Raw genomic sequence first — 451,968 nt, forward strand, 5'->3', positions numbered from 1 at the left:
AAAATTTTTGTGTATGGCTCTCCAGCTTCCTGAAAGACCATTCCATCGGTGGATATCGAATAATTTTACCTACCATCAACGCTGGTATGCTTCCCAGAGATCTATATTGTCGCCAACCCTCTTTTAATTGTATATCAACGACTTATTGATATACATCAGTAATTCAGTATATTGCTTTGCTGACGACAGAACACTTATCTCGTCATTCCATTTGGATTCCGGGACATCGGTTGGGGTTGCACATCTTCATCGGCATTATGGATTTTGCCAAAGAATGATACATTGGAAATAAGTGTTTTATCAGAGAATATCACTGAGATTATAAACTATTCGCGTGAGTTGTGTTGAATATGATGCTTGTTTGTCCCATGTATGTTGGTCAGTAACAATATCCAAATATTTTTTTATAATGGTTCATTTAATTGAAACTTCTTGTGTAATTCATTTGATATGCGGCTGTTCATCTAAATCGAGTAAAATGTTAATAAGTGTGTGTGTGTGTGTGTGTGTGTGAGGATTGGCATTGGAGTTATGCTTTTGCCATGACTTCGAAGTGTGCCAGAACCCGCCTTGTTCATCTACTGGTTTGAATTTTCAGCTGTATGCGCGGTAGCTTTTGATTAATCGACTAGATAATGACGAAAAGTGGAGGAGTGGGTGCTGAAGGCTAAGACTCAGTTCACACATGATGAACGTCTGGCAGAGACGAGGCGCTGACTTTTGTCCCTTCCGTGTTAACTGGGCCTGGACGCCAGAATGAAGCTCCATAAGAAAATACATGAAATTTTGGCTCAGAACTCCTTTAGATGTATTACTTTATTGTGACGGTATAACACCTTGGTACTATATATAATTCAATATGTGGATTTGTCTTGGGAAGAATGGGGTATATCCAAGAGTATAAGGATTATTAGATTTGATAGCATAGTTATCCCAATTATCTCGCCATTTTTCTTTATGAATTTTTTCAAGTTAGCTATCAAGTCTAGATAGGTATATATATTTTCTTTTTCACTTAAGTGGGTAGCTTCTTCAGCTGCGCGATCGACCAACTCATTGCCCATTATTCCAGCATGACTTTTCACTCAAACGAATCTAACTCTACCTGAAGAAGAAATGATAGAATGTATGTGTCTTCTGATGTTACAAAGCAATACATTGTCATATTTTTTCATGATAGATAGAATCTGATAGAATCTAGTGCCGATTTGGTATCTTACAAGATAATTAATTCGCTCACCCTGTTGCTCGTTATCCACAGTAATGCCCTCTCTATCGCGTAAATCTCAGCTGAATAAATAGGTGCATCATTAGATATTCGGACTTTGTGAGCCATTTTGGTGGATGGAACGTAATAAGCACATCCAGTACCTAACTCAGTTTTGGAGCCATCAGTGTACATAATTTCTACATAAGGTTTATAGTCACTCAGCAAGGTTTTGATGAGGTTATTATTTACGCTAGGAGTTTTCGAATATTGGGAAATTAGGAGAATGGGCTAGAGCACTATTTCTTGTGAGTTAAGATGATAAAGAGGGAACTTATCGGTTGTTGACAAGGCTCCTATAGACTTCATCTTAATAAAAGCATGTGCAAGAGGTGGACTATTTTTTTATTCTCCAGTAGTTATTTATCAAATTCTCTACAGATAGACTAGAGATCTTGTCTGTGAAGCCATCTGATGAAAACCTAATTTTTTCCACTAAATGTTAATACATTTAGAAGAAGTTTTGTAGATATCATCCCACGTTTCACCAGTGAATATCATGGCTGTATCATCAGCATGATGCATCATTATGACTGGCCAACTACTGTTCCCTGTGGTATACCCACATTGATTACCTACCTGATGAAGTTACAATTGGTGTTTCTGTTTTTGTGAATTCTTGAGAAGCAATGGTTTATACGCTTCGAGAACGGATTGAAATGGTGAGTTTGTACTACCAAAATGGAAATAGTGCTAGAGCTGCTGCCCGTATGATCAATGATAATCATCCAGAGAGAAATGTACGACACAAATACGTTTCGGAATTATGGAACAAATTTATGGAAACTGGATCTGTTAACAATAAAAACCATAATCGTTCAGGAATTGTCAACGATGAAGCTATTTGTACTGCAGTTTTAGGGCACGTTGGACTAATGGAGAATTCGCAATATCTTACTAAATTATCTCGAGAATCAGAAATCAGTCGTACAAATGTTTTCAGGGTCCATCATGAGTAGAAATTTCATCCATATGAAATTAGACTAGTTCATGAATTGAACGAAGACGATTCCGATAGACGAATCGAGTTTTGTGAAAGTCTCACTGAACGGATCAACTTGCATCATAATTTCTTTTATAAAATTTGTTTTTCGGATGAATGTACTTTAGTACGAATGGAGAGGTGAATTGGCAAAATTGTCAATATTGGGGTGATACGAATCCTCATTTATGCCATCAAGTTCATACCCAGCGACCTCAAAAACTGATTGTTTGGGCAGGAATTTTAGATGACCACCTTATAGGACCTTTCTTCATCGATGGTAATTTGACTTGTGATAAATATTTGGATATGTTGGAGGATCGAATAATACCACGCATCAATATGGCAATTGAGAAGGATATAAATTTATTCGAAAACGAAATAGTTTTCAGCAGGATGTTGCACCTCGTCATTATGCAGCTCCAGTGCGACCATTTTTGGATGATCATTTTCCTGGTCGCTGAATTGGCAGAAGAGGTCCTACAGAATGGCCACGAAGATCTCCGGACCTCACTCCTGTAAATTTATAATTATGGAGTCATTTGAAGTCTGAAGTGTTTGAGATAGAATCATCAGCATTAGAGGAATCGAGAGAGAATATCATGAGGAATTGCAGAGAAATTACTCCCGAGATTCTCAACCATGTGTGGGCGGCAATGGAAACTCGTTTGTACCATTGCATGGAAGTTGGTTAAAATGTTTTTGAACATTTACTATAGAAATGTTTTTTCTTCTGAGTGTCCAGTCATCAGCTTTTGATTCAAGAGTTAATAAAAACATTTTTTTTCTTATTTATTACTTTCATATTTGTCTCTAGAACAGATATTTCAAAATGTGGTCTGCTGTATAATTGCTGACCTTTTTTTTTATTTTTCCTGCAAATCATTGTTTCAAAAGTTATACAGGGTGTCTCGTTTTCAACTCAAATAATTTGTAGCTCCCGAACCATATGCTTCAGACTATATGGCAGAAAACAAAGAGTAAGAATCAATGGTACAATTTCAAATGGAATATTAAACGATAAAGGAGTACCCCAGGAAAGTATTTTGGGCCCTTTACTATTCATTATATATTCAAATGATATTAATATACATGTCGATTGTGAATTCATCAACCTGTTTGCAGATGCTACTCTTTTAGTTTGTAGTAATATACGCCTGGATGCTGCTGTGTAGAAAATGAATGTGATATTGCAAGAAGTTGACAAATATATAAAAATTATTAAATTGAAATCGAATTTGAGTAAAACTACTGCCATGATCCTCACAAATATAAAAAATCAATATAAACCAGATAAATATTTCTATCAATGACGAAAATATAAGAGTGAGTAATACTGTAAAATACTTAGGGTTTCAACTGGACTCTATTCTCACATTTGGAGAACATTTTCAATACATACATAAGAAAATCTCTAAAAAACTATATTTTTACTCTAGAATTTCAAAACATCTGTCTTCAAACACAAATATATTAGTCTATAAAACAATTATACAACCATGCTCCGATTTTATACTCTTTCAATTTGAACAAACAGGCACAACTACAAAAACTACAAAATAGAGGAATGATAATTATATTGAGAGGAAACCGATATACTCCCATAATTCCAATGTTAACAACCCTAAATTGGCTTTCGATATCCCATTTTTATAACAGATTTTCATAACAGACAATGATATTTGTGTATAAAATTGTTGATGATTTAACTGGAACATATCTTGAAAAATCTATTTGTTTTAATTATGATATTCACAAATATTACAGTAGGCATAATCTTGATATACATATACATAGAACTAATACCAAAATCAGTATGAACTTGTTACGATACAATTTTGCTTTGTTATAAATTGAAAAATTTATTTATACTTTTAATAATCGGTTAGTTTATTCATTTCCACATGCGAATTTATGTATATTTAAAACCTTTCTAACCCGCCTATGACACCGACTAGGTCGGTAAATAGGTTGTGTTCCTTTTTTTCTCACACCCAAGGACATAAGGATAAGGACGGAAATTTTGGCGAAAAGATATTTTTCGATCGTGAATTACTGAATGAACTGATTTGCCTCGTTAAATTATTTCGCTCGTTAACTACCTAGAAGGGATTTTCGAATTTTCAGCCAACTGTGGTTCCTTTTTGATATTGTGAAGTTTGGAGTATTTTGGGACAGTATTGGAATCAGCATCAGCATCAGCATGAGCATCAGCTTGAATTTGGGAAATTGAAATCGATTGCCAGATCAGTCTCTTGAAGAAGTTTCCTAATCGTTACCTTTACTAATAATTACCACTGGGAATATTAACAGATTCCTACTACATCCGTATCCACCGATACTGCCGGATCAGCATTCATTCCCCGGCAGCTTACGAAAAAGGAGCACTCGAAAAGCAGCTAAGTTTAGACTAAGTTATTTGAATAAAGAACCCGGTGTTTATTTATTTCCTATAATAAAATGTACAAGTTACCTCATTGAGAGGAGTGGTGTAGGCTTTTACGTGACGTCACATATTAGCACATATTAGAGAATGTATTATGATAGTGGTAATCTAGCAATTGAAGTGAGGAATCGGCAAACAGAGGGGTCACTGTATTCCTTTTTTTTATTGTAATAAACTTCCTTAGTCATTGCAAATAGAATTATTACTTTTATGAGAAGTTGAATATTTCAATAGTGGGCTTCCCCAATAACTGGGCAGTTTTCAGGTTTTTAACTGGCCAACAAAAATTGGTGGCGCTTCCCCATTTAGTTAAAAATCATTGTTTTTCTTTTAATTAGTTGCACCCACGACTTCGTGCAAACCACTGACCTAGTCGGGCATGTTAGTGGTGTTTTTGATTTTCGGCAACCCTATTGCAAATTCAATTATCTTTTTCAAAAACATCGCGTAGCAAACTCAGTATATGTCAAAGGTTTTGATACGTACTACAAATTGCCTCGTTCAATTAAATCAGCTTCAACTTTTTAATGGTTCAAAACCGATCTACTGCATCATATTTATAACAAATGTAACTGAAGGTATTACTAATAAGATGATAAGTCATGATTTTTGGAATATTAATCAATTATTTGTTAGCTATAATTTTGTTATTGTATATTAGGAATGTATCCTATTTACCAAATAAGTTGTTTTATACTTTGTTGAAATCTGCTCAGCATGGAGCATCTGATAGGGTGAGTTACATCAAATGTGAATTCGTCAAAATGTGTCCCCTTATACACTTTTGTTGACGAGTTTTTGCATTTTTTCTGAAAATCGTTGCAGCGAAAGTTATTCAAGGTGGCTCATTTCAAATGGAATGCACTGTATATCCTGAGATAATATATCCGATGAGAGTCATCGGATATATTTATGAACCCTTATTGTTGTGTTTTTGTATGATATTCACCAAATAAACCTATTATACTTTTTTTTTTTTTCAGTAATTCAATAATTTTCATATATTAGATGATAATAATTATATGGAAATATAAACATTACTAACTATTTTGTAACACAACTAGAAATACAAATCAATTCAAAGAACTATGATTATTAAGAGAAAAGGAAAGAAGAAAAAAAAAGGAAAGAAGAAAAAAAAAAAAAACACACATCAAAGGTGCTGCTTCGTTCCCTCCTGTTCATAAAAGAGGACATATGCCTCATTGCATATGTACATATTATACTGTACTTACTTTCCACTGAGACGGTATATTGTTCTTTCTGTAACACAAATTTATCAAAATGAACTAGTGGTTTCAATCAATATTTATGCATAGGTTTCATGTTGCATCAACTTCCAAATTCAAATTTCTCTTCATTTCAAATCACCACTCAGTCGCATCACTCTGTATATCTATTCCGATGCGCATCAGATGCGTCTCTCATTGGTTCCAAGAAATTTCCTTGGCCAATGACGCGGCAGATCCAGCTTTCAGCTCACGTCGAGGCGGCTGTGAAAATTGGAAAATCAGTTTCAGTTCGCGGTTGGCGTCGAAGAGGAGAACACTTCATCGAACGTTTCGCTGATATCTCGACCACGTGACGGATTCGTAGTTAGTTTGAGACAGTTTTTTTCAAAATGAGAGGGGTGACGTGCAATGTGTGGTTGGTGACGCTGTTTTTGTACGGTGAGTCGATTGATTCAAGTTTTATTAACTGAGAATTATGATTAGTAAAAATAATGATGATAGTAATGATGATAATAATAATAGTAGTGGTGAACTCGGTTTAGTTTTAGACACTGAACGAGTTGATCACAATTCTCTCAGCGAGTTGGAACCCGTTCAGAAAAAGCCCCATATAAATCCGCAGATATCACCTCACTCTTGCGGTAACACAATGCAAGGGGTCTTCTTCAATAACACTGAAGACCTTGGCTTATTCAAGCGCCTGATCTTCGTTTTCCTCAGGTTGGGTGGGCTGTAGTTGGAAATAGTTTAATAGAGAAACACATTTCAACGTAAAGTCAACATGGAATTCGTGCGAAAAGATCCACAAATACGGCTGTCATATCATATTATGAAAAATTAATCGAAATGACTGAGGCAGGGGTGTGCCCTGTTGGGATTTTTTGTGCAACTAGGATAAAGTTAACGTTTTGGTTATTTCTGACAGATATTCCCTTTATTTTAAAAAACAAGTTCGGTTAATTGTCATAACATAACAAACTCATCATGAAGTTTAACTTTTCTGATATATTTTCACTTATACTGACATTTTTAGAGAGACATTAAAAATTTGCTATAAAAATTTTAACATGACTGGTGCAAAGTTTCAATCACTTGGCTATTTTCTTAAACAAACCTTTGATTTCGAAAAAGCAGGCAACTAAAAAAAATGCAAATAATTTCGATAGAACTATTATTATTATTATAAATTTTAAACAACAATTATATTATAGAAAATACAAATGGGTACAAAAATTACTTATTGATCTAAATGAGGTTGTCAAACACTTATAGCCTACATTTCAGTATGTCGTCCTCCACGTTCAATACAAATTATGTTCCTTCTATTGACATCTGTAACTGAATTTTTAATACATCGGGGATTTATATTTGCACAGCAGTCGCGAATGGTATTTTTCAGATATTGTATGTCAGTAACTGGTCTACTTCGGTACAGGTAACCCCACAAAAAAGTCTGAAGGCGTCAAGTCGGGTGATCTAGGTGGCCAATAATGTTCCCAGTTACGTCCAATAACTTTGCCTGTGAAAATTTGTTGGAGGGACTGTTTTACAGTAACCGTGTGATGTATTGGTGCGCCATCAAGCTGATACTATAGTATTAAATATGATGATAAATTTTCCCTGAAGAAAACTGGCCCAATTATTTGGTCGTTAAGTATCCCACACCATACATCAGTTTTAAAGGAATACTGATCACCACATTCAACTGTGAAATTGGGATTTTTCTTGGGCCCACCATCGGCAATTTTGAGAACTTACCGTTCCATTTGAAGAGAACGTTGCCTCATTCGTCCATAAAATTTTATACGGAAACTTTACATTTTCTTCTCTCCTTGAAACCAGAATGAAAACCCCAAACGGAAATCAAAATCTAGTTCTTTTAATGTGTTAATGAATTTTGGCTTGTAAGGCAAACTTTATTCTTCAGCTTGTAATCGGTATTTCTTATAATATCGGTTATGCTCGTTTGCCCTTGCTCAATAACTTCTCATCATATTTACTTGTAGTGTGCTTTTTTTTAAATTGATTTGCTACGGATCCCGTTTCTATGAATTTCGACATTATCCCTGACACAGTAGTATGTTGATTAATTTTTCCTGGATGCCGTTCATTAAAAATGTTAGCTACTTGCCGGTATGGTGTATTCTCACCACATTTCAAAACTATTTCTATTCTTTCCCGAAGAGACAACATTATTGCAACAATAACTGTTAAAAATTTGACAAGTAAATCAACAACTTGACACTACCATAGCATGCTCTTTGTTTGTCAAGACCTACTTAAAATTTTTATTCAACGTGATTAAGCATCCTTATCGCCCTAGTTAGTGTTTATAAATAATCTGTAAATAATGAATATTGAAATTCTAATGTAATTTCAAGTCTAGTAATTTCATTATTACTTATTGCAGTTTTTGAGTTGTGTCTGCTGTTTCAAAATTGAAGGTACTGACGTTTGTTTAAGAAAGTAGCCGAGTGATTGGAACTTTGCACCAGTCATGTTGAAATTTTTATAGCACATTTTTAATTTATCTCTAAAAATGTCCGTATAAGTAAAAATTCATCAAAAAAGTCAAACTCCATGATGAGTTTGTTATGTATACATGAATTGATGACAATTAACCTAACTTGTTTTTTAAACTAAAGGGGATATCTGTCAAAAATAAGCAAAACGTTAACTTTATCCTAGTTGCATAAAATTTGGCATATGGATATAAAATTGCCGTAGACACAACTTTTTCAATAAACTTTTTGTTAAATTCGATCTACTTATTTCCACTTATTGGAAAAAAGTATCAAATATATTGCTTTGCTGACGACAGTACACTATTGATCCACTTTTTTTTCCAGTTACTTTTAAATTACGACATGCAAGCCAACGTTTTAATGTTACAACAGTTACAACATTGTTATCCTTTACGGTTGCAAATTTTAGTTTTGATCCAGGAACATTTTCTTTTGTTAAAAACATTCTTTTTCAATTGTACTTTACCATATGTTTATATGACTATACAATGTTTGTCCCTACCGAACTACTAGCGCTGCTAGTGAGTGATTTTTCGTACTTCAGGAAAAAGGTTCATCGAATATCTCTCATGTCATCCGGTAGATATATATTCAGGAAGTTACTTCGGCAACATCTGCTGAGTTTGAATCGATACATTATAAAGTGATTGCAGTTTCCAGAACCAATTATGATGGTTTACTTTGGAATATATAAGATACTCATGTTTGGTTTTGAATGTTTCAAAAAATGTTTTACAATTATAGGTAAATGCAAGATGAAAGCGATACTTATTTTTTGAGAAATAACAACTGTCTCTGAGTACCTCACGGCTTATTATTTTCATAACCTTTTTCTGCAGAATAGTAAATTTCGTGAACTCTAACGGAAGCTGGTGCGGATTTGTAATTTTTTTAAAGACGAAACACAAGCACCACAGAAAAATCTTTAGGGCGCTCTAAGATCGGTGCCTGTGTGTTTTTGCGCCAGACTAATAGACAAATAGACAACAGTTTGTTATTTATTGACAGAAATATCCCTGGAGAAAGCAGAGGTTGGTGGATTTTGTTGGTGGTTGAAGTTGGAATTCTCAAAAAACTACTTAAGACTAGAGTTGGCCGTAAAAACACCAGTTGAATCAAAAATGACGAAATTGAATGTTGAGTAGACCATAAAGTGAACATTACTGTGATAATTACACCTATGTACTAAAAAGTTGGATGTGGACAATTTCTTACTCATATTTTTCAGTGGCCAATACAAAATTAATGGAAATCAGTGCTCTAAGGACCTTGTCAAAAAATAATGGTATACCATGTGAGTTTGACGAACAGATAACAGTGCTTTTACCGGCGCTCCTACAATCGATGAAAATTGTAAGAATTGCGAACGTTTCGAATGAACTCAGCTTCATATAGATGTCCAATTGGACAAGGAAGACACATTGAAAGCTGTGTTGTAGCTCTTGAAACTCTGGAAGATATCATGAAAGATGGAGAGCGGCTCCACTACAGGTAGACTAACCATCAATGTATCAGCACCCAAAGGCTAGGCTTTACTACAAATTATTTTTGTATATGGTAAAGCGTATACCGCCCTTTGAATTAAACCCCATAGAATCAAAAACTAACTTCTATCCACCCTGGTTATACCTCTCCAAAAGCCGAGTGAGAAAAATAAGAGGTCTTAGTGTGACAGGTCTTCTATATTTTTATTTGCCTGTTTTCATTTCAAACCAAGCTTTTTCCTATTTTTTATCACTATGTTTGTTTAATTATGAACCTCCTTTCCTGATTCCGGATAGATTACCATCATTGAAATTGCAAGTAACATCTTAATTCGCCTCGTAATCTTTCATTACAGGTTTCAGCATGTTTTTTCCAAATGGAATATTTCTCGCTGATAACCATGATTACAAAATTTGTCAAGCTCTACTCCTTTAGTATTAGGTCTAGAAACACCGTGTCATATTTTCTTTAGGGTATATTTTTTTATTGAAAATGTTCTTGGTCCAGGGTCAAATTTATATTGGGATTATAACCCAAATCCAAATGTTCATCAATATTGGTGCTGTTTGGCCAAATTATGCGGGAAAATAGTCATTGACTGGATTATTAGGCATGTTTTTTAATTTTTTTACAAAAGGTTTCAGGAGAACGACCAATTACTGGAACAGAATCTAAATCATTCTTTTATCGAGATTCATTTGGCGTTTCGTGTTTGTCGAGAGTTAATGTGTGTATTATCAGTACAATACGAGGCTCGAACGCGATATAGTCTTCGAAGGCAAATGTACCGGAAGACGGATATCTTTGTGCATGCTTAATTGCTGTTCCTAGCCCGCTGTTGTGGGGTAAATGTAGATTTTCAGATAAGGCTGAGTGAATAATGATTGTTACAAGAAACTTTGGTCAATTTACAATGGAATCACTAGGTGGTACAGTAGTTCACCACTTTGCACTGTTATCACTTGGAATTAATGACTCAACCTCTATTGAGGAAGGCGCTAGAGGATTGAATAATGGCTTTTTTATGTATGGATTATCGATAATGCTTCTTGTTGTTGTTCAGAATGACAATTCGTCATTATTTTCAGTTTCAGTATTTGTCCGGTTTGAAGGCCGTGGATTTTTGGAATTTATTCCTAATGTTTCGCTAGCTTCCTCAGAGGTTCATACATCCTGAGTTAACATCTCCAATGGCTGGATATTATGGCTAACGCCTATTTATGTTGAATCTTCAGGTAATTCAGTGTGTTATTACCTGCATCTAGCTTAGGTAAACTACATGAAACGTGTTTATATTGATTCAGGCAGTCTGCTGTGATAATACCTGTATCTGGATTTAGTGAATTGTCAATAACGTTCGCTGACCCATTTACACCTGCCGTCATGCTGTTTGCTATTCTTCAACTTCTCAGAATGGATTTGTGGATCTTTATTGCCTCTCTTACCAGTCGGCTATGGTATCCTTGGTCGGGAACGATGAGTTCCGTAATTTCAAACTGAATCCTGCAGTGTCCTTCACTGAGTGCATTTTTTGCCACAGCTGACTAGTCTGTTTGCCCCAGTCTGCAGTTTTTTTTTCATGCTCCTTCAGTCTTGTTACCATGAATCTTTTGCTGGTTCCGTGTATACCTTTCCACAAGTGCACGGTATGCGATAAACCCCTGCTGCTGGTAGCGACCCCTTTTTGTCTTTAGCCGACCTGGGGCTTTGTTGAGTTTGGAAACCGGTTTCATGTTGTGTTTCCCTAAGAGTTTTCCAATTCTGTCTGTGACCCTAGGGTTATGAAGTAGATACGCGCGTGCAATAATCCGAGCCTCCTCCTCGTTTTGAGCCGTAAAACTCTCCAGTGTTATGGCTTTGTTGACCTCGGGTACACTGTATCCATACGATCTCAAGGTCACTTGAAGAAGTTCCAGTTCTTCATCTAGATGCTCTGGTCCACATATTCTTTGGACCCGTTCCGTTAGAGTGGAGACGACTTCTTTCTTTTGACTAGAATGTTAGTTCGACAGTGCGTGCAGGTATCTTTCCATGTGCGTGGGTTTTCGGTACACTTTGTAGGTTAGTCTAGCACCACATCATTCTATTATTACATTTGTGAATGCTATCCGCTGGTCCTGTTCAGTCTTCATGGTGAACTTGATGCTTGGGTGTTGATCGTTCAAGTGGTCTAGAAGCATGAGCAACGAGATGGCGTGGCAATGGAGTCCAGTGATAGTTAATTACTTCATGGACCGTTGTGGAGAGGAAGAAATTAACACCAAAATCGACCTTGAGGCTACGGGTTACTTGAACAAGGATCTAAGCTTCATAAAGCATCAAAAGTGGCTGGGGTGTGTACAGTTTTCTGGTTCGGAACAGTGTACCCAGCTCTTGAAAAGCCTTTGCAGTTCCAGGATTGTGCCAAGACATATCGGTATGCGTTTCAACTTCGAACGAACTTATCAAAGCAGAGAGCTGAATTGTCTGTCCCGACATTATTATATCCGCTTTGGAGAAAATCGATATACCTGGGTTTTCGTGACACTGAGTTGAACCTGGTTACTTCCACTCCAATGCGATGTCTTGAAATCCAAATGGATTGACGAGACAAGTGTGCTGTCGTCAGCAAAGCTCTATATTGGATTTTTGGTTTTTTCATATGGAATTCTAATCTGTTAAAGAAACTGACTAGAGCGCATCGAATTGTGAAATGGTGGAAAAGAAGTGGAAAGAAGAAAGCAGTCCGAGACGATTTTATATACTAACAATCGAAACATTGTAACTTGGGTTGATTTTTTTAACATTTATCATCATATACTTTCATTTTTGTGTGCTGTGTATTATTTGTTCGCGCCCGCGTAACGAACTTTTGGTTGTAGAACTTTCCATATCCATTGTAAAGTGGATCGTTTTGGAATCCATTACTTTCTTTTTTCATTCCCAACTTTTTCATTTTTGTTTCTTTTGTTACTATATTTCAAATTTCTTAGACAATGGAAGTAAAATTCTTTAATAAACACTGAAAAATCTAATGGATCACATTGAAATCAACCGTTTCGGCAGTTAAAACTTTTCGTATCCCCCCGGTATTCTCGTCCGAGCTGAAAATTGCAACCTAATCATTTTCCTAACGTTGGTCACCACTGTCCATCCATGTGTGAATATGATCTGAACTGGGGTAGATAAGACCTATTAACATCACTCATTATGGCTATTTTATGAGTCGGATATGCCTTGTTTAAATGGCGGCTAACTTCCCAACTCCCAACTTCGAAAAGGGATGTTCCGTCTCCGTGCACCCTCGTTAGTTGAGCGTATCACATCGGTGAAGCGGGTCGGCGATAATCTGGTAAAATACAGGTGTAATTTTGTTTGTAAAGTACCTAATTCCGGATATATTTATGACTTCGATGTAATTTTTATCATTTGGTCCTTTGTATCAACTGGACATGAGATAGCAGCGGAAAATGAACAATATCATTCAGGAACGGTTTGTTTTGATTTATATATTTGATGTGTAGTTATCCAACGTCGGCAGTTTCTTTGTGGGACATGGGCGGCGTTGTATAATGTTTTTCGAAATAATTTTTTTGTCATAAACCTACACAGTTTTTTTATTAGTAGTAAAGAGTAACGCCAACATTAGCTGTTCGGATTCACGTCGTGTAGACCAGAGTTTCCCAAACTTTTTTTTTATATAGACCACTTTCTAAATTTTGCTGATTCTGGTGGACCCCCTGCAGCAACATTTTTACCATATTCCCAAAATACGACGAAAAATATGAATATTACATTCAACTATGGTAATTGGCAGCTGCATTTCAATCTGCTAAAATTTTTCAAATGAAAAGTGAGAATTGATTGTTCTGTGAGCAGATGTCGAAAAAGTGAAAATGGTCAATCGAAGAAGTGCTTTCTTTTTTGATATTTACTCACCGCACAAGAAATCAATAAAATCTCATTTTGTTTAAAAAATCCCCCATTGGGTGTGGTGAAAATAAAAAAACATAGAATATTTTCTCGTGTTATTAATTCAAATATGTAATTATTACACCATTACTCAGTCGTAGTGTGATTAAAATTAAACATCACTGCAATGACAATCATATAATAGTCATACTTTTAATTGGAAGGAAGTACTTGTTGATGGACTGACAGTAAATTACAAAATTTGACTTCAGCTCTGTTGAGAATAATCGCAAATCTACCGATTTTTGATATTCAATCTGCAAGTTTTTACAAGTAACGGTCGCTGCCTACATGGATGGGTGAAGTCAAACCAATATTTCAGTCCTTCACTGTCGAAAGCAGATACATTTTCGTGGACCCCCGCTTACGAATTGTGTATCCCCATTTTTTGGTCACGCCAACGTCCACGAGTCTCTCGTGGACTCCTGGGGGTCTATCTGGATCACTTTGGAAAACATGGTATAGACTATATACTGCTGCCTATATATATATATATATATATATATATATATATATATATATATATATATATATATATATATATATATATATATATATATATATATTTTGCCTTATACCCAAATTGAATTCTTTGGCATCAAAGCTACAAGATGTGTCTGTTTATGGGGTTGTTCAAAAAACGTAGGCGAAGTTTTTCTGGCTCAAGAAAAGCATCTTCAGACGTATCACTGGTATATGTTACATAGAGTCATGTTAAACTTTCCTAGAAACTGGAAATACTGACTTCACCCTGCTTCTACATTATAGAAATGTATGACTTCGTTTTGAAAAATGAAAGTCGATTTCTTCTGATAGGCTTTACTCATACAGTTAACACTAGATAAACAAATAATATCAAGTTCTGATGGGCTTTCATAGTTCCTAATGTCGCAGATCCTTGTTTTCTCACAATTTTACCATCTGAAATAAAGAGGAAGCAAAACATCAGAGATCTTTGATAAAATTGTTGAGGCTTTCGCGGATGTTAATATTGTGTATATCTTTTGTGGACATTGTTTCCTCATGAAGATAAGTTGAGCTCTGTATCTGTAGGGAGGGTGAGTGTAGGTTCACATCACTTAGGCCACATGTGCCGCTAAGACTCGCGGAACACACACTCTCTTATTGACGATAACTCCAGAAACTCGCATAGGACATGTCTGACAGTTTCATCTTCGTATTCACACATCCTGCATAGAGGTGTGTCCACTAGCCCCATAATATGGAGATGTCATATATGATTCTGATACAGGAGTTCTGCACGCGTTGTACTCTACTGAAAGTATCTTGATCAATACAAAAACTGTAGGTAGAGGAATAATAGTTGAATTGTGACAAAACCAAAGTTTCACATTGAACTTTTTTGTAGCTATGGCTTAATAACATCTATGAGGATATAAAAGTCTCAGAGCTCCATATGCTTTTCAAAGAGTCATCTAAGATCAAGCCTAGATTTTTTGTATTATCAGAATTCCTAACAACTTCATTGTTGATAATTATCTGGTGACGTATTCCAAAAACACTTTATTGTGAGATTTTCACTAAATTGTTTTACAAAAACGCAACACGTGTTTCGCCATACAATGGCTTCATCTGGCGTGTCTTTCAACTATTATCTGGTGGTTACTATTTGCGACTGTCTGATTCGATTTGTTACCGAATACCAAGGCTACAGATTTTTTTCACATTTGAGAATATGGAATGTTGACTTCAGTACTCACTTCATGAACTTCTATTTCCAATTCTGCTATTTTATTTGATTGATTTTTTCACTCATCTTCAATTTGCTTGATATATGCTTGTATTTTGTCATTACATTGTTTATTATCCTTCAATAACGTGAGTAGTCCAGCATTTTCCATAACTCCTGAGGTACGCCAATGGTTGGTCAATAATTCGATTTGAATGTTAATTGTACAGCTACACAAAAACACCAATCGAGCTTGAAATGTGAAATTCAACATACCCACTGAGTACCTTGTTTACTAATTTCTCCAAGATTTTTGTAAATTTCTGTTGATTGTGTTCGCTTTTAATAGCATTTATATTTGAGCACAGCGGAACACTCTACCACCGAGATGATTTTTGTAGCAATCTAAATCTATGGATAATGACAATACAATAAAATACAATACAAAAATTGAACTATAAACACGAAATGAAAATTGAAAACAAGAAATGAAAATTAAAAGTTTTTAGTATCCACAATCGCCTTTGAGTGATAACTGGACTCATTCCTCTGAGGTTTTATTATTTATTGGTCATTCGAGTGCTTTCACCTATCCCCTCTTTCCTCTATTCGCTTCCCGTATGGTGCGAATAGGTGTGTTCCGCTTGATTATAGGTTTACATATGTTGCGTATCTATACGCTAGTTCCATATATGCGGCTTCAACAACGCATTTAGCCAAGCTAGAGATACGCAACATATGGAAACCAATAATCAAGCGGAACACGACCAACTCCCACCAAACAGTCAGCTCCCGCTAAAACCGATGAAGCGAAGAGAGGGAAGAGGGGATAATTGAAAGCAATCGTATGACCTATAAATCGTGAGATTTTCGAGGAATAAGGAATACTAACAATCAAAACGTCGTGAAGTATATATATATATATATATATATATATATATATATATATATATATATATATATATATTATATATATATTTCAATATATATATATATATATATATATATATATATATATATATATATATATATATATATATATATATATATATATATATATATATATATATATTTATTGAAAATATAAAATTAGATGAGTATTTATAATTTAATTAATTTGATTCTTGATTGTTATCCTGATAGTTCAAATAATTTGAAAATTTTCTGTGATATCAAAATTCTTAGTGCTCCGGCAGATACCTGTCTTTACCTCTAAATCTTACCTCTATTCTTTAAGGTTGCTCAGCTCAATCGAAGCTCATGCAGCTCTCTTTCTCAAAGTAGAATTCTTGGAAAGGTGTTATGAATAAAATTTTGTATGTCTGTGTTTTTGAAAATAAAATTTTGTCTCAAAGTTAAAAAAATATAATGAATGTAAAATTTTGTAAATGTTTTGTCAAACCAAACTTAAATTACCCTAAAACTGCGCCAAAATATCTTATGCTAAGAAATGTTCCAGTAAATGTTAAATTTGAAACAAAAATATTCTTAGAATTGTGTTGCGTACAGTTAAATTTACTTGTAACGGCAAATTAGTTACTTGAAAACTTAAGATGTCTGTGGTTCGTGCGTAGGAAACGATTCTAAAAATATCTGTGCTAAATGTCAGTGAATTTTTCAAATTTTCCTAATATCAAATCCAATAATAGTTCTTGTAAATAAAATGATGAAGTTCGTTGATAAATAAAAGTTCAGAAGTTGTGATTTTCACACTGGAAGTTCCTTGTGACTGGAAAACTTTTGATTCGATTTGGAGGTTATGAATTGTTCAAGATTTTCAAAAATGTATTCTTCTTATGGATTGGGAATTATAAATGATATTGTAATACCTCAAAACTGGTACAGCTTCCCTGGATTGGATTTTCCCTGATTGGAATTTTGAATTCTTCCAGACACTCTAAAATCTCCAGTAAGTATCCTTTCTCGTTATTATTATTTATACTCTGGCTCCTATTGATGGTTTTATATTGATAAGAACATGCAAAACGGCCTTTTCTCTTTCTTTTCCCTTTTTATTTCAAACAGCTCTTCAAAAAAATTCGCGTCTGGACAATTCAAAATCTTCTCTCCCCTTTTTTTTATTGATTCACTCCTGACAACCAGACAAAATTTTCCTGCCTGCTACTCTTCATGACAATAATTTTGAAATTTCTTCAATTTTGACACTTTTCACTGTTCACACATATTATATCTATGATTTCTGTTACCCAATATTCACTAATACTAATAATGATTAATTTTGATTACATTTCATCACATTTAGTTTTGAATTTTTCTAATTTTGAATCCAAAATTCATCATTTTTCAGAAGTTAACACTTCCTTTTCAATTTATCAATCTGATTGGCTACTCTTTAGTTGCATTCAAATCATGTACAGAGTGTTCTTACCATTTTTCAGATAAAATTCCTAATGTCAGTGTTAATTGAATTTTTGTTATTAATTTGTAGTGTAAATCTGTTTTATTGTATGTTATTATGTTGTATTAATGTCTTTACTGTTTTCAGTGTATTTATCCCGATGATTGATGGTTTCTGGTTAGTTGTGCTGTTTGGAAATGATCTGAAATACTTTAATACTGATAAGTCACAACATTGCCTGATCTGGGCATGAACATTACTCCAAATTATACAGATAAGAATTTGAATAAAGGTAAAGTATCTGGCTTTCTAATAAAATTAAACATCTAAGAATAACTTTGATTTTCACAAACTTTCAACACTGAACTAACAAAATATGTGAACTTTTAACATCAAATTAATAATAATATGAAAAACTCTTGTCATCGAACTATCAAAATAAATACAAACTTTCAACTTTTAACTATTAAAATAAATGCAAACTTTTAACATTTAACTGATTGAAATATGAAAATCTTTAACTTTAAAAACAGAATTATCTTATAAAAAACTTATCATAACAATATATATATATATATATATATATATATATATATATATATATATATATATATATATATATATATATATATATATATATTGTTTCTCTCGTGGACTCCTGGGGGTCTATCTGGATCACTGGTTTTTCTTCCTCTTGAAGATGATTACTTGTGATCGAAACACGTGTCGAGGTGTAAAATAACGATTTGGTGTTGGGAGAAAAACTCCAGTAATATTCATTACTACACCAAAGGTTCCAAACAGTATATCACAAATAATAATAATAATAATCGTTTATTAACCGCTTGTTGGTACATTAGGTACATATGGTAAGTCAATATTATATTATAATTCGTTACACTAAAAAATAAAAAAATAAACATAAACAGATAAGTAAATAAAATCTTTCAATTCGTACATATGAATTGGAGCGTCAGTATATATAAAAACAAACAATCAATATCGTTTACCATTTAAAAACTTAACAGTCATGTAAAATCTGTGTCTATCAAATTATCATTTATAAACTCTTGGTATGTTGAAATACCATCGAATGCCTTCGATAGTTCAAAAAATAGTGATAAGACGTGGTTACTTTTATCAATCTGAGTGTAAATGTAATCGAGAAGATGGTAGGAAGCTGTTTCAATGGATCTCTTTTTAACAAAACCGTGCTGAGAAGTTGAAAGTATGTTGTTGCTTTCCAAGTAATCGGTTATTCTATTTACTCTTATCTTTTCTAATAATTATCCATTAACTATTAATACATAAAGTAAATTTATCTTTACTAGGACGAAAGAAATGCAGTGAAAGCAATACTAATGATAACAGAGTATCCCGTTCTAAGAATTCTTACATGCTATAATATCCCTTATAAGTTAACAGCTCCTTTATTTGTTTTTTAAATGGTATAATATACAAATCTTTAATATCTTGAAGCAACGTATTGAATAATATTATAATATTTATATCATATTAAACAATGGAAGTCGGAACTAATGAAATGCACCACGAAACATTGTTAACCACCTTCAACCAAACATGGACGAAAATTGCAAAAAAATTCAAAGATCCATGGAGCATACATTTCAGTATTTGTTTTAGATACAGTGGAAGGAAACTCAAGATTTATCAAAAGATTCAGTAAAGTACATTCGTCTCATTCCGTAATTACACTATGAATTCAAATTTTCGTGTATTTATTTTATTCCAGCACTAATTGCAAAAAGCATGGACGGGTAACTTCCTAATTACAGACTCTTTCCTGATGCTCTGTTGTATTCCATTCATAGACCGGACAAAAGAATTTTCGAACTCGAAGAAACAGAAACACAATAGAAATAAATGTTTATCTTTCGAAGTTGAAATTTCGCTCTAACCCACTTGAAAAGAGGACTGAAGACAAAATGATTGGCTGGCTTAGCGTTCAAGATTTATATTAGGAAGGATTTAGTGCTCTTTTTCTATTTTTAGAAAATATAATGCCCGGTTAGGGAAGTAAAACTGTCATATTAACTCAAGCCGTTTGATATCTCTCTCCGAATTAAACGTCTTTCGCACTTGTGTTGGGATACTTATATAATGTTTTTAGAGAACCGGTGAAATGTTCTGAAACCTTGACAGCGGGAGAGTCGTGAAAGCTATTGCTGATCTTGAGCCATTTCAGATTTTTTTTATCGACCCGTCTCGTAAACACATGTTCCAATATATTATATTTCATAAAAGTAAATAAGAACCACCCACCAACAGAAATTTCCCGAAAAACCTGTATGAGAGCATATAAGATCATTACATTGATGAATCCCAAATAAATAAACATTATGCTTATGAAGGTGGTTGACAACTGAAGTGAATCAAACAAAATACAATCAATATAAAAACAAACTTTAAAAAGTAATGGATGAATCTAACATCAACTATTATAAAATAAAAATCTGATGATGAGTTGTGGAAAACAATAAACGAAATTATAAACAAAAGAAATAATATAGAAGGAATAAGAGAAATCTATTTAGATGATGGTGAAAAAATTCATGATCCCCAACAAATCGCCAATGAATTCGTCGGATACTTCAAAAGTTGATCAAAATATAGAAAATGACATTCTTAAAAGACCAAATTACAGGAAAATCTAATTGAAAAATAGAAATGTGAATTATTTTTTCCTAGAAGAAACCAATGAATCAGAAACCGAGCGAACCATACTGAACCTAAAAAATAAAAAATGTCCCGGAATCTCCGAGCAGAAACTATCAAATTAATAGCTAAAGAACTAGCAAAACCATTAACTTACCTGATGAACTGGTCCTTCAGAATTGCTATTATAACACCAATATTCAAATCTGGAAATAGAACCAAATTGGAGAACAACCGTCCAATATCTGTTATTACAAATTTCGCAAACATTTTTGAGATTATCCTGAAATCCCGAATCATCAGCGCATACCTAAATAAAAATAATATTTTATCTAAAAATCAGTATGGTTATTACCAGGGCAAATCAACTGTAGACGCCATATCATTTCTCACGAATCACATTAGTGAATACGTAGATAAAAATGTACCATCCCTATGTATATTCGTAGTTTTGAAAAAAGCTTTTAACACTGTCAGTCACAATCAACTGTTAGAAGTACTGGACAACTGTGCAGTTATCTGAATCAAAGAAAACAATGAGTGAAAATTAAAGACGCGAAGAGTGACCTTCACACTGTTGAGTACGGCGTACCTCAGGGAACCGTTTTGGGTCCGCTGCTTTTTAACATCTACCTGAACGATATTTTCTCACTCAATGTGAAAGGTAATATAATCAGTTTCGCTGACGACACTGCTATTATTTATCAATCGGAATCATGGAATTCTCTGAAACAAAAAGCAGAAAAAAATTTCAAAACGATAATCAAATGGTTCGAAAGTAAATTATTGAGTATAAATATATCCAAAACATTTTACATTTCCTTCACTTTGTATGCCAAGAATCTCCCAGATTTCAAATCACTTTCAATAAAATACGATGATGTAGAATTTTCCGTTTCATCAGTGGATAAATTGAAATACCTTGGTATATATATTGACGCTCATCTAAAATGGGATGCACATATTGATTACTTAGTCAAAAAACTACGATTCGTTACATACAGATTGAAATACGTGAGACCATACCTACAAACAGCCCAGATGCGAATGCTATACTATGCATTGTTCGAAACTCACCTCATATACGGAATAATTGCTTGGGGAGCAGCAAACACAACTTTTCTGAAACACCTCAAAAAAGAATTTACCCGACCGACTCATTATATAAAGAAACATCAATTTTAGATATCAGACAACTCTACTTTCTCAAAACTATAATAAGACAACATAATAATAGACATGAATTGAGAAAACTTCAATATGAAACTCGATACAAAAATCATTCATATGTCCCGAATTCAAGGAAAAACATCCTTCAAAGGTCTTACTCATTCCTAGCTCCTCGATTATATAATCTCGTGACACATCATATAAAAAATATCAGGAGTAACAATTCATTCAAGAATAAACTCAAAACCTGGGTCTTAGGCTTGCCAAGGCTTCAGATACACCAGTACGTTGATATGAAAAATGTTTACTATAACAGTGACATGTACTGAAACTGATTCACATCTTCATATAGAAAGTTTGAAGATATAATTAAAATAATATGTCTGATATTGTTAAAACTTCTTACCTTTTATTTATTTACTTTTCTGCAATTTCTGCAGAACCCACGCACAGGTATATCCTTCTGTGGGAATTTTATATTTATTCGGAAACTGCCTCGTACAACTTGTGACATTGAACAATGTATAATTGCCAATAAATATTATTATCATTATTTTTATTTCATTGGTTCGAACTTCTATTGTCTAATATGATTTAAATTGATTTGGTGGGAGTTGGTCGTGTTCCGCTTGTTTATAGGTTTTCATATGTTGCGTACCTTTACGTTAGCTTTCAGGTTGAGACCACTTGCTGTTATGTTGATAAGTCGAAACATGCTCTGCTATTCCTGATTTGCTGGTTCCTCCTCGCTGTGTGTGTTTCTTGTGCTCGGCAATGCGAACTTTCAATGGTCCTTAGTTTCACCGATGTATGATTCTCCGCACTCGCAGGGTATCCGGTAAATGCAATTCTTGGAATCGCAGTCCACGTTTGGTGGCCTGGTTTTTGTGAGGCTGCTACGGATAGTGTTTCCAGATCTGAAGCAGGTTCTGATGTTATACTTGGACCAAATTTTTCTTATCCTTTTCGACAATCCTCTGATGTAGGGAAGAAGAAGTACTGGTTGTGGTGGCTTCTCTTCCTTGTGAGGCTCTTGCTGTCTTCAATCCAAACTCTGTTCCAATATCACTTTGGAGTAACCATTACGTTCGAAGATCATTTTTGATATTGCTTAGTTCCTTTTCGAGATTTTCCTTTGTACTAAGGAGCCCGAAAGCACGGTCTACTAGAGTCTTGATGATTCCTCTTTTAGTCGATTGATGGTGGTTGGATTCCTGGTTCAGATACTGTCCCGTGTGAGTGAGTTTTCGGTATACAGTAGTTTCCCGCAGATACTAAATGGGTGGCTTAAACAAATTGGTGGGTTCACTACGGCTCTTTTCAACGACGGGAATATTTTACTCACAATAATAGTGAACCAGCTAACTCATGTCATCTTTGTTCATGAAGAAAAACTTCGACAATTCCAATGCTCGAGTTTCATGTGCTTGTTGAGTCCTGCAAATTCTTCTCAGTTCAGAATAATATAGGCTTTACAGCCGGAGTCATTATCAATGAATATAACAAAATGGGGTCTGGTGGTCTGTCGTCGAATGGAACCTGGAGGAATGAACGTTTCGTCTGCTATTGCGGCATACATCATCAGTGGTATGTGAGTCGACTGGAAGGAAAAATGTTGAATTTTGAAGTCAACACTCGAATCTATGAAAGTAGCCGTGAACAATGATTTCACCAGCTCGTATACCAATTTAGAGAAGAAATCGCTTCGCAGACAACGAAATTTCTGACTTTGTTCGAAATATAGACGCGTACCTTTCATATTATTGCAGAACTAGAAAGCGAATAATAAAAGTCGACAAAATATATACACTTTGTAAAAGCCAAATGGAATAAATTCATTATTTCGGTTACGGCACATATTTTAACAAAAACCCGAAACACGTCAAATTTGAATTATAATTTGACATACTTCAACGAAAAAATAATACCCTTACCTTCAACCCCCATCGAATGACAGGTACCTACAACCCCCAATTTTTCAAATAGAAAGTATAGGCTTGTGATATATCGTTTGAAAGGGTTCTTCATCCTCTTTTCAAAAATTTTATCGCTCTCAAGTTTATTGCAACAATTAAGATAAAGTAAATTAAAATCATGTGGTTACCGAAATTCGATAAAATACATTCTAAACTTATTGCAATATACTCAAAACTCAATTCATGTTGAGGTATTGATAGTAAGAAAGTGAGCAGAAACCAAAACAATGTTCTTTCTAGATGGTATCCTTTAAAAAACTGTAAATAATTTCTGTGGCAACTTTAGTTTAAAACGCATAGTCAACTTGTTTTGTATGTTACATCAGGTGTCAATATTTCAATTCAAGTTTAAAGTTCGTTAACTTCAAGTCTGGCAAATGGTTAGATTAACGGAAATTCATAAAATAACAGTTTTACAAATCATTGGTTACGGAGATAAAACCCGAACATAACAGGAAGTAGCTCACCTATTTTACGATATGGTTTCAGCAGAATGGAGCACCACCACATTACCAAGTTAATGTCCGGCAATACCTCGATACAACATTTCCCAATTGGTGGAGAGGGAGGCAAGGATCGATTGAATGGCCAGCGCGATCACCTGATCTTTCATCATCAGATTTCTTTTTATGGGAGTATGTAAAGAGCAATCTGTACAAAACTAAACCTTCAGATTTGAATGACTCAAAAGAATGAATAACGGTTGCAATTAGGACGGTCACGCCAGATATGTTAAATAATGTTAGAAGACAGTTTTATTTGAGACTAGGATGTTACCAAGATGCTCGCGGTGAACATTTTGAACATCTACTTCGTTCATAGTTCTTTTCCCACTTACATGGGTTAAACTTTTCACAAGAAAATTTGTTGGAATGAAAAAATCATTTTCAATTTCTCTAATATCAAACTGAAACTATTAGAGATACCTTCAGTCTGTACTACCCAAGTAACTATTTCTGAGTCGTGAAAAATACAAGAATGTAAATGTCCACTGAACATACATCGTTTCTTTATCGCTTGCTTTATTTTATGCAGAGAAATAAAGCCTTTATTGCAACTGAGATGTATTAAATTGCTTGGCTATTTCACCGTTTTCTTTTTAATTCACAGTAGCCGAACGAACGGTAATATATTTTTAACTGTCTCGTATACATAGTTGTTTTGTATCTATCGGAAAAAGGAATAAGGGTTTTTCATTCGAGGGAAATTGAAGGAATGTTTTAATTTGGAAATATCGATCTGTTTCGAATTTATAAATCCTAGTTTGTTCAGCATAAATTCGCATAAATTTATAAATACAACTTTTGAATGGGCTATTTATACCAATTCGTGAATTTTTCAAAGTTATCCACAGAAAAGGTTTTTACAGTCGAAACAGTTTTTCTATACACCTAAATAGCATTTCGCTTACCAAATATCATCATCAAATGACTAATACTCACTATACGTTATCTTTGTTTTTTTCATTGTGTTTTGCATTGGGATCAACAAAAACTACCTGAATCAACATAAATACTTCTGAAAAAGCTAGACAGTCGCGTCAGCGAAATGTCAGAAAAAAATTTCAAAAATCGACGGCCTTCAAAGCCAAAAAATAGTGACACTGGAAACCTCTGCTGGGAAAACCTCAATCATTTTGTTATAACCATGAATTATTTTCAGTTATGGAATCTGATGAAAATCCGCTCTTCAATATTTATCTGTTGTTTGTTAATGAACACGGTTATCATTATATGGAATTTTGATTGGCTCACCACAATCGATCAACTATCTCTTGAAAATATGTTTTTCAATCAGCACGAATAAAATTTAGTATTTCAAAATCCAAAGGAATACCCAGAATCGATTTTCAAGTAGCAGCCAATATTAAAACATCCTCTTTCCGGCAAAATGTAACCTCTGACATCAATTAGGTCGGCAGTTAACCTCTAACAACTCAAACCATCCCAAATTCTCAAATCACATCGTTATTCCGTTCTGTTCGAACGTTCTTTGGTAAACATACAAGTTAATTTAGGAACTAAATTTATTCAAAATACGATTCTCCAATGTAATGAACTGATTTCATTCAAACAATCGAAGCCTAACGAGATTTATTTTTGGATTATATCGATCGAAGATTTAATCTTTTTTGGATTGAGCCCATTCTAATTGGCCCTTAGTACGAAATGGGTCGTGCTGAGTGAGAAAATCTTAGTCCATTCTATTAGATTTGATTCACTTTTCCAGGATTGTGGTGAAATATTGGAAAATTTAATAAAAGCTGACGGTAATACTTAACAAAGGAGAAATGCAATGGTGCTGATATTGTAATGTATAAATATTTCTGTAGTTTTTTCCCAACACCAAACCGTTATTTCAACACCACAACACGTGTTTCGATCACCAAGTGATCAACTTCAAGAGGAAGAAGAAGACTATCACATGTTTTCAAAAACTACACCTCTCGATTTGATCTTGTTGAACATGTGGTGATATATTTTTCAATAAAAGTTTGTGAAAATAAAATCGTGAGGTGTAGTTTTTGAAATTACTATGGATCTTCATCAAGTAACGGCCGGATCAATAAGAAAACTACCACATGTGATAGTATGTTCGATACAAACTGAGGAAACTGCAGAAGTAGCAAGAAATTTGTATCTCGTGAGGTATCCAGAGAGAAGACAACATTTCAGAGATATTTTGCAGGATTGCGACACAAGCTAATTGATGGTGGTCTATTTGAAAAAAAAGGCCAAATTCATATGAATCAAAAGGGATAAGGGGTTGAAAGAAATAGTCTTTTCCAGGAGCTGTTGAAAATAATCCAGAAACGATGATATAAGTATATCGATATGCGGTTTTCATCATTGAGTTTGCCATAAAATTTGATTCTCAGACACAACCATCATTTTTCAACTATCTAGTTTTAAAACAGGAGTTTCATAATTGAATAGAACTGGCCGATACTTGATGAAAATCCATATTCAAAAAACTAATAAATAGAGTTTATTCTATGATTTTCACTATAAGGGTTTTACAAAAACCGCGACACGTGTTTCGCTATACAATAGCTTCTTCAAGCATTCATTCATTCATAATTCGTCCACCCACCCATATCAGCATAAAGTAGCAGCTTTCAACAGTATGATCCACATACTGATAAATGTTCCCTTGTCAGAAGCGAATTTCAATAAAGAACTGAATTTAATAAAGCAAATAGCCGTCAACAATGATTATGATAATGGCCTGATACATTCTTTATTATCAAAGAAGTTATACAGTCAAGCTTTGAAAGAAGAAAGGTTTGAAACTTAACCTGTTGGAGAGTATGGAAATAAACAAATTCAAAAACTCTCACCATATTATGAACGATCAAACTGAATTGAATAATTCGCCTTTATTGAATTTGTTTACACGTAGGTAATAATAGTAAGGTATATTTCCAGGTAAACTTTGGAAAAATGTATTGATAACTGACTTTTTCAGGTATATTTTTTCAGGTAGATTTATTACTTAGGTAGACGAATAGTTACTAGGTTATAGTATATAAGGTGTATTTTAGAAGTAACTTTAGTTATGCTTGAAGAAGCTATTGTATAGCGAAACACGTGTCGCGGTTTTTGTAAAATCCTTATAGTGAAAATCATAGAATAAACTCTTTTTATTAGTTTACAGGAGTTTCACTTTGAATGTGTCCGATTTGGTCCACTCTGTGCAATACATATATGAACGGATTCATCATCACTCCAAACATTGCATGCAAAAATGTCAAATCAGAGAGTTACTGAAAAACATGCAGAACAAAAAATAGTCTTGTCCATATTCAGCGGCAAGCTTCAAGATTTTTTCAATAATTGATTGATGCGCGGATCTCTAGAGCATTTCCGTCGGAATCCATTCGCAATCCCCTGATGCAATTCAATTAATTTGCTGCCTTGTTTGCCTTGGAAATACCAGTCCAATTCCAAAATTAGATGAATGAATATTGTGTATGCATGACCTGTATTGTGTTGGATTACCAAACACACGCTTCAATTGTCAGCTGTGACTATCGCTACTGGATCCAGAATATTCATGAAGCCACATAAATATGCTCCAAGGTATATTTTGATGATGTTATCCTAACTGCCACGTTCACATGCAACTGTTTACGGATTTGCCTCTGAACCATTGGTGTAAGTACGCTGAGTAGTGGAAATGAATACCATACATCAATAAAAAAATAAAGATAGCCTTATTTTAGTATCGCATTTCTATCATACAAGAGCAAACGTAAACAAAAACTCATCTATAACTATATCCTATAAAGCTATTGGGCACAGATACCACTCTTACCTTGGACCAAGACTTTTCAACACCTTGACTTCAGAACTCAGAAAATCTCCTTTTTTTTATATTCAAAAAAAGTCTAAAGAAATACATCACGGGCCGATGAAAATACACGATCTTATTGATATGAGAAATTCACACCAATCATAATAGAAAATATAGATGTGTATATGTGTATTATGTATATGTGTATACAGGGTGTTCCTTAAACACATGCTAATATTTAAGGAGGTAATTCTTAGACCCATTTTAAGAAAAAAACTTCCTATGGACGTATGTCCTAAACGCCTTAACTTTTGAGATATAGGGTGGCAAAGTTTTCAAAAATAATCAGTTTTTTAATAATTACTGAGATAATTTTGTAGACTTCTTTGGCATATTTGGTACATATGTTCCATGCCTCAAGACGCATTTTCTCATGTACACAAATTTGTATTTTTTCAAACAGTGACATCCCTACGGGTTTCGCATTGAATATTTTTGAAATCCTCATTTATTTTTGAGAAAATTTGATCTCCTGGTATTTCTTTGTCCGACGCATGATTTTCACTCAAAAAAATAAAAATCGACAGAAAGCAAATTAAGAAATTAGATCAATTCTAAAATGAATGAGAATCTGAAAATTGCTTCATAACGCATTACCAATTCCCTAATAATATTTGAAAACATAATCTGCAAAAAAATAAATGTTTCACAAAAACGGGTTTTATTTTATTTTGTGACAGTAAGTCTAAACGAATAGCACAAATTTGTTAATTAGTAATAATACCAAAACTGATTATAAAAATTGTTGGAAGTGGCCACCTGTACTTAGTATGCATGCTTCCGCCCTTCTACGCATGGAATTATGCACCCGTTCAAATATTCCCGGCGTATTTCGTATAGTTTCACACGAGGCAACTATTCGCTCTCTTAAATCTTCTAAAGTATTAACGGGAGTTTTATACACAAGAGTTTTAAGGTGACCCCATAAAAAAAATCTAAACTGTTGAGATCGGGGGATCTTGCTGGCCATTGCTGAGGTCCTCCGCGACCTATCCAACGATTAGGATAAACTGTATTTAAATGGTTTCGGACAATTACACTGAAATGAGCAGAGGTGCCATCGTGCATTTACCATATTCGATTCCTTAACGCAAGTGGAACATCTTCCAATAACCCAGGTAAGTCTTCTTCGAGAAAGTGTGAATAAGAACGACCATCAAGGCGTCCTGGTAGAAGAAATGGGCCTATTAGATGATCACCTATAATTCCTACCCATACATTAACCGAAAATTGGTGTTGGAAATGGGTTTCGGTTATTGCATGGGGATTTTCTTCAGCCCACACATGATTGTTATGGAAATTTTGAATGGCATTCCGAGAAAAATTTGCTTCGTCTGTGAACAAAATTTGTGTCTCAAACTGCGGATTTAGTGCAATACTTTGTAGATACCACTGACTGAAGTTCACACGCTGTGGAAAATCTCTGGGGAGTAATGCCTGCACTCTTGAAATATGGTATGGGTATAATAAAAAATCAACCAAAATACGAAGTTCTAGCGATCTTCCTCGTACTCGTCTCAGGATGTTCCTCAATTTCTTGCAGCACCGCTTCCTCAATTTCAGGAGTTCTTACTACACAAGGTCTACCTTCCGGAGTCCCTTTCTTGGAACTACCAGTTTCCCCAAGTCGACGATGAATATTTGAAAAGGTTCGGCTATCTGGTAAGGCACGATTAGGATATCTTTCCTGATAAATGCGCCTGGCTTCTTTTGCATTACCATCGGCAAGGCCATATACGTAATGCATTTGCGCCATTTCCGCATTCGTATAATTTACCATATTTACTGATATTCAGAAAAACAGCGGACTACCAAAATAACTTCAATAACACTTCAAAATCAATCAAAACGCGCTGTGACAGTTTTTAACACCAACACCTTACTTTAAACCAACATCAATATCAGCTACTGACGTTTGTACATACAGAGAATTCGTTTTTTATTGCTATGGTGGGTACCATAGCAATAAAAAACTGCTTTTATTCTTTAAAAGAAATCACATATCGACAAACTCCATATTTCCAAGAGGTGCAGTAAATAAATTCTGCTACACGTCATTTATTCCAGGATAACTAAATTTATGTTTTCAAAAATTATTAAGCGGTGCTGCGTTATGACGTAATTTTAATTGAGAACAGTGCATCTGACAACAAACAAATACCTATTAGATCCTCAATTAATTTGCAACAAATCTGATCTCTTAGTTTGCTTTCAGCCGATGCACGATGCCGCATCAGATTTTTAAGGAATTTATCCTTAAGTAAAGCGATTTTTAATTTTTTGAGCGAAAACCATGCGTCGGACAAAGAAAACCCAGCAAATCAAATGTGCTCAAAAATGTATGGAGATTTAAAAAATAATTTTTAACTCAAGATGAAGCAGTGGCGTAGTATTTTTTTCGCCAAAAATATACATTTCAAAACTCGTACGTACGCCACTGGCAGAGAAAATTAAGAAAATTGTACATCAGAAAATGTGCCTTGAGGCATGGAACATATGTACCGATTATGCCAAAGATGTCTACAAAATTATCTCAGTTATTATTAAAAAACTGATTATTTTTGAAAACTTTGCCACCCTGTATCTCAAAAGTTAAGGCGTTTAGGACATACGTCCATAGGACGTTTTTTCCTTGAAATGGGTCTAATAATTACCTTCTCAAATATTAGCATGTGTTTAAGGAACACCCTGTATATGTATTCACATGTTTCATAGTTCAGGGGTCTCCAAACTTTGAAGCCTTCGGGCCATAATGATTTTTTCACTTTGTTCCAAGGGCCGATTTCTGCCCTTAACTATATTTCTAGACTAGGATAGTCGCAAAGTGCGTGACTTGAGCAAACTTACGCTTTTTTGCATTTCAATTATTATTGTGTATTATGACACTTAATGACTTCTAGTGGCGAGTAGTGGTACTATGTACTATCTTTTTCAGCTACCCGCTAAGTGGCATTAGGCGTAATTAAATATTTGGAATTACCGCGTTGGTTCGAGAAAGTTCTAGTTCTAGCTAGTGTAATCCGATCACCTATAGATGGCAGTAATAATTGCATATAAAAAGGCTAGCGGCGCAACTGCGAGTTAGTCTGCGTAGGAAAGGCGAAGGAAGCGAAACTGTCTATTGTGAAATAAAGTAACACCCGCCAATAAAAGTATTTTGATTTGACTTATTGTTTTTATGTGTGATTTGTTAGTATGGAAAAGAAGCGAAAAATCGACAGTGAAAGTAGAACGTTCCAAGAAAAATGGAACTTTCAGTATTTTGTAATTTCAAATTTCAAGGATGTTTTTCTTATATAGCCCCTTCTTAACTGAATGAAATTTTACCCCTTTTAAATAATAATATTCATCAATTTAAGAAAGAAATGAAATCACAGATGCTTATGGCTCAGTGGTAATTTGAAAAATTTAAAATACAAAGTATGGTAGTGCAAAGAAATTGTTGAATTGACCAAAATAATGTTAAGAATATTAAGAGTTATTAGCAACTATATGATCATTTTTTTCTCTTCCCTTGTTACACTCACTGTATAATTTTTGGGGGGGTTGAAGATAGCCTTTGGCTAACTCATTTCCTTTTATGCATACATGTATTTTTTATGTATAATGAACGATATTATTATTATTATCAAAAAGGTAAAATTGAACTTTTGGCAAGTCAATTGAATAATTATTATTTGCGATCGACTTTTTCTTTCCAGCACGCCCTGCAGCTTTGATACATTCCCTGCAGCATACAAGTAATAAAAACTGATACGTCCATAAACAGTCTATCAACGAGTTTGAAACGATATGACGACTCAAACTCACAAATGAACAATTCAAAAGCAATTAATATTTCCATGTAGCAACAACTCGAATGAATAGTCGTAATAAATCAGCATTGCACATAAATTTTGATACCCCCATAATAATAAACCGATAATAAACCAAAAACATAATCCAAATGAAATTCGGAACTGAAAACTTTTTCCTGGAAACCTCCAAATCAAATGGTACAATTAATTACGATCGACGAAGTGTTAACAGTAGCATGAAATGAATGCATGGAGTTTATTGATAATATGTCGGCAGTTCGTAGTGATGTTTAAACGGTGCAATCAAAACTGTGTATTCAGCAATTGGAATCGAAATTTCCACATGGCGGATTGAACAAACACGTGATATTTTCGTTCGAGTTTTGACTGCGGTATCTATTCAGAAAAGGATTAGTGTTAAGTGCTCGGTCCGGATAATCAATTCATGGATTCGAAAAAACGGAAACGATGCACTAGCTCAACCAACTGAGAAACTAGAGTTGCATCGAAAGGTTCATCATGCAATAATTTAAGTGCAGATGGAAGACCTGAATAATGAAATAGAGATTTGTTGGATTTCATTAGTTTGGACTTTGTTTTTCCAAGAAAAATCATCGTCTTCTGTGAAGAATTCCATGCATTTTGTCGAACTACTAGGGGTAATTGAAGTCACACAGGAAGATCTACTGATTAGTTTCGACATGGAAAGCCTTTACACTAACGTTCCGGTCGAAGAAGCACTCCAAATAATACAGAGGAAGCTATCCGAAGGCGGGGATCTGGAAGATAGAACGAATTTGCCTGTAGAAGTAATTATGGAATTACAAGGATGCTGTGTACAAAACTGTTATCTCCAACTGAAGGACGAATTCTTTACACAAGATGAGGGCCTGCCAATGGGATCGCCACTTTCACCAGTCATGGCCCACAAGAAACCTTGTGTCTGGTTGAGATACGTTGACGACACCCTCATAATATGGAACCATGGGAATACTGAACTAGACGGCTTCCTGAAACACATTAACAGCGCAAGACCTTTCATTATTTTCACAATGGAGGAGGAAATACACAACGAATGGCCATTCTTAGACGAGAAGAGAAGCACCGACACTGAGTGGGAAACATCTGTATACCGAAAACCCACTCACACGAGACAGTATCTGAACCACGAATCCAACCACAATCAATCAACTAAAAGAGGAATCATCAAGACTCTATTAGACCGTGCTTTCGGGCTCTGCAATACGAAGGAAGGTCCCGAGAAGGAACTAGACATCATCAAAAATGATCTTCAAAGGAATTGCTACTCGATGGTAGAACAGACTTTGGCTAAAAGTCAGCAGGAGCCTTGCATGGAAGAGAAGCCGTCACAACCAGTGCTTGTACTTCTCTACATCAGAGGATTATCGGAATGGATAAGAAGGATTGGGTCCAAGTATAACATCAAAACCTCTTTCAGACCTGGGAACACTATCCGTAGCAGCCTCACGAAAACCAGGCCTTCAGGCCTGGATACCCTGTGAGTGCGAAAAATTATTTATTGGTGAAACTAAGAGGCTATTGAATGTTCGCATTGCCAAGCACAAGAAACACACCAGCGAGGGAAAATCAGCAAATAGCAGAGTATGTTTGGACCAATCAATATAAAATCGAGAAGTCCCAAGCTAAGATCATACACAGAGGGGAATATTGGCTTAGGAAGAAATTCAAAGAAGCCGCACACATGTTGTCCAACAACGTTTTCAGCCAAGCTAGCGTAGAGATACGCAACATATGGAAACCCATCATCAAGCGGAAAATGGCCAACTCCCTCCAAACGGTCATCTCCCACTGAACTGGTGAAGCGGAGATAAGTGAAAGTACTCGAATCACCCATCCTCTCGGAGGAATTAGTCCAGTCATCACCCGAAGACGATTGTACCAACAACTGAAACGTCGTGAAGTAACTTGGCTTGGAGTCTCTCAACTTTTCATTTCAATTTTTATTTTTTGTTCAGTTGCTCTTTTTCAAAAACTTTTATTTAACTTGACTTGTATGTATGTTAACAAATCTTGCAAGTTCAATTTGTCCCACTTTCCGGTATCCGATTGACCTGAAATTTTACATGCTGGTCCAGAACCGATGACAATGCATGTTAATCATAAACGTGACCTGATGCTGCTGCCAGGATCGGCTCCATACGAGAGATTTCCTCAGAGGTAAATAGCAGGGATACGAAATTTTTTATTCGCATTCGTTTATGATAGCCAGTTGGTAGACCCAGCATGAAATAGATGCCACATCCAGGGTTGGCTTCAATAAAAAATATATTTCTAGAAAAAAATTAAATCAAGCTTCTTCCTTTAAACACCTACTTCCCGACTCTAAAAATAAGACAATAAATGGTGTAGTAGGTTGTAAGAACCCATATTGATTTGCATTGTAATAGAATAATTGCACAAGATAGTCTGATAGATTGTACGAGATTTACGATATAGATTTGAATAATATTATACCATCTGATATAAACAAGACTGGGGAGTTGCCTAAAGAGTTGGAAATATTTGTGGGGGCCGAAGTGATGTTGCGATACAATGTTGATGTGTCTAAGGGTCTAGTGAATGGTGTCATCGGTCATATAATAGAAATCGTATGGCCCTGTTTCCGGAGAGCACAACTGTATGCCACAGACATTCCATCAGTCCGTATCGACTTCAGCAAAAATGGAATGCACGTTGTTCAACCGAAATCTGTTCAATTTCCAGCTGAATTCAGCCATGGTACAGCTGAACGTAGGGTGTTGTCAATTGTTTTATGCTGGGCTTGTACAGTTCACAAAATGCAGGGTAGTACGGTTGATCGCGCTGTTGTGTATACTTGGGTTCAAACTTGTTCGATGCCGGCCAAGCGTACGTGGCTTCAAGTAGGCTCACATCAATAGAATGCCTCCTGATAGAAGAATTAGACTCGGCCATGTAATAATAACGCCATCAATGAAATGAATAGACTAAGAAATATAACAAGCTAAGGTACCCACCTACTTCTATAGAATATAGTTTATCCCAATAGTAGTTTTCCCCGTTCCTAAAGTTTTTCTGTTGAAGGACTCTCCGTTTTGAAGATGGACTTTCGTATTAATCGATAACTATCAATTGTAACTGAAAAATATTAAATAAAATAATGATAATGATAAAAAACTTTCAAAACAAGCTTCCATTTGAGTGCCCTAAAATGATCAAAATAAAATTTTGAATCACATTAGCTACATTCATTTATGACTTTACAGAATTGAAATTATAATAAAAGATTGTCGCGATACCTAGAAGAAATCTCTACATATTCAATCGGATGAAATTTAAATAAAATTTTAAATTTCAAACCCGATAAATCCTGTGTGTGCAAAAAAGTTATTCAAGGTTAAAGTTCCACATTTTAAGCATTCACGGCACTTTTATTTGATTACAAATATCATGAATTGCTAACAAGTTTAGTAGGTGCCTACCTAATTACAAAATGTCAATCACAAATTGCAATTATCGCGACAAGCTTCTATTATAATTCCAATTCTGTAAAGTCATAAATGAATGTGGTTGATGTGATTTAAAATTTCATTTTGATCTTTCTAGGGCAGTTAAATAAAAGCTTGCTTTGAGAGTTTTTTTATCATTATTTTTTTTACTTGTATTATTTTTTGATTCTTTTCTTTCATTAGTTCTTCTAGGGATTTTATATCATTTTATACAATATCAGACAATGGAAGAACTAATGGAATTCATCATGAAACATTGTCAATCACCTTCAAACAAATAGGTTTGTTGGGTTATTCGAATTCTGGTGGCACCCCAACTGACAATTTCAGTGGAATTGACGTTTAGTTGATCTTTAATTTGGTCGTTAATCTTTGTAGGAGAAGACAAGTTTTGGTTTCATCCACTTTGCATTTACCAATGTTGTTTGAACAAAAAAAAGGCAACATTAGAATATTTTAATTAATATATCCACGGCATCATTCTTTTTCTACTTGAATGCCGATTGTTGTGGAATTGGCCGCGGTGGTAGTGCGCCCAACTCACGATCGGAAGACCGTGGGTTCGATTCCTGCCTCAACCAGATATTTTTCTCGAGAGACTTCATCTGGTTGAAGCTGGGATGATTCTGCAACCGTGTTAGGAATCACACGTTGAAGGGTAAGACCTCGGTAGTCCTTGACTCGCACAAGTTTCTCAACTTCTGAGAGTTGTCGTTAGTATGGGGGCGACAGCTCATTAATGGCTGTCAAATCAGTAGTTATTCATTCATTCAGTCTATTTTACCAAACTACCATGGATGGATATAGCATTCAACAACACGTGCAAATAATGAAATCGTTTTAACAAAATCGTTATGTTCAGGCAACGTACCGCGCGCTTCGCCCATTTCACAGTCGTCATAGTCGTCCTACCGAAAGGATTTTTCACAATATGACATGTCGACGAAACGCATGTTCTGCCAGAAACATCACCGTTGTCTGTGAGAGCGTGCAGGATAATCCAAAGTATCGATTTCGCGTTGCTCACAAGAACTCGACCTTTCGCAGACCATAACTTGGCAAATTCTGCATCGTGATTTGGCCTGAACCCACACAAAATTCAACTGACCAAGTAACTGAAGGTAAATGATCATAGACAACGACGTGGGTTCGCTGAATGGGCTCTGGAGCAGTTGGCAACTGAACCTAATTTTCAAAGAAAAATCATCTTCAGCGATTAGGCCCATTTTTGGATGAATGAAGACGTGAACAAACGAAATTGTCGAATTCCACTTATGTGGATTGGTATCACTTCTAGATCTTCTAGATATCCATTAAGATATGCAAGTTCCTGCTGTCGATGAAGATGTGCAACGGCAGCCAATGTTCTGGACTCCAAATGGAATGACGAGACAAGTTTACTGTTGTTAGTACACTTGTTTGTTCTCCAAAACATTTGTTTTAGAATAGAATGAGATATCATTCACAGAATTGCTAAGCAATAAAGTATATGGAGGAGGTGAAACTTACATAGAGCACTGTTATCCTCACTGGTTGACATCTGATGTTTCGGAATAAGACACTTGCTCCATTGCCTCTTCAGCACAAATCTGGCAGCATTAAAATATATTTTGAATTGACATTGATTGTATATAGGTATCTGTTATACAGCATTTACGGTCAAGTGTCCCCAGTAAATAGGGTCAGAATAACACGTTACAACTGAAGTGGGGCTGATAAACGATAATTTCTTAAGCAAAAACTGGTTGCAAATTCAAATTTCAATTACATCTTATGATAAAAAATAACCATATGTCACGGAATTTTGAGATGTCATCTCATGATTGAAATATTGAATTTTCTGATTGATTCGGCCGTTACTTGATGAAGATCCATAGTAATTTCTATCCCTCACGATTTGATCTCCAAAAACTTTGTGAATATCAAATCATGAGGTGTAGTTGTTGAAAAAAAACTGAAATATTGAACATCACACAAATCACACAAAACAAAGAAAAATCAACAAGGGATGAAACGACTTGCTGTAAAAATGCAATAGGTCCTACGAAATAAGGAGCGTAAATAAAAAAGCACGATTCCCACACAAATCTTCCACAAAAAAGAACGAACTAATTTTCCGTCGTCAGTCTTTGCGCGGCTCACTCGAGTTTTATTTTTCTTTTATATAGACATGAGGGCACCTGTTCATCAATGTTGAATGCAAGAGTTTGGTCTTCCTTCCGCTCTTCTCCAAATAAGAGATTGGAGTATGAATCAGTAAGAATGTGAGCGAGAAATTGCGGAAAGCAGGTTTGACAAAAAAGGCATTTCTGTACAATCAATACCAGTATAGTATCATTTAAATACAATTATGCTATTGTTATCACTTGATTCATTGACTCAATTATATCGATAATAATAATAATAATACGTTTATTGAACAACCTTTGCCCAGTCACAGTGGGCAAAGGTCACTATATAAAGGATTAGTCCTTGAGAATGGCACATTTAAGTAATTTCGATGTGTTGTATTAATAGGGTCAATTCACTTATTAGTTTCAAGATACTTTAAATTACAAAATACAAAAGCATACACTCGAAATATATACAACCACAACAAAGTAAAAGTTTAAAAAATAGCAGAGCTTGCCGGAAGACAAAGGATACTCGGTTTTACATCCGATCCAGAAATAAGTTAAAAATTTCTCTTTCATTTGGTGAGGTTCTCGAAGGATTTCTGATCCAGTCCATTTTTGAATAATCTGCAGAGAAATACTTCTTAAAGCTTATATGAAGGTCTTCTACAACCACATCTGGTATTGGAGATATTTCATCAAAAAATGATGATAGAGTGGGGAATGCAGATAAATTCTCCTCCTGTATTTGTGAACAAAACAGGACCAACTTTCTATTGAAGGAGTCTATTTTGTCACAGCTGTGTTTGGTCCCTGAAGTCCCAAGTTCAGTGTGTTGAGTTTGTCAAAAATGTCAGCTAGGTGAGCCAATCTTGACAACCATTCTTCATCAGCAAACAATTTTTTCATGTCATGATTTTAAAACATGAAAACTTCTGATCCCAGTTCTAAAAGACGGTTCAAAATTTTCCCGCGAGGTAACCAACTCACTTCTGCAGGAGTGAAGTTTTGAACTTGCCACCCATTTCTTCACACATCAAGGAGAATAATGTTGTGTTTATTGTGTTTAGAGCCCTAGCATTTATGAAGTTAATACCTTTCACAGCATTTGATAGAACGCCGTTAAGATTTTCCGGCATACTCTTAGCAGCTAATGCTTCTCGATGGATGATGACACAATGCGCAATTTTGCATTCGGGAGCAGCTCCCTTCAATTTCGCTGCTAGCCCTGTCAATTTTCCTGACATACCCCCATCTGCCCCATATGTACACAAGCCAATACACTTGGACCAGGGAATGCCTACTTTGAGTTCCGCTGTGGTATTTAATTCATGGGGTTTGCTGAAAAAACACTCTTCTATCACCTCTTCATTTTAATCAAATCGCATGAGAACAAGTAGCTGCGCCATGTTTGTAACATCAGTGCTTTCGTCAACTTGAACTGCAAAATAAGTGCATTCTTGGAGTTTCAAAACCAGTTGGTCTCCTGTATTATTAGTCATATCGTCAATTCGTCTTTTTACTGTGTTTTTTGACAGTGGTATTTTTTCAATTTCTTTGGCTGCTTTTTCTCCTAACACGGCTTGAACCATATCCACAGCGGCCGGCAGTAAAAGCGTCTCACCTCTTGTATGAGGCTTTCCATCTGTCACAATTCTTAAACTAGCAAGGTATGACGCCTTTATCAAGTTAGTATCAGTATTGACAAACTTCATTAACATTGGGTTTCTTTCTATAGTGCTATAGTGCTCGCCTCAAACAAATATGAACCAATGACGTCGCCAGCCCGAAATCTATAACACGGGATCCATTGGACACTCTTGGGTCTCATGTGGATTGGTATCCAGAAATTCAGAAATGGGCCTTATCGTTGATGATGATTTTTTTATGAATATCAGGGTCAGTTGCCAGCTGCTCCAGAGCCCATTCAGCAAACACACGTCATTGTTAATGGTCGTTTACCTTCAGTGCCTGGGTCAGTTGAACTTCATACGGGTGCAGGCCCAGTCACCAAATTGTGGTCTGCGACAGGCAGAATTTTTGTGAGAGACGCGAAATCGACTGCTTTGGATTCTTTTGCACACTGTCGCAGACAGCGGCGATGTTTCTAGCAGATCTTACGTTTTATCGACGTACGAGTGTTGGTTGATTGTTTACCGAACCAGTGGACTGAAATTCTTTCACCACATTGCGAATAGTCCTCTAGGTAGGAAATGAGTGAAGCGTGCGGTACGTTGCCCGAACAGAACACCGATTTTGATAAAACAGTTCTATCATTTGGAGGTATTGTTGAATGCTATTTCCGTCCTTGGTGATTCAGAATAACAGAATAACAGCTGATTTGACAGATGTAGCTTCATCACGATGGTCGTTATCAACTGCATGAGTGCTGTACCCATCTGTAGGTTCTCAAACCTTTCATACCGGGGAAACTTATCTGCCTCCTAAGCAATAAAGTTAAGAATAAATATTCATCTGGATATGATGAAGTCCCATCAATTCTACTCAAGAAATGCCTTCCTGCAATTATAGAACCATTCACATTTTTAGTGAACCCAAGGAACGGTACTGGGACCGATATTATTCACAGTATACCTCAACGACCTACTATGTGTGGAAAAAAGTGGAAAAATCACAAGCTTTGCTGATGATACTGTCCTTTTTTATACAGACAACAAGTGGTATGACCTGAAAAATCAAATTCGAACAGACCTCAAAAAATTGAGAATGTGGTTCGACTATAACCTCTTATCAATACATTTCGAAAAGACACACTACCTACCATTTAACTGTCAAGATGCATGTTTTCCTACGTTTGATATTACTCTAACAAAATGTACAATAAAACCAAAAAGAAAAATTAAATATTTAGGAATCATCATAGATTCACATCTTCGGTGGGATCAGCGATAATTTTGTACAAAAGTCTTGTCGAACCGCACTTGAAATACGCCATTCTCGGATGGGGCGGGGTGTCAAGAACACACCTTGATGCATTGAAAGTATCCCAAAGAAGATTCTTGAAAATCATCCTGAATAAAAATAGTGATCAAGTATATAAAGAGACAAAACGTTCGATCTGAGACAAATATACTTTGCACAGCTGAATATTGCAGTATTCCAAAAAAAATTGACCTTCTCAATCTGGATCATACGTATCTTACCAGAGGAAAAAACAACTTTGTCCAACCGATAATGAGCAAGTCAGTAGGCCAGATAAGTCATAAATTTTTGGGTCCAAGGGCTTTCAACACTCTTCCTGATGAAATAAAAATTCAACAATCGATATCGATACTCAAAAGAGAGTTGAAAACATATGTATCTCAGAGGAACCGGAGAGCGATCCACCAAATAATTGAAAAAATTGAAAAATAACATCTTACAGCAAAATTAGTACACAAATATATAGAATATTTTCTAGGTACCCCGGTTTCATTCGTTCTGTTCGACTGTTGATTCTTTTGTGAAAGTCTTAGTTTGGATCTAATTACACTTTCTCCATCAAATTTGATTATTAAAAGCCGATTAATAGATATTTTAACACTTTTTACTTCATGATTGAGATATTTCAACATGTCATTGTGGAAATGTAATATTTTAATTGTTATTATTATTTATGTGTTATTTATATTGTTATTATCTGTCATATTTATGTTATCACGCACAAGTCACTTCTGTGACTTTTGTGATATTGTCTGTTTGTTCAACTAAATTCTTTATCAAATGTATATAATGATATATCTGTGAATGAACATTATTATTATTATCATTTCTTACTGGGTCATTTCCGAAGTCTCTCATTATTGGAAGGGTAATTCCCATTCATAAGAAAATGGACAGATATAAATTAGAAAATTATAGACCAGTTACCATCACATCGGGTTCTCTGAACACGCATATCTTGATAGACTTTTGGATTTCTTAAATAGGTTCAAACTCTTGACAGATTATCAACAGGTTTTTCGAGTTATTAGATCTACCAATACTGCAGTAATTTCTTTTTTCGATACACTGTTTGAATATTTGGAGGCGGGCGAGTGTCCTGTTGGAATTTTTTGTGATCTCAGCAGAGCATTCGACTGCGTCAATCATAATGCTTTGTTGTCAAAGTTACACTCATACGGCATTCGTGGCGTAGCACATTCCTGGATTTTATCATTTTTAGAAAATAGGCATCAATATGTTACAATTAGTAATCACAGTACGAGTCCTTATGATGAATGTAATTTAAGTTTGTTAAATATTTCAATGGGTGTTCCGCAAGGATCGGTATTAGGGCCTATATTGTTTCTTTTATATACAAATGATTCAGAATCACATATCAGGAATACTTCTTTAACAATGTATGCCAAAGATACGTCTTTAATAGTATCTGACATGGATGAAAACTCACTCACCTCCTTAGGATGATGTTATTACCTACCAAGTCTTTGGCTGAATCTTGGTGATACTCTAGCATTAGCCCTGAGGTTACACGTTGTCTGTTCAAGGCTAATAGAGCTTGTCTGCTGCCAGTGCAGATTGTTATGTTTTTGCCAGAAATTCCTTTCCTGGTTATTTCTTTTGTGTCGATTGAGATGCCAGCCAGTTCTATTTGAACCGGTATTTTTCCCATTCCCCACTCAATCCTTAGACTTAGTGATCTGGAGTACACTCCACATCCTGAGCCTACTTTGGTTTTTGAGCCGTCTGTATATATGCGTATTGCATTTGTAGCATCTGACTCTGTGTTCTGTTTCATTTGTGTTTTGTAGGGTTCATTAGTGATGTACCCATATTATAATTAATCTTCTGGGGCAAAATAACACAGTCATCTTCACCACGGTAAAACTTGAGGCCAAACTCTGCAACAGATCCGACGGAATAAAAACGTCACTAATAAAAATCCGCTCTCACAAAAATAAGGAATTTATTTTCTCTGCTCAACATCCTGGCGATCTCACCAGGTTTTATTTTCCTTTCCGGCAAACATGAGGGCACCTCCTCATCAATGTTGTATGCAAGTATACCATTCGGTCCCCTCTTCCTTCGCCGGGACAAAGATTGAGGGCATACGGTCAGTCTCGAGTGGGGCTGCGATAACCCACGCTCAAACTTTTAATTGGATTAGAATCTAATTTGGCCGAAGTGACCGCAAGACTGCGAGGTCTTCCAGAACAAATCAATTTACCGCGTGATAAATTATACATTTACGTTGGCCGAGCGCTTCTCGTTGGCACAGATTTATCGATATTAATTTTATTGAGTGGTCTTTTTATATCCGATCGGAGTTTAATCCGTCCCGCGACCGGAATGAACTGGAAAATTGAGAGCAACTCTTTCGAGGATTTCGTTTTTTTCCCGAACCAGTGACTATTCAGCAGTTTCCATTTCTTTCCTCGATTGGAAATTAGACAGGTTACTCAATTTTTCTTGTTGGAAATGGAAGGCGAAACTTGTAGAGAGTATTTGAAATAAATATAGTTTGAAAAACTGAAAAAACACGCTTTTAAAGAACATCGTATCAATCAGCCGTATATTGTTTAGAAAAATGACCATTGATATTTTCCGATTCCGGAGAAGGAGCCTGAAAATCAGCTACCAAGCCCAAGGCAGCAGGTGCGCAAAGGAGGGCTACAACTAAGGCAGCAAGCGCGCGTGTTGATGAAAAAAGTATCCTTTTTTCAAATGAAGAAATAAGTATGAAGTGATTTCGAATTATATCAAAGAGGTTACGTATAGCGCCATCCGCCAGCGAATTGATGAAGCAATAATGTCGATAATTCTGTCTAATACAGATCCCGAGCTTGAGAGTTACAAACAAACTGACAAACAAACAAACCTACAAACATACCCACAGGTGAAACTAATATAAAGCTTGTAAAAATTGCTAGTGGAAATCTATGTTGAAGCATTGTAAAGAAACATCAATAAAAGAAATAATGAGGCGTTTCTTACTTATCTCAGTCAGATAGACTGGAACTCTTTTTATGCACGGATGTTGATAGTTCAACTAATCTTCTAATTACTTCATTGGAGATTCTTGGTAATCCTCACTGAAGTCAGTCCGTCAAATAACACGCAATTTAAATGGTTCAACGATAATTTCAGAGACATGCGAGCGCGACTGGATACTATTCCTACGGTTGCTGCCCTTTCCAGAAACCCTGCTGTTGAAGAATTATGTAATAATTACCGAAATCAGTACAGAGCTATGATTACAGTGACATAAAATCGGGTCTATAATGATGTCATCAGAAATTAGTCAAATATGCTCGGGATAGTTGGAAAATAATCAATTATCAGGGGAACCGTTGAACTGTTACGGATAACGAAGACATTATACTTCCAGATTACTCAAGTGATCATTTCGTAACTGTTACTAATGACCTCATAAACCAGTTCCAAGCAACCAATTTTTCTGGAACCTGTGACGAGGGTTCTGACGGGGGGTGTATTTTCCACTGCTTTTACAATCACGACAAATCCTTCTCAGCCGAAGATCACATTCTTGATCACACCAGTCAAGGCCTCATCCGAAAAACCATCCACGATACTAGACGTAACCTTCATTTCAATAATGAATCTTTATATCAATGCTACGGCAAGCTATCACTCGTGAAAATCCATTCACTCATCTGGGATACACCCCTCAGAATTTCTCAAGAGATAGCAGATCATATCAGCACACACAAAATAGCGACCCACAAGGGAAAACTATCATTTCTCCTGATAACCAATACCCACCCCAACGCCATTCACATCTGATGCCCCAGTTCTAGTTCACAATTTTTCCGACACCCCACTGAACAGTAATGCCCACAACATTTCATCATAGGGTTTCAGTTTCTCCATTATTCCCACTTCAATTCCATGCGGAACCCTCATTACTCATCTGCTTTCACTCACCTTCTTTGAATGATAACCGAAGAAACCCGACAAGATAACGCCACTAGGCTTGCTATGCAACACTTCCCAAATTCAACATCACACCGGCTCAGAGATATCCTCTCAAAAGTCTCAACAACAATCCAGACCTGATCATTCTCCCAGCAGATGAAGGCAACACCATTGTTATTTTCAACACTTCTGACAATGTTGATAAAATGAGCACACTACTTGATTTCCTGGTATATCAAACATTTACAAATATTTTCGTATCAGATACATTGAACATTTTCGAACACCAAATTTCTAAGGGCACCCCCAACCTCATCAGTCACTGTAGCTATGTTCAGCACATACTTTCTCTTCCAAGGTACCTTTCACAAAGAAATAATGGGCTCCTTCATGGGTTCTCCTCTTACACTAGTCCTTGCTAACATTTTCATGGAAGACTTCGAAACCAAGGCTATTGACACGTTCGACCACAAACCCTCTTGCTGGTTCAGATACGTAGATGAAATTTTCGTCACGGTTTCGTCACGGTTCCGAAATTCTCCACAATTGCTTTGATCCCCTCAACGACCTCCACTCCAAAATACAAAGATCATAATGGAAATTAAAACCAATAACTCCCTTCCATTCCTAGGTGTCCTCTTCACAAAATCCAATGACGTCTTCACCCACACGGTCTACAGAAAACCAACACACACAAACAGATGCCAATGCAAACTCCCACCATCATCCAACACAAACCAACTCCGTTTTGAATTATCTCATTCACAGATCTATCAACCTCTCACAACCTCCACAACAAACCACAAGAGCTAGCTCAACTCAAATGAACCCTTCTTCAAAATGGATTGACAGATCCATCAGTCGTCAACAAACTTCTCCATCCAGTCCCAGAGATCCAAAATACAACAATGGTCCCCAAAAGCTCCCCTTCCCTACATTGAAGGTGTTACTGACAAAATTGGCCGAATCCAGATTGAAGCCTCGGCTTGAATTCTCGACAATGGCTCCAAAATCGAAGACGAAACTTAACTAATGTTGATGTGAGGCATAAACTAATTTGTATTTCAATATTTCTTCAAAAAGTTTTCACAATATCGATTCGAAAAACTTTCAGGATATCCGCTTTCCATTAACAACGTTTAAATCCAAACTCATTTTATCGATCACTTCAGAGGTTGTGTTATTCAATTTCCGCAACGGAAACTTTATTACATGGGCATTTCGGTACATAATTGATAAATTAATTTTGAATCGATTTTACATCACATAGATTCAATAACGAAAGTGCCTTTCAATGTTCGGGTGTAAAAACAAAAATATTTCAGGGATGTCCTTGATATCTGGAAATTGTAGTGGAGGACATTTCATAAATATTGTCATCGATTTTCGTTCAGTTCAGATTTTCGAAAACCATTTCATCCTGAATGTTTCAAATATTATAAGATTATTTAACTGATAGATAGATAGATAGTCAGTTCCTTAGTACTAGGTTACAATAAAAGATTCAAAAATATAAATACTAATCTAACATTCAGATTAGAAAAACAAGTATACTTCTGGCATAAATTCAGCTATTTGCATAACATTACAACACACAAAATTTACACATATACATTATATATAAATAAATGAGAGGGTTTGACCTTAATGTCTAGACTAGCTGGCTATATAGAGTAATCATTAATCAAATATTCATTAACACAGTAAAGACCGTATTGTAAAAGAGATTTTTTTATTGCAGATTTAAATTTTATCCTGTCAAGATTTCTTGTCTTCTCAGTCAACTTATTATAAAGTTTAATATTGGGAGAATTCCTAGCCGATTTATCTAGACGATATCGAGGCTCAAGTAAAATGTCTTTTGTTCTTGTATTGTAAGTATGGAAATCCGAACTGGTTGTGAATATGTCTTTATGTTTATGAATATGAAGAAGAGTATGATAGATATATAATGAAGGCACTGTCATGATACCATACCTGACAAATAGCAGACGGCAATGATCTCTGTATTCAGCATTAGCCATAATTCTCAGCGCTCTTTTCTGTATAATAAACACTTTACTGGCGTGCGTTGAATTTTCCCACGACATGACACCGTAATTCAGATGTGATTGAATGAGGGCGTGAAAAGTACTGAGTAGAGTTTCTCGATTTGCAAATGTTTTTAGTTTGCGGAGAACAAAGATATAGGTGGAGATTTTCTTACACAGAATGTCAATATGTGGACCCCATGCTAGATTGTCATCCAGTGTTATTCCCAGAAGGTTAACGGTAACTATTTTATTAGGCAAAAATTGATGGAAAAAATCATTTATATAGATGATAAAAAGAAGGGGCCCTAAAACCGACCCCTGCGGAACGCCATGATAACTTTTTTCCACTTGGGAACGTCTCGTGCCATCTGAAACGCATATATATCTGTCCATTAGGTAAGATTTCAATAGTTTCAGTTGTAGCCCTCTTATACCATAGTGCTCCAGCTTTTTCATCAGTAGATCATGGAAAACGCAGTCAAAGGCCTTGGTGATTGAAGTATAAGTACCTTCTTCAAAACTCTGGACTACATTTTTTACCACAGTGTAAACTGCATGAAGTGTGCTCCGATTTTTTCTGAACCCGAACTGGAATTTGTGTATTTTTCAAAGGAAACTATCAAGCGATTTTCAATCAAGATTTCAAAAACTTTTCCAATAATCGGAATTGATGATATTGGTCGATAATTGCCCTGGATCGAGGGGTTTCCTTTTTTTTTGAAATGGCAATTACCCTGGCGATGATTCCGGAAATACTCCAGTACTGAAACACAATTTTAAGAGGGATGTGAGTGGAACCACAATAAACTTAGCAATTTCTTTCAAAACACGAGAATTCAAATCATAGATATCGACACTTGATGAATTTTTAACTGAACGAATAGCCTCAATTACTTCAGATACGGAAACGGGTTCTAAAAAGAAGGTCGCCTCTGGGAATGGTACAGACCTCAAGAAGCAAGGATGAATCCTGTCACAGGGAGAAATTTGTTTAAGAGTCTCTGTTGACATGTAGACCACAGAAATCTCTGCGATAATTTCGAAATGAATTGCTATAGGAGCATGATGTAACATTATTATTTCCTCAGTACTGGGACCTTTATTTTCTGTGAAAATTGTTAATGATCTCTCAGAACATACTGACAATTGTTACATAATTGTGTTAGCAGATGATATCACAATGACAATCACTAGGTCTACACTGGAAGATGAACTAACAAGAGTCAAAGAGGTTACTGATGGATTCACTTCATGGTGTGAATTCGATATTGAACACCTTTAAATCTGTTTCAATGAAATGAAAAACAAAAAAAATAAAATTCCAGGTAGAGTTGATCTCACTGATGGAAATTTGATTGAGTATATCTATACCTTTACTATGTCACAATATAGTGGTGTTGTCCGCGAAAAGAGTGAATGTTCCAGATTTACTTACGTTCATCAAATCGTTAATTTACAACAGGAACAATATGGGACCAAGAACCGATCACTGTGGTACACCAGTATTTATTTCAATACTGTTTGAACATTTAATCGTTTTCACAAACTGACTGCGACCATTGAGATACGACTCAAACCACCGTAGTGTTATCCCTCTACATCCATAGATATTCAGCTTTCGTTGCAGTATTTCGTTGCAGCAGCATCTCCATCATTCTTATTGGAATACACCTCAAACGGGAAAGAGAATATTGCATCATGTGTGCTCTTGTTGCTCTGGAATCCAAATTGATTTTTCCTTATAATGTTAAGGCGAAGGAGAAATTCATTGAATCTTTTGTTAACTAGTTTTTCAATTATTTTTGCAATAATAGGAATGAGAGATATTGGTCGATAATTTGAAGGATCATCTACAGAGTTACCTTAATATAAAGGAATCACTATCGACAATTTTAAAAAGGATGGAAACCTGCCCTTTATGAATGAAAGATTGATTAGTGATACAAGAGTTCTGAGCGCTTCTATCGGAAGATTTTCAATAATTTTGATTGAAGTTTCATCATAATCAAATGTGGATTTATTTCTTATTTCACCAAAAACTTCAAACAGTTGATCAATATTCGTATCATCCAATTGAAGAGATTCATTGATTGCAACATTTTCTGAATTATTCAGTGGGTCACATGGTACTACAATATTCTGACTGAGCTTCTGTCCAATCGAACAGTAGAATTCATTTATATTGTTCACACTGATTGGTATTCCAATTTCTCTGCTCTTTTTGGTACTATTTCTCTTGAGAGCTTGAGCTCTGCATATGATGATTTAAATGACAGTGACCTGTAAGAAGGCCTGTTAGACATCGTAGTTCATCTCTACTGTAGTCCACCAACTGTTTGGTATCAGGCTTCGAAGGCTGAATCCCTGAAGTGAGCCAATCCTGAATCTTCTTGTCATCCAGGGGTTCAATCTTTGTTTGGCAAAGCCTAAAGTGATGAAAATGATAGGTCCGATGAAGGTGCTTGAGCAACCTTCTTTGCAAAGGAGTCAAAATATTAACTAGGAGTTGAAGATATATCACTTCCTTAAGTTGAATTCGCATTCGTATACAAATGAGATTGGTTTTCATCCAATTTGTCCAAATATGCTCTGCTCATTTGAATTTTCAGATCTCTTTCTCATGTAGTCCAATTCAAAATTTTTATTTTATGACAAAATATCATTCATTTCTCTTATCTAGGGCTAAACCATTCCGTTCTTTTCTTTTGGTTCTGTACTCTTTTATTTATTGTTTGACTCATTTTGCACCGTGTCACAAATCAATGGAAACGATGGCAAAATTCCGTGAATTGGGCTTCGAATTGCTAACGCATCCACCGTAATTTCTAGATTTGGCCCCCAGCGACCCCAGCGCCGACGAAGAGGTAATCGTCAAAACTGTTATCTGCTTCTTCTCTGGTTGTTTTTTTCTATTAAATTTTCATAACAAGAGTGAGCTAGCATCGTTTTCCTCATCAATTATATTCGATTTGGAAATATCATGTGAACATAATTTCATCCACTTAAACCGAGCCGTGCACGTCCACTACATTCACTGAATATTTCATTTCGGTGATGGATTCCGGATCTGGTATTTGGTTATTGATCAGGAACATTATACTAGATGGACCATTCCTGTGTATAATACTGACATGAATCTTTAAAAAGGTGTCTGACGTCACAACATGGATCAATTAATTCAATCCTTGCTCAAATATGAATGTACTTATTGTGAATCGACAGCATTATAAATGGAGATGATTCGATTCTTCGCATTCTGTGTATATAAATTCAGTGCATTTGTGAAGCTTTCACATAGTGCATTTCAAAAAAAATTTGCCATTCTGAAAAAGTCACTTGATAATGAGAATGTGAAGAAATCATGACACACATCTCCATTTCTAACGAGAATGTCTACAGAAATAGAATTTCAAATTTTCAAATTTAGTTCAAGCATGTTTTTTCATCATCACATAGATGACAGATGTTTTAAAAATAATGATGAAAACTAGAAATTCAGCACTGGCAAAATTCAAAAAATCTAGAAATGATAACGATTGGAATCATTACAAACAACTTTGTAATATGGTCACACCAGCAGTGAGGAACGGAAAACGGGGATACTTGAGCTTTATTCAAAGACAGTATGAATAAAAACAATTATGGGATACCTTACGTTTACTTGATATAGTTGTGACAAAACGGAAATCAGTAATACCGGATACCTTGAATAACCCCGAAGATTCAAATAATTATTTCATCCCATCAGTGAATCAGATAGCAAATTACCCTCCAAATGACCCTCCAATAATACTGCGACTTTAAGTCTTGATAACGTCAATGATCAACAAGTGGAAAATATTCTACCAAATTTGAAATCAAATGCGATAGTAAGCGACGACATATCCCTCAAAATGTTACTATATCACACCCATTATAACCTTCATTGTTAACATATGTATAGAAAATGGAACTTATCCCAATATTTGGAAAAAATCGCTAGTACTTCCTATCAATAAAATATCCAAACCGGAAACATTCAATGACTTGACACCTGTTAATATTTTACCGTCACTCTCAAAAGTAATCAAAAAAGCAAAGCAGTTTATGAACAAACGTATGCCTTTGTCAATAATGACCGTATTCTCTCCATCACGCAGTCTGGCTTTAGACAAAATTATGGTACCACAAGTGCTGTTTCTAATATTACCGATGGTATTATATATTCATATGATAAAAATGGAGTAACTCTGTTAGTTTCACTCGATTATAAGAAAGCATTTGATACAATGAACCATGCTTCACTATGTGCACAACTTTGTTATTACGGATTCGATGAGAACAGTCAATCTTTTTTCAAATCTTTCCTCAGTACTAGAAAACAGCGTGTTTTCATCAATAATAACTCATCATCAGAATTGAACGTAATACATGGGGCACCTCAGGGCTCTATACTTGCACCTCTCCTATTTATTATTTACACTTCTGATTTTTCCAAAATACTGAAGAATTTTCAAATGCATACCTATGCTGATGACACCAATCTGATTTTTTCCGCGAAAATTGATGAATTTTTATCCATTGAACACTTTTTGAATAATGATATAGATGACCTTTTGAAAATATCAAGAAATCACTGCTTGAACATCAATCAAATGAATCATCAGCCATAATTTTTGGTAATAAGAGGGACAGGAGTAGGGCCATAGATAATTCCTCAATTTTTATCAATAATCACAAGTTGGAATATGGCGATAAAATAAAATGCTTGGGGTTGACATTAAATTGCAATTTGAGATTCACTAGCCATATTAACTCTCTGATTCCGAGAGCATATGGTTTACTAAAACATCTATACCCACACAGACACTACTTGACTGAACATTTGAAAATTCAACTATATGATACACTTATTTTATCAATTTTCAACTACGGTGATATTGTCTATGGCCCGTGCCTTGATCAAGAAACTTCTTCCAGGATCCAAAAAGTTCAGAATGCCTGTGTCCGATCAATATTTTCGCTGAATCGATCATGTAACAACATTTTTCAACAATCTTGGGTGGCTGAAAATGTTAAAATAGAAAGAAACATCACCTTGTATGCTATGTTCATAAGTTATCGTCATATTACCTCTACTCCAAAATTACTCCACGTCACGTCACCAGTATCACTTTAGAATCCTTCGTAACATCAATATGCTTACCCTCCCGCGTCACTCTCTATCTTTTTTTAACGTTTTTTCTCTTATAGCGCAATAACCGAGTACAACTCATATCCTGACGAACTGAAATCACTATCTTTTTCTGCGTTTAAAAATAAAACGAAAGCCATCCTTTTCGGTAAACAATTAATCTGCATGAATTGAGTTAAATTGAATTAAATTAAACCTAAATTAATTATCTAATGCATTTTACATCATGTTTTTTTTTCAAATTAATTTACCTTTATATACTTTTGTCATATGATGTTGAAACCTAGATTAGGTCCTAGTTTTAAGTTATGCTACTGTATCACTATTAATACACTCATGCATAAAAATATTCTTGGTTGAGTGGTAGAATAGCATAAGCTCAACTCCGCCAAGATAAAAATAAAGACCATTTATTATTATTATTTGTACTATTTTCAATAAAAGACGTTCAATTAAATCTGCTTCAACAACAAAAATACGAGTTTTTTCAAAATTCTCACGTTGTTCGTTATCTATCACACGTTCTGTAATGGCACGAGATTCTATATTCCACCTATTTCAAATTCAAATTCAAATTTATTGCATATTACCAAGAAATAGATCGGATTAGTCCAAGTTCACAAATAAAATTGTGTCTGATGATTATGTAAAATAATAATTTTTTTATTTTTTGAATAATTTTATTAAAACAACGATAAAAATAAAATAAAAACAACAATAAAAATTAATTGGCGATCCGGGGCGACTTCATTGATTCCAGTGGCGCATTTGCTTTTTCAGCTGCAGGAAAACCCGGAAAAACCTGCAGCACCACATCATCTGAAGTGTGCTGTGTCATAATCTGACGATTATCTAGAGGGATTCGCTCAATCTGACAAAAACAATATTTTTAAATTTTTTTTATCTCATTGAACTTGATTAATTAAAAATCTCAGGAAATAACATGCAAATGAATAAGTGCAAGATTTTTAAGTAGAATATTTGTATTTATAAGAAAGCAATTGAAAAAAAATGCTAAAAAAATATATTTTTTCATAATCGATTGATTACGTTACTGCAGTTTCGTTCTATAGGGACATTTTCAAACTTATATATTGTATAAGTTTGAAAATTTCCTTATATATTGTAAAGTTAGTTACAAATAAAAGTGGTAAAAAACATAGAGAGTTCAATTTCTCTTTTCTTCATTATGATTTCCTACCACGTAGTAACGGTTACATCCATCAATTCATTGATTAATTAATCATCTTCATCTTCATCACGAACGAGTCTATGTGATCAGCTGTGATTGTGTCATGGCAACAGAATTCAGAGTGGGGACGGAGTGAGAGAGTGATAGATAGAGAAAAAGTGAATGGAGAATAGAGGAATAGAAACTCGGAAAGGGAAATATAGGTATCACACAGCTGCACGCATTGAACTTTATCGACGAATTTTTGTAATTTCGGCTTGCGGAAATCGTCAGATTATATATTTTTCGTTATCCTTGAATTATTTCCTCCACAATAAAAAAAAGCTACGCTCGAGAATGTCGAACTGACGTTATTTTTTTACAAATTTGTCACCCCCCCCTTTCTTTACGCCACTCTCAAATTGTCAGATTACTCGAATATACACTTTTCAGCAGGTAATTAACTCACCCTACCTTAATCTGACGCGCTCGAGAATTTCTGATGATCAATTTTTTTTTACTAATCTGATTCTTTATCCCTCACAGGCGGCCTTATATATGGGGCTCATATTTGGTGGAGGTACTAAACCGGGTACAAGGTATCCCTGTGTATATCAATCTGCTGCGCTTTAGTAAATCCCGAAATCCCCGCTTGGCTCCCCTATTATTTGGAGTGAGCCAATCCTGGAAGATTCTGCCAGAAGTTCATACATCTTCTTGCCATCCAGGTGTTCAGTGTTTGTTTGGCAAAGCCCAAAACGATGCCAATGACAGGTTCTGGTCCGTTGAAGCCGCCTGTGATTGTAAGAGAAATATGAAATCTTGTGTTTCAGCACGAGCGATTTTTTAACAATTGAAACATTTAAAAAAAAAATGGTGAATAGTTTCGATTTCAGAGGAAAAAAAACAGAAATAAACGAAAACATACCGAAAATTTGAATTTCACTCGCTATTCCAGATATAGTTCATTGATTTCGAAAATAAAATATTCAAATATGTGAGCATGTCACTATAAATATATAACTGATAGAAATATGTGAAAGTTGTTTTGTCATTCGGTGAAATCCTGAATTTGATATTAATTATTCGTTAGATATTGGCTCATGTTTGTATAGGCTGTTTCAAAAATATTTGCCATGCGTTTTTGTAGCATCATATCTCAATGAATATTTATTCTACTGTGTCGTGGTTTATGCTGTTCATTTTTCCTAAATTTTTATTGTTTTCCTTTTTTTTTTCAGTTTGTTACAATATGATGTAGTTGAACGATTTTTCGACCAATTTTTTTCTGCGAATTCAAATTGAACCAATGAGCTGTCGAAACAGCCCGAAAAATTAATCAGATTTGGCAACAATGAGTTAATTAACGTTCGACGTTGTTTTGCGAAATTCTGTTCTGGAGATTTTGGCCTCGAAGATGAGTCCCAAAATGGTCGACCTACAATAATGAAAGGACGAGGAATTGAGGACCCCGGTGGAGATTGAAACACCACATATGGTGCATGGGATGGCAGAAGAACTGGGCGTCAGGTCCCATGCAGTTTTCGATTGTTTAAAATGTAATGGAGAAGTCAAAAAGCTCCAAAAGTGGGTGCCCCACGATTTTAACGATGAACACAAACTGTCACGTATCGAGGTCTGTTCTTCTTTGCTTTTGCGCAACCAAAATGATCCTTTTCGGATTATATCACCATGTGTGATCAAAAGTGGACAACATGAGACGTTCAGGACAGTGGTTGGGCCAACCAACCACCTTCCAGAGGCAAAAACTCACCCTGAGAAGACCATGATTACTGTATAGTAGTCAGCGGCAGTTGTGATTCACTATAACTTTCTGAAACCCAGCCAAATAATCATAGCAGAAGTGACGTTAGCAGCAGCCGGCACTGATTAACATGCTCTACGGCAACACCCGTCAGCACGTTTCACAAAAACCCGTCCGGAAATTGAACGAATTGAGCGTTGAAGCTCTGCTTCACCCACTATACTCCCCCAGACCTCTCGCTAACCGACTACCACCTTTTCAAGCATTTCGATAACTTTCTTACCGGTAGAATCACCTATGAGGGCAGAAGCCCTTTTGCCCTCGACTTAATCGAATATCGAGCACATAATTTTCATGCTGACGAAATCAATCCACTCGTGTTACGTTGGCAGAAGTGAATTGATTCTGTAATAATATGGTTCTCTTCTCAGGACAAGAGAAAACGAAAGAAACTGAAGGTTTCAAAGTTTCGAGTATAGGAGCTTTCTAGCTCGTTTCTCCTTCATTTATTTTCTGAAATGAATTTTAGCAGCGCTGTCACCAGATGCAGATTTCTCCGCATCAAATTTTGAATATTAAGGCAGGTCCGAAAAAGCTGCAGAGTTCGTGCCGATCGCACGAAGGCCGGTCTTTTTTAAATCTGATCATTTGGTATACTTACTTATATTCTCTCTCATTGTGTGGTTCCAGAACAGAATCTTAATTGAAATGCTTTTCACTCACTATTCTCTTCTCGATAGATGGACAAAAGGTCTCTTATTTGTTTGTGTTTTCTTAACTTCATATTACTCTACTAGGATGGTATTTCAGTCCAAGAGAAAATGAAAGTCCAAAGTTTCAAATATAAAGTATAATAAGTAGAATACGACTCTATGGACAAAATAATAAAAAAACAACGTGTAAAATCTTATATAAAAAATGTTGAATTGCAATAAAACAAGAGAAAATAGAACAGATAATTCGCCGCAAATGTTTACTGTGCTATTCACTATTTAATTCAAACTCTTAAATAACTATAAACATACCAACTCGGTACAAAATACGTTTAGTTTTACTTTTACTTCAGGGAGAGTGGTGTATAACTTCAAATTTTCACTATTTTTTTTGTAATTGTACTCTAGCTTAAGTATCAGCACTAGAAACCCCACAATATGTAACCTCTTTGTAAATAGGAAGTGGACTCAGATAAAATATTATGTGAACTCTCTAAATATCAACTGGTTAGTAGAAAAAAATAACAAACACTTACATAACGCCTCTTTGTGTGGTTCGTGGTCAACCATAGGTTTCGTTGTACCCCATACCGGCTTAAGATTTCACTATCGTTTTTACTTAAATTTCGCCCCACGCGCTTACAAACAAAATATCTCCCCTATTTAGGCCACCTCCCTCAGCCTCAAAGGCTGAGGGATGAGACCCCCGATCTCGTTTCGATGAGATCCGGTGACCGACCTTTTCTGTCTGTCTCGTAAGAAAACTCCCAAGCCCTCGCGTCAGCTACGCTATCCACAAAAACCTCATATCAGCGTTTCTTCAACCTTCCCAAGTGTATGATCATCGGCAGGATGCAATACATTTATTTGTTTAGTCTAAGTAAATTTTAACATGACCACAACGATGTTCGAAGGTCCGACAGTCAGCGCTTTTTCAGCTTGAAAAATATCGACACCGAAGAACGGGTGATCGACCTCGATCTCAATGAATAAAATGGTATTTCATGGTACTATCGCAATGGCAGTTATTACAATTCTAATGGCGCTCATTTTGATCGAACTGCATAAATATTCACTGAGATGTTACAGTTTTGAAAACTAACCTAATATTCAACATTGATGAACATTGACCACTTGAAAAAGCTAATATCTCAGCGAAACATGTTGTGATATATTTTTCAAATGAAGTTTGTGGAGATCAAATCGTGAGGTGTAGTTTTTGAAATTAAACATTGATGTGTTTTGGAAATGGAGACACATTATTATCCACAATAGTTGTACAAGATTTTTTCCATGCAGATTTTTGGATAAAAATGAAATTCAATAGTAACCCTCATCAACAAGCACTGACTGTCAACACTATTCATTGTGCTAACGTCGTTCAGTCAATGCTTTGCCATAGGATAGCAAACATTGGGAACTGGTTTGTATATACGATACCCGCGTATGAAATACGAAGTAATGCAAGACCCTTCGAATAATTGTAGACACACTTAACAAAGGCAATAAGCAAAAGCAAGCGGATATCTGTAATCTGCACCCTTGTTTCCTCCGCTATTTGCGGTCGACCGCGCCATTTTCAGTCCCTCCTTATCAAACCTCTTGTGGTGTCCTCCTCCATTCCGTCTTTATCCCGTTCTTCTGCCAACACTTCATGCGAAATTTCCATGTAGTGAAAAGCTTAGATGTGTTCTTAACCTTCGAACAGCCTAAACCGCCCGCCAATTTGCTGCAGGTGGGTTGGGATATGGGACCGAATGATTTGGAAATGTTGCCACACTGGGAGATATTTTCAGGCTTTTTAATTAACACGCTTTTATTAGCTTCACCTGTATGTATGTATGTTTGTTTGTTCGTTTGTTACTCTGAAGCTCGGGATCTGTATTTGACAGAATTATCGACATTATTGCTTGATCTATTCGCGGGCAGATGGCGTTGTACGTAATCTCTTTGATATGATTCGAACTCTACGTGTATTTTTTCATTTGAAAAATGTATTTTTTTTATTACCACGCGCGCCTGCTGCCTTATTTGTAACCTTCCTTTGCGTGCCTGCTGCCTTGGGCTTGGTAGCTGATTTTTAAACTTCCACTTCGGTATCGGAAAATATTACTGGTCATTTTTCCAAACAATTCACGGCTGATTGATCTCAAAGTTTAGATGAAATAAATATAGTTAAGAAAGACTAAAAAACACGCTTTTATAGCATACAAAACTAAAAAATGAAAAATAAAAACAGGGCTATTCAAATTCTTTTCTGTACATGGGGATCTTGTAAACGATAAGAGATAGAGTGCCAGTTGAATTGTGGCAAAGTTGTGTATTTCATAGACCTATTCAATGATGTGAAAAAATCAAATATAGCTCTTTTGGTTCTGGAGATAAACAGGAAAAACCAAAAAATTTCAAATTATTTTTTGCCTATATCTTCTATATTCGCAATTATTATTTTTATGTTATGACAATAAATGACAAGTACTTGTCATTTATTGATTCATGTCAAAATAATTTTCAAAATATTTTTCGTTTCGATTTGCTGCAAATTTTTTATATTAATCTCATGTTGAGTAAGTTATATCTGTAACGTTTCATACATATATTTTTACCATCATCTTTTCAGTTGTCCTGAAGAAGAAAATAAACATTTCTGAAAGCTTGACAAACTAGCAAAGAGTTTTCATCATTGACCTTGACTGCAACCTCAAGATACCATCTGATTCATTCATAGATTCAGTCATTAAATATCCTACTTTTACATATATATATATATATATATATATATATATATATATATATATATATATATATATATATATATATATGCTCGATGCTCGATGTGATTCAGGTCCGGTGATTGTGCTGGCCATGGCAATACATCAACTCCTTCGTTGGTGAGCCAGTCAGTCACTAGACGCGCGACACGTGGACGAGCATTATCGTGCATTAGGTGGAAGTTTTCACCAACAACACCAGCAAACGGACGAATGATAGGTAGAAGAATGGTGTCGAGGTACTGTCGAGCTGTGAGGGAGCGATTTGGAAAAACGAGATCGGTTCTGCCGCCGATCATGATTCCGCCCCATAGCATTACTGTACCACCTCTGTATGTATGGACTTCCTGGACGTGTCTCAAACGTTCATTATTTCCAGGTCGTCTCCACAGTCTTACTCGACGAGAATCTGGATGAAATCCAAATCTGGATTCGTCTGTAAACAAAACTGTGGCCCAATCATTTGCATCCCAGTTTTGATGTTCTTGACACCACTCTAATCTTCTACCGCGATTGCCTCTCGACAAAGGTGGACATCTAAGTGGCCTTCTGTTGTGGAGATCTGCTTCATGCAGTCGATTTCTGACAGTATCACGACCAATGGTTACCTGGTGCGTCTGCTGCAACACGTTAACCAACTCAGGTGTTGTGATTGTCGGTTGTCTTCTTGCGGTTAAGACCAAAACTCGGTCTTGAACTGCAGTTGTAGCGCGTCCTCGCCCTGGATGTTGTTCGGCTGGACTGCCAGTTTTACAGAAACGCCGCCACAATCGACTGATAACACTTTGGGAGACCCCCAAAAAAAGAGCTACATCATTTTGTCGCATGCCAACTTGAAGAAGCCCTACAGTTCTATTCATCTCAGCCAATGGTAATTGATGGCGTTCCATGTTAAAGCACAATATTTCAAGTTTAATTACTGAGCAAGAACTGCATAGAATGTACAAACTCGACACTTTCATTCATTTATTTATTCATTTTAGCCGAAAACCTACAGTTTGTAAAAAACTTGATAAAAGATTATTTACCGTTTTTGCAGGCTTTGTTCAACCCATAGAAATCTACAGGGTGGTCGAGTGTACCAATTTAATCGAAATTAAACGACCTCATGCATTTATTTTTATGATATTTAGTATGTTATAAAAATATCCCTAGACTTTTCCGATGTGTGTATATAGATGTATATAGATGTATTTTTGGGGTATCGACATATGAGTGACAGCTCGAACCCTTTTCGTGGTGAACATTTTTTGCTGTCATCATCAATTCAAGAAACAGTCACGTCGGACGTTCCTTCAATAGTGACATTTTTATTGCCCACTGTGAAGAAAATAGTTCCTTCTTTCCAATTAGCCCACTACTTCTGCATTAGTGTCACCGTAGACGGCTCATCGCAAAGGGCCAGAATAGGGACAACACCTCGTAGACCGTCAAATTTTATACGAATCACTCTCAGAAGAATCATAGTAAAAGGTTTGTTGACAGAGCATACTCTTCCTCGATTATCATCATAAGTATCTCTTCCCATCGCTACCTAATTGCTATCGACTTCCAATCCTTGCTATCGACTTCCAATCCTTCATATAACAGGGAATTATTATGAAGTTCACACCTTTCTTTTTTTCACATTGAAGCCACTCTGTCTGCTGTAAACAGAATGTATGGATTTATTGCACGAATCTCCAAGAGATTTCACGGATCCATCTACATCGACAACATTATACTATGCTTTCGTCAGATCAACATTAGAATATGCATCCATAATCTGGTATCCATTTCATCAGTTGTATACAAAGAAAGTTGAATCAGTACAACGTCGTTTCCTAAAACTTCTCTCCTTTAGATCAGACACTATCTATTCACTAATTGGATTTCCCCATGATACATTGTTAGGCAGACATGCTATGAATAGCTTGAGTTGCCGCGTGATTGTCACTCCACAATCTTTCTTTTTGAACTGATTGATATTTCAATTATTGACCCACATATTCTGCAAAAACTGAATTTCAATGTACCTACACCAACCTCTAGAGTGGTTGATCCTTTTTATCTGCCAACACCACGTACACATATTCTGAAACGTTCACCTCTACATAACATATGAGTCTGACCCCTCTGGATCTGTACGTTAAGGAGGTTGCGTTAATGGTCATGATACGATTGAGCACGGCTGGTGTAAACCTTAAAGTAGAAATGGGTCAATTTAGTCTGGGACTATGGCGAGAAGCGCTTACTGCGTAACCTCTGCTGCAGGTAACAAGTGATGCAATTGAACCCAGGTTTGTGTTTAATAAACCCTACAAAATACAAATTAAGCAGAACACGGAGTCAGAAGCTACAAATGCAATACGGAGTTATACAGACGGCTCAAAACCCAAAGAAGGCTCAGGATGTGGAGTGTACTCCAGATCACTAAGCCTAAGAATTGAGTGGGGAATGGGAAGAAATACCAGCGTGGTCCAAACAGAACTGGCTGGTATCTCAATCGCCACAAAAAAAATAACCAAGAAAGAAATTTTTGACACATTTCTGCACTGACAGCGGACAAGCCCTATTAGCCTTGAACAGACAACGTATGATCTCAGGGCTAGTACTAGAGTGTCACCAAGATTCAGCCAAAGCCTCGGTAGATAATAACATTATCCTGAGGTGGGTTAAAGGGCACGACAGGAGTAAAGGTAATCGCATTGCCGACTCTTTAGCCAAGGAAGCGGCTGGACTAAGAATTTTGAAACCTAGTAGTACCTACGGCCTGATGACTTCGACAATTGCGGAACCAGTCAAATGTTACACCCATGCTCAATCCTTAAAAAGATGGGATGGAATCAAAAAATGTAATCTTGCCAGGATCACCTTGGGCGACCCTGGGAAGCTGGCGCCGAAGAAATATCTGGCGATGACTAGGAAAAATCTACGCCTAACAGTAGGATTTATAACTGGCCACTGTCAACTAAGGAAACATCTCCATAATGAAGGGCTAGTGAACACACCTCTATGCAGGCGAGTCTTGGCCTACAGCTGCCGATATAAAGGATATGTCTCCCAGTAACCTGTCCACCTTCCTGGAAAGGACAGGATGGACAATGACCTAGGAGGACAACTCCTCGGGAGGATGTACAAGGGGTTACATGTGGCCTAAGTGCTGTGGGCCCACACTCTCCCTCCCTACTTTACAGATACAGAATATGTGTGTCAAATGCAATTCAGCTCGACATTTTTTACTGTTTCATCTCTTAGAATACGTCTCCTTACTTCAGCTAATTCTATATTTATTGTTTTTACCTTATAACTTATTGTAATTGTATTGTATTGTGATTTGACTCATATCCATGTTTTGTATTTGGTTGTAACCTGTAGAACAGTGAATAAATAAATGAATAAAATAAACAAACCTTCCTCTTCTTACATCTGAATATTCGAAGGCAACTGAAGGCAACTAAAGCATATGGCAACTAAAGCATATGGAGTAGTTCACTTCCTAGACTCTTCATGATCGAAACCATGTTGTTTTTGACTCCGTACAGCGCTACGACATAATTTTCTACAAAAAGCCTAATTTCATGGTAGTACAAAACCACTTGTCAATTTACTAGGTGTGGATTTCGGTTGGAGTTGGGTAGATTGTTGCTCAGAGATTCACAGGTAAGTGATAGCAGGATTTCGCTCGATCATCTTGGGACCCTCTTTGTTTGCTTCACGTTGTTAGTGGACTAATGTAAGGGTAGATAGGGCTCAAGTAGGCCAATGGAATTTATCATCGTTTGTTTCACCTGATCATTTGGTGAATTGCGAAACGGTTCACTGAATTGATTAATAATGACGCTGTGATGAGGTCTGGTTGAGCTAATATGCAAATGAGGGATGTTTGATGATGAATTTATGTGACACACTCTCACTAATTTGATTCAATTGAAGTTTAAGAATGTAACTTTTGATACTTATTAGAGGTTTTCAGAATTTAAAATATATTTTCGGTTTCTCAAAAGATGTTACACAAAAAAATTACAAATTACAAATAAGTAGTGCATCAGACCCAAATTCTATGAAGAACCAGATTTTGAGGAATGTAAAATGCCTTAATTTCTCATAGGATCGGCTATCTCAAAAAATCAGCAAGAAGTCAGACCACAAAAAATTATGTCCAGTTGTATCAAAATTTTCAAATGAAGAACTGAAAATCAACTCGTGTCTGATAATATAATGGCAGATATTCACATCATCTTCCGATGATGTGGTGCTGCAGGTTTTTCCGGGTTTTTCAGCAGGTGAAAAAGCAAATGCGCCACTGGAATCAATGAAGTCGCCCTGGAGCGCCAATTAATTTTTGTTGTTTCATAATTTGTATTACTTTCTTTGAATAATAGTTTTTAAAATAAGTGCTGGTGCTCGTTTATCTGAAGGAGATCGATTGATAATAATAATAATAATGTTAATTCACCATTTTTAATACATTTGGGTATATAAGGTGAGTTATATTACAAGCTATTAAAGATAAAAAAAAGAGATTGAGCACAGATCTACATCTGAATATATGTATATACAGAAATAAAGATGTTATTGAGTGTGTATGATATGAATCAAAAGGGAAAATTTGTGGACAGAACACTCAAGAAATGGAGGCAAACCGCGGACACGTGATTCTGGCTATTGGCCTCATCAGCGCGGTGCAGCCAATTGCCAAGGTGAACAACAACTGGTTACCAAAAATAAAAAACTTCACATATGCACGATGTCACTAACAGGAGCTAACTGCACATTTGTGGTTTGAATTAGAAGACCTAGCATTCCCAGGCATCATCTAACATCACCACGTAGGCAGCTGTAGCTACCTGCGTGACTTCCGGGTCCTGTTAGTGACATCGTGCATATGTGAAGTTTTTCATTTTTGGTAACCAGTTGTTGTCCATCTTTGCAATTGGCTGCACCGCGCTGATGAGGCCAATAGCCAGAAACACGTGTGCGCGGTTTGCCTCCATTTCTTGAGTGTTCTGTCCACAAATTTTCCCTCCTGATTCATATGTATATACATATATTCACATATACACATATATACACATACACATATACAAATTAGTATGTATACCCACAAATTTAGTGAACGTTTTACACCATTCACACAATTTAATCTAAGTAAAATTACGTTAACTTTAAATTTGGTTGTTTGAGAGATTGTCAATTGAAAATCTTAGCAACTGAAATAACATCTCTCTAAAAGCATAGCTTTAACACAATCATGAAATACTTTGTCACTTGTGATTTTTTCAACTATATTTGGTTGCTTATTGAAGCACGTAATAGCATTATACTGAGGAGATTTTTTATAGCTTGTCATGAGATGCTGTTGGATTTTTAGAAAATAACAATTTTTTGTATTATAACTGTGTTCTGAAGCAGCCTAATCTTATGAGAATTGTAAATTTTCACGAGCAAGGGTGGACCTAATGGCATATAACGACAGAACTAGGTTTTATTCAGAGCACGGTTTCTAGGGTAATCTCAAGGTTCATAGAACGTGACCGTGAAATGCACCGAAGCGGCCGGAGAACAAAACATCAGGATGGTTACCTGTTGCAGTATGTACACAGGAACCACTTTGAAACAGTACAAGGCTATGGAAGACATTTCCAAAAAAACGTATGGCATCAATTTGTTAAGCCGCACGATTCATAGGCGTCTTCGTGGTGGTTTATTCCGGCATTGAATATCAATCCAAATCAACGTGGAGACATTATGGTGGGGGTGGTATCATCTATGGAATACGAACACCACTGATAACTGTACCTAGGACACTAACGGGATTATTCTACCTTCAAAATGTCATTTTGGATGTGGTTCGACTGTTCCGATGTGGCATAGGTGATGATTTTGTGTTCATGGATGATAATGCCTCAACACATGGAACACTGGTTGTACAAAACGCTCTGGAGGAAGAAGGAATTGCAAGAATAGATTGGCCACCGAACTAACCAGACATGAATTCGATAGAGCATGTTTGGAGTTACAGTTCGAGGAGGTTGTATACCAGAAATGATCCACCTGGCAGCTTAGGTTAGGTTAGGTCAAAAGTGAGTGGGTTGAGCCTGAGGAAAATGACAAGCGACATGAGAAATATGCTTCCGTGAACAAGTTAGTACTTTTGTGAGTTTTCTTGGATATTGTAGCGTAGTCCTCAATTATCCAGGTGAAGACTAGAGGGATAGAAAATACTAGCCGCAGCCAAATAGGCTCAAAGGTGTGAAAGTATACATAATCTATCTTCCTTTATAATATACAGGGTGTAACTGAATGAGTGTGAAACATTCAAGAAGGTGATTCCTCATCCAAAAAAAGTTAGGATCTTTCATATAAAGAAACTTCATTGGAGCATCCCTTGTCAAGATACAGCCCCTTAAAGGGGGTACATAAAATTTGTATAACAATTTTTTTCACAAGCACTGAGAAAGTTACAATATTGAAATCAACTTGACGTTTTGTACTACCAAAAAGACACTTACCCAGTAATTTATTTGGTTTACCCCATGGTTGTAAGGGGTGGAAAACGCAATCCCTAAAATTTATTTCCAATGTAACTTTTTGTCTTATTATTTGTTTACCATTTAAAAATCTATTTCCGATAGCCTGTTTCATTCTAAACAAAATATGTCTTCTGAGTTTTTTGTTCAAAATGAACCAGTTTGCAGCAAAAAATTATTTTACGAACAACTACAGAGATACATCGTCATAAATGCGAACTGGATTTATTGTTATTTTGTAGTCAGTATCTGCATTTAACGATTAAAGGGTAATAAACAAAACTAATTTATTAATAACAAAACACACAACATGTAGAAATCACAGTAAATGTTCAATATGTCTACCTTCAGACATTACGTATGCGTCTAGACGTCGGCGCATTGAGCCACGTATTCGCTCAAATATTCCTGGAGTCTCTGTGATTACCCTGCACGCATCGATGGTGCGCTTTCTTGAGTCCTCTACATCGCTAACAGGAGCACGATAAACCAAATACTGTAAATGGCCTCAAATAGAGAAATCGAGAGGATTGAGATTCGGAGATCGATCGAGCCAGTTCTGTGGTCCTCCTGAACCTATCCACAGATTTGCAGATATTTCAGTTAAATGCTGCCGTGCTACTTGACTAAAATGGGCGGGAGCCACATCATGCATAAAAAAGATATCCCTTCTGACGCCCAAAGGAACTTCCTCCAGCAGTACTGGATGTACGCACTTTTCCTAAAAATTGAACGCATGCCTCATCATTTAATCGAGGAGGTAGAAAATGAGGCCCAATTAAATCATCCCCAATTTCTTCGAGCCACACGTTAAGAAACTAACAATGGTTACTTTGACAATAGCGTGAGGGTTTTCATCAGCCCATATGTGGTAATTATGAAAATTAATAATCTTGTCCCGAGAAAAACTATATTCGTCTGTGAATTCTATCGTCTTCAGAAAGTCCCAATTTCTTCTAATCATTTCCAGCATTCAATTGCAAAATTCAAGACGGTTCGGAAAGTCTCGCGGTAACAGTGCCTGTACTCGTTGCAGATGGTAAGGGTATAAGAGTTGTTCCTTCAAAATTCGAAATACCGTCATATGATCAACCTTCAGCTGGAAAGCAATCTTTCTAGTACTGGTAGTAGGTTGTTCTTTAATAAAATTAGGTACTGCTTCCTCAATCATCATGCGTTCTTTTGTCGAATGACAATTATCAAAGTGAATTATTAAAGTAACAAATTGAGAACAGAACAACAACACACAATTAGTATTAATTCAATTTCGAAAATTCACTGACAGCTTCATACCAATTCAATTATCACTATCGCCAATAGCGACCTACTAGATAGATTAGTTTCGTATTTTCGCATTTATGACGATGTATCTCTGTAGTTGTTCGTAAAATATTTTTTTTGCTGCGAACTGGTTTATTCTGGGCAAAAAACCCCAGAAACATTTTTGCAGACTACAATGTTAGAGTCTCAAATCGTGACTTAATTATTCTAAAAATATTTTCAGTGAAAACATTCAGTACTCAGGCGGTTTAAAAACTGGACATAGTCCAAGGGCTGGTATATATTATAGTTACCCACTCCATCAATAGACATCTGTAATTTAGGATCCCGTGAGATTATTTCAACTGGAAATTCCGGATGCCAAAAACCTCGAGCGCAAGTTGGTGGTAATTATAAACAGACTCTTTGATGAAATGCAAATCCGAGTCCGGGGGTCGACACGCAATTCACCATTTAGTCATATTAGTAATCATAGTGGACCGTATTAATTAGCAGGGGCTTACATATCACTGACAAGGTACGAGACTGCGGAGTGTATGCCCTGGAGGTTTGCAGTGTGATACATTTTATTTTGCATATTCAAGAGGTGGAATATATTCCTGCGTCGAGTTTATTTTCCCTTGTTTTTGAATTTCTCGAGTCTCTTTCTGACACAAAAAGCCAATAGGCGTTAGTGACACTATGACGTACTCTTGTTATTTTCCTATTTCAGTGAGAAAATAGTTGTACTGCCCAGGTGGAAATGACTAGGTCCCGATTTTTATAGGAATTCAATGGAAAGAATTGAAAGGGCCTTCGAATGCACTTATCTCGTTTAGACACCATAAATGATGGAATACAAAACTATTGTACTCCTTTTTACATGCTTTATATCAGCTTCACCTGTATGTATGTATGTATGTTTGTTTGTTTGTAACTCTCAAGCTCGGGATTTGTATTGACAGGATAACCGACATTATTGCTTGATCTATTCGCAGGCAGATGGCGGTGTAGGTAACCTCATTGATATTTCTTGATCTCTTCGCGGGCAGATGGCGCTGTACGTAACCCCTTGATAGGTTGTTCAAAAGAAAATCAAATTAAAAAATGGATTTTAAGAATTATTAGTGTTAGCGGAATTTCGTGCTACAAATGGAATATTTAGATATTCAATTATTTTCAATCACCTGTGATTTAGTATAGAAAAAAGTTTTGAGCGAAACTAATTAATATTTTGAACCAAACTTCAAATCAAAACATCAAGACTGAATTGTTTTTTGAAATTATTACTGCAAATTCTCTCTTTACTTCGAAACAAATTTTACATCTGCGCCCTCTGTTGCAGACATACTATACTACCTGCATCTCAGTATTACTATAGAATTCAAGACCTCAAACTTTATTATGATACTAGTGACTGGAACTTGAAATAAATATTATTTTTGGCAATAAATCGGACTAAAAAGTGAAAAATAAATATAGTTTTGAAAAACTGAAAAACACGCTTCAGGTAAACTTTCAGAAAATATTCAAAATTATATCTCTGAATACAAAATTTCAACAGTTTTTACAAGTGATAATAATTTACTTATTAGTCAGTGGGCTATGCTTGACGTTCGAAGTTTGACGTTTGACGTTAACGTTTGAAGTTCATTTCTTTAGAATTGATAATAATTAAGATAGAACCCTGTTTAATGCAGAATCCAAACGGGATAGAAGGAAAAATCTGGTATATAAAGAATAGAGAGTGTGGCGAATACTCTGCAGTATATACAGGTCAAACCGGTGGAAATTGTGAAATAAGACTGCGTGAACACATCTGTTTGGACAAAAAATTTGCAATGTACGAACATCTTCAAGAATAAAACCACAAGATAAATGAAGATAACCTCAAAATCCTACATAAATGTAATAAAGGGAGAAAAATTAATCTGTTGGAGGCCATGGAAATTAATAAATCAATTAAAAACCAGAAACACATACCCCTAAACTAGCAACTTGATTTATGTAGGTCGCCTCTCTTTAATTTATGAATTTAACAATCCCTAGAATTTTCAGGGTGATATTTTAAGTTGGCATCCTGTCTCTCAAATACCTGTCCTTGCAGCTTACCTGAAAATTCTAATAAAATCGATATTTCAAAATTCAGATTTTAGTTTTAGTCATGATAATGGGGTCGAACGCGAAACCGGTCGTATAAATAAAATTTACTAGTGGTATTTAGACAAAAGTGTTTTTATTCATTTCATTTATTGGAACTATACTGTTCCGAAGTATTTTGTGTATAGAGAAAACATTACCAAAATGTTACAGTAGGTAGATAAATAGCAAATATTTTCTGCGAATTTTTCCAGAAATACCCAGAATATCTTTATACTATTTACCGCGAATATTATGAACCAAATTCAACCGCGTCATATGGTTTTAGGCACAAAATAATTATAAGCAGAATTTTGAATTCCACTAGTCCGGACTTTCATTGTCTACTATATAAAATCCCTGAAACAACTAAAAAAAAGAAGAATTAAAAATGAATAGCTTAAAATAACAATTATATTAAGCAAAATAAACCTGAAACGAAATAATAGAGGAATAAAATACCAGTAAAATAGAATAATTGAACAAAAATAAAGAAATGAAAAAAGAAAATAAAAATGAAAAGTTGAGAGATTCCAAGTCACGTTAGTTCACGATGTTTCGATTGTCATACAGAACCCGAAAGCACGGTCTAATAGAGTCTTGATGATTCTTCTTCATCTTCTTCATCAAGACTCTATTAGACCGTGCTTTCGGGCTCTGTAACACGAAGGAAGGTCTCGGGAAGGAACTAGACATTATCAAAAATGATCTTCAACGGAATGGCTACTCCAAAGCGATGGTAGAAAAGACCTTGGCTGAAAGACAGCAGGAGACTCGCAAGGAAGACAAGCCGTCACAACCAGTGCTTGCACTTCCCTACATCAGAGGATTATCGGAGAGGATAAGAAGAATTGGTTCCAAGTACAACATCAGTACCTGCTTCAGATCCGGTAACACTATCCGTAGCAGCCTCACCAAAAACGGTCACCAAACGCGAACTGCGATTCCAAGCATTGCATTTATTGGATACCCTGTGAGTGCGGAAAATCCTATATTGGTGAAACTAAGAGGCCATTGAATGTTCGCATTGCCGAGCACAAGAAATACACACAGCGAGAGGAAACCAGCAAATCAGGGATAGCAGATCATGTTTGGACCCATCAACACAATATCGAGTGGTCCTAAGCTGATATCTTGCACAGAGAGGAACATTGGTTTAGGAGAAAATTCAAGGAAGCCGCTTACATGTTGTCCAACAACGTATTCATCCAAGCCAGCGTAGAAATACGCAACATATGGAAACCCATCATCAAGCGAAAAATGGCCAACTCCCGCCAAACGGTCATCTCCCACGGAACCAGTGGAGCGGAAAATGGAAAGCGGGGATAAGTGAAAGTACTCGAACGACTCATGAATAGTCATCTCTCGGAGGAATCAGTCCAGTTATCACTCGAAGATGATTGTAGATACTAACAATCGAAACGTCGTGAACTAACGTGACTTGGAATCTCTCAACTTTTTATTTTTATTTTCTTTTTTCATTTCTTTATTTTTGTTCAATTGTTCTATTTTATTGTTATTTTATTTCACTATTATTTCGTTTCAGGTTTATTTTGCTTAAAATAATTGTTATTTTCAGCTATTTATTTTGAATTCTTCTTTTTTAGTTGTTTCAGGGATTTCAAATCATTTTATATAGTAGACAAGTCCGAACTAGTGAAATTTATCATGGAACATTGTCAATCACCCTCAAACAAAGCAGAATTTTACTACAAAAAAACGCGAATATCTTTGGTATTTATCAGTTGGCAACATATCTTCGTTGATAGTCAGAATCATCTTCATCATCGAACATTATTCAAACTTGTGTCCTTTTTTATCCTGAGTACGCCCCATCGCATGATCTGATCTCAGTGCTGTCAGAGCTCGAAAAGTTGTGAAAGCAACATCTCGCCCTAATTCATTTTCACTTTTGCGAGTTTCTTTCGCCCGCATTGTATTTACATGAAATATTCACTCGACCCTCCGAGTTTCTTGCGAATCTTTGACCATTTCTCTTGTAAGTTGATAGTTCTGGGTTCGTCCTGCATTGTGTGACGCATTCGCGTGTAATCCGATCATCAATCTTAGAAGCTGTGCCATTAGTAAAGGAAGCGCTTCTATTCCCTTAATGGTAACTCTTACAGTAAGTCAATGCGGAAAATTGATAATTGAAGAAAATCATTAATTTGCCCCTCTGTCACGTTTGTAAGCCACACTTCGGAAATTTGTCCTGGGTAGGGCGATATTTCGGTGAATATACCGGGCATGTCTATTTGTGACTTGAAGATGTGTAGATCATGCACAGAAGTTATTTTCAGAAGCGAACTGGAAAAAACCCCTCCCGAAACAACTACTTTTGAATGAACTTTGAATTACACGAAAATAAATACTTTTGAAGGAACATACAAGAAAATAAATATTTTGAAACAGCAATCTCGAAACACTCATTTCTGTCCCTATGGACATGTCGTAGGATTTGTGGTAAAACTTGGGGTTCAGGTCCCAAAAAAATCCATTGGATTTATATGATGATTGTTAAACCAATGATCACTCATGGTGCAATTACCTGGTGGTCGATGGCTTCACAGAAAACTGGCCAAGCGAAGCTCTCTGGCTTAAAGAGGCAGGCTTGTCTGGCGATCAGTGGTGCCATCAGTATCACACCGTCAGTGGCCTTGGTATCCTTCTAGATCTACCTCCTTCTAGATGGACTGCATACAGACTTGTGCACATTGCAAATTGCACAAATCAATTCAATGCAGAGTGCAACAGACTGTTGGTTGACACTGGAAGTCACAGCATACTGGAAATGACCTCCGGCTTCATACTTCCAACTATGAACTGCCGTATAAAGTACTGTTCCCGAATAGAGAGGACTGGATCCTCCGGGAGAAGGAAATATTAAGAGCAGATAGTTGTTGATTCACAGACGGATCAAAATCACCTTCCGGTTCTGGTGCAGGTGTTTTCAGCAGGGCAGAGATATCTACCTGCTTTGAAGTCTATGCTACTGTATTTCAAGCGAAAATTTACGCTATTGAATTATGTGCAGAGGGATTGGAAGAATCCAACCTCATACCAAGTCAAGCGGCGTTGGAAGCTCTTGGCTCCTACCGAAAAATGTCTTAATCAGTAGCAAATTGCCAAAAACGACTGTCCTCGATAGTAAGACTCAACAGATTGTCTCTGGTCTGGATTCCTGGCCATACTGGCCTGGAAAGCAATGAAGGTGCTGACTCTCTTGCAAAGGAGGGTGCTGCAAGCAGCTTCATCTAACCAGAACCTGTCATTTGCATCACTTCAGGCTTTACCAAACAAACAATGAACACCTGGATGGCAAGAAGATTTATGGATTACTGGCAGAATCTTCCAGGATTGGCTACCTACATGGCGTTTACTCAACCTTCGAAACTTGATACCAAACAGTATTCACCCTTCGAAACTGAATACCAAACAGTTGTTGGACTGCAGTAGGGATGAACTACGATGTCTAACAGACCTTCTTACAGGTCACTGTCATTTGAATCATTATATGCAGAGACTTGGACTGTCGGAAGACAGTGTGTGTCGCCTCTGTTTGGAAAATGATGAAACAACAGAGCATATACTTTGTGCCTGCCCCACTGGGGATCGAATCAGGATTTTAGAGTTCGGCAGAGCAGTACTTCTACCATCTGAAAGACCTGAAAGACCACTCACCATACAAACTAATACAAACTAATCAAATTTGTTAAGAAGCTGGGTTTATTTGGTCGAATGTGAATAGGTGTGAGCAACAATAAACCCTTGCGGGTTGGGGTGGAGGGTTGAATAGACCCACTCACTCTGGACCTAACCTAACCTAACACTCATTTCTCCCAAAGTATAAATGCAGTTCTGGTGAATATGTGCCGAAAAAGAACTACTTTTCCAGCTAATACCTCGCCGGTTATTGAATTATATCTGACAGATTACATATCTGCGACTAGCCTCACAGAGGCTAGTCGCAGATGTTTCTTGTTCATCTAGCAGCAGGACCATGCTGCAATCAATAGAGTAGAACAAACCGGGTTTGGAAAATGATGAAACAACAGAGCATATACTTTGTGCCTGCCCCACTGGGGACCGAATCAGGATTTTAGAGTTCGGCAGAGCCGTACTTTTACCATCTGAAAGACCTGGAAGACCACTCACCATACAAACTAATACAAACTAATCAAATTCGTTAAGAAGCTGGGTTTATTTAGTCGAATATGAATGGGTGTGAGTCACAATGAACCCTTGCTGGTTGCGGTGGAGGGTTGAATAGACCCACTCACTCTGGACCTAACCTAACCTAACACTCATTTCTCCGAAAGTATCGATGCAGTTCTGGTGAATATCTGCCAAAAAAAGAACTACTTTTCCGGCTGATACCTCGCCGGTTATTGAATTATATCTGACAGATATTTATGCAAGATTCCTCACAGAGGCTGGTCGCAGATGTTTCTCGTTCATCTGGCAGTAGGACCATGCTGAAATCAATCGAGTAGAACAAACCGAGTTCGAGGTATTACCTCTCGACAGTGCAGGAGAGATCCGAAATTGATTTCTAGCTTTCTTATCTTTGGAAGATTCCCGCATTTTTCATATCAAGATGGAGAAGTAGATAGCCGAAACCTTCCTTTCACAATTGTATTGAGCATTCATGAAAATACACATATTAGACAGTATTGATGTGGTTGAAAATCAGTATAAAATACAGCTTTCGGCCTGTCGCAACAGTGCTGAATAATTATAACTCTTGTTTGTACTGTAGAAACTGATATTCATCTCTTTTTTATTCAGGATTATTGCGAATATTGTTATTATTTTTTTTACCGTCGTATGCGCTGGACGACCACTCCCCAGACCATAGCGTAGGGCAACAACGGTATCTCGACAATACCGTAAGAGTGCCGTAGATGGTAATAGAACACTCTCAGGGTTGCTTTATGTCTACGGATATTGGCCGAGACCGCATATGCTGGACATGCTGCAAGTGCATTAGGGTCTCGGACGTCTCGCGGCAGGTCCTGCACCTTATGTCAGGAACCTCTATAACCATCACGCGACTGCGTTAGATTGAGGTATTGAAGACACCATCCTGGTAAGCCATGATGAACCCCTCAGCTTCCGACTTCAGCCCACTCGACCTGAGGTAAGCTAAAGTCAGGCGCTTTGATAAGCCGAAGTCTTCAATGTTATTGAAGAAGACCCCATGCATTGGCTTATCCCTCTGTTACCTAAGAAGTGAGGTGATCTCTGTGGCTTTTATATGAGCTTTTTGCTAAACGGGTTCCAACTCGGTGGCAGAGTTGTGATCACCTCGTTCAGATTTGAAAACTAAACCGAGTTTATAAACTGCTCGGGCAGCTACCCTAGAGAGAAATGCTCCAATACCTGATCTCTCATTGTCGCAAACCATGCAGATAAGGGGATCCGAACTCCTGACGACTTAACAGGCTGTATCCAGTACAATTCTGTCATGTAGACACTCTAAACTCAAAAGTCCACAGCCTCCCTGTTGTCGGGGGAAGTACCACCGTGGAACGGATGATTCAGGATGCAAACTCCTATAGAGATGAATCATTTTTCGGGTCTTTACGTCGAGTTGATACAGCTCCTCCCGAGTCCACTTCACTACTCCAAACGAATAGAGTAAAAATGAAACAGCAAGCATATTTGTCGCATCAACTTTGTTCTTCCCCGACAGTTCCGGTGACCAAATCTGTCGAAGTTTGTGCTGATACTTGCCGTGGAGAGATTTCTTCACTGTTGTTACCTCTTGTGAGTGGCGTTGTTCCACTCCGAGGTAAATATACGTCTCTTCGGCATCCAGATGGTGTAGGATGCTTCCATCTACGAGCTGCACATCCTCTCCTAGTCCCCGCATCGTCCTCTTTTGAGATGGACCATTGCACATTCATCTATCCCGAATTTCATACCGATAGCATGTGTGTACTCTTCCACCTCCCTCACCCAGTCACTTTGGACCTAACCTTACCTAATCCACATTCGAAAAGTGAGGTTATTTGATGATCAATCAATTTATTATACAAACAAAATCCGAAACTCCAACACGTATTCGATACATTTCCTACAACACTATTCGAATTCTCTGAACAACTTCATCTTATAAACCGGAGAAATGAACTTTCTAACTAATTTGACTTTGATTAGACAAACAGGTGTATTATATCCTTTCCATGCTCCACACGTGGCTGAATTGCTGTCATTTGTTCTCCGTCTACGAGTTTAGTTTAGCTTCCGTCGAACTTTTCCTGAGCTGTAGTTAATAGTTCTTTTTTATTTTGTTGGGTTTTATAGGAGTTCGACTTTGAAAGGATTGATCTGTTATAAAGTTTTAACTGCAGGGATCCGTGGTTTCAGTTAACGTGCCGACGAATACCTTGCTTGTTTTTCCTAGGGGAAGATTTAAAATGCTGTTTGCTGTTTATTAAAACTCGGAAGATGGAGAAGTTCTCAATTTGATTCCGAGTTTATGCAGGTACTTCTCTAGTAAGGTGCGGTAAACTTGGAAGTATTCCTTCCCATTCCGTAACTTTGTTTCAAATTCAATTCAAACAGAAGTAAATTGTTGTATATATACGGAAGTTTAAATATATACCGGCTGTAATTTGTTTTACTACCCGTCTGCCTTCTTGTATAATCTGTTCATGACAATGGAAACAAAAGGGGAGTTAGATCATTTTCCACGGACTTGAACATGATGAGTAGGTGATTCATTTGTCATTTTTGACACAAACAGGAATGGGATGGAGGATTTGTGGACAAATTTACCGAAAAAACGTAGAGATCAAATGATCATCACACGTCTACGTCTTGGTCATACACGATTAACCCATGATTATCTTTTCAAAAACACCAACCAACCGATGTGTGAAACCTGCAATGAACAACTCACTGTTAAACATATCCTGACAGAATGCCTAAACTTCGCCCCTCAAAGGAATCTGCACAGGCTGATAGGAACGCTAGAAACTATTTTAGGAACAAATTGTAATACAGATAATGTACTTTCGTTCATAGAAGCTATTCATATCAAAAACAAATTGTAAATATGCTTGTAAAATACTGTTCGCTAATAACCAAAATGGTTGATGCGATAAAAAAAAAAAAAAAAATCTGATTCATTCTCAGCAGCAGATCCCCGAATATGGTGTTCTCGTACGAATATCAATATTTCTAGAAATGTTCCTTTTTTCTGTCATATGGCAATTCCAATAACCCGATAAGGTTTGTTAAGTTATTTTTTGTTTGTAAAAACGTCAAAAAATGTCAGTACGACAATGTACATAATTGTTCAGTTAGAATATTCTCATTCAGTTTTTGGTTGTACTAGTAGAAAGGTACCACGTCAACAATCCCTAAAATGGTCAATTCTCGTCCATTGGAAGAAAAAATTGAAGCGATTTTTATTTACGGTGCGACGCGTAACTTTCACTAGACCGAAAAGAGTTTTAATTAACGTTTTCCGAATCGTCCAATCTGTAAAAATATTTAAGGGAGCTTGTATCCAAATTCACAATGGTAATGAAAATGAGATTCGTCAGGAAAAAATCAATCATTTTATGAAAAAAGTCAATGAATCCAGCAACAAAAGTAAAACACTTTGGCATATCATTGACAGCCCTCTGAAATAGATGAAACCAAAAGTATTTCTATTAATCATGATAATAATTTAATTCCTAATGAACTAAAAGTCGCAGAAACATTCGGAGAACATTTCTCGAATATTATAGATGAAAAAATCAAAATCCATTTCAAAGAAGGTCATCTAGGGATGGGAACTACAATGCGATATAATTGCGGAGAAAAAGCCTTCCACTCTCGTCTTTTCAACGTGCGATTGCGATATATATTCTTTCACTTTTTTTAAACAAACTTTTTATGCCAGTTGCCTTTTTTTTTGATTCAAAGGGTAAAGCCTGGTCTACACAACATTAAAGCCTGCGTTTCCAAAATACACGATTCAATCAATGAGAAAAAAGTCGTGGTACTTTTTTTGACTCAAGTAGAGCTTTCGATACTCTGAGTATTGAAATAATTTCTGAAAAACTCTTCAACATTGGTGTCAGAGACAATATCAATAGGCTCATCGTGTCCTTCTCAACTAATCGATATTTCAAAGTGAAACAGAATAATATATTATCTGACGAGTATTCTGTTACAACAGGAACACCACAGGGTAGTATTCTTGGCCCACTGATATTTTTACTGTATGTCAATGATCTTCCTGATAACATATGAAGGTTGGTTCGGTAACAGAATCAATTCTTTTTAAAAAAGCAATTGTTTCCTTACCGACGTTTCGAATTGAATTAAATTCCTCTTCAGGGCTGGGAAATTAATTTCTTCATGTTGATGGTATTTATATTTTAAAAACCGTCAGATATATCAGATACCTACATATTAGAAAAAAACATTGCAACATTTTGCAATTTCCGAGATAGCACCAACACAAAACGACCATTTGAAACGTCGGCTGGAAAACAATTTTCCAAGAAAAAGTTGATCCTATCCAACCTTTCTTTGGAAAAATTATTCGATCACTAAACTAGTAAACGTTAAATTATTTCTCTTCATTCAACCGATTGTTAAGTTCCTCAGAGCTATTTTGCAATTACAAATCTCTGGAGGAGCTTCACGGCCCCTCCAGAAACCGCCGTTTCTAATCGCCCTTGTTTTCGGACTAATTATTGTTCAAATCCACTACCATTATTAGCAGAGGATTCATGAATAATACTCCGTAATTAGCACTCCCACGTTTGATTAATTCTTATAGCTTTGCTCACCTGAGAATTTATAGTAGTTTGGGGTTGTTTCGATATTGTTTTCACGTAAAGTTTGAGGTTTATTTCAGTCCGGATTGATAGAATGATAATATCGAAGAAATTGATATTTCCATTCTAACAAGACTGGTTCAATGATAACAGAGAAAATATTCATTCATTTACATCGAATGGAAATCCACAATTTTGTTTTGATTACATTTTATAATATTAAATTGTAATTGAATGATATATTTCAATCATACTTCATGATTTTTTTTGTTTTTTCTGCTTATATATTGTCGCTTTCAAACACATAATGATAATAATGACAATACGTTTTTATGCACCATAAAAAGTACAATTCAAACAGACAAAAAGAAGAAGAATAGACGAACAGCTTTCCTGAAATTATTTTCAAGATCACGAAATTCAAAACATAGTTTTGGCAACATAGTTTTTTATGTCCGCCTAAACAAGCTCTATTGTGCTGAGCTCGCAGTGTTACGCTAGTTGCACACACACCGATTTTGGACGGCCAGTATAAAATCGGCCGATATTTTATTGGTAGCGGGTGCTTGCACACTCACCGAATTTTTATCGGTCAAACAATCAGTTGCTTTGTTGTCGTAATTAGCACGCACTACCAAAACGAGTTTGATGAAGGTTAATAATGAAACTTTTATAAAATATGTTCGACATGTCTTTCAATTTCTTGAATGCAGAGCTGAAGTCTATGTTTGAAAGACTGTTCTATCCTGCGCAAGACACCTGGTGTATGCTGCCAAAAGCATTCGTTATCCTAAGTCGCATATTTTCGGAAGAAGCTGGTGTCTTGGTGGCTCGACGTAAACCATATTTTGTATGTATCCCCATAAGAAAAAATCCAGTTTTGTTAAATCTGGTGATCTAGCGGGCCACCGTACATGCCTGTTTCGTCCTATATATTTATTGGGAAATATTTCATTTAGATGATCTCTCACTTCTGCTGATCAGTGAGCAGGTGCACATACATTGTTCCATTCATATGTCCCTGAAAAAAGTATGGACCAATTACATATTCTCCAATGAGACATTCTCCAGACATTTATCGACCACCTATATTGATAGTCCACCTGTCTCAATAAGTGGGCATTTTCTGTCGAATAATAATGGTAATCCGACCATGGAATGTTATTGAAAAAATATTCGTTTCTCACTCTTTTCCCAAAATCGGCATACAGTAGTATGAGATGGATGAAAGCGATGTTTCTCCAAAACTCGTTGCACTGATCTCTCACTTATATCCACTATTTCACCAATTTGTCGTTGACTCCTACTAGGATCTTCTTCAACAGCAAGAAGAACTTGCAATCCATTATCTTCATTAGTAGCTGGCTTGATGCGCTCATGTTTAGAATAATTGATACATCCATTTTCAACAAATCTTTTAATTTTATTTTATTCGCTGAAGGTTGTTTTAGACCGAAAAAATATGGCACAAATTTCAAGATTATTGAAATTATTGTAATTATTCAAGAACCTACATTTTGCGGTGTAATTCAAAACTTGTTTATCTAGCAACAGGTAATTTTAGGCATGGGGCGATATTTAAAGAGAAGGCTTGGACAAAAACTATGCATCAAATGAAGAAATTGCACGGTGTTTAGAGAATAAATGTGTTATAAACATTACATATATGTCGATCATGCCGTCACATATGGATTCCACAGTAAAAAAGTCATTGATATTATGGCGATACAATAGAGAGTTGTCATTTTCGGAAAAAATAAAAAAAAATAAGAAAAACTATAGGACACGCTATAATGTACAAAATTGAAACAAGATATCTTTCGTACATTCTTATCAGTCGTCGAATGGATTTCGCTTTGAATAAAGACTTTCATCGAGTTTATGGCGTAGAAATAGGAAGAACGTCCATTTTTCGAAAAAGATGATTTTTTAAGAAAAACTATTGAACCTAGCCATTGGGAATTCTCAATGAAATTTGTAGAAGTTTCGTTGGCGCTCCTTAGGGATCAATAATATACAGGGTGTTCCATTTGAAATAAGGAAGATTCTGCAAATTTTTATTTACAATATGTGGCAAGTGGATTTTCATACCCTGTATATCATAGGTAGATTTTAGTTATATCGTTTGAGAGAGTTACCAATGTAGAATATTTGACCAAAAAAAAATTCAATTGGACTTTGCACAACTTTGTAATTTCAAATAATCTGAGTGACGAATATTGGAAAAATTACCTGTCATGCTAGATATCTCCAAAACCGTCAATATTTTCAAGTGAAGATGTGCATAAATTATCTTTTATTTTCTATGTAGAAACCGAAAAAACGATAAAAAATATATAGATTTGAAAAAACACATTTGAAAAAACACAGTTGGGATCCGCCCAGAAAAAATTGAACACCCTGTGTGACCGCCAATATTTTTATTTTGTCTAGCTCGAGTAATAAGGTAATATTATGGAAATTCAGATTCCTATCTGTTTCCTAAATAGAGATATGGAACACCGCGCCACTGTTGCAGGACCCTGTATACTTTGTTTTTTCTTCCTGCAACTGGGTACTCCTGTTGAAAATAAATTCCTTTTTTTTTACTTCACTCAAACATCTGCTGTTAGTGTCTCGAATGAATGAAAGGAAGTCAATTATCGAAAACAAGTGAACAGAAAGCATAATAAACACCGAGTTACCGAAACAATTTACCAATCAGTTGGAATTCCGGTCAGTCCCATTCCATGATCTCCGTAGTGCAGAGTTCTCTTATAATCTCGTTTCCTGAGGTCGACCCTGTACTGCAAGAATCGGAGATCAGAGGATCATTCCCAATCCCCTCGGGGTGTTAACTTGACTTCGTTTCCGCCATTCAACCTAAATAAGAATAAACTAATTTCAGCGGGTCTGCTAACTCGTACGATGAACTGGACTCGAATTAGAGCGACCCGAAGCAATTCGTTCGAGATAAGAGAGTTTTATTTGCCAAGAAAATGCGAATGTGTGTTCAAGATTTCCGTGCGGCATTTTCTGAAAAGCAAACAAGAATTTTTATTTGAGAGTCGTAAAGCTCCAGATATACGGCGCGAGATACAGCTGGGATGTGTTTGTCGTGCATATCTGCGTGAAAGAACGAGATCTGTTTAAAAAATTAGTTGAATGGTCAAATCTCGCGAGCTACGTGTAATTTTTTAGTATCCTACTGAAACTGGTTTTTATGACCGAAACCGAAACCGATTTTCGGCAACGGTCTTAGTTTCTTCCGAAAACGAAACTGAAATTTCCTCACAAGGATTATGTTTTGAGGGAAAAATTAAGAAAACGTTATTATAATCAGTCAGTTTTTCTGTATCTGTATCCATAGACCCACAACACTTAGGCCACATGTAACCCATTGTACATCCTCTCGAGGAGTTGTCCTCCTAGGTCATCGTACATCCTGTTCTTTCCAGGAAGGTGCTATGAAGGAGACATCTCCTTTATAGCAGGGGAGCCCACGATGCAAAATGGGGATTTACTCTAGCGTCATAGAGACCTATTAGGTTGCAAAGCTTAGATGATAAAAAGAAAAAATGTTATATAATATATACATTTTCATCGGTGGAGAAAGCTGCTATAGTTTATTGAATATGTAAAAAAACTGTTGCATGGACATACTCGAGCGCGTCAGATATTGATATCATCAATGTCCTACGTATTTTTGATAATGTTGATATGTTAATCTGATCGTTTGCATGATGTGAGTGGTTGTACGTAAGGGTTAAAAATGAAAAAAAAATCAATCGAGCGCGTCAGATTTTCTAAGGGGGTGTTAAGTGCACCAAAAAAAGCTCTCATTCCATAATCTGCCGATTTCGATCTGACGCAAACTCGCTGCCATTATTATAATGTGCAAAAAAAATTGTCATTTTGAAATACTCAAGCGCGTCAGATTAAGATATATATGGTTCATCTTTATGTTTTAGACGTGCTATCTCATAATCTGACAATTATCTAGAGGGATTCGCCTAATCATTGAGCTTAATTATTTGGAAAGCTCAGGGAATAGCTTGCAAATAAATGTTTTATATGATTTTCAAGTGAAATACTTGTATTTATGAGAAAATAATTTGAAAAAAATGCTCAAAAAATTTTTTTCAATCAATTGAATAATTAATGAATAAAAGAGAAATGAAACTTTCTATGTTTTTTACCACTTTTACGTTACTGCAGTTACTTATACAATATATAAGTTTGAAAATGTCCTTATAAGACGAAACTGCAGTAACGTTAGTTACAAATAAAACTGGTAAAAAACATAGAAAGTTTCATTTCTCTTTCCTTCATTATGATTTCCTACCACGTAGTGAATGCTACATCCATCAATTAATTGAATAATTAACATCTTCTTCATCTTCATCACGAACGAGTCTCTGTGATCAGCTGTGATGGCGTCATGGCAACATAATTCAGAGTGGGGACGGAGTGAGAGAGTAATAGACAGAGAAAAAGTGAAAAAGGAATTGAAACGCGGAGAGGGAAATATAGGCATCACGCAGCTGCACGCATTAAATTTTTCTGATAAATTTTTGTTTTTTCGGCTTGCGGAAATCGTCAGAGTTTATATTTCTCAATATCCTTGAATTATTTCCTTCAAAATAAAAAAAGCTACGCTCGAGAAAGTCGAGATGACGTTTTTTTACAACTTTGCTGCCCTTCCCTTCCTTTACGTCACTCCCAAATTGTCAGATTACTGAAATATACACTTTTTAGCATGTAATTAACTCATCCTACCTTAATCTGACGCGCTCGATAATTTCTGATGATCAATTTTTTTTACTAATCTGATCCTTTATCCTTCAGGGCGACCTTATATATGGGGCTCATATTTGGTGGAGGTACTTAACCAGGTACATAGTATCACCCTGTATATTAATCTGCCGCGCTTCAGTAGATCCCGAAACCTCCGCTTGGGCTCCCCTATTATTATATTGGCAGGTGTAGGCCAAGACTCGCAGAACACACACTCTCTTTGGCAACCTTGATGTGTCTCACGGTGGCCTCCGCGAAGGTTTTGGAAGGTGCAGCGATTTTACTGTCGTTGCACAGCTTCTTCAACCTTCTTGGGGTTCCATCCGTAGAGGTGCACAAGTGAGGGAGCTTGCCGGTTCTTCGCCGTTTATCAAGGCAGAGTTCTTGGCACCAGCCGCAGGAAGTGCGCTTGCTATTGGAGGTGGAGTGAGGGTGGAGGAGGGTGCACGTATAGTTGCTGCCACTCCTGCCTCCTCCGCTCTCTTTCTCCTTTTGGCTTCGGCGCCGCAAATGCACTTACGCCTTGGCCTTTGTATTACATCACAAGGTGATATGATATGTCCAGCCTCATTCAAAACGGTAGATTGGGGTGGACATTTCTGTTCACCTCCAGCCACCGCCTTAGATTGGAGTGAGCACTTCTGTCCAGCCTCGGGATTATTTTTTGTTTTTGTTGTTTCTTTTTCCACGAGTAGCAAGGGAAGAGTTGGTCACTTTTAGCAGTACCCCGCAGAGGTAGGCTGATTACAATGAGGCTTCGCCCAGTTCCCCAAGGGGATCGTTCGTGAATGCATATCACCCTGCAGCCATTCAGCTGTCGGCACGATTCCTTACACAATAGCTTGGGTAGGCTGGTCCACGGTGGCATATTTTGCAAATGTTTCTGGGGAGTTTTACTTCTCCTCAGCCTACTTATTTCTGCCACTGACCAAGAGTCCAACGACCCCGTCCATAAGGTCACATCGACTTCCCGGACAAGGCTTCCAGTCCCCTGGCCGCTTCTCTTTACGCCACCCGGAGACTCGCCCGCTGGTAGACCAACCCACAGGTCAGTCAGTCTTTATTTTTTCATCTTTAAATCACAACGTTATGCAGTCTTCGACATTTTCACTTATTGATAATCAACAAATCAACATTTCATCCCCTCATTTGAGAAAAAATATCAATTGCACCTTAAAAATAGGTGGGGTGTTTATTTGAGTAGGTGTAGATTCTTCTACAGTTTAGGTACTTAATATTTATGTAATAAATAAAGTAAATCACAAAGTAAGTCACTAGTCAAGACATGTCTTCGTCGCATCGTTTGTATGAAATTCAATGCGCCGAACATGACCGATCACAGCGCGAGAACTCACGAATGCAGTTTCGGTTTCGGTCGTAGCAGACAGGTTTGCCGCCGAAACCGAAACCCGTTTTTTTGTCGAAACTCCACCGAAACCGAAACTGAACTTTCGGTCGGACACTGAATTTTTTTATTTCTTCGTGTCACTACATTCGTTCTGAACATATGTTGATAGTTTCAGCTATGTAGCATGTTCATTTTGTTGGTGAGAGGCGATTATCTGCTATCGAAAGAAATGGTGCTGATAATTTGCTTGAAGTTTAGTATAAAAATGGAATTGTGCTCAAAAATACTTGAATGTTGACAGTGGCATGTGATGACTGTACTCTGAGTCAGAAAAATGTTGACAAGTGGTTCAGGCTCTTCACAGAAAATCGAGAAGATGTGAATGGTGACGCTCGCCCTGGAAGCTCCAGCATATCGACAACCGTTGAAAATATTAAGGAAGTGAAGGAAATTGTTATGAGAAATCGACGAATCACTATACATCACATACATTTCTCAAAAGTATCATAAACATACTTAACTATTTTTGGAAATGAACAGATTCAATAATGGCGAATTATTCAATTCAGATATTGAGATTTTTTTAATTTGTGTGTTTCCATACTCTCCAGCAGGTTAAGTTTCAAATCTTTCTTCTGGAAATGGAGGTGCTTGAATTCACGGTTGAACTCATGTCCCTCTGTGATTAATGAGTGGCATATATGGAATTCATTTTTCCATTCTGAAAACTATTTGTGTTCCTTTATGCAGGCTTTGAATAATGAGATTATGTGTTGGGCCTATCAACACTGATACGTACCAATTCAATGGGGTTAGCATCTTCTTGAAAACTCATTCAAGCAACACCAATTTACAATGTTGCTGTCTTTGATTTTTGAAAGAAGCGGATCTTGATTATTTCCAAAAATTATGCTGTAGTAAGCACATGTTGAACATTAGAAAATCATTGGTGAAGTAACTGGTGGTTGTCATGAAGTGTTATTCATTTTTCTTGAGGAAAATGTCAACTGCTTATTCAAGATCGAAAGTTTCAGCGGAAGCTTTGTCAATGTACAGTTCCGAAATTTACTTTTTCGTTAATGAAAAGCGCTAAAATGTCAGTGAATGAACTAATTTTCAGTATCACTTCAGCTGAAAGTATTCATGACTACTTAATATTCACAGTGAGTAACACAACAAAAAAACCGTACCACTTTACATTTCAGGTTAAAAGTTTTCCAGTAGAAATTTCATGAATTTCGTTCAACATGAAACCCGCCACTCTTGTTTTGTGTGAGACCCTTGAGAATTCGCGGCACGAAGCTAATCAGATATAAAATACAGTCACAGTTAAATTAACCGTGTTCAAGCTGAAGAAGTAGATAATAGCGGTAACATTATAGAAATGACGCACACTAACTCCGGAATTACGTTCTTTAATTTATGGTGCGAAAGTAATGATTAGGTAGAAGGCTTCATCTGATTGGGTGAATTGCATTTTACAATGTCTTTTCAAAAAATGAGGTGAATTCTAATTTTTCTCAAAAAGAGAAACATTTATTCGCGATCTGGGAGTTAAATTTGATAGCCAAATTAATTTTAATCTCCAAGTATCAGAAATTGTGGCAGAAAGTCTCAAAATGACAGGTTTTGTGTTGAGAATTACTACTGATTTTTCAATTAAAACAAAAAAGGTTTCATATTGTGCTTTCGTAAGATCCGTTTTTGAATATTGCTGGGCTATATGGGACCCATACTATAATGTGAATATCAATTTGAATGAGAATGTTCAAAAGAAATTTTTGAAATTGGTGCTTTTCATTTTGGTATTCAATGAAAATTATTTTGTGAAGCAAGCATTTGTCTATAAAATTCATATCAGTATTGACGGCATACAAGTAACCTTCATTTACAGACCAAAAAACATGGTATGAACAAAAGGTTTTCATATTCCTCAATAATAAACAAAACGAGTATATAGAGTTCGAAGAGTTGAGGTGGTTTCTCAGGGCAAATAATATTTGTGAATACATTTTTTGTAGAGTTTGTATTTTTGCGGTTTCAAACGAATTGATTTTCAGTTACTAAAATATAATCCGGTAACAGGACAACCAGTGGAGATATCGAAACAAGTCTTTCAAAACATTTCCAAATAGTAATTAGTATCTGTTTGATTTCTCAGCTCTTTTCTTGATGAACAAATCATCCAATATGACAAGTTACTGATGTATAAAACATTTTTTTTGAAAATGCTTTGAATTTACGGAGTAATTTATCGGAGAGAATCAAAAATTTTGCCCTTTTTCATTAAAATTTTTATTTTACTCCAGATTGTGGAAGAAAAAAAGAACAAAAAAAGTTGATTGAAACAGACGCACAATGGTCCATCAACTGTTCAATAAATGGGATTCTGTGGAGGTTCCATCAAATCCAGGAAAAAATTTCACATTGACAGGCATCATTTCAATAGAATCGCGTCCTTTTTTTGACTCCCTATGGTTTCAATTATGTATATTATTTCGATCGCTATCATTGACATAGTACCTCTTTATCTATCTGTGTGGAAGGAAACTAACAAATATATTAACAAAGATGATTACTTGCAAATTATTTGATAGTTTCATTCAAGACCCTAACTAAACAATTAGAATTCATATTTCTTAAGAAAAGGTTATAAGGATTATATAAATTTCAATCAGATATTTTTTCGAATAAATTCCAATTCAATAATTGATTATTTCTAATAATTGCATCTCGATATTTTTACATCAAAATTTTTATTGGCCAGATCCAATAATAGTCACCTTCTTCACTCTGCTATAAAACTTTTTATTTCGATTTGTATCTCTGTTTCAACATTTTTGTCATGGTTTGATTTCAACACACAGTATATATATATATATATATATATATATATATATATATATATATATATATATATATATATATATATATATATATATATACATATATATATGATATATTATCCGTGTATACCATACTATATCTACAATATCATTGATGGGTAAACTCAAACTTATTATCTAGATCATTGGTTCCCAAACTATGGGTCACGACCCACAAGTGGGTCGAGGGAGCGATATGGGTGGGTTGCGAAAACAGATTAAAAATACTGAATACGTTCAACTTGTTTTTCCCATTTTGGATAAAGGCTAGGGGAGAGTATCCAGTTCTTTTGAACACAGCCTTAAAAGAGCGGATGGGGTTTTCAACCACATATTTGTGTGATAAGGCATTCTCCACTTTGGTATATTTAAAAAATAAATATAGAACTAGGCTTTGTGTGGAAAGTGACCTGCGTTTAAAGCTTTCAACTTTCAACCCAGATATAGAGTCTCTTCTAAATCGTGAGCACAAGGCATATTGATTACATAAATCTCATTTTTTCATTTTTTGTATTAGCTTAGTTTTGAGATTCTGAAGTGAAAGTCTTTTTTCGTACTGTATTTTTCCTTCAATTATATTATATTTTTTTCAGAGGTGTATTCCTCAATAGTAAATTTTCACGATAATAATAATAATAATAATATTTAAAATATTATTATTATTATTATTATTCTCAACATTATTTTATATGTGGGTCGCAAAAAAATCCACAATGGAGGTGGGTCTCCACGCAAAAAAGTTTGGGAAGCGCTGATCCAGATTATATTAAGGTAAGTATTTTTCAAATGATACAATCAAACAGTGGACTTCAGGCAAAAACTTTTTTTTTCAATAGGAAATATCATCTCAGGAGCATATTACGCATTATTACTTGACAAGCTGAACGCAGAACATGCTAAATTACGGCCAAATTGGCAGAAATTTGCAGCAGTTGCTATGACGAAAAAAAAAACTAGCGATTTATTTACAACAGGAGTACCCAGTTACAGGAAATGTTATTATTACAGAGTATATATGAAATAAATATTGAATAAAATGGGACATGTGTATAGAGTTGAAGGAAGACTATATCGGAAACTTTCAAACCACCCTCGTAAATATTATATATTGTTTGAACAATATTAATAATTCTGCCCCCATTTCAGAAGGGATTGGTTTCAAACAATATATAAAAGCAAAAACTCCAAGAAAACCATCACAACCATAGCCGTTTCTGAGTTCTCATATCAACCATCGCAAAAATCACTGAAAAACTAGTTGAAAAACGACTACTTGGATTCGTAAATAAGCATAACATCATCAGTGGAAATCAATTCAGCTTCCAGAATAATAAAAATACGCACGATGTTATTTTCTCATTTCTGAATAAAGTTTATTCTGAGATAAATGTCGATGAAAAGACTGCCGCAGTATTTTGTGACCTGTCGAAGGCATTCGACTGCGTTGATCACAAAATACTGCTGAGAATGCTCCAACGTTATGGATGCAGAGAAGTAACTCACAAATGGTTCGATTCCTACTTAATGGGACGGACGCAAATGGTCAAAACAACTCAACTTTAAAAAAAAAGGGAAATTAATTCTGGAGGTCCACAAGGTTCTGTGTTAGGTCCCATTCTTCCCTTATTATATATTAATGACCTCACCAAGACTAATATTTCTGGAAAGTTCACCTCATTTGCATATGACACTACCATGCTTTGGAATAATGAAAACACTTGTGAGTTGCTAAAAATAATCTCTACTGACTTGAAAAAAGTTGAAGATTGGTGTGATTCAAACATTTCATCTTTTAACTCAACTAAAACAAATTTATTATCATTTAGATGTTCAATCAACGAACTTTTTTTGAAGACAGATCACTAGAATCTAAAAATAACACTAAATTTCTAGGAGTCTTCATTGACCAGAATTTAAAATTTGTGGATCATGTTAAACAACTCACTAGAAAAGTCTCCTCTGGCTGTTATTCGGTTAGAGTGATTTATAAAGAATTGGGGTTCAGCGCTGCAAAGATGGCGTACTATGCACTCATAGATTCTCACTTACGCTACGGAATATCGTTTTGGGGAGCATGCAGTCCAACTTCATTCAATAGTCTACTAATTTTACAGAAAAGGGCAATAAAGTATAAAGGAAACGTTAAACCAAGAGACTCCTGAAGAACCTTTTTCAAAAAACATAGTATTCTAAAGGTAACTGCATTATTTATACTGGAATCTGTGTGTTTATTAAATGAGCATATATTAAAATCTGCTGCATCCTCTTCCCTATGAACATATGATCTGCCAATATAAATGACTTCCAATTCAGGAAGTTAGTCAAACAATTTCTATCTGATAGACCCTATTATACTTTGGATGAATATTTCAACGATAGCTTTTAACTGACTTACGCATATTTTTCATCTTTACTTATTGAGGAGCTCTTAAGTTGTTACTTTTTATGTCTACTCTTTTATAAACTTGATTTTTACTTTTTTATATATACATATCTTCCATATCTTCCATTTTAACATAGTTTGTACCCATGCACCATTTATATTTTTATTTTTATTTCAGTTGGTATGTATTGCTTTTTTTTTATGTATGTACTACTCAAGATTTGTCTACAAGATTATGTCTTATGATAATAAAGCATATCATTATTATTATTATTAAAAAACTCAGTTGATTCTACTGAATACTTCAGTTGAAATTCAGGTTCAGGCAATAACGGAAAAAAACCATTAATAGCAGCGTTGCCTCAATGAAAATGGGGAATGGAGATGTACTTTTCGCCTGTTCCCATACCGAAATGAGACAGCGAAAGCCGGAGAGAAGATTAGTTACAGATCGATGACAGCCGTCTCTGGCATGCTAATATCCACAGTATGCAATTCAAATTAGGGCCAGAGTTAACGAGGGCTTGATTAGCACATCTACTACACATTGCGGAGGGCCGATGAGCCCCACTTCACCCCTTAATAAGATGTCAGATCGTGAAGGACCATTTAGAAAATATGTGAAACTGTTAGTGCTGAAGTGATAGAAAGTCGACTTGAATGACTAATCATTTTGAATAATAAGTTACATAAATAAATGGATAATGAATAAATGATGAGTTATACTTTTTTTGGCGCGTTGGGGAGAAAAGATGAGAGTAAATTTTCATGATGTGCGCGCACACCGTCACAAAATACCGACACCCAGAAGTTAGCTTCTTCTTCTTCCTATTTTATTTATATCGCCGTTGCTTGTTAGTCGAGCGCATTTATTATTCAGTTTTTAATATGGATTTTCATCACGTATCGGCCAGTTCTATTCGATTGTTATCATCAAACTGACGACCTCGTCGATTCCATCGACATCCAGCATGGTCACTGGCGTGAGGAGCTGCTATTCCTCTCAAAATGTCTTTCACTTCAATATTCATTCAAATTTGGCTTCATTTTTTGAAAAACACTTTTGGACTCCACTCCGACCACAACATCCATGTGCCATCTTTGAGGACGATCGTTATTGGCACAACCATCCTCCATCGCGATCGGTCCTTGAAGTTAGCTAGTCAACATTTTAGTTTTTCAAAAGAGTCACCAACAGAGTGAAAGTAAAGACATCTATGTATATATGTGGCAACTGTACTCACGATATTTATTCCACTGTTTTTCAATAATGTAGAAATATTTTGTATGATAATAAAATAAACTATGAATTGATGGATGTAGCCGTTACTACGTGACAGGAAACCATTATGAAGAAGAGAGAATTGGAACTTTCTGAGATTTTTACCACTTTTATTTCTAACTAACGTTACTGCAGTTTCGTTCTGAAGGAAATTTTCAAACCTATACATTAAAATTCAATACAAATCTTTAGATTTCATGTTATTATCCATTCCATTATACATTTATTTAGTAGTTCTCAATAATCTCTCTCTGTAATAACCATAATTCTGGGCTCATTCATTCCAATATCAAAAATGACAGTATAAAATATTTTGCTATACAAGAACAGTTGAATAGTTTTGAAACAGCGTTTCCTATCATACACGATTGGGTGAATCTGATCCAGTCTAGTTACAGTGGATGCCAAATCTGTCAGTTTTCCTCAAATTTGCTAAATAATCATTGATGCACAATAATGCCCGTCCGGTCCTGGAGAAAATAAAAGGATAACCGCCGCGGCACGCCAACCTTGCTAAAATATTCATCGTTTGCGTTAATTTGGGTAAACGTTGTGTATACAAAATTTGTTAGGAAATGTTTCAGGTATAAAAGTCGATGCTGTTGAAAAGTTTTGATGAAATAATATCTGGAATATCTGCGCCCTGTCTTGAATTTCAGATGAAATTAAACCTTTTTTTCTTGGCAAGTAAATTTCCCAACGAAGAAAACGGTTTCATCCTGATTTATTAAGATGGACATTTTGAACTAGATGGTTTGGCAAATATTCTATTACAGGATATCCATTGAAAACGTTGAAAATGGGGCACTAATGGAAGCATCGCTGAAAAAAGTATTAACAGTTGAAAGGAGGCTATGGTGAAGTATAAAAAAATCTGAAAAAATTTCTTGTTGTATCAGAAACCTGCAGAGTTGAAACCTAATAAAACCAGGCTCTCGCATAGCATCGATTCAATTTTACGAGATAAATATTATCTGTCACCATGACTTAGTATGAGTACAACAAGACAATGCAATACCTAAATCTATAGGATTGTCTCTGGCTAGGAAGGGTATAGAATCGACCATAACTGGCTGGATCTATGCCATGCTAATAAACAGAACTGCAACTACGACTCTTCAAGGCGAGGCTATCAGGTTCAGGGTCACTAGGGGCTGCCCTCAAGGTGGGGTACTATCTGCCCTTCTGTGGTCGCTCCTGGTGGATAGTATGCTTGATGCCCTCGACAGAAGAAAAGTTGATCTGCAAACTCATGCAGATGACCTTGTCATCCTGGCAAGGCCTACGTCGGGAAGGTAGCTTGTAATATCCTCCAAAGCGCGTTGGACGTTATTCACAGTCAGTTGGTGCCTGAGGGAGCAGATGTCTGTCAACCCCAGCAAAACTCTGTTGATTTCCTTCACCAAGAGAAGAGAACAGGACGATCTAACGCCACTTTTCCTCAATGGTGTGTTCATACCATTTGGAACGGAGGTGGAATATCTTGGCATTGTCGTTGATAAGAGCCTCACCTGGAACGCTCACTTAGAAAAAGTTTTACACAAAGTCAGACTGTCTCTATGCACATGTCGATGGATCTGTGGTGAAACTTGGGGTTTAGGTCCCAAACAAATCCATTGGATGGTGTAGGATGTTTCCATCTACCAGCTGCACATCCTCTCCGTAGTCCCCGCATCGTCCTCTTTTGAGATGGATGTATCATTGCACATTTGTCTATCCCGTCTTTCATACCGATAGCATACGTGTACTCTTCCACCACCCTCAAGGACTGATGGAGATTCTTCTCTCCAGAGGTATAAAATTTAAGATCATCTATATAAAACAAATGGGTGACCTTGTACCTCCGGTTTCCGGGGCTGTCACAGTTATACCCTCGAGTGTTTCTGAGCGCAACGGATAATGGCAATAGTAAGATGCAGAAGAGAAGGGGACCAAGGGAATCACTCTGAAATACACCCCTTCTGAAAGTGACCCACCCTGTTTGAACTCTTGCTTGACCAGATGTTATGGTGAAGCGAGTTCGCCAAAGTGGTATCAGTTGTTCAATGCATATCACTATGTTGTCGAGTACCGCAAGGTATCTGAGCAAATACAAGATGAGCTCATGCGAAATTGTATCAAATGCCATACGGTAATCGATCCAGGCCATAGAGAGGTTACGCTTGTATTGTATCAAGTTCTACGTTACACATCTATCGATCCAGCGACATCCAGCGACTCCTCTCTTCGACCCTCTTTGCTCATATATCCGTTTGAACACTCGGTTAACTGCGGTGAGTATTCGTGTGTATAAGATGTTTGTGAACTTATAAAACGCATTCAAGCATGTTATCGGTCTGTAATTCTTAGAAATCGACAAATCTCCACTTTTGGGGATAAGAACGGCCCGCCCCTCGACACACCAATCCGGAATCAGCTGCTCTCCGTCCAGCCATGAGTTGAAAATTCTGGCCAGATGGCGGTGGGGACTTGGTAGTATTTTCCAATAATAAGTGTTCAGTTCATCTGGGCCTGGAGCAGCAAAGTTCTTGGAACCCACAAGGGCTTTTCGAACGTCATCCAGGGTTATCGGGTTGCGCAGTTCATTGAGCTCAGTCTGTCGAAGCTCTCTGTTGAAAGCTTCGAACTGCGCTAGGGCTGGAGTGTCTTTGAGTGGCAGCGAGTGTTCATAGATATCCTTCCAGAAGGATTCCACCTGATCAGCGGTCGGCGGATTATCGTGGAGGCTCTTGGAATAAGCGAGAAGGCTTCTCGCGGAACCTAAGGTTTTCCGCGATACTTCTCGCTCGCCTCACTAGTGACTTCTTAGCAGCCACTAGCATTCGTATCCTATCAAGGCAATGCTGTTTAGTGGTCAGCAGCACACCTTGACTTGAAGTGTGATGGATACGTCGTAGATTGACGGCGTGAAAGTCCTATTGGCCGCCCTGTAATCCATCACACATTGGATACGAGACGCGTGTTGTCTCGCCGACAATTATTATTATCATATCCACGGAAACGTAGAAACCCAGAGAAATTCAAATTATTGATTGTGAAAAATATATCAGCATAACAAATGCTCCATCCATTACTCTGTGTGGAGCTCCACTTCTATTTTCCAAAGAACCAGCTGTTCAAACCGGAAAAACTAATTTTGTTTGGGATACGTCCAGTCGCGTGCTACAACGGGTAACAACATGGGAAAGGAGTCAGGGGGATGTTATTCATCGCATCGTTCGCGTCACTATTGTTCCACCTGTCCACACCAAGCCATGCTCAATTAATCACTGCCCGCTTGATGGATGACAATTATCCCACCCTCCTCATCGAATTTGACATATTACGAAACAACTGAAGTCTAGCCAGGTTAATCTCGAACCCAAGACCCACAGAACTGGTTTAGAATTTGAATACAGCTCGATAGCGAATTAAACTGAATATTTTCATTGTCCCTTGTCATTTGAAATCCAGAAGCGTTTGAGGAGTCCATATAACAGGCTCTGAGGATTGATACGATAATTTAGTATGGCACGTGTTTACTATTGACGTTATTGAATCACGTGGCATGTTGTTTTCTCTGAACATATTAGTTAGTTTCGTTGCTAAAAAAAATCCCGGGTTTTTGGTTGAATGTTATGGCCAGCACTCAGAGCCAACGTGTGGTGCAGTATAGTACCTGGACTGAACAGTGTCAAGCCTAACACACGAATGAAGCTAGTCTCATTGCATACACCGTTTTTTCACTAAGTATTAACCGTCAAAAGGAAGCTGTTTCATGATATTCTACTGATGAGTTTGCGAGTAATTGTAGAGTGACACCACTTTTGATATTTTCAAAACAATGTATCATAAACAGTTGCGTGTTTTGATATAACACTGCTTCTTGATGGGAAAAAATACCGTACAAGCGGAGCAATGGCTTGAAAATTGTTATAAGAGGTCCATTCCATAAAAACAACGATCAAACGTTTGTTTGCTGACTTCAAACGTAGTCGTAGAGACACCAATGATGCAGAACGCAGTGGACGTCCAAATGAGGCAGTAACACCAGAAAACATTTGAAAAATCCACGAAATCGTTATAAATGATCGAAAAGTGAAGTTGTGTGAGTTAGCTGACATTGTAAAAATAGCAAAAGAACGTGTTGGGTTTATATTGCATGAGCATTTGACTATGAGGAAGTTGTGTTCAAAGTGGGTGCCGTTCGAGCTCACTATTGAGCAAAAAAAAGAACGTCTTGATGAATCTGAGCAGTATTGGCCATGTTTGAACAAAATAATCCGGATTTTTCGCGTCTATATGTGACAATGGATGAAACATGGATTCATAATTTTTTTATGGTGCACTGTTTGGAACCTTTGGTGTGGTAATAAATATTACTGGAGTTTTTTTCCCAACACCAAATCGTTATTTTCAACACCTTAACACGTGTTTCGATCACCAAGTGATCAACTTCAAAGAGGAAGATTAAAACTAGAAACTAACGCGAAGCTAACCCTATTTATGCTATACAGATATCCCATGCACGTATACCAACCTATATTAATTTTACAATTTTTCCTTATCTATTATATTACAATATATGTTTCAACTGTTATAGCTGTAGATGAAACAATTTTCAGCTATATAAAAATTAATTTCACAATATTGCCTATCTAGATTTATTTTTGCATGTGTCCCTATGTAGTAATCAGTAAACCCAACAACATTATTTTAACAAGCTATATAGTATGCTCTTTGGTGTAGGTCCGTCATCGTTATTCATAATATTATTGTGTTTCCTTATTTCTACACTCTCATAGGCATCTAGTTGCCTGTTGTTGTTAACTTGTCTAACTAATCTTGATGAACTGAAGTCTATGGAATGGTGTTGTTGCAAAATATGATGGGCGACTGCTAATTTTTCAGGTCTTCCATATTTTAAGTGTGCTATGTGTTCCTTATATCTTACTTTAATAGATCTTTTTGTCTGTCCATAATATTTTGCATCGCAGTCCTTATATTCAATTTCGTAAATTCCAGACTTTTCCTTCCGAACCCTCGACTTTGTCTTTTGGACTTCCCAAAAGGCTCTGTAGTGTATGACTTGTTTCAAAAACCACCTTAATACCTAATTACTTGAAAATCTTTAAAAAGTTCCTCGTATATAAATTTAGATTAGATATTGGAAATTAATTTTTATATAGTTGAAAATTGTTTTATATACAGCTATAACAGTTAAACATATTGTAAAATAATAGGTAGGGAAAAATTGTAAAATTAATTTAGGTTGGTATACCTGTATGGGTGGTACAACTGGATGGTTTAACTCAATGGGTTATCTATATAGCATAAATAGGGCTAGCTCGCTTTAGTTTCTAGTTTTAATCTTCCTCTTTGAAGATGATCACTTAGTGATCGAAACACGAGGTATTAAAAATAACGATTTGGTGTTGGGAAAAAACTCCAGTAATATGGATTCATCACTTCACTCCGGAATCGAAACGATCGTTATCTGAGTGGAGAGCAACTCGTGAACCTCGTCCAAATTACAACAATCGGCTGGAAAGGCTATCATCTCGGTATTTTGAGATGTGCGTGGTGTAATATCGATTATCTTGAAAAGGAAAATACCATCAACAGTGAATATTATACAGTGCAATGTCCCCTTTAATTTTTTGAACGGGTCAACTCAAAAAATTGAAATTTGGGATAATAAAATTAATGCATGAATACTTCATTTTGAAGTGAAATTGATAGATGAAACTTCCAAGATGGCGATTGGGTGCCATCTGGAAAAAACATTAAATGGAATGGAAGGTCTTGTAACACATCATTTAGAATCTCCTGACAAATGCTTCACAATCCTAGAATATAATGTCAATATCTTCAACTACTACAAAATGGCGAAACATTCAATAATTTCCTGAAGACAAACAAATTAATACCGATATTTCTAGAAATATTCCTTTTTATCTGCCATTTGGCAATTCCAACAACCCGATAAGGTTTGTTAAGTTATTTTGTTTACGAAAACCTCAAATGAACATTATTGTTCAGCTGGAATATTCTCATTTAGTTTTCGGTTTTACTAAAACGTTAACAATCTCTGAAATGGTCAATTCTCGTCCATTGAAAGAAAAAATTTAAGCAATTTTTATTTACGGTGCAACGCGTAACTTCCACGAGACCGGAAGGATTTTCAATGAACGTTTTCCGAAACGTTCTATCTGTAGAAAATATGTGAGGAAACTTGTATCCAAATTCACAACTACCAGTAGTGTATATAAAAAAAAGTGGTTCATTACCAAACATTAAATTTTCATTTCTTTTTTTTATCATTTTTGTTTCACACTCGTGAATATGGTTTAGGTTGCATTTACAATTTATGCGGGCAAATAATTCAAATTGTTATTTTCAAGAACCTCACTTTGATGAAATCCTACTACTTATTCCTACTATTCAAATCTACTCATGCCGATCCTGTCCTTTTTTTGTTTTCTCGAATTGGTCGTTCCGAAATATACTCAAGGAGAGGAGCAGAGAGACAAAAAACCTTCTTCGTCGTGATCGGATGTAAAAACTGCAATACAATTACGTCGTGGTGCGGAACCCACAAAGTTACATGTGCGATTTTTCCTTGTCTAATAAGGAACTTCCACTCCTACAATACACCCTTTTGCCATATTACATCAAACAAGGTGAGTTAACTCATTCACCTTGTAATGATTTTTTATTCGTACTTTTACGCAAAGTTTGAGATCAAAACAAATCTCAGTGGTGAATCTGCGTCCCTATTTTATACACCGCTTCAAAAGCGTTCAAAAAGCCTCCAGGTCATCCGTCCATTACGGAAGAACAGCAAGTGCAAATTATTGGTGAGATTGTAATAAATCCTGAACAGTCTACTTATTCCGTCGCGAATGTTTGTGAGGTGTCTCCTTCCACTGTGTGGAGACTTTTGAAGAGGAATAGGTAGCATCCATACAGAATTAAAATGGTACACCAATTAACTGAAGATGATCCTGATCGGAGAACAAAATTCTGCGAAATCATGACGGAAACCATTGCAAGGCATCCTACCTGTCTCCACAATATTTGTTTTAGTGACGAATGTACATTTTTTCAAACGGAAATGTTCACAGACAAAATTGTCGTTATTGGAGTGACACCAACCCTCACGTTTTCCGGGGAGCACATACCCAATATCCGGAAAAAAGTAACGTTTGGGCAGGAATATTGGGAAACCATTCTGTAGGACCTCTATTTATTGATCAAAATTCAACAGTGGAACTGTATTTGAATATGCTGGAAACTACTGTTGACCCTCTCATCACTGAAATCGTCGAAGCGAAACCTAATGAATTCCATATGGATATTGTATTCCAACTATTTGGATACTACTTTTCCCGGTCGTTGGATTGGCCGTCGAGGTCCTACAGAATGGCCAGCCCGCTCGTCAGTTTTGACACCTTTGGACTTTTTTTCATGGGGCTGTTTTCAGCAAAAGGTGTACGAAACTGAATCTGCTTCAATATTGGATATACGGCAGAGAATATTGAATATTTGTAGAGATATTGACGTTACTGTGTTCGAAAATGTTCGGCATGAAATATCAGATAGTCTGTTCATATGTCAAGAAGTTCAAGACAATCATTTCGAGCTTCTTCTGAATTGAACTCTAACTTATTACCTCATATTGTGTCATGCATTCAGGCAATTATTAAAAGTTCCGCCATTTTGTAGTAGTTGAAGATATTGACATTATATTCTAGGATTGTGAAGCATTCGTCAGGAACTCGAAACGAAGTGTCACGAGACCCCCCTTTCCATTTAATTTTTTTACCAGATGGTCGCCATCTTGAAAGTTTCATCTGTCAATTTCACTTGAAAATAAATTCATGCATTAATTTCATTATCCTAGATTTCAATTTTTTCAGTTGACCTGTCCAAAAAATAAAAGGGAGGGGGCATCAAAGAAATGAACTGTATAGCTTTATTGGGGCGTTTGAATGCCGAAATTGTGAAATATTCGCTGAAACTTAGGATTGTTGGATTCTGTTTCTTGGCTCTATCGCCTCCATTTCGAATACTTCATAAAAAGGCAGAGGAACTTTTAATACTGTTTCATATTTGTCATAATCTGATATAAACCAATTTGCAATGCAACGTTTGGTTCGTAGGATTTCATCATCAACTTTATCTTTCAAATAGTGGCCTCTAGTTTTTTCAACCAATTTTTGTAGGCACTGTTATAATAAATTCAGCAATGTATTTAGTGGGAAAGCCCAATTTCCTGCAAGAGTGCTGATAAAAAAATCCAATTTCTACTAATGGTGTTATTGTGTGTCATAAGACCTCGTATATTTTTTCAATTATAAAAATGGAAAATCCCTGACGAGTTTCGATAATTCGAATTTCCCAATGTGCGATAAACTAATCAAATGAAATCTTGTCCGCAAAATGCAGGCTTTTATTTGGGTCAGCAGCTGGACCACATCGAATCAATTCAGTGGATATCGGAAAATGTTTTAACAGAAAATGTCAACGGGACATGTACCCCCGCTGCATATTTGATTTCAATTTTCAATTCAAACACGTAGAACTACTTACAAAACGGTCAGATGGACGTATTTGAAAGGAAAAGCGACAAAATGACAGTTTGATGGAAATACTGTAAAAGATTATGGAATGAAATGGTTTTTCATGTCGGCATATCATAACAAATGAAAAAAGTGAAGTGTCAAGCTTCAGTTAGGGATTTTATTTCCGGTGACTAGTTTTGTATCAAATTTTTATTGTGACCAATGGAAAAATAATACAGTTTGAAAAATAATACCGTATTGATGGATCTTTGTTGAATCAGACAGAAAAAATAATTCAGATTCTAACGGATTTGATTCCTGGATGAAGTTCTGTTTGTTTCACTATAGTTTCTCATGAAACGTATTTACAATAACTGAATGTATTATGAAAGAATCATTTGAGTTGCTTTATCGAAAGGCTTTGACATTGTCAATAACGGGGTACTGCTCCAAAAGCTTCAGTGTCATGGATTTAGGGATGTAAGCTACAATTGGTTCGAGTCATACCTCTCTGACAGGAAGCAACTTGTGAGAATGAAAGAGAACACCTCCAACTACAAATTACGAAATATCGGGAGTGGCGTTCCACAAGGTTCAGTCCTTGGGCCGACATTATTTCTATTATATATAAATGACTCAGCCGGTATTGATATACAGGGTAACCGAATGCTGTAAATGGCCCCAAATAGAGAAATCGAGATGATTGAGATCCGGGTATCGAACGGGCCAGTTTTGTGGTCCTCTTCGACCTATCCACTGATTTGCATATGTTTCAGTTAAATGCTGACGTGCTACTTGACTAAAATGGGCGGGAGCCCCATCATGCATAAAAATTATATCCTTTCTGACGCCCAAAGGAACTTCCTGCAGCAGTACTGGATGCACTTTCCTCAGAAATTGAACGTATGCCTCACCATTTCATCGAGGAGGTAGAAGATGAGGGTGTTTGATGTAGGTGCTACAGACCAAAATTCCATTTTTTAAAATAGAACGCCCTGTATATCATTACATATTCAGATGCTACGTTGAATTCTAATATCATTTCATATTTGGTTTTTGAAATTCGGTTACGGCGTTGTTGAGTTATTGCACTTTTCCTTAAATATAAAGTTTCAAAAAAACTTATTCACATTTTCTAGAAAATGATTTGATCCAGTTGATGGAAGATATTCCCATAGCCGAACGACAAGGAATTTGGTGGCAACAAGATGGTGCTCCTCCTCACAATTCACAGGTTGTCACTGAATATCTGGATAGAACGTACCCAAATAGATGGATTGGTAAAAAGGGTCCAATTCGGTGGCCGGCTCGTTCCCCAGATTCATCACCGCTTGATTTTTTCCTATGGGGTTATTTAAAAGATATTGTTTTCACTACTCCCCCTTTGAATGTGGATGATCTGAAAATGAAAATTCGACTAGCGTGCAGTGATATTACGCCTGATATTATAAGAGCGACTTGTAAGAGAGAAGTGATTCGACGTTTCGAAGCCTGTATAATATCTAATGGGCATCACTTTGAACAATTTTTATGACTTATTTCTAGGTACCTACCATTCTTATGAAATGATTCATCATCAAGTTATATTATTTACATTGTTATTAATTCAAGATTTGTTTTCGAATACACCTCTTTCAATTTCGCAATTGTTTCATATTCAAAATGATTCCTGACTGAATTCCACAACTCAAAATTGAAGCCATTACTTTGAACACCCAAAATTTTGACAAATTTTCATGTGATCTGATGCAGAGAGAATAATTGTATGAGATATTTAAAAAAATAATAGTCGTTCTCAAGACTTTACATTTTAAGCAATAACTCAACAACGCCGTAACCGAATTTCAAAAACCAAATATGAAATGATATCAGAATTTAACGTAGCATCTGATTTTGTAATGATATACAGGGCGTTCTATTTTAAAAAATGAAATTTTCGTCTGTAGCACCTGCACCAAACACCCTGTATATTTAAAAATTATATCAAAATATAGCTCTCATGAACTGCTAAAACTTTTGTATGAAACATTTTTGTGTATCTCCTTCAACAAACCAGATATTGCCTGTCACATAAAATGTGGGACACCCGGTATATAAAAAATTCTTAGGTGAAACTAAGGAAGAAATACATATCAATCCCAACAGATGTTCTTCATTTATGAATAATAAACGAGGTAGCTCCAAAATATCACAAGTACCGAATTTCAAAGGTCAATTGCTGGAGGGGCCCTCTAAAATCGTAAACAGTTTTGCCAATCTTTTCAAACAATCGTATACCTCTTCTCTTATATTGCATGTTAGTTGCAATATAAGTATAAACCAATACGGTTTTATAAAAAATCGTTCAACGGTCACCAATCTTCAGTTAACCCAACATATTGCTGAATCTATTGACAATAGGGCCCAAACTGATGTTATTTACACAGACTTTTCTAAGGCCTTCGACAGGCTTGACCATGGCATTCTACTGAACAAACTAGTAGCCTTTGGATTATCTCCATCCTTTATCGCAATCTTTCAGTCCCATCTACGGGATCTAAAACAATATGTTCAGCTCAATGGTTTCAAATCTACCGAACATAGTGCTTCTTTCGGTGTTCCACAAGGTACAAATCTGTGACCGTTGCTCTGAAATATATTCATTAATGATATTGCAGATGTTATAGATGTGTATTTCCTTTTAAATGCCGATGATCTAAAACTATACTGCCTCGTTGAGAACATAGATGATTGTGTGAACCTCTCAGCAAACGTAGGACGGATTGTAGAATGGTGTTATCGAAATAACTTGTCACTGAACCCGGATAAATGTAAGGTCATGTTCTACAGTTTGGCAGCGAATATCTTGATCTTTGATTATTCAATAGAAAACGTTTCCCTGGTGAGACCAGAAACATTTACTGATCTTGGCGTCACATTTGACACTGCACTATCATTTAATAGGCATATCGATAATGTTGTGACTTCCTCCTGTCGTTTGAACGGATTAATTGCACGTAACAGTAGTGATGTCAAAGAAACTTCGACCTTGAAACCTTTATTCTATGCTTTCATAAGATCAAAGTTAGAATACGCGTCAGTTGTGTGGAGCCCCTTTTATCAATATCACATTGATAGAATAGAAGCATTTCAACGATGATTTTTAAAACTGCCAAGCCCAAAAACCGATGCATTTATCCTCCAATAGGAACAACCCACTCTGAATTGCTACAAAAGCATAACTTTTGCAGTCTCGATAAAAGGCGTGAATATTATAGTGTTGCACTAACCTAAAAAATTATCAAAGGCATAGTTGACTGCCCAACATTACTGGAAAAGTTTAATATTTGCATTCCTAGAATCTGTTCCAGACACCCGAGTACTTTCTATATGAAAAGATCTCGCACAAATGTTCTGGAGAATTCTCCGATCCACACCATGTGTAAAGTGACAAATTCTGTTAGCGATAATTTGGATATATTAAGTTGTAAATTGTCAAATAAAAAATCCCACTTCCTAAAATGATTGATTTGTCACCTATAATGAATATAATAAAATGTGTAGTCTTTATAGTTTGTATGTATTTATTATACTCTGTTATTTCCTGCTCTGTTATTGGGCTATATCCTGTAGAGTATTGTATTTCAAATAAATAAATGAATAAATGATCTGCTCCTCGCCATTTTGAACTATATGGGATTATCGGGTAGTGCTATCAGACTTCTTGAATGTTACATCAAAAACAGGGAACAAAAAGTGTGCCAGGGTGGAATCTATTCAAACTATATAAAACTTAAGTCAAGTGTGCCACAGGGTTCAATAATGGGTCCACTATTGTTTACAATTTATTCATCAAACATGTTGCGTAGTCTATAATACTGTAAATTTCACCTTCATGCTGATGACATTCAACTCTATCACAGCTGTCTCCCTCAAGGTGTAGAAAACGCATGTACGCTTATTAACAATGATCTCGAGTCATTTGTTGAGTTGGCAAGAGATCACTGTCTGCCACTAAATACCACTAAATCGAATATCATCCTTTTCGGATCAAAAAAGAGTCGCCAGAAAACAAGTGAATCTCTTACAATCACGTTTGATAATGTTCCATCACAACCCACAAATGAATGCAACAATCTTGGAGTTATAATCGACTCTGACCTGCGGTTTGAAAAACATATCAACAAACAAATACAACTGGCATATTCTTCGTTGAAATTTATTTATGGACACAGATACATACTCACGAAGCAAACGAAAACAACTCTCTGTGATGCACTGGTTTTATCGCGGTTCAACTACTCGGATACTTTATATGGGCCATGTTTAACCAAACAGTATGCTCAGAAAATACAGAAAGTACAAAACTCGTGTCTACGGCTCATTCACAGAATTATCAAATATCAAAGAATATCCCATAAGTTACGGGATACGGGGTGGATCACAATGGAAAATAGGCGGATACTGAATGCTGATCACTTACTTCACACCGTCGGGTGAGTGATCATTGGGTCCGCGAATCATGTGCCCTGAGCAAACGCAGTGAGTCAAGAATGACAGCCTTCTGCATCTGTGCGGCTAAGAGTTCTGCCTTAGTGCGGCAAGCCGGTATGATTTTAAGATTCGAGAGATTCGAACCTGCGGAGTTCGAAGAGATAATCTCGATAATTTATCCGTTTTTCCTCCTCTTTTCTGACGATATTCATCTCGTCAGGAGCTGAAAACTCCACGACAAATATCGTCTTGGTCTGGTGGTCGAGAAGGACTACATCAGGCTTATTAGCTTGTATGAGCCTGAGGGTGGGGAACGAATAGTTCCAATAAATTCGGCACTTCTCGTTCCCCACAACAGATTCAATATCCCCCGGAGCGTAGGGCAACACCGGTGTCTAGTCAATACCGTAAGAGTGCCGTAGATGGTAGTATAGCACTATTAGGGCCGCGTTATGTCGATGGATATAGGCCGAGACCGTATATGCTGAACATGCTGATAGCAAGTGCATTAGGGTCTCGGGTGCCTCGCGGCAGGCCCTGCACCTTGTGTCAGGAACCTCTATACCCATCACGCGACTGCGGTAGACTAAGGTGTTGAAGACACCATCTTGGCTAGCCATGATGAATCTCTCAGTTTCCGACTTCAGCCCACTCAACCTGAGAAAAGCTAACGTCAGGTGCTTTGATAAGCCAAGGTCTCCAATGTTATTGAAGAAGACCCCATGCAGTGGCTTATCCTTGTGTTTCCGCAGAAGTAAGGTGATCTCTGCGGTTTTTATCTGAGCTTTTCGCTGAACGGGTTCCAACTCGGTGACAGAGTTGTGGTCACCTCGTTCAGAGTCGAAAACTATACCGAGTTCATCAGCTGCTCGGGCAGCTGCCCTAAGGAGAAATGCTCCGATTCCTGTTCTCTCATGGTCACAAACCATGCAGAGAAGGGGATCCGAACTCCTGACGAATTTACAGGCTGTATTCAGTACCATTATGTCATGTAGACACTCCAAACTCAAAATTCCACGGCCTCCCTGTTGTCGGGACTTTATTATTATTGTTGTATAATTTGATATGATGAACCTCAAAAGAGTTTTCATATCTGTTCGTATACGGAGAGTACCAAAAATATGAATCACTCTCATCAGTAATCAATGGCGTTTTTCACTCAAAATCCAAAATTATTTTCACTTTTGTATTTCGTTTGGAATTCTCAATGACGAGCACGTTTTGATGTATCCTATATCTGCCCAGCTTGAGCGGTGCCTATGCAAAAGTACCGATTCACATTGTATTTGAATCGCTGGATATTAAATCCATTAAAAAACATTCTCAGGAAGTTTATTCCACATAAACGCAGTTATCCAGATGAAAGAGTTCTTAAACAGTGAAGTTTGAGGTGTACTGCGTTGAACCTCGAAACGATGAGCAGCCACAGTCCATCGCGTATTTCTGATACACAAACATACCCTGAAGTTACTGGATTGAATCCAGTAACTTCAGGGTATGTTTGTGGGCAGAGCTCCATACATGAGAACAATACTCCAAAGAAGGTCTGATCTGAGCTTTATGAAGCATCAAAATTTGCTGAGGTGTGTACAGTTTTCTGGTTCGAAACAGTGTTCCAAGCTTGAAGCTGTCAGTCAGCGTTTCGCGTTCCTAATGGGCATCTATTACTTGTAAGCCTAAGGAAACATAGTGTAGGTAAGACACTATGATCCAATGAACTAGATTAAGTAAGGCCTTTCTTGGTATTTTGATATAGTCTTGAAATTAATTATCTGATAGGACCGTAAGTAGTAATTAATGTTTCTAGCTTATGAAATAGTCTCACATCCCAAGTGATCCATCATTTCTGCTAGTGGACTGTATTTTATAGCGTCATCGTTATTATAATGATTTCATTGTAAAAATCCTCCAGGGAACAGTTCGAGCGAGTTTCACTATCTATTCGAGTTTGTGTATGAGGAATTATAGTTTCACCCTGAATTCCTCCCGCTCCCGTTCTTTCGAGACAAAGTGCAACTTAAAACTCCCTTCCTCAGAACATCGCTGATAAACATATAAAGATTCGCAGGAGGAAATATCGGGACCGTCAGCCTGGCGCCGGTCGTTACAGTCAAACCTAGTTGTTGATAGTTTTTGTGAGTCTGCAGAAATGCGGCGCCATCGAATTCGCTACCGACAAAATTACTGCTACTGATTCACGCTGAGAGATGGAGAATACTCGCTGATTTTGTTGGTTATGGTCAGAAAATTGGAATCTTTTGAAGATGTGAAATGCTGTCTCTTACTGCTGCCATTGAAATAGATCAATATTCAACTAAAATTCTCCAGAATTCTATCCAGAACCTTCCGCAAACTTGCAACTTGAAAACTGGAACAACTTAAAGTGTGGTTAGAAATCACGGAGGCTGAATTTCTCGAGAAGGTTATTCAAAAGAGATTGAATATGTTTCTTGAAAAACACCAGTTGTTGTCAGAATCACAACACAGCTTCAGAGAGAATATGTCCACCCATATATATATATATATATATATATATATATATATATATATATATATATATATATATATATATTACAATGTAGTATATATATATATATATATATATATATATATATATATATATATTACAATGTAGATTTTCACGGATGGTAGAATATGGTGTGTTGTTTTTCCGGGTGTTCATCCGTTGTGTACTATTCGATAGTCGACGTTTCGCCATCATCCCAGATGGCATTATCAAGACGAGTTACTGCTTCGCTTCGAGAGGTGTAACTGATGTCAGGTTCTTCTTGTGGTGTTTTTATATGGTTTCGCTTGCGTAAGTTGTATGGATTTGTTACCTGTTTTCCTACCTGACGGTTGTTGATGGCTTTTGGTAGTTCTCCTACCTGTTTTTCTACCTGAGGGTTGTTAATGGCTTCTGGCGGTTCTCCTACCTGCGATGGTTCATTATCAATTTGTGGTTGTCGTTGGTGGTTGTTTTTAATTATTGTTTTCCAAATCCTTGGGATGTTTAGTGAGTCATCCCTTTTGTTGATGAGGCCTTGCTTTTCGATTTCGATAGCTTCCCTGATTTGTCGAATTCTTGGGTTTTGCACCTGTGCTATCTGTTTTGTGGACTCAAAATTAATCTTGTGGTTTGTTTTGTTCTTATCGAGTTTTTGTGCTCCTGGGTTCTGGCAGATATACGTCTGTTGGTCTGACCGATATATTGTTGTCCACAGTCCTCGCATGTGATGCTATATACTCCTTGGTTTTCTAGGGAAATTCTCTCTTTCGGTCTGGGCAGCCAACTGGATATCGTTTTGTGCGGTTTGTAGGTTGTCCGAATGTTTTATGAATGAAATAGAGGAAGCCTGTGCATTAAAAAAAATTAAACTGAACAAGATCAACACGGATGATGAAAAAAAAAGCAATAAAAAGGAAAGTGTTGCAAAGTAGTAGCAGTGAAAGTAGCAACGAAGATGATGTTGTCTATGCCGAAAGTGACAATTCATTGGATTGGGAGGTTGAGGAAGAAACGAGGTTCGCCGAAAATGATTCTTTCAGCGTGGATGATTTTATCGTCGTTATATTTGCGAAAAAGAAAATAATAAGACATTTTATTGGGCAAATAAATGAAGTCATGAAAGATGGCGAAGTCAGTGTTAAAGTTTTTGAAAAAAGTTAATGACAGTTCCTACCACTTTGTTTTTCTTAAGATTGATGACGTGGCTGATGTCAAAAAAAGAATATAGTACTCAAACTACCTCCACCTCTTGATAATCCCGGGACTGCAAGAGTGAAAGCTTTTATTTTCATTTAATATTGATTTATCACACCTACTTTAAATGTTTTTGTATGTGTCCCTTTCAGCCCCACATGTGCCCCTTTCAATCCAGTGAGATGTGTTGAAAGGGACAAATACAGTGGTTCATTTTTTTCTAATTTTTTAATAACAACTAATTTTTTTATGTTTTTCATACTGAAAATCCTTTTCCAAATGTTGTACCAATTATAATATCAGGTTCAATAAATGTAAAATTCATTGATATTGCTTATATATATATATTTACCCTAAAAATGTCCCTTTCATGCCACCTCTCCCGTATTTTAGTTTTGAGGTGATGTTTTCTACTTGTATGTTTCTTATACCCTGTCTTTATTTTTACCTTTTCTTTTATTGACTATTCCTATACAATGTATATTGTCTACATGGAAAATATTCAAACGAAAAAAAATTTGACCTGTAAGACCAGTCACGATATAGAGTGATCCGTTTAAAAAAAATTGGTGACATGCTCTAGGGGTGCGATAGGGGAAGTAAGTAACATCAAATGTTAATATGTCAAAATGTGTCCCCCTGTATACTATGGAGGACATGTTTTTTTTTATTTTTCCTGAAAATCATTGTACTGAAAGCTATTCCGGATGGCTCGTTTTGAATGGCATGCACTGTATATTAATAATGATATATTGGATGAGGAATCCCTCCACCAAACGCAATCTTTCTGATTACCATTCCCGCGGTCCTGCCCAAACATACAAACATCCAGGGACTGCCGTTAATTCATTTTATCAGCGCGTGTTTCCATTTTTGCAAAGTTTATCGTCGAATATCTCGAAACGGTTCTGATATTTGGATTGGAACCGAGCCCTGAGCGTTGGAGATTCAGTTATAGCTTCTCCTGAATTGAATTGCGTTCCTTCTACAAGGGTAGACGACGTTAACATCGGACCAGTTAGGGGATTCGACACAGTGGGGTAGAACTACTGTTCGTTGAGATGTGTGATAGAGTTGACCGAAACTTGATGAAAATCCATGGATTTTTTTGGGTAAGCCGTAAATGCACACAGAGAAAACCGTATCCTATTTTCAAGTATAGCGCTATTCTTAAAATTATTCAGATTCAGTTGTTTTATCGCTGCTGAGGGAGATTGGAGATTAAAACGGCTGGCACATTTTAATCATTTTGTGGATATTAGCTCTAATGAATATGATATAATTACATTAAATGAAACTTGGCTCAATGCCAATTGTATTAATTTTGATATCTACATTCCTGATTATAATCTAGTTAGGCGAGACAGGGGAGTGTGGACATTAGGGGGGGAGGGTTGGCAATCTACCTAAAGCAGTCTCTTAAATTTTCTAAATTGCATAACATTGAAGATTTGTGGATTAGTGTGAAGCTGAAAAATCTTAATATTGCCGTTGGATGTATTTAAAAACCGCCCCGTTTAAACTTGAACAATTTTATGATTGAATTTGAAAACAGTTTAATTTCGGTTTTACCTCAATTTGATAATGTTATACAGGGTGTTCCTTAAACACATGCTAATATTTAAGAAGGTAATTCTTAGACTCATTTGAAGGAAAAAACGTCCTATAGACGTATGTCCTAAACGCCTTAACATTTGAGATACAGGGTGGCGAAGTTTTCAAAAATAATCAGTTTTTCAATAATAACTGAGATGATTTCGTAGACATCTTTGGCATATTTGGTACGTATGTTCCATGCCTCAAGGCGCATTTTCTGATATACAATTTTCTTAATTTTCTCTGCCAGTGGCGTACGTACGAGTTTTGAAAAGTATATTTTTGGCGAAAAAAATACTACGCCACTGCTTTATCTTGAATTAAACATTATTTTTAAAATCTCCATACATTTTTGAGCACATTTGATTTGCTGGGTTTTTTTTGTCCGACGCATGGTTTTCGCTCAAAAAATTAAAAATCGCTTTACTTAAGGATAAATTCCTTAAAAATCTGATGCAGTATCGTGCATCGACTGAAAGCAAACTAAGAGATCAGATTTGTTGCCAAATAATTGAGGATCTAAAAGGTATTTGTTTGTTGTCAGATGCACTGTTCTCAATTAAAATTACGTCATAACGCAGCACCGCTTAATAATTTTTGAAAACATAAATTTAGTTATCCTGGAATAAATGACGTGTAGCAGAATTTATTTACTGCACCTCTTGGAAATATGGAGTTTGTCGATATGTGATTTCTTTTAAAGATTAAAAGCAGAAAAAACAGCGTACCCACCATAACAATAAAAACGAATTCTCTGTATGTACAAACGTCAGTAGCTAATATTGATGTTGGTTTAAAGTAAGGTGTTGGTGTTAAAAACTGTCACAGCGCGTTTTGATTGATTTTGAAATGTTATTGAAGTTATTTTGGTCCGCTGTTTTTCTGAATATCAGTTAATATGGTAAATTATACGAATGCGGAAATGGCGCAAATGCATTACGTATATGGCCTTGCCGATGGTAATGCAACAGAAGCCAGGCGCATTTATCAGGAAAGATATCCTAATCGTGCCTTACCAGATAGCCAAACCTTTTCAAATATTCATTGTCGACTTGGGGAAACTGGTAGTTTCAAGAAAGGGACTCCGGAAGGTAGACCTCGTGTAATAAGAACTCCTGAAATTGAGGAAGCGGTGCTGCAAGAAATTGAGGAACATCCTGAGACGAGTACGAGGAAGATCGCTAGAACTCTGGATATTTGTCATCAAATTGTTTGGCGTATTTTGGTTGATTTTTTATTATACCCATACCATATTTCAAGAGTGCAGGCATTACTCCCCATAGATTTTCCACAGCGTGTGAACTTCAGTCAGTGGTATCTACAAAGTATTGCACTAAATCCGCAGTTTGAGACACAAATTTTGTTCACAGACGAATGTGTGGGCTGAAGAAAATCCCCATGCAATAACCGAAACCCATTTCCAACACCAATTTTTAGTTAATGTATGAGCAGGAATTATAGGTGATCATCTAATAGGCCCATTTTTTCTACCAGGACGCCTTGATGGTCGTTCTTATTTACACTTTCTCGAAGAAGACTTACCTGGGTTATTGGAAGATGTGCCACTTGCGTTAAGGAATCGAATATGGTACATGCACGATGGCGCCCCTGCTCATTTCAGTGTAATTGTCCGAAACCATTTAAATACAGTTTATCCTAATCGTTGGATAGGTCGCGGAGGACCTCAGCAATAGCCAGCAAGATCCCCCGATCTCAACAGTTTTGATTTTTTTTATGGGGTCACCTTAAAACTCTTGTGTATAAAACTCCCGTTAATACTTTAGAAGATTTAAGAGAGCGAATAGTTGCCTCGTGTGAAACTATACGAAATACGCCGGGAATATTTGAACGGGTGCGTTATTCCATGCGTAGAAGGGCGGAAGCATGCATACTAAGTGCAGGTGGCCACTTCCAACAATTTTTATAATCAGTTTTGGTATTATTACTAGTTAACAAATTTGTGCTATTTGTTTAGACTTACTGTCACAAAATAAAATAAAACTCGATTTTGTGAAAAATTTATTTTTTTGCAGCTTATGTTTTCAAATATTATTAGGGAATTGGTAATGCGTTATGAAGCAATTTTCAGATTCTCATTCATTTTAGAATTGATCTAATTTCGTAATTTGCTTTTGGTCGATTTTTTTTTTGAGTGAAAACCATGCGTCGGACAAAGAAATACCAGGAGATTAAATTTTCTCAAAAATGAATGAGGATTTCAAAAATGATTTTATTTTGAGAAGAAAGCATTGGCGTAGTACTTTTTCCCCAAAAATATTCAATGCGAAACCCGTAGGGATGCCACTGTTTGAAAAAATACAAATTCGTGTACATTAAAAAATGCGCCTTGAGGCATGGAATATATGTACCAAATATGCCAAAGATGTCTACAAAATTATGTCAGTTATTATTAAAAAACTGATTATTTCTGAAAACTTTGCCACCCTGTATCTCAAAAGTTAAGGCGTTTAGGACATACGTCCATAGGAAGTTTTTTTCTTAAAATGGGTCTAAGAATTACCTCCTCAAATATTAGCATGTGTTTAAGGAACACCCTGTATGTATGGGCGATTTTGATGTTGGCTTGTTGAAATGCAATAGCAGTGCAACCAATTCTTTAAATGAATTGATATCCAGCACCGGCTTAAAACAGTTAGTAAATTCCTCACAAGGGTTAATCTTAATACCTCATCCCTTCTTGATCTCATCATTGTCTCAGATCAAATTCAAGTGACTAACTGTGGTTCAATACATGTTCCACACATTCCAGATCACGATTTGGTGTATGCAGCTTTAAAGTTAGGCAATGATAGTGACAGTATTGAATATGCTAAATACAGAGATTATAAAAATATCAACCTCAACCAACTCAATAATGATTTGAGATCAATACCATGGTGCACTATCTATAATCTCGAATTAATCGATGAGAAAGTTGCTTTTTTTAATGAAAATTTGAATATGCTACTTGATTTGCATGCTCCATATAAAACTTCTCGGTCAAGAAAGAAAAAGCACAAACCGTGGATTACTGACATTGTTAAGTTAATGATGAGAGAAAGAGACAACAAACTGAAAAAATTCAAAAGAACAGGAAATCTCGGTGACTTCGAAGAGTATAAAAACTTGAGAAACTTCACTAATAAATCGATAGATAGGGAAAAAAAGGCGTATTTACAGTTTCATATCTCTAGAAATGAAAATAATACTTGGGACATTCTCAGAAAACTCAACATATATAGTAAAAAGAAAGCATCATATATCCCAGAACATCTTGATAATGTAAATGATATTAATGATTTTTTCTTTGATTCTATTCCTCAACCCTGCTCAGCTCCTGATTTTGAACAGTACTATAATGATCGTCGACCCGGTGTAAATGAAAATTCGAATTTTGAGCGGATGAATGATAATGATATTTATATGCACCTGAGCACAATTAAAACGAAAGCTGTTGGTGCTGATGGCCTCTCTGTAGATTTCATATTGTGGTGTTGCCCTTTCATACTTGAGTTCATTTCACATATTCTGAATTTCTGTATTGAACATTCAGTATATCCTAGTCAATGGAAAATAGCACATGTCGTGCCTTTAGCGAAGACGGATGTGGTGATTGAGTTGAACAATTTGAGGTCGATTAGTATCTTGCCAGTCATCTCCAAATTATCAGGAAGGGGTATTAAAAACCAATTGGTAGAGTACCTACATGATAAGGATATTCTACCGGACATGCAGTCTGGATTTAGGAAGGGACATAGCTGTGCTACTGCACTTTTGAATGTGACCGATCGTATATTAAGTGATAATGATTCTGGTATAATTACAGTTCTGGTATTATTAGACTATTCGAAAGCTTTTGACTCTCTCAACCATAATGCCCTGAAATATATTCTAGGCTATATCGGACTATCTAAAAAATCTGTAATTTTTTTTGATAATTATAATTATCTAAGTAATAGAGGACAAAGGGTTATTCTGAAGTATAAAATCTCTACAGTGAAACATATTAGTTGTGAAGTCCCACAGGAGTATATTCTGAGACCAATCCTTTATACAATATATACTGTCTTCTTTAGCAGTCTTATACTCCATGGGCACTTGCAAATGTATGCAGATGATACCCAGTTAATTTATTCCTTTCACCCCACTGATATTAGAAATGGCTGCCGGAAAATTAATGAGGATCTCAATAGAATCCACAAAGTTTCCAAAGATCATTGTCTTTTGCTGAACCCTAGTAAATGTAAAGCAATGGTTTTCGGTAGGAAAAACGGTAGACTTTTCTTTCAGGAAAGTAAAATTACCATCAAAATCAATGATATTCCTATCGAATATTGCGATGTTGTGAAGAATTTAGGTCTCTGGATGGACTACTCACTGCAATTCGATAAACATATCTCAGAATGCATAAGGAAAAGCATCTGGAAGCTCAAAATACTATACGGGAATCGTGCCTCGCTGAACAAAAATATCAAAAAAATGCTCTGCGAGTCTCAACGTTCTCGCATTGCGATACTGTATATGGTTCTTGTCTCACTGCAGCTAATGCACAGAGGATACAGAAGATACAAAACTACTGCCTTCGATTCATTTATGGTGTTCGTAGGCGTCTGCCTATCACCCATAGATTAAAAGAAGTTAGATGGTTGAGTATGAAATTACGTAGAGAACTACACTGTTGCATTCTATATCATAAAATTATTCAGACCAAGGCACCATCTTACTTGTATAGGAAAATCATATTTCATACTGATGTTCATAATTTGAACATCCGTTCCAAAGGAATTATAACTCCACCCGCCCATAAAACTTCTATGTTTGAGCGTAACTTTTCTTATAATATTTCAAAAGTATATAATGTCATACCGAAGGAACTGAAAAATATGAAGATTATGACATTTCGAAAACATATTAGAGAAGCCTTAAAATCCCCTACTAGTTGAAACCCCTGTCTCTCTCTGTCTCTCTCTCTCTCTCCCCCATTGGATTGAAATATATGATTTTTTTTTATATCATTTTTTTTCTCTGTTATTTTGAACATGCATGGTTTTTGTTCTAGATAATACTTACAGTTACTGATTAGAATATGGAACTCTCGTAAATGGTTGAGACTTTTTAGTGCTCTAGTTATATATGTGTATATGGGTGTATATGTGTTAGAATATTGTTTAGAATACCTACAGGTTAAGTGGAAGACCATCTGTGAGCATATCTATGCTCACGATGAACTTCGCCTTTTCAGCGCGAATCTCATATGTATATACTTATATGTATTTATATATGTATATATATATTTTATATATTTCATTTTTGTTCTCTCTTTTCACTGATGTATCTGCTGCTGAATGAAGATTATTATTATCATTATTAAATGAATTACCTCTATTGTTGAACGGATATCTTTAGTCATTTTATGGATATGTATTTCCAAGAAAGTCACTCATATCAACCATATTAAATATGATAATAATTGTAACTGAAATTTAATTCCAATATTGATATTGCGAATTTTTCAGAGACAAGCATATGCTTTTATGGATTCAATCTGTATTCATCACATTCATATTCATTGATGAAATCTGTACTCTTGTTTATTTATAAATGAATGAATTATTACTATTATTATTGATTACATTTCTCAAATTCTTTCAATTGCATTCTGTTAATTCAGTATTGAATCATTTCAAAAGAGCATGTATTCCAGCAGAGTACTATTTTTCATTTAGCCAGTTATTGATGTATAATTAGCGGTCATCAATTACATAACTATTCACGGGAATTGAACATTTTGGCTTTTCATTTCTCCATCTTTATAGGGCGTTTCATCAAAAAATTGACCACACTTAATTCAGAAACAGACGTGTAAACGAAACTTTCAAAGAACACGTAAATTTTCATTTCTAGTGGGACTATTTCTAATATAGAAATCATAACCAAAACTTCACCTCCCTGCGGTCAGGAACTACTCCCCTATTTTTTTCAATGGCATGGGGAGTCGAGTGATACATCATTTGAAAGGTCTTTTGTCCCTCTATTACTTACGTAATTTTTTTTCAAAATTGATTCATTCGTTATTGGGAAATGTTGAACGTTTTATTTACGAAAAAACATTCTTATTAGTCAGTGGGCTATTTTTGAAGACCGGCAGCAAACAAATCTGAAGAAATTACCTTCAAACGTTCCAGCCAGTTTCGAATATACCTATACAATAGGTTGAATGGACTGACGCCTATCAGAAAACAACTTTTTCCCTGGCTAATACCATGAATGCTTTGGATTATATCCGACAGGCGTCAGTGCAGGAATCTTCACAGAAAATTTCCTGCATATGCAATTGGCAATACAACTGAAAGAATCGATCCTCAATTTTGGAACGGGCACACTTGCAGACCGGTTTCGGGCTCATTAGCCGCTCATCAGTGCAAGCTAGTGGCCATCATCGACCTAAAGTCAATGATATTCCATAATTGAAAATCGGAATTCTTTCAAAGTATTTCATTCCTCTTCCTAAGTTGGAGCGAACAACAAAATGTCACTCTATCTAGTGACCGAAGTACTAACGAACTGCATATCCCAAATTTGCCCGATTCCTCTGAATAAGGAAGAAAAACTTTCTTATTAGTCAGTGGGCTATGCTCATTTTTTTAGATTTGTTCACTGCCAGTCTTCAAGCATAGCTCACTGACTAATAAGAAAGTTTTTCTTTCTTATTCAGAGGAATCGGGCAAATTTCGGATATGCAGTTTGTTAGTACCTTGTCCACTAGATGAAGTGACATTTTGTTGTTCGCTTCAACTCAGGAAGAGGAATGAAATACTCTGAAAGAATTCCGATTTTCAATTATGGAATATCATTGACTTTAGGTCGACTATGTTGCACTGACGAGGGGCTAATGAGCCCGAAACCGGTTGTATTGCCAATCACATATGAAGGAAATTTTCTGTGAAGATTGCTCTTCGTGGTATTAGCCAGGGAAGTAGTTGTTTTCTGATGGGTGTCAGTCCATTCAACCTACTGTGTAGGTATATTCGAGACTGGCTTGAACGTTCAAAGTTCATTTTTTCAGATTTAGGAAAAAACAGAAAATTCGCTGCCGCTCATTTTATTGAGGAAATCAACTAAAGTAATATCAATGGCAACAAAATGAACGGATAAACTGTTCAAAATGACATCCATCTAGTTCCATACAATAAATAAGATAGTTTACTTTCGAAAGCGTGATTTACATCGTTGAAGATGACCGGAGTCAGAAATCGCCATTCCCCGAACAATAATCTGTAACAGGTCTTCTGTATAACGTATTGATGGCTCACGTCGTGGTCTGGATGATTCGTATTATGAATTCTTGCGGCAGCTTTAGCACATTCATTATTTCGATAATGGGTTGCAACAATTTCTATTTTTTCATCAGTAGAATAAACCATGTTGGAACACAGTGAATAAGGATGACTGAATAATAAATAACTCGTAAAGAAATGACAGTGGCCAACTATCCACTTTTTGTTCTGCAACAACTAGATTCAACAAAAACTACCAATGATATTTTTTGTCGATGTCAATGCATTCTTCAAGAGATATTGTACCATTATGTTTTTAATGAGTGAATAAACTCCTGTTGGAGTTTTTTGCACCATTAACAGTATCTGATTGTCTAATTCCATTTGAAGTCTCAGATGTCCGACTCCAGGTTTGAATTGTTAGTCTGAGATAAAAAAATTTGATTTCGATTCAACATAGCAACAAGCAAAAAAGTATTCGTGTGTCAACATCAAACAGCGCCGTTTCGACCCGCCATAGTGCTCATCTGTGGACTTGGGCTGAATCATAAATACATTTTTGAGTTCAACTTCAGTGGAAGAACAAGCCTGACAGGCGGAAGCGGCGACATCTCCCTTTTTCCTCCTTGATAATATTGCATGGCATGAGCCATGTATATCAAATTAGTGAAATTATTTTTTTTCAATCAGTACGAGTTGTTTACGAAACTCTGAATAAATCGTTGTTCATCCATCTTTCGCGTAATAATGTGAGGAATCTTTGACATAAATTTTCCTTTCAGTAGGAATTCAGTTTTGAGTATGTGATACTGCCAATCACATTGCTATCAAAGCCGAACGGAAGATCCTTAATGAAATTCGTAGTTTCACAACAGCATAGTAACTATATAAATTTAATTAACATCAACGGCAATATTGAAATTCACAAGAACTCCGTAATAATCCAAAATCATTGTCCTACCACGGTGTATTATGGATGCCTGTGTTGACATCAGGTTAATGATGAGTAGGAAAATGGCTGAAAGTGCTTTTAGAAATTAAGGATAGGTAATTTTTTAGTGAAATCTTGGGCATATACATTTTTTTGTGAAATAAAGGGTGTAACGGAATAAGTGTAAAACATTTAAGGAAGTCATTCCTCATCGAAGAAAGATAGGATCTTCCATATAAAGAAACTAAGGAAAATAAGCATTCAGGATCATTACAAGGTGCCCGAATAAGTGTAAAACATTCGATGAGATGAAAGATAGGATCTTTCATACGAAGAAACTTAATTGGAGCTGAGGCTGAGAGGCTGTATCGAACCAGAAAACTGTTCACACATCAGCAAATTTTCATGTTTGATAAAGCTCAGAACAGACCTCCTTCAGATTATTGTTCTATGCATGCAGCTCCTCCCCTGACCATATACTGAAGCTGCTGGATTCCATCCAGAAAAGAGCCATCCATCCGCCTGATTGAAGACCCAAACATCACGTCTAACCTTGATAGCCTGGGATCTCAAAAAAAAGGTTGGAGATTTATCTCTCTTCTATATATACTTTCATGGGAAGTTTTCAAGTGACTGTTTAAACACTCTTCCATATGAAGAATGACGTTTCTGTGGTTCTTGTGTTTCGCCTTGAAAAAAAAAACATACGAGTGCAAGAACATTTTTATATTTTACCAAATAAAACCCATCCTGATTGTCCCACAATTACAAAATCAACGGAATGTCGAATTAGATGAAGGTTATGAAATCTACCATCCACAGATGCAATCTGTGATATTGGCAAATGGCTTATTGCACGAATATCAAAAATAAACAAGATAATCAGGATTAGATGTCTTCAAAAATGATCTCGTCTCTTTCACCTGTCAGGCTTGTTCTTCTAGTAAAGTTGAACTCAACAATGTAGGCATGGTTCAGCCTAACACTGATGAGCCTAATGTGGGTCGAAACGGCGCTGTCTGATGTTAACACACGAATGCTTTATTGCTTGTTGCTATGTTGAATTGAAATCAAATTTCGTCATCACAAACATACAAATTAAGCCTAGAGTCGGACATCTGAGATTTCAAATGAAATTAGACAATCAGATATTGTTGATGGTGCAAAAAACTCCGAATTCAATCGAAAATACAGGATTTCATTCACTCACTTAAAAAATACTTGTACAATAACTTTTGAAGAATGCATTGGGAAGCGATGATGACGACAAAAAATATCAAATATTACTGAGGGTCCAAACACCGCGGTAGTTTATTACTACACCAAGAATTGGCTACAGAATGTAAAATCGCTTTTTTGTTTCCCCCTATCTCGCAGAACATCGACGAATTTGACAGAATGATGATAATTGGGAGAAAATAAAAGGAAAATAATGAATTGAGGTCTCATAGAATAATATCAAGTGAAACCGACAGAAATTTCGAATTAGCGAAACAATTTTCTTGACTGAAAGAATGTGCATTAGGGGATGTGAAGCTATTCACAGGAAAGGACAAGTGCCTAGGTGAGTATTGGACAGTCACAAAAAATTTGAAAATTCGAATATTGAAAGGAACATTTTGTGAAAAATAGAACAAACTTGGGAGGTTCTGGAAGATTCCCATATACAGTAAACAAGGCAGTTTGTTAGATCGAATACTGTTGACTGAAGAGGCCAAATGGCGAAACAAAAAATAATGAGCTACCTACAAAGGAACAAAACCAGCGGATTCGCCAAAATTTCGAATTTTGTTGTACAACAAAAGGAACAGGAAAATATGAAAGACTTCTCAATCATGAAAAATAAACAGATCACAAAGAATAAATAACAAATGATTTAGAAAGACTGAACACTAAGAATACTTGTGAAATCGAAAAAGTTGGAACGTAGGTTATTTCGATAAATCTTCATTTTTTGAACAATTTTGTAGAAACAGGGAAAATAAACAGGTCATGATGTTTCGCTTTAGCATCAAAAATAATCCGTACTTTTCATTAATTTTTATAATTTTTCACATTGCTACATTTCAGTTCAGTTGATTTTAAGAGATTTAACAAATTCTTGATTCAATGCTATTATCATACACCTTGTACAGATATTGAAAAATATTACGTCTGAAATATTTTTCAATATACAGGGTAACCAGTAGAAGCGTGGCGTATCAAAATAGTTTTTTCTCAATAGAATGAGATCTATTTTTTCCACATTTGGATTTCATCACAAATATAGTTCAGAGAAATTGGGTATTGGGTATGTTGTTTATTGACAACTGAAACATTCGATGTAATACAAGGTACTCTCCGATATCAGTTTGTTGCCATTTCGCCACTATCCAAAGTTTTCTTCAAGATGGGTAGCCAAGTACGGTCTATTTCTAAGGAGCTATTCGAGATACAATTCTCTCCAGACATGAGAACATACGCTGATTCTTTTAGCTTACGTCTCTTAGAATGAGGCTCATTGGTAATCTTTCTTGTCCTATTCCATTCCACCCGATGTTCACCGTCTGATTTTAAAATGTGTTCTGGTAATTTTGATCCTGTCAATTGTCTATTTTTTATATAATCTCGATGTTCATTCTCACGCACTTTCAATGGTCTTGAGGTTTCACCAATGTAACTTTTACCACAAGAACAAGGTATTTTATAAATACAATTTTTTGTTTTTTCTTCAGTTTTGTTGGGTTTTGTATGTGTGAGTATAGATCTCAGTGTATTTTTTGTTTCGAAAGTAGTTCTAACATCATATCTATTTCCAATTCGTCTTATTTTTTCAGATAGTCTTGGAATGTAAGGTATAACGTTAGTTGTAAAAGGTGTCGTTGGATGTTGAGTCGGTAATTGTTTAGTTGGGTGTTGTTGAATTTGTGAAGCTGTTTGTATGCTCGTTTGGTTTTTAATTGACTCTTTATTTTCTATTGAATTTATCGTTGAATTTATGAAAGAATCTGGATAAGCGTTATCTTTCAAAACAGATTTAATTAATGATATTTCTTTATTGAGATTTTCAGTTGAATTGCATATCATTTTAGCTCTTTTGTAAAGGCAATTTATTATACCTTTTTTAACACTCGCATGATGATTTGATGTATAGTGGAGATATCTATTTGTATGTGTTTTCTTCCGACATTTGTATCGAATTGATCTGATGACTTCTCCAACATTACATCAAGGAAAGGGAGTCGACCATCTTGTTCAATCTCTATTGTGAATTTAATTGTCGACTCCCGCTCGTTGATATAACTCAAAAAAATATTCAGATCATCATTGTTTCTATACCAAACAGCAAAAATATCGTCAACGTATCTCCACCAAACTTTGGGACCATTCTGATAAGTTTCAACAAAAGATTCTTCGAAATACTCCATATATATGTTACTTAAGATGGGAGATAAAGGGGAACCCTTTATCTGGAAGAAAAACAAACACGTTTTTTCAGTAATAAAGAAAATAACCAACAATTTACAGAAAAAAACTGTAGTTAACTTGTCATCCAAAATTCTCAATACTCATGAAAAATCACTAATGGGCAAAGGACTGAATTTCTCAGTAAGTCCAAAAATAGTACCAACATTTGAATTAGTTACTGGTCGATAAAAAACTGATTTTTTCCTCCACAAAAAAATGACTTTCGTTGAATATATTATTTTCGTTATTAAACTTTTTCAGTGAAAACAAAATTTCAGACTGAAAAGGATTCATGATGAATTTGAATTTTCCAGGTGAGGAAATATGAAAAAAGGTATTTATAATGACATTTTATTCAGGAGACTCAATTTCGACAACGTGAAGACTGTCCTAATAAGTACTCTTCTCTATCACCAGAAATGCAGTACTATTTCTGGTGCATTCACCAACTAAACTCTTTTCTCCATCTCCTGAAGACGTCAACTTGGTTGGTGAAACGAGCGTTGGTTACTTTTGTAGCATGCGACATTATTGAAAATGAATTAATTTTGCCACATTATCAGATTCAAGAACTACCATACAATTGTGACAAATTAGGAAAATCATCAATTCAATTTTTGAAATTATCTTCTATGAACTCCATGTGTCTATCAATTGAAACCATAACAGCACCATTTTATAATATTTTCTCTCAAACTAGAATGTCTGAAGTGACTCTCCAGTATTCATGGAGTCAGAACATTGACAGAATGAAAAACAACGGGAAATGTAATATAAGAATCCACCAAGTTTTCAGATCTCTCCCACGGCAAATGTTACTCACATCAGTAAAAACGATGTTTTTTATTGGATATCTCGGTTTAACATCGGGGTTTCGTCGTTCGCACCCTTTTCCTTGAGATATTCCGGATGGGCGCGAAGTTAATGAAATTCGGGCTGGAATTGTAATCATATTTTTTGTTGCAGTGGGGTGTGACAACTGGCAGGAGTGGTGGACTTACGACGGAATTTCAGGTAAGAATTCATTATTGAAACGTTATTAAAAAGTATGGCACAGATGTGGAAAATTGTGAATCAATTGGGAAATCATGAAGAGTTGAAGAGAGCAGTTCATTGTTTGAATGAAGTTTTCTCGAGAAGTAATTCTTTTGTATTTTGCCAAAGCTGTCACACTACTCACTAGAAACAAGTTCTATTTTTTTTCATAACATTATAATTTCAATAGGATAATCAAAGAAGCAACGAAAAACTTTCACAGCCGAAAGTATTTATTTATTTCTGATAACATCGTATAATAATAATAATGATAAGATCCTAACAATTCATTCACACAATAAAATGACATTGAAAAATTCAAAAGATTCGAATTTGAAAGATATACTCCGTAAGTATAAGTTGAAACTTGTTCTGAGACCGATAAGCAATATAAAATATAAATTATAGATGCTCTCATGAACACCACCAGAGAAATCTTTATATACAGGGTGTTCATTGAACATGCGGCATCAAGAAACTATTCCTAGGACTATTTTGGAAATATTTTGTCCTTTGATGATTTTTGATAGGGCGACAAATAACTTCGAGTTAAGTATCAGAAATAAAAATATAGCGTGCTACCACTACCAACTAACAAAAAATCTATCAATTCCGTTGGTACCTACCAAGAACATTCCGATTACTACAAACGGCTGCAGACATTCAATTTGAAAGGTATGTCTCGTAAGTGATCATTTGTATATGTCAAATAGGTTGAAAATGATTCACTTTGTCATTTTCTGTGTTTGATATTCAAAGCCTTGATAGTGAGGTTCTCTATCATGAATGGCTATAGTAACTCAGAGATGACTGACATGCATTTCATTTAGGGACTTGCTGATGGCATTTCATTGGAAGCTAGAAGGTTGTAGAGTGAACGATTTCCTAATCGTAATTTGCCTTATAGAAAAACATTCCAAAGTGTACGACTTTGTCAAACAGGAGCATTGAAGCAGCGAAATGGAGGACCAGGAAGGCCAATGACAGTAAGAACGGTAGAAGTAGAAGAGAATGTGCTGACAATGATAGGAGAAGATCCACAATGTAAATGTGAGTACCGGGACGATTTGGAACATTCTTAGAGACTATTTGTTGTACTCATACTACATACAATGAATTCAGGTACCTCTTCCTGCAGATTTTCTTCCACGTATTGTATTCTGTCAATGGCTTTTGCGCACATTGATTCATAACCCTCAACTCTGACGCTTATTCTCTTTATCGATGAAGCCAGTTTCTCAAGAAATGTCACAATAACCATGTTGGGGCTGAAATAAATCCACATGAGATGCTTGAAGATCGCTTTCAACATGAGTTCTCGTTAAACGTTTGCGTGGGAATTGTAGGTGACTTCCTGATTGGACCGGTATTTCTGCCAAAAAGACTTACCGGTGAGGTATACCGCAACTTTTTGAAACAAACGATACCTCGGTTTCTGGAGGATGTACCATTGGTTACAAGAAAAGCAATGTGGTTTATCCACGATGGTGTACCAGTGTATTTTAGCATATTGGCTTGGGAGTTTTTAACAGTAACATACAGATGTCGCTGTATTGGTCAAGGTGGGCCTCACTTGTGGCCTGCTCGATCACTGGACTCAAACCCCTTGGATTATATCATATTGGGCCACCTATAGTCATTAGTTCATACTACTCTAGTGGAAGATGTAGAAGATTTAAGAAATCGGGTAATTGCTGGGTGTACCGCAGTCAGAAACGATTCTGGTGTTTTTGAAAGAGTTCGGGAGTAGATAAGGAGAAGATTGGATTCTTGCATCCGAGCGGTCGGTAGTCATTCTCAACAGTTCTTGTAGATTAAGAAACATCGCATGTAATTTTTGCTAATAAAGTGTTATTGTCGAAATTTTTCTTCGCTCCGTATCTTCGAAACAAAGCAGCCAATCGAAAATCACCATAGGACAAAATATCCTTAGAATAGTCCAAGGAATAGCCCCCCTAATTTTTTCTACATGTTTGATGAACATCCTGTATATGAGGTACTGATTCTCCAGCAGAGAACATTTCCCATATATATGAGACACGGTACAAGAAATAACACATCACCAAAATATATCGAGCACAGAAAAGATTGGGACGGAGGTCCTTCAATTATACTGCCCTACAAATTCCCAAAATAGTAACACTATCATTAATTCACCATCAGACACAACTTAAGTTGATCGATGAATTTGCCGTCTCCAAAAATGTACGTTTATATTGTATAAAATAGAAATAATGAAATAATTCGAAAATTATATAGTTATTAACCAACTTTTTGTTTGAAAGTGATTGACAATGTTTCATGATGAATTTCACTAGTTCTGACTTCCATTGTCTACTATATAAAATGATTTGAAATCTCTGAAACAGCTAAAAAAGAAGAATTGAAAATGAAAAGCTGAAATTAATAATTCTATTTACCATAATAAACCTGAAATGAAATAATAATGAAATAAACTACAAGTAAAAATAAAACAATTGAATAAATAAAAATAAATAAATGTAAAAAATAAAATAAAAATAAAAAATGGAGAGATTCCAAGTCACGTTAGTTCACGACGTTTCGATTGCTAGTATCTACAAACGTCTTCGGGTGATGACTGGACTGCATCCTCCGAGAGGTGACTATTTATAGGTCGTTCGAGTACTTTCACTTATCCCCGCTTTCCATTTTCCGCTTCACTGGTTCCGTGGGAGATGACCGTTTTGGCGAAAGTTGGCCATTTTTCGCTTGATGGTGGGATTCCATATGTTGCGTATTTCTATGCTGGCTTGGCTGAATACGTTGTTCGACAACATGTATGTGGCTTCCTTGAATTTTCTCCTAAACCAATGTTCCTCTCTGTGCAAGATCTCAGCTTGGGATCACTCGATGTTGTGTTGATGGGTCCAAACATGGTCTGCTATTCCTGATTTGCTAGTTTCCCCTCGTTGTGTGTGTTTCTTGTGCTCGGCAATGCGAACATTCAATGTCCTCTTAGTTTCACCAATATAGGATTTTCCACACTCACAGGGTATCTGATAAATGCAATTCTTGGAATCGCAGTCCGCGTTTGGTGGCCTCACGAAAACCAGACGATTCCAAGAATTGCATTTATCGGATACCCTGTGAGTGCGGAAAATCCTATATTGGTGAAACTAAGAGGCCATAGAATGGTCAATATAGGATACAATATAGGATACCATTTATCGGATATTTCATTGAGCTCAAAATCTCCTACTAATCTCTAACGAATATTATCCATTACCCATTTTACATTTGAAATTCCTCTGTTGCCATGAATTCCTCGGATCTAATGATATCTCACCTCCAAAATGTGGTGAAGGGAATGCCTCGTAAACCCGTTTAGTTGAAAAAGAAAGCTGGTCATTCTTGAACGATGTCGGTGCCATCTCATACCTGGAAAAAAACCTCAGGTGGAATGTTGTGATATAGAGCTCATTACTTCTAGTCACGATAGAGGCTAATTATCCTTCATCCTGTGGGTGTAGATGGTCCTTGAGGTTGGGATACAGTGAGGTTATTTTTGAGTAGGTTTATGAAAATTCCAGAAGAGGCTATGTTTAGAACTATCTTGATATGTATAACCATTGAGGAGCTGTTTTGATTCATCATAAACGTCGCATCATCAAACAATGAACTCTCAAAGAAAAACAATCATGAAGATTTCTAGATCAAGCGAAGTTTTTTCCAGATATGATTCAAAAAATGAAACACATTTCCAAACAACTGATTTCACATGAATATTGAATTTAACGAAACGAAAAAGAGGATGGCATTGAAACCTACTGCTAGGATATGAATTTTCCAATTTCATCTCATAGCATAAAAGCATTGCCACCTTCTTTTGGAATATTATCAAAGTACTGTGACATATTCACGTCACTTCAAAGATAATTTATTATCTGAGAGATAAAAATTGGATGCGTCAGCCATAAGGTGCCAGTCGTATAAAATTTTATGTTGGAAAATTTGTATGTGTATCGCGAAGAAGATATCGGCAATGAAATTGAATCCAAGATGCAGTGTGCAAGCTCTTTACGATGCACTTGCAAATCGTAAACGATATTAGACGTGTTCTGCATATGCTTCCATCTTTTTCGTTGTTGAGATTCGATTTGAGATCAGTGTAGTACGAGTTATAATGTGTTAATAAACAAGCGATTCATTATTTTCATTGTCTCCCTAGCGATCCGCTGGGACAAGGTTAGGTCGAAAGTGAGTGGTTCTATTCGACCCTCCACCGCAAACCGCAAGGGTTGATTGTGACTCACACCTATTGAAACTCGACCAAATAGACACAGCTTCTTAACGAAGCCGATTAGTTTACACAGGTCAGATAGTAAAAGTATGGCTCTGCCACACTCTGATAATCTGATTTGGTCCGCAGCAGGGCAGGCATAATGCATATTGCCTTCTGTTTCAATATTTTCCAAACAGAGGCAACTTTCGGCAGTCCGGGTCTCTGCCGGACTCGAGGTTGGATTTTTCCAATGATACCTAATTTACAGGTTAGTTACATCAAGCCATAGAACTCAGTTTGTGTTGCTATCTAAGCGTGTTTTTTCAATTTTTGAATATATCATTCATTCTTTATATCTTTCGATAAAGTTCTTCGATCAGAGATTACATAATTTTTCGAGTTATCGATACCAACATCTGTGCCAAACGTGCAATGGATATTAAACCAACAAAATTGAATCGATAACCGTAAATAATGTTTCAATTCAGTCGGTGCGGATTGAAGTACACTATTTACATATGTAACACCGAATTCACACTAAACAAAACATGTTATTGATAATTATCAAATATGATGGTGCATATACATAGCCAGTTCACTATTAGTGACAGGACTGCGTGTTATTTATTCTGATGTTTTGAAATGTTATTAGTTTTCAGTTAGTTCAGCATCGCACTAATGGATTTTCTATACAGTGAAGTGTATGATTGTGAAATAATTCAATAATTTTGGATGACCGCATTTTGCATTGTTTTTGTATGACCATAAACGGGTTTTGCGTGTTATTTTTTCAAATTATGACGCTGAGATGTAGCAGAAATCAGAAACGTGAAGGGGCGTATCCTTATATAACAGATATTCCATAACATAACATCGACCATGTTAAGTTTTGACAAGTCAAGACGGAGTTTTCTGATAGGTGTCAGTCCATTAACCTACAGTGTAGGGTGTTGAGACTGGCCTGAACGAATTGTTCTCATACCCACTGACCATACGTGAAAGATTTCTTTCCTTATACGAGGAGTTGGGCAAATTTCGGATTTGCAGTTGGTTACCTCGTTCACAGGCAGATGGGGCGACGACAAACCTGTTGTTTGTTGTAGTCTTCAACTTAGTTCGAGGAATGATACTCTGACGGAATTCGATTTTCAACTACCGGTAATCATCGACTTTATGTTGATGATAGTTGAGTATTTTAACTGCATATGCATCATTTGTTCTTTTAACATTTTCAATGTTCTCTTCAAATACCTAAAAAATCGCCCACGACACACATTCATTTACTCTTCTTTACATTAGTTGATTGAAAAACAAACACAAAGGTCCAGAAGTCGGGAGTTCAAGAAAAACAAACAAGAAATCAATAAAGAACTCCTGAGACAAACTGAAGTTAGGCTCGGTGCTAAATAGTTATAAAAAACTTTCAGAACTTGTTACTCCGCAGCTCAGTAATTAATTAATTAACGTCAACATTATATAGTGTACAAAGGTTTCTGTGGATAATGCCCCATAGAAAATTGCCGGTTCCTATTTTGGTGTGAACAATAGATACACGTTTTACGAAATTACGAAATTTTTTTGCATGTCATCGTTGACTAATGTGAATGATCCATTGAAGAATAAGATAAAAAAAATGTTTTATAGCATCAGACAAAGGTGAAAATTGATAATTTTACATGTCAACCTCAAAGCGCTCGATTGTCATTTAGTTTATTTATATATTATTATCTCAATTCGGGTTGGAAGCGGTGGTAGTTTGGAACTGCATCCTGACGTTTTGCCACCACGGGTGGCTGCCTTTTTCAGAGGTTTATTTATCTTGTTGATTCACCGATGACTGGTGATTTCTAGTCCCTAAGTTGTTTTCATTTCAACTCAGGTAGTGCGCCTCTCGTGTTGATGTGTTGTTATGGACGAAGTGTTATTACCTGTTAATCACGTGTATATTCCCGCTGTACCTGTTATTTGGTACGGTATTACTACTTGACTTACTAACGAGTGAACTGTCGTCTCTGATATTCGCAACAGTGCATTACGCTGTTGCCACTTTAGCATCTTTGTGTATGGGATTCCAAATCCGGTTAATCCTTACCTCCTTCTCTTTTCTGTTCTAGTTCTCCGTATGTTTATGGATTTCTATGGCTTCCGTACAAGCCGACTATGGTATCCATGATCGGAGGCAAGTAGTTTCACATCTCCAAACAGTATCGTACAATCTCCTTCACTAAACAGGTGTTCTGCTACTGTCAATTTTTCTATTTGACCCAATCTACAGTGTCTTCGATGTTCATTCAGTCTTGTATCGCATCCTTGTATGTTTTGGTGGTACCAATATAAACTGTTACGCAGTGGCATGGTAACCAATTTAATGTTTACTTATCCTCAGTTCGTTTGGGCAAAATATCGGAGCAAGGTGCAAAGTGAGTGAATATATCCTACTGCACAGTGCAACCTGTGAGGGTGTATTGTGATTGATACCTACTTGGAGTCTGAGTTTTTACGAAATCGATTTCATAATTTCCTAAGTGGTCCTCCATCAATCAGCTGGCAAGAGTAATACTCTGCCAAACAACAAAAAGTTGATCTAGTTCGTAATCGGCGTACAGAGTGTGTGATCCACTACTGAGGCCTGACTGTGGAGAATGATCTTGTAATAACCTGATCAATGATTTCCAAGTCACACTCTTGTGTGGCTTGTATTAGACCTCCTGTGATGAATTCCAGGGAGAAATTTTCTCATGGCTGGAAGTGCTAACTTCACACACCAAACAGAAGATGCTTTTCTGATGCTTCTAGATGATCTGTAGCCATTCACGCCGGAATGGTCATCTCTAAAAATGAACCTGTGGACCATCTTCTAAACTAACATACCTGTAATGGTGTAGATAACGGCATAATATACGTCAGTTATACATGATGACATATTCGATTCAGTGGTGAAGTGCTTCTGTTTCTCTGGTTTGGGAAAAAGCCTTCTTTGACCTACTACTCTGATGCAGATATTTCGTCTGGTGCTCAAAAATTTAGTATAAGGAAGATTCATCAGATATTCTGGTGTTGAAGAGATGATGAGTCCCTTTTCTACTGCACCACCTAGCCTCTTAGGTTTGTTAACAGGATCAAAGGTAAGAGAACTGAAAAACTCTGTTTCTTGATCCTGGTTCATAGAGAGGACAGTTGGGGTATTTCATTCTCTTCATCTCCTCTGAAAATTGAGGTTTGGATTTTTTGGTTTCTACATGGTGCAAAATGAAACCACGAGTAGCTAGGAAAGGAAAGATCATCACGACAGAGCCCCGCTTCAACACTACAAGGTTTTCCATGAGAAAAAGGCGCTCGACATCTTGAAGACTTCGTTGATGATGATGAGCATTTTCACGCACTTCAGAATGAGGAGGGGTTCCACCTCATTCAGTAAGGGTTTTTAAAAAGGGTAAATGAAAAGGTAGAATACATCTAAAAAGTTGAAGTGAATGGGAGAATCCTCCATTTCGAACAAATACATATGGAACTCCAACCTACTAAACTCCTACCGTCATTGAGATTTTTCATCATTAATTTCCAGATTTCATTTGCCTTCCCTGCTCCATCACTACGTATTTTTTGTTTGCAAGAACTCCCCCAATATCTTCCCCCGATCAAATAACAGAATCCATCCGAATGATTCTCTTGTCGAGAAGGGAGACCCTCAAATGGCGATATTTCATTGTCCGCTTGTGAAAACACTTCTATTAGTTCCAAGAAATCGAGTACACATCAGTGGCCATCGAAAAGACACAATGGCGATTGTGAGAAATCGACAACATGCGATGAAATTTTGCGGGACATTTGCCGGATGAAGGAAATTGATTTTTCTCATAAATAGATACTGCCATGGCTGAAGCCACAGTTAGTGTTACGTCCATTACTCATTTTTTTTCACAAAAGAAAAATATATTTCGAATGTGTGTCGTTGGGGAAGTTTGTTGTAAATACCACGAATTGCTTACAAACATGAATTTCTAGCGAACGACGAGTTGAAATATATTTTGATGGAATATATTTCATATGAGCAGGGCCGTTTTCTAATAGAGTATACCTTTTCTCGTCATGAATAATACCTTACATGTTCTCAACTTTGTGAATAGAATTGGAATTGAAGTTTTTTGTTGAATATGCAGAAGGACTTGATTGAAATTGTGGTATTGCGTTGAACTTGAATCTCTGTAGGAATGGAAAAATTCTCTCAAGTTGTAGTTTGAGTGTGTTGAGTTCAACTTCGAAGTCGTGGAAAATTCAGCAGAAGTAGCAAGTACTCTTTGATTTCCTGGATTTGAGCGACACTAGCTCAATGTCAAATACCTCAGTATTTGATCAGAATATATCCCTGGTATTCCTGGAAGACATGATCCTAAATAGGAGTTTAATAAAACTGTCATATAAGTAATGTTGTATTTCAGATAGTTGTTTTTTTTAATTATTGGGATAAATTCACATAAAATCACACTCGATCCCAAACACCCCTTCAGCGACGACGGCATTGTCATTCTCATCAAAAAGTACTCAAAATTATACTTCAATACGTGAACTTTGTCCGACCTTGATATCGATAGACAAACTCTCTAAGAAGAGCCCACTGGCTAACCTGATATGATACCTCTAGATGTGGAGTGTACGATACATATTTGCATTTTATTTCAGGACTCATGTTTGTAGAAAGAGTTGCTTGCAAAATAATACTCCAGGAACATTTCATTATGTAAAGAATAAATATGTTAACAGGCATTCTCATTATCAGGAAATGAACATTACCAACATTAATTGCAATCAACTAGATAGTTTGAATACTTTTTCATTATTGTATTTATCGTTCGTTGACAGATTCACAGAAAGAAATAAAACTGCTTATTGTCCGAAAATTACTGATCTGATTTATGAAAATGGAAACATGTTGAATAGAGCATGGAAATATCTATTGAACGAAGTATCTTAAGAGCCTCCAATCTATTTGAAAAAAAAGTAGGTAGCTATCTCTCGGCGAAAAGTGATGCAACTTCATCCAACCTTGATATTTTGTCGCATTCGAGAGTGAAGAAATGGAACCATCCACGTTCGCATAGTGTGTCCATCCGAACTTACAATATTCACATGACTTTTCGAGAAGTACCGTCACATAGGAGGCATAGGCCTAATATGACATTTTATTTGAATAAAAATGATTGTAATATATTACGCTGCAATTTCAGTAAAGGAAAAATTCAGATATACGTTTTTTTTAGAAAAGTACACTCCTTCACCTCAAAGTTCTAATGGGAAAACAATATGTTGTACACTACATGTACGTCTTCCACAAATGTCATAGCTGAATTCAAATATCTATCCTTTTTTCAATAAATATATCTCTCCATTCAATCTAATTATTGATATTTCTTCCATTCTGTATCCCTATTGTTATTTATAATTTTTTACTTCTCATAAACGTTTTTCAAATAACCCTCAACTTTATTGAACACCCTATACATCAAAATATAAGTTTTTTCTATAATATGAATTCCAATTGGTGCATTGTATATTAAATCCAGTGAATTTAGTGAATATTTTTATTCTGAAGATATAACTTTTTGTATTATTGATATTCTAGCACAAAAACTCCATGTCATATATTTTAGCAACTATCACACTCTCATTGTTTTTCATTTTCCACTTTGGCGATAAAATACAATTAAGAAGCATCATTTCTAATTTGAAACGTTGATGGAGCATTTTCAAGGCCAAAAGTCATCCTAAAGAATTCATAATGACAGTTTTCTACTGGAAATATCGTTTTGGGGATGTTTTTATCATGTATTTTGATTTGTTTTTTCTTGTTCTTGCGGTGCTCCTATTTTCTTTGATACAACCCATACTGGGGATGACCAGAGAGGAACAGAAGACGTATGATCTTCTAGCTTCATGTTTATTAATCTATTCAATTCCTCCTCATGAATTTGGGGGTAGAAAGACGATTTGATGAAGACTTACGGTGTGATTCAATGTACGATTCTGTTTGTGGGAGAGGGTTCATCACACTCTGAAAATATATCTAAATATTCTAGAATGTTTTTATCACCAACCTGGACTCTTTCTTATTCAAATGTACGTACAACAGCTTTCAGCGGTTAGCTGCTTCACCGTTGAGACTAGTAGTTGGTGATTGTTGAATCCAGTTACTGGATGAAAGTTAACCAATCCAGAAGGCACTATTAGCGCAACGCTAGACTCACCCAGTATCTTGAACGTCGTTGTTTTTAATTTCAAATTCCCTATCATAAAAATTTTATTTTCATGACTATTATATTCCTAAAAATCTTTTTTTCTTAATATACCTCTTTCAATTTTAACAGGATTCCTATGGCTGAGGTTAAATCACATTTGCGAACGAATATTTTTACATACTGTCATGTATATGATCGTGATATAAAATCATAATTTATTGAATGAATTGAGTGCATCATTTCGTGACGTTACCTAAAACATCGTATATTGGCCATTGAAGATGACATGTGAATGAAATTTCACTCCTTCCTACACTAAATTATGTAGCAATCATGTGGATGTTATCTGATTCAATTCCATGATAAATGTTTGGAGTACAAAGTGAATAGGAAAGAGTGTTTTTTGTATAATTCAATGTTTATATAGGAGTAGATGTTTCGAAATGGCTTTATCTTCCAGGTTGTGTTTGAAAGTTAATTCTTTGCATGATCTACACATTCTAGTTTGGATTTCATTTTGGAAACAATATCTTCCTCTCTTTCATTGGAAAATTCCCTCATTATTCTGTTGTATGAAGATAGATGAGTAAAGAGCCCAAACTTTTTTTCTCAAACGCTCAATCATGTATGTTACAACTCCTGATGTATTGTTGATCAACTACATTTTCCTGTAGGTCCAACCTTTCCTATAAATACTTGATAACCACCAATTAGGACGACTCTTCCAATCATCCCCAATCATGAGATCTTCAAACTAAACATACAAATATCGATACTGTGTATGAATTAGTCATTGCAGCTCCATAGCAATTAACGAAAACTCATTTGCATCTAGCATGCTGAACAGTATGATATCCACATTGAAGTTTGCAGGTTATTACACATCCAAACGTGAAATTAATAATTACACCGTACATCAAAACATTCCTGAGAGAAGAACATCAACCAATCTCATCCTTAGAGCGATTCCCATCTCGCTTGCGGAGAAATTATTCAGGAACAATACATCAACCACATTTCAAATTTGGTTGTTGGGGTCCGAAACTTGTTTTTGAATTCTGAATTCAAGTTTGAAGTGGATTCCGTGGCAGTATGGATTATGCGGAAGCCATACAAATACAGAAACTGAATTAAGCTGCAATCAGCTAATTTACATGACAGAGAATAGGAACGCAGATGTCGGCCGAGGTCTGTTCCTACCGGAATAATGCATGAGAAAATAGCGGACAACGGTCCTTCTCTGTTTATGCATACCATATAAGGTGAACGCGTGCTTTTGACGGGCTGTAGACGAGCTCTTTATTTGATTTGTTTCCCAAAGTTGGTGGAACTTCTGGAGGAACCGCGCACATCCATTGTAACCTTCTTCTTTGTTTTGTTCGACTAAATAATAACAGAGTGCTTTTGTTTCGCACGGAATTGCGGGAGTTGATGTGGGAGGCTGTCAGAAATCTTTCAGTACAGTGCTGGAAACAACTTTCACTTCGAAAAGATTTGAAAATGTTTTCCTGTTTCTATACACCAGCCCTCGCCTCCCTGTTAAATTCAAATGCAGTGCTAGAACCGGTCTCAACACGAATTCAGCAGCACTCGTAAATGGAAGCTATTGAAATTCGTTGTTCATCTGTTGATAGTTACTCACTGTAGTTTATGAAAATGAAAAAAATCGGATATCGACCTGTGATTGAATTTTTTTTTGAAAGGCCATACGCCTACGAAAATTAGAGATGAGTTGGATTCTGTATATGGGGACTATGCACCATCATTTACCATGGCGAAATTTTGGGCAGCTAACTTTAAATTTGGCTGCAAGAGTTTGGGAGACGAAAAACGATCCGAACGTCCAAAATCTGCAACTACCAAGGCAAACATCGCGAAAGTTCACCAAATGGTGCTGGAAGACCGGCGAATTGAAATGAGAGAGATATCAGACCTCATGAACAGGTCGAAAAAACCTAGTTATCACATATTAAATCAACATTTGAGCATGTGTAAGCTGTTAGCCCGTTGTGTGCCGCGTTTGCTCACGTTAGACCGAACACGTGTAAGAATGAACATTTCCAATGCTGTGTTGGCGCAGTGTAGGCGCAGTAAATTCGAGTTCTGGCGCCAAATAATCACAGTAGATGAATCATGGATACAACATTATACGCCCGAAATAAAAATGCAGTCCAAGCATTGGACTTCACAGGGGCAACCGGCTCCAAAATGAACAAAAGGTTTTTTTTCGGCTGAAAAAGTGATAGCGACTGTTTTTTTGGATAGTCATGGGGTTATTTCAGTCAATTATTTTCAATAATTGAATAGAACTAGCCGTTACTTGATGAGAATCCATATTAAAAAACTAATTTATACAGTTTATTGTATGATTTTCACTATAAAGGGTTTTACAAAAACCGCGACACGTGTTTCGGTATACAATAGCTTCCTCAAGCATAAACTTCATGCTTGAGGAAGCTATTGTTTAGCGAAACACGTGCCACGGTTTTTCTAAAACCCTTTATGGTGAACATCATACAATGAACTGAAGGCAGAACTTACCGAAAAATTATCACATTTGCAGTGGTTGCCATGACAAAAATCCACGAATTACGGTTTGTTAGGTCGGGAACTTTTTGTATCACCCTCATATAATGAGCCTGATGATTTAAAAATTCAAATTTGCCAGGCATACTAAGCAGACTATGGTACTCTCGAAAAAATTATGAATTTCACCTATCAAGTAAGTCTTGATTTGTGAAATTTCGCATATACTTTCTATTTATTTATAATTTTTTTCCATACTGAGGAGTATTGAGAACTCAAAAAAACATCAAATCGTTCACAGAAATATTTCCCATCGAGTCCACTTATTTTTGAGATACTTCTGAATAGGTAGCAAAATAGTATCAGAAATAGAATCGAAAATATTTTTTATCTGAAATTTGTATCTTCATATCTCCAAAACTGAAGAAGATAGGAAATATTACACTCTATTTCTCAATAGTCAATAGTCATGAATGCTCATTATGAATGCAGAACGCTAAGAGAGTGCTTCAGTCGGGTTTACAATACTTTACCAGGTTCAACCTATCTTTGTTTCGCAAACGGGTCACGAAATTCACTTTGGAAATTGGAAAAAATATTATTCCAACTTTTTAGACATCAAATTTCACAGAACTGATGAATGAATGTTGAAAGCTGATTGGTACCACAATACTTCAGGTCAGATGGTGGAAGTGCAGCTCTGCCAAACTCTGACTGTCTTCCGACAGTCCAAGTCTCTTCATAGAATGTTTCAGACAACAGTTACCTGTAAGAAGGCCTATTAGACAAAATAGTTCGTCCCTACTATAGTCAACAACTGTTTCGTTTCAAGCTTCGAAGGGTAAATGAACGCCTTGGATTGAGCCAATCCAAGCCAAGCCAAGTCAGAAGGACTCCAATCTTCTTGCCATCCAGGTGTTCAATATTTGTTTGGCAAACCGTTAAGCGATACTAATGACAGGTTCTGGTTTGATGAAGCTACTTGCAGCTCTCTCCTTTGCAAGGGAGTCAGCAGCCTTATTGTCTTATTGACTGTCTTCCTACAGTCCACGTCCAAGAAGGCAAATCCAAGAAGGCATATTAGACAAAGTAGTTCGTTCCTACTATAGTCCAACAACTGGTTGGTTTCAAACTTCTAAGGGTGAATAAACGCCATGGATTGAGCCAATCCTGGAAGATTGTGTCAGAAGTCCTATAATCTTATTGTCATCAAGGTGTTCATTATTTGTATGGCAAAGCGTAAAGCGATGCCAATGACAGGTTCTGGTCCGATGAAGCTGCTAGCAGCACCCTCCTTTGCAAGGGAGTCAGCAGCCTCATTGCCTTCCAAGACAGTATGGTCAGGAATCAAGACCATAAAATAATGATTGGTAATTTGAAATCTTCCAAATCAAGTGGATTTGATGAAATATCAAATAACCTAATGAAAAAATCGTATGCAGGTTTATGTGAACCATTGGCTTTTCCCATCAACCTTTGTTATTCTGAAGGAATTTTCCCAGAATGCTTGAAGTTAGCTGTGGTGCTTCCATTACACAAAAAAGGTGATCCTGATGACTTTTCCAATTATAGAGTCATCAGTTTATTGTCAAGTCTCTCTGAACTCATTGAAATGAACATCACTAATCAACTCTCATCATTCTTGTGGAGTCAGAGACTGTTATCCAGAAATCAACATGGATTCTGTAAAAATATGAGCACAGAATCTGCTCTGTGTGATTTTCAAATATGTCTTGTAGACAATCTTGATAAGGGAAAATATGCTCTGGGTCTTTTCATTCACTTTTCAAGAGCTGTCGACTTAGTCAATTATAGGCTTTTATGTGGTAAGTTAGGAGTATGAAGTTAGGGGGATACCGCTGAAATCATTTGAATCATATTTAAATGGCAGAAGTCACGTTGTTAGACTGGATGGAGTTCTGAGTAGTTACCGTGAAATAAATCGAAGTGTACTTCAAGGATCTGTATTGGGACCTTTATTGTTAAATATATTTGTAAATTATATAATGCGTCTAATGGAAAGAAACCACGATATAAAAAAAGTGTGTTATGTAGATGATACCAATTTACTAATTGAGAAGATTTATGAAGATATCATTCGTTGGTCTGAAAAGAATTGTCTATTACTGAATAATAACAAAACAGTCACAGTAATTTTTGGGCGCTCCAAACAAAGATCATCTGTGTTATTCAAAAATACAGAAAAACAAGTGATGAGGTGAAACTTTTGGGAGTAATTTTCGACAAACATATGCAATGGGCAAGTCATATAGAACTATTGTCTAATAAACTGAGGAGTAGTTGCTATGGCATAAAGTATATGAAAGACCACTGCAGCAAAAATGTCTTGCTTACGCTGTACTTTGCTATACATTTTCACTCACACATGAAGTATGTTATACTGAATTGGGGAAACGGTGCCGGTATGAATCGGATCTTCATTCTTCAAAAATACGCTATGGAAAGTATTGATATGAGAACTGGTTGTCCTAAATACTTTATAACTCTTGATGTACCAACAGTTTACAGTTTTTTATACTGGAAGCTTTGCACTTATATCTATAAGAATAAAAATAAGTTTGCAAAAGATAACAATCATTGCTATAACACCCGTCATAGAAATCTCTTGCAGCCTGATTTTCATGGCACATCTCTGAATCAAAGAATTTTTTATTGTATCGGTTGTAAGCTCTAGATATCCTTGATGATCATATAAATGCATCCTCCAATGTTCACATTTTTAAATTAAGACTAAGAAAGATCCTACTTAGTAATTGTTGTTATTCCATAGACGATTTCTTTCTATGATAATAATTTTTTATTTTTGAACTAAATAATTGTTTTTTTTTTATACATACATGTTTAGGAATCACACGTGTAACGAAACGAATTTTGGTCAGTTTCGTTGGAAGTACGGGGTTCGGATTACTGCTATTTTTGTTCAATAAACTAGGCCAAATTTCAGTAGATTCAGTTTAATTGGTCAATGTTCAAGATAACTGTGCCAGACGAGAAACCCAGTCGAAATTGGTACAGAATTTTGTAAGTTTCTAAAATCACGAGGTCACACCTATCATCGAACAACCAAATGAAATGGTCAAATACAGAATGATTTAAAGATAACACCCAGCGTTTTTACGGAAGGAAACAAAAACGCTCGCGCTGGAACTGATTGAACAGGAAAGGTATATTGTCGCAACTCAGTTCTCGCTTGGCTATTAACGAGAGGATTTTATTCGCTGTTTCACCCATTCATTCATTCATTCAAATAATAAAAGAACTCATTTAAAACTTAATTGAATGTTTATTGTAAAAGAAACGGAAAAAAATACTTTAAATAAACTCACACTCAAATGTTAATAAGAAAAAATACATTAAAATAATCAAAAAACTTACATAATACTGCCACCCAGCAGGATTGAAGAAAAGGAGATGTGCTGCATTTTCTGAAGACCCAATCGATACGTAAATGAATGCTGTCTGTTGACTGTTAACTGTTAACTCTGATCCATGATCTTGACCTCCCTCAATATTTATAAAGAATTATACGCTGACATTGCGACTTTGATCCGGTCACTGTACTGAGGTAAAATGCACAGCATGCAATCTGTGCCAAGTTTGCATATTTGGAGATTGTTTTATATTCCATATCCTGTGATCGGATCAATTTCGATGTCTATGAACTTGAAATATCAAAAGATGGAATTCTGAATACTGAGTGTTTTTGTGTTAAAATATTGAAGTGAGGTTGGAACATCTTTCAATTCATGTATTTACTTAAATGAATCTGAATCATTTCATGATTATTTTCTATATTTGACACAATATTGAAATAATTAGGCCTGGAAGTAGACAACCGTCATTTCATCGTACCGCTTTATCTGCCCCCAAGAATCCAACCTAACAGGATTTGGATGGAAACTCCGTATCAAGATTGGAATCTTCAATATACCGCTTCATATGGCTAGCATGGAAAGTACCACGTTCCACTTCTGAGTACGGGCAGGATAAGATGTAAGTTGCATAGCTAACCCTTCTTTTAACCCTATAAGGGCCTTCAAAGTGTATTAGGCATTTCTTAGTTTCCTGTTTTAATACCGATGAGGTGTAGTTAGCCTTCAGGAGAAGTAATTCGCCGGGCCCAAATCAATTCACGGACTGATACAGGAGCCCTGCTCCACGGAATTCATGAGCTCAGACATACGTCCTATTTCCCAAGCCCACCTATTATGATTTTCCGAGCAAAATGTACGGAATAAACGGCCGTGCTCCCTCATCACCCTTTCTGAAGGGTTACTTTGAGGATGCCTCACCGAACTATGGATAATCTTCATACCTATCTTACGAAAGGCCCGGTCCACGCGGCCGCGGTAAACTGGGTACCATGATCGTTAGTACCGCCCTAGGTACCTTTAGTAAAATAATCCGAACATAGTCGGTTCAAGATTACCTTAGTAGTAGCCTTCTTGAGAGGGTATAAAGTTACTAGTTTGGTGAAAATATCGAGAACCACACAGAGGTGTACTACGCCATTCCTGGATCGGGGCAAAGGGCCATATAAATCACGGCCAATACAATCGTTAGGGCCAACGGGTATTAGAGTGTAATTCGGGATGAGGCAAAATTGAAACTTTGGTTTTCTGACAAACATCACAAGAGGCTATAACTCGTTTGATGTCTTGGTGCATATTTAGCCACCAAGTATCACGCCGTAGTGCAGACCAAACTTTGAATACCCCATAATGACCAAGCAAACCATGGTATTCCTTGATAAACTGAGTAACAAGGACTTTAGGAATACATAACAAGTGGACCTCATCAAAAACTTGGCGTAGGTATAAAACCCCTTTATGTAGAATGAATTTTTCGTTGATTATGATATTGAATCATGCCGAGGAGATTGGTTTTGATTTTCGGACAAGTAATTAGAATTAGGCCCCTTTGATGAACTACCAAAGTTCAAAGACCTTCTTCTTTGTTGTGGTCTTTCAGCACTAGTCGACAAAAATGAAACGTTCCTACCTTGATCATCTCCCTTTTTTGGGGTGGCTACTCCACTAAAGGCTGGTGGTGGTTCCTGATCAGCAGACTGCTGTAACATACCAGACATAGCCCCCGTATTTGACTGTGGCTGTTGAGCCACTGCTCCTTCTTGATTGTTGTTTTCTAGAGTTTGTCGGTATTGCCGTGTTACCGGCCGCTCTGACATAATCGACTTTTGGTCAGTTTCGTTGGAAGTACGGGGTTCGGACTACTGGTATTTTTGTTCAATAAACTAGGCCGAATTTCAGTAGATTCAGTTCAATTGGTCAATGTTCAAGATACCTGTAATAAATAAATAAATTCGAATTGGTGTGTGTACAATTTAAAGGGTGATGCACCATTAGCTGTGCCAGACGAGAAACCTAGTCGAAATTGGTACAGAATTTCGTAAGTTTCTAAAATCACGAGGTCACACCTATCATCGAACAACCAAATGAAATGGTCGAAGTTTCGACTTCTGAGGGTTGTCGTTCGTAGGGGTGCGACAGCTGGTTAACGGAAAAACAGATTTTAAACAGATTTAAACAGAACGATTTAAAGATAACACCCAGCGTTTTTACGGAAGGAAACAAAAACGCTCGCGCTGGAACCGATTGAACAGGTAAGGTATATATCGAAATAATTAGGCCTGGAAGTAGACAACCATCATTTCATCGTACCGCTTCACACGTTAAAAGGTAAGACCTCGTTAGTTCTTAGCTCGCACAAGTTTCTCAACTCCTGAGAGTTGTCGTTCTTATGGGGGCGACAGCTGATTAACGGAAAAACATAATTTTTCAAACAAACAGATATGTAAATTTGTATTGTTGACATGTTCTTGCTGAATATAATGATGTAACTGAAATATTGACGTTTTTGATCATTTATGTAACATTTGTGCATTCAAATGATAAAATGAAGGAATATTATTATTATTATAAACAATCTGTTAAGTCTTCCTATTGAAGAGAATCGTTTTTGGCAATTTGCTACCATTTTAGACAGCCAAGAGCTCATAACGCCGTTTGACTGTCCGAAAATATTATTATTGACTTTCAATTCAATAGCATAGATTTCCTTTTGAATTACAGTCGCATGGAACCTATTAATATTTCTCAATTTACATCAAAATTCAAACGGACAATGTTTATTCCAGCTAACTTTTCCAATCACCACTAGGGGACCAGCGAGCCATCACCGTGGCAATAAAATCGTGAGTGATTCAAGGCATTACAGCAATCTTTTTGTTTGGGATAGAACAACGGAAAGTCTGGATAAGTTCCGCAAACAGTGTTGGAAATGCATACGGAGCTGTGTAACGGTTTAGATTGAATCGGAAAACGGCTCTAGTGCGAATTGCACATAAGATATTTACAAGAGCAATCTTGCAGTTGGCGAACTGCGGCCTTATAGGTGCTTCCACTTCGAGCCTGCGGCAACTTGGATTATGCATGAAGTCTACAAATACGGAATCCGCGTTTGGAGGCAATCGGATAATTTACTCGACTTGTTGGGCATGTGGCATCTGCGATACAGAAAATTGGTTAGTACTGGATAGGGCGTAGGGTGGAAATCAACAATTCTACCAGTGGAATGATTCTGAAACACTGTGTTGAGAATAGTACGGAAGCGATTGGTATACAGATAATTCGACTTCAGTCTTCCATATTATCCATTAAACTTTGTTGTTTTTTTTTTGATGTTTTCCATCATTACTTACGAAAAATAATTGAAAACAGCTATTCAAATAACTCTTGCAAAAACCTTCGTCGCAATGACAATTCGTAAAAAAAACCTATGGAACTAGTTGATATAATTCGATTGGAAATGGAATGTTTTTGAAGAGAAGTTTTCAAAAAAAAATCTGGCTTCATTATGGAACTCAGTACACAATTATTAGGGATTTCCGAAATGAACTTATCAACTTGGAATTTCAAACTGTTTTGTAATTTGCTTTTTGTTCAGCCGGGTTGAACCGCGTCTTGTTTGACGTTTCGGCTTCGATTTCGGAGCCATTTTCAAGAAGCTCTCACTACAAGAGCCCCCAAAACTAGTTTAGGACGAAATTGAATAATAATAATATTTATTTACATTACATTAAAAGAAAAGTTACAATAAAAGAAGACATTCAATGGTAAATAAATACCCAACAAGGCAAGCCTTGGTAGCGGGAGTAAAACTTTACAAAAGTAATATCTATACATTTAATTAGCCTGATAGGGGATCTAGTCAAAGTAGACAAAATACCAAAAGGCGGGCCTTGACTACAGTGAAATTGTCTACACGTAGATCCAGAATCTCGAAATCATATCAGGAAAATTAAAAGAAAATATGAAATTGAAATATGAATTATAAAGTGTTCAAAATGAAATGAAATTCAAAATAGTGTTGTGAATATAAAATTTTAAATAGTGCTGTAAATATAAAATTAAGGATAATGTTGTATATATAAAATATCATGGAAAGAGTAGTAAATAGTGATGTTGATATAAAATTCAAATATGAAGTCTAAAGTATATAAAATATGGAAAAAATAGTGTTTTATATATAAAATGTAAAAATAGTGTTGCAAATATAAAATTAAAAGTAATGTATATATAAAATATCATGGAAGAAGTTTTGAATGAAGGGAGAATAATGTTTTATATATTAAATATGAATACCAAAGAAACAGTAACGAAAGAATACTTATAATGAAAGAATACTTATATTATAGAGCAATAATTTCTATGTGATTTTTTTATAACAAATTGTAATATATGTTTTTTATATCAATATTTTGATGGATTGAAAGGTGTGACTGGGCGCTTATCCATTCCTTATTTTTTGCTTTAAATAATAAATTATAATAATATAAATTAAATAATATAATAAATTATATTATTTAATTTCATGAGGGATCAAGCTATATAATTTGGGTCCCAAGTAGACATAACTTCTTTGTAGGGTGTTTTTTCTGGTATTGATATAACAAAAGAATTGATTTTGTGACGTGTACTGTAGTTATGGTTTATGGCTCTCAGTGTATTTCTGTGAGTATGCTGTCGCATTACTGCTGATAGAAAATATAGTTGTCGAAGATCAAATAACTTCGTTTCGCGGTATAAATCATTAGTGGGGTAAGTGTATGGTTTCTTAAATATCATTTTGATGATCCACTTTTGTATTTTTTCCAGTTGTTTGGTATAATTATTTGTTGCCGCTCCCCAGGCTAATATTCCATAATTTAAGTGTGGTTCAACTAGGGCATAATATAATATCCGAAGCTGATCAATTTTCGAAATATTCGATAGATATTTTGAACTCTGACAATGTACTTCGTAGTTTTTTCAAGACGAAGGCGATATTGACGTCCCATTTGAAATTACAGTATATGAATACTCCCAAATATGTTGGACCATCGATATTGTTTGGTTGCCATCTATTTGAAGGGTGTCATATTCTGGTAAGTTCTTCACGTATGAGGTGAAAGGTATGAAATGTGTTTTCCCGATGTTCATTGTTAAAAGCCGATTTTTAAACCACTCTTGGATTATTTTTATGTCACTTTCAGCTTTTTTTTTAAAGATTGCCAATCCTCGTCTACAAATATAATTGCTGTGTCGTCAGCATAACTCACCACATCATCTCCTAAATAATAATCCGTAACACGCACAATAGCCAAACAACATACACTTATATTATTTCTGTTTGGGAAGCAGCAAGCAGGTAGGTAGGTAGGTCTGAAGTGAGTGGGTCTATTCGATCCTCCACCGCAACCCGCAAGGGTTTATTGTGGCTCACACTTTTTCACATTCGGACAAATAAACCCAGCTTCAATTTTTAATTAAATAGTTATTTTCAATTTATATTATATTAGACAATGGAAGTCCCAACTGATGAAATACACCACGAAACATTGTCAACCACCTTCAAACAAAAGGCCTACTGGTGAAACCACTTTTAAAAAACGCGCTAAGTAAACTACCTCATAGGTGGCGTGGAAACGTGTGCATATAATGACGATTACAACTTTAACAACTTTTTGACTCGTCGTATCTCAGAAACGGTGGCTCTAAGAAAAAAATGTATTGATACACTTTTTGTAGAAAATTCTATCATCTACAATTTTTATTTGAAGTTATTCTGTGATAAATCTCACTGTTTTCCTGAAAATCGCGAAAAACCAATTTTTTTCGAGATTTTCGACCTTTGACCTCGAATAATTTTTTTCCAGGCATCGCAATCATTCGGAATTTCAAAATCTCATTTTTAACTATGTTTTGAACAATTACAGGCTTTGCAGTTTGTTGTAAATTTACGTACCTTCCAATGTCTAGATTGACCGGATTATATTGTGAAACACCAAGAATCAAATATATTGCTCTGCTGATGACAGCACACTTGACTCGTCATTCTATTTGGATTCCAGGACATCGGCTATGGAGGCACATCTTCACCGGCAGCAGGATGTTGCATATCTTAATGATGATCTAGAAGATATTTCAAGTTGGGGTGAAAGTAAACAGGTTCATTTAAATGCCTCAAAAACCTAGGAATCGGTTTTCTCCAAGAAAATGAATGTCTCCGAACCGGATATAATAATATCGGGTCAGACAATTCCACTTTCTGCTTCGATAAGTTCGTTGGGGATTCAAATGGACACAATCATGTCGCTGGAATCGCAAAGGTCGTTTCTAAAAAGTTTGGAACACTGGTTCAAACCAGAAAACTCTACACAGTTCAGCAACTTGTGATGCTTTATTAAGGTTAGATCATACTTTTTTTGGGGTATTGTTATCATGTAGGGAGCTCTGTCCCCAAACATACCAAGAGATACGCGACGGACTGTGGCTGCTCATCTTTTTAGGTTCAACTCAGTACACCTCGAACTTCACTATTTAAAAAATCTTTCATCTAGAGAACTGCGTTTATCTAGAATAAACTACCAGCGGTTGAAATTCAATGTGAATCGGTTCTTTGCATAGGCACCGGTCTGAGAGCGTCTTGAGTATTTTTCTGTAGTGCTTATGTTTTGTCCTTTGAAAAAGTATATCTGTTATATTGTTTACCAATAACCAATTTAGCCATGAATATTACTGGAGTTTTTTCCCAACACCAAATCGTTTTTTTAACACCTCAACACGTGTTTCGATTGAAGAAGATGAAACTGGAAATGCGAAACTAAAGCTATTTATGCTATACAGATATATCATACAGGTAAACCATACAGGTATACCACTCACACAGGTATACCATCTTAAATTAATTTTACAATTAGCCTTATTATTTTACAATATGTCCCTATGTAATGTTCAAATGTTATAGCTATATATAAAACAATTTTCAGTCATATAAAAATCAATTTCACAATATTGCCTATCTAAATATATTTACAATGTGTCCTTATGTAGTAATCAGTAAACCCAACAATATTATTTTAACAAGCTATATAGTATGCTATTTGGTATTAGTCCATCATCGATATTCATAATATCATTATGTTTACTTATTTCTACACTCTCATAGGCATCTAGTTGCCTGTTATTGTTAACTTGTCTAACTAATCTTAATGAACTGAAGTCTATGGAATGGTTTTGTTGCAAAATATGATGGGCGACTGCTGATTTTTCAGGTATTCCATATTTCAAATGTGCTATGTGTTCCTTCCTTATATCTCACTTCAATAGATCTTTTTGTCTGTCCATAATATTCTGCATCGCAGTCCTTACATTCAATTCCGTAAATTCCAGACTTTTCCGAATTCTCGACTTTGTCTTTTGGACTTCCCAAAAGGTCTGTAGTGTATGACTTGTTTTATAAACCACCTTCATACCTAGTTCCTTGAAAATCTTTCCAAAGTTCTTCGTATATTGGTGGTATGGGACTGAGATACATTTATCTTGGTTTTTGTCCTTTCTGAAAGTAGAGATTTCGTTCATTCTCAACCTAAACTTCTTCTTCCTTATTATATCATCTACAATACCCCTCGAGAAACCGTTAGTGGCTGCTTTTTCCTGTATTGTACGTTTTTCTTCTGTGAACCTATCATGTGTTAGAGGGAAAGTCAAAAGACGATGCACCAAAAAATTCAACCCAGCACGTTTGTTCTATCCACAGTGATGGGAACTGTCAGGAATACATGTACGTGCTTGTTTTTTTTTTTAAATATATCGTATTGTAACTCTCCATATTGGCTCCTCATTACCAAAACGTCAAGAAATGGTAGTTGTCTCTTATTTTCTAACTCATACGTGAATTTTATTGATGGACATCTATTATTTAAAAAGGAAACAAAGTCCTCAATATTCGATTTTTTGGTATCGAATATCGCGAAAATATCATCCACATAACTTAGCCAAATCCTAGGAAAATACTTGTATGAAAATACTGTATAATATATCTGTATTGCATACATTTCATTTGTAAAAATTCGTCACCATGAACAGTCTTCATGGTAAGTTATAAATTTCAAACAGCAAGGTATTCAACCTCATGATTTCGAAAAGAAAAACCCAACATGGAGAAAACCCAGCACGTTTGTTCTATCCACAGTGATGGGAACTGTCAGGAATACATGTACGTGCTTGTTTTTTTTTTTTAATATATCGTATTGTAACTCTCCATATTGGCTCATTACCAAAACGTCAAGAAATGGTAGTTGTCTCTTATTTTCTAACTCATACGTGAATTTTATTGATGGACATCTATTATTTAAAAAGGAAACAAAGTCCTCAATATTCGATTTTTTGGTATCGAATATCGCGAAAATATCATCCACATAACTTAGCCAAATCCTAGGAAAATACTTGTATGAAAATACTGTATAATATATCTGTATTGCATACATTTCATTTGTAAAAATTCGTCACCATGAACAGTCTTCATGGTAAGTTATAAATTTCAAACAGCAAGGTATTCAACCTCATGATTTCGAAAAGAAAAACCCAACATGGAGAAATAATATGTTGAATACATTTTCAAAAATTAATTTTGAATTCAAATTTCTCTAGTATTAGAAGAGAGGTATAACCAACATCATTTTTGGAATAACTTTACAATAAAAAAGCTTTTCAAGAAGAAATATGGATTTCAATAACTAATTTGAACCAATCAGTATACACACTCTTCTATCTTCTATTTTTCAAAAAACGAAACATTTTTTTATAAATACGCCTTCTATTAAAACATGATGTGAATTTTAATTTTCTCAGAAAATATATATATATATATATATTCATCAATTTCTATTGTGTTTCCTTCAAAGAAGTCCCTCTCAGTAATTTTGGAACGCACTTTTTGGTAAGTCATTGATGGATGCGACGGTTCTTCATAACAATTCATTTACTTCCTCAACATTAACAGGTAATAACACTTTGGCTGATAGCAACGCATCAACAAGAGAGGTGGACTACCTGAGTCAACATAAATACAACTTTTGAACTAGAAATCACGAGTCATCGGTGAATCATTAAGATGAATGCAATTCCAAACTACGACGGCCTTCAAACCCGAATGGAGATAGTAACACAGAAAGAACGTAGACTGCGAAATTTAACATTCACCTTATTTTTTCAACAATCCACGTACACTGCTTCATCCCAAACTTCTAATGGAAACTGAATGTGAGAAAATCTACATTCTACTTCGTTTACTCCATCAACAGCGACTGCTCATATCCAAAATTGATATATAGCAATTTCAAAACCAGTCCGTACTACTGAAATTACTTTGTATACATTATTATTTCCGAATCAGGACCATTGTGATCAGAATCCATTCATTTTTGGACAAAAGAAATGATTATAAATGTCAATCTGGTCTGTCAATATTTGAGTAGGATAATAATCGAACCTATCAATGGTTATGATCGATCATACAGTGTTGTGGTTGGAATATTCTACAGCACGATGAAAAGAAAAAATTTGGGGTTGGAATACTCAGACAATTGCCACAGGTAATTAATCTTGATTCAAAAGCAATCAAAATGATTTATTTCTATTTAATTGAATCGAATTAACCACCTTTCTGATGTAAACGAATGGTGGGAGAGCGATTAACGAAAAACGACAACAAAATTGATAGTGAGCAGGTTTATAAAAGTTGCGCAAGATTATTCAGTGAACGATGCACAAAGAAAAACACAAACGGAAAAGTTCTGGCAGCGGTGAAACAATATAAAATTTAGTGCATTGTAAGCCAGTCTCCGCGAAGCGCACTGTTGCCTGATACAAAGCTTTCCCCGGGGGAATACCTTGGAAACTTCAAGCTGTCAACTAACCGCGCACGTAAACTTTCAAAATCTATTATTTCAATATTTTAAGCCCGATTTTGACACACGAGGGTCGTAAATTCTGGGGGAAATTTGGTGCGTATACTTATTTCATTCGAATCGTTTTAGTTGGAAATAGCGTGCGAATTCCAGCTCGACAATATGTTTTTCCTTGGCTCGTGTGCCATAAACCAAATATACCAGGCGAAAAAAGGGCGTTGTTTCTGGATATCCCACACATTGGTATCGATATAATCTGAAACGTTCAGAGTTGTGACGGATTTTATCCCGTAAATCGATGTTACTGGTGCTCTTGCCTAACACCATAGTATCCTGCTCAACAGGCTTTCGACTTTTGGGTTATCCAATGACTTAATTACTCTTTTCAAATCGTATTTTTACAACCGTAAACGGTATGTCCAACTCAATTTCCTCAAATTTATCGAATATGTAGCTACATCTGATGAACCACAAGGGTCAAACCTAGGACCCCTACTGTCCAATATGTTCATCAATGATATGGGAGCTGAGATTAAAGTCAATTTCCTTTTATACGCAGATGACTTGAAACTCTATCACAATACAGGGTGTAACTGAATAAGTGTGAAACATTCAAGGAGGTGATTCCTCATCGATTAAAAAAAGATCTTTCATACAAAGAAACTTCATGGGAGCATCCCTTGTTAAGATACAGCCCCTTAAAGGGGGTACATGAAATTTGTATAACAATTTTTTTCACAAGCACTGAAAGAGTTACAATATTGAAATTAACCTGACGTTTTGTAATACCAAAAAGACACTTAGCCAGTAATTTATTTGGTTTACCCCATGGTTGTAAGGGGTGGAAAACGCAACCCTTAAAATTTATTTCTAATGTAACTTTTTGTCTTATTATTTGTTTACCATTTGAAAATTTATTTCCGATAGCATGTTTCATTCTGAACAAAAAATGTCTCTTGAGTGTTTTGCCCAAAACAAACACATCGTCATAAATGCGAACCGGATTTATTCTTATTTTGTAGTAAGTACCTTCATTAAACGATTAAAGGGTAATACACAAAATTAATTCAATAATAACAAAATACACAACATAGAAATCATAGTAAATGTTCAAAATGTCTACCTTCAGACATTACGCATGCGTCTAGACGTCGGCGGATTGAGCCACGTATTCGCTCAAATATTTCTGGAGACTCTCTGATTACCCTGCACGCATCGATGATGCGGTTTCTTGAGTCCTCTACGACGTGGACAGGAGTACGATAAACCAAATGCTGTAAATGTCCCCAAATAGAGAAATTGAGAGGATTGAAAGCCAGGGATCGAGCGGGCCAGTTCTGTGGTCCTCCTCGACCTATCCGCTGATTTGCATATGCTTCAGTTAAATGCTGACGTGCTACTTAACTAAAATGGGCGGGAGCCCCATCATGCATATCCCTCCTGATGCCCAAAGAAACTTCCTCCAGCAGTACTGGGTACACTTCTCTTAAAAATTGAACGTTTGCCTCACCATTTAATTGAGAAGGTTAAGAGAAAACTGTTCTTAATGGTTAGTTTCGACAATAGCGTGAGGGTTTTCATCAGCTCATATGTGGTAATTGTGAAAATTAATAATCTTGTCCCGTGAATTCTATCGTCTTCGGAAAGTCACAATTTCTTCTGATCATTTCCAACATCCAATTGTATAATTCAAGACGGTACGGAAAGTCTCACGGTAACAGTGCCTGTACTCGTTGCAGATGGTAATGGAATATAACAGAATTTAACAGAATGAACAAACAATCTAGATCATATAGAATGCTCACCATGGCGGGTGTCGATTCACAAAATTCATTCAATATAGAAAATAACATAAACCAGGCTAACATTCAAACCACGTTTAGTTCCGCAACAGATACACGGTCTTCGGAAAAAATATCATTTATCAAACCGACAACATCTACTTGCACTAATATAATGAATTTGGATTCTTTACCTCCTGAATTAACTACTGAAAATGTAGTATTCTTTGAGGCATACGACATTCAAGTAAATAAAATGGTTGAATATAATGATCTTGATGCAATATTTACATCTGGAGCTTCAATTTCTGATGATTTAATATTGTGAGCAGCTGATGAAAAAATAAATCTACTGAATTGTATTTATAAACAAGAAATCACTTTTCGAGGTCTGAATGGTATTCAAGAACCTGATACTCATCAAGAACTTGCCATTGAAGAAGTTAATACTCGAGAACCTGCTACTCATGAACCTGTTACCCAAAAACCTGCTACTTTAGGACCTGCTAATATTCAAGTACCTGACACGTTACTTCCTGACCTTTAGTACCTGATACTCTGGAAATTGAGACTCACGAATATTATGAGCACAATAATCAAGAGCATGAAAATGATAACCAAGAGCCTAATTCTAATTCTTATTCTAACGACCAGACATATGAACAAAGGGAGAGTGACTTGGAAACTGATTCCAGTGGCAAAGAAGATCGAGAAGAAATGCCAAGAAATGAAGGAGCAGCTGAAATTTCTCTGAGAAAGCGCAGAAAAAGAAGACATATAAATCGAGAAACCTGGAAAAAAACAAGAATAAATTGAATAGACAATCTGGAAAAGAATGTTTTGGAAAAAAAGCAGGAGAAGGAATGGGATTTTAATGTACTGAAATGAGCCAAAGTGATGGGAGCAAGGTGCAACTGAGGGGAAAAATCAGCCTTGAAATGTAAAGGAATATCAGATCAACAGAGGATACAAATATTCGAAACATTTTGGAAACTTTCGTGGAGTGAGAAGAGAATGTTTCTCTTAGTACCAGTTGAAAAACTGCCAATCAAGAGAGCTAGAGATCGAAAAGTTGAGAACGAATCAAGAAGAGAATTTTCATACATGTATCATCTAGAAACAACTACTAGAATCAGGGTATGCAAAACCATGTTCTACACAGTAAAATACCTGGATCACACTTTTTTCAAAAATTTCCAACATGTTCATATTATCAAGTCTATTCGACCAGAAAGAGCAACAGGCGATCCCACTGTGACTAATATAACAGCACATCAGTATAACGAAAATGGATTCATGTATAAAATCTGTTATTCTGAGACCTGGAAACAATTACCATGCAGAAAGATAAGAAAATTTGGAATGATAATGATTTGCCACTGATGTATCCCAATCCTATACCCATAAAAAATTAGAAATTTCAGGATCTCATGAGCCTCAAAGTATCCCTAAAGAAGGACTATCATGCTTTCTATGATAGTTTACCACATTTGTAGAAGTTCACTATTCCTCAATTTCAGTTCCAGAGTTGTATGAATAAAGATAACATCCTTATATATAATTTTCCATTATTATTTCCTTCACAGATATTAACTCCACAATAGTGCCTACATAGCTCTTGAATATGGCCTCCTGTATTTAATGGAAAACATTCACTTCATGAGAAAATTCATAACTCTAATAATATCATAGTATTAATCATCACTTGACAGAAAAAAAATCAAGTTTCAATTCATTTGGGAAATGAGAAGTTTTTTGTCTCTCCTGTAAAATTTGTATTTTACCTAAGATGCAAATGTCCTAACATTTGCATCTCAGGGCGACGATATCTGGAATACGCGTCGGACTGTTGCTGTTCATCGTTTTGAGGTGCAACTCAGTACACCTCAAACTTCTCTCTTCAAGAACTCTTTCATCTGGAGAACTTCGTTTGTGTGGAATAAACTTCCTGAGAACGTTTTTTAAAATGGATTTGATCTCCAGCGATTCAAATCCAATGTGAATCGCTACTTTCGCACAAGCACCGCACTGAGAGCCCTTGAGGATTTTCCTGTAGTGCTTGCGTTTTGTCCTGAAAAAAAACCAAAGTAGTGAGAAATTGAATCGGGAGTATTTGCCTAAACAAAGAGACATAAGGAATAGGTTATTACTCAGTAAAACAGAAACCAGTTATGAAAGATGTTGACTTTTTCTACATCAATAAACAGAAAAGGAGGTGAGAAGTATACCATGGAGGATGATTGTGTTCCGTGTAGGTGACGTTATATATCAATACATGATGATGTTGGTCCCTTGGGAGCTGTCTGACTTCTCCATTTAGTCCAAGTCTCCAGAAAACACTGCAGTATCTTAGGCTTATTGCGTTTATTTTTCCATCTTCTCATGACACCCATTCCATCAGTCTCGTTTCCTGTACTAGTTTGTACAGGTTCCGCATTGGATGTTCGTCATATTCTTCTGGTCATAATTTTGTACGTCCATATATTGCCTGCCTACTGTGATTCAGTGCCTCACATTGCATAATCTGCAGCTGAGCTCTCCGTTGTACAGCTCCATTTTATTCAGGTGTCCTCTTAGCGGACAATGACCGGTTAGTAACCCTGTAATTATTCTGAGCCGATCCCTACTATATTGAAATAGTTCTTCGGTTCTTTTCTTGGACGGTTTCCTGATGAAGGTTCCGCTGTGTTTGTTGCCAGGTACTTTTGTCCAGTACTCTGTGTGCTTCTTATTGGTCCATGTCCTGATCTGGTTTCGTACCAGAGCTGGTCCAGGACCTATATATGAAGTTGCTGATCCGTGTCTAGCGCATTCATCAGCTTTATCATCACCTGTGATTCCTGAATGCCCTGGCACCCAGTACAAAGTTAATTTGTTCCTGTTCGCAAGTTCATTCAGTTCTTGATGGCATTCCCAGACCAGTTTTGATGTCACCTTCGGGTTTGTCAGAGCTCCTAGTGCGCTCTTGCTGTCTGTTAAAATATTGATCCGCTCATTTCTTTGAGGTCTCAATTTAATAAGCCTTGCACACTGCAAGGCCTGAAAGGCGTATGTGTAGAGGTGTTGAAAATAATGGTTTGGTGTTTTCATAGAACTCCAGTAATATTCAGAGTTCGTAATATTTTTTGTAGTGTGTATGGTTCTGTTCTATTGTTCAGTTTATATTTTTCTGAATTGGAACCTAAGTATGAAAAACACGAATCTGGCTGTTGCATGAGAAACAATCATATCTCTCGTATACTAAGGGGTTTGTTTAAAGCGGTATCAGTTAATCAGAACGTGTTATTGTGGAAATGATGCAGATCATTCAGTCGTGATACTATCAGCCCTATCGCAACATAACCGACCGAGACCGTAATCAGGTTTGCCATCGCACCACTTACCTCAACACTTTTAATTACAATCCATATCGTTTTCAACATCGTTTTGCTGCTACAGGGTGGAAAGATTCATTCACTGTTTCCGGTCGGAAAATTTATAGGGGCTTTTCCACTCGGGTACGGGTGGTGAAGATTTCGGAGTGGAACGAGTATAGTTTGGGAGTTGTTTCGAAACAAACTTGTCAGTTCTCATTCAGCCATATGCCTTCTGCTGATGTTGTGGAGTGTGTGCGATTCGCATTGTTGATTATTTCTTCTGGAATCACAGGGTTTCATGAAGCGAATCTGTTTCTGTTCAAACCTTGCGGGCTACATTCGATTAGCGAATTTTTAATTTTAAAATTGCGGTACACTCGTCTCTAACAAACGTTCATACTTCAAGCTGTTTAGCATGTTTATTTTGTTGGTGAGAGGCATATAAGTTAGAAGTGTTCTGCGTGTTAGCCGATTTTCTGCTATTGAAAAAAGGATTAGAGAATTTGCATAAAATTTTGTATAAACTAGATTTGAATTCTGAAAAACTTTTTGAGATGTTGACAATGACATACTGTGACTGAATTCTGAGTAAAAAAAATATCTACAAGTGGTACAAGCTCTTTATAGAAGATCGAGAAGATGTGGAAGACGACGATCGTCTTGGATGCCCAGCACATTTACAATTGACAAAAATGTTGGGAAAGTGAAGAATATTGTTATGTAGAATCGTCAAATCACTATTAGGTAAATTTCTCTGAGGATGTCGGCATTTCGATTGACTCATGTCATGCAATTTTTTTGTAAATTTTGGGCATTGAGCTTGTAGAAGCGAAGATCTTTCCAAAATTGATGAATTATGACCAAAAAAAACCGCCAAAAAAAGATAGGATCTTTCATATGAAGGAACTTCATTGGAGCATCCCTTGTTAAGATACAGCCCCTTGAAGGGGGTACATAAAATTTGTATAACAATTTTTTTCACAAGCACTGAAGAAGTTACAATATTGAAATTGACCTGATGTTCTCTACTACCAAATAGACACTTAGCCAGTAATTTATTTCGTTCACCCCATGGTTGTAAGGGGTGGGAAACACAACCTCTAAAATTTATATCCAATGTAACTTTTTGTCTTATCATTTATTCACTTTCTAAAGATTTATTTCCGATAGCCTGTTTCATTCTAAACAAAAAATGTCTCCTGAGTTTTTTGCCCAAAATGAACCAGTTCGCAGCAAACAATTATTTTACGAACAACTACAGAGATACATCGTCATGAATGCGAACTGGATATTGTTATTTTGTAGTAACTACCTGCATTAAACGATTAAAGGGTAATACACAAAACTAATTTATTAATAACAAAACACACAACATGTAGAAATCATAGTAAATGTTCAATATGTCTACCTTCAGACATTACGGATGCGTCTAGACGTCGGCGCATTGAGCCACTTATTCGCTCAAATATTCCTGGAGTCTCTCTGACTACCCTGCACGCATCGATGATGCGGTTTCTTGAGTCCTCTACATCGCGAACAGGAGTACGATAAACCAAATGCTGTAAATGGCTCCGAATAGAGCAATCGAGAGGATTGAGATTCGGGGATCGAGCGGGCCAGTTCTGTGGTACTCCTCGACCTATCCACTGACACCCAAAGGAACTTCCTCCAGCAGTATTGGATGCACTTCTCTTAAAAATTGAGCCATTTAATTTAATCGAGGAGGTAGATAATGAGGCCCAATTAAATCATCCCCAATAACTCCGAGCCACACGTTAAGAGAAAACTGTTCTTGATGGTTAGTTTCAGCAATAGCGTGAGGGTTTTCATCAACCAATTTGTGGTAATTATGAAAATTAATAATCTTGTCCCGAGAAAAACTACATTCGTCTTTGAATTATATCGTCTTCAGAAAGTCACAATTTCTTCTAATAATTTCCAGCATCCAATTGCAAAATTCAAGACGGTTCGGAAAGTCTTGCGGTAACAGTGCCTGTACTCGTTGCAGATGGTAAAATTCGAAATACCATCATATGATCAACATTTAGCTGAGAAGCAATCTTTCTAGTACTGGTAGTAGGTTGTTCTTCAATCAAATTAAGTACTGCTTCCTCAAGCTGTGGTGTTCGTACTTCTCGATGGCGACCACAATCCTGCGTTCTTTTGTTGAATGAACCATATTCTCGTAATCGTTGATGAAGTCGAGCAAATATTTCATGTGAAGAATGTTGCCGTTGAGGATACATTTCAGCATATCTTTAGAAGCTTCTAACCCATTCCCCTGCGACATACCGTAAACGTAATGCATATCAGCCATTTCCTTATTTGTGTATGCTATTTTATCAACAAGTGAATTATTAAAGTAACAAATTAAGACCAGAATAACAACACACAATTATTATTAATTCAATTTCGAAAATTCACAAACTGACAGCGTCATACCAATTTAATTGTCACTTTCGCTAATAGCAACCTACTAGATAGATTAGTTTCGTATTTTCGCATTTATAACGATGTATCTCTGAAGTTGTTCCTAAAATAATTTTTTGCTGCGAACTGGTTTATTTTGATCAAAAAACAGACATTTTTTGTTTAGAATGAAACATGCTATCGGAAATGAATTTTTAAATGGTAAACAAATAATAAGACAAAAAGTTACATTGGAAATAAATTTTAGGGGTTCCGTTTTCCACCTCTTACAACCATGAGGTAAACCAAATGAATTACTGGCTGGGTGTCTTTTTGGTAGTACAAAATATCAGGTTAATCTCAATATTATGAATTCTTCAGTGCTTGTGAGGCAGCCGGTTCCTTGTCTTCATTCAAGGCGGAGCTCTTGGCGCCCAACACAGGAAGTGCCCTTGCTGTTGGAGGTGGAGTGGGAGAAGAGGGTGCACTTATAGTTGCTGCCACTCCTGATTCCTTCGCTCTCTTTCTCCTTTTGGCCTCGGCACCACAATTGCGCTTACGCCTTGGCCTTTGTATTACATCACGAGGTGATCTGCTATGTCCAGCCTCATTCCAAGCGGTAGATTGGGGTGGACATTTCTGTTGATCCCCAGCCACCGCCTCAGATTGAGGTGAGCACTTCTGTCCAGCCTCGGGATTGGTTTTTGGTTTTTTTTCTGTTTTGTGTGTGTTTCATTCATGTGTGTTCCTAAGAGTAGCAAGGGAAGAGTTGGTCACCTCTGGCAGAGCCCCGCATTACCTGAGGTAGGCTGATTACAATGAGGTTTTGCCCAGTTCTCCAAAGGGATCGTTCGTAATCGCATATCACCCTGCGGCCATTCAGCTGTCGGCTTGATTCCTCACACCTCACCTTGGGTAGGCTGGTCCACGGTGGCTTGTTTTGCAAAGACTTCATGGGGGTTTCAGTTCCCATCACCCTACTTATTTCTGCTACTGACCAGGAGTCCGACGACCCCGTCTGTTAGGCCACATTGGCTTTCCAGACAGGGCCTCCAGTCCCCTGGCCGTTCCCCTATCCACCACCTGGGGACGCGCCCGATAGGTAGCCCAACCCACGGGTCAGAACTAATAAACTATGAGCACTTCATTTTTGACAGTTCTTGTGAAATTTCATCCTCAAATTGGAAATGGATGTCTAGTGTTACGCGTTAATTATGCCAGATATGGGAGTACTTCGAAATATACTCAGAAAATACTTATTTTGAATGCAGAAAATGATGACGTTAGTGTAAAAATCCATTGATCGCTCTATAGTTTGATTTTTCGTTTGTATTTTAGGTTTTGACTCTTTGGATTTTTCCCCTCAGATAAAATGATTCGGGTTGCGCCTATGCTCTAATTTTATTTCCCAATGATCATCGTCTCTCACTAAGCTTTTTTTTCTCCGAGTTCTTCATGCCATTCTTCGGAATGCAATCACAAGTTCCCGGATCTAAACGACGGGGAAATTTTGCACTATGCAAGCAAAGGTTGGAAACTCAAATATTTGGGTTCCTTGGAAATTCATAAGCATAAGCAATGCAGATGTAACCCATTTAATGATCAAATCGATCTAGTTTACTCAACGGTTTTCAAATTATCGTACCCATTGATACGCTCATTTCGTTGAAACCTCAAGTAGGCAAGGAAGCCCATCACTAAATTCCAGCTCAATCTTTTGTAACTACATTTTGCTTTCTCTCTGATCCAACATGAAGTCTTTCCTTTTTATATAGCCGCCATGTAGACCTTGTATTCAATACAAACTGAACTCTGCATTCTATATACATTACTAATTCTAGTTGAATAATGGCTGTGTGACAAAATTGAATAATTCTTATACATTTTGAACATACAATAATATGAATTGGAGGAAGATCATTTCACAGTATACGCATAAACCAGAATGCAGCATAAACACACACAGGCTATATATGCGGCAATATCAGGTCATAGTTTCGCAGGGAATTCGGATAGGAATTTGAAATATGGGTAAAGCTTGCAGGTTCCACTTTTCCGTGGCATGATAGTCACTTTACGGTAACATACTTGCACAACTGTTCGAGATTTTATTTATAAATAGTTTGAGTTGCGATGCGCAGATGTATTGAATTTTCATGGTTGTGAAGGGAAAATCCATGATAATATCAGTCTAACCTGTGTTTTGTCAGTAGACATTGTAGCAGGGGAGCCCACGATGCAAAATGGGGATTTACTCGAGCGTCATTGAGAGGCTCATATTAGGTTGCAAAGCTTAGATGATAAGAAGAAAAAAATGTTATATAATATATACCTTTTCATCAGTGGGGAAGGGGCTGTAGATTTTCAAATATGTAAAAAAATACTGTTGCATGGACATACTCGAGCGCGTCATATATTGATAGTATCAATGTTCTACGAATTTTTAATGATGTTGGTATGTTAATCTGATCATTTGCATGATGTAGGTGGTTGTTCGTAAGGGTTAAAAGTGAAAAGAAAAAAATTTTATCGAGCGCGTCAGATTTTCTAAGGTGGTGTTTAGTGCAACAAAAAAAAGTTCTCATTCAATAATCTGACGATTTCGATCTGACGCAAACTCGCGGCCATTATTATAATGGGTAAAAAAAATTCACCATTTTGAAATACTCAAGCGCATCAGATTAAGATATATATGGTTCATCTTTATGTTTTAGACGTGCTGTCTCATAATCTGACGATTATCTAGGGGGATTCGCTTAATCTGACAAAAACAATTTTTTTATCATTGGACTTAATTGATTGAAAAGTTCAGGAAATAGCATGCAAATAAAAGAGTGTATGTTTTTTAAGTAGGATACTTGTATATATAAGAAAATAATTTAAAAAAAAATGCTCAAAAAAATTTAATTTTCTATAATCAATTGATTATTTAATTAAGGAAAAAGAAATGAAACTTTCTATGTTTTTCACCATTTTTATTTGTAACTAACGTTACTGCAGTTTCGTCCTATGAGGACATTTTCAAACTTATATATTGTATAAGTTCGAAAATGTCCTTATAATTTGTATAAGTTTAGAAATGTCCTTATAGGACGAAACTGCAGTAACGTTAGTTACAAATAAAAGTGGTAAAAAACATAGAAAGTTCTCCTTTCTCATTTCTTCAATATGATTTCCTACCATGTAGTAACGTCTACATCCATCAATTAATTGATTAATTATTCATCATCTTCATCACGAACGAGTCTCTGTGATCAGCTGTGATGGCAACAGAATTCAGAGTGGGGACGGAGTGAGAGAGTAATAGATAGAGAAAAAGTGAATAGAGAATAGAGGAATAGAAACTCGGAGAGGGAAATATAGGTATCATACAGCTGCACGCATTGAACTTTATCGACGAATTTTTGTTATTTCGGCTTGCGGAAATCGTCAGATTATATATTTTTCATTATCCTTGAATTATTTCCTTCAAAATAAAAAAATTAGCTAGGTTCGAGAATGTCGAAATGACGTTATTTTTTTACAACCTTGCTACCCTTCCCTTCCTTTACGTCACTCTCAAATTGTCAGATTACTGGAATATACACTTTTCAGCGGATAACTAACTCACCCTACCTTAATCTGACGCGCTCGAGAATTTCTGATGATCATTTCTTTTACTAATCTGATCCTTTATCTCTCACAGTCGGCCTTATATATGGGGCTCATATTTGGTGGAGGTACTTAACAGGGTACAAGGTATCCCCCTGTATATTAATCTGCCGCGCTTCAGTAAATCCCGAAATCCTCGCTTGGGTTCCCCTATTACAACTAATATTGACAATTATGTTGGGTTCGAATCCACCTTTGACTATACATCACTCTAGCGATAATTCATCTTGATTAGATTCCATCTTTCGATATTCCAAGTTCATAGACATCAAAATTAATACGATTACAGGATATGGAAATATAAAACAATCCCCAAGTACGGAAACTTTGCACAGATTGCATACTGAACATTTTACCTTAGTATAGTGACCGGATCAAGTTGCAATGTGAGCATATAAATCTTCATGAATATTGAGGAAGGTCAAGGTCAATAGGAGACAGTATTGAAAAATTCATTTGAGAAATACATATTCTTTCCTGACCAATTCAGAAATGTTTTCTCCTCAGATATTCCAAAACGTGGACAAATTAGTAGAGTCTCAATTCAATTACCCAAGATAGAGGGGCTATATAAGATATCTTTGCGGCTTAGCAGGTGGCAGCTGGAAAGGACCGAAAAAGACGTCGACGATGAAACTGCTGCCAACAATGGGGATTCACTCCTGTAATTGATTTTTTCAAAGTAATGGTTTGTAGATTGCATTTTATCGTGATCTCTTTATTTATGGATTTCACTGAAGAGTGGAAGAGAGAAATTATTTCAGTAGATTTTTCAGGAAACTTATAAGAATTTGGACAATCAAATTACAGCGTTGTTGTTTGAAGAATACTCTGTCGTTTGGTCGAGCTTTCGAGAATGTTCATTTCCTTTATCAAGACATCTACAAAAATGTTTATCACTGCAACGAAATTTGTAAAACATGCAATGGTGGAATTTCCACGGAGGAAAGCAAACCATCCTTAGGTGTTTTCGTGGACCTTTCCAAGGCCTTCGATACGGTGAGTCATCAATTACTGTTTGAAATCCTACAAGATATATTTGAGTCAGAAGTAATACTTTGAAATTATTCAAATCTCATCCCCAACATAGACACCAATTCGTGAAGATAGACGACAACTGCAGCAATCCCAGCACTATTCAGTATGGAGTACCTCAGGGAATAATTTTGGGACCACTTATCTTCAATATTTACGTGAACGGAACGTTTTTGCTGAAGTCTAGGAGAGATATACTAGGTTTCGCTGATGATACAGCCATTTTAACAAAGATAATTCGTGGGATTAACTTAGGGACATAGTGAACTTTCATATTATCTGGAAATGACTATATCATAAATTACTCACAATTAACGTTGATAAGACACACTTCCTACCATTTTGCTGCAATAGGACAACTTTCCCTAACTTCGATAAAATTCAAGTTAATATTCCAACAGAACAGTTCGTTATCAAATCAGCAACATCTTCAAAATATTTGAAACTACACATAGATACGCATCTCAAGTGGAACATTCATATTCAATCTCTATGCCAAAGTCCTGGCATCCTCACTACCACTAAAACAAGTAAAAACACTGTATTATACCCTAGTTGAGAGCCATCTTCGATACGGCTCATTAGTATATGGTAGTGCACTAAAAACTCATTTATATCATATAGAGGTCCTCCAAAGACGGTTTTTGAAAATCAATTTAAAAAAAAGAACCCACTTTTCCATCTGATGCTCTCTATACGGAATCTCATGTATTTGATGTCTACCAACTCTTTTTCCTGGAAATAAATATGTATTACCACCAAAAACAAAAATTTTAATCACTCACACATAAATATGATACACGTCAACGAACTCAACAAACAAATGCAAAAACTAATATCCCAACACTCATATAAATACCTTGCTCCAAAATTATACAACACTCTTCCACATGAAATCAAATTGATTATGAATCCACATCGCTTTACAAAAAGAACTGAAATCTTTCATACATTAAGAACCCCGGAAAAAATTTCGTGAAGTCATTGTTGGTCGACTTGAATGATTGATACTTTTTATTCTCTTTCATCTCTCCTTTCATTCACTACTCGCTTGTATATAACGTAATGTATTACCAAATTAAATTATAGGTAATAGGTATAAGTTTATATTTCTCCATTGTAATTTTATCGATATTGTCTTTGTCTTTTGTCTTCTATTATATATATTTTCTTTTTTATTATTTTATCACTAACAAGCATGTTTAGAGCTTCTGTGATTTCTTGTTTATTCATACATAAATCTTATATAATTCATGTAAATTGGCAGGATGAATGAACTTTATTGTTATTATTATATTATCAACCATTCTATTCAGTTATAAACTGAATTACAATGTCATCTCACTTGGTCTCACTTTCTTAGGAAAAATTAGTGATTCAACTTAACGCAAAATAATTTGGGATACTTTTTTTCGCCCAGACTATGAAACTTCATTATCGGTACTGTCTTATTCTTGGTTGTCAGCTAGCCGTCAAGACTTCAATGAAGTCTATATACCGTGAGGAACTTGTTCCACATATTCACCGGAAACGTTTGCTATTGATGGCTGCCAAACAAATACTGAACAACGCAGCGTTTTCAAACTTGAAACATATACTGTCAGATAACATAAACACGAAGTCTTGGTATACAATATTTATTCTAATCCCATACCGAACATTAATAAACAACACGTGTGGAATCCAAGATTGCTTAGCTGTGGCTATTCTCATTCAACCGATCCAGGGTTACTCGTCATCTCCTACATTCGGCCATCCTGCAAAAGGTCTGTCCTCAGACCTCATTCTGACCTGAGAACAAAAAAAATATTAGAAAAATTCAAAAGTGCAACGTTTTTTCAATGGTGACGTTAACTAAAGGTAACGTTTACCTTCTTTACTAACAGAGCAACGTTTACTTAGTGGTAACGTTCACCAAAGGTAACGTTTACCTTTTCTACTTACAGAGCAACGTTTGCTCAATGGTGACGTTCATCAAAGGTAACGTTTCTACTTACAGAGCAACGTTTGCTCAATGGTGACGTTCACCAACGGTAACGTTTGCCTTTTCTACTCATAGCGCAACGTTTGCTCGATGGTGACGTTCACCAAAGGTAATGTTTACCTTTTCTACCTACAAAGCAACGTTTGCTCAACTTACTTTTGGTCTTGTATACTTATCCATTTCTTAAGATGATCTAGAGACATAACTGTTCTTGAGCGTCTATAACCTTCTCTGAGATCTTCCACTTCGTGACAAGTGTGACCTACATGTCCTAAACGTTTACAATTAGAACACACAACACGAGGTTTTCTACAATTTTCAGCTATAAGTCCTGAAATACCACAATTGAAACAAGTTAATTCTCCTTTGGAATTTTTCCTATTTTGATCTTGATGAACAGGACTATTGAATGAAGGAGTTCGGAAACTAGCACTAGGGACTGTGATTTGAGATGGCATGTCTCCCATGGTATTCAAATAAGCATATAACAAATTAGCATCAGTATACTGGGCTGATCTAACAGTACGAACTAAATTTTCATCTGTTATACCATCTATTACAGCATCGACTAAATATTCATCAGGAATTGCCAAACTGAGTGCTTTTAAGTTTGACAACTTTTGAAAATAATAGTCGCCTAAGTTTTGACCAGGTTTTGTTTCATAATTAGCGGCACTCTTTAGCAAATTAGAAAATGGAACAGACTTACGGAATTGAAGTTTCATTAAACGTTTTACTTCTTTCCAACTTGCGTCATATTTGACATTTTCCAAACAACTACCGCCATCTCTAGGTCAGCTCGGGTACTTCTGGCACCACTCTCGTATTCTTTTTTGGGAATCCATATGAAAATTTTGATGGAGAAGTTTGCACAGGTCGATAGAAACACTGATTCTCTCCACGAAAAATGACTGAATGGGTTTCAACATTTTGATAAGTTATACTTTCTTCACCATTAGCATTTAAATGACTTTCAGTGACAATTACATATTCTATGTCCGAAGAATATTCAGATAAAAATAATAAACTGCCCAACCTCCGTACGTGACAACTCAGGTAGGGCACTCCGAATCAACCTGGCATAATCACGTTTTTCAGCACAGTTCGCAGAACAATGAGAGAGTGATTTATTATAATGATGTTGGAGAATAGTGTGTGTGCCACACACATATGTAGAAACGTGTTTGGGTAGATTTGATGAGGTTGCACAGCCGGGTCGCCATATGGCGCACAGAATATCCCACTGTAATGGACGCGACCGTAGAATTGAGTGTGTGCAGAACAATGCAGTGCATAAAGCGGCTTGTTGTCCTGCGAAGCAATGCGCCAATTATTCATTAATGAATGGGTCAGCATGAAAAGACTCGGGAATAGATGACGTGAAAGAAGTACGGGCTCGTTGTGGGTGGTTAATGGAGGGTGGGTGGTTGTTACGTGCGTTTGGGCGATGCACGTTTCTTGTTTACAGGGTCAGCAATGATGAGTTCATTTTGAAATTGTGAACAATGTACAGCGATTGGAAAGAACGGAATCCGGGCTGGCAGGCCGTGGTCGAATAAAACCTGAGGTTCCGAACGTTTCGTGTACTATTGCGACAAAAATCATCAGTAGACGGAGTGTCCATGCATATGCTCCCTCCTGATTGGTCTGCACATTTTCTAGGTCGTTCTGTGACTTAATTTACTTCGGAACTACCAAACGTAGAATCGTATCTGCCGCCTAATACACCCAGAGAAATCCGCAATTCCGAAATATATTATAGTAGAAACAGACAACGCAGTAAAATCTGTGAGCATCTCAAAAATTTCAACAGTAAATGAGAAGAAGGCCGGAAATGGACTAGAACACAACTCCGATCGACCATCCACGAGTAGCATACTTGTCAACAACGAGAAACAATTTGAACGAACTGATAACAGTGTCAACCACTCATAGTAACCCAGCAGAAATGCGGACCAATCAAGAGTGAGTGTTTACATGACCATGCCTCTATCGCCCCCACCATCACCCCCACTACCCTCTGAAATCATAAATACAAGTGAACACGTAGCTCTTCAGTCAGTTGCCGCTGAGACTTCAAGATATAATCATCATCCTCGCAGTCAATGCACATACTACTGATGTCCTTTGCCGCAGTAGCAGGAGAAAAGTTTGGTACGGTTCCAATCGGCCTATCAATCCGGATTTTTTCTTCAATCTCACCCACCCTAGGTGGACATCATTGTTACAATCTAGGATGGCCACAACCATATTATATTATAAGGAAAACAGTTCCATACCGGTTGAAGAAATGAAATGACGGACACTATGATGAGTATATCGCAGTGCCATACCAGTTGAAGAAATGAAACGACGAAAACTAAGATGAGTATATCGCAGTTCCAGACGCAGTTTGAGACAACTCGAGGACGAGGTCGTAATCTCCCTTCTTCCTAAGTATATGCCCCAGCTCTATGCTTGCTGTGTTCCACTCTAAGTTGGCACTGGTCGCTCTGTTGTTCGGGGCCCATATTTATATTATTGTGGCAGGTATCCGGTCTGCGTGACAACAATGTCCTTCATGTTTGTGGTAGTCTCTGCGAATCATCTCGCTTTTGAAGGCAGTTGGGACGTTTTTCAATTCCAATTGCTTCCCAAATTATCCTGGCCTGAAAATTCTTCTCCGTAGCAATGGTCTTGGTATTTTTGAAGCTTATTGTGTGACCTGTTTCCTGGTGGTATTTGAAGAAAGATGATGCTGGATCTGATTTGCGAACAGCTAATTCATGTTCATAGGCTCTGTTGGAAATTCTTTTATTGGTCTGGCCGATGTAAGTTCTGAGGCAGTTAGAACATGGTATTTCGTATATGCCCTGTGTTTCATGTATCGTATCTTCGGGGGTTCTTAACATAGTGAAGATTTGATTGTTGGCTGTGTATACTGTCTTTACGTCATGTTTCTTCAGAATTTCGCTCACTTTGTCAGTAACTTCATGGATGTATGGGAGAAAAGCTTTTGTCTGGTTGGTCTATTCCTCAGATACAATAGATCCAGGGAACTATACAGCCGCCCTTCACCAAAACGACTATCCCGTCTCCCAAATAAAAAGATCCATCCAACGACAACAAACACAAATCCCACTTTACGAGTTACCTGAGTGACAGCATGTTTTTAAAGAATGTGCATTTTCGAAAAGTTCATGTAACTTTTTTCCTATCAAAAATGTTGACGCTTTGGGACGATTATTTCTTTCAACTCCTTATCCTTATTTGATTCATCTAATTTTTGCCTTTTCTTTTCTAATTGACCACCATCAATTAGGTTGTATCGCAATCTTGCGAAAATGTCTCTAAAATGTTGTCTTCTCTCTGGATATCTCTCGTGATACAAATTGCTTGCTGCTTCTGCATTTTCCCCGGTATGTACAAAAAGAAGATTATATCCCATTTTTCATAATTCTCATACTTCATTGCGAATGCGTCAGTGAAATCTGAGGTGCATCTTTTTAGGAAGCCTGGCATTTTGGGAAACTTATTAACAGGGGCTGACATGTGGGACGAAAATGAAAGTGAGCTGTCCAGGAGTGAACCAAAGACTTTCATTTCTGTAACCAGTACTAGATCTGAAATGTTCAAACTGATAATTGGAGAACAAAAAACCTTTTCCACCCCATCGTGCTTCGGCGATTCACAATGATCTCTTATTATTTCAACTCAGAATTATTCACTATCAGATTTTCAGGATTGTGTAGAGTAATAGCATTTGTTTCTATATTATACGTAGAAATGTATGATAGATGGCAAAACTGAATGATACTATCGTTTTCCAAATTCATAACTACGGTACTCCTGTAACCTTCATATTCAGTTTCAATTTTGTTGCGATGTCTGCGTCAGCCTGATGAAAAAGACAAAAACTAGTATCATTATGAAATATTCAAAAATTCCATAGTACACGTAGAAAATTCCTGAAAACCAGCTGTGTACTTCATCATGGACTCCTTTAATCGCTCTCATTTTCTTGTGACTTATTATCAAATTATAAAAACACGTGTTGAAAATTAGCCACTTACATCCACAACGGTGACGACAACACCTTGAAAATTTACATAAAATTGCAATGTACTGTGAAAGATGTTTCGAAATTCGTATAAAAAAATGAAGGTACGTTAGGAATGTAAGAATCTTACAACGCACATTTGATGATAAATGCAACCCTCATTCACGATATAAAATCATTACATCGTAACACCTCTCTTCATCCTAGAAAATCGGGTTGATCTTCCCTAATAAAACCTGAATCTCTGCGAAGCATTTCAAGTTGGCAGGAAGGGGGAATGTCTGTGAGCAAGTATGAAACAGAGCCGGAATGGGGTTTTTCAATGGAATTGGTAAGGCAATTGAATTTATGAGGACTATAGAATGTACTATGATAGATACTATGATGGAAAATGAAATCAGACTGGAGGTATATTGTTTCTTTCTTGAAACATAGTGTTATATAATATTGAATAAATCTGAATGATCAGAGGGAATGAACTGGGAAGCCTTTCATGAATCTTTCACTTATAAAATTATTATATTCACGGAAAAATCTATACTATATCTATTGTGTATCTGCGTTTTTAGAGAGGAAGAATGTATTGGAAGAATGTCTTGAATATTAAACCTCAAAGTATTAACTAACTTATTAGCGATGAAAATTAGGACAATTATTGCCAATAACTTTCCTTCAAATTCTATAATCTTTTGTAGGAAAAAAAGCAGGTCAAAAATCAGTTACACTCTACTGCAATGCCTTGACAACCTTAAGGATCGAGATGATCTGAATTCATGTATATAATATTGGGTACTCTTGACTAGAAAAAGGTTATCAAAAGCCAATTATTCATATAATATTACTTCAAGGGTAGATATTTACCTATATTTGACAATGTGATTGATGATTGAAACACGTTTCGAGGTGTCAAAAATAATGGTTTGGTGTTGGGATTAATATCCGGTAATACTTATCACTACACCAAAGGTTCCAAACAGTGCATTACAAGTACAAAATGTCATCGTCCCTACTCAAAGAATAATTTTGTCAGAGAGAGGTCAAAAATTCCATTGGAGCTGTTGAAGCCTTTGACATCAGGTGATTTCTGTGTTTGCAATATATATCTTCCGAAAACTTCCATGTTCATGGATCTGTATCAGTCTCTCAATCAAATTAACAATCTTCTGCTTCAGTTCATTCAATGATATTGCATAGTCCATAGGATGATTTTCACTAACAACTGGATATTTGACCATCCTGTCTTTCAATACGCTATTGATGAGTTGGACCTCATCGGCGATGGCATTATCAGGCCAACAAGACTGTGCCTGACGACGACTCTCCCCGAGTGAAACTTCTGTCACACCCACTACAATAATATATACTGATCCTCTTTATAGACTGAAAATTCGGAACTGAATTTATAGCTGGTGATTCCTCCCTTATATGAGATGAGTATGGTGTGGGAACAGTAGCGATGAACAATTGAGAGTGATATCCAAGGTCGAGTCAAGAATTTGACCTTGAGTGATCCTGATGATAATCACAGTGTGAACTTGAACGACCTACAACGTGGCTTATCAAGGTCATATGACGCAGTTCAGTCATTCGAAGTCAAAGTCGTCTGGAGGTTACTTCGTTGAGGTCGTATAACGTGGTCCAAGGTCGTTTCGAGGTCAAGTAGTGGGAGTAGGATTTCGTATCGGTATAAATCAACTACTGAACTTGTCCAAAAAGAACAAGATGCCGTCGTCTTCACTTAAAGAATAATTTTGTTCATGTCATTATTCCATATATCTAATGATAGCTATTGTTATCTCCCTATATCATCTCTGTGTTCATGTTGAACAAATCATAAGAGGTTAAGTTAGTTGTATAGTATTGATATAATTTTTGGTCTTCTCTCTTGTGAGTGACCATTATTGTTATTCAACAGTAAAAAATTACCTAATTTTCGCTAATTTCAGACCAATATCAAGACAATTATCCTAATTCATACCCTCTCCTTCTGAGACCTAATTGAAGCTCAAAGTAACGTAATTCATACTAAAAATGTTAGTTCTATGAGGCTGTCAAGGCATCGTTGCCGTAAAAATTAGCTACTTTATGACATCTTTTTTTTCACACAAGTTTCTAGAATTTGTAGGAAAGTCATCAGTGACGATCGTCTCAATTTTTGCCAATGTTGCCACTTATGAATCAGTTGATACTTTGAGGTTCACTATTTGTAATATAATGTGTTAAAACAGTTGTCACTGTTAGGCAACTTGTAATACATATGAGATACTACAAGTTGGCAACACGGGACAATCGTGGTTAACGCGGGTTATGTTGACAGGGCATGACTACAAAACAGCCGTGCTAGATACACACGATATATCTAATATATGTTATACAATAAACTACTAACGTTGCACGCTGGTTGTGTTATTTATAATATTTGGGCCAGATTATACACTATTCAAGACAAATACGACCACATTCTTTTTCTTTGGAAGCGTTTCTCCTCTGTACTTGGAATGAAGGTCCAAGTTGTCAGTTGGACTTTTCTTCACAATTTTTCAATTTGAACAATATGTTCCTGGGGCAATCGGAAATAATCGAACATTTCGAAGGTACGTACACGTTTCCTTCATAACTTCAACAATGTAAAAGTTTTCATTTTTTCAATGTTGAATAATTGTTCAATGTAGGATAATTGAAAAAATTTAGGTGAAACACAACAAAACTGTGGAAGACTTATCGAAGTGTTTCGACAAATGGGGGATATTATGACAGTTGGAGTTGCGTCTATAATGATGATTATTATCATTCATATATTTCTTCGAAGATGTAAGTTAAATATCGTTACAAAACATCATTGGATGCAATATTATTAGATTATACATTGAATGAATGTTTTGCTTGCTGTTGACTAGTTCTGTATGTATCCGACATCTTTGTTGAAATGAATGAATCATTATTTCTATCCTTGCTTGTATTAGATAAGATATGTGTTGTTTTCCATTCATCAAGAGGACTACTCCTACTCTTACGAATATTTAATTATAGCAACAATCGTAGCTAGGTCAGATGACGTCAGCTATGCTAAAATTGAATGATATATTCATTAATACATCGACGAATTCTCATAAAACTTTCGCTAATTCAACCGTGATAATCTGGCATTAACAATATCGTGAAATGTCTTCCTTCGTTGAAATATCTTCCTCCTGAATACGTCTCTGGTGGAGAAAAGTACATAGTAAATTTACAACCGGCAGTTGACAGCGGGGTGGCTAAATAGCTCGTTAAGACACGCGGGAGACTAGTCGCTTCTCTTGAGTAACACTAGAGCTTTTTCATATCCTTTCATCTCGCGCTACTCATTCTATTCTTGCTCTGATATCCAATATCCGACTCAATTCCAGGAATTATGTGACAAAGGTCGTTCTTTATGACATCAAATTGACTTGTCTGAGTGCGTATTATGTCTGGTGAATATTATCCGGAGGTGTTATTCAATGCGAAGGTGATATATTATTCATCCACTGGATTATTTGATGGTTCACTCCATTTAGGAATGGAGAACATTACTGGTTCCAAGTATGGGCATTTGGTGAACGTTGGATTTTGGGAACGAGTCTGAAGTAGCATTTTATTTTTTTGTGACATTGTTGGCAGAGTTGTCGATGAATCCCATTATTGCTAGCGTCAATCAAGATTCAGTCCTTAGTGCTTCGCCCCAGTTCAAGTCATCGTAATAATTTCACTTTCAGCAGTGTCATCTATAATTTGTAGTGGATTCAATCTATTGGGATATATTGAAGAAGGAAGTAAAATAAATCATGACATCATGAAACAACAAAAATTAATTGGCGCTCCAGAGCGACTTCATTGATTTTAGTGGCGCATTTGCTTTTTCAGCTGCAGGAAAACCAGGAAAACCTGGTCACCAACATCGTTTTCTGAACTCTAGATCCACCATCAGTAAATTTGCTGTTTATGTGAATCGTTAGACCGTAGAGGGCAAGTAGATGTGGTGTACACGGACTTCTCTAAAGCATTCGATAGGGTCAGCCATAAGTTACTAATTTGTAAACTTTCTTGCATGTGTTTCAATGAAATTTATTGTCAACTTTTGGAAGCATGCCTAAGCGGACGTAATCAATACGTATATTATCGCGGCATTTCTTCAGATGTGTATTTAGCAACCAGCGGAGTTCCGCAAGGATCCAATATTGGTCCCTTATTGTTTTAACTATTTATTAATGATCTGTGCAGCTCAATAACTTGCAATATATTAATGCTTGCTGATGATTTGAAACTGTATACATCTATAAACAGTTTAGATGATTGTAACAGTATGCAAAAGGAGATTGATCTTTTACAAAATTGGTGTCTCAAGAATCGCCTCCATTTGAATATATCTTTTTTTTTAGTTTATTTAAATATATATATTGTGACACAACTAGAAATACAAATCAATTCAAAGGACTAAGATTATTAAGAAAAAAGGAAAGAAGAAAAAAAAAAGGAAAGAAAAAAAAACACACATCAAAGGTGCTGCTTCGTTCCCTCCTGTTCATAAAAGAGGACATATGCCTCATTGCTCACAATTGATTTTGGCGAAATTGGGAACACCTGTGAATCGTTGTATTCATGCCATGTGCCACTATATGGGTGTCTGCAATATGCTGTGTAATGTCCGTTGTAAGTAGTCCCACTGTGATTTTAAAGTGCATATAGATTATAATGACAAGGAGCCACATTGTCTGCTGTATAACTGCTCATATCTAATCCATCTGAAGAAAAGTCAATGGAAACATTCAATTTGCCACTGAACCTTTCCGTCGGAGAGAATCTTTTCAAATGAATTACTAAAATACGGGAAAACTTATAGATTGATAAGGACTTTGTACATTTTCTCCTTTGCTTGCACCTCGAACACATTGGTTTTTCATCTCCATCCAGAGTTTCCTCTCTTGTGAAAGAATCCAAGCAATGTGACAAACTCACTTGGCCAGATCTTTGTGGTATGGGAAGGGACAAATCCCAGAAAGGATCAAAGATTACTGATGAGTGTCCACAGTGTGTGCACTTCATAGTGGATTTTAATTGACCAACGAAATAGTCTACAATCTTCGAGTTGTTCATATTCAAATATCTCTGCCAGGACTCTTGTGCTTTTCCGTTATCGCTCAATTTTTTGTCAATCTCAGTTAAGATTGGTTCAGGTTTCTCAGTAATTTTGTTGAGGTCCTCATGTAAACCTTCTAAAAGATATCGAAGGAATTCGTGGGCGTCTTGATGGGCAGAACCCATGTATCGAGGGGCCAATCTTTGAATCTCATTTTTGAAGTAGACTGTGTTAATTATTCTATCAGATGAATCTTCTGACCATAATTCCTTGATAACTTCCGCGTACGATTTGATTAACACACCTTTCATACTAGAAATACTAGTATTGATATCTTCCATGTATGCATCCTTTTTTAGGTATTCCAGCAACCATCCCGCGTTTGATAAACATTGGATTATACTGTTCATGAAACAGGTGTTTCCAAGATTTTTTAAACCATTGAACCCAAAAGTTTTGATTGAAGAATGTATCACCGATCTATTGTTGCAACTACTATCTTTTTCTGAGTAAACACGGATAGGATGATTCACCCCTTCATTGGACTGGTAGGATAAAGAATTCGAAGCAAAACTGCTCAAAACTGAATTAGATATTAGTTCGTTTGAGGGCTCAGCCAGAGGACCAAACTCAGCCTCTTCTAGAGTTCTCACTTCCTTTTCTGTCAAAGCTAGACGGTTTTGCTGCGAGTCTTCCACCAAACTGCACAACTCCAGTTCTTGAATATATCTAAATGTGAAATTGTTACGTTCAGTAGAAAATTCAATACACTGGAATTTTATTACCACATCGACAACATTATATTGGAAAGAGCTGAGAATATTAGGAATCTAGGAATCTATTTTGATCATTAACTAACTTTCAACTACCATATTGATCATATTATAAATTCAGCTTACCGCGCATACGGTTTTATAATAAGAAACTGCAAAACTTTTCATAATTTGCTAACCTTGACCTCTCTGTATTTCAGTCTGGCGAGGCCAAAACTAGAATATGCGTCCATTATATGGAATCCCATATACCATCAAAACACATCAGCAATTGATAGAGTCCAAAAGGAGTTTTTAAAATTCCTTACTTTTAGAATGACCGGACCTTATCCTCCAAGAAACTGTGATTACCCTGATCTGCTATGCAGATTTGACTTTGTAGCCTTAGAAAAAAGAAGAAATCAGGCATCTGTTTTATTTTTATATGAGCTATCGAATAGCAAATTGGATTGTCCTGTACTATTATCAGAAATTGATATCTTTGTTCCAAGAATATCTTCTAGGCACATCAATACTTTTTTATGCAAAAGGGCACAAACTAACTCAATGTTGGAATCACCAATCAATATGATGTGTCGTAATTCGAACAAGCTCTCTACTAACATCGATAATTTTTGTTGCAGTATTTGTGAAATCAAAAATAAGTCTCATGCGTACCTATAAGTCATTTATGTTTTTTATATCAAATAGTATTAATCTTTTAAGTATGTTAGTTCTGCTCTGTAAATGGGAATCTGTTGGGCAATAAACGCTATTATCATTATTATTATTTCAATTTCCCTATCTAGGCAAGAAAATCGTCTACATATCTGTACCTAAAACGAATATGTTTTGTATCCAGGACTACTGTATCACTAAAGTGGTCACCAAGCTGTTCATAAATGTCTACTAATTGTGGGTTTGAGGGGTGGAACAATTGGTGAACCTGAATCCTGTTTATAAAGTTCGTTGTTGAACTGTAAGTAACTCTCATTTAGGCATATGAGACCTGTCGAAATTTCAAAAGAAGTGATATGGTCCACTTTGGTTCAGTATGATGTATCGAAAATGAGAGTGATATTATCAATTGTTTTCAGTTTATTGTATCAGTTTGAAAACGACTAGCAATTTCGTATAGTTGCGGAAACGTTTCGGAGAAACAAATTATAAAACTACATTTCTCCCAGAAATGTTTTCAATGTGTTTATAAAACTGCTATAAATAGGAAATTGGCACCGTTTTATAAAACATTATAGTTATTATCAATATTTTGTAAGGCCTTTTACAAACACTACAAAACAGTTTTATGAACATTTTGGCAGTTACTATAAATATTGTCCAACACTCTTCAAAAGTAGTTTTGTGAAGACTTCACTAACTGCACTTATACAACATATTTAAGCGATACCTATAAAATAATCAAAAGACAGTTTTATAAGGGTTTTTTAGTAGTTCCAAGTAGGCGTTATAAAATATAATATAGCCGAAAACGATAATAATGAAATAAAAAAAGTTTTTAAAATGTTCTCTTGAAGTCGCAAGAAGTAATTTTGTATTGGACACTAAGAAAATATAATTGATATGTCACCAACTGAAAACTAAGAAATAGAAAGGTTGTAACCATTTTAAAATTTCATTTCTGCACTCATAAAACTGTTAAAAACATTGTTTGTGTTTGGAAGATTGACATTTTCACTGCAAATGAAATTTTATTGACAAATATATAGCCTGTTATTAGCAAACTTTAAGCGCGCCACTCATTTATAAATGTTTTCGGTAAAATTATTAATTATACAAAAATTCACTCTGTCGACGTATTAATTTTCTAATCACAAACTTAACTCACTTTATTCTAAATAATATAATGTTATTTATGTACTTTTCAGCTGTAAATATCACTATATGTCCGGTATTTCATATTTTCAACTCATCTAATTTCAGTATCCCGGATCGCTATAATTTAAAATGGTGTCGTTCTGTAAAATAAACTGGTATCAATAGCAAGTATTTTAACGTGTTTTAGCTTCTATGTTACCCCTATAAAACTGTTAAGAAACACTTAGTTCTGGGAGTGATGGTATTGCGGCAGAGTCGGACTATTTTTAAAGCTGTAGGTTTCTACAAAAGTGCTTGTATGAATAAAGAATTTCTCACATACAGTGTTTTGGCTAAAAAGTTTCTTTCATCGATTATAAAGGCTAAACGACGGGTTTTAACCATTAAAATAACCTTTTTCGGTTTTTCGCAAAAAAAATGAAGCACTAGGTTACGTGGGATAGTTTTGGGTGTTTTTTTAGTATTTCCAATATACAGGGCGACTCAAAGCTTCCAGAAAGTTTTTTTTATGGAACACAAAGTCATTTCTTCGTCTATTTGAAGCACCTCAAAATGAATCTAAAACTATTATATACCCTCCAACAAATGTTCAAAATGGCCGCCATTGAGTTATTATTTATATATTCGGGATACAAACAGAAAAATCCAGTACAGTATCCACACAACGGAATTATTATCAAATTGAAAGTATAACATATATATACACATATACACATATATATACACATATATATGCATATCATAGTGTCTAAAATTATTGATGAATTGAAAATATTGAATTTACTTATGGGGTACCTATACTCAATTAAAATCAAATATTTAGAAGTTGCTGAAGAACTAATTTCCAACACGATATCGATGGTGTCCCACTTGAATAACTAAACAGAAATATTCTTACTAAACATAATTGAAATTCTGAAGATATTTTCAAAGCTGTGATTGGGAATCGATGTCAGCTGGTTGTTCCTAAATGCTGCATTTTATTCTTGGTGGCAGCAAATATATATTGGCAAAAGCAATTTGATTTTATAACAGTTATATAAGTGTTTTTGAATTGTAGTTGATATACCGTACTATAAAATGGTTGGAAAATTATCACTGAAGTGACAATATGGTAATGAAAATAAAATAGTATCTGAAAGCATTCCGATAAAATAATTTCATTAAAGCTACAGGAAACAGTTATAAAATAGGCTTGAAATAGTTTTATAACTATCATAAAAATCTCGCAGGAAAGTATTATGAAACTGCTACATAACAATTTACATTTATAGGAAAATAAGTTTAATAAGTTAGTTGCAAAAACGTTTCTGTGAAAATTTTTTGCCAAAAAAATTATCCTATCAAATTTGTCTATTTCTAGTCATGTGTGTCGAAATAACCAATGAAACCATCATTACACTGATAACTACCCATGGATAGTTTTCACGGGTAGTTATCACTTATGTCATGACATTGCTAAGCAACCAACACAATAAAGTTGTTTGACATTTCAGTAATTCAATTTATTTCGAAAATGTCACTTCCTCGCTTTGGTGTTCAAAATGATGCGGTAATTGACAAAATCATTGAAGAAAATACACCAAAAAATACTGTCAATAGTAAAAAATACACTTGGAAAATATTTATGGAGTTTTGTGACGCCAGAAAATATGAATTGGATGGAAATCGTACTCTCGAAGAGCTTGCATTAATACTCAAGGATTGGGCGATTAATTTGAGAAAAAAGAATAGCACAGAGTTTAAGGAGGCTACTGTTAAAACCGTATGGAATATAACAAGCAAATTATTAGAGGAAAAGTATTACAAGGAGTATAATATCATGCTAGATCCCTTTAAAAGTGTTGCATTCAAACAAGCGCGGAATGCACGCGACGCAGCACGAAGAAATTTACAAACAGATCCCACTAAACGCAAAACAAGCTCAGTACCATTAACTTCAAATGAAATGAGTAAAATTATAAACTTTTGGGATGAAAATACCCCCATAGGAATCCTACGCAAATTTTATCACATAGCAGCGGTGGAATTGGCTTGGAGAGGTGGTGAAGGTGCTGCTTGCTTAGTTGATTATTTTCATATCGAAAAGGACAACAATGGATCTCCAACTAATAGGATAGAATATAATCCAATTTTCAGTAAAACCTGCCAAGGGGGTTCAAAGAACTGCGCCTCTAGCAAATGGTTAGTTCAAAGTTGTGATAACAATGCTTGTCCTCTCAGATTATTCATTGAATTATTATCAAAACGAGGCACAAATATCAAGACAAATAGACTATTTTTAAGGCCAAACCGTCACTGGAAGACAGGAAGCGATAACTGGTATGACAATATGCCTCTGGGTAGAAATATAATCAACGGATGGACGAAATCTTCTGCTGAAGCAATTGGCTTGGATACGAAACAGAGGAAAATAACCAATCACTCTAATAGAGCAACTGCAGTCAGTCAACTAGCTAAGAGTGGAGTTCAAGAACAGCAATTGTTGAAAATCACTGGGCACAATAATGGAAATTCCATAAAACCTTATTTGAATATTGATATCATTATACGAATTGTTCTTTTAATAACTGTGTGTTCAATAAATAATTTTGTTCGAATTGCAAAAAATTTTCTCACCGAATATCCCTCGAACATTGATAAATAACTCATAATTTTATCACAACTTCCTCAAGCACGTTATTTTGGGTAACATCCCTCCGCCTTCGGCGTCGGGATGTTACCAAATAACGTGCTTTCGAAAACTGTGATAAAATTATTTCGTTAGTTATCAATGTTCTTGGGATATTATAGCTGATAATTTCCTGACTATTTTATAATGTTTTTTTTATTTCATTTCATAAGCGTTTCTATGACAAATTTATAAAACACTTTTATTGCCTACAACTGTATTGTATTCACCGATCATCTAATACAATCAATTAGCATTTTGGAAGTAATTATAAAATACTAATAAAATAAAACTGTTGCAACGCTGTGGAATTATAAAACAACTTTGCTGGTTGAGCGTCCTTACAGGACGAAACTGCTGTAACGTTAGTTACAAATTAAAGTGGTGAAAAACAGAAAGATTCATTTCCCATCTTTCATAATGTTGATTAGAACTAGAACAATGAAAACTGATGAAATGCGACATAAAATAGACCCTTCCACATTGCAATTCAGTTGACTGGCTTGAATTTGTGGCTCAGACTATTTAGTATTCGCAAAACAGATGACTTACGATCCTGCCGTACTAATTAGCACAGAAACCATACCAGGTACCGTACCCCTATCGTGCATGTTATTTGACTCCTCGAACATATAATCGAAGCCTGGGCCTTTGATGTCTTGATTCGGAACACGTAAAACAATAGTTGAGTGACTTCCTTAGTTACTCGCATCAACACCCCTCACTTCATGATTGCATTTGCGGCAACTTCATTCAATTAATTTGCGTGTCAGCAGTAAATCTCCAACAACTATATCCTGCAATAAAAGCTGGAAATCCTAACAGGTAAATACCCTGTTCGTATTGTGGTTGAAACATGAAATGCGTTCATTTTGAGGAAAGTGACTCCTACTAGCAGTTCAGATTTCATTCCGAATTGCACAAACTTAACTGAGAGAACTGAACACATAAATTCAGCACAAAAAATGTAAAATATGTTTTCAGAAATGATTCAAGTTCAGCATAATTGGAGTTATTTGACGACACTCATCCACAATTCTTTGGCGTAGTTCGTCCAAATCTTTAGGGTGAGTCACAAAAATCTTGTACTTGAGATGTCCCCACAAGAAAAAGTCCAGAGGGTTCAGGTTAGGAGATCGTGCAAGCCACTCCATAGGACCTCTTCCAATCCAACGACTGGGGTATTGCAAATTGAGGTATTGGCGAACTGGTGCGACGTATTGCGGAGGAGCTTCGTTTTGTTGGGAATGCAATTGCTGTTTAAGTAGTAGAGGATCCAGCATTTCAAGATAACTTTCGCCAGTTAAATTACCAGGAATAAACAGAGGTCCAATTAGGTGGTTTCCCAAAATTCCTACCCAAACGTTTAGCTTTTCTGGATGTTGAGTGTGAGCTTTTCGAAATACAAGAGAATTTGTTTTAGTCTAAGATCCGAACCTAAATCGACCTTCACCGAGCTGATAATAGAATGAAATATATTTTATAATGAATTTAGTATATTGGAAAATATGTTAAAAATGGGTTCGCTAAAAAAATCCTGGACAGACTATTTTTAATTATTTTCTGAAAAATTATAACCAGACTACCTGAATCAACAGAAACACGCTTTACGAAATTTACCTGAGTCAGGTACAGGTATTAGCACACCAAACTACCTGAGGAGTCAGCATAAATATGCGTTACATAGCTATAATATCCAGACATCGGAAATAAACTCAGGATGCATAAACGTTTGAGGAAGATAGCTACTCGCGTTAACGAAACGTCAGGAAGAAATTTCAAAAATCCGAAAAATATTCACACTCATCACCAAGTGTTGATAAATTTCTTGGGGTGAGTTTTATTCGGAAATTTCTGTGTTCATAACAGTGTGTTGTTTGCGGAAAAAAAATACAGTTTGAGGAAAATTGATAGTTTTGAGCAGAAACAAATTGAAGTAACAAACAAAAAAATTTAATGATTTCGAAACAAGGTGCCATTCTTTGAGTTTGGAGTCGTGGAAAAATGGTTTTGGTATTCTACTTCCCCATCTTTGTACAAAAAATGTGGGAATTTTCCACTTCGTGTTTAAAAGTTACTCCTTTACATGATCTACAAATCTTTGTTTAGAGTCTATTTTGAAATGAATTCGAGATATTTCGAAATGTCAAATGGAATCATTCGAATGATTCAGATCATTCGAATGTTGAATGTATCGAATAAAATTAGTATACTGAAACCAATAATGATTGAGAGTAGAAGTAAGCCCAGTTGACAGCAAATCGAGGACGTGCTTATTAATTTTTGAGAGGGTTAGGAATGAAAGAAAAATTCTTAGTACAATCAGTTAAAATATTCATACACAGTTTTTATTTATTTCATTAAAACATTGCAATATCGTTATTTACCTAATCGTTGTAGTCATTAGGTGGGCCTTATGAAAACGGAGTAATAATCGTGGTAATTATAGTAGGTACCAAATAAATTAACAATAATAATAAAAAACACTATATATATATATATATATATATATATATATATATATATATATATATATATATATATATATATATATATATATTTATAACTATTCTAAAGCTTTCGAGTAACTTAAACTCATCGTCAGGGGTACTAGAAATTACAAATTACAAATTTTTGATAATAGAATATAATATAAATGTAAATGTACAAATTTTCGTCTAATCTTCAACCTCAGATTCGTCACTGTTGCTACCGCTATCATCGAAGTGAATTATGATTGGTTCAATATTGTGTTCAATACGGTTGTCTACGTCCCACATTTTTTACTCCTCTTTTAAAACATGCTGCATGCATTTCATCCAGTCTTCTGCAGAAACAGTTCGAATAGCTTCTTGTAGGTGATGTTCCACGTCCACTGATTTGAATGTTCTGTTTTCTCGTGCCACATATCCTTTTACTTGCGCCCAGATTAGTTCTATTGGGTTTGATTCGCAGTGGTATGGTGGTAACCTTAAAACTGTAATTCCACGACTTAACGCCATTTCATCCACTGCAAATTTTTTATATTTCTCTGTGTGTAATTTTGTTAGCTGAAGTAGTTCTGCCTTTAAACTATCTTTGTTATATTGGATGTTCTTATTGATTACCCATTCTTGAATTGCTGCTTTTTTCCATGATTGTTTCGGTAATGGTTCTAAATGTCGACTATGGTATGGGGCATTGTCCATGACGATGACAGACCCAGGTTCCACAAGTTGAATGATGCCTTCAAACCATTTTTCAAACACCTCCGCATTCATCTCTTCATGATAGTCGCCTGTTTTATTAGATTTAAATATTAATTCACCATTTGGTAAAAATCCACTGTCGCTTCCTATATGCGTGACTATCAGACGACTACCTTTTCCAGATGGCTGTTTTAACCCAACTGACAAACCTTCAATAAAGGCTTGTCGTGCACTTGTCATATTACCATCCTGCCATACTTTTTTGACCGTATGTCCTTGGTTAACCCATGTCTCGTCCATGAAGTACAATTTTTTTTGAGCTTCCGAAATTCGTCAATTTTTCTTAGATAGTTTCTTCTCCATGCTATTATTTCCTGACGTTCAATGAGAATGCTTTTCCTGTCAACTTTTTCGTACGTAAATTTCATTTCGTGTACAAGTTTCCTAAAAGTTTCTTTACCCATTTTTGGGACCAATTCATGATCGCTAAGTGCCTCCAGAACTGTTTGCAGTGTGGGCAGCTCATTTCTGAAAAAGAAACTGTGAATGGTTCTGCGTATACTGGTTTTGGCTTCTTCATCATCTGTGATTTTTTTTCGTCCGCTACTAGTTTTTGGCGTTTGTACGTCCCCATGAATTTCTGCTTCTCTTAGTATTTTGTAAATCGATGATTTTGGTACACCGGTATAATCAGAGCACATATCATTTAATTTATCTTTTGTAATTGTGTAACTTAATGATGTAGAAATGCCCGGTTGGTTATTCGAAGGTACACACGTAGAATTACAGCACATATGCACAAAGTCATCTTTTGGTGGCTGATGATCTCTTTCAAGACAGTGAAATACTCGCAGTACAATTTGTTTTTCTCTTACTGACCGAGACTCCGACCGTTTTACCTTTTTCGACGTGGAAGGCCCGACCATGTCTCCCATTTTTTGAGTAGTTTGAGAACGGTGTAGAAATATAATTATGTAACGCTCAAACACTTATTAGCACTATTATTTTCACCAATTGTTATCACAACACGTCGATTGCTGACTAACTTAACTGTAAAACGTACAATTCACGCTGTATAATTCACAAACCAATGATACGTTCATGGCTGCAAGTACATTAGTGAGGACTGCAACGATGAGATGGAAGTTACGGTAAAGTGACAAAGACAGAAATATCGTTGCGTACAGCGTTGCCACTAGTTGTAATGAATATCTAACACTATACAGAAAATACTGAATTTTAACTCTCAGTAATCAGGAAATGTATAAGTATTACTCATTACTAGCTCATTACTGATTTTTGTCATAAATAATAGCTTTTAATCGTACTAGTATTGTGTATTATCTATAATTTGCCACAACCTACAACTCTACTGCTTACTATATTTTGATTCTGCTATAAACTGGTAACGTAAAATTTGGATATGACTACGCGCTTTACTCTCAGTCATTATTGGTTTTACAATAGTGAGTGAATTAGTCGAAAACGGTATAAAAGTCTTGCGCCACTACGCACCAGTGCAGTGCCGGCCTATATACCGACACTTGTTTGTAGAATGTGATGAAATACAGGTTTAGGCTGAGAATGTTCAGAAATTTGTTGACGATAACATTTATTGAAATTTAATGGTGGCTTGTTAAAATATATTGAAAACATAACAAAAAATGAAAGTCCCCACAAAAATGAAAATCAATTATATGTTGGTTTAAATTGATAGTGTAAATTGTTCCCAAACAATAGATTTCTTAGCTCCAAGCCGCATTGTTCAATATCAAAACAGTAATAATAACGGAATGAAGGTATCAACTACACAATAAGTAAGAGTAGAAAAAATAATGGAATTCATGAGTATTAACAGAAATTTCGTTACAACGGCTTCGAATCCTCCAAACTGAAAAATTATTGTCACTCTTTCAATTTCAAAGCTCTCTGTTCGTATTCTTAGTGCGACAAATTCAAACAATCCTAACTCATAAAATAATCCAGTTCATTCCGAGTTTCGCCATTATTGTGAGCGTTTCACATGGCACATGACCTCATGAGTATCGAGTGATTGCGTGCTTATTGCTCGCATCGCTGAATCTAGAATTAAATCGGTGAGTGACGAGTGACGTAGTATCCGAGTGATTTCATTCGAATGATATTTCGATTTTTGGGATCACTCGAGTACTCATCATTCGATTCTCGGGATCATTCCATTATGCCCATCACTACTCTCTTCCTTCATTTGGAAAATTTGCACATTTTCTGTATGACGATGGAAAAGTAGAAAACCAAACCTTTTTCTTCCAAAAATCAATTGCTCTTGAAAATATGCCCCTTCCATTTTGAATGGTTGTACAGGCGGTCGAAAATGCGAACCCGTGAAATTAAATTCCACTCTTATTATACTTGTAGAATGTAAATTCACACATTACGCATCGTTGTTGTGGACAAAATCGTCGTTTATTCCTAACTTCATCAATAACGTCATACCTGTAGAGAAAATCATGATTTTGAAGTATTCGGGAGGGGTGAAATTCATCTCGAAAGTTCCTTCAAGTGATCCAATATTCTCTAGTCGAACCTAATCAACTTGCTCATGCTGAAAGTTTCTGGAATTCTGCAATGCACCTAATGATGTATATATCGCAGATCCCGTCCTGAACTTTCTTCGTACAAGCACCAATTCAATTTAACCGGCCTAATAATTTAAGAAGTGGAAAGTGAAGCGACGGGGCTCACGGATGCCGCTCGCAATGTCTTACTTTGCGGCTTTGAAACGCTCAATCTCAGCCGGCTCTTCCGCGATCTCGTATACCCGCTCATCTTCCCTTTATCTTAGCGCAAATCACACGATCCGCGCCTCGGAATAGCTTTATTTACTTACCGGAATAACTCCATTGCCACCAGGAGATTTTTTATCTCGCTTTTTTACACACTCGCAAATTGCATGTAACATCGGGAGGTTCGGTTTGGCGGCTGCTGCCACACATGAATAAATTGGAGAGGAGGAACGAGCAAATATCACTTCCGATGGCGCGACTACATTTCCGAGTTGCTTTTGTTTTATGGTCGGAATGAACGCACGATGAACATTCACCGGTATTTTATTAATGAGTTGAAAAATACTGAATTTCAGTGAGTGTCGCCATAGATTGGACTCTCTCCACTTGCTGTCGTTTTTATCAAAACATCAATTCACACTACGGACGTAAAGCGCCGTCGTCTTCCTCTCAAGCAATGCCCACATTGCGACAGGACGGTACAGGATGGAAACATGCAGGAACAGGAACATGACATGATGTTTTTTCCTCTTTCTATAATACCAAGACAGTAACAGGACGCTCCCCTCCATAAGAAACACAGGACGGAAACATGCCGCTCCGACATGTTTCCGTCCTGTGCCGTTCCATGTGTGTCCTGTGTGTTCCATGCACACTGTGACAGGACGGCACAGGACAGAAACATGACGTGAAGTTTCATTCCTCTTTCAATAGTGTATTAGTGGGGCGTGCCCTCAAGTAATGGACAGGCACATGCCGAGACGCGATTTTACAATCTCTATACCAATACAGTCACGATGGTGACTGTATTGGTATAATACAGTCACGATGGTGACTGTATTGGTAGGTATAGAGAGCCATTTCTGTTTGCAAAATATTAGATATAAAACGTAATCTATTACAATGCAAAAATGCACCATACTGGCGTGGAATTTGTAAGACGAATGTAAATTGAGTAATGAATAAATACCTGCATTGTATTCTATCAATAGTTGCGTTATAGTCTTGAATGAGTGTTTCGGCTATTGATAAATCAAAGGAGCTGTTAATAGTTTCAGATTGATGTGACTGAACAGTAATTCTATTTTCTGTGCCACACGTTTCAGTGTTTTCCTCAGATTCAAAATTTCTGTTGGAGATTATGTCATCATAGAAAGCGGGTAAATATGTTTCACCTAAGGTAATTTTAGCAAAATCTTGCCGATCACTTTTAGTCAAAAACACGGAATTTTTTTAAGAAAGTCCGTACTTTTGTTCGACCGCACATTAATGCTTGCAATATCTTCCTTCTTGACCAAAATAACAATTACAATACTCAGTTTCAATATTTACATCAAAGTAGTTACTTTTGTGTTCAACACGGTAATTTAAATGGCTGATATGTGTTATTTCTTCAATATCTCTTATATTTCGAACAAACCTGTTATAAGGTTGAATTTCGTCCTCTTGTATTTGCAAATTTTAGGAGTCTATTTTTGTGATAATTTTCGAAAATTCCGGTGATGAAATCATTAAGAGCACAAATGTTAAATGCTTTACATCGTTGCAATATAATGTCCTTGAAAATTCTGATAGAAGCTTCACAGTAATTATTAGTATTGTATTCTTCTCGACGACCCCAAATATGTTCTAAATGTGCCTTGGCGTTATTATACTTGTTTAATGTTTCGGAAATACTTCAAAACCTCATTCACTCACAGATTCAAGGAACTGTTGGCAACAATCCAGATGAATTCGAAAATCCAGTTGTATATCAAGGAGATGGTGCCCTGCCACACTTTTTCAAGAACTGTAAGGGATTGGTTGGGTCGGACAAACCCAGGCATATGGATGTGTAGGCGCGGTTCATCGAGTTGCCTGCTCGTTCACCAGATTTCTCCCTTTGTGAGTTCATGTTACAGAACTTAGGATAATACGGCAACCAAGAGACAGAATTATCGAAACTTGTGCTAGCATTACTCTAGAAATATTCCAAAATGGGTACGAAAATAAGACTGCCAGGAGTTCCAGAGAGAACATTTATTTGCTGATATGATTTTTTTCATCTATGGAATGAATGACAACGAGGTTGAAATAAAACTCTATTCTTGAATGACTTTGAAATGAACACTTATTAGTTGCAAAAGACATTACACATACATTTTCCTTTCCAATGAGGATTGACTCCGAAAAAGCTAAGTTATTAGGGCATTATTGAATTCCTAGTCCCTAACTTCAATGTCAATAACTCCATAACAGGGTATCAAAATTCAAAGAGTGAAGATCAATGTTTGAAGAACTGAACAATTTCTCACACGAAATGTGACAAGACCCACTATTTCATTTGGAAAAAAATGGATAGCTTCATTTTTGTGGAAAGTCCCACTGTTGAATTTGCCCCTCGTTCGACTTGGAGATTACTTCAACTGATACTCATGACGATCAAAGATTCACGAACTTGTCGGTATTCAAAGTTCCACACTCAATGGATCGCACTGTTTATATCAGTTTGAAGAAAAATAATATTCCTCTTCACCGATTCAAATAACTGGTGGAATGATTATTCAGCAAAATTCATTACTCCATTACCACTTTCCAAAAGACATACAAAATTCAACCTTCCTCTCCTAATTTACATTCAAATGTCACATTTTTCTCCGAACCCAGTCCCCATTCGAAGGTCCACGGTCTGTGGAATAAGCAACCAGTCAGTCTTTCCCACTCTATAAATTATGGAGGGATCATCTTTTCCAAAGGGCCGCTTTCCAAGTAATCTGCCTGAAAGCAGCTTAAATCACAGTGAATGGTATAGGTTCCGACGCCTCTATAACATCACTCCTTTGAGGGATAAAACAACTTCTCATTTTTATTCGACCACAAACCAAGCCAAGATGATTTCGAGTTTGTTAGGTACGAGTAGATGAACTGTCTGTTGGAATCATTGCGATTTCAAGAGAATGTATGAGCCCTGCCGAAATACATGCGATTCGATAATATTTTTTTCAGATTACTTTCAATTCTATTATTTTTTTCACTTCTCATCGTAAAAATATCGTGAAAATGAGGCGATAATATCAATAATAATAATAATAGCTGAAATAATAGTTTTTTATTTGAAATCTATAAAAAAATAGGTTAGAGGTTCCATTTGAGAAAGACGAACCACGATGGTACCTTGATGAGAACCATCATTGTTTCGGTTAATTAGTGAAGTATTTCCAGCAGCTATAACCGTCCTCTTCGCTCATTGTTCCAGTGGGATGGTGTTTTCTACGAACGAACGAACCAAAGTATGGTACCACAATGGGCAGTCCATTAGGATCGGCAGTGGCAAACCATTACATGGAAATTTTGAACAGCGGGAGAGCAAGAGGCTGTGAAACCATATCGTTGGCTGCTTAATGCTGATAATACGTTAGTGATATGGCAAGATGATAAGGAGACACTAAACGAATTCCTATTATACATATCTCAATTCTCTCGAACCAAAAATCCGATTCACAATGGAAAAAAACCCAAATGTCTGTATTCTAGTGAATAGATATGAAAATGGTACATTGGGCCACACAGTGTACAAGAAACTAACACAGACAGACAAGTACCACCAGCGACAATAAAAGAGACGGGTAATTGAAACGTTGCTTGATAGAGCTCGATTTATCTGTGAACTTGAGAATTATCCTGAGGAGCTCGATCACCTAAAAATGCCTTCAAAGGAAATGGGTACAGCAAAGGAAAATTCGAGCAGGTCATACGACCCAGGAGAGAAAACGACAAAGTAACCTAGCTAGGCTGGTCAAGGGAAAAGCTTTCCATTCCTCTGATAGAAATGTTACAGAGCAGAGCTTTTCCGGAGTTCCCTCCATCGAAACTAGCTGATATACTGTAGCATAGGAAAGTATCCTGTGCTATTTATCGCCAGGTGGTAGTAGTTGACCGTCTGCGAAATGATTATTCGCAATTCAACATTGGCGACGAATAAGGTTTTTGTTGTTTCCTTTTTATTTGACCTTTTGTTTTTCATTTCAAACCTTATTCTGCGAGTTTCGATGCCGGCACACCAAGCTGACAGCCTTTTGGAATAAAATTTATTTGTTAAATATTGCTAAGCAAATTCTTCTTCCAGGTGTTAGTTTTTTTGGAGTCGTTACCGACAATCATAAATAAACTGAGGCATCCTGATAAACCTTTACTATTACCCAGAAACCACACACAAATTATCCCTTTTGCAATACATTGCAGTTTTTTGGGAAGTGGAATGAAAAAGTCAAAATGGAACTCGCAACAACACAAAATAAACTACTACAAAAACATCAGTAAATTTCCTAACTACTGCAAAATATATACTGATGGATCAAAGACCGAGTATGGGGTGGGCTGTGCATTTCTTGTAGATGACACCCTTATAGCTGGTCGATGCTCTGAAAGACCAGCGTGCCTATACACAACAGAATCATACGCTATACAGGGTGTTCCTTAAACACATGCTAATATTTAAGGAGGTAATTCTTAGACCCATTTTAAGAAAAAAACTTCCAATGGACGTATGTCCTAAACACCTCAACTTTTGAGATACAGGGTGGCAAAGTTTTCAAAAATAATCAGTTTTTTAATAATAACTGAGATAATTTTGTAGACATCTTTGGCATATTTGGTACATATGTTCCATGCCTCAAGGCGCATTTTCTGATGTACACAAATTTGTATTTTTTCAAACAGTGGCATCCCTACGGGTTTCGCATTGAATATTTTTGGGGAAAAAGTACTACGCCAATGCTTTCTTTTCAAAATAAAATCATTTTTAAAATCCTCATTTATTTTTGAGAAAATTTGATCTCCTGGTATTTCTTCGTCCGACGCATGATTTTCACTCAAAAAAATAAAAATCGACAGAAAGCAAATTAAAAAATTAGATCAATTCTAAAATGAATGAGAATCTGAAAATTGCTTCGTAACGCATTACCAATTCCCTAATAATATTTGAAAACATTATCTGCAAAAAAATTAATTTTTCACAAAAACGAGTTTTATTTTATTTTGTGACAGTAAGTCTAAACGAATAGCACAAATTTGTTAATTAGTAATAATACCAAAACTAATTATAAAAATTGTTGGAAGTGGCCACCTGCACTTAGTATGCATGCTTCCGCTCTTCTACGCATGGAATTACGCACCCGTTCAAATATTCCCGGCGTATTTCGTATAGTTTCACACGAGGCAACTATTCGCTCTCTTAAATCTTCTAAAGTATTAACGGGAGTTTCATACACAAGAGTTTGAAGGTGACCCCATGAAAAAAAATCTAAACTGTTGAGATCGGGGGATCTTGCTGAGGTCCTCCGCGACCTATCCAACGATTAGGATAAACTGTATTTGAATGGTTTCGGACAATTACACAGAAATGAGCAGGGGCGCCATCGCCATGTACCATATTCGATTCCTTAACGCAAGTGGCACATCTTCCAATAACCCAGGTAAGTCTTCTTCGAGAAAGTGTAAATAAGAACGACCATCAAGGCGTCCTGGTAGAAAAAATGGGCCTATTAGATGATCACATATAATTCCAACACACAATTCCGAAAATTGGTGTTGGAAATGGTTTTCGGTTATTGCATGGGGATTTTCTTCAGCCCACACATGATTGTTATGGAAATTTTGAATGGCATTCCGAGAAAAATTTGCTTCGTCAGTGAACAAAAATTGTGTCTCAAACTGCGGATTTAGTGTAATACTTTGTAGATACCACTATCTGACGTTCACACGATGTGGAAAATCTCTGGGGAGTAATGCCTGCACTCTTGAAATATGGTATGGGTATAACAAAAAATTAACCAAAATACGCCAAACAATTTGATGACAAATATTCAGAGTTCTAGCGATCTTCCTCGTACTCGTCTCAGGATGTTCCTCAATTTCTTGCAGCACCGCTTCCTCAATTTCAGGAGTTCTTACTACACGAGGTCTACCTTCCGGAGTCCCTTTCTTGAAACTACCAGTTTCCAGACGATGAATATTTGAAAAGGTTCGGCTATCTGGTAAGGCACGATTAGGATATCTTTCCTGATAAATGCGCCTGGCTTCTATTGCATTACCATCGGCAAGGCCATATACGTAATGCATTTGCGCCATTTCCGCATTCGTATAATTTACCATATTTACTGATATTCAGAAAAACAGCGGACTACCAAAATAACTTCAATAACACTTCAAAATCAATCAAAACGCGCTGTGACAGTTTTTAACACCAACACCTTACTTTAAACCAACATCAATGTTAGCTACTGACGTTTGTACATACAGAAAATTCGTTTTTTATTGCTATGGTGGGTACGCTGTTTTTTCTGCTTTTAATCTTTGAAAGAAATCACATATCGACAAACTCCATATTTCCAAGAGGTGCAGTAAATAAATTCTGCTACACGTCATTTATTCCAGGATAACTAAATTTATGTTTTCAAAAATTATCAAGCGGTGCTGCGTTATGACGTAATTTTAACTGAGAACAGTGCATCTGACAACAAACAAAAACCTTTTAGATCCTCAATTATTTTGCAACAAATCTGATCTCTTAGTTTGCTTTCAGTCGATGCACGATACCGCATCAGATTTTTAAGGAATTTATCCTTAAGTAAACCGATTTTTAATTTTTAGAGCGAAAACCATGCGTCGGACAAAGAAAACCCAGCAGATCAAATGTGCTTAAAAATGTATGGAGATTTTAAAAATAATTTTTAATTCAATATAAAGCAGTGGCGTAGTATTTTTTTCGCCAAAAATATACATTTCAAAACTCGTACGTACGCCACTGACAGAGAAAATTAAGAAAATTGTACATCAGAAAATGCGCCTTAAGGCATGGAACATATGTACCAAATATGCCAAAGATGTCTACAAAATTATCTCAGTTATTATTAAAAAACTGATTATTTTTGAAAACTTTGCCACCCTGTATCTCAAAAGTTAAGGCATCCATAGGACGTTTTTTCCTTGAAATGGGTCTAAGAATTACCTCCTCAAATATTAGCATGTGTTTAAGGAACACCCTGTATAGCAATCTTCACTATTCTGTGAAATTGCACGAAACGAAACTCATTTTCTAATTCGTACCGACTCGTTGAGTTCCATAAGATCGTTTCAAAATAAATTTACTCTTGAGACCCTTGCAAGGATTATTCTTGCCAGAATTCATATTATGAAGGAAAGCAGTCATTGTGGCATAAAGAACAACAAGGAACATGAAGATGTACTACTCCATCTAGAAAACCTGAAGAATTGTAATAAAACCAAAGAAGAATCTGGCTGGCAGACTCTTTGGAATAAAGTTGACGCAAAACTTGAGTGCTCAAAACCAAGTGTGAATAAGCGAATTCCACCATTGAAATTGACCAAAAAAGAACAAGTTGTTCTCACAAAAATGGCACAGCTTTACTTGCTTCCAGGAGAATAACAACCTCTATGTATTACATGCCAAACAGTGCTAACAGTACTACATATACTTGTGGAATGTTCAGAATATAAGGAAACCAGGAGACAACATAATATAACTGGGGCAATGAAAGAAATTCTATGTGATGATAGACGAACGTTGAGTAACCTGATGGCATTTTCGAAAGCCGCGGATATAAAAGATGAAACTTGAAGAACAAAAATAGCAAGTACGCGGCTAATGATCTAGCAGTTGATGTCGCCAAAGTACTCAAAATTTATACTCAGGAGTATTATAGAGAGGCAATAGAAAGGCAAAAACACATGGATGATTTCAATAGAAAAAAGAGGCAATGAACATTGATAAAATCTGAACAACCTATACAACCAAGGTCAGTTAATCCAAAAAACCAAGCCATGCCACTAATAACGATATTGAACCAGAATGAAAAACCAGCAGCGTAATAACTGCGTTCGAAGCAACGAAAACAACAACTCGGAAACCAAGTCAGGCACTGCCACGTAGTCTTTGATGTCTACCGCAATGATAGATGAAACGTAGACATAAAAACCTGCAGACCACGGACAAAACACCAAAAAATATCTTTTACACAGTTATCTCAGGCTGAAAAAAATACATTTCTCTCTTCTTTGGAACTACATACACGTGAAAATGGCAGTCCACAATCTTCCGTTTTTCACGCCATTTTTTTCCTGGAGATGATGAGTGTTTCGTAGACCTTTGCAAGCTTACCATTTTGCTGATGGTTTATCAATTTATAGAAGAATATTTACATACAACATAGGACAATCATGTGGTGACAAACTGGTTCAGTCAAACTATCTCAATATTCTCATTTACATAAAAAGTATCACAGAAATCATCGACTTTTTTGGTCACATCGTCTGCTATAATGATGACATAGCTATTGTTCACACAGGAGAATCATGCGAAGATGTCTATAAACTTGCTGAAGACGGGCTTCAAAGGATTAGGAAATGGCTTGATTATAATCTACTGACCTTGAATATTAGTTACACGAAATTTATGACATTTTCTCTGCAAAACACTGATCACCCACCCAGAACAAAACTAAAAATAAAAAGTTTGAGATGCGACTCACACCAACTATGTACATGTGATATAATAGAAAACACTTCAACTATCAAACACTTGGGTGTTATGGTGGACCAGCGAACACGTAAGTCGAGTCACAAAAAGACTGAGAAAGCTTATTGACGAGACCCTTCATAACTCACGATATATTCTAAATGGGAAGAATTTGAGAATGTGTTTTACATCTCAACTGAGTCGGTCATATGGTATAGTATAATAGCTTGGGGTGGAACTTTTCATAGTAGAATGACTTGTATGCAAACAGTGCAAAACATTTAATTAAAAATAATATTCAAGAAACACAGATTGCTTGCAAGTGATTCTCTATATAGTGATACCGAAATACTAAACATCAGATCCTCATATACCTTCCAAAGAATGATGTGGATTTATTCAAACATTAAAAAATATGACCAATGTAAATCCAAAGTGAGGAGATTCACTAAAAAAATACAACTACCATTGTTTCACGAGACTCACACTCAGAGATTTGTTTTCTTTTTTGGTCCAAAACTCCACAATATGCTCCCAGCACCTCTGAAGAATATCAACACTCTTCCCAAATGCAAAAAAAAATCATACCTCGCTGAAAATGCTTAACAATGTTTAACAATATCTTTTGAATCCCTTAATACAAAACTGACACGAATTCATTATATCATACGAAAATTCCAAGGAGTATTCATTCATGAAATACTCGCTCTCACTTCTTTCTTTAATCCATTGCATTTACCTTCTCTCTCCAATACATTATATAATCTATAATATGAAAACTTTTTGTTTTGTTTTCTATAGTCATAAGGATTCATTCGAATTGAGAGAATAGGCTTAATACAAGCCCATTCTATGCTTAGGTGTAATTCTCAGCTTTTTGATGAATTCAAAATAGCACATAAAATAGTTATTCATGTTCATGTAATGGTTTCATTTAACTGAATTATTATGACTGATTATTCAACTGAATGTTGATTGAGTTTGTTAATAAACTAAACTATTGATTTATAAACTGAAGTATTCAAAAAAAAGAAATATCTACTCTTCTTGAAAAAACAAGAACCCCTACTATCTTTCACAAATACAGTTACAAATTCAGCTATACTAACGTCTTCCCCAGACTGATTTTATTCCTTCAGTGAAAGAAAAATAGCAATTCCAATGTCGCAACTCCCAACAGTTTTGCTAAGTATTATTTAAGTGCATTTCTCACATTTCAAAATGGTTATGTCACTTTGCACTTCGGACGTGTCATATTAAATTCACCGTTATCAGCAAAACACGTTGCAGAAATACCCGTTACAGTAAAAAAGGATCATTTACATTCTTCTCCGAAGGAAAATAACGAACTGGAAGTTGACAAAACTTCCGAAGAAGAAATGGAGCGTCGAGAAATTCTGAATTAGACCAGCCAAATTTGTGAAAAACTGGTAGCCATTATTTTATGTTAGAATTTATTAACTTTTTTCCAGTGGCTGAGTCGATTGACTTTTAGGGATGAGCCGAAAAGATTATTTTAAGTCAGAATTGAAAAATGAAAGGAAAACAGTGAAAACGTCCTCAAATAAATCTCACACAACCACAGATTATACTTGAATCACAGGCATATGTACGTTAGAAAAAACTACTGTAGAATTTCGAGAAAGAGGCAGATTCTTCAGAGCCTCAGCTATCTCGATCAACTTCGCTTTTCGGTCATACAACACTTCTCAACGGTTCATTTTTCTGGTGCAAAGTTCGACAAATATTCATCAAACCAAGCCTCAGCTTCAATAGTATTTTTTTCCCAAAAAACAATGCTTTATCAACACACAAAATTCCTTTCTAGTCATTTCTTCAAACCAACGAAGTTGCTTCGCTCAAAATGTTCTATGCCACAAAATAATAGTCCGATAGCTGTGAAATTTGTATACATACCATTTGTAGGTTGGAATTGACTGAAAATCATATTGATTCAATACTAGTAGCGCCATCTGTGTAGCAGCCTATGAATTTTTAGCCGACAGGTTGAGAGCGAAAATGTGAACCTTAACTGAATTCTCAAAAAATATCCCGTATTTATAATCATGTAGACAAGAATAAGACGTTCCGTTTGATTGACATGTATCAAATGAAATATATCTGTTAACAATTGTCAACTTTATTTGTCAAAAGTCAACTTTATTTGTGTTGAAAACGGGAATGCTGTATCTTTTGAAACGTCAACCATTTAAGGAAGGCTGAGTATAGATTTTTTCATGGATTTTATTCAATTTGTACGCGTATTTATAAATACGACTAGTTACTTACAAATTTGACTCTTCAGTGGTTTTTTTCACGCAGCAACTTTTTAGGGAAAAATTTTTCAGTTCATTACACTCCAGCAAATTCTCTATTGATTCAACTTTGTCTATTTACCAGATTGTGGAAATCTATACACTCAAAAAACAGTAAGAAGTCTACTGTTATGTTTGAACTTCATATAAGACTAATTATCAAAGAGTCATTACTCGTTCTATGTCCATTTCGGTTGTTTTGTTTGGAAAACAATGAGTCAATTACTGAAATGGTTTGGTTTGTAAACTCCACTTCCACTTCGAAATGAAATCGTTGCTTTGGTGCAAGTGATGAGGAAAAGGCGAATCATCTTGGAAGAGAGGAAGAAAAGAGCGGTTTTCAAGGTCGCACGACACTGTTCTCTTTCATCTTTTCCCCAGCTTTCCGAAAGTCGTTCTTCTATGGGGCGGTTAATTGAAAGTGCAAACGGGAATGAGTTGAATCGAAATTAAAATAAACCGTTTATTACATATTCATGAAACAAATATTGACAAACGAATAGTAGATGAAGCGGAATTGAAGATAATTATTCTCTGTTTAACAGAAGTAATATGACAATTTGGTGGTCCGTGGATATATGAATTGAAGTGAAAATGTTTTATTTCTGATAGTTATTCCACAAATTCAAATGAAACTGTCAATCAGCGCCTACAAACCTCACTTTGAGTTGATATACCAAAAATCTAAACAGCTTTTTTCGGTAACATGTGGGATCTCACTTTTTGAGATATCGGAATCGTGTTGGTATTTTGGACTTATCTAATACACAAGAGTGTAAAATATCTGAGATTTGATAACAAGTATATCTATTATAGAGATCTCAACCAAGTACACCCTACAGTCTGGTAATAATAATAATAATAATCGCCTTTATTATTTCCACATTATAAAAATAAAAGACTGGTGTGATGCTAATCTCTTGTCATTTAATATCTCAAAAACTAACATCATCACCTCCAAGTGCTCCACACTAGATATCTACATGGTACTCAAGTAATAGAAAACAAAATGCCAGCAAAATTTCTGGGATTACAAGTTGATAAAAATTTGGATTTTGAAGGTCACATAAATAACCTATTTAAAAAAATTTAATCAGGATGCTTTGCAGTCAGCAAATGAATTGGGCACTAATATGGTAAAAAATGTGTACTTTGCTCTCATCGATTCCCATCTGAGATAAGATATCTGTTTTTGGGGAACGTGTTGCCAATACATGTTTGATAGGGTGTTTTTACTACAGAAAAAAAAGGAATTAGAAATATGTGTAGAGTTGGATTCAGGGATTCCTGTCTACCATCATTCAGAAAATCTTGACCTTGCCTTCCATACTTATATTGGAAATGTATGTCTGGTGCAAAAAAAATACAGAACGTAAATTTTAATTTCACCACGACGGAATACCAGAAACAAGCTCAATATAGGTTCACCAATTCCAATATCGTCAAAAATTGAGAGGTCTTTTATATATAATGGAAAAAAAAATGTAACCATTTGCCAATTGAGATCAAAGGCATAACATGTACCACTAAATTTAGAAAGTATGTGAAAAAGCTTCTGATTTCAAAGGCTTTTTATTCTTTATTAGACGAATTCTATTCAGAGAGGAGTTTAAATTATATAAACAATTAATTTGAATTATTGTGTTTCAGTACCTACTGGTATTTAAACTATATGACTTTTTTAACTTTTTGTTTAATGCTCACATTTAGCTCTGAACTGTATAGTTGAAAATGTTTACGGAGTTGATACTTACTGTTATTTTTTATGCATTCACTTTTATATTTTTATGCTTTCATATTCTCATACTTACATTTATGTGTTGCATGAGAATATTCATTATTATTATTACTTTGAATTGAAGGGGTTATATTTTTAGGAGTGATTAAATTTTTGGGAAAGAAAGTTTTTGGCTTTCTACTACTCCATCTGATACAAAAAAAAAGGGGGTGAGAGAATCTTCCAAAGAAAGGAAGGAAGTAATCAATTTGAAACTCTATACATGAATGTGTAGATCATGCAAAGAAGTAACTTTCAGATACAAACTGAAAGAAAGTTCTCCTGAAACAGCTACTTTCATATAGACATTGAATTACACGAAAGAAAATAATTCTTTCGAAACAAATACTTCTATATGAACACTGAATTATACAGAAGATACTTTTCTTTACTCAGTTTGTATTTCAAACATTTGTTGTAGAATAAGAATCAGATATCATTCACATGAGTTCTACTTTGAATGATTGGTAATAAATTATACTCACATAGAACACTGTCACCCTAACTGGTATACACGTGTTTCGCCTTAAAACACTTGCCCTAAGGCTCTTCAGTACCAAATTGGATAACATTATAGAAAATACACACAATTGATTCATGAATAACGATTTTTAATGTCATGGAATAAGCTTGACCTGCTTATGTCATCGATGACATCGTAATGACATTCATTCATCTATTTGATTCAATCCCAGCCAAGAGGAATCTTATTTGAATTGAAGGGGTTATATTTTTAGGAGTGATTAATTTTTTTGGGAAAGAAAGTTTTTGGCTTTCTACTACTCCGTCTGATACAAAAAAAAGAGAGATTATTACTTATTTCAATATGTAGCATAAATATTATTACTTTCTGTCTACTTTCTCACCCCAAAATGCTAAAATCACCAAATGTTCAAATATTACTTTCAATTTGTATAAGTTATATTCTTTAAAATAATAAATTTTGACAATAATATTTCATCTTCGACAATATCTTTTAAGTTGAGTATCTTATATTTCTTAGAATAGTAGCACTTTGTCAATGAGATTCCATCTTCGACAATAGAGTACATTTTAATTTGATTTTGATTCGATTCGGGAGAATACAATAAATATAAGATTTTAGGTTTATATATCGCCCATGCCCCCACCCGGGATCAAGTGCCCTAAGATAGAATCTTCCCCACACGGTTACTGTGTGCAGAAGCTATAATCTCGTTCATCCACCTCCACTCATCCCCGAGTGTACCTCAACCTGCTGGTGGACACTTCAGAAAGATTGACATCTGACCTCCTGCGGTCGATAACCAGCCTTCAGGTGCTCTCACTCTCGTGTAGGTTTCTATATGGAAATAAAGGGCACAGACGGAACGATTTCGCAGAATATCGCTCTTTTTCAGTATTTGACTTGCATATCTTAAGCATTGATCGTGTTTGAATCTGTGTTTTTCCATTCATCTACTTCTGTATCTGTAGAGTAGGGAGGGTGAGTGTAGGCCCACAGCACTTAGGCCATATGTGACCCATTGCACATCCTCCCAAGGAGTTGTCCTCCTAGGTCATCGTCCATTCTGTCATTTCCAGTGAGGTGGACAGGTTACTAGAAGACATCTCCCTTATATCGGCAGGTGTAGGCCAAGAATCGCCGAACAAACACTCTCATTGACGATAACTCCGGATACTCGCATAGGACATGCCTAACAGTTTCATCTTCCTATTCAAACATTCTGCATTAGATGTGTGTTCACTAGCAGGTGTTTCCTCAGTTGACAGTGGCCAGTCAGAAATCCTACTGTTAAGCGAAGATTTTTCCTGGTCATTACCAGATATTTCTTCGGCGCCAGCTTTCCAGAGTCGCCCAGGGTGATTCTGCACTTTGATTTCATCCAATTTCTTTAGGGATTGAGCATGGGTGTGAGGTTTGGTTAGTTCCGCAATTGTCAAAGTCATCAGGTCTAAGGTGTCACTGGGTCTTCAAATTCTACGTCCAGCTGCTTCCTTGGCTAAAGAGTCGGCAATGCAATTACCTTCACTTCTGTCGTGCACTTTAATCCACTTCAAGATAATGTTATTATCTATCGAGGCTTTGGCTAAATCTTGGTGGCACTCTAGTACTAGCCCTGAGTTAACACGTTGTCTGTTCAAAGCTAATATGACTTGTCTACTATCAGTGCAGATTGTTATGTTTTTGCCAGAAATTCCTTTTGTATTTTGTAGGGTTTATTAAACACAAACCAGGGCTCAATTGCATCACTGGCTGCCTGCAACAGGCGTTGCGCAGTAAGCGCTTCTCGCCATAGGCTCAGCCTCAATTGACCCATTTCCACTTCGAGGTTTACACCAGCCGTGCGCAAACGTAACATGGCTATTAATGCAGCCTCCCTAATGGGAGGCTGCGTCAGACCATTCATCTACTTATGCCACCCACTGCGACATTGTTAATGTAGCTCGTCCAATTATTACTCGGCGTTTTTCTCTACAGAATGATTGCCTCTTCATTTGACGAAAATATCTGTCATTCGAGTGCAATTTTCAGATGAGAGAACGAAAATAGGTCGCTTGGGGCTAGATTTGGTAAGTAAGACGGATGGTCAAGCAGTTCAAACCGTTATTCGTGGATTTTCGCCATGGCAAACGTTCAGGTGTGAGACGATGCTTTGTCTTGATGGAACAGGACTTTCTTCTGATGTGAATTTGGCAGTTTTTCCGCAATATCTGCCATCAGCTTGTCAAATAATGATGCGTAGTATGCCCCTGTGATGGTTTCTTCTTTTGAAGATAATCGATCAAAATAAAGCCACGACTATTCTAAAAAAAATCGTCATGGCTTTTGCAATCGAAAAAACTGTTTTTACTGTCTTGGAGCTGATTCCCTCTTCGCTGTCCACTGTTTTTTTTTTCGGGCGTATGATAGTGTATCCAAGTTTCATCTACAGTAATTTGGATTTGGATTTATTGCACCTAAACTGCGTCAACACAGTGTTGAAAATGTTCATTCGAACACGTTGTTGGTATTACGTGGGCAAACGCGGAACCCAACGTACGGACAACTTTCTTATATCTATATGTCGATTCAATATGTGACAAACACGTTCTTTCAACATGTTCATAACCTCTGCTTTCTGTATCACTTTAATTTGGAGGTCGTCTAGCACCATTTGGTGAACTTTAGCGATGTTTTTCTTGGTAGTTGCAGTTTTTGCACGTCCTGGATATTCAACATCATCCAAGGTCTTACAGCCACGTTCAAATTCAGCTGCCCAAAATTTCACTCCGGTAAATGATGATTTTGTCCATTTTCATAAAAACCCTCACGTCAACTCACTCAAACGACCGTTACATTACAACTGCGCGTCCAAAACGTTTGAAACTTTGAAACGAGTGCTGCCATCTACATGTTGATGTCGGAAACTTTTCAGTTCACCTTCGTAGTTGATATCAGTCTCAGTTTTCTGGCTCTGACTGAATTATAAAAGGTTTTTTTTTAAATCAAGCAAATAATTAAATATGTCATGCACCCGGGTTTATAAACCACTAAGATTACTGAACTTGCAGCCACTTTCATTCGAATGAAACATGCAATTTCGACAATTCCTGCAAAATCTCCGCAGTATCGAATTTAGGAATGTTTTGTTGAATTACTTCCGTATACAAACATGCGGAAGTTTTCAAAATAATAAGCAACGCTGGAGTTCCGATACCGCTCCATTGAAAGTTTTCCTTTCTAACTGAGATTAAATATAAAAACTTTCCGTTGGTGAATTTTCATCGAAGTATGAGGAGGCAAAAATATCTTTATGGCCCGTATGAATATATCATGCTTTTTTAATTCGAAAAGTTGATAGAGGGGACCTGGTCTGAAACAAGAATCCAGGTTGATATTTCAGGAAAATGCATTCCATTGGGAGATGTAGCCAGTGGCGGGGAAAAGATTCACAACTTCATGAATTGTGAAGAGAGTTGCATAAAGTTCTTGAAGTTGATGACAAACATACAGTTTACTACTGTTGAGTTCAAGAAAACATTTTTTTTTGAAAAAAAAGGAGTTGCATCGATCCCTTGGGTTATTAGTAACGGAACATTAACATTTCATGAAATGGAACTGGAGCAAATTTGAAATACTGGTTTGTTTTTTGGGAATAAGAAGAGAAGAAAATGGCTCAGCCCAATAAAAAATACATCAAATGGTTAGAAAATCATTAAACTTTAATAATAGAAAGAATGAAACAAAACGAAAATCAAGAACATTATCAAAATTTTAATCCTAAAAAACTCCAAAAGCTTCATTTGACTTATGGTGCAGATAATTTGGGATATATTATTCCAAATGATGATCACCTTTTTTCTTTGACTTTGCTTACACTTTTCCTTACTATCTAATGAATTTCTTATTTTTATAACAGTTTTATAGTTTTCAGTTCTCTTGGTAATAATGTTTATAACAAAATAGCTTACACTAACATAATTATTAAGTAATAATCAGTCACAATAATCACAGATCAGTGTTAAATATGAACTTAAATTACTGTTTTTATCACTCAAAATTTTTTCTGAAAATTTTACCTCTCACATTTCCTTACCTGTTCTATCGATCTAAAATATGTTTACCATTGCGGCGTTGCCACTTCTATCAAAAAGTCCTAGCAAATATATTTTTTTAAATGGAACACCCCGTATATTAATACATTTTTGGAATTGCTCTAGTATTTTAATACTTTTTTGTTGATAATATCCTATACCTATCTCTATCTGTTTTCGAGATAAAAAATTAATTGTGCTAAATATGGTCCAAAACATAGCCTTAATTGAAATTAAGTACATCAGTACTCTCAATTCATGAAAAGTTGATAATTTCATGATAGTTTCGACAAACTCAGAATATTCAAATAACACCAAGAAATCGACTCCATATCATACAGGGCGTGCTAAAATTACTATTATTTCCATTGTGCAGAAAAGTAGTCGAAAGTTCATTTTTTCAAATGAAACCCCCTGTATATTACTCGATAACTTGAAAGATGGTAAAAAATGCTTCAAGATGATATACATGTCCATTGGGTAAATAAAATAGTTTGAATCCATCCAGATGGATGAACTCTTCGTATGAAACAAACTCGTCAACAAAGCCTCGGTCCCTCTTTCTGCTGATGTCATTGCTCCAATTTGTTTTTTTTTTTGCGCGCAATAATCTTTGGAATTTTACTCTGAACTATAGAGAGACCACTCTCATCAACGTTGAATATGCGCGCAGCAGAAAAAGGCTTATCAGCCTGGATTTTAGCAAGATTGTGGTAGAACTCGTCCACTCTTTCTTTAGTAAATCCATTGGCCCTTGCTTGAGAAGTTCCAGTTGGCTGTCTCATGGACAAAATTTCCTTATGTCGTTTCAAAAATCCCTTCCGCCAGTATCTTCCAGCAAATCCATCCTTGAAAGCATCCTGAATATTATTTTTTATAGCTAACGGATATGCCAACCAACGCAAATCCATTCTGGTCAGCCCATAAAATTTATTCTCCACTGTTAATATGTACTCAACTAGCATGTTTTCAATATCTGTACCCAAAACTTCGGCCTTCGACCAATACTTTTATTCATTACAGATTCAGTCGAGGAGTCATTATCATTAACAAATCGAAAGAGGGTAGACCTGGGAATGTTAAAGTGTTTAGCTGCCTTCAAATATCCCATTCCCTTTTCTCGAACAGCAACAGTCGCAGCGGACATATCCTCCTTCTCCCACTTCTTTCTTTTGCTGTATTTATGGGATGCAGACATTTCTAAACAAAAAAACAAGAATTGATATATTCTTTCAATGTGCATAAAATTTAGAATATCCCAAATTATATTCACTTTCGGTATTCCCAATCAACAGCATGACATCCTAACCTAAAATTTAATAATAATAATAATAATAATAAGAGGACGATGCGGGGACTACGGAGAGGATGTGCAGCTCGTAGATGGAAGCATCCTACACCATCTGGATGCCGGAGAGACGTATACTTACCTCGGGGTGGAACAACGTCACTCACAAGTGGTAACTGCAGTGAAAAACTCTCTCCGCGGCAAGTATCAGCACAAACTTCGACAGATCTGGTCATCGAAACTGTCGGGGAAGAACAAAGTTGCTGCAACAAATATGCTTGCCGTTCCAATCTTACTCTACTCGTTTGGAGTAGTGAAGTGGACTCGGGAGGATATGTATCAACTCGACGTAAGGACCCGAAAAATGATGCATCTCTATAGGAGTTTGCATCCCAAATCGTCCGTTCCACGGTTGTACTTCCCCCGACAACAGAGAGGTCGTGGACTTTTGAGTTTGGAGTGTCTACATAACAGAATGGTACTGGATACAGCCTGTAAAGTCGTCAGGAGTTCGGATCCCCTTCTCTGCATGGTCCGTGACCATGAGAGAGTAGGAATTGGAGCATTTCTCCTTAGGGCAGCTGCTCGAGCAGCTGATGAACTCGGTATAGTTTTCGACTCTGAACGAGGTGACTATAACTCTGTCACCGAGTTGGAACCCGTTCAGCAAAAAGCTCAGATAAAAGCCGCAGAGATCACCTTACTTCTGCGGAGACACAGAGATAAGCCAATGCATGGGGTCTTCTTCAATAACATTGAAGACCTTGGCTTATCAAAGCGCCTGACGTTCGCTTTTCTCAGGTCGAGTGGGCTGAAGTCGGAAACTGAGGGGTTCATCATGGCTTGCCAGGATGGTGTCTTCAACACCTTAGTCCACCGCAGTCGCGTGATGGGTATAAAGGTTCCTGACACAAGGTGCAGGGCCTGCCGCGAGGCGCCCGAGACCCTAATGCACTTGCTATCAGCATGTCCAGCATATGCGGTCTCGGCCTATATCCATCGACATAACGCGGCCCTAAGAGTGCTATATTACCATCTACGGCACTCTTACGGTATTGACGAGACACCGGTGTTGCCCTACGCTCCGGGGGATATTGAATCCGTTGTGGGGAATGAGAAGTGCCGAATTTATTGGAACTATTCGTTCCCCACCCTCAGGCTCATACAAGCTAATAAGCCTGATATAGTCCTTCTCGACCACCAGACCAAAACGATATTTGTCGTGGAGTTTTCAGCTCCTGGCGAGACGAATATCGTCAGAAAAGAGGAGGAAAAACGGATAAAATATCGAGATTTTCTCTTCGAACTCCGCAGACTCTATCCACATCACTCTGTCAAGATGGTCGTTCTGATTATTGGAGTCCTTGGTGGAATGATGTCTTCTCTACTCTCGAATCTCAAAATCATACCGGCCTGCCGCACTAAGGCAGAAATCTTAGCCGCACAGATGCAGAAGGCTGTCATTCTTGACTCACTGCGTTTGCTCAGGGCACATGATTCTCGGACCCAATGATCACTTACCCCACGGTGTGGGGAGTGGTCATTGGTTGATTATGCTGGCGATTATGCTCCCGAATGTATCGGGGCTTCGGGGGATAGGGCCTGAGCAGCGCACACTACGGTGAAAAAAATAATAATAATAATAATAATAATAATCGTCTTTATTCATCGACATAATATAAAAAATGAAATACAAAAATTCAGAACAATAATTATGGGTCAATGAAAAGGTGAAGTATCAGCCTAGCTTTTCAACTTAACCTAGCGAAAAAAAAAAAAGGAAAACATAGGTGAATCATAGAAGACTATAAAAATATAGGTGAATCATAGAAAAATATATAAGTAAAATTTTAGTATTATCGTTTATAAAATCCAAAATACTTATTTCCAGAACAATTTATACTCGTGTGAGTATAAAATATGAAAGTACAAAGCAAATAAAAATTAAATTTTTAAATAATAATTCAAATATATAAAAAAAAGTAATAATTCAATTCTAAATATAAATATTTGCCTAAATTCTTGTAAAATATTTTCACCTAAGTAAACACTTATTAACATTTATTTATAACCCTAGCGTAAACAATAATCATATACAGGTCCGTCTTAAAAGCAACTCTATAGTGTCTAAAGTAAGATTTTCAATTTCTTGTTGAAATTGTATAAAGAGAAGTTCCAAAACTCCTTGGGAAGAGTGTTATAGAATTTAGGTGCAGAATATGAAAAAGAACGTTGGTACAGTGCAGTGGAGTGTTTGGGAATAACTAGCATATTATTTTTCCTTGTGTTCACCCTATTGAGGTTTTTGAACATAGTAAGTTTATTGAGGAGATACGTAGGTTTGCCAGACGTTATAACTTTGTGTGTCAAGGTAAGTAAATGGAGTTTTCGACAGTTATCTAATTTGAGCCATCCTGTTCCTTTAAATTTCATACTAATATGTTCAAATTTACGTATTCCATGGAAAAAACGTAAACAGGAATTTTGAATTTTTTGTAGTGTAGCTGCATCAGCCTGTAGAAGTGCTGGACCATAAATACTGTCGCAATATGATAATTTAGATATCACCAGCGATTCGCACAACTCATATTTTATTTTAGTAGATAGCAAATCACGACTAGGATACAGCTGTCTCAGAATATTGAACGAGCTCTGGCAGAGATAGCTGACGTGCTTGGTAAATCATAGGTCAACATCAAACCAAATATCTAGGTTTTTGATTTCACTCACAAAGATTAACGGCATACCTGCTAACCTGATTTGAAAATTTTGTGTTAGCTGTTCACGTTTTGATTTCGTTCCGAGAAGCATAGCTACTGATTTCGAAGGGTTAAGTGTGAGATTATGTGCGGTTGAGATATTGTATAAAGATGTTAAGTCTTATTCAATTTGAGAAGTTGCTGAAAGGATTGAATTGCTCGTAAAGTCTAGGTATAATTGAGTATCATCGGCATAGTGGTGGATAGTACAAAACTTCAGACATTCATGAAAATCCGAGATATAGATGGAAAAAAGAATAGGTCCCAAGATTGATCCTTGAGGCACTCCGTAATTCACTATTTGGGCATCTGACTTTAATGAACCTACTACTACCGACTGACATCGTTCCGATAAATAGTTACGAATAAGCCCACAAGCTTCCTGAGAAAAACCGTAGTATAGAAGTTTATCACACAAAACATTACGATCAATAGTATCGAACGCCTTACTATAGTCTAGTAGATGGCGGTCGGTTTTTAGAGCTCATCAGCTCCGTATGGCGTCTGATGATAAGTTTACAGGAAGAAAACACAGATGGCACTTATAATAATCAGTTATCCAAGATATTCCAACTTACCTGCAGTATTCCAAATTTGCTGCAGTTCCTCTACTATTCACAAAATTGAGACTAGAAACTCTGTCACATTTAAAAATACTATATACTATGTAGAATGACTATTCCTGCTAAGAACTATATGACACCTCCAAAGTTGCTTTGCTCTTCAAGAACTGTCTTCAATTCTGAACTGGTGCTGACTTTTTTCGTTGTGTCGCAAAACCAGGCTGGAGAAAAAAATACAGTGCTTTTCAGATAGAAGTATCCACCTTTAATAACTTTTGTAATACTGGTATTTAGGAAAATTCCAAAAACACGTCAATTTATGTTGGAAGGGGCAAGCATTATGGCTTATTTAAACTTTCTGGAAAAGCCACCCCCTCACCCGCAGCATCATCCCATTTTTTTTTAAATTACTTCTCATATTTTTTATGTAAAATTTGGATACTCCTCTTTGAGCTGATTTCAAAAATGTATAATACTTGTAGGTTAAAATGGTTAGTTTATGAGATGAACAATTTTTCTTTTAATAGCACGAATTTTACTTATTTTTAACTTTTACCTTATTTGCCTGTAATAAAATGAGTTGTACAGCAGTTCAAACTCTTTAATTTTTTAACTGTGCTATTTATTATGAAGTGACAATAAGTGTTCAAAATGAGTACCATTCACTTCCATACAATGGTATATTCTATTTTGAAATGTCTCTCTGACATTGCTTAATACGGCTGGATTTAATTGACATTCATTTTCTATCCTCTCTCGTAAATCATCCAGAGATTCTGGTTGGGTAACATAAACTTTTGTTTTTAAATACCCCCAGAAAAAGAAGTCTAGGGGTGTTAAATCCGGTGACCTAGGTGGCCACTCCATCATCTGCCCTCTTCTACCTATCCAACGAGCGGGGAATGTTTCGTTTATAAATTGTCGTACAGGCATAGCATAGTGTGGGGGAGCTCCGTCTTGTTGAAAGTAAATCTTCGGAAAGGTTATCATCATTTTCTATTATTGTTGTAATACGTGGGTCAACCCCTTCCCTGAGTAACTCAAGATATGATTCACCATTTAAATTTCCGTTGATGAAGAAAGGTCCGACAATGTGGTCAACTAGGATACCACACCAACCGTTCAACTTTTGGGGATGTTGTGTATGGAATTCACGCATAATATGTGGATCACTTTCAGCCCAATATCTACAATTATGCCTATTTACTAAGCCATTTAATGAAAATGAGCATTCATCAGAAAATCAAATATTGTTTAATAATTGTGGATTGTTATTGATAAATTGCGTCATTGATTCGCAAAACTCTAGACGACGATCAAAATCATCTTCATTCAACTCGTGCACCAACTTAACTTTGTATGGGTGGTACTTGAATTTATGTAGAACTCGTAAAACTGTAGGTGATGAAACACCGATCGCTCTACTTATTGTTGACAACGATTGGGGTTGTTGAGCCTCTAAGCTGACTTGACCTAAAATTGCCACTTGAAGAGTTTGAACTGTTGTACAACCCATTTTAGTACAGGCAAATAAGGTGAAAGTAAAAAATACGTAAAATTTGTGCTATTAAAAGAAAAATTGTTCATCTCATAAACTAACCACTTTAACCTACAAGTATTATACATTTTTGAAATCAGCTCAAAGAGGAGTATCCAAATGTTACATAAAAAATATGAGAAGTAATTTAAAAAAAAAGGGATGATGCTAGGGGTGAGGGGGTGGCTTTTCCAGTAAGTTTAAATAAGCCATAATGCTTGCTCCTTCCAACATAAATTGACGTGTTTTTGGATTTTTCCTAAATACCAGTATTACAAAAGTTATTAAAGGTGGATACTTTTATCTGAAAAGCACTGTATATTGGAGTTCCTGTGAAAAGGAGTCGCTCTCTGTATCTATAAAGGATACCTCTTTGGCTAGTACTTGTTTCATAATCTTTTTTTTTTCGAGCTCCGTGCATCTAGTTTTAATAGATCTTTTGTTTGAATACGGATAGATGCTGCCTATCATATGCAATGAGCCTTGCCAGATTTTTGATTGAGAGTGAGAAATGAACTTCAACTTGTAATGATTTCATTTTCCCATCCAGGATATTTTAGACACAAACTCTCGAGCGCCCTTCGAAAGACTTTAAAACTTTTATACATATCCATCAATAATTCCCAACACACGTCATAACGCACCCCTCATAAGTTTTTCATGACTTGGAACTTTCCATCAAACTTCCAAGCCTATTCCTCGCGAAAATGCGGTTTCAACAAAAAAAATAACCGCACGTAGGTGGACGCATTGATCTGCTTGATGAAATTTTCGTTTTCCCTTTGAGTAGCGAGAATCTCAATTCGAGTCAACAGCCCTTTTATCAAGTTGTCGCCGTTTCCACTTCATTTTTCACGATCCACGTCATTTGTCAAGGAGTTGGCGAACGCCGAAATGAATTCGAAAACAAAAGAAGGACGTGAGGGATGGCGGATGAACAACTGCCTTTCAGAATGAAAATATATAATAATATTGCTGGTTTTTGGAAAATACTTTATGGATCATTTGTTCAAATGTGGTTGACAATGTTCCTCTTTAGATGTTGAAGCCTGTGATATTTGTTTCATGAAATAATTGAAAATTTAAAATATATGATAGGACATCAAAAAGGAAGAATGGCACCAAAACGAAAAGGCACAGAACGAAACGAATCGGATTGTAATAAAACGGAATAGAATGTTACGGAACGAAACGGAAGGGAACGGAACGAAACCCAACGACATGGAACGGAACGAAACGTAACGGAATGACACGAAACGTTATGAAGCGAAAGAGAACGAAACGGAACCGAAAGACATGGAACGGAATGGAATAGCATGGAATGGAAAAGTACAAAATCGAACGAAATGAAATGGAACGAAAAGAAATGGCATGGAACGGAACGGTAAGGAACGAAACAAATCGTTTCGGAACGAAAGGGAACGGAACGTACCCCAACGACATGGAATGGAACGGAACGGTACTAAACGAAACGGAACGGAACGGAACGGAATGACACGAAACGTTATGAGACGCAAGAGAACGAAACGAAACCGAAAGACATGGAACGGAACGGAAAAGCATGGAACAGAAAAAAGCAAAACCGAACGATATGGAATGGAACGAAAGGAAACGGCATGGAACGAAATGATAAGGAACGAATCACAATGGAACGAAACAAATCGTTACGAAACCAAAGGGAACGGAATGAAACAAAACGACATGTAACGTTACGGAACGGAACTAAATCGGAAGGCATGCATGAGAAAAGGAGCGGTTGAATTGGAACGGAACGGACGGAACGGAACAGAACGGAACGGAACACGGAACAGAACAAATCGAAACGGAATAGACAGGATAGAATTAATTTGTAAATGTTTTTCATTTCAATGAATATAAAAACATCCTGAAAATATACAAAGATGGTAATGATCAAATTTTCGATAGATCAAAAAATATTTTTACAGCTCTTTGTACAGAACACATTAGCAATGCAGTATTCAATCTCTATTTCAAACATATCAGAAAAATCTCATCGAAAACTGGAATGGAATGGAATGGAATGGAATGGAATGGAATGGAATGGAATGGAATGGAATGGAATGGAATGGAATGGAATGGAATGGAATGGAATGGAATGGAATGGAATGGAATGGAATGGAATGAATAAAAACGGAACTTCCGAAATAGAAAAGAAGGAAACGAAAAGTACACGGAACTGAAAGTTGATGATGCCAACTACGGTATTAACTTGCCACATGGCAGGCCAGGCAATTGGTTTCAGATACCTCTGTAGATTACGGTGGACTGAGATGTTTGAGACACCATCCTGGCAGGCCATGATGAATGTTATAGAATTCTTCGTACAAACGCTCATCTTTGTATGGGAATGTAGACTTTCACTTTCTATCGTTCAACCCGTGTTAGAAATCACACGTTGAAAGATAAGATCTCGTCAGTCCTTATCTCGTACAATTCTCGACTTTTGAGAGGTGTCATTCGTAGGGTGCTGGTTAACGAAAAAAACAGATTTCAAACATATTCTCCAACAGATCATATACTATTTTCTATATAATTACTGCCACGTGAACTATTTATGTGAACTGAGATGTCTGTTTGAGTAAAGATTATTACTATTACCCGCTGAATCTTCATTAATAGAACGATACTATTGTTCGAATTGATACTCTGGTTCTTTATCAGCAAAATATGTCTATCAATTTCCAGACTGTTCAATTCTCCAGTCTAATTCAAATACCTCAAAGCTACCTCCTCTGAAACGATCCTTATTCAGCTCAGATTTTGGGAATAACCCGAATGCTAATCAACATCAGCACCGGCGATACGGATGAAGGCAAGCAAAAGCAGAAACGGGCGGCAATAGTGGGCCGTGCCGGTTCAAAGGGTCGGACATCATAACAGGGGTGCCAGTCCATGTTTGAGTCGTGCTTTCACAGCTTTGTCGAGAGGTAATGTACTGCGAAACGCCTGTAAGTCCAGAGATATGACCATAAAGTATCATAAAATATCTCGGAGCAGAATGTTCCCGCTCTTTCCTGAAAAGGGCTCGTAGCTGGATTTATTTATGACGGGTTTTTTAAGACTTCAGGAGGTGTCGCTCATTCCAGGAAATGAAAAAGTGTTATGAAGTTTAGGCGATCGTCGAGAAGTGTTTTATGCCGTGGTGGATTGGTTCGGAAAAAAAGGGAGGAAAGAACGATTTGGCTGTGACATCTTTATTACTCACGGGAATGTTGAACTGAGTAACATACAACGATGTTCATTTTCAATTTTTCAACAGTTATAAAAGTAAAGTGGGATTTGTTATTGATTCATAGTTATTATTATTAATGAAATAAAAATTATGATTTAGATATACTTTTATATTTATTATTGGTTTTATTGTTGTTTTTTCTTCAATGAAATAATAATTTTGATTCGGCTAGACTCTTATGTTGAGTTGAAATTCCTATAACTCAATTTATAGAGATTTTTGTCAACACCTCAGGTGGATTCAGGCTCAAATACAAATATTACTTTCTCAAAAATAATCTGAATATCAGCTGTACCTGTAAATAAATTTGGGAAATACGCAACTGATTATAGGATGAGCAACGCAAATAACTCTGAAATGTTCAATGCTATGCCAAACTGAATAACGTGAGTTACGGAACGCACTAACAGTTTATGAAATGTCAATTAATCTCCTGGTCACTCTGCAGTTTTATACTCAATGTAAATTCTTGTCCAGTCTTTGTTTTTAGACAAATTATTTTATTCATATATATGCATATATTTTATACTCGATATTGAAAGAGGTGAATACCTTATTTTCCCTAAGTGTTTTTGGTTTGTGCAATTAAATGTTCATATTCACCGGTTCCTTCTTTGCTGTGCTGTAAATCATCCACGAACTGAATTTTTTGATTAAATTCGGCTTAGTTTTGTCATAACTTATTTCGATTATTATTATTATTATTCTATATAATTATGTAATTTTCACTAACTTTTTTATCAAATTGACTTTAATTCTAGTGGCGTGGCGTGGCGTGGCGTCCACCTTCGTCGCCTTGAGAAGAATGTTTTGTTGATAAAGAAGTTGAAAATCTTCCACTTTCCTTAGTTACCATCTGTTAATTTTTGTAACTTCAAATTTCCAACTTTGATATCTCAAAAACTGTTTTATCTACCAGTTTGCTACTTACTTCAAAATGTATACATAATTCCTTAACATTCATGTAAATAGATGTCTAACCTCACTTATGTCTAAATATATAAATTTTTCGTAAGCATCATTCCATGCCCGTAACTAGGGAAACGGTTTACAACAATAAATTTCAAACTTTTCATAATTTCCAACTATTTACAATACGTGTCTCTTTCAATTTCATTCAACAGATACCATTTTGTTTTCATTTGACATTAATTCACAACCTCTGCCGGTTGTCTCTTTTATGAGAATCAATAAATTTTGGTACACAAATATCGAATTTTGTATTTCCCGCTCTTTCATTCTTGTTTCATGTCAAGTCTATGTATTTCTAGAAATGTAAAGGGTGAAGTAGCTGCACTTCTTTATAAGAATTTCCCTGAGATGTTGTGAATATCTCCATCCATATATATGTTTCTGAGTTTCTTGAAGCACGTTTCAGTTAAAAGAGAATTGAATGAAATTGCAATAAGTATTAAACTTTTCACGTCTTTCACGTGTTTGTCTTGACCTATCATTCATTTTGCCACCATCCTCATTTATATTGTGAGTACTGACATTTTCTAATATTTTTACAAAAATATTGGAAATACGATGTTATAGGAATGAACTTGGGCTTTCGCTGCTTTCCCAAATAATTTCTAGGCTTTGTTCTCAACTAGCCAGCAAAGACAAACCTCTTCTCTGTCCCTCTACCTCTTTCCCCATCATTTATATACTGTAAAAAATTGAATCAAAAGTACAGAAAATTCATGGACGAAGCACTCAGAACATATCCATAATAAAATTTTACACAAAGAAAATGGAGGTTTGAAGCTGAATCATTTGAAAGTAATGGAAATCATTAAACTTAGAAATTCTGACACTTTACTGAATGACCAACTGGATTTGAATAGATCACCATTACTGAAGTTGTTTTCTTAAAAAAACCAATCTGATCCCAGTCATTGTAGACATATCATTGATGTAGAATTGATATATGATCTAGGTGATCATAATTGAAGATGATATAATATATCGCTCTTGGTGGAATCAAATATGACAAGTCACTTGAACACTTCCCGTGAAAGTATCTATAGAGGAGATACAAATCTCCAACCTTCTTTCGATATTCCAGACTCTCAATGTTGCAAGTAATATCGTGTCTCCAATCAGGCGGATAGCACTTCTCTGGATGAAATCCAGCAGCTTCAGGGTATGCTCAGGGGCAGAGCTCCATACATGAGAACAATAATCGAAACAAGATCTGATCTGAGCTTTATGAAGCATGAAAAGTTGCTCAGGTGTGTGGAGTTTTCTGGTTCCAAGCTTTTGAGAAGCGGCTTTCGCAATTCCAGTGACATGATTGTACCAAGATATATTGGTATCCGTTTCAACCCCCAACAAACTTATTGGAGCAGAAAGTGGAATTGTCTGACTAGACATAATTATATCCGGTCCAGACACATTTTTTTTTTGGAGCGCAAACCGATGCCTGGGTTTTTGAACCATCGAACCTGGTTACTGCCACCCCAATTCGAAATTACTTCTAGAACCTCATTGAGATATGCCATCTACTGCTGCCGGTGAAGATATGCATCCGCCGCCGATGTCCAGGAATCCAGGACGAAACTAGTGTGCAGTCATCAGCAAAGCAATATATTGGATTCTTGGTGTTTCCCAATAAGTCGTTGACAGCAGAAAAGCCCTATTAGCCTTGAACAGACAACGTGTAACCTCAGGGCTAGTATTAGAGTGGCACCAAAATTTAGCCAAAGCCTCGGTAGATAATAACATTATCCTAAGGTGGGTTAAAGGGCACGACAGGAGTGAAGGTAATCGAATTGCCGATTCTTTAGCCAAGGAAGCGGCTTGACTGAGAACTTTAGGACCCAGTGGCACCTACAGCCTGATTACTTCGACAATTGCTCAACTAGCCAAATGTTACACCCATGCTCAATCCCTTAAAAGATGGAATGGAATCAAAGGATGCAATCTTGCCAGGATCACCCTGGACGACCCTTGGAAGCTGGCGCCGAAGAAATATCTGACGATAACCAGGAAAAATCTAAGCTTAACAGTAGTATCTGACTGGCCACTGTCAACTAAGAAAACACCTCCTCAATATGGGGCTAGTGGACAAACCTCTATACAGAATGTGTGAATAGGAAGATGAGACTGTCAGGCATATCCTACGCGAGTGCCCGGAATTATCATCAATAAGAGAGTGTGTGTTCAGCGAGTCTTGCCCTACACCTGCCGATATGAAGGAGATGTCTCCCAGTGACCTGTCCACCTTCCTGGAAAGGACAGGATGGACGATGACCTAGGAGGACAACTCCTCGGGAGAATGCACAATGGGTCATATGTGGCCTATGTGCTGTGGGCTCACACTCACCCTACCTACTCTACAGATACAGAAGTCATTGATATACAATAGACGGAGGGTTGGAGACAATATAGACCCCTGCAGGGATTTCTTTCAGGAAGCTGAAGAGCCATACACAAAAATGATCCGACAAGCCATAGCTTTGAAGTTTGACCATCAAACCCTCATGCCATACACGGTTAAAGGCCTTAGAAAATTATGATCGAGTTAGTACCTGAGTAGGTGATTACGTGAGGTGAATAAAGATTAGAGTGAAGAATTACCTTATAGTATGTTATTTACCATAAAAAATCTACTGTGATAGCGAAAATGAAGTTTGTGAAGATCAAATCGGTAGGTGTAGTTTGTTAAATTACTATGGATCTTCATCAAGTTACGGTCGAGTCAGTCAGAAAAAAAAAGAATGAATTTCACTAGTTCGGACTTCCATTGTCTACTATATGGAAGATCAACTGATTAGTTTCAACGTGGAAAGCCTTTACACCAACGTTCCGGTCGAAGAAGCACCCCAAATCATACAGAGAAAGCTATCCGAAGACGGGAACCTGAAAGAAAGAACATCGACTGGTCCCAAGCTGAGATCTTGTACAGAGAGGAGCATTGGTTTAGGAGAAAATTCAAGGAAGCCGCATACATGTTGAACAACAACGTATTCAGCCAATCCAGCGTAGAAATATGCAACATATGGAAACCCATCATCAAGGGAAAAATGGTCAACTCCAGCCAAAACGGTCATCTCCCACGGAACCAGTGAAGCGGAAATTAGAAAGCGGGGATAAGTGAGAGTACTCGAACGACCTATGAATAGTCATCTCTCGGAGGACTCAGTCCAGTCATCACCCGAAGACGATTGTACTAACACTAACAATCGAAACGTCGTGAACTAACGTGACTTGGAATCTCTCCACTTTTTATTTTTATTTTCTTGTTTCTTTCCTTTATTTTCATTTATTCAATTGTTCTATTTTTACTTGTATTTTACTTCACAATTATTTCATTTCATGTTTATTTTGCTTAATATAATTGTTATTTTCAGCTATTCATTTTTAATTCTTCTTTTTTAGTTGTTTCAGGGATTTCAAATCATTTTATATAGTAGACAATGGAAGTCCGAACTAGTGAAATTCATTGTTCAGCTTCACAAGAATTCGTTGCTTTTCAAAAGTAACAAATCAATTCCATTGAATTGTTGCAAAAAAATATCAAGAAAATGCTCAGATAGGTGAATTATGATAATAATTCTATAAATAAATGAATCTTCATTTACCGTTGACAGTTACATGTATGGGAATTGTCAAGCCTAATTCTAAGGTTATTAAAAGAATTTGAAAATATTAAATATAAATTCAAGATAAGGTAGTCACATACTTTAATTTTCAATTAAAAATTCGCAAAGCGAATAAAAACATTTCTCCAATAAAAAAATTTTTCAAGTCTTTTTTGAAATGTCTCACATTTTTATGCTGTTGTCAATTGTCAATCACCTTCAAACAAAAAAAAAAGAATAGTCTATGAAATTTTGACCAATGTGTTGCCACCCTGAAAAAAAAAACAATTCATAAGTACTTAAATGTATGGCTCGGACAAATATTACTAAGTTTCCATGACGTACAGTTTTCAACAAGAAATTTGCAAAATGATACGTTCCCATTATTAACTTGTTGCAATTTTTTCCTGTCACTCCATACTGAATCTCATAAACTTTCCGAAGAGTTCCTGAAAGGAAGTAGAAACTGCAGGAGTAACGTAATCGTAACGAGATCGACTGCAAAAACTTCAAAGGAAACTACGTTTGATGAGAGGAAATAGACTTTTTCAATCAATATTGAATTCTCGTCAGAGTCTGCTTTTTTCACAGAATTCAGTGCGCTACTAAAAATTTGACACGATTTGTGAGGAGAGAAGTCTCATAATAATTCTGAATAACTGAAGAGATCATGTAGTTGAACATCCTTCGATCCCAGTCACGGAGAAAATATATTAAAATCATAACCACTAAAATCATTTTCAAGCCCACACTTAGCATACACTCATAAGGGTAGACAAAACTAAGCGATAATTGAAATGATATTTTTTGTAATCTTTCATTTTTTGTGGAAAAGTAAATTTTTCTTGCTGTTTCAATAAACTGGAAGGCAAACTGAAAAGATCACGCTGAAAGATAATATGGCAAATATTATTCAAATTCAAGTAAGTGAGTAAATTTATTAAATTCCGTTATAAGGATAAAAAATAAAATAAAAATAAAATAAAATAAAATAAATGAATAAAGATACATGAAATGTAAAGATTATACAATTCTAATGAAAGTTACGGCTACCTAAGCAAGCTTGTATTCTAGTCAGCAAACTGAATAGTATATCTTTTCCTGTATAACCAAACATAGTGAACAGAGTGAAGAAAGAAAGAGATGGTAGAAAAAAGATAGAGGATGAGAAAGAGGAAGAGAGAGAAAGATCTGTCTGTGATGGGCTCTGAAAGACACCTCTAATAGTAGATATTTCTTATTCAAGTATCAGAATTATTGTCAACAAATTTTGTCAACCCTGTTTTGAATTTGAGTTTGTGTCTCATGCCTTTCGAAAATTCAGGTACAGTGTTGTAAAGTTTAGGTCCCAGATGAGTTATACATTTTTGATTATGCGTGAGTCTGCATCGTGGAACATTCATGGTCTTAACTGAACTGTTATGAGTATTGAAAGCATGCTGTACAAATTTGATTGAAGAATCAGCAGTCCATAATAAACTCTTAAAAATGTAAGTTTTTCTAACACCGAATATCCCAATTTCATCATACAACGACTGGGTACAATACCTCCAATCTTTTTTCATCATGATGCTCATTAATTAATTTTGAATCACTTTCAAGTTAATTAGCGATGTCTTGAAGGTACCACACCATACTATTATACAGTAACGTATTATGGAGTTAGCCAAGGCATCATACACCATCAGTATCATTTCCCTGTTTATAATATTCCTGAGCTGATAAAATTTATATATTTATTTACGTAGTCTAGTTACTGTATAATCAATGTGTGCACTCCACCAAAGAGATTGGTCCACTAATATCCGTAGGTATTTTATTGTATCCGTTTTCTGTATAGACGTATAGCTACAATTGGTAACATTTGCACAAGATATTTTATGTATTTTTATGATGTTTGTAGCTGGTTGATCTCTTTGTTGGAGCAAATGCAATAAATTTGTTTTTTTTTACATTGACATTCAATAAATTAGAACTCAACCAGTTGAAAATCGTTTTGATGCCTATTTCAGACTGAGTGTATACTTCTTCCCACGTTTTTCCAACAAAAGTGACAGCTGTGTCATCAGCAAATGAAGTTATTTCACTATTGAAATCAGAAAGTTTGAAGATGTTGTTCATATATATTAGAAGTAAGATGGGTCCTAATACAGTTCCTTGGGGTACGCCCCGGGTAATTTTTAGTGGGTCGCTGAGACAGTCGTTTGTCTTGACAATTTGTGTTCTATTTGTCAAGTAGTCTTTAAATATTTTCAAAGCAACACCCCTCACACCAATGTTAGCTAAACGTTGAAGGAGTATAATCCAAAAAGAAAGTTATGCATTCTTGTTGTTCATGAAAACAGTTGTTGATTTGGTTAACAATCTCAAAAACTGTGTTTTCTCTTGATCTGTTTTCTAGAAAACCATATTGTGATTCAGAAAAAGTTTTGTTATTAATGCAAAATAGTATAAATCAATTTGACACATTTTTTAAATATTTTGGAGAAGTAATCAATAATAGTTATGGGACGGAAGTTTGTTAGGTACTGATTTTTTGTCACCAGACTTAAAAATCGGTATTGTGATTGAGTCTTTCAAAGATTTAGGTACATTTCCTACAGTAAATATTAAATTTAAAATGTGACCTATGAGTTCTAAAAAGTACTTGTGGAACTTTCTGATAAGGAACAATAATATTTTATCGGGACCAAGAAAAGTTTTATTTTTTAATCCGGAAATGATATCGATCAACTCGTTTCTCGTGACTGGATGTAGAAATATTGAATTGGTGATATCATTGCTACTGACATAAGGAGGTACTTTTGACTTTCGATTCAAGACGTTTCTCAACCACCTTTTTTTTTCAGAATTTTAGAACTAGGAAATCACTTTCTGGTACGAAAACTAACCCAAAGGAATCTGAGATTATCAATATATCAATTATTCCAGTTACTGACTGAGAATTATCAAGTTGTTTCAAAAAGTTTCGTCCGTTTCACGAGACAACTTTAAACTATAATATCTTAGTGGATACTCATCCAATTCAATCGAAATCAGCGCCATTTGAATGAATGCACTTTTGCCAACATCACACAAGTCGAATTATCGCGATCAGATGAAGTCGACGAAGGCCGCTTCTGCCTGGTCCTGATTGGCCAATGTTCCAGCGGTGAGAAAGTTATCGAAGTGCTCGCAAAAATGGTAGTCGACTCTTCAAACCGTTTCTATGTTCTTTCAAGCGTGCTCTAGATGTTCTTTCAGTCCGACCTATGTAAGTATGTCAATATCTGATAGATGAATTGACTTTCATTAACGTTCATCAATCAATTCAACTGAATTCAATTTTCTATCAGATACTTATTGATTTCCATACATTCGAGAAGGTCGAGTTTCATACCTCTTTTCTGGAAACGAGAAGTTTTGACTTCATGATTGAACTCATTTTCCTCTGTAAGGGGTGAGTAGACTACGTTGAATTCATTTTTTCATTCTTCAAACTGTTTCTATGTTCTTTCAAGCATGATCTGGATGTTCTTTCAGTCCGACCTATGTAAGTAGATCAACATCTAATATCGTGACTTTTATTAACGTACATCGATAATTGAATTGTAATTAGATAAAGAATAGTTTATGAAACAAATCAATAGTTAGAAAGAGATGAGATCTTTTGCAAAAAAATGCTTGGACTGTTTAATAACACTTTTACGTCCGATCTCGTTTGGAATATGGCTCCCTAATCTGGTCACCTATATACAATGTGCATATACATCACCTCGAATCTTGTCGAAGAATTTTTATGAAATCCGTGGCTACCAACTGGCTGTAGCTTACCCATCCCATGGAATTAGAGTTTTGCTTTATAGATTTGACCTCTTATTCTTATAAAACAGAAGAACATACTATGCTTGTATCTTCATATATAAATTGATTCATAATCTGGTAAACTGCCCAGATTTGTTATCTCAATAACTAGATTTTCACGTACCGAGACGAAGTGGTAGAACCGAAATCTTCCTCTATTTGCCTATACCAAGAATCAATGTCTTAATGAAATCCCCAGTGTCCAACATCTGTAAAATTTATAATAGTTTCTATTCAGAATGCGATTTTTTTATTGTTCCATGCTTCAAGTATATAATTTGTAGTTCTTATGCACTGTTTGGAAGCTTTACTGTGGTAATGTGGTGTTTTTTCTCAACACCAACACCTCGACACGTGTATCGATCACCAAATGATCATCTTCAATCACTTGGTGATCGAAACATGTGTCGGGGTATTGAAATAACGGTTTGGTGTTGAGAAAACTCCAGTAATATTCATTATACAATTTGTAGCAAGTTAATTCATATGCAAGTCTACTTACAGTCTAATTACAACCAATAAACGTGAAATAACGTGTTTCAACCATCTGCACACTGCCAATTCAATTAGAATTCTACAGTATATTTTTTGGATTATCATATGTATGTATCAATGTTCGTATAATATACTATTCTATCAGACTAGAGATTTCATATGCTATCTTTGTAATCTATTTTACTTATACTCATCCATAGCTGTAAACTTCATTATATTCATCTTGTGATTGGGATCACTCATGTTAGTCAATAGACCATTGGGAAAAAAATGAACTTTCCAACACGTGTTTTTCTAGATTTCTGAGAGACCACTCTTTACAAGTTCCTTCATCTTTTATCAGGAATGTAATATACTGCTTTGCTTTTGAGTATCCATTTCACGAATCGAATGGTCATATGTCCATTAGGACTTTGTAATTTTACATGAGCATTATTCAATCATGATTATACTCCCTTTGACCAATATAATTCTGTATTCCAATTAGCACTCAATTAATGCAGGACTGATATTCACAACCCGAAATAGTTCATCCCCAATATCAAAGTTCACTGCATTCATCTGCAAATCATAAACTCGTGAACTCCGCCGAACCCAGAGTAAACAAATAAATAGTTTATTCTGTTGTTGTAGGGAGAGCCAACATTTCATTAGAAAAGTTCAGGTAAATTCAGCATCTCGAGATAGTTTAGTATTCATGCCGCACATTGACTAACCCCAGTTTGTCTATCTGGTGCTCTAACTTCTTTGCTCGGGTTATCGCTCAAAATTCTCCGCTCGAACGTAGCTAATTCAAGTTTGAGACTATTGTTTCGCGCTTTCTCTCTCCTGCTCCTCCAACGGAACTCCGCTATAACTTCTTGAAAGAACTTGTTGAACAGGTCTGTAACTACGGATATTGTAGTTGTGGTGTCTAATGGCAACTTTTGAGTTTATTGTGTTAACTCAAATCAATATCTGCGATGATTGAGATCTTCTGCTCGCATCAAACACTCGAAAGATAATATATCTAGTACGTACATATACATGCATACCTACCTACATAAAGATGTGTAGGTCACGCATGAGAGTTACTTTCAGATAATAGAGATTCAGGATGAAGTCGTAATTTTATGAATGAAGTGATTGATAGTCAGTAACATAATCCAGAGAAGTCTGCCATTGATGATAATTCCATGTAAATGGAATATAATTATCCTCAACAACTTATTTTCAGTGGAATAGAGTTTTTCACTAACAAACGGATGATATCGCGATGGACAGTCCATTAAGTCCGGCGGTGGCAAACTTTTCCATGGAAAACCATATTGTTGGCTGCGTTTATCTATCATATCTGAACTCTCTCTGCTGAGAAATCCAATTCACAATGGAACGATAAACCTGGGAGACTCTAATAATAATAGAAATAATAATAAAAGGGTAGCTCAAGAGGAGATTTCGGGATTCACTAAAGCGCGGCAGATTAATATACAGGCGGATACCCTATTGAGTACATCCACCAAATATGAGCCCCATATATAAGGCCGCCCGTAAAGGATAAAGGATCAGATTAGTAAAAAGAAATTGATCATGAGAAATTCTCGAGCGCGTCAGATTAAGGTAGGGTGAGTTTATTATATGCTAAAAAGTGTATATTCCAGTAATCTGACAATTTGAGAGTAACGAAAAGAAAGGGTAGGGCAGCAAAGTTGTGAAAAAATAACGTCATTTCGACATTCTCGAGCGTAGCTATTACTTTTTATTTTGAAGGAAATGATTCAAGGATAACGGAAAATATATAATCTGACGATTTCCGCAAGCCGAAATAACAAAAATTCGTCGATAAAGTTTAATGCGTGCAGCTACCTATATTCCTCTTTCACTTTCTCTCTATCTATTACTCTCACTCCGTCCCCACTCTGAATTATGTTGCCATGACGTCTCACAGCTCATCACAAAGACTCGTTCGTGATGAAGATGAAGATGATGATTGATTAATCAATTGATTATGAAAAATTAAATTTTTTTGAGCATTTTGAAAAAAATATTTTCTTATAAATACAAGTATACTACTTAAAAAACATACACTTATTTATTTGTATGCTATTTCCTGAGCTTTCCAATTGAATAAGTTCAATTATTTGAAAAAAATTTAAAAAATATAATTTTTTTGTCAGATTAGGCGAATCCCTCTAGATAATCGTCAGATTATGAGACAGCAAGTCTAGAATATAAAGATGAAAGATATATATCTCAATCTGATTCGTTTGAATATTTCAAAATGGCGAATTTTTTTTGCACATTATAATAATGGCCACGAGTTTGCGTCAACAGTATTTTTCAGATTTTCAAAAATCTATAGACGCTTGCCCCACCGATGAAAAGGTATATATTATATTAAAAATTTTTCTTCTTATCATCTAAGCTTTGCAACCTAATATGTCTCTATGACGCTGAAGTAAATCCCCATTTTGCATTGTGGGCTCCCCTATCACTAGTCTTCGTGGATGTTCATGTGAACAGACGAGAAGATTGTTCATTGAGATATAAAGTGTACAGGAAACGAACACAAACAGACAGGTTTAAAAAAAATCGGTTTTTCCGTTAATCAGCTGTCGCCCCCATACGAACGACAACTCTCAGGAGTTGAGAAACTTGTGCGAGCTGAGGACTAACGAGGTCTTACATTTCAACGTGTGATTCCTAACACGGTTGCAGAATCATCCCAGCTTCAACTAGATAAATTATCCTCGAGGAAAATATCTGGTCAAGGCAGGAATCGAACCCACGGTCTTCCGATCGTGAGTCGGGCGCACTACCACCGCGGCCAATTCCACAACAGGTACCCGAACAAAAACTCCAACCAACAGCCACAACACAAAAGAGAATTGATTGAAACATTGGTTGAGAGAGCGAGCATATATTTGAACCTGAGAGTCAATTTGAGGAGCCCAAATCACTTGGAAAATGGCTTCAAAGGAAATGGGTACAGCGAAAGAAAATTCGAGCGGGCCATACGGCTCAGGATACAGAACGCCGCGCCGAAGTAACCCCAGCTAAGCTAGTCAAGGAAAAAGCTTGACTTGAAACCAATATTTAGGCTAACAAAAACCATCAGAGAAAGTCTAAGGTCAGCTTAGGACATCAGAAAACCTTCAGCGTATCCGGATACCTTGTAGATGCAGTTGGGCCAACATTGCAACCACAACCGCATAGGTACCCGTTTTTCTGAATACAAAAGAAATTGTCGACTCGGACAAACCGATAAATCAGCTGTACATTAACTCATTCGAAAATACAATATAACAATGTTTTTCACGAGCACTGAAAAAGTTACAATATTGAAATTAACCTGACGTTTTGTACTACCAAAAAGACACTTAGCCAGTGATTTATTTCGTTGACCCCATGATTGTAAGGGGTGGAAAACGCAACCCCTGAAATTCATTTCCAATGGAACTTTTTATCTTATTATTTGTTCATCATTCAAAAATTATTTCCGATAGCCTGTTTCATTTTAAACAAAACATGTCTTTTGGGTTTTTTGCCCAAAATGAACCAGTTTGCAGCAAAAAATTAGTTTACGAACAACTGCAGAGATACATCGTCATAAATGCGAACTAGATTTATTGCTATTTTGTAGTTAGTACCTGCATTAAACGATTAAAGGGTAGTAAACAAAACTAATTTATTAATAACAAAACACACAACATAAAAATCATAGTAAATGTTCAATATGTCTTACTTCAGACATTACGCATGCGTCCAGACGTCGGCGCATTGAGCCACGTATTCGCTCAAATATTTCTGGAGTCTCTCTGATTACCCTGCACGCATCGATGATGCGGTTTCTTAAGTCCTCTACATCGCGAACAGGAGTACGATCAACCAAATGCTGTAAATGGCCCCAAATAGAGAAATCGAGAGGATTGAGATCCGGGGATCGAGCGGGCCAGTTCTGTGGTTCTCTTCGACCTATCCAGCATGCATAAAAAACATATCCCTTCTGACGCCCAAAGGAACTTCCTCCAACAGTACTGCATGCACTTCTCTTAAAAATTGAACGTTTGCCTCACCATTTACTCGAGGAGGTAGAAAATGAGGCCCAAGTAAATCATTCCCAATAACTCTGAGCCATACATTGAGAGAAAACTGTTCTTGATTGTTAGTTTCGACAATAGCGTGAGGGTTTTCATCAGCCCATATGTGGTAATTATGAAAATTGATAATCTTGTCCCGAGAAAAACTACATTCTTTTGTGAATTATATTGTCTTCAGAAAGTCACAATTTCTTCTAATCATTTCCAGCATCCAATTGCAAAATTCAAGACGGTTCGGAAAGTCTCGCGGTAACAGTACCTGTACTCGTTGCAGATGGTAAGGATATAAGAGTTGTTCCTTTAAAATTTGAAATACCGTCATATGATCAACATTTATCTGTAAAGCAATCTTTCTAGTACTGGTAGTAGGTTGTTCTTCAATCAAATTAGGTACTCCTTCCTCAAGCTGTGATGTTCGTACTTCTCGATAGCGACCATAATCCTGCGTTCTTTTGTTGAATGAACCATATTCTCGTAATCGTTGATGAAGTCGAGCAAATATTATATGTGAAGGATGCTGCCGTTGAGGATATATTTCAGCATATCTTCTAGAAGCTTCTAACCCATTTCCCTGCGACAGACCGTAAACGTAATGCATATCAGCCATATCCTCATTTGTGTATGCCATTTTAATAACAAGTGAATTAATAAAGTTACAAATTAAGAACAGAACAACGACACACAATTAGTATTAATTCATTTTCGAAAATTGACAAACTGACAGCGTCATACCAATTTAATTGTCACTATCGCTAATAGCGACCTACTAGATAGATTAGTTTCGTATTTTCGCATTTATGACGAAGTATCTCTGTAGTTGTTCGTGAAATAAGTTTTTGCTGAGAACTGGTTCATTTTGGGCAAAAAACCAAAGAGTTATTTTTTGTTTAGGATGAAACAGGCTATCGGAAATAAATTTTTAAATGGTAAACAAATGATAAGACAAAAAGTTACATTGGAAATACATTTTAGAGGTTGCGTTTTCCACCCCTTACAACCATGGGGTAAACCAAATAAATTTCTGGCCGAGTGTCTTTTTGGTAGTAAAAAACGTCAGGTTAGTTCCAATATTGTAACTTTTCTAGTGCTTGTGAAAAAAATTGTTATACAAATTTTATGTACACCCTTCAAGGGGCTGTATCTTAACAAGGGATGCTCCAATGAAATTTCTTTATATGAAAGATCCTATCTTTTTTTCGATGAGGAATCACCTCCTTGAATGTTTCACACTTATTCAGTTACATCCTGTATAATCAGAAATAATTATTGAATAACGAAACTAGTAAGCTCCCTAACTATATTATTAAAGGGGAGCTGTTGGAAGGTAGGTTTTACTATGTCATTCACTTAACCAGGTAGTCCAATCAGGAGAAATCAAGCCACACCCACTAACGATGATATAAAACCAGAGTCGAATACCAGCATCTCAGTATTGGCGTTGGAAACAACGGAAATAACAACCCGAGCACCAACTTGGGCACCGCGACTGTTACCACATCGCCTTTGATAATGTCTACCGCAGTAGTAGACGAAACGTCAGGCATTAAAATCTGCATATCACGGTTGAACAACCCGGACAATAGCTTCCACACACTTACCTTCGCTCTGGAAGTCTACATTCTTCGACAATAAATACAAAACTTCAGTGTCGTATTGATCAGAGGTGTATGAGTTGACTCGTGATTTTTGCCCGAAACTTTATATTGGGCAAATTCTAGGTTGAATAAATATGATCCTTTTTCTTGTTCGTCTTTTCACAACAGTAACCCCTACGTAACGGTACAGCGACGGTGTCTTAGAAGAGCCTGGCCAGCACATTGTTTATCGTCGGAATCGATAACGTGCAAACTGTCATCGCTCACCATCTCCACCAAATTTACTTCCTGGGGATACAATCTTTCAGCATTACATTAAACTAGAGCTCCCCAGAGGACGGTTCAAGTTGAATGCTCACTTAAGGCACAGAGTCGTCTGGAGAATAAAAAATGTTGAATTAATGTCATCCAGATTGGATGGTATAGGGAAATGCACGGATGTGAGTGGAGAATGAAGGGGTATCGAAGTTTATTTTTATCCATCTTCAATCGTTTCGAGAGAATTCTGAAGGCTTGGAATTTCCTTTGTTTCTTCCACAATGAGCGTCGCAAACCTTCTGTTAGGGATTTATAAAAATTGAAGGTGAAGACTGTCAAATGCAGTTTGGAGTTATTTCTCTGTTGACCTATTTGAGATTTGTTGGAAAGTGAGCGAGTTGAATACAAACGTCTGCTTCTTTTCAATTCTGATCATTTTGTTCAAACCGATAAAATAATTGTATAGAACTGACCGATACTTGAAAATCTATATTGAAACTCATCAATACAATTTACTGTATGATTTTTACTATAAAGGGTGTTACAAAAACCGCGACATGAGTGTTGCTATCCAATAACTTCTTCAAGCGTTCTTGTGATGCACTGTTTGGAACCTTTGGAAAATTACTGGACTTTTTTCTCGCACCAAACCGTTATTTTAACACTTGGCATGTCTTTCGATCTGCAAATTCTCATCTCCAAGAGGAAGATTGAACTGTTTCAAGTTTAATTTTATTTGGACAGACAAAGCTTATGTGAGCAGTGCCGGCATTTCCAATTGCTACAATTCTTATACTTGGGCACGAAAAATCCACATTCTATTGTGGAGCAGAAAACTCAAGGAAAATTTGGATTCAGTGTGTGGGCAGGTGTTTTCAGCGGTAGAGTTATCGGCCCGTTCATTCATAATATCACTCTCACGTCTCCGAGATATGTGAAAATTTTCAGACAAAATATTGAACCCCTTGTTGATGAACTGCCAATAATGGAGCTCGTAAAAAATTTCCAACGGGACAAGGCTTCGCCTCACAACACTGCAATTATCATCAATATTTTGTTGATATTTTGCAAAATATTGAAATTTTGCAAAATTTGGTAATAATTCGATAGCCAACCAAGAACCCAACCATTGGCCGGCCAGGTCATTGAACGCCTATACATGTTTACCTCTGGAGACCAATTTTAGACACGAATTGGAAGCGGCAGTGATGACTGTTAATGATACTTTCCAATTTTTTAATTTTCAGCGCCAAACTAACTGACTGTTATGAGGAAACAAGTATAGCTGAGGCACCAGTCAATCTAATAATAACACTGATGATTTTCAAACAAGACTCAATCTCTAACGGAAGCAAGAAACTCTTTGGAAGGTTCGAAATAGATGAACATTTCAACCTAGCAGACCACTATTATAATATTCATGCAGTCATTGTTCACTGTAGTTCTGGCGTTGAATTTGGTCATTATTACGCCTTGGTTTAAGTTTGACGATAGTCGTGTCACGAAGTGTCCTGGTGATGCATTGGATTTATTGGAGCCTCTGGAGACACCCTACATTTTGTTTTAAAGAGAGAGGACATTGTTAGATCAAGATCTTCAGATGATGTGGTGCTGCAGGTTTTTCCGGGTTTTCCTGCAGCTGAAAAAGCAAATGCGCCACTGAAATCAATGAAGTCGCCCCGGAGCGCCAATTAATTTTTATTGTTGTTTTCATTTTATTTTTATCGTTGTTTTAATAAAATCTGAATGATTTTCGAGAATATTTTCAGCTTTTATTAATATTTCAATCTTTTATTTTCTGGTTGTAGCTTGTATGTTATTTCCTTATAATCTCAGTTTTTTGTTTTAATAAAATTGTTATGTTCGGTTGATCTGTTATGTTTTTCAGGTATTTCAAATAAATTTATATTATAATATTTTTTATCACTCAAGAAAGACCTGAACCAGTCATTACGCACTCCCCCTAAAAGCTCTGTATTTCAAAGATGACTCTAGCGAAACATTAAGGGTGCTACATTTTTCTGGAGGTGATTTTAAGCAGGAATAAACAGTGTTTCATTGAAAAAACAAGTTTTCCATCAGTAACCATTGATATCTCATTTGAAAAAATGAGCTTTTTACACCATTGAATTAAAGTAAAATAATTATTCAAGAATGTTTTCATCTAAACAAGACATTTTTGGCAAGAAGAAGAGAGTTGCCGCAACTTTTCGAAAATGCACATTTTTCAAAAACATGCTATACCTCAGAAGCGATGACAGATATCGATATGCGGTTTTCACCATTGAGTTTGTCATAAAATTCGACCCTCAGACACAGGTATCAGTTTTCATCTATCCAGGAGTTTCCAATTTGGCTACTCTGTACTTTCATATATTGGAAATTATGTACTTATTGCTGTACACGTTTATGTTTGACTTTGTCTAAACACCAAGGTATATTTTCAATGAATGAAGGTACCGTTTCTATTTTCTATTTCAAATTGAATATGTTATTATCTCATGACTCTCAGCGACGGAAAAAAGACAATCAAACGATGCGACATTTCTCCCACATGCCCCAGGCGAATCTCTCTGTTCCCGCTCTGTGCTCGTTCCGCTGATAAAAATCAGAACCGTCTCACGCTCTTCCAGACGATCGTCACCCAGTCCATTTTGCATCCCGCGCGTTTATCTTAACGAGCTCTCTCTCGCATGAAGAAAAACATTCCGGAGGGGTTGTGGAGCCTAAGTAAATCGACCTTATCGCAGGAATTCACAAATAAACACCCCGCAAGAGGACTGCGTATACTGGTGTTACCGAATATGAAGTGATGATGGCTAATGGTGCGGTTTGTTGGGAATTGGGAAGTGAGATCAACCAATATAGATCCAACATCAATTGAAGTGTAAACTTTTTCAGGCATGGCCTAATCGGTCTATTCAAAATATTTTTCCGTTAACCAGCTGTGGTCTTCCAACAAACGACAACCCTCAGAAGTCGAAACGTGCGATTCCAAGCACGGAATGTATGAATATGATGATTTCTCTTGATCTGTATCTGTATCTGTAGAGTAGGGAGGGTGAGTGTAAGCCCACGCACTTAGGCCACATGTGACACATTGTACATCCTCCCGAGGAGTTGTCCTCCTAGGTCGTCGTCCATCCTGTCCTTTCCAGGAAGGTGGACAGGTCGCTGGGAGACATCTCCTTTATATCGGCAGGTGTAGGCCAAGACTCGCCGAACACACACTCTCTTATTGACGATAACTCCGGGCACTCGCACAAGACATGCCTGACAGTCTCATCTTCCTGTTCACACATCCTGCATAGAGGTGTGTCCACTAGCCCCATATTATGTAAGTGTTTCCTTAGCTGACAGTGGCCAGTCAGAAATCCTACTGTAAGGTGTAGATTTTTCCTGGTCATAGCCAGATATTTCTTCGGCGCCAGCTTCCCAGGGTCGCCCAAGGTGATCCTGGCAAGATTACATCCTTTGATTTCATCCCATCTCTTTAAAGATTGAGCATGGGTGTAACATTTGACTAGTTCCGCAATTGTCGAAGTCATCAGGCCGTGGGTGCCACTTGGTCCTAAAATTCTCAGTCCAGCCGCTTCCCCAAGGAAGCCAACTAAAGAGTCGGCAATGCGATTACCTTTACTCTTGTCGTGCCCTTTAACCCACCTCAGGATAATGTTATTATCTACCGAGGCTTTGGCTAAATCTTGGTGGCACTCTAGTGCTAGCCCTGAAGTAACACGGTGTCTGTTCAAGGCTAATAGTGCAGATTGTTATGTTCTTGCCAGAAATTCTTTTCTTGGTTATTTCTCTTGTGGCGATTGAGATACCAGCCAGTTCTGTTTGGACCACGCTGGTATTTCTTCCCATTCCCCACTTAATCCTTGGGCTTAGTGATCTGGAGTACACTCCACATCCTGAGCCTTCTTTGGTTTTTGAGCCATCTGGATTTCTCTTGATATTGTCTACGATATTGAAATGAAAATGGTATATTGTACCAAGATTGAAGCAGTGCGGTCGAGATATAATGGATACATTCATTTCTATCGTCAAGTACTGGAAATTTTTGATAACATTTCGGATATATGTCAGTTTTTACTCGTAAAAATGTCATCCGACCCTAAAATCATCAGATAATAGTATACCATATTTGAAAGTTCGATGTTACTTTCAGAATCAACTGTCGGTAGAATTGAACTGATTTAAGGTGCTTGTAGAGGTGAATTTTTAGAAAAGAATGTTTATTTGGGGAAGAGAAGTTTTGGCTTCTTCCTCCTCTCCATCTTCATGCAAAAAATGTGGGAATCTCCAAAGAAAAGAGGATGGCCTGGCCAATGTCGTTCGCAAATTAATATGGACCGATTACGCCGCCAGCCCAAAATATATACCAAACAGTGACCTATTCGGGATGTATAGGACGCTCTTGGATTTCATGTGGATTGGTATCATCCCAAATTCATCACTGATTTTTTTATGGAATTTATAGTCAGTCCTCAATTCCTCCAGAAACCATTCAGCGTCGTTGTCTATTATCATTTACCTTCAGTTCCTGGGTCAGTTGAACTTTGTGAAGGTACAGGCTCCAGTCACGAAGCAAAATTAGCCAAGTTGTAGTCTACGAAAGGTCATGGTCTTGTGAGCGACGCGAAATCGACTGCCTTGGATCATTCTGCATACTTCTACATACAGCGGCCAGGTTTTCGCCAGATTGTTGGTTGGATCTTCACAGAACCAGTGGATCTACAACATTATGGATAGTCCTCTCGATAGAACGATTCAAGCGACCATAAAATGGGCCAAGCCCGCGATTCGTTGCCCGATTCGAACACCCATTTTGATATCTGCACGTTTTGTTAGATGCTATATTCGTCAATGGTGATTTGACAGAACAGACTGAATAAATGACAACTAATTTGATAGCTGCCGATGACCACTAGGACCATGTTCCTGGTGCGCGACAACGGGGCTCAGGGGTGAAACCCTTAGAAGGCCTGAGGTGTGAGGCGGTGTCCCAAGGGGACCCACGCTCTTTGAATCTCTTCGATACTCATTCCATCCTTCTCTGCATCGATGACGTCACACGTTTCTCTCTTCCACTCACTAAGGTATCTTTCTGAAACACTTACCAACGACGCGCGACCTTGAAGTGAGCCAGAACCCACCTTGTTCATCTACTATGGTTTTTTGGCAAAATGAGCTGATTGAATGTCAACTAATTTGACAGACGTAGCTTTATAATCAATTTTCGTTCAAAAGTCCCTATACAAAAAATGTAGGAATCTTACAAAGACAATAGGAAACATTTAATTTTGAGAAATCAACTCTTTACGAAGATGTGTATGAGGATCATGCAAAGAAGTAACTTTCAGACAAAAAATGAAAGAAAAGCTTTCTCTCAAAACACATTTTTTGTATGAAGATGGAGAGAAGTGAAATTTCGAAATGGAAGTGGAAACTGAAGACAAATCCATCTGAATTTCTATCCATGTGATCATTTAGCATTCTCGAAAACTTCAAGTTATATTTTGAGTTGGTTCCATGAAATTTTTAACATTATCTCACATCACTGAATGAAGATATAAATTAAAAGAGATTGCTGACATTCGATCCACCAATTACTGATTCAATCGTCGAACTTCACACAGATTTTTATGCGTTAATTTATGATCTCCAGATCGTTTAAATTCACGATAAAAGCAATAGTTCGATTTTTCATAGCAAATCAATTCGTATTACAAGCGTTAAATTTTATCGCCACTCGTTACACAACGTCGTAAAGAATAACATTTGCTGTAATCAGTTTCCTGATGACTAACGCAGAAGTCGGAGTTAACTCAAAAATACATCGGATGATCGATAGAATTTCCCGGAGTTTTCCTACCATTTCCAGCAGAAAGAAGCAATTTGAGTTGTATCCAGTAATGATAACCTTTAATTATATTTCAAGAAGGTTACAGGCATCTTATTTACTAAAAAATATACCGAGTGACGTGTGACACAGACGCTTAGCACATTCCCTCTTTTTTCTGATTTCGAACTATTTTTATAAAATTCTGAATATTGAATATGCTCACAAAGATATTTTTTTGAATTCAATAGTACCCTTTAGTTGACATTTGAATTATGGATTGGAACAAATGGCTGTCAGTTGACCTGCAAGATCACCCTACTCAACCACTTTAGACCTCTTTAAGGTCTTCGTGGATTATCGGGGAAGTTGCTACGAAACAATATGGTGAACTGCCCAAGTTAACGTGTTGATTTTTCATGTTGTCATGTTTTTTCATGCCATGTTAATAAACATGGCATCACCCCGAATGGAATATGGCGAGTCCAAGAAAGTAGACAAGTTTTCATGCACCCTCATGATACAGTTATCAAATGAAGAGTTTCAAGGCGAGCAATATCAAAATGGCGGAAAACAAGATAGTCGCTATACTAATTTCGGCTGTAGTCAGGAAATATTTGGTGGTTCTCGAACAATTGTAGGAATCGAGTATGAAATAATGACGCATTGAAGAAAACGAACAATAAAATTTATGACTGAAAAAATGAAAAAAAAATATATTTAAAAATATTTTCTGCACGAACTTTTAATCACCACATTGTCACTGTAATATGAGACATGACTAGAAAATGCAGATATGCTATTTTATGAAGTGCTTCTGGATAACTGAATAACTAATAAAATTTATAAGATATAGTGATTGTCAGATTATTCCTGTCCCTTAGTCCTTTGAATCTTAAGAATCATTAGAAGAGCTATTTCTCCTGGACAGTTCACTAGTATCAGGAATACAGTGACAAATTTATTCAAGGAGACAGAAAAACTTCAGCTCCATGACAACAAGTCCGATGTATGGTATTTCACCCAATAATATTGAGTGATTTCGAAGGTTTTGTCCGTTTCAATGTTATTTGTTTTTGTAGCTCCATATCCTAATGGATATTCATTCTAGTATGTCTTAGTATATAGGTAAGGTTAGGTCCAAAGTGAGTGGGTCTATTCGACTCTCCACCGCAACCCGCAAGGTTTTATTGTGGCCACACCTATTCACACTCGACCAAATGAACCCTCGCTCCTGAAATAAATTCACAGGGACGTCAGTTGGAGTCGTAAACTCGACCTCCATCTCCTCTGTAGACTCGCTCCTGAACTAAATTCACAGGGAGAACAGTTGGAGTCGTAAACTCGACATCCATCTTCTCTGTAGACTCGCTCCTGAACTAAATTCACAGAGAGGTCACTTGGAGTCGTAAAATCGACATCCATCTCCTCTGTAGACTCGCTCCTAAACTAAATTCACAGGGAGAACAGTTGGAGTCGTAAACTCGATATCCATCTCCTCTGTAGACTCGCTCCTGAACTAAATTTACAGGGAGGTCACTTAGAGTCGTGAACTCTACATCCATCTCCTCTGTAGACTCGCTCCTGAACTAAATTTACAGGGAGGTTAGTTGGAGTCGTAAACTCGACATCCATCTCCTCTGTAGACTCTGTAGCCGGATACAGACACCTCAGGATTGAGTCTTCGTTGGAATAACAAAATCACAAGTGATTCTGTCCTTCGCGTATCCAGCGGGGCTACGTGGAAGCAGGCATCCGATGGTCGGTTTGCTCAACGCTCACATCCCAAGCCAATACAATCGCCAAAAACAGCATGCACAGTGGTTCGGACAGTGAAAGATGACGAAAGACATCCAACCCGCCCCATGGTATATATTGATCGATAAAGAATTTTGTTCTCTGTATATTGGTGCTGTTTGTATTTTCCAAATTTCGATTTTTTGTTTATTTTCAGCTCATTATTATATATATAATGTCGTTTTTGATGTTTCAAAACAGGATGGCCAACTCCTTTTCCCCAAAGGACCACTTCAATACTAAAAGCGTGGGCCGCTCAAAAAATTTAAGGCAAATTGAGGCTATACAAATATATAACAAGTACACCCTTTGATTTTAATATAGCTTTTTATAAAAAAGTTTAGCAGAACAAAATCAAAATGACATAAGTTATATGGAATAGGTACTCAGTTCTAGTTGAAATGAACGTAGTATTGCGCCAAACATTTTTGAACGTCTTGAATAGATTATGAATTTCTTCAAGGTTTTCTACAATTCAACTGAAAAAACTCATTATTGAGAACACTGAGGGCGGGCACAATCGTTCACTAGTTCATGATAATCAATTCGTATTGAGGTGGTGGCCACCTTTATCAGATCTTCAAGATGGTTGTCTGTGAGTCTGTTTCGGTGAGTTGACTTTATAAATTTCATTGTGGAAAAAGTGCTCCCACAAATATATGTGCTTCCAAACATTGAAACATTTTTTTTACTGGAATCACGTAGTTTGTGATACTTTTCCTCAGGCAACCTACTTCAGAATTCAACACCAGTTTCCGGTCTTTTCTGGAAAAGTGGGCCACTTTGCAAATCACAGAGCTCCAACTGTATGTCGTCATCTTGCTGAGGAATGTCACATGTCATAATATGAATGATATGTTTACTTGAAACATTATTTAAATGTCTCCGTATGAGAAATTAGTTGTTTTCCTTTGGAGAGAGGCATTTTTTATTGAAATGCTTCTATTTGTATAAATCAAATAAACTCACTTACTTCATTAAAGATGAACTTATGCTTCTGTTTATAAACTGTCCCTCTCATTTGGATGTATTCAGTTTCTTGAATCCAAAGTATCTCATCTGTAATATGAACAGCTATAAGTGGTAAGGAAATAAACTAAATAATACATTACATATTATAATTGGTTTATTTGAAGCAATTGCAAATCATAAATATTATCCTAAAAAAGCATGTGATGAAAAACAAAACGTAATAGAGAACTAAATTTTCTTTGCTAATCTTTGCTTAAATATCATATTCCAACCGCACACTTTATAGTTATAAAATGGAATCGAAGCCTATAAACAACATTACAACTCAGACAAGAAAATGAATTGATTTATTAGTAATTTTACACAAATGAAGTCTTTAGAACTAGATGTCATTCTGGTAAATAACATTAAAAAATCACTATCGTCGATCAAGTTCTGCATTCTGTTTTTGTTTATCCACAATTGCCAGAACATCACTTGGATTCTGAAACGAAAGGAGAAATCAGCACATCATCCTTAGACACTATTTCAATTATATAGAAAGGTAAAAATATGAAAACAGCAGCCACTCAATAAAAAAAATGTTTTTTAAATAAAACATTGTTGTTCGGAAGCGAATAACAACCCTCAAAATCTCAAAGTTGTCTGAGGTCTTATTATTTAACATACGATTCCTAGCAAGTTGAAAGGTGCTTAAACATTATTTGATTAGAAATAAATAATCAAATCAAAAGACGTACCTCAAATCCCTTCGAAGTGGACAGAAATCTATACAGAAAAATTGCCTTTCAAAATAATAATTTTGGAACCGTTATAGAAATTCAAAGTGTCGTTTGAGTATTATCGGAGGATCGATGGAAAATATAAAATGTTTCATTGAAAAAATATAACTCATGATCATACAAACAAACTTAAAGGTATATGATTCTCTATTTAAATAACAGCATTCATTGTTTTCACGTTTTTGGAAATTCATATTTCATCTCTAGTGAGTTTGGTGATATTTCTACCTATTTCTTACAGTCCTAAAGGAAATCTATCAAATAATTTCAAGCTGCTGAGTAGGTTATATTCAATTTGTTCCCAATGAATAACATAAAAACATTTCTGAAGTGATTACAAAAAGCAAAGACGTTTCGGAATTCAACAAATATTTACATGATGAAATCAGAAAGTGGCTGTCACATATAGACGCTTTTTATAAATACTGGTGCCTATTTTGGTATTTTTTGTATTATAATTCATTGTCGAAACTATAAGTACCTCTACCTTTCAATAAAAAATGAATTCGGTCGAAGAGAAAATCAAATTTTATTTAGAGAAAATGCTCTTATTTGAAACAAGATAAAATATATGTTCAAAACAAGAGATTGGCAAATTTGAATTAACGTGGAGGATTTTTCAGTTTAAAATAATATACTTTGCTTGCAGAGCTCGGCAAATGTAATAATGCATGTGTGAAAAATTACGGAGCATTGGTATAATTTTCACAAAATGAAGGCAAAATTAAGAGTTGCCGTTAAAGTTTACCACTTTCTTTTCGGTACTACGTATACCACGCGGTACTCACTGATATAGCGGAGTTTTATTCAATTATAATACTTACCCATGAAAATATCTTTCAACTGTGCAAGACCCCAGTCTTGTAAAATCTGTTCCATTATGGAAAGAAATTGCACTGCCTACAGACACATAAAACACTTCCTCCTCAAAATCGCATTCACCAACATAACTTTCCAACACATACTGGCGCGTACGCGATGCTTAAGAGGGTCATAGAAAAACCAGAGCACCACAGGTTTTTTCAAACTGAAATGAATGAAATACTTCTTCAAAAGAAACCCTGTTCATTCTATACAAAATTCCTGTTATTTTCAGTCGATCATAATATAGTTATTTGAAGGGATATAGTATTAAATTCAAACAAACAATATGTGTTCAGATCAAGTTGATATTGCTCTCCATTTGAAACAGTTTATTTTTCCCTTCAAATAGGTGGTGGATTTTGAGGTGATATTATATTTTCTTGATTCACAATAGTTCATCTTCGCAATGATATAATCAAACGAATGATGGCGTTGAAAGGCCAAGAATTTGATTTCTTTGTTGGAAAAAGTGTGATTTTCTGGTGGAACATGGCGATGTTGGCATAAAGTAATATTTTTTCCAATAGAGATAAAAATTTCAAAGCAACCTATGATCTTCTATTAAAGAAATACGCTTTACTGTGTATCACAGTAGAGTGAGGAAATCAACGAAATGTACCGGGTCTTCTCTGTCAACAGAGAAGACCCGATCCTGCTCTACGACAAACATCTGCACGTGACACAAATCACCGTCAGAAAATCAAACGAATTCAGCGTCGAATTTGTGCGTCATCCACTACACTCTCCAGACCTCTCGCCAACCAAACTACTATCTTTTCAAGAACTTTGATAACTTCCTCATCGGTAGAACCTCCGCCAATCAGGACCAGGCAAAAACCGACTTCATCAAATCCCGGGTACCCAATTTACATGCTGTAGTAATTGATAGCATAATGTTACGTTGGCAAAAGTTAATTGATTCAACTGACGCTTATTTCGATTGAATTAGATGAATATTCTCTGAAATATAACAGTTTGAAGTACATTCAAAAACAAACAAACTTTTTGAAATAACCTCATCAAATTCTGAATGTAATCTAGCATATAATATTAGAATCAAATGTGTCAATGACGATTTTGGATATTTCATCAGTTCATTCACTTTCAGGTCCAGGCTATTGGGGACTCATGAATCCTCAGTGGAATATGTGTTCAAAGGGCCGTAGACAATCTCCAATCAATGTGGAACCTGATAAGTTGCTTTTTGATCCCTACCTCAGGCATATTCACCTAGATAAACACAAAGTGAGTACTTTTTTCAAAAAATTCTACAATTTTACATATTTGTTATTGTAATGGAGAATTTTTTACAATGTGGCAGTCGTACAGTTGGGGAAAAATCGATGATATCTCTTCTAACGAAGACATCATATATGGAATCCGTATCAAAATCGATCCTTGAATATCAAGTATATATCAAATCCTTCAATGTGAGCTTTGGTGAAGCCAAGCGTCAACATAGACCAGCAAACGAAATTTGTCCTTTGTCTTCCAAAGCAATTTACACTACAAGGATTCAGGATGAAATCATTGTCCAAAAACGAAGTATTCTCGATGCAACACCACACAGGCTATTTTGGACGGTGATGCTGAGCAGAAATACAAATGTTTTGACGGACTCAACTGTTCTTGAAAGACAAATCTGTGAAAGTTGAGCCAATGACTCCTCCTCTCACGAAGGTGACATCTATAGAATCGACAAAGTTAATCATACATCGGATATTGAAGAATATTTTCAAGGCGGTCCGTTGCACCACTGGTGACAACTTGGCAGGTCGAGATGGCGCTGTTTGATGCTGGATTGTGAATACTTTGTCTTTTTTGATCTTCTTAAAACTTTCCTGAAGAGTGGGACATTTCAGGTCATAAAAAAAACATCTTCGTCTTACAACAAAACCTTGTTGGTCAGCTCAAAGAGCTGTGTTGTCATCAAAAAATTGGAAAAGATTCACCATCGATGGATGTTGATGTTAAAATTGTCACCCTGTATAAACAGGAGCTGTAAGAGGGAGTACTAATTTTTCTTAAGGACAAAGTACAAGCCCTACAAAAAAATTCCCGAGGATCAAATACAGCGACTAGCTTGTTTAAACATCACAGGAGCCATGAGAACAACACCAACCGCGGCAATGGAATTAATCACAGGTCTGACCCCTCTGGATCGGTACGTTAAGGAGGTTGCGTTAATGGCCATGGTACGATTGCGCACGGCTGGTGTAAACCTCGAATTAGGAATGGGTCAATTGAGGCTGGGCCTATGGCTGGACACAGAGTCAGATGCTACAAATGCAATACGGAGTTATACAGACGGCTCAAAAACCAAAGAAGGCTCAGGATGTGTAGTGTACTCCAGATCACTAAGCCTAAGGGGGAATGAGAAGAAATACCAGCGTGGTCCAAACAGAACTGGCTGGTATCTCAATCGCCACAAAAGAAATAACCAAGAAAAAAATTTCTGGCAAAAACATAACAATCTGCACTGATAGCAGACAAGCACTATTAGCCTTGAACAGACAGCGTGTTACCTCACAGCTAGTACTAGAGTGCCACCAAGATTTAGCCAAAGCTTCGGTAGATAATAACATTATCCTGAGGTGGGTTGAAGGGCACGACAGAAGTAAAGGTAATCGCATTGCCGACTCTTTAGCCAAAGAAGCGGCTGAACTAAGAATTTTAGGACCCAGTGGCACCCACGGCCTGATGACTTCGACAATTGCGGAAATAGTCAAATGTTACCCCCATGCTCAATCCTTGAAGAGATGGGATGAAATCAAAGGATGTAATCTTGCCAGGATCACCTTGGGCGACCCTGGGAAGCTGGCGCCCAAGAAATATCTGGTGATGACCAGGAAAAATCTACGCCTTACAGTAGGATTTTTGACTGGCCACTGTCAGCTAAGGAAACACATCCATAATATGGGGCTAGTGGACACACCTCTATGCAGGATATGTGAACAGGAAGATGAGACTGTCAGGCATGTCCTGTGCGAGTGCCCGGAGTTATCGTCAATAAGAGAGTGTGTGTAGGGCGAGTCTTGGCCTACACCTGCCGATATAAAGGAGATGTCTCCCAGCGACCTGTCCACCTTCCTGGAAAGGACAGGATGGACGATGACCTAGGAGGACAACTCCTCGGGAGGATGTACAATGGGTCACATGTGGCCTAAGTGCGTGAGCTCACACTCACCCTCCCTATTCTACAGCACAGAAGCTCTTAGCTCTTCATGTTTCTCGATAGCGTTATTCTAAATATGGGTGACATACTATAGAATAATCGCTCAATATGTTCAAGCCTTCCAAATATTCAAGAATATGGTGGTTTACGGCAATATCACTGATAGCAAATCGACCGGTCTATAGTTATTTGAAAGATTTTTCTTGCCCTCTTTAGAGATAGGCCTGAACAAGAGCAATCTTCCAACAAGAAGAAAAAACCCCTTCCTTATAAGACAGGTTAAAAAGCCTGCAAAATACTGGTGCGAGTTCCTTGGCACACTTTTCGAATACGATGTCAGGAACTTCATCAGTACCAGACGCCTTGTTGATATTTACGCTTGACCAGACGTTGTCGAAAAGTAATGAAAATTGGAAAAAGTAGAATCATGTAATTGATTAGATTTCAATTAGTATTCTATAATGTCATGTGCAATTCAATTCGAACACAAACCCAATAGCAGCCAATGGTGCGTCCATTTGACGTACTGAAACCCCTAAATCATTTACCACCTGAAGCCTTGAATCGTTTCGAACGCCAGCAAACATTGAATATTTGATATATGAGGAATGATGATGGCAGCGCCGAAAGGAACTCGCCAAACCCCGCGCCATCTATCATTCAATCAGAGTGCAAGCGGTTTGCGGCGGACCACTAATGACCCCAGCCATTATACACAGGCTACACTGGAAATTCCTCCGGCATTTCAAACATTGTTATTCAAAAGTTCGGTAAAAAATTCAATTATCTTAAAAACAGCTAATGTTACCGTTAAATCCTTGGACGGGATTCTGGCGGAGCTATTTTACAAGCAGATTGAGTTCATTAAGAGTTGTTCTTTCAGCGGATTCTCGTTCCGGTTTTTGTTTATACTGGCTTTGCTGCAGATCCGATTTTTTTTATGCGATTTTTTCTCGAAAAGTCGGTATACTGTTTAGTGAGGGGAGATCTGCCATGAATGTGAATGAGGTTGATGAATATGATATATATATATATATATATATATATATATATATATATATATATATATATATATATATATATATATATATATATATATATATATATATTTCAATATTGAATTTTACAAAAAGGATTTGAAGCCTTATATCTTTCTATTAATTATTTGCGAGCGCTTTCGACAGTTGGTATTACTGTCATCTTCTGTCATCTTCTTCAATTTCACCAAAGCATCTTCATACAAAATTTAAAAAATCATAGCCGACGAACTGAAAAACAAAATCAACAGGAACAACGACCACAGCATAAAAAATTCAATGGAACTCACAAACAGAATCTCTACGACAAATGTCAGCCCGAACACTAAACTGTTCTCGTTCGACATAATAAACATGTACTCCAACATACCAGTCAACGAAAGTATAAACATCATATCTGAGAAAGTAAAACACCAAAACATAGACAAAACCTACATTAACCAAATGGAACACAGTCTAAATACAATACTTAATCAAAATTATTTCGAATCTGAAGGGAAAATTTATGAGCAAACGGATGGACTAGCGATGGGTTCCCCACTATCTAGCATTAAGTATATCCGAAATATACCTGCAAACCATAGATCAGAAAATCTTAACAATAATAAAAACACATGATGAAAAAGGAGAATGGTACAGATACGTTGACGATGGACACAAAACAATGGAATAAGAATAGAACAAATAAAAAAAGAAATTAACGAAATAAATCAAAAACTATGTTTCAGCATTGAGGAAGAACACAACTCAAAACTTAACTACTTGGACATAACCATAGGATATAACCACAACAAAACACAATTTCAAATGGCAATATACAGGAAACCTACACAAACAAGTTCCACCATACCCACAAGTTAAAACCACCCACCATCACACAAAATGGCTGCCTATAACGCATTCATATATAGAATGTTGAGGATACCGCTCAGCAATGAAGCCCGAAACAAAGAACGGGAAGTCGAACGAAAACGGATACACCCAAAAGACAATAGATAAACTAAAAAACAGAATCAAACAAAAAATAGAAACCAAGGATCAATCCACCCCAACAGACAAAACAACACAACGATGGACAGCATTTACGTACGTAGGACACCAAACCAAAAAACTAACAAACATCTTCAAATCACTGAACATCAACATCACATACAAGCCGAACACGAAGATAACACAAAAAATAAACAACTATGAAAAAGAAGATGACAAAGACCTAAACGGGATATACAGTATACAATGCTTGGACTGCAACAAATTCTATATCGGCCAAACCAAGAAAAAACTAATTCAAAGATACAATGAGCACAAAAAGGCATACATAAATCCAATAGTATATAAATCAAACCTCGCAAGACACGCCATACAAAACAAACATAATTTCCCCCCACCAGAGAACATAAAACTCATAAAACAAGTCAACAAGGGAAACCGCATGGACATTTGGGAAAACTTGAACATTCATAAATCACTTATCGAGGAACAAGTACAAATCAAAATACAACAAGACCTCACATTTAATATATTAAACAAAACCATACACATTCCTAGAGAAGATCTAACACGAAGAAGAGTACCTGATGCAGAACAAATACAGGCAAATTTACCTAAAGTACCTGAAATACCTGAGTTAAGACGCTATATATATATATATATATATAGATATATATATATATATATATATATATATATATATATATATATATATATATATATATATATATATTTTTACACATCACAGTAAACTTATATTTCCATGTATCACAAATATTATTTTGTAAATACTTATTTTAGAATCCTTTTTCCATTTTAGTGTTCCAATAAGAAAGAAGTGTTGAATCCAAATTTTGTTTCGCCACGTACAAACAGCTTTTGCTATATCTGTGGTTTTTTAATGTTTATTTGCTGAATGTATACTCTTGTTTCTTGTAATTGTTTATTATACAGTGTGGGCCACTAAGTGTGCAACAAATGGGAAACTTTTTTGTCGATTTCTCAGAAAATTTTATTTTCGACAGAAGTTGGTGCATGTTCCAAAACTATACCAAGTGTACCTGAAATGGCTTTATGACAAACACAATACAGGATAGGCCAAAAAATATAAAGTTCGTTCAAGAGTAAAGTACCCTTATTTCAAAAAATATAGAAATATGTTGGAGAGAAAAGTTACTTGAAAATTAAAGTTATGTTCAGATACGAAGTCATGGCCTGCTATTCGTTTTTTTTTCTTTTGGAAAATTTTGAATTACCCCCGTATGATACATATTTTTACTCATTTCTCTTTTCTTCATTATGATTATCATTTTATGAAAATCATTTTCTATTTTCAGGTAAGCGGTATGTTGCACAATACAGGACAATCATTGGTCTTTCGCGTAGACAAAGACACAAAGCAGCACGTCAACATATCGGGAGGCCCATTAGCGTATCGATATCAATTCGAGGAAATATACATACACTACGGAATGGAGAATCAGCTGGGATCTGAACACTATATCCACGGATATTCCTTCCCATCCGAGGTAAATATTTCCAATATATTTTACAGCAGTTTCGCATGAGGACATCAATCTCACTCAGTTTCTAGTTCTTATCTAAGGTATCCTTTATTATTCATAGCGGAAAATGTTTCCCACGAGGAGGTGTATACGGAGGGTTCTGGTTACGAGCAGATATTGTCGATTCCTGAAAAAACAATGGAACATAAATACACTGTATACGAAAATGTTGTGAATACTGTAAAATAAAACCTGAAATTTGGAGTTATTCACATTCACAAATAAAAATCTTACAAAAAGTCATACAAAATATAATATAAAAGTGTGTACCCATGAAAAAATGCTGCTTCCGCAAGTACCCTACCTGGTATTCAAAAGATCTGATTCGTAAACTGAAAGTAAAAAATCACTACCTGTAAATGTATAGGCATCATAAACTACTTTTTTATCGTGAAAATTTCAGAGAGATGAGGCATTTAGTTAAACGCGATATAGATACTTCATATAAACGTTTCATTGCGAACTCCGAACAAAACCTGAAAAAAAATCCCTCAAGTGTTTGGAGCTATGTGAACTCAAAGAATGATAAATCTCGGATTCCAGGACATATGTATTTTAATGATCAAATATTGTCATCACCTAACGCTATAGTTAATTCATTTGCAACGAACTTTCAAAGCGTGTATATTTCTAATGATAATCTAAAGAATTCAAACTGGAGTAATGGAGAATGTCTCAACACCAGTAATTACTTACATCTTAGTGAAATTTCGGAAAATGACGTCATCTCGGCTTCCAATAAGTTGAAAAATAAATTGACAGTTGGACCAGATGACATTTTTGTGAAGCCTCTTTGTATCATTTACAACCTCGTGCTGAAAACTTGTTACTTTCCGAATATATGGAAGCTGTCGAGGATATGCCCTATCTTTAAAACCGGCAAGAATTTGGAAATAGTAAATTATAGACCGATTACTATAATATCAGTGTACTCGAAATTAGTTGAAATAATTTTATCGGACATCATTTATAAGCACGTAAAAAACACAATTTCCGAATTTCAACATGGTTTTGTGAAGTGTCGTGGCACTGCATCAAATCTTTGTATTTTTACACAATATGTTTCTGACAAACTGGACCAACATAAACAACTTGATGTGGTGTATACGGACTTCAGCAAAGCATTTGATCGGGTTTCACATCATCAGTTGCTCATGAAGTTATCAAGCTTTAGCATTTCGAGGAGCCTTCAATATCTGCTGAAATCATATCTTAGTGATAGACAATTATTTGTGGAATACGGAGGAATTGAATCGTTTATATTTAATGCAACTTCCAGGGTTCCTCAAGGTTCAACCTTGGGTCCACTATTATTTCTTCTGTTTGTTAATGACATTTCTGATAATTTCAACTCTGAAAAACTACTTGTTGCTGATGATATGAAGATTTTCAGGGATATTGAAGACTACTCTGATTGTATATCATTACAAAACGATATTACTGAGTTACACGGTTGGTGTCAGAAAAATGAACTATCATAAACATAGGCAAATGTAAAATTATGACTTTTGCAAGAAAATCCTCGGTACAAATATATAAATACAAATTGGATAATATAACATTGGCAAGAATTACCGAATCGAGATATCTGGGTATTATCTTTGATGAAAAACTAACGTTCTCGTCACATATCGAAGAAATAACATCCCGTGCAATGAAAATGTTAGGATTTGTTATGCGTAATAGCAAAGAATTCTCATCATTGGAGGCAATTAGCTCTATATATTATTCACTGGTCAGAAGCAAACTGGAAAATTGTAGCTCCATATGAAATCCATGTCAAGACAAATATATATATATATATATATATATATATATATATATATATATATATATATATATATATATATATATATATATATTGTATCGAAGCTGTACATAAAAAGTTTCTGAAATTTCTTCATTGAAAAAAACATGGTTCTTACCCCATAAGAGAGTATAGCTATGATTTATTCTTGAAAGAGTTCAACTATACATCACTTAAAAAACACCGCCAAATTAACGACTTGATTTTTATATACAAAATCATATACAGAGTGATCCAACGAAAAGTATGCACCTTGCTTTTCTCCTTTTTTTGTAACTTAACGCAAAAATGCTCGGACAGGTCAATTTTGCTGTTGAAGGGGACACATTTTAGATGTATTTTTCTACCTGTGCCTTCAACCCCTTAGCGAGGATGAGTAATAACCCTGAAATTTCAAATGGAAAGTGGGGTCGAGTGATATATCATTTGAAAGGGCACAAAATTATCTTTCCAATGATACCTAATTTATTGTATTTCACTCAAACATGTAGGTATTATGAAGAAAAACAACTATAACCCAGTACTTTAAAATGTGTAATTGACTTAGTAGAATTCTACTTCGGTAAGTGCTGAAAATGTGACCCATTTGCTTCCATACAATAATACAGATTTTGTTCAAATCAATTCCTAACATTTTGTATCATATCAGGTGTTATACTTCTGCACTCTGCTGTAATTCGTTGGCGAAGATCTTCTATGGACTCGAGCTTCGTAGCAAAATATTTATTTTTCAAGTGTCCCCAAAGAAAAAACTCTGAAGGCGATAAATCAGGTGACCTGGCAGGCCATTCGATGGTGCCTCTCCTTCCAATCCACCGTCCAGGAAACCGGTCATCTAAAAACTCTCTTACCGGAGCAACATATTGAGGAGGTGCTCCATCTTGCTGGAAATGAAGCCGATCATCATTATGATTTTGGTCATTTTCAATTATTTCTGTTATGAGAGGATCAATTGTATCTTCAAGTATGTTCAGGTAGACCTCACCAGTTAAATTCCCAGGAATAAAAAGTGGTCCTACGATATGACTACCTAATATGCCACACCAGACATTGATTTTTTGAGGGAACTGGGTATGGACCTCTCGGAATAAGTGTATGTTACTGTCATCCCAGTAACGGCAATTATGCCTATTCACAGTTCCATAAAAAAAATGTACTCTCATCAGGATCATCTTCATTGAGTTTCTGTACTAATTTAATTTTGTACGGATGAAATTTATAGGCTTTTAATATCCGTATTATAGACGAACGGGAGACATCTGAGCCTGCAGCAAGCTGACGGGAACTTTGAGTATGATCCAATTCAACATGTCCCAAAACAGTGACTTCCACTGTTTCATTTCTGATCGGTTTCCGTGGCTGGTGTTTCACATTACAGACAGATCCGGTATCAACAAACTTTTGGACTAACTTGGCAACGTACGAATCATTCACATTTTTCCCGGGATGACTGTTATTTAAGAGGCGAGCAGTAAGTCTAGCACAACTATTATGTTGATAATAAAGTTTAACAATTTCCACTCGTTCAGGAATGGAATAAACCAATTTTACAGTAGAGTTGAAATAATTTCAAAAGCAACTGAACTAAATCAATGAACGTTTGCCTAAATTCTTTTTGTACACTTATCTGCTGTTGTTATTTGAATCAAAAAACGCACGAGAGAAATTGAGGAATGCAGTAGTGATAAAAATGCCGTTTTTTTCCGCATTTTCATCAATACCAAAAATATCCAGTAAATGTTCTTGCTTTTTTTATAACTATTCAAGTAAATACAACAAATCAGGTATAATTGGAAAGAGAATTTTGTGTCCTTTCAATTGATATATCACTGGACCCCACTTTCCATTCAAAATTTTAGGGATGTTACTCACCCTCGCTAGAGGGTTGAAGGCACAGGTAGAAAAATACATCTAAAATGTGTTTTCCTCAAAAGCAAAATTGACCTGTCCGAGCATTTTTGCGTCAAGTTACAAAAAAAGGAGGAAAGCAAGGGGCATACTATTCGTTGGACCACTCGATATAATCAAATCGACTCTTCTACTTTACTTTCATCATTGAATTTTAACGTTCCTCGTATAACTTCCAGGTCACATATAACTTTTTACATCGACCTACCTAACTCACAACACCACTTTCACTCTCCTTTGACATCTATGTGTAGAAGCTACAATAGTCTACAAAACATATATAGTATATTCTTCTTACCATTATCTCAGTTTGGGAAACCAATATATAATGCACTACAGAACTGATATGTTACGTAGTATGTAATGCTAATATAGATTACGTTTTATGTTTAATTTTTGTTTTTCAGGACTAATATAAGCTTTTCATTTTGTTTTATGTACTCCTGTAATTGGCTATCATGACTTGTTGGATGTATTTTCTGAATAAATAAAATAAAAATAAAATAAATGAAGTAAAAAATTGTTCATCGTGAAACCATTTGAGAAAAGTGGTGTGCAGGAGAGAATACATAAGATAAATTACTCAAGAAGAATTAGGAGTTGCTCATCCCAAAATGTGGTGACTCGTATGTCGAAGCGGAAAACTCCATAACGAAATCACAACACGTAGCAGCCAAAGTGTATATACGTAAATTGGTTTATGTTAGAATTCAATACGCTCTACTCTACGAAATGAAATTTGCGAAATGCGTTTTTTGTCACAAAGAAATGAATACTTATCTCCCCGATTGACTATTTCTGAGGGACATGAGAGTTGATGCTGAGCTTTCAGCAGAAGCCAATCCCTACTAATATTATAAATGCGGATGGAAGTTTGTCTGTTACGGTTTCACGCGATCATCATGAAATTTTGTACACATATGTTCTTGGAGATATTAGAAGTAACATAGGATATTTTTCATTAAAACAAATTATTTTTTATGTAAGATAAAAAAATTGTTTGTCAAAAAATCTCAAGATCTAGCTACTTTAACGTCATCTAGTATTCCAGATTGATTCATTTCAATTGTACTGACACTAATTGATTGGCATAAATGCGAGCGAAGTCGCGAATAAGCTAGTTGAATTATATCCACAGTTCATAATGAAAGAGGCTTATGAAGTTGCCTTAATTCAAGAAATAAAAACTGGAGGGTCTAGTGAGAACTGAATTCAGTTCACTGGATTTCTCAATGAATTGGGTACTACTGTATAACAAAATTTAAGGAATTTACATTTTTCTCGAAAAATATTCATGGATGCATCTTTTTTTTTTTCATAAAATTGAGTTTGATTATGTTCGTAATGAAACAATATAAATTCAACTTATCAGGTACACAAATACCTACAAATACATATTTGAATATAAATATCAAATCATTAGATGAAAGTAAACCAACACTTTGCGTGTTTTTAGATTCAGCAAAGGCTTTCGATACAGTGGATCATACACACATTCTGGAGGTCTTTGAAAATGCAAGAATACGTGGGAAATCACTCGATCTTCTCCAAGATCACTTGAACGAAAGAGAACAAATGTTGCGTATCGATAATAATAGTGCGTATAGAAATATCGGTTATGGTATACCTCAAGGTACTATACTTGGTCCCCTACTATTCTCTTTGTATATCAACGACATATTCTCATTAGAGACAAAAGAAAATAATAAGCTTTGCTGACGATACATCCATTTTATATACTGGTGAAACGTGGGATAGTCTAAAGAAGGTAACAGAAAAAGATCTTATTCACATAATTGATTAGTTTCAACACAAAAAACTCACAGTCAACTTCCAGAAGACCAAAAACAAACTACCAAATTACCAAACACACTATGTGATCAAAAACACTCAAAAAATCGAAATAAACACTAGGTATAACATCAAATACCTTGGAGTTACAATTAACTCACATTTGCGATGGAACCCACATGAAAGAAGTTGCAAGTTGGGGCTCAGTAGCAAGAGTACATTTGGAAAAATTAGATGTCCTACAAAAAAGTATTCTTAAAATAATTTATAATGAAGTATATACATATTCTTCCAATGACTTGTTCGAAGAAACAAAGGTATTCGACATAAGACAGATATACATATACAATGTGATAATCTATACTTATAAAAACAAACAAATACTTCAGCAGAACGAACATACATACAATACTCGCATCAAATCAAGGGAAATTGTGAAAACAAATCTCGCCAGAAAACAAATAGGACAAAGATCATATACTTACCTTGGCGTTAGAATATACAATGCATTCCAGAAATATACAAATTCTACATCCATCACATAAACTCCCTCGAACTAATGAAAGAGATAATAAAAGAATACTTACATGTGCCAGATAGACATAAAATACATCCACTTGTCGAAAATGAATACTGCTGTCTATTTCTTTCTATTTTCTCTCTGTATATATACAGTGTCACACATAAAGTCCGCATCAAATGGGATTTTTTTTTGTTCATCTCTTCAAGAAACTTTTGATTCCTCCATTAGGTTGTGCTTTAAAAATGATGCCAAATGACATGCATATGACCGATCAAGTGATTTTTCTTCCCTGTCCAATTTGACATTTTTTCCAAAAAATGTTCAGAAAAGCAGTTATTGCTCGAAATTTCGAAAATCGGTGAAGAGAAAAGATGATTGTTTTTTCATTTTTTACCCATATACCAATTTTTAGCTCTCTAGTACAAATTTAGTTTTTTTACAGTTTTTCGAAAATTTGACATTTGCCGATTTCTCAAATTCAGCCAAACCTCAACAAAGTTAGTGCTTTATGCCTAACTCATCTTTCCAACGCATTTTTATTACCAATTGCAATTCTAAATACAACTTATTTCGCAAAAATTTAAAACACCAGAAAAAATTATGCCAAAAATGATGCAAAGTTGATACAGTTTTCAAAAAAAGATGAATATTTCACTTTATTTCTACTTTTTGCGAAATAGCTTGATACATAATCATAATTAAAAAACAATATCAATGAAAAGTCAATAATTTATTCTTTACTGCACTTTTCAAACAGTTAAACTTTGATGTACTAATTACGAAAAAATTACAACGCAATTAAACTAAGGGAAGGAATTATACGAAAGTAATTTCACATTTACTAAATATCTTTCATGAGGTATGAGTGAACAAAATTACTTCAAAGTTTAACTGTTTCAAAAGTGCAGTAAAGAAACAATTATTGACTTTTCATTGATATTGTTTTTTAATTATGCTTATGTATCAAGCTATTTCGCAAAACATAGAAACGAAGTGAAATATTTATCTGTTTTTAAAAACTGTATCAACTTTTCATCATTTTTGGCATAATTTTTTCTGGTGTTTTAAATTTTTGCGAAATAAGTTGTATTTAGAATTGCAATTGGTAATAAAAATGCGTTGGAAAAATAAGTTAGGCATAAAGCACTAACTTTTGTTGAGGTTTGGCTAAATTTGAGAAATCGGCAAATGTCAAATTTTCGAAAAACTGTAAAAAAACTAAATTTGTACTAGAGAGCTAAAATTTGGTATATGGGTAAAAAATGAAAAAACAATCACCTTTTTTCTTCACCGATTTTCGAAATTTCTAGCAATAACTGCTTTTCTGAAAATTTTTTGGAAAAAATGTCAAATTGGACAGGGAAGAAAAATCACTTGATAAATCCCATTTGATGCGGAATTTATGTGTGACACTGTATATATATATATATATATATATATATATATATATATATATATATATATATATAGAAAGTGGAGCAGAGTTTGATTTTTTGATGATTTTAAAATTTTATAATTATTTTAAATCTTCAAATTACTGTTTCACTTAAATGACAAATGTAATTAATTATTTCTTTGGGAAACATTCTGTACAACAGAGGAGAAATAATGACCCATGCACAATCATTTGGTGAGTTTTTTTGTGCGTTTATTGTAAACATTCTAATGTGAATAAATATATTGGTACAGGAACATAGAGAAACACTTCCTCAGTTATCTCGAAGGTGCGATTTTGTTTCATGCTTTTCATAAAAGTGGACGTATGCTTCTCCACCCACAAGCGATTTTGGTGAAATTGGTGACACGTGTGAATCGTTGTATTTGTGTCACGTGCCATTATACCTACGGGTGTCTGCAGTATGCTGTATAATGCCCTCTGTAAGTAGTCCCACCGTGATTTGAAAGTACATATGAATTATAACAAATAGCCACATTTTCTGTTGCAAAATTGTCCATATCCAAACCTTCTAGAGGAAATTGGATGACTACATTCAGTTTGCCTTTGAATCTTTTCGTTGGAGAGGATATTTTTAAATGAATTACTAAAATATGGGGAAACTTGTGGATTGATAGGGACTTTGTGAATTTTTGCCTATTCTTGCATTTCGAATACGTCGTTTTTTCATTTCCATCCAAAGTTTCTTCTCTTGTGGAAAAATTCAAGCATTGCCATATACCCAATTGGTCGATTCCCTGTGTTATGGAGACATACAAATCCTAGAAAGGATCAAAAGTAACTGATTAGTATCCACTGTGTGTACATTTCATCGTGCATTTCAATTGACCAACGAAATTATCTGCAATTTTAGAGTTAAATAAATTGATGGATGTAGCCGTTACTACGTAGTAGGAAATCATAATGAAGAAACGAGAATTGAAAATTTCTATGTTTTTCACCACTTTTATTTGTCACTAACGTTACTGCTGCCACCAAAGAATCTCACTTCAATATTTCATCAATACTTTCCATTGCCTTTTCAATTATTAAATCGTTGCAACCATCTGAAATATGCATCCTTGACATACGGAATATATTCTTCCATGCTCACTATGAATGTGTTTGAGATTTTGACAGTGTCATCTGGAATTCAATACGTTATTCTCGTGCGATAAAACTAAAAAAGATAAATGGCTCGCATTCCAACACGGAAAATATTGTGCAGGATGACCTGTTTGAATATTTCATGGCGAAGCGAGAAATACCAGGAGATCTCGATATGAGAAAATAGACCAACAACTGGTGTAAAACGGATCTATGAAAACACTTATCCTATACCAGGACAAAAATACTATATCACGACGTAAAATATAAAAGAGAAATATATTTTTTACAGTATTGCTTATCTTTTGAGGAAATTCAAACGAGGGAGCTTGAGTTTTTCTTTCTCTCATTTCTTACCTATTCTACAATAGGAAGAGAAGGTCCCACTGTTTTTTCCATTTGTGATCACCAGTACAAAATTTATGGATATTCCGTATATCATTAATTAGTTGTTGCCCGCGGCTTCGTCTGCGTAGAATTTAGTTTGTCACATTAAGTTTCGTGACAGACCATTTCAAACAAATAGTTACAATATTTTTTCATTAACCCAAAACATCAGGTTTCCATCTTTATGGGACGGGACGGGACGGGACGGGACGGGACGGGACGGGACGGGACGGGACAGGACAGGCCAGGACAGGACAGGATAGGATAGGATAGGATAGGATAGGATGGGATGGGATAGGATGGGATGGGATGGGATGGAATGTGATAGGATAGGATAGGATAGGATAGGATAGGATAGGATAGGATAGGATAGGATAGGATAGGATAGGATAGGATAGGATAGGATAGGATAGGATAGGATAGGATAGGATAGGATAGGATAGGATAGGATAGGAGAGGAGAGGAGAGGATAGGATAGGATAGGATAGGATAGGATAGGATAGGATAGGATAGGATAGGATAGGATAGGATAGGATAGGATAGGATAGGATAGGATAGGATAGGATAGGATAGGATAGGATAGGATAGGATAGGATAGGTTAGGATAGGATAGGATAGGATAGGATAGGATAGGATAGGATAGGATAGGATAGGATAGGATAGGATAGGATAGGATAGGATAGGATAGGATAGGATAGGATAGGATAGGATAGGATAGGATAGGATAGGATAGGATAGGATAGGATAGGATAGGATAGGATAGGATAGGATAGGATAGGATAGGATAGGATAGGATAGGATAGGATAGGATAGGATAGGATAGGATAGGATAGGATAGGATAGGATAGGATAGGATAGGATAGGATAGGATAGGATAGGATAGGATAGGATAGGATAGGATAGGATAGGATAGGATAGGATAGGATAGGATAGGATAGGATAGGATAGGATAGGATAGGATAGGATAGGATAGGATAGGATAGGATAGGATAGGATAGGATAGGATAGGATAGGATAGGATAGGATAGGATAGGATAGGATAGAACAGAATAGAATAGAATGGAATAGTTCATTAAATACGTTACATTTCCATGTTTGTAGCAAGTCAAGTGTATAGGCGTTCTTAAATAAACATAAATTGTAAAATTGTGAAAATATTAAATAACGCAGGTGTTGCCTATGTACAGATATGAACAAATAAATATACACCTATAATAATAGGGGTATTTACAGACTACCACAGTACAATCGATACCGGTGAGTATGTTTCATCTCGAGAAGACATAGCTGATATGAACTGTCCTAAAATGATCGTAGTATTTCGAGACTGAGTAAAAGCATTGGTTGAGTAGCATTTTCTTGATGGCTCTTTTGAATTGGGTGATACTAAGCTTTTGAAAGTTATTTGGCAGAGAGTTGAAAAGATTTTAATCAACAGAATTCATTTTTGATCTGGTCAAACGATAACGGCATGTTCGTGTTGGTGTATGTCAGACTGTTTCTCTAGCAATTGAGCATTTTTTTTGATTTCCAGTAGCGTCTGATAAATATATAATGTTGGCAACGGTATACACCGTAGCTGATGTGTGAGTAGAATAATGCAAAGTAAGTCATTTTTAGAATTCCACCGCTTGTGATGTTTTGCAATTGACGAAGGATATATATTGCACTAGATAGTTTATTTGCGAGAAGATCTGTATGTTGATGCCAAGATAAAGTACCGGCAAGAGTAATGCCAAGTAATTTTACACTTTTGTTAGATGTACCTACAGTGGTGAACTCAGGATTTTGAGTTTGGTCACTATTCAACTCCAATTTATTTGCTAGAAACCAAGTGTTGGCTTGATTTTCAACTCCTTTCATTACTTATGGACTGTTAAATGATGATTGATCGCTATATATTAAAGTTGTGTCATCTCCATAGAGAATGGGGGACATGAATGGGGACATGAAATTACTTATGTCATTAACATAACTAACAAAGAAGAGGTGCCCAAGTATTGAACCTTGTGGAACACCATGCTCAACAGGTCAAAATTTGATGTAACACCATTACACGAAACCGCCTGATACCTATTTGAAAGGTATGATTCTATGAGTGACAAAGATACCCCTCTAACTTCATGATAATACAATTTTTAAGAAGTATACTGTGTGATACACAATCAAAAGCCTTAAAGAACTCAAAAAGCATTATGGCAGTGTGCACACCCTTCTCGAGTCCTTCAACAATAGATCCAACAACATTAAAGACAGCTAGAGAAGTCGAACGATTTTTGCGAAACCCATATTAACCCTGAGAAAGAAACTTTCGAAGTAATCATACAGATGCTTTTTCATTATTTCGTCGACTTTGGAAAAAATAGGGACGATAGATATAGGCCTGTAATTATCCAGGAAATATGGGTCTCCCTTCTTGAAAACTGGAAATACTTTCGCATATCTGAAAGCGTTAGGAAAAACACCTGTGTCAAATATGAGGTTGGCTAGTCCTGTGAAACGTGGAATTATAATATGTAGGTAGGGTTTTCCTGATGATACGAGTGTTTAAATTTTGGGCATCTAAACAGTTTGAAGATTTCAAACAATCAATCGCGCTAATAATATCCTGTTCGGTGATGGGATCGAGAAAAAAGGAGCTACAAGGTACTGGAAATTTTTCGAAATCAATTAAATCATCCATGTCCATCTGAGGTGAAGATTTAATGATGGTATCCGCAATATAAACAAAAAAATTGTTTGAAATCCTCGGGAGGGAAACACCCCTGGGGTGTTTTTGAAACAGCCTTTGTTTTGCCTACACACCATGATCAAATTGATTACTGTTTCGCTAATTTGGATTTTTTTCTGATATTTCCGGATCTTATCAGAATTTTGCGGATTCAAAAAATTATTTTTATCAGTTATTGGGTACTCAATTCCAGAAAGAGAGCAAGGATTGTAATCAGTTTTGATAAATATGGATATGAAAGACGTTCATCAGCAACGTTATCAGAAACATCATTAAGAGATGATTGATATTACTGACATAAATTGGGAAGCTCTTTATTTAATACGACAATGAAATGGATATCATTTTTCTTATCACGCGAATTTTCAATTCAAAAGGTACAGTTTCCAGACGAATTCATCACTTGTACCTGAATATAAATGAAAAGAGCGGGTCATCCGTATAAGCCGAGAGATGACCTCTCTGAAATCCCTTCCTAACGAATTTGAATGGGTTATTATAATAAGCCATTCGTATGTCGTTTACGAAATGTAATGTGAGACGATACTCGAGCAACATATTTCCATTATAAAGGAAAGCTTTTCCAACGAGACAGCCATAAAAGACTTTTAAGTATGTGGATCAGCGTGATTATGTGCTATACGGAGAGTTTGACCCGGAACATCTTGTGTAAAGTTATTACGCTCTAGGAAAATAAAAATATATAAGGGAGCATATTTCCTGACTCTTGGAATTCCTAAAGGAATGGAAAATTCATAATTCGACTATGGTGAATTCAGAAGAGCACTTTGGATGGGATTTTAGTATTTCGCCATCGATTCTTTTCATGGGTGAAGGGAATTTTTTCGGTATGTTGAAATAAAATGAATTCTTATCACAACAAATGTGCTTGTGCATCAAAATTCTTGGATATGCAAAAAACAATCAGTTGTGTATCATAAATAATCGAAGAATTCGAAGTTAATGATGATAGTGATAGAGATGCATCAACTGGATGAATTTTTCTCGAAGTTAAACGTACTGAACCACTATGAATTTCTTCGAAATAAATGTGTGAATTTACTGAAACTCAAAGGAAAAGAATACTATTATGATAAAATTGATCAAAATAGGTCAAATCCGAGGATTATGTGGAAAACACTCAAACAGCTTGTAAGTCCAAAAACTAATAGCAATACGTTTACTGATGGTATTTATTTCAAAATAAATGGTCAGTCAGTCATTCATAAAAATAATCTAAATACTGCAGAACCATTTAACAATTATTTTATCGATAGCGTACAAAAAATTGTGAACACTATTGATCAATCTGATTCACTTCCTGAGAGCAATGTTATATCGATTAACAACTCCTTCGAGAAATTCAAAGTGTTGGAGTTAGCAGATCTGTCTAAATTGATCAACGGAGTGAAAATGAAATACAGCAGTGAAATACTCAATTACAAACTTATCAAAAAAACGTTTGGTGTTATAGGACACGCATTGTTGCATTTTATAAATACGTCTGTAAGCACTGACAGATTTCCGAAGGAGCTCAAGACCAGTGTCTTTCTGCCAATTCAGAAAGTCCCTAACACAAATAAATCCTGGGAATTTAGACCAATCAACACTGTACCTTGTATTGAAAAAAATATTAGAACTCGCAGTTTTTAACCAACTCATTTAATATCTAGAAAATAAAGATATTTTATTAAAATATCAGTCAGGTTTCAGAAAACATCATTCATGTGAGTCTGCATTACAAGTCACAATATCAAAATGGAAAGAATCAATAAATAAGAGACATTATATCATAGCCGTATTTTTAGTTCTTAAAAGCGCTTTTGAGACAATTGATCGCCACATATTACTGAATAAACTGCAAAGTATTGGTATCAGGGAAACTGTTTTGTTATGGCTGACTGATTATTTATCACAACGCAAACAGGTTACCAAAATAAAGGCTGAAAATCGCACTAAAAAACTTTCTCTAGCAATTTTTTTCGACATTTCGGAAATAAACCCCACTTTTCGAATTCTTCAGATGGAAATTAAAATTGATGATTTGGATTAAACTACTACTTTGTAGTTCTCTGTCCTGTCCTCTGGTGACAAATTATGGGTATATGGTTATGACATCGAAAACAGAGTGCATTCATCCCAATGGAAAAGCCCAGGAGAGACAAAACCAAAAACACACCAAGTTCAAAGAAACGTCAAGGTTCTGCACCTGCTCACTCGTCATTTCTTGTTCATAATGTTTTGGCCAAAAACAACACCGTACTCATGCCTCTGCCACCGTATCCACCAGATTTGGCCCCCTGCGATTTTTTGCTGTTCCCAAGATTGAAGAGGCCTATGAAAGGACGGCGTTTCGCAAACATTGAGGAGATGAAAAGCGAATTGCTGAGAGCTCAAGGACATATGAAAAAAATCATATTAGACCTGCTTAGAAGATTGGAAAAAACTCTGGCACCAGTGTATTATATCTGAGAAAGATTACTTCGAAGGGGACAAAATAGAAATTGACGGATATATAAATATTTTTTGAGAAAAATTATAGTTTACTTTATTATTCCAACAGAGTTGTATTTCGACTTCAAAGTAGCAATTTAGTGAATTTTATTTATTGGAAAATATGTGTTCCTCTTCCGACATCGTACAGAGACATAATTCATCTCATTAGTTCTGCAATATTGAATCCATAGATCTGAAAAACTGTTACCAAACTCTATTCAGCAAACTCTGAACGAAAAACTCTCGTAGGCAACGACACGTAATCGTGCTTTTTATTATTCATAACACCCTGCGCAATCAGATTGTGAGCGAATCAAAACATCTAGCTGTCACCGAAGGAAACAAGACTCTGGAAATTGTTTCGAGAAGTTCGTGCAACTTTAATGTGTCTGCAAGTGCAAAGTGTCTCGAATTTAGTACGGGGACAAGCTGACAATACGCAGAAGATGAAGTGTCGATGTACTTCGTGTACTAGATATGGGGGGTCAGCATGGAAAAATCGGAAACCATGAGAGATACAGAGTCAATTGAATTCGAAAATTTGCTCAATTTGAGAGGTTGAGAAATGATTTTTGCTCTCTATATTATAGGTTGCCTTTTATGTTTCGGGATTTGGCAACCCTAGTAATGCAACTGACAGCTCTGTCGTGAAGTTGAACATTTTTTAGCTTTTAAGTACTCAGAACGTTTTGTGTTGTTTACAGTAACTTAAAAGATTCATCTCGGCCCAAAAAATTGAATTAAATCGTGAACATTTTCGTGCGATAATTTTTTACAACTTTCAACGTGGATTAACTCAGCAACAATGCATGGATGAACTTAATTCAATTTTTGGCGATGAAGATCCATCAAGGATCAGTGTTTAACGATGGTATGGTGAATTCAATCGTGGTCGTAGTTCACTCCAAAACGAATCTCGTGAAGGTCGTCCAAAATCAGTTGTTGTTCCAAAAACCATTGATGCTGTGCGCGAACTGATATTGCAAGATTGTCATGTGACCTATCGTGAGATTGAGACAACCTTAGGCATTAGTGGGACCGGCCTACATGCAATATTGCATAAACATTTGACTGTCAAAAAAATTTGTTCGCGTTGGATCCCACACAATTTGTCAATCGCTCAAAAAAAGGCTCGTGTCGATTTGTCGCAGGAAATGCTCAAAAAATACGATCGCGGTGCTTCGAAACACGTCTATGACATCGTGACAGGTGATGCATCGTGGATTTACGCGTATGAACCCGAAAGTAAACAGCAGTCATGGGTGTTTCGAGAAGAGCCACGCGCACGAAGCACTTTCAAGCATGTCGCAACTGTACCACTAGAACACCGCAGAACAGTCAATTCTGAGTGATAAACAACCATTTGTTTGCCAGTTGTCTTCCAAAAAATCAGGAAAGTCAACCGCCGAATACGGACCAGGACAATGCGAGCTCTCACACATCGGCTCAAACAACTGCATTTTTGAGCACCCAAAACATTGATTTGATGAGTCATCCGCCGTATAGTACTGATTTGGCACCGAATGACTTCGTTTCATTCCCGCACGTAAAGAACAAACTGAGAGGTCAACGTTTTTCGACACCTGAAGAAGCGATTGCTGCTTTCAGAATGTATGTTTTGGAGATACCTCAATCAGAGTGGCAAGATCTTTTGTCTTCTAACCATGCAGGTTAGTCTCTTCCTCTCATTTCTGTGGTTGCTCCAAATGGATAGTTTGCTTGATGCTCTCGTCGTTCTCTCCACATTGAGGGACGACACAACTTCTCTGTGGGTTGGTTTTCGATACAAAACTTTTCCCCTTTCAAACAACAAATTTAAGGTGTTTTGAATTTGTCAGTTCCTCTTTGCGATACGTTTCAGATAAAAACCAATAAATTGACATCCCCAACATTTTTCCTCGCTCAACTATTCCTTTGAATATTTTGAACACCCACGAAAATAGTGGAGGATACATCAAAGATACGACTACACGCTTACTGCTTGGCTTGATCTCTACCCTAACAAATGTTATGATTCCCAAAATGAAATTCTGTCGGTGAATATCGCATACAGTTCACGGATCATATTCAGTCCGTATTGTGAACCCTATAACATTATACCAACGTCAAACCTTTTTGGGAAATAAATAAATTCAAGGCATATGAGAAAGCGCTTCACCTGAAAGTACTACATCAAACTGTCTGAAAACTCCGATGTCTTGCTTAACATTCCCCTCACATACAAAAATAAAGTTTCGGTTCTACATCCCGAGCACTAATATACGAATTCCGGGATAACTTTAAACAAACTACCTTGAATAAATCCATTTGATCCGCATATGTTATCGAGATGAGGGTGTGTGGTATACATGAAACTAACGTGATTCAATTTTGTTAAACTATTCAATAATAAAAATTTAACTGAAGAAAATGAGAAAAAAAATTTGAAATTTTTTAAACGGAAACAATTATGTGGTTACTTATTCATATATTTATTTATTTATTTTACGGGATCACCCTCATTTGATAATAAAATTTACAATTATATAATAAAGTAATATACTACATTACATTAAATTAAGTTATTATAAAATACATTTCATTAATAAGTGTACGATCAACAGGGTTATGTTTGCCATAATTTGTAGAATGAAACCGTGAGTGAAACAAATCGCTGGACCTTAGAATTCTGTTTGGGACATTGAAATTATTATTTTCTAGAATTTCAGGAGCAACAATTAAGCCATTCAGTAACTTATATATGAAAATTAGATCAAAGTTTTCCCTCCTTTTTATCAACAGATTGAGATTGAGGATTTCTAAAATGTTGCTATAATCATGGTCAATAACAGGTATACTCATTCTATGAGCACAAAATCTTAGGAATTTGTTTTGAACTCTTTCAAGAGTAAGATTGTGATTGTCATAAAATGGAGACCATATCATTGAGCCATAATCTAATATTGATACTACCAGAGACAAGTGAACTATCCTTAAGACTTGAAGGGACAGATGTTTACCATGTCGTAGAATAAATCCAAAACATTTTACAGCCTTGACCACAATATAGTTCGAGTGGTCTAAAAATTGAAGTTGTTCATCAAAAAAAAACACCCAGATCCTTCACAGACGAAACATAAGATAACCCATGGCCATTACATAAGAAGTATCAAATTTTTTATTTCTTCTGTAAAAACTTATAAAACAGCATTTTGCGATATTCAACTGTAAATTATTCTCAGAGCACCATATAACCAATATATCTAGGTCATCTTGCATTAGTGTTGAATCATATAGTGATCTTATTGGCATGAAAACTTTGAGATCATCTGCGAACATCAAAAAATCAGTATGATGGAAACATTCAACAATGTCGTTAATAAATATATTGAATAACATAGGAGCGCAGTGAGAACCCTGAGGTACCACTGATGGCACCTGAATTATAACCGATGTAACGCCTCCAATTTTAACTTGTTGGGTTCGATTACATAAGAAACTTCTGAGCCATGTTACAGCTGAGTCAGAAAATCCAAATATCTTTAATTTTTTCAATAAGATATTGTGGTCTACTCGATCAAAAGCTTTTGAAAAATCCGTATACACTGTATCCATTTGCCCTTCACTTTACAAAACATCCAATATTTTGTGTTCAAAAATCATCAAGTTGGTAATAGTAGATTTATATTGTGAGAATCCATGTTGATTATTCATTAAACGTTCCTTACAATAAAATTTTAACTGATCACTAATTATTGAATAAAAAATTTTTGCAAGTGAAGATGGACTACAGATACTTCGATAATTTTCCACATTTTGTTTATCACCAGATTTAAAAATAGGCCGGATAAAGCTATGTTTCCCCAGGTCAGGAAATGAACTAGAATCTAATGAGCACTTGAAAATAAGAAATATGGGATATGTTGAGGTACAGATACATTTTTTGAAAAAATACTCGGGAAAGCCATCAGATCCACAATTCAGTTTGTCTTTGAGATCGAAAATTTTGTTGAAAATGTCTTCCACTGACACGGAGAAATCTGGTATATCATACTCAACTAATTCTGAAAAATTATTAACATCTATGTCAGTAGAAGAAGAATACACAGTAGAAAAAAAAATTGCAAAACAGTCTAGAGGATGTTATCACATGTTTTGATCTTAGCTGTTGTTTTCGACAGATGTTCTTTAAAACTCAACGTTCTGCCCAGTGTAACCCCTAGATATTTAGGTTGTTTATTGTGTTTTAGTAGCATGCCTTAAAAGTAGATTTGCAGTTATCTATTGGCTAATTTGTTGGAAACTAAAACCATGTGCTGTCTTAGCAGCACATGGTTTTAGTTTCCACTTGCGAAACTGTATAAGGTCTCACTTTTTTTGTAAGAGAGACAAAACACAAGCACTATTGGAAAATCCTTGAGGCACTCTCAGAGCGGTGCCTGTAGCGATTCACATTGGATTTGAACTGCTGGAGATTGAATTCATTTGGAAAAACATTCTTGGGAAGTTCATTCAACATGAACACAGTTCTTCGAATGGAAGAGTTCTCAAACAGTGAAGTTCGAGGTGTACCGAGTTCAACCTCAAAACAATGAGCAGTCACAGTCCGTCGCGTATTTCTAATATGTACCGCTCTTGGTGGAATCAAATGTGCCAAATCAATTGAACAACTTCCGTGGAAGTTATTCCGTCGATGTTTGGGGTTGCATGTAATGTTTGTGTCCCCAATCAGGCGGATGGCTCTTTTCTGGATGGAAACCAGAAGCTCCAGGATATACTTGGGGGTGGAGCTCCGTACATGTGAACAATACTTCAAAGAAGCATCAGAAGTTGATGGGATGTGTACAGTTTTCTGGTTTGGAACAGTGTTCCAAACTTTTGAGAAGCAGCCTTCCAGCGATATTTTTGTGCCAAGACAAATTGATGTCAATTTTTACCTCCAATAAAGTTATCGAAGCAGAGAGTAGAATTGTTTGTCCTAACATTATTATATCCGGTTCGGAGACATTTATCTTTTTGGAGAAAACCGATGCCTGAGAATTGAACCTGGTTATTTCCAACCATCTTGAAATCACTCCTAGATCCTCATTAAGATATGCAACCTCCTGTTGCCAAGGGAGATGTGGAATTGAAATGACGAGACAAGTGTGCTTACATCAGCAAAGCAATATATGGATCCCTAGGGAACTTCAGCGTTGATGGTAAAAGAATTCAAGAAATATCCATCGATGGCCACTTTTATGAAACGTTCTTTCAGGAAGCTGCTGAGCCATACACAAAAATGATCTGACAAGTCATAGTTTCGAATTTCGGCCAGCAAACCCTTATGCCACACACGATCAAAGGATTTAGAAATATCAAGCGCAACAGCTCTTGATTCTCCATGTTTCTCGATTGCGTTATTTCAAATATGGGTGACATAAGATAGAAGGTCGCCTGTTGATCTTTGTTTCCGAAAGCATTATTGATGATCGCTCAAGATGTTAAAGCCCTCCTAATATCCAAGGATATTGTGGTTTACGGCTGCTTCAATTATTTTTTATATCACTGATAGCAAAGAAACTGGTTATTTTTAACATTCCTGCCGTTTCTGGAAATAGTCTGAACGCAAGCAATCTTTCAACAAGGAGGAAAGCACCCCTTTCTTGTGTATATTTTCCTTGTTCATTCTTGTAGATATTTTTTTATCCTTTTGAGTAGAATGAATATTTCTTATTTTTCATTTCGTCATTTCGAAGAAATTAATATTTCGAATTTGAATTGAATTTGAAGACCAGTGACGAGACCTGGAGAGAGGGCAGACTGACACCCTGGCGTCAAGTCACAGAACCTGAAAGTATGTCCGTATCTGATGAACTGGTAGATTGAGACCTTAGTGTGACCAAACTTTCCTCCGAAAATGGCTTCAAAACCATACACGAAACATCTAATAATGCAAAACTCAAGACGTGGTTCAACCGCGGCTTCAGAAACTCATACTGATGGCTATTGAAACCCTTCCAAACTCCTCTACGGGGAAAACACTCAAGGATAAATTTCACTAGTTCGGACTTCCATTGTCTACTATATAGAATTATTTGAAATCCCTGAAACAACTAAAAATGAATAGCTGAAAATAACAAGTATATTAACCAAAATAAACCTGAAATGAAATAATAGTGAAATAAAATACAAGTGAAATTAGAACAATTGAATAAATAAAGATAAAGAAAAGAAAAAAGAAAGAAAATAAAAATAAAAAGTGGAGAGACCGATCATAAGCTCCATAGATTCGGCTACTCAAAACTTGTCTAGATTTTTACTTCCCTTAATACAACCATTACAAGGAAAAACATCGTCTTTTGTGAAGAATTCAAAGCATTTTGTCGAACTACTAGGGTCAATTGAGGTCAAACAGGAAGATCATCTGATTAGTTTCGACGTGGAAAGCCTTTACACCACCGTTCCGGTCGAAGAAGCACTCCAAATCATACAGAGAAAGCTATCCGAAGATGGGAACCTGAAAGAGAGAACGAATCTACCTATAAAAGTAATCATGGAATTACTAGGATGCTGTGTACGAAACTGTTATTTCCAATTGAAGGACGAATTCTTTACACAAGATGAGGGTTTGCCAATGGGATCGCCACTTTCACCTGTCATAGCCAACATATATATGGAGTGATTTGAAACTCTGGCCATTGAAGAAGCCCACAAGACACCTCGAGTCTGGTTGAGATATGTTGACGACACCTTCATAATATGGAACCATGGGAATACTGAACTAGACGCCTTCCTGAAACACATCAACAGCGTGAGGCCTTCCATCAATTTCACCATGAAGAAGGAAATCCGAAACGAATTGCCATTCTTAGATTTTTTGGTGAAGAGGACCGACACTAAGTGGGAAACATCTGTATACCGAAAACCCACTCATACGGGACAGTATCTGAACCACGAATCCAACCATCATCAATCGACTAAAGAAGGAATCAGCAAGACTCTATTACACCGTGCTTTTGAACTTTGTTATACGAAGGAAGGTCTTGAGAAGGAACTAGACATCATCAAAAATGATCTTCAACGAAATGGCTACTCCAAAACGATGGTAGAAAAGACTTTGGCTAGAAGACAGAAGGAGCCGCGCAAGGAACCTGTCACAACCCGTCACAACCTGTGCTTGCACTTCCATACATCAGAGGATTATCGGAGAGGATAAGAAGAATTGGTTCCAAGTACAACATCAGAACCTGCTTCAGATCCGGTAACACTATCCGTAGCAGCCTCACGAAAACCAGGCCACCAAACGCAGACTGCGATTCCAAGAATTACATTTACCGGATACCCTGTGAGTGCGGAAAATCCTATATTGGTGAAACTAAGAGGCCATTGAATATTCGCATTGCCGAGCACAAGGAACACACACAGCGATGGGAAACCAGCAAACAGAAATAGCAGACCATGTTTGGACCCATCAACACAACATCGAGTGGTCCCAAGCTGAGATCTTGCACAGAGAGAAACATTGGTTTGGGAGAAAATTCAAGAAAGCCGCATACATGTTGTCCAACAACGTATTCAGCCAAGCTAGCGTAGAAATACGCAACATATGGAAACCCATCATCGAGCGGAAAATGGCCAACTCCCGCCAAAACGGTCATCTCCCACGGAACCAGTGAAGCGGAAAATGGAAAGCGGGGATAAGTGAAAGTACTCGAACGACCTATAAATAGTCATCTCTCGGAGGAATCAGTCCAGTCATCACCCGAAGACGATTGTAGATACTAACAATCGAAACGTCGTGAACTAACGTGACTTGGAATCTCTCCACTTTTTATTTTTATTTTCTTTCTTCTTTCTTTTCTTTATTTTCATTTATTCAATTGTTCTAATTTTACTTGTATTTTATTTCACTATTAATTCATTTCAGGTTCATTTCGGTTAATATGATTCTTATTTTCAGCTATTCATTTTTAATTCTTTATTTTTAGTTGTTTCAGGGATTTCAAATCATTGTATATAGTATACAATGGAAGTTCGAACTAGTGAAATTCATCATGAAACATTGTCAATCACCTTCAAACACTTAAGGATACCCTCACTCTCCCCTCAACTTACAAAAGACAATATTCGCAATAATCAAAGGTGGAATTGAAACATCATCTCCTGAAGGTGCCAACTTGGTTGGTGAAATGCTCGTCTAGCAATAACTAGCTCGATTAGCAATGTTCACTACTTTTTAAAACCTAACAAGCAAACCTGCCCAATCGCAATGAAAGCTGTGAAGAAACAATCGTTTGAATAGTAGAGAAATCATTTTTCCATAATAAAAGTGGATATCATCTATATTCAACAATATTCACTCAACAATATCGCTTCAAATCTTATATAACTACCCACTGAAAACGGAATTCTCTAGGAAAATTTCTTTCCTCGTCCTCATAACATGCAAGGATATATCCGCTGTATATGCAATACAAAAGGAAGAGCTAAATCGATAGAAATAAAGTAATAACACAGAATGGATACATATCCCAGTCCATCACGCTGACTTTTCAAGAAATTCAATAAGAGCCATTCGAATCCGCGAAGACGAATGTGAGCTTAGGGCCCCTGGAAGCTTTCTCCCGCTCAATATATTGCTCCTCAAAAGACTTCGCTACAGTGTGCCCCAATTTTGCTACTCAGCTTTCCTAAATTGTATTGGATGGTACATAAACGCTGCTTTCAGCCAATATGTCGCTGATTGTGTGTGCTATGCGAAATATGGAATGCGCTGAAAGAAAATTCTATTTCCACTGTTCCGTTTTTTATTCACTGCATACCCGATTCAGAATCCTGTTTTCCGAATTATCGACCGAGCACTTTCGTTTTTTTATGAAATCAACAAATTAGGATGATTCCAGTATGAAGTTCCACTATGAAAGAAAAATCATCCGGAATTTGTTCCTGTAGTGGTGATACGGCGATATTTTCGAAGCTGCTGATTAAGGTAACACGACTGCTTTTGATACAAATTGTTATCCAATTTCATTTGCACTTTTGAACTTTATCGGGTTCTATGAACCTGCTTTGAATTACATTAAAAGCTATTTTTAAGATCGTTCACAGTTTGTGGAAACTTCGAAGGGAAAATCAAGCGGTGAATTCATTGAATTTGGAGTGCCTCAGGGATCTATACTTGGACCCCTATTATTTTGCGTATACACTTGTGATCTAGATTCTGTTTTGAGAAATTGTAATTCACATAAGTATTTGGATGACACACAACTATATATATATATATATATATATATATATATATATATATATATATAAATATATATATATATTTCATTATCAAATTCTACAAAAAGGATTTGAAGCTTTATATCGAAGAAAGGAGTCGCTGGATGTAAAGAGAACCTGCTCATCGATAGATGTGTAACGCAGGACTCGATACAATATAAGCGTAACCTCTCTATGGCCTGGATCGATTACCGTAAGGCATTTGATACAATTTCGCATGAGCTCATCTTGCATTTGCTCAGATGCCTTGCGGTACCCGATAACATAGTGAGATGCATTGAACAACTGATACCACTTTGGCAAACTCGCTTCACTATAACATCTGGTCAAGCAAGAGTCCAAACAGGGTGAGTCACTTTCAGAAAGGGTGTATTTCAGGGTGATTCCCTCAGTCCCCTTCTCTTCTGCATCTCACTATTGCCATTATCCGTTGCGCTCAGAAATACTCGAGGGTATAACTGTGGCACCCCCGGAAATCGGAGGCACAAGGTCACCCATCTGTTTTATATGGATGATCTTAAACTTTATGCCTCTGGAGAGAAGGATCTCCATCAGTCCTTGAGGGTGGTGGAAGAGTACACGCATGCTATCGGTATGAAATTCAGGATAGACAAATGTGCAATGGTTCATCCCAAAAGAGGACGATGCGGGGACTACGGAGAGGATGTGCAGCTCGTAGATGGAAGCATCCTACATCATCTGGATGCCGGAGAGACGTATACTTACCTCGGGGTGGAACAACGCCACTCACAAGAGGTAACTGCAGTGAAAAACTCTCTCCCGGCAAGTATCAGCACAAACTTCGACAGATCTGGTCATCGGAACTGTCGGGAAAGAACAAAGTAGCTACAACAAATATGCTTGCCGTTCCAATCTTACTCTACTCGTTTGGAGTAGTGAAGTGGACTCGGGAGGAGCTGTATCAACTCGACGTAAGGACCCGAAAAATGATGCATCTCTATAGGAGTTTGCATCCCAAATCGTCCGTTCCACGGTTGTACTTCCCCCGACAACAGGGAGGTCGTGGACTTCTGAGTTTGGAGTGTCTACATGACAGAATGGTACTGGATACAGCCTGTAAAGTCGTCAGGAGTTTGGATCCCCTTCTCTGCATGGTCCGTGACCATGAGAGAGCAGGAATTGGAGCATTTCTCCTTAGGGCAGCTGCTCGAGCAGCTGATGAACTCGGTATAGTATTCGACTCTGAACGAGGTGACTGCAACTCTGTCACCGAGTTGGAACCCGTTCAGCAAAAAGCTCAGATAAAAGCCGCAGAGATCACCTTACTTCTGCGGAGACACAGGGATAAGCCGATGCATGGGGTCTTCTTCAATAACATTGAAGACCTTGGCTTATCAAAGCGCCTGACGTTCGCTTCTCTCAGGTCGAGTGGGCTGAAGTCGGAAACTGAGGGGTTCATCATGGCTTGCCAGGATGGTGTCTTCAACACCTTAGTCTACCGCAGTCGCGTGATGGGTATAGAGGTTCCTGCCTCGCGGCAGACCCTGCACCTTGTGTCATTATTATTATTATGTCATTATTATTTTATTTATTTTTTTCACCGTAGTGTGCGCTGGTCAGGCCCTATCCCCCGAAGCCCCGATACATTCGGGAGGGCGCGCCAGCATAATCAACCAATGACCACTCCCCACACCGTGGGGTAAGTGATCATTGGGTCCGAGAATCATGTGCCCTGAGCAAACGCAGTGAGCCAAGAATGACAGCCTTCTGCATCTGTGCGGCTAAGATTTCTACCTTAGTGCGGCAAGCCGGTATGACTTTGAGATTCGAGATTCCACCAAGGACTCCAATAATCAGAACGACCATCTTGACAGAGTGATCTGGATAGAGTCTGCGGATTTCGAAGAGAAAATCTCGATATTTTATCCGTTTTTCCTCCTCTTTTCTGACGATATTCGTCTCACCCGGAGCTGAAAACTCCACGACAAATATCGTTTTGGTCTGGTGGTCGAGAAGGACTACATCAGGTTTATTAGCTTGTATGAGCCTGAGGGTGGGGAACGAATAGTTCCAATAAATTCGGCACTTCTCGTTCCCCACAACTTATTCAATATCCCTCGGAGCGTAGGGCAACACCGGTGTCTCGTCAATACCGTAAGAGTGCCGCACTCTTAGGGCCGCGTTATGTCGATGGATATAGGCCGAGACCGCATATGCTGGACATGCTGATAGCAAGTGCATTAGGGTCTCGGGCGCCTCGCGGCAGGCCCTGCACCTTGTGTCAGGAACCTCTATACCCATCACGCGACTGCGGTAGACTAAGGTGTTGAAGACACCATCCTGGCAAGCCATTATTATTATTATTATAATCATCATTATTATTACATCCTCACGAAATTCTTGTATTCCTCACGAAATTCTTGTATTGTCATTGGTTCTTGACATGTGTGCTAAATTTTATGTTCTTCAGACGATTGGAAGTGGGTGAAAATTAACTTCCAAGATTTTATTACATTATTATTTAGTTACAGGTGAACCAAATGAAAGCGTGTTAAAAAAAGAAATAATTTTTTGCCACCTAGCATGGGTTGAAAATGAGTAGCACATCGTCGACTAGAAGAGTGTTGTTCAACAGGAAAATAATAGCGTAAACTTTTATGAAATCAACAAAATGTGATTATATTACTGCAGTCATAATTAAACTTTTTCTGGAATGTTAGAAATCCTTATTTAGACACATTTCATATTATTGCTCGCGTTCTCTTGTAAAAGTAGAGTAGAAAGGTTAAGTCTTTTAGTCGATGATGAAATGGTAATAATTCTCTAGACTGTAACGAAGTAATAATATCCTTGGTGAAAAGAAATAACACAATTATAGAAACTATCTATTTCCTTATTTGTTTCCACTTGTAATTCCATCAACTTCACTATAAAATGCCAAATTCAACAATGGCTGCGCACTACCATTATACTGCTACTAAGTATAAATATACTTCAGAATTTACTCATCTTGTAAGGAAAACGTATATGAAAACGTGTTTCAGGATTATTTCTTAAAATGACCTGTTTAGCTAAAAATATATAAGTATATATATATATATATATATATATATATATATATATATATATATATATATATATATATATATATATATATATATATATAAATAAATAAATAAATATATATATATATATATATATATGTTTTTTTTTGTAATTGGTTCTATTTACATGAAAGTTTGAACTTCCTCTGGTCTGGCAATTGTGAATTTGATTATTGAATGTAATATATTGATTAAAATATGAAGGTAACTGTCCTTTCAATATTTTATAAATAAAAATCATTGAAAGATGATATAATCGGGTTCTCAATGGATTCCAGTTCAGTACAACTAACATTCTATCAATAATATTGGACTCCTTGCATTTGAGAATGATTCGCATTGCTCTTTTTTGCAATTTTTGTAATGCAGCGATACTGTTAGAATCTATTACCGACAGTTAACTTGGACAATATTAAAAGTGAGGTTGGATTATAGTTTTATAGACCGTTATAGTAGTTTCTTCTGATTTCTGATAAAAACAAAATTAGTGGCGCCCAGATATATAATTGTCGAAGAAAAAACTAAGGGGGAACTGGCCAACAAAAACAAACAAACAAACAGCTACTGGGGATTGTCATTTTGAGTTGATCAGAATCAAATAGATGAAGAGGGTTACAACGCTTGAAAGTAGATGTTTCAAGTGAAGTTTTCATTTCAGTGTATATCTGAAAGAAATTTTTGTGCATGATCTTCGTATAGAGTTCAATTTGAATGTAATTGCTGCTTTTCTTTTGGAAGTTTTTCCAACACTTCTGCAAAACATCTATTTTCATATTCATTTTTCTGAAATCCATTCCTGGCGTTATTGCAGTTCACGTACCGTGGCATAAACTATTCAATTTCCTCAACACAAAATGAGAATATCGAAGAATCTCCTGACTGGGCTATCAGATCTCCTCTGGAGCATACATATACAGACTATATGCATGCATATTCTATCCGTTCGCCTAGAGACATCCAAACAACGCTCATAAATATTAAATTCGACCGTTCGACAATTTTTCGCGTTCTTTTATTGCCAAAGTGAATTCAAAACGTTAATATGTCATGCAGCTTTTACCAAGTGGGCTACTGAAAACTTTCATACGGTTTTTTGCAGATTGAGTTCCTTGGCATTCAAATCAACAAATTGATTTCATGCAATGTACAGAGTGAGCCAAATTGGACACTTTTAAGTAGAAACTCCTGTTTTCAGACTACATAGATGAAAAATAATGGATGTGACTGAGGATCAAATTTCATGACAAACTCGATGGGGAAACCGCGTATTGACATCTATCATCGTTTCTGAGTTACAGCATATTTTTCGAAAATGTGCATTCTCACAAAGTTGCTGAAAGTTTTTTGTCAATCACTTTTAGACAAAAAGTTTATTTTATGTTTTTCACTAGTTCGGACTTCCATTGTCTACTATATAAAATGATTTGAAATCCCCTGAAACAACTAAAAAAGAAGAATTGAAAATGAATAGCTGAAAATAACAATTATATCAACCAAAATAAACCTGAAATGAAATAATAGTGAAATAAAATACAAGTGAAAATAGAACAATTGAAAAAATAAAAATAGAGGAATGAAAAATGAAATAAAAATAAAAAGTGGAGAGATTCCTGGTCACGTTAGTTCACGACGTTTCGATTGTCAGTATCTACAATCGTCTTCGGGTGATGACTGGACTGATTCCTCGGAGAAATAACTATTTACAGGTCGTTCGAGTACTTTCACTTATCCCCGCTTTCCATTTTCCGCTTCACTGGTTCCGTGGGAGATGACCGTTTTGGCGGGAAATGGCCATTTTTCGCTTGATGATGGGTTTCCATATGTTGCGTATTTCTACGCTGGCTTGGCTGAATACGTTGTTAGACAACATGTATGCGGCTTCCTTGAATTTTCTTCTAAACCAATGTTCCTCTCTAGACCGATCATCAGCTCCAGAGATTCGGCTACTCAAAACTTGTCTAGATTTTTACTTCCCTTAATACAACCATTACAAGGAAAAACATCGTCTTTTGTGAAGAATTCAAGGCATTTTGTCGAACTACTAGGGTCAATTGAGGTCACACAGGAAGATCAACTAATTAGTTTCGACGTGGAAAGCCTTTACACCAACGTTTCGGTCGAAGAAGCACTCCAAATCATACAGAGGAAGCTATCCGAAGACGAGAACCTGAAAGAGAGAATGAATATACCTATAGGAGTAATCATGGAATTACAAGGATGCTGTGTACGAAACTGTTATTTCCAACTGAAGGACGAATTGTTTACACAAGATGAGGGACTGCCAATGGGATCGCCACTTTCACCAGTCATAGCCAACATATATAGGGAGTGGTTTGAAACTCTGGCCATTGAAGAAGCCCACAAGAAACCTCGAGTCTGGTTGAGATATGTTGACGACACCTTCATAATATGGAACCATGGGAATACTGAACTAGACGCCTTCCTGAAACACATCAACAGCGTGAGACCTTCCATCAATTTCACAATGGAGAAGGAAATCCACAACGAATTGCCATTCTTAGACGTTTTGGTGAAAAGGACCGACACTAAGTGGGAAACATCTGTATACCGAAAACCCACTCATACGGGACAGTATCTGAACCACGAATCCAAACACCATCAATCGACTAAAAGAGAAATCATCAAGGCTCTATTAGACCGTGCTTTTGGGCTCTGTAATACGAAGGAAGATCTCGAGAAGGAACTAGACATCATCAAAAATGATCTTCAACGGAGTGGCTACTCCAAAGCGATGGTAGAAAAGACTTTGGCTAGAAGACAACAGGAGCCTCGCAAGGAAAAGAAGCCGTCACAACCAGTGCTTGCACTTCCCTACATCAGTGGATTATCGGAGAGGATAAGAAGAATTGGTTCCAAGTACAATATCAGAACCTGCTTCAGATCCGGTAACACTATCCGTAGTAGCCTCACGAAAACCAGGCCACCAAACGCGGACTGCGATTCCAAGAATTGCATTTATCGGATACCCTGTGAGTGCGGAAAATCCTATATTGGTGAAACTAAGAGGCCATTGAATGTTCGCATTGCCGAGCACAAAAAACACACACAGCGAGGGAAAACCAGCAAATCAGGAATAGCAGACTATGTTTGGACTCATCAACACAACATGGAGTGGTCCCAGGCTGAGATCTTGCACAGAGAGGAACATTGGTTAAGGAGAAAATTCAAGGAAGCCGCATACATGTTGTCCAACAACGTATTCAGCCAAGCCAGCGTAGAAATACGCAACATATGGAAACCCATCATCAAGCGAAAAATGGCCATTTCCCGCCAAAACGGTCATCTCCCACAGAACCAGTGAAGCGGAAAATGGAAAGCGGGGATACTAGATAGATTGGTTTCGTATTTTTGCATTTATGACGATGTATCTCTGTAGTTGTTCGAAATATAATTTTTTGCCGCGAACTGGTTTATTTTGGGTAAAATACCCAAGATACATTTTTGGTTTAGAATGAAACAGGCTATCGGAAATAAATTTTTAAATGGTAAACAAATGATAAGACAAAGTTACATTGGAAATAAATTCTATGGGTTGCGTTTTCCACCCCTCACAACCATGGGGTAAACAAATAAATTTCTGGCGGAGTGTCTTTTTGATAGTACAAAACGACAGGTTGATTTCAATATTGTAAATTTTTTAGTGCTTGTGAAAAAAAATGTCATACAAATTTTATGTACCCCCTTCAAAGGGCTGTATCTTAACAAAAGATTCTCCAATGAAATTTCTTTGTATGAAGAATCCTATCTTTTGTCGATGTTTTACACTTATTCAGTTACACCCTATATAGATTCACAAATTATATTATGTAAGAACATATCCCACTGTTACTCCCTATTCTGTAATTGGGTTCATCCTGTGGAAGAAATGAATGAAACAACCAATTTTCAATTTAAAAATGAATTGAATATCTAATAGATCATGTGGCATATATAAATTTCACCTAGGTTGAAAATATGGTAATTTGAATATACATTTAATCATTTTATTTCACAGTATCCTAAAAGGATTCATCATTGATGTTTCCAAATTGAAATTAGAAATTGTAGAATCGAATCGAACAGAGATGTATACCCTTACCCTGAATAATATTCCTGAAATTGGTTCGAAATTTTTCTCCATCTCCAACAGAAACTTTCATCAATGAACTGTCCTAATTAACTTTGATTTTGACATTATTCATTAATTTTGTTGTTGGAATCCAAATTCCCTCAGTCCATGATTTCCTTCTTGGTTATCCACATTAATAAATATATTTTGAGAAACTAAAAAACACGCTTTTGAAGGACGTCGAACTAAAAAGTTGAGAATATTTTTTTAAATAAGCGTGAAACAATTACGGACGATAAATACTAGTGTTATTGTGATATATCAAGGAAGTTACGTACAGCGCCATCTGCCCGCGAATAGATCAAGTAATAATGTAGATATATCAAGGAGGTTATATACAGCGCCATCTGCCGGCGAGTAGATCAAGCAAGGAGAGTTACAAACAAACATGCATACATACATACAAGTGAAGCTAATAAAAGCGTGTTAAAAAAAGACTTTTAATTATTTAAACTCAATTTATGATAATATAACTTTAGTAGTATCATACTGATGCTTGGGACATCTAATCTCAACCCAACTCCGTGTCCCCATTCACACTTTCTGCCGCCATTGTCAAATAATTGTTGATGGAACATCTCCCGCGGGACATTTTGCTAGCGAATTACATTCTGGGACTACCCCCAATCCACTAAAGCCGAGACGTGAAAGTAATCCTCTCATAAGATTTCGTTTTCGTGAAAGATTCGGTATTCTCCCGGATCCTTTGGATGTAAATCTGCAGGGAATTAGAGGTGTTCAAACATGCTATTGGATTAGGAGCTTTCTGTTTGTGCGTGAATATTAGCAGTGCCAGACATCATAACAAAGCTGAAACTTTGTTGGGTCATGGTCGGTATAAATGGCGTTGGATTCATGGAAATGGTATAAAGCAGTGATCAAATGTTGTTATCTTAATGGAGCCGTTTCGGTTTGAGTGTTTGTAGTCTGGGAATCAAGTGATGAAACAAGTGATGAAACTAAATAGTTCATTTTGGAAATGATCTGTTAATTGTTGGATAGCTATAAAGGGATATCCAACAATTTTTGAACTTTGTTTCATATGATTACCGTTGGATAAATATTTCAGTTGTGGTTTCTACGAAAACATAGTTTGAAAACAATTCATAATTGAATAAGATTATTGGAATTTTCATCAAGTTGTTAGGTTTGGTTAGGTTACGTCCAAAGTGAGTGGGTCTAATCGACCCTCCACCGCAACCCGCAAGGGTTTATTGTGGCTCACACCTATTCACACTCGACCAAATAAACCCAGCTTCTTAACGAAGCCGATTGGTTTGTATGGTGTGTGATCTTTCACGTCGGATGGTGAGAGTATGGCTCTACCGAACTCTAAAGACCTGATTCGGTTCCCAGCGGGGCAGGCACAAAGTATATGCTCTGTTAATGAGGTAGTCGGATAGTCAAGTTGCACCTTGATACCCACGACAACTTTCCCATATGAGGGTTTTTGCACGTCAGCTACACCTCTATAGACTCAGCGTCAGAAATAATTTTTAAGTATACCCTGTCTATAAAAGTCCCACGAGTAGTTAGGAAAAGAAGGTCAGTCACGGCAGAGCTCCGCATTACCGTGACAAGGCGATGCTACGACGAGAGGGCGCCTGGTAACTCGAAGGTTCCGTAGAAACAGCTGATAGGCTCAGTGTCATCCATCCTCTCGGCACGGATACACACACCTTAAGATTAAGCCATCGTTTTGATGCCATTCAGTTAGGGAGTAACAGAACCACAAGTGAATTTGTCATTCCCGTATCCAGCAGGGCTACGTGGAAGCAGGCATCCGTTGGCCGGTTTGCTCAACCCCCACAATCCATGCCAATGCACTCGCCGAAAACAGCATGCACAGTGGTTCAGGCAGTGAAAGATAAACAAGGACAGCCAACCCGCCATCAATTTGTTAAGTTGGATAGATACATAGATGAACTTTATTAGAGCTCACAATTCGCACAGTTGCGAAGATCAGGTCAAAGAAAAATACAATTCCACAAACAACAACAAAATAGAATATGGAAAATTTCACAGTCATATTCAATTATCATGAATATAGGATACAGAAAAAACTTTTGTCTAATTTCAACTAAGATTTTTGAACATCGATAATGAATATTTGACTCAGCAGTTAGTTTGTGCTTGGAAAATGCGTGGAACACAGCCTCTTCACTTCCATCACGTGCTACTCTAAACCTGTCAAATTAGACCCTTTTTTCGAAAATCCTCAAAAAATATTTTTTTTTGTAAATTTCGAAAAAAGACAAAAAAAACTTGCTTGGTTTCCACTGTTACTTTGACTTTTTTCCAATTTTTTGAATTTTTCGAATCTGTTGCTCTATCGATTCGAACTAAACATGTTTCAAATTTCATAATTTTGATGGAAACGAGACTTCAATTTCATATCTGGCCCAGAAAATACCTGTATTGGACTGTTAATAAAAAAAAAAATAAACGCACCCTCCAGAAATTCGTCTATGTTGTTGCAAAGTTCATCTAGTTTTTTCATTTCATTGTTGAACTGATTTGAATTTTCAATGTATGGACGTTAATACGTCAGTAATCATTTTTCAAGCACAAGCTAACTGCGAAGTCAAATTCTCCTCATAATTCCATGTGGCAAACTTTATGTCTGAAACTGTCAATTTTTATTTATAGTTTGTTTGAAGGTGATTGACAATGTTTCATGAGGAATTTCATCAGTTCGGACTTCCATTCTCTAATATTTATATTGAATGATTTGAAATTCCTGGTTCTTTCAGGTATTTCAAATCATCTTATATAATATTTGATAATGGAAGTCCGAACTGATGAAATTTTCAATTTATAGTGTTCTTTCATTTCGTGAGAGAACTTGCTCGATAGTTCTATGACTTAAGAAGTGATTGCACATATTTTTGTTTCAGATTCAGTTGTATGGTTTCAATAAAGAATTATATCACAATATGTCAGAGGCACAGCACAAATCGCAGGGAGTTGTTGCAATCTCGTTGATGGTCCAGGTGAGTGAACTTAACGTTATGAAAAGGGGTTGAGAAAATGAAACAATTGGATGTTGATTTGAATGTTGAAGAATGACGAATGTATGGAATGAATTCAAAGAAAAAAATACTAAAAATACAATCTTATCCGTCAAACGTGAAATTACGGTGTTCACCATTGAGTTTGTCTTGAAATTTGACCCTCAAACAGAGCCATCAGTTTTCAATTATCTAGTTCCTAAAGAGAAGTTTCCAAATGAAAGTGTCCAATTTGGCCCACTCTGTACCAAGCATGGTATATATTGAATCCTTGCATTGTTTATTCAAATCAGCACCACTGATGAGTCCTATGGCGTGTCGAAACCGTGCTGTCTGCTGTTCAGTCATAAATGCGTTGTGTTTGGGCTCTTATTTTCAATCTCTCATTCATCGAGAATCGTGAAATGTCGCAGTGACCCTTGCCACAACTCCTATAATCCATATTCTGAAACTTTGTTATGAATTCACAACTATATCCCAGCGCCTGATTGAATTCCTCATTAAATTCTAAATATATCACCTCGTCTGTTCGTGATTACGCCGGGTATTTTGAAAACATAGTATACATTTTAGTGGTTGTCAACGCCATTCCATTCCTGCGGAGCGACAGGAGTATTAACTAATAATTTCAGCAGAGTGGTGCGCCAAAGTGTTTATTTCAGAACAGTTACTTTTTATGAATCGCTGTGGGGACAGTTTAGCCTTCATTTGACCCTTCTCGTATTTTATGTAGCGACCACGATGTTCCGGCCGTCACACCGGGGGAAGAAGTGGGGACAGGGATATAATGAATTGTGATGATTCTAAAGGGAATTCAAATACCCTTTTCGGAAAATATTGTGCAGGGTATTTGAAAAAGAATGTGAATCTTCCTTATTGATTTCACAACACAACAAAGTTCTTGTTTCGGGGTTGAAATTAGATGATTTTAATGTATTTCCACGTGTTAAAACCGAAAGTGACCATAAAAATTATATATTAGCTCTTGTTTTCAAGATATAGTATCATTATATTATATATATGTATATTGAGTTTTCAACAAATGAAATATTTCATCACCAACAGTTGGTACACATGTTTGTTTACATAACACCCCTCTCATCAGCTGTTCTTAAGTAGTAAACATAACCTATGTGAGTTTGTCAATTGTACGCACGTGGTTGCTATTGAAATTATCGTGTGAAGTTGATTTTAAAATTAATTTAAGTGCTGATCTGAAATGCCTCGAAAGTGTGTGAATTCTGTCGATAGCTTTTGCTATATATGTGGTGAAATAACATTTGAGGCTCAGAAACGTAAAATGACACCTATCGTTAAGACAGCCTGTGAACATTATTATCCTCATATATGTTGTAATTCTTGTTCCGTCATATTGCGAGAGTGGCTGAAAAATAAAAACCGGGCAATAGCTTTTGCAGTACGTATGGTTTGGCGTGAGCCTACCAATCATACAGACGACTGTTATTTCTGCTCAACTCCTCCCATTAAGCAAGGTTTATCTATGAAGAAAAGAGGAACGGTTAAATACCCTAATCTCCCATCTGCTCTTCGGCCTGTACCACACTCAGACAATTTGCCAGTCCCTTCTCAACCCCGAAACTATGGAATTTTAGAGGAAGGTGATGAAGACTGTTTAGAAGGAGCAACCCATCCTTCTACATCCTATGACCCTGATTTTGAGGTAAGCGATAGGTCTAGTGATCCGCACAGAATTAGTCAAGCAGAGTTGAGTGACCTTATAAGAGATCTTCGCTTGTCTAAGGAAAAGGCTGAGCTGTTAGGGTCAAGACTACAACAGTGGAATCTTCTAAAACATGATGTGAAAATATCTCAGTACAGACAGCGTCAAAAAGATTTGCTTCCTTTTTTTGAGAAAAAAGAAAACCTCGTAATTTGTTCTGATGTTAATGGTTTGATGGACTGCTTGAATTTGGATCACACTCCATCTGAATGGAGACTGTTTATAGACTCTTCAAAACTAAGCTTAAAAGCTGTACTTCTGCATAATGGAAATCAGCTACCCTCTATTCCTATAGGTCATGCAGTTCACATGAAGGAAACGTATATAAATATGGAAACACTTCTCCAATCAATCAAATATGAACAACACAAGTGGCACATCTGTGGTGATCTGAAAGTCATTGCTATACTCCTAGGAATGCAATTAGGGTTCACCAAGTACTGTTGTTTTTTGTGTCTGTGGGACAGTCGGGATAGAAAATCTCACTATAAAAAAATGAACTGGCCTACACGAGACCTAAACCCTAATGAGAAAAATGTAGTTTACGAGCCTCTTGTAGATCCTAAGGATGTTCTCCTTCCCCCATTACATATTAAGTTGGGACTAATGAAAAACTTTGTGAAGGCCATGGACCAGGAAGGACAAGCTTTTAAGTACTTGAGAGCAAAGTTTCCCAGGTTGAGTGATGCTAAAGTCAAGGAAGGCATCTTTATTGGGCCTCAAATCCGTGAAATCGTAAATGATCCTGCTTTTGACATGATTTTAACAGGAAATGAAAAAAGAGCCTGGGAAGCCTTTAAGGGGGTTGTACATGGGTTTTTAGGTAACAAAAGAGATGATAACTTCACAGCATTGGTTAAAGAGCTTCTTCAAGCTTACCACCAACTTGGATGCAACATGTCCTTAAAAATTCATTTTCTTCACTCTCATCTTAATTTCTTCCCACAAAACTGTGGAGCTGTGAGTGACGAACATGGAGAAAGATTCCATCAAGACATCGCCTCAATGGAACAGAGATATCAGGGCCGTTGGAATGAAGCAATGCTTGCAGACTACTGCTGGTCTGTGTGTAGGGATGCTCCAGAAGTGTTTTATAAAAGACAAGCTAAACGACAGCGATCTTACAATGAATCGGATGGACTTAATTGAAATTTGGTGGTACAAACTTCTTTTATTTGTCAAAACACTGAGAATAATGTTTTTTTTTATTAATTTTGTACTTAAAATATTCTAAAAGAAACATAACAATATTGTTTTATGTACTTTCACTTTTCACGTATAGTATAACTACTCTTTTAGATTAAGTACTGTGTATCTCAAAAACCAGAGCTAATAAAAATTTTTCATTGTTATTTTCGTTTTTATCACCCCAAAATTAGTAGAAATTGACTAATTTAGTGTAGGAAACATTCAAAAAATATTTTTTTGTTGTGTTGTTTTATTTATTACATTTGATAAACAATGATTTTGTTATTCCTTGTTTACTAAATGAATAATTTTTCTTTCATTTTTTTCCTTTCTTATTTCATTTATTTCCCCTGATTTTACACACTTTATATTAGCTTCACCTGTATCTATATGTATGTTTGTTTGTATGTATGATGATAACTCAAACAGTTCATGTGAAAAAACTGAGAACTGATATACCCAATAGGATTAAAAACTTCTAGTCGATAGAATACAATGATCATACAATCATCAGAATATGATAAGTATAATAATATAAAAAGTCGGACCAGCGATGCGGAAGACCTCAAGTTCCGCAAGAAACCTTCTCGTTCATTCAAAGAGCCTCCGCGCATTCTGAATGATCCGCCGACAGTGGATCAGTTGAAATTCTTCTGGAAGGATATTTATTATAACACACAGCCACTCAACTCAGGCACACCAGCTCTAGCGCAGAATTTCCAGCAGAAAGCTTCAACAGCCTAGCTTCAAGAGTCTTCATGGATTCCATGAAGTTTGCTGCTCCAGGCCCAGATGAGCTGAACACTTTTTAATGTAAAAAACTACCGAAATCTGGCCAGAGTTCCTAGCTTATCTCCTCGAAATAAATTCGACGATTCCTGAGGACTACAGACGGATAACATGCTTGAATTGATTGATTCTCAACGAGCATATCATACACAATAATACTCACCACAATTGACCGAGTATTCGAACAAATATATGAGCAGAGAGGGTGGAAGAGAGAAGTCGCTGCATATAAGGAGAACCTCCTCATCGATAGATGTGTAGCGCAGCACTCAATACAGTATAATCGTAACTTCTCTATGGCCCGGATTGATTACCAGAAGACATTTAATACAACATCGATTGAGCTCATGTTGTATTTGCCCAAATGTCTAACATTACAACACTCTGGTGCATCACCAGTGTTCAAAAAGAGTCACTTTTGGTCAAAAATGATCACTCTTCTTTTTTGCATCTCACTATTTTCATCATCCGTTGCGCTCAGAAATGATCAAAGATATAATTATGGCACACCGGAGGCCTGAAGTCATTCATTTGTTTCATATGGATGACCTTAAAATGCATGCTCCTAGAGAAAATAATCTCCATAAGTCCTTGAGGATGGTGGAAGGGTATATACATGCTATGGGTATGAAAAATGGTAAAGACAAATGTCCAATGGTACATTTCAGGAGAGGACGATGAAAAAATCACGGAGAGGATGTGCAGCTCTTGGACGAAGCTTTCTGCACCATCTGGATGCTGGAGAGTACTTTCTCTGGGATAGGGATGGAACAACGCTACTCATAAGAGGTAACAGCAGTGAAGAACTCTCTCCGCGGCAAGTATCAGCACACACTTCGACATATCCGGTTATAGAAAAAAGTTGCTGCTATGAATATGCCTGCCGTTCCAATTTCACTCTACTCGTTTGGAGTAGTGAAGAGGAGAGGAGAAGATGCTTTCCCATTGCATTCGAAATCGTCAGTTTCACGGTTGTATACAACAGGAAAACGTGGACTTTTGAGTCCACATTCTGAATATCAGAATGTTACTAGATGAAACCTGTTATGTCATCAGGAATCATTTCGGATCCCCTTCACTGCATGGTACGCGACCATGAGAGAGCAGAAATTGGAGCATTTTTATTTTAAGCAGCTGCCCGAAGGGTTTTGTTTATTTTCAACACTGAACGAGGTGATTACAACTCTACCACCGAGTTGGTACCTGTTCAGTGAAAGGCCGGCAAAAAATGAGCAGAGATCACTTCACTCCTGAGACAACACAAGAATGAGCCAACGCATTGGATCTTCATCAACAATATTTTATAATTCGGCTTTCCTCAGGTGAGGAAAACAAACTTAGGGGTTCATTATGGTCTGACAGGATGATGGCTCCAACACCTTCATCTAGTGTAGTCGCCTGATGGGCCTAAGGTCCCTGACATCAGGTGCAGAACCTGCCAAGGGACACCTGAGACTCTAATGCACTGGCTGTCGATATATCCAACAGATACAGTTTCACCTCACATTCATCGACATAACGCAAACCTAACATTGCGTTATTGCCACCTATAAAAGATTTACAGTGATGGTGAGAAAAATATCATCAGAAAAGAGGAGAGAAAACTAAAGAATATCTAGATTTCCTCTTCGAACTCCACGGCCTCCATTCAGATCACTCTATCCTAATTATTAGAGAAACTTTATCATCACCAAGAGCTATTTTTCAGACGAAACTTCTCAAACTATGCGGTGAAAATATTTTGGAGAACTCAAAAATACAGATTCTGTGTGGGAGACAACACAAAAACACAAATTTATTTAAAATGGAGTCATATCAATAACTTAGCACTATCCGACACTAATTTCCAGTGGTTGAAGGCAAATCTCGAACGTTTTTCAAATTTAATTCGTGTGAGTTTGAAATCACTGGCAATTTAGAGTATTTTGAATAGTGCAGTATATACTGCTTAATATTTTGTAAGAAAATGATTATCCAAACATTTTCTTTCACACCGTGAAAAAAGAACATTACAAGTAATATTATAATGAACTATCAATCCTGAAATGAAAATCATGAAATTATAAAACAACAACAAAAATTAATTGGCGCTCCGGGACGACTTCTTTGATTCCAGTGGCGCATTTGCTTTTTCAACTGCAGGAATACCCGGAAAAACCTGCAACACCACATCATCTGAAGATCTTGATCTGCTAATATCCCCACTCTCATAAAACAAAATGTAGGGCTTCACTGAATTCACTGCATTGCCAGAACAGACGACTATCGTCAAACTTAAACCAATCCGTTTCGTCTTTGACCAAGGCGTAACCAGATTCAACGCTAGAACCACAGTGAACAATAACTGCATGAAGATTATAATAGTGTTCTGCAAAAGATTTACAAATACAAGACGAGATATACCGTACGGAATCATTCAATCCAGAGTGGTCAGGAGTATTGATTCTGCTATTGTTTTGCCCGCGAAGAGTATTCAACAAGAACTTCAAGAATTCGGAACAATTCTCTTGTTGTCCTAACGAGTAGATTTAGTAGATTTCAAAGAATCCAGGAAATCGGTTGGAGGGAAAGATGACACATTCTTACGAAACTGCATCTGGATTTCTTCAATCGTCATCAGAATTTTGCACTAAAAGACATTTTGAACAATTGATAATATCAGCAAAAGTTTGTATAATCAGAGTTATGATCAACGAAATTTACAGAGAGATCACTTTAAAAAATGAAAGCTCATCCTGATGAATAATTCAAAACGCATGACGAACCGAGAAACCTACAACATCCCAAAAACCGTTTGAATTTTGTGAATGCAGTAAATATCAGTGTCAATATTTGCAATTCAAGCTTATTTACACGAAATATGGAAATGTAATATATCCGCTACGTTTGAACTGAATACTGGTTACATTTAGTGCCTGTGATCCGGAGTTTATTAAAACCACAACCGAAAATGAAATAAATGCCTTGCACCCATTTCGATTGTGGATGGAAATGAATATCCTCTTCGACGAAAACGCCGTTCCAATTAGGTAATGTGTGAACCGTGCAAGAATCACACTGAGGCATGCAGTCAAAGAAAAAAGGTTTTTTACGCTGATTGTAATGACTGAAAGTTTCTTTCATAACAAGGTTTCTTACTTCAACAGAGGATTGAGAAGTGTTGTATCAAATTGATAACACTTCGCATAGTTGACTAGTGGTCAATAATACCGAATTATCTTGGTTTTTGAAAAAATATCGTGAACCTTAGAAAATATCTACAGCTTTGCACAAACTGGTTATTAGTCATATTAGGAAACGCTAGTTGAAGTTCCAGAAATTCACAAGAGTTTTCGCTACCTCTTGAACATTTACTACAAAGTAAAAAAGTGAGGATTTTTCCTGCAAAAGATTTACAAACACAAGACGAGATGGACTGTACGGAATCATTCAATCCAGAGCGGTCAGGAGTATTGATTTTTCTATTGTTTTGCTCACGAAGAGTATTCAACAAGAACCCCAAGAATTCGGAACAATCCTCTTGTTGTCCTAACGAGTATCTAGTAGACTTCAAAGACTCCAGGAAATCGATTGGAGGAAAAGATGATACCTTCTTACGAAACTGCAGCTGCATGAACAGGTGTTTGAGTTTGATGAATGAGTAGTTCTTCGTCATGAACAACACTTGTGAAATGCTATTCATATAGCAAGTGTTTCCTAAATTATCCAATCCAATTTTCTTCTCCAGATTTTCGGGACAACTCTCTACTGATTCGTAAGGAAGAACATGTTTCACAGAATCTCCATAAGAACCATTCCTCAAGCTGCGATCGATCCTTCCAAGTAAAGAAGGGTTTCGTGGAGGGATCGATTCGGCTCTTGCTTCATGAAGCTCTTCCTCTGAAGGGGAACCATAACTACGAGGACTGCAACTAATCTGAAATGGAATTTTTAACAGGTGATGATGGACTGTATTGCCAAACATGCTCCAAACTAACTGACTGTTATAAGGAAACAAGTATAGCTGAAGCACCAGTCAATCTAATAATAACACTTATGATCTTCAAACAAGACTCAACCTCTGACGGAAGCAAGCAACTCTTTCGGAGGTTCGAAATAGATGAACATTTCAATCTAGTAGACCACTATTATAATATTCATGCAGTCATTGTTCACTGTGGTTCTGGCGTTGAATTTGGTCATTATTACGCCTTGGTCAAAGACGAAAGGGACCGGTTTAAGTTTGACGATAATCGTGTTACGAAGTGTTCTGGCGATGTATTGAATCTATCGGAGCCTCTGGAGACACCCTACATTTTGTTTTATAAGAGAGAGGACATTGGCAGATCAAGATATTCAGTTGATGTGGTGCTACAGGTTTTTCCGGGTTTTCCTGCAGCTGAAAAAGCAAATGCGCCACTGGAATCAATATAGTTTTCCCGTAGCCCCAATTAATGTTTATTGTTGTTTTTATTTTTATCGTTTTATAATTTCACAAATAAAATTCATATTATTTTCAAATATCTACACAGTGCAACACCCTCTTATTTTGGAACCCATGAACCGATTTTGAAAAATGACTATTTCAAATTATGGTACTCGACGAGCTCTATCCAAACATTCTGACAGTTTGAATTACCCTCATTTTCAAGGCTTACTAAGACTTGCAAAATGGGTTGAAATTTCGAGAATGACCATTAGGCATTTTTTCACTAGAGAAGTGGATACCCCATTCGATTTGGGCATATTTCGAACATCTAGATTTCCAGTTTCAGCCCAATATCTCATACAGGGTTTTAGTTACATGATGACAAATTTCCAAGTCCCTGAGTTTATGACTGACCTTGTATGAAAGTCTATGAACTTTACAGAAGTAACCATTCAATGAAATAATACATCGCATACTCAGCTACAAAGTTACAAAATTACCAACAGCAGAAATAAGTCAATTATAAATAGAACAGTTTTTCCAGATATTGGAGTTACCAATATATCCTCCTTCAGGCTCTACATTTTTCATAACGTCGTCTCAAATTCTGGCAAGTCTCTCTCAATTGGCCTGGTGTTATTTCACCACACTTTTGCCTTATCCCCTCTTTCAAAATTCGTTCAAATTTCATGGTCTATTTCTATAAACATTTTCTATCAAATATCTCCACAAAAAAAATCTAACGGAGTCAGGTCTGGTGATCAAAGAGGCCAACTCATTTCAATATCTTCTCCATTCCAGAAACGAAACTTTCATGAAAATAACTGCATATTCAATCAAGTTATGAGAAGTTATTTTCGTAATTCTATACTGTTCTGCATCTGTAGATTAGGAAAGGTGAGTGTAAGCCCACAGTACTTAGGCCACATGTGACCCATTGTACATCCTCCCGAGGAGTTGTCCTCCTAGGTCATCGTTCATCTTGTCCTCTCCAGTAAGGTGGACAGGTCACTGGGAGACATCTCCTTTATATCGGCAGGTGTAGGACAAGACTCGCCGAACACACACTCTCTTATTGACTCCGGGCACTCTCACAGGACATGCCTTACAGTCTCATCTTCCTGATCACACATCCTGCATAGAGGTGTGTGTGTCCATCAGCCCCATATTATGGAGGTGTTTCCTTAGTTGACAGTGACCAGTCAGAAATCCTACTATTAGGCGTAGATTTTTCCTGGTCATTACCAAATATTTCTTCGGCGCCAGCTGGCGCCTACAGAGTAGAGCAAAAAGAGCATACGTGGCCTATGAGCAATGTCGGAGTACAGTGGGACGCGCATGGGGTCTTTCACCCCGTGTGGTCACCTGGATCTACACTACAATAATAAGACCTATGTTAACGTATGGAGCCATTGCATGGAGACCGAAAGTTCTACAAGCAACGGCCATCCAAAAACTATACCAAATACAGCGAATGGCTTGTTTAAACATCACAGGAGCCATGAGAACAACACCAACCGCGGCAATGGAATTATTCACGGATCTGACCCCTCTAGATCTGTACGTTAAGGAGGTTGCGTTGATGGCCATGGTACGATTGCGCACGACTGGTGTAAACCTCGAAGTAGGAATGGGTCAACTGAGGCTGGGCCTGTGGCGGGAAGCACTTACTGCGCAACCTCTGCTGCAGGCAACAAGCGATGCAATTGAACCCAGGTTTGTGTTTAATAAACCCTACAAAATACAAATAAAGCAGAACATAGGGTCAGATGATACAAATGCAATACGGATTTACACAGACGGCTCAATCTCATACTGCTATTTTGATTTAACGGTATTCAGATGACAATTGAAAAGTTAATGTTAACAGCCTCCGTCTGTTAAGAAATTATTCGTTCAGATATTTCTTTAGAAATTTTATTCTGATTATAATGACAATAATTATAATAACACTAACTACTTATGAATTCGAGAAGTAATTTGACAATTGCTAATATTTGAAATTTCTATTCCATTGATGAAAGATTCACCATTTATAGCACCAGTATCCTAACTTTTTGTTGAGGAAATCCAACCTCCAAGTTGTTTTAACGCAGCCGAGGATCTGCGAAACAAGTGCCCTGTGTAGAGCAGAGGGTTTTCCAGTTTCAAGAATGCTGCAATTTTTTTTGGAACAGCTCCAATAATATGAATACCCACAACTTGTTTTACACATTTACCATTTCTAAAACCAATGAAGAATCGCCCATTTTCCAAATTTGAAGGCCGCAAAAGAAGTCTTTCTTTGGGAATGACGAACACCCTGTTCTTTTTGTTTCAAGTATACCTAAATGTAACCAAAACTGTGCTTTCAAAATCATCCACATTCAGCTTAACAAGTTCGTCACGTCTACAGGCGTCTAAAATACCACACAGTAATATGGCATTGGAGGATTGTCATATAACTGGCTTTACAGTTATCTTACAGGCAGGAAGCAGTTAGTAAAACTCCAAGGAAATACATCAGGTGTACCACAAGGTTTGGTTCTGGGTCCTATCCTTTTACTGCTTTATCTGAATGATCTGGTTACCATTGACATTAAAGGAACGTTCCCACTTTTTACGGATGACACCACGATCCTTTGGCGTGTGGCAAATGAAAATAATCTCAGAGACTACATAACTCTGGATCTCTATAGGATTAAACAGTGGTGCGATTCAAACTCCTTATGTTTCAACACGAATAAAACGAACAAAGTTTGCTTTGAACTCAATTTTGACGACATACTTATAGAAAATCGCGCTATAGTTAAAAAAATCTCACACAAAATTTTGAGTGGTATTTATAGATGACTAATTAAAATTTGATAAGCATATAACAAATTCATGCATAGCAATAGCATCTGGTTGCTATGCAGGTCGAATTATTTCTAACGAACTCAATCAGTCCTCAGCCGGAACTGTGTAGGTATTTTTCCTTGATAGAGTCCCACTCGAGATATGGAATTGCCTTTTGGGACTTTTTTAGTCAGCAACTACTAAATTCAGTATTCGTTCTACAAAAAAGGGCTGTCAGGTACATATGCAGGGCAAAATCACAAGACCACTGCAATTCACTTTTCATCAGTCAGAAAATTATTACTGTACCTTGTTTATTCCTTTTAGAAATCGTTTGCCTAATTCACAAAATACAGGCTGATTCACGGTGGATGGCACATTAGACGTTTCTGGTGAACCAGACAACGGATCACTTTGAAAATTTAATGGAGGGCATATTCGGACATTCTCTAGCCAACTAAAATATTTTCGACAATGCGGTGTTGCCGCTTCTATTAGAAAGCAGTAGCAACTTTGATTTTTCAAATGGAACACTTTGTATATAATATTATTTTTGGAATCTCCAACAATTGCCCGACAACTTTTCTTGATATTTCCCTATACCTATTTGTTACCGTTTTCGAAATAAAAATTAATTTCAATTTTTTTCTTCGAAAATCATGACTTCTAAAAATGCCGATATCTTTTAGTTAAGAAGTACTATGATATCGAAATTTGGTTCGGAGTTAGGTGATACTTGGACACTTTCCACACGTCAGCCTAATCTCCGTTACTTCGATACAGGGTGGTAAAAAAATACAGTTTTTTCGTTTGCTTGAAAAAGTTGCTGAAATGTGATTATTTTGAATGGAACACCCTATTTATTATTGAAAATTCGGAAAGCTGCTGAAATTTGCTTTCTTTCTATGTATATCATACCTATACCTAACTAGTCAAGTTTCGGACTTATGAACATTTATTTGTGAAAATATCCCTTCAGAATGGTATTTCCATTCGGTATTTGGTAAGCAGGCCATGATTACTATTTGACAGTAGGTTGTGACATTCTCCTAATAATATCGACATTTTCGTCACTTCAGAAGTTGCAAATACCTTCAAAACGATGGAACAAAACTATTCAAACGAAGTTCTTATGAATTTGTTTATTATTTTTGGACAGTGTGACAAAATTATCAGCAGAACATGTAGAAAGTTCAATGAAATGTATCCGAATCTACCGCCAATGAACCTCAAGAAATTTATACGAATTCAGAACAATTTCAATGCATTTGGATCAATGCATTCAAAAGCACCAAGAAACTTGCCTCGACCCGTAACTTTCGAAGACAACCAGATTAATGTCTTAGCATATTTTCACGCATTTCCCGAGTCATCGATAAGAAGTGCTGAAGAAGATTTGGGTATAAAATATTCATCGGTTCAAAGAATCTTGCGAAGACATAAAATGCATGATTATAAATTCACCAAAATTCAAGCAATGAAGCCTCAAGATCCTCAACAGAGAGTAGAATTTTGTGAAATGTTGTTGACACGCATTCAAGAAGATCCACTTTTTTTAAATAAAATTATTTGGACTGATGAATCGAAATTTTCGAGAGAAGGGATTTTCAATAGAAAAAATCGTCATTATTGGTCCAGTGAAAATCCTCACGTCACAAAAGAAGCCGGATTTCAAGAAAAATTTAGTTTTAATGTCTTCTGCATGTTGATGGACAACAAATTGAGGTACGTGATATACGAGGAGTCATTAACATCCAGAAGCTACCTGAATATTTTGGAAAATACTGTAGACAGTTTCGTGGATAATCTGCCACTCGAAGATTATCGAAACTGTTGGTACCAACTAGACGGAGCTCCTGCACATTGCACAAGAGAAGTGAGCGCAGAACTGGATAGACTATTTGACGATCGGTGGATGAGGCGCTTGGGACCATGGAATTGGCCAGCGAGATCACACGATCTTAATCCATTAGATTTTTATTTGTGGGGAATGTTTAAAGAAAAAGTTTACAAAATACCCGTGCGTTCGAGAGATGAATTGTTAGAAAGGATTGCCCAAACATTTGAAGATTTGGATCCCAATGAAATCAGATCTGCCACCACGAAAGCAGTCAACACCCGCATTTCAAAGTGCTTGGAAGTGAACGGCCAGCGATTTGAACATATTTTGAAATATTCCACCTGATTGTTTTACTTTTTTATAATTATTCATATCAATATTTCCAATTTCAAGTTTCTTGGTGCTTTTTTAAAGTTTATCCAAACATATTGAAATTGTTCTGAATTCGTATAAATTTCTTGAGGTTCATTGGCGGTAGATTCGGATACATTTCATTGAACTTTCTACATGTTCTGCCGATAATTTTGTCACACTGTCCAAAAATAATGAACAAATTCATAAGAACTTCGTTTGAATAGTTTTGTTCCATCGTTTTGAAAGTATTTGCAACTTCTGAAGTGACGAAAATGTCGATATTATTAGGAGAATGTCACAACGCTACTGTCAAATAGTAATCATGGCCTGCTTACCAAATACCGAATGGCAATACCATTCTGAAGGGACATTTTCACAAATAAATGTTCATAAGTCCGAAACTTGACTAGTTAGGTATAGGTATGATATACATAGGAAGAAAGCAAATTTCAGCAGCTTTCCGAATTTTCAATAATATACAGAGTGTTCCATTTAAAATAATCAAATTTCAGCAACTTTTTCAAGCAAACGAAAAAACTGTATTTTTTTACCACCCTGTATTGAAGTAACGGAGATTAGGCTGCCGTGTGGAAAGTGTCCAAGTATCACCTAACTCCAAACCAAATTTCGATATCATAGTACTTCTTAACTAAAAGATATCGGCATTTTTAGAAGTCATGATTTTCGAAGAAAAAAATTGAAATTAATTTTTATTTCGAAAATGGTAACAGATAGGTATAGAAAAATATCAAGAAAAGTTGTCGGGCAATTGTTGGAGATTCCAAAAATAATATTATATACAGAGTGTTCTATTTGAAAAATCAAAGTTGCTACTGCTTTCTAATAGAAGCGGCAACACCGCATTATCGAAAATATTTTAGTTGGCTAGAGAACGTCCGAATATGCCCTCCATTAAATTTTCAAAGTGATCCGTTGTCTGGTTCACCAGAAACGTCTAATGTGCCATCCACCGTGAATCAGCCTGTATACTCCAACTCAGCAGCAAATAATGACAGACCTTACCACACGTGAGGAAGTCGGAATTTATCCTTGCCAATACAACTTTTTCAAGCAACGATGTATGATCATCTGTCTCTATCAAAAAATAAGTTACTTCTCCTCCAAGACAAAATTTTTGCTTTTTTTGGTGTGTATCCTTAAGATTTTCGTCAAAAGAACAAAAATAATTTTCCAAATCTGAAAATACATAAATAACCACATCCGTTATTTGATACATATCCATCTTGTAACGTCAATAACTATAATAATAACATATTGATTTTAAATATCCTGACTGCAACGAGAGTAAAATAACACATAAAATAACACATGATGCTGAAACTGTTAATGAGCTTCAGAATGCTGTCATAATAATAGATCAAACATAGTAATAGAACTCCAACTAGTAAAAATTCATCACAAAAAATGTTGAGGGCGAAGCAAATACGAATGCAAATAGGATTTCTTTCTAGGAATGTCCAAGTATGCGTGTATAGCATGTGTGAGGAGAGAAAGTATCAGAAGTGATTTTAGTCACGCCATTGGGATGGGCAAAGGGTTGGGAGGTCTATCTATATTTATATGCTGAATAATATGTTAAATGTGTTCTTGTCACGATTACAGATTGGTGACACGCCAAATCCCGAGCTGAGGATCATCACGAGTGTTTTCAACAAGGTCCAGTACAAAGGTAACATTCATTTATGTATGTGAATTTATGTTTGAAATAGTGCAAGTCAATAATTATCACCAATGGCTTTAGAAAAGCTAGATCGGTTTAAACAGCTATTGCTAGTAAATTTGAGTTCATTCACAATAACATTGATAAGGGAAAGTAATAAGTCTCAATCTTATTTCTCTAGCTACAGGCTATCTAGCGAAAGCCTTTGATTCAGTAAGAAATGAAATTATGATCAGTAAATTGTACAACATTGGTATCAAAGAATTCGTACTCAAATGGATTGAGTCATTTTTATCTGACAAAAAAATAGTTGTGTCTCTAAATAACACTACATCTAATATTCGAAACATTATGCATGGTGTACCACAAGGTTCAATATTAGGAGCGCTGCTGTTTTCAATCTATATAAATGATCTCCCAAAATATATCAAACATGGTTACAACGAAATGTTTGCAGATGACACTACCATAACAGTGTCTGGTAACACAATAGATGAGTTAGAATTCAATATAAACTCAGTCATGGACGCTATGGTTTCTTGGTGTGACAGAAACCAACTGAAACAGAATGCAAATAGATGTACTTAGATATAAAATTGTTAAAAATTGAATCAGGCAATATTTGCAATACGCCAGCTCAAAGAGTTGCTAGACTTAGATGGTATCAAGATGGTCAATTATTCTTTGGCCTATTCTCGCATGGCTCAAAATATACTAATGTGGGGTACTTCTGCTGGCGCAAGACGTGTATTTATTCTACAAAAAAGAATCATGAAAATCATATTTGACATTACACCGAGGTATAGCTGTAGAGCTTTATTTTCAAAATATAAAATATTAACTATACCCTGTAGATATAAGTATGAAGCTCTGCTTCATGTGAAATACAACATAGTTCATTTCAATCACGGGTCAGTCACTTACAATTATGCAACACGAACTAAACACTTGACCATCCCAAAACACAAAACGTAGGCATTCAAGAAATCTCTTAGGTATAACGACATCATACTTTTTAATTCATTACCACAGGATGTCAAGGACCTACACTTAGTAAGTTTCAAGAACCATATCAAAGAATTATTGACGAACGGGGGTTATTATAGCTTAGATGAGTTCCTGCAAAGGGATGTCTTGATATAACTTGTTCTCACTGCTTTTCCTTCCTATTTTTATGGAAAACCTTTTGATTGTATATAATTATATTACGTTGTTTTATAATAATTTGTCTATGATTTTGAAATTTGCATGAATATGTCGCTTGTACTGTTTTGTATAGTGCCTGTTTCATTTCATAGGTATATATTCATTAATTCTTAATTTTATTATTGACATGTCTAATATCATAATGAACTGAAATATGAATAAATACAACAACAACAACAAGCAATATTTATTCTTCATCAAGGAAATCTGGACAAAACCTTGGTAGTTTTATTATAACTTCAATATAACTTTTGGAGTACCCAGATTGCAAAATGATACTATTATGACATTTGTTTCAATATTTCTACACTTTTCATTGTCCTCATCAGGTAAACTACAAAAATAAAAATGTGCTATTTACGTAGTGCTTGAGTTTTGATTAAACTACTCATATTGTTCATGAAGTTGTTTGCAAATGGTGGAAAAATTATCACCTGTATGTACAAAAAAATTTGACTCACCTATACAATCTTGGAGTATCTAGAAAATGATCAGTCAATTACAGTCAATACTAAAATGAAAGTTCTTTATCTGTATATGTAGAGTAGGGAGGGCGAGTGTAAGCCCAAAGCACTCAGACCACATGTGAACCATTGTCTCTGGGAGACATCTCCCTCACATCGGCAGGTATAGGCCAAGACTCACCAAATACACACTCTCTCTTTGACGATAACTTCGGACACTCGCATAGGACATGTCGGACAGTTTCATAGACTCATTGTGTAGATGTGTGTCCACTAGCACCATTTTGTGGAGGTGTTTCCTTAGTTGACAGTGGCCAGTCAGAAATCCTACTGTTAACCGTAGATTTTTCCTGGTCATCGCCAGATATTTCTTCGGCGCCAGCTTCCCAGGGTCGTTCAGGGTGATCCTGCAAGACTGCATCCTTCGATTTCATCCCATCTCTTTAGAGATTGAGCGTGTGTGTGATGTTTGGCCAGTTCCGCAATTGTCGAAGTAATCAGGCCGTAGGTGCCACTGGGTCCTGAAATTCTTAGTCCAGCCACTTCCTTGGCTAAAGAGTCGGCAATGCGAATACCTTTACTCCTATCGTGTCCTTTCACCCACCTCAGGATGATGTTATCATCTGCCGAGGCTTGGGCTAATTCTTGGTGGCACTCTAGTCCTAGCCCTGAGGTAATACGTTGTCTGTTCAAGGCTAATAGGGCTAAAATGAAAGTTATTATTGTTGAAATTTTTGCGACGATGTAACGGAATGAAGAGAATATCCGAAGTCGAAATGTACGGATTATAATTCTGTTTTCTTTCAAAGTCAAATTATCAATGATGCCAATACATTCAGTTGATGCAAATCAGTATCATAGTACACTAAGTTTAATATGAAGTGTAATTCTTGAATTAAAATAATGTTTATACTAAGTAACTAACGTAGTATGGCTCTGAAAATAATTTCCTTGATCCACAGTGAAATATAATCTTACCTTTTGCATGTGTCTGCAAGGGTCTCAATCTGCCTAGTCCCAAGCGTCTTCTGTCGGTTCACTGACCAAGCGTCTTCATTTCATTCAGGTTGGAGCCCAGCTCTCTTACCCTTTCAGCTGATTTTTGTCGAAGAAGGACAAATGGGTTCATGACTGAGGAGATTGGCCGCGGTGGTAGTGCGCCCGACTCACGATCGGAAGATCGTAGGTTCGATTCCCGCCTCGACCAGATATTTTCCTCGGGAGAATTTATCTGGTTGGAGCGGGGATGATTCTGCAACCGTGTTAGGAATCACACGTTGAAAAGTAAGACCTCCTTAGTCCCTAGCTCGCACAAGTTTCTCAACTTCTGAGAGTTGTCGTTCACATGGGAGCGACAGCTGATCAACGGATAAACAGATTTTGGATTTTTAGATTCCAGATATTGGCGGTATGAAGTCCTAAGACAGCAGTACCGCCCTTCACGGGGTACCCCTACCTGGCTGGGGTGGGATGGATAAAAAATCTATTCGTCCGTTAACGGGGGACATGAGGGCCTCATTCGACAGAGTGTTGGGGCCTTCTATATCGGGAGGGGTCATCTACAGCATAATCTATAGCTTCCCTAACTGACCGAACTTCGTGAGTTTCCGCGCTATCAAAAACTCGCCGATTTCTCGACTGAATGGACTGCTGAATGGAAGGCAGCTGCAAATCTCTGCGGATGGCTTCTTTCTGCACGAACCACAGAGCATTCACATTCATCTGTATCAACTTATTTGCAGAGAATGTTCTTTGAGGAAGCTGAAAAGCCATACACAAAAAATGATCCGACAAACCATAGCATCGAAGTTTGCCACACACGATCAAAGGCCTTAGAAATATCAAGCGCAATAGCTCTTGACCCTTCACGTTTCTGGATTGCGTTATTCCAGACATGGGTGACATGAGATAGAAGGTCGTTTGTGTCCTTAGGTGTTCGTAGAAAGGTCGAAATTTGATTTGTTGGCTGTGAATGGTGTTTTAAAATAGTGCCTCTTCGGAATCCGACTCACTTTGTCTGTATCTCCATGAATATAAAAAGTGGTGGTCCTTCTGTTCATCAAGCTGTTTGGGATGTGGATACAAGTTTGCTGAAGTTTGATGGATCTTTGGATTCGCGATTCGGGATAGTGGTTGGGGCAGAGGGCGGATTTCAGTTTGTCTAGTTCCTTGGATCTATTTTGACTGTCAATAAGTCTAATATATATGTGTAAGAGAACGTAGTTCTCTCTGTGATGAGAACCTCCAGAAATGGAAGTGAGTTGTAATTTCCGACTTCTATCGTGATTTTCAGGTCGGAATGTGACGTGCTGATGTGGTTTAGAAATGTATACCCACTTCCAAATCCATGAGGCCATAACTATTGTTGTTTCATGAATGCTCATCCATTCCAGAACACGCAACTGGCTTAAAATTCTGAATGAATGTATAGTGCATCCCCATATTGTTTCCAACCATGGAAAACGTAACAGTTCGTCGCGCGACCTCTGTACGACGACATTCTGATTTATTGCTAATTACCTCGAGGTCAATCATTCCAGTCACGAATATCTGAGAACCTCAACTGTATTATTTATGACACGACATTTAGATGAGCTAGCGTGCTGAAACGCGTCGGTGACACTTTTACCATAATGAAACATATCTGTGGCTAACAAGTCGAGCGGTGCGTGACACTACGCCAAGAAGACGGTGTCGTCTATTAAAAGTCCATTAGTTATTCCGGTTCGGCTGAGAAGTCGACTCGTTACAAAAACAAACGTCAACTGAAGCAGTCACCATCTTTGGTAATCGTGTCCAAATTAATTATTTCAGCGAAAGTATTCAAGACATTGGAACGTCTCCTTCATTTTTCTGTTTGACAGTTTCATGAGTTACTATCTGTCCCCGCAAACGAATAGTTTGCGACATTTTCTTGGTTATGATATCGGCAACACACGTCATATAAAACAAACATAACTTCCCCCACCAGAAAACATCAAACTCTCAAAGCAAGTCAATAAAGGAAACCGTATGAACATCTGGAAAAACCTAAACATCCATAAATTCAAAAGTCATAATTCACTTATCGAGGAACAAATACAAATCAATACACAATAAGACATAACATGAACCTAGAGAAACACCAACACAAAGGATATTACCTGATGTAATATTACCTGATGTAACCGAAGTGCAGGTAAATTTATAGAGACATCCGGATGAAAGGAGAGGACAAATACCTGCGCTAAGGCGGCGGGATGATTGAAATGTGGACGCAACATATATAGGTGTAGAGACCAAAAAATAACCTCAGGAACTTGGAGACAAACACAACAAAACAAAAATAAGAAAACCATCTGTTGTTCTTTGGAGACAACCATGTGGAAATATCAAACTATGAAATTGACATATGACGTGTAACTATTTCGTACATGTGTAGTACCAGCCAATAACAAACCTCAAGTTAAAAGTGACATTTGACATTAACAAATATATGATTTGTTACACAAACCATAGCCTTGTTGCCATACAACTCAGGTGTTGCTCAGCTGCTTAGATATGATTACACTTTAAAACTAATGTGACATATAAATGAAAGTTTAAATGTATAGAGTGAATCAGTGACAAATGTATTAGGTGAAATACAACAATTTGAGAATTTTGTGACATAAATTATCATAATGAATCTTCTGTATAAAAAGTTTATGAAACTGTTGATGATGTATATAGATATCTCAACGATTAAATCTGTGATATAAAGACTAAAAAAAATCTGTGTTTAAAATATGTTTTCCGTTAACCAGCTGTCGCACCCCTACAAACGACAACCCTCAGAAGTCGAAACTAGTGCTAGCTAAGGATTAATGGGGTCTTATCTTTTGAACGCGTGATTCCTAACACGGAATCTAGTGGAGGAAATCTGATGATTTTCTCTCATTTTATGATTATTCATACAATTATCCATTTGATGAAATTAAAAATCAATTTGAATCACTCAAGTGAAATTTACTCTTATTTAATTTGTATGTTCACAAACAGAATATCATGATGTGATTCTAACTAATCCCGTGCTCACAATTACAAATACAATATGCTAACTGTGAAACAGTACGTTATGGGGAAGCATATATTATTCATCTAGTAAGCAGGTGAGGGATATTCTACATTCAACTAATTTTGAATTATTGATTGTCCCCAAGTGGATGAAACTCCCACTCTCTATGTTGTTAAAATGATTTATACTAGCTTTATTAAATCGAAGTGAATTTTGGTGTAGTTTGGTTTCATTACTTCAAATCGGATGATTCTGTTGATCTCGCATCGTTTATACGGGTTAATTTGAAACAAAATTGACACGTCAATTGGAGATCTTCGAAAGAAATAATGATGATGATAGAGACTTTTTAGTCTATCTTGTTATATAAATGAAAATGAAGAATGATTATTCATCTTGGAAAAATGTATTATCATCCCATTCGTGGAACCATTGTTTTTTCTGAAATGGGCAATTTTCAAAAGTTCATAACTCGACTCTCATTATTGACAGTAAGTTTCATGCCTACCATAGTCGTGTTTTGGAAAATTATCTACCCTATTCTTACTTGAATGTAGTAAGAATAAGGTACTTCTGAAGAAAAGGGTTTTCCTCGAATAATAATAAAATGGTACTGTAACCTATGAAGCCGGCAAGAATTCGGATCCCTTTCTGTGCATGGTCTGCTACCATGAAAGAGAAAGAATTGGAGCATCTCTCTTCAAGGCAACTGCTTGAGCAGCTGATAAAATTGGTGTTGTTTTCGATATATAATGAGGTGATAACAACTCTATCACTCGTTCAGCAGAAGCCCCGATGAAATTCGCAGAGATCACTCCACTCCACAACACAAGGATGAGCCAAAGCATATTCGCTTTCCTCAGGTCACATGGGCTGAAATCGAAAACTGAGTGGTCCATCATGGCCTGCCAGGATGGTGTCTCCAACATCTTAGTCTACTGCAGTCGCGGGATATTCTCCCATATTCCCATTCGCTCATATTCCAGATGGCATCTTTAGCACTGATTGGCAGCAATGCGTTGCAACTTTCTCGTTGGTAGACTCGTTAATGAGACCATACTCGTATCGTATATGGTGTGTCATTGATATTCATAGATAGAGTGTAGTGTGGAGGATTCTCCTGATTTGCTCGGGCATTGTCGGGCACTATAGGGAATCGTCGAAGAGCTGAATACCTTGTTTGGTCGAATCATGTGATTCATTCTCTTCTGGAGTTGTTCCTATATTTTCAAATCTCTATGGCTTCATGGTTCAGAGTACGTCTGTTTCTTCAAATTATATCTCATGACCTTCTCGTAGTGCATGTTGATCTAACGTCTTGTATCCGTTGGCTCATAGAACCTGAAGCAGATGTTGCATTCCAGCTTTGAGGTGCACTGATTCAGAAATCCTTTCGAATAGTCGAGTGAGGAACTCAGGAACGGCTCTTTTCCAACATGGATGAGGATTAGAACTGTTTGTATGCGTTTATGGAATACATAGTTTCCAGGTCTCACAAGCAGTAGGATCTGGTAACTGCCTGCTGGAGAACAATTACTTTCTTGGCTAATATCACCATAGACATTGAGTTATATCCGAAAAACATATATGGAAGTTACCTCTCAGAAGGAGGGTGCTGTAAGCAGCTTCATCGGACCAGAACCCGGCATCGCTTCAGGCTTTGCCAAACGAATATTGAACACCTGGATGTTGAGAAGATTTATGAACTGCTGGCAGAATCTTCCAGAATTAGCTCACTACAAGGCGTTTATACATTCTTCGAAGCTTGATACCAAACAGTTGTTGGACTAGAATAGGGATGAACTACGATGTCTAACAGGCATTCTTACAGGTCACTGTAATTTCAATCATCACATGCAGAGACTCGGACTGTCGGAAGACAGTGTACCTCGCCTCTGTTTGGAAAATGATGAAACAGCAGAGCACATACTTCGTGCCTGCTCCGCTGCGGATCGAATCAGTTTTTTAGAGTTCAGCAGAGAGTTCTGATCTGAAAGACCACTCACCATACAAACTAATCGGCTTCGTTATGAAGCTAGGTTTATTTGGTAGACTGTGAATAGGTGTGAGCCACGATAAACCCTTTCGAGGTGCGGTGGAGAGTCGAATAGACCCATTCACTTTGGACCTAACCTAACCTAACCTAACCTACCTCACAAATGATAGTCTCTCAGATGCTTCTCGTTCATCCAGCAAGGACCATACTGCTTCTTCTGAATATTGCTCACATGTAAGAAGCTTCGTCTTCAGATGAACTCTCCGAACCATACTTTTCAAGAATGCTTCATTTGAAAAATGGCGTATTTGACGTAATGGCATATATGGCGTAATTTTCCAAATTAATATATTCTGAAGCAATTCAAATCCAACAAGAATGAAAGATTCTCGAAGCAGTTCTGAAATGCACTATTTGATATATCCTTGAACTCTCTCTCCTCAATCGTCACAAGATTCCGTCCTTTCATATTTCTCTTCAATCTTGGGAAGTGGTGAAAGTCACAGGGCGCACAGTCTGATGAATACGATGGAAAGAGAAATGAAAATTTCTATGTTTTTTACCACTTTTATTGGTAAAAAACATAGAAATTTTCATTTCTCTTTTCATCATGATCTCCTACCACATAGTAACGGCTACATCGATCAATTTATCTGATGAATACATTTGCTGAGGCATGATTACGGCGTTGTTTTTGGTAAAAAAATTACGAGCGAGCAATGATGAGTGAAAAGGTGCATAATCGTGATGCAAAGCCATCTGACTTTCCACAATAATGGCCACTTCCTTCGTATTGCTTCTTTCAAGCGCACATGACTTCAAGAGTGACACAAACTCCTGGTACACCATACCACAGTAATCGCAGAAAACAGTGAGCACTTGATCGAACTTGGCGTGCTTCCGTTGGTCTTGGCTCTCCTGGGCTCTTAGATTGGGATGATTGTATTCAGGTTTTGATGTCATAACCATCTACCCCTGATTCGTCACCAGTTATGCCCCTCTTGAGCAAATGTAGGACACCGTTGACGGTTTCTTTGGTAAAAATTCAACAATTTTGGAACAAACATCTATACCACACGTTTCATGGCCAAAATTGAAAAAAAAATGCATGGCATGAGCCAACCGATATGCCGACATCCTCAGAAACTTCTCTAATAATGAGTCGACGATTCTCCAGTTTTCTTCACTTTCTTAACATTTTCATCGCTTGTATATGTGCTGTGACATTCAGGGCTAGCGTCGTTCGTCTTTCATATCTTCACAAACTTCTGTTGAAAGCTAATATCATTTGTGATAATTTTTCAACATCAGAGGATTATCGGAGAGGAAAAGAAGAATTGGTTCCAAGTACAACATCAGAACATGCTTCAGATCCGGTAACACTATCCGTAGGAGCCTCACGAAAACCAGGCCACCAAACGCGGACTGCGATTCCAAAAATTGCATTTACCGGATACCCTGTGAGTGCGGAAAATCCTATATTGGTGAAACTAAGAGGCCATTGAATGTTCGTATTGCCGAGCACAAGAAACACTCACAGCGAGGGGAAACCAGCAAATCAGGAATAGTTGACCATGTTTGGACCCATCAACACAACATCGAGTGGTCCCAAGCTGAGATCTTGCACAGAGAGGAACATTGGTTTAGGAGAAAATTTAAGGAAGCCGCATACATGTTGTCCAACAACGTATTCAGCCAAGCTAGCGTAGAAATACGCAACATATGGAAACTCATCATCAAGCGAAAAATGGCCAACTCGCGCCAAAACGGTCATCTCCCACGGAACCAGTGAAGCGGAATATGGAAAGCGGGGATAAGTGAAAGTACTCGAACGACCTATAAATAGCCATCTCTCAGAGGAATCAGTCCAGTCATCACCTGAAGACGATTGTAGATACTTACAATCGAAACGTCGTGAACTAACGTGACTTGGAATGTCTCGTCTTCTTATTTATTTTTATTTTCTTGTTTCATTTCTTTATTTTCATTTATTCTATTGTTCTATTTCTACTTGTATTTTATTCCATATTATCTCATTTCAGGTTTATTTTGCTTAATATAATTGTTATTTTCAGCTATTTATTTTCAATTCTTCTTTTTTGGTTGTTTCAGGGATTTTAAATCATTTTATATAGTAGACAATGGAAGTCCGAACTAGTGAAAATCTTGATACAAAACAGTTGTAGGACTACAGTAGGGGTGAATACGATGTCTAACAGGCCTTCTTACAGGTCACTGTCATTTGAATCATCATATGCAGAGACTCGGACTGCCGGAAGACAGTGTGTGTCGCATCTGTTTGGAAAATGATGAAACAGCAGAACATATACTTTGTGCCTGACCTGCTGGGGATGTAATAAAATCACTAATCGGATGTACGTAGCCCGTCAAATTTGAACATATTTTTCAACATCTCGATAAAAAACTTGAATGGAACTTTTATAAGCGAATTCTGTAACGAGTCCTTTCGAATTATAGAAGCTCATTTGTATATTACTGGGTTTTCATTCCAACACCAAACCCTTATTTTCAACACCTCAACACGTGTTTCGATCACCAAGTGATCATCTTTAAGAGAAAGAGTAATCTTCCTATTGGGATAACACTCCAGTAATATTCATTACTACACCAATGGTTCCAAACAGTGCATTACAAGTATATATGTGTCAGCCCATTGTGGAAATTAGAACGAATTCATGTGAAATCCATGTCGAAAAGAGTTCAAATTCAGAGTCGAAATTCTAGACATAAAAGTATACGACGACCTTTCCACACTCCCATAATTTTCAGTGTCATCTCCTTTTTCGAAAGAAACTCCTCTCAAGTTTCCGTCGACAGAATCTTGCGACCTTCCTTATCATTAATTTCTAACCATATGCCGTAGGCAACTTGACTAGTTCCAGCAACACTTGCACTTATACAGCCGGTGGTGTAAACAATGCCACAACTAAGATGAATTGTTAGCGTGCTCGTTATTAATCATGGTATCAGTTATGGATGCAAGAGGGGACGCCAACCGGCCCAAATGAATAGTGTTGAATACTCGGAAACGCACTGGTGACACACCATTACTGATAAATGATTGGAGACGAATATCGATCATCGCCGCGAGTTCCAAGCAGAACTAATTGCCTAAAAAAGTTGATTGGTTTCAGTCATGTTTGATCAGTATGTTGACAAAAAAATTGACGGAATTCATAATTAGTTTTTTACATTCCAAGACTATCTGAAAAAATAAGACGAATTGGAAATAGATATGATGTTAGAACTACTTTCAAAACAAAAAATACACTGAGATCTATACTCACACATACAAAACCCAACAACACTGAAGAAAAAACAAAAAATTGTATTTATAAAATACCTTGTTCTAGTGGTAAAAGTTAAATTGGTGAAACCTCAAGACCATTGAAAGTGCGTGAGAATGAACATCGAGATTATATAAAAAATAGACAATTGACAGGATCAAAATTATCAGAACACATTTTAAAATCAGACGGTGAATATCGGGTGGAATGTAATAGGACAAGAAAGATTACCAATGAGCCTCATTCTAAGAGACGTAAGCTAAAAGAATCAGCGTATATTCTCATGTCTGGAGAGAATTGTATCTCGAATAGCTCCTTAGAAATAGACCGTACTTGGCTACCCATCTTGAAGAAAACTTTGAATAGTGGCGAAATGGCAACAAACTGATATCGGAGAGTACCTTGTATTACATCGAATGTTTCAGTTGTCAATCAACAACATTTACATAATTTCATATTTCAAAACTTCTTTGACATCTGTCGAAGAAGTAAAGAAATAAGCTATCAAAAAAGGAATAACTGCGTATATATTCGAATTTTTTTTATCCATTTCTGAAGACGGAGTCAGATTTTGGCCTCCGAAAGGTAAAAGATAAGTATTATTTCTTAATAATTTTATTGATAGGCAAAATTGTTAAATACGACAAATTACTGATAAATAGAAGATTTTTCTTTGTGAAAAATACTTTGATTTTTACGCAGTAACTTATCGGGGTAAACTAAAAAGTTTGCCCTTCTACACTTGTATAAAGTTCTCCATTATAATTTTTATATTTTTCCGATTGTGGAAGGTAACAATTACCCAAAAAAGGTCGATAAAAAACTGATTTTTTCCTCCACAAAAAATGACTTTCGTTGAATATTCATAATTAGTAAAATTCAAAATGTGGGTTATGGTCTATTTTCTTGATGTAACTTAGGCTATTTTGGAGTTGAGTTATGTCCATGTATTCCTTGTGATAATGAGTGAGTTTTTGCTGTTATCTTTTCGGCAACACTGTTTTTGACAGATCACGCGTGAATCGTGTCTTGTGTCATTGTCAAACTTGTTCAGTTTGGTCTATAATTTAACCATGAATCGACTTACGAATGAACAACGCTTGTAAATAATTGAATTTTATCATCAAAATTCATGCTCGGTGAAGAAAGTGCATCGTGCACTTCTTCCAATTTATGAGCAGTTGCATCGGCCTACTGAGGGAGCTATTCGGAAGCTTGTGACTAAATTTCGAACCCAGTTCACATTATTGAACATTAAACCACCAACACGCATACGTAGAGTGAGGACCAAAGGAAATATTGCAGCTGTATCCGCCAGTGTTCGTGATGACCGTGAAGTGTCGATTCGCCGCCGTTCGCAGCAATTCGGCCTCTGTTACTCCACTACGTGGAGAATTTTGCGAAAGGATTTGGGTTTTAGGGTGTAAAACCTTATAAGATGCAGCTGATGCAAGAATTGAAGCCACCCGACCTCCCACAACGTCTAACATTTGGTGAATGGGCGCTGGCAAAGTTAGAGGAATATCCACATTTTTATCGAAACATTGTGTTCAGCGACGAGGTTCATTTCTGGTTGAATGGATACGTTAACGAGCAAAATTGCCGCATCTGGAGTGGAGACCAGCCACAAGCATTGCAAGAGCTACCGATGCATCCCGAAAAAGTCACTGTTTGGTGTGGATTATGGGTCGGTGGCATCATCGGGCCGTACTTTTTCAAATACGACAAAGGCCGGAACGTTACTGTGAATAGCGAGCGCTATACTGTGATGATTGACGACTTTTTGTTGCCAAAAATTGAAGAATTGGACATGCCTGACATGTGGTTTCAGCAAGACGGTGCCACATGCCACACGGCACGCGAAACAATGGCCCAATTGAGAACCGCCTTCGGTGAACAGTTTATCTCACGTTTGGGGCACGTCAATTGGCCGCCTAGATCATGTGATTTCACACTTTTGGATCATTTCTTGTGTTAACGCTCATGTGTACAGGGATGAACCAGCAACGACTGACGCTCTGGAAGCCAATATTGAAGCATTCATACGTGAAATACCAGTCGATATGTTAGAGAGAGTGTGCCAAAATTGGACCTCCCGCATGGGCCATCTAAAATGTAGCCGCGGACACCATTTACATGAAATTATCTTCAAACATTGTTGTATCGATTCCAATGAAGAGTTCATCAATTTTTCAAAAGTTTTGTGTTGTTTTAAAAATCAAATCCTATACCTACCTCGTAAAAAATCACCCGTTATATGACAGAGTTTAAATATTCCTGAATGTCATTTATTTTTGTTCTGATTGATACCAGATGGCTGGTATCAATTGGCAAAGTTCTGAAGTCCTTGTTGAAAGACCATAGATAGGTTAGGTCCGAAGTGAGTGGGTCTATTCCACTCTCCACCGCAACCCGCAAGGGTAAGAATAGGTACCCGCAAGGTACCCGCAAGGTACCTATTCACACTCGAACAAATAAACCCAGCGCTTCTCAACGAAGCCGATTAGTTTGTATGGAGAGTGGTCTTTCAGGTCAGATGGTAAAAGTACGGCTCAGCCGAACTCTAAAAACCTGATTCAGTCCCCAGCGGGACAGGCACAAAGTATGTGCTCTCTACTGTTTCATCATTTTCCATTTCCATTTTATTTGTAGTTATGAAGTGAGTGTATTCAACTATGTTAGTAATGTTTATATTTCCATATAATTAATATCTAAACTATCTAATATATGAATATTAATAAAACAAAAAGAAATTCATTATAAATAATTACTATTATTATTCAATCATATTGAATTTGACAAGAGATCGCGTTTTCATGCCAGCAAAACTTTGTGGGCTCTGACCTAAATACACCATCGTAAATTTACCACCCGATGAGTTGATATAAGCTATATCATCATCACTGAATTGCAACGAAATTCGTTTTGGTAGCCATGTTTTAAATAATTTATCATTGCTCACATCTTCCAAAGTTAATAAAATTGATTTACCAAACCTTGTATAATGAGTTGACATATTTTTAATTATGTACACTTCATCAATTGGCAATGATGATAAGGCCTTTTGCTCTAATATTTCAACCTCCTGTACAATCAAATTATTGATTTCATTCAAGTCTACTTTTGAAACGGACATGATGAAAATATGTATGAAAATATAAACAATTTCCAACAGAAAAATACACTCTTCGTCTTCCTTCTATTACGAACTGAACACTCTACCAATTGCTAACTGCTGCAGAACTGACATAAGCAACACTTGTCCGCTTCTTAAATACATTCTCCCCACCTCCCAGATACATGCGCCATCGCAACGTCTCAACACTGGATGCGTTAGCAGATGTGTCGATACGAACAAGCCGTGGTCGTTGCGCTCTCGAAGAGGGTAGACGTTAACACATTCCTCGCCGCCTGCGTGTCACCATCTACCGTGAGGGTAGAGCGATGCATTACGTCACAGCCTTCACCGCATCGAGACAGAGGTGAGGACATACCGATGAATACGCATTACTCAGCCATACGCCGTGGAGTGCACATCTCGCTCTCCTACTGCTGAACGGTTGCAGCTGTCACATCACTAACTTGGTGGGCTCACACCGATGGAACATTCATTACTTGGAGGATCTTTGAAGTATACAGACATGCACATGATAAACCCTGTACCTTGCCTGCTGTGACGTCACACCGCTTGGTGGACTCACACCGATGGAACATTCATTACTTGCCCCAACAACCAAATGCAATTACGTCATTACGTCACACACACACAAAATCTCGAAAAAATTCTGAATGGTCCATGCACCAGACACTTCAAGATCACATCACCTTGATTTCACTGAACCAACAAAAATAAGCAATTAATACGTCATAGAGGTGGGGGGAGGCCGAGAATCAGCTGTAAACATCTACTACTGCCTCATTATAAAGAGGTGACACCACTGTTTTCCAATACTCTGAGTCTCTGCATATGATAATTCGAATGAAAGTGACCTGTAAGAAGGCGTAGTTCATCCCTACTGTAGTCCTACAACTATATGGTATCAAGCTTCGAAGGGTGAATAAACTCCTTGGATCAAGCCATTCCTGGAAGATTCTGCCAGAAGTCCATAAATTCTCTTGCCATCCAGGTGTTCAATCTTTGTTTGGCAAAGCTTAAAGCGATGGCAATGACAGGTTCTGGTCCGATGAAGCTGCTTGCAGCATCTTTTGCAAGGAAGACAGTAGCCTCATAGCCTTCCAGACCAGTATGACCAGGAATCCAGACCAGAGACAATCTGTTAAGTCTCCTTATAGAAAAGAGTCGTCTCTAGCAATTTGCTACAAATTTAGACGATGCTTGGTTGGAGCCAACAACTTCCAACGCCGCTTGACTATCCGAGAATATTTTTGTTGACTTGTTTGGATTCTTCCAATCTCTCCGCGCACAATTCAATAGCGTAAATTTCCGCTTGAAATACAGTCACATAGGTTCCTAGGCAGGTTGATATGTCTGTTCTGGGTCTGCGACTGAAAACACTTGTACCAGAACCGGAAGGTGTTTTTGATCCATCTGCTCTCAATATTTCCTTCTTCCGAACACCCTATATATGTATTCATTTTGATTCTGGAAAATGATGATCAATCAATGGAACAAAAGAGAAAATTATTTGTTTTTTTTTCATTTTTTGACTTTTCATTGTCCATATCTCTTTATCAATAATTACTGGATGCATTCCCTAGTGGAGTACGGAGACTTGGTTCTCAACTATATCATCTTCATTTGCAAAATCAGTATCGCCCACCGATACTCTGAGTAATAACAAACAAACCTACAATTCATTCCAGTTGTGGGATTGTTAACATCGTTATCTGTACAAATGCAAATGTCGCGCATACTACTTGGGTAACTCTATAAATCACCCGAATTGCGCCTGTGAGAAACGACATTTTAATTACATCTAATGAAAAAAATCTCTACGCCGGAGTTCATTCTGATTGAACGCAGATGTTGGCTTCATTTTTATCCAAGAGGATGAATGGAGATCATTATCGTTGAGGAATGGTTTTAATTCGATATTAATTTCAGGAGGAGATATGATCCTGCATTCGTTTGACTCTAATTCACGTTTCATTTTGATTATCATAATGACTTCCAGTCATAATCATGTACCACTCAAAGTTGATACTGTTTCTTTCGTTTTCTCGTTCATTCGCCTTTTATAATTGCTTTCCCTCTAATTCGATTATGTTTATCCGATATAGACTGAAAAATGTAAGAGAATGTAAAAATTGGGATTGATACATAGATGAATATATTTATTTATTGTTCGTAATGTACCGAATATTTGTCTTAAGCTGCAAATTTTTATTAATAATAATAATAATGATGTTTATAAATATACAACAGCACAAGATGTAAACAAAGCAATACAAACAAACATGCAGAATCCCACTAAAACCAAAGTTGTGCGTGGGATTTCTTTAGTTGCGCAATGCATAACTGATGTGCAGAATTGATTTTACATTTAAACAAGGCGATGACAAAAATTTAATATTAAAGGACTACTAAAGGACACGTATGAATGATTAATTTTTTAAAAAGAAAGGTATGTTTGTTTCACCAACAAAAACACATTGCATTGACTTCTGCCGTTTAAGAACGAGGCATAATGATTCAGAATTATATATGAATGGAACCCGTATAGAAGTCAAGAATACTATGGAAATACTCGGAGTAATTTTTGATTAAAAACTATACTGGAAACCTCACATAAAATACCTGACCGCCAAATGCAAAAGAGCACTTAATGTCATTAGATGTATCTCTAATATAAATTGGGGTGCCGATCGAAAAGTTATTCTTGCCACGTAAGGACTTCGACTAGCAATAGGAGCATTCCGTACTAGCCCAAATCAAGCAATTTTCTGTGAGTCTGGCATCAGTTCATTAAACCATAGGAGAAGAAAACTTTTATTGAATTATGGAGTTAAAATATGGTCCCAACCAAGTCATCCTAATCTTTCGTTCATTTACAATGAAGCACCAGCGAACAAATCAGTAGGAAAACGAGTAGCAGATGGTTTAGATTCTTTGGATATTGAGTTACCACCAATTTTTCCTTCCTCCTTCGGAGAAATACCCCCTTGGATGCTAGCTACCCCAAAATTTCATTTTGAATGTACTAGATTCGTGAAAGAAAATACCAATCGAATTTAATTTTTCCAACTATTCCATGAGATCATGAACATATATGAAAATAGTACCATAATATATACTGATGGGTCAAAAACTACAGAAGGAGTTGGATCAGCATTTTTTTGCAATGGAGAAACTCACCAATGGACATTGAACACAATAGCATCGATATTCACAGCTGAATTATACGCCATTCTCCAAGCATTGAGATTTATCGAGACATTGGAAAGAGGAACTTAGTTGATTCTATCCGATTCTTGTAGTTCACTCAAAGGCATACAAAATAGTTACAATACCGATCCTTTAATACAGATCATATCAAATATACTCCACATTCTCCAGAACTCTGGCAAAAAAATAATATTTTTTTGGATTCCTGGACACATGGAAATAGCCGGTAATGAACTTGCTGATACTGCTGCCCGCGATGCTACTGGACAAAATTATTTGAATAACATCCGAATTAGAACTGAAGACATAAAAACCTATATGAAAAATAAAATAAGAGACAAATGGAATCAAGAATGGAATGAGAGTAACCATAAATTGAAAATAATAAATACAATGTCGACGAGATACTACCTTTTCCATCACAACAAAAAAGAGAACAGATTGCACTTACACGATTGAGAATTGGACATACTCATATTACATCTAGCTTCCTTTTGTGTGGCTGAAGACCCCCAATATGCGACACCTGCGACGTACAACTTACTGTAGAACATTTACTCCTAGTGTGTCCGATATATTCCCAAGCTAGAAACAATGGCTCCCTTTCTGACACACTGCAACAATGTCTTAGAAATGAAAAAAATTGCTTGAAAATAATACAATTTCTGAATGAAACAGGTCTAATGAAAAAGGTGTGAATCACATGTGATTCCGGTCTGAAGTATACAAGGCTAATGACCACTGTAGTCGATGCCTCAACTCAAAAAAAAAAGGTATGTTATATAAATGTATAAATGTATAAAGGAAAATACATTTAGCAGTAATTGAGTATGAACGAACAATGACAACGTAGATATTTCATTTCTAAAGTACAAACAAGGATTATTTATTTATTCATGAGTAAATCATGAACAATATTTCTATTAGTATTATATACATACTTTTTGAAGATGGTTTTCATCAGGTTAATATTATTTATTTCATGAATGTATGTTTTGTACAGATCAGGTAAGTTATTAAAAATGTTTGCACTGTGGTATTTGTAAGAGTGTTGCCCAATTGACTTTTTTGTTGCGTTAAGCTGTACATTACCTTTTGTTTTAGTGCGAGTATTATAATCATGACCAATTTGCTGAAGAGATGTTTTATTTTTGAAGATATACAATATTATATTATACATATATAACTGTCGTACATCAAGTAGCTTTGAATTTCTAAAAATATAATTAGAGGAGTAGTCATTTTTCTATTGTACATAGTTTTAATTATTTTTTTCTGTAGCTCCTCAACTTTTTTCAGGTGGATGTCTAATATGCCACCCCAAATGAGTATGGCATATTGGAGCCTAGATTATACCAATGCGTAGTATATTATTTTAAGGTGATTGATTAATCAAATTTACTTTAAAAAAATTAGTTTTGATATCAAAAAAGATGCTATTCGAAACGTAAGCCTTGGGTGAAAATAATCTAAACATGTGAATTATTGTTTCCACTGATTCATCTCATTTGATATACGAAATTCATGAATGATACAAGTAACTGACTGATTCGATTACTCTGAGGTTTATATTAAGCAGTAACATTGAGTAGTAACATTAGTTTGACCTTCATTACACTTGAGCAGATATTTTATTGTGTGGAAACTATTTTCCTGATTTTTTGGACGTAGTTCGCAGATTTTGATGGCTGACGTTTCGTTTACTACTGCGGTGGACATAATCAAAGGAGAAATGGTAACAGTGCCCGATATGCTGCTCAAGTTGTTGTTTCCAACGCAGAAACTACGATAATAGTATTTGATTCTGGTTTATATAATTATTAGTAGGCGTGGTTTGGTTTCTCTTAGACCTAACCTTGTTTGTGTACCTTCAAGTACAGGTAGCTAGATTTCAATAATGTTCATTGCCTCTTCTTCTCTATTGAAATAACCCCTGTGTTTTTGAAATTCTGTCGCCTCTCTATTCACTCTTGGATGGTGATTCAGAGACTTATCGAGTATTACTGTATCTTCTAATGAGATAATGTACCTTCTTTGATGAGAGCTGATTTGTTGATTTGTCCGGAGAGATAATTTCTCTCAAAATGTCCAATTATCATCTCCAAACTATAAGGACCATAATTGGCCTTAGTGCTTTTACGGAAGAGTTAAAAGACTTGCTTTCTGTGAGACCTTATTATAGCTCAGAAAAACTCTATGAGGATAATTTCAATTGAGTATGACTAAGTGTAATAGCTACTATATTTTATTGATTTAATTCAATTCAGTTTGATTGCTTGCTAATTATTTTTGATTTTCTTCTTGTATCTGTATCTGTAGAGTAGGGAGGGTGAGTGTAAGCCCACAGCACTTAGGACACATCTCCTTTATATCGCGGCAGGTGTAGGCCAAGACTCGCCGAACCCACATACTCTTATTGACGATAATTCCGGGCACTCGCATGGGCCATGCCTGACAGTCTCAACTTCCTCCTCACACATCCTGCATAGAGGTGTGTCCACTAGCCCCATATAATGGAGGTGTGTCCACAGTGGTGGTCATTCAGAAATCTTACTGTTAAGCGTAGGTTTTTCCTGGTCATCGCCAGATATTTATTCTGCGCCAGCTTCCCAGGATCGCCCAAGTCGATCCTGGCAAAATTGCATCCTTTGATTCCATTCCATCTCCTTAGGGATTAAATATGGGTTAACATTTGGCTAGTTCAGCAATTGTCGAAGTCATCAGCCCGTAGGTGCCACTGGGTCCTAAAATTCTTAGTCCAGCCGCTTCCTTGGCTAAAGAGTTCCGCAGTTGTCGAAGTCATCAGGCTGTAGGTGCCACTGGTTCCTAAAATTCTCAGTTCAGTTGCTTCCTTGGCTAAAGAGTCGGCAATGCGATTACCTTCACTCCTGGTCGTCGCCAGATATTTCTTCGGCGCCAGCTCCCAGGATCGCCCAGGGTATTTTCTGTATTACATCCCATCTTTTTAGGGATTGAGCATGGATATAGCATCCGACTAGTTCCGCAATTGTCGAAGTCATCAAGCTGTAGGTGCCACTGGACCCTAAAATTCTTAGTCCAACCGCTTCCTCGGCTGAATAGTCAGCAATGCGATCACCTTTACTCCTGTCGGGTCCTTTAACTCACCTCAGGACAATGGTGTTTTATACCGAGGCTTTGGCTAAATCTTGGTGACACTCTAGTACTAGCCCTGAGGTTACACGTTGTATGTTCGAAGCTAATAAGGCTTGTCTGCTGTCAGTGCAGATTGTTATGTTTTTGCCAGAAATTCCTTTACTGGTTATTTCTTTTGTGGCGATTGAGATACCAGCCAGTTCTGTTCGGACCACGCTGGTATTTTTTCCCATTCCCCACTTAATCCTTAGGCTTAGTGATCTGGAGTACACTCCACACCCTGAGCCTTCTTTGGTTTTTGAGCCGTCTGTATATGGGTATGCGTACTGCATTTGTAGCATCTGACTCTGTGTTCTATTTCATTTGTATTTTGTAGGGTTTAGTAAATAAAAATTTGGGTTCAATTGCATCACTGGTTGCCTGCAGCAGAGGTTCCGCAGTGAGCGCTTCTCACCATAGGCCCAGCCTCAATTGACCCATTCCTAATCCGAGGTTTACACCAGCCGTGTTAATAATTCGATTTTTTGAGTGTATTCCATTTTATTGTCATTTCAGTTTTTTTGCTCAATACAATTTTTTCAATTCTTCATAGATTCTCTCAGGAATTTCACATCAATTCATATCATATTAAACAATGGAAGTCCGAACCAATGAAATGCAGGGAAACCAACGTATTTCATTCTAATCCTTTCAGTTTTTTTTTGTTTTTTAATTCTGTTACTGTTAATAAGTACAGCCGAAGCTACTGAACCTATAATCTTAAAATTTGCAGGTAGGTTATTTGTATAAGCATCAAGAAAGGGAATCAGGAATTTCCACCCCTAAGGGGAAAAATAGAGGTTTGAAGATTGTATTGAATTTCGTCAGTTTTGAAGTTGGAAACCTGAAGTTTTGCGTTATTGAAAAAATATTCTATTTGTTTAAAATGTTCTGTCACGAAACTTAATGTGACATACCAAATTCTATGCGAGCGAAGCCGCGGACAACAACTAGTAAAGTAAATCTGAAGAAATAAACTTTAAACGTTCAAGCCAGTCTCGAATATACCTACAAAGTAGGTTGAATGGACTGACGCCTATCAGAAAACAACTACTCCCCTGGCTAATACCACGAAAGGCGTTGGATTATATCCCTAAGGCGTCAGGCGACAGGCTTGAACGTTTAACGTTCATTTCATTGGATTTGTTTACTGTCAGTCTTCAAGCATATACCACTGACTAATAAGAAAGTTTTTCATCCTTATACAGAGGAATTGGGCAAATTCCGGATATGCAGTTGGTCAGTACCTCGTCCACTAGATGGAGTGACATTTTGTTGTTCGCTCCAACTTAGGAAGAGGAATGAAATACTCTGAAAGAAATCCGATTTTCAATTATGGAATATCATTGACTTTAGGTCGATGATGGCCACTATCTTGCACTGATGAGTGGCTAATAAGCCCGAAACCGGTCTGCAAGTGTGCCCGTTCCAAAATTGAAGGTCGATTCTTTCATTGCCAGATGCATGACAATTGCTTTTGTAAGTGTTTATATTTTTATTCTTTTGTGTTTTTACTACATATCGTTTTTGTTGGTTCACAATTTTTTTTATGCTTCATTTTAAATATGTACTAAGGGTAAATAGTTTGATTTAATTGACGTACCATATGTATATATATATATATATATATATATATTATACCACAGTGGTTTAATGAATTATTATTATTATTATCATATGTAGGAAATTTTCTGTGAAGATTCCTGCACTGACGCCTGTCGGATATAATCCAACGCCCTTCGCGGTATTAGCCGGGGGAGCAGTTGTTTTTAGTTTGGCTTCAGTTCATTCAACCTACTGTGTGAGTATATTCGAGACTGACTTGAACGTTTAAAGTTCATTTCTTTAGATTTGTTTACTGCTTATCTTCAAGCTAACTCACTGACTGATAAGAAAGTAGTAAAGAATATTTTGAATTGAAACTTGAAGACTTTCATTGATATCAAATGAAAGTGAGTTTTCAAGAATGAATTAACTGAAGTGACTTTTCACCCAGTATATAGACTATGTTGTAGTTGTGCCGCGTTACTGATTCCGACCCATCCGAACAAATATCAGAGATTCCACTAATGTGTACGTTGCCAACTACTAACTGCTATGTCGAGCGGATAAATAGCAACACGTCGTCCAGTACAAATGATTCTAGCGTTCGGATTCTGCCCTCTTAAAAATGACGGCCATTACACGGCAGACAGATCGCTTGCGAGCGCAATCTGACTAATGTAAAGCTTTCGCCGCTATGCTCTGCGTCCGTCCCATACTCATACACATTCGAGCTACTGAATATATTTTTCTGAAATATGTTTATAAGATTTTTGATTTATTTTCGCATTTTATTTCCGCATCCGAAAGCGTAATGGCTTTAGTTGTGGATGAATCATCGCGATCTTCGCTGTTCTCGAGGTATATATAAGGCAAGGGCTTGCTTCGGTTGGAATTATTTCAGATGTAGGTTTGATTTATGGCGGACTGGAATGTGGAGTATATTCGAGAATTTCCGGTGTTCACTATGCTGCAGTCGGTTCATTAAACCACTCAATATTCGCAAAAAGGTATGACCATTATGGAAGTCTTTGCTTTTATTTCCTTAATAGTGTTTCTGATGTTTTTCATTCCGCGTCTTCATTCCAGGACTATTATTTGCTGGAGAGGACAATCCGCTGATTACCCTGCGTTACTTTTCTTTGAAGTCTATTTCGTTAAGCAGTGTGGTGATGAATTGTTTTCAAATAACTGTTTCACAAATTATACAAAATAGACTCTAGGTGGCTCATGGAGAAGGCATGAGACGTAGTCAGCAACAGAAACCACTGGAGGAAACGTTATCACAATTTATTTAGGAGTGTGTAGGTACATCAACAAGAAACAACCCTGAAAGGAGATATAAGTTCAGCATACCTAGCAGTACCCAGCCACCAAGCAAGAAGCCAAACTAATAATAATTGTCTATTACATACCTGCAGTCTCAATCGCCACAAAAGAAATAACCAGTTAAGGACTTTCTGACAAAAACATAACAATCTACACTGAGAGCAGACAAGCCCTGTTAGCCTTGAACAGACAACGTGTCACCTCAGGGCTAGTACTAGAGTGCCACCAAGATTTAGCCAAAGCCTCGGTAGATAATGACATTATCCTGAGGTGAGTTGAAGGACACGACAGGATTGAAGGTGATCGCATTGGCGACTGTAACCAAGGAAGCGGCTGGACTAAGAATGTTGGGATCCAGTGGCACCTAGACTGATGACTTCGACAATTGTGGAAATAGCCAAATGTTACACCCATGCTCAATCCCAAAAGAGATGGGATGTAATACAAAGAACGCCCTGGGCGATCCTGGGAGCTGGCGCCGAAGAAATATCTGGCGACGACCAGGAGTAAAGGTAATCGCATTGCCGACTCTTCAGCCAAGGCAGCCAACAAACTCAACTTCCATTTCAGCCTTCAACATAAACATATCCTATTCGGGAATATTCATCTGTTTGGAAAAAAACCGATGCCTGATGTTACACCTATGCTCAAACCTTAAAGAGATGGGATGATATCAAAAAATGTAACCTTGCCAGGTTCACCTTGGGCGACCCTGGGAAGCTGGCGCCGAAGAAATATCTGGCAATGACCAGGAAAAACCTACGCTCACCAGTAGGATTTTTGACTGGTCACTGTCAACTAAGGCAACACCTCTTTAATATAGGGCTAGTGGACACACATCTATGCAGGATGTGTGAACATGAAGATGAGAATGTCATGCATGTCCTATGCGAGTGCCCCGAGTTATCGTCAATAAGAGAATGTGTGTTCGGCTAGTCTTGGCCTACACTTGCCGATATAAAAGAGATGTCTTCAAGTGACCTGGAAAGGACAGGATGGACGATGATCTAGGACCGTGGTCGTCAAATTGCGGCCCGTGGCCAGTATTTTTGCGGCCCGCGACAAAGTAAATTATTTCAATAGTCAACTACATGTCATAAACAAAATCAAAACAGATTTTGGGTTCCAATCCGGTGACGGTGACTGACAATAGTCCAGTTCTCAAACGTCGTTTCAAAATTTTTGAAATAGGAAAAATTGATGGGCTCTCATTAGCCGCATTTCTCGGGTAATAGGAGCGACTGACTTTTTTTGTAAAACTGTGATTGTACCTTATCTACATGCCTGTAGTTGATTATAACTATGATTGAAGTGTTCTCTTATAACAAAGGTAAGATTTTATAATAAAAAATAACCAGAATTTTGACTAACAATGTTTTTATTCAAACTTCCCCTTAGTAGGCTCCCATTGCCGTGTTCTCCCCTACGCTTTCTGAATCTACCGCCGCCATGTTGAAGATATTTGAAAAAAAATGCTTGAGGCATTCCTTGACGAACTGGAACATACTGAAATCACAAGCAGTCTTGCTTGTGATTCCAGTACGGATACAACTTCTATGTCTCAGTGGTCATTATTTCTTCGGTACTGCCCAATGGATGGAATAATAATAATAATAATAATAATAATGTTTATTTCATAAGATTGAATACATTTACATATAAACAAAAAAAATGCAGAAATAAACATGGCAAGCCACTGAAGCTCATAGAGCTTGTGTATGACAAAAAAATGAAGAAATTAAAATGAAACAATAAATTAAGTTGACACGTTTTGTGTGTGATGTCAATTGAAAGGGAAAAATAAATAAAGATATCATGAACATGAATCAGTGAACAAACATTACAAACTAAACTATCGGTCATAACATTCATCATTCATACACCATATACGTATAGCAAATGAAAGTCATATATCTTATATTTCATTTACTGTTCTGTTCTTAATATGGTCCTTGTTCACTGCACTTCTGTAGAGTCGCTGTCTATTCTATAAGGTAAGTCCTTGTTCAGAAAGATTGCGACAGTACAGCATATGATGAACAATAATGACAGATGTGGATTAGAACATATGAATAAAAGTTCAAATATAAGTATGAAGCTGGTGTATATCATGAATTGTGAAATTATTTCCATTTATACTTTAAATATTTACATTATTTTTTGTGAGAACATGTGATTTTTCTTTCTGTATCACTACTTCATTTTTTTTCGTTCCAATATTTCATTTATCTTACCTATTGTTATATTCGTTAGCCATAATTTCAGTTCTTTTTTAAATCTGTTATCACTTGTAATAGACTTAATTTCGAATGGAACTTCTGCATAGGCAATAGGGCACAAGTATGTGAGAAATCTTTGACTTCAAGATGTACTTACTTTAGGAATTCTTGAGGTTTTGTGCTTGAATCTGGTATCGTGCAAGTGATCCACAGACAATAATTTTGTTTCATATTTCCTATGATACATAGCGAGACTTTGAAAATATAGATGTCTACATGTAAAGAATTTAGATTCTGCGAAAAGTATTCCAGACGGATAGGTATAATCTCTATTGAAAATAATTTTAATGAGAAATTTTTGAGAATCATAGAAGAAGACTTCTTAGTAGTAATTACAATGAAGGGTCGTACGAGAGGTTGTGATTTTATGTAAGTTCTAAAAAAATTTGTGGAAAAACACAAAATACCTGTAAAAAAGTTGATTTCAGTGTGTACTGATAGTTGTCTGTCAATGGTGGGTGCAATTAATGGTTTGATTGCTTTAATGAAGAAGGATTGGCGAATACCTAATTTGTTGCCTATTCATTACATGCAGCGTCAAGACATTTTGGCATGTGAAATTTGAAAAAACAAATTGAAAGATGTAAGTATTATAAATGTTATTCGCGCCCGCTAAGTTAATCATCGAAAATTCAAAGACCTTCTTGAAGAATTACAAGCTATAATTATAGCGATGTTATCTTACATACGGCCATCAGGTGGTTAAGCAAGTGGGCAAACGCTCTTAGAGTGCCTTCACATCAGGTCGCGCGGTTGCCGCGCGACTTTCATACTAAAAAGTGACGCGCGGTTGTTGTGCGACCTAATGTGAAGCGGCCCGGCGCTGACACCCACATTGTCCTGTGTGGCCCTTGGCCAGAAAAGTGTGACGACCGCTGATCTAGGAGAACAACTCCTAAGTGTTGTGGGCTTACACACACCCCCCCTAATCTACAAATACAGATACATACCTGCAGGTAACCAGTAGCAAATATCTACGTTCGCTATTACCAGAAAGCACGGGTGTCACATTGAGATTTCCGCTAACTCCATATGTGAGAAATATCTCCCAAATATCCACGAATACTTTTCTTTCGCAGCTGTGCTATGCACAACAACTTGGATAAGGCCAGCAGTGCTGTACCTCAACCAAAGGCATATTGTCACAAAGAAGGTATATGATTGTGTTGGAATGTGAAAACTGTGATATTCATGTTCAATTTTTGTTTGAAGGTGATTGACAATGTTTCGTGATGAATTTCACTAGTTCGGACTTCCATTGTCTACTATATAAAATGATTTGAAATCCCTGAAACAAGTAAAAAAGAATAATTAAAAAAGGATAGCTGAAAATAACAATTATATTAAGCAACAATAAACCTGAAATGAAATGATAGTGAAATAACCTACAAGTAAAAATATAATAATTGAATAAATAAAAATTAAAGGAATAAAAAAGAAAATAATAAAAAAGTGTAGAGATTCCAAGTCACGTTAGTTCACGACGTTTCGATTGTTGGTATCTACAATCGTCTTCGGGTGATGACTGGACTGATTCCTCCGAGAAATGACTATTTATAGGTCGTTGAAATACTTTCAATTTCTCTGCTTTCCATTTTCCGCTTCACTGATTCCGTGAGAGATGACCGTTTTGGCGGGAGTTGGCCATTTTTCGTTTGATGATGGGATTCCATATGTTTCGTATTTCTACGCTGGCCTGGCTGAATACGTTTTTGGACAACATGTATGCGGCTTCCTTAAATTTTCTCCTAAACCAATGTTCCTCTCTGTGCAAAATCTCAGCTTGGGACCACTCAATGTTGTGTTGATGGGTCCAAACATGGTCTGCTATTCTTGATTTGCTGGTTTCTCCTCGCTGTGTGTGCTTCTTGTGCTCGGCAATGCGAACATTCAATGGCCTCTTAGTTTCACCAATATAGGATTTTCCGCACTCACAGGGTATCTGGTAAATGTAATTCTTGGAATCGCAGTCCGCGTTTGGGGGCCTGGTTTTCGTGAGGCTGCTACGGATAGTGTTACCGGATCTGAAACAGGTTCTGATGTTGTACTTGGAACCAATTCTTCTTATCCTCTCCGATAATCCTCTGATGTAGGGAAGTGCAAGCACTGGTTGTGACGGCTTCTCTTCCTTGCGAGGCTCCTGCTGTCTTTTAGCCAAAGTCTTTTCTACCATCGCTTTGGAGTATCCATTCCGCTGAAGATCATTTTTGATGATGTCTAGTTCCTTCTCGAGACCTTCCTTTGTATTACAGAGCCCAAAAGCACGGTCTAATAGAGTCTTTGATGATTCCTCTTTTTGTCGATTGATGGTGGTTGGATTCGTGGTTCAGATACTGTACCGTATGAGTGGATTTTCGGTATACAGATGTTTCCCACTTAGTGTCGGTCCTCTTCACCAAAACGTCTAAGAATGGCAATTCGTTGTGGATTTCCTTCTCCATTGTGAAAATGATGGATGGTCTCACGCTGTTGATGCGTTTCAGGAAGGCGTCTAGTTCAGTTCAGATACCAACAATCGAACCGTCGTGAACTAACGTGACTTGGAATCTCTACACTTTTTTATTATTTTCTTTTTTCATTCCTTTAATTTTTATTTATTCAATTTTTATATTTTTACTTGTAGGTTATTTCACTATCATTTCATTTCAGGTTTATTGTTGCTTAATATAATTGTTATTTTCAGCTATCCTTTTTTAATTATTCTTTTTTACTTGTTTCAGGGATTTCAAATCATTTTATATAGTAGACAATGGAAGTCCGAACTAGTGAAATTTATGTTATATTTGGTTGCATTATTTTCAAATAACAAATTCCAAAAAACTTGTTATATAGGGTCCTCCAGCAGAAACTTTCGAACTTTGACAATTGATATCGGCCATCAAATGAAAGTGCATTTTCAAGAGTGAATTAACAACTGGAGAGGCCAGCCCAACCACTATAATTCAGAGGCCATTATAGTGGTTGGGTTGAAGTCGTTCAAATAAAAGTATTGTACCACAATGACGAATTGTCTTTATTTTCATAAATTCACCGAAAACTTTTGCTATTGATGGTTGCCAAACAAATAGTAAACAACGTAACGTTTTCAAATTCGACACATTTGCTTTATAGATTGTGTACTTTCTATCACAGTAATATTTTTCAAACAACTACACCCATCTCCAGGTCAAGACGGGTACATCTGGGATCCCCCTCGTATCAAAAATGTTAAAATATCAATATGAGTGTACTTATGATCGAGCATTGTCTCGCTGTTGATATTAACATAATGATGCCCTATTTGTTTCTCCTGTAGGCAAATTTCTGATAATCATCATTAAACAGTTGGAACATCGCATTAAGACAAGCAGGATGCAGGCATGACAGTAACAACGAATCCAGCCAGCGACTTAATCCGCAGAGATTAGCACCTGCTCGCGGTTCTGTCGACCTGATTAAATGTTGTGTAACACTACACACAAATATACTCTTGTTATAATGTCGCAATTCATACTCGGATCCGGCACTGCTGCAATCATTTCGCCTAATACTTTCATCTCCCGAGAGTACTGCGGATAATTGAGCAGATTAAAAATGTTGTTATTTTGAATGAATATTAATTTTCGGCGGCGAAAATCTGCTCTTTGAAAATTGGTGTGATGGATTAATTTATGTCAGGGAGGAAAATTTATTTTGTTGCTGTTGACGTTTGTAATTATAATATGACGGAAATGAGAATAATAAATGCACGACGCAGAGAACAATGACGTTGATAAAAAAATTATTTTGTTAGCATGCATGTCGCATGAAAAATATCATAAACGGTGCTGTCAAGGATGGTATTTCAATGGGGGGAGGCTTTTGTTGATGAATGAGTGGTACGGTGTTCAAATTCAAGTTCATTCAATGTTTTAGAATTACAACTGAGCATCATACTATATTCATACTCCAAAATTATAACAGTTATTTCTCTTGTTCACTGCCGCTTATCTTGCTTTCAAACTATTCCGTGTGCTGAACTAGTCTGCCTGACTTATGGAGTAGTCTGTACGAGTATATACAGGGTGTCCCATATAAAACTCCGCGGGTAAATATCTGAAAAATGAGAGAGAATATACATATTTCGTGGAGGCAGATGATTTTTATGTCAAAGAGTCCTCTTATTTGCGAACATATCCAGCAATAGGCGTCATCCATTAGGGCGTCGCGACACCGACGCTAATTTTTTTAAATGGTAACCTAGATTTTCCTATTCGTTTTTGAATTCTGCATTGAATTCTGAATTCAGCCATATAGCACACTTGTAGTTTTCCTTTGAAACTGATGAAAAAAGGGAATTTTATTGAATATTATAAAGAGGGCCATGAATAAGTCAAAATAAATGCAACATTACGAGTTAAATATAATGAATCCATCAGTTATGATTTCGTTGTCTGTTCAATTTCATCTAGTTGCGTATTTCTGTACAAATTGAAATAAATGTTTCAAATGACCAAAAAAATATGTTACTTTGACCATAACTCGTCTAACATGATGATAACGAAATCAATTAGTGATAACAAGAATCATTTCAGTAAGTGTTCAAACTGCCTCCCTTCACGCAGAATACACATATTGCATCTTTTTAGTAATTCCCGATTTGTGACAGCTGAAAGCGTCTCTCACGTTATGGAAGCACAAACATTTGTGATATTATTTTTCAAATCCTCTACATTTTGTGGACGTCGCATATAAACTAAGTCTTTGATATATCCCTACAAAAAGAAATCTAGGGGAGTAATATCTGGACCTCGAGCTGGCCATGGTGTTGGACCCTTATTTCCAATCCATTCATAATTAAAAGTATCATCCAAATATTGGGTAACTATTCTATTATTATGTGGAGTCGCCCCATCTTGTTCAAAACACATATTCAGTCGAGCTTGTACTGGTAAATTCTCCAAGAGTTTCGGCAACACATGTTGTAGAAGAACCAAGTACCTCTCCCCATTGAGAATTCCTTCGGAAAAATGAGGTCCTATCAAATAACCATCAATGATTCCGCACCAAGCATTAACCCCCCATACAGACTGAAATCTCGTTTCTTGCACCCAATGAGGGTTCAATAGTGACAATTATGTTTGTTTATTATACCGTTGTTATCTGATTGACAAACACAATACTGGTACTAAAATGTAAGTCGATGGCCCCAATATGGCATATTTGCATTATTTCAGTAGAATACCTGAATAATTCCCCTTTTTCAATCCTCTTTTTTTCTGTTGTTGATTTAGACGTACCCCACCTTATCAGTCGCATAGATAAAGCTTTCCATTTGTTTCATGTCTTTGTGAAGTATTGTTGTCGTCTCAAACTTTATTATTTACGTGTCATTCATTTTTAAAAAGATTGTTTGATATTTCATCATGGCTACTTGAGTTAACATCTTCAGGAGAAGCAAATTGATACTGAATCTAAAGACAAGGGTTAGCTTATACCTAAAGTTTTTTTCGGATGTGGACTTTGTTAAATGATGATTATCCTAATTGATTTTTCTTTAATTAACTAGTGGAACCTGCAAATTAATTTATCAACAATAGATTAAAAAGCGGACAAATTAATTTGCAGGTAGTGGTTTCACTAGTTAATTACCGAATAATCAACTGGGATAATCATCATTTAACAAACAAAGTCCACATCGGACCAAAAAACTTTAGGTATATAAACAGCTAACCCTTGTCTTCAGATTCAGTATCAATTTACTTCTCCTAAAGATGCTAACCTTGTTAGCGAAACGCGCGTCGATTGCAAAAATATCAGTTTGGTGTTAGGGTAATTGATCTCTAGAAAAAGTTTTCAAAAATCAGTTTTCAAAACCACTCACTGCCTCATCTTACCCCACGAACACACGGAACTGATGAAGAACTATTTTGAAACGGACAAAAAATTAGTATTCAGCCAGTGCAGCTAGTCGAGCCTTTACTCCTCAACTACATTTAATAGCACGTTTACTATCTGGGCGACTAGGGGCCACAGACAAGAAATGTTTATGGCTGTACTCTTATTTTTATTGCCATTCCAATTGGGAATGGATAGACTATACTACAATATGTGATATATTTTTTCCAAGAACATCGCATGATTTATATTCGGGTGAGCTTTTTTCACTCGATTCAACGCGTACTTATCTGAGGAATAATACTCTGCAACAGCTCACAGTGCAAAACGAAGTGCTCCGCCTGCTTCGGAGAGAGTAAAAGAGCTTCCATGGGAATGAATAATGATCTCCATATGTGGGTGTTTCTAACAAATCGGCCCTAATGGTAGTCTGGCAGGAAAATGAATAATAAAATAAGATAAGACTAACATATCTTATTCATCTCATAGTAGATTTTCTGCTTGATTTATTCCTCTTGCGAATCTAATATATGAGTTCATAAATCTTCCGGAACAAAAAGACGCCATCCTTATTTTCAATACTTTCCAGACTCGCTTGATGGAATATTCGTAATATTTCATTTGCAATTTAACTCTGTTGAAGTCATGAGGATGTTTCGGCTTCTATATTCTTTTGTCGAAAAATACATCTCAACGAAATGGCAAGAGAATGAATAGGGTATTCCTGAAATCACAACACTTCACAATGAATTTACCTCATTTCATTATTATGAGGTTTCATTCAGGTGAGCGTTTAAATTCTGCATGCTACGTATAGTCGACTAGCGATTTTTTAATTTTTTTGTTGGCACACACGTCTTAAACATACGTTCACGAGTTCAACTATTTAGTTTGTTGGTGAGTTGTTGGTGTTCGGTGAGTTTCTGCAAAATTTTCTGTGAAAAGTGGAATTTAATGCTCAAAAACAGTTGACAAAAAGCGAATATCTGAGAGAGCTCGAGGACATACGAAAAGTGAATATCAGGACTGTTTCGAGAATTGGTAAAAATAAACTCCAAATCGAATCAAACTGTTCTTTCATTACATTACACAATTCATATGATATAACAATTTTCGCGAGATTTTTCTGTTCAGAAATGGGGATAGAATGTGTAACTTGATCTTGAACAGAGTGATTCTGGAAAAATAGTAATTTCATTCAACAAGTCCGAAAAATACTCTTTTTTGGACAAGTAGAGCTTTCGAGCGTGTTGCGTACACTATTTTTTTGGCATCCGTGCAGGATAACAAATCATAGAGACACATTTCTTCAATCTATTCCTTTGTAGAACAAAATTTCAAAATCTTCAATTCTTATTTGTAGCAAATATTAAAATTTTAACAGAAGATAGGTACTAACAAAAACTTTTTGACATCTATATGGAAATTCGAGCAACTGCTAAAATTGACGAGATTGAATTTTTTGCTCGGCATTTTACATATTGTGAAAATTCAATAAATTATCATTATTATTATTCAAATGCCTTTCAATGAAGTCAGAACACACTGATTGTTTTCATGTGATCATTTTTTATTAGTCTTGGCAATTTTGATTTTGTTTGTGAGTGAATTGCCTATATATCTTTTAGCGACAATGTCGCTGAAGTTCGACGATTGCTTTGTTAATTGTTAGGATTGGGTGAATTTCGAAATTCTGCGAATCTTAATCCCAAAACTTTGAATACCAACAGACTGAATCAAATATTTTTTTGTCACTTGTTCGATTGATGACCTATTTATTTCGTAGATATTCATATCAAATGTAGAGTGGAGAAAATGAATTTTGTCTAATTTCTACTACTTTCTATTATTTTTTACGATCAGTTTCGGTTTATTGTTTATTGAGGCATTCTACAATGGGTTATTAGAAAATTTTAATAAATCATTTCCTCTACAAAAAATCAAAATAAAAAATAGAAAACCCTGGTTGACTAAAGGTATTAAAATCTCTGCCAAGAACCTAAGATCATTACATTATATAAGAAAATTTATAGATCCTAACCAAACTTCATTTATCAACTTCATTTATATAGGTCAATTTACAAAGTTACTTTGAAGCATGCTAAGCAGATCTACTACATCTAGTCCATTATCAACGATCTCAGAGAAAAGTCCAATAAACATTCATCCGAAGTAGGCTTGGATCCCAATTTATTAAATAACTTCTATTGCACCATAGCGGACAAACTCACCGAAAATATATCATCAACTGATAATCCCTTGAATTTTCTTTCCAATATTGACATATCAGAAAGTTTCTCCCTCTATGAAACAAATCCCGAGGAAATAATAGCAGTTATCAAAAATATCAAAAACAAGAATAGCAAAGGTATAGACGATATTTCTGTTAAAATTTTTGCGAATCTACCTTATTCAACCTCAGTGGTTTTATGACAACTCATAAATCAGTCTTTTGAATCTGGCGAGTTCCCATCGTTTCTGAAGACGTCTCTGATAATCCCTTTGTATAAGGGATATGTTTTTGCAATGATAATAACATCCTTACTTCTCGTCAATTTGGATTCCAAGCAAATAAGGGTACTAGTGATGCTATGTTCTCTCTGTTAGAAACGATATACTCCGAATATAACGCTAAAGAAGCAGTCGCTGCTATTTTCTGTGATCTATGGAAAGCTTTCGACTGTGTCAACCATGAGATCCTTCTTAATAAGTTGCAACAGTATGGCTTCAGAGGCAACACTCTCCACTGGTTTCATTCGCACTCATCAGGTCGCAAACAGGTAGTTAAAACAACCGAGTGTTCCTCTGCTCAAACTATCAAATGTGGTGTACCACAAGGATCGATCCTTGGCCCAATTTTGTTTCTTATCTACATAAATGACTAAGCTTTTATAGATATAACAGCCACAATTACTCTCTTTGCTGATGACACCACTTTATTGTGGCACAACAAGGACATTCCTACCCTTCAAGATGCCATCTCAGTTGACATCAACAAAATCAAAGAATGGTGCGACTGCAATAAGTTATCATTTAATATCAATAAAACTAGCATACTTACTCTCCACTGCAACTTACCTGAGATCTGCCTTGTTGACAAAATCTTAGACAGGGTACATAATTATAATTTTCTAGGGTTGAACATTGATGATGAACTGAAATTTAAAAATCACACAATAAACTTAAGCAAGAAGCTTGCCTCAGGTTGCTATGCACTAAGAGTGATTTCTAGAGAACTAGGCTACTCCCATTCAAGAACAGCTTATTTCGCTCTAATAGATCTCCATATTGAATATGGAATTGCCTTCTGGGGAGTCTGTTCTAGAGATTTATTTCAAATGATTTTGGTGCTCCAAAAACGGGCTGTCCGATATATGTGCAAAGCAGCTCCCAGGGATCCATGCAAGCCTCTTTTCATAGCTCACGGTATTTTAACAGTAGCTCCCCTGTTTATCTTGGAATCAATTTGCTTGATAAAAAAAATATTCTTGTGCATCTCCCCCTTCCTAATATAATACTCGTAGCCACAATAGTAACATAGATCTGCCTATTCCTGCGAGCTCCCTTGTTAGGGATTCAATTATATTCAACGGGATCAAACTGTTTAACCACTTACCAGCCAGAATTGAAGAAATTATAGTGCTTAACAAATTCAAAAAAGCAGTTAAAATGCTAATTGTTGATAGGGCCTATTATTCAGTTCAGGAGTATCTTGACGATTCGCTTGAATCTTAACTTTTATTTCTATGTCTTGTTATTCCAGCTGAATATCTCAGTGTATTTCACATTTTTAGCTTACGTTTATTGTATTTTGTTCAAATTGTGTATGTTTTTTTATGTAGATTTTTGTATCTTACATATTATTTATGACTTTGTCTACAAGATGTAGTTCTTCAGACAATAAAGTATATTTGATTGATTGATTGATTGATTGATTGATTGATTGATATTAGACCATTGCGTGTTATTTGTCACGACTGGTTTTGGTTTATTAGACCATTGCTTGTTATTTGTTACGACCAGTTTCGGTTTATTAGACCATTGCTTGTTATTTGTTACGACCGGTTTTGGTTTATTAGACCACTGCTTATCAGAAAATAATGTTGCTGAAATTCGACGACGAATTTTCCATTTTGAACGACCTTATTTTCAATGATTTTTGAATAGACGACATGAAGGGAATACTATTCAGTTCACAATTTGTTACGCAAACCATTAAATGTCTTACCTTTCGTACCTACCTCTGGATTTTTTGATATTTTTTCCGCTCAAGGTTGTAGACCTGAATGAACCTAAATGAATGAATGAAATGAACCTAACCTAATCTAACCTTCGAATGATAATAATATCGTGAATAAACTATCTGCTATTGACATTTAGCTGAATAGAAGTGAAACCTATAGTTTGGAAAGAATTGAAAATATAAAAAAAAATCACATAAAACTATTGGTTTTCACGTCAATGAGATTCAAGAGATTATTGACTGAAAGTTTCACTAAATTACAATTCATGAAATTTAGATATAGAGTGCTGAAAATATACAGAAGTGGAAGATTTACCAAAAAAGAACCGTCTTTGAAGAACCATAATAGAAATGAATATTACTGGAGTTCAACTCCAACACCAAACCGTTATTTTTAACGCATTTCAATCAACAAATGACCATCTTCTAACTTATCTTTTCAACGCATTTTTATCACCAATTGCAATTCTAAATACAACTTATTTCGCAAAAATTTAAAACACCAGAAAAAATTATGCCAAAAATGATGCAAAGTTGATACAGTTTTCAAAAACAGATGAATATTTCACTTTATTTCTACTTTTTGCGAAATAGCTTGATACATAAGCATAATTAAAAAATAATATCAATGAAAAATCAATAATATATTCTTTACTGCACTTTTCAAACAGTTAAACTTTGATTTACTAATTACGAAAAATTACAACGCAAATACTAAGGGAAGGAATTTTACGAAAGTAATTTCACATTTACTAAATATCTTTAATGAGGTATGAATGAACAAAATTACTTACTTCAGTTACTTCAGAAATCAATTTAGATTTTGATGCCTAGAAAACTAAACCGTAAAAAATCTAACAAACATCTGTTAAAATAAAGTTATAATTTAAATTAAGAACACTAAATCAAATCGAAACATATGCCTAAACCATGTAAATATCAATATAAATACAAAATAAAAAGTCACATTTCGGTGTGCCTTCAACCACGTTCAATGCAATCAATTGTCCTTTTTAAAACATCATCAACTGCATTCTTTATACTACGGGGTTTCGTGCTTACAACACATTCTCGAATAACTGCCTCTAAATGGTTTATATCTCGAAAAGGTCTTTGCCTATACACCTTTTGTTCTAAGCAACCCCACAAAAAAAAATCTAGTGGGGTTATATCAGGAGATCTAGGCGGCCAAAAGTGTTCCATATTGCTACTGATTACTTTGCCTCTAAATATTTCCAAAAGACGCTCTTTGGAAATTCAAATTCATACTACAAGCACCCTTGTAGTATGAATAGGTGCACCATCACACTGATACCACACAACATTTCTTACTTGAAGGGGCATATTATCCAAAACTTCAGATAGTTCGGTATTCACAAAGTGTAGGTAGTCCGCAGAATTTAAATTATGTCTAAAAAAGTATGGTCCTATAATTTGATCGTTTAATATGCCACACCATACATTCGTCTTAAACGAATATTGATCTCGACATTCGATTACGAAATGTGGGTTTCCTTTTGTCCACCACCTGCGAGCTCACAACGCCATTTGAAGAGAAGGTCGCTTCATCTGTCCATAAAATTTGATAAGGAAACTGATAATTTTCTTTTTTTTTCCCTTGAAACCAAAAAGAAAAATACAAGCGCATATCGAAGTCCCTTTCTTTTAATGTATTGATGAATTTCGGTTTATAAGGCGTAAATTTATTTTTGTGTAAAATACGTCGTACACTCTCTCGATTAACATCTGTTCTATCTGCAATATCTTGAATACTTATTTTTTTATGTTCTACAACATCCAAACATATTTCAAATTCCACTTCTTTAGTATGTCTAGAAGGCTGATGTGCTCTTCTAAAATTACTCTCAATGGAGCCAGTAGATTTAAACTTAGCTATTATCCTACTAACTGTTGACTGATGAATATTTCTTGCAGGATGTCTGGCATTGAAAATGCTACTTGTCGGTGACCGGTATTCTCGCCGCATATTGAAACGATTTCAATTTTCTCTTGAAGATTCAGCATTTTTAACAACACACTAGACAACGAATAAACTATTTTAAATCTAAAACTGATAAACACTATTTTGAGTTGTTCAACAAATGTCATATGACAATAAAATATTTTGCTTATTCAGTTCAGTTCAATTGTTTCCACAGTACCCTCAGTTTAATTTCGTTGTAATTTTTCGTAATGAGTAAATCAAAGTTTAACTGTTTGAAAAGTGCAGTAAAGAATAAATTATTGACTTTTCATTGATATTGTTTTTTAATTATGCTTATGTATCAAGCTATTTCACAAAAAGTAGAAATAAAGTGAAATATTTATTTGTTTTTAAAAACTGTATCAACTTTGCATAATTTTTTCTGGTGTTTTAAATTTTTGCGAAATAAGTTGTATTTAGAATTGCAATTGGTAATAAAAATGCGTTGGAAAGATAAGTTAGGCATAAAGCACTAGCTTTGTTGAGGTTTGTCAAAATTTGAGAAATCGGCAAATGTCAAATTTTCGAAAAACAGTAAAAAAACTAAATTTGTACTAGAGAGCTGAAAATTGGTATATGGGTAAAAAATTAAAAAACAATCATCTAATCTCTTAACCGATTTTCGAAATTTCGAGCAATAACTGCTTTTCTGAACATTTTTTGGAAAAAATGTCAAATTGGACAGAAAAGAAAAATCACTTGATCGGTCATATGCATGTCATTTGGCATCATTTTTAAAGCACAACCTGATAGGGATATCAAAAGTTGCTTGAAGAGATGAACAAAAAAAATCCCATTTGATGCGGACTTTATGTGTATATTAAAATCATCAAATCAATCTCAACTCTACATAAATCAAAATTGTTTTTCAAAATCACTACAATGAAAATGCAGGACTGTTTTCATAGGTTCCCTCACAATTTTCTTTCAAAGTGTAATTCCTTTCAAACCTACCACAAATGACGGTTCACAAACATCATCAATTCATTTCAGAAGCGAATTCGGGCAAATCATGAATATTATTTTGTTTCGGTATAAAATGAGTGACAGTCATATTCGTACATTTTACGACTAGTGAAACTTTTTTGTTTAGTTTCAATGCAAACAACATAAACATGTACGTGATAATTCATCATGCTCATAGAATTTTAATGGTCTTTCCCGAGATGAGTTATATAATTTGTATTTTAATACGGAGAGAAATATATTCCAGCACGGTTTTGGAACAAAAGTAAATCTAACGAAGTTGTGTCGTTATGACTTTCATAATCGGATTATTACTTTTTATTCCAAATTCAGGTTACTTCATTGGGGTTGTAGCTGAAGTTAACAACCTTTCCTTTCCTTTCCAAGTCCTAGGAAGAAATCGCCTACTGCTGTCGGAAATTCATTTTCCACTTCTGTTTCAAAAAATAGTTATTTATTATACAAGAGGAAAAAGCATTAGATTTTAGCTCGAAGTTTTAGCTCGACGCGAAGCGGAAGGAGACAAAAAACCGAGAAGCGAAAATCTAATATTTTTAATATAAAATGTCAAATTTTTTTCCCGTCACAGAAAAATATCTTTTTCATTCCTATTTCAATAAAATACTTGTGTCGCTCTTTCACAGAGTACAAAAAATATTGCCTCACAAAAAGGCCTCGATTCATATAAAAAAGCTAGTCGACTTCCTTTGAACTCAGAACCGATGAATATTATGTTTTCTGAAAAAACTGGAACTTCAATATCTCATGGGACATGAGCTGAAGAAAAACAATAAGATACATCGTTGAAAATACTCAAAAAATATATCTTACATTTACACAATGTTAGATTAATTGATTTGTAACATGTTTTCAGTTTATCTAATTAGGGTTCAGTTTTTTGCCCAACATCTTCAACTCAAAGAAAAAATCCATCTGTGATATCGTTTGTCACGATATTTTGAACGATTTAACCCATTCATGTCGGCAAAGTCGTTTAGAGTTTGAACGCCTAGTAAATAATTATAATAATAATCTTCAGTCAATAAATACATGGCATGAAAAAAATACTAACAATTTGAAACATACGATATCGTTAGATTTGGAAAAAGTTCAACAGTGGTGTGATTCTAATTTACTCTCCTTCAACGTAGACAAGACCAAAATTCTATATATATATATATATATATATATATATATATATATATATATATATATATATATATATATATATATATATATATATATATATATATATATATATATATATATATATATATATATATATATATATATATATATGTTAACTCGAAGATTCTCACGGATAAAGTATGATGAGCTGTTTTCTCGGGTTTCGCTCCGTGTTCTGTGTATTTTCTCCCCATAAGGATTATTTTCACAACGTTTCGGCAAAGTCTCATTTGCCATCTTCTGGTGATGTCTGGTTTTTTCAACTAGACTAGTCTAGTTGAAAAAACCAGACATCACCAGAAGATGGCAAATGAGACTTTGCCGAAACGTTGTGAAAATAATCCTCATGGGGAGAAAATACACAGAACACGGAGCGAAACCCGAGAAAACAGCTCATCATATATATATATATATATATATATATATATATATATATATATATATATATATAGAATTGAGTATTTATGTTTATCAAAACAACGATAAAAATAAAATAAAAACAACAATAAAAATTAATTGGCGCTCCGGGGCGACTTCATTGATTCCAGTGGCGCATTTGCTTTTTCAGCTGCAGGAAAACCCGGAAAAACCTGCAGCACCACATCATCTGAAGATCTTGATCTAACAATGTCCTCTTTCTTATAAAACAAAATGTAGGGTGTCTCCAGAGGCTCCAATACATTCAATGCATCGCCAGAACACTTCGTGATACGACTATCGTCAAACTTAAACCAGTCCTCAGCTATTTACGTAAACATATCGAGAAACTCGGAGCTCCCAAAAATTTCTAATACCAGTTAATGAATAGTCTTGGTAAAATCAAAATATATGCCGCTCTCAATTGTTGGAATGCCACATTCACAGGATCTCATTAGGAAAGAACATCTGCGTTACTCAGAAATCATTTCGCGATAACTTCTCGTACAACTGGAATTGTGTTTGTTGTTCATTCCAGGATTTGATGTTTGAATAAAGTGAGGTACATCAGGAGGATTCGAACAAGAAAGAATTTCCTGTTTGAAACATTTTATTTCAATCAAAAAGAAAGAAAATTCCTTCGTAGTTGAAAATTGCAAATCTTCACTATATTGAATGGAATGAAGAAGGTGGCAACAATGAATGGTTTTATGGTTATGAAGGTTGTTCTTTTCTGGATTTCCATAATGTTTTCAGTCAGTTGGTCTCTATTTGTTGGAGTAAATGCAATGAATTTGGTTTCTTCGACATTGACACTCAATAAATTATAACTCAACCAGTTGAAAATCATTTTGATGCCTATTTCAGCCTGAATGTATATTTCGCATCCCATGGTTTTCCAAGAGAGGAGTGACAACGGTATCATCAGCAAATGAAGTCATTCCTCCATGGAAATTGAAGTTTTTTAATATATTTTTCATATAAAGCAGAAATGAAATGGGTACCAATTCTGTTCTTCGGGGTACGCCCCTGGTAATTACTAGTGGGTCGCTGAGGGATTCCTTCACCTTGACAATTGGTCAACTATTCCTCATATATTTCCAGTACTATAGACTCAATTATACTCACACATGTATCAATATGATGCTTATTTAATTTCTTCACTGATAGTCGCATATATGGCTCAGTCTGCAAACCGTTCTGAACTGATCTGCTAACCAATCTGATTTGTCTGATATCTGACATGGTCCGCATAAGTGTTTATGATTGCATTTCAACAAGATTCTCGTCTGTTCAAAACCCAATAGGTTTATTTTGGTTCTGTATTTCGAACTGCTATAGAACCGTTCTGAATTAACCCAGAATCAATGCACAGAACATAACAATTACAGAACAGTTCTCACAAAAGAAGATGTTGTTATTTATATTTTCTTCGTTGTTCTATTTGTAATTACAAACTTAGTAGATATATACTCGAGTTGACAATCTGACATCAATATACGTAGTCGAATCACCGCGTTCACGAAGTAGAGATAGTTTCACAATTCAACTTTTGTACCATTGAAATCCTCTCAGATGGCAGTATGCCTCAATTGAAAACGAGTTATCTGGGTGTCCCACAAGGGTCAGTACTTAGACCTTTGCTATTCATAATTCACATCAAGGACATTGATGAATTCCCTGTGCCAGCATCTCCAACAACCGTGAAAGTTCCATCAGGGAAAACTATGACGAAACGTCATACGTAGTGATTACTTGGTTCTTGGCAAACTTCCTTTTTCTAAATATCAATAAAACAAAAAGCCTCAGATTTCATGGGCCCCAGAGAACCTGTGAATATATCTTCGCCTATGATGATCTCCACTGATGTCACAAGAACGAAGTTTATGAGATCAAATGTCGATAACCATCTCAGTTCGGGAATATAAAAGGAATTTTGAGTCCTGATCAGTTGTTGCAGCTCTAATATGCACGGGTAGAAGGTATATTACGATATGATGCTTTTGAGGAACATCAACTTCATCGGCTTGTGTTATTATAGCACAAAAACGTATTGTTCGTTCAATGTTGGGTTTGAGCTCTCGAAACTCATACAGAAACGCATACAAAGACCTGGAAATATCAACCTCATCCTCACTTCATATTTTGAAATTGTGTATATATATGTACAAAAAAAGGTATATTCCTCCAAATTGATTCTTAACATGAGTATAATACTAGACATGAAAATAACTTTATTGTACCTTTAACAAAACTTAGAATAACTCAAAATGCCCCACACGTCGGGGCTCCAAAGCATTTGCTTTCAATTACCTGGTATTTATAATTGTTTTTATGTTTTCATGAGGTGTTTGCCATTCGTTTGTTACTGGTATATGCATTTTGTATTAAAACCTTCGACTTTTTCTATGGAAGAGCAAGGTCTGCTCATGTTGCGATTTCTCCGTAGCATGGTCAGAAATTGAATCCTGCCATTTGATAGGAGGTTATATTTTTGTTTATATATATATTTTTTTTTCTTTGTATTTGTTCCTGTCAATAAAAGCAATTATCATTATTATTATTATTATTATGTAGCATGTACTGTCTCAAGGAAATAAAATGATTGCATTCTATTTTGTTCATGTTTATGGTACACTCGAAAGAAAACTAGCCTTCTTGTATGAAACTGGTTTGACAATGATTCAAGGACTTTTCTGCTTTTGCCTTGTTTTTGTTTTTGTTTTGTTTTGTTTTTGAAATACCACTAGGTTTTTGATTTACGAGTTTAGGAATTGGCAACATTCAGTAAACGATAGATTCATATCAAAGTCACACTTTTGAAATTTTGAATTAGAAAAAAAAACATTTTCAAGATACTTCACATTTCATTTATAGGGTGACCCCCGAATACAGTTCTGCGTTAACCGTTGTCAGAAAAATACGGTGTTTCGTGAATTATTCACCCTCTAATGAAAGCCTTCGAACATGAATGTCGAATTGATCTGATAACTGAGACCATTAGTATTCAAATAAATGTACAATCGTAACGTCAATAATAGAATTCATCAAATTTGCATACGAATGAGAATCATAACTTTTTTCTTTGAAATGTACGGCGGAACTGATATCTGTGACGAACGCAAAGAAATACCTCACGAATATGTTGGCTTATGATAATATCAATATCTACTGCAATATTCATGTGAAATAGCATATGGAATATACATAAGTAAATTACATGCCCCGCTGAAAACACTGAAAACATACTGTTCACCAACGTATGTTACTATTTGCTACAATTATTAATTAAAGTTTCTGTGACAAAAATTCAATTTCCAAAACTCATCCAAAATTTAGTTTGAGTTGAGTAAGGAGTATAGTTATCCTTTTGATCACTTCCACGACAGGTTAGGTGAGGTTAGGTCCAAAGTGAGTGGGTCTATTCAACCCTCCATCGCAACCCGCAAGGGTTTATTGTGATTCACACATATTCACACTCGACCAATTGAACCCAGCTTCTTAACAAAGCCGACTGGTTTTTATGGTGAGTAGTCTTTCAAATCAGATGATAAGAGTACGGCTCTGCAGAACTCTAAAAACCTGATTCGGTCCCCAGCGCGGCAGGCACAAAGAATATAATCTGCGGTTTCATCGTAAATAGGATAGTCGGATAGTCAAGGTGCAAAAGTGCCACCTTGATACCCGCGACAACCTTTCCATATAAGGATTTTTGCACGTCAGCTACACCTGACGATGCCGTGCAGGACTTTTCGCCTCTGGTTTTGGTGAGTCATCACTTGAGCGCAAACATTTGCTAACCTGCTCATGGGGGGTTTGTTCCTCCACCTGAGACAAATTCTGCGTACGCCGCTGAAGAATTTGGTGTAAGGCGGTTTCACAAGGTACCCACTCTTGAGGAGACGACTCAGTCGTTTCCTAGCTCCACCACCAAACATTTTTTTCAGGTTCAGTTATCGGATCAGGAGTTGGAGAGTTGAGAACCTCTCGCTCCTGATCTAAATTTACAGGGAGGTCAGATGGAGTCGTATGCTCGATATTCATCTCCGCTGTAGACTCAGCGTCAGAAAAAATTTTCGAGTTTACTCTTCCATAAAAGTAGCTAGGGAAAGAAGGTCAATCACGGCAGAGCCCCGCATTACCGTGACAAGGCGATGCTACGACGAGAGGGAGTCCGGTATCTCGAAGGTTCCGTAGAGACAGCTGATAGGCTCAGGGTCATTCATCCTCTCGGCACGGATACACACATCTTAGAATTAAGCCGTCGTTGGGATGCCATTCAGTTAGGAAGGTACAGAACCACAAGTGATTCTGTCATTGCCGTATCCAGCGAGGCTACGTGGAAGCAGGCATCCAATGGCTGGTTTGCTCAACTCCCACATTCCATGCCAATGCACTCGCCAAAAACAGCATGCACAGTGGTTTAGGCAGTGAAAGATGAACAAGGGCAGCCAACCCGCCTCCACGACAGGGAATAGCAGTGTTGAATTGATACTCACGATATGTTGTTGCACTAGGCCGTAAGTTTTCGTAACTGGCGTTTCTTCTGGACATCTCAAAAGGCGGTGTTCTTAGATTTGTACAAAGCCTTCGACAATGTCATGCATGATATTTTGTTACAGAGGTTAGGAAATGTGGGAGTGAGGGTTAAGCCTAGAACTACTAGCTGATTATTTACAAGACCCAAAGGGTCAAAATAAACGACACTTATAGCCAGATACAACCAGTCGCCATGGGTGTTCCCCAGGGCAATGTCGTGGGTCCAATTCTATTTCTAATATATATTAACAGATTCCCTGCCACGTTGGTCCCATGGGACCAACACTAGTATTGCATTAACTCTTTCAGCCACAAGAAAATTACCCAGTATTTCACCCATGCGTCACGCGAAAATGAATATTGGTTACTGACATACTTGCAACTTTTATTACACTCATTCAATAAATGTAAATCTGAAAAAATATAGGTTTTGGTCACCAACGAGCTCAGGAACTCCTGGGGGGTGGTACACTATATGTACCACTATGCCTGTAATAATGGTTTTAATCAGATACGATAAAATAAAGTTTCCGCTGAATACTACCTTTGCATGAAAATCTTGGAAGCAAGTTTTAGTTTTAGATGAACATAGAGGTACACCACATACAGAGCACATCCATTCTGTACGCGCTTGTGCACTAAACGGATTGAACATTATATTCTCGTGGCTGCATTTCAGTCTCCTGAGTCTAAACGTCGATAAAACTAATTTCTTCACCTTTTCATTAACAATAAGAGACCAACCACTAGAGGCAAACATTTTCATGCATACTCTCAATTGCCAAACTCCTTTAATTTCTTCTTGTCCACGTATAGAGAAAACGGATACAATAAAATATCTGGGTGTGATACTTGACCAACATGTACGCTGGGACAAACATGTAGATTTTCTCGTGGAACGACTTAGAAAACTTATTCTTAAATTCTACCAACTTAGAAATATACTAAATAAACATTTATTACTGATGACATACGATGCATTAGCTGAATCAGTTATAAAGTACTGTATTATTGTTTGGGGTGGGTTGAATAAAACAGAATTACATAATCTTCAAGTGATACAAAACACATTGCTTAAAACAGTACTGAAGAAAGATAGAAGACATCCAACTGACAGCTCATAGAAGAAGGCTAGTTTATTCAATATCAGAAAATGATACACCTATCACACTGTGTACTATGACGTTGAACTCGCCTCTTACATATTTGACACACATACACAACACCCGAGCCAAATCCAAGAGATCAATTAGTGTTCCTTTTTGTAAAAACGTATATACCCAAAGGTTTGTTACTTACTTTGGACCGAAACTTGTCAATTGAATTGAACTAAGAAACATAAAAAATGTTAACGAACGCAAGAAAACAATCAGATCCTTCTTTGATCACAACTTTGATTTCTTAAAAGAAATATTTGAATCAACTCTATGGATCAAGTCTGATTTTTTTTCATTTATCTCACTTCTGCCTTCTCTTCGCTTCATTGTCTGGTTCAATACTTCTTCTTCAGGTTGATCATTGCTTCCTATTATTTTTTTTATTATAAATTTTTATTTCTTACTGAGAGGAATGACTTTTTTTCTCACATTCATGGTTGTGTTCAGATCTGGGAAAATACGCAACACAAGCTTTGCCTAGGCGTTTCCCAAGAACTGAATACTACCACTTATTTTTCGTTATTTATTTATTTTTTTAATTTTTTTAATCTACTGTAATTATTATTGAAGATATGCTAACATGCATTATAGACAAGAATAGGTATGTAAATTGAATAAATTGATTGTTTGATTGATCGATTGATTGAAGAGGCAACAGACGCAGTGTCATCGTTATCCTTCAATTGTTCTGATGATACGACAGGCATGAATACCTGCAGAACAAAGCTAACAAACCTTGAAAATAGCTGTGACATAGTTATCATCCTCCATAATCAATTTCAATAGCAAGTACTCGAAGATGTTAACTTGGTGTTGGGAATTCCTGATTCAAACTTCAAAAACCATTCAAAGTTAACGAGATGTGTTTCAAGTTTCTGATATGGCTCTGCTATACCAACAGTAATAAAAATAGCAGCTAGCTCATGCACATTTCAGGTTCTGCCACATTGACCTTTTCAGTATGGGTTTCATTAGCCTTTCTTCCGTCATCCCACGAATCGTTTGTGATGGGCCAGTCTCCACGAGGACCCTCAAATCCTCGTCCTAGATTACTGTAAGTCGACCACTTCGAGCCTCATCTTCGAGCCTAAAATCTCTGGACCAAAATTTCGCAAACCAATGTCGAACACTGCGAATTCGTAGACAAAATCACTCAACACCCTAATATAGTAATGAGCTGAAAAGAGACAAAAAATTGAAATTTGGAAAATATGAAGAGCATCAATATATACAGTACAAAATTATCTATCGATCAGTATACAGAGTGGTCCAACGAAAAGTATGCACCTTGCTTTTCTCCTTATTTTGTAACTTAACGCAAAAATGCTCGGACAGGTCAATTTTGCTTTTGAGGGGGACACATTTTAGATGTATTTTTCTACCTGTGCCTTAAACTCCCTAGCGAGGGTGAGTAACAACCCTGAAATTTTGAATGGAAGGTGGGGTCGAGTGATATATCATTTGAAAGGGCACAAAATTATCTTTCCAATGATACCTAATTTGTTGTATTTCACTCAAACATGTAGGTATTATGAAGAAAAATAACTACAACACAGTACTTTGAAATGTGTAATTGACTTAGTAGAATCCTACTTCAGCAAGTGCTGAAAATGTGACCCATTTGCTTCCATACAATAATACAGATTTTGTTCAAATCTATTCCTAACATTCTGTAGCATATCAGGTGTTATAATTCTGCACTCTGCTGTAATTCGTTGGCGAAGATCTTCTATGGACTCGAGCTGCGTAGAAAAACATTTATTTTTCCAGTGTCCCCAAAGGAAAAAGTCTGAAGGCGATAAATCAGGTGACCTGGCAGGCCATTCGATGGGGCCTCTCCTTCCAATCCACCGTCCAGGAAACCGGTCATCTAAAAACTCTCTTACCGGAGCAACATAGTGAGGTGGTGCTCCACCTTGCTGGAAATGAAGCCGATCATCATTATGATTTTGGTCATTTTCAATTATTTCTGTAATAAGAGGATTAATTGTATCTTCAAGCATGTTCAGGTAGACCTCACCAGTTGAATTCCCAGGAATAAAAAGTGGCCCTACGATATGACTACCTAATATGCCACACCAGACATTGATTTTTTGAGGGTACTGGGTATGGACCTCTCGGAATAAGTGTGGGTTACTGTCATCCCAGTAACGGTAATTATGTCTATTCACAGCTCCATTCAAAAAAATGCACTCTCATCGGAAAAGCACGTGTTGAATGATAGGTGCGGATCATCAATTAGTAGCTGGCTCAGTTGTTCACAAAATTGCAGCCTTCTATCAGGATCATCTTCATTAAGTTCCTGTACTAATTTAATTTTGTGCGGATGAAGTTTGTAGGCTTTTAATATCCGTATTATGGACGAACGGGAGACCCCTGAGGCTGCAGCAAGCTGACGGGTACTTTGAGTATGATCCAATTCAACATGTCCCAAAACAGCGACTTCCACTGCTTCATTTCTGATCGGTTTCCGTGGCTGGTGTTTCACATTACAGACAGATCCGGTATCGACTAACTTTTGGACTAACTTGGCAATGTACGAATCATTCACCTTTTTTTCCGGGATGAGTGTTATTAAACAGGCGAGCAATAAGTCTAGCACAACTATTATGTTGATAATAAAGTTTAACAATTTCAACTCGTTCAGGAATGGAATAAACCATTTCTACAGTAAAGTTGAAATAATTTCAAAAGCAACCGAACTGAATCAATGAACGTTTGCCTAAATTCTTTTTGTACACTCATCTGCTGTTGTTATGTGGACCAAAAAACGCACGAGAGAAATTGAGGAATATAGTAGTATTAAAAATGCCGTTTTTTCCGCATTTTCATTAACACCAAAAACATCGAGTAAATGTTCTTGCTTTCTTTATAACTATTCAAGTAAATACAACAAATTAGGTATAATTGGAAAGAGAATTTTGTGCCCTTTTAAATGATATATCACTCGACCCCACTTTCCTTTTAAAATTTTAGGGTTGTTACTCACCCTCGCTAGGAGGTTGAAGGTACAAGTAGAAAAATACATCTAAAATGTGTCCCCTTCAAAAGCAAAATTGACCTGTAGGAGCATTTTTGCGTTAAGTTACAAAAAAAAAGGAGAAAAGCAAGGTGCATACTTTTCGTTGGACCACTCGATATACCACAATACAGTGAAGAGATATTTATTGTGATATAGAGCAACAAAAACATAAAAAAACACTTTTGAAACAACCGTTGAAACAACGTCTTATCAACTTGTTGTTTCAACATCGTTATCGGCCAATTTAAAGTGAATTACTTTGGCATGAGGAAAAACAAACTGGAGTTTATTGAGGAAAAGAAAATTTAGAAAAGTCCCATCTCCTCTTCTAATATTTATCTCTTTAGCGATTTACAAAGTCACTGAATTTAATGAACATCTTTCACGTTCAGATTTACATAATACTCGCTCTTTGATATACAAAATAAGTTTTCGTTTCGAAGGAATTTGCATGAAAAACATTCAACGAGATATTCATTGATGGATGTGTACATGCTTTGAGAAAAACATTCCGAATAAACAAATTTGTTTCACCGTATTCTGATGAGTTTGTGTATAAACTTGACCAATTATAATGGGTAGAATTCAGTGACGATATTATATTCGGTATAAATAAGGTGTTTTTTAAATTTGAAAAGCTTTTGATGGGGAAAAAAATTAACGAATAGACGAACGGAATGTAGATGGGGAATTTGTTCGATTGAATATTTTATCGGAATTTGAAAAGATATTGGTATATATCAAAGATAAGATAAGGTAAGGTAAGGTAAGGTAAGGTAAGGTAATGTAAGGTAAGGTAAGGTAAGGTAAGGTGGTAAGGTAAGGTAAGGTAAGGTAAGGTAAGGTAAGGTGAGGTGAGGTGAGGTAAGGTAAGGTAAGGTAAGGTAAGGTAAAGTAAGGTAAGGTAAGGTAAGGTAAGGTAAGGTAAGGTAAGGTAAGGTAAGGTGAGGTGAGGTGAGGTAAGGTAAGGTACCATAAGAAAAGAAAAGATAAGATAAGACAAGAAAAGATAAAATAAGATAAGATATTTGTTTCACCACGTTACATAATAAAATATTTGTAGCAAGTCAAAAAATAGCATGAAAGTTATTTGTTGACAATCAAAATATTATAAAAACAAACGAGAAACACAAATACAAAAATATAAGAACAAAATTGAGTATGTATGTTGACATTATAAATATTTAAAATGTTTCTTCGAATTTGGACATACTAAGAATTTTGAAACTACCGGGAAGATAGTTGTAGAGATCAAAATTCAGTGGGTTCTTTTGTGATTTACTCAAATGATAGCGGTGTGTCCGAAATTTGTTACAATGTTTGGTATCATAGTCATGAAGGTCTGATTGCTCGATTAATGAAGTTGATTTTTCATGAATTTCTATGAGAACGTTGGGCAAAAATAATATCGGTACGGCATTATTCTCAATTTCAAAAACAGAGGTAGACAATTCTATAACCAGAATTAGTAATTATTCTGAGAGTTTTTTTCTGCAATTCAAAAATTTTTACAGTTCCAGTTGAGTTGCCCCAGAGTATAACATCCTAGCTTATGTGAGAATTGAAGAGGGAGAAATATTTCATTTTCAGTGTATCGAAAGTAGTTATATTTCTCAACTGACGCAATGAAAAAAGAGTTCTAGATAATTGTTTACTCAATTGGTCAATATGGCAGGTCCAAGTGAGAGTACTATCGACAAGTAACCCAATAGTAGGGGATCCCACGACGCAAAATGGAGATTTACTCAAGCGTCATAAAGACATTTCTGTAGCAGTAGTTCATGGTTCACGGTGTCGAAAGCTCTTGAAAATGAAAAATCTATAAATAAACGACAAATATGTAATTTGCAAACAAGAGCATTTATACTGTATTCACTCAAATCAGATAGAGCTGTTTTTGTACTCTTATTCCTTGTGAATCCATGTTCTGTATCTGTAGAGTAGGGAGGGTGAGTGTAAGCCCACGCACTTAGGCCACATGTGACCCATTGTACATCCTTCCGAGGAGTTGTCCTCCTAGGTCGTCGTCCATCCGGTCCTTTCCAGGAAGGTGGACAGGTCGCTGGGAGACATCTCCTTTATATCGGCAGGTGTAGGCCAAGACTCGCCGAACACACACTCTCTTATTGACGATAACTCCGGGCACTCGCACAGGACATGCCTGACAGTCTCATCTTCCTGTTCACACATCCTGCATAGAGGTGTGTCCACTAGCCCCATATTATGTAGCTGTTTCCTTAGCTGACAGTGGCCAGTCAGAAATCCTACTGTAAGGCGTAGATTTTTCCTGGTCATCGCCAAATATTTCTTCGGCGCCAGCTTCCCAGGGTCGCCCAAGGTGATCCTGGCAAGATTACATCCTTTGATTTCATCCAATCTCTTTAAAGATTGAGCATGGGTGTAACATTTGACTAGTTCCGCAATTGTCGAATTCATCAGGCCGTGGGTGCCACTTGGTCCTAAAATTCTTAAACAGCCGCTTCCTTGGCTAAAGAGTCGGCAATGCGATTACCTTTACTCCTGTCGTGCCCTTTAACCCACCTCAGGATAATGTTATTATCTACCGAGGCTTTGGCTAAATCTTGGTGGCACTCTAGTGCTAGCCCTGAAGTAACACGGTGTCTGTTCAAGGCTAATAGTGCTTGTCTGATATCAGTGCAGATTGTTATGTTCTTGCCAGAAATTCTTTTCTTGGTTATTTCTTTTGTGGCGATTGAGATACTAGCCAGTTCTGTTTGGACCACACTGGTATTTCTTCCCATTCCCCACTTAATCCTTAGGCTTAGTGATCTGGAGTACACTCCACATCCTGAGCCTTCTTTGGTTTTTGAGCCATCTGTATAAATCCGTATTGCATTTGTAGCATCTGACTCTTTGTTCTGCTTAGTTTGTATTTTGTAGGGTTTATTGAACACAAACCTGGGTTCAATTGCATCACTTGTTGCCTGCAGCAGAGGTTGCGCAGTAAGCGCTTCCCGCCATAGGCCCAGCCTCAATCGACCCATTCCTACTTCTAGATTCACACCAGCCGTGTGCAATCGTACCATGGTCATTAACGCAACCTCCTCAACGTACAGATCCAGAGGGGTCAGACCCGTGATTAATTCCAGTGCCGCGGTTGGTGTTATTATCATGGCTCCTGTGATGTTTAAGCAAGCCAGTCGCTGTATTTGATATAATTTTTGGATGGCCGTTGCTTGTAGAACTTTCGGTCCCCATGCAATGGCTCCATACGTTAACATAGGTCTTATTATTGCAGTGTAGATCCAGGCGACTATACGGGGTGAAAGACCCCATGCGCGTCCCACTGTCCTCCGACATTGCTCATAAGCCACGTATGCTCTTTTTGCTCTACTCTGTAGATGAGAGTTCCATGTTAGCTTCTTGTCGAGGATAATACCAAGGTATTTCACCTCTTCAGAGAAGTTTAGTTTGCTTTTGAAGATTTCGGGAGGTTTCAAGCCCGTTAAACTTCTTTTCCTGGTGAAAAGAACCATATCAGTCTTCTTGGGATTGATCGACAGTGAGTGTTCCTTACACCGTGTTTCTATTAATTTGAGCCCATCCTGCGCTCTATCGTACAGTGTGTTTACAAATTTGCCGGTCTGCAAGATAACTATGTCATCTGCGTATGCAATTGTGTAGAATCCATTTTTGTTAAGGTGATTAATTAGGGTATCCAGAACTATGTTCCAGAGAAGGGGTGATAAGACCCCTCCCTGTGGACATCCCCTCATGACCAGTCCTTTTACTGTGATGTCTTCTACATTAATACTTATTGCTCTGCTAGAGAGCATCTGGAGTATCCATTCTCCTACTACCAGGGGTACATTCCTGGAGTGTAGTTGCTGGGTAATTGTTGGAAAGGTTGTTTTATCAAACGCTCCCTCAATATCTATGAATATACCTAGGGTGGATTCTTTGTTGTCCGATGATCTCTCGATTCTGCCAACCACATGGTGAAGGGCCGAATCAGTAGACCTTCCCGGGGTATATGCATGTTGATTTGGATGAAGTGGGTTGTTAACAAGTACTTCATCTCTTATATACCGCTCACATAGCCTCTCCATGGTTTTTAAGAAAAACGATGTGAGACTAATTGGTCGGAATGCTTTTGGTAGGGTGAATCCATGTTAGTTTGATGAGAGAATGTTATTCATAGGAAAGGAGTAAATTAATTGAGTTTTGATATTCAACTCAAATACTTTTGATACACTAGAAAGCAAACTAATGCCCCTATAGTTTTCATACACATTTTCGTCACCCTTTTTATAAATTGGTACAACATTAGCAATTTTTAGTTTGTCCATTGTTCCATATTCTAGTGATAGGTTAATAATGTGATGCAGCGGTAAGTAACTTGAAGACTACGGTTGAAAAACTTGAAAGGAGCAAATTATTTGCTGCTTTGCTTTACTGGCAGTGAAAATTACGAACTATGACAAAAAAAATTCAGAAATGACACGCGCCCAAACCAAGAAACCATAGAGATTTATTCACGTCGAAACAATTTCAATTGAAATCACAACGATTGGCAAAACATGGTATACAGCTCTCCGTTCATGACGGAACAAACTCGACACCACCCGAGCAAATCAGGAGTTTTCGTTGAATTGCATAATTTACGATAAATGTTTCCAAGCTACTGCAATTACAAGTAATTTTTCCCGAAACTTATTAATGAAGACCGTAACAAAACAACGATGTAATCAACTACTAAATTGTTTCACAAAGCACATATTCAAAACTATCCAACACAGGCGTTGACCATAAAAAACGTTAATTGTTCGCAAAATCTGTAGATAACCCAATTTTAGTGGTGTTATCTCGTTAGCAAACAAAAGAGTAGATTTAAACTCACCATGTTGATTCAGCATGAAATTTTCTGATACATTGAGAGGGTTGAATGTGGTGCACTAATTAGGGAGTTGACAAAATATTTCAAATTCACATCGAGTTTGCCGAGTACCATGAAAATGGTGACTTTGAATGATTAACAAAGACCCTAAACGACACACTATGAGAGATATATTGAACAAGTGTATCCGGCGAAATTATTCTGTTAGGCGTTTCATCAAAAAATTTTCGATAAACAACATAAAATAATGTCAAATTTCTGTAAAAATTCAGAAATATTTTTTTCAGTTACAGTAACAATAACTTCCCACTTTTAATATAATGTAAGAACTTTTCTCATAGTACATGAATTCATTGATAACACATGTGTCGTGGTCTATAGGTTTCTGTACTTGCCGTTTCGTCTATTACTGCGGCGGACATTATCAAAGGCGATGTGTGAACGGTCAAAGTGATCTTCAATACCTTGCTGAGATGTCTAAATTCAAAATGGTCCTGGTGCATTTGTACTTATAATGAAACCTCTTGTACCTGATCAGCCCAAGGCTTTTTTATGTTTTGGGAGAATCTTTGTATTTTGAAGTGTCGGTACCCATGTTTGAGCTTTCTTCCTTACGGTTGGAATTTTTTTTTCATTTATGTATTTCTATGGCCTCTCTAAATAGCCTAGGATAGCACCATCTGGTTTCATCAAGAACTCAAATCACTTTCATATCTTATGATGCACTGTTCGGAACCTTAGGTGTAGTAATGAAAATTACTGGAGTTTTTTCCCAACACCAAATCAATATTTTCAACATATCGACACGTGTTTCAATCACCAAGTGATCATCTTCAAAGCGCAAGATTAAAACTAAAAGCTAACGCCGAGCTAACCCTATTTATGCTATATAGATATTCCATACAGGTGAACCATCCACGTGTACCACCCATACAGGTATACCAACCTAAATTAACTTCACAATTTTTCCTTATCAATCATTTTACAATATATGTTTAACTTTTATAGCTGTATATAAAACAATTTTCAGCTACATAAAATTAATTTCACAATATTGCCTATCTAAATTTATTTTTGCAATGTGTCCTTATGCAGTAATCAGTAAACCTAACATTATTTTAACAAGCCATATAGTATGCTCTTTGGTATACGTCAGTCATTGTTATTCATAATATTATTGTGTTTACTTATTTCTATACTCTCATAGGCATCTAGTTGCCTGTTGTTGTTAATTTGTCTAACTAATCTTAATGAACTGAAGTCTATGGAATGGTTTTGTTGCAAAATATGATGAGCGACTGTTGATTTTTTAGGTCTTCCATATTTTAATTGTGCTATGTGTTCTATATCTTACTTTAATAGATCTTTTTGTCTGTCCATAGTATTTTGCATCGCAGTCCTTACATTCAATTTCGTTAATTCCTGAGTTTTCCGAATTCTCGACTTTGTCTTATGGACTTCCCAAGAGGCTCTGTAGTGTATGACTTGTTTTAAAAACCACCTTCATACCTAGTTCCTTGGAAATCTTTCCAAAGTTCCTCGTATATTTGTGGTATGGAACTGAAATGTATTTATCTTGGTTTTTGTCCTTTCTGAAAGTCGAGATTTCGTTCATTCTTAACTTAAACTTCTTCTTCCTTATTATGTCATCTATAATATCCCTCGAGAAACCGTTAGTGGCTGCTATTTCCTGTATTGTACGTCTTTCTTTTGTGAACCTATCATGTGTTAGAGGGAAAATCAAAAGACGATGCACCAAAAAATTCAACCCAGCACGTTTGTGCTGTCCACAGTGATGTGAACTGTCAGGAATATACCTGTACGTGCTTGTTTCTTTTCTGAATATATCGTATTCTAACCCTCCATATTGGCTCCTCTTTACCAAAACGTCAAGTAGTTTTCCCTTATTTTCTAACTCATACGTGAATTTTATTGATGGACATCTATTATTTAAAATGGAAACAAAGTCCTCAATATTCGATTTTTTGGTATCGAATATCGCGAAAATATCATCCACATACCTTAGCCAAATCCTAGTAAAATACTTCGACTTTTCTTTGGTTTCCATTTCGAATCTGCTCATGAACAGGTCTGCCAGGTAGGGGGACAAGGGGTTTCTCATGGCCGTTCCTTCCTGTTGTTCATAAAAGCATCCTTCTATCTGGAACCGATTTTTTTTCATACACAAATTAGTAAGAGAAACGAATTCATCGATTTCGTTATTATTGAAATTATTTTTCTCTAGTGATTCCCTGAGGTATTGCAAGGTCTGTGGAATTTGGAAGCTAGAAAATGATGAACTAACATACAAGAAACCGAAATCTCACCTTTTGCAGAACCACGTTTTCTGTATGTTGTATTAACTCTAAAGAGTTTTTTATACTAAAACTTGGTTCCGCAATAGACAAGGTTTCAAATTCCTTAGTGAGCCACTTTGCTATTTGGTAGGTAGGAGCTCCAATAGCTGACACGATGGGGCGCATTGATTTTTCTGGTTTGTAGATTTTTGGGAGGCAATATAGTTTCGATACCGTTGGGTTGGAAACTTGTAACTTCCGTTTCTGTTGAGGAGTAAGTATGTTACCGCATTTCTTGAGGACGTCTTTTACTTCGGCAATCATCTTTGATAACGGGTTCCTGGACAATTTCGCATACGGTCCGTTAGTAATGAGAGTATTAACCCTTTCGTAGTAGTCCAATTCATCCACAATTACTACTTTGTTACTTTTGTCGGCTTTCAAATAAACGATTCGGTGTTGGGAAAAAAACTCCAGTAATATACCCTCATATCTGTCACTATGTTTGTTACAGTTCCTGAGTTTGACTTTTGATTTATTGAGCCTAGATGTCGCCCGCATCAATAACCATTGGTTTCCTCGAATTTGACTTTTGATTTATTGATCCTAGATGTCGCCCACTCCGTGGTCCTTCTGGATACGAAAACTTTTAAATAGAGCCATCTAAATCTTTTACCTGATCAAAAGAGTTACCTAAACCGTTGTCAAAGATCTGGTGAATGGTTAACCGAATTTTGTACATATTTAAATGCAATGAAAGGAATAAAATAGTTACCTTTTTCATCTAATCAAATCAATAGTGCAGTATTTCACTTCACTCATCTAATAATTAGTCTAATTTAGTTTGAAATAACCGTATAACGGGAGACGAGTTCAAAACTCGTCAATTGTCCACATACATTCGAATGGAATCCTCATGACATGTTTGCGAAAATTTCAGCATTCCCATTCGCTTCAATATGTATTTGTTTGACCGCATTTTCACAGAATCGTACAGCAGAAAATTTGTGCAAATGCATGAAATAACTGGAATTAAATACCTGCTTCCAGCATGTGATTGTGGGTATCCAAACATTTATTAACATTCACTGTCACGTTTAACAGACATCTGCGGAAAAAATACACTGTGTTGTGGACATAGAGTTAATCACTGAAGTAATTAAAAAGCTGATTCCGTTACGAAAAATTATGTTTTGATTCATGGAGGTTTTAGCTAGAAATAGTACGGGCACTTTTCCACTAGCATCCATATTAAATAGTAGTTTATGTAACAGGTCCGGAAAATACTGTTTTATTTTACTGACTGGACAGAATTCTGAGATTTATCACAGTTCTTTGTAGAACAAAATTTCAAACATTTAATTCCTCATTTTTAATCAATATTGAAATTCAAACAGAAGATAGAAACAGAATATTTACTTGAAAATACGAGCAACTGATAATATTGTAGGAATTCAATTTGTTTGAAATGCCTTTTGTTGAATTCGGAACAAGAAGTTTTCGTTTCACATTGATTGTCTTCATCAGATAATTCTTCAAGGGTGTTGGCAATTTTAATTTTTTCTTTAAGTGAATCGTATATAAATCTTTCGGCGACATAGAGAAACTTTCAGCTAACGTGTCTTTTCAAATTTGTGATGTTTCCACCATTATCGGCAAATGACTAAAGTTTAAAGAATGCGACGAATTGGTTGAAATTCGTTAATTTTTTGGTGGTTCCTTCTACTGAGATCATATGATTGTTCTGGTTCTAAATTGAACGAGGTATATTTCCAGGAGAGGTTAATTTTTGTGTAAGACAGGTTTTGGCTTTCTACTTTTCCATCTTTATATAAAAAAATGTGGGGATGTATAATATTACTTTTTTGTAGAAGGCCAAAACCTTTCTGTTCTGGTTTGTTCTGTGATCTATGACATGTCTGTCGCTGTCTCATGTTCTACTGACATATTGCACAGGGTAAAACCAAGCAGTCGAAGTCAATATAACACTTTCCATGAGAGTATCGAAAGTAGAGAGACGAGTCTCAAACCTTTCTCTATGATTTAATAATTTAAAATATTAATGAATCCCAGAAACATACGCGAAATGAACGTAACTCAGAAGATAAGCAGGCAGTTGAATTCATTTTAGAGGATTATAATGTTAACAAAAACAATATTAAACTATTCAGGCTTGGAAAATTCAATACAGCAAAAATTAGGCCACTTAAAGTTATTCTGAGCTCTCCAGAAGATGCTAAACTTGTTTCAAAAAATAAATCAACAAAAATCCCGGGAATAAAACCAAAATAAAAAAATAAGACCAAACCAAAGCTCAACAAGAATATTTTTAACGTATTAAAGCTAAACTTGAAGAGTTCATTAGAAATGGTGATAATTCAAAAACAATAAAATTTATCAACAATAAACCAGCCATAGTAAACAAAAATATTACTTCACAACAAAAAAACCGATAAAGGACCCTTATATCCACCTCTTTACTGATATCATATACATGAACGCCCAAAGTTTGCTGCATAAAATTGACCAAATTCAAATAAGCATTTTATATTACTCCCCAAAAATAATTCTAGTTACTTTGTGAGGCTAGAATAACTAGTGAAATTGAAGATTCAGAGATCAAACTGGATGGTTATAGTCACATTCGATGTGATTCTACAAATCAGCAAACCGGGGGTGTTGTGATTTATGTGAAGGATAGTATACAGTATTCAACAAAGAAGACTCACATTTTAAAAGACAATCAGTCACTCACGGTCGATGGTAGGTTAGACGTTTCTGGAAAACGCATAGCATGATTTTTCTGAAAATTTCACCTCTCACATTTCCTTACCTGTTCTATCGATATAAAATATTTCCAGCACTGCGGCGTTGCCACTTCTATCAAAAAGTCTTAGCAGTTATATTTTTTTAAATGGAATACCCCATATATTAATACATTTTTGGAATCACTCTATTATTTTTAATTCTTTTTTGTTGATAATGTCCTATACCTATCTCTATCTGTTTTCGAGATAAAAAATAAAGTGTGCTGAATATGGTCCAAAACACAGCCTTAATTGAAATTAAGTACATCAGTACTCTCAATTCATGAAAAATTGATATTTTGATGATAGTTTGGACAAACTCGAAATATTCAAATAACACCAAGAAATGGAATCCATATCATACAGGGCGTGCTAAAATTACTATTATTTCCATTGTGCATAAAAGTAGTCGAAAGTTCATGTTTTCAAATGAAACCCTATGTATATTATTCGATAAATTAAAAGATGGTGAAAAATGCTTCAATATGATATACATGTCCCTATATCTAAAAATCACAAGGTTATTTAATGGTTAGACAATTATTGCTATCACTTACAAAAATGTGAAAATTTCCAATTTTTACTTTTTTTTAATTTAACAATGTTCAAAAAACAAAAAAAAGTTCCACAATGGCAAAAAACAAACCACAAAACGGAAGAAAATAACAGTCTTATATGGCGTCTACTCGTTACACCAGTTTGAAAAATATCTAAAAGCACAAAAAATACGACTTTCACAATAACAAACTCAATGTTTCAGAAACCTAATTGGTATAGTTAAATAAAAATTCAATCAAAATAAACAAAAAGAATATAATACTGTCCGGAAATAATCCTCAAAAAATGGTAAAATAACACACAGTCTCATGGCAGCTACTAAATATGTCACCAGTGTTACGTCACATCTACTCGGCGCTTGTTTGACGTGCGATATATGTAAGTAAGCAATCCTGTATTTCCATAATCGTTAGCCCAGAGCAACAACATTCTTCTTCCTCTGCTTTCACAATTTCATTGACTGTGTTATTCTACATCAATCAAAGTCGAGTGCATCCTGATCTGTGTCGACAACGTCAACCACGTTCACGAGAAATTGCTGAAATATCCAGTTTCAAAACAGAACCCTGATCCCACCAAACGCACGTCATTGAATCTGACCAAACACTTGGATTGTGCAGTGTGCTGCTCCGGCAAACCGAACTGATCTCGTTACAAAGTTGCCATTAATTTACATTATTGAATTCTCGCTATGTGAACACATATCTACATATGGAAATCAACCACTTCAAGCGGATTGATGCTTCGTGTTTCCTATGATTCCGAAATGAGATATTATTAAACAAACCATGAACAAGCAATTTCAGTGCGGTTAATGCGCGTTTACACCATCCATCTAGTGCTTTGTTCCACATCCTATTGTTTCTTTCAGTCTGTCGAATAGGGTAGACGTGCGTATATTTTCCCTGGAAGGTAAACACTTTTTTTTTAACTTTGGTGGGAGTTTCATCGTGAAAACTTGGCTAGTATTGTCACTAGATTCATACACTTCAAATATACAGAATTGTTTGAGCTATCTGGAAGTATTAAGGCTTGTTTGAATAAATGTTCAAAATGTACATAAAAAACAGCCCGATACCGGTTTGCAAGCGTGTTCCAATTATTGAAAACCGACTACGGCAGTTGTATTGCCAACAGTATATAATAATAATAATAATAATGTTTATTTCATGAGATTGAATAGATATACATATAAACAAGAAGAAATGCAGAAATAAACATGACAAGTCACTGAGCCAAGTCATAGAGCTTGTGTTTGACAAAAAAACTGAAACAATAAACTATGTTAAGACGTTTTGTGTGTGATGGCTCCCCCAAGGCTCGGTTCGGGGGCCTCTTTTAGTCATAATCGATCTCTTTTCCTTCATATCACCCCATAATTGTTTTGCCTTCGCCGATGATACTACTCTTACGACATTCGGAAAAATCAAGGATAATTTGGTGCACGATATAAATCAAATTCAAAAGAATGCAGAATATATCAGAAAAATGTGTACGCTGAATAAGAAACTCCAAACCCTCACATCTAAGCATGAACCGAAAGAAACCAGTCCGAAAGTCACAAATATTGTTGAAAATCATTCATTACAACCGCTTGATAAGGAAGAGATCAACCTTTTGAACAACGGTTTGAAATTTGGCATCCCGCCTTCCGAGAAAGTTCTTGAGAATATCGTTGCTAGTGTTGAAAGTTCGATTCAATATATGCCCGATTTCTTCGAAGGGACTAGTCCGAGAAAAGGTCAGGAATCAAATCTCCAAGAACAAGATAACAGATAAACGGAAGCATTCAATAAACAACGATAAAAACCAAAAGAAACTTAACAAACGATTGAAAGACAAGAACGTTTTTTTTTAAAGCCGACAAAGGTAACAAAGTAGTAATTCTGGATAAATCTTCAAAAGAAACTTATTAAACGATTGAAAGACAAAGACTTCTTTTTTTTTGAAAGCCGACGAAGTTAACAAAGTAGTATTTCTGGATAAATTGGACTACTACGAAAGGGTCAATACTCTCATTACTAACGGACCGTATGCTAAATTGTCCAGGAACCCGTTACCAAAGATGATTGCCGAAGTAAAAGACGTCCTCAAGAAATGCGGCAACATACTTAATCCTCAACAGAAACGGAAGTTACAAGTTTCCAACCCAACGGTGTCGAAACTATATTGCCTCCCAAAAATCCACAAACCGGGAAAATCAATGCGCACCATCGTATCAGCTATTGGAGCTCCTACCTACCAAATAGCAAAGTGGCTCACTAAGGAATTTGAAACCTTGTCTATTGCGAAACCAAGTTTTAGTATAAAAAACTCTTAGAGTTCATACAACATACAAAAAACATGGTTCTGCAAGAAGGTGAGATTTTTGTTTCTTTTGATGTTAGTTCCTTATATCCTAGCGTCCCAATTCCACAGACCTTGCAATACCTCAGGGAATCACTAGAGAAAAATAATCTCAATAAGAACTAAATCATTGAATTCGTTTTTCTTACTAGTTTGTGAAACAAAATCGGTTCCAGGTAGAAGGTTGCTTTTATGAACAACAGGAAGGAACGGCCATGGGAAACTTCTTGTCCCCCTACCTGCCAGACATGTTCATGAGTAGATTCGAAATGGAAACCAAAAAAAAGTCGAAGTATTTTCCTAGGATTTGGCTAAGGTATGTGGATAATATTTTCGCGATATTCGATACCAAAAAATCGAATATTGAGGACTTTGTTTCCGTTTTGAATAATAGATGTCCATCAATAAAATTCACGTATGAGTTAGAAAATAAGGGACAACTACCATTTCTTGACGTTTTGGTAATGAGGAGCCAATATGGAGGGTTAGAATACGATATATTTAGAAAAGAAACAAGCACGTACAGGTATATTCCTGACAGTTCACATCACTGTGGACAGCACAAACGTGCTGGGTTGAATTTTTTAGTGCATCGTCTTTTGACTTTCCCTCTAACACATGATAGGTTCACAAAAGAAAGACGTACAATACAGGAAATAGCAGCCACTAACGGTTTCTCGAGGGATATTGTAGATGATATAATAAGAAAGAAGAAGTTTAGGTTAAGAATGAACGAAATCTCGACTTTCAGAAAGGACAAAAACCAAGATAAATACATCTCAGTTCCATACCATCAATATACGAAGAACTTTGGAAAGATTTTCAAGGAACTAGGTATGAAGGTGGTTTTTAAAACAAGTCATACACTTCAGAGCCTTTTGGGAAGTCCAAAAGACAAAGTCGAGAATTCGGAAAAGTCAGTAATTTACAAAATTGAATGTAAGGACTGCGATGAAAAATATTATGGACAGACAAAAAGATCTATATAACAGTTAAACATATATTGTAAAATAATAGATAAGGCAAAATTGTAAAATTAATTTAGGTTGGTATACCTGTATGGGTGGTACACCTGGATGGTTTACCTGTATGGGATATCTATATAGCATAAATAGCGTTAGCTTCGCGTTGGTAACTAGTTTGATCTTCCTCTTTGAAGATGATCACTTGGTAATCGAAACACGTGTCGAGGTGTTAAAAATAATGATTTGGTGTTGGGAAAAAACTCCTGTAATATTTATGGGGTGAAAGTAATCAGGTTCCATTCGATGCCACAAAAACCCAGGCATCGGTTTTCCCCCAACTGAATCAAGCAAACGGCTTTTTTCTGGATACTCCATATATATGACCAATGTTTTCAAAACTTCCATAGTAAAAAAGTCCAGTGTTCAAAAGGGGTGACAGACGTTATTCATAGGCCGGTTTCATCAACCGCTCATCTGTCGAAGGTTTTCGGAAAACTATTGAAAACTGGATTCTCAGCATTCCTATTTCAAAAGTTTCGCTCTTTTTTAAGACAAGTCTATTAATTTCGTCAGCACGACGACAACCGTTTTTGTCTGGTCCGGTGAGAAAGTTATCGATGTGCTTGAGCTCTGGGGAGTATGCTGGCTGATGCAGAACTTGAAGTCTCAATTCGCTCAATTTTCGGACGGTGATTTGTGAAACGTGCAGACAGACGCTGTAGTGGAGCAAAAACGGACTTCTTTTGTTGACCACTTCCAGCTACTGCTGACGCAATTTTCGGTATATTTCGTCTCTTTCCTCAAAACAGAACTCTGCTGTGATGGTTTGGCCCGGTTGCAGAGGGTTATAGTGAATCACACCAGACATAAATCCATTCGAAGTGTTTTTTTGTTTGACCTGTCATATAAATTTTAAACTTTTCGATGATGGAATCAACATGGCTGCCGAAAAATGGCTACCAATTTCACACCGGTCCCACATAGGAATCAGTCTAGTAACTCTCGATACCTCACATGACCTTTTCTTCACAAACTCACTGTGCGGCAGATCGACTTCAATATTTATTACAAATCAATATTTGAATATATCTTTTCCAGTAGAACCATATCAGACCATCTATTTATGAATACAAGCAATGTACAGTCGACCATACAAGATTGCGCATGTGAATTGCTTCGTATCAATAAAAATAAATCAATTGATTGTAGTGAATAGGATGATTTCGATATCATTTTATTCCCAGACCAACATTCAGTGGCCAATTACGTTAACATAAATTATCCACTTAGATATGGAACGCCGTTTTACTTTTTATTGTCACAAATATTCATTCCTCAATTTATTCACCTAACAATTTATTTTGTTTGAATTTAATTGATTCATGCATTTGTTGGACACATTGAAAACGATTGTTCCCAAAATTTGTTCTATTTTTAATGACACTTAATTTAAAATGTTACATGAATAAAATTGTTATCTGAATATAAAAGACTAATGAAATAAATTGAAGCTTTTATTAATTCCGAAGAAAATAGTGTTTCAGAGTATTGGAAAATGAAACGCCAATTTACTATATATTATGCTGAAAAATAATATATATACATATAGTTCAACTCAGCAATGAACAAACATTTTTATTCAACAATCAATGAATAAATTCAACAAACGTTTCAATTTCGCATATAATTTTGACCTTTGAATAAAATGTTAGTTATTTATATGACTGTTGAATCATAATGAAACTTTGAATTCACTTTCTAACAGTAAGTTTGGGAAAAAAATTTCAATGAATATATTTGCATGACTGTCAAAGTTTTCTCATGAAACAAAGTAATAAAAATAGACTTTCGTTTGTCTGAAAATATAGCAAATTAACTTTCCATACTAAATATTTTTCTATGAATAATAAAGATTGTTATATTTTAATTTTATTGAAAGTGTTGAATATTTCCAACATTGATTTTAATACATTCAATTTAAAATTTGGTTACAACTTTTGTGCAAAACATTCTCAGGCAAGTATCATTTTATTTCATCAATCTTTTTAAAAAGATAATTTCTGACAAAGAATTAAATTTTTTGATGATTTAAAAAGTTTGTTGTATTTGAAAGATAAATTTAAAACGATTTTTGATAATTTTAATTCGGCGCTGGTATCGAGCGGATTTATCAAAACCTTCAAGTGGTACATATGGCAACATGCTACTATAGTACGACAAAACGCCGTTCAACCGTGGCGCCGAATAAAAATTATCAACAATCAATTTAATTCATGTATCACTGAAATTCAACAAACGAAATAGTTCAGCTCATTTCGAAGGAATATTAATAATTGGTATTTTGTAAAAATGAATTGTTTTGACTGTTGCATTTAGATGATACATGAATTAAATTGATTGTTGATAATTTTTATTCGTCGCTGCGGTTGAACGGATTATTACCGTACACGCTGTATAAAATTCTAACTTTCCAAGTGATTTTTTCCATCCAGACAGTCATAAATTAGCAGTCTACAATTCAATGTTGCACAGAGCATTCTCTCTACCTTTGTCTGCTAATTTCAACGCAAACAAAATCCTGAAAACGAAGTCGTCAATTCACTTAGCGATTAAAATACCCCCAGATTAAACAATCAGAAATCAAGAAATGGTAACCCTAACATTTTTGCTGAAATAACATAAATAATTGCGGGTTTCTTCAGAAAAAACAATGTGGAAGTGGCATTCAGACCACATGCCAGGTTATCTGATTTCCTTTTCAATGCCAAAGACAAAGTGGACAAGTTGGATAAATCTGGAATTTATAAGCTCAAGTGTCCGGAGTGTAAAAGAAGGTTGCTCGATTATATGAAATCCTTGAAAATTCGTAACCATAAACATTGCGAGTGCAACCTGTTTACTCACCGGATTTCAAATTAGCGTTTCCACATTTTCACATGTAAACAAAATTCAAGTACTCAATTGATTCAAGTACCACTGTTATTACCTACAGTGGTGTTACATAAGGGCTAATGTAATCAATCATTTTTAGTTCAATGTATAAGTTTGAAACTGTCCTCATAGGACGAAACTGCAGTAACGTTATTTACAAATGAAAGTGTTCAAATCTCATTTTTCATGGTGGATATTATTATCATTATAAAGCAAACAGGACGAATGTTCTCACTCATTTCGAAATTTAAATCCACTTTTTAAGGACATTGAAGTTATCGAAGTGGAATTAGAAGTAATATGGATACTGCTATTACCAACGTATTATATTATTGAACCCAGCGATCTTCCATAACTGCTCCAGAATAATAAACTTCCTGCTTAGAGTTTTCCAATAGTTTCATATCAGATCTAGACGGGTATCCTTCACCCCTACCTTTTTTATCCGGAAAAATTCCGTAAAGTCCGCTTCATAATGACTGCCTGCATTTCTCATCCTTCTATTATGCCGTTTCTAATTTTTAACTTTTTACAAATTTAGAGTTTAGACTCTTTTGGCTCTCCAAATCTCCATCATTACACAGAAAGTTGAAAACTTTCGAAGAAGGAAAGAAAGTAATCAAGTATTTCTGATAACTATTCACAGAGATGCACGGAATTTCATTCCAGATACAAACGTGAAACAAATTTTCTCAAATACAGAGTGTAACATAAGTAAAATATTCAAGTGACGTATTTCTGAGACCCTTTTAAGAAAAAAAGTCTATATAAACTTGTTTCCGGAAATGCTTCGTTTCCAATGAATTTTTTTGTTCATTTTTCGGAAATAACTTCTGCAAAAAATGAGTATATGTGCACGAAATTTTATACCAGGGTTTTTTTAACGTAGGAAAATATAATTTCTTATTGATTTATATGTAACATCTAGAGGGCGCTGCGTACGCTGTCATTATTTATTTCGAATTGCCTTAACTTTCTTGACAGTACACTTTTGGTACTTTTCATTGAAAATCCTAGTTCCCACAGCTTTTCCAAGTGAAAAAGGTACATTTTCCCAACAACGCTGGAGGTCATCGTTTTCGAGATATTTACAATTTTCTATATCGATGCATACATATTAATTATCAAATGTCCATCATATTTGTATAACAAAATAAGATCGATGATCCTTCAGTTATAACATGTATGGTTTGTATAATAATATTTCATAAAAATATAAAGTTAGTAAAATTTTCTTATTTAAGTGCTGTTACAAAAAATATATCATCGCTGCTCAATCAGAAAGTCATTGATTTCATATATTTTATACTTCTGAAAAATTTTTAGTATAAATATTCAACATGTGTTATCTCCCTCTTTCCTCTCTCCTTTTTTTTATTATCTTTTTTTTTGTTTTTTCTCTGATTTAGTTTTTTTCTCTTTCCCAGGCTAGAACTGAGATCAACAGTTCCCTTCCGATACATGTTGTTTCTAGCCTCATTTGCATTTTTTACCACTTTTATAAATTGAATAATTATTGTGTTTTTATGTAATAAGAAACTCCAAATAAATATTATTATTATTATTTAGCTCCTAGGGCGCTAAGTGAAGTTACTGAGAACATTACGAAGACTGAATATGTGGTGGATTTCGTCAAAATAAACAACTTTCTCTAATAAAATGTTGATTGAAAAATCATTCGTTTTCAAGCTACAAATTCTTGAAGTTTTTCAAAACATGGTTGTTTTTTGTCAAAATTTTGTTTGCAATATAGCTGTTTTCATCAAACATTTTATAGGAAAAAGTTGTTTATTTTGACTTAGTTTTCACCAAGATTATTCAATTCAATCTTCCTCTTGAAGACGATCCCTTGGTGATCGAAACACGTGTCGAAGTGTTAAAAATAACGTATTGGTGTTGAAAAAAAATTCCGGTAATATTAATTACTACACCAAAGATTCCAAACAGTGCATCACAAGTAGGTACATAATGAAGATCCTGTATATATTTCAAGAAAATGTTATACTGAAGAAGGAACTAGCAGTACGTAACAATATATTGATTTGTTAGTTGATCAAACATATATCAACATCATCAAATTGATCTCAACTCTATAAAACTCCAGTAATATTCAAAATAGTATCAACTATTGTTTGTAATAATACAAAATTCAGGATGAAAATACCATTATCATGATGATTCACTACATGAAACTCGTGAAGACACACCTGTATCTTTTCTCCAAAACATAATGAATCCCAATGAGGACACACTGACAGATATTACCTGGGTCTTCCCTCTGGATCAGAAGAAGAGTGATTTGTCACTCGTCAATACTCAAGCAACCGAAGCGAACTTTTTGCTTCCATTATGCCTTTCGCATTATAAGCCGACGTATACATCTCCCAGCACTCTACCAATATCAAAATATGTTTGACAGTTGAATATTCCCAGTACATAAGACCACATAACGTACATATTAGCAAATGTTCGATATCGTTCGTGAGGCTGTCATCTTTTGTTGGGTGAGCAATGGCGGATTCAAACCAGGTGGCACATGATCAAAATGAGGACCGTGTCTGGAGAATAAGTGAAAAACCCGCCTTATCATACGGTGAGAGTGGATAAAGTTTATTTATACAGTGAGCACCGTGTGTAACGGATGCATTCATTTTCTACGTTATTAGCCATTTTCAAGAAAAACCCTGTCTAATTATGTATTCGAAAAGACACTATGAAACATAAAAAATCCCCCCTCCTTCACCCCCTCAAAGTTACAGCCGCCACCCTAATTCTTTTAAATGCAAAAGGGGGTCAAGTGATACCTCATTTTGAAGGGTATTCAATTTTCTGTACAGCAATATCTTTATTTTTCAATTTCGTGCATGCCTCATAATGAAACTAAAATTTCAAAGTTTTGAAAGGTATCACGTAGGTATTCCATTGAATTCGTCCGCTGCCATGCACCTTCCATTTTTTTTTGTTTTCAGCAACCGTTGTTTGTCAGCCGTGACAGTTGAGTGAAAAATTGTATGTTTTCTGTGAACTTGCTGAAGAGAAACAGTTTTGCAGCTGTTGTTTGTGTTTCTTGTTCAGTATTACTTTCAAATAATAGGCTAAAAGTTCTAGCAATGTCTCATTTGACTGAACGTCAAATAGTAGAAGTGTTAATATTACTAGGATGTGGGGACGAAACTAGAACCCAGAAGAATGTAAGTGAAATGTTCAATAATAAATACCCTGATCATCACATTTCTCGATCTACCGTTAGTAGAGTAGAAACGAAATTTCATGAATTTGGGACTGTCAAAGATATTTCAAAACCAGGCAGGAGTGTATTAATTGACCATGGGAAGAAATTGGATATTTTGGTAGACATCGAGGAGAATCCACATAAATCTACCCGACAACTTGCCGCCGATTACGACATAAGTCAAAGTTCGATATTGCGTGTTTTTAAAAGTGAAAAGTATCACCCTTATAAAGTACAATTGGTACATGAACTCAACGAAGACGATCCAGATCGCAGAACTGAGTTTTGCGAAATAATGGAAGCCAGATGTCTGCGAGATCCTTCGTGTAAGAAAAACTCCTGAAAGGAGTTCCCAAGCTTGCTGCACTCCATGTATCAAGAATAAACCCAGACACAACGACGGAAAATCTCAAAGAATATTTAACACCCAATTTTCCAGAGGCTATCTGTGAGAAACTACAATCCTTGCAACCACAGAAGTACTCATAATTTAAGGTAACTATGTATGACAAACACTTCAAAACCGCGATGAACCCAGCAATTTGGCCGGAGGATGCTGTTGTCCAACGTTTTTTATACCGGAGAGGAACGAAATCCCCGACAGTATGACCACTAACTTAAATATTTTAAACAATGTTAATTCTCTAAGTGATGGGGGCATCGAACCTTCTATCAGATTATTACATTTGAATATACAATGCCTCTCAAATAAAATAGGAGCTCTAGAATATAGTGTTATCTGCTTGAGCGAACATTGGCTTACTGAGACAAACTTAAAAACTGTAAATTTATGTAAATATACCCTTTCATCCTTGTACTGTAGGGCAAACACTTTGCATGGGGGAGTGTGTATCTTTTTAAAAAATGATCTAAAATACAAAGTCCTTGACCTCAGCTCATTCTCTAGCCAATTGCATGCTGAGTTCTGCGGAATTCTTTTGAGCTCATCTAACATAGCTGTAATATATGTGTATAGATCGAGTTGTAAAGGTAATTATGAAGTTTTTATCAAACTGTTTTGTGAGATGATGAAACATTTATCAGATAAATTCAAAAATATTATTGTCGCGGGAGACTTTAATATAGACCTAAACAAGGAGAATATAACTTCTCAATCATGGAAAGACATATTAAAATCTTATGATCTCTCAATTAACATACTAGATGTTACTCGAAGGGCAACCCCTAAATCGGCAAGCCATATAGACAACATACTCACAAATCTCGTTGTATAATATCACGGATTCTGGTGTCATTTACATTTGTATCTCTGATCATCTAGGACAATATATTGATATTCAATGCAAGCACGATGCTGAATGTTCTCGAATCTCTAGACCTGTAACCAAAAAAGGGCTGAATAGAATAAAAAACAGTCTTGCAGAAATAGATTTTCAATTTTTTTACACTACAGACGCACCCGTAAATGACTTAGCTGAATTTCTTACAAACAGCTTACATAATCTAGTATGCAAGTTTCTACCGACGAAGAGAGTGAAAAACAACAATAAAACTCCTGTAAAATTTTATAATGATCACCTGAGAGAACTGAGGAGACAAGTGCATGCAGTTAAAGATGTGTCTGATTGCACAGGTACCACAGAAGATAAAGTTGCTTATAAAAAGCTCAAAAATCACTATCTATCGGAAATTACCTTAGCAAAAAAAGAATCTTGCAGCAACCTCATATCAAATTCAGCAAATAAAAGTAGAGACTGTTGGAAGCTAATAAATTTCGAAAGAAACAAAGCAAAAATAGGCAACACTGAACATAGTAATAATCTATCAGCAGATGAGTACAATAATTTTTTCTCTTCAGTGGCTGACTTTATAATTAAACAGTTACCACAGAACAATCATTGTGTTATCGATTTCTTAGATCGCACCTCGAAACCGAAAGATTTTTTTTTTCTAGAACCTGGCACTAAACATGAAGTGTGGTCAGCAATTAAAAGATTAAAAAATTCTCCCAGCTTTGATATATTTTGCCTAAATAGCAAAATCATAAAAGAAGTGAGGGATAGTATTGTGGATCCATTGACAGCACTCATTAATTTGAGCTTCGTGGAGGGAGTCTTCCCTGATATCTTCAAAATATCTAAGGTAATACCGATATTTAAAATAGGCGATAAAGACCTACCCGACAAGTATAGGCCTATTTCAATCATTCCAATTCTAGGAAAAATTATTGAAATGATTTTAAAAACTCGTTTAAATTCATTTTTTGACAAACAAAACACAATCCATGATTGTCAATTTGGCTTCCGTACTAATCGTTCCACAGTCCAAGCAGTAAGCAGGGTGGTTGAAAAGATAATTGAGGGTTTTGAGTCCTGTGAACTAACAGGTGTCACGCTGTGCGACCTCTCCAAGGCCTTTGACTGTGTTTCCCATCAGCTACTGTTAACAAAGCTAGAACACTATGGCGTGAGAGGAAGCCCACTTAACATTTTCAAATCTTACCTATCCAATAGACTGCAATGTGTTTCTGTCAATGGGGGTAACTCTGAAGAAGCAAGTGTCCAATACGGAGTACCACAGGGCTCCGTCTTAGGGCCACTATTGTTCACCATATATATCAATGACATATTTAACTTCCTCTTGCCAGATATGTGTATTGCTTTTGCGGACGACACTTCTCTGCTCAATTCACATCAGAGCTTCACTACACTCAAAACACACATGACAGCCACGAAATCTAGAGCAGAACTCTGGTTTAACACAAATCAACTGAAAATGAACAAAGATAAAACCCAAACCATCACATTCTCCTCTAACAAAAATCTTACCAATGGATCAACTGCCAAACTGTTGGGAATAACACTTGATGACGGTCTTACGGTCCAAACAATATTGTATGGATGTTCAATATGTCTATGTTTTCCAGTAAATGATATGACTTTACATTTACCTATATTCAGATATAGGTTATCAATTTCACACCAAGCCTGCACATTATCTATATCTTCCTGAAGTGTTATGCAATCATTCACATTTTGGATAGAATTCAGTATTTTCAGATCATCAGCAAAAAAAAGTTTCATAGAATTCATTTGTGTGCCTAAATCATTGATAAATATCAAAAACAACTTAGCAATTATTGTGTTTGATTTGTATCCGTTGTAACAAACTATTTGGTTACGGTTACGTTGATGGTGAAAGTATTAGAGACAAGTATTCTCTCGCGGAACTTCTAGTGTAGAATCAATCTAAAAACAAGCACGTGCTCCAACCATCATCAATGCAATACTTTTCTCGACGCTCGTTTCACCAACCAAGTTTCACCAATGAATTAAGGGTATTGCATTCCTGGTGATTGGGAAAAGTGTTAATTTTTTGATTCAACTCGAATCATGATTATCTTCCATCTGCGAACGAAATGAAAAATTCAATCTGCCGCAACTAGTTATGCAGTAACCACATTTTCCAAAAAGCAGTTCGGTCACGTCCCCAACAAACGAATGCAAATTTCTCACACGAGCAAAACCCGTTGACAATTATGAGAACCCTAATTTTTCATCATCCTCTCGCGCTGCGAATTCTATTCCATCATATCACAAAACAGATTTCCGTATTGAAAAGAGGGTGTGCATTTGTCGTGTACGGGCTCATGTTATGTGACAATGACAAGTTGGCTGGACAGATCCCCTTTGGACCACTTCAACAAATACGTTCGGCCGACGCAAATGCTTCCAATTGTTATTTATACTTATTTACGTCCTGCCGTATGCGTACATTTGGGTCGGTATTGATTTTGCGCTGAATGAATAAATGTCGGGATCGGGGACGATTGTTCGAGTATTAATGGTTTTGTATTTACATGATTATAGATTAGTTGAAGGGTGTAGGATTCTTCGAACGAATAGTACTCGTCATTTATGATTAATTTGAAATTGGAATATCCATGCAGAATTGATTTTATTCAACATAAACAAAAGATGATGGTATACCTATTAATGTTCGAAGAATTTTATAGTACACTCTCATATCACTACAATACAGCATTCAACTTGAAAACAATTGAAAATAGAAAAAAGCTAATTAAAATCAAATAAAGGAGTTACATAAAATGGTACGTGGAAATGTAAAATAGTTTTAAACTAATTCAAGATTGTGGTCAACATCGATAATAAGTCCTCTGGCTTGATGTAGCTAGATAATGTAGATAATGTAAAAAGGCACTATGAAACGCAGCATCCTTCTTTTACCAAGTTTACAGGCGAATTAAGAAAGCAAAAAATGTTATCTTTAAAACGGGAGCTTATTGGTCAGCAAGCTATGTTTACAAAACCCATTCAAGATTCAGAAACAGCTACAGAAGTTAGTTATGAAATTTCTCGAATGATAGCAAAGCGAAGTCGCCCCTTCAATGATGGCGATTTTGTAAAAGAATGCATAGTAATTGCCGCTAAGAAAATGTGTCCAGAAGCAGCAAAAAAGTTTGAGAAAATTCAACTGAATCGTATGACTATCCAAAGACGAATTATGTCTTTGTCAGGTAATATTGCGGAACAATAAATTGAAAAAACTAAGATCATTGAATTTTTTTCATTAGCGCTCGACGAATCCACTGATATTAGTTCCGCAGCTCAACTTCTCATATTCATACGAGGTGTTACTCAAGATTTTGAAGTCTTAGAAGAGTTATTCGGAATGTGTTCATTGAAAGGTCAAACCAAAGGAGTTGATATACTCAATTTACTTTTGGATGAGTGTTCAAAAACTGATTTGGACTTATCAAAATTATCGGGAGTTGCGACTGACGGTGCTCCTTCGATGATTGGTGTCAATTCCGGGCTAGTTACTATGCTGAAAAAGCATCTGCAAGGAAAAAACATAAACGCTGAAGATCTCATGCAGTTTCACTGCATTATACACCAAGAAACCCTCTGTTCTAAAAAAATTTAATTTAAAAATGTCATGAAAGTGGTAGTTTCGACTGTAAATATTCATAAAATCACGAGGACTCAATCACAGACAATTCAAACGATTTCTTGATGACATCGAAAGCGAATACGGAGATTTACTGTATTATACAGAAGTAAGGTGGCTAAGCCGTGGATTGACACTGGAACGATTTCTAAATTTAATAGAAGAAATTGGAATATTTCTGGCGGAAAAGCAAAGGGATGTCCCGGAACTTAAAAATCCTGATTGGTTGTGTGATTTGGCTTTTTTAGTTGACATTACAAATTATTTGAATGTCTTGAACACACGGCTTCAAGGCAAAAATCAACTGATATCTCAACTCTACGTTCATGTATCATCCTTTCGAAGCAAGCTGACACTTTTCAGATCACAATTGAATTCTGGAAATTACAATCATTTTCCGAATTATAAGAAAATAGCTGAAAAATTCAACAAAACTGCGATTAATTTCAGTTATGTAGAAAAGCTAGATATTTTGATTCAATCTTTTCAAGACAGATTTTCGGAGTTTAAAAAAGTGAAACCTCTGTTGGACATATTTAGCAATCCTTTCACGATTTCAGTTGACAATGCGCCAGAGTCAATGCAGTTAGAAATTATCGACATTCAAAACGATCAAGATTTACGCAAGAAATTCAACGAAGGAGACTTGCTGAACTTTTACCGCTGCATTTATAAAAATATGTACGAAAAGTTGCGCATAAACGCTCTGAAATGTGCCAGCTTATTTGGTTCTACCTATATACAGGCTGATTCACGGTGGATGGCACATTAGACGTTTCTGGTGAACCAGACAACGGATCACTTTGAAAATTTAATGGAGGGCATATTCGGACATTCTCTAGCCAACTAAAATATTTTCGACAATGCGGTGTTGCCGCTTCTATTAGAAAGCAGTAGCAACTTTGATTTTTCAAATGGAACACTCTGTATATAATATTATTTTTGGAATCTCCAACAATTGCCCGACAACTTTTCTTGATATTTTCCTATACCTATCTGTTACCGTTTTCGAAATAAAAATTAATTTCAATTTTTTTCTTCGAAAATCATGACTTCTAAAAATGCCGATATCTTTTAGTTAAGAAGTACTATGATATCGAAATTTGGTTTGGAGTTAGGTGATACTTGGACACTTCCCACACGTCAGCCTAATCTCCGTTACTTTAATACAGGGTGGTAAAAAAATACAGTTTTTTCGTTTGCTTGAAAAAGTTGCTGAAATTTGATTATTTTGAATGGAACACCCTGTATATTATTAAAAATTCGGAAAGCTGCTGAAATTTGCTTTCTTTCTATGTATATCATACCTATACCTAACTAGTCAAGTTTCGGACTTATGAACATTTATTTGTGAAAATGTCCCTTCAGAATGGTATTTCCATTCGGTATTTGGTAAGCAGGCCATGATTACTATTTGACAGTAGCGTTGTGACATTCTCCTAATAATATCGACATTTTCGTCACTTCAGAAGTTGCAAATACCTTCAAAACGATGGAACAAAACTATTCAAACGAAGTTCTTATGAATTTGTTTATTATTTTTGGACAGTGTGACAAAATTATCAGCAGAACATGTAGAAAGTTCAATGAAATGTATCCGAATCTACCACCAATGAACCTCAAGAAATTTATACGAATTCAGAACAATTTCAATATGTTTGGATGAACTTTAAAAAAGCATCAAGAAACTTGAAATTGGAAATATTGATATGAATAATTATAAAAAAGTAGAACAATCATGTGGAATATTTCAAAATATGTTCGAATCGCTGGCCGTTCACTTCCAAGCACTTTAAAATGCGGGTGTTGACTGCTTTCGTGGTGGCAGATCTGATTTCATTGGGATCCAAATCTTCAAATGTTTGGGCAATCCTTTCTAACAATTCATCTCTCGAACGCACGGGTATTTTGTAAACTTTTTCTTTAAACATTCCCCACAAATGAAAATCTAATGGATTAAGATCGGGTGATCTCGCTGGCCAATTCCATGGTCCCAAGCGCCTCATCCACCGATCGTCAAATAGTCTATCCAGTTCTGCGCTCACTTCTCTTGTGCAATGTGCAGGAGCTCCGTCTAGTTGATACCAACAGTTTCGATGATCTTCGAGTGGCAGATTATCCACGAAACTGTCTACAGTATTCTCCAAAATATTCAGGTAGCTTCTGGATGTTAATGACTCCTCCTATATCACGTACCTCAATTTGTTGTCCATCAACATGCAGAAGACATTAAAACTAAATTTTTCTTGAAATCCGGCTTCTTTTGTGACGTGAGGATTTTCACTGGACCAATTATGACGATTTTTTCTATTGAAAATCCCTTCTCTCGAAAATTTCGATTCATCAATCCAAATAATTTTATTTAAAAAAAGTGGATCTTCTTGAATGCGTGTCAACAACATTTCACAAAACTCTACTCTCTGTTGAGGATCTTGAGGCTTCATTGCTTGAATTTTGGTGAATTTATAATCATGCATTTTATGTCTTCGCAAGATTCTTTGAACCGATGAATATTTTATACCCAAATCTTCTTCAGCACTTCTTATCGATGACTCGGGAAATTCGTGAAAATATGCTAAGACATTAATCTGGTTGTCTTCGAAAGTTACGGGTCGAGGCAAGTTTCCTGGTGCTTTTAAAGTTGATCCAAATGCATTGAAATTGTTCTGAATTCGTATAAATTTCTTGAGGTTCATTGACGGTAGATTCGGATACATTTCATTGAACTTTCTACATGTTCTGCTGATAATTTTGTCACACTGTCCAAAAATAATAAACAAATTCATAAGAACTTCGTTTGAATAGTTTTGTTCCATCGTTTTGAAGGTATTTGCAACTTCTGAAGTGACGAAAATGTCGATATTATTAGGAGAATGTCACAACGCTACTCTCAAATAGTAATCATGGCCTGCTTACCAAATACCGAATGGAAATACCATTCTGAAGGGACATTTTCACAAATAAATGTTCATAAGTCCGAAACTTGACTAGTTAGGTATAGGTATGATATACATAGAAAGAAAGCAAATTTCAGCAGCTTTCCGAATTTTTAATAATATACAGGGTGTTCCATTTAAAATAATCAAATTTCAGCAACTTTTTCAAGCAAACGAAAAAACTGTATTTTTTTACCACCCTGTATTAAAGTAACGGAGATTAGGCTAACGTGTGGGAAGTGTCCAAGTATCACCTAACTCCAAACCAAATTTCGATATCATAGTACTTCTTAACTAAAAGATATCGGCATTTTTAGAAGTCATGATTTTCGAAGAAAAAAATTGAAATTAATTTTTATTTCGAAAACGGTAACAGATAGGTATAGGAAAATATCAAGAAAAGTTGTCGGGCAATTGTTGGAGATTCCAAAAATAATATTATATACAGAGTGTTCCATTTGAAAAATCAAAGTTGCTGCTGCTTTCTAATAGAAGCGGCAACACCGCATTGTCGAAAATATTTTAGTTGGCTAGAGAATGTCCGAATATGCCCTCCATTAAATTTTCAAAGTGATCCGTTGTCTGGTTCACCAGAAACGTCTAATGTGCCATCCACCGTGAATCAGCCTGTATGTGAACAAACTTTTTCAATACTTAATAATAATAAAACAAAAAATCGAAACCGCCTTGCAAATGAAAGTTTGGAAGCAGTTTTACGTGTTGCTACAAGTAAATTTGAGCCAAATATAAAAAAGATTGTAAGCACTATGCAGTGCCACGCTTCAGATTGATAAATTCTTTTTGAATTTTAATAAATTATTATCAATTCTTTATTGTCTTTAATTACCTATACTTCTGGCGGCCGGCCCGCCATCAGTTCATGATTTGCCTGAGTGGCCCCTAGTCTTCATAAGTCTGTGCAACCATGCTCTAACTATTAATGGGTCATTTTCAGGATTTTAGAATAACACCCTGTGCGATTCAATTGATCTTTCATTCAACTTCGTCAGCATTACGTGATAACCATTCGTTTGGCTTTCCCCAGTATTTTCCTCTTCAAATAAAAATATTTTCCGACGCACACGCACTTCAAATCTAAAATATTCTCCCGGTACGACTCCGTTTACCCCATTAACACTCACTTCTCGTAGTAATATTCAGAATTCTCTTTTTCACTGACTTTCGCACGTCTCGTCGCAAGACGAGTAGGGTCAAATCCAATAAAAATCCATGAAAGTCACTCCTCTCCCTTCGAGAGCCACTCCAGATCTCAAAATTTCAGCACAATCAGTTTTATTCGAACGAAAGCAGAACTTTCCTTTGGTAAACATCGGAGGATGTGCGGACTTTTTGTGTCGCCGTATCGTTATGCCGTGAAAAATGATGTTGAATTCCGGACTGGGGGTTGTTTATTGGGCAGCTAAGAGCGTCGCTATCTGCACTCAGCAATGCTATGATTTACTGCCAGATATAGACGCCACGCTGCGGTGCGCTGCCGGATACCAGCAGGAGATTTATGGTTCTACACTAAAATAAACCCCATTTTAATTATCAGAGGCATTAAAATTAAATAAAAATGCGCGACAGCGGTGCAGTTCGGCGCGTTGCTGTGTTTATCTCCGTTACGCGGTTTTCCTCTTGTTGCGGACTATCTTCGGTTCTACTAAATTCTCATTCGCCACCAGAACCCACATTAAATATGGAAAATACAACATGAAGGTGTATATACGAGGGTAGTCTGGAAAGTTTCCGGCCTCAACATTAAGATGGCAGCACTCGTAAATGAAAGCAAATGAATTTCGTTGCTAGTCTGTTGACAGTTACTCACCAACGTTCCAGCCATTTTGGACGCATAATATTAGGAAATATTGGTTTTTGCATCGCCCCACTGTTTTATAAGAAGTTAGGTGTCCACTTTCTGCAAAAATTATATAACAACACAATCTTTGAACCCTAATTTTTCTCTTTGGGGGTGGAAATTCCTGATTTCCTTTCTTGGTCCTTATTTACGCTATACAAAAAACCTACCTGCATGATTCAAGATTCTAGGTTCAGTAGCTTCGGCTGTCCATTATATAGGGTGTTAATTAAGTATGTACCATAAATGTAACACAATTCTTTAGGTAATTTCAAGATGAAATGTTCATATAAGCATGGGTCCGCAAATCCTTCGTTCTCAAGATACAGGGTGTTGAAATGAAAATTAAAAAAAAAGTTTTTCGTAAATATCTTGAATATCCTTTACCTAATTTTGTTGTGATTTGGCAATGGTATTTATAACATTAAGGAGCTAATGTAGCCCGAACGTGATTCAATTTATTGAGTCCAGTGGCGTCTCGAGCGGGATTTGAACGAATATTTTTGACTTAAACATGTACGCCACTGACTTTTGTGCAATTTTTATTATTTATTTGGATTAAGCAATTAGAAATACGACTTTACTGAAACTGGATTACAGATTATTTCGAAATCAAAAGGTTTTTTCCTTCCTTTGGAAGATTCCCACATGTTTTTATGAAGATGGGAAGTAGAAAGCCAAAATCTTTTTTTTTCCAAAAGATTATAACAGTTCGGCAAATCGCTATTCTTCCACCCAACCACGTTTAAAAAAAAGAAACATTACAAAAAATATATGGCAATTTCAGGACAACAGTGAAATGAAATACAAATGTTTGTATTTGGATCACTGTTGACTCAGCAATTCAGTTTTAAGTTTATTTTTGAATAGCGATAGTGATGAATTTTTCAAAGATTCACTGAATACGGCATGATACGTGAAAGATCGTTCATAGGTAGTGCTGTTTTGATTCGAAATGTCAAAATCATTGTTAAATCTAAGGGTTGTTGTTTTTTTATCAGTTTATGAATGCTTTTTTAACCAATTCAATCGATTGATTGAAGGGGTCGCATTATCTCTTCAATTCAAGCTGAATATCAGTCTATTGCAGGCTTTCTGTACTTTCTTATATCTTGAAATTATGGAATCAATACAAGGAACACTTCGTGTCATATTTTCAACAACAAAGGTCAAGTGGGAAGCCCTGTATATTATGAAAATCCTGTTACTTCTTCCGAATCTACTTAATTGTGATACAAATACAATTTGCCTTCAGGGAAAAATTCGTTTATCAAAGCCTTCCAAATAAAAACGTTGAAGATGGAACAACTACTATTCGTATTTTTGGGAATAATTGACATATTGAAATGAACAATAATTTTGGAATAGATATACTGATATGCCATCGTCATAGTAACCGATAACAGCTGTTGGTGTCGTTGTTTGGATTTCACTAATGGTATGTAATTATCGATTTCAATTCAGTTTCCTGTCCGTATTCGTCAGTGTCAAGTGTGACAGTAATAGAGTAGACTGGTTATTAGTTAGCAATCATGAGTATCAGAGTGATGTTGACATTGAAACCTTTTGAATTCACAATATATCCTTTTTTGTTTCTTGAAAACAATAAAATTCAATTCTATAACCAACTCACTTCTATTCAGTCAAAACATTAGTGCCGATAACGCATTACTACGGTCATTTTTTTCAAACCAATAAAAAGATGAGAAAATTGAAGGCTAGTACACCAAAATACAGTTTTATAGTGATTAGTTCTTTCAAATCGATGAAATGATGGAAAAATTGAAAACCAGAGGTTTACAGCGATAAAACACTTCCAGCCAACAGCGATAGATGTCATTATTCTTCAATCATAGGTGACCCCCAAGGCCTAGTTGAACATCATTCTCACAATTTCAATCACTGCCATTGAGAATACATTTCAGCATATCTTCTAGATGATCCAATGAAATTTCTTTATATGAAAGATTATATCTTTTTTTCGATGAGGAATCACCTCCTCAAATGATTTACACTTATTCAGTTACACCCTGTATATGGGAGAAAAAATCTTCAATATCATGAATTGGATTTACAAGAAGTGATTTTTTTCAATAGTGTTCCATTTTTTTTGTGGTGAATGTCTCCCGGCATAAGTTTATATAGTCTAATTGGAAGAGAGTCAGTCTGATTCATTGTTTTAGTGTAGTTCACTAGAGCTACAAAAACATATGACAGTGGAGGAGACAAATTTCCTGAAACAAGCTAATATATATCAAATATATGCTCTGATGCTATGATTGCTCTGCTGGCAGCGGCTGAATAAATCGTAGGCACCAATTTTTTACGAACCTGCATATTATTTCCATAATTTTGAGTTAATTTTTTAGGTCTATTGATTTTATGTTGGGATCACTTTTCCACAATTATATCATAAACATTCCATTTGAACCAATTACTATTTGATTCGAAATTAATCCTAACTTTGAGTTGATTTTGTTGAGTCTATTTATTTTATTTCTAGATCACTTTTCCACAATTATATCATGAACATTCCATTTGAACCAATTACTATTTAATTCGAAATGACTGTTAAGAGAATTTTCCTTTCGAAAACTGCACTCAGTTTCATAGCTCTCATGCACCCATCTGCTCTCATGCAACGCCTTTAATTCCGGCCTTTCTAATTACTGAACCAACATCGGGTAAGTGGATTTTCAGAAGGCAGGAACGTTGAACAGCATATTCGTTGAAGTGCAATATGAGGCAACCGGTAAGTCCATTACTGAGCCCACAAACACAACCACCTCAAACTAAAGTATCCGAATGAGTTCGAGATAAAACTTGTACATGACATATTTTGTTCTCCAATTCTTTTTGTCGAAAATGAAAAGAATAAAGGAAACAAAGGAAAAAATCAAATGAGTGCTCGAAATGTGGAAAGTCTGCAGTAAATGATCCACTTGAAACTATTTCGTATTTTTTTCTTATTAGTCAGTAGACTATGCTTGGAGACTGGCAGTAAACAAATCTGAAGATATGAACGTTTAAAGTTCATTTCTTAAGATTTAATTCGTATTTTCTTTAACTGATAATACTATTGCCCTTTCGAAAACAAAGACGATATTTAGTCGATAAAAATAGACAACAATTATCTATTTTGAAGGACAATTGAATTGTTCACACATTGGAAATATAACCAATAGTAATATGTGTGACTAATCATAAAAGAAGAAAATTCTAACATCTCAGGAAAATTAAAATTGAATCACCCTATAAATAGTACAGATGAATCACCCTGTACGAGTGTAACATTCCAGAGACTTGTCAAAAACATTCATGAAAGCGGTTAATTCAAAATTCCACACTTCTGTATCAAAATTAATCAGATTATATGTAAAAGGCAATCGATAAAAGTTGGTGATTATTGTCACTAGGAATAAAAGTGATATCTGATAAACACAATGAAAAGATACAACATAAACTGATTGTATATATTTTAAAATTATGAAAATTCAGGAATTTCAATTGAAAAATATTTTCTTGGATACGGGAATGATGAAATGATAGTGAGAAATTCATGTTGATAGAAATAAGTGAGGTTGGAAAAGTTTGTACGAAATTAAGAATGAGAGATTTGTTGTAAAACTGAAACAGATAGCAAAGATGTAGCAATGAAAATTGTATAGATAAAAAAATTAGAATTTCGAAGTAACAGAAATAAATTGTTGGTTGTTAGGAAAACTAGTTGATGTTCAATTATTAAATCAACAACAGGAAGAAGCTTGGGTAATAGGAAGATACTAGACGTATTAAAAGTTGTTCCCGTAATTTCGAGATATTTATTGAAAATACTTATTTGTATTGAAAGTATAACAAACTATAAGTGTTTACAGTTTTATGAAAAATACATACCTGGATAATTTTGGTATCTAGAGAGAATCCACAGAGGTATCCTCTATTTCTGCTATTCCCGCCGAGAAAAAACTTCCTGATCATCGCCACTCCACGAAGATATTTCTATTCCGATTATATTTGCAAATATAAAATAAAAAAGATCTTCAAATAAAAAATATTCTGGCCAACTCAAGAAAATATTTGATGAATTAACAGTCTTCACAGAACAATCGTGCACTGAAACAAAGAACAAAGGTTTTAAAAAAGGTGTAAAAATTCGCTCTGAACGGTTCGAGAGAAACATAAACCAATTTTTTTAGCATAAGTCGCGATTTCCTCAATATAAGTAGAGTTAGTTTTTGGTCGTTCTTGTTCGTATTATTTATATTTACAATTTCCAGTTCTATATTTATTAAACCATTTTTACAATTTACCCAGTGTCAGTCAATTTTCAAATGTCAAATGGTGAAACAATAGAATAAGGTAGATTTCACCTACTGAGTGAAATATGAAAGCTGCTACACTTGACCTCTACTATTGAAAATGCAATACTACTTGATGGTTTGATCTAGAAAGTAATACCACATTACTCTACTATACTTCACTAACTGATAAATCAGTATGCGGTTGTGAGTCTGAAACTAATTCCCAACTCACAATGAAAGATCTAATCCCAAAAAAGATACATATATAATCATAACAAAACCCTGTCAGCCTTGCATTGCGATTGTGCGACAAACATCCCCATAAATCAATCCTCCAGATATTTTATGACCCTGTTTTGACTCCTGTTTCTCAAGTGTTTCTTTTGTTACAGGCGCCTATATTCCCATAAAACATCTATCCCTAAGAAGTCTCCTGCCAGACACAGAACACTTCATGACGTACGAGGGCTCGACGACGCATCCCGGATGTTGGGAGACCACCGTTTGGATCATCCTTAATAAGCCCATTTATATTACCAAGCATGAGGTACATAACGTTCATTTGTCTTGTTCAAATAATCATTTCAATTCATAAAAACAATGGAAAAGTGGAAGACTGAGTAGCTTTTACAGAGTTGCAAAGAGATCAAATGCATTAGACCTGTTCAACACCAATTGAAACGAACATAAATCTTTGGTTATGACAAGTTATACCAACGTCAATATTTCTGAGACATTCTGAGACATTTCACATTAATCGTTATATTTGATTGGTGTGGATTTTATTATTCCTTCCATATAATTATAATGGTTCCCGAGTAGGCAGGACTGGATCCTCCAAAGAAAGAAAATATTAAGAGCAGATAGTTGTTGGTTCACAGATGGATCAAAAACATCTTCCGGTTTTGGTGCAGATGTTTTCAGTAGCAGACCCAGGGCAGAGATATCAAGCTGCCTAGGAACCTATGGAAGCTCTTGGCTCCTACCGAGTAACGTCTAAATTGGTAGCAAATTGCCAAAAACGACTCTCCTCGATACAAAGACTTAACAGATTGATAATAATAATATACTTTATTGTCATTAAGAATAAATCTTGTGGACAAAGCTTGTAAGAAGTATATACAAATGTAAGTATAGAAATATAAAATGTGAATATAAAAACACCTACAAAAAAGTCAGAACATACACTATAGTTCAATATCGAAATTTTGTCTCAACATGGTTGTGTACAGACTTGTTTGAAAATATTATCAACTGCTCGTTTCTGCTCGTTTCTGCAGTACTAATACAGACAGAAGTGCTCATGAATTGCATACTCCCCAAAACGGTATTCCATATTGTAGGTGGGATTCAACGAGAGCGTAATACATCGTTCTGGCAGTTTTGATTCCCAAATTTATTCAAGTTACTCTCACTGCATAACATCCAGAACAAATTTTACTTTCAAGTTGTTTAATATGCTCAATAAATTTGAGCTTGTTGTTAATGTGAATACCTACAAATTTAGATTGAGTCTTGTTTTCCTGATCACTAAGTTAACACCGAATGACAGGTCATCAAGAACACCTCCAAATGATAAAATGTTCGTTTTAGTGAAATTGAAGGATAGCAAATTAGCATCACACCACTCCTTGATTTTTTTTATATCAGTATATATTGCATTGTGTGAATCATTTGAGTTTTTGTTGTTCCACAATATCGTAGTGCCATCAGCGAAAAGAGTGAAATTTCCAGAAATGCTCAAATTTGCAATGTCATTGACATATAATATGAATAAGATGAGTCCCAAAACTGATCCTTGTGGAACACCACACAAAATTTCTCTTTTTTTTACTAAAAGTCTAAAAGTTCTTACCATTTGATTCCTTCATGAAAGGTAAGATTCAAACCATTTGAGCGTCATTTCTCTGCAGCCGTATTGGTGAGATTTTCTTAGCAAGATCTTATGATCAACGCAATCAAACTCCTTAGAAAGATCACAAAAGACCGCAGCTGCTACACTACCAGAATTAAACTTGGAATAAATATCATAAAGAAACGAAAAAATGGCATCATGTGTGTGTTTATTGTGTTGAAAACCAAACTGGCTCTCACTTAAAATATTGTGGTGTTGTAGGAAAATTGTCTCTGGTCTGGATTCTTGACCATACTGGCCTGGAATAGGCAATGAGGCTGCTGACTGCCTTGCAAAGGAGAGTGCTGCAAGCAGCTTCATCGTACCAGAACATATCATTGACATCGCTTCAGGTTTCACCAAACAAACATTGAACCACTCACCATACAAACTAATCGGCTTCTTAACGCAATTGCACCATAAGTGATCATTGGTCTGACACTGGCAGGGAGTAATACATCGAAAGTGTTCTGTAGGTGATCACTCGATTGGTTTCAGCAATTTTCTGCTACTAAACGAACTGAAGCAAGAATTTTCTCCGCTACATTCGAAGCCTTCTCATACTTGTCGGGTCAGACCTTGATTTGCAATATTTCTGTAACATACTGCTCTGTTCGAAAAACAAGGTGAATTTTCATTATTTAAAAAAATATCCATCTATTCATCAATTTCTTTTCATGGATCTCTTCAATCTTGGGGACAGGTAAAATTCGGTATTGTTTTTGGCCAAAATATCACGAACCAGCAGTGACGAGTGGGCAGACGCATAATCGTATTGAAAAAGCCATGAATTGGTTTTTCCACAATACCGAACATTTCCTTCGTATGGCTTCTCTCTAGCGGTGCATAAGCGCAAGACCAAGACCATACGGCCATATGGCAAGAACTCGTGATGCACCACGCCATGATTATCAAAGAGAACTGTAGGCATTTGTTTGATATTTGATCGAACTTTCCAGGCAAACGTGGTTATTTAGTGTGTCAAATTGGTAGAGATCAATTATTTTTTTGGTTTCAGATAGATATTCGATATTCATCCTTCCAACACTTCACATACCATTGATACATTTGCAGTAGATCAAAATTGTGATTGAAATAGATTTATATTTTGAATTTTATATGAATGACAATTTGAAATCAAGGAAATTTTGATTTTGTGCGATACATTAACGATGTTGTGACCAAAAGGCTGACGTAAAACGGTTTATAATTTTTCAGGTCCATATAAAAAACAAAAATTGTTCTGTTTGTTTTGAAAACGTATTGAAAAGCTATGAAAACTGTCTTACACAGCTTGGAAAGTGACAATCGAAAAGTGTTTTTTGTTCTTCAATATCTCCTTCAATAACGTCACAAAAAATTAAACAAAAACTTTTTTTCACTATTGGGTTGCAGCAATTGATAAGTGAACTCTTTATAACTATTCTCAAGCTATCGAGTAACTTAAACTCATCGTCAGAGGTACTAGAAAATACAAATTACAAATTTTTGATAATAGAATATAATATAAATGTAAATGTACAAATTTTCGTCTAATCTTCAACCTCAGATTCGTCACTGTTGCTACCGCTATCATCAAAGTGAATTATGATTGGTTCGATATTGTGTTCAATACGGTTGTCTACGTCCCACATTTTTTGCTCCTCTTTTAAAACATGCTGCATGCATTTCTTCCAGTCTTCTGCAGAAACAGTTCGAATAGCTTCTTGTAGGTGATGTTGCACGTCCACTAATTTAAATGTTCTGTTTTCTCGTGTCACATGTCCTTTTACTTGCGCCCAGATTAATTCTATTGGGTTTAATTCGCAGTGGTATGGTGGTAACCTTAAAACTGTAATTCCACGACTCAACGCCATTTCATCCACTGTGAATTTTTTATATTTGTCTGTGTGTAATTTTGTTAGCTGGAGTAGTTACGCCTTTAAACTATCTTTGTTATATTGGATGTTCTTATTAATTAACCATTCTTGGATTGCTGCTTTTTTCCATGATTGTTTCGGTAATGGTTCTAAATGTCGACTATGGTATGGGGCATTGTCCATGACGATGACAGACCCAGGTTCCACAAGTTGAATGATGCCTTCAAACCATTTTTCAAACACCTACGCATTCATCTCTTCATGATAGTCGCCTGTTTTCTTAGATTTAAATATTAATTCACCATTTGGTAAAAATCCACTGTCGCTTCCTATATGCGTAACTATCAGACGACTACCTTTTCCAGATGGCTGTTTCAACCCAACTGACAAACCTTCAATGAAGGCTTGTGGTGCACTTGTTACATTACCATCCTGCCATACTTTTTGACCGTATGTCCTTGGTTAACCCATGTCTCGTCCATGAAGCACAATTTTTTTTGAGCTTCCGAAATTCGTCAATTTTTCTTAAATAGTTTCTTCTCCATGCTATTATTTCTTGACGTTCAATGAGAATGCTTTTCCTGTCAACTTTTCCGTACGTAAATTTCATTTCGTGTACAAGTTTCCTAAAAGTTTCTTTACCCATATTTGGGACCAATTCATGATCGCTAAGTGCCTCCAGAACTGTTTGTAGTGTGGGCAGCTCATTTCTGAAAAACAAACTGTGAATAGTTCTGCGTATACTGGTTTTGGCTTCTTCATCAACTGTGATTTTTTTTCGTCCGCTACTAGTTTTTGGCTTTTGTACGTCCCCATGAATTTCTGCTTCTCTTAGTATTTTGTAAATCGATGATTTTGGTACACCGGTATAATCAGAGCACATATCAACTAATTTATCTTTTGTAATTGTGGAACTTAATGACGTAGAAATGCCCGGTTGGTTATTCGGAGGTACACACGTACAATTACAGCACATATGCACAAAGTCATCTTTTGGTGGCTGATGATCTCTTTCAAGACAGTGAAATACTCGCAGTACAATTTGTTTTTCTCTTACTGACCGAGACTCCGACCGTTTTACCTTTTTCGGCGTGGAAGGCCCGACCATGTCTCCCATTTTTTGAGTAGTTTGAGAACGGTGTAGAAATATAATTATGTAACGCTTAAACACTTATTAGCACTATTATTTTCACCAATTGTTATCACAACACGTCGATTGCTGACTAACTTAACTGTAAAACGTACAATTCACGCTGTATAATTCACAAACCAATGATACGCTCATGGCTGCAAGTACATTAGTGAGGACTGCAACGATGAGATGGAAGTTACGGTAAAGTGACAAAGACAGAAATATCGTTGCGTACAGCGTTGCCACTAGTTGTAATAAATATCTAACACTATACAGAAAATAATGAATTTTAACTGATCAGTAATCAGGAAATGTATAAGTATTACTCATTACAAGCTCATTACTGATTTTTGTCATAAATAATACGTTTTAATCGTACTAGTATTGTGTATTATCTATAATTTGCCACAACCTACAACTCTACTGCTTACTATATTTTGATTCTGCTATAAACTGGTAACGTAAAATTTAGATATGACAACGCGCTTTACTCTCAATCATTATTGGTTCCACTATAGATGAGGAAACAAAAATAAATCGCTTGGGGGTAGATCTGGTGAGTAAGGCGGATGGTCAAGCAGTTCTTGGTGAAACCATGGCAAATGTGGCCGTTTTTCCTAAAGTTCTGCTTGTCAAGTAATAGATAGATAGATAGATAGATAGCACTTTATTTCCAACAGGCATTCACCCAATTACAGGAAATGTACAAAGGTGTTGATGAAATTATATGCAAAACAGTATAATTAATTAAAAAACAAGAATGCTACAACTAAAAGAAAAATAAGTAGAAATTGTAACTCTCAACAGATGAACAACGAATTTTACCAGCTTTCATTTACCAGTGATACTATCTTCATGTTGAGGTCGCAAACTTTTCAAAACACCCTGGTAGTTATCGCGGCCCTATACAATTCTTATTCACTTTTAAACTTCACGTTCAAATTGAAAGTGAAACCGCCTTCCATCAATACGATACATAACTCCCAAAGACTGCTTTTCCTGAAAAACTTCATCGAATTCAGTCACCCTCCATTTCCATCAAAAGTTACCCACAAGAATTCCTGTTTCCACCTGAAAAATATTTCGGTTTCAGCTATACTCATTGCGGAAATTAATGCAAGGATCTGAGGAGGCGCCGAAGGCTCCCCTGGGAAATAACGCCCGTCCCGTTCAACCCCTACACCAAAGAACTATTCGGACAAATATTAACTTCAGAAACTCCGAGGTGAGTACTTTTCTTCCTACTACTTTTATTACTTCAGGTAAATTGTCATGTGGAATGGGCGCACTCTGTGAAACTACGGCCGTATTTTCTCGTTGCTCATATTTCCCTGGCCTCTATTCAAATGAGATTGGGTTCGGTTGATTTTATTTTCCGACTGGTATACAGGGCCATTTTTTCAGCAGATTCCACTATTGCTATCTGGGAAACGATAAGACTTACAAGGTCGGTTGGATCTGACAAAAGTTTTCAATTTTGGAGAACTAGAATATCCTCTTTTTAGATCAAGAATATCGGTGATTGTTTTCGAAATATTCGCCAAAAACTAGGGTTGTTGAATTTATTTTGTTTTTCCACTCTAGCGCCACCATATCATATTTGTTATGATCTTATATAAACTAGTTTGGAATGCGACGTTTCGATCATTAAATTCCATCATCAACTGGATAACTTGAGATGAAGCCTTCAATTCATTCATAACATTACGAGTTTATGTCATGGATGAGTTGAATTTATTCATGTCACACGATGACAGTACATGGTGACATTTATTGGCTCATTTCATTCTATCTGGGCCATGCGAACCTTGTTTGAATAGGAGAGAGTATTGTTTTTGAAGAGATTAGAGCAAAATATCCAATGTGGCATGAGCTGTGTCTCACTTAGGCCGTGCTATTGACACAACATGTCGTTGATGTCCTGATCATTCAATTTATACCAAAATAAATCGATAATCATCGACCCATAGTTAAAGTGACCAAACGTCCTGTTTTAAACGGGACTGTCCCTTTATTCGACCATCTGTCCCGTGGTCCCCAAATAATGATCTGGGACGTAAAATAGTCCCGTTTTCTTAAATCATCTCTAAAAAAACCGTTGCTAGATATCTCCACAAAAAATTATAGACTGGAATAATACAAAAAAGTTCACACAGAAACTCGTTGGCTGGAAGTATTCAAAACCTTTCGTACCAACAATCTGCAACATGAAAATTTTTGTATTTTATGTCTACCTGTTACAAATGCTCCAGTAGAGAAAATATTTCCTTTTATGAATAATTTGTGGACGTCTGAATAAAATCACTTGTGGTTTTCAGTTCTGAAGGCGATGTTGATAACGAAGATCAATATAAACAAAACATGTCAAGAATTTCACTCTTATTTAAAATCATCACCATCTTTATTGGAAGAACAGTATTTTCATCGCCCTCGGATGGAAATAAACTGAACTTCGCCTTTCAGTTTCCTGTAATAAAAAATATTGTATTGAACTGTTAATTACCTAATATTGGAAATAATAAAGACGAATTATTATTATTATTAAATGGTGCTTTAATGAGTCCATACAGTATGGAGTATGGTCCATACTGTATGGAGTATGGTCCATACTGTATGGACCATACATACATACATACATAGGTATGTTATATATGGACGTATATACATACATACATAGGTATGTTATATATGGACGTCCCGTTTTGAGTTGAAAAAAAAATGGTCAGTCTACCCATAGTGCTCGCCGCTGACAGTGATGGCCTGACCATACAGTATGGAGTATGGTCCATACTGTATGGACCATACATACATACATACATAGGTATGTTATATATGGACGTCCCGTTTTGAGTTGAAAAAAAATGGTCAGTTCACCCATAGTGCTCGCCGCTGACAGTGATGGCCTGGCCATACAGTATGGAGTATGGTCCATACTGTATGGACCGTTTTGAGTTGAAAAAAATGGTCAGTCTACCCATAGTGCTTGCCGCTGACAGTGATGGCCTGACCATACAGTATGGACCATACATAGGTATGTTATATATGGACGTCCCGTTTTGAGTTGACAAAAAAATGGTCAGTCTACCCATAGTGCTCGCCGCTGACAGTGATGGCCTGACCATATAGTATGGAGTATGGTCCATACTGTATGGACCATACATACATACATAGGTATGTTATATATGGACGTCCCGTTTTGAGTTGAAAAAAATTGGTTAGTTTACCCATAGTGCTCGCCGCTGACAGTGATGGCCTGGCCATACAGTATGGAGTATGGTCCATACTGTATGGACCATACATACATACATACATAGGTATGTTATGTATGGACGTCCCGTTTTGAGTTCAAAAAAATTGGTTAGTTTACCCATAGTGCTCGCCGCTGACAGTGATGGCGTGGCCATACAGTATGGAGTATGGTCCATACTGTATGGACCATACATACATACATACATAGGTATGTTATATATGGACGTCCCGTTTTGAGTTGAAAAAAATTGGTTAGTTTACCCATAGTGCTCGCCGCTGACAGTGATGGCCTGGCCATACAGTATGGAGTATGGTCCATACTGTATGGACCATACATACATACATACATAGGTATGTTATATATGGACGTCCCATTTTGAGTTGAAAAAAAAAATGGCCAGTTCACCCATAGTGCTCGCCGCTGACAGTGATGGCCTGGCCATACAGTATGGAGTATGGTTCATACTGTATGGACCATACATACATACATAGGTATGTTATATATGGACGTCCCGTTTTGAGTTGAAAAAAAAAGGTCAGTCTACCCATAGTGCTCGCCGCTGACAGTGATGGCCTGACCATACAGTATGGAGTATGGTCCATACTGTATGGACCATACATACATACATACATACATAGGTATGTTATATATGGACGTCCCGTTTTGAGTTGAAAAAAATTGGTTAGTTTACCCATAGTGCTCGCCGCTGACAGTGATGGCGTGGCCATACAGTATGGAGTATGGTCCATACTGTATGGACCATACATACATACATAGGTATGTTATATATGGACGTCCCGTTTTGAGTTGAAAAAAAAATGGTCAGTTTACCCATAGTGCTCGCCGCTGACAGTGATGGCCTGGCCATACAGTATGGAGTATGGTCCATACTGTATGGACCATACATACATACATAGGTATGTTATATATGGACGTCCCGTTTTGAGTTGAAAAAAATGGTCAGTCTACCCATAGTGCTCGCCGCTGACAGTGATGGCCTGGCCATACAGTATGGAGTTTGGTCCATACTGTATGGACCATACATACATACATAGGTATGTTATATATGGACGTCCCGTTTTGAGTTGAAAAAAATTGGTTAGTTTACCCATAGTGCTTGCGGCTGGCAGTGATGGCATGGCCAACTTCGTTCTCAAATAAATATGGACCGATTACGCCGCCAGCCCAAAATCCACACCAAACAGTGACTTTTTCGCTGTTGAATATAATCTTGACCTTTCGCTATTGGCCGGAAACAGGCGTGTAATCGAAAATTTCAATGAATACGTCAATTTTTATCTCTAGAGTTCTAATTGTGATATGAAAATCATACCCGAATTTTCACCCCTCCGCAGTCAGCAACTAACCCCCTTATTTTTTTCAATAGCATGGGGGGTCGAGTAATACATCATTTGAAAGATATTTTGTCTCTCTATTACTTCTGTAATATTTCTCGAAATTGGTTCATTCGTTATTGAGAAATTAAATGTTGAACGTTTTATTTAAAAAAAAATATTTAAGAAAAGATTCGCTATCGCTCTTTTTATTGAGGAAATCAACAAAAGTGATATCATTGGCAACACAATCAACGGATGAAGTGTTCAAAATTGTATGTCTTTTTCTCGTCCTTAAAAGTGTCGCATCCCTTACCGAGTTAATTTTCTCCCACCATTCATAATCCATTTATTGTATTCCAGACATTCTTTCACGCTATGCGTTAACATCTCGGTTAACATTTAAAGGTTTTCTTTCGAGCACAAATGGAATTTAGCAGTTTCTACCTAAATAAGTGCCGATTTGAAAAGTCAATTGCCTATTTCCCTTCTTCGAGGAATGCTTGAATGACCTCGTGTTCCAATGACATTAACCGAATGCTCCTCGCTGTCGGCAAGGAATCAGCTCTCAACCAAACTCTGCGCCAGAATCAGGGGCGTAACGGGCTGACAATGTTTTCCACCTTCCGGCGAATTCCTTTTTCCACCACGTTTTCGTTTATTATTCCTAGTGGAAAACGAACGAAGAGAATATATTTGAAATACAGTATGGAAAAGCTTGAGAAAGTTACTGTATAGCAAAACACGTGTTTGCAATTTTCATGTTCCGATCCGACCTGAGAGTGCTTCAATTGGGTAATGTATTACCTGAAGAAATGATGTCATTTTAAAACTTTTGTAGAACTTTAAATTTTCAGAATGACACTTTAGCGAGAAGACCTACTCGTGTTCACTTAATGCAGCGACAGCCGAAACGGAGATGTGGAAAGTTCAACTTCTTCTTTGAGAACCTCGATAGTATACAAGAGAGGTTCCAGAAGTAATAATAATAATATCATGAAAAGAGAAATGAAAATTTCTATGTTTTTTACCACTTTTAAGTTGTTAAAAGTGATGAAAAACATAGAAATTTTCATTTCTCTTTTCATTATGATCTCCTACCACGTAGTAACGGCTACATCTATCAATATCAATAATAATATCGTTTATTATGCATAAAAATACATGTATACATAAAAGGCTATCTTACACCCTTCACCCTATCTTACACCCTTCGTGGTATTAGCCAGGAAAATAGTTGTTTTCTGATAGGCGTCAGTCCATTTAACCTACTGTGTAGGTGTATTCGAGACTGGCTTGAACGTTTGAAGTTCATTTCTTTAGAATTATAAATTTTAAACTTCGTGGAGCCCTTTCGATATATATACTTCATACGATCAACGATAAAAGTTCATAAAAATTTGATAATTTGTTAATTATGATTTTTTATAACTATTGCAAAATGAAATATCTAAAAATTGTTGATAATTTTTTTTTTCAATTGATATTTAGCTATGTCTGTTTTCACATTAAACAATGGCAGCTATTAACATAACATTAAATTGTTTTAAACAAATAGTGAAATTCAATATTTTTGAAAAATTTTTTTTGCTATTTTGTTGTTTAAAGATAATTATGATTTAAAAAAATATTGTCTTAATTTTGATTTTTAATTATTTAAAATCGATTTTTTTATATTTCGATTGTTTAAATAATTAGTTAAGAAATAATTTTGCATTTAAAAATCATAATTTACACTTTTAAATAGTTTGGCAGAAAGAGACATTTTTTTATATCATAAAATGACATTTCATGTTATAAAAAAATAATTTCTTTTGACAAACTCTCTTTAGCGGCAGCGCGCGCATGCCGTAACAGCCGCGCGGAACCCTATTTTCAACGTCAAATCAAAATTATAAATAATGGAGATAGAGTTTCGGGAGTCGAGACTTTTTTATCGGAAATTTCCTCCTCTTTAACAACCTCTTTTCACAATTGCTCAAATATCAATATTTTTTTGAGTTATTAACGAAAAAACTAAATACCATTTTTTTCAAATCTTATTTTGTTAATAACAATTGCAGTTTTTTACCTGCACCAAAATCCTTCAAAAACATTTTTCTAGAGGTGCTTCCGAATCGAATGAGCTACCGCTCATATTTTTAGGACCTTTATCTCTATTTTTCATGTTTTTGAAATTGTTTATCAGACTAAATATAAAAATGCGAACTGTCACTGCAAAGTTTTTTCCAACTTCACCTTATACAGTCTTTGTTATTGTTACTGTTATTGATTGAAAAATGATATTTCAGTTCTTGATAATGAATAAGTGGTACGCTTATTTATATTGAATAACTAGGGGCATTTCAATCGCTGCTGTAACTACGAACTTTTTCCTTTTTTTCTTCTGATTTGCAAATCCATCAGTTTTTTTTCCATTCTCTGTGAGCTTTTTCTTCAAGGAAGTAAAATCACATTTTCTGCATTACTTTTTCAAGTCTCGGCTATAGTTGACAATAACTTCTAGTGACCTCGTGTTAGATTCCTGTTAATGCCAAAGAGCTAATCGGCTCCTAAAGAGTTAGTCTAGGAGGTTGCGTTAATGGCCATGGTACGATTGCACACGGCTGGTGTAAACCTAGAAGTAGGAATGGGTCGATTGAGGTTGGGCCTGTGGCAGAAAGCGCTTACTGCGCAACCTCTGCTGCAGGCAACAAGTGATGCAATTGAACCCAGGTTTGTGTTTAATAAACCCTACAAAATACAAATCAAGCAGAACACAGAGTCAGATGTTACAAATGCAATACGGATTTATACAGATGGCTCAAAAACCAAAGAAGGCTCAGGATGTGGAGTGTACTCCAGATCACTAAGCCTAAGGATTAAGTGGGGAATGGGAAGAAATACCAGCGTGGTCCAAACAGAACTGGCTGGTATCTCAATCGCCACAAAAGAAATAACCAAGAAAAGAATTTCTGGCAAAAACATTACAATCTGCACTGATAGCAGACAAGCACTATTAGCCTTGAACAGACACCGTGTTACTTCAGGGCTAGCACTAGAGTGCCACGAAGATTTAGCCAAAGCCTCGATAGATAATAACATTATCCTGAGGTGGGTTAAAGGGCACAACAGGAGTAAAGGTAATCGCATTGCCGACTCTTTAGCCAAGGAAGCGGCTGGACTAAGAATTTTAGGACCAAGTGGCACCCACGGCCTGATGACTTCGACAATTGCGGAACTAGTCAAAAGTTACACCCATGCTCAATCTCTGAAGAGATGGGATGAAATCAAAGGATGTAATCTTGCCAGGATCACCTCGGGCGACCCTGGGAAGCTGGCGCCGAAGAAATATCTGGCGATGACCAGGAAAAATCTACGCCTTACAGTAGGATTTCTGACTGGCCACTGTCAGCTAAGGAAACACCTACATAATATGGGGCTAGTGGACACACCTCTATGCAGGATGTGTGAACAGGAAGATGAGACTGTCAGGCATGTCCTGTGCGAGTGCCCGGAGTTATCGTCAATAAGAGAGTGTGTGTTCGGCGAGTCTTGGCCTACACCTGCCGATATAAAGGAGATGTCTCCCAGCGACCTGTCCACCTTCCTGGAAAGGACAGGATGGACGACGACCTAGGAAGACAACTCTTCGGGAGGATGTACAATGGGTCACATGTGGCCTAAGTGCGTGGGCTTACACTCACCCTCCCTACTCTACATATACAGATACAGAGGACGTTGGACGTCACTTGGTGTTCCTTCTTCCGTTGGGAAAAAATGGAAAGTAGGTACGGTCCCTTTGAAACTGATTTTTTGATTATATTATAAGCATCAGTGGAGGAATTTCTCCTTTCTTCATGGTTGCAAAGTCTGAACTAGTTAATGCCTCTTCTACTCGAATCCTATAGAGTTGCTCTATAGGAAACTTTTGAGGTGAGCTGATGTACTTCTGCTGGGAAAATTGGAGAGTCCCATTGAACCCAGTAAAGTTTGACGACCGCCCCGTTATTAATCAAGTAGAATCGTCAATAGGGCTAGTTTCTAGGCAGCTTGAGATTATCGTCTTCTCTTCTATAGTCCATAAGTATGGTTCCTTTGAAAATAATCATTTAAATATATTATAAGTATCAGTTAAGGAATTTCTCCTTTCTTCATGGTTGCAGAGTCTGAACTAGTTTTGTCATCAATAAAATCCATTGCAAACCTCATCTATCTCAAAACACACTCAAAACTCTCACTGTTCATTTATCATTCGCATACTCTCCACTTCTTCCCTCCGTGGTTGAGATGTTGGCAATTTGTCGTCCCATCCAATCGATACCATTCTTTTCATCGGCTGATTTGCTTCAATGTAGCAGCATTCTTCCACTCCAGTTGATGGATCTCGATTTCGTATAGTGTGGGACCTTGGCCTTTTCCAACAGTCCATCTACAGATACTCCAGATTTCTGAAGGTATAACAAAGTATCTTACTTGAGAATCATTTTTAAATACACCTTGTTCAGTTTTAAAATGTTTTGTATCATCTTGTTGATTTTCTTCTTCAACTTTGCTTCTTTGTACAAGGTAAGCCTTCTCAACTGCGTATCCATTTCATCTGAAGCAATATTTGTACTCCTGAAATCTAACGCAGCTATGAATACAGCATATATCGGTGGTCTTGATGCATCTGAGTAACCTTTCGAAACTTTATAGGTGTAGTTAACTGTATTAGCCTTGATTCTAATTTTACTATCCGTATCACATGTTACTACCCACCCTAGCTTCACGAATATAAATTATCGGACAAAAAATACATTATTTTGAGAGTCAACTGAGAAAGTTTAATGCCAACACATTTCTAAATCCTCCGGAATGAACAACTAATTTTGAGCACCGGAACTGACCCGACATATTGAATAACGGCTTACATTAACATTTAGATCCTCAGGGTTGTATATGATGTATTATATTAGTTCACAGGAGTTGAAGTCAACCCTTGTATGAACCAAGAACAATGTAGGGCTGTTTTGCAGACAGCTGAAATTTGGTAAGAAACAACCAGAGGCGCCAAGATGTTGGGGATGATTCAGGAAGCAGAAGAAAGAAAGAATCAGATGAAATGGAGAGTTGATTTTCGAATTAACGAAATAACGTATAAAATACTGAACCAGATGAAATGGAGAGTTGATTTTCGAATTAACGAAATAACGTATAAAATACTGTTCCTTTATACCATGCATCTCATAGCTGTATGTTATGCTGACTTTTTTCGTTGAAAAACTATTTTTTCTTTTTTGATCCTTCAACGATGTTATTTATATCGTTTTGTAGATGTACATAATCATGCACTGTTGATATTCTTCTAAAAATTTTCAAATCATCTGCAAACAACAAGTAACAAGATGTGATATTTTTCACAAGACTTGATAAATATAATAAATAACAAAGGACCCAAGGTGGAACCCTAGGGAACTCCAGACGCTGCAATAAATGGACTGGACTTATGCCCTTTAACTATCACACTTTATTTTCGATTGGTTAGATATGAGCTGAAAAATTTCATCAGATCGGTATGAAAATCGAAATCATATTCTTGGGTTCTTCGAAGAATTGGATGTGAGACTATTAAAAGTTTCAGTTAAGTCTGTGTATATATTGTCCACTTGAGCACGACTATCCTATAAATTCGGTAACATTACTATATCACGTTGGGATTATATTGGAATGTTTCATGTCTGCCGGACTGCAAATAATCATTGTGTGGCTCGGGGAGTCATCAGCATAGCATACCCAGAACACGAGGCTAATGACCAAAAGAGGCAATGTCGTCGACCCACAAAAATCCTTGTGAATTACAAACTGCAATATGATCAAAACCTCATTTCCAATATCACAATTTCTTCACTTTTGCACAGTAACTGGATAACATTTTCAGAAAAGTTCTGTTGAGCGCACCTCATTACTGAAAGTCGCCTGTAACGATAAAAATAATGGCGTGCTTGTGAGTTTCGAGATATTTCATTGTGAATTGGCAACATAACATTACCGTGCATTAAATTGCAAGGAAGTAGAAAATACAAAAATTAGAAGTCGTTCCAGAGAAGTTTATTCGGCAATTATCTCCAGAATAATTGCATCTTTTTTAATATGTATGTGATAATGGCGTAAAGCAATACGTGCCTCGAATGAAACAGGTTGAAATGACAATAATTTTAAAAGTTTGCCTCATTGCGGAAAATGATCGAGTTGGTGAGGACCGGATGGAAAATATTCTAGAAGGCATCAGCAGGAATATAATGTAATTGTTCACCTAACTATTCAAAAATTCTAGTAACTACTTCTATAATCTCAATATAAATCAATACATATAATAAATGTGTAACTGATCGCCGTCTAATTGTCTGTGTGCCAGTTAGCCTGTTATTTTATTTACCTGTTCGTTTGCTTGTCTGTTTGCCTGTTTGTCTGTTATTCTATTCATCTGCTTGTCTGAGTATCTGCTCGTCTGTTTGCCTGTTTTTCTGTCAGTTTATTTATCTGCGTGTCTGCTTGTCTGTTTGTCTGTTAGTCTGTTATTCTATTTGTCTGTTCGTCTGCTTGTCTGAGTATCTGCTTGTCTGTTCGCATATTTGTATGTTATTCTATTTACTGCTTGTATGCTTGTCTGTTTGCCTGTTTGTCCGTTATCTGTTTGTCTGCTTCTCTGAATAACTGCATGTCTGAGTATCTGCTTGTCTGTTTGCCTGTTTGTCTGTTATTCTATTTATATGCTTGTCTGAGTCTCAGCTTGTTTTTTTCCTTGTTTGTCCGTTATTCTATTTGTCTGTTTGTCTGCTTGTCTGAGTAACTGCTTGTCTATTTGTTTATTTGTACAGTTGTCTATTCATTTGTTTGTCTGTCTCTCTGTTTGTTTGCCTATCCGTTCATTTGTGCGTTTGTGCCCGTTTATCCAATTTGGGGGCGGTAAGCTTCACTAAACATCTAATGTTTGACGCATTTCAATTAGTTCCTCACAGAAAAGAATGATATCAATTCAAAAATGTATGTGGAATATTACACATAATGATGATATTTCGATTCTGCTGAAACTATGGTTGACTATAGTTGAAGTTGGTGGAAGGACTTCCTCATATGAACTGAAAGTAGGCAAATACATCAAAACTAAAGTCCACGTTATCAAAATTGAGGGTAACAGCTTTATAAAAAGAATACAATTGTTTTGGTGAATAGTCAAATCACTGAAAAAGAAGTTGCTGAAGATGTCGACATATCGGTTGGCTCATGGCATGCGAGTTATTCGGAAATTTTGGTCATGAAGCGTGTGGCAACGAAGTTCATTCCAAAATTGCTGAGTTCTGGCCAAAAAAACCGCCGCATGTGCATCTCTCAGGAATTATTGAATGGCATCACTGGCTATCCAGATTTGCTTAAAAGGATCATAACTGGGGACAAATCGGACCATTGATCCAAAGTCCAATCATCCCAAACAAAGAGCCCAGTAGAGGCAAGACTGAAAAAAGCACTACAAGTTCAATCAAATGTCAAGGTTTTGCTCAGTGTTTTCTTCGTTTACCGTGGCGTAATGTATCAGGAGTTCTTGCCATATGGTCGGTTGATAAGGAGTATTACTTCGCGTTATACTTCGCTTGCGAGAAGCAGTTTACCAAAAACAACACTGTAGTCATGTCTTAGCTACCGTATTCACCAGATTTGACCCCTTGCGACTTTTTTTGTTCCCATAATTGAAAAGACCCATGAAAGGACGGCATTATACGATGATTAAGGAGATAAAAACCGGAACACTGAGAGAGTTCCGGGACATACCAAAAAGTGCATATCAGAACTGCTTTCAGGATTGAACAAAATGCAGGCACAATTGTATTATATCTGAGGGCGCTACTTTGAAGAGAATTAAATATAAATAATAATAATCATAATAATATTTATTTCACTTGTTGAACAGTATGAAAGCATTACAATAAACATTTACATACAATAACAAGGAAGAAGTCTATGCAGATGCAGATGTTCATTAAGTCCTTATTGAAACATCTAACTTGTTATATAGTTTGGGTCCAAGGTATAGGTGACTCTTCTGATAGAGGGAGATTCACTATGTGAATCATATAGATTCACATAGTGAGGACTCCAATTGATCTTATGATTTAGAATTAGACCCAGCATTTCTGTTTCTGGGTTGGTTCACTTCCAGTTGGCTATCTTCATATATTTTGAGAGTTTCTGATATTTAGTGCTGAATGATTTTCATCAGCCCATTTCATTATTTTCTCATATATGGATTCTGATGTTTCTGCAAGTGCTAATGTATTACAATCAGTGAACAGAACATTTATATTGTCTGCATATGCAACTATATGTATCTTCGAAAGACTATATAGGTATTGTATCAAGTCGTTCGCATAAATGAGAAAATGTAGTGGTCCAAGTATAGACCCCTGTGGGTCTATACTGTGGGTCAGGCCAAGGACTGACTGTGAACACCTTGGATCATCACTGTTTGTGACCTGTTCTCTAGATAGGACCTCATCCAGTCTTGGGCAACTCCACGAACCCCATAGCGATGCATTTTCTGGATTAGTACACAGTAATCCACACAGTCAAATGCTCTAGAAAAATCGATGAACAAACCACAAATTTGTAGTTTGTTATTCAAGGCTGTTACTAGGTGTTCTATGAAATCATATAAAGCTGTTTCCATGCTTTTGTTTTGCATGAAACCATGCTGGTTTGTCGAAATATCCATAAATGGATATTCTCTGGGAAAAATGAAAATTCACCTTATTTTTTCAACAGATCTCGTATTCTTCTACAAGATTTTCCCGAAATTTTCCTTGCAGCTTCAAGCTAATGCGCTATCTGGAGAACATTGAAAAAAGAAAGTCCAAATTTCTAATCCATAATTGAACCGATTTATATATATCGAAATAGTTTGCTCATTCGGACGTTATTGAAAAGTTTATCAACAATCCATACATCAAACATTGAATTATATTATGAATAATCATTGTGGAAATTTAATATTTCACAAGCGAGGACAAGTAGGACAGAAACATAAACTGGATGATAAATATTTGAAGACATCAATCAAAATTAGCATAGAAAGTCAACAAATCTCCGCAAGAACAAACACGGAATTTGCATTGTCTGGTTTCCAATTTCCTGTTTCAAAGTCGCTTGAATATGTCGGCGAGTCCGACAGTGTGTATTTCTCATTTCCGTCCAGTTTATACTTCACTATTGTTTCCATCGGGTCGGCAAAGACCGGACGCTCAATGGTAGCGGTATGGTTTTGTATACGGTTGGACATTTTCTGTTTATTTCCGGAAGTTGCGTTTGAAAGAGGAGTCCCCAATTAGTTAAGAGGGACTTAGGACTCAACATATTCATGTGTTCGATGATTCAACGCCCAACAAACAAATATTGCGAATATCAATTCATATTTAATCGGGCAAATCGTGATATTAATCATATAAAGGGTGTAACATAAGTACGTTGAAATATCGAAGTGACGTATTCTTGAGACAGTTTTAAGAAAAAAAGTTTATATAAACTCATGTCCGGAAATGCTTCATTTCGGAGATACAGGGTGTTGAAATTGAATTTTTTTGTTCGTTTTTCAAAAATAACATTTGCAAAAAATGAGTTATTTGCACTAAATTTGGTACTCGGAATTTTTCTGACGTGTGAAATCATAATTTTGAATTAATTTGTATGTAACATCCAGAGGACGCTGCGTACCTAGGGGTCGACAAGACAAGAATTCTTGTCTTGATTACAACTTCTTGTCTTGAGAAAAAATTAAAAAAATTTAAAAAATCTCATCTTGACATTTTCTTGACATTCTTGTTTTGACTCAAGAAATTTTGAAATTTTGTGATTACCCGGTGATTCCCGAAGGCAAAATTGATGTGCAGTTAGTTGCATGCTTCATTCCGTTTAGTTAAGTGAGGTTAATATTACAAAGTGGTAGTCTGTACCGTTTTGTTATATTTTTGTTACGAGTTTGTGAATATTGTTGATAAAAAGTACATTATATTAAAACTATCTCCTATTTTTTACCATGAGTTACAGTGACTTTTCAGTAAAAACTAGGAATAAACTCACTTTTAGACAAACTGGAAATATGAGCTCATGAACTTGATATTAAAAATAATAAAGACGCTACCGAAAATCTTGAAAGTATGAAATTAAAAAATAATTAAATGAGCCTAGTTCAGAAGACTCTCACAATATACTTGATTGATGGAAAAGACACGAAAATGTCTACTCGTCATTATCGAAAATGGCCAAGGATTTTCTCGGAACGCCAGCAACATCTGTACCTACGAAAAGGCTATTTTCAAGAGCAGCTTTAACAATAACAAAGCCAAGGAATCAGCTAGGCGTTGACTCCATAAAAAGTGTTGTGTGCCCCAATTCTTGGCTTAACAATTACGATTTGAAAATGTGCTAAATTTGTTATTTAAAATAAATTCTAGTTTGCTATTTTATTTTCAACGAGATTAGGTTAATATTTAAGATTTCTTATTTACATTCTTGTGAAACATTTTAGCAACAAAAGTGTTCAATAAATTAAAATATATTATGTTATGTTAGAATATATTATCTTTTTCATTGTTAGTCAAGATATTTCAAAGATTTGTTGTTTTTTCGACAAGAAATCTTGGTATTGACATAAAATTCTTTATCTTGTTTTAAAATCTAAAATTACTCCTTGTCTTGATCTTGTCTTGAAATCAAGACAAGATCTTGAAATTTTCAAGAACTTGGCAACCCCTATACGTACCCTGTCATTATTCATTTCGAATTGCCCTAACTTTTTTACCGCTTTCACCTATTCCCTCTCTCCGTTTCACCGATTTAGCGGGAGTTGACCGTTTGACGGGAGTTGATCGATTGCCGCTCGATTACCGGTTTCCATATATTCCGTATCTAGCTTGGATGAAAGCATCGTTAGTCAACATATAAACAGCTTCTTTGAACTTCCTCTCAAACCAGTGTTCCTCCTTGTGGATGATCTCAACTTGGAACCACTTCATGTTATGTTGATGAGTCCAAACATGCTCTGCTATTCCGGATTTGCTGGTTTCTCCTCGCTGTGTGTGTTTCTTGTACTCGGCAATGCGAACTTTCAATGACCTCTTACTTTCACCGAAAAAGGATTTGCCGCACACACAGGGTATCCCATAAATGCAATTCTTGGAATCGCAGTCAGCCTTTGGTGGCCTGGTTTTCGTGACGCTGGTACGAATGGTATTTCCGTATCTAAAGTAGGTTCTGATATCGTACATGGACTCAATTCTTTCAATCCTTCTCAACAATACTCTGACGTAAGGAAGTTCAGGCATTGGCTGTGGCGGCTTCGCTTCCTTGCGATGCTCTTGCTGTCTTCCAGTCAAAGTCTGTTCCACAATCACTTTGGCGTAACCATCCCGCTGACGATCTTCTTTGATGATGCCTAGTTCCCTCTCGACACCTGGAGTCTTGATGATTCCTCTTTTGGGAGATTGATGATGGTTGAATTCGTGATTCAAATACTGGGTTTTGATATACAGATTGTTTCCCACTTAGTATCGGTCTCTCTCTCTCTCTCTCTCTATAGATTTTCTTGGCCTTTGTTTCCGTAGTATCGGTTTTCTTCACCAATAGGTCTAAAAATAACAATGAATTGTAGAGTCCCTTCTCCAATGTGAAGGTGATGGAAACGCTGTCGATCTGCTTCAGAAAGGTATCTAGTTGTGTATTCTCATGGTTCCATACTATGAAGGTGTCATCATCGAACCTCAACCAGATTTCGGGCTTCTAGTGGGCTCCTTCAGTGACCAGAATTTCAAAACACCCCATATATATGTTGGCTATAACTGTTGAAAGGGTTGATCCCATTCGTAGTCCCTCATTTTGCTTAAAGTAACTGTCTTTCATTTGGAAATAGCAGTTCCGCATGCAGCACCCTAGTAATTCCATGAATACTCCTATCTTCGTTCTATCTTCCAGGTCCTCGTCTTCGGAGCCCTGCGGAGCTGTTGATGCGTATAAAATTCCACGTCAGATTGAATACACTACATTCTGATTCAATAAAGAGATAAAGACATAGAAGGGAAATTTCTTTAAATCCTTATGTTTGTATCGATATCCGCCTCATGAATTAAATGTTGTACCCGCTATCACAATTCCAATTTTATTTTAGGTCTTTTGTTATTTTTTTTTGTTTTTCATCATTTTCTTTTTTTTTGTAAGGTGCAAGAGGAAGAATGAACTCTGTTCAATCTTGTATCCTATTGACAATTTTGTATTTTGTTTTTCTCCATATTGTATCATGTTATTTCAGCTGTCAATAAATTCATTTATTATTATTATTATTGAATTGTTTTTTCTAGAGAGGCAAACTACATATGACAAAATGTAGCTTGGGTTGATGCATCTTTAGGTTCAGTTTTTTATAGACCAGAAATGTTCAAGGAAAATTTCATTAGCTGCCATATCGAACTGCCCGAACTGCGGAAGAAGGTTACACAAGAAAGAACGCCGAATTCCATTCTAAAGCAAACTGAGTTGTGGGCTATCTTACAATATACGGAACGCTTGTTAATATATCAATCACACCAGTTAATTCATCCTCATATTGCCTTCTCACAAAGTTTAATACTCCATTTTCCAAGAAAATTGATAGTCATCGTCTACTTTCTACTCGCTTCTTTCGAATAATGCCAACAAAGACAATAACTTCTGCAAACTATATCTCAAAACTCGCGATATTCCAGACAATAGAGCACGGGAGACAAGTTTCCTCCATAACTGTGGAAGTTAATTCGAAATAATTACAACGGGAAAGATTGATTAAGAATTTCAATGAGTACAGTATGGTCTTCGAACGACAAACTTCAAACCATTAATTATTTCTAGAAAGTTTGAAACAAGTCGAAAAGTTGTTCCAGAAAAATACCCTCCGAAGATTGATTCTCTTTGAATATTTACATCAATAAAATTCCCAAGGGAAGTATGGAACTGAATATTAATTCGGATACCTACTCCTTTACAAACTGACAGAAACTAATTTAGAAGTTTTGCATCGGGAAGTTCACCAGGAGTATTGAGGTTGTGTTGCAATGCATGATGATGTACTTGGTCATATGTTGCTTCAAAGGAAATCACGAAGAAATTGAATGTAGACAAATTGGCAGGGTATCTGTACCAGATATATCCGTGAGGATCTCTTGAAAATGAGGGATACCAATTTCTAACGTCAATGGATCCAACTAAATATATCCGACGGTTCTGTTTGAATGACGTGAAATTGTAATATTTCAATGTTTTCATAATATCTCATCAGAATCATGTTTCTCAGTTGCTTACATTTTCCATACCGCAGATTGGCCTCTGCATGACTTCTAGAGAAACATGCAGGATTAGGAGAAACAGCCCAGAAAGATCCTTGGGCACTCAAAACTTCAAGATAGAGATATTGTAACATCGATTTGCCATTATGGATCATCAGGAAGTGTACTGGAGTATTCAATGACCTGTGACAAGTTTTGGGAAAGTGTGATGAAATTGACAGAGACATAGAATAGTATATTACGTCAGTAGGATAAGAAACCCACGAGCGAAAAATTGTAAGCCCGAGGTGTTAGCCGAGTGCGATAATTCGCGAGTTGACGTAATTGGCCTTATCCTTGAGGTGCGTACTATACTTTTTCTACGACTCACCGTTGAAAGAAATGGTACAAATATTTGTTTGAGACTATGGCTGTGGATAAGAAACGCATTGAGTCATTCATTCAGAACTCAGTCAAATGATTTTAAAATTGGTACATTTTGCATATAATTATATTATCCACATAAAACAACTTTCAGCAGTAGGATTTGAACTATAGTGTTATAGCGCCTAATCGCTGAGCTACTCTGGCGATTGCCAATGGGATGTCTGATTGTGATTGAAACAAGAGGTTGTTGATTTACGGATATAACTAGATTTATTGCCAACCCACAAACTGTTGAACAATGAATTTACTGATAATACGATTTTTATTTCGATTTTACTTAGAATTTGGAGAGAAAATTCAATGATTTTTGCTTTTGGACAATTGAATGCATTCATGAGATCATATTTATAAGAGTAAATGTTACATATCTCATTATTTTCTGAAGTATCCTACAGAATCATTTAGAATACACGAGTATTCTAAATGAGCCATTACCTACTTGCTGTTAAACACGTAATAATTAGTTCAAAATGGAGAGAGTAGAAAAACATTTTTTCCCGAGGATTCTAAACCGTAAATTCTGATAATATATTTTCATATAGAAAATATTACAAACGTGTAGGCAGGAAAATCCACTTTCATCTTTGTTGATTTTTCCGACCAATAATTGCGCATCTATCAGGTTATTTCAAAAGTTCATTCTATTTCAATGAGTCTCCTGGAAACTGAAATATCTCAGGAGTACTAACTCAATAAAATCTAAATGAGTACTTGGGATTCGATGAAGTAAACGAAGGCCGTTTTGCGTGCTCCTGATTGAAGGAGATTCTACCGGTGAGGGAGTTTTCAATCGTTGAAATCGTGAGGCACCTACTTTTCGAACTTCTTGACCTTTCTCATATATTTTAAACCATCAAAAACCGCATGCGAGCTAACGCCCATTTCTTCCGCCATCCCACGTACCGTTTGTGATGGGTCAGTATCCACCAGGGTCCTCACGGTCTTGGATAAATTATAGGTCAACCATTTCGTAGCTCACCTTTGGGGCTAAAATCACCGGAACAAAATATCGCAAACCAATAACAAAACTTTCGAAACAACATATCATGATCCTGGATAAAGAGACAGCAACGGTGGCGGGAGGGTACTTATATGAAGAAAGTGCGAGTATTGAGGTGTTTCAAATTGTTGAAATCCCCATGAAATAGTAATTCTGCTGCCCCCTGTAGTTTTTCATACTCGGGTTGATATTGACTTTGTGCAATGAATACAGTTGTTGGAGAGTGAAATTATATACACAACAGATACGATATGCACAAAACTCCTGAAGATATTCAGGGACAGGGGGTAGGGCAGATCTACCCCCCCCCCCTGCCCACTACGATAGTGGTACCCTCATTTTCTAATACAATACAATGAATAATACAAAACTATCATTTTTGATTTGAAAGGAAAAAAGTTTTAGGAGATATTATTTTTTTGGGAAGAATATTTTTGGCTTTTCACTTCATCTTCATGCAAACAAAATTGCTAAACTACCGAAAAAAAGAAAAAATGTGTGTGTTTCTATCTTCAACGGTTCGAGCAGGCGCTGATCTTGTAGGAAACAAGTGTTTTGAGTCCAAAACTTCGAAAAGTACACCTCAAAGAAGGCTAGATTCCTAGGTAACTAAAATTTCTTTTGGATGCTTTCATTCACCTTGTTCTGTAGTTTTCCTGTTGATGGTATCTTGTTACAGTGCTCATACTTCTAATTTGATAATCACTGTAGAAGTATCAAATAAAACGAATTGGTTAACAAATGCATTTCGTCGTTTCTATTCAATTTCGAAACTAAGAAAAACTTCAATAATTGTCCTAATTCACCAGAAAGAACTGTGAAATATCCCAGACCCTGTATAATTGTGGGTTGTGGATCCCCACCGACATAACCTAAGGTTATGTCGATGTGGATCCCTCCAACGTCAATTTTTCATGATTTTGTTATCTTTTCTTCATAATTGTCATATGACACATGACATATGTCTGTCAGGTGTAAGGAACAGGAGTTTTATCTCTTTTCATATTTATTTCCCAAGACTTATCTCTGGTAGAAGCAAGTGCTTCATTACACATTCATTTTGATTTTTGAGTTGAGAAAAGGAACAATTAGAATTGCCGCATTCTCATTTTCTCCAGGAAAACATATTATAATACTTCAATCCTCCAAGACCACCCACCACCTGCCTGCTTTCGTTGAGCTAATTTTCGTTGAGCCAATTTGCATGAACAATCCCCCCTACTAAACTGAGAGGACTTAGGTAACGCAACTCCATATCTACATTTATGCCCACATCAATCTACATGAACCTTTTCATCACCAAAGGTCAGACCAAGTGCCCTGGGTGTGATATCTTCCTTCGCTTTTACTTAGCGCCTATACCTGCTTGCTACACTGGCTTTCTGCATTACGAGTCTTCATATTAACCTAAACTATATAAACATCAAGTATAATTTGGGTACCCACTTGAATTGTAAATCTGATATGCTCAATAGCTGCTTAAAATTGTGCAGTAATCCTTGATACTATTAAATATCATTTCATGTGAAGTTGGAGGTTATTTGACCCAGCATCCCTCTTTCTATCACTCTACAAAATCACAGACTACAAAGCAGTATAGCTAGCCCTTGAAAATAGAGGTTAGTTGACCCAGTCTCCCTCTTTGACTATAGTCTACAATAAGCACCAGCTAGCCGTTGTAGTTGAAGGTTATTTGACCCAGCATTCCTCTGCGACTGTAGTTTACAATGAGCAATAGCCCTAGCCCTTGAACATTTTCCCAATCTTTAACGCAGAGCTGGATACCGTTTAAGAAAATACAGTCTACAATAAGCATTAGCTAGCCCTTGAAGTTGAAGGTTATTTGATCTAACATTCCTCTCCGACTGTAGTCTACAATTAGCACTAGCTGGCCCTTGAACATTACCCTAATTTATAACGCGAGGCTGGATAACGTTTATGAAATCACAGCTCGCGATACGTTGAATAAACTACATAGTAATCTGTTTCAATTTAGTAACGAATATTTAGAGAAGAGAAAAGACTTAATGCAGAAAGTATTAAGGTAATATAAAAGTTCTTATTTTGCAAGAACTTTCTCTTTTGTATTTGTTTCGGAAGGGTTTTCTCCAGCTCGTATCTGGAGAAAACTCCTGTGCGTGATTTACACATCTCACAAAAGTTTCTTACATTTTTTGTATAAAGATAGAGAAGATGAAAACCAAAGAGCTTGTTTGAAATGTTCAATTGTGAATTTAACTGATTCGGACATCCATTGTCTAATATGATAGATATAATATGATTCGAAATCTCTAAAGAACAAATAAAATAAAAAATTAAAATGAATAGATAAGTATAACAACTTTATTGAGCAATTGTGTAAACTTTTTGTGCAGTGTAAATATTTTGTTTTGTCCCATATACACCTTTTTTTGTGAATTTTACAAGTATAAGTTATATTATACAATCATATTTTTTAAATATTTTTATGTGTAACAATGTGATGATTCAGTTTTCAATCTGTCTTTTCATCATTTATTTTCTCAAATGATTCTATTGAATTTATTCGGACTTGCCAAATGTTGTGTTGTATCAAATATTGTAAATATATATTCTATTCTATTCGATTCTAATAAATACAATAAAATGAGAGTTAGCAGAAAATTAAAAATTGAACAATTGAAAATTAAATGAAAATTAAAAATGTTTCAAGCCAAGTTGCTTCACGACGTTTCGATTGTTAGTGTCCACAATCATCAGGCATCACCCGCATTCGGGTGATGATACTCGTATAAAAGCACGAATTAGATACATAAGATCCACTACTAACAATATAATGGCAGGAAAGGTAGCAAACGTAAGGGAGAAGTTTGTTTTTACACTTCCTTTCAAGAGCTACCCACCCAAGTATGCCACACTTCACAGTGCCTCAAAAACTCAAAGATCTCAAAGCCCATGTTTCATCGAATGTTTATACGCCGTATAAAGGAGCGCAGTCCTGATAGAAGTAGTTTTCCAGAAATATCATTCCGCTCTTTGATATGTATTTATGTAGGAGTACAAGCCCTTTGATCAAGTGTTTTATTTCGGAGGCCGGGAAGGGAAGATAATATTTACTTTAGTGTTGGTGTGTAATGCATATATTAACCGTACTTTCATTCCATGCCTGCGGTCACACCTTCTGTCTGGAATAATCTTCAAGAACGATGCTCAAAAATATAATCGTACTGGTAACAAGTCTCGGAAATAATCTATGTAACTTTGAATAAGGGGTTCCCCAGGGTATTGTTTTAGGTCCAATCCTGTTCAATATATACATAAATAGACAGTTCTCCCTGAGAAGTCAAGGCAAAATTATTGAATTTGCAAGATTCCACCAGGCAAATTTGTCTGTTTTTTCATTAACCAGCTGTCGCACCCCCACGAACGACAACCCTCAGAAGTCTTAACTTATGCGAGCTAAGGACTAACGAGGTCTTATCTTTTAACGTGTGATTCCTAACATGATACGATTGTTTTATCATCCGTATTCGAGTTACACACGAGGCTTACACTAAATCTTGTGTCAAATTAAAAGAAATGCGAAGATAGCACAGATAGCGACTGTTCGATACAATGTTATAGCTTATACTACACATTTTCAAATACTACAATATCAACCTTAGATTCGGGCAAGTTAGTATGGTGGGAGAACGATTCGGAGGTGAAAGAACGTCATTAGTCAGACATCTGAATAGATAGATGAGAAGATTCACGAATACCAACCTTAAGTTCCTACAGCTAGACGTAAATAATCATGAAAGTATTTGCTACTGAAGCCGATTGTAAAGGCCACTGAAGTTTATGAGGTTAAATACACGGAAAGAAATAGTACAGAATCAGACTTGATCTGTCGGGCAATCTTAGGAAATCCCAAGAGGGCAAATACAATAGAGTAGTTTAACAAGTTGAGGGAAAATTTTACATTATGGGATACTCACGGATTTTCGCGATTTTTTCTGGAATGATACTACGTGATGGTAGGAATTCAGAACACTTTTTATTTTTTGACAGACTCAATTAGTTTTCGAGATATAGCCTGTAAAAGTTTGTATGGTGTCATATTTTACCTTTTTTATTAAGCAATAAACGATTGCAATTCACATATTTTTCATTCAACAAATTTTTTTCCATATCACCGCACTATTTTCTATCCCTTTTCATTCACTTATTGCCAAGTTTCTTGAAATTAGATTGAAATTCCATAATTTCAACGTAACCTAACGCGACCTAACCTAACTCACCCTAACCTTACTTTAGAATTTAAAAAAAACTATGTATCCTCAACATCTAACCTGACCTAAAAATTCTAAAAGGAAGTTTTTTCTCAACACCAAATCGTTATTTTTAACACCTCGACACGTGTTTCGATCACCAAGTGATCATATTCAAAGAGAAAGATTAAAACTAGAAACTAATGCGAAGCTAACCCTATTTATGCTATATAGGTATCCCATACAAGTAAACCATCCAGGCGTACCACCCATACATGTATACCAACCTAAATTAATTTTACAATTTTGCCCTATCTATCATTTATATCTAAATAATAGATTTTTTAACGTTTCAAGGTCACTAATGATATATTTCACTTGCTGGAAATTTTTTCATGCCATAGTGTCATCTACAAAAATTGTAAACTTTTCTCTCATTGGAATGAAAGCCAGAACATTTAAATCCAAAAGAGAAAGAATTGGATACTTGTGGGACACTATATAAGATCTCTTTACTGGATGATAGTTGTCAATTCGATTGTACCATTTGTTTTACTGCTCAACTAATTAGTTATAACAAACACCTCTGAAACCATAGAAGCAGAGCTCCTTTGAAAGAAGTCTATGATTTACGCAATCGAAGGCTTTTGAAAAGTCACAAAACCCTGCTACTACAGCTTCCCTGTTGTTTGAGATTCTTATAAGTATGCTCAAGGAGCTGTTTCGCGAGGACTCTTCTTCCAGTTTGTGTCTCAAAGTTACTTTTTTGCACGTTTTATACATCTTTGTAGTGTTTAATTCGAAATCAATTGCTTTTTCTGGAAGATTCTTTTCCCAAAAATATTCTAGAAACGAGTTGACAGACGGAATCTAAATACAAATTTTGGTGATATCGGCACAATTCTAAAACAGTAGATCAGTGTTCGCGAATATAATCGAATAATGCCAGTTCAGAAAAAGACGGCATATTTAACTTGCTGACACCCGCTTTTTCGCCCAGCCGAAGCCATTAACGTTTCCGGAGTCGATCTTATGCCCCCGGCGAAGTCCGGGCTTCGGGTAATTGAAACTGAGGTGCCGCCACAGCTATTATGCTACCGAGGTGATTATGTTCCACCACAAATAGTCAATATTATGATTTAGAACCCGCTTTATTGTGATAACTTTGTTGATAGAGGGAATTATATCTATTACATAAGTTATGGAGATTACGGTTCGTATTATAGTCAGGGGAGGGTGGAACAGATTTCGTCTTTGAGAAATTGACATTTAGTCGCATACTACATAAGTTCAATCAAATGATATAGATATAGAAATAAAATAATTTGTCTAATTTCCACTTACTTAATGTATTGATATTAATACGACCAAGGTTTCGGTTTTTACACCATTCTCAAGTATTCTAACACTAATGACATAAGAGAAATATCGGGGTGTATATATCCGAGAGTAGGTAATAAGATATATACCTACATCCATTGATACCAACTACATTCATTACATTCTATTCTATATAAGCCAGAATTCTTTAAATAGAATAGAATGTAATGAATGTATGCAGTAAATACAGGCCAAACCGTAAGAAATTTCGAAGTAAGACTCCGTCAACACGTCGGTGTAGACAAAAAATCTTCTATGTACGAAGAAACAAACCACAAAATAAGTAAGGAAAACCTCAAAATCTAACATACATATAGTGAAGGAAGGAAAATGAATTTGTTGGAAGCCAGGGAAATCAATAAATCAATTAAAAACTCAAAATATAGAACCCTTAACGAACAAACAGATTTGTGTAGGTCTCCACTTTTGAATTTATAAAGACAACGCAATTAATCACAGTTTGAAGTTTATGTAGTTGGTAATCATAAATGTAGGGATATATCTTATTACCTACTCTCGGATATATATATATATATATATATATATATATATATATATATATATATATATATATATATATATATATATATATACCCCGATATTTCTCTTAAGTCAGTAGTGTTAGAATACTTGAGAATGGTGTAAAAACCGAAACCGTATTCGTATTAATATCAATACATCAAGTAAGTGAAACTTAGACAAAGTATTTCATTTCTATATCTATATCATTTAATTGAAGATGAATTTCCACAAAATAAATAACTCATCAATATCACAAAATACATAACTTCACTGTTCAAGAACTTTCTCATTTGGAGAACTGTGTTTATGCCGTCAAATGAACGGACTCGATGCACTCCAGAAATGGATACTAAGGATAATATACTTGGAAGATCGATTATATTTCAGTGATAGAATTTATCAACTAGCGAAAATTTCAGATACTCAACAATTATTTTTAAAAGTCTTAATAGTGAAGCAGAAAAGAGGATCCGAAAATTACTACGTGCACACATATATTATTCGAAAAGGAGATAACCACCTCGCAGTGGCTTCCGTCTCTGAAACAATATCCCAACGTTCATCATATTTCCTCAAACCCCTATTATACAATGCAGTTCCCAGTGAACTGAAAACTATCAATTCGCTAAGCCTATTCAAGAGAGAACTCATCACCCATTGTACATTTTCCCGAGGAGTTGTCCTCCTAGGTCATCGTCCACCCTGTCCTTTCCAGAAAGATAGACAGGTCTCTAGGAGACATCTCCTTTATATCTTATTGACGATAACTACGGACATTCGCATAGGACATGCCTGACAATTTCATCTTTCTATTCACACATCCTGCATAGAGGTGTGTCCACTAACCCCATAATGTGAAGGTGTTTCCTCCACATTATGTCCAATCAGAAATCCAACTGTTAAGTGTCGGTTTTTCCTGGTCATCGCCAGATATTTCTTCGGCGCCAGCTTCCCATCCTTTGATTTCAATCCATCTCTTTGGGGATTGAGCATGGGTATGCGTGTGTGTATATGTGTGTGTATATGTATTTTCCAATCGTTTTTTTCGTCAGCACGTATACACCTTCATCCTTTATTATTTTCTATCTTTTTTTTCTTTCATTGTTCCACGACAAGCATATGTTTTTATAAATTGTCACTCATATATATTCATTTGTATTTCATTTCATGATATATGTATGTAAATTATGTACAAAAAGTACATCAAAACCATTTACTTACCTTCTTAAATTATTATGTATTATACAGGGCTTTTCAAATTCGTTGCTGTACATGGGGATCTCGTAAACGATAAGAGATAGAGTGTCGGTTGAATTATGGCAAAGTTGCGTATTCCAGAGACGTATTCAAGGATATGAAGAAAAAAAATTGCTCTTTTGGTTCTGGAGATATACAGGAAAAACCAAAAATTTTCAAATTATTTTTTTGCCTATATCTTCTTTATTCGCAGACATATTGAAAACCTGTGCACATTTTGCTATCGGCACTTGATGTGGGCTCTCAGAATATATCTATGTCTCTTTTATACAAGGTGACATCTGACTTGGGCCACCCCCATCTTTGAATTTTTAAATACGGACCTGTATTTTTGTTGTAGTTTTTAGATCGTAGACGTTCACTTCATACTGAGAAATCAAATTCGATTTTATATTTCGGAATTTTTCGGTAATATTCGATTATAATCGTGTGAATTATTCCCTTTTAAATTACGGCCCTGGAAATTGGTTGACTGAGTTGAATACAAATATAATAGCAACTTCCACGTCTCCCTATGTATCGTAAAGTTTTTTCCGAGAGTTTTTTTTTTTCATTTTTAGGTACCTATTCATATTTTTTTCATACTGAGGAATTTAATTCCTCAGTATGAAGTGAACGTCTACGATTCAAAAACTACAACAAAAAATACAGGTCCGTATTTAAAAATTCAAAGATGGGGGTGACTCAAGTCAGATGACACCCTGTATAAAAGATTCATTTATATATTCTGAGACCCACATCAAGGGCCAATAGCAAAATGTGGATAGATTTTCGATGTCTGCGAATAAAGAAGATATAGGCAAAAAAATAATTTGGGATTTTTTGGTTTTTCCTGTATATCTCCAGAACCAAAAGAGCTATATTCGATTTCTTCACACCATTGAATAGGTCTCCAAAATACACAACTTTGCCACACTGTATCTTTTTTCGTTTAAGAGATCCTCATGTACAGAAACGAATTTGAATAGCCCTGTATAATCAACTTTCAGACTGAATGAATGACAACTGATTTGACAGATGAAGCTTCAACAAGATGGCCGTTACCATTTTTCAAAGTTCTAAAGTCTCCTACCAGTGATGTTATTCATATGGGCATGATGACGTTATTATTTTAAACGACAATATGAGTCGTGTGATATCTCATTTGAAAGCTTATTGAATTCACCATTCAGGGATATGAACATTTACAATTACGACATAAAGTTATAATTTTATGAATGAATTGAGTGGTTCAGTTTGAAGTATCGTCCAGATTGGTTCTAATAAGACAATAAGGCACGGTTTTTATACCGAAACATCGATATACGTCAATGAGGGTGACAAGGTTTCATGTAAGTGAAATTTTACCTCCTTCATATACTATGTTGTGTAGCAATCCTTTGAATGATATCTGATTCAATTCCATTACGAATGTTTAGAGTACAAACTGAATGGACACATCTTTGAGAAGAATTTATTTCCAAATCAATTGCTTTCTTTCTTCAGGAGTTCCTCACAATTTCTGTATGAAAATGGAAAAATAGAAAGCCAGAACATTTGTTTCTCAAGAATTGATCTTTCAAAAAAATATACCCCTTTCAGTTTCGTCATCTTTCCATCCGAATTGCAAAATATATAAAGAAATATCTCCAAAACGGTGTCTACGAAACAAAATTATTCCGAATCAACTTCGGTATCGAAAAATAAATTCAAAACTCACTAATTATATAGGGTGTTCTGTTCTGAATATGAAAGTTTTCGACAGCTTCCGGTGTACTGAAAGTGAAAGCGAGTTCAAATAAAAATAAGTATGCCTGGTATTCATGATTATCACATTTCAAATTGATGTATTTTTCGAAATTGATGTAACAACCTCTTGGCAAGAATCACCTTGTTATATCATCAGACCAATTTTCTACACTCGGGCGCATATTAGTGATAAAACACCGACCTGAACGCAGTTATCTCATAAATGTAACTTATGAAATATCATATGGGTTTCTCAAAGAGCAACACGACCGTCTATATTGCATTCGAAACCATCCCGAGGTGGGAAAAGGTGGCATTTGGCTCGCCTTTGAAGTGAGAATTTCCTAATTGGCTTCTCCGGGAAAATCAGGAATGAAGAAAGAGGCTATTATCAATGAGTGCTAGACTGAATTCACTAGCTTTTATTTTTTTATGACATTCTATAAAGTTGTTCCAAGGTCTATCAAACGCTATAATGTGAATGGAATATTGATTGATTTATTTTTAGTTAGTATGTATTTCTGTGAACTTCCTAGATTATTCATGCTGAAGTAGAACAAAGCTCAGGCATTCTAAAAGTTAATAATAACACTATTCTGCCCAATTCCATTGGTTCGGACTTCCATTGTCTAATATGATATGATTTAAAATCTATGGAATAACAAATGAAAATTATAAAAAATAGCTGAAAATATAACAATTGCATTAAGCAAAAAATCCTGGAAAAGAAATTACAATGAGATGAAAATCAAGGGAAAAATGAAAATTGGGCAATCAAAATGAATTGAAAATTAAGAGATTTCATGACGTTTCGATTGTTAGTATCCACAATCATCTTCACTTAATGACTGGTCTTATTCCTCCGAGAAATGACTATTTATAGGTAATTCGAGTGCTTTCCCCTATCCCCTCTTCCATATGTTGCAACATATAGAAACCTATAATAAAGCGAAAAACGGTCAACTTCCGCCAAACAGTCATATTCCGCTCAACCTGTGAAGCGGAAAGAGGCAAGACGAGATAGATAAAAGCACTGCAATGACCTGTCTCGAAAGAATAAATTTTATTTAATAATAATAATATCATTTATTATGCATAAAAATACATTTATACATAAAAGGAAAAGGGTTAGCCAAAGGCTATCTTATACCCCTCCCAAAAATTATACAGTGAGTATAAGAATATAATAATAAATATACTTTACTATCATGACAATAACAGAGAAGAGAAAAAAATAATACATCAAATAGTTGCTGATAACTCTTAATATTCTTAACATTATTTTGGTCATTTGTTTGAAGGTGATTGACAATGTTTCATGATGAATTTCACTAGTTCGGACTTCCATTGTCTACTATATAAAATGATTTGAAATCCCTGAAGAAACTAAAAAAGAAGAATTGAGTATGAATAGCTGAAAATAACAATTATATTAAACAAAATAAACCTGAAAGGAAATAATAGTGGAATAAAATACAAGTTAAAATAGAACAATTGAATAAATAAAAATAAAGAAATGAAAAAAGAGAATAAAAATAAAAAGTGGAGAGATTCCAAGTCACGTTAGTTCACGACGTTTTGATTGTTAGTATCTACAATCGTCTTCGGGTGATGACTGGACTGATTCCTCCGAGAGATGACTATTTATAGATCGTTCGAGTACTTTCACTTATTTCTGCTTTCCTTTTTCCGCTTCACTGGTTCCGTGGGAGATGACCGTTTTGGCGGGAGTTGTCCATTTTTCGCTTCATGATGGGTTTCCATATGTTGCGTATTTCTACGCTGGCTTGGCTGAATATGTTGTTGGACAACATCTTCACGTTCTCGTGTAGGTGTTTTTCAGTTGCAGACCCAGGACAGAGATATCAACCCGCCTATGCGACTGTATTTCAAGCGAAAATTTATGCTATTGAATTGTGTGCGGAAAGATTATAAAAATCCAACCTCATACACAAAAATATTCTCGGACAGTCAAGCGGCATGTGAAGCTTGTGGCTCTTACCGAGCAACGTCCAAATTGGGAGCAAATTGGACCAGAACCTGTCATTGGCATCGCTTTAGTCTTTGCCAAACAAACCTGAAAAGCAAGAAGATCTATGGACTTCTGGCAGAATGGGTTTGTTTCATGGTATGGAAAATGATACTGGTTTGCTTATAGAATGATCGAGTTAGGGGTATAATATACTCATTAAAGCTAATCGGTCCCAAAATCTCTTTATATTTGCTGAAAAAAGAATCATTCGGGAAGCAAGAATTTGAATTTCTCTTTGGCCGAGATAAAATAAAAATTAAATTAAAACTTTCCATCCTTCGATAAAGACAAAGTCTGGAATGAATGTTATATTAATAAAAGGGACCTACTAAATATACCACCTACCGTTTTTGAAATTACAGCTCGTTTAATTCTATTTAGAATCATATCCCGATAATTAATTAACACATTCAGAAGATATCTTCAAAAATATTGAATTTTCGGTCTAGAAATGTGAGTTTTTCTAATTATTGATAGATAGATAGATATATTTATTTGATCATATTATGTATAAAATACATTTATGACAAGTCAGAAAACCAAATAGGTGCAAGATACAAAGTTTTCTATAAAATAAAATAAACAGTAAAAATTTGTAACAACATATTCAAATTAAGTGTGGAGGTTCGACAAGCATCTTCCTTGCGTCAAAAGTGTGTCTACGCACATGTTCTAAATATTCTGAACTGGAATAAAAACAGTTTTTTTCAATATTTTTTTATAATTTTTTTAAAACAAAATATATTCGAATTGAAGGGGTTATATACAAACTGAAAGAAAGTCCTCGTGAAACAGCTACTTTCATATAAACATTGAATTACACGAAAGAAAATAATTCTTTCGAAACAAATACTTCTATATGAACACTGAATTATAGAGAAGATACTTTTCTCTACTCAGTTTGTATTTCAAACATTTGTTGTGGAATAAGAATCAGATATCATTGACATGAGTTCTACTTTGAATGAATGGTAATAAATTGTACTCAAATAGCACACTGTCACCCCCTTGGGTTCACCGATGTTTCGCCTTAAGACACTTGCCCTAAGGCTCTTCATTGTGTATTTTCTATAATGTTATCCAATTTGGTACTGAAGAGCCTTAGGGCAAGTGTCTTAAAGCGAAACATCGGTGTATACCAGTGAGGGTGACAGTGTTCTATGTGGGTACAATTTATTACCATTCATTCAAAGTAGAACTCATGTGAATGATATCTGATTCTTATTCCACAACAAATGTTTGAACTACAAACTGAGTAGAGAAAAGTATCTTCTCTATAATTCAGTGTTCATATAGAAGTATTTGTTTCGAAAGAATTATTTTCTTTCGTGTAATTCAATGTTTATATGAAAGTAGCTGTTTCACGAGGACTTTCTTTCAGTTTGTATCTGGAAGTTACTTCTGTGCATGATCTACACATCCATGTATAGAGTTTCAAATTGATTACTCCCTTCCTTTCTTTGGAAGATTCTCTCATGCCCTTTTTTTGTATCAGATGGAGTAGTAGAAAGCCAAAAACTTTCTTTCCCAAAACATATTCATATTTTTAATATTTGCAGGAAGTGTATTATACAATTTAAAATCATAGGAGTTTTCTTGTGATTTCATCAGCCTGAAACGTTGAGGTCTAATAAAATTGCTGTTATGTGTATCATGATTATGTATACTGGATTGCTTGGGAAATAAGAGGGCCCTTTTGTGAATATCTAATAGACTTGAGTAAACATACAAAAAAGGCACCGACATAATTTCATGAGTGGTGAATGATTCACGGCAAGAATCCCTAAAATATATTTCAGCAAGCATTCTCAGAGCTGTTTTCTGTAATATAAAAATGCATTGGGCATCACTAGAATTTCCCCAAAGTAGAATGCCGTGAGAAATGTGAGACTGTAGTGAAATGTGTTATTGGTTTCAGCTGTCTGAGTAAAAATAAGGCACTCGATAGCTTACTTTTCAAACTTGAAATGTGGCTGGACCAATTTAGCCTATTGTCCAGAGTAAAACCCAATTAGTTGACACACTGGAATCCAGGTAATGGCAGGGCCATAGAAACAATCATGTATTGTGATTTTTCCTTATTCATCATGAGTTTGTTGACACTGAACCAGTGCTCCGCTTTTTCTTGTATTTCCATAGACTTATCAACAAGAGCCGAATAATCCATAGAAGAGTATATCAAGGATGTATAGTCAGCAAATAGTACACTGTGATATGGCTTCATATAGTTTTAAAAATCATTGATGTAAATATCGAACAAAAGCAGGCCCAAAACCGATCCCTGCGGTACACCCAGGTCAATCGGCCTCAGCTCAGAAAACGTATTGTTATAAAAAACGATTATTCAGGTAAGTTTCAATCAAATCCGAAGGAGTACCTCTTACACCATAATATGACAGTTTTTCGAGGAAAATGCTGTGGGAAAGACAGTCAAAGGCCTTTAACAGGTCCAATAGTGTGATCCCCACATAGTTCCTCAACTATGCCTCTGACAACACTCATAGTAGCATCGGTGATATTATAAAATCAAATGTTACGTGCACATCATTGAACACATCTTCAAAAATCCGCTTCTAGCGAAAGAAATAATGATGAAACTGAAAGGATCCCACATTTTCTCACAATTTATCCGCCAAATCATTGTTGATGGCTTGAAAATAAGCCACTTGTGTTCTTCGAAATCCCTCATCAACTATGCCTTACCTCAAAGAGCCCCGAAGTCATTTATCACGACAATACTCGCCTCGAAACATGCAAAGTGCACATTAGCACTGACTAGAGGAATGTAAGGGGCGATTTGCGACCAAGATACCAGTTCTTCAAAGGAAACAACACTGGTCTTTAAGGACCGCTGGTATACATTAATTGCGTGTATTTTATTTCACCAACAATTGGCTGTTTACTGCATGTACACATGTCACCTTACTCGAGTGTAATTTGAACTCGAAACCTTATTGAATTTATATTTACCTATTCAGTATAGTCAACAATGAAAAGTTGTGTAACAGTTTGGAAAGTATTTCGTGTTTGCAAAAATTACATAGAATGTAGTATATTTGTCATTCGTATGTTAAAATTCAATTTCTCATCTCCTCTACTCTTTAAACTTTAAACTGGAACATGTTATTATATGTTTAAAGAAATAATTGAAGGTGAGGAGGATTGTTATCTTTGGCACACGAAGCTTAAAATGAATAATTCTGAATTTAGTACATTTTAGTGGTCTCCATACGGAAGAAAATAATGAAACTTCGAAATTTCTGCAATATGAGGATTGAAGATATTTTCATGCTAATGAAGTTTGAAAAAGTGCAGTTTTTTGAATTCCCGTCCATCTTTCGAGAATTGTATTGCTAATGATAGATAAAAACGAAGCAATTTTCTCTGGAGAACCACAAGAAGTTATATACTACAAATGGGATAAAGACTCCCGGGCCTGAGAAAAAAAAAACGCGTTTTTCTGTTCAAAATTGGCTTTACTCATCAACGTGATTTTTCCACTCATTTAAGGTCGATTTAGGCTTGTATTTCGGAAAGTTGACATACCCAGCTATAAATTTGTATAAACTTCATATTTTGGCATCTTAAAAGTATTCCCAAAATTCACATATGATTCGACGGCCGCAACTTCAAAAATCGGGGGTCAAAAGTAAAAAAAAACGACTTTTTGCACGTTTTTTGCCAATATCTCGTTTCCAATGGGTTTTATGCTAATTGTATGTATTTATTATCAATATTGTAGATAATTGAATTCTCTACAACTTTTGTTTCGAACATTTTTTCATACGTTGGATCGTTTTTGAGGTAGAGGGCAGCGCGAGCGCAGATTAAATTTTATTTGAAATCAACTGGTTTTCCCAATCGAAATCAGCTCGTTTAAGGTTTATAAATTATTACTTAATAAATAATTATAGATGATTTTCGTTTTTTGTTAACAAATACATTATATTTGAATATTTTTTCATCAATTATTCATTTTTAATCAAGTATCAATTTATTTAATAACACTTACCTGCCCGTGTAGTTATAAATTTGTAGAGGGAAAAATATTTATTACATTGTAATTCAAATCCAATCTATAGTAATCATTCTTTAATTTATAAAAATGAATAGAAAAGAAATAAAATTATAAACAATATTTTTATTGAAAAATCTCATTTGATACATTTGTGAATGACAGAATTACAAAAACAGATAAAATAATTGAAAGAATAATGAGTTTCAATTTCAATTTTCTTCTTCTTCATCGTCGTCGTCTTCTCGCAGCTGTAAAAGTTCAAGGGCGTTATCATTTTCATTGTCATCTTCACCAAAATTCGTTTCCAATTCTTCCATGATTTCTGGATCAAAGGACCAATCTTCGTTAACATCGGTCTCATATGGTACAGCATTGAGACAAGCTTGCCCATTACACTGGCCACAAGCTAAAGAGCATTGCAACCCCGCTTTCCTGCATAAACATCTTGAACCACAACCACCGGCAGACCTTAAAAAAATGTTCACCGATGAGAAATTTTCTCGAATGAAGAGGTTATTGCTGAAACTGATTACTATGCTGAGGCAAAAGATGAATCGTTTCATAAAAGTTGTATTGAAATGTAAGAGCGACGCTGAAATCATCGTGTGGCTCTTGATGAAGATATGGTCCAGTAATTTTAGGGGGTTTGCTTAGGAAAGTGGACACACCTCACTGTAAATTTTTATAAACTTCATATTTTGGCATCATGAAAGTATTCTCAAAATTCACATATGATTCGACGACCACAACTTCAAAAATTGGAGGTCAAAAGTCAAAAAAAACGACTTTTTGCACTTTTTTTGCCAATATTGTGTTCCCAATGGGTTTTATGCTAATTGTATTCATTATCAATATTGTAGAGAATTAAATTCTCTACAACTTTTGTTTCAAACATTTTTTCATACGTTGAATCGTTTTTGAGATAGAGGACAGCGCGAGCGCAGATTAACTATTATTTGAAATCAACTGGTTGTCCTGATCGAAATCAGCTCACCACATTTCACTTTCTTTCTGACCTGACTCACAGCTGACTCCCAAGTCATGTTACTATCAACAAAGGTACCAAGGAATTTAGTATAGTCTGACGAAATCACATCACGGCTACTCACTCTGACTCGAAAATCGGTATCGTTTAGAAAAGTTGTGTCACTTTTAGCACAACAACTCACAAACTTATCAGTAAAATATCATGAAATTTCAACAGCTTCCTTTCGAAGGTTAGTACTAACTGAAGAAGTGAAGAATTCAATTGGACTAGCGTCATATATGTGTTGGGACCAAGACTGTTCAGTCCAGGTAGTACAATGGGAGCTTGACAGATAAAAATTTTATTATTATACGCCATGCAACAGGTTTACCCAACTTCAAGGAACGACAGCGTCTGCTGTATGGTAATGTTATATCTTTTTGAACCCAAAAAAAGGATTGCTTGGATCAGGAGTATAAAAGTTGACTTGTGACTCTTGCCGAAACTCTATATTGGACATACAAGGAGAACTTTTTCCCAGAGAAATAAAGAGCATATAAGTAGTTTCGTGAATGAAAATACCAATTGTACATTTGCATAACATCTTTCAGCAGAAGAAAATGAGTTTTATGTATCCATTCTGCTGAAGATCTCCTTGTATATCTTCAATTTCTTGATATGTTGTGTCTTGTCTATCGCTTGTATATATGCAGGATGATGATGTGAGTCCGCGTTCAATTCATCGACAAGAACGATTTCAGTTTCAAGTTCAGCTACCAAGCAGAGCACATGAATATGACAGGTGGGATCCTGTCCAAACATTGTGATAACATCGAAGAGGAACGCATGTACAGAGTGGGAAAATTTTGACACTTTCAAAAGGGAACTCTTGTTTCCAAACTAGATAGATAAACACTGATTGCTGTGTCTCAGGGTCAAATTTTATTGACAAACTTGACGGTGAAAACTGCATGTCGATATCTATCATTGAAAATGTGTATTTTCAAAAAGTTGCTGTAACTTTTTTCTTGTTGAAAGGATTTTTGTTTACATTAAAACATTTCAAAAGCTCTTTTTTACGTAGAATACGGTGGTGTTGAGAACTTGTTTTTTGAAATGAGATAACAATAGTTATTGATTTTTGGAAAGGTGGCTTTAAGCTCTATTGAAATATGTAGAAATGTATACTGTGTCTCATTAGAAGAAATTGTTTTCCAATAATAACTATTGTTATCTCATTGGATTTCACATGAAAGGGTGCTTTGAAAATATTTTCATAGAAACAAGAAATTTTGCACTCATTTTTGAAAAACATGATCCAACTCAGAAATGATAACAGCTGTCGATATACGGTTTCCACCATTAAGTTTGTCATAAAATTTGACTCACAGACACAAACATCAGTTTTCATCTATGCAGTTTAAAAACAGCATTTTCCCTTTGAAAGTGCTCAATTTGGCTCACTCTGTACACCGGATGTACAAATTGAAAAGCACTCAAAAATGATTCGAATAAAATATATTTTACAAAATCGCTAACTGCTTGTGACACAATTCGTGAGTCAAAACCCCTTTTAGACCAACCCGAATCGAAAACAATATTCAATTTTTTTTTCTGCACTTCCTCCATTTCACTAACACGACGTCTTTGTTTCAGAATGCCAACTGTCCTTCCATGCACAAGGAGATGTATTACAAAGGTAAAACACCTCGCAAGACCTCTTATGCAGAATACTAATGGACCTGTGTTGTTTCAGCTAATAAATGGTCTCCGAGCGTGAAAGAGCACCCCTTTCACACCCTGCATTCGTTACATTGAAACGCAAGGAATCCTTGGAGGATGGCCATCGTCCTCGAGCTCTTTCGTGTAAATACAAACGGAACAGACACATATTTGTGATATGTATGCAATAATGACCAAAGTGTTAGTGCTACCGCGACGTGAGATAACTGATAATAGGAATCAGGGAGGCTGATTTGAGATGCATCATCAAACACTTCTGTTTGAAATAAAAGTCAGTAATCGGGTACATGTTAGTTGGAAATAACATATATGAAATTTTATCACACTCAGGTGTATAAAAACCGGTACTTTGGAATGTTAAGAAATTTTGATATCGAATAACTTCTTTATTTTTGGTTCTATTTCGACAATTTTCTTCAATTTATAGGAGGATCTATCCCAGGTTCATTTATATCGAAAACAATTTTAGATAAAGTCCGATTTATTCATAATATACGAGGAAAATGAAGTTATGTCTCTATCATCTACGTTCAAGACACTTTTTGGTGAAATACAGCTTTTGTAGTAAATCCGGAATGGTTTTACAATTATGGCCACCATCAACTTATTTTTAAAATACGGACCTGTCCTTTTCATTACAGATATTGATAAAGCGATAAATTCACAATCCAAGGGTATATCACATTTAATATTTTTATAGCGTTCTATATAAAATAACCACCATCATCAGTGACAAAGATCAAACAGAAAAACAATTTATTTTATCATGAACTATTGGGAAAAATCAAACCAAAACGGAAAATCAAAGCTACATGACAATCTATGCACATAAATTGTCGGTCCAGACAATTTCTGTGGCAATTTTCTACCATAATAGATGTAATACTAATACATGCATCTCTTATTTTTTGTTTGGGAGGTTCGATATCCCTTTCATTGAGGTGATGAACTTTGCGTATCCTGTAGCATATATATTTGTTCTTTTTCAAAATAGTTCCGGTGGATTTTACAGAAATTCCCATTTCGTGGGAAATTTCTCGTAAAGAACAATCTAGATTAGCATAATTTTTGTAACTGGTCAATAACTGAATAGCATATCAGTCCTTTCATCATGTGAATACATCTTTGATAAATTCATAAACGTCTGACAGTTCTCAACAGATATCATCAACGCATTCATTTTTCCTGCCATAGAAACCAAGCAAATACTACGCGTTTAAGATGGTAAATGAATTAAGATGCTATTTGATCATACCAAATCATACAACAATCGAATTTTGACCAGAAACTAATATTTTCGTTACTTCCAAGGTTAAGAAATATATGACCCAATAATAGTTACCTCTCGGAGGAATCAGTCCAGTCATCACCCGAAGATGATTGGGGATACTAGCAATCGAAACGTCGTGAAGTAGCTTGGCCTGGAACCTCTTAACTTTTATTTTTTTTCAAATGGTTCGATTTTTACTTGTATTTTATTCCACTATCATTTCATTTCCTTTTTTTTTGGTTATTATAATTGTTATTTTTCAACTATTCATTTTAAATTCTTTTTCTTCAATTTTTGATTCTCCTTTTTTATTTCTTTCAGGGATTTCAAATCCTTTATATAATATCAGACAATGGAAGTCGGAACTAATGAAATGCATCATGAAACATTGTCAAACACTTTCAAACAAAAACCTTTTGTGCCCTCTCTCCATTACCGTACTTTGTTTGTCAGATTAATTTGGCAGCTGCTGAATATCAAGGCAATTCCGAAATGAACTTAACCTCTTGCACGAAGAGGAGGTCTTCAGTTGCAGTTGAGACAGATCGTAAGAACTCGTCACTATGCTAGATTTTAAAATAAAAGCCGGCTTTGAACCTTAAAAAATATTCTATGAAATAATGGAGAAACAAAGAAAAACCATTCAACAAAATAGACAAAAAAACCACCAAAAAGAGAATAACAATAACCAAATCTCGAATAAAACTCAAATTGAGTGCTTTCGCCGTCGAAAGAACCCAAGAAGCCCAAAGATTTCGTGAAAATTATGGGACCACTGCCTTAGGCAAAGACTACCCGAACACTGTTCTCAAAAAAAACTGCCAAATATTCATGAGTACATCGTCATCAGCTTTTCAAATCCTCCCTCGATCAATCACGAGAGGTTATTCCTTCTTCCAGTTGATCTCGATTCAACAAACTCATCCTCAATTGCTGTATGGCCCCTCCTCAGTAAGACGGTTGCTATTTTTGTGTCACTCTTAACAAAAGTAGACCACACATGCCGTGGTTCAATGGAAAACCCATATTTAGCTTAGCCAGCTAAACCAGAAATAATTCAATCTCATGCACAAATCAATAAAAATATTTTTGGACAGTCAACATCTAAATTGCTATCAAATTGCCAAAAACGACTCTCCTCGATAGGAAGACTTGAGGTATCTGGTCTGAAAGGCAATAAGGCTCCTGACTCTCTTGCAAAGGAGGATGCTGCAACCGGCTTCATTGGACCAGAACCTGTCATTGGCATCGCTTTAGACTTTGCCGAACAGATTCAACACCTGGATGACAAGAAGATTTATGGACTTCTGACGTTTATTCACCCTTTAAAGCTTGATACCAAACAGTTGTTGGACTACAGTAGGGATGAACTACGATCTCTAACAGGCCTTCTCACAGGTCACTGTCATTTGAATCATCTTAAGCAGATACTCGGACTGTCGAAAGGCAGTGTGTGTCGCCTCTGTTTGGAAAATGATGAAACAGCAGATCACAAGTTTTTAGAGCTCAGCAGAACCGTACTATTACCATTCGGCCTGAAAGACCACTCACTATACGAACTAATCGGCTTCGTTAAGAAGTTGGGTTCATTTGGTTGAGTGTGAATATGTGTTAGACACAATAAACCCTTACGGGTTGCGGTGGGGAGTCGAATAGACCCACTCACTTTGGACCTAACTCAACCTAACCTAGCCAGGTATTTATAGATTTCAAACTGTTATAGTCCCAACTACGTGAAGAATAAACCTGACTCTACGTCTAGCAACGAACCCACAAATGTATTTCATAAACAGTTCTCATGGCTTGAGGATGTTGCTAAATTTCATGAGACACAGGGCCATCGTTTGAATTTCCGAATCAAGAATGCATCTGTCTAGAATATTCTAACATACATAGCTTTTGCTAGGTATTACACTTTTGAATGACACTAGAAATTATCCTGTATGGAAGCTTGGTTCATTTCCTATACATTGTTTTTTCGTTCCTCTGGATATCACGATTCGTTTCAAATCTATGAATTATGAATAAAGCGTTGCAGCATCATATGCCACGATCAAGCATAATCCCTGATAACAAATCCTATCTGGGACTATCTAGATGAAAAGTGGCGAAAAACTACCAACAAAAATGAACTCAAAGAATGTTTTCGAATACTAGTTCGTGGAATGCCTCGGCGAATGGAAGCTATTGTCGAAGCTACAGGAGGTAACACCTGGGATTGAAAAACTGGTTTATTGTTTTCTTTCTCAACCGTTGAATAAAGGAATGAATCAAGCTTGCTTACTAAATGGTTTTGAGTATTATCCAAGAGCTGTACTTCTCCAAAAGGTGTTTCAAATCTAAACGATAGAAACATAACAATCGATATAGTGTGTATTAATCTCTTTATTGTTAATCATTATGAGATGAATATCCTCTTATTTGTTGAAAACAAATTATCAAAAGTGAACTGAAAATGCACCTGAGTGTATTTTCGAATCGAACTATTTTCAAAAATTTGGCCTTCAAATTTGAAATGATATGTTTTTCTTATTAATGTATTCCTAAGACGTGAATCGAAAATCACAAATGTTTCAATCATATATAAAAAATTGCATTCATATGATAGTATTTATATTTTTTCACTCTTTTATGTAAATTTAGCACAGTCGATATAAGTTTCATCTGCCGTTTATTATAAAGAACACAAAAATGTAGTTCAGTGTGATCGTCATATGTGAAGATGAATTCTTCCGTGAATCTTCCAGTAGTGACTATTTCTCGTCAATAGAGTACTATACTTTTTCCAAGACATATACAGGTAATATTAAAAAATAAGAATGTATTTGTGAAGGATATCCCAAATGAGAGTAATAGCAACAAGAAGTCACTCATGAAAGTCATTCAAAATATTTCCAGTTTCTGTTATGATATTTTGATTTCGAATAGTTTGAGAATTGGGTGGTTGGTAAAATATAAAAAAAAGTCACACCCAAATATCAAAATACATTATGTATCATTATAAAATGTTATAATCAATAAAGATGACTCTGATAAACATGACGTTAAAAAGTGCTAAAGTAGTAATTACACACTGGTAGTAATTGAACTTCAATTACTCAGAAACCTGACTTTAAGTAAGTAAGTGAGTACGGAAATTTATTCAATTGAGTTTCGAATTACGAAAATTCTCATGTAACATGAGAATTCTTCGTGTTCTCACGTTCAGGCTTCAAATATTTCAGTGGATGTATATTATTATCAATTCTAATGGAAGTCAATGCTTAAGTTTCGTTCGATATTTCGACGTATAGAAATGATATTTTTTCACTGAAATGCCAAATGAAAGTATAGAAGAAGGGTTATTTTAACATTTGGAGGCCGAATACCTGGAAGTAGTTTAATCAACAAATTCAACTAACTCACTTTCAATAAATTAGAAATTGAAATTTCATAATTTTCGGTAAATAATTTTGTGTTTGATATATGTTTCCAATTGAGCCTACCAAACATATTAGGAGTGTTACTGAAATATAATTCTGATTTTTTTATGGGTCCACAGGTTTGTTCACTTGTTGATGTTGAACATTGCCAGGAAAAATCATTAGTGTGTGAGTATAACGGAAGTATAAAATGAAAATCAATATATGGATGTAATTAGTGTTTTTCTACAATGAATGTTCTGTCTACAGTTCGTGAGTTTCTACAATCAAATGTGGTCTGGTGTATAAACAAGTGAATAGTACTATTTCACTCACTGATAGAAGATTTATTTGTGTCCTATCCATTCGTATAACATTTCGAGGAATTGTGGAATTCCTAAAATACACATTCATTCAAAAACATCATTTCGGAATCATTTGATCTTTCATTTGAAGTGAGTTTCTCAACAATTCATCAACATTGATGAACCAATAACTGAAAAAACATTATTTCTCATAAAATCAGCCACCATTTCAATAACACTCAGAGTATTTACTAACTAAATGTTGAATGTTGGATGGGTTAACATACTACCATAAGAAATCATAATTCTGTTGTTGATATGAATTTTTATAACTTTTTAAAAGATTTGCCAATAATGTTCCATTCTCCATATATTTGCCCCCTTTGGCAAATACAGGGTGAGGCACTGAAAACAAAACAGGTCGAATATCTTCAAAACGCATGTTTTCCAAAAAAAATGCAGGAACATGTCGATTTGTAATCCAAGGGCGACATCTTTCTATCATAGCCTCAACTGTCCGTATTAAGAATCACCCATTAAAAGGTAAGACCTCGTTGGTCCTTATATCGCAGAACTTTCGACTTTTGAGGGTTGTCGTTCGTAAAGGTGCGATAGCTGACTAAGGGAAAAAACATATTTCAAACATTTTTTTTTTCTCATTTGCAAGCTAACTTGACAGTAATGTGGTAACAATGTATTATGGAATGTTTCTGAAAGAAAAAACAAAATGGCGGACAAGATTTGCAATTGTGGTCCGACTTGATTCAAAATTGATCAGCATTAGTATAAAACCTTTTTTTTATCGATTCAATTAATACTTTTTAGTCATACTGGGAACTTGTGAAACCCCCCTATGCCAATTTTAAATCGATTCGAACCACAATTACAAGTATCGTCCGCCATCTGTTTGCATCAACAAAACAGCCATAATTTCCTACCCTGAAAATCCCCACACACTAATTTTGATTCGATTCGGATCATAATTACAAATTCCGTCCGCCATCTTCGAACCATCATAATGTGTTTTTGCAAAGCATAATTTGAAAACCACCACTGATCAATTGTGAATCAAATCGGACCATAATTGCTAATCTTGTCCGCCATTGTGGAGTCGCCATTTTCTTCCTACCTCAAAAATATTCCTCAATGCATTGTCGCCGAATTTATGTCAAATTATCTTGCAAATGAAGTGTCATAATTTGGAATACGGAACAGTTTTTCACCGCAAGAGGGTGCCAAAATAGAAAATTTAGGTATCGAAAATTGACATGGCCGAAATCCTCATGAAATTACCTTTTTAATGATGTGTCACACTTACTACTTTCCCTATTCAAGTTGTTTGGATGATAGTGACCGAGGGTTGGGGGGAAAAGTATGACTATTGAGGTTATGATAGAAAGATGTCGCCCTTGGATTACAAATCGACGTGTTTTTGCATTTTTTTTTAAGAAAGCATATGTATTGCAGATATTCGACCTGTTTTGTTTTCGGTGCCTCTCTCTGTATATTAACAATAAGTTGAAGGATTGAATACTACTTAGTATATAACGGAAGTAGTTTTTAATGCAGGAGATTATAGAGGAAGTGATTTTAGCATATGACCACAACAATCTCCACAAAAATTAAAGTACCTACTAACCACCCCTCCATAAAGATTTGTAAAGCTTGAATCATCACAGCAAAGCAATTTTCAGTGGCTTTACAAGAAATTATCTTTATAGCCACTGAAAAGGAAATTGAATGGAAAATAATGGAAAGCTCGTACTACTTATTCGCAAACGTAACTGAACTGTGAAGATATAGCAAATTGGAAATTATCAAATTGCGAATCTGTGGAAGAACTGTGAATTTATTCCATTCACTAAACGTTATAAAAACAACACTTCTTGAGGAAATTTTCACGAAAGAAATATTGAAAGTATCAACATTTCATGTAGAAATATATACGTATTTCAACCCATCCAAACAAATCAACCTAACATGTAACATGTAGCTATTTTGTATTAACTGAAGAATGAAATTAATTGCGCAAATTATGGAAATGTATATATTTAAACACATTCGAAGTTGAGTGTGACAACTAAACAATAACTCAAAAGTATGTCCAGTATAAATAAATTTAAATTTTAAGTCAATATATCGTGAGAACGACTATTTTTTGCTAGAAGAAATTAATTCGAGTTGAATATTATTGTTACGCTGTATGTTCAGTTATTCTTTTTATAATACCGTCTGTGTCAGCTTTAACAGAACTGTTCTTGGAATATCAGAAATGATCCAGTAGCAACAATTATTGAAGTTGGATAGTCATTTTTGTCATAGGCGGATGTTTTTTCATTTCTCTATTTTATGAAATTTGACTGTTTTTACTAGATAGTTTATGAAACAACTTCAATTCAAAAATTGTCAGAAGAACGGAAAGAATAGATACTATCTACTGATATTATTTCATCCAAGACTACTGAAAAAGTTTGTTGAATTCAGGCGAGGATTTTAATCCAGTGAGTAGTTTTCTAATAAAAGTTCTCAAACCCATCAAATTTTAGAAAGAAATTGAGGGTGGTTATTTGTAACAAACTGAATACTTCGAAAATCCTTTAGTGAAATAAATTTATTTCCTATTCCAATTTCCATTTGATTTTTCCAACCAAGGGCAGTAATAATACTGCCCCGATTCCCATCTATGAATTTAACAAATTTTTCTGAACATTGAATAGGAATTTTCAGCAGAATATATCTGAACTTAAATATTTTTTTTCGTAACTTTGCAGACTTCTTGACATTCTATCAAAATCTTTTGCCAAAAACTAGTAAAAACGTTTATGTTTTCTATTATAAGTTCTCAATCAACCCAATCCAAATGCTTTTTATCTTTAAACCTCATTAACTTGCGAGCAAGTGTAGAATTGAATTCGTCTTGATCAATAATCTGTTTGCGTGTCGTTAGTTGTTATATTTTGTTATTTTTTTCAAAAACCTATCATTTTTTTTCTGGCTGATTCGGCCGTTATTTGATAAAGATCCTTAGTAATTTCATGAACTACACCTTACCATTTGATCTCCACAAGTTTGTGGAGATGTGTAGTTTATGACCAGTTGAATTTGATGGACTTTTATCCTTTCCTCGTTAGTTAAATACTTCATTTCCTAATTGTATAATAATGAATCATAATCGGTGCATATTACAACATAAATTTTCTATAGTTTTTTTCATGAAGTGGTTCAAAAAGTTTCTAAATGTTTAACGATAACTAATTTTCCTCAAACGACTTGGGCATTTGGAGTTGTATCGCCACAACTGTTATAAAATAATATAAAATGATTTTTTGTTGATTCCAAAGTGCCCTCTGAGATACACTTCCTCAACAATGTTGGAGATGATCGTTTTTCAGAGACTTAGCTCCTAGGGCGCTAAGTGAAGTTGATGAGAGCATTACAGAGACTAAGTATGTGGTGGGTCTTGTCAAAATAAAGAACTTTTTCCAATAAAATATTTATAAAAATCATTGGTTTTTGAGATACAAATTGTTGAAGTTTTTCAAAACATAGTTGGTTTTTGTCATAAGTTTTCAATTTCAGTTATTTGTATTTCGAAAAGAATTATATATATATATATATATATATATATATATATATATATATATATATATATATATATATATGTTAACTCGAAGATTCTCACGGATAAAGTATGATGAGCTGTTTTCTCGGGTTTCGCTCCGTGTTCTGTGTATTTTCTCCCCATAAGGATTATTTTCACAACGTTTCGGCAAAGTCTCATTTGCCATCTTCTGGTGATGTCTGGTTTTTTCAACTAGAGTGATTAATTCGAACTCTGTGTCTCAATCCCAAGGATCAGATACCACTGGAATCACAAGGAGTGTATGAAGTACCATGCCATGATTGTGACAGGACTTACATCGGCCAGACCAACAGACGAATCAACATTCGCAAAGATGAACACAAACTAGCAGTGAAGGGAAAAGTCACCACGTCTTCTCTCTTCCAACACGTACTTCAAACAGGACATAACATCAATTTCGACAACACAAAAATGCTAGCAAGCAACGAAAACTTTTACTCACGAACAATCAGAGAGGCAATCGAAATTGAAAAACGACCTAATAATATGAACAAGAGGGATGATGCGCAAAGATTACCATCAACATGGAGATCCGTTTTATCACTTCGCACAAGCAATCAGACTGCTCAACTCCAGAGGCAAAACTCGGTACAGGACAATACAGGTACAATAACAGAGACAGGAGAGGCAGCTCAGGTAATAAGACCAAAACAGGTAGTCGAGCAAACACAGGTAGTGGCAACAACGCAGGTAAAGGGAAACATCCATCCCTATAAATTGAGACACAGAGTTCGAATTAATCAGTCTAGTTGAAAAAACCAGACATCACCAGAAGATGGCAAATGAGACTTTGCCGAAACGTTGTGAAAATAATCCTTATGGGGAGAAAATACACAGAACACGGAGCGAAACCCGAGAAAACAGCTCATCATATATATATATATATATATATATATATATATATATATATATATATATATATATATATATATATATATATATATATATATATATATATATATATATATATATATGTATGTATACTGTATGGTTTTTCCGGGTATTTGATCCGTGTATAAGATATTATCTCTAATTTCGCCGACGTTTCGATAAAATCTCATTTGTCATTATCTAGGTGTACTGTGACGTGTTCAGAAGTTTGTTGACCCTGCTCAACTCACTTCTTACTATACTGGATATTGAGGAGTTTGAGGAGTGCCAGAAGATGACAGTACTACCAACTGTCGAGAGCGCTCGCAGATAATTAATAGAAGATATAAAGCTTCAAATCCTTTTTGTAGAATTTAATATTGATATATATATATATATATATATATATATATATATATATATATATATATATATATATATATATATATATATATATATATATATATATATATATATTTCAAAGAAAAAAGTTGAATAGAACTGGCCGATACTTGATGAATATCCATATTAAAAAAAAACTAATCAATAGAGTTTATTGTATGATTTTCACTATAAGGGTTTTTTACAAAAACCGCGACACGTGTTTCGCTATACAATAGCATAACCAGTTATGCTTGAAGAAGCTATTGCATAGCGAAACACGTGTCGCGGTTTTTGTAAAACCTTTATAGTGAAAATCATACAATAAACTCTATTGATTAGTTTTTTTTTTAAGAAAAAAGTTGTTTATTTTGGCGAGATCCACTACATACTCAGTTTTTGTAATGTTATCATTTACTTCGCTCAGCGCCCTAGAAGCTTGGTAAAATGCATCGATATAAAAAATGATAAATCTCTTGAAAACGATCACATCCACCGTTGGAAAGTTTTTTGATGTAGACTACCAAAAGTTTACTGTCAAAAAAGTTAGGGCAATTTTAAATAAATAGTGACAGCATACCTACGCAGCACCCTCTCGATGTTATATGAATATTAGTACAAAATCATGATTTCCCATGTCAAAAAAATTCAGTTAACAAATTTCGTGTAACTAAACTCATTTTTTGCAAAAGTTATTTTTAAAAACCCAACAAAAAAATTCAATTTCAACAGTATTCATCTCCGAAACGAAGCATTATATAGACTTTTTTCTCAGAACTGTCTCAGGAATAAATCACTTGGATATTCTAACGTACTTATATTGCACCCTGTACATCGTACGAAGGTCTAGATGTTCTACAAGAATGGAACATGTTCCTCAATTTGGGTTATTACAGCAAATGCAAGTTTGAACAAAATAAAGTTGAGTTTAATTCATGAGTTTTTCAAATTCACTTCGAAAAGTATTCAAATTGATGTTTCAAATATTGGGTTTCAATTTTTAAAGGGATTTGTTTCTAATTCACATATTGGCAACAGCGCCTATATCAAGTTGAAATAATTTATGCGTACCTAGATATTCTACTTTATAAATCAACAATTAAGGCAAAATATAAATTATAGCTCAATACCACCTCCACAAGCCACATAAACAACAGTTGTTTTGTTATTTTTTTATATAGAGGAAGATAGGTTAGGTGCACAAAATGGCATGTCACAGAATGTCTTGGAACCCGGAACATGAGTAAACAGAACAGCACGCCTCTGAAATATGTCATCTTTGTTTGTCTCATACAGGTAACAGATTCATTGTCCTTTATTAGCTATAACCGATGTTGCCAAATGGTAAAATAGAAACGAATCCCTTCAAATGTTGAATGTTTTATTCCATTCCTCTTTTTTTAATATTCAAATAATTTTTGAAGGGAAAGGTTAAAATGATTAGTTTAAAATGCGTTGTTTTAGAGCTCTTTTATGAAAACTACTTGATTTTCGTCAGGAGGAACATTCCCCATTCCTGATGCCATATTTTTTCTAACAATTTCTAAAATAATGTCCATATTGTCCAATTCATCAAAGGCAAATTCACTATTACTACCCCTCTGAAGATTTTGGTCATTACTCTTATTGCTTGAAAAAACTGAAATCATTCTTCAAACATTCTGTTACACTAAAATATTCTCTTACTTTCCTCTTAGATTCTAGTCGATTCATAGAGAGTATCAAGAGGATACATATAGCCACATTCCTCTCATTCATATACAAGTCCCACAAAAGTGAAAAACATTGAAAAAAATCACATAGCGATGCCCCGTTATCTTGTAGAATATGTTAACTTCGACCCTTCGATTCTGCAGCCGAAATTCATCACGAAACTCATCTCAGTAACAGAGGAAAATAATTGTTCTAATAAGAAGACAGGCGAAGTCGAATTCCGTTCCTGTCTGGATGTCAGACTGGATGAAATGAGAGTCGAAGTCTGGATATTCTAGGAATAATCTGGCATCAGCTGGTACTTAATTAAAGTAATGCCCACCTCGATTCGGCCGATTCACTCAGACTGTGACAAACTGGAAAACTTTCAGATAATCCTTTGGAACTTCTTCGGGATTTTGAATGAAATGTCTTTTGGGCGTTAATCGGGAAAAGCTATATTCATTATTTATTCAAAGTTGAGGTTCTTGAGTTCATAAATAAATTAAACGCTTGGGATTTGAATTAATGACGAAATTAAACGAGTCAGTGTGCTAGAAAAGTTCGACGTCTAATCGAGAAAAAAGAAAGCGCCCAAACTATATTTTCTCAGTGGCAAAACATTCCAGTTCAGCAAATGAAATATTCTTAGCACTTTCACTGCCGTTCAATTGAAAATTAAGAATGCATATCTCAATCTATGGTACAGAAAGGCATATTTTCAGAAATAAATTTCAGTTGACTATCGCAAATCCGACAACACCGCTGTTTCGTGTAAACTGTCAACAGTTTCTACTAAATCGTTTTCGACCAGACATCTAAAAACTAGCAAAAAAACAATCTACTCAAATGCCCCTTCAAGCGCTCCGAAAGGTCCGACCAGTTTGTGGATCCAGACTGTAATAGGATAAGCGAGTTTCCATCTACATGCATGATCGACGGCAAGCCAGTGTTGCAACCAAGGGGTTAATCAAAACCATCAACTCGAATCTGCAAGTCTTGATGGTATACCCACCACTCTACAACTAACTGAACAGCCTGAGCAGAAACACAACAATCTACTGAATTTCATCTGTAAGGACTTCCATTGTCAAATATTATTATTATTATTATTATTCACCGTAGTGTGCGCTGGTCAGGACATATCCCCCGAAGCCCCGATACATTCGGAAGGGCGCGTCAGCATTATCAACCAGTGACCACTCCCCACACCGCGGGGTAAATGATCATTGGGTCCAAGAATGATGAGCCCTAAGCAAGCGTATTGACAACCTTCTGCATCTGGACGGCTAAGATTTCTGCCTTAGTGCGGCAAACCGGTATGATTTTAAGATTCGAGAGTAGAGAGGGGATCATTCCACCAAGGACTCCAATAATCGGAACAACCATCTTGAAAGAGAGATCTGGATAGAGTCTGCGGAATTCGAAGAGAAAATCTCGATAATGTATCAGTTTTTCCTTCTATTTTCTGACGATATTCGTCTCGCCAGGAGCTGAAAAATCCACGACAAATATCGTTTTGCTCTGGTGGTCGAGAAGGACTACATCAGGCTTATTAGCTTGTATGAGCCTGAGGGTGGAGAACGAATAGTTCCGATAAATTCGGCACTTCTCGTTCCCCACAACGGATTCAATATCTCCCGGTGCGTAGGCAACACCGGTGTCTCGTCAATACCGTAAGACTGCCGTAGATGGTAATATAGCACTCTTAGGGCCGCGTTATGTCGATGGATATAGGCCGAGACCGCATATGCTGGACATGCTGATAGCAAGTGCATTAGGGGCGCCTCGCGGCAAGCCTTGCACCTTGTGTGAGGAACCTCTATACCCATCACGCGACTGCGGTAGACTAAGGTGTTGAAGACATCATCCTGGCAAGCCATGCTGAACCCCTCAGTTTCCGACTTCAGCCCACTCGACCTGAGAAAACGAACGGCAGGCGCTTTGATAAGCCAAGGTCTCCGATGTTATTGAAGAAGACCCCATGCATTGGCTCATCCCTGTGTCTCCGCAGAAGTAAGGTGATCTCTGCGGCTCTTATCTGAGCTTTTTGCTGAACGGCTACCAACTCGGTGACAGAGTTGTGGTCACCTCGTTCAGAGTCGGAAACTATACCGTGTTCATCAGCTGCTCGGGCAGCTGCCCTAAAGAGAAATGCTCCAATTCCTGCTCTCTCATGGTCACGGACCATACAGAGAAGGGGATCTAAACTCCTGATGACTTTACAGGCTGTATCCAGTACCATTCTGTCATCTTGTTTAATATTATTATTATTATTATTTGAAATCTCTGAAAGGACCAATACAAATTTGACTATTGTATTTGAATAACACTTTCAAAATACAAATCATGAAACTATAAAACAACAACAAAAATTAATTGGCGCTACGGGGCGGCTTTTTCAGCTGCAAGAAAACCCGGAAAATCCTACAGCGCTTCGTCATCTGAAGATCTTGATCTGCCAATGTCCTCTCTTTCATAAAACAATATGTAGGGTATCTCCAGAGGCTCCAATAAATTCGAAACATCACCAGAACACTTAGTGATACGACTATCATCAAACTTAAATCAGTCCGTTTCCTCTTTGACCAAGGCGTAATAATAACCAAATTCAACGCCGGAACCACAGTGAACAATGACTGCATGAATATTATAAAAGTGGTCTGCTAAATTGAAGTGTTCATCTATTTCGAACGTTCGTAAGATTTTGGTGCTTCCGTCAGAAGTTGAGTCATGTTTGAAGATAATCAGTGTTAGTAATAGATTAACTGGTGTCTCAACTATACTTGTTTTCTTATAATAGTCAGTTAATTTGGCGCATGTTTGGCAATGTAGTCGATCATCCTCTTGAACATTTACTACAAAGTAAACAGGTAAGGATTTTTCCTGCAAAAGATTTACAAACACAAGAAGAGATACACTGTACGGAATCATTCAATCCAGAGCGGTAGGATTGATTCTGCTATTGTTTTACTCACGAAGAGTATTCAACAAGAACCCCAAGAATTCGGAACAATCCTCTTGTTGTCCTAACGAGTATCTAGTGGACTTCAAAGACTCCAGGAAATCGGTTGAAGGGAAATATGATACCTTCTTACGAAACTGCAGCTTCATGAACAGGTCTTTGAGTTTGGTGAAATTCGTTCTTGAAATTCTTCGTCCTGAACAACACTTCATGTAGCAAGTGTTTCTTAAATTATCCAATCCAATTTTCTTTTCAAGATTTTCAGGATGACTGAGTACTGATTCGTAAGGAAGAACATGTTCCAGTGAATCTGCATCAGAACCATTTCTCAAACTGCAATCGATCCCTCCAAGTGATGAAGGGTTTCGTAAATGGATCGATTCGGATCTTGCTTCATGAAGCTCTTCCACTGAAAGGGAATCAGAACCAAGAGGACTGCAACTCACATTTGTGGGGCAAGAATGACCTTAGTCCATTGACCGAACTGAAAAAGAAGACGGTGGACCAATCACTTGCGAATTAACCTTAATAGGAGACTGATGCATATCCACAAATTAAAATTTATAAGAATAGCTAAATGTAACAAGTATATCAAGCAAAAATTGTTACTTTCAGCTATTCTTTTTAATTTAAATTTGTATTGGTTTTATTATATCAGGCAAAAATTGTTACTTTCAGCTATTCTTTTTAATTTTAAATTGTATTGGTTCTTTTAGAGATTTCAAATCATTTCAATTTTTAGACAATGGAAGTCCTAACTAACGAAAATTCATCACGAAACATTGTCAATCACCTTCATATAACAATCTACTCATATTCCAAGGACTCCAGGAGGTCCGACCAATTCGTGGATCCAAACTATTTATTTGACATGTTCATGTAATTAGGTGGTGGTCTAGCACTATTTGGTGAACTTTTTATACGTTCCAAATGTTCATCATCTCCCAAGTTTTTGCGGCCACGTTCAAATTAAGCTGCCTAGAATTTAACTGAAGTGAATGATGGTGCAGAGTCCCCATACACAGAATCTTATTTTCATCTTTGATTTATTTAGGCTAACTTTCAAAAACAAATATTTAATGTCAGCTGTATACCTCGATTTTGTCCTTTCTCATACAAACACTCACATCAAATCGCTCACTGTTGCATAACAACCGTGCGTTCAAAATGGCTAAAACTTTGGTGAGCAACTGTCAACAGATGAACACGGAAGTTCACTAGCTTTTATTTACATGTTGAGGTCGGAAACATTTCAAACCGCCCTCGTATACGTATTCTAATGCTAGTATCATGAATGACTGTTCTTTCACTCAACATATTTGAGAGGACAAAACAAAAATGTATCTCCATTTCCATCTTACTTTCGCCAAAACAATTTTCTGCACAAAGACAGGTGACTGCTCTAACCTACATCTCCAGAGAACGGCGGTTTCCATCATTTATATGGAGCAGATACAGTCCAAGCTATAATTGAAGCAGTTCATTTGTTCTGTTTCTGGTGTATTTGCCTTGAACTAAGTTAGGGCATGTTAGTCAAAGGGTCACATTGTTTATAATAGGTTTACTGCAAGTTACCGCGTGCTTGTGTAACGCCAGTTGTATAGTTGTTTCTGATTTACTCCACGAAATGTTTCACATATGTATATTTAAACAGAGATTTGCTTTTGTAATCGAGGAAACAATGGCGTAGTTGGGGAGGTTGGTGTTGGTTTTGATAAGTTTTCTTTGGGTTTATATTATACTCAAAACTCTTAAAGGGAGCTGAAATAATGTCAAATTTTCAAATGTGTTGAAACAACGACAAGTACTCTGTTGAAGAACTGCCACTCAAAAATATGTAAGAATATTTTCCACACAACTGAAATTGATCAAATGAGTTATTCGACTAGTTATTTCAAATCACAAATTTCTGTTATTCCAAGAACAATTATAGGAATCGAATTATATGCTTCGTAAGTAGCAGTTTATATAAAAATGTATATTGCCAAAATGTATTATATAGATAATTGAAGAATAAACATTTAATAATTAACAATTGCATGATGTTTCTATTACCCTGATTTGCTTGTCACAATTGTCCTGATGTCAACAATCAAAAGAAAGACTTCAAGTGAAAAAAATTGAGCCTGATTTCAGAATTTAGCAACTTTGAGATATTTTCCATCTAGATGACTCAACTTTCAGAAATGATGTCGATATCACAGGGGCCCATTTTCTATTCAATTCATTTGTTGCTCTAATTCGCGAAATGTTGAAGTAGTTTTCCCTCGTTGAGTGGACGAGTATTCAAATATACATCATGAATTTGAATTGAAAGGGTTATATTTTTGAGAGTAATCAATTTTTGGAAAAGAAAATTTTTGGCTTTCTACTGCTCCATCATGGTACAAAAAACGTGGGAATCGTCGAAAGAAAGGAAGGAATAAATCAATTTCAAAAGAATTAACTCTATACATAGATGTGTAGATCATGCAAAGATATTACTTTTAGAAGAAAAGCCGTCCTGCCCAGTTCTCAAACCTTGAAATTGGTTTCTCACTGAGAACTCTTACCAGCTTGAAAAATTGAAACCAATTCTTTCACCAGTATTTCAAAAAACTGTGCGCTTTCACCATCATTTCAATCTGGGCGCTTTCGCCATTATTTCACCATTCGCGCTTTCGCCATTATTGTGACCAGTGTGCTTTCGTCATTAATTCAACCGGTACGCTTTCGCCAATAATTCGTCAATCATTCCAAATGTATACTCCGAATCTATGCAAAGGAAAGACGTATGTGATGAAAATAGTACCTGATGGATTTTCGAATTATGATAACAAAAACAAGGAGTTTGCATCAATATATTCTGTTATTTGCTAAATTTATCAGGTCAAACTGAAAGTATGTATAGAAATTGAGAGTTCGTCATGGTTGAGTCATAATCATCTCCTGAAGACGCTAACTTGGTAAGCGAAACACGCGTCGAGAGACCGTAATTTTTGTTCGGGTATTGGGAAAGTGTTTTCAATAGATGTATAGAGTTACTTTTTTTGAAATTGATTGCCTTTTACCTTTCTTTGGAAGACTAACAATTTTTATATCAAGATGGAGTAGTAGAAAGCCAAAAACGTTTTTCAACACTGTAAACGTTTTTAGTTTTTGTAGTTCTCAAGTTATGAATACTTTCATTTCTTTTCCTGAAATTTTTGCTGAGTCATTTCTGTAACAGATTCTTGTAAATCATTTTTGAATTGATCAACTCTTCAACATCATCATAGATTGCGAAAATGTTCGACAACGTTGTGGTCTGGATGACTCGTATTATGAATTCTTGCAGCAGCTTCAGCTCATTCATTATTTCGTTACTAGATTGCGACAATTTCTACTCTTTTTTCAGTAGGATAAACCATGTTGGAACACACTGAACAAGGATGACTGAATAATAATTCGTGAAGAAGTGACAGTGTCCAACTATCTGCTTTTTGTTCTGCGACAACTAGATTCAACAAAAACTACCAGTACTGAAAAAACTAACAGTGTCGTCCATTTCAAAACGTTTACTACTAATTGAATGAATTTCACAAATCTAGATCTGCGACAGAGAATTGTTCGGGAATGCCTATTTCTGACTCCGTACATCTTCAATAATGTAATGAACGCTTTCAAAAGTAGACTGTATTATTGTATGGAACTAGATGGAGGTCATTGTACACTTTTTTCATTGATTGTGTTGCTATTTTTATCACTTTTGTTGATTTCCTCAATTAAATGAGCGACAGCGAATTTTTATTGAAAAAAATAGGGGGATACTGAAGTTTCGGGTATGATTTCCATATTAGAATTAGTCCTCCTAGAAATAAAAATTGACGTGTCAAGGGGGGGTCATGTTTTCGTTGGAAGGCCCTCTATATCAATTCAATGTAAATATTCGTACTGTTCAGGAATGAAAATCAATAACTATTTTGGAATAATTCAGCCCCAATACTTTTAAAAACGAGGTTCGGAAAAAAATGCCTATCGGGTACCAACTTTTGTATCATAATGAAAATTTTGGATTTCAAAAAGTTGAATTTCTCACGGTTCAATTCAATGCTACGAAAATCCAGACACTAGTTTTCTTCAGAAATATAAATCCCTCTGGATTGAATATAATAATGACAGGACAGAATTCCGCTTTCTGTTTCGGTAGTTTGTTGAAAGTCAAAATGGACACCAATATGTTCCAAACCAGAAAACTGTACACCCCTCAGCAACTCAGCAACCTCAGATATTTCATAAAGCCCAGATCAGACCTTCTTTGGAGTATTGTTCTCATGTATGGAGCTCCGCCCCTAAACATACTCTTGAGCTGCTGAATTCCATTCCAAAAAGAGTCATCCGCCTGATTGGAGACACCAACATAAATTGCAACTTTGATAGTCTGGAACATCGAAGAAAGGTCTCTCTTCTATAGATACTTTCACTTAAAGTATTTGAGGCACATTTGATTCCACGAGGTTCAACTCAGTACACCTCGAACTTCACTGTTAAAGAACTCTTTCATTTGGAGAACTGCGTTTATGTGGAATAAACTTCCTAAGAACGTTTTCCCAAATGAATTTAATATCCAGCGATTCAAATCCAACGCTGCACAGGTACCACTCTTGGATATCTTCGAAGATTTTCTTTTAGTGCTTGTGTTTTGTCCTTAAAAAAAAAGGACTCTTATCAGTTTGAAAATTGAAAGCAGTTCTTTCGCCATTGTTTTAAGCGTGGCGCTTTCGCCATTATTTCAGCGTGGCGCTTTCGCCAATTATTCGTATTATAATTCCGCCAAAATGTATACTCCGAATCTTTTCAATGGAAAGACGTATGTGATAAAAATATGTGACGTATGTGATAAGACTAGTAGTTTACATCAATATATTCTATAATTTACAAAACTCATTATCATGGGCCTTAGGTCAAACCTAAATAAGTACTGTTATTTTTTATTAATTCTGACAATTCAGACGTTAATAAATTCAGAATTGCTACAAATTTGATTAAGTAATCCTAAACACCCTACCCAATGTTTCGATATCATATGAAGCCTGTATCTGTCTAATTGCATCCACCTTACTACTATTGAAGATTATATTACGAAATGGGGCTGCTGAATGGAGAATTCTTTTACCATTCATATTCTGAGCTTTTGTGATTACATCTCCATAATTGAAAGTAGAAGAAGTAAAGCCTGTAGTATGTAGCAGCAGTATTCATGTTCTCATAGTAAATAGTGAAATAAATCAACTGCCAGTAAGGACCCGTGAAAATATTCTTGTATTACCGAAAATCGTGATGAATAAACCGGTTTCGTAACCTCTGCTCGTTCCATATTCAAACTCATGCCCGACAAACTCCCTTTTCCTTTTCTTTTCTAACAAGCTGCTCGTCACCCTGATTTCAGACGCAGCAGTCTGCTAAACAAACAGAACCCGTCAGGGGTTTTATTGCTTTTTTTCACCGGCATCTTTCCGACGTTATGAAAAATAAATCCTGTGTGTAAATAAAAGAAAATCTTTTGATTCGTCTCGGTTTCTGATTCCTGTTGGAAATGAGTAATGTTTGGATATGAGATAGAGGATCGGATATCTCGGATGATTACTTCTTGATGCGAATATATGTGAGGATTTGAATTCTAAGGAGTGATATTTTATATATTTGAAACTGAAAGTAGTGGTTTATTGCTTTTGATAGTTTCATGTGATTTAGAAAACAATTGGCAATTCAAATCCTTGAATTTGAGTCTCTAAAGCACTTCCTCATGACCTGCCTTTCTATAACCAAGTAACTATCATCAAAAAATAAACAAAAATAATTCCTTCACAATAAATTGAAAAATACCTATGTAGTTCTTCTGACCAATATGCACCAAAGTTATGGATGAATTTGTAGGTAAATTTGTAATTGTATTCCAATCCCCGATTGTTTTCCTAATACAGTAACAATCGGGCTGAAAATTTGTCGATGCCATTTTTATAGTATAATTTGTCTTTAGCCTCAAAATAGCCGTCAGTTTCAACAATTACTACTTCATCAGCGCTGAATATTGTTTTCAAGGAGCGCACTGTTGGAATATGAGAACAGGGAAAAGTCGCTGGTGGCCAGGTCTGGAGAATACAGTGGATGCGTAAGCAATTAGAAGCCCAATTCGTACAATTCTACTATCGTTTCCATTGAACTGAAACAATGTGACAGTGACATATCTTTAGAGCCTCAGCAATCTCGATCAACTTCATCTTACGGTCATCCAAGTTATTTTGTGGACTTTTTCGATACCTTCTTCAGTAGCAGCCTCTACTGCTTGCATAATTTCACCCCCAAGCTTTGGCTTTCACTGTTTTTTTTTTCGCCGAAAAGCTATACTTTATTAACACACAAAACCTCGTTTCATCCATTTTCTTCAAACTAACAAAAGTTACTTCACTCAAAGTGTTGTATCCCGCAAACTAATAATCCAACTGCTATGAAATTCGTCCACGTGTCTTTTGAAGGTTAGGGTTAATTAAAAATTATGTAAGTTCATCACCAGTAACGCCATCTATATTGTGGCCTACGAACTTTTCAGCCCATCTAGTACCTTATTGTTACTAGTGCAGTGCAGTACTCAGAGAAAATGTAAGATTAAAAAATTGTTTCAGCTGTTTGGAATTTTTCTACATTTATTGTTATTTTTCTCTGACATTTTTATTTTTAGGTTAGGTTAGGTTATTTTTATCACAGTGAAATATATTTTAAAATTTGTTGTTGCAATTCAATAAAGCAATCATTAAAGTATAGTTATTATATTGATTCGTTTATATTGTAGTGACACTTATTTAATGGCATAAATGCCAGCGAAACCGCGAGTAAAAGATAGAGTAGTAGAAAACCAAAAACTTTCTTTCCCAGTACAATATAATTTTTGACGAAATTTTCAAATAAAGCAATTTCAGCAGGTACGTAACCCTTGTTGATTCCCTTCGTAACTTCAGTGTCCTTTGAAGATATCACAATTTCATTATTTTGAACTTCTGCTCCATGAAATCCCCCAGAAATGTACTGGCAAAAAATAAAATTTCATTCAACTGAGCAGAACACTCTACTGTTCTCGCTGTTCATTTATCCATGAAGTAAACCCGAATGAAAATACTTTTATCAGGCCTTTTCCGATCACGAAGTCCTTTTGTGTTGCTGCTACTCTGTTGTTTGTTTTGAAATACTCACCGTCCTCTAATGTGTGCTATCCAGAACACGTTCTGCTTTTTTCGATTGATACAATCCAAACAATACCTGCCGAATATTGAAATATTCGTCTTTGTTCCATAACCGTTATGAACTTGATAACAGGGAATCCATTGTTCACTGTTATTGGCTCTTTTTGAGGGAAACGAGAATTCCTTATCCAAATTTATTGATTTCAACCATACTTCAACTACTTGATGACTGAGCATGGGTAAAAGCTAATTGAAAAGTTGAAAATCATAAAAGAAAATGTGGCCAATTCATTAAATAGACATATCCCAATTTCCACGTTAGATAACTGATTCAGAAGAGGGAAGGAATTCAGTTAAATCTTTTAATTCAGTAAATTTTCAGAGTTCTTGAATCTACTGATTTCTAATTTTAGTATATGTACCGCCGAAGCAAGTACTAATTACTGGTCTGACCCCTCTGTTACGATTGCGCACGGCTGGTGTAAACCTCGAAGTAGGAATGGGTCAATTGAGGCTCAGCCTATGGCGAGAAGCGGTCACTGCGCAACCTCTGCTGCAGGCAACCGATGATGCAATTGAACCAAGGTTTTTATTTACCAAACCCTACAAAATACAAATGAAATAGAACACAGAGTCAAATGCTACAAATGCAATAGGCATACCTATATACAGACGGCTCAAAAAAGAAAGAAGGCTCAGGTTGTGGAGTTTACTCCAGATCACTAAGCCTGAGGATTGAGTGGGGAATGGGAAAAATTACATCGAGGTTCAAACAGAACTAGCTGGTATCTCAATCGCCACAAAAGAAATAATCAGTAAAGGAATTTCTGGCAAAAACTGACAGTAGACAAGCCCTAGTTGCCTTGAACAGACAAGGTGTTACCTCAGGACTAGTACTAGAGTTCCAAGGTTTAGCCAAAGCCTCGGTAGATAATAACATTATCCTGAGGTGGGTTAAAGGGAAGGGAAGGAGTAAAGAAAGGGAAGGAGTAAAGGTAATCGCATTACCGACTCTTAGCCGAGGCACCAGCTGGACTAAGAATTTTAGGACCCAGTGACACCTACGTTCTGATGACTTCGACAATTACGGATCTAGCCAACGTCACACCCATACTCAATCCCTAAAAAGATGAAATGCCAGGAGAAACCTACGCCTAACAGTAGGATTTCTGACTGGCCAACTGAGGAAACACCTCCATATTATGGGGCTAGTATACCTCTATGCAGGATGCGTGAACAGAAAGATGAAACTGTCAGGCATGTCCGGAGTTATCGTCAATAAGAGAGTGTGTGTTCGGCGAGTCTTGGCCTACACCTGCCGATATAAAGGAGATGTCTCCTAGTGACCCGTTCACTTTCTTGGAAAGGACAGGATGGACAATGACTTAGAGGACAACGCCTCGATAGGATTTACAACGGATCACATGTGGCTTAAGTGCTGTAGGCCTACACTCACCCTCCCTACTCTACAGACAGACTGATTTCTAAGCATTACAAAAGATTGAGTTTCAAATTGGAATGTGTCGAGGAATTACTCGTATGTTTGACAATGTAAGTATAATTTTAGGTGGGTTGAAACGTTCGCAAGCTGACACACAGATGGCGTTACTAGTATTGAAACCATATGATTTTATTCAAACCCTAACCTTCAAGAGACACGTGAAAAAGTTTCACAGTTGTCGGTCTATTAGTTTGTGAAATATAACATTTTGAGTGAAGCAATTTCTGTTAGTTTGAAGAAAAAGGATAAAAAAGGATGTCGTGTGTTGATAAAGCATAGTTTTTTGACGAAAACACACTGTTGAAGCCAAAGCTTGGCTTGATAATTATTATTTGGACTTTACTCCAGGAAAATCAACCGTTGAGAAGCGGTTTGCTAAGTCCAAACGAGGTGGAAGGTGGAAGGTCATCCTCGTTTCGTTCAGGCTTGGAGTCCAGCTCCCCTACCCCTTTGGCTGATTATTGGTCGCGAGAAGGACCAATGGGTACATGACTGATTTCACGGGATACCCCTACCTAGCTGGGGTGGGATGGATGAGAAAGTTATTCATCCGATAACGGGGGACATGAGGGCCTCATTCGACAGAATGTCGGGGCCTTCTATATCGGGAGGGGTCGTCTACAGCATAATCTGTGGCTTCCCTGACTAACGGGTTTTCCTGAGTTTCCGTGCTTTCAAAAACTCGCTGATTCCTCGACTGAATGGACTGCCGAATGAAAGGCAGCTGCAAATCTCTGCGGATGGCTTCGTTCCGCACGAACCAAGGAGCATTCACAATCATCCTAATTAACATATTTTGCAACCTTTCCAGCATGGAAATGTTGGACGTAGCCGCTTGTCCCCAGACGCCTGAAGCATACATGATGAGAGGCTTGAACATCGTGTTATAGATGGTGATATTATTATTCGTGCTCATTTTAGATTTCCTATTGATCAGAGGGTACAGACTAGCTATCCGACCCTCAATCTTTGACTTAACGCACATGATGTGCTGGTTCCAAGTGAGCCTATTCAAACGAGGTGAAAAGAGCACTAAAGACGATGCACCCAGTGGACACCTCAAATAGGCTGTTATCGACTGAAACATAAAAAAAAATCACAAAATAATTTTGGATGACCACAAAACTTTTGTTGGACATGTGCAAGAATATTTGGGTATGCGAAAGCTCTGTTCAAAGTGGGTGCCGCGCAAGCTCACAATAGACCAAAAACAACAAAGAATTGATGATTCCGAAAAGTGTTTGGAGCCGTTTCATCATAAAAAACCCGAATTCATGCGTCGATATGTTACAATGGATGAAACATGGCTTAATCATTCCATATCAAAATCAAAACGATCGTCATCTGAGTGGACTGCACGTGGTGAACCAACTCCAAAATCTGCGGAGACGCAACGATCGGCTTGCAAGCTTATGGTATCAGTATCAGTGACCTATGGTGAATATACTTTGATTCAAAAAAAAATTTATGAGTGGTACCAGCTTTTCACAGAAGGTTGAGAAGATGTCAATGACGATGCTCGCCTTGAACTCCCCAGCACATCAACAGCAGATGAAAATGTTGAGAAAGTGAAAAAAATGTTATGGAAAATCGTCGAATCACTATTAGAGTATCTCGGTATATCGGTTGATCTAACCAATGCATTTTTTTCGAAAACTTTTGGCATGAGGCGAGTGGCAGCTAAGTTCGTTCCAAAATTGCTGAATTTTTATCAAAAAACCGTCGCATGAGCATTATTTAAAAGGGTTATAACTGTTGGCGAACAAAAAGCACGCCAAGTTCGAATGTCAAGAAATTGCTCTCAGTTTTCTTCGATTATCGTGGCCTAGAGCATCAGAAGTTCTTGCCACATGATTGTACGATCAATAAGGAGTATTATCTTGAAGTTATACGCCTTTTGCGAAAAGCAATACGAGGAAAATATCCCATATTATGCAATAACAGTTCATGGCTTTTGCATAATGCACCAGCTCACTCGTCATTGCTTGTTCGTAATTTTTTTGGCCATAGACAACAAGGTTATCATGCCTCAGCGACCGTATTCACCAGATTTGCCCCCCTGCGACTTTTTCCTGTTCCCAAGATTGAAGAGACCCATTAGAGGACGGAGTTTTGCGACGATTGAGCAGATAAAAACCGAGAAGATGATAGAGCTGAAAGACATACCAAAAAGTGCATATCAGAGTTGCTTCAAGTATTGGCTTGGCTTTTGCTTCCGTACGACGCATTAAACCAAACTGGTAGACGTGTATTATATCTAAGGGGGACCATTTTAAATGTACCTCGTATATACCACCTGCGGATCATGAACCTCTTGACCACTCCGTCACAGCACCAAGTGACAATTTTGGGATGTGACAAATCACATCCCAAAATAATTACGGTGGAACTGGTCTACTGCGCCGAAGGGAATCAAAGACTATAAAAAACGAGAAGAAGAAGAATTACGATGTAAATATGCAACACGTAAAACATCATGACGTAATATCTGACATTAAGTGTATGAGTGACGTAAATGCCAAGACGTAAAGTTTTTTTTTTACTTCCGATGTTCCCCTTCAATGGCCAGACCATATTATGCCGTCACTGATCAAAACCCATTAAATGAAATTGACAGCACCGTTAGAGTCTATCTCAGAGTAACAAAAGAAAATAGAGAGGCCTTTTCCATCCTTACATTGAAGTCAGCATAACTTTGTTTGTTTACGGGAAGTAAGTTGGGCCATAAAACAGTGGCAGTCGGTTTAGTTGATAACCAGAGGGATATTATATATTTATAAAATAAATCATTTCAGGTGAAAATGTATTCTGTTCAAATAGTTCCTACAGGAAATCTGAGTTATTATTAATGATTATGGAAATGGGGGGAGTTTTTCTACCACCTACTAGATTTTTATTTATGTATGGCTTTATAATAAAGCGCGTGGTTTACTGGGTTAAAAAAAATATTTCAAATGAACTAATTCATGACAATGATGAATGTTAATTACAAAAGTAATGAACTTTGCTTCATAAAATCAGATGAAGAAATTTGTGATTTATTCTCAGATTTGATAAACAAGCGGTACGGTTTGTGAGGTCCGATATAAAGAATTTTCGATTAGAAATCATGAATATTTATAATTACGATTGAGGTTTGATATTATTCTGTGATCCCATGCAAAATTGGTATCTAGGGTTCTACCGTTATATCTTCTTGAATTCCACACCTTTTCTCCCATTTGAAACATATGAACTCACCAAACGGAAAGAAACCAACAAATAGGACAATCTGTCCACAAACTTCGGCGAAAATGATTGTAAAACTCCGCGAGCCATCGAAATCAACATAGAAATGAAGTAAAGCAGTGCGGTTGAGTAGAGTGTAAATCATGGCTTTATTCTCGGCTCATCGGTAATTTAGCGTTTCCTTCCCGCTTTAAGGAATAAGAGCACGTCGTTTCTTTCACACTTCAACGACACTGTATTTTATTACTTTCCGACTCTGGAAAACCACACCAAACTCCCGCAATCAATGACGTAGGTGCTGGGCAGACGCTCTCAAAGGGCCTAATTAACTTCTCATCTGGATTGCAAGAGATATTTGAGAGCGCTGTGATGAAGCTGGGTTTTTTGAATTGCAGATTGAGCGTGGTAATAAAAAGAGTTATTGATACATATAATCTATTGGTTTAAGAATGAATGAGAAGCAATTGTACACAGGGTGAGAAAGTTGCCTCAGGAATATGTCTTTTTTTCAAAATATTACACTGAAAATTTTTTGCCAAAAAAAATATCCTATCAAATTTGTCTATTTCTAGTCATGTGTGTCGAAATAACCAATGAAACCATCATTACACTGATAACTACCCATGGATAGTTTTCACGGGTAGTTATCACTTATGTCATGACATTGCTAAGCAACCAACACAATAAAGTTGTTTAACATTTCAGTAATTCAATTTATTTCGAAAATGTCACTTCCTCGCTTTGGTGTTCAAAATGATGCGGCAATTGACAAAATCATTGAAGAAAATACACCAAAAAATACTGTCAATAGTAAAAAATACACTTGGAAAATATTTATGGAGTTTTGTGACGCCAGAAAATATGAATTGGATGGAAATCGTACTCTCGAAGAGCTTGCATTAATACTCAAGGATTGGGCGATTAATATGAGAAAAAAGGATAGCACAGACTTTAAGGAGGCTACTGGTAAAACCGTATGGAATATAACAAGCAAATTATTACAAGAAAAGTTTTACAAGGAGTATAATATCATGCTAGACCCCTTTAAAAGTGTTGCATTCAAACAAGCGCGGAATGCACGCGACGCAGCACGAAGAAATTTACAAACAGATCCCACTAAACGCAAAACAAGCTCAGTACCATTAACTTCAAATGAAATGAGTAAAATTATAAACTTTTGGGATGAAAATACCCCTATAGGACTCCTACGCAAATTTTATCACATAGCAGCGCTGGAATTGGCTTGGAGATGTGGTGAAGGTGCTGCTTGCTTAGTTGATTATTTTCATATCGAAAAGGACAATGCGTGGAAACACCTATGCAGTAACCGAGGCAAATACAGCAAGATCAACGGAATATCATTATACGAATTGTTCTTTTAATAACTGTGTGTTCAATAAATAATTTTGTTCGAATTGCAAAAAATTTTCTCACCGAATATCCCTCGAACATTGACAAATAACTCATAATTTTATAACAACTTCCTCAAGCACGTTATTTTAGGTAACATCCCTCCGCCTTCGGCGTCGGGATGTTACCAAATAACGTGCTTTCGAAAACTGTGATAAAATTATTTCGTTAGTTATCAATGTCCTTGGGATATTATAGCTGATAATTTTGGTCAGTTTACAAAGCTTTTTTATAAGCTTATTTTAGTAAATTACTTACTGTTGCACAAATATTGGAACTGAATTTTTGACGATTTAGTTTGAATTTCACTGACGCATTTGGGTCTCCTGATAATACATGAGTATTAATTAAATGCGGTCATTTTCAATTCAATATGGCGGACACCTCAAAATGAAGGTTTATAGTTTTTGTATATTTTGATATGGGTACCAAGTAATTCAAAATCTTTTATCAACGATGTTGCAGCAAAAATGGATAGATTGAGGCGTACAAAATAAAAAGCGTGGAAAAAAGAAATAGTAATTTTTGAAAAACAGTTTCTGCCACGCAAATTGCTAACAAAATAAATATTTTTAAACTACTGAAATAAATACTCTCAATTACAATATATCACATTGTAGGTGGTTATAATAAATTTTCATCAGAATTGATTCTATACTCCGAGATTAATTTATTTCATGTTTATCCTTGGCGATTTTTATTAAAGGTGTTGGATGATCAACAAATAAAATTAAAAAAGTAAGTAGGTACTCGATAAAGAAAAAAAATTATTTGGATGTTGTTTTGGCTAATGATACCTCTTGGATTGTTTACTGTAGAACAATATTGAAAATATTATCAGAACTGGTACACTCCTTAACAGATTGTATATAAGAAATATCTGTAACGCCGCTGACTTCAATAACGCTGATCTTTAAAAGATCAGGCATGTGTTAGTTACAGAAGCGTGTATAAAGAACTTGGAACAAAGAAAATGATAATCTCTGCCACCGATCAAAAGGATTAATTCACCAGAAACAGATTATTTCTTTGTTTCCACCGCTCGATTCCACCAAATGCTCAACAATAGTATGCTGTTCCGGATCTCGGTTTTTGGTTTAGTTTCAAATAAGACCAGTTCGAGATAAGAGTACCTGCAATTGCGTCATTATTGCAGAGTCCTCTTTCTTGCTGTACCAAAAATACGCCGGTTGTGATATTGGAATCCAGATGATTGAATCTGAAGTACACAGAGAAATATTCCATTAATGAAATATCTCCCAAAACAGCTTGACTCACAAAATCACTCGTTTGGTGAAAATTTAAAAAGTTTCAGAGCCAATGGGTATCAGGAGGATATTTGATAAAAGCTATAAATTTGTAATAATGTATTTCAAGTAATCTTTAAATAAATGCATTTGAAGTCTCATACAGTGCATTTTTTAATACCCCCTCCCTTTTATTTTTTGAACGGATTAACTCAAAAACTTGAAATTTGGGATAATGAAATTAATGCATGAATACTTTATTTTGAAGTGAAATTGGGAAAAACATTAAATAAAAAGGGGGTCTTGTGACACATCATTTTGAAGCTCCTGACGAATACTTCACAACCGTAGAATAAGAAGTCAATATCTTCATCAACTACAAAATGGCGGAACTTTTAATAATTTCCTGAAGACAAACACATTAATATAGATATTTCTAGAAATATTCCTTTTTATCTGCCATATGGCAATTCCAACAACCCGATAAGGTTTGTTGAGTTATTTTTTGTTTATAAAAACGAACTAAAATGTCAGTACGACTGTTCGGAAAACCGGCAACATTTCAATTCTCAGTTCGATGTCTTTATCGCGAGACAGAGCATTCAAAGTTTTTTGTTTATGGTTTTTTTTATGACTCACCAGAAAGAAGATTGAGTGTGTTCTGAATAATTTTTGAAGTTGAATCGCAACCGTTTTGAAAACGACATAATCAGTTCGTTCGCTATCTCCTCGATATACCGCTATTTATCCCTTTTGTTAATGTTGTGTCAAAGAGTATATGTATCAACAGTTAAGTTAGCTGGAAAACATTCCAAGGAGCTCCTGAGAAAACCCATTGCAGCTTATACAAGAGGAAAACTCCAACTATCAGGTAACTTTGATGCTCTCGTATCGAAATTAATTACAATTGAAATTACAGTCCACTGATAACGCCATTTATGTACTTTCGCTATATCATTTGTATTTTTAACGTACAACGACAATGAACATTATTGTTCAGTTAGAATATTCTCATTTGGTGTTCGATTTTACTAGTAGAAAGGTACCACGTTAACAATCTCTGAAATGGTTAATTTTAGTCTATTGGAAAAAAAAATTATGCGATTTTTATTTACGGTGCGACGCGTAACTTTCACGAGACCGAAAGGAGTTTCAATGAAGGTTTTCCAAATCGTCCTATCGGTAGAAAATATTTGAGGGAGCTTGTATCCAAATTCACAACTACCGGTAGTGTACATAACAAAAAGCCCCCATCAGGTCATCCGTCCATTCCGGAAGAACAGCAAGTGCAAATAATTGGTGAGATGGTAGTAAATCCTGAACAGTCTACTTATTCCGTCGCGAATGTTTGTGAGGTGTCTCCTTCTACTGTGTGGAGACTTTTGCAGAGGAATAGGTATCATCCATACGAAATTAAAATGGTACACCAATTAACTGAAGATGAAACTGATCGAAGAACAGAATTCTGCGAAATCATGACAAAATTGCCGTTATTAGAGTGACACCAACCCTCACGTTTTCCGGGAAACACATACCCAATATCCAGAAAAAATTAACGTTTGGGCAGGAATATTGGGAAACCATATTGTAGGGCCTCTATTTATTGATCAAAATTTAACAGGGGAACTGTATTCGAATATGCTGGGAACTATTGTCGACCCTCTCATCACTGAAATCGTCGAAGCGAATCCTAATAAATTCGATATGGTTATTGTATTCCAACAAGATGGAGCACTACCACATTACTCCAGACAAGTAAAAAACTATTTGGATACTACTTTTCCCGGTCGTTAGATTGACCGTCGAGGTCCTACAATATGGCCAGTCCGCTCGCCAGATTTGACACCTTCGGACCTTTTTTATAAGGCTATTCGAAGCAAAAGGTGTGCGAAACTGAACCTGCTTCAATATTGGATATACGGCAGAGAATAATAAATATTTGTAGAGATATTGACGTTACTGTTTTCGAAAATGTTCGGCGTGACATATCGGATAGGCTGTTCATATGTCAAGAAGTTCAAGGCAACCATTTCGAGCATCTTCTGAACTGACCTCAAGCTTATTACCTCATATTATGTAGTTAAATGTCAATGTATTCAGGTAATTGTTAAAAGTTCCGCCATTTTGTAGTATTTGAAGATATTGACATTATATTCTAAAGTTGTGAAGCATTTATCAGGAGCTTCAAAAAGATGTGTCACAAGACCCCACTATCCATTTATTTTTTTTCCCAGATGCGCGCCATTTCGAAAGTTTCATCTGTCAATTTCACTTCAAAATAAACTATTCATGCATTAATTTCCTTGTTGTATGTCGTTAGAGTGGTTTTATAAAGCTCCCAATTACCTGACTCTTCAGCTCGATTGAATAGTCGTCGCCCTGTTGGAGACTGACCCATCAAAATTGGTGGGTGAGATGGCGCAAGAACTGAACGTCAGTTCCCATGCGGTTTTTGTTAGTTTACAGAAATTGTAACGTTTTGGAGTCTATTCTTTGCCTTTGCGCAACCAAAAATATCTTTTTTTGGATCGGATCGTCATGAGTGATAAAAAATGAGTCATCTACGACAACAGGAGACGTTCAGGACAGTGGTTGGACACCGAAAAGCCACCCATGCACTTCACAAAGGCGGAAACTCACCAAAAAAAGACCATAGTCAATGTGTGGTGGTCAGCGGCTGGTGTGATTCCCTATAACTTTCTGCAACTGGTCCAAACCATCACAGCAGAGTCCTAATATGAGGAAATCGATTAAGTGTACAAAAAATCGCGCCAGCAGCAGCCGGCACTGATCCGATCCTGCTCCACGACAATTCTCGTTCACACGTTTCACAAATCATCGTCCGAAACGAATTGAGCGCGAGATTTTGTCTCGCCCACCATACTCCCCAGACTCCACGCCAACTGACTACAATATTTTCAATCACTTCGATAACTGTTCTCGCCGGTAGAACCTTCGCCAATCAGGGCCAATCGAAGCCAGGAGATTTTTTGTTGCCTAAACAATTTATCACGTCTTCAATTTCTTTTTGTTCAACGAAATTTAGAAACCACGACTTTCTATTTCTATACAGGGTGTAACTAAATAAGTATAAAATATTCAAGGAGGTGATTCCTCATCGAAAAAAAGAAAGGATCTTTCATATAAAGAAACTTCATTGGAGCATTCCTTGTTAAGATACAGCCCCTTAAAGGGGGTACATAAAATTTGTATATCAATTTTTTCACAAGCACTAAAAAAGTTACAATATTGAAATTGATCTGACGTTTTGTACTACCAAAAATACACTTAGCCAGAAATTTATTTGGTTTACCCCATGGTTGTAAGGGGTGGAAAACGCAACCCCTAAAATTTATTTCCAATGTAACTTTTTGTCTTATTATTTGTTTACATTTTCAAATGTATTTCCGATAGCCTGTTTCATTCTAAACAAAAAATGTCTATTGGATTTTTTGCCCAAAGTAAACCAGTTCGTAACAAAAAATTATTTTACGAACAACTACAGAGATAATAATAATAAATAATAATAATTTTTTATTATTTCCTTATTAAAAAGTACATTGTTATACGTACAGTGACAAGGAAAACGTCTGAGGGTAGGACACGTTACAGAGTATAATGTTTGTAGTAATCAATAATCTAAAAATATGATACATATAGGTTTATACATATAATTATTTGTTTGGCTTAGATTATGTAAAAAAAAATAACTATAAATAAATGAAAGTCAATTTTATCACATAGTTGTGATATTTTGTCATTAAAATATAAAAAAAACAGTTAAAAATTCGTCAAGTGTGTAGCAATTTTTTTCAATAAGTGCCTTTTTCAGTCTTGATTTGAAAATGTTAAGATTTGGTGATATTTTAATTGATTCTTCTAATTCATTAAACATTTTTGGTCCAAGATAAAGAAAACTTTTCTGATAAAGAGTTGTTCTATGAATATTGGGCATCAGTTTGCCTCTAGAACGAGTTGGATAATTATGTTGCTGGAAAGGTGTATTATGCTTGTTTCTATAAACGTATATACACAATTCATAAATATAGAGACCAGCAACAGTTAGTATCTTGAAATTTTTAAAAGCATTTCTACATGATTCTCTCCAACCAATACCGGCAATGATTCTTACTGCATATTTTTGCAAAATAAATATTCTTTCGGCAGCAGGTCCAGTACCCCAATTCAAAATTCCATATCTCAAGTGGCAGTTTATGGTCGCATAGTATAAGCTCAGTAAAATCTCTTTACTACAAAAATTAGCCATGAATCTCAGAGAATAGCAGTTTTTTCTCAATTTAATACAGAGGGTCTCAATATGAGGAGTCCATGTGAGTTTGTAGTCCAAGGTGACGCCTAACATTTTTGTAGAAGTACAAGATTCAATTGGCAAATCCCCATTTTCATGGATAACAAAATGTTCGGGCCACTTACTAATTGTGAACTTCATCATCACAGTTTTAGATGTATTGAGTGTTAAGTGATTTTTTTCTGCCCATATGTTTACTTGTTTATGTACATCCTGGGTTCTTTCCTGTAGGGTCATTACATCAATTTCCTTCACTATGAAATTTGTGTCATCTGCATACGCTACTGTGTGAATAGTTGACAATCCTTGAAAATATTTCATCAGGTCATTTGCATATATCAAAAATAGTATAGGTCCAAGGATTGATCCCTGTGGGACACCCAACTGACTGAGAGTGTTTCCAACACTGACACGTTGCCCTCTATTTTCCAGGTAGGATTTTATTAAATCTAGGGCAACTCCTCTTACACCATATCTTTCCAATTTCCCTAATAGCAGGTCATGATTAACGCAATCGAAAGCTCTGGAGAAGTCTATGAACAATCCGCAAATATGGAATTTACCATCAAGTGCATTAACCACATGCTCATTGAACTCATAAAGTGCTGTTTCTGTACTTTTGTTCTTTGTGAAACCGTGTTGGTTTTCTGAAAAAAGGTTATTTGTTGTGAAGAAAGACATTAATTGATTTCTTAAATTTAGTTCAAAAATATTGGAAATACTTGAGAGTAAGCTAATCGTCATAAATGCGAAAATACGAAACTAATCTATCTAGTAGGTCGCTATTAGGGATAGTGACAATTAAATTGGTATGACGCTGTCAGTTTGTGAATTTTCAAAATTGAATTAATACTAATTGTGTGTTGTTGTTCTGTTGTTAATTTGTTACTTTATTAAAATGGCATACACAAATGAGGAAATGGCTGATATGCATTACGTTTACGGTCTGTCGCAGGGGAATGGGTTAGAAGCTTCTAGAAGATATGCTGGAATCTATCCTCAACGGCAAATCAGTGGATAGGTCGAGGAGGACCACAGAACTGGCCCGCTCGATCCCCGGATCTCAATCCTCTCGATTTCTCTATTTGGGGCCATTTACAGCATTTGGTTTATCGTACTCCTGTTCGCGATGTAAAGGACTTAAGAAAACGCATCATCGATGCGTGCAGGGTAATCAGAGAGACTCCAGGAATATTTAAGCGAATACGTGCTTCAATGCGCCGACGTCTAGACGCATGCGTATTGTCTGAAGGTAGACATATTGAACATTTACTATGATGTCTACATGTTGTGTGTTTTGTTATTAATAAATTAGTTTTGTTCCTTACCCTTTAATCGTTTAATGCAGGTACTAACTATAAAATAACAATAAATCCAGTTCGTATTTATGACAATGTATCTCTGTAATTGTTCGTAAAATAAGTTTTTGCTGCGAACTGGTTTATTTTGGGCAAAAACCCCAAGAGACATTTTTTGTTTAGAATGAAACAGGCTATCGGAAATAAAATTTTAAATGGTGAACAAATAAGACAAAATCTTACATTGGAAATAAATTTTAGGGGTTGCATTTTCCACCCTTTACAACCATGGGGTAAACCAAATAAATTACTGGCTAAGTGTCTTTTTGGTAGTACAAAACGTCTGGTTAATTTAAATATTGTAACTTTAAGGGGCTGTATCTTAACAAGGGATGCTCCAATGAAGTTTCTTTATATGAAAGATCCTATGTATTTTTCGATGAGGAATCACCTCCTTAAATGTTTTACACTTATTCAGTTACACCCTGTATAAGAGTTTCTTACGTTTTTCATGTAGGTAGACATTTTGCAGATAATATTAATTCAATTTTAAAGGAATATTCACTGAATGCTTCATAAATTTTCCATCTATTTTCTCTCCGTAAAATTTTATATATTTTGTACTATCTGGTATTCTCGTTTATTATGTAACAAGGAATTGAAAACTCGTCTTATGAATTTGAAGGTTGTCCTAAGAAATTCCTGCTTGATTTGCTAGGTTGCATTGTTTGTTTCTGAATGTATAATGAATCACTTTCACTTTGACAATTTACTCTCGCGTTTTCCTCGAAATTCTTGTACTTTTAGGTCGAGTAAAAGTGGAATTCATGGACAATTCTGCATGCTCACAACTCATTTTTTTGCAAGCCGATTGGAGAAAGGATTTGTAAATCCACCAAGAGCCTCTGACGTAAGAGAATGTGAATCGACTTGATTAAATATTACTGAATTTCAAGTGGATTATCGCTGTTGAGATAAACACAGTACATCACATATTCACTTTGCCGGATCTACACAAGAGATCTGCTTGCTAAGTCCACCTCTGCCTTCAACGATTTTAGCATGTATCGCATCTGCAGTAATGATTTTCATTCTGAGCCCTGCTACCTAATTTACGGCAGGAAAAATCCGAAAAACCTATTAAGATTTTCCGGGAATAAAAACAAATCTCCTCTCCTAAGATGAAGGGCTTAATCAAGAAGTGAATCCTCTGCGTGGTTTGCTCAGCTTCACGCCTATCTCACCAAGGAAATTACCTGGCACACAAATTTACTGCATATTACGACATGTCGCAAATTACTGCCTCTTCTTCTTCACCGGTACCTGCTTCTTCAATATACTCTAACTACCTATACAAATTATGTAGTTAATATCCTCGAGTGAGTTTTCCAATTGAATTGCTGCACTTAGCAGCTAAATTGTTTCCCTTTCTATGAAATGAATTTGGGCACGTTCACGAATGGCGATAAAGACATGTCTGCAGAGCAGAAAGCACATACAGGGAGATCAATTGGTGAGGGAGGCAAAGGTCAGTATCTTCTGAATTATTGATAAAATAATAGTGAAGTATCAAAAACAAGCTTTTATTGCAGAGTACTAGGCAAATGTACTATATTTCATACAAACGGACGAAAACCTAATGAGTTTTCTGCTCTTTGAAGATTTTTGTTTAGATTTGGATTATCTGCAACACTCCATAAGATTTTTGCAAAAAATTAACACCATTTTTTTTGTTCAATTGAATTATTTATAACTTACAAACTGTTTGTTACTACACTTTGGCACAAATTGTGAATAAATGGTGAATCAACTTCGGTAAATTGAATATGTGTTTGTCGAAACTTTTGGTTTCATTGTGATAACTCATTTCTGAAGTTGAGACGTAGCACTTCAAAATCTAATAATAGCAACAGCTGAACAGATTATAACCCGTATCATAAAATTTCCTACAGTGATTTATGATATACAACTGAGTTTTTCCAATGTTTTGCCTGTATACTAAATGATATGAAACAGAGAAAAGTAAAACAGTTTTCGAAAATAGTGTTTTCGTAGTTTTGGTGTACGAGAAAAGTAGTATCTGAGATTCTAGGAAAATGAATCTAACTACTTTCATTTTTCTTAGTAAAAGTGTTTTGACCCACGAGTGTTTTATCGTGAATGCTTTATGCACACAAGAATTACATCAACTCTTGTGAAAAGATGGGATAAAAAAATAACTGGCTAAATGTACTGTAGACAGGAAAAGATTTATTATGACTGTACTCTTACAAAGTTGAAAATGTAATGAATTGATCTTACAAATTGAATATCTAAAAATTTAAGATTCACAATTCACTTGAAAAAATAATAATTTCGCTAGCAAGATTTTGAGACCAAACAAAAGGTATTGTATGGTCTAAATAATCTACTCATTAAATATCTTATGATTTCTTATTATAGTTAGACTTTTCTCACTCTTCTGTGTTTCAGGTGTATATTTGAGATGACTGCGTTCATACAGGGTGTTTCGGAATAATATGCTGATCCTTAGGCTTAGAATCAAGCGTACAAATCTTGTGAGGTCCTTAATGAATTTCTTAAGCATGAGCAGATTTCAATTCTTCTCTTTTGGTTCCCAGCTAACTTAGGAAATCCTACTGTTACATTATTCCTGGTCATCGCCAGATATTTCTTCGGCGCCAATTTCCCAAGGTCGTCCAGGGTGATCCTGGCAAGATTGCATCCTTTGATTCCATCCCATCCCTTTAGGGATTGAGCATGGGTGTGGTTTGGCTAATTCCGCAATTGTCATCAGGCCGTAGGTGTCACTAGGTCCTATAATTCTTAGTTAAGCCGCTTCCTTGGCTAAAGAGTCGCCAAGGCAATTACCTTTACTCCTGTCGTGCTCTTTAACCCACCACAGGATAGTATTATTATCTACTAAGGCTTTGGTTAAATCTTGGTGGCAATTTAGTACTAGCCCTGTGATAACACGTTGTCTGTTCAAGGCTAATAGGGCTTGTCTACTATCAGTGCAGATTGTTATGTTTTTGCCAGAAATTCCTTTCCTGGTTATTTCTTTTGTGGCGATTGAGATACCAGCCAGTTCTGTTTGAACCACGATGGTATTTTTCTCTATTCCTCACTGAATCCTAAGGCTTAGTGATCTGGAGTACACTCCACATTCTGAGCCTTCTCCTACAGACTATATACAGGGTGTCCCTGGACTTCCTCTTTTCCTCTCGGGAATGTATAGATGGGGTCAAAATATCACCAGTACTTCATATAACTTTTTTTCCTAAAAGTCTTCGTAACCAAGTTACGGGCCCTCGAAGTTACAAAATGAAAAATGTTTTTCTTTGATAACTTTTCAAGTGAATATTCAAAATCATCCAAATTTTGGTAATTGACTAAACAAATGAATTCCGTCGATGAGCTTTCATGCAGGAGTCAGTTGTTTTGCTACAAAGTCAGGAACGGACTACCCCCGATGGTCCACACCCCAAAACTTTGAAATGACAGATATTTTTCAAAATTTTTCAACAAAATAAGGTTACTTGGACAATTTTATAAATAAAAGTACTCGTGTGGAAAGTCGATCGGAGCAACGAGTCTTGATAAAAATGTAGTTCTACTCGACGACATCAAACCCGCTCGTCCACCATTATTTGAAATGAATAATTATCAAAGCAGAAATAATAATGATAACGTTAATTCAACAACATTTATAACAGGAATAATACAAAGTATGCTAAAATGAAGTCGTAAACAAAAAGTACAGTACCTATATGGAAGTTTAAGTCACAATTGTGATAGCAGATATTTTTTCAAAAGAAATATCAAGTTCTGTAGATTCGTGGTGTTTTTAAACTAACAAGCTACTCTACTATGAAATATCGAATTCATTCCATATTTTGTATGTACATAATACGTGTGGAATAATCACGTTTCGTGTTGATCAGTTATCTGAATCTCAT

The 451,968-nt window shown here is 36.2% G+C and overlaps 1 protein-coding gene across 1 annotated transcript; it reads left to right on the forward strand.

Annotated features, from left to right (window-relative positions):
- The first annotated feature begins 6,207 nt into the window (after window positions 1-6,207).
- On the forward strand, window positions 6,208-422,833 carry CARPA (Carbonic anhydrase-related protein A). Its single transcript, XM_074183227.1, has 10 exons — window positions 6,208-6,365; window positions 120,351-120,398; window positions 234,033-234,169; window positions 239,464-239,655; window positions 273,214-273,309; window positions 288,088-288,154; window positions 371,590-371,744; window positions 377,176-377,307; window positions 413,207-413,249; window positions 413,307-422,833. The coding sequence occupies exons 1-10, from the start codon at window positions 6,317-6,319 to the stop codon at window positions 413,366-413,368; spliced, it is 981 nt and encodes a 326-aa protein (XP_074039328.1). The 5' UTR covers window positions 6,208-6,316; the 3' UTR covers window positions 413,369-422,833.
- The last annotated feature ends 29,135 nt before the right edge of the window (window positions 422,834-451,968 follow it).

Source organism: Leptinotarsa decemlineata, unplaced genomic scaffold (genome assembly GCF_025532065.1).
Source record: "Leptinotarsa decemlineata unplaced genomic scaffold, Ldec_3_MD MMD2_tig00026336_RagTag_RagTag, whole genome shotgun sequence".
Taxonomy (NCBI): Eukaryota; Metazoa; Arthropoda; class Insecta; order Coleoptera; family Chrysomelidae; genus Leptinotarsa; species Leptinotarsa decemlineata.

Coding starts and splice junctions, on each gene's coding strand:
- CARPA (XM_074183227.1), top strand. CDS start 6,317: ATGAGAGGGGTGACGTGCAATGTGTGGTTGGTGACGCTGTTTTTGTAC. Junction 234,170..239,463: donor TTCACCTAGATAAACACAAA/GTGAGTACTTTT, acceptor TTCTATTTTCAG/GTAAGCGGTATGTTGCACAA. Junction 239,656..273,213: donor GATATTCCTTCCCATCCGAG/GTAAATATTTCC, acceptor TTTTTGTTTCAG/ATTCAGTTGTATGGTTTCAA.